Source organism: Camarhynchus parvulus, chromosome 4 (genome assembly GCF_901933205.1).
Source record: "Camarhynchus parvulus chromosome 4, STF_HiC, whole genome shotgun sequence".
Classification (NCBI taxonomy): domain Eukaryota; kingdom Metazoa; phylum Chordata; class Aves; order Passeriformes; family Thraupidae; genus Camarhynchus; species Camarhynchus parvulus.
In genome coordinates this window covers 6,942,023-7,464,732 of record NC_044574.1, presented here as the reverse complement: position 1 = coordinate 7,464,732, position 522,710 = coordinate 6,942,023, and the positions used below count along the sequence as shown (strand labels likewise).

At 40.0% G+C, this 522,710-nt stretch overlaps 5 protein-coding genes across 15 annotated transcripts; 3 read left to right on the top strand and 2 right to left on the bottom strand.

Annotated features, from left to right (window-relative positions):
• Positions 1-18,215: 18,215 nt before the first annotated feature.
• NKX1-1 (NK1 homeobox 1) lies at positions 18,216-23,377 on the top strand. The gene is made up of 3 exons (XM_030947411.1): positions 18,216-18,684; positions 22,587-22,795; positions 22,853-23,377. Exons 1-3 carry the CDS (start codon positions 18,216-18,218, stop codon positions 23,375-23,377), a joined length of 1,203 nt encoding a protein of 400 aa, XP_030803271.1.
• Positions 23,378-33,277: 9,900 nt separating this feature from the next.
• Positions 33,278-78,868, bottom strand: UVSSA (UV stimulated scaffold protein A). Its single transcript, XM_030947794.1, has 13 exons — positions 78,641-78,868; positions 78,076-78,406; positions 74,568-74,688; positions 73,174-73,599; positions 72,001-72,110; positions 71,284-71,412; positions 58,942-59,053; positions 50,297-50,474; positions 49,243-49,392; positions 44,384-44,567; positions 43,433-43,544; positions 38,840-39,023; positions 33,278-35,767 (listed from the first exon to the last, which is right to left on the bottom strand). The coding sequence occupies exons 1-13, from the start codon at positions 78,736-78,738 to the stop codon at positions 35,674-35,676; spliced, it is 2,229 nt and encodes a 742-aa protein (XP_030803654.1). The 5' UTR covers positions 78,739-78,868; the 3' UTR covers positions 33,278-35,673.
• A 16,372-nt stretch (positions 78,869-95,240) lies between these two features.
• MAEA (macrophage erythroblast attacher) lies at positions 95,241-144,481 on the bottom strand. Of its 5 annotated transcripts, none has more exons than XM_030947174.1 (10): positions 144,267-144,381; positions 126,575-126,757; positions 122,906-123,109; positions 109,890-110,012; positions 108,929-109,042; positions 106,877-106,953; positions 100,725-100,833; positions 97,736-97,869; positions 96,853-97,048; positions 95,241-96,450 (listed from the first exon to the last, which is right to left on the bottom strand). In XM_030947174.1, exons 1-10 carry the CDS (start codon positions 144,333-144,335, stop codon positions 96,355-96,357), a joined length of 1,305 nt encoding a protein of 434 aa, XP_030803034.1. In that variant the 5' UTR covers positions 144,336-144,381; the 3' UTR covers positions 95,241-96,354. The 5 variants fall into 5 exon arrangements, with proteins under 5 accessions (XP_030803034.1, XP_030803030.1, XP_030803031.1 ...); XM_030947171.1 differs by lacking the exon at positions 108,929-109,042 and adding an exon at positions 136,604-136,701 and having other exon boundaries at positions 96,172-96,450; positions 144,267-144,397; XM_030947170.1 differs by lacking the exon at positions 108,929-109,042.
• A 616-nt stretch (positions 144,482-145,097) lies between these two features.
• CTBP1 (C-terminal binding protein 1) lies at positions 145,098-381,043 on the top strand. 7 transcript variants are annotated; one of them, XM_030947038.1, is made up of 10 exons: positions 145,098-145,206; positions 198,930-199,077; positions 343,607-343,761; positions 353,516-353,660; positions 357,526-357,732; positions 363,809-364,023; positions 367,901-368,031; positions 370,138-370,265; positions 373,511-373,628; positions 379,800-381,043. In XM_030947038.1, exons 2-10 carry the CDS (start codon positions 199,029-199,031, stop codon positions 379,981-379,983), a joined length of 1,332 nt encoding a protein of 443 aa, XP_030802898.1. In that variant the 5' UTR covers positions 145,098-145,206; positions 198,930-199,028; the 3' UTR covers positions 379,984-381,043. The 7 variants fall into 7 exon arrangements, with proteins under 7 accessions (XP_030802898.1, XP_030802897.1, XP_030802902.1 ...); XM_030947037.1 differs by having other exon boundaries at positions 379,797-381,043; XM_030947042.1 differs by lacking the exons at positions 145,098-145,206; positions 198,930-199,077 and adding exons at positions 314,799-315,005; positions 340,077-340,293 and having other exon boundaries at positions 379,797-381,043.
• Positions 381,044-513,210: 132,167 nt separating this feature from the next.
• Positions 513,211-520,327, top strand: SPON2 (spondin 2). The gene is made up of 6 exons (XM_030947529.1): positions 513,211-513,661; positions 514,462-514,687; positions 515,045-515,268; positions 515,537-515,728; positions 516,704-516,878; positions 518,900-520,327. Exons 2-6 carry the CDS (start codon positions 514,465-514,467, stop codon positions 519,076-519,078), a joined length of 993 nt encoding a protein of 330 aa, XP_030803389.1. The 5' UTR covers positions 513,211-513,661; positions 514,462-514,464; the 3' UTR covers positions 519,079-520,327.
• Positions 520,328-522,710: the final 2,383 nt, after the last annotated feature.

The following is a 522,710-nucleotide window of genomic DNA, read 5'->3' as shown; positions in this document are numbered from 1 at the left end:
CAAACGTGTAAAAGCAGAAAGCAGTCCCAGCTCCACCCTTCAGGGCTGCCCTTTCTCCATACTCTGCCCTACTTGATCACCTATTGATCAATACCCATTATCAGGACTGTGGGGAGCACACAGGGAACCTGCACAGAGAGATCCAAGCTTTTGAAGTAAAAGGATGCAGATCCCCAAATGTTCAGGCTGCTTCTGGAGGACATGCAAGGACCTGAGGTTGTAACTCACGTTTTAGGAATCACCTTGAATTCTGTACTGAATGAAGCCCAAATTAAAAGGAAAAAAATCTTCCATGCATGAGTTAGAGAGGAAACAACACAAATGTCATTTAATTTACATGACAAAGTGCTGCCATTATTTCAGTATGACAGAATGCCACTAAGGACAATTTCTGAAAATTATTTAAACAACGTAATGAGTTAAATGTCAACATCAGCTAATTATGTTTATGCTAATTGTTAATTAGCCCCATAATGGAGACAGTCTTAATTAACAATAGTTATGGGTGTGTATATGTGTGTGCGAAAAGCGGTGTGTGTTGAGAGTGAGAGGCTGTGAAAAAAATATTGTAAGTCATTTTATTTCCTGTAATCATAAGTATTTCATTTCAGACATTAGCAGGAATTTTTCAATGTACTTTGGAAAAGATATTATTAACTTACAATTTATCTGTAAGCAATCCTTTCTATACAGTATTTGTTCTGTCACAATAACAGAATTTTTTTAACTTCTTTTTTTACCATGAATTGTGGAAAGCTGTTGTGTTTCTGAGCTACAGATTTCTCCTGTGACAGGGGAAAGCATACACTTTGGAAATATAGTCAGGGTTATGACAGGGAGGTCAGCATAACTGAACCTCAGGACAAAGAAGATCACTAATTTCCAAGATAGCAAGAAATTCCTCTCATATTTGTCAGAGAAAAAGTCATAAACAGATTGATGTTCTTATCTCTATAAAGAGTTGACACTTTTATAACAAAATGAAACTACCTACAAGGGCGTCTGTTCTAATAACAATGATCTAAATTTAAAAACCAGTCTTTTTTTTTCTTACATAACATTGGAAAAAAACCACATCATGACACAGCCTGTGCACTCACAGTCCATGGGTTTAGAGCACAGGCTGGTGAAGTATTTAAATGCAGGTTTTGGCTTAAAGAGGATACTTCAACCTATCCCTACCCTGCCAAGCAATTTGGAGGATTTTAAAGGCTTTGCTGAGCTGAGACTTTCATCCCCAAGTTCTCACTCCAGTTTCAGCTGGGAAAGATCACATCCATATCTTCTAGAATTCTGTGTGTTTAGGATGCTTAGACAACCCCCAGTATGCCTTGGGGACACCTTATAGGAAAAGCATATACAGGAAAACTGGAAATATCCCTTCTGGAGTTTCCCAGTCCCACTTGGAAGCAGCTCTCCACCTCCACAGCAGTTCTGCCTGACCTTGGACAGGACTTTTGGAAGGAATCACTTTGAACTGGAGAAGGTTGGACTAAACCAGGGGAGAGGGGCACCTGCTAGCTTGAGAGAACTTGCAAAAGAAAATTAACACATTAAACAGACATTGAACAGCCCAGGCTGGAAGGGACCTTGAAAGATCATGTGGTTCAAATCCAAACTTTTGTGGGAGAAGAAGCCTGGATGTAACCCCAGGTGTCCTTTGGGATTGGTGTGAATGACAGGCTTTTTAGTGCTGAGAGGAGGTCATTGAAATGATGGAGCCAGATGCTTTGTAAAATTTTATAGTGGGAGGACGAGGGCTAAGAGGCACAAGAGGAGACAAGATAGACTGGAAATGATCAGGAACTTTTTAAGAGTCAAGCAGGGGAACAGATACCCAGGGAGAATGTGCCTTCATCCATGGAAGTTTTCAAGGCAAGACTGGATGAAGCTGTGAGCAAATTGGCCAGATGTGACTCTGATCAGGAGGTAGGACCAGAGACTTCAACAGGTCCCTTCTTACCTGAATTATCCTACAAGCCTTTGTTTTGAATGCACAGCTCTACACCACAGGCCACAGTTCCCACTACTTTCCCCCAGATTAAACCTGACAGTGCATTTTTAAAATTTGAGTTTACGTGGAGCTGAATGACAAAACCATCTGTGAAAAAAAGAGAACAAACCCATCTGTCCTAGCAGAGCTGCCCATGTGTAACTGAAAAGAAAAGCTGGCCCTGAGTGTGTTTCTTAAATCCAATTAAATGTCCACGATGCTGTTAATAACATCGGGACTTTAAGTTACACCACCACTAAAGATAGACAGAGCCAGCAGCTCAGCACCTCGCCAAAAAATAACAGTGGCCTATTAGTGACATTCCAGTTCTTCAGAGCTGGGAGAGCCTCTGGGAACAGGACACCAGCACCTACAGCTACCCTCACTGTGCGCTGCAAATCTGTGTTTTCAATGGACCTTGCAAAGGCAGCAGCTCTTGGCTGTGTAAGGCTCCCCAAAAGGAAACAAAACATTTCTTCAACTCTTTAGTGGCTTTTGCAGAGGAAAGTATTCTCACCCAGCCATGAGGGTAGGGTAAGAGTGCCTGGAACAAGCACAGGACTCAAAGGGTCTGTGGAGCTGAGGGAAGCTTGTAAAGCCAAAATCACCTACACAGCTGATCCATTGCTACAGCCACGGATCTCTGTGCACCTCCTCAAATTCATCATGTCCAGTCCCAGGAGAATCTCATTGAATTTGGCCCTGAGTAGTTCAAGAAGACATATTTGCAAATGCATGACATAAAACTGTGAAAAAAATTAGTTATTTCCCATCCAACGTGCCAAATTGCTGCTTTGATGCCTTTATTCTGTGAATGAGAGTGTGAGAAGATCAGTACTTTTAATGGGCTTAATTAGTGTCTGAAAAAATTACTGTTGCCTTAGAAATACAGTTCTGTACTTCAGCTCTGCCATATGTATGCAGTAATGAGTATAAATGCAAATGATTAAACGTAGGAGCCTGCAAAATTACCTTTGTAGCTACTTGTATATAACATAAAAGCAGCTTTCAGTCTCTGAGATATCAGTTTATAATTACATTCATAAAAATAAATTTAAAACATCAATTAATTCTACAATAGTTACATAAAAGAAACCAGACTTCTTTTTCACAATCACATTCTCCACTTTTTAGCCTGTACTCAAACAGTGGAAGTTATAAGTTTGTACTTGAACCTTTCTAACAGAAAACTCTCAGCCTGACCCCTGGCAAGGAAGTCAATGAGAAAATTCTCCAGTTCTGGAAATGTGGGAAGTGAAGGTGGGAACTATGTGCTATTAACTGATTAACACACATATTGTGAGTCACACCTCACAAATGCTTTGGTTCAAATTGAACATTTCATTGTATTTCCCCCTGTTTCTATTGTATATACCATGATACCCACTTCTCAAAATGAACAATCATTTCAAAAGTAAAACTTACAAATTAAAAAGTTCTGTGCAGGGATTCTACATTTCACCATTGCCAGGACATGGCTATCAGGAGAGAACTCATACTGATGCTCTTTTGAAAAGCAGTTCAGTGGCAGCCAGCAACCTCCATCAACAGAAAAATGGATGTTTCCCCTGCCTGTGCACTATTTACCCTTCAACACACTCATTAGCCTATGGATCAGTCTACTCCCAGATGAGTAATATGGCCCTCAGCTGGGTTTTTTAAGCTTCACTTCTAAGATGCCCTACAGTTCTTGAGCATCTTTCCAGTGCAGACCCAGGCACTACTGACAGCCCAGGGAGTTTGCTTCAAGGGCAGCAGAGATGCAGCTGAAGTACCTACACTGAGCCAGGGCAAGGAAAAGCCCAGGATACAAGTGCCTGGGATGGGACTCTGTCATAATCACCCAGCATGACCCACTGGCCACAGTCTATTCAGATTACAGACAGGCAGATCCTCATCCCAGACCATGGCACTAAAAAAGCTCCAAAATCTCCCTTTCTAATCCAAGGCCATGCCTGAGCATCAAATATGTGCAGCTGTGTGATTCTGGACAACTGAGTCACATCTGTATTTACATGTCACCTGTGTGCTGTGGGTGCTGCCACCACACCATTCCCAAAGGAAAAGAGAGACTCTTCCACATGTGCACACACAATCCAAGTGGCCTTTTCTATTCCAACACAGAGATTTAGTCACAACTTAAGGTACCTGGGGCAGATAGGAGAAATTGGTCCTAATTAGCTAAACACGCTCTGTGTGCTATTGCTCCACATTGATGTGGTTAAGGGAACATATGTCCAAGGAAACAATTTTGTTGTCTCTTCCTCTGTGTGTTGGTTTCTAAACAAGTGAGTTATTGTTTTATTAAGGCAGCGAATTCCCTGATTGATGGCTGCATTCACAGGATGACCTTGTCATTGTTTTCTCAAGTACTTGTAATTGTTACAGTGGAGAACATTGGGCTTTAATTATCTGTGCAAAAAAATTCATACACTCTGGTTACACTCTGCTGATTGTATTGGATTCACCACGATATTTATTTGCCTGAGAGGGAAAAATGGCAATGGCAAGTCAGTCTAAGGACTTTCACAAGAGAAAGTAATGGTGGATATTACAGGTTCCTAAAATACTGTAATAGCAAATAGTAATTCAGGCAAGCCTGGTAATCAGTTGACTCTCAGGTTCAGTACAGATTACCTGCTATTATATCAGGCAGTCTCTCAATCTTGAGAAAATATCTGGTAAGGTATAAACATTTAAGCCAAAGAGGTACCGAATGTAAATACTGTGGGTCGGCAAACGGTGCCTGCTGCACAAACATCACCACTTCTTCCCCTTTTTTTAATATAATGTATTCATTTCACACCCCCAGCCAGTGGTTAGCATTACCTAATTGCCAGGCATGCTCATTATAAATAATTTCATTCAGATAGCCCTTCAACAAAGTTCAGTCCCCTTGAGGGCTGAGACCAAACTTCTGAACCAAATTGTGTCAGCAGCTACAGTGGGGACAAGACAAAGAGCAGGGCTATGATCTGGGCTCAAAGACACTAAAAACTTAGAAATAGACATGGAAAAAAAGTCATAGTGTCATAAAGACTTTGAAAAAAAAAAGTGTATATGTGTATATGGGTGTAAATTGGAGAGGTCTGTGCCATTAGATCCCCATTATTATAACAATACTACAGCATCAGGGTTTCTGTCACCAACTTACTGTAGAAAACAGGCAGATAGTATTCAGAAACAATAATTCTGTATAAAATATGCCATGAAAGTAAAGCTGAAGGAAAACTGTCAGATACCAGAGATCTGTTTAGTCTAATGGAGAAAAACAAAACCTGGGCCAGTAGCTGGAACTGAGGCACAAATACCTCAGGTCAGAAATAAGGTTGACATTCCCTGCTCTTCTTCCAACAGAGGGTTGGTAACCCTTGAAAGGAGCTAATACTTTGAGGAAGAACTCAGATGCCATTCTCAGAGACAGGCTTTAATCAAGCCCTAAAGTCTGTTTGTTCAGGGACCATTTTTCGCAGAAACTGCCATTAAAAAAGACTAAAAAAATTTAAAAGTCTTCTAATGACTGCCTTGCTTTCATGGCTTTGAAACAATAAAGAGGATGAATTTTTAAAGAATGTGGTTGAGAGCTGGTGACTCTCTTTTAGAAAACCACTTTCATGTGTATTTGTAACACCAGAACATAGCTTTTTTTTTCTGTAAATCCAAAGCAATATAACCCATAAATCCAAAGAAATGTAACAGCCAGAACCAGCCAAGAAACACAGACTTGTTATTACTGAATTGGAATGAAGTACAGAAATATTTCCACACAGAGACAGAGAATATGGAAAGAAGATTTGGAGTGTGTTAAAAGATACACCGGCTCACAGTCAAGCTCTGAAGAAGCTACAGTAAAACATCTCATGAAGGTGAGTCTCTACACAATAAGACAAATTCTATGGCTGCATGTTCCCTCCCTGATGGTTCATTACAGGGACATTCACTACCATAATATTATTGATGCCCTTTGCTATTTCAACATAACTTTGAAGCCCATTCTTGTAATTCTCTGCTGCTTTTCATTACATGTGGCAGATTTTTGAGCAATTTGGGTTTGGGTTGGAAGGGACGTTTAAAGGCCCCCAAGTCCCAACTCCTTGCCAGGTGCAGGGCCACCTTCCACTATCCCAGGTTGCTCCAAGCCCCATCCAGGCTGTCCTTGAACACTGCCAGGGATGGGGTACCCACAACTTCTCTGAGCAACCAGTTCCTGTGCCTCACCACCCTCAAGGTAAGAATTCTTCCTAATACCTGATTTAAACCTAGCTCTGCAGGTGGGATCTCACAAAAGGGATGTAGGAGGGCAGAATCCTCCCCTTGCCCTGCTGCCCATGGGTGCAGCCCAGGGGATTTCAGGGCTGCCAGTACACCTGGCTAATTTAACAGCAAATACTACAGGGATGTCATATGTGAGCAGGAAGCACATACCATGCTTTGGAGGAACCTAACTCCTGTTAATTTCTATCCTAATTCTTACATGTCTCCTAGGACTGGGCCTTTGTTTTTCAAGTCCATCTCCCAAATACACGTATTAAATAAAAGCTTAGTATTGTTTATGGTGTAAACATCATATTTTTTATTAAAAATTATTTCACAAGCCCATTTTAAAGTAGCTTCAATCCTCAGCTAATCCAGCTAGACTTGCATATATCTGCTGGGGATGACTTAAAAGCCATCATGTCAGCATTGAGGTAGAGTGAGAAATGTTTGACATACAAAAACACTGATGCAAAGTGATTTCATAGTTAATTCATTTCAGTCCTCAAAACACACATTTAATAGTGAGAAGTGATTTGGGAATAATTGGGTTTGTTATTCAGTTTAACATATTGTGGCAGTATTAAATAAAGCACATATATTCAAGCTAATTCTTTTCTTTTAATTCCCTCAATTAAACTGAGAATGTATTACAGAGGGAACTGAGCAAAGCCACTTGTGCCAAATTCTCACCCAAAGCCCACAAAAAATGCTGCTTTTATTTTGCACCCCTTCCTATACCAGCCTGCCACCTCCAACTGTGGAAAGGAAAAAATAGCTGAAAGTTATTTAAAATGAAAAATGGGCATAGTCACTGCCAGTGTACACACTTCAGAGTGATCTGTATTTTTCTACTAATGTGACAGACACTTAAATGAAAGAAGTGAATTCACAGCTACAATAAAACAGTAGCCAAGTCTCCCTTACCCTTATTTTATTTCTAGCAACAGTAATAAAATGGCTGTTTATTGAGCTTTTCTTCACTCTTTCTTTTCTCTGTGTTTCACAACCGTTTCACAAAATGTTATTTTTGAGAAAATAAAGCAACTTATTTTATTAAATTATTTTTCTTGTGGCTCCACGGTAAGTGATGGCAAGATTTCATGTATTAACTGGTGCTGATAACAACATTTTCTGCTTTGAGAAATGCTTGGATTCACCTAAAGGGCTGAGGTTTTGCTCAAGCATTTAGGATGAAAAGCAACACTGTAGAAGCACCATAATCACTGAGCACATGTTAATGATGACAAGGCTATGCTAGTTAGTTTAAAATACCCATGAAATCTGAAACACTAACCAAATAAATAAAGCATGTGCCTATGCATGGAGTATGGGTTTAGCAGTGTTTCTCCATCCTTGTGAAGCCATGCAAACAGTTTCAAATGCAAGACAAATATAGGTGCATACAGAATATACCTGTACACATCTAACTCCCTAGGGGCTGCCAAAACTTGGGTATCACTGAGTACCTACAACCCCTCCCCAAAGTCAGTGATGGAAACTGATGATCAGCACTGAAAGCCAGCCCAGGGCAGGCAGTGCCCCTCAGCCACTGCAAACACACAGGGACAGCCCCTCAGTGTAGCTGGTGGAGTCATTGAAGGAGCAGGGAAGAAAAAGTGTCCTCAGCAGTGTCATTCCAGGAGCACCCTGGTCCCTCAGACCTCTGTGTGTGTGTGGCCTTTGGCTGGACTGCACAGCTTTGTGGTCCTGCTGCTGGACCAAATGTTGCTTCTCTGCTTCCCCCCCTCAGGTGTGAATTCCCATCAGCCTGACTGAATTCCTACAGCATCAGCCAAGCACAACCTGACGATTTCCACCACAGCCCTTTCGTTTAATCCTTCTGCAGAAAGTGTCGGCTCAGATACTTGTTTCAATAAAGTTATTGATTTCATATCTTCACCACTTTTGCTACAGTATTTTGGGTCAGTAGGCCATGTGGCCCTGCCTCATCCAATAGCTGTCTGGTCAATAACTTAAAAAACCTTGGTATTGACTGCTGGTAGAATGATCATGCACAGAAATGGACCTGACATCAGTCAAACAGATTGTGTTTGGCAACCCAAGGGGGTACAAAGTGAACCTGTACTGATAACTAGGGCAGTCTAATAAGGATACATGTGTCATCAGATTTACAGCAATTGATTCACTTAAAAATTAAATGGAGATGTGAGGGAAAGAGTCTTTGAACTGAGCCTGTGTCCACTAACACCAAGATTCCCCTTGGTTTCAGTGAGGCTTAAAATCAGGGGCTAGGACACAACTGATGGCTCACTAAGAGGGACATAATCTTTACAGTGTGGAAATAAAAGTGGGACTAAGGCAAAAAGAACATGTCAGAAACATCAATTTCAAAAATACTTCTGTCCTTCACTCAGTCTCTCAAAACACTTGGGAAATAGTTGTGTGTACCTGTGTGTTTAAACAGCAAGCTGTAACCAGGAACCCGGACTGGTTTCTCTCCTGGAAAGGCAGAGAATGGTGCTTGTTATCACCTGTGTGATTTTTTGTGTGCCTTGGATCCTAAGGAATCCAAGACAGGTGGAATGAAATGCCCCATGGAAACATTTTCTTCTAGGTAATAATTAAGGTGCCGGCCTAGACAACTAATGTGGAATAGACAATTAAGTTTTGGACAGCAGAATTGAAAGATAAAACTTGTAATTTTGGGAATCTTTCCCATCCCAATCTATTCTGATGTATTTTCCATGCTAAGTTTATTATGAGAATCTGAGAGCTGGGAATTTTGTTCCCATTCCTTGTTCAACTGCAGGTACAGATTATTCTTCTTGTCTGTGTCTGCCGTTGTTTCAATTGCCAGAAAAATGGGAGTTACATCATTTATGGAAAAGAACCATTGTTCCAGACAAACTTCTAGATCTCTTTATGATTTCTTCTCCTTCAATGTGTGATATGCTTATCAAACAGTGTTATATATACAGCTGTAGTTGTATTCCCATCACCCAGTGATAAAAACAGGAGTAAGTGCTGCTTTCCCTGAGCAGATGTTAGACTGGAGCAAGGACTCCAGGTCTGACACACTGCTCTGCTTAGTGGAGAGTGATATCATTTACAGAATGATACTATTTTCTAAGCTAAGCCCAGTGCAGTTCAGTTATAAATAGCTGTGGGTATAGTTCTGTTTGTTATTTCTGTAACTGCAATTACTGTACTGGCTGACACTTGTTTTTAGTGTTCTGGGGATTGTTGATTCACTATAAAGTGCAATAAATATTACTCTTTTAACTACTTTTTTTTTTACATGTAGGGACAGGACAGGATTATTTGCTGCTTTGAACTTCAAGCTGTTAGTTTTACATCTTTTCTGCAAATAATTTCTCTGATTCTCCCTAATCTTCACAAACTGATGTCCCACTGACATCAAAAAGGGTACATTCCAAAATGTCACATTATTATCAGCCACTGACTTACCATACTTTATGATGGTTTTTCTTCCCATTTCGAATTCCTGACCAATGGATTCCATAAATTTTTCATCCTGTAGGATTGACAATGCAGGTTCCATGTGTCAGGTGTCCAGTAATTTTCCCAGCACATACACATCAGCCCACGTTGTCTGGATCTTCTCCAGCAATCAATCCAACTGCTTGATGAACATTACAGCTTTTAATTTAAATAATTAATTTTAAATTAGTTTTTAATTTAAATAATTAATAAACAATAAATCAATCTGTTCAGACTCCAAGGTTCCTGGCTGAGAGTTCAGATCCAAATTTTCATGTTGAATAAACAGCTAAAATGTGAGTTCTAACTTGCATTTGGCATCCAAACGCCTAAATTAAGAAACATTTCTGTGTAGCACAGCAATTCTATTGCTTCTTACCTAATGCAGTTTTTTGCATCTGTTCTAAATGCAGAGAAAATGGTTGCAAAATGCTTCAATATACCCACTTGGTTTGGCTATAAATAAGAGAACATGCTTTCAATCTGCATTTAGGCAGCCTAAAAAATTTCCTTCCCTCCTCCCCGGTATGGAACTGAATAGTGAATTACCACCACTCAGCTGGGACCACGGTGTTGAGAGAGGAGTAACTGCATGCCAGGCATGCTTTAAACCACTCCAACCCAGTTACAAAAGCACTTCAGGTAGTGCCTTCCACACTCTTACTTGAATATGCAGGAAGTTTCTCAGTACTGACAGGAGCAGGATTTCAGATATCAACAAGGTCTCATAATAAAAGCATCAGGCAATTTTGCATTCACCCCCCTCCTGTGTAAATCAGCTGACACAGCCCGCCTAATTTGCACCAGTTTATAGAGCTGCCCCTTGACTTAACTCTCCAGATTAGATCTAAAAGGGTAATCTTTTTATTCTCAGTGTGTCTCATATCTTTATCACCTGCATTTCTAAATGCTTTAATAACAAAATCGCAAGAGATGAGTGCTACTCACCCATCTGAGGTTGTCTTTGAGAAAAGAGATTAAATTCATAACTGTATGAACAACCTGTGGGCCTGCTGTGTCCCTTCCAAAACAAATCTCACCACAAGCAGTGTTTTGGGGACACCAGTGAAGTTCTGCAGTAGATGGGAGAATCCTGGAATGTTGCAGAACTTGGTCAGAAAACTGGGACCTGGCTGTGTAAAGACCCTGGCACCATTTTCTGTAGCTCAGAGTATTGGCAACACAAGCAACCTGTCAATATGGGCAAATTAGGGATGTGGCAGCTGTCATTGAATTCACCAGGTTTATCCTACTGAGCAATTGAGTTGTTAGGCTGCTGTTTTGGCTTTTTGCTCTGCTCCTGACCTCAAACACTTGGAGACTCAGTGCCAGCTCCCTCTGACTGCCCCATGCATGTTCACACTTCCCAATCTCTGGCAGTGTTTGAAAATCAAACAACCACTGACAAGAGCTGGAGACATTTCCACAAACCCATCACAACTACCAGGTCCTGGCAGCATTGCTGACCTCGTCTATAAACATTAGGAGTAAACCATTTAGGTCTTCTTGTTAGTTTACTCCTATACATATGAAATAACGAAAGAATCAGAAAGATCTTTTTTTCTCCCTTCCTCATCTGCCAGGTAGGGACCTTCATCTGCCCTCAGGGCTGCTCCTGCCTGAGGGGCTGTAAGCAATGCCTGCAGAAGTTGTTTCCCATGTCCATCTAGCATCTTCTCAGTTTTGCCTTTGATTGGCACCTCATCATGCTATAACAGCCTTGGTTAGGCACTGGCTGAGGAAAAAGAGGGAAATATCCATGTTGGGTGCAAAGGAGACATGGGGCAGGGCATCTTATTCAGCCTTAGTTTTGAGTTTCAACCAACAACACAGATAACTGAGGAAGGAACAAATCCTGTGGAACTGCATCGAACAGCTGTCTCAGAAAGATGTCTGCCATTGCAAGAGGTTTTTTTAATACTTCAGTGGTTTCCAGTCCTCAACAAGGACTACCTTATAAATAGAGTGCTGAGGAAACTACAGCCAAGAGAGACCTATTGAAAATTATGGAATTAAGATGTTACTTGAGAAAAGAAAGGATTAGTACCCTGGCTAATCTAAGCATAACTAGAAAATGTGTTTTTCATCATTCTGTACAAAAGGATGTTGTTCAACACATCCTCCTGTAACTAATAAGGGTAGAACTAATATAAAAAATAATACAGCCCTAGAAAAAGGATTATGGTAGCAGCAGAAGGAGCGATTTTTATAATCGATGTAAAATAGGTAAAGCCCTGAGTGTCACACCTGGAATATCAGTTAGTAACGCTGAGCAAGGAGTGAGTTTATAATGGACAGAGTCTGCCTTGAAGTTCATTTGCAGTGAAGGGAATAAAGCCATTTTATGTTCCTGATGCATGCAACACACATTAACACTTTGAAATAGAAAAATAGATGCATTTATAAATGTGTATTACAATTCAGTCAGGTTTTACTCCTCTTCATGTTTATTTGGTGTACATTCCTATATAAACATTTGTATCTATAGAAAAAAAATCCATACATTGTATTATATATCCCTACATAATATATTCTCAGACATTGATGTTTACACACACATGCATGTGCTATTAGAGCCATTGGGATGTAGAGATATATCTGAAGCCACTCCTTGAAGGCTGTTTAGGTGCCAGGGATAATATCAGACCCTACCTATGAGCAGGGGCAGAACAGTATTTGAAAGGAGGGTTGAACTTCATGAGCTGCCTGAAGTGTCTCCACATCCCAATAATAAGAGGAATTTGCTGCTAGGGCCAGGGGCAGGATGGATAGAGATGGCTTGTTGGGTTGGTTTTTTTCGTTCCTTTTCTGGCATTAATTCCTTAATAAACACCCAATCTTTTCCCTTCTCCAGCTTCCCAGGGACTGTAGCATCCCAGTGAGAGCCAGGCCTCTTCCAGGAGCAGCGGGTACCTGCATAAAGGAGCAGGGGGAGATGCTATCAGGGGCAGCACCCCTGGCTGGGAGATGAGCAGAGCAGAGGTGTGTGCACTGAGTCTGCAATAGCCCTTCTCCTTCCCTCTCCCTCTGTCTGAAGTCTGTTGTATATTTGTTACTTCACGGCTCCTCGTCCTTAGATTAGATTTCTCCTTTCTCATTACCAACCTTAATAGACCCTTCAGACCTCATTCCAGCCCCAGATATTATCTGACCCGTATAATTAATTAATTATAGCCCAAATATTATAGATTATTAAAAATAGCATAACTAATAGTGTAATATCTCAAGCTGTCGACTTTAATAGTCAACATTGTCTTGGTCTCTCTTATCAGGCTGGGACACCCGGTGAGAATATTGATTTCTGGTAATTTTAACCATCATCTGCCATCCTGATGGGTAATTGTCAGATTTTCACCAGAGTCAGAGCTCATTTGAAATCGTTAAACCGTCGGCAAGGCTCACAGTTGATCTTAATGTTTCCTTTTTCTCCCCCTTCAATATGTTTCAGCAACAGAGAGGAAAATAAATAGAAAGAGAAAGAGAGAGCAAGAGAAAGCTGCGTGTGTGCCGGCCATCTGATTTCTCTTTTATTTTATTTTTCCCTTTACATGTACGGCCCCTACGATGCAGAGGGGCTTTGTGTGCCCCCTCCACCGCTGCTTCTCCCGCTTTTTCAATCTTCCCTTAGAAATAGTAGTAGTAATAATAATAATAATAATAATAAATTATAATAATGATAATCGAGCTGCTTGTCCTCGCAGCGCGTTTGGGTGCCCGGTGCTGCAGCACCCGGCTCGGGGGATGGGGGCAGGATCGGGGGCAGCTCCACCCTCGGCTGCTCCCCACGCGTGTCACGGCCGTGCCAGGGGCTGGAGCCGCGGCGCTGGGAGCTGGGCTTGGTACCGGGGGAGCTGGGCTTGGTGCCGGGGCAAGAACGGGGCGATCTCCCCGCCCGTGCCCCCTCCGTGCCCCGCATCCCGGGGATGCTCTCGGCGGCACCTCCAGCCTCCTGCCAGCAAAACGGATCGGCTTCCGCGAGGTGTGTGAAAAAGCCCCTGCAGAGCCGATCCCAGCCGCGATAAGTGACAACAAGGCACTTTATTAGTATTTTATATAAACTCCCGGGTGCTGGGAGATAAGCGCCCAAATTAGGAGGCGGGGGGCGGGGAGGAGCGGCTGGTTGAACGGGGATCCAGCGGGCCCGGAGGGGCCGTGAGTGCGCTGCCCCTCTCTCTGCCCCCGCGGTGACACTCGGGGCCATGTCCCCCCTGTCCCCCTCCAGCAGCGTCCATCCTCAGCCGCCCCCGGGGCTGCCCTCGGGCTGCCGCGGAGCAGGGAGGGAGCCGCAGAGAGGAAGAGAACTGTTTAATAGATCCTCCGAGGATTCCCCTAGAGCATTATTTAAACTTCTAATTATGATTCATGTGTGTGATAATATTAATTTAATAATCAAGGAGCTGTGCAGGAAGCATTAACCTCAATTAAGCTCATTACTACTCTAACCTGGAATCCCCAGGGCTTTTAAATCTTCTACTATGAGGACCTGACACCGCATTGATAGAGGGCGAGATCTGCTTCAGAATCTTTTTTTCTCCCTAAATCATTTGCCTTCGTGGGTAGAGTTAATTAATTCCCTGATTTTAGCGCCGGGGGGTGTGTGTGGATGGATCCCCACTTTCCCGAGGAGAATCGGGCATCCCGAGGTGACCGCTGGTCCTCGGTTCTGCACCGCAAGGGGGGCACAAAATCAGGATGAGACACCCGGGGGGCACAAAATCAGGATGAGACCAAGAGCCACGTGTGAGGCTCAGGGGCTGATCCCGCGCCTGCTTGCGGCCCCTGAACCAAAGGTAGTAGCGTATACTAGCAGTGGTGATAATAATAATAATAATAATAATAATAATAATAATAATAATAATAATAATAATAATAATAATACGAGAGTAACCCGTTCAAAGCAGGACGGATCTTGGAGCCCGGTTGCATTTGGAAACAATATGGTCAAGTCAAGGAGTCCAAGGGAGGTCCTGGCCCCCCCATCCAGGCCGTGGAAAGCCCCCCGCCCGCGGGACCCCTCTGCACTGCGCTGGGGCTGCGGGCAGCGCTGAGCGCGGAGGGACGCGGAGCCTCCGCGCCCGGTGCAGCCCCCAGAGTGACCTTCTCGGCGCACTGAGGGCTGCTAAATTGTTTTACCGTGGCGATAAATGCCCTTAATTACCCGAAGCTCCAAACCCCAAGGGACGGGGAGAGGGATGGCTAGAGAACAGTAAAAAAAAAAAAAAAGGTTGTTCGTTAATCTGGAGGTTGCTGAAATATAATTTGAAAATAGGTATTAATTAATAAAGTTAAAACCACGGGCACTCCGGAACCCGCAGAGTGCCCGGCCTGGCTCCTTCCTGGTGTGAAGGGTGACAGGGCACCAAGGGCAGCAGGGACAGAGCCCTCGGCGGGGTCTCACCTGCCCGGCCCTGCCCGAACCAAGGCATCAGTCCCGTCCTCAAACGCGACACCCCCGGGGCACACGGGGCTCGGGGTGGCCGAGGGGCTGGCGGCTCCCAGGAGATGCTCTGGCCATTTTCCGGTGCCTTCAGGCTCTGGAAATATCACCTCCCCGCAGGTATAATTCAGCCTAACTACACAGATAACCATCGCTGCGGCGGGGAGGCTCGTAAAAACGCGAGGGTGTTCCGTGTGATTCCCTATTTATTTCGGTGAAGGAAACGTTTCCGTGGGAGCTTTCCTCAGCAGGGCAAGGCATCCGGGCCCAAAATTCGCGGACCTGGCTCTGCACGGGGTCGATGCCGCCGGTCTGGGGGTGCCCTGCAGCCCCTCACCCCCGGCACCCTCTGAGCTCGTCCCGCAGGACAGCAGCGCTCGGACGAGTGACTCAGGAGAGGCTGTTGCTCGTCCATCCTGCAAGGAAAATGGAAAGAGAGGGAGATGGGACCGGTCACCCGGCCCGACCACTGGCGAGATATTACATGTCACAACTCATCTAGGGCCCCATAATCAGCGCTAACTTTCTGGTGAACAGATAACCAGAGATGGCAGATGGATGGAGATTGCACAAATGAGGCTCTAATTGACAATCAATTGTGATTAGGAGCAATAGAACATCTTTATAACACTCGCTTTAAACCGCCGACAAACAAAAGCGCCGTGCGGGCCGGGGGTCCCGGCGGGCCGGGGCCCGGCAGTGCCTGCCCAGCATCGCTGCGCACCCCCGGCTCCGGAGGGGGATTGGGTCTGCCGGCACCTGAGAGCCATCGGGGCGAACAGGAGGGTCCTCAGGTATCCCCAGGGATGTGAGTCCTTCTGCTCCCAGCACCCAGCGCAAACCCGTGAATTTGTGCTGATGTCGCCGCTCTGGGTTCCGCACGCCTGGGAGCGGTCCCTGCCCGGGCACAGGAGTCAATTACAATTTGCATAATTTTTTTTTCTAAGAGGAATATAAAAAATATTCCTACCACCGCTGCCCCCAAATAACCCCATTCTCTCCCCATACTCCCCCCCCCCAAAAAAAAAAAAAAAAAAGGTACAAGTAGTACAAATACAGTCGAGTATGACAGCGAATCTGATACAGCCGAGTCACTGGCATCTACCTAAAGCACCGTCTATTTTTCATAAATAATATCCCAGCTCTGCGGGCAGGAGAGATGTGAGTGAGGAACATTTATCCGAAGGAAAAGATGGGACCAGGGGCACGGCCGGAGGAGGAGGAGGAAGGAAAGAGGAGCTGTTAACAAACAAACAAACAACAAACCCCGGGGTGTGGGCTCGTGCGAGTGTGTGCACACGCGGATTAAAACTTCGCTCTCGCTGTGTGTTTGTGGCAGCCCCGTCGGTGAGGTCAGGACAAGGGGGAGAGGTAATTACCTACACATGATCGGAGATTATACATACCATTTCAACCCAGGAGGTGATTTATAATTTAAAGATAAAGCATAATAAAGTCATAAAAGAGAAAGGACACTGTTGTGGTGTCTGATTAAAATCTAAGGGCTGGTGTATAATATATGAGCGGGGGCTGTTGTGGGCTCCGGCTCAGCGGGACTCCCCTGGGCCCAGCCCGCTGATGGACTAATCATGTCCAAGACCTACCAAAATTACAAGCTGATTGTTTTACCCATTATTTCTCCCAACTTTTAATTTCTGCTTTCTAAAGGATCATTGCCCGCGGTAATTGCAAAGGACCTGTCCTTGTATGTGTCACCAGCCTCAAAGACAAAAAAAAATCTAATTTTCCTTTTATGCTTTCTCTATTTTCCTACTGCCCCCCCCTTTTTTTTTCCCCCTGGCAGCTAATTCAAACTGAGTAGCGACTGGAGCGTCCAAAACAAGAATGAAATTGATATGATCAAAGAACACACAACTATACACGAAAGGGAAGGAAATTAGGTAGGGGGTGGGAAAACATGTTGTATAATTCACTGGCAATTTTATTCCTATGTCTTAATTTTCTACAATTAAAACCGTTTATAATAGGAGTATTTTTCGGAAGTGGAACTTAGGTCTGGTTATACCTTTACTCCTTGCATGGGAAGGAATAGACCTCTTCTCCCGGCTACTCAGGATTTATTTACCGTCGTGTTTTTTCTTGTGCCGTTTAAACGTATTAATTTTCTTCTGGCACTTTCCTGGCACTTACATTTGAGATTTAATTTTAATTAATTAGCTAAGGAGGAGAAAGAAGCGTGTGAGGGTGTGTGTGTCCGCGGACACAAGCTTCGCTCCAACTGCTAAACCTCTGTCCATAATTTTCTCCTTTTGTTCTAATTTAATAAACCCAGCAGGGAAGGGAAACAGGTGCTGGGGGCTGACACCTCCGAGCCCACACACACACACACACACACACACACACAATCCCCTTTTGATCATCTAACTCCACTATTAGGGAAGGAAGACCTTAAGTTCCCATTTTCCGTGTATAATATCTTCTTTATATTGATCCCGCAATTATTTAAAAGAAAGCGTCATCTCCTCCCACTTCTCCAAATAAGGCTATTTAGATGCTTTCCAGATGAGTGGAGGTGTGCTGAAACAGAGCTGACAGCCAAGTATATCACAGCCAACACCATCCTTCATTCGCTCTCTCCCTCTCTGCCCCCCTCCCCCCGGCACACACTTTCAACGTGTCTCTCTTCCAGTGATGAAGATTACAGACTATTATGGGCAAGGGATTAATTTGTAGCCAATTACAATCCAGTGCTAAATATGAATGCATAAATAAGATACAGCCTTGCCTCCGTGTGTGTGCGGGCGAGCGAGCAGGGAGGGGGGGCAGGAGCGCCTGGGCAGCCTGGCGAGGATGATGAGAAGGAAGAAGGAGCAGCTGAGTGGAGGCTCTGAGCCGAGCATCACCTTGTGACTCCCTGCCTCCCCCGGAGGCTCCCGGCGGCCGGACCCAGCGCAGCCCCGGGGAGCTGAAGGCAGCGACTCGTCCTGAGCCGGAGCGGAGCCGGGGAGGAGTTTCCAGATCAACTTCGCCGGAGGAAGGAGGGGGAGAGCGAGAGGGGAGGGCAGGGGGGAGAAGTTGGAACCGAGAGGGGCTCTGCAAAGAGTCATGAATGTGAGCAGAGACAAGGTCGGTGACATCTCCATCCCGGCAGCGGCGGCGGCGGCGGTGACAGCCCCCGCGGGCGGCATCGGCGGGGAGCCCCGGGGCGGCTGCCACGGGGAAGGCATGGACGGCCGCGGGGAGCAGCGGCTCTCGGCCGGCGGCGAGCTGCCGCTCTACTGCCCTGCCAATCGGGACAGGCAAGGGGACAGCCAGAGCAACACCCCCGGACAAGAGGGGGCAGTGGCCGCGCTGCCCATGGTGCACAGAACCACCTCCTTCTCCGTGCTCGACATCCTGGACCCTAACAAGTTCAACAGCAAGCGGCGGCAGTGCGCGGGCTTGTACAAATCGGCGGGCACCGAGATCACGCTGGGGGCGGAGGATAAGCCCGAGGACTCAGGGACGGAGCTGGCCGAGCAAAAGGCTCTTGCCGAAGATTTCGACGCGTGTAAGAAGTCCGCAGAGCTGATCAGTAAGTAGGTCTGGGGGCTAGGAGCCCCCTCCGAGCCGGGGGCTGCCCCGGGTTCCCCCAGCAGGTTCTCGCATGCTTTGACATCTCATCCTTCCCCGCTGGCACCTCGGGAGCCGGGGCGCTGCCGGCAGCCGGCTCCGGGGAGGGACAAACGCGCCCTGCGCTGCTGCGGCTGGATGTAGGGAGTGGGATTCTGAGCCAGGATGCAAGGGGGGAGTGGGATTCTGAGTCGGGATGCAAGGGGGGAGTGGGATTCTGAGTCGGGATGCAAGGGGGGAGCCGGGCGCATCCTGCCGGGATAGGCCGGAGGTGGCGGCGGGCCCCGGAGCTCGGCACTGGCCGGGCTGCTCTCCTCGCATCCCCGGGACACCCGGAGCTGTTCGTGCCGTGCACTCCCGGGAGCGGCAGGATCGACCCCAGGGATGCCAGCCTGGCTGGGCTGGGGAGGAACCCCGCCATCCTCCTCCTCCTCCTCGCAGGGACGGCCAGCGCTGCCTGTGAGCTCCGGCTCAGGCAAACTTGGAAGCGGCTCCTAGGGTTTCGGAGGGCCGGAGTCCCGGCCCCGAGGGTGGGAAACCCCTCCCTTGGTACCCCCACCTCGCCTGGGCCCCCCCAGGCGTTTATGACTTTGTGTCTCCTCTCGCCAGCCTCGGACCCTCTCCCGTCCTCCCCCCGCCGCTGCCGCCCGTTGCTCTGGGCGACAGATTCAATTTTCTCTCTCCCCTTGGCTTTTTTAGGACAAATCAGACTAATTGTGACAAAATGCTGGTTATCTCTGGAAAAACAATTAAATTCCTTCGATTACATTTAAGGTAAAATGTGCTTAGCAGCGTAAAGAGGCTGGATAATGGGGAAAATCGCCCCAGAGTGGCATGTAGGACTGCTTGGATCGATATCCTATTATCGAATTGTGCATATCTCTTTCAAGCACCTTGCAAACTCTTCCCTAACATCTAAATTATAGGGTCAAAATTCGGATAATTACTCGATTAAAACCTATTACACTTATTAGGGCTCGCTATTGATCGGGAATTGCATTCGACCCAAGCTCTAGATTGCTTTTTCTTTCTGGGTCCGAATATCCCAACTTTCTCACCTCTAAACACCGCGACTCTGGGGATCGCAGAGGGTTTCCGGGGAAAGGCTGTCGTAGTGGAAAATATCTATAGTTATTCCATGTCCAGAGAGGGGAAAGAAGAGGCAGCGAGCTACAGGGGATAAACTTCTCGGCTTAGGAAAAATAGTTTGTGTGTCTGGGGCGAGAGATGAGGACTCGGAGGTTTCCAACCCCGCCATAGCGGGACTCTGTCAAGTAAAATTAGGCAGCGAAAGAGGTCTGGAATCTGCTCCAGTCCGAGCCATGACGCATTTTTCATCTGTAAAGCAAGAGCAGGAATTGGGCACTAATAGAATTCAAAAGAGATTTTTAAAAGCAGTGCGGAGCTGGAGTAATTATTCCTCTAAACTCATCTGACTTTCGTCATATTAAATAGATCTGGGCGATCAGAAAGACTGACGAGGTTAACCTATCGCTAATCTCACACTTTTATCTCCAGACAAGGAGAGAAATTTAACTCCATCTCTTCTCTCAAAATAAATATGTTTGGAGGCATCACGGCGCGGTGCGCTTCGCCCGCTGACAAGTTCTCCAGGCACTCCACACATGGACTCCTTCGGTCACATCGCCTAAATGTGATGGCAGTGGCCAGAAATAGACCTGGGACTGCTCGAAAATCACGAAATTTAATTCTTCTCTTTCCCTATCGTAATTAATATTAGTTCAAGTGGTGGCTTAATCTAGGAGAAGTGTTCTGAAAAGTAGCTCTGTCCAGAAAAGTACCAACCCCTGCGAAAAATGCAAAGGATTTCTGGCCAAAGGAGAGTGAAAATAGCGCTCGCCAACAGCCGCTCGTAAAATTATTTTAATGTTAAAAAAAAAGTTTAAACTCCACATTAAATTACCATTTAACCTAGTCCCGGAAAAAAAAAAGCCACACAAAACTAACAAGCCCGGCGTCCATCCCCGTCGCCAATTCTATTCGCGGTGCATTTTTTTGTCTTAAAAAAATTTTAGTTGACCAACGGCTGGGGTTCCCTAGACGGAAAATTGAACTCCGAAACTGGCAGCTGCAGGTTCCCGGTCCGGTCCGTGCGTGGGTGCTGCGGCTGCGCTCAGCCCCCGAGTCTGCCCCGCAGGCGCAGCCACACGCACTTTTTATCAATCGTTGCTGTAAAAAATTACGCCCCGCAATTTCTAGCAGGTCCTACAAGTTGCAGGACGCTTGTGTGCACTCACTGGGTCAGGCTGGGAGAAAAGTGACCCGGTTCTCTTCTGTCCGGTGGCGATCACCCGCGTTTTCCACGCTCCGAGCTGAATAGAAAGCTGGAAAGGGTTCTTAATGAACCCTGAGTTATTAAGAGATATTTTCGGAGTGACAAGGACAACAATACTCTGCCCTTATTTCCCCTGCTGAACCAGCCATATCTGAAATCAGCGCGTTGAACAAAACGCACTTCTAAAACCACCCCTAATTTTACATGCGGGAGTTAGGGGGTCCGACGTGAGGACACGGAGCAAATTTGAGGTGTGTTCAGGTTTGGGGGCAATTAAAAACATCTAAACTGCGGACGGGATGAGGGTGACAGATCAGCGATTCATTTCCTATTTGCGTATCTCGGTTAACCAAGTTAAAGGAGTCCTTGATTAGGGGTTCCCGGAGCCAGAGCCCCGTTGCAGAAGTGAGAGGAGGGAAGTTAGGAGTGTCTGAAAGCACCGGCGAAAAAGGATGGTACTCACGGGCCTCTGCCCCCACCTGTCCGCGGGGCCTCCCCCAGCCCCGTCCCGTGGAGAAGGATTCGCCTCTCGCTCCCCCGAAGGAGCCCGGGCCTGGCCAGGATGAGGAGGAGCCGGTTCTCCGGAAAACGCGATTTGCTCTCAGGCTTCATAATGACAGAATCGTCAGCAGAAGTCCAATAGCCTTAAATATCGGATAATTACCCTGTTCTCCGATGGAGACCCGTTAATTGGAGGGTAATATAAACCCAAATAAATTAAATGACCGTTAACTAGTTTGTACATTGCACAAAATGAGTTTAATTAAGTTTGTATCTGCTCTGCTAATCAATACAAGTATTTACTCCACTTTAATACTTCCATCTCGGGAAGTGACAAGAGGTCAAACCAGACGCAGGAAGGGTTAAAAATGCCAGAGCAAAACCCAGCAAATCGCCCATCGATTCGGAGATCTCCGTCACTAAAATTGTTAGAGGCTCTTTGACATCCCTGCTGCCCGCTCCCCAGGCACGGCCGGCTGAGCCCGGGCAGGGGCTTCTCCCCGGCCGCTGCCAGCGCCCCGCTGACTCTCCGGGCACCCCAGAGATGCTCGAGTATTCGGGAATCCTCACCCTGCTGCCCCCTCAAAGGCCTTTCCAGCCGCCGGGTGTTTGGTGGGCGCGCTGGCGGCCGTGGGAAAGGCGGTACATCCCCTATCCCGGCCGCGTCTCCGCTCTTGCCGAGGTGCGTGTCTCGGAAGGGGCAGCGCTGGCACAGCCTTCCCGGGCTGGACAGCCCCTTCCCGGCCCCAGAGCTGCAGTTCCGAGCCCCATCCCTACCACTGCTGCCCAGCTCCTGTCCCCCAGCCCACCCACCCGCGGCTCAGGGCGGCCGGAGCAGCCCCGCACCCGAGGGGCCCGGACCGGCCGCATCCCCACTGCGGGCGGAGGGGCCGAGCGGGCCGGAGGGGCGGCCGCGCTGCCCGGGCAGCCCTGTCCCGGGAGCAGCGGGGACACCGGGTGGGAGAACCCTCAGGACACCCCGGGGGCCGCACCGGGGGGCTGGGGGCGGGCGGGGCGGGGGCCAGGCCGGGCGGCGAGCCCTAACAGCGGCTGTGGCTTGTCCGCAGAGGACGGGGAGCTCTACAAGGCCGAGGAGTGCGACCTGGACTACAGCAGCCGGCCGAGCCGCAGCCCCGACAGCGAGCTGCAGGACGACGAGGAGCTGTGCAGCGAGGAGAGCGGCAGCACCAGCGGCAGCAGCGGCAGCTCCGGCCCCGCGGCGCCCGGAGAGGCCGAGCCGGGCCCGCTCCGAGCCGAGGCGGCCGAGGCGGGGCTCGTCCCGGCCCCGGCGCCCCCTCCGCCGCCCCCGCCGCCGGCGCCCGTCGGGGCCCAGCCCGGCCCGCAGGCCAAGCCCAAGAGGAAGCGGACGGGCTCGGACTCCAAGTCGGGCAAGCCCCGGCGGGCGCGGACAGCCTTCACCTACGAGCAGCTGGTGGCGCTGGAAAACAAGTTCAAATCCACGCGGTACCTGTCGGTGTGCGAGCGCCTCAACCTGGCGCTGTCGCTCAGCCTCACCGAGACGCAGGTGAAGATCTGGTTCCAGAACCGCCGCACCAAGTGGAAGAAGCAGAACCCGGGCGCCGACACCAGCGCGCCCACGGGCGGCGGCGGCGGCGGCGGGGCGGGGGCCGGGCTGGGCGGCGGGGCCCTGCCGGGCGGGCTCAGCCCCCTCAGCCACTCGCCGCCCATGGGCGCCCCGCTCTCCATGCACGGCCCCGGCAGCTACGCCGGGCACCCGGCCGGAGGGCTGGTCTGCGCTGCCCAGCTGCCCTTCCTGCCCAGCCCCGCCGTCCTCTCGCCCTTCGTGCTGGGCTCCCAGACTTACGGCGCTCCGGCGTTCTACACCCCGCACCTATAAACCCGACGCTCCTTCCTCCTTCTCCTCCTCCTCCCTGCCGGCTCCTTCCCGCTGTGCCCGCCGTCCCTCCGAGGATCACCGGGCCGGGCTCACCGCACGAACCCCCCGCACCCGAGAGGTGAAACCGAGAACCGAGCGGCAGCGACACCGGGGGAAAGGGGCAGCCCCGTGTTCCTGGACCCCCCCCGGGGATGAAAGGAGCGGCCGGAGGCTCCCGGGACCCCGCGGGAGGCTCCCCCGCCCTCGGGCCTTTCTACGACCCTTTTTGTACGCGATATGTCCGGACTGCGCTGCTGAGGGAAGGAGGAGGAGAAACCTCCCTCCCCCGTGTACATACAAGTAGATGTAAATCATCGTTACCTGTATTTTTATTTTCACCGTCCCTCGTTGCTATGTGGGTTTAATTAATTTAATAATTATTATTAATATTATTTACTTTTGGTTTTATTCTGGTCTGGCCACTAGCGAAAGACTTTAAAAGAAAAAAAAAAAAAGATTATGTACCCATCTGACTCTCAGGGTAAAACGGAGAACTATCGGTCCTGTCCCTCGACATTGCAGAAGCAAAGAGGCGCTGCTGCCTCCCGTGACCTCACGGTGACGAGGGACATTTTTTACAAACGTCACTGTCCATCGACCCCCGAGCGGGGCCCGAGGTCCCGCCAGGGAAGGGGAGGTGAGGGCGGCTCCTGGGGTGCAGGGTTGGTTTTTTACGTTAAACATTTCTGTATATTTCTGGTTGTTACAAAATAAAAGAAAAAAAGTTTTAACTTTATAATTAATGTATAAGACGAGGGAGTAAGAGCAAGAGGTGATAAAGAGAGCACTTTGTTTGCTAAACACTTTAAATCAATCAATAAACTCTAAAGAAACGGCGCTTTCCGTGGTGGCGAGTCCCTGGTTTTCGGGTGAATCTTTGAAAGAGAAGTTTCCTCTGAAAAACGCCTGCCACGTGAGACGCTCGGATGGATGTCCTGCATCATCCTTTTTCTTTTCGTTTACTCTGAGAGCGTATTTCTTATACGCAAATAAACTTTATTCTTCTTGTACGAGGGAGGGTATTTCCCTTCTTAGTTTCCTTGTTTGCATTTTCTTAATTGGCTTTGCCGATTTGCGCAATATTACGGACAAAATAAATATCATATACAGAGGGAATCCGACATCTCTGCCATGTTTCCCCCGATGGGAAGTCCGATATTTTGGATTTATGTAAATTTAATAAATAAGCTCCTTCATTCAGATTGCACAACTTTAAAAATAAAATAATCTTTTCATCGCCGTTCCTCTGATTACTTTTAAATTCGTGTCCAAGTTGGTCTTTTATAATACTTTCTTTTTTACTTTCAAAGAAAAAGTCTATAACCGCCGTGAGCACCCCGAGGTGGCTCCGCCGGCCCAGCAGCTCCCAGCCCGCTGGTACCGCGTTTCCCCGCTCCCTGCGTGCCTCCAAAGCTCACGCCGGGGAAGAGCTTTCATTTCCCACTCATTTTAGGTATGGGGGGTTTTTTGTTGGTTTTTTTTTTTGGTTTTTTTTGGGGGGTGTTTGTTTTTGTTTTTGTTTTCTCTCCATGGCAATTCTAAGAACCCAGTATTTTCCGGAGGGATTTTTGGGTAGCAGAGCATCCTCCTCCTCTCGGCACCCGCCTCCGCATCGCTGCCCGGGAGGCTGCCGGGGGTGCCCGGGGTGTCCGGGTTCGCTCCCCGCTCAGCTCCTTTCCCTGCTCCCTCCCGGTCCCCTCAGCCTGGCTCCGATCTGGGATCGTGCCCGGCCGGGAGCTCCACAGCCTCATCCCACTCCCTCGCATCCGTTCTAGAAAGGAATCAAATGGAATTAAATGTTTGAGCCCTCTCGTGGAAACAAAATCTGCCGCGACCGCCGGTGTTGGAGATGGAGGGAGCGGGAGAGGAGCCGGCTGAGCACTGCAGACCCCGCAGGGGCTGAGGCTTCCTCTGCGGGGTCCGGCAGCCTGCGGGAGCCGCGGGCAGGATGCGGGATGCTCCAGGTAACGCGGGATGCTCCGGGCTCTCACTTCCCCGCCTGCAGAAGCCTACAAGCACCAGGAGTCTCTGACCAGACTCATTTGCATTTGTGAAAATAAGATCTTTTACGATGAAAGGAGTTCCGAAGTAAATTTTCAGGGAAAAACATGACAAGTAGTAATGCTTGGAGTGTGTAAGACTGTACTGCTGTGCACAGTTTTTACTGGTAGAAGAAAAGCAGCTAAACTGGGAAACAGGCACTGGGGAGATGCTCTCACACTATGCTGTTGTGCACCAGGTTTAAGTGCCACTAGCAGCCAAACTGCTATCTCAGGTGAGGCATGACACAGCTGAATAAAGAGATAATTCAACCCCTGTCTGCACTCCATGAGCTCCAAGCAGTTCCCTGCCAGTGGGGAATAATTTGGCTCCAACAGGAGCTGCCCAGAGCTTCAGAGTGCAGGATTGCCCTCCTCCAGGCTGGTTAGTGTCCTGCCAGTGAAACCTGCTCATGTGAGTATTATTACTCACAGCTGCTGGATGAAGGAGTCAGTTAGCCTGAGATTCCCAGTCATTAAATGCAATTTAACAAGGCTTCTCACATTTTATGGCAGTGCTGAAAACAGAGCCGCAGGTATCTTTCTCACCATAGTTTAGGAAGTTATTGATAACCCTTGCTCCAGTGCCTCATCCAGAGGTCTGAGATCATAAATTTCTAGAGCAGAGCTGCACAGCCTGAACTCTAGTGTGTGCCTTCCCCAGCATGCAGCACTTGCAGTGGTGTAGGGCATGTTTTACACTCTGCTCACAGGTACTGTCTGTGCCCGGTGGGCATTTGGAGCACCAACACCAAAGAGCCAACTCCAGAAATGCTCCCTGGACCAAAACTCTGCAGCTGGCTCATGGTGCTGGATCAGAGTGCATGGGTGTTAAACTTGACAGTGAGAAGCGTGATGGTGTCAACACAGGGCAGCTGTTGAGGAACATCTCAGGTGTGAGTGCTCAGCCCCTGGTGTGCTAAAGCAAAATGCTCTCACCTGCCTGAACCTCCCAGCTCCATCCCCCTGTTCCTGCCTGCTGACACTCTGGCTCTGCAGGAGAGTCAAACAGGGCTTGATGCAGCATTTGAGGTTGTCCCATTAGGCAGTCACAGAAAGCCCCCAAAGCTGCCACAGTGACCCCCAGCAAGGCCCAAAAGCCAATTCCCATGTGGTGCCTGTGTGGTGTCCCTGCTGCCCTGCACACCATGCCTGGTGCTCCTGCACAGGGCTTTGGAGCTCATTTTCCATGAATCATCAATGGAGCAGAGCAAGTGGAACATTCTGACTGAGGGGATGAGGGCTATGACACAAGCAGGAGGTGTTTGCTCTGGTCCATCCTGTCAGTCAAATTGTCTTTTTAATTACTTTATGATTCATTCATAAAATGTTAAGTGTTAGGGGATTCAGGACAGGGAACACATCCAAGGGGACATTGAGCAGAGCATTTTCCAGAGGGCAGAGACTCAGCTCTAACAGACTGAGCAGCATATTCAAACCCCAATTCAGTGTGGTCAAGTGATGTCTTTGGCAGGTATCAGAGATGATTTGGGGCATCAGCATATTTTTGGACTAATTCCCATGAAATCAATGTTAAATCCACGGGTGCATACCTGTATTAGTAAGAAAAGCTGCAGATATTAATTGCATCTTAGTATTGTTCACTCTGTGAATGAATGAGGTCAAAAAAAAAGAAAGTGCCCTATTTTACTTCATATACTCCAGCTTATACTGAACACGTTTCAGTTGTTCAGTAAAATGTCTTATAATAAAAACAACAGAAAGAAGCACATAAATACAGACAGATACATTCCAAACAACTGAGAGAGAACTGGAAAATATTTCAAAATATTTTGTGTCATTGATTTCACTCAACAGTCAATGATGTTTTACAAAGTCATTGCAAACCAGTTCTGTGTAACAGAACTGCACCTGCAGAAATTTCTTGTGTTGTTTCCACCTGAGCAGGGTGCAGTGAGTTACTTTTTCAATTCTTACAGATTTTTGACATGCATTTCAGAGCATCTGTTTCAGACTGAACTCAGTCATGTTACGCATTTCTAGTCTTATGCTATACAAGTGAAATGTTAAAAATAAAGCTTTGTCTGTATAAACTTAAATCCATTTTCCAAAAATACAGCATGATGTCTGCTTGTAGTCTGCTATATTAACAAATATTAATTCCTGTATTACCTGACAAAATAATTCTGCTCAAATAGTTGAATTTAAATACTCAAAGGAAAATTTTTTTACAGTGTCTGGGCATTTCTGGTCTTCAGGTTCTCTCTCAAAGATAACCAAATAAATATGGTTGTTGTAGAGCCTTTCTTAAGATCAAATAAAATAAAGGTTTTTTTCTGATACAGGAAGATTTTCCAGACTCTGGGAGGTAAACCAAGGCAGGGAACAGAGGGACAGTGGGGATGAAGGGGACAGGCGAGTAAAAAAAGAGGATCTTAATCAGTTTGTTGCTCAAAGTGGGCTTACATAAATGGTTTACATAAACCAAATTCTTCTCTGTCTGGTGGGTTCTTTACTTCTTTCCCCCATGAGTGCTCACACACTCATGTTCTGTGCCACATGCTCACATTAAACAAACATCTCAGGCGGACAGAATGGGGGCTGTCACAGTGAAAATAACCCTGACAGGAAGAGCTCTTTCTCCTTTCCTGATGCTGTCTGGCAGAGATGTGAGTTCATGATACAGAATAGGCTTTAAAACAGGTTATCAAAGCCTTGGAAAGCTACAGCTATGTGCCCATTCAGGAGAAATCCTGTTGATGCTGGAAATCCTATGGATGAGCCTAGTATCAGAGAAGCAGCCAGAAACCAGAGCATGGCCAGAACATAAAAGTCTGGACATGCAGGGTCAGGCAATATCTGCATATGATTTACTAATTTATTCTTATGATGTGACACAGATTCAGGTAGCTAAAACTAGCCAGGCTCACCCAATGTGATAGACTTTATTTTAGAATACATCTTCTAGATTTTCTTCTCTTCAATGACACAGAAACATTTTACAGTGACAATGAAGGAGAGATGACACCAGAGAAAAGAACTGAAATGTTGTCACAGTAACATTTATGTGGGGTGATGGTTTACACTGTAAATATTCACCCCTTCACTAAACTGCTGCTTTTTCACGAGAAGAAAAATAATCCTACTAGACTTAGTACAAATAAATTTATTATTGCTGTTTTTCTTTCTAATTTTTTTTCTCTGTTACCACACACATACATTACAAGAACTCATCGTGCTCATACAGGGACTCTTTCCTGCCTTTTCATTGTAACACAGGTAGAGTGACAAGTTTATTTCCTGTTCCTTGGTTCCCAAAGTCTGCAGGAGGGGAGGAAAAGTGCAGGAAGAGAGCATCTGAATGAGCTGCTGGTTGGGCTCCTCCAACTCCTTGTGTTGACCAGGAGTTCACAGCCCCAAGCTGCACTCTCTGTGACCTGTTAAATGTTTTGAGAGTTGTGATTAAGGATGCTCTTTGGGACTTCAAGCACCAGCATTATGCCTTGTAGGGGTGATTTGGAGTGAAATACTGTGTTTGCCTTGAGCACGCTCTGCAGCACACCTGATCACGCTCACCTCTGCTGCTTCTGCTCCAGCACTGGGGAAAATAAACTCCCCTGCACATGTGGAAGCAGCATTTAATTTCTGCCCTAGTGAAACCGTGTGGCAGACTCTCCTGGTGGTGCTGTTAGCCTTCAGCTGCCAAAAATACTATTACAAAAATTCAAAGATATCCAAAAAGCAATTTCCAAACAAGCAGGATCATATATTATATTTCCATATACCTTTTACAGTGCATGAGGATAAGAGTGGCTCCATAATGGCATTATAAATACAGCAAATTAATGGTGGATGCAATGCCAACACCTTGTCATTATGCAAATTGGAATGTCGGCAGAAATGGTTATTCAACAACCCCTTTCAAAGCCACCACAAGTCTAATGCTGCTCATTACATCTAAACTAATTAGCACCACATTTAAAAAAATTTAATAAGATTTTCCTTAACCCCTCAACAGAGAGGATTCCTCATCATAATGGAAAAACATACGAGCACTTGGCACAGGAGAGCTGGGTTTTGCTCAGGGCACTGGCAGGCAGAAAAGCAAGGGGAAGTCTGCCCAGAAAGCCAAAAGATGATATTTCATCACAGACATTTAGAGACGGAGAAACAGATTGTGCTGACATAAGCCTAGCTCAGTTTGTCCAGGCTCTGGTACAGCCTGTCTCTGGCACAAACACCCCATGCCCTCCTCCCTGGCAGGGCCTGCTCTCCCACCACTCCCCTGAGCTGGCATTTGGGCTCTGGATTCCCCAGACCCAGCTGATAAGAAAGGCTCAGCAAGGACACGAATCCTTTTCTTTCTCCACTCAATCAGCTTTGACGAAGAGGAGGGAAAGCATCAACTCAGAAACAATTAAGGTATCTTTCTCCTTCCATTCCTTCAGGGGCAGCATCCCACTCCCACACCTGGAAGAACAACTTTATGCCATGGGTTATAATTTATCCAGCTGTCAGGCAGCCCTGGCTCTCATCCACATGTACTTTTTAGGGGATGTGCTAAGTTTTGGGATCTTTAGCATCTCTCGCAACTGAAAGGGTGGGGAGGTGCTGCTGGATGGGGAAGGGTCAGATTGGTCTGAACTAGGCTGCTGCTTTGAGGCTTTTCCCTGTTTCTTAATTCCTTAATTAAGAGGATTTTGTAATAGGACCATCACCACATCCAGTAAGAGAGATGCTCTGAGGGTTCTGAATGCACCAGCAGGATCTAATTTCTCTCATTGCCCTCTCACCACCTTTGTAATCCTCCTGGTGTCCCCATCCCACAACCCAGCAGGTGCTGAAGCTCTGCGCTGATGTGGCACAGCTGCAGCTCCTTGGCTCAGGCTGCCTTGAAAAGAGCTAAGCTGGGAGAGACCCATCAGGAGCCTCCCCCTGAACCCTGTAGTGGTGGTAGGGGAGCTGCATTGCAGTGGGGTCTCCTGTCTGAGCTGTGGTGTTGGGCTGTGCTTGGCTTTGTAGCTGACTCTCACCCTGATGTCTCCTTGCTGACTTGGCTCCAGACCTGCCTTTTATCTTGGTGGACCTTCAGGTAACTGGTGGCTGACTCTGTTCCTATTGCCAAGGTTGTTTTCTTGTTTGGGGGTGTGTGATGGTGCCCCTGTCAGGTGCCCCTGATTTTCACCTTCAGCTCCTGGCTCACCTCTCCCTGACTCCTCCAGTCTTTCCTGTTTTTTCTTTCTCACCTGGCAATGGACTAGCTTCCCTCTGCACTCCCAGCACCATTGAGTCTTCCTTGGGCACTGCTTGGTACAGAACTTGATTGTTTGCAGATGCAAATTCAAGTGTTAATTTCACCCAGGAGCAGAATGCTGTTACCTGTTTTGGGTTTATTTGAATGCAGCTGTCCCAGAGCATCCCAGAACAGATGTATGGAGAAATTGCTCTGCAGAAGTTACCAGAGTAAAAAACCCTTCTTCCTGGCTTTGGTGTCCATGGGGTCCTGAGGGTAGATCTAGCTGCTGATGGTATCTGTGAGGAAGTTCTCTCTCAAATCCATGAAGTTTTTCCTGGCAGGTGTCAAGGGAATAAGCAGATGTGGCCCTCCCTTGCCCCAGTTTGGGACTGTAATCTGCAGAGATCTTTTCCTCTTTGTTTCCTAAAGTTACATGAAGCAGTTTTAGCTTCACAGTGGTTCAATTCCAGTTCCCAAGGATAACAGGTGATGTGAGCTGTCTCCTACCACCTCTCCTGCTTTTTAGTTGCAGGTAGCTCAGGCTGTCTCCTGAGCCAGGACATGGGACTGTCACCTCTGAGGCTGAGAAGGGACCTGGGCTCCACCTCCTGACCATTGCTCCAGCAGGAGAGCTGCTCAGTGCACCAGGACTGCCACTGCCTATTCAAAGCCAGTGACTTTGCTGAAGGTGTGAGGCACTACAAAAGGTGTGGCTTTAAATGGCCGATCCTCATCACTAAAGTATTGCTGTAACATCCCTACCTCTCCTGGTGCATAACCTACAGAGACATTCACATCAGCTCTGAGTAAAAGCATTAAAGTGGTGAACAGCACTGGACAAACCCTACAGGCAGCTGCACCACAGCCAGGTATTTGCAGAATGTGGGAGACCACCAGGTGGCCATCTGCCTCTGCTGTGACACCTGAACTGGTTTTGTGCTGCCTGGGCTCCTGAGATTCAACACCTCTTGCTTCTGGCTAGAGGCTCCTCGCAACCCTTATCACCCATTTCCACAGCCACTTTAAATGGAACACGTTTACTTTTTGTTTTCCACAAAACAAAGTTGGTTTCTTTGTTCTTTTTTTTTTCAATAATGTCTACTTTGATTAACTGAAGCCTTTCCCCAAACTGTTCTGTGTGGCATGATCCACTGTCCATGCAGAACTGCTTACAAATCCCATTTGTATGTTTTGCTTACCAAAAAGAAAAGAACTGTAAGTATTTTAACCATGATTTCTAGGAACTTTTTAGTATTACAGTTTCTAATAGAAACCTTCAGCCATATCCAGGTTGATAAAGCCAAGCCTCAAGTGAGTTTAGAGAAAATGGAGTCACAAGGCACTGTGCAAAATGAGTATGGGCACATCACCCTGCCCCAGAAACCTCAGAGGGGATGTGCTGAAGGGCGACTTTCATTCAGAAGCCCAGCTCACCAGGTCCATACCAAGCTCATTTATACCACTAAATGCTCTCTCTATTTGAGTGCCAGACCATACATACTGTGGTCTTATTTCCTTCCAGACTTTTACTCCCCAGGTGTAACTGTGTGCTCAGGTAAGAATAACCACAGAGAAGTCTGCCTGCAGTTCTTGTTTTTCCCACTGACACAACTCTGGTTAAGACAGGATTTAGATGCACCAGGATGATTTAGATGCACCAGCACAGCTCACTTCAGCTCAGAGTCCCTTCAGGCACATAATATTCAACCTGTATTGCAACTGTTCACCTTAACAACACTCCAAAGGCCAAACAACCTCAAGGTGTGCAGGTACCTGGAAATCACACACAGCATCCCCAGTAAGCACAAGTACAATTGCAAAGGTGCTAGAGTGAGTTACAAAGACAAAACCATACACAGAGATTATGAGAATTATACTTGTATTTATTCTTTCTCCCCAGAAGCCCTGAGGACAGGAATAGAAAAGTTTCACTACAAATGTCACAGGGACAGTTGAGCAACATTTGAACCAGCAAGCCCAGGACCTCAAATTTGTAAACTGCTGTAAGTAAAATGACACACAAAAAGTGTGATGCATCAAAAAAGCAGACTGATCTATTTTGAATTTTTGAACATATAAAGATTTCTATTTAGTGAAGGTATACTGGATATATCTTTGGAGAGAAATTTCTTCTTAAATTTCTTCTTCCAGCACAGCTACAGATAAACTCGGGAAAAGGAGAAAGCTCCCCCAAAATCTCTGAATTATATCTGACCAGGTCTAACAAGAATGCTTAAGTGACAACATCCAAGACCTGCTGCATGTACATGCTGAGTGGCTCTTGTAGAGAAATAACCGGATAAAAAGTGTCAGTAATTAACGTGGGTTAAGGGAAGGGTTTGTCCCACACTGGACCATGGGAACACAAAGAAGTGCTACAGGGGATGTGCAATCCACATGTTTTCCTATGAAGGGTCAATGGTTCATCTTGCCTCAAGGTGAAAAAATGAAGAAGAAGATGCAGAGGAAAAACACCAGAAGAGCTTTAAAAGAAGTCATCACTGGCCATCAACTTGTCCCAAAGTCCAGGAACCTCTGTCTGAGTTGGCCATTTCTGAGCTACCTGCCAGGGAACTTTAACTATGAAAATTCTCCTTCTGCACGAAAGAGGCACTCCAGAAAAAATTCTTTTTTTTTTTTTTTTCCCCCCATGCATGCTTTTAATAAAGGAAGGGGGAAAGCACACAGATCCTGTGATAGGATCAGGCTGAACTGCCAGATTGGACAACTGGGTCCAGACAGGAAGTTTTAGCTGGTAATTCTAGAACTGATGTGACTGAGTAGCATCATTAGAATCACAGCATGGTTTGGGTTAGGAGGGACCTTAAAGATCACCTATTTCCAGCCCTTCTGCCAGAGGCAGGGACACCTTCCACTAGATCAGGCTGCTCACAGTGGAACATAACTGACTAACCACACTTTTCTTCTTTTTTTCTCCCCCTCAGATTTCTGCCATTTCCATTCCCAATCTTGGTCTTTGGAATCTTTACTAAAAGCCCACAATGGGAACTCCATGGGGTCAAGTGCATCTACTGTTTGCTGGGGACTTTGTAGTGCTGACATTTCATGGCCCCAGCAAAGGAGGGCTAAGAGTCACTGCACAATATAAATTTCCTATTCTTCTCACAGGGAGAAAACATGTTTTATAAATAACATCTTCAGCCTGTGTAGGCTCCAGAATCTCTGGAATATTGGCACAATGACCTTTGTGGCTCTTTGAAGGTTAATCACCAAGTGTCAGTTAAGTTTGGACTGTCTGGGAATCCCAGCAGTCAGTGATTACTGTCACATTTTAATGTGTGAGGTTGTGGAGCTGTTGGGTTTGTGAGTTTTCTATTTTATGTGTATGCGTGACTTTGTCCTTAGTAAGAAATAAATCAGTTTAGCAGTTGATTCCACTGACTTGGTGATGAACTTGGTTTGTCCTTATCCACATTTTCACCTGAAATCTTCACTGCCACATTAGCAAGACTGACAATAGAAGTGGCTTAACTTTCCAGTGCAGTCAGTAAATATCACTTGAAATTCTGCCTCTTTATTGTTTTATTTTCAGTATTTCAGAAGTATATCAACCTATGTTGAAAAACAAAATACGTCTTCCAAACTACAGAGCTCTTGCAAGATAAATTGTCAAAAGTCAGCACTAATCACTTTCTATGCAGTACTTGTGCAAGTCAGAAAGTATTTGGCAGAACTGTAAATTAGCTTTTCTCTGAGGTGGTCAGAAGCTACACTGAGTTGTTAAAATTTTCCCAATTTTTAATTCTTAAGAATCTCCTTACACGTGAGGAAACACCTCCAACAGGTGAGTAACTAAGCCTGCGCTATAGAGAATCCATTCTACTCTGCAATGAGCACTTTATTAGAGACTTTTGCAGGTCACTTTGAAATTGATTTTCAAACACAACTCTCCTGCCTGTCTGGATTTTCTTTACCCAGAAAGCTGTATGAAATGCTGCAAGAGCACAAGTAGTCACTGCTTCATTCTCTCTCCTTAAGCTGGACTATAGCCAGCAAACAAGTCTGGGAGATTTGTTTAAGTACCCAGCCAAGAACTACAACCCACAGTGGATCCAGCTGCACGTTAACTCTCTGGAGTTAGAAGATTCCAGATGCTTGTGTTTATATCTGGGTCCTCAGACTCTGGGGCTTTAGCCTGATGTAATTTTATCTGTTCCAAGCCAGCCAGTTCACTTGTGCCACTTGAGCGATTTTCTTAAACTTCTTATTTTCACCTCATACTGGAGCTTTTTTGACTGCAGTTCAACTGGAGCACATTCTGTGTACCTGTACAGACTTTCACAATGTGCTGTCCAGGAGCAGCTCTGAGAGATACCAGGATACCATCTTGGGAAGAAGCGCACCAGGATGATCTTTGCCATTCCAGCTTTCCCATCTGTGCCACAGCTACCAAGACTGACTTAGCCCCTGGAATTCAGTTTGCAGAAATCAAACTCTACTCTGTTTATCATCTGAAGGCATCAGGTGATTTGGATTTTTTTACTGTGCACCAAGGTGTTTGCAGAGGTGCTGCAGGAGCTGCTGTGCTGCTTGGTGTGGCTCAGTTTGTACAGAAGGCTGAGAAAATGCTCTGTGCATTGCCATCACTGGCAGCAATCAAATTGTTTTTAAAGTATCTTTTTCCCTGAAGGCCTAAAAGTAGAAAATTAAACACACATACTGTCAAAGGAAGTATAAATTACATGAGTCCCTTAGGAAGGAAAAGAACCAAGACCCAAAACATGAACAATTTACCCAAATTATGTACAAGTCATAAACCATCTCTATTTCATACATATTTCAAATAATTATCAACTTTTTAAATGCATTCAATTCCACACCACCACATCTTTTCCAAAATTAATATTCATTATCAAATAAGTTAAACTTGGAAACAATTTAAAAAATGACACCTGTAAAAATCTGCCTAGCACAGTATTGTAGTGTAAATACAAATATCTTTGATTAAGGGTTTTGCAGTTGCACTCTTGTAATAAAGAATGGCAGAGGTGATTAAGAATTTAATTCAGTGCATAGTTAAACTGGTTGGCAAACTTCTCGTGCTTCCTTTGGTCCACCCGGTTCATTGCTTTCATGACCCGTTTCATGGCCCCTCTGAAAGAGAAACAAAACAATAATAAGAGTTCTGTTGAGTCTACTCAATCTCAGAGAACATTTATGAATATTGGGGAATTTGATTAATCACTATCAGGTTTCTGAGTGTGGCATTGATGAGGCTGAACCAATTCGTCTTGTTAACTAAATTAGTTGCAGCAATATAAATAGTTTAATTCAGCAATGATTTTATTAACAGGAGTAAACAAATTCAAGTCTTTCAGTTTAATGGCTGTGTATTCTACCTTCCCAGCATTATTTCTTAGAGCTACATGGACCAAGTTTGGTTTTCAAAAGCACCTAAGTGCTCCCAGGGAAAAAAAACCTGAAAGTATCTAACAAGATCTTAAAAAAATAATACTCAGAAACCCTTATGAAATCAAACCCACAAACCAGAATGTTTTTGTGAGAGAAGGGTTGGCTGTTCAGTTCATGTGAACTTCCACAGGTTACTAAAACTCTGTTTCATCAGATGTGGGCTGAGTTAGTCTCTTTTGCTCACACCAGCAGCATCTCCATTCCTGAGCAGCAGCTTTTAATCCACAAGAAGAACTCTAATTTAGGAAGACACCAGAGATTATTGTGTATCTCTCCAGTACAGGCTTCTGCTGCAGGAGAATTTAGCACAGGCAGGACAGTATGGCCAAACACCTCACTCACACATCACTTGCAAATGGGATCTCTGCTGCCTTGGGATGGGCAAGACCTGAGCCCTCTGCATCTCCAGCTGTGCCTGAAGAAGACCCTGGAATATTCTTCAGGTTCAAAAAGGAAGTGAGGGAATGAACTTCAGAGCTGTTAAGCTTTCTGGTGCTCCCAAATCCAGCGAGGGCCTGTCTGTCTCCCTGTTGCTGCTCCATTGGCTTCCTCCCAGTAAAGATGTGCCCACAGATTTCTCTAGGGAGGGGCTGCAATGCTTCTGAGCTGGGTAATTCAGACACCTCCTCTTTTTTCCCCTCCACAAAGTTTTGAGTGAAGATTACACAGCTTGGATTTTGAGGGTGAGGAAAATGATGAACAGCATGAAGAGGAGTAGGAGATTGTCATAAAAGGTAGAGAGAGAACAGGCCCCTACATCATCCAGCTGGTCAGGCAGAGGAATGGGTTCACAAACACAGAACAGTAAGAAGCAGCAGAAGCAGTCAGGAAAATGTTCTGCTGTGAACATCTGCCCCCTAAGAGACTTATAGCAGCTGCTGTGCAGAGCTGAGGGTGCCTTGCCTCAGGAATTTTGCTCCTCACTGGATTCTGAAGTTCCAATTTTTACTGGTTACTTCAGATGCCTCTGGAACAGAAGTTCAGCTATCTGAGGCTAATGTTTGCAGGTGTCCTCAGCTGTCCCCCTGCCTATGAAGGCTGTTATCTCCTCACACATCTCCAGGTACACACCTGGCTGATGTGTGAGGTAGAGCAGCTACAGGCTTGGTTTGAGGGACTGTCCCATTCAAAAGCAGGGCACTGACTGATGTTTCCTTTGATTTCTACAAATTTGGCAAGTTCCATCACACAAGCAGATGGTTTCAAGGCCTGTGCTGTTGTCACAGTCTGCATTCAGCACTTCTGAGGATGTTCCCAGCTGCACAGGAAAATGAAGCTAAGACATGCACCTGGGCAGTGTTCCTCAGGATCAGCCCTTACACCACTATTCCAGCTCTGCTTCCAGGGTTATCTCCAATAGACAAGCTGACTTCTGGTTTGGTAACTGTTCTCTGTAATGGCTTCATTTCCAAAGCCATTTTGAAACATCTGAAAGAGGTTTCTCCTTAATAACGCTCTAAATGGTGGGATTAAAGATTTTCTCAGCAGCAACTGCAATGAAAACCAACATTCTGAAAAAACACCCTGGAAGAGGTATACTTTTAACAAAAGTCTGCCAATAAAGTTACCAGAGTAAGGAAAATGTGGTCATGGTTTTGCACTTCAAATATTACCTAATTGGTAGGAGAAAAGTGAGCCTTTAGCAGTGCAGAGTGGCCTTGCCACTTTCACGTCATGTAGGTTTTACATTAGCACCAGTGGATTGTGTGATACTGTAAATGAAATGAGATCCCACTTTGATGATCTGTGTGCAATTTCACTTAGCTTTATTGGCAGACTAGAGCCTGGGTTTATCACCTATACATTTCAAGTAATTTGGGGTTGTTATAAGGAGCCAAGGTTATCATCTTGTTTAGTGCTGCAAAGCATGAAACCTATTAAAAACTTGACAGGTTTGATTCCCTATGCCTGGCACTAACACACACTCAAAATCATTAACACAAACCACAGTAAACCATGATATGAAATTCTAATCACTAGAACTGTATGTGTCTGACTTCTAACTAAGACCAGGTGACATGAGAAATTCACAGAAAATGTGCTATTTCCATAAGCAAAAATAATGTGGATTTGGCTTTGTTATTACAACCAGTACATCAGAGAAGGGAAAATTGTGTTTAAACAAACATTGTGTCCTGGATGCTCAACTCATCCAGTATGCTTAGAGAATAACCCACCATTAAAGATTTTACAATAATGATTTTTCTTTTTTGATTTGACAACTTTCCTTTGACTACTTCATTTTTGATATGTGAAACTCCTTAAATAGCTGCAGCTGCTTCCCATTTGATGAAGACCAGAGCATGCTAAGGCAAATTTATGTTGTAGCCACACCCAAGCAAGAACAGGCAACAAAAATGCTGTTAATAGTGGACAGATGGAGCTACTGTATGTTTCAAAGCACATTTGGGAGTGGCTGGCAGGTTCCCACAGCCACCTGAGGTGCTGTGCCTGACTAATAAATGATCATCCAGAGAAACCGATCCAGCAATTAAAGTTTTAAAAAAATTGAGACGGGATGAAAAAAGCCTTTCATAGGGAAATTTTGCAAATTAGTTAAAAATCACTCTTGAAGAAATAATCTTGTATGTCAGTACCTGCTATTTTTTACCCTCCAGACATATGCAAGATATTCTTGCTTGCAGTTAGCCAGAGAAGCTGTTTAGTAGGTGCATGTTAATGTAGAAACAGAAAGTACTGTTAAATCAAACAGAAGTGGGAATTAACAGGCTTTAGAGAATGGAAGTTTCTTACTTATTGAAGACTTTCTTCTCGAGCCGGGAACGAGACGTGTTAGCCTGTTGCTTCAGGTCTGTCAGATGTGGATATTTTTGCTTCTTCCCTTTCTTTTTCTGTCCTTTTCCATTACTTTTAGAGGAACCAAGATCCAGTCCTGTAGCAGCTTCAATTTCTCTCATGAATTCTGGATCTCTCCACTCTGTTCAAAAGACAAAACACGAACTTTGAAACCCCAACCCAGGGAGGATTTGCAGTTCCCTAAGGAAGAGGCTCTTGTCACCAATGGGAGAGGGCAGAGCCACTGTGATCTAAGTTGCAGACACAAAGGAAGGGGAGGATAAAGCAGTTTCCCAAAATGACAGATCTGGATGAAGAAGCCCTGCCACTCTGGGTTAGTATGTATGAGTAGCTGCTATGGATAAAACTGTTCTGTAGGAAGACCTAAGTCGAGGTTTTTCAGTGGCACAGTAGCAAAGTCCCAAGGAAACTATTCCATGCAGGAGAGGTGAATAAACACAGTGATTATTATTTAGAAATGAAAATGTCAACAATGTAGCTGAGGAACTTAATCTGCACAAATAAATTCTGCATAAGCTTAAAAATAAACCTAAAAAAATTGAATGTATCAACTTTTTAGAAGAGTAGGGCTGGCAACATTGTGATTTCTTTTCATCAGTAATATTTACTTTAAAACATGAACTGCTATCAGACATCTACATAAAATTCTTGAGGAGGATAATATGACCCTGTTGCCATGACACCCATTTTGCATCTGAAAAATGTACTACTTTCTAAGTATCCCACATTGCCTCAGATTAATTATCTAAATCAAGTTTCTTCTCTTGACAATGGCACAAGTTAATTTATCTAAACAAAACCTTGTTTTACATTTTTCAAAACCTTAATGCTTCAGAATCCAGCCACACACTGTAAGTGGATTCTGATCCTACATGCCACCAGAGGAAAAAGCATGAACAATTTAGACTGTGGACTGAGGAAGCCACAGTTTTTCACCTTCAGTGTAGTCTTGTGTATCAAAACAAGGTAGCACAAAGTGCAAAGTAAAAATGTGGCTGGAGGATGGATATCTGCCAAGGGGAAATTTATAAAAATTTCATTTCATTGTAAAGAATTTGAGCATTTAGGTTGGAAAAAAGTGTAGGAAGTACTACTTCAAAAAGAACACAGTCCACACTCAGCAGAAATGCCAGAAGTCTGCATTTTAACAACAGTAATTGCCAGTCATTTGTCATAGTTTCCCTTATGTCAGTCAGCCTTTCTTGCCTGCAGAAATTGTAACACCAAATGTCTACTCCTCTTACATAACAACTTTGTAAATATAGAGAAATAAACAGTCCTAAAGGACTCTACAACTTCATTTATACACCAAGATGGTCACTGAGTGTGACAAATGCTGCTAACAACTTTTCAGGAAGGTCAGAGGCAATGTCCTCACTTAAGAACACAGTGCTAAGGAACAGCAGAGCAATTTTCTAAGGAAAGATTAGATCTATACTACCATCATACATGAAAGCAAGACCTGATTAAAATCCACCACACCAAAAAGCACGAGGAAAACCAAGCTGTTCAAGAGTTGCACAGGAGAGTTACAAAGGGAGAAAATAGAACACATATACTTGATAGATCATAAGGCCTCACAGACTTTTTTTTTTTTTTTTTGAAGTGAGGGAATACAGAAGAGCACAATTCAGATACAGGAACGATTAATCCAAGATTAAGGAAAACTGTCTAAACAGTTTATCTCCCAGTAATAAGAAGGCGTCACAGTTTAGGAACCCCGTGAATGGAGCAATTGTTTAAACACAACGAAAAAATGCCGGCATCCAGTAGAGATGAAATGAGCATTTGAGTAAAATGAAGGAGCAATTTAAAAGCTTTTGAGAAAAATCAATAGAATGCCAGGGAAGAGCAGGCTTTTTGAGCATTGATGGGCCCCTAAAGCTCTTCATACATTGTTACTGAGTTTAGCAGCAGGGAAAAGAAAATTACACAGTTTGCAAGGGTAGGCGGGAATCGATACTGTAGTTAGTAAAGAGATGCTATTTCACATCTGAGTGGCCAGCGGCCTGCCTTCACCAGCCTGTCCTGATACCTGTTTGTTAACAAGTCACTAAGGGCTGAAAAACCAGATACTCTTCAGGGTTGACACAAAAAATTGGCACTTAATTTGCTCCTGTGTGTGAACTATGGGAAAAGGATGAACGCTGCAGATTAGCGGGTCAGGGTAATCCCAAGTGATTCACTGTTCCAGGACTGAAGAGCCCAAAGCACCTCTCTGTGGACATTAGCTAGAGTTTAAAATTTTGTACTAAGATAATAAATGATCCATAATAACAATGACAGTGTTGTCAAAACACAGTCATTAGCACACAAACCATATGACTTGTATCTGTTTCCCCCTTTAATCACACAAAGATAGATAGAAACAAATCTACCATCCAGTAGGAAGGAGATGCAAGAAGAATTTTGGTGCAATTTAACCATACATCTGATCCCCAAATTTAAGTGGTTTTTTCCAGATTTTTCAAACTGCCATCATTAATGATGTTGTCAATCAAACAGTTCCTGACTGTCCAGTAGGTTCCCAGTTGTGTATTTCCCATAGCAGCACTGCTCAGAATTGCTTCAAGACCTTTGTAATCAAAAAAACCCAAAACCAAATACTACTGGAAACCAACCAAACACAACTCTCCAACCACAAGCCTCAAAACAAGCAAAAAAAAACCCTAAAAAGTTGATGAAAATACTCTAAAGCAAATATAAAATCAGTAAGACAGAGCAAAAAATAAAGTGGATAGAAGTATTTAGTGACATCTGGTATATGTATGGCTATAGAAACATGGAGGATTTTGTCCAAATTGAGTGCCACAGCTTGTGCAGCATGTCCCCAGCCAGATGGGATGGACCTTTGTGTGACATTTCAGCTTAACAACCACACTCAGTAACACAAGGAGCAATGCCAACATTGGTTTGGGACTAACAGACACATCCTTGTGGACCAGAGGTGAGAAGCCTCTAACAACACCGAGCTGACACTGTAATAAAAATAAATACTATGTCTAGCCTCTAGCAATGGCAATTTCACAGGAAAAAAAAATCAATATTTTTCAGTCCAAGTGATTTTTATACCAGAATATTAGTTTCCAGTTTGAGATTTCAACAACACCTATCAGGTTTAATTTGCTAGTTTGAGTTTGTCATAACTAAGCTGGGAACTTTCCTTTTTAACACAACATCCACACTCCTATCCTGGTTTCCCTGTGACAGTCCAACAGGGTCTGTGCTGCTGGCTGGATTCCAGTTGAGAGCACTTCCTCTGCCTGGACAGGGATGGAAACTACCTGCAAATGTAGCACTTTGACACCTGCAAATACCAGAAGGTGCTCAGTAATTACTGCACTGGTGTGCTGCTGTAATCACCAAGCACTGTCACTCAAAGATGGTGAAACAAGTATTAAAAGACACTGGGTGGGTCAATTCTATGTTTAAATGCACACTCATTCCACAGAGACCTTTCTGAATACAGATTCCTGTTTTGAATACAGGTAACTGCTCCTCAGGCTCTCATGAGATTTCATTAAAGGTTTAGTAGCTTTATTAATAATATGCATAACAGTCAAACACCAAGTCAGTCAAACCTGAAGAGAGAACTCCTGCAAGGGAGTATAGTACAGGCTATCAAAATGCTAATGCCTATGGGTAAGTTTAATTAGAATCCAGAATACTCACCTACAATAAATAGCTCAAACCAGAGAAAACTAAGACCTGCTGAAGGAAGCTAGGTTAAAGAAAAGCTGTCCCCTTCAATTATACACTGTGTCTTTGCTGGATAGATCCCTCTCTCTCATCGTCCTCTGCAGTCCATCAACTGCCAGTAGCTTCCTGGTTCTAGTCCACCTGTCCATCACTAACAGGGTTTAGCTGTACTATTGCAAGAAAGCCTTTTATTCCCCTTGCAAGTCTTCCTGCCTGTGTACTTATTGTCTGATTTCTCACCTACCAGTCCAGAGCTGCACCTTGGCTAAAAATGTCCAAATTATCTTGGGGAAGAAGGAGCCCTCCCCTACACACCTGAAGGATGCAAGAAGAAGGACAATAGTTTTGTTGCCCTTTCCCAATTATTTAAAAACAAAAATCCAGCACTCCCAAAACTGGTGGTAACACAGTGATCCTAATAATATTATCATTATATTGCATAAATCACAACTGTCAGGGACTAGCAAGATTAGATATCTTTGCAGAAGCATAGAACAGGTACTGCCAAGCACTTCCCAGGGAACAGGTCCAACCATCCTTGATAAACATGTTCCTTAAGACAAAGGCTATAACTGGTCTGTCTGAGCAGTGCTGGGACCATTACAAAATCCACTGGAAAAAAAGCACAAATGCAATGCTAATGTCATTCTGCCTACACATGCATCCATATTTATCACATAAGCAAGAACCACTGCAAATGAGCTGTAATTTAAAATCAATAGGAATGCAAATAGGAGAATGTGCTTAGGAGCAAAACAGGTAACAGGTATTTCCCACCTCTGCCTAGTATTTTTTTTTTTTTATTTTTTAAGATGCTATGCAGACACAGACCTGGCTGGGCTGCCTGCTTCTCAAACTTCATCTTTTCTTCTCTGGCTCTGTCCTCTGCATTTATAGGAATCCCAGAGTCATCCCGAGGAATTATCTTTCCATGGAAAGGGCACTTGAGAAAGAAAGGGAGGGAAAGAAAAGAATTTCACAGTTTTTGAATGAAAAGAAAATGTTTACCTTTTATTCAACACAGCTTAAAGGTAGAAACTGGAATTGAGCAACAAAACTACACTTAACTCCCAGTCCTCTTTAGAAAGCATCATAATCCCATAAACATCATGTGTTTAATATATTCAGAATGTCAAAGGAATATCCTCTTTTTGAAACAGGGAGCACATCCTGTCAAGGCTGGAACTAGGGCACCAATGCTGCATCATATATTGTTGTTTATGCTATATCCCTATCCTGTAACAATCCCATCAAAAGTACTGAAATGCATTCAGACCCTTCAATCTCAGATAATACAGGAAGAACAGAGATATTAGAACCAAGTATTTAAGCAAAATAGTTTTGCTCAACAGTGCTAATAATTTGAGGCTGTGCAGAGTTTAGCTTTCATAAAACTTAATTTGTAAATAAAATTTCTTTGCCCCTCAAACATGTAACTTTCTAGAAACAGTTAATATCAAATATGCCTCTGAGGAAAAATTTTCAGCAAAGAACTATCTCTGCCTTACTGCCAGGTACTCACACAACATCACAGTAATAAATAAAATCCAGATAACCTACAATGAATGCCAAAAAAAAAGAGAGTTCTTTAAATGTTTACAGCTTCTTTACCAAAAGGATGTTTCTCTTACAAAGTACATATTAACAATGAACTTCTCCAACACAATGTTATTCCACTCCCCTGAGCTACATTTCCAACGTGAAATAAATTTTTATGGCTGTTTTAAGGAGACCTTCTCCCATAGAGCACAGATCTTGAAAGTGCTGTAACTTGGTGCCTACCTTGATCCGATCTTGTCTTTCACACAGAGTTCCATCAGGCATGGGAGCTCGACATTTATGTTTCACTGGCTCAAACTTGCCAGCAAATGTTATATACCTGGTTTTTAACATTTCTGTTATTTCTTTATTTTCCACCTCTTCCTCTACTTCACTGGGTGCCCAAAATCGATGCTCAGAGGTAAATCTGCGAAAGCAACAAATGAAAATAATTCACACACAAAATTGTAAGAAAAACAGATAAAGATGCCTTTATCAACCTGTGCTAAACTCACATGTGAAAGGAAGGGAATTACTAGTGAATTAAAAACCCCTAGGAATCCACCAGTCTTTCTTATGGCTCCTGTATGATGAAGATATTTTTAAAATACACCAAAGCCTGTCTAGTATTGATTTCCTGTTTAACCTGCTAAGCTATTACAAGTCTTAGCTTTAGTTCATGATCTGACATCTAGAGTCAGTTATCCAATTTCCAGATTCAGTGAATAACTTTGTAATTCTGTACTTAACATTCTTCATAACAAAATACTTCTATGATTAAGCACAGATCAAGGAGGAAACAGTTTGATCTTAATGCGGCTGATCTCATTCCTGATAGCTGGAGTCCTGCAGCAGCAGAGAAGCACAAGCTGGGATCAGAGGATGCTGCAATAAACTGAGACCACAGGAAAGATCAAACAATCAGCTGAGCCTTACACAGATTCTTTCTTCCAGATTCCCCTACACAGTGTCTATAAATCTGAGAAATTAACAGGTGTTCCTCCAGGAAATTTAGCTAATCCATTGAAAAGCTATTTTAAAATTAGAAACCTTTAAAATTAGAAACCTTACCTACATTTACATTTACAGACAGACAGGAAAACAAAGATTTTCTCAACAGCATTCATATAATTTCATATTAATATTCACATTATATCCACCCTCAGCTGCCAACACTCTGTAGTGAAAAACAGGCAACCCCAGAGAGCAATTACCTGAGATTCATTTTAAATAGTAATCTTAGGACACAATGACTGTCCCTCTGATGGTAAATGTTTCCTTCTCTTTACGATGAAAAGGAATTAGGGTAACCAGCTTAAGCTTAGGTATCCAATTTTAAGATATCTGAAGTTAGCAACAACAATCCCATCCCAAATTTAAAGAAATATGAAGTTAAAGAGGAAAAAAATACAGCTAAACTAAGGGGAAAAAAATTGCAGCCTGCACGTCCGCTGCTCATGACAATCAAGATGAAGATACCTAGATAACAGATGTCTTGATAAGGACATAAAATTCCTAAAGGAACCTTACAATCCCTTTCTCCCACATAGTTCTTCGACCCAATCAGTTCCAGAGTTATTTGAGAGGATTTTCTCTATCCATATCCAATTCCTCTCACTCACTAATATCCTTGGGTGTCATTCCTGCCTTGCTTTCTGTGGACTGAGCCAAATATACACGAACACTGGCTTCACTCATCACACCAGTCACAGTTTGGCAAAACACATAAGCCAATACTTGAAAGAATTACTTTAGAGGGCCTGAAAAGTTTTGATTAATTTTACCTGACCAAGTTTTCAGTAGATGACAAAGGAAAAAAAAGTAGAGGAAAATATCTGATCACAGCAACCTATGACATATACAGCAGCTGGTTTTAATGCAGTAGTTGGGCACTTAAACTATGCTAAGAGGTTAGAAGTAGGTAAAAAAGGGATCAAGGAAACTCTGAAACATCTCTTTGATTTGCCATCATTAGAAAAATGTTCAACAAAATTCTTGTTAAACAGATTGATTCTATCTGCAATTTCTCCATCAAATACACCTCACTAGTGCCAGAGAAATGCTAACTTGCCATAAAGTACAAAGAACTTTCTTCTGGTTAATTAGGGGATAAAGGCCAAAGAGTTCCAGTGGACACTAGTTCAACAATAAGCACAGCAATATATTTCCACATATATTTTGGTTAAACAAAATATTTTAAATTACACACTTCTGCAAAAAGTAGCAAAAAACCCCAAAAGCCCTGAGAGTCTTTCTAAAAAATGAACACTATTTCAGCCCAATATTTGAACAGTACAGTATTTTAGCTTCAGAAATTATGTGGCAAGATTGTACAATAGAGAGTGAATAAAATAATGACATCAATTTCTTATTTGCTTATTTTAATGCAATGCTGAAAGCAAAACTGACTGGAAGCTCTGTGTCCCTAACCTGCAGCCACATGGAGGGGAAAGCATTCCTAAAAAAGGCACCATACAGGATTTCCACATGCATGACAATCTTACAGAATCTCTTAGTAAAATTCTAGTGTCCCTTGGTGGTCTGAACTCCCCTCCCCCTCTAAATTATGAAATTACAGTTACACGAGAATGAAGAAGCCTTTAACAGTTGTGCATGTCAACCCCTCCAGTTAGGAAATAGCTCTATTTAATAATTTCTCTGTCTCCTTTCCCCTAAATATGCACCTAACAAATGTCAAAAATATTAAAATTATGTTTTGCCCTATGTATCATTGACCAGTATTTGGGAATTGAATTTAAAATAGCCTGATTCCTACATATACATTAATAGATATTACTGTTTATTATAAGCATATAACTTACTTTCTCCCAACACAACTTAGAAGCAGGTGAGAGAAGAACAAAACAGTGGCAGTTCCCTAAGTTTTCTGATTTCTTGTTGTAGGATAAGCAACATTATAAACAGGCAGATACTTGTTTGAAAAAATGATGCATGTGACAAGCAAAACCTGTTTGTAAGATGGATCAGAAGAGGAACAGATAATCAACTAAAAGATGAAAAAGATCAACACCTCACTCACATTTAGAGTGCTCCTAATCCAGATAAATAACAGAGGCTTTAATGGCAATGGCACAGCAATACATGAGGAGGAGGAGGAATAAAAGACAAGTAATGGTTAACTGAAATCTAAGAGAAAGCTCTTGGAGAACTGCTGCACTCTTTCAATGAATTTATATAATCTTAATTTCTAATCTGAGAGGAAGCTTATAAAAACATTGTATAAATATAAATTCTAACCCTAGATGCTTACAGAGGTCCTGAAGCAAAATGGGCTAATTCAAACATCCTAGTCACAGTCAGTGCTGCACCAGCTATTTCACTCTGCTCCTAAGAATAAGCAGATTTAATTCCAGGAGGAGAGTAGATGAGTCTGGAAGGTCCATGCTATACAAAACAAGTCTGTTAAGCTGACATAGCAGATCCTACACAATTCAACACTGTGCAGCACACACTACCTTCTGCCTCCCCTCAAAAAACCCAACAAAACTTCTTTAGAAAATCTTCCTGGTGGCTGGAGAACAGATTCTGCAATTCCATTCTCACTGTTAAAATCTTAATTGATTGTAAATGCTATGACTAAGTAAGTGCACTGCTAAATGAAATGGAAAGACTTTTCCCCTTCAGATTTTAAAAATTCAAATTCCATACACATCCCATGTGTTGTCTATTTCTCAGTTTGCTTTTTCCCCCCTAAGAATCTTACAGAGCCAGTATGAGTGCATACAGAAATGCTGAAGGAGTTGACTGATAACTACCTTAATTTTTCAGTAAGTCTATTTTATGCCTGGGGTCAATGGTATTGTGTGTGCAGTTACTTAAATTATCTTTAGTTAGATTGGCACATCTGTAGTTATAGACTGTATGGTTCAGAAGTGTGCCCTCTATTTTATTGGGAAGCATAAAAATAAAACAGTACAGCACAAGGCAGACAGGCAGTGAAATATGCTTCCGATTTCACTTATGACTTGAATAACTCATTTGCAATGTAAAATAAGGCCTTACTACCTTTTTGGCATTATCACAGACAAATGCTTCTTAAAGCCCTGCTGAAAAACTTTCATAGGCTTTGAAGAACCTATACCACAGGAGATGGAATCCAAAGCCTGGAGTGACTGTGGTAAGCACTTTTATGCATCAAATTGCACCAGTTTTCAGTAATTTAACAGATATTCAGCATTTTACAAAATCAGGTGCAGGGGAGAAGATTCCCTCTTGCTCCTTTCTGCCAACACTGTTTTAGCACTGTGATTACAGGCTGGGATTTTTTGTTTGTTTTGGTAAGAAAACAAACTAAGTTAAAGTAATACTGCTAAGAATATAATAGCTTAATTTGCAACCCAGCCAGTCAGTGATTTTTGCCCTTTTCAAGCCAGGTATGGCACACACTGATACCAAAGTTCTAGCAGACTCACATGAAATTTATACATAGAGGGAGGACTTTGCAACCCAACTTTCATTTAAAAATAGTAAAAAGTTTTAAAAATTGAGTGCTAGAAATAAATTCTGATGTGTACCTACCACCTCTTCTCCCCAGCAGTGCTAAAGCTTTCCCTAAGTCAGCAATGCTCCGTGAAACACAAAACCTCCCAGACAGCAATGGAGAGTGAAAGAGCCAAATCCAAGTCCTGTAACTGCCACCTTTCTCTTGTGTGACTGAATAAGCCTAGCAGTTTCCTCAGCTACCAAGAAAAACACTTCCCCAGCCTTTCTCCTACCTTGCCTGCTACTTATTTAGATCTTAAAGTCTCCAGCTCAGGGAATGTCTGTCACACACTTGGCAGAGCCCTTTGCATAATGAAGTACCAGCTTAAATTGGAGTAACTGATGCCATGCTGCAAACATAAAAAGAGGAGAAAAAAAAGTGCTTTGAAGCATCAAAGGATATTTAATTAGTATCACATCTTCTCAAAACAAATAACATTTAAAGGTAGAATTTCTGACTTTGTTTATGGGTCCTACAACACAAGGTAAAGAAGAAAAGTAATTATCAAAAGAAATAGCAGTCACCCCACTGCATGACCTCTGAGTACAAGTAAATCTATTTATTTGTTTAATTTGTCTTAAAAGAAAAAGAGCATTACTTGAGAATCTTCCCAGCACTTGGCTGATCCTCTCCCCAGTAGTGAAGATCTAATCCAAAAGGCATGAGGGGAGCTTTAGCTCTTTCTTCTAGTTTTCTTCTTTTACTGTCAGGATCTTCCAAGTTTGCTGTCTCAGAAGTTGCAGATTCACTGGAGAAAATTGATGAGAAGTCAATAGAGAGCACCAATGACCACAACACCCTTTTCTTTCTTTCTTTCTGTTTCCATTAGATTTTTTTAGACCAACACTAATATTACCTTACATGTACAATTACAACTACTTTTCAAGGTTGTCCCTTTTTTTTTTTTTTAAGGAAGACATGACACAACACCACACACTCTGCAGCTCACTGCATGTTCAGCTAGTGCTGGCTAACACATATATCACACTGTGGGGGAAGAAACTCAGAATCTGATGGGGGAGCAGTGGATCATGCATACTGCACTCCCACAGGAGCCACAGATGTGGTATTGGAAATCTCAGATCAATTCCAGTTTGCTAGGTTTTGGGGGCTTTCCTGGCCCATGCAGAAGAGCCTTTCCAGGAACATGCCACCAAACAGATGACTCCAGCCTTATCCTCAAATCACAGCCAAATGCTAGGCAAGGCTGGAGTTTCACCAAACTTTGAGCAGGATTGATAACAAATATGTCTTTGGAAGCAATATAACATCTCCAGGCAGCACTGACAGCATAAGTCATTGGGAACAAAGAGATGTTGAAACTACTTGGCTAACTGAACATTAGGATACACTCTGTTCAGCTGCAAACAAAATTTACCCAAATAAGTGGGGTGTTGCTGGCAAAGAAGGGATCAGTGAATTTTCATAATGCCAAATAAGATCTGTATTAACTGAGCAGGAAAAGTTTCCTGAAGATCCTGGTGCAATCACCAACAAAATCCCAAACGTTAAGCAATGAATGTAACTTCAAAATGAGATCACGTCAGCCTTGTCAGCCTGCCTGGTTCTCGAATGCTTGTCTGTGTGCTGTCATGACTAATAAACACAAGAGATTTAATTTCTGTTTGTACAGAAATTAAAACAAAGATGACCTGGCATGAGGAGATGGTAGCTTTGGGAGTTTGTCTCTGAGGAGTTTCAGGGTGGCAGCTGCACAGGTTGGATCAAGCTCATCCTCGTTCCCTCTGAGCCGAGTGCCGGAGCTCAGTGGAGCTGCTCCTGTTGATGCCTTTGCCACTGGGGCTTTTGGAGGTGCCTGGGGTTCAAGCCCTGCAAAAAAAACTTGATGTTTAGGAGGGATTCACTTCTCCCACCCTCACAGTCCACCCAACCAGCTCAGGGTGCTGACTACGTCTTCCTGCTTTCAGCTTGTGTTAGACATCAATCCCACTCAGAGTGAAACAGAATTATTTAGAGCACATTTGTCCTTTGCGGATACTAAACCACACAATTTGCCAGAAGAAAATATCTAAGTGCTGGCAGAAGAAGGAAGTACACCCAGAGTCTGTCCCAGGGGCAGGAAATGCCGGAGCTACACCAGGCAGTGATGTTCAGCACCAGCAGCTCAATGGTGGGGTAACTTTAATTACTTTATACAGCCAGATTGCAGACTCAGCATGGACTGTAAGGATGGAATTAGATGGGCTGAGCTGTTAGACAGCACTTGCCTCTACTTGCTGAGCTGGAGGAGCAACTCTATTAGCCAGTAGTAGCTACAAGAACTTTTCAGCGAATGACAGCTACAATCGGAAAGATCCCTCACACCAATGTGATCTATCCCCTCAGAAAGCCCTTTTTTGAAATAATTTATTGAAATGCAAGGTCTCATCCCTCAAAAAAATCCCTAAATTTTATACAAGAAGTCATAGTTTCACAAACCTAAATTTTTCAGCAAATTATCTGAGCCTTCTTATGAAAAGTAACTAAAATTTATCTAACATGTTACTTGATTGTAACTTTTAACCTTTTGCCCAGTTCTAACCAGCCCTGAAGCTGCACTCAGAAGTATTCTTGCTTTGCTAGTCATTAAATGTCATTTAACATATCATACACTAAATGCATCAGTAAATAGATTAAGTAGAAAAGGAAAAGCTAATGTTGTATCTGTGATCAGCCATCTGAGTAGGAAATTGCAAGACCCACAGCAGCAGGGAGGCTTGGTACACTAAATATTTTTATTTGAGAGAATAATGTATTTTCCATGAACAACATTAGAACAATTTGCTGTGACCCATCTCACCACCTTATAAGGTCTCCCAGTAATTCATCCTGACCTTGACTGGTTTGCATCACTCATTCCCTTTCAGCCATGGGGTGTGACTGCACAGATGGCACTGCCTCACCAGAACCACAGGCCAAGATGCTGAGGCGGCAACCTCTGAGATCCATCCCTGGGAATGCATTTTCCAAGTATCTACATCAGGAGCTGAGTCCTTGTGCAGGAAATGACATCCAAACCTGTTTTCCAAGCTCAGGGCACTGAGAAGAACACCTGTTTAACCTGATTCCTGCACAGCCTCTCCCCAGAGACAGCGGCAATCCTCATTCAAAATCCAGAGTCCATCCTGCTGCTCAGCACATCTGGCACTGCTGCTCCCTTACTCACTCCTGCCCACACCACACACTAACAAAAGCTATGAACACTCTACATTCTCCAAAGTCAACAAGCCTTTAAACAACATTACAAAAACAAACAAACAAACAAACCCCCAAAAAACCCCATCCAGAAACATTTAAAGGTCCAATCTCTGCACTAGAAAACAGTCTACAGAAGGACCAGGAATAAAGGAAATTATAATTAAATATAATAGGATGGACTTAAGCAGATATCTAGGTTAAATAGCAGAAGAAATTATTTCATTACACTTATTAAGCTGTGGACTTGCCATTCAAGAGAGAGAATGGTGCCTCCACAAAAATGTGCTTTTAAACAGCACTTCAGTGGCATAATAATACAGGAATTCTGAATTTATGTCTCTGGAAAGGGGGCAGGGCAGGGCTCCATCTCAGTTCACATCACAGGCTACAAAGGGAAAATGCCTTTTTTAGGTGTTTTTACCAAAGTGAAACAGAATTAACCAAAACATTGTTGCAACCACACTTTAGAATCATCAGTATTTGGAGAAGCAAACTTCCTTTAATGACAGAAACAGTTACAAACAGGGCCTTTGGCATGAACAAGGTTAACTGAGAAGAATATGTCATAAACCATCAGTAACGCAGAATTGCTCAGACTATATTTAGCACTTAAACTGCCTTCTTTTCCCTTTTTTTTAAGGACCCTTTCTGAAAAGCATTGTTTAAAGCAAATGTTTTGAGAGCACCTGTATGTGTACTATTTACAAATAGTTTAAGAAAAGTCAGAAGATAGCAGGTTTGACACCTCTCATCTTCAGAGAAAATACTTGCTATGTACTAGAAGTTCTCAGAAAACCCTATTTTTTCCATTCTTTTCCTATGGAGTTTACAGGAAGCATGATTGCTTGTTCACAACACTGGTTTGGTTGAGGAGGAGGGGAACAGCAGAGACAAGCAGTCAGCAACAGACAGGAAAGGCAAGAGAGATAAATGGACAATGTGACATTTAGACAGGTAAAAATCACATCTGGAAGATCAATATAGGAATTCTTAAGAGTTACAAGAACAAAATATTTTCTCATTGATTTCTTATTTTAAACTATTGACAGAAAAATAGCTAAAAATAGATAACACTAAGACATCAGTAACATCACCTCCACTGTGGAGTTTTTAAAAAGTATTTATATATGAAAGTAAGTTTTGCTAACAAGATAAAGACAAGAGTGACCAGGGAGACAGCCCCAGCTAAATGGTGTCCAATGTCAGGGCGGGGTTGCTTTGTTTTGGTTTTAAAACATAGATGGGATTAAGTACAGTTTCAAAAGTAAAATTCCTCTTCAGAATTCTGCTGTTCTGTGTGGTTTATTTAACAAGTACAGTACCTGGGCTCAAATTGTGCCAATAGCAGCTCTGAGAAAGAATCATAAAAGTGTTTAAATCCCCTTTTTTGTTTAAATTGACCAAATGGCACCTATTGCCTGAAGCAATAAAGTAGCCCATGTTCACAAGATAAATCTATAGCAGGAAAGAGAGAGGCTGGGGTTTCAGCTGAAGTTAGGCTGCTGAATGCTGACATTATTGATTTTAGCTAGTTCAGCTGGCCTTGTAATTAAAATGTAAATTTGAGAAAGAGATTATGTCCTGACAGAAATGGTGGGATTAGGGGGAGATAAAAGCCCCTCAGTGAAAATTCAGAGAAAAAGCAAGCCCAGGTTTCCTCAGCTGTGTGGATTTAGACGAAATCAAGCTACTTCAGATTCACTGAAGTTTAATTGAAAAAACAGAGACAGAATATAAACAAGTATTATGGACTTCACCTTTCCTGAAAAAAAATTAATAATTTCTGCTCCCCATTTGTTGAATCTTAGTCAAGCCAAGTGTATGTGATTTACAGTAGTACAGACACTGTCCTAGACTGTCAGGAAAATCCAGCAGTTCAGGTCCAGTATTTCCCCTCTCACTCTGTGCTCACAATGAAAATGCCTGCTGGTATTTTACTCAGGAAGGACAATAAGCCTTGGACTTTTCAAAGCTTCCCAGTACCTTTGAATGTAGCTATGCTCATTTATGTGAAATCTTGGAGTCCTCCTTTGGAAATTCAAATTAAAGAAAAAAAGATAACTAGGGTAGTTAAGGAGAAGAGTTCACTAATATTACATAAACACTTACTTTGGCTTACTGGAATTACAGAATATGTTGATATAATGTTACCTCTCATTAATTAACCCTACTTATTACTGCTTTACAATCATAGTTAAGAACCAGAAAAACACAAATATACAGCATTTATATCAAGCCCTTTCTATACCTTACACCCTCACCTTTTAAGCTTCTTCCTTATGATTTTGCATCCCCTGGCCATTACATAGATCCTCTGAGGGATACTGCTGTGGCAAACTACTTGAAAGTGTACCAGCATCTTGTGCAGCGAGTATTAATTTCCAAGAACTTTAGCAGAAATCAAGTATACCTCATAACCTGTTAAATTTTTTGGGAATTTTTTATTTACATAGAAGGGCCTCTCCTGAAAATGAGGAAAGTTTCCATGATCCAGCTGATCCAAGTTTCCAGCTGATCAGGATGCATCAGAAGCATCTACAGACAATACTTCTACATGAAGTATTTTGTTCGAAAGGATAATCAGGTTTTTTCATAAATGTGAAAAGTTAATCTTTATTCCAAATACTGCATTACAAACATTTATTGTCCTAAGTGTAGCTAGGTCTCTGTAGGTTCAAGCTGTGCTAAAGGAGGTTGAGGCTGGATATTAGGAAAAATTTCTTCACTGAAAAGAGCAGTTAAACACTGGAAGAGGCTTCCTGGGGAAGTACTGGAGTCACCATCCCTGAAGCATTCAAAACATGAGTAGATGTGGCAACTTTGTGGTTTAGTGGGCATGGCAGTACTCAGTCCAAGGTTGGACTTGATGATTTTAGAGGTGTTTTCAAATTTTAAAGATGATTCTGTGATTCCATATAGGACTTGTGTTTGTGCATATACAGGTATATCAAAACACACTAATATAACAAGGCAATCTCACTTGTAAAATTATAATTAAATACTTCTGGAGTTTTATATCCTAAGAGAAATGGAGACCACACATGCATTTCACTACAGAAATTCTGCTCTGGAGTTTTAACTCCAATGCTGAATATCTGTTTGCAATACATTTATGATAAATCAACACATGTTATTTACATCATGTAACAACTACATCTTTTCTACTGAATTCTTTTTTAAAGGATTCACAGTATTATTAACAGAAAACTTATTCTAGATACTAGACTTGTCAAGCTGAGAAATACAACAGTGTGTTGCCTGCATTTTCCAAATTTAGGAAAAGGAACCTGAATTTCAAAGAGGTAAATAAGTAATTCAGCCTAACATTCCCCCTGTAAAACCTGATATGCTTTTTCTCCTTAGAGAAGTCAGGTAAAGCCTTATTTAGCTTAGACAGTGTAATTCTAAGTCTCAAACTCAGCCCCTGACAATGGTACTTTACACACTCTGGAGTTTGCATGTTTGTTTCAAGGAGAATTCCCTCAGAAGTTCCTGAGGTATGAAGACTGGATAAATCAAACCTGACTGAAAAGCTGGACCCAGACAAACTGAGAAATCACTACAGTAAGGAAGGAAAATGCTTAGGTATAATTTTTAATTTCCATCTAGCCAGCACATGTGTGTCTATTCAAGGATTCAACAGCAGCCACTTAATACACAGAAAAGCTTGACTGAGATGCCATCATATTAGGAAAGCCAGTCTGGGGACATCTAACCCAGAAGAAGCACATTGCATTGTGAGGAAAAGAGGGAAGAATTTCAGAAATGGATAGAAGTAACTCTTGGGAACTGTAGCTTTGATTCCCATATGAAAGAAATCTCAAGCAGACTCTAAGATGCAATGTGAGCCTCTAAAGTAGCTATCAGAGACCTAAAAACATTCAGCTTAAGGCTCAAATACAAGAGAAGCAATCTTATTAACCAGAGTAGAAATAAAGGTTTGTGACTGCACAGTCATTCCTAATATAATTATGGATAAAGATGAAACTTGATAACCAATAGACTGCTTCCATGCTGATAGTCCCAAATCAGATGGTTTCCTCTATCACCTGTAAAACAGCACTAGAACTCCCCTGTCCCCAAAGCATTATTGCACAGGTAAGTAATGCCTGCAATGAGACACAGACAAGAACTGCCAACTAAAGGGGGTGCTTTGGACTAGAGCTGAAAACTGTTCCATTTTCATGTGGGAAAGCACATCCCTCAAAAGAGCAAAAGAGCTCAGCTGCAAGCCAGGCCAAGACCACCAAGGGCAGGAAGGAAATTAATTCTTTGGCATCAGCCAAAAATTCTGTTCTATGGGACGAGAGCAATGTCAGGGCCGCAGAGTTCCCCCCGTTACCTCATCCACCCTAAGGCTTCATACCAATGGAACCAACAACTGACCAGCAAAGCCTGGAATGTGGAAAATCTCCTGTGGAAAGAAGATTTTATTTCCCCCTGAAGTTTTCCTTTAAATGAATAATGGCTCCATTTTCCAGGGCTGAGCAATGCCAGCCATACAAGGGCAGGTCACTCATCAGTGCTATCAGCAACATCAGTGCTCAGGGGTGAGATTTGAGCAACCGTATGAAAATTATTTCCAGTGTTGTTTCTTTTTCAGCCAAATATTCCTCTTTAGCACCACAGTGCATTTTAAATGACCCTGTGGTCCCACAGGAGAGCTGGCCTCTTGTCAGCTGCAGACATCAGATGCAAGTGTAAATAAGGATTATACAAATGGGAGGTCATTAAAATTCTGGTAATGCTAATTTGGCATGACACCTCTAATGGGTTATATCTTCACACTTCAATTATCTAATCACCTAAATTCTTTTAACAAATTTACATTTCATTTTATACATCAAGATTCAAATTGACTTGTTCAATTCTACCTCCACCCAAACTGCACCCATGCTCAATTCAATTTCTATATTTAATATCATCCCAATTTTGAGACTATAGTTATTAACCACATAAACACAGATAATACAACTGCACGTGTCTATATACTTATGTACAGAACTTGTCTTTCTAAATAAATTTTCACTTTTAAAAAGTTTTTCAGCTCTCAGGAAAAGCACAAAATTTACCTTGTTGGTACGATACATCTTTGTGAGAGCAGTGAAAGGAAATAAAGTGACATTTAAATCAATAATTTACATGTCACATTTCAATCCATTTCCACAGTCATGTTTTACAGCTTTGTTTTCTGGTTTACTGTATCAAGTTAATCTGGCTTGTTCAGGAAAAGTAACAACAAAAGGAAAAACAGCTTTTAGCCATTCACACTTTCCACATAACACTGAGCTTCTATTTTATACGGGAGGTTTAATGTTCCAGTTAGAACATTCCACTCATGCAGACTTCCATTTTCTAAGCTGTGATTTTCAAGAATTCTGAGTTATTTTCAGACCATTTCCTAAACTGGGAACATATATAATAGCTTTAAATGGCAGTAAGTAAAGCTGAATGTCTTCAGAAGCATCAGGAATGATTAATTTCTTCCAAAATGTTATTTTTTAATGAACACATCAGATAAAGAACAGCCAAGTGTGACCATTAGCTCCTACATAACCACAGGTATACAAAATGAGAGGTTTTGTTTTCTGATTGATTGACTATAATCAATACTTCTTCACTATAGTGACTTCTTCACTACAATGTGTTTTCCTATCAGCAATAGTTTAAATACAAATTGGGAATTTCTTAATCCATTTTGATTTTTAAAATATTCTGAGTAGATAGCAGGCTTCTTCTTTTATCCTTCCCTATAAGAAGGAATTCAAATAGCAGCTAAGTATTGTGTTAGTGTGATACAAAGGGTGGTAAGATGCTTTATTTTTAAAAAATGTGTACCCATGAGGAAGATGGGATAAAAGGGAAGAGGTAAGTACATTTCACTTCCAGTGAAAGCTGGCAAGTACAAACTGAACTTTTTCATGTTAGAATTACTTAGGCTGCTGCCAAAGATACGAAAAACAAGTTCCAGGTGGTAGCTGCAGCCTGACAGGTAAACTGCAAAAATGGGAAAAATAAGCATCAACAGGATTGAAAAAGCCACAGCAACAGCACCACTCTGACACAAATACTCATGGACAAATGCAGAAGCAAGACACTGCTTACAGGTTTTTAACTTAAAGCTTTCTGATGGCAGCTACCCTTCTCTACAATGCACTGAAATCTTGGGAGTCCTCAAATATACTGAGTTACACAGAAGTAAAGCTGCAGACTTACTAAGCAAGAAGGCACAAAGGACAAGGAGCAATGCACTGAAGCTGAATTAAGACGAACTTTCTTCAGTAACACCACTCTCAATTTCGCAAGAACACAAGTAATATAACTTCATTTTAAAATTACCTAATTTTACTAAGAATGCAAAATTATAGTTTGTCATCTGGTATGTGCTCCATGGCTGTAATTCTACACTTGAAGGCTGAGTTGCATTTAAAATCTTCTAACAGCAACACCTAAACAGAAAGAGCCACCCTGCAGGGCTCTAAGTTGGCCATTCTATGGGAGGAAGTGGCTGTGCATAGCCAGCTGCTACTAATGATGGAACAGCACCTTATCCCAGCTCACCAGACTGGCACCAGTATTTGTAATATTCAGGCTCATTGCCAACCTCACTTTGCAATTCCTTCACTCCCAGTGTGTGCTCTGCACACCTACAAGCACACAGGGTGCTACTCCTGGCTCTGAACTCCTGAGGAAGAGGAATGGCATGGCATGGCATGGCATGGCATGGCATGGCATGGCATGGCATGGCATGGCATGGCATGGCATGGCATGGCATGGCATGGCATGGCATGGCATGAGCTGAGGAAGATCCTGTGTGCTCTGCACACCTAGAAGCACACAGAGGGTGCTGCTCCTGGCTCTGAACTCCTGTGGAAGATGATGGAATGGAATAAGCTGCTCGTCTTAGTTGCTCCTGCTCCTAAAAGTATTTGTTTATCCAGAGCCAATCACTGCTCTGGTGTCCATGTAATGACTTCCTCAGAGCAGGCAGAGATTACCCACACTGCTGATCACTTTATTGCTTCAGCATGGCTGTTTATTTACCTTGGTGCAGCAGTAACATGCAGGGATAAAGCTTGTCACAGCTGGGCAAACTCACCATATTCCTTCCGCAGGTGGTCTGGAATGTGGGGCTCATAACCTTCCTTCTCAGGGACCTCCACAAACTCATCTTCATCCTCATCCTCATCATCATCATCCGAGGCTTTCATCTACAGAGATATTTTTGTTGGGGTTATTTTCTCTTTATTTTCATGTGAAGACTGTTTTTCATTTCCCTTCATGCTGAAAATATTTTGCAAACATCCTGATAGCCCTACTGAGACTTCTCTATGTCAAAAGTATTTCCCTAATTATGTATTTAATCTTTATCTAAGATTAGGCCTTTGCTTAACATTCTATCTCTAAAGCCATACTCTATCCTAAGGGCTTCCTTAAAGCCCCTTTCATCCATTAGAACACATGCAGCTGTTGAAGTCTGAGAAAGTGTGAAGCTATAAAATAAGACCAAAAAATCTTAAAATAACATCAAGATTTTGACTTAATGAGCAAATTACAGTCTTAACTCTTCTCATTTTGATGATTTTACTCATTTACCAGCACTCAAATAATCTGTGGCATGTTAAATGGTATCACAAATTGTTTAAGAGTTCAAAACCAGAGCAGGCAAACAGGAGGCGAAGCTGATGAATGGGCAAGCTAAAAGTGACCCAAATAAGAATATTCAGATCTGTGTACTACAGTGGTTCAGTGTGTTTCTTCACAACAGCACTAAGAATAATTTCATACACTCATTTCTTAACTGATTTGGTACATCCCAACCATATATACCACCAGACAGCACACACTACTTTGATAAAGACCAGCAAAACAGGATTTTCTTAAATGTGCACTTGGTCTGGCTTGCAGTCTGAAATTGAGGATCTATGAGTAGGTGAGAAAAAAAAATGGAGTTCCAACTAACCAGTGTAATTCATCCACATAAGTGGCTCCCTATGTGTAATTTTAGCTAGCAACTGCTGTATATGTGCCATCAAATCTATACTTTTTCTAAGCTTGTTCCATAGCTGAAAATGATTTTTATTTCTACATTGCTCATAACCTAAAAGAATCTGCATCACCAGAAATGGCCTGTGCTATCAGAGCTTTAAAAAAGCAAATGTCAACTAGCCTAAAAATGCAACAATGATGGAAACTTTAAGCTTTATTTCCTTTACCCACGTTTAGAGTCACCTCATTCCCAACAACATAATCAGTACTTTATTATTATATGTTTGCCATGTGCTTTTACAAGAAAATAGTAAAAGGTATCCACTAAACCCAGCCTTAGCACAGGCTACCACTTCTTCCACTTCATTGCAGCAACCCAACTGACAAGGAATAGCATAATTCTCACTATTTTCAGATGTGTTCTTTACTTCTGTTAGTGCACCTGGATTCAGTTAATATTCATACCAACTACTCATTGTTACAAGCACCAGAGGATACTGCAGGTTTTGCCTGCAGCAGAATTTTCCCAATCTAATTCACTACTCTAATCTTGTGTCACAGCTGAGTTCCTTTAAATCATACATATACTCTGAAGCCAAAAATCCAGCAGCTAACCTCGGGTTTATCAAATGTGGTTAAAAAATTAAAATAAATAATAACTTTAAAAAACCCCAGTATTTCATTTTGGCCATAATTATTTGTAAGCTGGACTGTATTAATTTCTAACAAAGAATGTTAATTGCTATTAATACAGAGATATACATTAACACATAATGAATGGATGGTACAAGTTAGAAGCAAAATTCTACAAGCAGGACATCATCATAATTTTCATGTTCAGGTTCCATTTCTTACCAAGCTATTAAAAAAAGATTTCACCAAGATAAAATTTGTCATAGATTATCTCAGTCTGCAACTTTGTGCCATAATGTACAAACTGACTAACTTCCACATCATAAAAAGGGAAAGTAAATTCAGTCTATTCCATTTGTTTTCACTCAGTCTGTAAACAAATAAACAGCAACAGGTTTTAGGAACAGAGAAATAGTGTCAAACAGGCAAGAGGAAAAAACTCAGTCCAGCCTGATCATTTAACTTAAATTGCCAGATTATACCTAAAATAGCAGGGATATAATACCAGCACTTCCTTGCATGTCATATCTGAGAGGACTAGAGGGAAAGCAGAATACTATCTTTAATTGAAATTTCACCTAATTTGTTCATATCACTCAAGGCACATATCTCTGTATGGTAATATTCTAAAATTCAGTGGATCTCACTAATCCTCCACTTGAAAACTGCACTGGAAGCAACTTTGCTGTATTACCTGCATGATCTAAAACTTTAAAGCACATGAAAAGCCTGACAGAGAAAAGGCATAATCAGATGCAAATTCACTTTGTTTAGGTACAATCCATGAACTGTGCATTCAAGTACTATAGAAAACATTAATCATAGGAAACTGTAATTTTTGTTATCAGTCTAACACTAACCAAAAGGGAAACCTGTCACTACCACTGACCTGTGAAACGTCCCAATTATACTCTTCAGAAATGACAGGAGCACTTAACTTCCTCACTGGGTAAATGACGACAATCAATCAACTTTGAATAACAATGAGCCACGGAGCTGAAAATTATTTTTTGTATAGAATCTACCCAGGAATTTATGAAAGGTGAAAAGCAACCCAAGGTTTTAGGGGCATTATGGCTTTCAGCTAGTGCAGCACATATCAAACACTAAACAGAATTTATGTGTTTTAATTTTCTAAAAGGTAGATGTGGACTTGGTGCTACAATGCATAACATATAATGCCAGATTTTAAATATGGGGGTCATTTTCATAAAATATTATGCGTATTGTTCACACCCTTGAATTTCCCTGGAGTCTTCTATTAAATTTAGATTTCCTGAAAAAAATATTAACCGCTTAGCTAACTAACAGGAATTAAGCCCTCTTTTCCCTTCAAACAGACATGAAGTCTTCATCTTGATAAAATCCTTAACAAGTTAAATAAGTTATCTTTTTACTTTAAAATATTGAAGTTGTCACTGTTGGAAATTCAAGAAGTTGCACAGTAATAGCAGGTAGTTATATCTCAATTTACTTCATTCCAGCGGTACTTTATCAGAACCATCCCATTTATGTATGTTTGTTCCATTTCCTTGCAAGAGAAAGTGGGAGAGCTCATGGGCAATATTATTAGTCAGAAAAGTACGTTTTTTAAAAGTTCCATAAAGCAACTTCTACAGAGGTAGTGGGAAAGCTCAACTCCCTCCTATCTATGCTTCCACTACAGGAAAACTTTTTCAGTCAATTAAAAAAATAAAAATAAACCATCCACTATTAAATCAGAAGAAATAAATATTTAAAACAATAGTTTTAAGTGGCCAATTAAGTAAATTATAATCTTTTTAGGAATGAGGGGTTAGGGTACTTGCAACCATGAAAAAGGAGAGTAAGATAAAAACAAATGAAATTTCTAGTGTGCCATGGCTGAAGGGAAGTAAAATATAAGAGCAAGTGATAAATACCACAATGTAAAGCTTTTCTTGTAGTGTACAAGATTAAATACCTCGAAGATAGGTAGTCACAAAACTGCTTGTTTCTCAATCACCTGTCAAAGAATGTGAGAAAGAAGCTCCTGGGTTCAAATCCATCCTAATTATCAGGTGATATGAGGAAACTCTCTAACACAGTTATCACAGATGGACGGTGAACAGCCCCTCTCTGTCACTAGAGAATGGTCCACCAGATCCCCAGACATCAGAGGCTGCTTGCACCGCCACTGCTCCTCAAGTTCCAAGGGAAAGGGAATTTTTAGCCTGTTAATCTGCTCTAAAATGCTGATATTTATTTTTGTATTTATTGATCTAAGTCACAGAATGATGCCATTCCACAACTATATTGGTTTCTTTAACATGGTAGGATCACTGACTAGGTAGCTATGATTCCTGTGAGAAGAAATGAGATTTAGCTAGCCAGTTTTCAGACTCTTGAGCTGGACTTATTTACAAGTAAGAATATGGTTTTAAAAAAGACAGAAAACATACATGCATTATTTTCACTGTAATCACTTAGAACATCTTCACCATTCTCCTGATTTTTCACAAAAAACTTAAAATAGTGCTGACTCTTCCAACTAGACAAGCGTAATCAAACCAATTCCTCCCTAGCTCATTAAAAAAACTTGAAAAAACAGATGTTTCCTTATTACTCTGCATTTTTCAAAAACTTGGGAAAAGCACTGGATGCCAGTAGAAATGCAATTGTTTCTTTTACTTCGCAGTCAATGCTTCAACAGCCTCCATCTGTTAGTGCAGCTCAGTGCAACCAGAGCCCCAGTTAAAGGCCTTGTTCACCCATCCCAACTAGTAATAAATGTGAAAAAAGCCTCCACCCACCACACAACATTTGGAAAGATGTGAAGAAAAGCCCTTGATCCTTTGCTCACTTTTATACAAATTGACTGCTACATTCTGTTAAGAGGATTTAAAAACCCGAGTCCCTGCAATCATAATTAAAGCAAGCAATAAAATTACTGAAATATACAATGCAATCAGTTTATAGGACTAGATGTACAGCCACTACTAATTATTTTAGAAAAAGAAGGAAGAGAAATGATAGCACATGAAGAAGTCATATCTACTCACTAAAACACCACTTGGAAACTACAGCTGGGACCATTAAATAAATTTTGCATGGTCTAATTAACTTGGTTTGCAATCTCAATTACTTTTCACCCAAGAAATCACTTTTGTTCAGTTTTATGCGTGCCTGTTTCCCTTTTCTAAAAAAAATGATGTAAGGCATCCTCAGACAAGTGAACTCTAAACTTCATTTGTCTTTCAGCAGGCTTGATGGCTATGCATTTAAAAACCCATTCTATCTTATAAACTAAAAATTAAATGTACTCAGCTGTGATGGTCGTCATTGCATCTGCTATTTATATGCTAATACCCTCACTGAAAGATCTTGCAAATTATTCCACCATGCCAATATCTCATGTGCATCTACTCAAAGCCAACTAAATATTTTTCTAGAAGATTTTGGTTAGGGAACCAGAATATTTATTGCTGTAGAACCTAGTTAGAGGGGCAACCTTAAGCACATGCATTTTTTTATTCAACCATAACACAAAACATACTTCAGGCATGTTAAAATGAAATTTGGGGATATTCTATGTAAGAAAACAGTGACTGGGGTAAAAATCTTCAGTGCCAGTAATAGAAACTGAATAGTCAAACAGTGTATCTTTAATGTTAGGACACATTCCTCCTTTTCCATTCTTTAGTATCATCCAACACAGGATGACGTGGAAATAAATGCTGGCATTTGGCCAGATTTTAGAACCATGCTTGAGTTTTCTCATGTGCAACCCAAAGAAAACACAAACTACTAACAGAGCTGTATTTATAAGAAGCTCCCACACAGCCTCCCTCCCCTTCACTTTGTGATATGAACATAAATTCAAACCCCATGACTGCAAATTAGATATGTGGTCCAGGCAAAGCACATTTTATGTTCACCCGTAAAAGTATCACCATTCATTCTAGGTGTAGTTGCTCAACAGCACATAAGCATCTTGGCCAAGCTGACTTTTATTTAGGAATGCACTTTTCACATTATTTCCTAATTTCCAGGGGTTAGTAAAAATGCTTGAAGGGTTCCAGCCTAACACTTTGCCAAAGTACACTGGAGAATGAACATACCTTGCTCCAAATTGCTTTAGCAAGATAACAACTACCTGATGAACCAGTTTTTCCCTAAAGCAAAGAGTCTATGAGGATTCTCACAGTCCTGGAGGGGCAAGCTCAAAAACCAGCTCAAAAGACTCTGCATCTTCATGAATCGTTTCAAAAAAACTGGTATGTCCAAGAGACACAGTGGACCAGTGTGTGCCTTCATAGCTTCAGAGGGCAGAAAATAAAGGCAGTCTAGAAAACTGGTACATTGGACAAAATTATTACCTCAAGAAGATTTTGTAAGGCAAGTTCAGTATTTCTTTAGCAATAACCACTCAGATGTATTTTCATACTTCACTACTTGAGCTCCTACCATCCACCAAAACTGTGGTTGCATAAATCATCTTAATCCTTAAGTAGGCACATCAAAAAGGCCAAGTTGTCTTGCACAATCCACATTTTTCAAAAAGTATCACGTTCAGGGGAGATACAGCAGTTTTAGTTAAACTAGTGAAGGTTTCCAAGTCTAACAATAACAGGTAAACACACATGTCAATTAAATAAACCTAATTTATTACAGACAGGTAAAAAATTATTCTGTGCAAATACACATAACCTTACATGTATTTCTGATTGTGGATTTCAGGTACAAAGACATTTTAGATGTGGATATATTTACTTTCATATTGCTCATCAGCTAAATTTAAATGCATTAATATATGTTTCAAGCCTAAAACTTTTCTTCCTTTTCCATTTTTATAAATACACATTTAGTAATATACCTCTAAGAACCTCACAAAAAAAATTCACTGCAATACTATTTCCCCTTGTAAGGTAGGATGGATAAAAAGCAGGAAGCAAATTTATATCTCCTACTTAGAGTACACACTGCTCAGTATTCATAGATGAATCAAGTGAGATGACCCTTGGGCCTGAAAAACTTAAATACTTAACATAAGGGTTAACCTGATGATGGAGACATCCTCCTTTCTTTTCCAGTCTATTAGAGGAGCTCCAAATTGCATTGTGCGACCTGCGAATCACACAGGGCTCAGAGGTCGCCACAGTGACAGCCCCAAGAATTCATGGCTAGATCTGCATAACAAGATATTTTTAATAACTTCATAGCAGTGGCAGGCTGCATGGCCAGGGCAAAGCCTAAAACACACCACAGCAACACTCAGCTCTTGGGAAGAAACAAAACCAACCAAACCCATCATCCAGCTGATCAGACACTTTAACAAGCGACTGCTGTTCTGAGGGCTAATTTACAGTGTTTTGTTTTATATCAGTCCTACATCCTAATAAAACTTAAAAAAATAGAAAGCTCTTTTAGCTGAAAAGTGATCATTTAACAGAAATAATAAGAACATGACAAACAAGACAATAAAAATAACATCAATTAAAATAGGAAGGAGGGAAGAGGGAGCATTAAGTATCTGTATGACACATTTAATAGTCTGTGTTTACTTTTACAGTTATGGTCGACCTGTTTTTTTTGATAAATATTACCTAGACAAAAAAACCCAAACCATTTAAATGTTGCCTGGGCTACCAATTTGACCACATAAATATTAATAAATTTTACTATTTATTCTGACCACATTACATGGTATCAATGTATAAATCTGGTAAAGAACATCTTTAGCAATAATACTGCTGTAGTTATCAAATATTCCTATATTTCTCTATAGAAAACATACTAACAATCAACATCAAGTTATCATTTAAACCTTAAAATTAAATGCTTCCAGTTTTCATAGCGCAACTTCTTGCTAAGAGTTGGGGTTTTTGTTAAAAAGCAGCACCTGGGGAAAAGACTTCTCTACAAAGGTGTCTCTCTTGCTCTATGGTCTGAACATGTTTCAGTAAATGTGGTTTCAGGCACTGTGAGGGATCACTGAGGACAATTACCTAACCCGCAGAAACAACTTCTCTAAAATGAACAAGAGGAAAAAACTGTAAGGATGTGACTACAGGAAGCTGTTATAGAGAGCTGTCAGCAGGACTGGCTTTTCTATGGCTACAGAAGCAGAAAAAGAAATCTAAAATTCAACTGCAGCTCTTTTTTTTTCCTAAAGCAGGCACTAACTTGACAAAAAGACAGACTTGAAAAGGGCTGGTTATAAAGCTACAAAATTATTAGGTAGAAATAACTCATTTGAATTGCTAAAATGCCAAACTGTAGTTGAAGACATGGGGAAAAAAATCAGCAAGTGTTGTAACAAGTAATTGGCAGAACTCTTGGCTTAATTTATAACATATTAAAATTTAAACCTTTTAATGTATTTTAGGACTAAATAATTACTAGCAAATATTTAAATTGTAAATTTGTAATAATTTTCTGATAATAATCTTTCTGAAAAAATCTTACTTGTATTATAGTGAAGTTTGAGTATCAGGTTCTGGACAACACGAGGACAGGCTCCTCCAAATCTAATTATAATGGCATTATTGAGTTCAACCAGATGTTTCACATGGATAAAATTAAGTACACAAATAAATCAGGATCCAAGCACATGCTCAGATTTGACAGAAGATAAGGAAAGGTGAAACAAAATGTAATGAATACAGTTAATGAAAAACTATATATCCCTGGTTGTTAATGTAACTTGAAATTTAAAATTCAAAGTGCAACAGGTCCATTAAATGATCCCTCTGCTGACAGAAACATGAATGGGATGTTTCTCACATCATCTTTCCCCCTGGATTCTGTCTGCCCAAGTTTTAGCCAGCCTCAATACTAAACCTTCCACAGCTTCCCAAGGTAATCGCATAAGACATAAGCATACTTTGAGTGTACAAAATCCAGCTAACAAGCTACATTTCTATTAACAATGTCAGGATTTCAAGTATTATCCTAATGGGTAAGTCTTCATGGAAAGGATGTAAGTGAAAGGTGGTGTGCATGATTTAAAATACAGAATATACTCATCTTCTCTAAAATTGCATGATCATTTGCATCTAATCAGCAGCAAATCAGACATTAAACAGGAAAATATTAAAATACTATTATATAAAATGCTATTATAGTATTATAAGAAAAAGAAGACATTGAGAAACAAATCTATATCTAACCAGAAAAAAAATTTTAAAGAACAATATGATGGTAAGTTATTCCTGCAAAAGAATCAGAAGTCTACAGTAGTGTTATTTAAACACCAATCTAAGCCAATAATTACAACTGGACTTTTACAATAATTCATACAGTCACGAATTAACTTGAAATCTCTCCGGTGTTGCTGCTGGAGTAAGTTTACCTGGAAACACAGACTGAGCAGATGGCTGGCTCTGGATCAAGGTGGCACAGAGAAAAATGTGCAGCATGCAGTTTGCACTCCCTCTACTGGGCACTGGAATTATCCTGAGCAGGCACTCAGAGAAGAGAGGTTCCTGTCTGAGCACTCAGCTACCATGAAATAAAAGCCTTTTTACAGCTCCCACCCTCTTCACCCAGATTCAGCCAAAATTCAGATTCACAGAAAAATGAGTATCAAAACCCTCAAAATGTTCATACTCTCAAAATGCACTTCCTGTCAGAAACCTGACACCCCAAACAAGGATTTAACTACAGTGAACACAACCCATGTAAGCACACAAAAACTCATTTGCCTTTGACCAGTGCAGGTAGTCTGTGATTTTTTTTGGTCCACCCTCCACCCACTTGAAAAAGTAACAGCTTGTAAAAAATGCCTTGACTTCTGATCTACTGGGAGCACAGCCATGGGAATGGGGAATGTGTGGACTGGGCAATTGGGATGTATTAATAATTATAAATTTTGCTGCAAGGGATTTGTTTCTAGGCAGTTAAAGCATAACCTGTGTTTTTCTTTTCCCTCTCCTCTCACAGCTCCTGAGAGGCAAGCACAAAACACAGGTTGCTCGTGCTGGCAGGGTGTAAGTGTCACACAGAAATGATGGCCCTCCTTGTAATTAAGCCACTCTGATGGTTTGTGTTCTTCACTCTCATGGAGGAGAAAAGTAAAAGTAGTTATAGCTTATGTCACTATAAACCATTTAAAGTCAAAGTGTCTCACTGTATAAAGTTCTGTGCTTTCTTTCAAGAGACTTTGTATAAAAGGGAAGTTCCCTAAACCTCCAGGAAGTTCTCCTGCGGTTTGAAGAGCAGTTTGACATTTTCATTTTTCAGTAAATATAAAGGTAAAAAAGAACTTCAGAGAAAGTAACTTGTGCTAATTGTGTATCAGGCTCTGACTGCCAAAAGCACCTGCCTTGGAGGCTTGTGCTCTGTGATATGGAAAATGAAATGAGAAACAATGGAAAGCATGGATGTAATAATAAGGATTGCCAAAAGCACACACCTTGTGAACCAAGCAAATATTTCTTCCGTGGAATCAGGCCAGGTAACCACCAATTTCTTGCTCTCAGTGTAATTTACATCAAGCTACACTGCTGGTATATTCATATTAAACTGCAGCATCAAGAATTACTCCAGATATATACAATTATTTGCATTTCAGCCATATCCATGTGTAACTGACCAGCTAAAAGAAGTAGCAATGACACATGGCAAATGTAAGGCACCCCAGGACCTTTCCTCTTTGAAGTGGCAATTTCAACCTCTGTGGGATTGAGAGTTATAGTAGAGTTCACAGCAATAAATCTCCAGTTTCATTGTCTCTCAATAAACACTTCCCTTTATCAACTTTCTTGACCTCAGTTTCAGGATGGGTAAAGCCTTTACTCCCACTGCTCCCAGACAGAACAGAAACAAAACACAGAATAGAACAGATGAAAAGGGGGGAAATCAGTGACCACAGAAGAAAATGCAAAAAATCCCAGGAGAATGGGCAAGCCCAAGTCCCCAGCCAAGCTGCCAAGTCCCTGTCACTCTGTTTTATATTTGCTAATTAAACAAAACCCCTCTCTCCCTGAAAGAATGGCTTGCTGTGGTGCAGGATCATAATGACAGTTGAAATGAGCAAGTACACAAACAATTCACCTTTACATTCTCCAGTTAAGGATACAGCTACCTCAGAGTGCAGAACTGCCATCCCTCTCCAAACACAGAGCTTCAGAGATATAGAGACAGCAAAACTGGCATGGCAAGGGCTCCATGGACGCGAGGACACCTGGACAAAGCCACAACACCTAACACAGACAGCAGGGCTCAAGTGAAGAGAAGATGTGTGCAGTGTTTCACATGCTGACATGTAAATATTTGACAGATGGGGATTCAATAACCATGGCCTAAGATATTCTGTTTATTTTGTTCTACTAGACTCCCAATTTGCCATGTTTTTATGTTTCAATAAAGTCATCTGACACATGAATAAAATATAATTTATGCAGTTTCCTTCTGCTGTACAAAGCTCTCTGTGTTCAGGTTATAAATTTAAAATAGCTCAGCACTAACACTAAATTTAGTTATTTTCCACTGGAGAGAAACCCTAGGAATATTTATATATTGTTTTCAATGCTTAAGTGAACTCAGTCTGCATTGCTTCACTTTGAAAGTATTGTGAGCATTATGTGCTTTCTATCTTTTTGTCCTTTTAACAATGGAATTTATTAGCTTTCAAATTAATATAGATATTAGTTCTAAACATGCTATATAAGCATACACACAGCACTGGTCACTCTAAGTGGTAACAATACCACTGTAAACACACACACATCACATTCACACACACACGAAAATCAAGGCTTGAATGTCTTTTACATCTTACAAGAAATATAGCAACCAATATTCCATGCAGAGGCGCAGCAAATGAAGTCCTGTCAAGCAAATGGCAGGAATGACAGCAGATGTCTGGATTCCTTCATAACTGGTTGCATAGAGGTAGCACACATATTTCACTGGAGACAAAAGCCTCTGACAAGACAGTCTTTCAGTACTTTTCATTCAGAGTTGGCATTTTTGACTGGTGTGGCACATCAGGAGGTGATGAACCAGATTAATCTTGATTTAGCTTCATTTGTACACGGAAGGCAAAGTCTACAACATCCAGTCACGGCTAAATGAGGCTACACAATTTACCTCAAGGTGTTATGTCCAGATCAAATCCTTACAATCCAGTAAACCCAAACCAGACTCTAGTCTGGACTCTGACCCAAAGCACTTATTTTTATGTCAAGCTATGCAGTTATTTCATTTCATCACAGCCAACAGAAATTAGTATCACACAGCTCTGCTTTTTATCTATGTAAACAGGCCATAAACCTCTTCTTTGATCTGAATAATGAATTTGATCTTTCAGCTTCTGCTTACTCACAAAGTCTACCTATTTCACAAGGACTGTCATAGGTAGTTAATCTCTGTGAAATAAGTTTGATGCTCTAAACTTTCCTATGATAACCTTAATCACATTACATGTTTAGTATAGAGTAAATGCTACATAGCAGAGAAACGACTTTCCTGAACTGAGAGACTCTCAGAGTTTAGCAAATTGTGAAAGAACATGAGCAATACAGTGTCTATTGAGAAATATGCACAAAAAAAGCTGAGGACTTAACAGTGTTACACAAAAAGCAATTAAGAGTAAATAAAACCTGCACTTACCCACTTCTCTATCCAAAACAACAACAAGGATGCCTTAAACAGTTTTGGTCTAATAACCACGCCCCTGGAATATTATACAGGTGTTTACTGCTCCTTGAGGGAAGCTACAATCAGCTGAATTAATGTACTTTACAATAAAACCTGTGTTGAAAAGTTTCCCTGCTTAAGAGAAAGAGCATTGTTCTGCATACAAGCTAAACTTTACTAACTTTCTGTTAGTAAAACAGAATTTTAAGAAACTCACCACTTTTCTTTTTCTTGCTTTAAAGGAAATGTCCATTTCCTTGTATTTCTTCATAGCAGTCTCCATTTTATTCTTGAGTTCAATGGCACATCTTAGCTGATCATCATTGACTCCTGCTCTGGTAAGTAGCTGAAAACCAAGAAAATAACGTTCTTATTCTCTTCTAGAAGTCTGAGCAAAAAAAAAAAAATTCCAGTTTTCCCTCATAATTAATGAAACAGCAATGTCACAAATTCCTTCGTTGTACAAGTGACAATTACTGAAGCCAATTCATTTTCTACCTAAAAAACTAACAGCAACTAGTGAAGCCAAAGAATGAATGTCTATAACAAACATCTTCTGAGAGTGCCCTCCAGTAGGCCAAATTCCACTCAGGAGGCTCCATGATGTACTGCTAACCTGACAGAGAGCTGTCTAACAAAAATAAGTTGTGTTTTACTTTAAGACTTTGCAAGGAAGCCAAGTTTTACCTATCTTAAAAAAAAAAGAAAGAATTGCCTATAGGTACCACATCCAAGGCTGAGAGCTACCCAACAACCTCCTGCAGTGTCCTTTAGTCCACTCTTACTGAAATGGAAATCTTCTCTAATTGTTCCTGTTTCTTCAACCTTCATTTCCTTTTCGTTCACTCTCCCTCAAGCTTTAGTGTATCCCAGTCCTTGTTTCACCATGTTTTTATTAAAAAATGAAGAATAAAGAATTCTCTCTTTATCCCACCTGAATCCAGGACTGCACAGAAGGCCAGAACTTATTTCTGAGAAGTTTGTGAGCATCCATGACACTGTTTATGATGGCAGTATTATCTTCATTCTCTTGCACTTTTATATCTGCTCAAAACAGGGGAAAAGAGTTAGTGCATGACATTTATGGTATCTTCACTACAGGAGGCAAATTACTCTAAGACATTTGATCACTTCAGGGAGAGTTACAAACATCAGAATGCTTCTCCGCTCAGTATTAATTATTCTATTACTATCCACACACTCAAAAATCTGAGGAAAATATGAAAAGTGTTCAGTCCAACATGCCAGAAAAAGTTGTTAAGCCATCATTATGAAGGAATGACCAAATAAATCACAGACAGGTTCAGTCTTGCTATTTTCATTACATCTTGTCCCAAGTTCAAATGAACTGGGCCTTATTGTACCAATTTCTTCATATTCAATATAAAATAATCCCTACCCTGGTAGTAACAGGGACTTGATTGCCAAAGAAGCTAAGGATGCCATTATCCAAGTGAAAGTTATACTTTTCACCCATTGTTGTTAGTAAACAGAGAAGCAGGTATCACCCTTACTGTCTGCACATAGAATTCCCTTAGGACAGGAATTGTAAGAGACTTCCAAAACACAAACCATCCTGATTTTTACTACAGGTAACTCACACTAGCAAAGTTATACAAAAATGGTGTAATCACTTGCTAACAAAACCACTTTCTTGCAAGGAAAAAGGTTCAGAAACACTCAATAGTAAGATTTTAAACTAGCAGCTTATAGAGAGAAAGAGGTGAATAACAAAGAGGAAGAAAACTGTGTTTGATAAGCAGATTGTTTTGAAACACAAAATAGTCATTATAGATATTACGAAGTGCCATAATGGGCTTGCAACAACTATTACAAAAGTTCAGTCTTAGAAGGTAATTAATGAAATCGACTAACCACACACAAGAACACCCAAAACAAAGCACAGTTACTAGAGGAACCAGAAACAGAAAAATAAAAAATAAATTTAAAAAATTAAAAATTAAAAAATCAAAGTGATGTCCAGGAATCCCAAAGCAAAATGGTGTCCAGTAACCCCAGCATTTAAGTAACAGAAACAATACCACAAGCACAAAACACTTCAGAGAAAGGCTGCCTCCAGCTACATGTCAGAAGTTTTTCCAGGTACCTGTGGAGATTTCAAGGTCTAGAGTATATTTATGTGAAATAAGCCCGTGGTTCCTAACAAAAGTCTGGTAATCATCATCATCGAGAGCAGGGCCACTGAATCGAACATCCGAGCGTTTGCCTCCGTCCAGCTCTTCTTGCTCAGGCTTCTCATCTGCCTCCTCGTTTCCATCAGCTGTAACACACTGAGAAACAGGAAGAATGTCCTTGCTGCAGCAGGGCTGCTCATCATCCATGCACCCCAAAGAGGATGGGGTAAATTCCCCCTGGGAGGAAAAGGGGGATGCAGGTCTGGCCTCATTAGCAGATGTTTGTTTGCTGAGCTCTGGGTCAATCTCGTTCATCCCAAAATTGAGAGGATCTGGCATCAGCAGCTGGAAACAGTTTTCCATCTCTGTCAGTGTGTCAGCAATCTCTTGGGACATTTCTATCAAGACACAATTGTTTTATAAAATTGTTAGATACTGTAAAATGTTAATGTCTCCAGAGCAGACACAGAGGTACAAAGCAAATATGACTGCCAAAAGGGGAATCCATTTCTCCAGAGAAAACTGAGCCATACAGGTCTTCCTCTTCTGCAGAAACTGTCCTTATAAAAGTGGCAATCCCTAAGCAGGAAATCTAGAATTTCAGAATCTACATGCCAGACATCCAGAATCAGGGCTCCTCCTTTCCTTAGCCACCCTAAAATTTCACTAAGTAAAGATGACTCAAGTGCTTCACAGAATTAGAAAGAAAACAAGATTCAGTGAGATATTCTTAGTGATGTTGATTTTACAGCCATGAATTTTATTGCTGTGTGTAGGAACAGCCATAAATGTATGTTACTGCTCAAAGAGATGCTACTGATACAAGTTACTTTAAAAAAGTTAAATCTCTTTAAAATTTCACTCTAGTGCATGAAAACATTTCCAGCATGCAGAATAAATGCAGACACAATTGCATGCATTACATACACCAAAGTAATTTAATTAAATAACCCTTTAAACTGCAGCATAATGTACTTACGATCTCTGTTGTTCTCTGGGGTGACAGAAATCTGTCTATTATGCACATATTGCTCAGAGACTCAGGCCCCAGTTATATTTTCTAGCTGCACTCTGACACTTTTCACAGTTATCCCACACAGCATCCAGGATTCCTGTGCAGATCACTGCCTTTATTTCTGGAATACAGTGACTGTATATATAATATAAGTAATGCCATAGGCCAACAAGGCATTGGGAAGTCTGTGCCTAACAGAAATTAAGTCACTAGCTCCAAGAAGTCTCATGATTTGTTTATTTGGGGTGATGCACTCATACTGTACTGAATTAGAGACCAGATCTTTACTTGGTAACATTTTCTTTCTTGATAACAAACAAAAAATGCACTAAAAGAAGCAAAGCAACCAACCTTCCATTTCTTTTTCAGTTCTTTTCACTTTTTCTTTGTAAATGTTCTCCAGTCGTTTTTGCTTCTCCTCTTCCCTCCTCCTTTCAGCCACAGTTCTGGCATGCACATCCTGAAAATCCACCTAAGGAGGAAATTAAGAAAAAAGTGTAACATTCCCCGTAAGAAATATATAGAAAATCCATTTCCTAAGATCCTTATCTGTGGTGAAAAATCCTGTAACATCAGCCATCAGCCAGAAGCTCAGCAGCATTTCCTTTTATCTCTTCTCCCCCTTGAATCAATAACTGCAGCAATTGTGAACAGAGTTTTTACTCCTACTAATAAAGGACTGTTGAGAATCAATGGCTTTCAAAAGGAAATCATAAGGTAGAAAAACAAACCACTTAAACCCTTAGATTTTCACATCCAGAGTGCAGGAACAAACAGGGCTTTGGGAGACTTCTGCCACAGCACTGGAGACAAGGAGTCAGGGAGAATGAGCAGGAAGAGACTATGCAGGGGAGATATTAAGGTTACATTAAAATATCACACCATGTCCACCAGGAAATTTAGGAAAATTTGTAAGCACTATAACAACTAGTGGATAGATAGATAGATAGATAGATAGATAGATAGATAGATAGATAGATAGATAGATAGATAGATAGATAGATAGATATAAAACTTATAAAAAGAACTTTGTAAGAAAGGAAAGTAAAAGACAAGACCTTCAATTTTGTTAAGAAACACCTAATTTGAGATTTTACAATTACATTGTTGGATTTTGACATTGAGGGAAAAAACATTCAGTCTCATTTCCTTATGGCCAAATTATAAACATTAATCTGTTAAAAATGCTGTTTCTTAAAATATTAGCAATATTTGGGGTTTTTTTAGTTTGGTCTTAGAAAGGATTGAAAACACAAAAAAAATTTCACTCCTGTTTTAAAGAAGGGAGGCTTGATTGCATTAATGTGGAAGGAAACCCTTTTGAAAGACACAGAATTTCCTTTGATTGCTACCACATAACTTTTATGAACTGCCAGACAATGCTGAGTAAGCTTGCACTTTGCTGATTCTGCAGCCCACAGACTCTCTTGCAATGTCTCCATCACAAGCACTCAGTAAAATTTGTTATTCTTGCCACTGCTAGATGATCAAGCATGTCAACATCCACTAGTGGCTCTCAACAACCTACAACAAAGTTCTGGAGTCACACAAATGTTTTCATCTAACAGCTGTCAGAGAAACTGGCATGGAGGGTCTCCATCAGTTTAGAAACAGGTACACTCACCAAGCTGGTTTTTCAGCAGGGAATGGGTGGGCAGAAGGGTGGTAGGGAAGGGATCTGGTTTCACAACCTACTGCATCATGCAGAGCACCAGAGTGAGCTTTCTTGGTTTTCAGGACCTGATTTTTCTACAGGTTTGCATAGCTCCCCACACAGAAACAGATCCACCCAAAGAGCAACACTGCCCACAAAAGCAGAACAAAGATCCAGAGCCCAGGAACTGCAGCCACCATTTGCTGCCAGTCAGACAGAAAACCAGACACAGCTACAGCCTCCTAAAGCACAAATTCTGCCTCCTGCCAGAGTACCTGCAGTGGAGTCACCTGCCCATCCTTTCCCACTCTCTGTACCAAAAGGACCATGAAGCCTTTTATTGCTGGCCTGCAATTATGGAACTAAATGTTTGAGGAGCAAAAAACTGCGCAACTGAAAGGATGCCAAGCAGCAGGCTGAGACAATTACTGCCACTTTTGTGAAAATATTGGAATGCAGCAGTACCATACCCTGCATGGATCTGTTTGAAATCCTGTTCTGTAATTCCATCCATGCATTCCTCAGATACAAAGATACTACAATATGAGTCACGTGCCCAAATATACAAACATTTGGAAAGATGTGAAATATTTTTCCTCTTTCTTCTTCTTTTAAACTTTGAGAAGGGAGTTTGAAAACAATTACTTTCATGTATACTGAAGCATTATTTGCTCTTAAAGTCAAACATTTATAGAGGCATCTAGTTGGTCCCTATTACTACTGACCTACTAACATTAACAGAGTGGGGAGTTCTCTAGCCTTACACCCTAAAAGAGCAGCAGCTGTCATCTTCTGACTGTTTATAAAGTGATTTTGGTGATCATTAAGAAAAGCCCAAGCAAGACCCAACTACAGACCACACACAGAGCTAAAACTCCACCCAAGTTGCCCCATACTACTGTGCCAAACCAGTAAAACTCAACAGTGATGTATTTTGCTACAAAAAAAATCAGCAAATGCCTCCTTAAAACTTTTGGTTGCTTCTCACACTTCAAGCATTAAGCTGGCAAAAGGCCAGTTGGCTCATATCAAGTCTTTGAGTACAAGAGTTACCAAACTACCTGAGATTGCTTCTATTGATATTAATGTTTATAGAGGAGCTCAAATCCAGCTGCTCTAGAAAATAGCACAGCTTGTTCAAAACCTGGAGAGGGATTCCCCAGTTGTTACTGGGGAGCAGTCACTGACCCCAGGAGCACAGACAGACCTGCCACACTTCAGCAGAGCTGTTGGACCCTTATGTTCAACTGGGTGAAACTATATTACATGTTAAAGCCCCCTTGTCTCAGTCTTGCACTGTCATTTAATTTTCTTCCTTTCTTAAACAAGATAAGAAAAGATAATTCAAAGGCAATCATCTTTTGTGAGCAGATGCCAAAATCTGTGTAAAAAACCAGCACAGCACAGTTCAGTAGGGAACACCATTAGCTTACTATGGAACCAGAACAACAGAAATACTCCATGTATCACAAAAGCTTTTCATCTGCTGTTAGGAATCTGAATATGCCTTTCTGAAGAGAAAGAAAATCAGTATGTTTACTGAAAGCCTGTTATTATCATTGTAGGCAGTGTGAATGCTAGAATAGTGTTGCAAATTTCACTGTTGCACCTCAGAAGACAGACTAAAGCAGCAGAATGTTCCAAACACAGTAACTTGAAGTGACATCTAAAAGCTAAGGTTTACATGAAATTTCTCTTTCATAAAAGCTCTTTTCTGGCACAGTAACACTGCAGCTGAGGGTGGCAAGCATGAACACTGGCAAAGTTGTACAGCAATAGGGACCTAGCATGGGGCAGCTCAGCACAGAAATCAAGCTAACTTAAACTAGCTATGGAAAGATTTAATAGCTGGTTATCCTCAGTTTAATGCATGACCATTACTGCCCTTCCCAAAAGAGCTAAACCTTGGGGCTCCAGTGAGGAATCAGTGGGTGAAAGCCAACTGGTGAGCAGTACTTGCACCCTGAAAAAGGCACAGCCCAGCCATGAGTACAAGACCAGAGTTTTAAAAACCTACAGTACTGCAAGATGAACAGAAAGCCTGGCGTTTGTTTTCCAAAGACCATCCTCAACACAAGGCGTCCTACAGGCAACGTCATTTCCTGCAGCTTTCTTTTTTTTTTAACATTTATTGGTTTCCTTACTTTAAACATGTCCTGGTGATCACCACTTAATACCACAGAGTGGAGTAAAAAAGCCGAGTACCTTCTTGTTCTGCTTTAGGAAGTGGTATCCCAGAGAAAGCTGCTTGTAGGCCTCCCCGTATTTCTCGTGCCAGTCCTGCACTGCCTTGATGGCTGCTTTCCTCAGCTTCTGCGCCACCTCCTTGGGCGGGGGAAGCGGCTGCTCGTGGTCTGTGCCCACCGTGAGCTCCAGGAACTCCTGGAAGTTGGAGATGAGCAGCGTCCTGAACTGGTGGGACCTGGCGAACAGCTCCTGCACCACCTGGAAGGCGGAGAAGCGCATCTCGGCGTGCTCCTCTCGGAGCCGCGTCAGCAGCAGGTGGTACGCGTGGCTGATGTGCTCCTCCGACGACCTGAGCACGGGGAAAACGAAGGAAAAGGAGGGGGAGATATTTAAAAAGACGCTCAGCACGCAAAAACCTAAGCTCGGGGACGCAATTTATTTTAAATTTTAAGTGAACAGCTTCTGTACTGGCAGCACCCAGTCCCCACAGCAGGCCCCTGAACAGCGCTCGAGGCGGCTCCGCCCGGGACCGCCGACCTGGGGACAACAGCGAGCCCGGCTCTGTCCCTCCCACCGGCCGTACTTGCAGATCCTCTTCAGCTCCTTCATCCTGCCGGGCTCCAGCTGCGGCTCCCCCGACGTGGTGAGCTCCTCCACCAGCTCAGCCAGACGCTGGTCCATCTCCGCGGGCACCGGAGCGGCCGGGACACCCGGCCCGAAGGTCCCTCAAGGCGGGAGAGCCCCGGCTGGGAACCACCAGCGCCGACGGGCCCGGCCGCGACTGGGCGGCGCCATCTTCCGGCCCTCAGCGGAGCCCCGCCCTGAGGAAACCCCGCCCCCACACGGACACGCCCCTTTAGTTGGCCACTCCCACAAGCGTATACGCCTTTCTGCGAGCCGCGCCCACATGGAACAACGCCCATGTAGTGCTGAGCCCGCGCCCCGCCCCTTTGGGGTGCTGCTCCCCCCGCTCCGGCGGGTGGTACCTTCCTCCCCCCCCTCCCGGCACCTACCATCTCCCCCGCCCACGTGACGTGCCGGCACCCGGAAGCGCGGCCGGGGAAGGGCGGGGGAAGCCCTTAAAGGCGCCGCGCCCCGGTTTTGTGTGAGGGGCTGTTGTGTTTAACCCGAGCCCGCCGGTTTTGTGTGAGGGGCTGTTGTGTTTAACCCGAGCCTGCCTGGAGGGGCGAGCAGCCGCCTCACAGCGTCCCTGTTTATCATAGACTCAGTTACACCTCCGAATCATCGACACCAACCAAACACCCCCGCTCCAGTCTTTCCTTAAACACCACCCTGAGCAGCCCGTGCTGAGGCGCAATCAGCCTTTCTGTGAAGAAGTTCCTCCTAATGTCAACCTAAACCTCCCATGGAGCGCTGTCCTCTCGTCTTGTCGCTGTTTGCCTGGCGGCAGAGCCCGATCCCCTGCTGGCCTCCAGCTCCTGACAGGGAATTGCAGAGATCCAGAGGGTCCCCCTGAGCCTCCTTTGAGCCCCCTCAGCCGCTCCTCGCAGCCCTTGTGCTCCTGACCCTTCCCCAGCCCCGTCCCGATCCCTGGGCAGGCTCCAGCACCTCAGGGTCCTTCTTGTCGTGAGGGGCCCGACCCTGGGCGCTGCCACAAAAGTGTCCCAAAAGTGTCCTTGTGTGCCACCCCCACAGGTCCGGTTCTGCTGTGGGACACCGCGAGGCTGCCCTGGGTTCGCTGCTGGCAGAACCTGCAGGTGTGGGTTCCCTGCAGACCCCCAGCTCTGAAAGTGCTGCTGAACCGCTGGGAATGAACAAGACCTTGCGGGTGCTTGCTTTGAGCATCCTAAAGAAAAAAGACATCTAAACGATCTGTTCCCGTTTGAGAGTGTCAGCTAAATTACAGATATTTCCATTAATCCACAGTTCAGGCGCGTGTTGGAAGCCGTTTATGTGGATTGGTGTTGCAGCGGTGCCTGCTGGCTCCTGTGATGGGGAAAGATGGCACCGAACCATTTTCACTAGGAACGGACTGTGAAAAATGCGTGTTTTATGATTGGCTTTTCGCAAATATTAAAATGAACATTATATGTGTTATGTTAGAAAGTAATGCTGTATTAATTTTCTTAAGTAGTGTGTTAAATATAGTTTTAGTTTATAATGTAATGTTAAAATAGAAACTGTTATGTAAGATACTTTTTTAAAGAAAGAACTCACACCAGATAGCAGGCACGGGACACCTAAATCTTTCAGAGAAAAAAATTTATTGCTCCATTATCAGAAGTAACAAACTTCTTCCCGCCTCGCTCAGCCCTAGAGATGCCGTTAGGATTCAGAGGAAGAAGCTGACACTGACCAGAGAGAATCCTTTGTTTGAATGGAATTTATGCATCATGTATGAGGTGTATGAATATGCAACAGGCTACTGCTTTTAAGGGTTAATCTTCTGTTAACATGGGTCCTTTTCTGGGCTTGTTTTGCCCCAAAAAATGTACCCAGACGTCCGTAACTCTTTGTTTCTATTGTCTTATATTGTTCTAATCCAAATTGTCCATATTATTACTCTAATTATATTGCTATTTTTATAACTATTTTTTTATTATTAACCTTTTAAAATTTTAAAAACGAGTGATTGGCATTTTTCACATGGACTCATGTCTTCAGCCAGGTTTGCTGCAGTAAATGAATACATACACATTGCAGTGGCTCTGCTATTTCTGACTCAATGCATGAAACCAATGACATCCTGCTTTTTAATAATGTTTATCCTTTCCCCATTGCCTTCCATGAAGCACAGTGCATTTCCATGTGAAATTCATGCTGAGTGGCACAGCTCATCTGTAAAGTTTAGATCAGTTTACTCTTTCACTATTTATATCTATTTCTTTTCTTCCTTTGATTGAAAGTGCCAGAACAACTGCTTTCTGTTAGGGTATGACTTGCAAAAGGAGCATTGCTGTGCTATCTGGAAATGGAATTTCAAAATGAGCCTCAAGCAATAGACTTAGCATCTACAAAGGCACTGATTTCATACTTTTGCATAATGTTTAAAGAAATCCCTGCAAGGAGCCATATGGTTTTGCAAAGAATCAGTTGATGAATGGGTGAATGAGTGCTGAGTTGTATAACTCATTCATGATAGTCCCTTAGGCAAATCCCAATGAGAGCCAGGCTATTTATTTATTTATTTGTTAAAATCAAAGACAATTACATAAAATTGTGTTGGCTGAAGTTGCTGAGTCTCCTTTTCCCTTCTACTTTTTATGAACATGGCAAATATCCACCATTCAACCATTTCCATACTCTCTTCTTCTGGACCAGCCTGATAAAAGGCTGAAGAGAGCCTGAACACTAAAAAATCCACTCAGCTGCAACCTTGCACCTGCATTGATTTTCCCCAGCTGGTCTGGGCTGTTCCAAGTAGGGGAACACAGAACACTGTGGAGTGCAGAGGCAGGCCTGAGCACCAGCTGATATCCCTTCAGAACCTCAGAGTTGAAATGTGGGGGTTTTTTTTGTTGTTTACACCTGGTTTCAGCAAAGTCTGGGTCTGCAGCTTCATGTTATGGGGATTGTTGAATCCAGGAGTTGCATTTCTTATGTCTGTACTGGATGAGCAACATGGTGACACTTTGTGAGTGCTCCAGAGTGACACCTTGCAGGAGCACAGACTCTTCCAGAAGCACTGTCCTTCCACCACCTCTCCAGAACACCCAGTGCTATCACTGTTGGCAGGAGCCATTTGCAATGGGGATGTTCTCCTACAGGAAGGGATCTCCAGACAGGACCAGTTGGTCCATCCAGAGGTCATCTTCAGTTGGTCCAGTACCTTTAGCCAAACACACAGGCAAAGAAAAATTTGAGAATTTTGTCCACTGACAATGATTTGGGTCTAGGTGTTCTTACATTAAAGAAGAACCATTTGTTCCATCACAAATTTAAAAGGTAAAACTGGTGGCTCTAGGAAGGATTATTTCAGACTGTGTGCGATACTAAATGATCTGGTTTAGTTTTTTCATAAAATAAACATCTCAGTAGGATACAGTTCCACAATTTTACTGGATGATTCTTTGCCAAGGGTTGTTTTCCAGCTTTGCAATAAAGGAGAATGTCAGTCAAAAAGAAACCCCCCATAACTTTTAAGAAAGCTGTATTCAGCTTAATGACATGAAATTAAAAAGGAGGATTTCTTCCCCTGCCATAATGGAACTTAGGCAAAGAAAGGCTTCCCTACAAATAATTTGGAGCTAAAATAACTTTCAGGTCTGAAGATACAGAAAAATGATAAACACCTACATTAAATTGTCACAGTTTGTGCCAATTGGGTTGTAAAGCAAATGACTTATGTGAGCTGAAGAGATGCTGAACCAGCAATTTGAGTTGAACAAAAGGGTGACAGATATTTCAGAGCTCTGAACTACCTCGTAAGGGGTAAAGAGTTCATTTAAACAGATGTTCTCAAAGGGGAAATAGCCTATTCATGAAAGCATCAATAATGCAAGGCCAAAGGTGCTTGGTGACCTCCTCTAATTATGTGAAATAGTGACTGTGACAACACTTCAGCCTACTGTAACATTTTATAATTCTGTCATAGGAGGAGATGAATGAACCTGCTCTGTGTGGTCTAGATCACTAATTAAATATCCACTTGTGGTTGGATGGAGCAGCATTAGCTGTAGGAGAACCATCACAAATCAAACAGCACCTTCCTACACATAGCTTGTATTAATGTCTAGATTAATTTTAAAAATAATCCTATAGCAATTCCTGAAACTGCACAGCAATGTGGACACACTTGATTAGTATCAAGGAGGCTAAATTGGTTTTTTCTTCACTGGAATATCTGTGCAGACTCAAAGTGGAGTTTAATGAGCTTTTTTCTTTGTTAGACAACATATATCCATGCCAGAAGTTTTTACAGGAATTTTTACAGGAATGCACCCAGAAAAGACCAAGGCACACCTCACTGCACGGCACAGGGGTGTCTGTAGGGGTCAGGGGGATACCAGCCTATAAGGCAGGGCTCAGATCAGATGGTGCAGAAAAGGAGCAGCTTGAAGGTTGTTAACAGGTAGAAAAAGAGACTGCAGAGGAAAAGAAGACCCCTAAGGCTACCAAAAGATGAAATCCAGCCCAAATTCTGCGTGAAGACCCTCTGATGCTAAATCACACAGGTACAGAAATGTAAATGTGTAAATACTGCTTTCAAATATTTGATGTTAGCAGAAATTCCTCAAACAACCTAAGCAGACTGGTTTGGGTGTCACAGTGAATCACTGATGGTGCTTTTAGAAGCTCCTCCTGCCTGGTGGATGCCTGAGCTGTCTCATCCTTGAGGAGCCTTAGGCTGTAGCAGAGCTGCAGTCACTCAAGCTGGTTTCTCCAAATGAGAGACTGCATGGAGCTGTGGCTCAGATGCCCAAATGAATTCCTGTTTTCTTTTTCCCCAAGGATGTGGAAAGGAGAGAACTGCTCTGAAGCTGCTGAAAGCTGCAGTGCTGCCTCCAGTTCAAGGGGAGTAAATCCCATTCCCAAGGAGGAACTGCTGCTGCTGCTTCAGCCAGGGATGGGTGCTGGCTCTGTGTGTGTCTCACCCCACTGCACAGGCACTGTCTGCTCTGGGCTTTGCAGGTTCCTCTGTCCTGCTCATGCCCCAGGCAGCTCGGGGACACAGTGCCACTGCAATCACAGCAGTGAGTCCTCAGCCATCCATCCCAATCCACGGTGCCCTCAGCACCAGGACAGCGCCCAAAGGAGCCTGCTCTCAGCCCTCAGGCCTGTTCAGCATTTCCATCCTCTTTTATTTGCAGCGGGCAAGAAAGCCTCATGGATCAAAAGGAGCTTTTCCAGGGAATTTCTTTTGCTGTTATGATAAAAAAGTGCCTTGTGTCTATGAAGAGATTATTTTTACAGGTCAGCTTTGGCAGGCAGGAAGAAAAGTCCCTGTCTTGAGGAGATTATGAGGCAGTTGGGACAAAGATAGAGTGCAAAGACCACAGTTTGAGAGGGAAATAAATGTTGAAGTATAACTAAAAGGAAGAAGAAAGTGTCTTGAAAAGCAGGAGGTAGCAAATCTTGTGAAGCGTCTGTAGCTATTTATTTATGCTTTTAAGGAGGTGTGTTGCACTTCTTTCACTCAATACCTAAGCTGGAGCAGAATGGGAAAATATTCTTATTTAATGTATTTGGACCCCTTTGCATGCTCTCAGTTTCTGCAGCAAGTGCATCACGACCGTTCCACTGACCAACATTATTTCAGATTTTGCACTGCCAGGATTCTTAAATGTTTCACAATTTTTTGGGGTAGTTGAACCTCAGAACAGCTTGGAATGAGTCCTGCAGGTACAGCCAGCAGATGTGATCCCATCCCTTGAGCAGCAGCACCTCCTGCAGGGTGATCTCAGCAGTGTTGCTCCTGCAGCCCCCCCCTATCCTGTGTTTCAGCTTGTCTCACACGAGTGCTAAAAAGCCTCTTAAATTGATAATTCCTGTTTTTCCTCTTTGCACAAGTCATAGTGGTAAAATTATTTGAAATACTGAAAAAGCAGTATTTGTGGCGAACATTCCCCGGTAAACTGTACAAAAAGTTCTGTTGGTATCCTTGACATCCAGTTCTGCTCCAGGTGATGGAACCTGAATTCTAGTCGAGAATGGGGTTTGTTTCTTTGAGATGTAAACAAAACTGGCAGGCAGTAGTTTCAGGGTATATTTATAGGGCTAGTAGAGGAAACTGCACTGCCAGCACTGGTCTGAGCTGGGTGACTGAGAGCCTCTGCTCTGCTGAAATCACAGAAAATCCCCTGGCACTGCCTTTGTCACTGCATGGCCACGAGAGGCACAGCCCCTTGGAGACACGGCCTCCCGGCTGCTGAGGGGAAAAGTTCTACATCCAATTAGAAAATGTTTTATTTATTTAATTTTAAAAACCTAAAAATACCCAAATAAACAAAAACAACCAAATCCTAAGAAAACACCTAAAGCTATGTCTGTTTTAGGGGAAAAAATATTACTTAAGCTCAGCGAGCTGTGAGAAATACACTTTTCAGATAAGTACATTTTCAAATGGGAATAGAAATGAAATTTATACAGTAGCATAATGTCCTTTTAAGAAGAGTTTATTTGCAGATAAGAGTAAAAATTGACATTATCAGGCTGTGAACTTTGTCACTCTTCACCATCAGTGTCCCTAGTGAATTGCACACACCAAAAACTCGATTTATTTCCCCCTCCAGGGGCAACCCGGGGCATTTCTGCCACTGTAAAGCCACAGGCGGGGGGAGCACTGGAGACTCCTGCAGGAGTGTCCCCATGTCCCCATGTCCCCGTGTCCCCATGTCCCTGTGTCCCCGTGTCCCTGTGTCCCTGTGTCCCCGTGTCCCTGTATCCCCTTGTCCCCTTGTCCCCTTGTCCTTGTGTCCTTTTGTCCCCCTGTCCCTGTGCCCCCATGTCCCTGTGTCCCTGTGTCCCCGTGGCCCTGTGTCCCTGTGTCCCCGTGTCCCTGTATCCCCTTGTCCTCTTGTCCCCCTGTCCCCGTGTCCCCGTGTCCCCCTGTCCCCGTGTCCCCTTGTCCCCTTGTCCCCGTGTCCCCGTGTCCCTGTGTCCCCGTGTCCCCGTGTCCCCCTGTCCCCGTGTCCCCGTGTCCCTGTGTCCCTGTATCCCCTTGTCCCCTTGTCCCCCTGTCCCCGTGTCCCCGTGTCCCCCTGTCCCCGTGTCCCCGTGTCCCCGTGTCCCTGTGTCCCCGTGTCCCCTTGTCCCCCTGTCCCCGTGTCCCCGTGTCCCTGTGTCCCCCTGTCCCCGTGTCCCCCTGTCCCCGTGTCCCCGTGTCCCCCTGTCCCCCTGTCCCCGTGTCCCCGTGTCCCCGTGTCCCTGTATCCCCTTGTCCCCTTGTCCCCCTGTCCCCGTGTCCCCCTGTCCCCGTGTCCCCGTGTCCCCGCCGCTCCGCCCTGGCGCAGCCCCCAGCAGGTGGCAATGCAGGAGCACCTGTAGCCCGTCCAGCCAGGAAAGGCTGGGGCTGTTCCTGGGGAAAAGCCTCTCCTTGGAGATCCCGCTCGATGTTTTCAGCATCAGCTCCAAATCGTTTTCACTGTCAGCGAGAGATTTTATTTTGTTTTTAAACTGGAGGATTTGAGCTTACAGCAGCCTGTGGCAATGGGGTGGATGTGCTAAAACCTTGGGGGTCACCTGGGAAAGTCATGGAGTTATTTATGTTGGAAAAGATCCCCAAGATCCTTAAGTCCAGCCATTAACCCAGCATTATCAAGGCCACAAGTGACAGATATTTAAATGTGGCATGCTATATTTATCTATAGATACATACCCACAGACACACACACATACATACATACACATATATAAAATGTCTCTTAAGAACCCCACTCTCAACCCTTTTCCCCACATTCTCTTGCATCTTCCATCTCTGTGCAAAGCCACACTGTTTCCAAGCCAGGAATAAATCTTGAAACAGATCCGAACCTTTAAACATAACCACAGTCTCACAATAAAATAGGCAAAGAAGAGATTTTGTTTGAACAAAGCATTCCTGAGTGTCATATCATAGAAACAATTTTAATGACAGTTTAAAAGAGAACACATGTGTCTGAGAAAGCACTGAAGGTGGGGACATTTTCCAAGAAGGATGACTGTTCTTGTAGAGGTAAATGAGTAAACCAAAATACAGAGACAGATAAATACAGAAACCTTAAAAATGTCTAGTGGTACTCTGCCTTTTTTCTAAACACACATGCACACACACAAATATCCACCTAAAACAAATAAAACCAACCCCAACCCCCCCAAAAAAGCCCAACAAAACCACCCCCTCCTCCCCAAATTCTAAAGTCAATTAAAAAAATCAAGATGGAATATATTTGAGCTTATTAAGAAATCAGTGAAAAAAGCTTGATTGCACCAAAAAGCTGCTGAAAAAATTATTTCTCCTTCTTTTTATAGCTGTAAAACCTGTTCCTGTCAGAGGAGTGACTCTGCCTTGAAAGGCCAGTGCTGGTGAACTGAAATCACAGCAGAGCTGCCAAAACACTGCCCTGGGCACCATAAGCACAGCTGGGTTAAAGTGGCTCCAGAGGAAATGATGGAAGTGCTGTGAGGCTCCATTGCATGTGTCAAACACAGTGGAACTTTGCTTACTACAAACATGGATCCAAATTACTGCAATCACTATGGTTTCTCTCATCTCCAAATGCTTCTATCACTGCTTGGACTCTGTTTTAAATGGTGCAGTAAAAACCCTAGGGAACAAAATCTATCTGACACAGAAATACACTGCATTGTCTCTTCAAAAGTATCATGGATCTTGAACTGCACAGGAATATTTTAATGCCAATCCATATTCTGTATTTGCTGCATAGAAAAGCAGCAGTTCTTGCTATTTCAGAACCATCAGCAAATTTCAAATATGTCTCTATTATACAGAATCACACTGTGGGAACAGCATGGTTAAACAGTTTCAGAGCAATAACAAAAAGCACTAAGTAGTTTAAGCTCTGTAAAATGTGTAAACAGCACAGAAAATACTAAAATAATATGCATTTTATAAAGTTCTTTAAAAATTCTGTGACATATAGGAAGGGTTCAAGATCAAACAGCAGAAAATAAATAGTTGCAATAGTGCCTAGTAGTAAAGATTTAAATCAGTTTTGACTATTGCTGGGTAACTTGTTCATGAAATAAAATTATCTTCAGGGAAAAAGATCACATTAAATGATTCTGGATATAGCAGTGAAAAACACAAGGAACAAAAGATGAATTCAAACTGGAAACCAGGCACATATTTTACCAGTGAGGAAAGATTCTCTGTGTCATGATGATGTTTTTCTGACAGATGTGCTTGAACCAAACAGCCCTGGATTGTAAATAGTTTTGAGACTTGACATCCAAAATCAGAACACTGGAAGTCTGTTGCCACTGGCTCTTTTGGAAGGCATTACATTACAGAGAAGACATTTTAGATAAAACAGAGATGGCATGACATGAAACTCCTGGTGACTCAGACAGCAGCTGTTAAAGCAGGACCTGGCTACTCCTGGAGTTATCAGTGGATCCTGGAGAAGGGACAGCACAGAGGGAGAGTATTTTGCAAATAGAGTGCAAGAAAAAGGATATTGTGTCTCTTTGAAGCATCCTTGATTTAAAAGTGACTGCTGGAAGTTTTCAAGAATGTTCCAAATTTCAGGACTCAATTACCCAAGGACAGAGAAGGGTGATAGGAAGGTTCCCTCCAATGGTGGGAGCAGCCCCTCTAAGTGCTTGGAGCAGATGAAGCTGGGAGTTGGCATTTTTAATCTTTGGTATTTTAACAGTAATGATCCATACTGGTGTATTTAATGGGATTTGCACAAAATTTTAGAACATTCCAGAAACTTGTTCTATGACACTTCATGTTTTAGCCTAGATCTTTTAGTATCTCTTCACCTGAGCATGATCTTCACCTATACCTTGAGGTGTTATTTTGAAATAATATTTTTTAAATAGCCACCCAAAGTTTCAGTGTTAGTTAGGTTCACTGGCCCAAAGATTCTTGGCTTCTTTGGCCAAGACAAAACTGACACCAGCACTCTGATTTCATGGTGTTCCTGGAAATACAAAATGTGGAGGGAAAGAACTAAGCCAAACACTTTATTCAGATAAAAATTTACTCCAGCATCTCACACACTCAAATGCAGAGATCACAGGTGATGTTATTTATGGTTTCCCAGCGCAAAGAAAGCAGTCATTATCCTTTGCTAATTGGTTTAGAATAAGGGAGGTATTTCTGGATGTGGCAGCTGCTAATCTTACTTCAGTGAGGAACTCTTAATTTTACCTCCTCAGAAGAAAGTCCCAGAGACACAGGGACTATGTTTTGGCCAAAGGTAGGATAATTTCTCTCTTAACAGGGGAGGTGACATTCTTTCCAATTATTATAAAAAATGAGGTGTGTCAAAGAAGGTCTGTTACTCACTGAAAGAGCAAACCAGCAATTCAGCTGTAGCCTCTGGGCTTTTCTCTCCACCTGGTAGTTAAAGTGAATCATTAGCTGTCCTGTAACACCAGCACCCTGTTTATTCACTGTTTTTTGAAGTAGGATAATGCAGCAGTGAAGCCAAATAGCTGGCAATGGATGTGACAGTGACATTCAAAGAAAACAGATGCCACAAAGCCTGGATCATCAGAGGGTACGTACATCTGAGATCAACATTTGCAAAGTGCTGCTGGAAGAGAGAAGCCAGCAGATTTGCATCAGCAGCATCAATTCTCATCTATTCTTTGTCTGACAAGATAGGATCATTCACTCCATGGTATTTGTCCCATTGCAGGGTTGTTCCTCCTGGAGCTGGCTGTGGCTCAGCTCCCACACACCAAGGTTGGCAGCTCAGCTGCTCCAGGCACCTTCTGTACCCAGAGGAGGGGCAAGTTCAAATGCCCTGAGGGCAAGATCCATTTGCAGCCTCCGAGCCTGTTTGGCTCAAGCCTCATGCTGACTGCAGGAAAGAGGCAGGAAGCAGGCTGGAACACTCCTGAGACAGGAATGTGACACTGCACTCAGCTGATCAGAGCTGGGCGTTCCCCTCCCCTCCATCACAGACCTCCCCATTCTGCTCCGGTGTCTGCAGCTGGCACAGACTGCCCAAGGTGCTGCTGCTGCTTCCCTTGCTCCAGCAGCCACTCACAGAGATTCTCCCCTGGTGCATCCCCCAGCACCCAGCCTGAATTCTTCTGTTTCCTGGTGGAAGTCAGCCCTGTAAAGGGATGTTCCTTATGGCCACAAATAGGAACAACTAATTTCATGTGCTCCTGTGCATGGAGAAGCAGGACAATGAGACACCCTGTGACTTGAGGGTGCAGGGTTTAAAATGGAAAATCATGTCACAATCCTCGTGGAGAAAGAGCCTCTTCCTCCATATCCCTGAGCAAAACAGCTGCCACCAAGGAGCCACCTCAAAAGGAGGGGGGTCAGCAACAAGCAGCCAGGGGTTCAAACCCTGCCTGTTGGGTTTCTGCTGTCCCTGAGCAGTTCTGCCAGCAGGGCACGGAGCTGGTTCCAGTGCAGGCGTCAGCCGGGCATTGCAGCATGATGCCAGGATGATGCCCTGCCTGGAGGGAATTAATACAAGCTTTTCCTTAATGACTGCATCCAGGGCAACTTGAGCTTCTCTAAGATAAATTTCCCCCTGACCTCTCCAGTATCTAATGAAATATTTCTCTGCTTTGCATCCCTAAAGCTGCTACTTGAAAGAGGAGGTATCTCCATAAGGGGCACGCATGGGCACCCTGAGGAACTTCCCACAGCTCTGCTCCTGGCTCTTCTGAGCAATTTGTCTTGCCGTGGTTTGCAAAGAAAGAAAAGGAAATTGTCTACTGGTTTATTATTTGTTTATTTAGTTTTGTGGAATTTTTCTATATGATCCTGCTCAATCTCCATGGGTGGGGAACAAAATATTTAAGTTAGTTAAAGATCTTTTTGTCCTGAAGTGAATAGACCTTATAATCTTCCTCTCCTCAGTCTTCTTTCTGGTTCTGTCAGGAAAAAGTCCTGGCTGGGAATGCAGATGATCTCCCTGGGAAAATTTGCTCCTCTGCTCTGTGGGCTAGGTATAACTGTTTCCTTAAATGCACAACATAACATTTAATTTTATGGGATAGGAAATAGTGTCAAAGGAGTAGGTACAGATGTTATCCCCCACTTAACCAGCTTTAGTTTTCCATTTTAGTTTGGGGGACTGAGCAGCTCAGTGATTTCTCTGCTCCAGCTGCAGTGTGAGAGATATGACCTGAACACCCAGGAGTGTTCCAGCTTCCAGCACAGCAGCACCAGAGCCCTCTGCAGCCCCACCACCATAAGGATCTGAACCTGCTGGAGTGAGGCCAGAGGAGGCCACAGAGGCGCTCAGAGAGCTGGAGCCCCTCTGCTGTGGGGACAGGCTGAGACAGCTGGGAGTGTTCAGCCTGGAAAAAGCTTTGGGGAGACCTTCCTGCACCTTCTGGAACCTAAAGGTGTTACAGGGAAGCTGGAGAGGGACTTTTGACAAGGGCATGGAGTGACAGGACAAGGGGCAGTGGCTTCAAACTGGCAGAGGCAGGGTTAGATTGGATAGAGGGAGGAAATTCTTTACTGTGAGGGTGGGGAGGCCCTGGCACAGGGTGCCCAGAGAAGCTGTGGCTGTCCCTGGATCCCTGGCAGTGTCCAAGGCCAGGCTGGGCAGGGCTTGGAGTAACCTGGGATAGTGGAAGATGTCCCTGCTCATGGCAGGGGGTCAGAATGAGGTGATCTGCAAGGTCGCTTCCAACCCAAACCATTCTGATTCTACATGATCCGATTCCCAGACTGGACACTGGAGCAGGTTCTTTCCATTAGAGCTGACCAATTAACAATCCCAGGATCTCTTGGTTTCTCTAACAGGCACAGTTTTTTTCACTTCCATGTTGCTGAGTTATTTCTGGTTTCCTCAGCGCATCTCCCTCCCCACGCCGCCCACCCATGTCGCACATTCCCATCTTTATTAGGAGCAGGCAGCAAGGTGCTGGGTGAGTTTTGTAACAAAGTCTGGATCTCTGTCACACAGTACTTCTATGTTAATTTTTTCTCCTTTCACTTTTAAAAGCTTCAGTTATTTTAATCTCCTTGAAAGGTAACTGGCTGATAACATTTCTTAGCTCTACCCTGATGCTTGATCTCATTTCTGATGAGTCAAAGCAAACAGCTTTTCTTGTTCAGCAGTCCTTTCTGTTCCTTGTTGTTCTGCTATTTCCTATTGTTCTTCTTGTGGTGCTGCTTCTCCTACAGCTGATTTCCTCTGGCTTAGCATACAGATCTCTGATAATTGTAACATGATCAAATAGCAGGATTTTATTGTGTAGTTGAAAATACCTGATTCACAACTGTGAGCTCCTCAGTGAAATCAACTTGTTGCCAACTAGCAATGAGGACTAATTTTATTTTTGATGTTAAGAACTCCCATGTACAGTTTTAGAACTTCAGTTCAAACTGAGATCAGGACTACATCTCAGTGGTTTTTTTTTCAATGTCTAGTTCTCACACAACTTCTCACAAAAGCCAGCTGTAAGGTAGAACAGCTTTGTGCTGGCTCTACACCTGCTGTGCCAAAAAACATCTTCAGCCCTCACATCCTACAGTAACTGAACTGGAACTTCTTGCTCCCTCTCGCTGGCCTTGATTGCAATTTTTTTCCCCTGACTGTGCAGAGATACTTCTACATACAGAACCTACCTGGCTCTAAGATGTGTTAGTAAAGAGTTAAGAAATTCTGCTGTCCTGCTCTGCCCATCCTACATGTCCTTCTAAAAGAAAGTCGAGCTCCTGAAAATTTCTCAGAGCTTAGCTAACAGGGACAAATCTTTCAAATAAATGACTGAATTAAGAAAAATGCTGCCTTTTAGTGTGGCTGATGCAGGATGCAGAACCAACCAAACACTGAATCTCTGGAAAAGCATAATGGCAAGGAGATCCTGGTGAATCTCTGACCCCCCTCATCATCAAACAAGGAATAGATTCAGGGACTAGAGGGAACTACTGGAAATTATCTGCTCAAGGAGGAGATGAAGATCAGACTCGACCACCTATAATGTGGATCTGGCCAGGGCTTTATTTGGTGTTCAGAATACCTCGTTATGAAACATGAAAATGCAGGATGGAGAAGTTTTAAATACTCATTTTGTTGTATCAAGTGACCTCTATTGTACACCCAGTGCACGTTGTCACAGTGTGGGTCTCAAAGCACCCTCAATAAAAGTGTTTACTGTGCTTCCCAACGCTTCTGCTCAGGCTACCTGAGGCTGACAAAAAGCAAGTCAGAGTATTCCTGTTTTTTCCCCTCTGAATAGTGGCCCATTATGCATGTTCAAAGGCTTTCTTTTGGCAGATTTCCAGCTGTAATTTTCTCATTCTTCCTGTCCTAAATAATACATTCTTTTTTCTTCCCAAGGAGTAATTTTATTACTGAGTAGAAAAGGCCATGCTTATATTAAAAAAAAAAAAAACCAACAACCGAACACTGACTACTTCATCAGTCTTTAAAGCTTGCAGGAAAATGTTTTACCAGAGTTTGTTATCAGCTTTGCTATTTCCTACCTACAAAATGTTGTGACCTCAGCATCCTGAACCTTCTCAGCCTGGAAGATAATGGAAGCTGAAACAGGTAGCAAAGCCCGCAGGGCACTGTGAAGAGTTACCAGTGTCTCTTTTGCAACACTGGAAAACCTTCAGCATTTAGAGCAGGGCTGTGGACCACAAGAAGAAGGTTAAGGCAATTCTCATCCTTGGTGTAACTGTGGGAATCAGAGTAACCTGTCCTGATCACAACTGGGACAAACTGCTGCCTTCAAACAGGAACACCACAACCAAAATCCAGAGCCTTGTTGCCTGGCAAGACTGAAAAAACATCCCAGCGAAAGACAGTGTTGATTTCCAGCTCAGCCAGATCTTGAGAGGAAAGAATCTTTGCTTTACTAGAGAGTTTCTACCATCTCAAATAACTTTATACTTACCCTGAACCACCCTGAGCTGCTCTTGGTTTGATGTCTGGGGCCACCTGTGAGATGAGCTGTGAACCAACACCTCTGTTGGAGCCCACTGAGCAGCCAGGGAATGCAAACTAGAGCTCCAAGCTGCACCAAAGCAGAACAGACTGCTGCCATTTCTGACCCTCACACAGCTGGAGGCTCCCAGAGCCATGGCAGAGCAGGCCTGAGAGCAGCCCAGCAGTTCAGCCAGGAGGCCACAGCTGCCTCTGGCACACAGGCCCTGCTGCAGTCAGAATGGGATGGGTGACTGCAGATTTCCAAAGCGAGCAATCAGAGCTAACACACAGCTGAAGCTCCCCTACACTCCCTCTGGAACCTTCCCTTGTAACAGTGACACACCAGCAGGGACTGAGTCCTCCTGTTGGCACCTGGCCCTCTGGAATCACACCTCCCAGAAACAGAGGCCCTCCTTGTAGGACAGCTGTTCTCTTCTCCTCCCATCCCAAACTAGGTTTTTTTGGAGAGTGTGGGTTTCTCCATCACTCTGCTCAGGTCACAGAAATCAAAAAAGGCTGGTCTCAGGAAACCACAGCTCTAACTGGTATTTAAGAGAAGCAAAAGCAACAATTTCCATGCCCTACAATTGTTGTGCATTTACCACACATTCCTCAGGTCCAATAGAAACCTACTGCTTCTTTCTTGCTTTGGCCTTTTATGAATTCTTGTAAAGATGGGAAAAGTGAGGTTGCCATGCTCAAAGCTATGCTTGCCCTTCTGCAGTGATGCTCTAAACAGTGGCCCAAAGAAAAGGAGGTGCTGTTCCACGTGGGTTTGAGTAACACTGCTCCTCAGGGTAACATCCTCCCCCAACTCTGAGTTGAGGGTGCTCCAACTCTTGCCCCAGGAGAAGAGAGCAGTTACTGCATAACTGAAAGGAAATTACTCCAGTTACTAACCTAAGTTCTCTCAGTATCTGTTCCCACATACTCTTGGTACATTGCATTTGTTCTAAGGAATCATTAAATCTGCCACTTCAGAAAGTGCCCAGAGAACAGACCCTTCCTTTGCAGGAGTGAGTGCAGAGCACAGGCCCATGACAAGCTGTCTGGAGCACTGCAGTGGTCCAGATACATCTGTTCTGAAGCATCAATAATTGATGCCCACTGAAAATGGAACTTTTTCAGACACACCTCCCTGGAAATCTCATGTATTTACAGTTCCACAGTGGCTAGTACCAGAAGTTTAGTAATATCTGTGACCTTTAAGTGTTGAACATGAAAAGAAGTTGTGTCCTTTGCCTGTGCTTTATTAGTATTCTTTAAAGCATGAAAAACCCATGCCTAACATCACCCACAACACCTTTTTAACAGGAAGGCTCTAGGACAGTGAGAGGCAGTGTTCTAGGAAGAGACAGAAAAAACCCTGGAGTATACTGGAGTTCATATACGAAAAGTTTCAACCAAAAATACTTATTTGACTGAAATGCTCTGAAAAACATTTATGGTTGCTGTGTGGCATTTTTTTGGTTTGCTGGGGAATTTTTGGGGTTTTTTGGTTTGGTTTTTTTGTATGCATGCGTGTTGTTAGTTTTCTTCTTTTTCTTTTAAATCTTGCAGAACACTGAAAACCAACATGTGGAAGTTCGAGTCCTTTGAAGAGAGGCCACTGAGACTTAATTCTTTTTACATTTAAACACAAAACAGCTTTCTAGTTTTATATAATCAAGAAATGGAAAACAATTTTTATTAACATGTCTTACATTTACAATCTTTTATTAGCTAATCAACATCAACATGCAAAAATAAGCGCTAAATACAAACCTCTACAATATGGTTTTGTTTAAACTACAATGGTTTAATTCTTTTGAAAAGTCATAAGGATGTGTTCTGCAGTTGTTAAAATTGAACTATTAGTTTCAGTAATGAATACTATTTAGACCCTAAAATTATGTAATCATCCTGCAAGGCATCTTCAGAAACTTCGCCCAACACTTAAGAATACCAGCTCATTGTCATGTGAGTACATTCTCAAAGCAAGAAATAAGGCAGTAGCACTAATGATTTCATATTGAACCCTATGCACATAACTAATAACTTTAGAAGGACTTTAACACTATGGTAGACTGGAAAAAGAACATTTAAACAAGCATTGGATTTTGCCTGAAATGTTCTCAGTTCTTTTTGATACTTATGCAACCTCCTTAAAATATTTGGGTTTGGAAAAAGACTTCATACTCCTTGAAACCAGTCCCTGTCTGATCCTCCAGAGAAGCCACCTCATGTCAAAGACATCAAAAATATCTTCCCATGGAAATAAGTTACATCATTCATGTTCAGGATTACTTCACCAGAGGATCATAAAGAAGGCAAAGAGGAGCTTAAAGGAGAACACGTTGGTAGTACTGAGATTTTTGATAACAAAAGGGTCTTGGACAATTGTGAAAAAGAGGGAAGAAAAATGGATTTCATTTCAAATCTGTTGTAAGTTTTCCCCCAGTGCAAATGTCCATCTTTAAAGAAAGCTATCCTTTAGAAGATGAAAGTACTTTTCTTTGAGAAGAGTCCAATTTTTGACCTTATGTTACAAAACCTTAACAATCAAAATTTGTTTTTGTGTATTTTATTCAAGTACAAACTTAAGCCATAATTCCTCTCTTCTTTTTTTTTTTTTTCTTTCAAGAGTGTTTATTGTTGCTCATTGATCTTTGGTCGCAAGAAACAATAATGCCACCGACAGGTCTGCTCCCCAAGGTGGCAGCTTTTGCTTCTTTGCCACACATTAAGGCCCCCCCCTTTACAGGGTATGCCAAGATACACTGTGTCAAAATTCCAGCGGCACTTCATCCTGTGGTTTACAGACCTACATGATGTAGACTTTCTCAGCTTGTGAGAAGTTGAAGACTTCTTTGGTTCTTGGGCAAATTACTTTGTCATCTTGACGAATAGAAAGCAGAGACTGAAAAAGAGGGAAACCAAAAGATAATATTCACAACAGTCATTCAAAGCATTATTGAACTGTTTAGGAAATGAACTTTTAATTTAAAAAAATGTTGTGGTCTGAGGTCAAAACATCTTTGCCCCCAGAAGTTACTTATTCTACATTATTGCTCTCTGGAGGGAAAGATTTCCAATGCCATTTGATCTGGTGTTATAAATTCACATAGTATGGTATGTGACCATTAATATATCTTCATTAAGACCAATTTAAGCAGCTAAATATACAGTCCTTAAAAAAACATTACTGCAAGAATTATTCTTTTAACTTCTGACTGAGTTTATAAGCTCTTATTTTGATCCAGCAAGTTATTCTAACAGCTGCTATTTTAGCCTTCAGCAAGTCATTGACTGCAACACTTACATTGTATCCATAGACATATCCATTTGGTAACATCATAGGAGGATTATTTTCGTTCATTACATCCCCCGAAATCTTGCAGACTAGTCGGGAGTTGGCACAATGTGCCATGGGCAGGGGCTGAGCCAGCTTGTTCAGGGATTTGCTACACACAGGGCAGTCGGGGTTTTTTGAGCTCCCATCCTCTTTATAACACTGTCTGTTAGCAGCAAGTTAGGGAATAATCACCACCATGAAACCATAATTAGCTTCCCATTGTATGGGAAACCTTAAATTTAAAAGATCATCAGCTGTGCCAGCAGAGCCCAGGTGACAGAATGCACAGGAGCATTTAATTCAAGTTTTAATGTCCACACAAAAGATTCAAGGGTTTGCTCTGTTTCAAGGAATAAGACTTGTCTGGCACAGGTACAGCTTCTGAGGTGCAGCACTCCAGCAGCACCAGCCCTTCTCCAGCCCAACAAACCCAATGAAGTTTCAAAAGATGCAGATATTTTTGAATATTCACGTAAAACCTGGCAGGTAAATTTGTGTTTAAGTGCTTAAAAACCAGTAATTTTGACCCAGCTCAATAACCCTTTCGGGCATATTCACTAATTTCAGACATGAAAAGACAACCAAACCAAACACAATGTTACATATTACCTTAACATTTTTGTTTGGGCATGCCTTTTATTTAAATCATAATGCTATTTATAATGCTATTTTTTATAATTGCCCCTTAATTTAACAGTGCCCAATTTATACCCCATTTGAACAACTGATGAGCAAAAATATTGAAGTGTCACATTTCTTATTTGAGCTCTCTGAAAAGCCTCCATAAACCAAAAATAAACCCCCACATGGCCTTTTTTTCACTCCCAGTAATATCTGCTTTAAAGGATACGGTGTTTTTATAGCTGAAAGGCCTGCCTGGAGTGTTATAGTAAAAACAGAATTGTTTCCCAGCTGATGTAGTCTGTAGTTATCATATCTAAACTGTTGGATCAGCATTCTCCATCGAGCAGGGTCCAAGAGATCCTGTTAAAAAACAACACAACTATAAGTTGCTTTCAATCTAATTGTCCCAGGGAGCAAAAGCCTGGGAGTGACAAATTGTGCAAAACTCACTTGTACAAACCCATCACAAACTAGAAGTGGACACACCAATGCATAGTGTTTAGAAAGTACCTTTTAACACTACTTTATTAAAGTAAGTGTTATTTAAAATAGCTGGAGCAATATTCAATCTCCATAATTTACCAAATGTTCTAATCAAGGTATGTAAATACTGGTGAGGTTACTTCTTCTAACTTCTACTTAGTTTCCTAGAATGCTGGACTACATAGGAAACAACATTAGTACTGTGGAATGTTTCTTCTACAGCCTCTGAACCATTAACATCAAAAAGTCAGAAGTGTTTTTTAACTTAAGGCAGGCTAATTCTGCTGATAATCAATTACAGTTCATAATATTCACAGAATTTTGTAAAAAGATTTCAATTTGAAGAAGCTGCCACAACCTCAGGTTAGAGAAAGCTTGCATAAGCTACTCATCTAGAGACAAAATTCTTTAATGCTGTGTGTTACCAGAAAGTCAGGATTTTTCTTTTCATGGAAGTAAGAACTAAACCCACAGGTCAAGGATACATTGAGCTTTAAAAGCAATGCTGTTGAAGAGTCATGTAAGAAGGGAAAATCCTTTGAAAACATACTTAGTGTCATCTGTACAGGCAGACACCTAATCCTTCCTTTCTTATCCTTTGTATCCATAACCTGCACTTTGGTCAGCAGGAGTGACAATATTTATTTACCTTTATATAGTATTTATCATATAGATATTATACTGATTATATTGCCAACTCTGCATGCTACACTTTGAGGGAACTAGGAGAAACAATCTGGGGACACCTTACAGCACCTAAAGATCTGGAGAGCAACTTGTGACAAGGCCATGGAGTGACAGGACGAAGGGAATGAATGGATTCAAAGAGAAAGAAAGCAGGGTTAGACTGGACATTAGCAAGAAGTTTTTTGCTGTCAGGGTGGTGAGACACTGGACCAGGCTGCCAGAGAAGCTGTGGATGTCCCATCTGGAGAACTTTGCACTGCTGAGGCCACACCTCAAGTCCTGTGTTCAGTTTCAGGCCCATCACAAGGACATTGAGGGGCTGGAGCAGCTCCAGAGAAGGGCACAGAGCTGGGGAAGGGTCTGGAGCATGAGTCTGATGAGGAGCAGCTGAGGGAACTGGGGAGGGGGGCTTAGCCTGGAGAAAACCATGTGGGGACAGGGCAGATGAGGAGATGGCTCTGGGTTAATGGTTGGACTGGATCATCTCAGAGATCTTTTCCATCATTTACAGTTCAATGATTCTACTGCTGGAGACCAGGCTGGATTGGGCTCCAAGAAATCTGGTCTAGTGGAAGCTGAAGGGACATAAGATTGTTCAACAGATATCAAAGAAAACAGCTTGTTCTGCCAAAACAGTGAATGTTTTCCTTAAAGTCCTGACAGAGGAAAAGCCAGAGAAAGTTCTATTCATTGCTTATAGATGATGCTTCTTTCCTTGGATTAATAAAAATCAGTTGGTTAGAGATATGATCTCACAAACTTTGTCACAGATTTAAAAAGAATTTACTTAAAAGGCATTCTAGGAAGCCATTTATGCACAGAACTCATAGTCAAGATACTAAAGGTAACTCCAAACAACCATGTGCTGTAATTGTGGTGAACTAGGTAATTATTAGAGAATTCAAAACTTAACTTCCATAAACTAGAATGTTTTAAGTCATATCAGTAAGTATTAGGGAATCTGCTCTCTTTGTATGGTTGTAAGTGGAACAATCCCAGCTATTTCTCCTTGTTCTCCGTCATTGAAACACTCCATTCAAACCAGCCCTTAGAATAAAATACAGGATTCTTATTTCCTACCTACTTCTTTCTAACTACTAAAATATTGATAAATTCTATCTTACACCCAGTCTTCTAACACATCTATCATTTATATTCATAACTTAGATCAAATCTAGCATGTAAAATACCAGGATCCTTCCAGGACTCTGGGATGAGCAAAGAAATTCATATTGCCTCTGTGGGTTGTTCGTTTTTTTGTGTAGTTGTTTTGTTAAACCATGATTTCATCATCATGTTTAGAAAATGTGTTTATACTGGCGCTGCCACATATTGGCTTGGCATTTCATGGAAATCTTGTCTTGCTTTGACAAGTCAGCTTTTCTCTACCTTCTGTCTCCAAAGCCAAGTTAAAAAGAAGTGAATTAGCACATGACCACAGAACTAAGTCTGTAGAAACAGCTATCTGTGAATTTTGCTTGATTTAAATTTAGATGTGGATATTACCACTAATATCTACATTAATTTGCATAATCCAAATAAATGAAAACTTATTTTAAGGAACAAAAATACTGCTTTCACATAATTCAAATGATCCTTCATTTCTTCATCCCAACCACTTCAACAACAATAATGTGAGAAACAGAATTAAAAACTGCTGCTGGTGTGTTAAAGCCACAGTTTTTTATGTTGAACAAGACTCCTTCTTTTTTTTCCTTTGTACTTCCCCATCTTCTGCCTCTTGCTGTATATTTAATTATTGTGCTTCCAGCCCCACAGATCTCTAATGCTGGGTTCATGGTAAGCCTAGCTCAGTGTGAATCCACGTTATTATTACAATCTAACTGAAACAACACAAATACTTTCTGGATTAATGTAAAAGAACTGGTTACTAAAATTAAGAGCTCTTACAAAGGTGGAATTTAGGAAGTAAAATTAAAAAAAACCACCTTTATCTTGATATAATCAGTGTATTTTCCTGTGCTGAAAATAGAACTGAAACATCTGTTTTAATATTGTGTTGCAGCACTGAATTTCAATGTTACCTTATAGGGAGAGATATGAGTGTCTGAAGGAAAGGCCAACATTCCCATCACCTGTCGAACCTCATCCAGCTGGCTTCCCTCAGCCTGACTGAAGTGCTTTCTTGCATGTCTGAAAGAGAGAATTGATACTTTATTAGACAGCCTTGTCTCCAAATCAAGTAAATTCACTTAATTACAGAAGATTTCAGAGAAAACCTACAGATTCTGCTCTCAATATATGAACTCCAAGAGTGCTCTATGTACATTTAAAGGACTTGGAAAAAACACATCCTGCAAATGGGAATGCAAGAATGACTAAGAATTAGTATTTTTACACTGGAATTTGTTAGAAACCAGAATCTTTTTATGGTAATGTGAAGTCTTGCCTCACCTAGAACTAAAACAACCATGACTATTAGAAGAAATGTCTCTGCTCATGCAGGCTCAGTGTATGACACTCCTCTGGCATACACTCAAAAGTGAGACAAAGGCAGGCTGAAAATCAGCTGTTCCAAACCCATGACACATCAAGAGTGTTCAAATAACTGCAATGTTTATTTTGAATAAATGATTTTTTGGGGGCAGGGGTATAGGCCTGAAGACAGTATCACTTTCTGTGCAGACTACAAGAAATTGCAGGGCAATGTAATAGAAAACACCTTGTTAAGAGCACCTTTTTGTAGTCAGGAAAATAAAAAAATAATTAGAACTTCAGTATAAATTTTTGTACTTTAACACATACTGATTGTAAGGGATATGCACATGGCTGAAAGCTTGGATATTTTAAATAAGTGACAGAATTGCCATAAACATATTTAAATAAAAAATACAAACTTTAATATTTTTCAGGAAGTAGTAAGAAACCACAAAATTATTACCAGATTATGAAGATATTCAACTACTTTAAAAGCCTATATGAAAGTTTCCCCAGTCTAGTCTTCACAAGATCAGTAATTTTCAAGTTGGAGTGTAAATGTGCAGGAAAACTCTTCAGCCTTTAAACTGGTGATTAGTTCAGCATTTCTGCTAAAAGCTCCTGTTTTCAGTGGTGCACAGATGTAGCACAGCAGGCTGGGTATGGAACCAGCATTACACTGAATTCCTGGCATTGCATAAGTGTAGGAAAATCTTCCCTACACTGTGACTTCTGCACAGTTTGTATTGCAGGGAAGATACCAAGTCATCTCTCAAGTCCTCCACTAAGAGTTCACTCTTTTTTAACTTTTGAAGAGTCTTTTATTAATTCCTAAATTACTATTAGGAATATACAGTATTTTCAAAATGCCCATTTCATGGCTTGAATAAGAAAACCTAGGCAAGTTTTTTTTGGGTTTTTTTTTTTTTTTTCAATTCTGAATTTGACAAGTACACTGAGGTCATCAATACCACGAGAACAGTCTCTTTAGCGGTGTTTCAGTCCTCCCACTTCCTCTCCCACCCAAGCCAGGAAGCAATGGAAGTTATGTAGGACAGAATGTTTCCACCCAATTTCCTATGCTGGGTGAGCAATTCAGGAATGTAAACATTGTTCCCCAGGTGATTACTGTTATGAGGGCAGAAGCACAAACCCCCTGGCCTGAGAGAAAAGACAGCCTGGACACATTGGAAGAAAGCTAAAATAACTGGAGAGCTGCAGATGAAATTGAGAGCTTTTGCAAACACAGATGAGGCAAACCAAAAAATGCAGATCTACCAGCTGAGATTATCTGTGCATGAATGAGAAAAAAGAGAAAAAGAAAATCTTCTGACAGGAACTGGCCAGAGTGCAGTTGTGTTCTGTGATGGTGAAACAGAAGTGACATTTCAACTTGCACAGCCTGGTTAGGGCTGAGGTTCTCCTCCCTGCCAGGCCATCAGCCTCCCCTCATGTGCAAAGTACTGAGCACACTGGGATGTGGTGCCTGTTTGGCTTCAGCCACAATGAGTTAGGTTTTCCAAAGTGACCTTGTGTTAGTCTTTATCTCCTGATTTGCCCTTCCTCCTGTGTTCTTTACAAAAAAAAAACAAAAAAACACCACAAACAAACAAAAAAACCAAAACAAAACAAAACAAAAAAAACCCACAAAAAAAAAAACCCCAAAAAAACAAAAAAAAAAAAAAAAACCCAAAACCAAGGAAAGTTTCCCACAAAGTCTCCATGCTACGGCTGAACTTCATCCACTGAGAAATTAAAATGGAGCAAGATATCTTTCAAAGGTGAAGCAAGTTCATTAATTCATAGCACTCAAGTCTTTTTTAGATTGGGAAGCAAGACACAACACTGTAAGTTACTTGGGAATACACAACAGTGGAATTACACCTTCTTTGCACTCAGGCCATTATTCACCTCTTTCCTTGTCATTCAGCTAATTCCATCTCTGTGCAAGTGCTGTCTTGCTCCTGAGGTCTATGTGAACATTACAATGCTAAATTGCAATGTTTTTACCACCATTAGCTCATATGAGTCTCTATAGCTAAGGCAGGGGGCTAAATTTTTCAGGAAAATATTTTTAAAATCCTGACGACACACCATCCTTGAAGTCACTAAATTCCTGTGACAGATCTAAGTAATAGGTAGAAAAATTTTTCAAATCCCAGAATGATCCTGTAAACTCTGCAAGGACAAAGTTCATCATCTTTTGTGTGTCCCTCCAGCCCACACAGTACAGCTGACATATTGTACTTGACAAATATTTACAAAGACTTGAAGACCTACAGTTCACTAAATTGTTACAAAAGGATCCACATTTGCAATGTCCAGCTTATATGTCCACATATGCCTGAATATAGAAATGAACATATTTATTGGGCAGCAGCAATAACTGAACACAAATATAAGGTGTTACCAAGAGAGGGCTTATTTCTACTCAGTTTTTTGGGCAATGCCTGAATGCCTTTATCTGGGACCCTTATGACAATCAGCAGAATTTATACTCAAATGGCTCAAAAGTACATTTATACCCCTGTTTGACTGCACCTCACTAAAATAATAAAGTGTTCATTCATCCTTGTAGGAAGGAAGTTGACTAAAATGATAGACTGTAGCCATTTTTTTCCTAACTTTGCCCTCCATCAGCTATTATTTACTCCTTTTTGTCCTTTGTATTTCCAGAACAAGAAGTGCACATGATGTTTTGTTAAGATTTTAGCTGAGAACTTTGTGTATCTCTGGCATTGCATAAGAGCAAAATATCAAAATGCTGTCAGATTTCCCAGAATGAAATTAGTGAGAGCTCCGAAAGTGTGAAATTGGTGTCATCAGTCATTCATTGTTACTTTAGTAGGTACAAATTTGACAAAAAAGCCCTAGAGACTGAGAGTTAAAGGCTAATGATACTAGGCAAAAAACTGTGTTATATTTAAGGTTAAGAGATTTACTGTTTGTATTCAAGAACAGTTTTTTACATTCTTGAAACTTGCACTTTCAAGGCTACTCTGATAAGGTACCTTAGAAGAAAGTCTGTTTGTACTAATTCTAAAAAGCTACACTTATTAAATAAGATGTATAATTTTAAAGTTCACATCAATTTTAATGTAAAAGCAATGTCACTTCAGAGGTTCTCAGCAGGCAGCAAAAGCTTTCAAACTTATTTAAACACCAGCTGCGTTTCAACAAAATGTCAGTTCCCCCAGTTCCACTCATACAGGAAACTCCTTGGTAAACAGCCTCTTTCTCTGCTTTCTAATGGATGCCTGACCTATTTATTGCACCACAGACAAAATACTGAAAGAATCCTGCTGCAGGCACTTAACAGAAGCAAGCTAATAAAACCACAAGTTGCAAGGGTTTGCTAGAAGCAATGAGATTTATGCCACACCTCCTCAAAGGTACTCCCTTATTCATTACTTATTTACTTTGAAACAAAGTAGAATGCAATGGTAAAAACTTAGAGTTTTTAAGCCATGTTATTGAAAGGAAGCATTGAGATGCTGAAGTCGTAATGCACAAAATAATCAAAACTCATCCTCCTAGAAAGGAGTAAATTAAGATACAGAAAGACTTCCATAGCTCCTTTTCCTTTTACAATTGATTATGTAGTTAAAGCAGCATTGCCATGAGTGGCATCTATAATTGCCAAGTATAAAATGTACGTCAACCCTGAATTTCAGCAGGTACATGGAATATACACACTTCACCCCAACAGCACCCAGTATGGAGGCCTTGTTTGGCATATAGACAGGAGCTTTAGGTTGTAAACCTCAGACAGGTTATTCCACACAAAACATACTGTGTCCTCTTGAGGGCTGACAGCTTGCAAATTTTACCACTTCTGATGTGGAAAAGGGATGAGAGGGAAACAAATATCCAGTAACAATAAAATACAGAAGGACCTTATCTGCTTTGTGCCAATTCTCAGCCTATTTCCTTATTCCAGCTCTGTGCCTGCCTGCGGGTTTCCTAGCCACATAAGAAAGCTGTAGCTCAAAGAAAATAGTTTTTAGAGCATGGACTACCCATTGTTAAGATGCATGACTGCACACTTGGCAAAGAAACAAACTGAGAATAAAGCTAAAGGCACAGTATTCATTTGGTATAAAGAGCACCATGGGCTTCAGAAGACAGATAATGGAGTTGAGTCTCTTTCATCCTTTTCTTAAGTACTTGACAATTCCTTAGGATTTGATAGTTCTATCAAAGGGTAAGTGCACATATCTAGATGCTAGCTTGTAGGTTTTGTATTTAATTATGTTTGGTTTTAATTATTAACATTAAAATTAGCTGGAATTTATCAGATTGCACATTTGCATTGGCTGGGACCAGAGCAAAGATGATTTACGTGCAAGTAGGGCAAAGTAGGAATGATATTAGCTCAAAGCAAGCCACGCATCTAAATGAAATTAAAAATAAACCCTGAAAATAACCCTAAAACTCTGCCCTGCAGGAAAGCTTCTCCATCTAGATTTGGGAATATGCTAGAATGTTTTCAGTCTGTGAATACATTATGGTAGTTTTCTGTACCTCTGTGCTGCTCTGACCAAAAAATCAGCTCTGCAAGTTTCAGTTTCTGAAGTACCTAGTTTGGGTTTAAAGACAGCAGAACTTACAATTTCCTTAACACAGAAATATTATGGGGCAACAGTGTTCTTATCAGGATTTATCAGCAAAGCTTCAGGTTGGGCCATGAACTTCTCACCTCTCTTTAGGTTTAAATATTCTTACAAAACAGAACCTGCTGAGAGTTCTCCCTCCTTTGTGCACATATAAGCTCCAGTAGCTCTGCCACCTGCACCATTCTTTGCTGCTGGCAAGGTCATTGCTTATCAAATTATCAATGCATTTCTTTGTCCCAGTATCAAAATTCTACTTATTTCAGCAGGACTAGTTTCCTGTGTTATCCTGGAACATTATTCCACCTTCAATCAGGACCATTAACTTGGATGTATAAATTGCTTCATGTTCTGGTACTGAAAGCATTGTCAGAAAAACTCTCTTGTGGTTAAGTCAGGCAGTGCTGAGGTGTGACTGCACTTCTGTCACTGATTCACAACCCCACTGGGTATTGTTGCTTTCTCTCTGTACTCCCCACTGAACTACTTCAGAACAGGTGAAAATAGATATTGAGTTGGTTTCCTCATTTGGAGCCAGAAGAATGGAGTGAGGAAAACCTAACACAGCTCATCCCTCTCCCACCCACAATCATATAGAAGTCTAAATTAGGCATCAATACAGGGGGTGAACATGGCCTTGCAGGTAACTTGCAGAACAAAAAATTTAATTAAGACAGCAAAGCAGAATCAGTCAAAATTGAAATGTTAAAGCTTTTAGATGAAGTTCTCATTAACCTTTTAGTATTTCTGGTAATTAAAACTGTAGTGAATTGCCATGAGAATCCAGCTGTACCTCTTGAAAATTAGTTAAGGCTGAATTTATATTTATATGTTACACTATATGCCACCAGAAAATCCATTTCATTTTTAAAACAGGTTCATTTTCTAAACCTTGATTTTGAAGAATAAGAAGACAGAATTTCAGGGACAACATCAATTCTTTAAGAAGGTGCATCTGTGGAATGACACTTTGTCTTTAAAAAAAGCCCAAGCCCAGCTTAAATCCAAAGACTGATGACAATACCAGGGGAGACCCTTAAGGCTTTACAGGGCTTCTGGGTGTTGCAACAATAATCACATGTTTCTAATGAAGCATAATACCATCTTGTTAAGAAAATTGTTTGGAAAGCATCCTAATTTCATACCTCACAGCATCCAGTCTCTTGTTCTGTCGAATGAGTTCAATGAACTCCTGAATCCTTAGGCTGAACTCCAGACAGCTCTGAGATTAAAGACAAGACAGGGTCTTAGATGGTGCCAAAGCTGCACCGCACGGTTTGTTAACGACTGTGTGTGCACAACAAAAAAGAAAGTGTTAATAACATGCAACCTGATTTGCTTGCTTTTAGGCATTCATGCAAAAAAGTTGAAATGCTGACTCTACAGACAAGATCAGCACAGAATTCCATAAAAGCAAACAAAATCCTCCTCCTCTTGCCTCCTAAAAAACTTAAGCAGGGATGAACTTTTTCCTAATGACTGAAAGCCTTGTTACCTAAGACACAAATGAGAGTAATAGGTAGTTTCCTTGTAATTTCTCACAATTTAAAGTAGTAGAGTCAGCAGGAGTTTGGGGCTATGTGCTAATTTAGACAGGTCTACCCAGAAGACTGCAAGGAAGAAACAAGCCTTTGAATGTCTTTTGAAAAACCCCAGAATTAACAAAAACCAGCACAAAGTTTAAGTTGCTGCAATACCCTCCCTCCCTTTCTTCAAGCTTCCATCCCACTCCTCTCGTCAAACATCTAAAAGCCATGCTGGAAACAAGTCTCAAACAAGAAAACCAAGTGGCATTTACCTGTTTATGGAAAAAGGTAAAATTTGAAGCCTAACGAAGTTGAGAGTGTCCCTTTAAATCAAATTCCATCACCAGTTCACAAAATCTATAAAAAAACTTTGAATATGTGGAATTACAAAGAAAAAGATCTCCCCCCATAAAAGAACAAATCACTATGCTTCTTTATAGGGACACAGTCAACTGTTTTATTACCTTATGAAAATAATGAAACCCCAAAGTGCTCTGAATCATGTAAAGAACTCTATTCCCTGTGTTCCTCTACTCCACTTGCTGAGTGTTTTTTCTTCAACCATGTTTCTAATGAATAGTTGCCTTTTGTTTATTGTCCATCAGTACAGACACATCAAAATTCCTCAGTGTCTTCAGTAGGAATTTGAGCAACTCCAAATTTCTATCAGTTAGCTGCCTGGGGTGACTAATGCACACATTGCAACAACTGTTTATTTAAGATTTAAAACACAAGCAATTTGAACATAAAAATGATGCATTCTTTCATATGTTAAAACTAACTCGTTTGAGAAACAGAAAAAAATTATTTTCCAAATATGCATTTTTCTGTATTCGAGCCCAGATTTAGCAGAAAATAAAAATTTCTACTCTTGAGATTTTCAATAGGACTATCTTAAAATACCTTGTTAAACAAATCTACACAAACTCCTTATCTAGAATTTTAAATAAGCCTGTTTCTACTAAAAATCTGATCAAGCTTTTTAATTGTTAATGATACTAAATCCCAGGGCTTCCTCTTTTGCTAGGACGTTTCCATAGCAAAACTCACAAGTCAAACAAATGAATTTTCAAGTAAGGTGCAAGCCAATGGCCCCAGGGGTTCTGCAGACAAGTGTAACTAGAAGCAGGGAGTCCTAGACAATCAGATGATGCATATTCCAACTCTGTGTACCTTCAAACAATCCCACAGCAGCTCTTCACAAGATTTCAGATAGCTCACATCTATAAAGATTACATGATTGCTTTCCCAGGCCACCAAACAGTTTAGGTTTTAGATAAGGCTTGTGTTCAGGTAGGTGGTGGTTGGGACTTTAGAACATGAACAGTGATGAGTAGCTAAGCAACTAGAAGCAGCAGAAACGTTTGTGTTTCAGAAAGAAGCATAGTAATTTCTCTTCTTCCAACTCTGATCTCTCACAACCTTAGCTTTGGTTTTTGTTTGGTTAAAAAAAAAAAAAAGAAAAAAAGTATAGGGCTTGCAGAAATAATTTTTGCTGTACTTTGTTTTTTAAAAAGAGGATGGGGAAGAGTCTTCCTTATTTACTGCTTGTTGAAAATTGGTGTTGAAAAAGTAAGACGTTCAGATTATATTTCCTGTATTACTTAACATTTTAAGATTACACAAGGGGGATTTTTTTAGCAGTATAATTATGCAATATGGTTTACATACCAATTCTGGTTTTCCTTTAATGGTTTCCATAACAAGACCATAATTTTCTCTAGAGTAATCACTGGCCAATTGACTTTTGCATCCCGTCTTCAGCTCGTTCTCAGTTTGGCCCCCCTGACTGACAGAGAATGTCACTCCTTGCTTATTGTTAAGTGCACTCAAACATTTTTGGTTAAAGAAAGCACTTAGTTTAAAAAAATAAGATAAAAACTTCTTTAAGGGAGGCAAGGATTTTGGTTAATATCAGTTAAAAACAGATTTCTGCAAGCCCTATAAAAGATTACAGCATGTTTTGAAATGCATAATTTAAGAGACAAGGAAATTTAAGTGGACTGCATAGCAACAAGTACACAGTATGTTCAGCTCATGGTACTCGATGGCTTGAGGAAGACTTTTTGTGTTTATTGCTTGATTAGATTCCAGCTTTTGTTTTTGTATTTTCTCACAGCAAGTGAATTCTTTACTCTAAAGTTCTGTCTTCTTATATTCAAGAGTTACAAAATTACTAAGACTAAAATCTGCATGAAATTTCTCTCAGAAATTTTAAACCTGAGAGCAGAGATTACCAATTAATTTAATTCTTAAGACACCTTCACGTATAAATTGAGTTAAAGTCTCACCAGGATGCACAGAGTTATTAATTTAAGTCTACATGCATCAAGGCACTACATATTCCTGCCTTTGTTTTCAGATTACACTAAACCCAACTGAGTATTGTATTTTATTTGAGCATAATTTGTTGAGACAACACTGAATCCAGAAGATGACCTATCACTCACTTCCAGCTCTGACATCTGTGAGCCTGTTTAGCTCCAACTACCTATGCCTTTTAAGAACATTTAATACTTACTGTCCTTACTTTTATACAAGACCTGTAATTTAAAACATACTGACCACATCCAGCATCCAAGTAGTTTAGACAACAGATGAAGCAAAATGTGAACATGTTGCATTTTCATACCTTCATTTTTCTGAGTCTGGATTTGTTGTCATGACACCAAGCCAAACAAGTCATAGTCTCTTGTCTTTCCAATGACTCTTCCACTTCTTTAGCAGTCAAAAACATCTCAATATTTACCAAATCCTTCAAAAAACAAAAAAAGAAGGAAGGTGTTGTTAAATTGTACTTATACTTTACACAGCAATTCTTCAACTCAGCTGGAATACAGAGATACAAAAGACTTTGTTCTCAAGACTTCTGGATTTTAGAATTTACTTTGCAAAAAGACATTACAGGATATTTCCATGGACTGGAATGTTCTGATAGTGACAACAGTTCTCTGAGTCTAGTTACATAACAGAACTAAAACAAAACAAAAAAAAAAAGAAAAAAAAAAGATTAAACCTGGAGTCTTGCAGACTTTTATATAATTGACATGCTTTATATCACAAATATTACCACAGCTCTAGTGAGCAAAACCACTCTCAGAAATAGATGCCATTTTAATCTATCAGGACAGCTGAATATACTTAATCTTAGAAGTTCTACCTTGCAAGAGAAAAAGCTGAAAACCAGAACTAGCATCAGCTATATATCACATTCACATCTGGCATTTCATTAGCCAGCTTCTCCTTATAAATACAGGAAGTCTAATTCTACTGGGAAGTGAACTAAATCATATTAGGGTTATCAGAATGGTTATTTACAGAAATTTAAACAAACCACATGTATTTCTAAAGTGCAGCAGAACTTGCAACTTTTACTAAATCTTTCTCTCATTACTTGAATTCTAAAACCAAAACATTAACATTTATTTTATAGGTTGTATAACCAACAAAACCATTTACCATCAAAAGAATAAATGGCCTCCTGCAGCTCTACTGGTATCAAATCCAGGTAAGTCAGACTGAGCTCAGAATTCAGACAGCTACAAGTTTACAGAACAACACTGAGACTGGACTTTAATGGATTCTTCCTATACCCTTAGGGTTAGAAAAACAAAAATCTATTTTATCAATGTGTTGGCAAATAAACTGAAAGAATGCCAACCCATTCCACAACAGTATTTTTAAAGTACTCCTACAAGAACACGAGAATCATCTTTTTGGTGGTCTGAAGTTCTCATGACTTCCTTCTCAAGTGGAAGGAAAGTGCATTAGTCCCCTGTGCATGATAAGGTGACCATATAAAAACCTCTTGCCCATCAACTCATGTGTGTAAGTAGCTTAACACATAATGCAGTCATATTAATCATCCTGCTTGCCTTCCATACAGTTGCTGAGTGGGAAGACAATTCCATTTAAGTTACAAACAATAACATCTCCATGCATCTCCTCAAGCTTGTTTGAGCTATGTGCTCTCTCAGTGAACAGCATTTGCTTTTACACCAAATTAAAACAAAAGCATTTGCTTTTACATCAAAGAAGGGCTGGGTGTGCTAAGCAGAAACAAAACACTGGTTTAATCTTTTTATAGTTTAAGCTTTATTAAAAAAAAAAAAAAGAAGCATAAGGGCAGAATTTGTTATAAGCCCATGAGCTGGTGAGAGAATCCCAGCTCTCTGTATTTATCCATCAGGTGTTGGTACAGCAGCCCTCTACTATGAGCAAAAAGACTGCAATTGCTGCTGAGACAGACAAAACTCTTAAATAAAGAGAATTTCTACATTGCATTTGAAAATTTAAAATTAATCAGGTTCTGTGTAACAGAAATGCTAATTAGATTCATGGCTGCCAAAAGAAGTCAAAGCTTGGCAGACTTCTCTATTAAATAGGCAGTATGTATCCAGAAAACAGAAGAGAACATTTTAAATTAGAAGAGTTTCTTTCAGAACCAACAATTACATTTAAATTGCACCAATAAATAGGATTTTCTTCTCTGTTGACTTGATAGAAAGTTAAGGAACAATATAAAAGGGCATTAAGAAACCCTTTTGTAGAGACAGGAATAGCTTTTGCATTTCATTAGAAGTAGTTAGAAGTCTTAATCATGCAGACTGATTACTACAAAAATACTAAGATACAATTAGGCAATAAACCTTTAAAAACCCCACATGCCACACAGGTTATTTTTTTTAATCCAATCATACTTTCCTATCTTTCCTGGTAGTACCTGCTCTTGGTGCTTCTTCCTGAGCTAGGACTAAGGAAACAGAAGAAAGGAATACCAGAGGATTTATCAAAACTAGCACAGCTCTGCTACACAGACCAATCAGAAGTACAACTTGTCTGCCTCATCTTGGATGGCCAGGAACCAGTTTAGCATTTGTAACAAGTGTCTCATGTTCCAGTCAAAATAATCCCTGTTAAAACCCCAATCCTGGATAGCCTTCTGCAATTCCAAGATGTACAGGCTGCAGACCATACAGAAACATTGTCTACATTGTCTTTCTCAGCTCTCAAAACAGGATTAAGATTTCACAGGCTGCTACAAAGTGCCTCTCTTATATAATTTACATATAAAATTAAGTAAATGTAAATACACAATTTTAGAGAAATACTGCCACTTGATTTTGCAGGTGCAGGAAAAGCAGAAGCAAGAAATCTGTTGCCACACACTCTCCTTTGAAATGACACAGTATTCAGCACCACTGCAAATGTTTTCTGACTTGTATATAAACTAAAAAGGAATTCTAAACTCTTTAATTACCCTCTTTACAACAGTTACATCTCCTTTCATTTCACACTTTCAGCTTTCACACTGAAAGGGGGGCTGCAATACTTTCCTGCCAGTGCTGCAGAACTAAGGAGAACCTTACCCCACACCAATGATTATTTCAAACCATAACTCTTAGCACAGACTTTCCAGCCTCCTGTGCTTGTCAGAACTTTGCCTAAATCACTTGATTACAAATACACAATACCTGAGGTTGGGCAGGAAGACTTATATACATGAAACTTTCACTTAATTTTACAACTGTACCAAAAAACAGCCTCAAATGTCTCAAGGAGCAGAATACACTCCATTAAGTATTAGCAACAATTATCCAGACACTCAAGGGGAGAGCACAGTACAAACCAGGAAATGCCACATGGATTTTATAATTTTTGCTCTAAAAAAATGGTATTGGACTAAAGTGAACTAACTTTCCCTTTTATACAACAGTCACTAACCAGGTTTTAGAAGGGTAACTATCTCAACACTGGGTAAAGTTTATCATAAAAGAACTATTTAATTCCATTACAACAGTGAAAACTCCAGAGAAAGACATTTATTATTAGAGAAAACTGCACATGAAGGCTGAAGTCACTTTAGTGAAAGCAGAGATACTTATTTAAACAAGAATACAGCTATCCATCACCCTGTGCTCTGCCTGATTTACATATATATAGCTTTTAAAATATCACTGCTTCTTTTTAAGCTGCAAGTGCCTCCAGGGAGGGAGGTTACCAACCCTATGATTCTGCACAGAACTCCAATTATTAGGTATAAAATACTATGAAGAATGAGGATGCCTTTATGATGATGATTACTAGATACATACTCCTGGCCAACATAAAAGCTGGATCCCATTTGCTCAGACGGGTTCTCAGTAGGAACATCCCAAGCATGTTTAAGCACATCCCCTCCTCTGAACAGCTTCTGGACTCTCTGCTGAGCGTGAGCAGGAGCTGATGGGCTGAGCACTCATGGGCTGAGCTCTCAGGGCAGCTCACTCCTTGCCACGGTGCCCTCCTCAGCAGGGCCTGTCCTCACTGGAGAAAAAGACTGCAGCAAAAATGAACACTACTCTGAAACACCAAAACTCAGAGAACAAAGAAAATGGGGCCCAGAACTTAATGAATTTATGTGGTTGTGTCACAGAAAAGAAAAAGTGATTCACAAAAATATTGTGAGGAATAATAGCTGTGAAATAATGAGAAGGTATGTATAAAGGCAGTTAGGTAATTTGGTTTAACTGACAGATATATAAGCTTCACATGAATTTAAAATTAAACACAGCTACATCTATTATAAAGTTGTGAACCAAACTGGCAAATATATATAAAAATGTGAATTTAAACTGAATTTAAAGCCAAACAAAGGCTGTAACTTTAGACTCTGCACAATTAAGAGAATTCAGCGAGCTGGAAAAAAAAATAGAGCTCTACATGTGTGGCTCTAAATTCACCAGGAAAGCTGCTCAGAATTTTCAGCACCAGATGCAACAAAAATAGCAACATCGCATGAGATCATATGTGAAATTACTTAAGAAGAACAATAACATCTTTTCTGCAGTAGTAAAATAACTACAGAAATTCATGTAGTGTTCACATGAGGAGTTTTATGTAACATTTTAAAATTTGGAGCAATCAGGTCAAGTCATTCCTCTCCAGTGGTCTTCACTATGCACATGAGCTGAAGTACTTTTATTTTATGAGATCTCCAGTCACAAGTCTGGAAAGCTATCAGAAGGAATGTGTGATAAAATCTCTTCTAATTCATATGAACATTAATGTATTAATATAAGTCCCAAAATATTTCCCATTAGAAATGTGAATCTTTAACAGGGCTCAAAACCAACCAGAAATGGGTACCAGAACACCCAATACTTGATATTTTCAAATCTCCTATAAGCTATTTTCAAAACAAGATTAATTAATCAAAAAAGAAATGTTAGGCTTAAACAAGACAAAATAAAAGATCTGATTCAGTGAGAAAAGGTAGCATTTTGTAGAAAAGTAAGTTTCCTCGGTGGAAAAGAGCATCATAAAATAGGCTATTTGTTGTACAAAATACGCAATTCATAATATCATAAGATGCTGTTTATGTATTTTTTCAAAAATGCAAATTGTTTATTTTTAATTGCTTACTAGCATCAATATGAAATTGAAAATAGGCCAGTATGCCTCAAGCTATCAGTGGCTCATTGCCAAGAGTATGTACCAATAACAGCTTTAGTAAGATTGACTATCTATCTATACACATTACATGCATAAGAGCACTATCCTCATAAAAAAGCCTTTGCTGATGCACTTCAGTGTTCAGCAGCATGGTAAACTACTTGTATATGAAATACAATAAACACTTAGATCACTCAAACAACAACTTCAGAAAAAGCTGTGTTAAGCTTTTAATGACTACTCTCATACTCTCCACAGCAACACAACCTTCAGTACAATTTAGTTCTATGGAAGTGAAATAGAAATGCACTAATGAACTGGTACAAACGAAGATGTCAATTTAGTCTTCTGTATTAATATATTCATTTGTTAAAATTTCCCCTGTGATGAACACACAGCAAATGCAGGCATCATGTCAGGCAGTGATTGCTGTTACACAACTCAGGGAGAAGGCAAACACAAGGAGTTGCAAGGTAAGACCACAGGAGCAGCTGGGAAAGAAGAGATCAGTGTATTTCCACAGTGGGAAACAGCAAAAGAGGCATCACTGGGCAGGAGCAGGAAGCCTGGAGAACAACACAGTCACACTGTCTACTTGAAAACAAGTGCAGGAAGCAAAAATCAGGTGCAGGTGAAGAAGGGGACAGTGCAGGTGGTTGTGATGGCAGTAACAGGAATTAGGACCACAATCCAATTCCTCTGCCCCTATACAAGGGCGGGAATAAAAGGCTGCTGGAGTAACAGTTTCTTCAAAGCCAACCCAGGGTATGTATGAACTTGCACTAACATTGAAGGGAAGACACAAATTAAGAAAATAATGGCATAGGTGGTGACAGTACAACAACACCACAATTACTGAAGACCAGTTAAAGATGGGCACAAATTAACAGTAAGGGGCCTCCTTACTCTCTGCTCATAAAATAACATTGTCTGAAGATCATTAACCTACTATTAAGTGTTATAATATTACTCAGATTAACAGGATTAGAGAGAAACTAAAGAGAGTAACTGACACAATGTCCTATCAAAGGCAGCTGCAGAGCTAGTTTTTGGGGACAAATGCAAAAACAGACAGCCAAACCACAGATTCATCAACAGAAGAGCCAGAAATGTTTTTGTCTATAAAATAAACACAGTGCCCATGGTGTACAGCCAAGCTTTAACATGAGAGCATCTTCCATACCCTCAGCATAGCACCAACCTTTTAGTTCTGCCTGGCTGTTTTTGAAGGATCCCAGGATCTTACACTTAGCATCTATCAGAAGAGCACAGTCTTTGTAAAACATTATCGAGGATACTGGTACTTTTGTTAATTAGTTCTAGTGATTCATTCATGTTCTAAACCTGTGTCCAACTTCAATTTTTCTGACTAGATTACAAAACTCCTTGGTATTTGACCTCTGCTCTCACACATACCCAAAGCACCCACCCATAATATTTTCCAGTCATCCTGTCCCTCCATCCAGTTTTTCCGACAGCTCTCTAAAATGTGGTCACCAAAACTATCCATATCCTGGCACTGGCTGCTCCAGAGCCAAGCACAAAGGAGTGTTCATCCACCTCCTTTCACTAAAGGACACAAGCTGCTTGGAAGAGCCTCAGAGTTGGAGCAAGCACTGAGGTTGGTTATTAGCAATCTGTTTTCCCAATGCATCCTCTGCTCCTGCCTCAGCAATTTTTGTAGCTCAGCAAATGGCTGCACCTTTACCCATCAGCATATTATACCATGCTAAGTACAGTAATAAATGACTACACTACAGTAGTGTGACAAAGCCTCTAGAGCTTAAGATGCATCATTGGGCAGAAAAAAAAGTGCTTCATTTTCTGCCATAGCTTCTTCTAGCAGAGGAAAGGCACCTAGTGGAGCACAAGCCCTGCAGCTTTTGTCCATGCAGGATCAGTCTGTCTTAGCAGCTACACACATTCTCTAACAAAACACTATCCTGTAATCTAATGTAGCAGTAGGAGCAAGTGTTAAATGTGAGGTAAGATTTATACTTTGAAGGAATGTCTGGCAGGAAGAAAGGACAGTAAGAGGCATAACTGAACCCAAACCTCTTCTACTCCTGGGTAATCTCCAGGTGAGAACATCATTCCCCCATTTAGATAAAATTTCAATTCAAGAATTTTTCTTGCATCACCAGCCTTCCAGAGCAACTATTTTGTAACAAATTAGCTCACTTATGATACACTACAGGTAACCCACTTTGTCTAAATGAACTGAAAAAAACAAGATGTTCAACATCACAGCACAATTCACGTTGTTGGCTTTTGAAGTGTCAAATGATTTGTAATGAGGAAGTTTGTTATTCTGCTTCGATCTTGACTATTCCACATTTACATAATTCTAATTCCTCAAGATGCTTGAGACAAACTGCAGATGTAAGGCTGTGCAGGAATTGCAGCACTTTGAAATTCAGATGAACACACCCAGACATTCATTATACCACTCTACTCAAAGTTGCCATGCCTACACTAGGTACAGCCAAAACACATTTAAAGGAGTTTCCAAGCTGCTCTCTATAGCCTGGTACTGCAGGTAACTCCAAGCAGTACAAGGTAAATCCTGGCACCTTTAAATCAGTTATGCCAGTTTAGGAGTTCCTTCATACAGAATTTTCCTGTAACATCTCTAGTGTGGGAACAGCAAGTCACAGGAGAGGAACACAAATAGCTCCTGGCAAAAGACACCTTTTACCATTCAGCCTGCATGTGGAAAGTCAGCTTGGCTATGTTCTGCATGAGAGCAAAGTAAATAACACATTCAAGCATTATGATGAATATTATTTACCTATTTGAAATTGAATTGTTATGAATATAAATGTGTTCTGATTAATTACTTTAATACATACATGTGTGTTTGCCTACAAGCCATTCTCAGACTATGCATCTTAACAAGGAGGATTTCTAAAGGTACATTTGTATGATTGTTAAAAAATGTGTTTATTCAGCTTTTAACTTTTTGAGTTAAGACTTAATACTGCTCCTTTTTGTGATTCTCAAATGTGCAGGTTGTTTTCCATCTCCCATTTTCTGAGAGAGTTATCAAGTAGAAACAGTTATTCAGGGAATGGATTACTTCAAAAAGAGCAGCTTCAGGAAGATTTTGCCCTGTAGCAGACAGAAATCCTTCAGCAGCATTCTACTGAGGTGTCAGCTGAAGGATCCATATCACAGTACTGAGGAACACTTTTCTAAAGCAAGGAAAGAACATTCAGCTTTGGGCTTAAAAAAAGGAACACTGATATAGAATAGGAAAAAGAAGAGATCAGATACTTGATCAAAAGCCATGACGCTTGACTTTAAGAATTCAAGTTTCTCTTATACCATAGGACATCAAATAAGATTTCACAGCTTTCTGTAAGAAAATTAAGAGAGTGGAACACGCTTGAATTTGTAGCGGATATCTTTTCTAGTGAGGCTAATCCGTCCAAAAAGTTTTACAGAAACTGAAGCTGCAATGATGCAGTAAAAAAGACTAACTGAACCAAACAGGAGGGAGAGAAGAATGGAAGATAATCAGTTTTTCCAATGATTACTATTCTTTATTTAAACAAAATTAATTTTTTAAAATAAATGTAATTACTACTTTGAAAGACAAATACTTTTAGAATGGCGTTTTAGTATGTGCCCTGTTTTGATATTCTCCAGTGAATAACCATCACCACAGATGCAGAAGTTCTGGTCAGGAAGGAAACCACTGACAATAACTGGAGACCTGAACTCCCACTCCAAGAAAATTATTATCTTTTTGGGACTGTGTCAATTGTCAATACTTGAAGTGTCAAGAAGCCCTTCTAATACCAGTCAGTGTTGACAATGGTCATATGTCTGGACAAAACTCCTCAAGTCAATGGAATACTCATTTTCCCCCACCCCTCAGCTCTCAAAGCAACAAGCACACTGTGGTATGAATGCAAAGGGCTAATTAAGTTTCTTGAGGGATGATGCATGTACTTAATTACGGATCTAAGAAGATTAATTGGCAGAATTTTAATTGATATACACAATCCCTGATTTAAGGTGAAATTAACAACTTTTAAGCTATTTAAGAGTTTTTTCAACTCAAGCATTTAACTGCCCACATTACAGTGTCACTGCCCACCCTGCCCAGGGTGCAGAAACTCTTCTGTTCCTCAGTGGATTACAGATTTTTGAATAATTTGCTCCCTGCCCCAACACACCAAGAATTTATTCTATCCTTCACAGAAAAAACATTGCCGCTTGTACAGCTTTTGTACAGCTTGAGCAGTAAGGCAAGGAGATACATTCTTTTACTAAAATAAGCTAAGCAAAGATGGAAAGAGGATTTACAGCATATGATAAGGCAGACTGGAAGCTTCAGAATCTGGGTTTCTTTTCAATCCTACAGGCAAAAATCACTACAGCTATACATAATTAAGCAAAGAATGTAAAGACACTTTACATGTTTATTTTTGCTTCCTAGCCTATTAAGGAAAGGGCTGGAAAAACAAATACCATTTTAAACCCCACCACCCTCCAGAAACAGTAGGCTAAGTACCACATACATAGCTTAATTATAAAATTTATCTACAAACAGAAACCAACTTCCTACTGGAACACCACTCTTCCTAAACTAGATTTGCATATCAATTAATGGCACAGAAATGAGATAGCAGTATAGCAGAATATGAAATAACAAAGTTGAAGTTAACAGACAACCTTGCCAGCTAGCTGAAAATATGAATCTGCAGATGAAAATAGGCATTTTATATTGATGTGGCATTATACTGCAATAATGACCTTATTTTGATTGTATTTATTCTAATAAGCCTATACTGATGAGTTTTATTCATATGCAACAAAAAACCCCATAACATCTGGTTTGTATCTTCAACCCAAACTGTTTTTCAGATCATTATGGAGCCAGAAGATATCAAGAAAAAAGTCCACAATAGAATCCCCTCTACCTCATATTTACTTTGGCACAAACACTTCTTTTTTTGACTGTCAGCTTTTATTTTAATCTTAGTCACATTCTGGTTTACTTTCCCGAGCAGCATTACTTTTCTTTAAAGGCATATTACAAATATTTAATGTTTGGAATGTATTTCTTTTATTGCCATAACTTTATGCTGTATAAATGCATTATGCCCAAAGTTATTCCTTACTTGAGGAAGTTCTTAACTCTGATATTTAAAATTTCCCTATAATTTTTTACATCCAGCATTGCTTTCCATTCTGTTTGCTCCCTAGTTTATAATCATGGGTTTTAAGCACTTAGCTTCTATTACAAGATTTTATAGCCTATCATTCCTATGGAGGTAATTAATTTAGAAAATAGCCTAAAATTTGTCACAGACCATCAAGAACTACTAGAATTGTACACTATGGCACACAGTTAATCTTTGCCAATAGCACACAGCAGACAGTTTGCTCAAACATTGGGATGATGTAATGGTTTCCCTTTGGTCACTGAAGCAGAATCCTTTCTGACCTGCTTCACCCATGAAGCACCTTGGCAGTTCTGCAGGTCTCTCACATTCAGGAGCCACACAAGAAACTTCAATCAGGCAGGCTGAGACTTGCTCCCAAGACTGGTCTAACAGCTACTGGAAAGTGTTTAATTGGGATCCCCAAGCTACAACTGAACTGAAAAAGCTGCTTCCTTCAGCCTTCCCAAAGAGCAGCAAAGGCACCTCAGCCATTTACCCCACAATCAGAGGAACAGAATCACAGAATGGTTGAGGTTCAGATCTCTGGAACTTGAGCAGTCTCCCTGCTCAAAGCAGGGTCACCTCTAACAGGTTACTTGGGAATCTTTCCCATTCCAGTCTTATTTTGAGCATCTCCAAGTACAGGGAGACTCCACAGGTCCTTGTGTCTGCTGGGGAGCCCAGAACTGGGTACAGCACTCCACTGGGTCTAACCAGTGGTGAGTAGAGGAGCTGGATGACCTCCCTTCTGCTGCTGCTGCTTATCCCAGTGCAACCCAGAGTGCTGTTCAACTGTCTTTGCCACAAGAGAACATCACTGGGCCATGCTTAACTTGTCCACAAGCCTCACCTCTGGCTGCTGGACAAGCTGAACAATAACAGTCCTTTTTTCAGGTTCTTACTTAGGGTATAATGTCTACCCAGTGGTAACAAAATCAAGACAAGAGTGGTGGTGAGGACATTAATCAAAATGCCAGGTGAGACCACAGTAAACAAAGATTACTTGAGATGAGAGAATAACGTAGTATTTTGTAATCTCTAGAGCAAAGTTAGATTAGTAAGCCCTAAAGAACATTTCAATGTTCACATCCTTTAGCAAGAAAGGAACAAAAAGAAACAAAGCTGCTGTCTTATTAAACCAACAAAACCACAAATTCTGTGTAACAAACCAGTCCCAGTACCATACTCTGTAAAAGCTGTTCACAAAGATTGCCATACAGTTAGACCAAGTGCAAAGCAGGCAAACTGAGGGAAGCCTTATCTTCATTAAGCCAAAACAAACCACAACACTGACTAAAATGCATAATTTGAGCGAACCAGAACAAAAAAGGCCTCAGTGCATTCAACATGCAACTATGTTCTGTGTTATTACTCTGATGTTATGCAAATTAAAGAGTTAGGCTTGCAGGCAGAAGGTAAATCATCTTGTTTAAAACTTGCTTTTCAACACAAAATTTTCTATTCAACAAACAAAATGAAAAGATTCAAGTATGATGCTTTCACCACAGGGTCTTGCAGTATGTCACAAAGACTTCCACACTCATGTCCAAACCAAAGCTGAGCATTACTTAATCAGGCATAACAGAGCTTGCTAGGAAAGTGAAAATATTTCCATAGTGCTTTTTCAGCAGACCTAGTAGGTGCAGTAACATGATGATTCAGCAGAGATGAGCTCCTGCTCAAAACAGAGGGAAACATCTACCAGAAGTGGGAGAGCTGCTGACCAGTCAAGCTGCAGTTATCCCAGCTAATTGCCTTGGGTATTTCTGACTCACATGCACGGGCTACTAATAATGAGGCACAACAGTCTCTTCAGTTGATTTTTTTCAGGACTATTTCCTATTAATACTTTGTAACCCACTTCCCCTCTCACTTCTATTCAGCCTCTACATGCTATTTCCTATTTGGCATTTACTGAAATGCTGCTGGCTGAACAGGATTAGACAGTAAAGCAGCCAAGGAATACGAGACACATGACAAATAGGTCCCTGTTACATGACAAAGAACAAGTACATATGCTCTAATTTGACATCAGTAAAAAAAATATCTTTTTTCCCCCAACAAAGTGAGAGAGATGTGTTCAACTACTCCACCTAAGAAAGGCAAAGTACATAAGTTATGTAATAGAATTCAACTTTCGGCATCTTTATAAGATTTTAACTAGAATAATTGCATACCTTCTGGAATCAGGAATATCAAAACAAGATTCAAGGATCACTCAGGATCAAATAGCAAAGGCTACCTAAAATCTGCAAAACATGATTTCTCTAGACAAAAAGCAAATTATTAAAAAATCAGTTTTCATGTCCTCGTGGTTGTCAGAGACACAATCAGGATTCACTGGTCTGCACAAAATAGCTACACCAAAGTATACAAACTGCAAACACTTCATAATCCACTGTCAGCCCAAGCAAAACCAAGTAGCTAACCAGTGAAAAGGAAAGCAACAATCACAAAATGGTGAATCAAGCAAACCAGCAAAATGTTCTTAGGATCATGCAAGATATAATGGCTACTAAAAAACCCAAATTGCATCAATTTTTTTTTTCCCAAGTAAAAGCCAGCCTTCCTCTCAGTGCATTAAACAGCAGGATGATACAATAGAACAGTTGTTCCTGCAATCAGCAAATGCTGTTCTGCTCAGTCTGGTCACCTACACGTATCAGCTGAGTGGGCCTAGACAGATGGGAAGCTCCACCACCTGCTTAATCAGCAGCCTAAAGGCCTCTAACAAGAAATTTTGTATGACATTTGAGAATTAATCTGAGTTGTAACAGGGAAAGGTGTTTATCTAAAAGCATTTAATTTGTGACTAAAAATGATGCCTTCAATTTTGACTTACTTAATACATTAAAACACAATTTATACCAAGTAAGGAGAACAAGCTCAAGCCCAAAAAGATTAAAGGATAAACATTAGCCAGGAAGGCACACCAATACATAAAAATAACTGCCATGAGGTTAAGCAGCTTGTTCTCATTTTCCAACTTCCTTTTTACTACCATTTTGTGAGTAAGCTAGTCCACAGTGGCACCCACCTCGATGCCACTTTGTCTGGCCAGTTTCACAGCTGTGTTGTAGTAGCCACAGCGCAGGAGATGTTCCACCATCATGCGATCCATGCGCTTCTTCTTCCACATGTTGGCAGCAGCCGGCTGGTCACTGCTGTGCTCCTTCAGGTGCTCAATCCTGCGCTTGCACAGCTTGGCACTCTCATCTTCAGCCTGGATGGACTCCACGGCCTGAAAAGGAAAAGCCAACAGTAAGAGCTGCATGTTTTCAACTTCCTTTTAAAGCCAAACACAGTAATTGTTTGTAAGCATTCTTTATATGTTATATAGCTACTCCCAGTGGTGTTTCTTTTGTTTAGAAATATTTCCTATGGCAGTGCATAAGCTTCTGCATGGCTGGTCCAGTTCTGAGATATTCTTGCACAGAAGTAAGTTTTGATCTATTTGACACTATGAATATATACATTTTTCTGCTTAATTTGCAGTTCATCCAAAACCAGAAATGTATCAACTATGGCAGCAATTGCTGTAATAGCCTGCAAAGAGCTTTGTGAAGGTTCGCAGTCATCTGATCCAAACAGTTGAAAAGCAAAATTTCCACCTCTAACCTATGCATGGCTTCTTCCTCCAGCAGCTGTCCTGCTGGATTAGTTCTACTCAGGAGTGATGCAGAGTATACCCACATTACTTCTAATACACTGGAGCCATTTTAATCAGTCATGCAATAATGGAAATTATACAAATGGTTGGCCTCTTGGCACCTGTAATTCAAGGATCTAAAAGCAGTTTTTCAAAATCATCAGTTTTGTTAAACTGGTATTATTTTATATATAACTCTGCTACTGTGGGAACGTGCATCCCTTGTTAAGGAGCTTTACTTAGGAAAACACATTTGTCCAGAGGAACTAGATGGATGATTTTAAACCAACATATTGGCATACCCAGCAAAAAAAATACCCACCAATCCCTCAAGGTATTGCCACAATATTTTTAATTAAAACCAAAACACTCAGCTCAGTTGCTTTCCTTCAACCTTAGAGCCATCATTCCAAGCCAGCTGACTCAGTACACAGCATGTGACAACTCTGGGCCAGGTCAGGCTACAGAACTCCAGAAAGCTGGCAGAACTTTAATGTGCCTGCTAAGGTAAAGGCAAACCAGCAGAGGATGGTTAGTACCTTTCCCATCTGCAATATATCACTGCTGATGCAACTGCAAGTTAGATTGCCCTGTGGTGACTTTAAACTTGCTGGCTTGTGTTTGAATGACTGCACAGCTCTGGCAGCTGGAAGAACCTGGTAGGCTTTTGGCAGCCCACTCTGCACTCCATGCTGACACAGAGACCTTTCCAGAACTCAAACTGTAGTATCATACACGGTACAGCTCCAGCTCTGGAAGCACAGGTTGGCTCTAATTGCATTTACCATGCCTGCCCATAGACAGACTTCCTCTGGAAGGATCAGTATTTGAACAGCAAAGTGAAATGAGAGAAAACTTGCAAGGAAAGCTCACCGAGCTTATTCCCCTCTTCCCCCCAATTAAGCCTGACTCTGATCTGGCCCTTGATACCAAATTCAAGTATCTGAAACACTAGTCACTATACAAGAGTCTCTTAACATCCATGTAAACATCTGTAGCACAAGTTATTTTTATTACTGAAGTTGGGAGTTACTTGTGCTGCTGACTTTAGCTTTATTTTGTAACAGAATTTGGTGACAAGTATTTTGTTTGAGTTATAAACTGGGTCTCTTCCTATTCAGCAGGCAAATACTAACTCAAGACAAAACACCCTTTCACTTTTTAGATATCTGCAGTATTATCAGATGTGAAGGCAACCTTGAGAAATATTCTCAATACAACTAAGAACTCGAGGCAGCCAGGCTCAAAGGTTAGACCCCTTCTGCTTCCACAAGGCTCTTCTTATATGGCTTTGTATCTGGATCTATACAGCTCTTGCTTGTTTCTTGATCCTTCTAGTATGTTTAGAAAGGCTGCAGATTCTTTTCAAAACCCTCTGAAGCAAGTCTATCTGGACTTACCCTGCTGGATATTAACAGAACTTGAGGGAACAAGCATATTAAACAGGATACAAAAGGGAGAACACAAAGGCCTAGGTTTCCCTATGATCATTTTCAGAACCTAAGAAACCTGCTGTGTTTTAAAGCTCTCTTTTAAGAGTGACTAAGGTGTTAAAGAAAGGAACCATCCAATTCTATTATGGCCATCTCAGCAGTTCATGAGATCCTTGTCTAAACACAGGAGGCAACAGAGATCCCACATGGGGCTGAAGGCCCTAAAGAAAACAATAATTTTGCTCGGGGCAGAGATTATGGAGAAGACAGTTGGGAGTTGAGGGTTTGGAGCAGAAACAAGACCTTTGTATTTCAGAGGACTTTTACTGTTAAATAATTTTTTGGCCTTTTGTTCTTTCTGAGTAGCTATAAGATTCCCCAGAGTCTTTCAGGCAGTCAAAAACAAATGAGCAATTAAACTAAAATGGAGCTTTGCACCCAAAACACTCAGCAATGCCTTCAGACACACCCCCACAGTCAGCAAAGCTTTAACAAGTAAATAACTTTTACTCCTCCACATCATTACTACCCACCTACCAGCAACATACAACACCTCTGTCAGAAATAGCTCCTATTTTTCTGTAAGTAACAGAGAAGTGAAGAACACATATCCTTTAAGACCTCTTTAAGTCTCACAAGCCAAGGATGAAAAGAGCAATTAATTTATCAAGCCTTCTGCAGAACAGCTTTTCAACACCTAGCTAAGTTGTTCAAGCAGAAAACCCCAAATCAACACATATGACAGCGTTATTTTCATGTTGCAAACCTCCAAGGTATTTTGATGCTTCACATAATACTGTCACAAGATCTATATCTGTTGGTTATTTCATTTAAGTTTCAATGAAATGACTCTGCTTTTATGTTTCATCTATTTATTTTTGGAGACGCACTGCTCTCAAGTCAGGCGACAGAGCTATTTCCATTTTTCTGCAAGACTTGTTTCAAGTAAGTGCTCTGATGACTCTAGGGATGAGTAATATTCCCATCCAAAATAAGGATGGCTTATACTTTTTCTGAGAACATATACATCTTTTTCTAAGAAAGATGTGGTAAAGGCATGAAAGGCTGGATGTATTTTGTTCAAGTTTAACAGCTAGAAGCAGGTTATCCTGCCAAATTTTGTTTAAAAGGCTCTTAATGTTCCCTGGGAATCTTTCAAATTGCAAGTTGAGTGTTTATAAAAAATTCTCAAGTAACAATCCAGGCCAACTTGCACTTTCTTCTGCAGAGAAGTCTCAACATTGCATACAACTATTCCTGCACTGGGAATTTCCCATTTTTCAGCTTCATCTTCTACCTGTTTTGCTATTCCAGTATTAAATTTATTCAATTACACAAACCTTTCCATCAGACAAGCAGGAATTGATTTAAATCAACTCATTTTGCTACTATTTCTTTTCTGTTAGTAAAGAAAGTCCTTTTCAGGATGACAAATATCTATTAATTTTACCTCTCAACAGAAGTTTGTTATACTTCGACAAGGACCACCAAATCGTGTTTCCGAAGCACAGTGAAGCAAAGTTTCACAGTGCATTCCAAGGCTTTTAAAGATTCAGTAATGCCTGGTGTCTTGAAAAGAAAATCCAAGCAAACAGCACAGCACTGAAGGTGGAACAGCACCCACCTTGCGTTTCAGAACGCTGAGTTTTTCAACAACTCCATCCAGGAGACTGACAACAGAGTCCACAGCGGGACAACTGCTGAGCGTCTTCTCCAGCTCCGCCACCACCATGGTCACGTGGCTGGTCTCCCGATCTATGTTCTTCTGGGCAGCTCGAAATCGTTTGTTCAGTGTTTCATATGGCACCTGGAGCAGAAATAGCAAGTCATTAGGATTTCTGTATTTAAAAAGTCAGCTCCTCTAGAGCTTAGAAAGACTGATGATTTCATCTGATGCAGCCCAAAGAGAACATTGGTTCCAGGGGACTGGAGGTCATTGACTGAACTTGAGTTCCCATATTAAAACCCTCATTTAAGTTCTCTCAGCAAGGAGCTCACACTTCAAAAATTATGAAAAAACAACAGGAAAAATGCTGCATTTTCTTGTCTGATACCAGGTTCCCCTATCCTGCTTTGGCTGTAGGAAGCACTGATGGAAACAATCCAGGGACAACAGAATATAAAGACAAATTTGTACAAAAGGAAAGCTACAAATTAAACCACAACTAAGAGATCACCCTTCAGACCCTGACTTTCTAATTTTACATTTCTTCTCTTCACTAATTCATAAAAAAGAGAAAGTTACCTTTGAGAGAAAGCATGTATAATGCATATTGGCTACTGAAAAATTTATACATAGTACACCAACAGTTATTCAGGAAATCCAACAAGTCTCCTACATACCTCTACCCATGAAAGACTACTTTTTAGGAAGTAATACTAAAAAGTAGTATATACTTTGTACATACAAGGACTATGAGGAATGCCAAGAGAAACCCTGTGTAAATCTTCTTTAAGTGATAAAAACGTACAATGTACTAAACTGTACAAATGTACTAAACCGGTTAATTTCCTCTAATGCTCCATTCCTGAGTTAAGAGATTTGCCAGTCTTGGAGGTCTCCTGTCCTACTTGTCCCACACCTTTGTGGAACAGTCAAATCAAAACTGCTACTGATGGCCATTAGGGACACGTGGATGGGAGCTCTCTACAGCCTGGAGAATGATTTGGGGAAAGCTTACAGGAAGTGTTAAGCTTCCACTAAACTTCCACTACAGTGGCAGCAAAAGCAATTTAGACAGGAAGTTCTATTACTTCACAAAACCAGGAATTTTAAAAAACGTTTTAGTGCTATACACTTAATTCAGCCATATCTTTAACCTTTAAAAAGTCCATGAGTTCTTTCAGATAGTTATGATAATCTTGATTGCTTTTCCATTAATCAAAGGCATAATTTAGATAGCAATCAGATTATCCATGTTAAAGGTAAAACAGGAAGCACAAATCAGTGCTCTGTTTGGTACATATCATGTATATGTTTGATTACAAATCTTTCAAGCATATAACTTTTAATCAATTATATCAAGGGCTCAGTTTTCCTCCTTCTAATTATCTGCATGCAAGGAAGTATCCCCAGAGGCCACACCCCTTCTGGGCTCTATCAGCAGAGAGGTTCCTACAGCACCACTGCAATTCCCCATCAGAGAACAGTTTGGTTCAGAGGAAGGCAGATGAGCCAAAGCATTTGCTTTCCAAGACTTTGCATTACCTACAAGAGGTTGTGCTTCTTTCTAGCAGTAATAAAAGACAAGGATAATCCTGATAAGATATGAAAGGGCTCCTCTTGTCAAGACTGAAATGATCTATTTAATGGTTCCTGGGATCTCAACTAAGACCTAAACAAATGACAGGACAAGACTCTACCACAGAAGGCACCAAGCCAAAACAATTATTTTCCTTATACATTTTGCCCTAAAATCCCAGCAGTACACCCACCCAAAACTCAAGCCACATAAACCATGACAAATAATAGGCTTCAACAGCTTCTCAGCTGCCTATGTAACAACATTCCATCTCCAACCCTCTTTTCTTTTTTCCATTTACACAAAAAATATGAAACATTGTAGAGACCCACAGATAAAATGGATGTTCTAGGAGGCCATTATTTTGACATCTCATGTTTCTGAACATGGAAACTTACTTCCAACTCTAAGACCTGATGCCAGACAGCATTAAGACAACTTCTTCCCTTCTTTTTGCCCCACTGCATCTTTCTTACTGTTCACCAAAAAATATTTCTGCAAGTATTTTGCTAATCAGCTTTCCATGTCACACTGAAAATCTGCATCAATAAAGACTTTCATAAGCTAGTATTAATTTGAGGTACCTTTTTTAGTACAGAAAGTGCTTTTGTTAAATTTTGAGCAGTCAGCTGGACACAGATCTAGTCAGTTGGGAAAAAAGTCTGTGTTTAATCTCCCTTTTGCCTAGTTCCTTATCTGCACTCAAGAGCAGTAACAGCACCCATTTCCTGCGCTGTCTCTTCAGCATGCAGAGTTCTGGCACAGTTTGTGTTCATATGACATTTAGAACAATTGAACTTTCAATTTCAGCTGGTAACACTATATATCATTTAGAATGTCTAGGTGCAATAGGTCTTCTCTTATCTTTTTTTTCCCCTAGCATAAAAACAATCTGAGTGTCTTCTGTGGAAGAGACTGAGTTGAAATGTTTCCACTATATACTCTGAAAGTAAATAAAAGTAAACATATTGAGAAACATAATTTAGTGTGTCATAACAAGGGAAATTAAAGGTACAATGAAATTATTTGCATAACTGGAGCTGACAGTAAATACACTTTACCAGAGATTTTCGTAATTTGCACAGGCAGTTCTTATTATAGAGCCAGCAGTTTTCATGAGAATATTTGTGAATCATATCTAGGTACAGATTTTACACTTACTTTACAGAGAAAGAGTCTGTGAATGCCAAAATTTAGAACTACATTCCTTACAAAGCAGGATTTTATCTTGAATTTGCATCTTGATCTGCTGGTTCTTTTACTACTCCTACAGCTCCAAAGTGCCAGAAGACCCAGCTCCCCAGCACTGGCTTGCTTTACTGCAGAACTCTTCACAAGTTACAGGCACTGTACCAACAGGAGCATTTCTTTCCACCCATAATGAAAGTTTATGAAAGGAGAACATATAAAAAAGTGTTCTGGACAATGCAATTTTAAACATTTTTAATTATAGTTCACTTGATTTTCAGGTACCATTGTTAGAACACAGTGAACACCAACGTTTTCAAACTAAGACACAGAGGCAAGATTTATATCTCATTAATTGCCAAAAACCTATTAGAGACTTGGAATCTTTCCTGCCAGTACCATTCTGTGACCAAACCTGGATTAAACTGTCATTATTTAGAGAAAAGAGTAACCTACAGAACTCAGCCTAGGGAAGCATTACCTTAAGGAAAAAAAGAATAAATCAGCTACTAGAAAAATTGAAATAAAGCAGCAAGTACTGACCAGAATGTGTTCTGTATAAGCACAATACCAACTTGTCCTACTCGTTAGAGCTTGAAAAGCCACACCCAGTTGGCTCATACGGTGAGCATACAAGAGGATACAAAGGAGAGTTGTAAAATATTATTGGGCAGCACATTTAAATCCAGTGGCACTAAATAGATTCTGCTTCTTTTGTTCATCAGCTTCCACAGCTGCAGACACATTATTCAACCTAAGCATGTACTAAACCAGGTCAAACTTAAACTAGTGAAAAGGAATTTGACTGAAGTTAGATCAACGTACACAAGGGGTAAAATTCCAGTAACACAAGTTTTCCAAGATCAGAATTTTGTTGTGATGTGAAGGAAAGTCTGCTTGGCTGGAGGCTTCTGCAACTGTAGCGTGACTGTTTCCAGGCGCTAAACACCAACAAAAAAAGCAGAGACAACTGATTAACCTGATCCAAATATTTTCTTCATTTCAGGAATTACTTCACACTATTTTCAGAAGGCCAAAAAAGTGGTGTGCTGTCCCAGAACATGCTCCAACAACCTCTAGCTGTAGAGACAAGACTTAGATGAGGATTGTTCTGGGTATACAAGCTTGAACTGGTGGTAGAGGAGGAAGCACTGCCAGGAGAGCTGCACGTTGATCACTCAGCTGAGAGCAAGGAGGAGAAAACTGCAGAGCTAAGGATGTCAGGGGGAGTTTTTAAATGTACACTTGGGAACTCAACTGTGAAGTTTACTACCTGGCCTTCAGCCCAAACACAATCCTCTTCCTGCCCATGAATGCAAATCAGGTACCAAAGCAAGGCAGAGGTCTCAAATAATGAAGTGGCTAAAACTATTCAAATTGGGCAACTGTAGGCAATCTTTCTTTTCATAAGCCATATAAAATGTAACTTGAAATACCCTTAAGCTGAGTGAATTTAAATATATTTTCATAAAAATAAAATTTTCAGCAAGCCATTCACTTACTAAGTGATTCTATTTTCTTGAGTTTTTTGAAAACACATTAAAAATAGAAAAAAAGCCAGCCAGTATTAAATGCTTGCATATGTTGTAACCTGATGTTTTGCAAACTGTACACACTTCTCAAGTGTTAATTATCAGTCTGCAAATAAATATTTAAAGAAATATAAATAATTTTAAGCCAACTGCATACAGGAGTACATCAAAACAAGTGTGAGCAGCTGGTGAAGGGAGGCAATCTTCCCCCTCTACTCTGCTCTTCTGAAGCCCCACCTGCAATGCTGCACCCAGCTCAACACAAGAAGGATCTGATCCTGCTGGAGCAAGTCCAGAGAAGGCCACAAAGGTGATCAGAGGGCTGGAGCCCCTTTGCTGTGGGGACAGGCTCAGAGAGCTGGGGGTGTCCTGCTTGGAGAACAGAAGGCTCTGGGAAGACCTTATGGCACCTTCCAGTACCTAATGGGGCTACAAGAGAGCTGGAGAGGGACTTTTCACAAGGGCATGGAGTGACAGCACAAAGGGGCAATGGCTTCAAAATGGCAGAGGCAGGTTTAGATGAGATATGAGGAAGAAATTCTCTACTGTGAGGGTGGAAAGGCCCTGACACAGGTTATCCAGAGAAGCTGTGGATGACCCATCCCTGGAAGTGTTCAAGGGGGCTTCCAGCAACCTGGTTTAATGAACATGGCAAGAAGGCTGGAATTAAATTATCTCCAAGTTCCCTTCAAAGTAAACCCTTCTGTGATTCTAAACCAGCTAATCCTTTACACAGAGTCCTACAATGCATATTGCTTTTACACTCATTATCAAGATTTTACAGAGATTAATTTTTCTTCTCTTCTTAAGGTTTTCTGAATGTATCTACATGTGCACACTTTGTAGTCTCTCCATAAACTGAATATATAGAAACAGCTGCTGAACACACTCCCACCTCAGCTCTTGCTTATCTCTACAGACTCACAGAAAAACGCCTTTAGAAAACCTGTGATAAGAGCATACCATCTATCCAGCCTTTAACAATATGAAAAGGGAGAGGAGAATGCAGACCATTTTCCCCTCATAGAAGTTTATTAATTATAGTGATCAAAGCTTAAAAAGTTCAGTGGCATTTATGTTGTTGGAAGTCAGACATCCAGACTGGACTTATGCTCATTGTAGCACCTTGAATTCTATTAAGCAGCTGAATGGCATTTTGGGAATGTGGCAAAGTTTCAGCCTGTTGCACACTTGCAGCTTCTACAACAGACACAGTCACTCACTGAGCACCTGGGGTTTGCAAACAAATTGAACACAGACACTGCTGAAGGGCTCTCTGCTTGGGATAGAGTACAACAGGACAAAACAAACATGGACTGTGGAGAGATCTTCTTTGCAGAGGTGTTGTAGTTGTCCAGCGACAAAAGCCTTCTGAGCTACAGCTAGAAATGCAGCTCTCATTACCATCACAGCCAGCATATACATCCACTTAATTCAGCTAGACTTCAAATAAGAAATTGCAATTACCAGGGCCTTACAAACATCAGCAGCTTAAGGAAGATGAAAAGCATCTACAGAATTAAGTTTGTGACCCAACTACCAAGGACAACAGGGTTTTACTTCTAAATGCCTTCTTTGTCTTTACTGGTAAGGTCTTGTCTTAAGCCTTCCTGATGATGTATGAGCAAGTCTGGGGAGAGAGGTTTCACTCATGTCAGAAGTCCAAAGCAAGCTGAAGATACACAGGTACATAGGAGCAGCAGGGAGGAAAGGAGAGAGCTCCTGCTACCATTGCTGGAATGCCACAGTGAACAAGAAAAGTTGTCCGTGTCTGAAAAGGGCAAGTTTTGTGCCTCTACTCCAAAAAGAGAACCTGGAAGATCACAAAACCTACAGGCGACTAGCAGACCATGCCTCATCTCAGTTCTTGTGAAAGTTACGGGGAAAAAAAAAAAAACAACAAACCAAAACCAAAAACCCCCAACCATTTCCAATCTTACAAAGGTGACTAGGAACAACCAGCCCAGATCTGTCACATGCAAATCAAGCCTGACAACATTGCTTGCTTTCAGTGATGAACTGTCTCTGAATGGCAGGAGCACACTGGCAGCCCCTCATGCCAATAGCAGTGAGGTTTCTGACATTGTCTCACTTGTGGCCAAACAGGAGACATGGACTGAATACAAGATGGGTTAGGGACTGACTAGTCAGGCTCTAAGAATAATGGTCAGTGGATCCAAAGCTTCCTGGTGGCCAATTACAACTACTGCTTGTCTCCAGGAATGTTATCAACTCCAACAAACATGTCATCTTCAACCATCTCCACTACAGAACACACAGAGGGCAAACTGGTGGAGTGCTTGATAAATGGGTGTCAGAGCTGCCATTCAGAAAAAATGACAAACTGGAGAAATACACCAAGAACTTTATGAAACATAATCAAGGCAAACACCAGGGCCCAATATCTGGCACAAAACCACTCTAGCCTTTAGCACTGGTTGTGGAATAACTGGCTAGGACCACCACTGCAAGAAAAGATGCAGAGGTCCTGATGGACAGCAGGTGGGACATAAATCAGCAACAGCTCTCACAGCAATGAAAGTTAACCCCATCCCAGGCTGCATTAGCAAGACTAAAGGCAATGGGTTGAGAGGAGTGATTGTAATGCTCAGCACTCATGCAGACTCATCTGGAATACTGAGTCTGGTTTTCAGGTCACTCCCTGCCTCCCACTAAAAAAGAGATGCTGACAACCTGGACAGAGTCCAGAAGGCTGCCACCATGACAGTGAGCTGGCTGGAGGATTAAAAAAAAAGTCCAAGAGAAGCTGAGAGGGGCAGGTTTGTTTCTGCTGCTGCAGAAGGCAAGGCTCTGGGAGCTGGAAACAGCACAATCTGATAAAAGCTTTCTACCACCGAAAGGTGAAGGTCACAGATAAGAGCCAGCCAGACCTTCCGGAGTTACAGAGCAAAAAGGAAGGACGCTGAGTTGACAAGTGTCACTAGAGAAAATTCCAGCTGGACATAAAAAAAATATTTCAATCAGAAGACTTGGTAAGCGCTGGAACAGCAGCCCAGAAAGGTGACAGAATCTCCACCCTCAAAAACTTTCAGAACTTGGCAGGACTCTGAGAAACTCAGATTAGCTTTGAAGCTAGCCAAGGTTCGAGCAGAAACCTGAATTTAACACTGTCTGCAGAAGTACTCTCCTACCTTAATTTAATGAATTCATCTTTGCTAACTCAGACATCAAATACATTTCCATATGAAGATCTGAATGACTATACCAGATAAGACCAAAAATCCCCTCTCTGCCACTGTCTTTTCTCTGATGATATCAGAAAGAGGATGGCACTCGAAAAAAGGCAAGAACAAAGTTACTGATCCAAAAGTCTCACTAGACTTCTTGAGCCAGAGATGGGAATTTAATAATGGGAATTTAACACCACAGGGTGTTTCTCACTCACAAACTCGGGCTGCTGTTGACCTGAGTTTTAGCACTGCAACATCCTGTTGTGAGATATTTCATAGGCTCAGAACTATGTGAAGAAATACTCTTTGATTTTGACTTTTCAACTGACTTGAAACCCTTTTGTTCTTGTTTTGGAAGCAAAAAAGGGAACCCTCTCCTTCTCCTACATACTTCTCACATATCTTCATATTGGAGAGACTCTTTGAACCATTCCTTGAAGACAGACATTCCATCTCTCTAATCATTCTCACCCTTCTGTAGCCATCTTCCAGTTCTACTAAACCCTTTCTCAAGATGAGAGAAGGGAGGAATTAAGAGTAACTCATACTACTTGAGAGAAGAAACCATGGATTTTAACTGCTGTGTACTGAGTTCTCCATTCTCCCCCTTCCCAACACTTCTGTCCTGTGTTTGTTAACATTAACCTGACCACCCACACAAAATATTCACTATTAGTCCTGAGATCCCACTGACCAATGATGATCACTTCTAACTCAGTTATTATATATATATAAGACTAAGATTAATTTTCTTTCCACCATACCTAAAAACTGTATCACACTGCACTTATCTATACTGAATGTAATATATTTTAACACCCATTAAGTCTCTCACTATTTTTTTCTCTAATGGTTCACACTTTGGCTACATCTGTAATACCTCAATGATCTTAGTATCATCAACGAAACTGCTTCATCTCAGCACTTACATTTTCTCCCAGGCTGTTCAAACAGCTGAATATCACCAGGATGCCAGCAGAATCCTAACACCAATCTTCCTCCATTAGAAAAGCTGGCTACTAAATCTTGATGTTTGTTTTTTATCTTGCCCAGTTCCTTATCTGCATAAGGACTTCAGTCTTTCTTGCAAGAGTTCCTGGTAAGGCTTATCTCCAAAAAACATTCAGTAATATGAATAAACTATCAACCAAGTCCACCTCACTGCCCACTTCAGTTTTTTAAAAACAACTCCAAGATCTTTATATGGAATGCACTTTTTAAAAGTCACATTAACTGATGTACATTATTCCATAGTGGATTAGTCAGGATACTATTTCTGCATCAACAAGCCATTGGCTGGAAGGGAAAAATCAATTACGTATGTTAAAAATCTGACTAAAATTTTACTTAAAGTAGAAGCATGGAAACAGTCTTCTACATTGTCTTTCCTCCACAGCTATCCAGCAAAATCCCCAGACTACTTCAGCATTTTAATCAGAAAATTAAGAGGAGGACTCAACACAGGAGAAAGGGGTTTCTCCCAAAACAAAAAAGCTTTTTATAACAAGTGTTACGTGCTGCATTTCTGCTCCTTTGGAGGTGTAGGATGTTAGGCCAAAGTCTAATGGCCAGTGTGCAAAATTCCAAATACCACCTTGATGCTGCCCACAAGTTTTTCTAACTGGTACAAGACCAATGCTGAAAAACTGAATTACACATTTCTTTCATGACTGAAGTTTTGAAAAAAATGTAAGCCTTTATTCTTCTCCAAATCTTTAGCCTTACATTACACTTTCAGCATACCAGTTCTCACACTACAACACTGGCCAAATTCCTTCTTTACTTATATAGATTCAACCCTAAGGAGCTCCAAATAAAAATGGAAACTAAAACACAATCACTTTCAGATCACAAGATTATTCAAAATGTTTCTAGCCCACAGTAACTGCATGGATGAAACTAGTTCAGATGTACCAGAAAATAGTAAGAAACAGTTTGTATAGCTATCATTTGGTTATTGGAAATTAGAGTAAAAGTGAGACTTCAAAAAAGTCAATTGAAGGAAGAAGTATTTGGTTATATAAGTAAGATCATTAGCTATTCTCCAGACTCCTGTTAACTTGAATTTTCCAAGTTTCTAAAAACTAATTTTTATAGAAAACAGTACAGACAACAGAAACAAGCATCATTTACACAGGTTTGCAATTCTGTAAAGAACATCCATTTTCTTTCTGTACTTGATATAAAGTACTTAACTGGGTCTAACTGGTACAAATTCCTACAGAGGAAACTTTTAACTATATATCCTGACTTGACAGATCTCTGTGTGCATCCTCAGTGTTAAAGTATCTTGGCTGAAAGTAACTCCTTCCCACATAAAATGTGATTTTTAAAAAAACATAAAAACCTACATTGTGTATCTTTTCAAATTAACTCAGTCACGAGCAGGAGGGAATTAAAAATGGATTTGTAAAAATCTTATCAAGTACATGAAGTCACAAAATTAGGGGGAAGAAAAAAAAAAAGAGTTTCAAGAAATATAAAATAAAAAGAGTCCTACCCGATTAGGTGGGGAGAACCATTACAGAACTATGCTCTCCTTTCAAGGGGCAGAAAAATGGTGAGCTTCCTCTCCTCAACTGTGTTAGCTTATAACACCTGAAAAGCACCAGAGATTTGTATGAATCTACAGGTCTCCAAGACAATTCTGTTGAAGACTTTGAGCTATAAAAAAGCTTTCTTCAAATGCCCTTACATGAAATTTAGCCTGGCCAGACAGCTAGGGAAAACAAGAGAGGTGCAGTGATGAAATTACCTTTCAAAAAACTAAAAGCAAAGACAACTTAGCACTACTTTAGGCAAGAAAAAGGAAATATAGGAACATGTCAGAAAAATTAAGCATCTCCTGAAGAGTTTTAATAAACAGTGTCAAGAGAAAAACGAAACCTCACAAGAAACACCTTCAAGCTTCAGGTCTTTTCTTGAGACTAAATTATAACACCATGCTCACCACTTCAACAAACAGAAAAATAGAGGACATATACCATATATGATGCCATAGAAAAATGAGGCAGGGTACAATAAACTACTGAAAATTTTCCCTCAAAGAAATAACAATTAAGAACTTCAATGGAGAATTACTGAAATTCTGTATTTTTATATAGTTCATTTTTTCCTCAGCGATTCTTGGATCACTTCAGACCAGAGTCAGCATCATTATTTGTGACTGGACTTTTCTAAAATGTAAATGATATCAGCACCTCTTCAGTGAGCTCTTCTGATTAGTAGCTCTTATCAATTCCTTAAAATAGTTTTTCCTTGTTCTAGGCAAAATAAGAAAAGGAAAATAAAGTTAAAAGAGTAGTAGTATATTTGAGGAATAGATGGCTTAGAATAATGTCTAGATTTAGGTTAATTAGATAAAGTATTAAAATAAAATCTTGAAGAGATATAGAGCCAAATTAAGTAATTTCATAAGCCTAAAAGCAGTTGGAGCCAATTTGGATTATTAAAAACCAGTTCTTTTTAAAAACAGTTTCCATGTTTTGGAAGGGTAAAGCCTAGTAGCTTGCCTTAGTTACAAAGAAGTCAGTTTCACAACTCAGGAAGACAGTTCTGTGTATTCCAGAGCAGCTGTGTCTCAACAGAAACCATCATTATATTATTCAAAGCTGCTACTTCAATACAGGAGAGAATGAACAGCAGAAATTCTTGGGCTATCCATCTGCTATACACATACTTAGTCAACAGAAGCAATCACACTCCTTCAGAATATTATCCTGTTACACAAACTGCAAGTAACTTATTTCTGAATACATTATCAACTTTTGAACAAAGCTTCCTACAAGAAAATTAAGTGCTTTACAAAGCGATTTTACAGTTACAGAAAATTGTCTTACATCCTTAGAGAAGGAAGTTGACAGCCATTTTAGAGGCCTGTCTAGAACTACCCTGAGGACATCAGAGGCCTTTCCAAGGCACTTGTTTATAGCTGCCATCCTGCACTTAAAGCTCACAAGAAATGTCTTTGCTTTTCTTCTTTTAGTAGGAGTACTAAAAAGAACCTAAGCATTGCTTCCTGGCCAAAGCTAAGTTGCAAAGCTAAGGTCACTCAGCAGGTTTGTGTCCTGAGCAAGTCCTTCCATTTGTTTTGATCCTTCTCTCTTCTCCAAATATTTGTTCATTTTAATCACAGCATCACCTCTTTACCTCTTTAAATGAAAGAGGTCACTGTCCTTCTGTGTGTTTGCACAGTCCAGACACCATGATACTGGCTAGAGATCCCATTTCCAATCAAATTGCTCCCAAAATAACCTATTCCAGCCAAAGGGACAGCATTTCTTGTAAGACAATTAAGCATTATTGATTCAAATTAGCAGACCCATATCAGAATATATGAATGACCAAAGTTCTACTCAATGTATCATCTGTTTTACTTTCATTTTCACTGGTATACAAGTCCAATTAATCCACAGAGCTCTTAAAAAGCTGAAGTAAATCAAAAGAAGTTGAGAAGTAGTTAAATTACTATCAAAATAAAAGTATCTTAAAAACTGTTTTATTTAAATCAAATATCACATATTGTAAGTAATCAATTACTTTGGCATATTTCACATTCTGGGTTAGCAAATACTTCCCACATAGTGTGTCTTCAGGCTGTAGGTTGTGGGAGGCCAAGTGTACAATTCAGGCAGCTTTTTGACTTAACAAGGACTGATGGATGCTGTCAGTGTGCCCTTCCAGCAAATCTGCCAGAACAGTACTTCCCTAAACCTGTGAGCCTGAAAGGCACACTCCTGTGCTGGTTATACAGGAACTACTGATTTGAAAGACAGTGGGAAGATGCTTAGGGAGCACACCAAGTAAAGCATTTTCCTCCTATTGCAGTAGCTAGGAAATGTTTGGAGGTCATCTTTACTCATTTCCCAGCTCTTGAAAAACACTCACTATGCTAAGACTCAAATCTTGTCTTATGTCAACATTTAAGATCCAAATGTACTAGCTACCACACAAACATATTACACCAAACATACACAAACCAAACTCACAAGACCACAGGCCACTGTCCTGTGAAAACACTACAAATCAAGTATGGTGCAAGCAGCAATTGCAACATCAGGTAAGTGTTCACTTGGAAGATACTAACAGGAGATCTTCTGTGAGATGTTTGAGAATAGCTTTCTTCAAGTATTTTCCTACAGGCACAATGGGGTACTAATAACCAAGCAACAGCTCTAGGTCATGACCACACTGTTACTGTCTTTTACTGTGTTTTCTTCCTTCATAAATCACTTTAAAATATATTTTATAGTGAGTGGGCAGGGGTGGAAAAGAAACCAATGAGCCAATTTCTTCAGCTACTGCACAATGTCAAACTTCTTACAAAGTGCCAGTGTTAGCTTTTTCTTAAAAGAGTGTTTTTAGAACAGAGTGTAGTGCAGGAAAACAACAGCAGTAGGAAAGATTTCACACTTGTTTGCTGACACACACACACCATGTGTCAAAACAGGAAGTGCATTATTCAGCAGCACAGGAACGCTCGGCACGGACACTGAACACACTTGGTGAGTCAGAGCATCCAGGTTGAAGATGGATTTAGTGTGAGAAGTGTTCATGATGAGTTAGTGCAGAGCTGTCACCAACATCCAGGCTTAGCTTATTTTGCCAACCTTCTGTCTGAAAAGCACTCAGATAATCCAAAAAGGTGCCTATGAGAGAGCTGGAATGGGACCGTTCACAATAGCACATAGTGACAGAACAAGGGGGAATGGTTTCCAACTAAGAGGGCAGGTTTAGATTAGATATGAGGAAGAAATTTTTTTATTGTGAGGATGGTAAAATACTGGCACAGGCTGCCCAGATAGCTGCAGATGCCTCCTCCCTGGAAGTGTTCAAGGCCAGGCTGGATAAGCCTTTGAGCAACTTGGTGTAGGGGAAGGTGTCCCTGACTCTTACAGGAGGGCTGGAACAAGATGATCTTTAATGTCCCTTCCAACTCAAGCCATTCTATGATGCTATCATGATATGTATTTGTATTTTCTTACATTGATGTACAGACAGTGAACTAAATGTTACAAGTTGTTACTTCTGTCTGAAGTCCTGCTTGAACCACTTTCACTGAACAACTTTTGCTGCTACCTGTTCAAAGTTTTGACAAAAGTACTCCTGACTCTTAAAATTAGGTTCAAAACCAACTGCAAGCTTATAAACATGGGAAAAGAATAAAGTACTGCAACCAGTTATGCAAAAAATTAATCGTGCACTTCTGCCTCACTGGATAAAAAGTTGATTGTTCAGATGTTTGACATCTCCATTAGTGACCTGGATGGTGGATCAGAGTGCACCTCCCCAGGCTGCAGAGGACACAAAACCAGGAGGAGCTGTCACTATGCCAGGTGCTTGTGGTGCCATTCCATGGATCTCACTGGGCTGGAGAAATGGGCAAACAAGAACCTCATAAATTCAATAAAGAGAAATTAAAGTCTTACACTTTGAGAAAAAACAACTCTTTGGACCAGGTTAAGCTGGAGTCAACAGGCTGGGAAGCAGTTTTGCAGAACAGAGTCTGGGGTCCTGCTGGACAAATTGCCCATGACAGCAATGTGCTCCTGCAGCAAAGGCTACCAACAGTACCCCAGGCTGTGGGAGGAAAAACACAGCCAGGAGCTCAAGGAAGGTGAGCGATCCTTCCTCTCTACTCTAAGTGGAACTTAGACCTACCCAAAGTGCTGTGTCCAGTTTTGGCTCCCCCATCCAACAGAAACATGGACACACACTGGAATGAGTAAAGAGAGATCACTACCAGACTGGAAAATGTGACATGGGAAAAAGGGCTGAGAGGGCTGGGATTGTTCAATCCAGAAAAGGCTCAGAGGAAGCCTTGTCAGGGTGTGTGAATGAATACCAGGTGGGGATAACAAAGAAGATGGAGCCAGACTCCTCTCAGCACAGTGCCCCATCAAAGTACAACAGGCAATGGGCACAAACTGAAATACAGAAAATTTCCTGTCAACAAAAGATTACATTATTTTAGTACCACAACAGCAGTCAAATACTGGACTAGCTTTGCCAAGAGAGGCTGGAATGTCCATCTTGGGAGACAACTGAGAACAGTCTGGCCATGGTGCTGAGCAACCTGCTCCAGCTGACCCTGCTTGGAGGGCAGCCTACTGGACTAGACTGTCTGCAGAGGTGCTTTCTGTGGACTCAGGGCAGACACAACATGCACTTCATATCAACCCAGTCTCCTACATGTTTCCCTGTAACAAGAATGGCATTTCCATGAGAAATTAGTATTTTATTAAATCTGCCTGACAGAGCTGCCAACAAAAGAAACTAAACAGTAGCTCTGAGAAGGCACTGACATATCCTGTGCTTCTACAACTCTCCTGTTGCAACTTTTTTTTAGAGCAGTAGCAGAGCTGTTAACCCAAACCTGCTTACCAGCAAACAGACCAGAACATTTTCAAAAGTGATCATTCCTGCTTTTGGGTCTTTCATCTTCCACTTTTGGGGTCTTAGCCTATACAGCTTGCTATCACTTTAATAATTATTCATACTCTAAAGATATGGATGAATTATCCAGCTTCCTGTCATCACTTGTTTATTATTTTCAGCAAAGAACTCTGATAACAATGTTTGCATTCATTCATTTTCAAATTGTCAGCTTTCATCTTACATGCTCTCATCTGAGACTAGCAGAATTCCCCATCAGTAGGATTAAAAAAAACCAAAAAAATTCCACAGCAGTTTGGTAGAAGAATAGCTGACAACCTTCTTGTCCTTGAAAAGGGACTGGAGGGAGCAGGGGGGAATATTCAAGAATTGTTTTGTATACTTAAAGAGCTTCTCTAAATTCAGCTGAAGAACTGTATTTACTTCCTCTGAGCTGAACTGCTGAAGTATTCCCACTCCAGCAGCAGCCACAATTCAGCTCTGGAGCAGGGATTTCCCTCTGCAGTTTGAAGCACTCTCTCACATGAAAAGCGCTGTGTGGAACACACTGTAAATGTAGATCTATTACACAACTATTATCTAGTGATGCTGGCATGAGGAAGCTAGAGGGAGGAAACAGGAAGGATATAAATACAAGTCTGCAATCTTTTATATTTTACTCACATAAGGGAAAATCACCAGTGTCCAGAGCTCCAAGAGATACATCTGAGCTACTGTGTTGGTGAATTAAAAAAAAACATTGGTACACATTCATTTTACACACCAATTAAATAAACTGGAAATAAAAATTCAGAGTCTCAGTCCCACAGAAACCTGTAGGCATCATCTGACTTCTAAAGATCAAAATGAGATTTCATATCAACTTACTTTAGTAGACTTTAGCCTTAGTGTTCATTTCTCTGTGCTGCTTTTTCACCTCCACCAGTAGAATGTTTTGATATATGACTCACAGCTAAGAACATTTCAGAGGACACATTCAAAACATTTGAGCAGACACTGTTCTGGCAGGTTTTTTTAAACAATGAAAAATGTTACTAAAGATTACAGGAACAACCCAGGAGTTGAATGGCTGCTGGGAAGAGTCAATAAACATCACCTTTGCTTGGAAATTAGGAATTTCAGTGCAAGGGTGTCTCACCCTCTTACTATTTAGCTTGCTAACTTTACAAACAACATTCCATTCTGTTATGTATATTTTTGTTAAGGTATTTTAGGGGAAAAGAATGCTTGTGAAAATAAAATAATTAGTCCAAAATATTCTCTACCTTTGAAATGGCTGGCACCTTGACAATTCATCTTAAGTCATAAGCACCAAAACAAAAAACTCACTGATCCTCACTGCCAGTAATTTTTCAGGAATGTAGCAACCAAAGCTGTGGTAACAAATGGAATATACCTAAAATGCAGTCTTAAAATGATCTTCTTAATATTAAATGCCTTCACATTGTTCTGGCTATGGAAAGTGCCAGAGAGCTCTTTACAGCGATTTTAAAATTTAAGCCTGATGCTGTCAGGTTCAAAGTACTTCTGGGTGACAGAAAGGAGCCTTCACATGTAAAAGGGGAATCAACACTTTGTCCTTCTGCTTCTCAGACCCAAGCAGAATGGAGCTGGTGGAGGAGGACATGCACAAGAAGAACATGGCCAGAGAACATGCAGAACCAACACTGTAAAGGGCACACAATGCTCGGCGTGTGAAGGACAGCATGATCTCAGCACAACAAAGTTGACTTTGCATAAACATCTCCTATAGACGGCAAAATGTGGACACCCTGACACTAGAGATGCTTAAATGGGCATTTTGCAATAGAGATCCTTCTCCCAGGTCCCTTCCACAGTTGCTGCTATTTATGTAGTAAACCTCCTGTATATACAACACAACACTTCAAACAAAGGTTCCCGTTGATTCCTATGAGCATCATCCTTGCAGTTCAACAGTTCTCGGAGGCACTGAGCGCTAAGGTCATCGCTGAGTCCTTCACCTGCCTCACAACACCTGCTTAAAGCCCAAGACCACCTATGCAGCCCTGGGAGACCTCCATCCTGCAGGCAGATCCAGTATCTTAAGGAACAGCTTTTACCAAACTGCATTTTGCTTATTCACCTCCACAGCCCTCCAGTACGTCCAACCCTTTTTGTATTTTAAGCTCATCTCCATCTTCGGGGGACCAAGCAGGCAGGGAACCATATTACACCGCCACCTCCACTCCCTCCCCTTTAACACGTTTCCTAACAACGCCACGTAGATGCAGATAATCATTTGGGATCAGCACTTCAGGCACTCCTCGGTGCTCCTGAGGGAGCACATTCCACTCACACGCCCCAGCCCCTCTCCCCCAGCCCGGCTCCGTCCGAGCCCACTCCCCCCTCACAGCACCCCGCGAGTACAAGGACCTCACTTCTCTCCCAGCTCCTTTCCAGCTCTTTTTGTGTCCCCAGCGTGGCCCGGGGGCCTCCCCCGTCCCCTCAGGGCACGGAGACACCACGGAAGAGCCGCGTATTCCAGGCACGTCCCTCTCCCTCCGCGGAGGGGGATGGGAACAGCAGCAGCGGAGCGGCACCAGCCGAGACGTCAAGCGGAGGAAAAACGAGAACAGGCGGGAACTACGCGATAGGAATCGCCCCAACCTCCATCCCACAGCCCCGGGCTCCCGAGGCGGGGAGAAAGGGGCGGGGGGAGGAGAAGGGGCTCCCCCTCAGCGCTGCTCGGGCGGGACGCTGAGGGCGTTAACGCGCTCCCCCCGCGCCGGGGACGGCCCGGCACCCACCTTGAGAGTGGGGTACTCCTGCACCTTCAGAGTCATTGAGAGCTGAGCGGCTGATTCCTGCACCGCCATCTTGGATCGGGCACCGGCCGCCTCCCCCCTCCCTCCTTTCCCTCCCGCCCTCCTTCCCAGCGCGTCCCGGCGGGAGCTACCTACGGCGCGCGCGGCATGCCGGGAAACGGCGCGCGCCCCGCCCCGGCCCTCATGGACACGGGCCGAACCAACGCCGCGCGCTCCCCCCCTCCTGCCACCCCGCGCCGCCGCGCCTTGGTACGCTCCGCGGGGGTGGTGACGGAGGGAGAGCGACGGCGCGCCGGCCAATGAGGGGCTGCCTTCCCTCACGTTCCTCCACCGTGAGTGTTGGCACCGCCCAAGAGCTCGGGGAGCCTCTCCTGAATGGGCAGGGGTGTGGGAATGGGCGGAGCCGCGGGGATGCGCGGACAAATCAAATGGGATTACGGCATCGGGATAGGCGGGATTTGGGGGGGTTATGGACACCCAGCCACTCAGTGGCGGCAGAGAGCCATTTCCTATGACCCAATCAGAACAGATCTGGGGCTCAGTGGGTGGGGCCTAAAAGTAAATTTTGCTGGTGACTTCAAACGGCCGTTTTAACACCCCCGAGGTGTCCGGGAAGGGGAGGGGCGGGGCGTGGGGCGGGACGCAATGTGATCGACAGCGCCGCCAGCCAATGCTGTAGCCTCTCCCGTTGACGGGCAGGCTGCTGAACCAATGGGCGGTGCGCCTGGGGAGGGCGGGCGGAGCGGCGGGCGGCGTGTGGCTGTGTGTACATCGGGAGGGGCGGGGCCGCCCCCGTGAGTTCCGCGGGGCGGAGGGAGCGAGTGGGAGCCAGTGAGGCGGAGACGGCGGGAAGAGGTTTAAATAGCGGAGACGGCGGCAGCCCCCTGCCCGCGGCTCCCCGGGCCGGCGCCGAGTTTCCCCGGTGAGCGGAGGCGTGGGGTGGGCGCAGCTCCCGCCGCAGCCGGGCCGGTCCCGCCCGCCCCGCGGGGGACGGGGTGGGCAGGGGGGGGCGGCTCTGTTCGGCCGCCGGGGGCTCTGGGGGTCCCTTCATGGGCGGCGCTGCCCTCGCAGCCGCGCCGGGGAGCGGAGCCGGCGCCGCCGGGCGCTACAGGTGCGGAGCTGGGGCTGCCCCGTCCGGCGCTCGGTGCACCGGCTCCCGGCGGGATCCCGGCGGGCTGGGGATCTCCATGGCTGCGCTCAGAGGCTTTGCGTGACCCGCTGACCTCTGGCCGGTGCCTGTAAGGTGACAAGCACCGGTTTAAGCGAACAGTAATTCCTCTGCCGGACGTACGTGAGTGTTTCTATTAAAAAAAAAAAAAAAGGAAAAGGGATGCGATCCTGCAGAGTTTCTACTTGTGTATGTGTGTGCAAGGGAATAAAACCGCTCTTGGAGTGTCAATCCTAATATTAAAGCTGCTTTCTGGGTAGTGTCTCGGTGTTCGGCTCCTCGCTGTGACCTGGGCACCTCAGAGTGACACAGGGCACTGGGACAGACCTTCAGCACAGCGAGCTTGCAGAGGAAGGGAAAGGTGCCCAGAGCAGCTGCCCGTGCAGTAAATACAAACTTCACTCTCTTGCTGAAGTCGATGTCAAAAGTTTAGTTTCTTGATGCCCTAGCAGTAAATGTGCTTCAGGCAGTGTGCTGCTTGAGTTTGAAGCTTTAAAGAGAGCCCAAACCCTGTACTTATCAATAATTGTGATGATTTTTTTGCTTTCTGAATATTGCGGTTATGTTTTTACTGGTCTGCAGAAGACTGAGAGAAAATAAGCACCAATGCTTCCAGGAGGAGCAAACACATTTAACTTTCATGGTTTGAAAGAGCAAGTATGTTTCTGAGAATACTTGGTGGCATTATTTCTGATGTGCATAGACCTCATTGCGCTGAAAGTATCTGTCCATCACAAAGGGATGAGGATAAATAAAAGGGAGTGTGGGAAGTCCTGTAGCTGAGTATTGGATTCTCTTTGGCTCTTGACTCTTTTTGCTGATATTTACTCAGAGCTGCCCTAGCATTCAGCCTTGTGCTGACCATAACCAGCAAATGTGTGCCTAAACATAATTTACCAAGCCCACACCAGCTGCAAAGCCTTTGTTTGAGAAGTGTGTTAGTAAAACTTTTGCGTTAGTTACACCTGGGATTAGCATTCATGTTCAGACACGATCTTGGGACCAGATCCTGCAAGAGGATTTTTATAAGGGGGATTTTGACTCCATTAAGGCTCTGTTCAGGGAATGGTTCACCCTGAGCTGCTTGGGTGGAGGATCGAAAACTTTGCTCAATTGTTGCTGTATTTACAAACATAATTATGTGGCATTGTAAAATATTCCTGTTCTTCCTGTCTGTCTTAAGTATCCTGTAAGCTAATATTTAGAAGGAAATTTGCTCTCAGTATTCCCCATGATTAATGGTACTGAGCAGCTTGAACCTGGCATACCTTAACTCTGTGATGCCTATAGGGATTGAAGAAGTGTGACTTGCCATGTAATTGATCAAGTCATGTATGTATTTGTCCAAGACACTTATTTGCAACAGGTTTTGTTTACATGTAATCTCTTCATAGTCCTTTCTGATAATACAGTAGCTAGTTTAATGTAACACAGATACTCTGTGGATACAGGTTATGTGCTCAGACTGTATCTGTCTTTAAAGTGGAGGGTTTTTGGTGAAGCTTTGTCAGACGTTAGTAGCCAGAGCTAAAGAGGTTGCTTGATGGAACAGATGGCCAAGCAACCATCATGTCAGAGAAAACAGCATGCATTCGTGTATTCTTAGTTTAACACAAGAGGGAGCATGTCTAATCTTTAACCTTTAAATATTGCAAGTTCAGGGAGAGAGCTTGAAGTGTTGAGTGTCAACTAATTTATGTTTAAGGCTCCATGTGCAAATATTGATACAACCTATGCATATTGCTGGCATGTTTTCAGCTTTGGGCTGCAGCTGTGGATTTATAGTGTAAATGTTGGCATGATAAATGTGGGGATGAGAACTAAGCTAATGATCTTTTGATGCTGTTAAAATGTGTGGTTTCCTGCTAAATTAAACAAAATATTTATGGCTATTGTTATTCCTGGGTATGGTCATTAATGTACTAAAGTTGTACTTTTTTCTTAAATATTAGGTTAATATATGTCTTCTGCTTAACCTACCATACAAACTTATAAAGCCGAGTCTTAATTTAATTAAATTTAATTTAATTGCCTATATACCTTTGCATTTGGAGTTCTTATAAATCCTAATATTTTATTCTTCAGTAGGAAGTATGAAGTTGGATCTACTAAGAAGTTTTGTACTGTGTCTTCTTTATTTTTTCCTTATCCCCTGGTGTCATAAAAGGAAAATGAAAAATCAGCTTCCATTCTGTATTTCTTGGTACTGTCCAGTTGAATCACAATGTGTTAATGTTTGTCCTTGTTCAGTGTCTGGTTAATGTGAATTAGCAATTAGTTTAACTTAAGCAGTGTGCAGAGAATACTCCAAACCTTTAGGAGAACTTCACTCATTTGTTTCCAGTAGCCTTCCACTTTGCTCCAGATTAATGATCAGAGGAAAACATCTGCCTACCATTAAACACTGCATGCAAATGATGTATCTTTCAGGAACATAAACACTCTGTGTGTTATTTGGTGGAACAGAGCAGAAACCTCAGTGCTCTGCTTTCATACACTGAAGAAAACTGCCGTGGATGGAGATTTTACCACACTTGCTTCTCTTTCCTCTCCGTGGCCATTATAACCCCAGTGCCAGGTGGCAGAGTTGGGGGTGTGTGTGTCACCATCATTCCTTGTATTTGCAGACCAGACTGGCCTGAGGCAGGAATGTGAAGGCCTGTGCTGGTTCTGGTGGCAAGGAGCACAGGTTGTCCCACTGTTCAGTAGAGTTCTCTTCCTCTGAGCAGGTGGGTGTGCTGGTATTGTTCATTATCATGGATTCTCCATGTTTCTTGGCTATTCCTTATCAATCAAGACTTGTGCTTTGGTTTTCTTGCCCAGCAGGCTTAGGCTGCTGCACAGGCTTTACAATAAAGGTGTCTTTTTACTTTAAAATAAAGTAGCAATATGCCTATATAGTTCATGGTTTGGAGGTTTTTTCCTTCGTTTTGTTATTGTAACTTTAAACATAACTGAAAAGCATCAGTGTAAATGGCTTGTGTAAAAAGTTTTATTTCTGTATCGGAGTTAAAAACCCAATTGCCAATAGGAAAAACCCAACAAACAAACAAAAGAAAAAGCCCCCACCACCAAAACCCTGCAATTATCAACAGCAGCAGTGATTGCCCTGATGTGTCACTGCTTAGAGTGTAGTTGTAAAGTAGTAAATACAGATCAAACGCTTTGTTTCCTTGTTTTAACATGATTATAAGGACCCTTTCCTTATCCAGGGAAAGTGCAGATGCCCTCAGCAGTTTGGGTTACCAAGTTACCATAATGAATTGGGGTTGAGACCTCAGTAGAGGCTGTGCTGGATCGTCCGTGGGAGCATTTTCTTATCTCTGGTACCAATCTGGCACCTTTCAGGCAATGTGCATGTAGAACTTAGAAATTATGCCATGTTTATGCAAATCGGGTTTCTATGTTAAGGTATGTTTTATATTGCTTTTATTAAAAAAAAAGAAGAAAAAAAGGAGGGGACATTCACAATGTAGGTCAAATTCTTGTGAAACCTCTTAAAAAAAAAAAGACTTGTATTTGCATAAAAAAAGGCATGTGGGACTGCCTGAGAAGTGCACAGACTCCTGTAACTTTCTGAATGGTCTAAATGGGTGATATAAAATGCAAAGGGAAGGGGGTTTACCTGCAATGCTTTTGGCCATAAGCATTTTTTCTTTCTTTTTCCTTTCTGAATTACAGCCCCCTGAAAATGGGGGGTTTTAGAAAGAAAGTGCTGACACAGCCTTGACTACAGAGCAGTGCCCTGCTTGCTGCTGCAATAATTGTCCAGGCAGTGTTTTCTGCTTCCCTGCCATTTTGCTTTACATTCCTCCAACCCATTCCATTTTTAACTTTCCGAAAGTTTGGTATTATTGCGAGCCCCCGGCGTGTGTGCAGCCGCCGGAGGAGCGAGGTTGGCAGAGTAGCATGGACTTGTTAATCTCAGCCTGATCTTGTCAGCAACATCAGAGCAGAGGGAGAGGGAGACACACACAACTCCGGCTGGGGCAGCGCTCCAAAGGTTCGTCTCTTGTTTTTTATGCCTAAATCGCGTTTCCGTGGGGAAGTGCTGGCTGTGCGGAGCGCGGGGGCTGCGCGCCGGGGCCGGGGTTCGGCCGCGGTGTTTGTGTGCCGGGGAGGCTCCGGCTCCGAGCCGGCCACCGTGTGTCTGTGTGTCTGTCTGTGTGTCTGTCTGTGTGTGTGTGTGCTACGGCCGCGGAGCCGCCGAAGGAGAGGAAACCCTGTTGGTTCTCCATGCAAATGACCGCTTTGCTTGTAACAAAAGCCTTGATGTTGGGCTTGGAAAAATGATCTGACAGTGTAACAACCCCAGGCCACTTTCGCCATGTTTTTGTTTATTCATGTTTCATTCCGTTTTCCGTAGCTATCTCGCAGATGTTTCCAATTTCACTGTTTGTTGTTGGCTTGTTTTTTGTTTTTTTTTTTCCTCTCTCTCTTTTTTTACACCGTCGAGCCTTTTTGGAGTTAGCAAGAAAACGTGTGAAAGAATGTTAACAAAACAGAGAGGTGTTGCAGATGTTTATACTTTAGTTCTTGCGTTGCGCCTGGCGATTCTGGCAGAGGGATTCGGTGCATATGACGGAACGTAAGAAGCATCTGTTTTATCTACCGAGCTGCTGGTTTCGAAATGTGCCCATTGTAACTTGAATATTTACATAAACAGATGAAGCGAGCACGTTCCCGGTGCAGTGTGGCAGGTCGAGATTCTCATTTGTTTGCTACTGTTTTTGAAGGGGGGAGGAAGGGGGGAATCCAAAAGAGCAAGGAAAGGAATATCTGTGACACATCATGTATGCTCCTAGATAAACTCCTACCATCTCGGAGTGCCTTTAAATATTTGAACAGCTTCCGTTAAGTCAAATAAAATTGGTTACCATGAGAAACAAAAAAGTCTAATAGAATAGTTGAGCACACTAATGAAATGTAGTATTGTTTCATGTAACATTGTTTCTGAATCATTCAAAGAACTGGATTAGACAGAAAACCATGTCAATAACGTAACATTTAAACATTTTTGCTTCTGAGATCCTGGAAAACAGCAGTACACAGTACAGAAATAGCAAGGGTGGATGGTATGTTATCTTACAGTTGCATGAATTGAAATGTAATCGTCTACTAACGATATTAAAATCAGTCTGGTTGTAGAATTTTATGCTTGATGAATGTATTGAGGCATACACAAGTAAAATCAGAAATCTTAAAGGATAATGATTCAATGTCCAGAGCCAGTGGTTAAATCAGATGTGGTAACTATGGTGAGAGGTAAAGTAACTTAGCTTCCCACAGACCATGCATATGTGGGTTTCTTTTCATATAATGGAGATTAAGGAGAAAAGGATTAGAAAATCTGAAGAGAAATTTTGAGTAGGAGACCTGTAGCCTTGCTCTGGGAATTAACACTGTGGAGGCTTTTAGAAGAGAGGCAGGGTGGAAGTAAACACTCTCTTGTAATATATATTGATGATAATTCTAGAAAGGATTCTTTCTGGTTGGGAATATCAACAGCGGCTCATGCATACAGGAACAAAACCAATCCTCTGCATATTAAAATAATCCTCCTACTCCAACAAAACAAAAGCAGAACCCTGCATAGATTTTCACATTATGAAGTGGCAGCACAAAATCAGGTAAATTCTGTTATTCTGAGTGAATGAATTTTAGGCTTTTGCAGAATGAAGCAATATTGATTTATTTGGATTGCTTCACATTCCTATTTTTAAGCATGTCTATGATATATGTTTAGGATTTTTTTTAAACTTCAAAAATGGTGGTCATAGGAAATAAAATCAGAGCTTAGTGTTCTAGCTGGTAAATATTGGGGGAGTTTGGACTGCAGCCAGAGAGACTTGGACCACATTTCTGATTTTCCTTGAGTTGAGAGGCTTCAGTGTTATCCTGAGCTTCTTTGGGAAGAACTTGAGATTATGCTCATCAGCTCCAAGGGGCATGGGAAGGATTGTCATGCTTGCACATAAAACTCTGCTGTTCTGAGAGAGCCACCAGAGATGCTAATTAGTGATTAGCAATTTGAAAGCTTAGGAAACAGAAAGGGGAGAGGTCAGGTTCAATTTCCAGCATAGAGGGAACAGTTCCCTGTACCAGTGAAAAGTACATTTAACTATGGGAGTGCAGAGACATCTGGGGGACATGAGGTGTGTTCAGCTTTCTAGGAATAGGTGCTAAAGTGTACTGGGGTTTTGGCAATGTATTAGACACATCTTTAATAAAACACTAAAGTTTTGGGTTTCCCCTCCTGCCTGCCCCCACTGAGGTTGTAAAACACTTGCTTTATGAGAAGTTGGCAGGGGAACTAGTAGTTGAGCACAGTCTAGAAGCACGGTCTTATGAGTTTTAAGGTGTTTGTGGATCTGCTAGGAAATACTTTGAGCTTTTTTTGGGTCATAATCAAACCCTCAGTTTCCCTTATCAGCTGCTCTAAGAGGGTGTTATCAGGTACCTTTTCAGGAGACTGGATTCACTATCAGTGTGCAACACTGCTGGTTAAACCCATGAATGGAATGTATGCTTCTGGACTTCAGGCCAAATCATAAAAAACAGACCCAACAACAGTGAAATTCACATTTGTTACAAATTGTTTTCACAATGGGAAAGGTCAACAAATTTTATTGATTTTTCTGTTTAAATTGTCACTTTTTCAAAGGTATTAAAAGTTCACTAATTGTATTCTCTGCTAATAAGGAGGAAGAGGAGGAAAAAGTATTGAATTGCTGCTATCAGTGGACAATATTTTGCTTTTTTCTTCCAATGTTGGAGTTGACATTTCTGGAATGGTACATCGTTATTGCATTAATAATGGATTATTATTTCACTGGGAAATTTTTATTTATGTAGAGATTGCTATTTTAGATTGAAGCAGAAAGCTTCCATATCTAGAGCAAAACTCAGATATAGCTATTGATGTGTAACAATTAATTTCCTTTTCAGTGTGTTTTGAAATTGTTTTATCATCCTCCTTTATTAGGATGTATTATATTTAAGAACAACCAACCTGATACTTCAGGCATAGGACACTGTATAACCTAATGGATAGGAATAGTGGAATTGGAAGAAATAGTGTTTTTCTTTCTTTGCTATTGGATTAGGGCAGATCAATTCACCTTTCTATTTCTGTTTTCCATCTACAAAACAGGTGTAATGGTAATTCCTTCAATATCTACTGATGAAATTTTGAGATAAGCAATATTTTTTCTTACAGCAGCACACATGTTGGATACTGACATATTTGCATCAGAAGTCCTAAAACATTAAAAATAATTAAAATACTAGTGATTTGATAATAAAATGTTGCCAGAAAAAAAGTCATAGTGCTCATGAGGCTTTTTCAGACACTTGTGACTAATGTGGGGTTTTGTAGGGTAGCTGAATATCAGCTGGCTGGTTAGTACCTTGAGAGTGAGAATTGACAGATTATACATGTCTAGTTTAAATCTTGAACAAAAGGCAGCAACTGACAGAAGCAGAGGACACAGTCTCAGGCTGCATCAGGGGAAATATAGGTTGGATATTAGGAAGAAGTTTTTTACAAGAAGGGCGATAAAGTTCTAGAATGCTCTGCCTGGGGAGGTGGTGGAGTCACCATCCCTATCCCTGGATGTGTTTGAAAAAAAACTGGATGTAGCACTCTGTGCCATGATTTAGTTGAGGTGTTGGGGCTGGGTTGGACTTGATGATCTTTAAGGTCTCCTAACCCAGTGATTCTCTGAATTCTGTGAAAAGATGGGCTGTTATTTCTCTAATCTGATCAGTTTAATCAATTGACAGAGAAGAGCATTTACATATAAAACTTGATGACAAAATTTAGGAGAGTATAGTTTAAAGTACAAATTGCACCTTAGGTTTCCACAGTTTTCTTCATGTGTGACCCTGCTTCAGTTATCTGCTCATATCTTTATCTTTGTAGACAGCAGAGTCAGTATTTTGTTACTAAAAATGATCACTTGCTGTGGTTTGGTTTGGGGTACTGTTTTGGTTTTTTTTAAATATAATTGAAATAGCCCCTAACACTTTTAAAATATATTTTTCTTTTTCTGTTTAAAGGACAGGATTTCATTCTAAAAAGAACTCTAATATTAAAAACCAATTTTTCTAACAGTATTCCCTTTGAAAGGAGTATTTTCTTCATGTGCACAACAAGACAATATGGCTTAGTTTGTAAAATTTGTTTATACAATGGTGTTTTCTGAGTACACAGTGCCTGCAATATGTCTTAGCACATAAAAAATAGAATAAATAAAAGCTTTTGTATCCAAATAGCTTCTGTTTATATTTCTCAGTAAGACGTGTGTGTGTGGAGAACGATCCTTGTAGCTTTAAGAAACTGAGTGTATGCTTTGTCTTGTAAATTATGTCATTTATTATCTTGGTAAATCTTAGAGCAGCAACTACATGACAATTTCCCTTTAGAACAGTAAAGATCAGGTGGTGATTCTGTGGAAATCATTCCAGCTTATGCTGTGTTCTTGAGGTATTTCTCTACCTTTCTCAGGTATCTGTAGAGGAAAGTTAACCAGGGATAATGTTGTGATCTGGTAATGCCTGTGCAAACTGAATCTCATTGTTTTGCAAGGAGATAATGATGGTTTGAAAGCTTTTGCATGCCTTTGTTTTTGGTAGATCTTTCATAAATTCCCTGCTTTGCTTATTGATATGCTTCCAGAAAGAGTATGGTGTGACATTTTCTCATATCCTCTTTTAAACTGTAAAATGTATGTGTATCTTTTCTGGTGCTTTGTTTATATTGTGCTGTGACAGACAAGTAGAGATAAAAACATGCTATACTTAAGAATACTTAGGATAATATATTCTTTAAATAACTTCTAAGATCCTCTCTTCTTTCATCCTTCATCTCTGCAGTGAGGGAGTGGTATCAGGGAGTGATTGTCATTCTGACTTTTCCATATTAGTGATGTCAATTTGATCTAATGCAGTTACTATGTCATTCTTCAGGCCCTCTAGTACAAATAGATACAAAAAAATCCATGATATTGTGAGTTGAGGTGACCAGTGGAGTTCAGACTGTGAGAAGCAGGCAAAGATATGTGTTACATTTAAATTGTTGTGCACAGGTTGATGTGTTTCCTCAAATGTTGGCACAGAAATGAAAGAAAGATCCTGTTTACTTTTAAGGTCAAAGTGTCTGGGAAGGATTCACTCAAGAAACAATTGCCATTTCCTATCTTGCTCTATGACTGTGGGACAGGAAATGGATTTTGCAGATTTTTACCTTCTGGGAAGTCAGCTTGAAGAAAGTAAAGATTGTGGTAGAGTCATTGGACCATAAAAGTTAAGCAGATAAAATTATTTAATCTATTGGGGATAGAATGTATTACTTTCAGCCCTATGTTGTTAGACTGCTGAAGATGTCAAAAACAGGATGTGTTCATCCCTGTTGGAGCAATTAAAAATGTAACTTTTCTGATCCCTATAGGACTATATCAAAATCAACACACTTGCATCCTGGCTGTGTGTCAAGGTTGCTGCACCTTATTGATACTTTATTTGAATCAGACTGAATTAAATCTATGTCACATTGCTTTTAATTAGAGCATCTCTGCCTGCCTAATTAAGGGAAAACTTAACCTGTGGAAATGCTAAAAGCTTTATAGAAAGGATTGCCTACTCCTGCTTGGCTGGGGGCAGCAGTATAAACCTAGAGAGGACAAGAAGTTAGCAGCAGAGTGCACAAGTTGAAGGAATAGACAGTTTCAAGTTTCTAATTAGCATTGCACACCAAAGTTAGTAGATGCATAGATAAGTATGGCAGATATTTCCAGCAGTCTTTAATGTCATTCTAAGTTTTGTATATTTGCACTTGCTTTTGTTCTGTATTTGACTACATCTTTGCCTCTGTTCTGCATTGTTTGATTCAGTGCTTGTAGTTGATTGATAGTGTTTTGTCTTGCAGTAATGTGTCCTAAATGCATATACATAATTTTCTTTTTCTGATTTAGAGCCCATTGGCAGTTTCTCTGCCAAGTGCTAGTCACAGATTTCTTAGAACTGCCAGTAAGATTTTCTGTTCCTTTAGATGTGTTTCTAGATGGAGCAATGACAGAATTGGGTAAGGAAAGGCACAGCAGTCTGGTCTTGAGTTTGTTTGTAGGTTGTGGTTGCTCAGAACCCTCTTGGGAGAGAGGGACAGTCTATTAGCAAGCCTGAAGATGCAAGTGGGTGTTTTCTGTAGAGGTCCACAGAATAAAATGCCAAACTGACCCTTCTCCTAACATATGGGCAGTATGTTCTAATGAGAATTATGAGTACAGTCTGGAAGTTCCTCAGTGTGTTTATGATTGCTTCTGCCTCAATAAACAACTCCTTGCCAGCTCTTTTCTGTCCCGGTGCTTTGATTTTGTGGGCAATTTCTGTCTGCATCATATCGATGAGTCAGAGTATTGTCAGATGGAGTACCTCAAATTATATGAAAGGACATAGAGTACAAAATATTTTCTAGTGTTTTGACAAGAGATGATGACATTCTGACGATTGGAAGGTAAAGCTGAAATGTGCAGGGCACCATGCTATGCATTTCTGATGTATGTTTTGGGAGCAATATCCTCAGCTGGAGTCATTTTTGGGAAGCCACTTCTCTGGTTGACAGCCATTTCCACAATGCTTTATACAGGGAATTCTGAAAATGTCATAATTGGAAATTAATGTTTGATAAGAAGTGATCTGCACCTGGAACAGTAACTTTTTTAATACCTGGTGTCAGTTTTTCAATGCTTCCTTAGAGTACCTCTCCTTGATGATGTATTTAATAGCTTTGTGTTATAAAAAGTGAGGGCTTTTGTGTAGAGTCTCAACTGTTACTTTCAGATTATGATGACTTTGTATCCTGAAAGGTGTTGTCCTAATGTCATCATTTGGCTTTAAATTGTAATTACTAAAACACATTACCATTTACCATCCAAAGTGCAGTAGTTGCACTTTGATGATCTTTGTGGTCTCTTCCAGTTCAGGATATTGAATAATTCTGTGATCTTTCTTATCACAAAGGTTCACAATGGGCTTTCTTTAGGGGTGCAAGCAGTAATTTCTGAGAGTGTGCTCACTGTAGTTTCAGTCTTCTTTCCTAAATTCATAATTGGTGTAAAATTGGTCACAATTTGCAGTGACCAGGTTTGTATAGCTCTGGAAGAAATTTGTGTGTGTTACAGTGCAGGAAACCAGTGTATACCTGAAGATGCTCTGAGGGCTTTCTGTGCACCCGTGGTTATTTATTGTAACTATAGAAAGTCTTTTATGTGAGTAGGCTGTTACCCGAGCTAATTAAAAATGACAGTCACTGTTGTTGCAAATCGTAACCATTGACTATGCAGTAAAAACATCTGAAAAAGCCTATTAACTGCAAAATGGCTAAAAAATATGCAGTGTGGGTATTAATTTGCCCCATCATCCTGAGAAGTTTGCCTACAGTAAGGAACCTATCCATTGTTTTTCTCTTAAATTAGTTTTTTTTTGTTATTATCAGTTTTGCATGTGTTTTAGAGCCTTGAAATGAAAGATGTGATATAAACACTAGGTATTAAAAGGATCAGATAATTTTAATGTGATTTTTAAGAGGTATTTGTAGAGTTCTAACTTTGACTTGCTGCACTTTGATAGCAAAAATGTTACATATTTCATCAGCTTGAGACTGCAGTTAAAATTTAATTTAGAAATAGTGTTATGCCCAGCTACTTGTTAAAATAATCCTGTGGTTTCAGTGCCATGAAAGTTTTACACAGTTTGCAGTGTGGTTCAGTATTTTTTCTGATTGGTGTTCACATTGATGTAAAGACTGACAGTAAAAATAGGTCTCATATAAAGTAGGATAAGGCAGCAGATTGTAATTCAGCATTATATTTTTTTAGTTGTTCAGCATTGATACATACCTCTAGACAGGACAGTTAACTCAAGATTAAATTAAAACTGAATTCAGTTCAAATTTTAAATGAAATAAAATACTGGCACGTTGGCTATCACTATGCAGTAAGAAAGAAATTGTCTTTTATTATGTGTGTGCTGAGTCTCTAAGGAAGAATATTGTTCTTTCATAAAACCATTATGAGTAATGGAACTGGTGTCTGTACAAAATGAGTCTATATGGGGTTTTAACAAAACAGTGATGTATCAAAGAAGGTGGTTTCCAGCAGTATTTTCTTGTCAAATGCAGTGCATCTCTTAAGCTATGGGTCCAGCTTGTCAGCAGAATAAACAAACATCCTGTAGCTGTTTAGTTATGCTACCAAAATAAATAACATGACATTCAACCAGTCTTTTGCATTGTCCAAGCCAAACATCCACAGCAATTGGCAGTCTCGTGTCCCAGAGCACTCTCTCTGATGGAGGTTTCCCTCTTCAACACTGACTCTTAAGTGATGGGGGAGGTTATGCTGAACAAACATCAGGGGGAATTCCTGCTGCAGTTCTTTTGTAGGAAAAGAATTTGTCATGTTGCCAATTGCAAAACCCAGATCCAACAAGAATCTGAAATTTGAATTGACAAGCCAAAAGCTTCCATTGTTTGAATTTTCAGAGATCCTGGTACAATCCAAAAAAAGGGTCTTGAAAGTTTTCTGTTTTCAGAAATGTGTGGTGGAACTCTGTGGGAGATTACCCAGCCTGGTTACTGTGCCTTATTAAACCAAGTTATAGACCAGTTTCCTATTGGACACTGTGTCAGTATAGGGGGAAAAATGTATCCTGAGGAATCTGCCAGAGCATGAAACAAGAAACACAAGATGGATTCACACCAGCAGTAGTTAAAGAACTGTGAGAGTGAACAGAAAGTTCTCTGCAAGCCTGACCTGTGGTGCGGATGGATGGTGGTGATGCTTGAACAAACAGTAAAATTGCAGTGATGTGCTGAGCTGGTTGTAGTGAAAGGCTTTTGTGGGCTCTGAGGGACTAAGAGGCTGCAGGTAAGGTGATAATACACAGTGGACTCAGAAATATCTATCATTCTCTTTGTCATACTGATGAGAAAGAAGGCTCAGATTCATCAGTGTCTCTGTATCCGGCTTAAAGTGTAAGCTGCAATGGATTTTTCTTCTCCAGCAAGTTCTGTAGTCACCTGATGATCTAGATATGAGTTTTCCTCTTTTCTGGAGCAAATATCTGGGATCTTTTCACCAACAGCACTTAGTGCTTAAACCATAAAATTTACAGTCTTCATGTTCTTCTTTCTGTGTGGTGTGGGGATGGATTATTTGCCAAGACTTAATACCTATTCCAGCAGAGCAGAAAATTCACTGAACCTGGAAATAAAATCATGCATTCAAATGGCAAGAGTTGACACAACCCACATCCTCTCCAGTGAGAAGCCTTCCCTATTCATTCTTTGCATTGCTTTTCCCTTATTAGTGATGGTTCTTTGATATCTTGTAAATCCCTTACCTGGGGAGGATTTGACAGAGTCACTTAGATTACAGTGCAAGAGGGAGTGTGAAATTGCCACCTTATTTTTGTGGCTGCTGTTTGTCAAAGCAGGCATGATTCCATTTTACTGTTCTTTTTGACTGGGGATTTACTATTGCAGGTTCTGAAATAAGCTACTAATCATTGGTATTTGCTCATTTTTGCTTTCCAAACTCAAGGTATTGTATGTCACAGGGTACTGTTTTTCTAAACACAGAAATGCTTCCTGATGTAGGCTGTTTGGAGATGCAATAATGTCATAAAGCATTTTAGACACATTTAGGTTATATAATAAGAGATGTTATAACAGGCGTGTCACAATTAGGTGTTTAAAAAAACTGGTGTAGACCCAAACTTTTTAAAAAATATTCCTCATTTGGGATATGTGGGGTGCTGTGATAGCAAGAAGACTGAACATAAGTATCTTCGTTACCATGTGTGAAAGCACAGAAAGCAAAAGAGGGGTGCTGTCAATTTTCACTTCTCTGTGTTTCAAAGTGTGACACCTCCATTGTGGGCTTGTGCATCCTTGAGAGTCAGGTTAAGAATTATGCTGTGATATTCAAATTATTAAGCAACTTTCTGCTTCAAGTGTTTGAATGAGCTCAGGAGAAAGAATTTGTTCCCTCCACTACCTGGTTTTGGGGGATAAGGCTCACATGTGATTTTATAACATTTAAACAGCTGTTACATTTAGTTCTAAGTCCAGATAATTTTTAGGAAGATTGGGTTTGGGCATGCACTTTAGGCAGAGGTACACTTCTGTAGGAGGTATGCTTTTTGTAGTGAGGAGTTGATGCTGGAAATGCTTAGATTCTTCTCTGGTCATTGAAAAAAAAATCAGTTGAACCCTCAGGTGTTCCAGAAATTTTTGTTAAAACAAGACTCTGATATCTCAGGGCTTGTGTCTCCTGGGTGAAGTGGTTGCTGCTTTTTATGAGTTATAGATCTCCATACTTCAAGGCAGCAGAAAGAAAATGTGTGATTTAAAGATGACATAGAAACTTTTATTGCTCTGGATTCAATTTGTCGTATAAAACTATTGTTGTATCTGATGCTGATCAAGTCATAGGTTAAGGTGATGGTCACATTTATCCAGTGTTTGTAGCTCTCTGAGAGTTTGATGTGGTTTTAATGGATTTGGATTATGGTCGATAAGCTGCAAAGATGACGTAGACCTGAAAGGTAAAGCAGTAACCAGCACCTCTGTCTTGTGTCTTAGTCAGGTTTACAGCACAGCAAAACCCTGCCAAGCAATATAAAACCTTGTTAACATCTGTTGGGTATTAAAACAAATCACTGGTACTGTAATGCCTTGTTCCTCTTAAAGCTGAATATTGTTTCCTCTTTCCACTTCCATTGGAATCACTAGGGGATAATCTTGGTGATACAGAAATGTGCTGCAAGTCATGGTATGGCCAAGCAATTACCAGGACAAAATTAAGATAATGCCTGTAGGATTCCTTTGTATTCTTTTTTGGTTTGTGTACTAGATTTTTTGTTCATTACTTCTTGTTCTTTGTATACGTTGCGTTCTGAAATTGTCTGTTAGTGTCCAAAAATAAAAGGCTGAATATTGGTGAGAAATCAATAAATAATAAAAGTCTGTCTGTCATAAAGTACTTTTCTGAGCTAGAACAGGCAATTATGTTATTTAGAGACTGGATTTTCAATGTTGAAGACCTAAAGTTTGGAAATAATCTAAAACCAAAAAAATTCACTTTTGCTCTAAAGAAGCTTTGTGACTTTTCTATTTCTCTGTGATGGATTGCTGGAAGAATCATCTTGGAAAAACAACAGCTGCTTTCGGCTTTTATTTGGGTCAGATGTTTTTGTAATGTAGCATGTTTAATATTGAGGCAGAAATGAATTTGTAATTATAGAAATGCCTTTCTGTGAAGTGATACGAACTGATACAGCCAGTGAGAGCAATGTGTGAGCTGCACATCAGTCGTGTATTGTGATCCTGGAGCAGCAGAGATGATGACAAAACTGTTCTTAGGTATTTGTTTTCCATCAATATGAGAACTGTAGGAAAAGGCAAACAATCCAATAAGAAGCTATGTGCCAGTGTGATACTCATATCAGAAAAAGCATCTGGTTTGTCAGTTTGGTCATGATTTTATCTGTGAAAAGTTACTGATAAAATTGTGATGTATTACTTCACCTGCAGTGATACTGAGGTTGGCTACAATATTGAGACCAAAGGAACCCTTTAATTTCTCACATTCAGCTTTTTAAAACATTTGTTTGATGTGAGGCTGTTCTAGAATTATTTCCAGATTTTTTTTGTTTGTTTCACAGTACTTCATTTTATGACCTATTTCATTGCAAGATACAAAATTCTAATAAATTATATTAATTTTAAATTGTATTAAATTGTCATGTAGACTTAAGTCTTGGAAAACCCGACTTGGAATGAAGAATGAAAGAACTAATTAAAGTTTAATCTGAAGAGAAGGTTGCTAAAGGTCAGTGCAACAGCTTTTAGGTGTGCAAGAAGTATTTGTAGGGACATGGTGGAAGAGTGCAAGAAATACTGAACTTGGATCAAAGCAAGAGAGAGTCAGGTTGAACTTTATTACCATCCTACCAGAAGATATTTCTTTTTTTAAGCATAATGGTACGGAAACTCTGGGGTCCTCTGCCTGGAAATCCTACACAGTCTCTGTTACCTGAGACCTTAATCTCCTGTTTAGACCACTCTGTGTGGATTGAGGGAAGATGATCTGGGCTAGGGAAAGGAGCAGGCCAGGTGACCTCTTGAGCTCTCCCTTCCAGTTACTTTTTCTATGAACCTAAGAATAGAATAGCAGCACAACTATGAGAAGTTTCAGTACCTCTCACTTTTTTTTTTTTTTATTGTGCTTTTAAATGAAGGGATTTAACTGTCTGCATGTTTTATTTGTTTTTTGGCATATGTGTTCTGGGGCACTCAGCTGTTAGCAATGACTACCATATTTAACCAATTTCCAGTGTGAAGCTATGAGCACTATGAGCTATCAGTTAAAGACTCAGTATGTCCATTTAATTAAAGGATTCTTCAACACTTCCTAGTGTGTGCAAGGACATGGGTAGGCAGTTGTTTGGGAGCACCAGTCAATGAGTTCATGTGATCTGTTTTGGTTTTCATTCCTTTTCAAAAAAATCTCTCTTCAGAGTGTGCCAGCTTTCCCTATTTTATATTTTGGCTTTAAAGATATGAGATGCAGATCTGGAACATTTTCATCCTGTGGTTTTATTTTTTTTAATCTGATGTGGCCTGCTATTTTATGAACTCTCTGAGTGTGTTTGTGTAAATGCTTATTCAGCCCTCATGGGTTTATTCATGACTATATTGCTGAAGCATTTGGGAGTTCATTATGGTCCATAGTTCCACATGAATTAAGTTGTTTTCTCAGAAAGTGGAGTTTTTAAAGAATTTTCTTCTTGATTTCCAGAGCTGTTTGGCCAACTGTTGTGTTATTGTGCAATTGCTGCTTGGGCAGTGAAAGCTCAACATTTGCAGACCTTCTCCCTCTGCCCAGGCACCGATTCAGATGCTGAATTTCCTGAATTTCCAGCACAGGTCATGGGAATTGGGCTGTATGGGTCAGGCTCCACTCTCACTGTTTGCACCTTCATGGAGTCCTCTTCTGGAGACGCCCCTTCTCCCCTGCCATCCCTCCAAATAAGAGAGATTTAATGAGAAAACCTTAATGTCCTCCCAGCACAGGCTTAGTCACACCAAATGAGTGAATCTAATGAGCCTCTTGAGGAGAATGGTGTATTTACTGTTCCACCTGAAACCTGTGCCCAGAAATGTGATGATTAGATTTATGTGTTTGTCCTTAAGGGCAATTCTGTCTACAATTTTAGGGCTGATGGAATTTTTTTTTGCTGTCTCACATGTCTGGCCAGACAATTCGAAGTTATGCTGGAGAAACAGTAACTTTTCTTTTATTCTCATGGCCAGAGTGTTTAGTGAGATTTAATTAAACTGGATCTTGAGAGTTCCACCTGGAGAAACAGTGGGATAAAATTGGTCAAATGAATTTTTAATTAGAGCACATACCCACTAATGACTGTATTTTTTAATTTAAGGTTTTATCTACTGCAAATTTGTACTCAAAGGACTTTAATTTTTTTTTCTTTTACAGCTGATTTGTTTTAGTAGTGTCTGCATGGAAATGCATTCCCTTGCTATTTTAAGGGGAAAAAAAAAATCAAACTTTTGATGTGGAAATACTTAAATGTTGTTAGACTGTGCAATTTGAACTATTCATTAATCCAAAGGTTTAAGAAGACTATTTCCCAGACTGTTTTCAATGGCTGATTGACAGATAAATTCTTGAGCTTTACCATAGGACTGAATTTTTTTTATACTTTCAAACCTGATTCTTTTTGTCTGCCTCTTTCTCAGCGTCAAATTATTGAAACTTCCTTTTGGATGATTTAAGAAGTGTCTGCTTTGTGCTGCTGAAGCAGTCCATGGAAACATGGCAGTGCTTCATGTGGTTCTGAAATCAAGAGCAAGGCTGATGGAATGTGCCATGTTGGTCTAGCAACCAATTTGTTTGGTTGGTCCTAAATTAAACCTGATTTATGCCCACAGAGGCTACCAAAGCTTCTCTCTTTTCCCCCCTTCTTATTTTCAAATGTCTGTAGAAGAAAGTATGCGTCTGGATATTGAAACAGGTGGAACCACTTAGCCAAGGAACTATAAAAATAAATTAGTAGAATATCTGGTATCTTCCCCAAGAATCATGTGGGTTTTCATTGCTGGAAAAGTCTGGTCAAGTTCAGAAATTAATCTGGGCTTTTAATCTTGTATTCTGTTGAGGGTGAGTGTGTCCTATTGTTCTCTAGATTGCCTTGAGTGGTGCTGTTGCTTGAAAACGGAGTTCTCATTGAGCTCCTACAATGTTTTACATTTCTTTTGGGCCTGTTCCAGAAAATGGCTCTATGCTGTAGTAGTGAATTTGTGAAATTTATTAAAATAATTAGAAAATTAAGCATGTAAATAACACTGTATCTATCTATGCAGAAATCCTCATGCTACTTTTGAAGTAGTTTGACTCACAAAAAGAGTCTTGTTCAGCTATCAGAATGAATTCTGAAAATATCCCCTGTAGAAAGAATTGGTATTAACTTTAACCACCATAGGTAGGTGGTATTACACTGTTGTTCACTTTGCTTTTTCTGTTACTTTTTATCCTGCAGCTGAACCTCCCTAGTATGCCAAAAAATAACAAAGAATATCTATGTAGTACCTGGATCTTAAGTTACAGCTTATATGGTTTTACTTTTATTTTAGAGAAGTTGGAAAGGAATTTGCAGACTGTTTTGTAAATGTGCTTGCATATTGTAATTTAAAATAATGAGTATCTCATTGTGTTACTAACATTACTCATAAATTTACATTCCTTGTTTTTCATTCTCAGTGTGTACATTGATACAGGAAATTTGCAGAGCCAAGTATGCTGATTCTCAGAAAATTTTATTAAGTTTTCCTTTCTGCAATTAAAATTTGTCTAATTCCCAAGTGCTTTAAATTCAAGTTTGAAAATACATTTTAGTAAATATATTTTCATGGAGTTTTTGAGTAAATTAGGAGTATTTTAAAGAGTATACTAGAACTTTTTTGTAGTTTTAAGTATTTGTAGTGTGCAAGTATTTGACACTAGGAACCCTAAGAGTTAGTTGTTTTTAAAATGAGGGGAAAGCAGGAAGGTAACAAAATGCTTTATTTTGTGTTGAACTTTTCTCTCACTTTGAAATATTTAGAATGGTCATACTTCTATATGAGAATTACACATTTTTTGCTAAAAAGGAATTAAGAAAATAAACTTCAGGTATTTGAAAATGAGAAATAGAATTGCAGAATCTCTGATCTTTTCATCTTTCAGTTGGGAGCTGGTTAGAGTCAGGTCAGCACAACCAGGATGGAGAAGTTAAATAAATCAGCTTGTCCAACTTTGCAGTACACTCGCTGCTTTCTTTTTTCATATACATAGAGTATATGAAAAGCACTTGGATGTTTAGTTCTGTAAAAGCTGGCTAACAAGTTGTGTGTTTCACAATTTATTTTATTTGCAATACTTAAGTTACTGTTTGATTGCTCGTTATTTTAATTACAGCCAGTAAAGCGACAACAAACTGCCAAAAATTATACAGACTTGAATGCTGTTTATTGATTGCCAGGCATGAGCACAGGAGCTGATCTGATTTGCAATACCAAAGGTGGAACAAAGAGATGGAAAGAGCAGAATAGAATTCTTTCCAGTATTTCAAACAAACATCTTTTGTTTGTAATATAGCTCAGTCAGGGATTTAGCTGTTTAAAAAAAAGTAAATGAAAAAGGCTCAATTTGATTTAAAAAGAAGCTTTGCAATTTTCTCATTAATGTCATTTTAATATTGTTGGAACATGCAGTTTGTGACTAACAAATCCATCAAATGTATTAGCCAAGTGTTAATTTTATACTAGTGTGGGATGTTGCAAATAGAAAAATAAAGGAAAGATGGAAAATAAAGGCAACTTAAAAATTGACATTAAAATGAAATTGCATGTAGCATTAAAAATCTCTACAATATTTTCAAGAATTCCATAGAGAGTTTTTCTTCATCTCAGAAAAGGGTAAGAAGAATGAAGTGTATCTCCAACTGGGGAACATTTGAAAAAGGACAGTTATTCATGCTTTCCAATCCTTCTTGGAAATTTGGGAAGATCACACTTGGAATTTTATCTGGTTATTAGTTTATTGGAATTTGTCCCAAGTGTTTTCATCAAAACCTGAAAATAATCTCTGGATTCAAATAGAAACCTCAAAAAGTCAATTAAAGAGGTCCTGGCTATGAACCCGTAGTCCATTATGGTGACATTGCTGTCAAAATAAGAACAGAGGAGTTGAAAATTAAAATAATTGGACTATTGAATTATTCAGTTCTTTAACCCTTCCCATTCCCAATGAGAAGATCACATGCTGAATTGAGACCAGGGGAAATGAATCACATAGTGGCAGGACAAATGAAGCACTGTTCTGATGTGTCATATGTGAAAACACAGTTTGATGTTCCCTCCTCCTTTACCCTCTATTGAAGTCTAATTCCTTTTGGCTCTATAAACTTTACTGTAAACTGTGCTTAAAAGGTGATTGGGAATTTTTGTGGTCTTTTGTTTGATTGTTTGTTTTCTCTTTTGACTGAAAAAATACAAACACTTCAGCATTGTGTTGCACAGTGCATTCCTGGGAACAGTTGCATCAGCATAGCTGGGAGTATTTATGGAGTGAAGCCCTAAGGCCTGGTCTTGTTGCCCAGAGACAATTTATATCTGTTTGTTTTGTAGTCTCTGTCCATCATTGTCACTGCCCATGTGGCAGAGCTACTGTGGCAAATATGAAACTTTTCACTATCAGTAATGTTCCATGTGACAGAATTTTTATTCCTTCCATTTAAAAAAGGGTGCTGGAGGGCTCAGTGAATGCATAGTGCATACTAAAATAAGTTATGAGGTTTCCAGAGTAAAGCCCTCAGAATGTGGTAAATGGATATGCTGTTCCCTATGATGGCATCTTTTATTATTTATCTATATATTCTGTTGTCAGCAGGGTTTCTGCTTGATTCAGTGTGCCAGAGGTGTCATTTCTTGTTTGTGTCAATTTCTGTGCAGCCTGTTTGTGGCAGCCCAGCACTCTGCTGTGGGGATGGGTCAGTGCAGAACTATGGTAAGAGAAGTCACTGCTTACGAGCTCTTTTACCTTGTGTTGCAAACCAGGAATGTGTTTTCAGGAAGTGGGTATTTTCCTGGCTAGATCTGTTCCTTAGGATGCAGCAGTGGTGGGTATCAGTTAAAATCAGAAAAGCTGTTTTCTGGGGAGATGAGACAGATGTTTCTTCGGTTCTTGCACTGCTAGAAAGGTTTGTGATGGCTGGTTTTTTTTTTTTTTTCTGGGGTAGTTTCCAGCTTTGACAATCTGTTCTTGAGCCAGTCATTCAGCTGGGCATGATGTGTAACCTGATCCAGCAAACAATTGCCTCCAAGAGGGGAAATCCCACTCCCTCTCCTGGAGCTGTCCCTTTTCTTCCTTTACATCAAATCTCCTGCTTGCCAAACTGGTTTAGCTCCCTAAGTCAGCAGAAGTCAGTAATTTTGTGGTTACCTTAGTATTATTTTTGTTCTTTGGGATATACTGACTTGCTGGATAATCAAATACCAAGCTGTATAAGTGAAGAATGAACTCTCTTTTTGGGAAGAATTGAAGGGAGATGCTTGAAGATGACCTTCCTTTAGCAGCTGTGACTGCCCATACCTTGGGGATGGTGTGATGTACCTTAAGCCAGGGCTTGCATATTTGGCTGTGTGAACCATACCCTTTGACAAGTCAGGTCTAACATCTTACATTGCCTATTTGAGTCCTTTAATACCTCTGAACTTAACCCTCTTGTGTCTTAGTTTCATTATTTTGCAGATTGCAAAAGGTGCTTTCTTCACAATACATATTCTAGGAAAATAAAGGAATGTATGAGAATTCAGGTATTAGAGTTGAAAGTGCCACAGAAAAGCACATTAGGATTTTCTTTTTTTGGAAACAGGACTTGAATAGTGTACAATAAATTCTTGAGGAATCAGGTGGGACAATAGGTTATCATAAGGTACCTATAATAACCTTATATCATAAGGTTTCTTCATATTTGAAAAAATGCAGAGCATGTTACTTCATATTTGGTTTCTTCATATTTGGAAAAATGCAGAGCATGTTACTTTCTAATTTTAGTGTTTCCTAACTTTGACATGCCTGATTTTGCACCCTTAATCATGTTAATTTAATCTGATTTAATTGTGTCAATTAAATTTTCTGTACACTGAAATGTAACTGATAAGGCACTAAGAACAAGCCTTAAGAAGAAAATTTGGGATGCATGTACTAACCATGTTTTTTTACTAGTCAGTAAGTTTAGCATTGATTTTAATATAAGTTACAGAAAATACTGCTGGTTCTTTAGTTGAATATTAAGTGTTTATTGAGTCTTTAAACACCTTATTCACCTAATATATAGCTGCTAAATATGAAAGTTTTCAAAAAACTAACTAATATGAAGCTAGAATTAATATAACTAAATATTTTTGCTATAACCAGTGGTAAAGTGATTTTAACTAGAAGTTTCATTATCAGGGAGCTATCTCTTGCTTACCAAAAATCAGTTTAAGAAGTTTTTACAGGTTTTTGTAATTGATGACAAAACTGTGACACTAAGTAGGAGAGAGAGTGAAACCACAACCAAATTTTATGCTTGCTCTCATTCTTTTAGCCCCCATTTCCTGTTCTCTCACTGTAATTTTGATTCTCATGCTCTTAAACCTGGCACTTTTGCCTCTTTTCTGTTTGGGGTGAGCAAAGCTCAAGGCTGTGAGCACAGCCTGGGATGTTCATCCCCTGACCTGGCTGATGTGCAAGTGTCAGATCTTGCATTTCCAGTAATCTGAAAGTCAGAGATCATCAGAGCTGTTGCTGCTAACCAGATGTTTGCCAGCCTCTGAATGTTCTCTGGACAAGAAGTTGTCAAGAACCAAGCCAGCTGCTGCTTTGAAAAGTGACCCTAAACTGCTTTTTGGGGGGCTGAACTGCCTAGAATATTTTTGACCAACTTCAAGTCTATCAATAAAAGTTGTAACTTCCTACTTAGAATTGACTAAAGACATTTCCTGTTGCAAGCAATAAGTTTAAAGAAAAATTAATTTCAGCTCTTGACTTTGTATGGTGTGTAACTGCTGTAACTGGAGACTACCAAGGGACATTGTAATAAAGAGAGGATTACAGCCAGGGAAAGCAAATGCTCCTTCTTAATGCTGCTTTTTCTAAAGTGTTTTGAAGAGAAATCTGTGTTTTCAAAGCCCACATATCTGGACAGTGGGAGGATGTTTGATCATGCTGAGAGTTGAAATTTCATTTTTACTTTATTCACTGGAGAAATTGTAATTCATATTTGAGACTTGACAAAGTAAGAAATTTATATTGCTGGAAAGCATAACAGATAGACTGATACAGCAATTCAGGCATAACAGATGGGTGAGTTTCAGGAATGGAATGAAAGCTGAAGCGAGATTATAAGCTAGGTATAAAGTACATCCAAAGACCTGATGCAAGAGAAAATACTAAAAACTGCTTCAAGGATCACTATTGAGCACAATTAAGAGTTTGTTTTTTTCAAGCTCTTTTTAGTCATATGATGATTATTCTGTACTTGTATTCTGTGAGTTTAAACTGTATTGCTTTGTGCTGTGATCCTGGCTGGGATAAAACAAATAATTTGTGAGAGGCTGGAGCACTGGTGGGCTCCCCTGCAAAGAGAAAAAGGTTTTCTGCCTTCAACTCTAATAACATTGATGAGTTACAATATCATACTGTACATAGAAATACAATAATGAATTGTAGAGTAGAACAACAAAAACATGTTTACATGAGGAATACTTTGAAATAAAGTCCTTGACTAGCAATCCCAATTATTTTTTGCACAGCTGCTCACATTCCAGCAAACGAATGTCTTGTTTTGAATTAGCTTCGTGTAGTTCAACAGGGAGTCTTATTTATAGACCAAAAGTATTCACATGGATGTAATCAGGAATGATATAAATTAATGTCTCATCATAAACAAGTGCAGAGACTTGTAAAGTTTCTCTGATATTGTCTTTGCCAAGTTAGACAAGTAGTTTACAGCTTCTGCACATGGCACAAGCAGATTTGCACTGCTCTCTGCACAGTGCTGGGAACAGTTGTCTCCTGTTTCTAGCAGGTGGCAACATGTATTTGTTTACTGGCTTAGTGGGATACTTTTATGAGAAACATTTCTGTAGCCTGAGAATAAGGCAGTAGGAATGCTGGCTTTGCAGTAATTGTTTGTGTGAAGCTGGGAAATGAACACTGCCTCCTTACCTTTAGCAGTGTAATCATCTTGAATAACCTGCTTTGGAAGTTGAGCTGACAATTTTTTTTTAATATCTTTAGTGCTTTTTACTAAATGTTGAAATTAATTTCAAATGCAGATAACCAGACCTGAGGTCTGCCTCAGCTGGGCATCCTTTTTTCTTAGAGAATAGCCTCTTGTACTTTCTGTCCCCCATTTTCATCTTTGAATTCTCCCCTGTGCTGTGCCTCAGACGTAACCAGATGGGTAGAAGACAACCTATTCTAGATTTGCTTTGCCCTAAACACTTCTGGTAGGAGACAGGTGTGAGTTTTAATCCTTTAGATAAAGTAAAGCGTTTTGGGATGCTGTATAAAACATGTGGATGGTGCCTAAATCATTCTCTACCTTTTTTCTTGTGGAGCATCTGCTTTAATAGTTGATCTCTGAGGGTGCCTACTTGGACATTTGAGGTGCTTTAGAGTTTGTTTGGACTGGTACAAAGTTATGAACCTCTGTTGCTAAATGAATTTGCTGATGTTTGTATGGAAACTTGTCTCAAGTGTGAGGGAGACATCTCACAGCAGAAGGCTCAAGGGTGCTTGCTTGAAAATGCCACAGGTGTTTTGATCTGGTTTCATAGGTTTGGGAAAACATAATTTAATTCCTTTCTGTTGAGTGAGAGGCAGGAGTTGTCATTGGGAAGTTTTACAGAAGTCTTCAGAGTGCAGACTAATAATTTGTGTTCAATGTAGTGGAGAAGTGGGGGCAAAAAGGGGTGAAATATTCAAAAGTAAAGCCAACTTTATGCATGGTGGAAGCTATGAGAAGGGAATGGGTTTTCAGATCGGAAAAACCCACACAATGAAATAATGGAAGTGACTGTTCTAGCTGGGACTAGATTTTTAGTTACATAGAATTCCAAACCTTGGAGTCAGCATTGTTTAAACCTTGCTTGAATGTGAGCACCTGAAGAAGCCTGAGCCTAAAATTGTCTCCAGTGTCACAAATGTGATGTTGATGGTGTCTACTGTGACCAAGACTGAATTTTGTCTTTCATATCAGACAGTGTTATGTTCAATGTTAATAATGTTCGGCTAAAAAAAAACCCAAAACACAACCAATCCTGCAGCCAAGGTTTGTCCTCAGGAGACCGAGCTACTTTGCTGTGCCACAAGCCAATAAATCAATTAGTCTAAGGTCAGCCCTTCAGTTAATGCTAAAAATTTCTCACAGACAGAAGCTTTAGGGGAGGATAGGGAAATATTGCAGCTCCTCTTTTATTGCTTGGGCAGAGCAACTGTCTTAGACATTTCTTTCACCCAACAGCAATATTGGTTTGGATTAGTTAGACCAATTTCTTAACAGTTGAGACCTGGAGGCATTTTTCACAATAACACTTCGAAATAGTTAACAAGTTTAGTTTTAGCAGAGGTTGATTATGCTCGCATGAGAAAATCTCTTACTCTAGATAAAATACATGTGAAAATAGACTTCTCTTGGCTAATACAGAGAACCTTGCTGAGGGAAAATGTCTTAAGATATGGAAGAATTTTTGTAAAGGCTTCTTGTGGATTAGAATCACAAACCTGTGGGGTTTCAGGGACTCCTGCAGGATGTCTTGTCCGGCCGCTCCATCAGAGCAGAGCTCTTGACAGCATGAGGTTGTGCCAGCTCTGGCTTTGTCTGCCTCATTTTGGAGATCTCTTTGGACAGCCCATTCCACTGCTGCACTGCCTGTGCCCTGAGGGAAAGGTCTCAGACCAATGTGAGCTCAAAGCTGCAGCTTTGCTTTTGAGCTTGTTGTTCTCTATGCTGCTGAGGTAAGTTTGGCTCTGTGAGAGTTTTTTTCCTGAGCTGACTCTTTCAGGACCTTTCCAGCAGGGCTGCAGTCTGTCCCAGTCTGTACTGAGGTGTGGGGTCTCTCTGCTCCAGGTGTGCAATTTTCTACTTCTAATTGATACCCTTTTGCTGGCCTAGCCCCCTGGTTTATCAAGATTCCTTTGAGCTGAATATATTGTATCAATCCTCCCCTTTGCAAGCTTGATACTGTACTGGATTAGCTGTACATGCATGGTTTCTTCCTCTGGTTTGCTGAAAAGGATTTCAAACATTAATAACTGTTTGGATTATTATGTGCCACCAGCCAAGGCACTGATTTAATGTCTTTGGGCTGAGTGGTGCACAGGTTTGCAGCTCCTGCTCCCTCCCCTCCCAGCTGAGACTGCTACAAGGTGTGGGGCTTTGTCCTTCCTGTGGGCTTTTGCATTTGGGCTGGTCAAGCATGATGTGTCTGTGCTCAATCCATGCTCATGGTGCATAAATGCTTTCTCCTTCTTCTGTTTTTGAGCTTCTGTGTGAGATGATTTCATATCATAGAATCACTAAGTTGGAAGAGACCTTTAAGATCATCAAGTCCAACCCATGCCCTAACACCTGAACTAAACCATGGCACTGAGTGCCACATCCAGTCTTAGGAAATACTGGAAAATCAGTGTGTGTATATGTGTAAGATCTCTGCCATATTAAATTCCTTCTTGCACCAGTTCCCCTTCAGTATAAGTGTTTTGCTTGATTTTCTAGGGGAATTTAGAAAAACAACTAAAACTTTTCTTCTTTGTTTTGATAATAAAATATTTATATGAACTAAACTGTAACTGAAGCAGAATTCATAAAGTAATTCAAAATTCTCATGCAGAAAACTGCATGTTAGTATTGAGTAGCTTCAGAACTGTAGTGGTGCAGTTTGTGATGGTTTGTAAAAACTTTCCCTGAAAAAACCCCCATAACAAACCCAAGAATTGACTCAAACTTTGCATTCTCAGGAGCTGGAAAAAGATTTGTGTGTATAAAATATGTATTACTGTGTGGGGAAACATTTTGGTGAAACTTAAACTACAGTGTTATCTGGCTTGGCTGCTTATTGTTTTATTCCCACTAAAGCAACCTTGAAAATTAGAGGAAGGCAGGAATTACATGAAAAGAGAAAGAACAGAGTTTGCCTCTAGCAAAACATGTTTACAGTAACAGCTGCTCTCAGAGGAACTGCAGAATGCTCACAAAATAGTTTATTTTTGTATTTATCTATATTGCTGGGAAAGAATCAAATCAATTGACTTAGATATATAGGAATGTAGTATTAATGTTTTGAAAAACAGCTACATTTTCCCACATGAGGTTTTTTGAATAGTTTATGAATGCATTTGAAGCAGAAAATGTAGCAATAACTAACAGAAGTCATCAAGATGGTATTTTCCACATAGTTACAGGGAAGAAGATTTATTTTGATGCATCATAGGCAGGCACTTCCTTTTGGAGGCATTTGCATGATCCATCTTATTTTGGTGACTTTTATTCTGTCTTATAGGACAAAAGGTGAGGTGTCAATGATTCAAAGTCTTGAAAGTTTACTGATTTTGATTTTTTTTAAGCCCCTGCTTTTTTTGCTGCACAACTTGTCTGTGGTACCTGTCCTGTATAAATGCCATCAGCAAAAAGCTTAATCACAGGCAAAGATCTAAAGCTTTATAAGTAATGGATCTAGAAATGGCTAGTATTGTGCTTCAGAATGAGCAGAGAAAAATTAAATAAACAAAATTGAGTAAGTCCAGTTCTTTGGACTATACTAAATGTTGCAGTTCAGTTAAAGACATGTATAGTATTAAAAAATCCCAAACCAAATAAAAAATGTTCATGTGAAAACCTCCTGGATGCAGCAGTTGATTCATGGGCATCCTTGTGGTTATGTTTGTCTCTTGAATTTCCAGTTCCAGCCCTTACACTGCTGCTAAGTTCATAAAGGCTGCTGTATTGCATTAATCTTTGCTATTTTAAACTCAATAAAGCTGCACCACTTGGTCATGACATAATCTAATATCTCTGAGAAGTAAAAAAAAGCTCCCAAAGATACAAAAGTCCAGCAGCAGCTTGAGTTGTAGTTCTTTTTCCTTTTTTTCTAGTTTATATGATCTGATTTTGCTTGGTTTTGTTGTGTTTCTTTGTTGTTAGAGGTTAAATTTGTGAATCCCAAGCCTTTTGTGAGCTATTGAATATGGGAAAAGTCAGTGTTTGAATTAAAAGTTCTTGTTCGTGTTACTCATTTACTTAATTTATTTTCAAGAGGCTTCAGCCTAACAGATATTTGGAGGATTTGCACTTTCACTTCTTGGTAGCCTTTCATCTTTGTTTCCAGAGCTGCATTTAAAGGTGGCTTCTTTTGTCCATCACTGTGTGCGAGTGCCTTTAGTGGACAGAATTTATCTCTATTTAGAAGTTTGAGGTGCATTCTTCACAAAGATGTAGTACTAAGTTTGTTTTTTGACAGAATTTTTCTAATGCATGTGAGGTTTTTTTGGGCAAAGTCCCATTCACTCTGTCAGTGCTGAACAACTAATTTGGCATTAATTTTTTTTTTTTAGTCTCTTGCCATGGACTGAATGTTCCAGGCGTGTGTTTATCTTATCAACTTACAAAAAAGAAACATTTCTCAACATCACTCTTTCCTCTTCATTCTGAACACTGAATCTTGTGCTTTCCACAAATGTTATTACATTTTGCTATAATATGTTCCAATGATATGTACTGGCTGCTGTCTTAAAAGCTTTGTTTTTAGGTATGTATGCAGAAAAACAACTTAGATGTTCTGAGTCCTGTACTTCTTGAATGTGATGTAAAAGCATATAATGGGTTTAGGACCAGATTAACAGTTATTTAACAGCTATTTAAATTAAATTGTGACAAACTGCATATGAAACATAAATAAGAACATTCTGAGGAGGAGAAATACGATGGAACTCTCATGTATCACCTGCAGAGCCCCATGCTGGGTGTAAAATAGCTTAATGTACTGTGGCTTAAAATATTCCTAAAATATATAATAAAAGTAAGGTATAGAGGTATTTATTGTGTTTTATGCTGTATTTAATGGTGTATTAGGTTTTGGTGCTGCAATGCTTTCAATTTTCTCTAATAAATCCAGAATGTACATTCAGTGCTACATTGCATATTTGTTGCTTCTGCTTATGACTCTTTTACTATCAGAGTCAATGAAATGTATCATTTGCAGAAGACACCCCAGGGACAAGTTCTCCATTAAGATGACTTAACAGGTCTTTCATGTCTCCTGGTGGTACAATAAGAGCAAGTCTAAAGTCATGTTGGCTGGGAGTTCTGGATGTAAAGGGTGTCTGAAAACATCTTTGGTAATTTTTTTTCTTTTGAATTTCATGATTTGGTGTGTTTTAACTATGAGAGAAAATACTTGGAATGATTCTAATAAACACTTAAGGAATTGATGCCTAGAACAGAGATATGTGGATTAAATTACTTTTTACTTCAGATTGGTAGTAGTTTACTAGGTGCATATACACAACTACATGTCTTCAGAACTGATTTTTTTTTTGTTCACCATCAAAAACTGTGTTTATATGAAATAGATGCTATTAATCCATTAATGGTTTTATCAGTGATGTACAGCTATAATCAGTTTTTACTAACTGCACTGCTCTATAAATTTTCTAAATACAGGAATATGTCACTTTCCCTGAAAAGTGTAATGACTTAATATGTTCAACATTCCCTCCTGGGAGTAATCCATTCTCACCAAGTGATTTAATTGGAGTTGATTGAACAAGTCATAGAAGTTAAACATTACTTTTAAAGGCCTTTGCTATTCTAGAATAGCCCTGCAATGTCTACACACCAAATAGAAATTATATGTGGAAAAGGAGGACACAATAACTGTGCTAAAAGTGCCTGAATCAATAACTGTTATAGCTGGGGTTTTGTTTTGCTTTAATTAAGTAAAACATCTGTTAATGTAGAGGTGCAGTTTCCTCTGACAAAAAGGAAGCACTACAGGGATTTTTGGAGTGCAGTGCAGTTGTGAGCAATATTCAGTGTTACTATACTGTACTTTATAATGGGAAGTAATGAAGAAAATCCCATTTTAGTGTTTCACAGTTACACATGATGCTTTCATTTGTTTGCAGCTGAGAATGGGACCGAGGGGAAGGAAGCTATAACAAAAGGTAAAAATGAAATGTGGCTAAGCTCTTTTTCTGAAAGGGAGGAAAAAAATCACTGAAAATATTACAAATATGGTTCTGAGGTCTTTTCTGAGGGGAAAAAACCCTGTTCTAGCAGGCACAAGTCTGACATGTTTTTCAATAGAAGACAGCTGAGTTAGTGTGGCTGTCACTAGGGAGAAGACAATCTCTATTTTGTCTTCAAGAAGAAACACTGTCCTTTGCAACAACTCTGAGAGAATCAATATCAAACTGTAAGGGCCTTTTTTTACTGCTTTACTCACTTTTTTTTCTTTTTGTACACTGAGACAATCTATGCTGTGAGGAAGTAAAGTTCTAATCACTGCAGGATAATCACTGAACTGGTGACCTCCAAAGTTTTTCATGCCTTGCAGATTCCCTTACCCTTGTTGACAGTATGAGTATTATCACACTAATATTTGAACATAAATGCTTCTTTAAGGGCTTTTAATGCATCTTATATAGGTGTCTGAAGCTCAGAGTTTTACCATCTTTAAAAAGAAATAACTTGAACTCTCTCTCCAGGGATAACTATATAAATAAAATGTCTTTGCTCTTATGTAGAAGCATTTATAGCAAAGAAGTAAAAGTTTAATATTTGGCTTTGCTCAATTAAAATAAACTTAAATCAATGCTAGTAGATACTGATACAATGGTTTTCTTATATATTTGAGGTCTTAGGTCTTTAGAAAGGGACTGATTTTATTTTCATTTGTATTAGTCTACTGAAGGACTTTAGTGTCAGACTCAAGGGCTGGGAAAAAGGTATCATCTTCATCTTGTTACTTGAAACTGAAGTGAGTGCTTTGGGAGGAGACCTCAAGGAATCACAGATCAGAGGACTGGCTGTCACATTCTTCAGAGCTCTTTTGCTGGATGGTGTGAAACCAGGGAGTCCTGTGGTGCCTGTACTCATGTCTTTTTGAGTCCTTTTTCCCTTCTGATTTCTTCTTCAGACAAAAATCTTTAAAACAGTTGGAAAGTAAGTTGACTGTAAATTATTCTGAATCAGAAGCATACAGGCAGAATCACTTGAATCTCATTTTGTTAGGTATGGTGCTCTGCTTTAAGCCTGTGTAATAAATGTGAGATCACCTGCAAATCCACTCTACTGAACATTTCTAGAGTGCAGTTCTGCCTCATTGCTGGTAGGAAAAAAGAGGGGAGGTTGTCTGAGTCGTGACTTTTCATAAATGAGTAAAGCTGTTTTTCCTCTGAGATTTTGTGAGGTTTTATGTAGATTTTAGTCCTGAAAACTAGATACAGTTCTGCAAGTAATTTGAGCTTCATGGTGTTTAGGGTGGGGTTTTTTGGTTGGTTTTTTTTTTGGTTTGTTTTTTTGTCCCAAAGGTGGGAATACCTGATCTCTTGAATTAGAATTCTGACCTCCAGGAAAATAAGCCTTTGTGGTGTTTCTGAAAGACTTTGCAGTTTTCCCAGTGACCTCTCTACATTTGGACCTTCATTTTGAGAATGCAGATGTTCGGCTGCGTTACATTTTTGGCAGCAGATTGGCAGAAGGCATTACACAAATTTTCCATGAAATCCTACTACTGGAGTGTTGTTAAAGCTGCTGCTTGCCATAAACATAGAACCAGGCCTTATAGGTCTGTGCTGGGGTCTGCAAACTGCAGATGTCACCTTTTTCTTAACCTCTTGCCAGGAATGAGGTGGAGGTACACAGGCAGGTGTATTGAGATGCAGATGCTGAGAGGAAATGGCCTGAAGTTGTGTCAGGAAAGGTTTAGGTTGGCCATTAGAAAGGTTCTTCCCCCAGAGGGGGATGAAGCACAGGTTGCCCAGAGAATCTGGGCCTGCTCCATCCCTGCAAGTGTCCAAGGCCAGGTTGGATGGAGCTCTGAACAACCTGGTGTAGGTGAAGGTGCCCCTGCCCACAGCAGGAGGGTTGGAATTAGATGATTTTTAAATCCAAATCTTCTGTGATTCTATGACAGTGGACTTCTGAATTTCATTGGAACATTCCCAGAGGAGTAGCCTAAAGAGCTTCAGTTAGATTATATTTGGAGCTGTACAAATGTATTTGAGATTTGAAGATCAAATAAATGTCAAAAATGAAGAGTTCCAGAAGTGTTCCATGCCTCTTGGGAAGACAGACCTGACCTGAAGTAATAGTTCACTTTGGGTATACAAAACTCCATAGGTTATTTTATGACATAAAAGCAAATTGCTTGGATAGCTTTCCTGAGTTTTCCCTGCAGCTGCCAGAATGTTGAGGGTGTAGTTCTAGACATTGCCTAAGCCAACTGTGGTTGTATAAAATGACTTTATTCTGGGCTGTGCGCTGGAGTCCTGTAGCCTCTGGTTGGCCAGCAGGCCTTTGGGCATACCTGTAGCAGTAGGTGGGCAATGGTTTAATAGATAAAAACCTGAGAATGATAGCAGTGTGCCACAGAGCAAGGTTTTGAGCCATGTTCCCTTATTAATCTGCTTATCCATTCTTAACATTTCCTCCCATGTTATCTCAGGTGCAACCTCAGAGCAATAAAGCTGCTCTGCTTTTGATTCTGTTTTTAATTATTATTGTAAGGACTACAGTAAGATCATTCCAGATAGAAATTGATTGCCAAGCTTATTTTAGGTCTTCAAACCATGAGAGATGGTCTCTTGTACATTTGTCATTATATATTGGAGAATTAAAACATAAAATGTGTGGAGGAGGGATGGTTTCTATTTTGTAGCTATAGAAATTCCTTTCTGATTTCTGATACATGTGCTTATTTAGAATCTATACAGTGTATTTTTTTAATTTCTGTTTTTAGAGCATAGACATTGGTATAACTTTGTTCTACTGCTTCAGTAAAAGGGTTGGAACAGATGAATTAAATGAATGCCAACATTTTCTTACTGTAATTTTATAGCTGGTTATTCCAAGTTATTTTGGAATTGTGACTGGTTCATTTTAATTTAACTTTCAGAGTAAGCAGCAGGTATGATAAATTCGAATCCAGTATACAGATTCTTCTTTTTATTTTCAGAGGAGAAAAGCCTTCTGTGCCTTATATTTCAATATTCACTAATACCCAGTATATAATCTTTAAATCATTTTCCCATATTTCATAGTTTCTTCCTGAAGTTTTCTTAAGCTAGTTGTGTTTATCCTGATTATTTGTTCTTGCTATTTTCATCTTCAGAATGTTGAAAGTTTACTTTAGTTATAAGCTTTTTTTGGTAAATACCAGTTTTGCTGAGTCTTTTCATATATGTTCCATTTTAAAGGTTTTGAGCAGTAATTTCCAAAACCAGTAACAAGAACAGCTGTAGTCTTTAAAACTTTAAACAAAAAGGATGTTTATAAGGGTCAGAGTTTGATCAAAAGCCAAGAATAATGCATAAAGTAATACTTGATGTAATACAGATGGTCTAAATTTCTCATCCTTGTAGGGCCTGGATTTCTTGTCTTTGTAGTTAATCTTTAGTGTCCACTTTCAGCTGTAAAAACTTCTGAGAAATTAATCTTCTTTATTTCCTGATCCCATTTTTTAACCTCAGTAATCATTAAGTGGCATTAGAGTGAGAACTGTCCAGATGAATTACTGTACAATTCTTTTGATAACATAGGATTTTTAGTTATATTTTATATGGAGGCTTTATTATTTTGTCTATTTAAAAAAACTGAAAGCAATTATTAATCTTGCTGTAGGAAAGTCTTTTTCCAAAATTCATTATAAGTTTGCCTTTGGTTTAAATTTCAATTTTGCAATGGAACTGGAGAGCTTTCCTATTAATTCTGTATTCATTATTTGTGTCTTTCTATTAAGGGATGTGCTACCTTAAATGCTCACTTATTTCCATAACAATTATTTTCAGGTTAATATCTAATTTATAACTACACTTTCCACTACTAAAGAGATTAATAGTTGTTCCTCAAGTAATTTCTGGAAGCTATATTTATTTTTCTGAAAACAAACTTGGTTAAAAAATTAAGCTTTTAAGGGAATTGCTCACTGAAGGAAAACAATAGTGTAAGTAGTACAAATTGAATATGGACTTGAAAAGCAGGTATTTGTTATTTGCTTTTGGTTTTAGATTTTTTTTCTGTCCTGTCTCTTATGAGTAGCAGGTGTAACTCTAGAAACATGAATATGTTTGAATGAACTTGGAGTCAACTGGTCTTACATCAACATTGGAATGTCTCTGCAGCTAAATAGCCAGTAAGTTTTTTTAAAGTACCTATTGCATTAGCACAGTGGGAAGTTTTTATGAAGATATTTGAAAATTTAGACTGATATGTACACATATATATAAAATAAATATAAAACTAGATTATTTCTGACTAATGCAGTAACAGCCTGTTTTTAGACCATGACAAACATAAGGAAGTCAAGTTAGTCAAGAATCTTATTTCCATTAGTTCTTGATTTTTAATTGAGTATTCCATCATTCAGGTCCTATTTTGTCAGTTTAACTGCCTTTTTATGTGATGTTTGATTGATATGTGACAATTATCCTTGTTGCTGCCTGCTATCATTCACAAGCAGAATTTGTGCACAAGCAAGATGTGATCTGAGCAAAGACAGGGTGCAAAATTGGAATACAAATGTTTTATTGCCCAGTAGGATTTATAGAGGATATATAGATTTCATATGTATAAAAAGTATTACCTCTAAAAATCACAGAATCTTAAGGTTGTGAAAAGATCATTGAGTCCCACCACTAACCCAGCACAGCCATTCATGTCCCCAGGTGCCACAGACACATATATTTTAAATGCTTCCAGGGATGATGATTCCATCTCCCTGGGCAGCCTATACCAGTGCTTGACCACCCTCTAAGTGAAGAAAATTTTCCTTTGTTTCATAATGGTACTGACTCAATATACACCTTTAGTTTAAAAATGTTCACTACGTCACAAAACCTTTATTTTGCATGGGGTACTTGTTGCATTTGATGAAAGTCAAGTTTGAAAGGGATTATATTTTTAAAATATACTTTTAATAATGTAAAATCTGAAGTCCACTTTTTTTTTTTCCCCTGTGCAGTGATAAATCAGTTTTGCTATTGATGTTCATTGATCAGGAACTGCAGGGATAGAACAAGGAGTAATGGGTTCAAACTGCAAGCAGGGAAATTTAGATTAGATATTAGGAAAAAATTCTGTACTGTGAGGGTGGTGAGGCACTGGCACAGGTTGCCCAGAAAAGTTGTGGATACTCCATCCCTGGAAATGTCCAAGGCCAGGATGGACAGGGCTTGGAGCAGCCTGCTCTGCTGGAACCTCTCTTTTCCCATGGTAGAGAGTTGGCATGAGATGATCTGTAAAGCTCTTTTCAACCCCATTCCATGATTCACTTAGAAATTATAACATTATGTTGCATTTAGAAATACATATTGGTGCAAAATGCTTTGATTTTTTTATAACCCAGGAAGTTGAGTACTGAAGATTTATAGGGTTTTTTAAAATAAAATGTTTAAATATAAATAGCTCCTATTGCTCTTTAGATGTCAGAAAGATGCATTGAGTTCCATATATATTATGTATTTAATTTTGATGGAATAACAATTGAGAAGGAAATTTCTTTGTAATTGAGAGTACCAACAATAGTTCTTATAATTGGTTTTAGGCATGGCTTTTAGTGTATAATAGGGGTCAGATATTGATCTCAGTAAAATAAAACTTTCTATGGGGATCATTAAATCATTTATTCTGTGCTGGCATTGGCCTAAGTTACTACTTAACTTGTCATTGTTATAGCCAAAATTTCCTTTGAAATCATTTACTGCTCGATGGGATTTTTAGCTGTGCTAATTAATATGATTATTGGTTACTTCCTAGTAATTAAATATCTAGGATGACTTTTGGGATCTCGTGCCTTTGTCCATTAATCTGTCATTTGCTGTAATAATATCCAAGATGTCAGTATCAATTCAACCTTTATAGACTCGCTATTATTAATTTATGGCATTATTCTTTCAGTCCTTGGGATCTGCAGTAGAAAGTATCCCACCCCTTGTGATCAAAATTTGCTCATTTGAGCCATAGGCAGCCATTTGTTCTCAGGATTATAGGATGTTTTAATGATTCTTGATTTTCTGTTTTTTTTTTTTTTTCCAGTCAAATTTTCTATTTTAATAAGCAATAGAGATTTAAGAATTAGAATGGGTTGAGTGATTCACTTGGGGAGCAGTGGCAGATGCTTTGCTGCTTTCTGAGCCTGTTGAGTTTGTCCTGTGCACTTCTCCAGCTGTGCCCTCTGGGGCAAGCAGAGCCAGTTAGAAATGGCCATCTAACATCAAACAAAAGGCAAAGAAACAGCAATTTCATCCACTGCCAAGTCTGACCAATGTAACATCCAGAACTGCATCCTTAGCTGATGTTAAACATCAGATAACTGCTTCTACATGGATGGAAACCAAAGTGAAATGTGTCAAGAAGGATTTCTTTCAAAAGGGTGCATACTTTAAAGGTGATTTTTGTACTTACTGGCCATTTAAATAAAACACTTTTGTAAGTGTAACTTATAAATGAAGTGAAATACCTGTCAAGGCTTAGTTTAAAAGGTCTGAAGTTGCTATGTTTGCCTTATACAGAAGTCAAAGATATTGCTGCTATTTAAAAGCAAATCTATGTTCCATGGTATTTCAGAGCAGTGTTTGGGTAGTTGTAAAGTAAAGAAATTATAAAAGTTAGATTTCTAAGCTTAATATTTCCATTTTCTTCAAATCTTCTGGCTGTTAAATGTGTCATTGCATAGAAATACTTGAAAATTGCATACTCTTAGAAAATTTAATTTCTTTCTGTTAAAAAAAAGTAATTTTATCTTACATTTAAATATGTATTGTCAAGGCTGATTACTGCCTAATTGTATTTTTTCAGGGAATGTGCATCTAATGGAAAGGGAAAGTTTATTTAGTGGTATATCATTTTTGCTTTCTAACATATGGTAATATTTTCAGAGTTTATAAATACCCAACTGTGTAATTGCCAACCCTTATGTGCTCTTGCATATAGATTCCAAAGCATCAGATAACAAACTGATGCTTCAGGAGGGAAAAATTTAGTTTCAAGTTCTTTGGGGAATTTCTCCTGATGGTAACTGCTGGTGAGAGTCTCATCACCAATATGATTGTAGACTGGCTTGGAAGTGATTTGGGGGAATGGATTTCCACACAGAGGACATGCCTGTGGAAAGAAAATATCAAGGAGAGATGTTGTTGTCATTGCTGTTGTGTGGCTATTATTTGCTATTTGGTTTTCCTCAGTTATAGGATAATTTTGATATAATTTAGCATGACCTTGAACTTAATGAGCCCTATTGAATTTTATCTCTTTCGGGCATTTCACTTTCACCTGTTCCAGAATCTGTTTGTGCCCATTGAAGAAGTGGCATGGCACTCCTTCCCCCCCTTGCTGGGACCATTCCCAAGGCAGGAGGGTGACAGGGACATTTCTCTGGGTGCTAAAGCTGCCCTGAGCATCCTGGGGCAATTTGTGGTGGGCTAGAAAGTTAGACAAGATAAATGTTCTGTTTTCAGCTGCAAGAGGGAAGAGGAGCCAGGGAGATCAGCAGTGACACACAGGCAGAGGCAGGTCCTGTGTGAAGGACAAGGACAAACTGAGATTTGTGATAGAAATTATGAGTGAACTCCTGGCAAGCTCCAGTTTGTGGAGGAGGAGGATTGACTCTGGATATTCCTTTGCAGAGCAGAAGTAAGAGCCTCCTGTCACCCTTCCTGTCACTTGCTGTCCAAAGCCAGGCTGTGGAAAGAAGAGGCTGAGCATTTGCTATCTGAGCATCTTAAACTATAAAATATATCCTCACGTGAGCTGAAAGGGATAAGGTTGAGCGTTTCTGCACCTGCACACTGCCAGTGTTTATGAAAAGCAAGATCTGGGTCTTATTTAAACAACTGGAGAGGAGTTTTTTTCCCAACCTGGAATTTTATTAATCAGCCAGAATGGAAATTTTTGCACAAACAGAGAACAAGCTTTCTAAAACCTTTAGCCATGCATTTTCTAATTTTCTTTTTTTTTTTTTGCCCGATGGGCATTTTATAGCAAAATAATAGTTCAAAATTCAGGTCCTTAATTAACAAGTAAAGAACTGACCCAATGCCAGCAACAACTGAATCACTAGTATTTAAGGCCATCTGTTGTAGAATTGTCAGATATTCAGAATTTGACATTTTACACCCTTTATGCAGATAATTTTCATCTGATCTTGACACAGAGAAGCTAACAATCTCAGTCCAGATATGCAACACTCAGATAAAACAAAGGCACATGTTGTACTTTGGTCTATTTTAAGACTTGATTTTTCAGGGAACTATTTTTTATTTGCTTTTGATATAATTGCAAATATACTCATCCTGGAGTCTTGAACTTCTGATGTTATTTATTCAAGAAAAATACTTTTATGTTTTCAAATCTAATTATTTGTAGGGAGAGCTGTTATTCAAACATTCAAAAAAAGATTGCAGGGTCTTTATATTCTGGAGGCAGCCTTTGAACTACTTCTGAAGAAATAATACCAGCAACCAAAGCAAGATGAGTATTATTTGGGCCCTGGTTCTCATGTTTTTTTTCCCCATATGCATATTCCATAATTATTATATTTTACTAGGTTTAAAATTCGTTTATGTACAGTAAATTGAAACATAAAAAATATGATGTTTATAATAAGACCACTGAAGTTGTAGTTTGCATTCTTGATTCTCTACATAAGAAAATACTATAGTCATGTTGTAGACCACTGTTTGCTTTTTCTTTAAGTCTACTTGATGTAAGCATTTTTTTTGAAAACAAAGACTTTTTTTGTTGCCTACTTGCTTGCTTTTAGAGCCAGAGCATCTCTAACAGGATTTTTTTGGCATTGCTGCAGTTCTAACCATACTCCAGATATGGTTTAGTGAAGTTGCAGCAACCTCTCTCCAGATCATGGAGGAAAATATTTTGTTTCTTAATAAAACAAGCATCCCCTAGTATTTGTGTTATAAAGAACACCAGGACTGTCTCTTCTGAAGTTTGTTTTGAATTTGCTGTTTAAAAAAGTAGATTTTTTGGTTTTGTCTCCTTTGTTTTCTGAAGTCAGGACAATATCAGCTGGCTATTCAGGGACTAATACTAAGCTGTGAAACAATTCCAAGTATTTTGGTGGAGATGCTAATGCTGTGGAAGGAAAGGATAAGAGATAGTTGGTCCTGAGTCCCTTCCATACAGGCTCCCATATTCAAATGGAGCCCAAGTTTCCCTCAGTTCTTATGTAATCGAGGGGATAATCCAGGCAGTCTGCTGGGTTTAGGAGCTTTCCTGTCCTCACAGTGCAGCTAACACCTATGAAGGATCAAGGAGGAATAAGAAAATACCATGCACAGTTCAGGAGTCATCTTGAGGAGGAGGTCAGGAAGCTGTAGTGCAAAGATGATAGGACAGCAGGCACTGTGATACTCCAGAAGTAGGGAAAACATGAAGTACTAAGGTTTTCCAGCTATGGAACAGATTCCAAGAGCAGCAATTTTGTACAGTGATTCCTGCAGATCTGCTCATGAGCACCCTTTGAGTGGAACTTTTAAAGCAATTGGCCAGTGAGAGTTATGAACAATTTGGACTACTGATAATTAAAAGTAGCACAGTGAGATTTACTTGGAAGACTTCTGTTTTTCCCCCTGGGTGCAAGACTGCAAAACTCTGCTCTTCTCCAGGTACTCTGATTCTGGCCAAATAGAATTCATTTGACATTACTGGAAGAGCTCATAGTATACCAGAAATCAATGGGAAGTTGATCTACTTTATGTAAATTTTTATCTAGACCTTTTAAAAAGTCAACACTATAGCAGAGTGTGCCTTGGAGAGGCACAGGCCACTGCTGAGGGACTCATTGATGGGTGGTGAGTGGATGTCTCTTGTCCTTCTTGGTGACAGTGTGACATTCTCACAGGCAAGAAATGCCATTCTTCTCTCTGATAGGAGATCAATACAGTCAAATGGTTCAGGGGTTTCTTAAAGAAGCATATTCAGTATATACTGACACAGTCTGACACCAGCACATCTCCTTTAGGAAGGAATAATTCTTCATTTACCGTCATCTCCCTGATAAGGGGTTAAGAGGTTTGAGGATGTGAAGTGGTGGCTTGGGTGCTGCACATAATGTGCAGTGCTACTTCTCTTGGCTCACACCTCCGGCTTTCTTCCTAAATTAAGGAACACAATTCTTGAGGCTTGCAAACTACTTTGTCCATATCTAATTTCCAGTGTTTTTACAATTTTTCTGAAATCTCTAGTTAGATCTTGAAGGAATATTATATTCACAGCTTTGGCCTTATTTTTCAAGACGTTATGAACTTACAGTAGTTTAAAACTTCTTGATTAAAACTGCACTCTTCAGTAACAGAAGCATTCTAAATAATCAAGAAGAACTAACCTCAAGTTAATATGGGTTGGAAATTTTATTTCCAAGTGTAGTGTAGGACTGAAATTAATTTCCATTAAAGACTATTATGGTCTTATCACTTTCCAGACCAGCTGCCAAGTGCATTTGCTTGATCTTTCTTCTCTAACAGATACAAACCCAGCATATATGTTCAAATAAGGAAACTAAAAATAATCTAGCTGCACACAGAGTTCTCTTCCCAGACATGAGAGAAAAGTATAAACTGTGGTAATTTATAATTACATCAGTTACATCTCAGAAAGATATTGAGATGCTGTGATGAATGTAGTTGCACTAAAACCCTTCTGGAATAAAACAAAAAGTTCATGCATTTGAACTGACTTACACTGCTAGGTGTGTGTCATGTAGGGCTCTTGCATTCTGACATGAGCATGGAGAAGCTTCCCAGGATTTCTCACACCTGCCTAAGGATTTCTGAGCCTGTTTGTCCTCCTCTGTAAACTTCAGAATTGCTTCACCAAGTAGTTTTGCATTGAAGTGGGTCTCAAAAACTGAGCGAGCTGCTGCTCTGTGATGTTTGAGAGCTCTTAAAGGTAACTTTTGAATGCAGAGATGAAGAACATGGGTCCTAGGTTTTTAAGGTCCTTCCTCTAGACAGCAACATCTCAGCACTATGTGAACAGAAGAGAGGAAAATCTAGTTCAAAAACTGTGTATATGAAAGCAAATTTTGCAGACCTTCAGCTAAGCAGCCTGCAGGGACTTTAATTCTCTCTTCTGCCTTCCTACTGAATAAAAGAATGAGTGGATGAGCTTAAATGATGAGTATAGACAAAACAAAATCAGTTTGGAAAATGAGTAGTGTTGGTTACAATATATTATATCATAGCAAACAGTTGTCAGCCAGTTTCAAATGTATGAGACTATCTAACTGTACTTTTAATTCTTTGTTTCCCCACATTCAATTGTGTTAAAGGATTCAATATCCCAGCCACTACCATTAATCTTCTACATAAGCAATGCCTGTAATTGCAACAAAGATTGTGTACAGAATTTAGCAAGGTGTGAAAGTGCACTGTATTGCTGTGACTGAGATGGGAGTATAGTTGGCTGGAAATTTCTTAATGAAATGTCATGTCAGGAGATGGAGTTTGACACCAAAGTCTAGGGGAAAGAATTGCTAATTAAACAATTCCTCTAGTTGAATATGAAAGTTGATTGTGGGAAGATGGTCAGTGATGCCTTTGAGGCTGGATACCTTTGAGCTGGGTGAGGGAGTCACAGTGGGAAATAAACTGGTAATTTAACTTGTAGGTATTTTTGTAGAATTCAGTAATATCTTCTGTTTTGGAAACAGATAGTCTAATAGTTGGGGTTTTCATAGCAACAATTCATAGCACTTACAGACTGTTTTGGATCTATAAAATGCAACATGATGTGGTTGTGCATCCGAGGATGCTCCATCATTGGAAGTGTTGGATGAAGCTTGGAATGACCCTGTGTAGTCCAAGGTGTCCCTGACCATCCTGGAGGGGCAGGTGGTTGGACTAAATGGTCTTTAAAGGTTCCTTCCAAAGCAAACTATTGTGTGACTGATGGGACTGAGGGTAAAGGTGCAAAGTTTGGCAAAGATGGCTGAAATTAAACTGTAAAAGCTGTAAGTGGAACTTGTCACTTGCTTGGTCTCTTGTCTTCTATTGCCTTTTTTGCTTAGCAAGGAAGGAAGATATTTTTTCAATGTCTACTGGAAAAATCCTTTTTAATGTAGTTATACCATAAAGAAACTTCGGTCTTTTGACTCCACAAACTTCCAGAGACTTTATGTACCAGATATAAGTAGAATTACATTTCAGAAATGTCAGAGAAATGTAGAAATGCTATTGCTAAATGTTATCAATGATCATGTATAAATTGTATAATTTATAATGTTTTAAATATTGATTTATGGAAAATGCAGACTAAATCCACTTGATCTTTACCATTTTGGTATTTTTAGGTGATAGAAATTGTCTTCTCATTAAAGTAGCAGAAAGAAATGGTCCACCATTTTTAATGTATTTAAAAAAAAACCAACAAAACAAACTCAAACACATGTAATTTATAGATGGTAATGTACAATTTTTTTAAAAAATACATTTTTAATTCAGGTACTACTAAAAAATTAAGTTTTACCCAGACACACGAGCAAGCAATAGATAAATACTCAGACCTGGTATCTTTTGTTCTAACTGGAATTAATTGCTATAGTCCGAAGAGTAGGAGCTATAGTAGCAAAGCGTTATCCTTGATATTTTCTTTTTTCAACCAAGACATAACTGGAAACAGTCTTTGGAAGTCTAATCATGCAAAATGATCAGTTTTTTCCTTCTTGCTTTTTTTTTCTCCTTCTAGTAACTGAGCAAAAATTATATATGTAGTAGTTCATGGGTGAAACAGTTAAACTTCCTTTCTTAAAATATTTAATGAGTATTCCAATTAAGACAAAATATTACAAAATTAATTGATACCAACTTAAGGCTTAGAGATTCCTTAAGTGGATGATGTCAGGTGTATAAAATCTAGTGCTGCAGTACTGTACATCTTGACGTCTTGAAAAGATGTGATGTTAGCTTTCCATAGGGGGAAAAAAAAATTCTAATGTTTGTGGTGTTGAGATACTGATCCTGCCGTGGTGCTATGTTGCTGCCACAGGGCAGTAATATGGGCAAACAAAAAATGTGACCAGCAATTGTATTTGCCTTATCTGTAGAAAGTTATTTCACTGAAATATTTTCTAGGTATAAAAGTAATATTGAAGAAATAATGCACAGTCATACAATTTAAATATTACTCAGTTTACTTTTTGAGTGGAAAGTAAAGTATCCAATCTCAAAAATGTTTTCCCAGTGCTTGATGTTCTTTCTTAGAGCTGCAAGGATGGACATATCCATAGAATCATAAAATGCTGTGGGTTGGGATGGACCTTAAAGATCCCTCACTTCCACCCCTGGCCATGGGCAGGGACACCTTTCACTATCCCAGGTTGCTCCAAGCCCCATCCAACCTGGCCTTGGACACTCCAGGGATGGGACATCCACAGCTTCTCTGGGCACAGAATCACAGAATCACTGGGTTGGAAGAGACTTTCAAGATCATTGAGTCCAACCCAGCCCCAACACCTCAAACTAAACCCTGGCACCCAGTGCTTTTTTTGAACACATCCAGGGATGGTGACCCCACCACCTCCCCATTCCAGAACTTTATCACCCTTTCTGTAAAAAACTTCTTCCTAATATCCAACCCATATTTCCCTTGATGCAGCCTGAGACTGTGTCCTCTGCTTCTGTTAGTGCTGCCTGGTGAAAGAGACCAACCCCACCTGACTACAGCCACATTTCAGGGAGCTGTAGAGAGTGATAAGGTCACCCCTGAGTCTCCTTTTCTCCAGGCTTTTCTCCAGGCAATTTATTGCAATGTCTCACCACCCTCACAGTAAAGAATTTCTTCCCTATATCCAATCTAACCCTGCCCTCTGCCATTTTGAAGCCATTGCCCCTTGTCCTGTCACTCCATGGCCTTGTCAGAAGCCCCTCTCCAGCTCTCATTAGCCCCTTTAGGTACTGAATGGTGCTCCAAGGTCTCCCTGGAGCCTTCTCTTCTGCAGGCAGGACACCCCCAGCTGTCTCAGCCTGAACCCACAGCAGAGGTGCCCCAAGCCCCCAACAGCTTCGAGGCTTCCTTTGGACTCGTGGTATCCAAGATGAGGCTTTTGGTGTGGAGAAAAAACCACCAGGCCCACAGGTCTTTGTCTAAAATTAATTAGCTGTAACTAAATTTCTAACCTAAATGTCTTTAGATGTGATTTCTTATTTACTTTCAGAATAGAGCTTTCTTTTTCCCCACTCTTTCTTTTCCATTGCACAAGCATGTCTTTTTTTAACCAGGAGTTTTAAGCTGCAAAGCACAGGTTTCTGAACATCCATGGGATACTTTTAATAGTAGATCTGTGACAGATCAACCAGTTTCACATATGGAGTAGGAACACAGTCCATGTGCCTGGCATTTTGATGTGGGTTTGTGTCTTTCTTGGAGACAAAAAAAAGCATCAATAAATCAATAAAAGGTTAAAAGTAATCTTTTCTCCTTGCTGGTTCAAATCCTTTCTAGCAATAGAGATTCATAAAGTTCACCAGTAATTGTTTCCTTTCTTAGAGAATTCATTAACCAAGGCTTTAGCCTTTTTATTGTCATGAGCTCTGACTAATACTTTGCATCCTGTTGTGCTTTCTCAGGTGCATTAAAATATTAAATACATATTGTTAATTTGAGTTTCTGATTCAAATAATGATAATTTTCTGTTTTGAATTAGAGGCAGTTCAGTTTCAATGCTGTTGTCTCTCAAAGTCCCTGAGGTTGTGTTTCATTCATTTACACAGTTGCTGTCTCTTCTATCCAAATCTCCAAAAAGGAAGAAGGCTTCCAGCTCCTCTGCCTGTTCAGAAAAAAGAAACCTGAATGGAGATTGATCTTCTTTCAGTGTAATTTTCTTTCCTTTCAGACTCTGAAAAATGCAGAAGTGATTAACGCTGATCTAACAACTGACTTATTTGACATTTCTGGATGGTTTTTATTTGGATGTTCCAAGTACTTTCTAAAGCAGTAGTTGTGACAGGGCACTGGGCTGTGGATCTGTGTTGCTTTACAAACCAAAACAGCTCTGGGTGAAGTGAAAGATGCACACATCAGGTTCAATTCCTCAGGTCAGGAGAGTAAGAGGCAAAGCCAGGATTTCAACATGTGACTGAATCAGGTTCATGATGTTAGACCACACCAAATTCTTTATTTTCCTTCCTTTACATCTGTTTATGACTAAGACTGAGGATTGTTACAATGCTGGTCTCCCTGAAGAAACTTGTGCTGAATACCTGAAATGGAAGTTTTATATTGTTTGATGAGAATCATAGCTGCAATGTTGCTCAATGATTGTTTTCTGACACTAAAGAAATCAGTTCAGTTTTACTTAGAAATTTACATGTCTTAGGTTGCTAGCCTTTAATAATTTTCTAATAGCTTGGGTTCCTCAATGAAGTTTAATTCATGACCTAGAAATCTGAGACAGCAGAGATGCTTCCCATCTGTCTGTAGTCATACACATCTGCAGAAATTAATTTTCAGCAGTGAGTAATTTTTGGCTTGTGGACAGATGTATAATTGAGAGAAAATGCTGCTAAGGGGGTTAAAAAAAAAGCTCTGGGAAAAAAAACCCTTATGGTGAAGACAAATACCTCATGAAAATCTTGTAATGACAGAATTAGTACCACAACCTCTTCTACTGTTTTCACCATGTTCCCTGTCAAAAAGGCCATTTTACAGTCCTATGCCATAAAAATAAGGGCTTATGATTATAAAATTATTTCACTAAATTTTGGAAGGCATTTTATATGGTGCTAAAGTACTTAAAAAGAAAGAATAGTCCAAAAGGGAATTCAAAGTATTAAAAATAGTGGACAATATGTCAAAAGCCCATAAGCCTTGGTTTTAGTTGTGTGTTGACAAAGAGACTTCTTAGCCTTATTTTGAATATTTTTATCAACAGGAATAAACACCTTCATTTATAAATAGAGTAAAAAATGCTGATGATACTGAAGTTCTCTTCCAACTTGGATGATTCTGTAATTCTGTGAAATTGTATTCAAATTTAGAGTCATAAATACAGAAGGGGGAGACTGCTGGCTTTATTCCTGGGACAGAGAACCCCATCCTAAAAAGAACTGACCTTGCACCAGTGATGAAAAACCTGCTGGAGCGAGTGCAAAGTCTTTTAATCTCAGATGTGGTCCCTGTATGTATTCAAGGACTGTGAAAGAGAGTGGTAAAAATTCTTCTGCTTTGGATATTGATGTAAATGCTCCTGCAGTTACAAGGCTTTGCCTTGTTCCAGCACTCAGTAACCAGGATTTTAATGACTTGCTCTTGAATTTAAGATACACAAATTTAACACAATTTAGGATCAGAAATATGACCTCCTAGGAGGGTATCAAGAAGCTTGGTCTGTTCTGCAAGTAGACCAAGGGATGGCTTGGTGATACCTAAGAGGTGTCTGTGCCAAGAATATGAGGGAGTTCTTTCATCTGCCAGACAAAGCTGCAAGAAAGATCTAATCCCTGGAAGTTTAAGCCAAACTGACAACAAAACCAGCCAGCAATAAAGGATACCTACTGCTGGAAGAGCTTTGTGTGTGCTAGGGTGGAGTCTATGGCACTGGCAGTTTTTAAATTATGATGATTTTCAGATGTCTCTTAGGCTTTACATTGGACACATGGGCAGTTTGATGATTCCAGCAGCATCTTTTTGTCTGTGTCAGTACTAACTTCTTAGTAGTACTACTAAGTAATAACTTGCTTCAGTTTTATTTTGCACTTAGGATGTTTTTTGTGCATCCCTGTGAGCCTCACTCTTCTGCATTTTGTAGTTTATCTCAGCATTCCCTAAGAATGTAAGGGGTGCCCATGTGTCAGAAGGGGCTGCAGCCCCATCCCTCCATGTTCTGGCTCCAGAAGTGGCCACTGGTTTGTGCTTGAAGGAAGGATCCTGTTTGTTCTGCTCTTGCTCTTTTAATTCAGCACCTCATTTCTTGGCAAATGCTGGATGCTGAACTAAACAGACATTTGGTCAGTGGAACACAGTGCAGTCATTGCTGACTGTGAGAACAAAGCATGTGCTGACATTTTCCCTGCCTTTGGCATTTACCAGCTTATGGATTTCTGACCTGGGTTGGTGGTGTGGCTGTTATTGTCAGTGGCCACTGATGTGTTTTCCATAAACTTATTTTAGCCCTTTTAATAACCACTTAAGGTTTTGGCATCCACAATACCTGTGACACCAGATGTTACAATTTAATTACATACTCCATGACAAAGCTTCCTGTTGTTTTTAATATTCTGGCTTGCTATTTCACTGTCTGCTCCCCAGACACTGAGTTAAGACATGGAGTGTATTTTTTATGCCTTTGTTGTATTCTACTCAGTCATACTGTCTTCAGGCTGGGGGAGTTTTTCAGCAAGCTATTTCATGCTTTGGACCATGCTTACTGCCTCTTCAGGCACTTTTTCTACTCCTCCATCTTTTTGTGACAGATTCACCTTAGATTTAGGTAATATCATTAGCATGTTTGGGGGTTTAGCCCTTTTCTGAGTAGCTAATTTGGGTTTTGGTGTCTAATTTGGTAATGGCTTCATTTTTGTGATTAATTTATTGATCTTGAAGCTCCCTGTACAGTTTCTCTTAGACTGTACTGACATCTAATGGTAAGGCAAAGTGGCTTAGCCATACTTAATGGCAAGATAAATTGTCTGACAGGCAAATATAATTATATATTTCCTTCTTAATTCAGTATTAGGTTTCATAAGACAAGATGGAATAACTTCAATTTGTGCACAAAAAGGCTGACATATACTTTTTCTTCTGGCAATTAATCTCTTTTTGTTCTGCTCAATGTGCCATACTTATTTTTAAGTGTAACTTAAATCTTTGCAGGAATATTTTTGAGCACAGTGATAGTAATGTGATGGTTTCATACCGCAGAAGTTTTCAGTGTAAGTCACAGGATCTTCAGGAAAGGATGTAAGAACAAAAGCTGTCCTGCAGAACTTCCAAAGAGGATGTTCCAGTGTTGTAGCAGTCCCTGCTGCATTTTGAAGAAATACCCAAACAAAAATCTTTGTCCTCTTTTACTCCTCCTCCTATTTGAGGTTCCACCATATCTTTAATTGGAAATTTTTCAAACACCAATGGATAAGTACTGCTAAGTAATACTTTTATAAATGGAATATAGGAAGAAAAAAATTCAGATACTTCTTTTTGTTGTATTCTATGTTTAGGTGTAGTACACTGTATAATTTTGAGACAAAAGCATTACCTAACTTTCATTATGAAACACCAGTCCTCTGATCCCAAATTTCTGTTTTATACAGAACTGATACTGCTGCTACTGACATTAGAAGGGTTCAGCTACAAACTGTAGAGCTTTTTAGAGTGTTTATTTCTTACATCATAAACTTTACTTTTCCTTTTCACAGAATTAGAGCCCATTTCTTGCTGTAGCCTTAGAAAGTTGACTGCTTTACTGAGTAAATACATCTTTAAGTTAATGTTCAAATAAAAGAAAATTCTTTTTGCATTTTTATGTCATTTTACTTTTGTCTCTTGATCAACACAGTTAGATCCTCTTTTTTTTTTTTTGCCAAACACAAAATACTTTGTTTTGTACCACAGAAATATTTTGAAATTTAGATACATTTCCATTTCTTAGTAATAATGTTGAGATATGGTTGATTTGAATATAAAGATTTTTTTATAGCGAAGCTGATGAGACACTGGAACAATTGCCTAGAAAAGTGTGGAGACTTCCTCATTGGAAGTGTTCAAGGCCACGTTGGATGGGGTTGGAGTAACCTGCTCTAGTGGAAGTTGTCTCTGCCCACAGCAGGAGGGTTGAACTAAATGATCTGTTTACTCATTGAAATAAACAGTTACTGCAAAACAAAATGTATTATTAATTAGGAAAATTAAAGCATTTCTAACATGAGGAAAAACGTATGATTATATTTATTTTTTGCTTCCAGGGCTGTGCAGAATGTCACTTCAAGGCTTGTGAGGTGTGATGGAAAACAGAGATGATGTCAGTTTGGGTGGGAAGGAAAGAGAAGTAAAACATTAGTCTGGATTGCCTTGGAAATTTATCTAATTTTTGATCATCAGAACTGATGGCACTGGAATTTGGAAAGTAAATTTACAGTCTTTCTTTTGATAGCCTAAAATTAAATGTTTTGATAGTTTTTAGTAGAAAGTAAAAATATTTGAATAATTCACTGTAGCTTCAGACAAAGGAGTGTAAGCTAGAATGGCTGAGTTAAGTGAAGGCTGAGATTCCCAGGGGTAACACAGATCTTCATGGCCTTATCCTCTAATGACCTGTCACTCTGTTCTGTGAATTGAATTTCTGGTTTGGATTTTTTATGCTTTATCTTGTGATTTGGGGTGGCCTACAAATCTATGCCTGCAACTGACAGTGGGGCAAAGGTAGAAATCAGCCTTCTGCAGTTTGTAGCCTGTGGGTGGAAGTCTGTGCTCAGGAGAGTTTATTCTTTGGATTGTGGTATTTGCTGGGTCCCCAGGATGAAGGAGGAATTGAGAATCTGACTCCATGTTCTTAGAAGGCTAATTTATTATTTTATCTACTTATATTGTATTAAAGAATGCTATACTAAAACTATACTAAAGAATAGAGAAAGGATACAGACAGAAGGTTACAAAGAATGAAAATGAAAACTCATGACCCTCTCCAGAGCTCTGACACAGCTGGCTGTGATTGGGCATTAAGTAAAAACAATTCACGAAACCAATGAAACAACCACCTGTTGGATAAACAATCTCCAACCACATTCCAAAGCAGCAAAACCCAGGAGAAGCAAATCAGATAATAATTGTTTTTCATTTTCCTCTGAGGCTTCTCAGGAGAAGAATCCTGGGCAAGGGGATTTTTCAGAAAATATGACAGTGACAATGGATCCCTTTCAGAGTGAGGTAACTCATCAGAGGTGATGCAGTTTTTCTGTTCAGGACTAGATGAAACTGGGCCATGCCAACCTCCCCCATTAGACTGATGCAAAGGGAATGGTCCAACACTGCATGCTGCAACTGGTGCAACATTTTGGGTTTGAGAGGAATCCTCCTTGTGGAATTTGTCACAAACCACACATACAAAGGGTTTGTATAATTAGCCTACTGTTTGCTCTCTTAAAAAATTATTTTCTTAGTTTGCTTCCTTTTTATCCTTTTTCTCTGGAGAAATCATGGTTTTTGAATGGGCCTTCCTTCAAATCTTCTCACTCACAGCTAATGTTTATCCCTCATTCATTACCAGTATTATCTGTTTTGAGAAGTGAATTCAAAGTTGACTTACTTGTTTGTCATTTCTGTTTTAGCCTGTAGGATTTGTCCTCTCTGCTGGAAATATGTTGGAGAATCACTTTCCCTTTTATCTTGAAGTCTCAAAGTGAAGGTCTTCCTTTCTTAAGAAAGAGCTAAATGCTCCAGCAATACCCCAAGACTTATTTAAAAATCCACTGAAATAATCTGATTAACTGAAGGAAAAACTCTAATATTGTTTGCAACAGTGTGTGTTTTGATCTAAAATGTGTACTGTTCAAAAGGGTTCTGTTGTAGTTACTAATTGACGTATATGATAAGCACTATATGTTCTTAAATCACTTGGATTCTCACTTAATCTTAAAATATTGAACTACAGAAGTTTGGTCTTAAATATTATTTGGTGTTCAGGTTTTTAGATCATCAGGAACTATGTGTGTATTTTTAGTGAATTTCTCAAATACAATTATTCATGTTGCGGTTTAGCAATTGCAGTAACTAACACTTCCACAATTACAAGGCTTTTGTTTTGCTGGGAAACACTTCCCATATCATCATCTGCTCTTTCTGTTGGAACATGATGTGTAATAAAACTGTGTGAGGGTTCAACTTAGAATGGTGTTAACATGTTAATTTATTTTTTGCTCAAATATTTTTTAAACTTATGACAACTTACTATCAATAAAATAATGTTAAAACAATGCTTGAAAGCAAAAAAATACTTGATTTATATGGCACACTTTGAAGCTGCTGTAGACAGATAGAAAACATCTGGTGACACTTTCAGTGGTAGGTCAGTAGTTACAGATGGTCTGTTCTTCACAGCTGTCATCCAGCTTTGTATGCAGAGTGACTACAGTGGGAAAATCTTTTGCTGAATGAATAAACAACACAGCACAAGGAGGCCAGCAGGCCTGTATGTTTCTACAAGATGGGAAATTAAATAAGCTATACAAATTTAAACTAAGATTATTGTTTAAAATGTTCATTATATTCTGGTTTGGGTTTTATGCTTTATATCTTTCTATGCCTTTCTATGTTATGATCTTTTTATGCTATGATCTTTCTAATTGAAGGAAGTAGATTATAAAACAGAAATGATAAGCAAATAAATTAAAGACTAGTTTAAGGCTGATCCTGTGCACAGGTTTGGGGTGTTGGCTTAAGCCAAGGCTGGTGGTTATATATTTCTATGCTTACATAGTTGGCTTATAAGATTATAAAATCCATGTTAGATTTGATGTAATGCTTGTGCAGTCTTATAACACAACCACATTCAATATTAAAGAACATTGTATTTTGGAAGAATGCCAATGTTGAGAAATGTAAAAGTGAATTTTTAAAATGGCAACGGTCTTTGTTTTTTAAAAAGTCAAAAAAATGGCATTCTGCATTCCTCATCAATTTTTCTTCTCCCTTTCACGATGGGATGTTATATTCAACTGGAATCTATGCAAAACAGCAGAAGAATCTTGAATTTGAGGATAAATAGATGTGGAGGGGAAGGGAAGAGGACAATGAGGTAAATGAAGAGTTAAAAGCATGATGAATGTTACACACTAACTCCATTTTAAATTTATGATGAATGTTGCACACTAACTCCATTTTAAATTAAAAAAAAACCCCAAACTCAAAGAAGGAACTTTATTAAAAGTCCAAATACACCGAGCAGGGCAGTACTGGTAAGGATACTTAGTACAAATGCAAATCTTGATACTCAAAATATTTTTATTTATAATTTCACTTGCAGTTCATGAATCTTGATGATATGTTAATGAAATGTATGTTTGGTTTTAGTGCAGTTCAGCCTCTAGAAAGTAACAAGCAGATTTCTAGGTTCAGTCACTTGTAAGGCCATTTAATCCTATCCACTGATGTTGAAAGCTGCTGGGCAGGAATAAAAAGAATCAGGGAGGTGGAGTATTTGGCTCATTTTAGTGTGCACAGTGTTTGTAGTACAGTGTGCTCTGTGTTTGTTTCTCAAAGTCTACTCAGATATTGAAAAGTGAATAAAAGTGGTGCTCTGATGATGCCTTTTAGAGCATCTGTATCCTTTATTTTACCACATCCACTTGCTCACCTGCATTTTATATTCTACTGCTATAATTAGGTTCTCATTGAGGGATTTTTCCTCCTCTCTCTCCATCCCCCCTTCCCACTTCTCAGTGGTTTGGCTTAAAATGGAGCCTGCTTGTTGCACTGCCCTTCTTCTGCCTTGCCCAGCTCCACAGAATCTGAAAAGTGCCTGCCTGGATCTGCTGCCAAAGAGCTTTGCCTACTCATGCATAAACCTGCTCCAAATGCCATTTGGTTGATAGAGATGTTGGCTTTCCCACTTGCGACCAGAATGTGTTTCCCTCTGTCTCTGCCCCTTGACTTGGTTTCCTTCAACTTCCAAGCTGAAACTCTGGATTTCATTATCATCAAGAGCCTGGAAGTTAAGCGTGAAAGAAGTATTTTCTCTTACTGTGAGCTTTGTGATGCAAAATTGTGGCTTTCCATTTTCATCTCAGGTGATCATGCTTCTGTCAATTTATAGGAATATGGACCTGTGCCAGCCCAAGGTGCCTGCATTTGCTGGTGGTTTGTTCATTGGAAGGGCAGAAAAGTATTTCAAGTGAAAAGGCAGAGAACAGCAGCTGTCCTGGAACATTTCCACACTGGTTGGTCTGAGTTGTGCCCTGTGCTTTGTATTTCTGTGCTTAGAAGACAGTTTGCTGTGAAATAAATACCAGTTTACCTAATATGATTTAAGAACTTTGTGAAGATTTTTAATTCTTTAGATTACATACAGATCATCTCCAGATCATCTGGACAAAGGTGCTAGAAATGATGTATTTTAAAGTTTATCTTTCTGTTCACAGCTTATAAAAGACTGAGCATTTCTGCCTGGTGGCTGGTGTGAGAAGAGCATCACCAAGCTGTGTGGGGACGTTCTTTGAGCTTCCACTTTTGTGTCTCTCATGGACAAACACAAAGTGAAGCGGCAACGTCTGGATCGCATATTTGAAGGTTGGACATTTCAATTTCTAATGTTAACTGTGTTTTGTGGAATACTGATATTTTCTCTTGGTCATTCCTTGTATTTTTAATTGAGCTGTAGTTCCTATTGAGGTAATATTGAATGTGCACAAATACTGGTTTTTGGGTGGAAACTGATCTAGACAAATAAAAGAAACTAGTCTGTGACCTATTCTAGAGTTGAGTTGGCTTTCATCTTAGCATTTTACAACATTCTACCCAAACACCATAAAAGATTGTGGATTTGTATAAAGCAACAATTGCAAAAGGGCAAGATGACCACATGGTGCTCTCAGGAGTCTTTCTCTACAGGCTTGCCTCATGTAGATTAACAGCTTGTATCTGAAAGAAAGTAAAAAGTCAGATGAAAAGAAAATGAAAATTGCAGGAGACCCCCAAATGTTAAATGAGTATTAATAAAAATAGTGTGAATTCTAGTGAAAGGACTTGTAATCTTTTGGGTCTGTCATTTTACCTCAGGTCACAAATGACAAATTGCATATTCTTGCTCTTTTCTCCAAAAAGGGTTTTTAGAGCTGGTACGAAAGCAGGTTGAGGGATAAGTTGTGCTGTTTTTAAGAATATACATTAATGGTCTGGACTAAATGAATTTTTATATTAATATGTTAATTTCTCACTAAAAGGCAAGGGAATAGGTAATTTCTTTTTGACACAATGGGAGACAGTGTACAGACTGGTGGGCACATGCATCATGCCTAATGATGTGAGCTGGGGGTGAAACCTTTGCCTCCTCCACGTGTTGGTCTTGAGACCCTTTCCCAGCAGCTGTGTTGTGTGAGGAGTCCCTGGTAGTGGATTTGTACCACTTTCTTTGTGCCAATGTGAGTGTGACTCTACCAAGAGCTACACTGAGAAGCTGACTCGTAGTAAAACCTTTTGTTGGCATATTTTCCATTTAGGTAAATTCCTCAGTCCAGGTCACTGTTCAGCTGACAGAGCAGTTGCATGGAAGGGGCAGCTGGAAAAGCTCAGTGAGGTTGCTGGGACTGTTTAGCCTAACACAGCCAGAGAAAGGGACATTTCATCCAAATATCAAAGGATACAGCTCCACATATGGGTGGATGAATCGCCTTGTCAGTCTTCCAAAACTGGCCAAGCCCACCCATGGTTGCCAGGTCCAGGCTGTTACTGTGTCCCACCTAGACTGCTTGGCCAAGTGGCCAGAGCCTGCTCACTGGAGACTGATCCCTGCTCAGAGAATGGGGAACTGACTGCAGAGGATGATGAAATTGGGAAGGCTGCCCCACTTTCTGTGCATCTCTGCTGTTAGATCATCTAGAACTGACCTAGGAGTGTGCATGCTCCTCTTCTCTGCTCGAGTCTCAGTTACCCATCCTAGAGTTTCTGTATCCAATTCTTCAATAAAAATGGAGAATATGAACTTTTTTTTTGGCCTGTGTTAGTCAGCTGAATCAGCAAGATGTGAAGAAGAATGACAAACCTGTCCCTTTTGCTGGCAGCCAGCAGTTACAGCAGCTCAGCCCACTCAGTGCAATCTCAGCCTCCTAATGGGCTGATTATGTTGAGCAACAGAACAATCTAAGAGGCAAAAAGTCTGTGATGATATGGGAAGGAACATTGCCAGGGACAGAGGTGACAGACCAGCAGCCACTGGGACTGAAATAGCAGTGGCTTCCCCCAGGCTCTGTGCTCACATCCAGTGATGCTCTTTTGTCTGGCTTGTTTTTCCCTGCCCTGCATAATTCACTGCATCCATCCTATGGTAAAATCTGCTTGGCCATGCAGTGGAGGGAATTGATCCACTTGAAAAGTGATGTAGGAAAAAAAGGGTTTTTTTAGCGACCTCTCTGCTTCCTTAATCCCATTTACCAAATAGCCAGGTTGGGAAAATAGAGTGGGAAGGCCAGGCAGAAAATGATCAGGAGAGGGGATAAAACAACAGATATGGAAACATGCCTGACATTTTTTAGCTGTGGGAACCCAGTTTGGCTCCCAGGTGTTGGAACTGTGTTCTGCTCTTGTGTGCCTGTATGTTCAAATGTTCTTTGAGGCTTGTAAACACATTTTCCTAATGATGATTTCAAAGAGTGTAAAAAGGGATAAAAACTATGGGGGTTGGTTTGTTTTATAATGGCTTTTTTTTTTTTTACATATGGGCCTGTTCAGGTTTAAATTAATTAAATTTAAATTAATTAAAAATTAACTATGCAGAATTGTTCTCTGGTATATGTGCCTTTCATGACACAACCTAAATATTTTATATTTTAGAAATTTGTGTGATATTTTAAAAGGTTAGGGAATGTAGTGAGCTGTAGAACTATTAAAGGTTATTTATTACCTAAACCACTATTAAAGGTGGTTTATCTTCTTGGTCAGCTTTTCTGTCCATCAGTTTGTGCATTGCTTTCTTCTCTGGAACTTTCCCTTAGAAGAGAATATTTTAAAGATGCACTTTATTTCTATTGCAAGTTCACTTAAAAATAGGCTGCAATAACTTGCTAACTACTACTAACTATGTATTTTTTCATGAATTCCTGAATATAATGAAGCTTAATGGAGCTCAGTAAATGATTTTGTCTCTGAGGTACCCATGGTTCCCTTTGATGATTTCTTAAATATAAAATTAAATATTTGCTTTTAATCCCAAAGCTGTTTGCAATTATATTTTTTTGTGCACATTTCAGTGCTCTGCCATTGAAGGCTGTTCCTTAAAAAAGCCAGGTATTAAATTCTGGTTTTTAACTTCCACCACTAGCTGTGAATTATGCTTAGGCATAAGGACATGATTCAAGGCACTCTGAGATGCTAATATGAAACTCACTTCACAATTTGTAAAATAACATTTAGGATTCTTCCCTTGGAGATAAATGGTACCACGACATGTGAAAGATTAATTAGTTACTGATTATATTGTTCTTTGTCCCCCTCTCCGGTGATGCTGGTGATTGCAAAGCATAATTACAGAAGTATACATTTGGCAGAACAGTTGGAAGTGTCACAGTGCAAAAATAAAATGTGTTCATTTTGTGGGTAATTTGAAAAATTCAAAATGTTTTTGGCATTTTGAAAAGTTGTTATCTCTAATTAAGGTATTATTGTACTTTATATTGTAACAAACTGTAAACAATGCTGTTTATTTGCTTATATTCTAGAAATCCTTAATTAAATTTGTGTATGTTTTACTGACCATTGCTTGGCAGTTACCTTGGGCTGTCTGACCCCTCCTGCATTTGCTGGGTGCTAATAGATAAAGCAGGAAGGAACAGAAGGTGGCTGCAGGCAGGGGGAATGTCTGAATTGTCTGTGAAGGGGCTTGGTGAACACTGTGAATTATTTTTAAGTACATTATTTTGGCTGCCTCAGCACTATATATTTATTGTACACTGCTTTTGGTGGGTTTCCAAGCTTTAGGGAACACTGGTGGAGGAGGAAAGGGGCTTCTCTCATTTCTTCCTGCTTGTTTGCACAGGTATTAGGGATTAAAGTACAGCACAATGCTGGAAATGTTACTGGAAAATTCAGAGGACTTTCCCAATTAGTAATTTCTTCCCAGAGCACCTCATGTGATATTTACACAGCAAAGACTGCAACATGTGCCAAGTACAAGTCTGTGAAGACCCTGTCTGTCCCCAGACAGGTGTGGATTTTTGTTGGGTTTTTTTTGTTTCTTTTTTCCTGTGGTATTGATAATGGAAAAAGCATCTTAGCACTCAGAATGCTCAATCATTTCCTATTTTTTTCTTTTTTTGTGCAGCACTAGTGTTAATGTTATTCTTTATATGCATGTTGCTTCATCTTTTTAAAAGTGCCCAGAAGAAAAGTTGCAATGTATTTTAGCTATTTTAACAGTGATGCTTTATTACCTTAGAAATGAACAGTTGGCCAGGATCATAAATTGGAAAAGAAAGTGCATATTAATGGGATGAATTTCTGAAATTTCAGATAAAATCTCTCATCTTTGCTTTTATGAAGGGCAGCCTTTCTTTGGGAAGATTTGATTACTGGCAAATACCCAAGTGTGATGCACTTTGAAGGACAGTAAAAGTGCATGATAAATGAATAGTTTATTTTCAAGGATATGGCCTGGGCTTTCTTTATAAGGAAACATCTGTGTTTTTAGAGCTTCTTTTTTCTGCTTGAGGTTTAATAAGATGAATCTTCAGTTTGTAGTTGATGTGGAATATGTTGATGGTTCCAGGAGGAATGCAGAGGGGAAAAAACCAGATATGAATTGAATTTGGTTGTCTTTTCAAATTGATAAAGAAATCTTGTAATAAAGAGTGAATTAAAAGAAAAATTTATTAACTTTCCTGATTTCTTTTGCTTGTGTGTGTAATACCTTGGCTTTTTAACTAGAGGGAAGTACCAGGTTGACAAATACCAAGTGTTGCTTCATGACCATTGATGGATCCTATCTAATTGGTGTAAACTGGGATTTGACCCCTTGCAGTTGTGAATGAGGCAGTTGAGTTTTCTTATATTAATAAGAAGATGGCTTACTTTGGCAAGGTCTGGGCTTTCCTTGAATTTCAAAAAGGATTTTTTACTGAAATTGGTCTGTACCATGTAAGTTGATCTGTAAATAAGAGAAAGGAGGAATAAATGTCTCCAGGCAGTGAGTGCCCTTTGCTCTTTCTTATATAAGTGGGAATTGCAGATGTCAAGTTCTTTGGAGAACAAGAGCTACAGTTTCCTTAACATTCAAATTTGAACATGTTCTTCATTGTTTCACTTGTAGAGATACAGGAAAGGAAATAATAAAATGCACAGGCAATGGTAAATCAAATAGTACTTGATTGAGTTTTCTTCCTGTGTACTGATATTTGTACTGGGCATACTTAATATACCAAATGTTTCTTAAAAAGGGATTAATGGGCTGCCTCATTTCTTCGTGTCTTTGACAGACTTCAGAAGGTGGCTTAGTGAAGGATTAGAGCAGCAGAGGGAGCTAAAAGATTCCTAATATTTTATCATTTGTTTCCCAAGTCAAAGTAGCTCCTTTATAAAGTACCAATTAACCTTTGCAAAAATGTGATTTTCTAACCTTAAGTGCCTTAAGCAAATACATAAGCATTTGAACTGGAATAAATTCCTTTTCTCTGTAGCAATCCAGTATAAATTAAATTAGGAATTAGATAGTTAAAGCTACCAAAATCTTTCTGCAGGAACAGCCATCAAACCTTTCAAGTGTAGCAAATGAAAGTGTTTAAGCAAGCAGAGTTTTCTATGAAAAACCTATAGAAGAATATTCTATAAGTAAACTAATTTACATTCAGATACAAGTGTTTTAACATAAAAATGCATACTTTGGTGCATTGCATACAAGCATGTTTTAACTATTCAACACTATTTTTCTGTGTATTGCTTGTAAAAACTTTGAAAGCATTTTTGAACATGTGGTAATACAGAGAATTAGATAAGAGTTGCCTTCAAAGAACAGGGAGCATATTCTAAGGACTAAGATAAGCTGACTTTAAAATAATAAAATAACAAATGGTGCTACCAGGAATCTCAACATAACATGATTTTTTGCTTCTTTCCAAAGGAAAATGATCTGTATATATGGGTTTTGTTTACCCTACTGCAAAAGCATCCTTTATCTCATTAGAATTAGAGTTGAAATGCTTATGCACAGACTTGTGGTTGGTTTTTGGCTTTGTCCTTTATATCAGTATTTGCAGTGCAAAGTGGTTTTTAGCTTTCCTTTGGCATCCTGCAGTAACCTGCATCTCAGTGTTCACCTAGACAGGTTTTGGATTTGCATCCACTTAAGTATTACAATATTGCAGAGGTATTGCAAGTTGTATGAAAAGGGAATTGGCTTAGAAGCCCCTTTTGCTCTAAGTGATACTAAACAGTAGCTGCTAATGAAAATCATTGCTTCAGTAAGAAAACCTGAGGGGGGAAAATCTATGGAGAAAAGAATCTGAGATTTTTAAGTTTTGCTGAAATGTTCATGTCACTGTTTTAAGTTATGAATGTTGTAAAGAAAAACTGCAATTTTGTGGTGTCCAGCATAATGCATTTTATCTGTGTTGTCACATTTTGACTAGTATATTGAAATAAAATACACTTAAAATAAAATACAGTTGGTGACGACAGCAGCTGTGTTCAGCTGTGATTTATCCAGAAAGTTGCATCTTGACACTGCAGTAAAGTCAAAATAGTTTCCCTTAATGTTAGTGTCAAAGACAGTGTTAAATACAGAAAATAATATAGCATGACACTGGTTTTACAGGGTTGTATTAATTGTATTTGAAGTATCAGTTATTTGAGTCAGAATCCAGTACATAACAACACATCATCCTCTAATTCCCGAATAATCTCCAGAGAATTTATTCCTCCTATTCTTCTATTAATAAAAATATTTTCAGGCTAGATATTTAGCTTTTATACAGTGCAGATGCATGGCTGGTAAAAATTTTAGAAGCTTTAGAAGTCTTAAGTACTTGATGGTACTATGTTCTTATTTCTGCCTGGGGTCAGGGAAGATGCTCTGATGTTGCTTTGCACTCTGCTCTGGAAAACTGAACTGTACAAAGATTAAGCGTCTAGGTAAACATACTGAAAAATTTACATAGTCATCTAATTAAAGCAGTCATGTTCAGCTTTCACAGAGGCAGTTCCCATCCTCAGGGAAGTGCAGTCTGAGATGCAAAAAAGGATTTTATTTTGTTTCCTTCCTTAGTGCAGTCAGGATGGGAGTGTGATTATGCAAGTGGAAACAAGAAAATAAAAGTGGAGACAGTCTTTTAGTGCTGGAGGCTTCTGCACAAGACACACATTCTTGTGTCCTCATTCCAGGAGGTCAATACTGAATTGAAGGGTGCCTCTCCTTGAACAGGAGGAATTGCATGGAGGGAGTACCCAGCAGAGATGTCCCTCCTCATTAGAGAAGTCATTGTGGTCTGATGGATAGGTCATTTGGAGTTAGGAAATCTGTGTTTTATCTTGTAGCTCTTCTGAAGTCAGGTACCAGGTTAGAAGAAAAAAAAAAGCTGCCTCTGCCTCTTCTTTTTCTGTGACAGAAAACAGTCAGAGATGTTCTGGGATATAAATAGCAGCAGGCTGTTGTAATACTCTTGGAATCCCTTTAAAACATGAGGCTTTGCTAATTGTGAAAATACCTGGCACTTGCTGCAGGTGAAATCACACCCTTTGGTACCACTGGAGATGCAGAGCTCTGCAGTGGTTTGTGGCCCTGCTCAGATACCTAAATAAAAAGTTTCCTTCTTCCACCCTTTCCTATGAGAACTAAATTTAAATTGCTTGTGACTTTGAGCAGATGTATTTGAGATTTTTTTTTAAAGCCAGAAATTAGCTGTTAAAAATTATTCATGTTTCTCTTTCCCCTGATGCTTATTTTTCAAAGTATCCTCCCATGCACTGAATTTTCAAACCTTTCATTCTGCCAATTAACTGGAGACACAGCAAAAAAACACACCAAAAATTACAGGCAATGGCAGTAGGAGAGCAAATGATGAAGAGTAAAGACTCTTTATTCTTTTGATCCTACCTGTATTTTTCAGAAAGTTTCCTTGTGTGCTAGATAATGACACTCAAATACAATTAGACTATGACTCCTGCTAATAGGTAATCAAGAATAATTATAAGTTTTAATTAAATACACGATAAATGCCTCTTTTTGTCATGGAGTGCACATTAGAAGAAATAGTTTTATTAAGTGCTAAGAAAACTTTTTCCCAGGCAATTTTATCACTATTTCTTGTTCCCTGCTGTTCCTTTCTGTCTTGAAGATTGCATCAGTCACACGCATGTGGTTTTTTCCTGGGTATCAAATACCACTTAGGCAGGTGTTGCTTAATTTCCACAACATCTGCCAGTCATTTTTGGTTGCTGTTGTTAGTTTAGCTAACCTGCAGATGGTCATGTTTGCCAGTCTGTGCAGTGCTCCACAGACTCCCATGCTTGTTCCCTGAGTGCTGCCCTTCACTTCCATGCAGGCACCAGCAATTTATCAAACTCAAATAATTTAGGAACAGATACTTCTTCTTGCAATAAACAAAAGCAGCTGCACTCTAGCTATCCTTATCTGCATGAATGCATAGATTGTAAAGGGCTTTTCTGACAAACAAAACAGAAGTTTAGAATTTCAAACTGGAATTTAGGGCATGTAAGTCAGAATGAGTCGACACTGATGTTTAGAAACAATATAATAATGCAGAGAATGAATTAGTTACCATAGTAACTGCTTTGTTTTAATAATTTGGTGGGGCAATGAATAAAAGGAGCTCAGAAAGAAGTAGTATCACTCTTGATTACATGTGCAACAAGAGAGGTTTTGTTCATTAATAGTGGAAATTAATTTGATTTTATAACAGATTGAAGAATGAATGTATAAGTTTTACTTTGGAAAGGCAATAAAAATGATGTACAGATTTTTTTATTCTTATTTTTTCTACCCCCTGGGAAAAACATAATCACATTTTACATTTTATTATGGCAATGCAGATTATTGATTTCTTAACAATAAAACATGCTCAATATATTGCATTGTAAGCGTGGCTTCAATCTGTGTGCTGTGATTTGTTGCCTGGCAGTCGTTGGCAGCCTAGCAACATGCTTCAGTCCAGATCTGCAAAAGGATGTAGACACCCAAAGTTAGGAGTTACAGGAAAGGCAGGTTTCTCAGTACTTCAAAACCCATCCAAAATCATCGGCACCGTGAAATCCCTTTGTGCTTCATGGATGAAATTCAAGTACACTGCACACTTTAAAGATCACAGAATCCCAGGATGGCTTGGAAGGGACCTTAGTGATCCTCTCATCCCAACCCCTCTGCCATGGGCAGGGACACCTTCCATGAGACCAGGTTGCTTGAAGTCCTGACCCTCTGAATTTTCTTTCCTCTTGCAGATTTGAGCAGTTTCATGTGCATTTTGTGACAAATGCATGATCCTCAAACAAAGACAAAGCAGGAATCCCAAACTGAAGGAGCTCTTTTGGAGGCAGATGTGGAGCCAGCAGAAGCCTCCTGTGCTCACAGGCAGCACAGGCAGCTGGAGCCTGTTCTGCAGAAAGAGGGAGGCACAGAAAGAGGTGCTTTGCTGCGGAAATTTGTGTGCAGAGCATGTCCCAGCACCTCTCCCAGCTGCCTGCGTGCTGATGAGGCCGTGTCTGGAGACTGGCAGGTGTCATGGAAGAAGGGATTACTGCCGATGTTCTACCAGAGCCTTTCACAGGGCACAGCCTCTAATTTGTGTCTGCCTTCTCATCTGCTGCCCTTTTTTAAATTCTCCTTGACTACTGGCAGCTTTTGGCTGAAATTTGCTGGTGAGTTAAAGATTTAATTATGGAGGTCCAGTGCGTAGATGGACAGACACAATTAGGTGAGCCTGGCTTCCTTTGAAAATCTGTCTGAAAGGTTCTTAGATATTGCAGACAGAAATAAGAAATGCCACCTGATCACTCCTTGGCCAAGGAAGAGATGTCCATCACCAGACCCAAATCATGTTCCCTCCCTAGACCAGGGAGCCCTAAAGTTGATTCTCCAGGCACTGCCCCAAACAGTGGCTCCTCAATAGGTGAAGGTGTGTTCCCAGGAGCAGGGAAACTTTCTGTTCCAGGTTATCATCAATCCAAAGCTGATTGGTTTCTTGAAGGGAGATTGTTACCCTTTCTGTGTTGTTTGCTGCTGTCTATATAATACAAGCTCAACTCATTCTGTCAGGGGGAATAAAAGGGGTAACTAAGCTCAGTAGTGATTCAGAAAGGGAAATTCAAGCTTCTCTGTTTCCAGTGCTTCTGTGTGTGTTAAGTTTTGGAAGGAGATTTAAAACTGACTGTTCCTTCTCTTTGAGGTGAGTGCCCCCATCACTGGGCTATTCATGTCCTTGACACCTCCTTCCTGGTCTCATAAGAAACTTGCCCTAAAATAAATATTTCTAAAAGCAGTGTATCATACCTCCAGACCATGTTTTCTTCCTTCTTCCCTTATCTCTTAGCTGTATCTGAATAAAATTAAATTGTGATGTTTTTGAAAGGGACGCTAACTCGGTTTGAACTTTCCTTGATACCTAATCCTTCACTAGAATTCTGAAATGTTTGTTAATATAATCTTAAAGTTTACAAAATCCTTTCCTGTTTAATTTTTGTGTCAATCTTTGAAGCTTCTCAAAATGTCAGTTGATTAGATGAGTTTTGCCCCCTATCCAAGATGTCGATGGAGGGAAGTGAAAGGAAGTTCATTCCAGATCTGCAAACATCCAGTGAGGAATTTTTTAGTTTTAGGTTTTTAGTGTTTCCTTTTATCTGTGTTAACCATAAATCAGTGGTTATTTTATAGATTCCTTGTGATTACATTAATCAATAACATGACTGTATCCTGAAATAGTTGGTGAAAGAAACTTCACAGCAGCTCTGTGGCACTGGTGCATCTGATAGTGTGTGGTCTTGCAGTCAAATGTGGTCTTTAGCTGCCTTTCCCCCTGCAATTCTGTGTCATTTTCTTTGTTTTTCTGCTTCTCTTTTCTAATGAGGGAATAAAATAATTTTTGTTTCATTCCTGGTTTTCTGATGTTTCTTAAATTATTCTTTGTGATACTTTTTTTTTCCTTGATGATACACAAGTGGATTTCCCCTGATATTCATTAGCATTAAATGTTAATTTTTAAATTTAATGTTGAACTCTGCTCCACTCAGTTTGATTTTATTTGCATTAGTCTTTTATGAATGGAAGCACCTGCAAATATGTTCCTAAAAATCGTAGCTTTCCACATAGTTCAAAATTATTTAGCAGTTTACTAAGGGATCACTCATGAAAAACACTCCTGCCCTGCCTTGAAATTGTGGATTCTTCCTTTTTAAAAGAAATGCCAATGGGGTTTTCATGTCAGCTCCCCTGGTGGTGCCAAATGCTCGTTGGATACAAGCTGTGGTCTTTCCTGAGCCATGAAGTGCTCCAGAGGAATGACTGACTTGTACCTCCTGGAAATTTCCATCTAATTGGAAAACATATTTGCTGAACAAAGTTTGTTGGATTGTTCTAGATAAAAACTTTGCATTTTATGCAGTTTTAAAAGCTCTCTTTTAAAATTATTTACAAGGCAGACTGGTAACTTAGCTTAAACTTGCTTTAACTTACAGGCAGGTTAATCCTGTTGCATTGACATTGGACATATTTTTCTGATAGGAAGATAGAGTTCAAAGTTAAAGAAAGTAGCTTAGCCTCACTCTATACAAGTCAGTTATGAATGTTCAATTTAACAGGAAAGATTTGAACTAAGAATTGTTTTAATTGAGCCCAGTTGGCACATACAAGAGAACACTATTACATTTTGGAGTACTTCTTTCCAATAACTTCATGCATCTCTTAAAACTAATTTTGAGTATATGTGAGTACACATATACAACACAGATCACTTGAAAATGTAATCAAATATTTTGTATCCAAAAATGAGATATTTAATTTAAAAAGCATGTTTAAACAGGTAGTTAGGTTATTCCTGCCCCTGACTCCTCAGTCTGGAGTAGCTGTGACCTCTAATTTGTCTCATGTTTGTGTCCATTCTGTCTTTTGTCTCCCTTGTGCAGTTCCTTGCTCTGGATGCAGTTAATATCTCTTCTCCTCTTTTTTTTTCTTCTTGATGTCTGAGTGTGGCAGAGTTTATTGTGTTATCAAAGCTGGACTCTGGTTCCTGGAATTCTTTGCCTGTTTGCAGCAATTCCATAGGCCAGAACTGCCACAAGGTACACCAGTTAAAGGCTTATCAGCATTTCTCCATGAGCACAGAGGTATATTTTCTGTTGAAAATCTTTCCTTAATTTGGTGTTACAATTGAACTACATTACATCCAGCATAAAAGAAGGTTGATTTATTAGATGCAGTTAATTTAAAAGGCTCCTGAATACTCCCCCCTTCCTTCTGCAGTATAAGTGGCTTTTTTTTTTTTTTTGGTAAGTTTTCAAGTGTAGCTGAAGCATGAGACAGACCCTAACTTAGGCTGCCAGGTTTACAGATGCCAGTGGGTTTATAAACCTTAAATTGTCTTTTAAATAAAGACTTCATAAAACAGTAGAAGGAGAGTTTTCATGATTTGTAGAAAGTCCATAAATTTATACCTAATGCAGCTGGGCTACTTTGCTATTGATGTAAAGGGGTTTACAAATTGATACAAAGTTTTTTTGGCAAAACTGCTGGAACCTCATATTTTAAGTAATAGTGCTGATAACTGTAAAGTTCTAGAGAAGTGATCCTATGCAGCATTCCTTGGCTGTGAAGGACAGAGCAGGGGGAGGCAGGGAAAGCTAAAATTATACATGGAAGCACATTCAAGATATCATCATATCCTTGACATTAGAAGTATAATCTGAGCTGTAGATTGGCAGTAATGCCTAATGATTTTGCATCCAAAACCAGATGACCTTGTTCTCCCCATTGATATATGCATAATGCTTTTTTGTGGTTTCTATTAATGATGTATTTCCTTTTTAATCAATTTCATTTCAATTAGATTATGTCCTTTCAGTAGCATTAAAGGATTATGGGTTGAGAAAATAAAAACTAATTTAGTAAGAAAGTGTAAACTGGAAAATAGGAGTTGATTTCAAAAAACCTCACTCCGATATTCATCTACTGATGACCATTTAAGAAACAAGAGATGCTGACACTGTTGCCAATGTTTTCTCTTTTATGACACCTAAAATACCAGGCTCTTGAACCAGTTACCTTCAAGCATTAGTTCAGTGTTCAGCTGCACCTGCTCCATCATCTGTTGTGACCTGTGGTGCTAATTTTATTGTAAAAGACGTTGTTCACAACAACAGTCAAGTTCCTAGTCAAGTACAAGAAAATATCTTTTAATATTTAGGTCAACTGAGCAACACTGATTTGGTTGTTTTACTTGCTGAAAGGTTTTTTGTAGCCTCCACAGAAGGTAAGGGTAAGCTAAAGCTTTTTCTTTCTATGTTCTATTTAAAAATAATATTGGTCATATGATGTTATCAGCAAGAAGAGAATCAGCATAGCTGCTGCTAAGACAAAAATGTATCTAGACTTGAGGTTTCAGCAGTTGATAAGGTTATTTTAAGATGCACTCACCATTTGAAGATGTTCCATTAATGCTTGAGATTAGCCTAATTTTTAAATGGCAGCAAATTTGATGGAAACATTTAGAGTATGCTGGATGGGATGTTTTCAGAACTCAGTTTCTCTGAAGCTTGGCTATAATCCTCCCCAGTTTTATGTTTTTCAAATATGACAGTGTCTTCTCTAAAACATTTGTCTGGTTGAAAATAAAGTGGGAGAAAAGATTGCGTAGTAAACCAGGGTGTCATTCACTGAATTTGGTGTCAGTCAATTCAGAAGTGATGTGGAAAAAATGCATTTACAGAAGTTTTATTATGCTGGATAATAAACTGCAAAATACCATAAAAGCTTTGTGTAGCAACTGAGCATAAGCATGGTGAGCTATCAGCTGAATCAGGTCATTAGGAAACTCCTCAGCTCTCATTTTCTCTGGCTCCTTTATTTTCTTCTAGTTCTAATTTTCATATTTTTTAGTATATTTCATAATAAGGGAAAAACCATTCTAACCTTATGTTTCAGGGACACAGTGATGTCCATGATATCTTAATTAAATAATAAATTATTGACAGCAGATTGATTATTGGTCTTGTAGCTGCAGCCAGCATTGACACTCTTGGGCTGTCTGTGCTGGCCTCCACCAGGCAAGTGAGGAAAACAGGAATTCAAACAGCTGGTGTGGTGTAAAGATGAGAACTCCACAGAAGTAAACTATGCACTCAGGATTTTTAGGTTTGCTGATGTGATTTGAAGGTGCCTTCCTCAGGTACCCAAGCTATGAGTGGCATCCAGTGAAGACCTGGGAGGTTGGTGAGGGCTCTTGGAGTTGAAAGCAGGTGCCTTTAGGAGGCAGTTCAGGACTTGTCTGAAGTTTGTGATCTTCTCCATGGCTATGTGTGGATCCAGCTGGCAAGCAGGAGTGGGGAGCACTAACATTTCTCCTTGCAAAAGTCTGAATGAGCTGTGCTTGAAAGGTACCTGACTCAGAACTGCACTGTATGCTATTGATAGTCAGAACATCAAGTCCCTTTCAGGGAATAAGGAAGAAGATTTTGACCTACTTTAATGGAAGTGTAGCACTTAAAATATTCTCTTCAACCCTAGGATTGAAAACAGTGTCCTGCTTCCTGCACAGGAGTCCAAAACCCCTCTCCTGTTACCTTTGCAAACCTGTTTCTGTTCTCAAAGCCATAACCAGCAGGCACCAAGTGAAACTGCTGCATGCAGGTGTAGGAAACATTTCTCCACACATCAGGGGAGTTATGAAGCTCTACTGCAGGATATTTTAGGTTACTGAAGTTTCAGGAAGGTTGAAAGAGTGCATAGGTTCGTGGAAGAAAAATCCACTGGGTTTGCTGAAACAATTCTGATTGACAGAGCTCTTGAATGGCAAATTGCTGGTGGCAGGGAGAGATTCTGAAATACAGTCCTGCCCTTTTTTCATCTTCTTTTTCTCACAGTTCTTTTCCTGAATCTTAGCAGCAGGGGAAAAAAACCAAACCAAGCACTATTTAGCAAGATAGATCTTTGGTTTGAACCCCTGACAAGCTTTTCTCACTCCCTTGGTTGTGGAAGGTTTCTATCTTCCTTGCCCAAACTTACTAGAACTTTGGAGGGTCCTTCAGTTCTTTGAGGCTTTCAGCCTCATTATTAGAGTCAGAAATTAGAGCTGCACTGCCCGCCTGTAGTGCACAGTCCATAACCCAGCACTTCAGTGTCCACAGCCTCAGGTACCTGCTGCTGTGCTTTCTCATACTTCCCCATTAGCCCTGGCAGCACAAGAAATAATCACAAATTCAAATATCCATTCTACAAGTGTTGTAAAAAAGATTAATTTTACAGATCACTGTTCAGGTGGGGTTTTTTTGTTTTTTTTTTTTTGTCTAGCTCAGAATGGCTGAAGTATTCAAAGGAAGAGATATAAAGGATATAAAAATTAAAAAGTAGCTCCCTGTACTTGCAGCAATGCACAACATGGGATTGATTCAGGTAACACATCTGTGAGCAGATCCCTACAAGTGGTGTGGTGTGTGATTAAAGGTACAGCAGATCAGAACAAGGAGTAGCCGGCTGTGCTCAGAGTCCTTGTGGCAGCAATTTCTCCCTGTAGTTGTTTCCTTATGTGTGAAAGGATGATAAGACTCATCTGTCTGAGGCTTAAGTCATTGCTGGTTTTATAGCAAGGTGAAAAGTCTATATATAGTTTAATAAAACCCCCTACAAGTTATTACAGAACAGTGTTACTTAGTGTTTAATAATTTGCCTATTCAAGCAACTGTCTGTATTAAGGAATAATTGAAACGTATTTACAGAGCAAATTTGAAAGAAAAATAATAGCATTATCAAGCTAAAAAGCTATAGCACATAATTATTATACACTTCATGATTCAGCAGCTGAGCTGGTTTTGTGCATGTAAATGATTTCTACCTAATGGATTATTGCAGCAGTGGTGAGTGAGCACACAGGACTCTCTGAAGGGTGTACCTTGAGGACACTGCTGCAGCAATATTTTGCTGTGTCACAAGATTTTATCATGCATAAAGGACAGATTCCTTCATCCTCAGGAGTTTCCAGATGGAAACCACAGATACATTTCTGCTGCCAGTGTACAGGAATGCAAAATGTTCTTAAAAACAAACTGGTTCTGTTAGTACAGGGCTTTTTTTTTTTAATTTAAATATTACCTCATGAAGTGTCTAACTTGTAACAGTAGTTATATGAACTACATCCAAAAAATGAAAAAACTTATGTCTAATTACAAGAATTTTATGAGTGGTGTCTTTTATTTCTTATTTTTGAAGCAGGAGCAATAAAAATATAAGTGGATTTTAGTTTGCTGTTACAGTGCTCTGTATTTGTCAAGTCCTGTTACTAAACAAATAGTAAAAATGTTGTGTTGATTTTATTGCTTTAGTAACACAGTTACCAGAACCACTTTACTACACTTCTCCAAGATTTCCAACATGTTTGAGAGTGAGTACATAGAAGTAATTTCTCAGGTTTGGACTGTATCCAGTACATTATGGAAGTGATCTTTCTACACAGCCAGAGATCTGGGTACCAGATAAGGCAGGTATAGCTTCACTAGGATGAGATTTATCACTAGAAAAAAAAAATTGAAAATGTAATTACCAGAAAATTGCATTGAACTGGGGATCTGCCCTAAAATAAAGGCAGCGATGCAAACATTAACTAGCAGATATTAACTAACAAGCATCTACAAATAAAAGGGGGTAACGTGTCATATCTAGATCACTTTAATAGTTCTGGGGATGGTCTCAATTACAACTCTGTGTCTGTGCCAAGCATTCTTTATACCCCTAAATGTGTAAATTCTACATGATATGTCTATAGGCTGTGCAAATACAGTATTGTGTTGACTTGTGGTTTTTTTTTTTGAAGAACAACATCTTTCTACTGCACTGATAAAGTTGAGAGAAGAATGGGGAAATGTCTGGCAAACTTTGACATTTCTGATGGAGCCTTTAATGTCAGTCCAAGAAGTAATAGAGCTACAGAGAGATGTGAAGATGCATAGAATGAAGCTGTTAAAACTGTTTGCTTTGGCCTTCCCTCAAACATCTATGTGATAACAGGAAACTTTTTGTTGAACTTGAGAGTCAAATAAATTAAAACAAACATTCCTACTTAAAGGAACCTCCTCCCCAGCCAGTGAGTAACTTTCTGGTTTATTGAAATGTAATCTCTCATTGAGAGATTACATATCTCTCAATAAGAAATAATTATTGAAAAATTACACTAATACAAAATTTGTTGAAATATTGTTGTTGATAGTATTACATGAATACACATTGAAATATTACACTAATACAAAATTTTTAAATATTGAAATATTACACTAATGCAAAATTTTTAAATATTGAAATATTACACTAACACAAAATTTTGGGGCTTTCCAAGGTGCTGTTTGATGTCTGTATTGCCAGAACCATGTTACTGTTTGCACTACCCTTGGCAGTGGCTGTTTCAGTGAGGTGGCACTAGCTGAGCACCCTTGGGCACAGAACCTTTTAACTCCCATCCACAGAAGAAGGTTTAACAAATTCTGTGGAGATTTGCTGTATAAACTTTTAATTTCTGGCCTGAATTCAGAGTTCTGTGCCTGAGTTTTGCAGTTAAGCCAGCGAGATCATGAGTGGAAGAAGAAAGGTCATCTATAAATTTAATTGTCTAAGGTTTTACTTGAGATGACATGATCTGGAAGTTTCTATCTTTTCTAGTTCATTGTAAAGGAACTTTTACTTTGGATAACACACCTGCTTTAGGTTCTTTGGGTGGCAGGAAGGATCTGAGCCTGAAGAGGACTCAGATCAGCTTCCTTGGATCTGAGGTTTAGATGGGAGAGCTGTTATTCTTGAAAGCTACTCTGTTGGCTATGTTTCTGTATCTTTACAGTAAAAGTCACTCGTTCCTGATGAGAGAGCATTTAGAAGCTGAAATGTATCTTAGGCTGTCCACTGTGCAGTATTTTTAATATTAAGGACATTGGTTTCTGGAGCTCTGAATGAAACACGCCTTAAAAGCCATGTGGGTGTTTACTTTTCAGAGGGGGGCACAGAAAAATATGTTGTGTTTTTATGCCTATGTACTGAAGTTATACAGTCCTGTTGATCTCTGTGTCCACACTGCAAATAACTTTTCAAAATCTGGTGTTGAAGCTGAATTGCTTTGTATTTCAATTTCTATCCTTGCATGTTACACATTAATTTTCTCTCGGAGCTCAGTCTCTTGTCTGGGGGTACAATTGCACGTTTCAGTTATGGTTTATATGCCCATACATTCCTAAATACAAGAATGTCTCCAATTCTGAAATACTTTCCCTGTGTAGTCAACATAAAGCCATTCTTGTGTGTCTGCCTGCCCCTGGTCCCTTCAAATTAAGTTGTGTGTCAGATATTTATGTCCCATTTATGTCTGATATTTTGGTGCCCTTTCTTCCTCTGTGTATCAGAATCCACTTGCATCCTCTCAGCTGATTTTACCAACATCCTCATTACTTATTCTACTTCACACACTAAATTAGCATTGAATTATGTGTTGCATGAATTTACTTGACAGATAAAAGGAAGAACATTTCTTGTGTCTTGAATGAGGAAATGAGTACAGTTAAAACATTGTGAAGGCTGGCCATCTGCAAAGAGGGACAGTGTCTGTTTTCTGTGAGAAAGTGAAAAACAATGCAGTGTGCATTGCCCTATCAGAGCACTTGCATCCTTTATTCAAGGCACAAAAGGAGGGCTCCCAAGTATTCCTCAGTTTTTCAGATAGAGACTTCATTTATTAAATTGGCACAAATGAAAAAAACAATGGTACAAAAAATTGCATGTTTGAAGGTACATATGAGCAAATGTACAGAAACAATTCTCTGATGATTGAGCTTCTACTTCAGTCCTTATCTCAGACTCCAGAGCTGTGTTCCCCTGGTCATTATTTCTTCAATTATGTCATATTTTATATACATTTTTATCTGTGTGCATCAATGAGGCAGAATGCCTGCTCTGAGTAAGCACTTTGGATTCCATCTCCAAACTCTGCTTTAATCAATATTGTTTGCAGTGACAAAGTGCTGTGTGGAGTCTCCTTTTCTTGTCTAACCTCAGAAGGGAAATACAACAGATGGGTTTCACCGTGTGTTTTTGGCAAGGAATAGCATGAAAATAGAAATAAACCTTATTGCATATGTGCTTCTCAGCACGATGCTTGTAATCTGCAATAAATATCACAAAAAAAGTGCAAACTTATTGCCAGTTCACCATTAATCAGGGGAAAAAAGTTTAATAGAATGAGCTTGAGAGCAAATGTGTCTTAACCTTTACATTAAAAAGTGGTGGTAGGGTGTTTTTTTCTTGTGGTCTCAGGTGAGATGACAATATAACTCAGTGTGCTGTCATGAGCTGAAAGGAGATGCAGTTACATGTTTTTCCAGAAACAGCAAGTCCATTGTTGTGTGAGCAATATAAAAAAATATGTAGAATATAACAGACTAAAGGAAGGAATATAATTATATAATTAGAAGACAAAACTGCATATCTTTAATTTTGTTTTCAACAGGACATATTTCCACAAATTACCAGTTGATATTTAGGTCACCTGAATTCTACCATTATGTGTAAATCACCTAGTTTTGGTAGATACTCAACGTTTTCAAGAAAATTGTAGCATGTTTTCTGAGCTCTAGATGATCCAGCTGTTACCAGGACACTTGAGATGATAAAGTGGTTAAATCTGTAAAATACTTGGAGCTGGAATGGAGATGACAGAGGTTGTCTGTGGTTGCTGTTGTGAGATGAGAGTCTGGGGTACCTTGGTGTCTGAGCTGTGCATCCTGGCCCAGTTCCAGCTGCCCTGGAGGCTTTTTGGAGGTCATAGATGAGGATATGTGTTTATCCAGGACTATCAACAAGATTTAATTTTAATAATGATTCATCCAGCCTCTTGTGCAGCTTAGCTCTTAGACTAGTTTCTGTGTGTCAGTACACTAAGTTATTTATTTTTTTAAAAAATCCTATCAACCAGGATAAATAAAAGCTTAAAAATGTTATTAAATTTAGAGATTAATGGTTGCTTGGCTTCTTTGGATAAGGCTAGATCTCTGGACTCTCTGTGAGATGCACTCTGGTTCTTTCTACTGAGGACTGGACAGTATTTTCCTAACAGTGATTTCTTCTTCAAATCTCTTCTTCAAGGAGATGTTAATCCCAGGGCCACCTACAGGATGTCATGAAATTCTAACCTTTCAGGTTTTTCCATTATATATAGTAATTATATCAATATTTAGTGATGATTCTGGTCATTCTGTATTCCCCAATGGCCAATGCAACCTTCTGTGACCCACCACAGACTCATCAGCCATGTCAACTGTTTCCTGAAAAAACAAAATGTTCTCTTTAACTGGAGACTCTGAAGGAAAAATTAATATTACCTGTTTATCCTTCCCATTCAATGTTTCCGTTGTTTCACTGATGTCAGTTCTGTGCTTCTACTAAAAACAGGGAAGAAACAGTCAAGATTCAACTGCAGCAATTCATGTAAGCCCAGAGCAAGTGAACCTTTTACTTCTTTCTGTCAGTCTGCTCAAATGTGGATTTGATACACATATACAACACCATCAATTATATATTTTGATGCTGGTTGGTTGAGTAATATCAAAAGAAATGTATCTGTTCAAATCCACAGAAAATCAATAAAAGTGTAGCAGTGAAAATGAAATAAAAATGTTTTCTGCCCATGTGGGATTTCAGAGCCCTCAGTAGCTCAGGCTTCTGGGTTTCCTGAATGTCAGAAACCTTAAAGCATTTGAGACTGAGTTGGATTCCAGAGGACACCTTTCATTTTCACTCTCTCCCTCATCTCCCATCATGCCTGAGGTGTGAGCTTCCTTACAGACACACCTTGCTGCTCTTGTACAGGCTTCCAGGGCAGAGGGGAACTCAAAATAACTTTAATTAATTTAATGCAATCTCTGTTTGCTTTGACTTTTCCAATTCAGCAGTAGTGTTTTGTGTAAGTAATAGGTAATGTGAGGCAGTTTCTAATCTTCAGCTTCATTAAAACCAGAAATGTTTTGTAAATGGGTATTTTCTTTTTTATTCAAAAAGTTTCTTCACATTACTCTGTTGACAGTCCCTTGAAGAAAAGTTTTGGCATGGCTAGATCACAATGAGCCATAGCAAGTTGGTTTACATATTTTATTGAGACCACAGATGTTATCTTAAGCACAGGCTCTGAATTCTTATTTTCCTTTTCTGACATACAATTCTCTCCCCTCTCCTTCTTCTTTTTTAAGAGCTTCAACTGCACTAAACAAAATTATAAGCAGATATTTCCATTGTAACAATGTCTAGCTAATGAATAAAAAATTGCAAATCAGCATATTAAACCTCAGATATTTTCATGTAACAATCCTATTGCCTCATGCCATGAGTATCTGTTCTTGTTCCCCCGTCCCTTTTGGTTGACTCTTCAAATATGGAAAATCTACTCCTCTGTATCCTTGTAAAATCCCATTTCTCTGCAGTGTTACATGCTCTAGTGAGCCATTTAATGTAGATTTCAGTTGTTTTTGTTTACTGATGCTATAAATTTTAGGTATTTCACTCTTCCTCACCCCAAAAGCCCAGTGGACCAAAAGGACAGTTTGATCTTTTCAGATCCAGTCACTTCTAGAGAATGAACTTACCCTTCTGGTGATGGGATTTCCTCCTGTGGGGGCTGGGGAAATGTCAGATTCAAAATCTACTGCACTTAGCAAAGGGAGTAACTGGACAATTTTAAAATGAGAACCTGACTAAAACTAGTTTGAGGAAAATGAGGGGGATAGCTTAATTCTGACATTCTCTTGATTTATCTGTTGCTGTATAAGCAAATGACAGATCTTAAATATTGGGATATAGAAATTTCCTTCTTTTTTCATTGCATCCGTTTTTATTTTTAAAAAAGACTGAAGTCCAGTCTTTCTAGACACAATTATTTAGACACAACACTCATAATATTTCATAATGGAAATCCATTTCTTTGTATATTTATGCTATCCTGTTATTATTGACAGCAACACTGTTACTGTTTATGGGTATCTGAAGGATTTATCGTAGGAAGAGTTAGTGCTGGATTTAAGAGAATGGAAAAGGTACTTAGCAAGGCACTGTGGATGTCAGTTTGGGAAGACTTTGGTACTGTATGGTGCTCTGCAAAGATTTTTCCCAAAAATTATTTTCTTTTCAGTGATTAATTTTTATTCTTACATCATCATCCCTGTCATTAATCAATTCTTTACCTTTTTAATTTTGTGCATGTCTTAGTGTAAAATCTGATTTTTTAAATGACTCCTGCTTTCTTTTTCTGGCATATCCAGCACTTTATATAATTAAATGTCTGTTTAAATGGCTGTGTAGGGCAGGTAGTTCTGTATACTTGGTGAAGTTTGTATGTTTGGAGACAAATTATGTGGACTTCTCATGGGTCTAAAATTTTCTTTCTAGATACTTCATTGCTACAAAATAGGAAATAATGCTTCCTAGTGCTACCCAGAAAATTCTGGGTGCCCCAGACATGCCAATGCAAGAAATGAAGAAATATTGTTGAAAATGTTTGTTTGCTTTGTTACTTTGGCTTCAAGTGTTTGGGTTATTAAAGGGATGAGGATGTTTGCTTAGTTGGTGTAGGGAATTTCTACTTCAAACAAAATGAAACTAGTTTCTCCTTGAATGGCTGTAGCTTTTCACCCATTTTTAAGTGCTGTCCATGCCAAGGACTGCTGCAGGGAACTTTGCTACCTTCGTAAATTACTCCCAGTTTTTCCTTTTCTAAACTCTATTGAGCTTTTCTTCTGTGATTAACTAAAAAGTAATTTTGTTCCAATAATCTAAGCAGTGTAAGTGACACAGAAGTGTTACAAGTCTGCCATGGAAGCTGTTCTTCCTCATCTGTCACTTGTGTGTTCATTGGGGTGGTGGAGGAGAGATGTGTGTCTGGAGCAGGGATTTTACAGCCCAAATTAAATTACAACACTTGTATTTTTCCATTATGTATTATTGAATGCATTTTAGCAAAGAACTGAAATAGGATGTGCCAGGGTATCACAGAGTTCAGCCTTCACTACAGGATCAGTTGCTGCTTTTTTGGAGACTTACAGAGCTTTTGTCTTCACAGAGAGAAGCCTCAAGTACAGGCAAATACTCTGGTTTGAAGTCTTAGTATATCCAGTACTTCTAAAAATGCTTACGCCTTTTTTTTTTTTTGGCAGAACAATTTTTTCAGCTTCTGAAGGGTATTAAACTGCTCAAAAAAGGCATATAGGAACAGACAAATATAAAAATAAATGTTAAGCTGTTGTTTCTGATTTAACCCTCAAAACTGCTCTATTCTTACTCCTGTTGCAAGAAGGACTGCAAGGAGAAGTCTCACTCTAGCAAGAATGTGGGCACAAAATGCAATGAATGATGTTAGTGTGTATTTTACCTGGTTTTATACCTTCAGTTGCTGTTTGTATTTCAGACAGCTTTGAAAACAAACATATTCCTTTCAATGAAAAATAGGTTTATATCATTCAAACTGAACAGTATTGTCGTTCCAGGTAGGCTAAATATGTTCTGTTACCTGTGATCCAAATAGCTGATGAAGGGATAGAGAAGTAGGGGAAAAGTCCATCTTTTTTTCTTAAAGAAGAGGTAATTAATAAATATGTGTAAAATCTCCAAAAGCCTTCCTCGTGCATGCAGAGCTGTTATGAGAAGGTGGGCAAGGGAACTGAGGTGTGTTGGCCTCCTCGTGAGCAGGGAGGGAAGCTCAGGAGCATTTTCAATTGAGGAGTTCATGCTTAAGATAATTTAGATTTTTTAATCAACTGGTAGGTTCTTTCTGAGTCAAAACAAAAGCTGAAACCTAACCAGTGTCAGCTCTGCAGTCAGTTTATTGTGGGATTAAACAGATCTGAACTGTTATCTTAAGACTATTATTAACTGTTAATTGACATTTAATTCCATTTAGTTTTAATATAAATGCTTTTCTGTTAGGAGTTTGTTTTGCAGGACAAAGGGAAAAGCATATTTGTGTACCCACAGAGAGAGAGGCAGGTTCAGTGATGTCTGATCTAACACAGCATCAAGGGGAAACAGCTGTGATTTAATGAGCACAAAGCTGAATGAAGTTCATAACCAGGGCTGCTTTATTGATGTTCTTGGAAGGATTTGAGAAAACTTCTCTCCCTGCACGTGGCTTCAGAGTTTAACCACGGAGGGAGGTGGTGCCAGGAGCAGGGTTTGTGTCTTTGTGTCTGCAAAACTCCAGAGCTGGGTCGTGCAGTTCTGTGTAATTGCATAATTAGAATGCAGCATTTTGTGGAACACACCTCAGTCAGCAGAGAGGGAGAGAGAGGTCCTCCAGCTCCTTTGCAGCTTTGCAGAAATCCCACCTTTTGGCCAGGGGTCTGAATCCCTGCTGGCCTGCTCAAGTCAAGGAGGATCCCTTGGGAAGAGGGATTTGGGTTCTGTGCCTCCAGGGCAGTCCCGGCTGATCTAAGATACTGAGAGATTTAACAATAGTGTTTGATTGTTCTGGGATAGGGAGACAGGTACAGGCAAAGACTCTGGTTTGATGCGTTGGTATTGGCAGTGCTTCTAAAAATGGTTAAACCTGCTTAAGCAGGAGCAGTTTTTGGCAGGACCATTTCTTTCAGAGGTTCTGAAGGCTCCGGTGTGCCAAAGGCAGCCATGTGGTGTGCAGGGCAGCTTCTTTCACCTCTCTGGAGGAGCCTTCAGCCTTCATTTCTAAACCACCAGTGTTTTGAAATCCAGACATTATCTCTTGTTCAAAAAAACCCAAAAGCTTCAGCACAGCCCTCAGCACTTGTGTGTTTTATGGAATACTGTGGAGCTTATTGTGAATTAATTCAAGACTCTTAAAAATTAGTATTTACTGCTACTAAGAATTATAGGCTTGTACCTTATGAGCTACCAGGAGTGAAGAAACAAGCTGAGGTTTGGGTTTTGGAGGCCTCCTGAAGGTCAGTGAGACCTTGGTTGCTGGAATGCAGCATCCACCAAACCTGAGCGTGGCTCGGAGCAGCGCGGCCGATCCCTCAGAACGTGCCCAGCGCTGTCCAGGGCTGGACAGGACACGTCACCCAGGACCATCTGCTGAGTAATGATGGGGCAGAGTCAGACACAGCCCTTGTGTGAGCAACTGGAGGCACAGCTTCCTTCTGTGTGTCCTAACTCTCAGCATAACCATGGATGGAATAGGAGCTGAGTGGTTGCTGCTGGAAAATTGGGCTAAAGAGCCATTTATTGCCACAGAAATTCATCACCTGGTGTTACTCAAAAAGAATTTTTTCCTAAAAGGTGTGGAGTTGCAGGAGAGGTTACCAGTGGAGTGTTGAGCTTGGCTTGCCTCACATGGTGGCCTGGCATGAGTATAGAGGGGCTGTGCTAATGGCTAAACTGAAAGGCATCCGAAATATAACAAGGAATTAGGATAGATGTTGCTGTAGAGATTATTTAGTTGTAACACAAGCTCACCAAATTAGTGTGGGTGCTGTACTTAAAAGAATGGGAATAGCAGCTCTGAAACAGAGATATTCTACTGTACAGCAAGGGGCTAGAGAGCCTTTCTTATAGGTTGTAGAAAAAATAGCTACTAAGCCCTTCCACAGATATTATATAGAAATAACTGAGATTATGTTGAACACTGGGCTAATAGAAGTAGAATCAAATTCAAAACACAAAATCAGAGGTCATATCTTCTAAGTGAGTAATAGCAGAGTTTTGTAAAATAGAAACTTGCAACAAGATTCTCATTATAGATAAATAGTCCTTGGATGATCATGGGATGTGCTTTAGCAGCCCCTGTGATATGCATAAAAACAAGTGAACAGAATATTCTGCTCTATCAGTATGAGTTCATCATTTCTGAACAGTTTAATGAGTAAGGTGAAGAGGCTGTCATCTCAGAGGGAGACATGAGGAATATATTCATCTTTAGATGCTGTGTGGAGCAAGAGAAAAGGAACTGAAAGCCAATGGCTGCAGAAGAAAAAAATGGTGCAAACAACTGCTGAATTAATTGAGGTTGAATTCTGGAAGAGGATTCCTGATGGGCAGAGCCCCCAGAGTCCCCCACAGCTTTCCAAGGAGAGTGGTGGCAACAAAACAAAACAGGGATTTTCTTAATAAGGAAATTTAAGTTCATGAAATAAATTATTTTACGTCTCTCCTATAACATCCCAAGGGAAATCTTCTCAGCCCTGTGCATCTAAGAAATGTGTTATGCCACTAGTGCTCATAATGCTTCATTCAAACGATTTTCCTTATCTGGGCAAAGTGTGGATGTTATCAACTATACTTGAGACAACCCACTCTGGAAGTAAAATCCTGTTGGGATAAATGTTGTGATACAATTATCTTGATATGTAGGCTGAATGTGTAATAGTAAGAGAAAAACATATTTAAGTAATGTATAAAATATGTCACCACAAAAGAATGTACAAATATCCTTCAAAAGAAGCTCAAAGTTCCAAACGACACTCCAGGGAAGAAAATCTAGGAGAAAGTAGATTAGCTACAGATACTAATTTCTGGATGTTTTTCTTAATAGTTGCTGATTTGAGCATGCTGATGGATTCTTAAAAGCCAATTTTAGATTTTAATGCAGTATCAACTGTTTTCTTAAATTCCTTATGGTCTCAAAATTGCACCCATGAAACATCATCTATGTTTACCAAAATATTTTCAAATTTAGATGAGGGTTGCAACACAGGGAGATAGTTCAAAGAAAGAAGTGTGTATCTAGTGTTGACAGTTTTGCAAAATGATGTGAATATGCATTCAGAATTTTCACTGTAACTGAAAAAAATAGATTTTTACTCTTCCAAAAAAAAAACCCCAAAAAACTCAACCCACCCCAAACCCCAACCCTATCATTATAACACATTTTGACTTTAAAAATAGCATTTGTTCTTGTGCTTTAAAACAGAAAGTATCAAGGCTTTTTAGTGGAGCAATTTATTCTATTTCCATTGAAAACAAATGTGGAGAAAGAAAACTCTATTGGGTTCCTATCTTTTTGTTAAGTTTCTCTGCAAAAAAATAGATCCTATGAATCTGTGACTTTTAATGCCCTACAAGAGTGCAAAGAATAACAAGAAAAGCTTAACCAAAAAAAATAATAACCTGAGTTCATTGTTGTATCATGGTAACTGCATAATAAATGCCGTAGATGTGACAATTTAATAGGTGAGTAAAAGAAATGCTCAGATGACTGGGAACACAGAGATTGCCTGGCCCCCAGCCCAGACCTGTGTGACCTCCCTGCCCTCCTGTGTTCCAGAGAAGGCTGTGAAGATGCTCAGAGGGCTGGAGCATCTCTGCTGTGGAGGCAGCTGAGAGGGCTCCTTCCAGACCCTAAAGGGAGTGACGTGAGAGCTGCAGAGAGACGAGGGCATGGAGAGACAGGACAAGGGGGAATGGCTTCAAACTGGCAGAGGACAGGGTTAGATTGGATATAAGGAAGAAATTCTTCCCTGTGAGGGTGGTGAGGCCCTGGCACGGGTTTCCCAGGGAAGCTGTGGCTGCCCCATCCCTGGAAATGTTCAAAGCCAGGTTGGATGGGGCTTGGAGCAGCCTGGTCTAGTGGAAGGTGTCCCTGCCCATGGCAGAAGGTTGGAGCTGGATGATCTTTAAGATCCCTCCCAACCCAAACCACTCTGTGATTCTGTGGTAACTGGATATACAGACAGGATAAATGCAGCTGTCTGAGAGGCAGCACTTCACAGCATGATAGAGATTTAGCAGAAATGTTGGTACTTTTGGAGACACAGTGGTCTATCAAGACCTCTGACAATGTGGGAGGTGCTTGCTTTGAGTCAGACTAGTAGTGCAGGAGTAGACAAATTCTAATTTGCTTTTGAGTAACCTAAAATATTCAATAATTCCAGTTTCCAAGCAAAGAATGATGCAATTTAGTCTTGAAGTACTTAATGAAATGATTATTGAACTGGGTCAGACCATAAAGTGCCCTCTAGCCCAAGGTCCTGTATGAAACAGAAAGCAAAACCAGGCCAACTCTGTATGGTATTTCTAGTATTTCCAGCCGTTAAATATTTCCAGAGTATGGACTTCTGGCCTGACTTCTGTGTTGCCCTCAGTGATATATAGAGGGATACATACAGATACATTTATTTTTCCCCCCTGGAAGCTGGTGGTCTTACTTTGACTCCTGTGGACTTACATCCCTGCACTCATCTGGGAAGAAAAAGGTGTGCTAGAAGAAAATGTACCAGGATTGAGTGACTGGCAGCAGATAAAAAAGTAATAATGGGCATTGCTGGCCACTGGAGTGGCTCACAGATGTTTAGCATGGAGATGTCATTTGGGTGATGAGATAAAGATGCCCTGGTATATGTGATTATAATACTTAACATTACACATTTTAGAGCAGATTAGGTATACATATCTGCATGTGTGCACTCTTAATATCAGGGATAAATCTGGGTAATTATAGCTCATAATTTGTCTCGTTGCAGCTATTTTTGAAAGTTAAATAATTGCTGATAGAAGGGAGTGGTAATTTATGGCAAGAGAAGATGCTCTCGCTTCATCTTATGTGGAGGGTGGTGGGTGTAATCCTGAAGCTGGTCCTGTTTGCTGCTTCTCTAAAATATGCACTGCTGCTATCTGTAGGCACGTTTTGGGGACTGAAAAGATTCCCAGCAATGTGGGTATTTTCTTAGTAAATGAAATGATCACCATGCAGAACGCTCATGAAATATTTAGATAAATGGTTGTCTGTAAGTGGGGATATGTAGGTATGTTTTCTAAATAAAGATACTTAATTTTGAAAGAAAATAACATAATAAATTTCTGGTTGCTAATAATATGCCAGAGAATAGATTTTTTTTTTAAACTGATCTCGATTACCACAGCTAAGGAAGGCAGCAGCTTATTTAAGTAGTAAGCTGTTTTTTAGGAACCATGTCTGTTTATTAACTAATGATGTTCAACAAATGATTAGATTGAAATGTGGATATTGCCTTTGAGAGGATGAATGTCATGAGAAGGAGCTGATGGGATTATAACTTCGAATATGTTCCTGTTTATGTGTTTAATGCATTATTAAATGTCATTTGTTTAAGAAAGAATTAAGTTAATAATGGATCTAGTATAAACAAATATTGTTTTTGTATCGCTTAGGCTCTATTTGAGCTTTGTTTCATGACAGCAGTTCAGAATTAAGATTCCATTATTTATTAGCTAGAAAGAAGGATGGGAAACAGGACATCTCATGTGTTTAGCTTGGAAATCGGTGGGAGTTGAGGAAGTGGCTGAACATTATGGATGTAAAATACTCATGAAAGTCTGCTTCCAGGAAATGCTGGACATTTTGCAATAAAATAAATATTTGCAAGATCTGACAAGACATCAGTCATGTGAAGACGCCCTGAAAGCACCATTTTATCCGGCATTGTAGAGGATTAAAACTAACTTAGGACAGCCTTCCAATGTAGTTGGTATGGTGTAGCTAGCCTGAAGAAACCAAGTATTAAGGGGTTTCAGGAACTAATAATTGTCAACTTTAATAAACATGATCTCAGTATTTTAAATTCTTCATTTAGGACATGATCAGAGCTGTGTAGGAATAACCCAACACAAGACAGTGGACACTGAGGATGTGCCTAAGTATGTTCTTCCCCGTAGTGAAGCCTTTGCCTTAAGAGATGCTCCATCTTCCTCCCTGAGAAAGGAAGAACTTCTCCAACAGCTTTACAGAAGGCTGGGAAACCTCTTCTCACTGCATTCCTCAGTGGGGGAAAATATCCATGCAGGAAAACTTTATAATGTGTAAAGCATAAGACCTTCAAATTCAGCCGGATTCATTGTGTTCCTACATTCAAGCAAGTTCTTTAAACTTAGAGTTATTCAGCAGGCACGAAATTATGACCAGCAGGGTCAGTCTATCAGGTCAGACACTTGCTTTGTGTATTTAAGTACATTTGCTGTCATCCTAAATGTGCTGAAAATTTTTATATACTCCAGTAGTGACTGCTGAAGTCTGACTAGTTAAGGAATTAATCTGGTGTAAAGACTCCCCTATGTAGATAATCTGGGTTTATTACTTTTAACACCAAAATCAGCATTGTATTTGAAAGAACAAATTGCAAAACAAGGAGAAGTCTAGAAAGTAATTCCTGTGAATATGGTAGTGAATCCTTGAGCTGCCACTTCACTGTGGGTGTTGGTTGGTTTTGTTTTGTTGTGTTTTTTTTTTTTTTTCTTTTGGTTGTGCTTTATAAAACATGTTTATAGACTATGTCAGCAATGTTCTTCCTCAGCTGCTGTAGCAAAGACTATTTTCCTAGTTTATCACAAAATGCCAGATTTGCTCAGCATGTAATTTAATCTTATGCTTGGAAGCATCCACATTACTTGGTTATCATGAAGTTATTCTTTAATAAAAATGTATGCTTTGTGATCTATATTTTATTAATTTGGTGAGTCAGTTTATCGATTGTTGCAGATGCCATGAATGTATAATTTGTCACAGTTATTGGTTGCCTGTCAGCAATTCACAGCCACACAGTGTTCTTGGCTCTTGGGGCACCTTAGGAAAAAACCGCTCTTGATCTGCAAAAGAAAAGCTTTCTCCTGTAAATTATCATCAAACTTGGGTTGGTATTGGGTTTATCACTTCCCAGCGTGTGTTATCCTGTATTAGCCAAACTCTGTGAATAAATTCACAACATGGCCTGCTCAGGCAAGGGCTTTGAGCAAATACAATTCAGTGATTTTAAATGCTGGGGGTGAGGAAGAAGGAGCACAACATCAGAAATGGGAGGTGCAGGATTTGTCACTGTTTTAGTTCGCTCTGAACTGAGAGAATTATTGGGGTCACCAGACTGGAAAAAGAGAAGAAAATTCTGAGTAATTTTTATCCCCCTGTTCTACAGTAAATAGTTTTCTGCTGTAATATAAAGCAGTCATGAGTTTTGTTGATTGAAAAGTTTATTTTCAAGAATGAATGTTAATGAATTTGATTTTTTTAAAAAAGGGCTGTTTATTCCCTATATTTAGGCAAAGCAGGTATTTATACCCACAATTGTTCGACTTGAATAAGAAACTTTGCTAAGAATTTCGCAGTGGTGATACAGATGAAGCAGCTTTGCATGCTGGAGTGGAGCTGTGTGGTTGAAACATCTGCTGGTTTCGTTTTGTTATTTTTAAAGGCTGGTTCTGCATCCTGGGAGCTTGTGGAAGGAGTGCACAGAGCTTGTGTGCCATGCCAAAACCAGCTCTGATTTTGGCTGGACTAGTTCTAGTGGCTTTTATCCCCTCATCTTTTTGGATTCTCTAAAATATCGCTTTCTGGTGCTTCCCAGCCATCGATCGTGATTTAGGCAAGAGCATCCTTCCACACAGAGCAGAACAAGTTCCCTGGGGGCTTCCCAAGTTTTTGGTGTCTATAATTAATGTACAGTGGGGTGACTACATAAAAAAATCCAGGAAAAGGCCCTGCCTAAAATAAGAAGGGCAGAGGGAAGTTAAAAGAGGGGAGCGAGAGAGAGGAGAGAAATAAGGGAAAAAAAAACAAGAAAGAAAAAGGGTGGGGAAAAACAAGGCGGGGTGGGGAAGGAAAAACCCTGGAAAAAGGAAGGAAAAGAATTAATCGCGGGGGGCGGGCAAGGAGCGCCCAGAGCCGCTCCCCGCCCCCGCCGCTCCCGGCCGCCGCCGCCTAATGAGCTGCGCTCTGATTGGTCGGGCGCCGGCGGCGGGCGGCCGCCATTGGCTGCGGGCGCGGCGCTCTCCGCCCCCATTGGTCCGCCCGCCTGCCCCGTATTTTCAGCAGCGGCGGCGGCGGTGGCGGCGGATTCCGGTGTGGAGCCGGCGGCGGGCGGGATGCAAGGTGGGCGTGAGGGCGATGCGCGGAGCGAGGGCGGCGCGGGTGGGTGGGTGGATGCATGGATGGATGCTTGTTCGCTCGGTCTCCAGCGCGCTGCCCCATCCCTGCGCGCCGTCCTGAACCACGATGGTTGATTCTTTCTTTCTTTATTTTTTTAAATTTTTTAAAAATTTTTTCCAATAATTTTTTCTGCACCGCACCCCGCGGCGGCCGCTGGGCGGGGGCTGCGCCAGCGCAGCGCCGGGGGCAGCGCCGGCCGCATCCCGCCCGCTGCTCGGGGGATGCGGCTCTTTGTGCGTGCCGGGGGCAGCGGGAGAGTTTTCCCGGGAGGGGATGGGATGGATCCCGGCCCGGCTGCGTTCTCCCCGTTCTCTGCCGGGTGCCCCGGGTCCGGTGCGGGGTGCGGGGGCCCCGCCGCCCGTCCCGGCGCTGCGCTGCCGCGAACTTGGCGAGCGCGGAGTTGGCGCTGCGGTGCCCCCGGTTGGGAAATCGAGGTTTGCGTGTGCGGAATTGCGGAAAGTAAATGGGAATCGGCTGGGGGTGTTGTCACATCCCAGAGGAAAAGCCGGGATTCTTCCCATAAGTTGTTTCTGTGGATTTGCCAAATATTCAGTACCTCCCCTTCGGTTAATTGGAAATCGATGTGGTTAGGTGCGGTTATCTGAACATACTTTGGTTTGAGTTTAAAATAACAAATACGAAGTTAAATACTCTCAATTTTTATATTGCCTTGTAAATCTCTTATACGTTTCATGGACGAATTTAGCTCTGTTATTTTGTAGCATATCCCCTTTCTTTTTCATGATCTGTTTTACAATCAACTGTATTTATTATATTTCTTCTGTATATTTAACATCCTATAAAAACCACATCCACGTTTTTAAGTTCTGAGTTTCCTGGTGGTTTTCGTGGCAAAAGTTATTTCTGAAGGAGATATGTTTTCAGACAGAGAAATCTGCTGACAGATTTTGCAACTTTTTTCTCTGTGGCATTTTTCTCTGCATAAGGCTGCAGTTAGGACTGGATTCTGTGATTTCTGTGCCATCTAGTAGTTAGCTGGGAATTTAAATACTCTCTGAGCATCCCCAGCTGGAGATGGTACTAGAAGCTGTAGTATATTTGTACAACCATTTCTGTGATGTGTGAAAAGTGGAGATTTTGGATAGAAATAATTGATGATGGGCATTCAGCAATCAGTGCTTGAATGGTTCTTTCGGATAAAATTGGTACTGAATCTTTAAGGTGCCTTATATAGAATTTGGGTTAGAATCAATGGTTCTGTCCGTGTAGTCAGTGAGATTTACACCTGCATGTGTGATTAACCCCTTGCTGTGCATTGCAGAGGCAGAAGGATGCTTGTGGGGGCAGCTCTGTTGCTAGGCCTAAAAACTTAATTTTTTTGTTGCTAGCCTGAAGCTGTGAGAATCAGTACAGGTTTTTACATGGAGTGATGGAAGAATTTCAGTCTGGCCCTATCAAAGAGCAGCCCCTGCTCCTCTGGGGTGAGGGAAGTGGCCAGAGGAGCTGCACTGCCCCAGACTCATGTGTCCTCAGCTCCTGCCTGAGCACCCATGGGTGCACAAACATCCTGACTGCCAGCAGGCACCGTGACAGGGGCATCCTTTTGGGAAAAATGATAATGAATGGGAATGGCACCTGTTGCACCACTGGTGATTTGTCATCTCCCAGGGAAAATCTGTGCACCTGTAGTTCTTTGATCACCTACCCAAATCGTCTGAAATGAGCGACTCCCAGGGAGTTTAACTTGAATTTATCAGTGTGTTATAATGAGGTGATTGTGATTACTTGAGTAGGTGACAAGTTCAGAGAGTTATATATAAATTGTTATTATGATTAAATAAATGCTGTTTATACAAGTGATCTGTACCTTTAAAATGAAGCCAGCAACAGTTCAGCTATTGCTGTTTGAAAGTGGAACTACCCATGTGTACATTTTATGGCACTTTGATTTTGTTACATAATGGCATGCATAATTTTCATGCATTATATAAACTTCTTTCAGAACATCCTGAGAACACAGACAAAATAAGGTCTGTGTCTGTTTGATACCTAGTGAGGCTTTTTTAGCCTAAGTAGCAAATTCTGGTTTCTAATACTGTGTAAACAAACTGCAGCCAGGCTGGCAGGCGTTGCCTGCTTGTGGTGGTAACAGAAATATGAAAGATGATGTGAGCACTGCAGAACTGAATTACCCCCCATGCCTCCTGCCTGTTTTCTCACCCAGGCAGGTGAGGGGGAGCAGATGAAGGCTTTCCTTTCCCGTTGGCACAGTACTGGGTTGCTTTTTTGGTACCAGGTAGAGATCCTGTGACCCCACGGAGCTGCAGAAAACCTTGTTGTTTCTTACTCTAGATGTTGCTAAGTGTAGACTTAATATCTAAAGGAGATACATGTTACTAAAAATATATATTTTCCAAGTATGAATAAGTAATAAACTCTTAATAAATATAAAAAACATCAGGTTAGAGAAAGTGAAACCCTGTTAGTTGTTTTTTTTTGGGGTTATATTTTTTCCTAATTGTATGAATTTACTAAACATAGATTACTGGAGGTTTGGCACCAATAATATGGATAAACCATTCATTCATTACAAAGCAGTCTCTGAATTTCTTGTTTTACCTACTTGTGGGTCTGAAACAATCAAAGTTTTAGCAGGTGCTGCCTAGTTGTTTTGTAGCTGTTTTTTGTTTGCTTTTTTCCTTTTATCATTATGACCCCATTGGATGGAGAGAGAACATTCCCTTGGTGAGATGTGAGGGATTATTGAGTCTTCATGGTGGCAGCTTCTGTCTTACAGTGATGTGACTTATGGTAGCACTTTTCCCTGATAGCAGCAATGTTTATTTCAGAAGTATAATTTTCATATTTAAACACATGCAGCGCTAGATTGGAAAACTTTTAATGACAATTGCATGGCATGTTTGTTTGTAAATGGTTATGTTGAATGACGGGAGAAAAATTAATTTGTACTTTTTAAAGATCTGTGATTTTTATATCTGTTATTTAACAGAGCTGTAATGTTATCACTGAGTGCTGCCAGTTGGGTATAAAGTGCAATGTGTAACATTTCCTGGTAGTAGGGTTGCTCTAAGTGGAGAAATAATTTAAGCAGTACAAGGAATTTTATAGCCCTCTTGTCACAATTAACTGTTTTGATGAAATATGAATTTACACAACATCTGCCTTCCGGGACCGGCGCTCCCATCGGAGCTCGCTCACTTCCCACAGCAGCAGCATCCTGCCTGGAGCCTGGTGCAGGGCAGGATGGGCTGGAGCCAGCCTGGTGGGCAGGAAACCAGGCCAGTGTGGGCCTTCTTCACTGGGTGCATCTCCCTGGGAAGCTGGGGCAGGAAATGCTGCTGCTGCTGCGAGTGCAGCCTTTCGCTTTCGCTTCAGCAGGGGCCTGGCGTGGGCAGGTCCCTGACCTGCAGTCCCTGCTCATTCCCCCAGTTCCTGGGCTTGTGTGTAGGCAAAAATCTCAGTGCGTGTGGGACTGTTGGTGGGGTGTGGTTTGGGGTCTGGCACACAGTATTGGAGTTGATTCTGGAGGGAACAGCATTCTCTAACCTGAAACTGCAGATGAGGACTTGCAGTGAGATGGGAAATCCAGGTGGACTAAGCAATGGGTTGTCTCCTCAAGACCCTTCTGCTCTATATCCCTGTAGAGGTCACTCCCTTACCAAAGGGGAAGAGCTGGCATTTTATGTGGTCACTCCTATCAAATCTGTTTCTTCATAGACTTCTGTGTCTTTTACTGTTTTATTTTCGTGCACCATGGGGTGGAGGGTGCCTCTTGCCACTGCTGGCTAAGCTCAGAGATGGTCATTAATATCCAACTGCTGAAATTTTTGTGTGCATCCTAGGAAAGGCAAGTTCACAGGAGGGTAGGATAGCCTAAGGAGCACTGATACTCCTGCATGGTAAGGGCTGGCTTGGTAGGAGACATCAGGATGTGCTTTTGGAAAGATGCAGTTCCCCATCATGGGCCAACTTAGGGTACAATGAAAAATGGGCACAATGATGAGAGACTGTGGAAAAATGTTAAAAATAATTCTGTAGCACTTCTCCCACTTTTCATACATGGCCTATATTGACTAGTAACCATTCCAGGCTGCTGCTGTCCCTCAGGAAAGAAAGTGTGCCAAGGTAAGGTCTCAGCCTGGCACAGCAGGATGGGCAATGTTCAGTACGCTGAAATTGTTCTGAAACATTGACACTAAGTGCTGTTGGCATAACATCCTGCAAATTTCAAGGCACCATATTAAGAAATGAGTACTCAAACTAGAGGTTGTACAACTTTGAGAGTCTGGTGTGTTCGTTCTCTTGGGCTGTGTAAGAGATCTCAGTGCTCAATGCTATTTTTGCTGTCATTCAGGGCAAATAATTGAGGTCGCTCATCAAGCAAGCTGTGGTGTTGTGAAGACAGCAGCAGACTGTGCTGTGTGCTACCTTTGCATCCACGTTTTAGGAGATGAAGTAAAAATAGTTCCAAGTGTCATATCTTGGTGAAACCATCCAGCAAAACCTCCTGATTCTTGTACAGGTTTTAGTTCAGCCTTCTTCTGCTGCTGCTACCTGAGTATTTCCTTCTAATTGATCTCTTAATCAATAATTACAAATTATTACAATTGCTTGGTCAGAGTGAAAAATTATGTGTAACAGGTTGCTGTTACAGTGGAGATCAATCATGTTACCTTAAAGCTAGTTTAATGTGGTGAAGGAAAGAGCCAGGACTAGTTAATTGTCTCTTCTTTGGGTTAATCCTTCTATAAAATGGGATAATCATCATTGTAAAAGGTGCTTTAGGACTCACTAAATATTTTTGAAGCACTTAGGAATCATAGTTAAAAAAATAATTGCCTAGTGAATTGTCTACTTAATAAAATGTAAAAACAAAAGATGTAGAATATATTAGTCTTCATAATAATTTAAATAGAAGTATGTAGTTTATTTACCTTCTCAGTGAGAACTAACAACCATTGAAAGCAAATAGGTCTTTAGGAAAACTATCGTGGCAAAATGAGATTATTTAAATTAAGGTTTCCAGTTCACTAGCTTAAATTACTTTTACATTTATGATTTAGGCTCTGATTTAAATCATACTTTGTACTGTTAGTGTTTAAAATTTATCATCAACATTGAAGCTGTGAACACAAAAGACATTTTTGGCTAGATTTGCAGAATGCAATGTCAATATATTTCTCTGGAATACTAAAATTTAGAAAATAAAAACTTTCCCTTGACACTTATGATTTTTGATATACGGGGGGAAAAAAAACCTTAAAAAGACAAGCTGCAAATGGTTGTTTTTAGTCAACAGCCAATGGGTGGCTGTTCCAATGGCCTGGAAGGGGCCAAGGGCTGAGTGGAGGTACTGCAGGCACGTGGCTTTGTGGTCATTGGTCTTTTTAGAAGGGAAGGAATATTTATAAAGACTTTCTTGAATAAATAACATCAATCCCTTCATCAAATATGAAAGGACTGGTAATGCTTGCTGTTTTGTTGATTAAGAGAAGTACCAAGAAAAATTGTTTCGCATTACCAGCAGAAATACTGCCGAGTGGAAAGGACTTCCTAGAGCTCTTTATTCATTTATTGTTCTGCTGAGCAATTAGAGGAACAAAATCTCTTTACATCTCTCTTACACTTGACGGATTGGCATTTGTTTTTCTCTCTGTTCAAAAAACCCCAAAAAACCAACAAGCTGAGATCTTCTTCAATAAGGAAGGAAGTTTAGACCAGAAGTTTCCAGAATTTGTGACTCTTATTCCCACAGCTGGGAATACGAAGGGGAAGGTGTGGGCTTCAGGTGAAAGTTGCAGGTAGCCTTGTAAGCTGTGCAAGGCTGTAAATCCTCAAAATCCCCTCTGGCTTCCAGCAGTTTTCCAGGGATCCTGGGGCAGCCAGGGTGAGTGTGGTCCCAGGGGTGGGGGAGCCATAGGTGATGCTCAGGTGAGTGCACTGAGAACATGGTGCACTTGCTTCATCTCTTTTGGATGGTCAGAGGGGATGGACTGCTGACTCTTTTCACCCATGTATGCTCAAGGTTTTTTCAGAATTAAATGCCTGTGAAATCAGGAGCAGAAGTAAGTCCATGCTCTGGGCATGGACTCACTAGCCCTTCACTTGCCGTTAGGAAATGTTGTTAACAGGGAGCTGATTTGAATTCATTACGAAATGGTAATTTCAGCTTTAAATAATGATGCTTTAAATTGTGATTTGCATTTGTATCTTTGAGGAGTAAATACCAGATTGCATTTGTAGTTTCGTACCTTCCTTTTTTCATTTTTCCTCAGAATATCTTGGAATAGAATAACCTCTGAGTTGTTACTGTGGTTTATTGGCACCTCAATAATTTTGAAATCCAAGTTCAATAATCATATTTCCTACCCTCTCAAAAAAAAAAAAAAAAAAGAAAAAGGAAATCCATTATTTGCTGAATTGTTCAAAAATGTTGCTTGGCTCGTTTTGTGTGTACCCACTTAAGTGACCAGAATGTCAATGGAGGCTTTGTTTAAATGTTTTTCTTTATTTTTTTCCTTCCAAACCCACCCACACATACACCTGTTCATCTAAGTCTTTTGGGCCAGATATCAGTTTATTTCGTTGGGCTTTATGGATTTTTTTTCCTCCTGCTCCATTCAGTTAACTGCTTGCTGTCAGTTCTGGCACATCCCCTTGTTTTCTGTAAGTTGCCCGTGGAAAAAAGGCTGGTTTCCAAAGGCAAAGAGGTAATCTGGCTGGGAGTTGGATTAACTGTTGCAGTAGCTCATGATAAACATCTGTTGCAATACTCCCAGATGAGAACATTGCTTTCAAAACTATTTACTGCACATTTTGAACTGTTCACTTTACTTGGAGTTTTATTTTTTTCTCCTCCAATTACTAAATTCTTTTGAAAGGACATAAATCCATAGAGTCCATCTCGGAGGTTGTGTTTATTTTATGATACAGACAAGGAAATGGGGTTGTTGAGTTACTGTTCATATGCTGGAGCCCCTGAATATTTCTGACTGAAGCACAGAAGTGTGTGCATTCTTTAATAAAATGCAACTGCAGAGCAGGCCCCTGGGAGTGCTGCTGTGTGTGTCTGTGCTCTGCCTGTGCTGGAGTCCTCTGGATGTTTTCCTTCTGCTCTGAATTTGGCAAGATAAGGCTGGTGGGGAGTGGACTTAGACTTGGATCTGAAACCCAAGGGAGGGTATGTGGTTGGAAGGGTTTGGCCAACTGGGCTTGGGACTTTGCCATTGAGGAAACCTCCTGCTATTTGTTAGGAATATTTTTAAAGTTTGTTTCTTTGGTTTATACGTTTTTTAAAAGAAGTTTTTAATTCTAGATTGAATGGATGAAATAATGACAGTTTCTCCTGCAGCTGGTTTTTGAAGTTAGGTCTGCCAGCAGCTGCTTACTGCTGTAGCTGAGGATCAGCAAGCAAACAAAGCAAGCTTTGGTAGGTTTTCCCAAAACATCAACAACCTTCTCCCCCACCCCACCCAAACCACAAAACCAAACCATTCTTGGTGTCTCTGGGAAAATAACATTGGAAAACAGTATGGAATACCTCAAATGGTGAGTGTTTTCCAACAAATCGTTTTTCTTTCTTATGTTAATAAGGATGATGCTCTTAACTTAATCATGTTCAAAGTAGTTTCACTCATATTTCTCAGAAGCTGAGAAGTATTTTGTGCTGAATTTCATATCTAAGTGTTTCCTATCACAATCAAAGAAATCATCTGGGTACTTTACATATGTGTTAATCTACCAGAATTAACTTTCTTTGCATAACAGTCTAACAAACATGGACAAGGAAAGGGAATTTCCAAATACCAAAGCTACTTGTAGCAAAATACAAGAGTCTGTAACTTTATTTCTTGCTGATTTTCTTAGGTCTGGCAGAACCCATGTTGTTTTAGCAATAAATCTGTAAGAACAGCTGTTCTGATTCAGAGCAAGCACTTACAATTCAATATCCTGTCTCTGATGGTGATCAGCAGGTATCTGGGGAAGCATACAAGAACAGTGATAAAGTGATGGAATCTAAGGTGAGGCTTCTTAGTTTACCAGTTTTATGGTGGCATCAGGATTTTCAGAATCTGCTTTCTAATCATAATGCTGAAATGACAGGTGTGAGACGCTTAACACCCTCAGCTTTCTCTTAAAGACTCTGGTAGTGATAGGATGATAAAAAAGATAAAAACCCTGAAAAATAATGGATAGTATGTAAGAGAGAGAGAAATAATGGGATAGGCTGGGAAAAGGGAAAAAAGGGCCTATAATTACTGCAGTGTAAAGAAATGGCAGAAAAGGGTGGCCTGTTACCCTCCTGCACTGGAGCTTACAAAATCCTTGTCCTGGTGGGCTCAGCCATTACCTGCATCATTTGGGCATGGGGGAGAGAGGCAAAACCAGGACACAGAGAAATAGTTGGCCTGAGCCTGGTTCAAGGCAAGAAAGACTGTAGAGGGCAGACAAATTAAGTGTGGGAGAAGAAACACATGGGAAAGGGGAGCATGATGATGGGAGTGTCCAAGAAACCTGTAGAAACTGAATTATTCTCTGTCTGTAAATATCTGTCCATTCAAATTGATGAATAAGAAATGTTGTCTGTGTAGAAAATTTGTTTTGCAGGTTTGTACTGACACCCTTGGAGCATTGCTGTATTTTTCCCAGGCTTCAAGACACCCAGGTTTTATTTTTAGTGCTGTGAACCTGTTCCAGCTTGCTGCAGTCATTACTACTAAGACCATCTAAATAGCAACTCAAAAAAGCTATTAAAGCAATGTAAATAGTAATAAATTATTTTGGCTTTATGTGGATTAAAAGGTACACTTAGGATGGACTTGGTTTTGGGTCAGGTTTTTTAATGCTTTAGAGCAAAAGCGTGACAAGCCTTACTTACATCACTGCTGTGCAGAGGTGATGGTGCTGCACTTTAAATAAAAGACATGAGGGCGTTGTGACTGGGATATTCATTGGAACAGTCACTTAAAAGGAGATTTTTAAGGGAAGCTTTTACAAAGGTGTGTGGAAAACTGTTATTGACTATCTAAAGCAAATTCCAGAATAATATCCAGGAGGTGTTGCAGTGGGCGAGGAGGTGTTAAAGCAAAATGCTCACCAAAATAAGTCATGCTGCAAGCTAGGATCAAACCTGACAAATCCAGGGTTTATTGTACGTAGCAGGATGAAGAGAAGAGGATGCATTTGAGTACAAAAGGGCAAAACCCATCCTGAATTTAAACACAGTTTACATAATCCTGTGAGCAAGAAGGGGAGTTGATAAAACCACAAAAAGGGGCTGCTGGTGGTACCTTACAGAAGGAACAGCTTCATCTGGGGGTAGAGACCAGGCAAAGGAGATTCATCAGCTCACAAACAAGGTGGGTACAAGATTTTAAAAAACCCATCCTGGTCTTTAATAAGTTGATATTTTCATAATTAAATAAATAATTAAAATAATTAACAATTAAATAAATTTATAATACTGGTAATATTGTGTGTATATGATATTAGAAAAAAGTTTCCCATAATTAAAGGAAAATAATGCAGGAACAGCTTCACCAGTATGGGAACGGGAGGGACTAAGAGTCTGTGTTTCAGAATTCAGCTTCATTTACCTTTTTGAGAGGATTGTAGGAAATGGATCTTTTCTCAGTTCCCAAGAGCTGAAAAAGCTTTTCCCAGCCTGGCATTCTCAAATCCCAGGAGTCTGGAGTCTGGGGCTGGTTTTCTCCAATATCTGCTGTGGAAGATGCTTTGATTTGCACCCTGTTACTGTTGCAGCTTTGGCAGGAGAGCCACAGGAGTGAATTGTGCTTTCTCTTTTTACCAGAGAATTTTACCTTTTCCACTGATTATCCATGCTCCCGAAGAACCTGAGTATTCATTTGCTTTCTGTTAGCAAATAATTTTAAATGCAACTTCCACAGTTACTACTCTCAGTAGGAAAATAGGAGCTCTAACAAGGCATATATAAAATAAAATTTTCCAAAATCTAATAATCTGGGTTATACTTGTTGCCCTTACTATGCAGCTTTTTATTAAAAGGTTTATAAAGGTAACATGTCAACACTGACTTTTCCTCCCATTGCAGCAATGTTTCTTGTGTGTTTTAGATGCTGTATAACCACCTTAGAATAAACAAACATTCTCCAGCATCAGCCTGGATGCATTTTTACAGCACACTCAGGAATTTTTTATGGATAGTTTTGTATTTTCTCTTCTCCAGGTGTGCCTACCAAATCCTTTCTAAGCATCCCAATGATTTCATTGGCATGCACAAAGAGATGTCTCTGTTATATACTGAACATAAAAAAGAATTTACTCTTGAATTTCAGTCTTCACTTAAAAATATTTGGTTTTCCTATATCCTTACAGGATTGACTTAACTTTCAAAAGGAGATTCCTCAGCATCAGGGAGGAATCTGATGGCACATTTGCACATCAGTTTACAGTGACTTTTTTACACTCAGATTTTATTTAACTTGTGTAATTCTGTTGTGGTTTCTTTAGTAAACAGAAGTAGCCTTACAGCTCTGTTTCACAAATGCCTCATTATGCTGAGCTGTTAATAGTTCTGTTAGTATTGTTAAAGTATTAACAGAAGAATAATAATTGCTCTGCTGTAATTGTATCGAGGCTAAAAAAGCATTCTCATAGAATATTAATGAGAGCCTTTTTCGAGGTATGAATTACTGTTCAGGACAGAAAATAAACAAAAAAAAAGTACTATCCTGGAAGAACATAATAATAAAAATCAACAAGGCTTCAATTTAGTCTTGAACTCCCTTGCTTCTCCTCTCCTGACCCCATTTGTGCTTCCTGTAGGTCCCAGGGATCTGCTCTGCACCATATGTGCTCCGGTGCCTCTGCACCACAGGGGGCTGGGAGACTTTTAACAATGAATTTTCTTTTTTTTTTTTCCTGTTTATCTCAGCCTTAAATTACTTTAACCTTATTTAGTCTTAAAAACTGTGACTGTGGAGCTAATATTTTATGCAGCATTGAGAGGAACTGGAAGTGCTTTTCATTGCTATGCAAAATGCAGCTGGGGAATAGTGCAGAATTAACGACAGGGAGTTGTGCTCTTGAGAGTGTGAGCAGTAGTTTATTTTCATTTCTGCCATTAAATATCTTATTACCATCTATTTGTTTTTTCTTTCCTCTCCCCTGCAGTGGAAATTAAAAAAAAAGGGTTATTACTAGAAGGTAGGAATTGTACAAATGCTGGAAAATACCTTAAATCGGTGACCTTCAGCTGACCTCTGCCACTGCTGGTGTGAGCCCAGCCTGGTATTTTTTTTCATAGCTAAGTTAGGACCTCTGTCATCTTTTTCCTTTTATCAAATCTTATTCAATTTTATATCAAGTTTCTGATTTAAAAGCAAAATCCAAATATAGGAATAATTAAAAGAATGATCTCTTGTAAATCTGAAGAGGGTGTATCAAGACTTAATGAAACACAAGTGTTTCCTGGGACTTGCTTAACCATTAAAAATTTGCAGTTTATGTTGCATAATACAATTTTCTGACTGGTTTTGGTAGCAGTTATTTGTAAGTAGGCAAATGAGCTGCCGTTGCAAAGCCTGGCTTTTTCCAGACCCATTGACCTGAATGAAAAAGACAGTGCAAACTTTAGCTTATTGTTTGTTTTCTGAGATTTGAAAGGGGTTTCAATTTATATTCTAAAGCATGTAATTTCTTTTTTCAGTCTCATGTACCAGCTCCTTGTCATCCTTCATTCTCCCTCGTCTGACATCAGTTTCTCTCTTGTCCATTTAAAACTGAAACTTGAAAAACTGCAGTTTTATACTTTATATTATTCTTCTACCCCGGAGCTGTTTTTAGTGTCTTTATTGCAAGTAGACAGATGGTGATATTTGGTTTCCTGTCAGTTTTAATGAATATAGATAGGAGTGATAAGAACATTTGCTTCGTTTAGCAAACTTCCTTTTCTGGCTTTTAATTAATGAAGTGCTCGCTGGTGTGCCGCTGCTTTTGTATGTGCTACAGTAAAATCTTTTATACAACTCAACTCATAGTGTCGGATAATGAAAAAAAGGAGGATGAAAATAACTTTTTTCTCTCAAGATCCTTTAAAGTTTATTTACCCAGACTTGGAACACTGCAGACATCAGCCATGGAACTGCTCGGACAAGCTGCCGTAGCAGCATCCTTTGTTGCTGCATATTTTGGTAATATTTTGTTTTTATACCAAGAACCCAAAGGAAGTGGTCTGTGTTTGGTGTTCAGTTAACCTTGGGTGAGGTTCAGCTCAGCTTTGGAGCAATTTGCTTCTCATGCGATTTCTTAAATAGAATATGGTCCAGAGAAGAAATTTGGTAAAATGAAAAAACAAAACCAAAAACCTTTGGGTTTTCAACCTTTTTCCCCCCTGCAATTTGTCCTGCAACATTAATCTTTAACATAGATTTTTCTTTTTTTTTTTTTTCAAATAGTTTGATTTCTGTGTTAGCTTAGCACAGGCATTATTTTAGATTCTTGTAAACTATTTTAGAGTCCCATTATTTTTAAGTTCTTTCTCCAGTGTTTAAAACTAAGGGGTTTTCCTTTCTTTTTGTGTATATTGGGGTTTTAATACTGAGGGAGAAGCAATCCTTGCAGGCAAAGCTGTTTAAATAATTTCTGCTTTGCCATAACAGTTTGAGTTCTTTAATGGTAAAAGTAACCCTTTCTGTGTGTGTGAAACATTGCAGTGGGTAAAGTCTGAATCCTGGCTGTGCAATTAAAATCTCTGCTTTAGCTTTGTAGCAATAACAGTTCAAGATCTCACTAGATGGAGAGGAGTGAAGGACGAGAAGGTGGTCTTTGGGAACATTATTTTCTGAAGCATCTGACTTGCAAATTCTGAAGGAACTGATTTTAAACCTGTTGTGTCTTAATATTCCTGTTTCCTGAGTTAAAAAATGGACTAGATTTTGTACTTTTTTTGGGACTTTTGTTTTGCTGTAGCCTTATAAGGGTAGGATTTGGTTCCCTGGTGGCAAATCTGTTCGGGGGAAAAAAAACTTGGTTTATTTTAGCAAAGCTGTTTTAAAATACTCCAACAAGCCTGGCAGGAGGCAGAAATAGTTGTTATTTTATATTATTTCTTAGGTCTTTCTGAAAACGTCACAAAGAGCAAACCCTGTTCCTATGGAAAACTCTTCTCCCAGTGAAAGATACCTCCATTTTAAATGACTTAAAACCAAACAAATTGTTTTCTCTGATGCATTTGGTGAAGGCAAATAATCAGGTACTTGTACTACATTTATTGCATGGATGGTATCACCTCTGCAAACAAACAGCAACTGAGGTTTTGAATGTGTCCTTCCTGCCTTCCCAAAGGTCACAAGTAAGGGAACAAACTCATGAAAGGACATCTCAAGAGCAGCTTATGTTTAAATAAATCCTCACTTTCTGTGCCTGCATTCCCTGTTGGTGGGTTTGCAGTTTTGGTGGCTGTGTTGGTTTGTGGTGGGTGATGAGGAGGGATGTGTGAGCCAATTCAGGGGGGAACAGGGATCTCTGTGGGCAGCTCCAGCTTGGTGCCTCCTGCTTCAGGACCTGGAGCGCAGCTCACCTTCTGTGGGAACAACCAGGCATGCTCACGTGCTCTGGTTTTACCATGAGGATCCTTTCTTCTGAACCAGAAATTAGCCCTGCTTCAGACAGCAGTGCACAGCACCAGGGCCAGTTTTAATCTATTTTCTGGGCAGAAATAAGTGTAAGCAAAAAATGCATGGTGGTGCCTCCTAATGTGCAGGCAAGAACATTTGAACATTGTTAGTTGCAATATTAAGGTTGTGCTTTCATCTCTTTCTGGTTCCTTGCCATCCTTCAGGAAACAGAACTGTGTGTCTTCTCTCTTACAATAAAAGAATGCTTTCTGATGCCTGTGAGCTGGTGTTCCTCACTGTATTTGACATAGGTATTTGTGAATTTTATTTGAAATCCACGCTTGAATTAATGGGAAAAACACACACATTTAATTCAGACTGAATAAAACCCTCTCCCTCTGGGAAGAGCCCATAGCCTGTATGTGTGGTGTTTATTTTTTCTTTAGCATTTGCTCCTTATTCTCAAAATAATTGTAGTTGCATGTTCTCCTTTTCAATATTTGCCAAAATCTCCAGCAGTTCTTATTCTCTCATATCTCGTTCAGTCATGAGCCAGAAGGAAAGAAAGTCATCTGGAAAAGAAAACCCACAGGGCTTCATTCCCTTCCCACGCCCCATCATTTTCTCTCCACATATTTGAAGATGTGAAGCAATTTAGATCAGCGTTCTCCATCGTTCCTTTTTCCTAACCCAATTCCTCTTCTTGCAGAGAGAAACAAAAGGAAGATACAGAAGAGAAGTTTGAAGAAGAAAGGAAAGACAGAGGAAAAAATAGTGGAGAAAATCAGAACAGAGTTGGCTTTTCTAAAAGGAGTTGTCCAGGAAGCAAAATGAGCAGCTTCCCTCCTTTTTTTTTCTGTTTTTAGCCCATCCCAGATACAGCAATTCTGAGATAAGTGGGTCAGGCAAAAGGACATAATTAATAGTGATTTCACAGTTGCTGTGGGTACAGGAGAGCATAGTGGGAAGAATGGATTCAAGGAAATGTTGGCAGGCTCTCAGTGGAAAGCTCCCAGCTGAGCCCCAGGTTGCCATGCCCATCTTGTGCCATAAGATTTTGGGCTGTGCCAGCCAGGTGGGAGCTGGATCGGAGTGGGAATGGAGCAGATGGATGCTCTACTGGATGCTCTAGTGTATGAAGGGCAGTCTTCTTAAGTATACTGAATTTAGTATGGGACAGGATGCATTTGTGAGAGCAGCTGGGGAGAGGATGGCTCAGCCCTTTGAGAAGCATGGTGGGGAAACAAAGAGCTACGTACCCTGACCAGGGGGCATAATGGGACATAATTTTTTTTCTGTCAGATATTCTGAGTTTATTACTAAGGAACATTTCTTGTTTCCCACGTGCACCTCCAGTTTCTGTTACCTTGCAGTGCTTTGTTTCCTCTGGTTGGTGATCATGCAGCATCAGCAAGGCTTGTGGGGGATGTGCTGCACATGGTCCAAGGACGGCATTCTGTGCATTTCTGCTGAGAGATTAACTTGGTTTTAACATCTGGAGATAAGGAGAGAGCACATGCAGCAAGTTACAGTTTGAAGGTGCTGCTGCAGAGAAACTTCTTCGAACAGATGTTGTGGCATTGCTGTCATGGAAGGTGGAAGGACAAACCACTTGCGTTGTTCAATTCTGCTTTCTGCAAAGTTTAATTTTATTTGCTTTTCTTCTCCTGATGGAGCCAAGTTGCTGTGTCCTGGTCAGGGGATGGTGCCATGGTTTTGGATGCTCCTAAAGCCCTGATGGGTCTTTCTGAATTCTGGTGCCCCATCTGCTCTTGGACAGGTGGAACCCCTTGGATTAATATTCCCAACAGTTTCTGTGCTTGGATTACACATACCCAACATCACCTGCTTGTGCTGTCACCAGATCCTGCAAGAAAAGCTTTTCTCTTGAGGAAGAAATGCCTGAACAGGAGCTTTTTACATCCCTATGACACATTCAACTCAGCCACTTTGGAAATGTAGTTGTGAGCAGCATGTCCTGGTTGTTCATAAAGATTCTCTTCATCCAGCTGTGGCCTGTCTGGGCCAGCTGTTGGGAGATCACTGTCCTGCATCCCTTGCTGGAGATGAGTTGTTTGTGAGGTTGGACACTGTGCTTGCAGAAGAAAGGCAATGCATAGGATGGGCTGTCCTTGATGGAGAGGCGGAGTGCAACACCTTGGGAAGATGATCTTATTTCTTTGCCTCCAGAAAAATAGTAAATTCATGCTTTCACATCTGTAAAAGTGCTTGTGGGTACCAACATATTGCAGAATACATCTTGTGGTTTCAGCTCTTGAATGCAGAGGATGAAGCAAAAGCATCTTAGGGGTTGGGATTTTATTTTAGATCAAGTCTGTGTTTCAGATTTTAGGACATATATGGGGGTCTGAACTTTATGGTATTGAACCTTTGTCCTTTTCATGAAAATAAAAAGACTCTATGTGGTTATGTTGCTCTTATTTTGGTTAAATAACTTGAGATCTTTATTCACATGATTTGAAATGTTTTGGGATTATTGCTAAAAAAATCAACTTTCTGAAGGATTTTGAAGGAAAAAAATTACTTTCTCTGAAAGCAGTAGCTCAGTCATCAGCAGGTCTGTTCTGAGAATGAGTTTGTACAGCCCACACAGGGGCACGTTTGATTGTTGGATAGATACCAGTAACTGGTATTTTTCTTCACAAAAGGCCCTTTTGCTTAATACTAAAAATGTATATAGTCCATTTTTTCAAAAAGAGCATCTGAAAAACTGCTTTAGAAATGTTAGTTATTATCAAACACAAACTTTGGAACATTTTAATTTTTCTAAATTATGGTATCAGTGCAAAGACAATAAATTGGAACTGAAGGATGCTTTCCAATTTCTCTGTGCTTTAGACAAAACATTTGTGCATCTGTATCTTTTTTATGTATGTTGAAAGTGCCATATGGAGAGGTCACTCTGTATTTCAACTGGCAGATGAAATAGGCTAGAAGTAGGAAGCAACTCTAAACCAAAGGGTTTTTCAGTGAAGGAAAAGCCCCAGATTTGCTTTTGTCCTGTGGTGGACATTTATACTGTTGACTAATAATTATGATTTGTTGTATTCTAACAAAGAGACGTCAGTGGGCGATTTTTTGTCAAGGGGAAAAAAGATGGCATATGTAGGAATAATGCTGTCTATAAAAGGCAGAAAGCTTGAAGGCAAATACAGTGAGCTGGAAAATGGTGATATGTATTCTTAGTAAACAAAATGTAGGTGAGCAACTGCAATTACATCTTTTATATACAAATGGGGAAAAAAATCCCTTCAGTTGTGCCTGAGTTGCCAAAGCCAGTTAAATGCAGGGGCTTAAAGAGAGAGTGATGAAAAGAATAAGGGAAGAAAATACCAAGTATTTGGCAAAAGCCTGGTGGAGGAATGTAGTTATCATAAGGGGGAAAAGTGTAGTAGATGACTTCATGGTCATAGGAAGATGCTGTTTCTCCTCAGTTTTGTAACTTGCAGGGTAGAAGCAGCACAACTTAGATCTGTCCAAAAAGGCTCAGGAATAGTGAAGACAAATTTCTGTTGATGTTCTGCTGTGAAGGAGTGGCCTGATGGCATTATCTGTTGAGGGGAAAAATTATAGATGGCTGAGGTCTCCAGGGAGGATGGAGAGCAAAGTGATGGTTCTGCTTTGGTCTTAACCAATGCATGCTCTGCACCTTTGCAAAATTTAATATTAGTTTCATCTAATTCATTTCATGTCAGAGTGTGAGCTGTCACCATAAGAGTGATGGAGTTTGCTGAGATCAAGGAACAGGATGGGCAGGGGAAAGAGCAGGACCTGAACCGAGGTGGATGCTGGAGGAGGAGGGCTCATTTCTGGGAAAGAATGGCATGTCAGAAAATAGTTAGGAAGTGATAGCCTTGGGAAGGTCAGAGCTGGAAAAAAACAGAAGTGGTTAACACTGGGAAGGACACGAGTTTGAGGGGGATGAGACTGTTCTGGATGCATTGGGTGAGTAGGAGTTGAGCAGTGACCACAGTTTGCCAAGCAGAGGTGGTGAAAACTGGAATATAGGGCTGGAAATGGAAGTATTTTCTTCCTTAAAAAGGATTTCTCCTTCATGTTTTTAGACCTCTAATGGATTCTTGGTTTGAGAATAATTGTGGTTATTTTCTTGTTCTTTTTCTCCCTCTCGTTCTGGCCAAAAATAGAATTTTATGTAACAATCAAAGACACAAAGTTTATTTCTTGAAGGCAATGTTTAATGCTAACACGTCAGGACAGTGTTTTGGTTTTGTTTCTGTTCCATTCTTCCAACCAGGAGAAATCACATGAAATTTATCATTAAATCAGAGGCACAAAACGTTTTCTCAGCAGAGCATGGTGTCAGTACTTTGACTTAGAAAGCAGTTGTGCAATTCCACGCTGTATTTTTCCTCTTGCAATCCACTTGTCACAGTATGTTGTTCCCATTATGAGCTCACGCTTCAGGAAATTGTGCCACTTTTTTTTAATTTTAATTTTTTTTATCACAGGATTTTCAAAGTGAGTATATCTGCTCCCTATAATTTCAAAGCAGAGAAAGAGACTTCCTAGGGCATGTTCTAGCCTTTCTATTTCTGTAACAAAGATCTGCAACTTGGTGGTAGAAGACAAATGATTCATTTTGTTAAGAAAATACCACTTTTCTAAGTGGTTGTCAGGGCATGTCTGAAGCAAACACAGAAAGATTAAAAGCAAACATCTTATGTAAACGTTCAGCAGGACTCCGGGAAGCAGATAAGGAGTCAACAGTCAAGAAACTTTGGATGGGTTGCAATAAATATATTGTCCTATATATTTCCATAGTGGTGGGGGCTTGTAAATTGTGGGGCCAATTGCAAGGAAATACTGAATGTTGTTTTATATGGGATTCAGATACCAATAAACAGATTTCTGCCAGGGTTTCATTGCTTAAAGAAGTGTTAAGTAAATGTAATGTAATTTTTTTAAGCAAACCAGGTTGCAGTGAGAGGAAATATTACTTAAAACTCCAAGTGATTTCAGGAGTCGTGGAACTGCCATGGAAAGTCACTCAAGATTTATCAGCAATATATTTTGATGAATAAAATATGTGTGTTGCTTTATACTTTCATCATGAATCAGGAAAACCCCTGCAAGAGGCACAGGAAGAGCAACTGTATTTTACATCTTGTCCATTGTTCCCTTTTAGTTTGGCTCTGTGCCCTTCTAGTAAAAAACTGTGTTTCTATAAATTCACATTATATACATTTGCATCACATTTATATATATGTAAATTATATCAAGATATCAAATGCTCTTGGAATTATTCATTCCTCATGCCAAGATGTGTCCATGATAAGCTGTAGACAGTTTTTCAGAGATCTATTAGAAATACTTCCATGAGTCTTTTCCCCTCAGTTTTGGTGCTTTTCCAGAAAGAAGCCATTGCCTCTTTTATCCATAATTCAGTGTGATTATCTGTCATTGTCCCAAAAGGATTCTGACAGAAGGTTGTCCTAATAGGAAAGGCTTTTTAGCTGGCAGTGGCAGGAGGCTCCTGCTGGTCCCTCAGGCTGCAGGAGGGGAGCAGGGCACTGAATTCCCCCGTGCTCACAGTCTCATGGGAGCCTTTGAACCAGGGTTGCCTTGGATGTAGGTCCACTCTTTGGAAATTACTGCTTGAATTTGGAAACTCTGCCTTTTCCACCTGGCCCAGTGCTAACCCTTTGTGCTCATCCAGCAGCTTCAGCATTGCTGGTCCCCTGGTCCCTTAGACAATGTGAATTTTGGGTTTCATTTCAACCCATGTCACACTAGGTAAGAGAAGAGGAAAACTGATACAGGCTCTTCATGGTCTACTTCTGCCTTTTTTAACACCAGGATGCACAGCTCAGGATGAGTACTGTTAAGTCAACACACTTTTTTTTCTGTTAGCTTTTTCACAGCACTGGTTTATTTTTGAGATGAAGATGTCAAGCCCTATAGAGGAATTCAGCATTTTTTGCCCAACTCCTCATTTTGTTTTAGGTCTGTTTGCAAATCTGTTTTTGTCTTGATCCAACCAGATCTCATGGTGGCCTATCAGGAGTTTGTCACCTTCTTCATCCTGTTTAATGCCAGCACTCTTTGAGTGCTTCAAGGAATCCACACTGGTTTATTTAGTCATTGTAAATGGCTTTGCATCTCTTGACTGTTTTCATCACTAGCTGTTAATAAATCTTGACCTCAGCTTCGGTTTGGTCTTCTAGTTACTTGTGTTGCAGAATCATTCCATCACTGCTGGTACTGTAGCTTCACAGCATTCCCTGAACTTCTTGACCAGTGCATTTATTTCCCAAATCATTAGGAACTAGTATTGTACAAATTGCATTTTGGAGCCCTGTTTTGAGAAGGAGGTTGGGTTGGACCAGATGATCTTGTTCTCCTTTCCAGCCAAAGCTGTTGCAAGATTTTATGCTGAGGTTTTCTCTTAATCCTTTGTTGGCTGTTTCTCCTTCCCAGGTTATTGCTGTTCCACTGGTTATGCTTGGTGGTGTGTGGATCCAAAGCCACTCTTGGTATTCAGCATTGACAATTAGTTTAGTAGACTGGCATTTGTTTATTAATCACTCTTAATGTTTACTGTGCCCTGTTACCAACCAGAGATCTTCTCTGGTTATTTATCACACACTTGACAGAAAGCAGGGTTCACCAGGGAGGTTTCTCTGCCCAGGCTCTGCAGGATCTCTCTGATCCTGCACTTCCTCAGCTCTGTGCCCTTTTTCAATGAGATCTTTATGGCACCTACACCAGAGGCTGAAGGTGCTTTCTTGGGTGATCACAGGTGAACCTTGTCAGGTTTTACTTCTCCTTGGTGCTGTCAGTCCCAAGCATCCCAGCTCTTCACTTCCACAGCTCTCAGAGTTGGAGTTGGTGTTTTTCATGCATTGCAGCAGCCCCACTGCTTTGATTTCTTTGATCTGGCTGCAGCTTTTTATCAGAGAGATGGAATTTAAATTTCAAATTTACACTTGTTTATAGAGTTTGTCTTGATAAATGTGCTTTTAGTTAGGTAAATTACTGTTCATTGAAAAGCTGTAATGCAGGAAATCTGCAAAGATGATGAGTGTTGCACTACAAGGAAAAAATGTAACTTTTAATAAGGGTGGAGGTCCCTGGAGTGATTGGAAAGCACTGTGTTGTCTACCCAGTGTTAGAATGGGGGTGGAGGGAGAGTGGCTGCTGAGGGTTTGTTAAAAACTGAGCTGGCTGTTCCTCATTTCCAAAACTGGTTCCTCAATTTTGCTGTCAGAAGATGCTGTCCCATCATTCTGAGCAGTCTGGGGGCAGAGGATTTACCTCTCAGGTGGGGAAATGGGGAGGAAAATGGGTAAAGCATATCAGGGGCTTAACAGACTGCTGAGGGGAAGGTAATGCCTCCTTCCCTTAAGTTTCTAAATCTGTTTTATTCTTAAAAGGATAATGTAAGTTGACTTTGGCATCTGTTAGAATTTAGAAAGTAATAAATGCAAATGAAGAGACAGCTGCTGACAATGCCAGGTTGTTGTGTATGTCCATTCTAGTAATATGTGCAGCAAACCAGAATCTTGTGTATCTTATTCATATTTATTCCTAAAAATTGGATAATTGGTTGCTCTTACTTTCTTAGAAATTCTCTGTTTTGCTCAATGAGTCACTCTTTAGATTACATACAGTTTGAGTGGCTTTACTTGATAGTAAATGTAATGTCAGAGCAGTAATGCCTCCCAAGGACAGGAATAAAGCTGTGTTTAAGTAGTTACCTTATTTTTGTGGATGCTTGTTTTCAGGGAGATAGAGAAATCCATATTTGTCCTTTTCACAAAGGAAATGGAAAATCTTCTAATGGTAAATTATAAAGGAAGATACTTTTAAAAAATAATTAAAGAAATTGCAGATCCTTTTACTTTTGTTGGGTGTTGTAAGCTTGACCTAGTTTTGAATATCATTGTGGCTTCAAATGAGAAAAAAAACGAAACCAGGAAAAAACAAAAAACAAAAAAGAAAAAACAAAAAAGCCAAAAAAACCACCAAAAAACCAAAAACAAAACAACCAAAAAACTCCCCCCAAAAAGTCCAAAAAAACAAACCCAAAAAACCCCCAAAAGCAAAAAAAGGGAAAAAACCTTCCTATTGAGAATTTAATTCTGGAGATATTCCAGCATGGGCTACTACTTCACATACATATTTAATAGTCTTAATTCATATTGAGGGCCAAAAGAGCATTGTTGTAATGGTACATATGACTTAGATTAAATATGCTATTTAAATGGAGCACTCTAAAGGGTATGAAAGTGTTTATAAGTTTATTTTTATTCTGACTTGTTACTAAAGCTGGTTAAGAGAGCTGAAAAACGTCTCATTTGCAACTGCTTTTCTTGCTATTGCCAAATATTGTCATTCCCCCTCTTCCTCCCCTTGCCTGCAGGTTTTGAAGGGAACCAAAATTAACATGCCTGTCCTTATTAATTATGCTTTCTATTTACACAGTGCAGTATAGTGACAAAATGAGTTTCCTATTGTACCAATATCCTTCTGTCACCACAGCTCTGGGAATATTATTGTTTCTTTCTCTACCTCCATGGAGTCAAACCCATTAAAAAAAAAATTAGTAAGGTGGAATCTGAAGAATAAAGATGTGAAAATGTCTTTTTTGAAAATATAATTTTTGAAGATGAGGAATCTTGCTCCTGTTTGCAGTGATAGGAATGTGAGTGGTGCATCAGGGGATTTACTGATTGAGGTGGATGTTCTTAAAATGATGTTATTACTGCAACTCAAGACACCTGGTTTCAGTGGCGCCCAGTTTAACTCTCAGGTTTAGCTTCAAAAGGTTGTGAGTAATTTTTCTGTGTGGTGTAAATTACTTTCTTCTGATTACAACTTCTTTTTGCCTCTACTAATAGTTTGCCATGTTTTAAAAAAACAACAGCGAGAGTTGAAACTATAGAAAATTGTCTGCACAGATTTATAGTATATAAATTGTCAAACTTCAGGATCTTTTTGTGGGATTGTTTTTAATGAGGGTAATAGTGTTGATTTAACAATCTAGCTTTCTCTCTAACATTTGATTTATACCATATGACATATCAAGTGGAAAACCAGAATGATGCAAAATGAACACTCTAAAGATGAAGTGGATTAAAAATGGGCAGTTTGTCCCAGAGTCCTGTAGAGAATTTTTTGTCTTAATCCTTGCTGACATTTTTATCCATGATGTGGAAAAAAGCCTGTAAAGACATCATTGATGTTTGTTGATGAGTCAAAGATGGAGATTAGTGAAGACAGGAAGTCACAGGCACAGATAGCTCTGGATCACCTGGTTTTATGGGGTTATTTAAATATATGATTTAATAAATTGGAGGATGAAGTCAGATGCACAAAAGCAAAAGCTGCATGTCATACTTGCAGTGGTTGAGTCAACTGGATGAACATGGACTTCCAGAGCTGCTGTTGCAGAGCCATGGCCAAAATGAGGGATCACTGTCCCATTTCAGGCACAGGGAATTGAGAGCTGGGTCCCTCCACCAGGTGGGGAAAATTTTCCAAAAGATGCACAAGGATGATTTAAAGGCCATGTCATTTGAGACAGAAGAGAGATACTTGACTAATCCAAGATGAAAACAAGAAATTGTCCAAGATATGATAATTTAGACAAATTTAAGCTAGCTTAGAGGTGATACTGTTTAACCCCAAGAGTAATCCCTCAGTTTATCAGTGCTGAAGGGTGTGGAGAGGATGACTATCATAGCCTGGAGAAAATGGGATGAGTGTGCAGGAGTTTGGGGATGGAACCATATGATTTTTAGCAGTAGAAAGTAAAGGTCCTGTCACCTGCAGCTCCCTGCACAGGAGCTCCCAGTAGAGGAGCATCATCCAGTGGGTTCTGTGTGGGAAGGAGTGAAAATGCTTTGAGCTGAAGTGTATGTTGTAAATAAGAAACAAGAAAGATGAAAAAGAGTGAGTGAGCTGTGCAGTTGCAAGCAGGAGAAAAGGGCTGCAGGGAGATTTGCTGTCATTTTCAGACTTTTTTTTTAAGGACAACCTTAGTGCCTTAAGAAAGAAGAAGCAAGCAAAAGCCTACAAAAATCACATGCATTTTAAATACTGCCAATTCCTAGATGTGAGGATAAAACCCTACTGAGTTTCAGAATTTAACAGTTTTAAAAAGTGAGCAGCCAAGGCATTTATCTTGTTGCTGTTGCCTGCTGTACCTAACTTTGGGAAGCTTCGTGATTATTCCCCAAAAATCTTTAATATTCAGAAATCCCATGTAGTTTGGCTGATGTTTTACACTGAATTGCAGCAGCTGCACACAACCTACTGTGCCAGTGCTGGGAGTACTTAATTGTGGAAAGCTACTGAATTCAGCTGCCCAGACGCTGGGGTAAGGAAATCTTCATTAGAGCATCTTCAAATGTGCAGAGTTAAGAAAACACAGTGGGAACAGATGAGCAGGATTCCCACAGCTGGTCCCTCCCCAGGGTCCACAGCAGCATGGGTGGTTTGGCATGTGAGTGAGATTATTGTTTTTATTATTGCTTTAAAGCTGATATTAAATCAAAGATTGTACAGGGGCTCCTGCCAACCAAAACAAAAACATTTATAATCCAAGTGGGGCCCTTCAGGGGTGCGTCAGAAATGAAAGTTTCCAAAATTATTCAAGTATACATGAAACAGCTGGAACTGCTTTGGGTTATGTTCTTGGTGTTTTGAGGTAATGCTATGAAAATCAAATATGTTTATTAGTTTCATAAGCTTTGTGCAAGAGTTTCACTTGGGCCACTCAATAAGCAGTTTACATTTGGAGATCTGTCCTTTTGTAAATGATATCTCACAGTTTTAATTTCTCTGATGTCTATCACTGTAACCAAGTCTGAAATTAGAGATGGAATCTTCTCCTGAAGATTAAACCCCAATTAATTTCAATTGGAAGGAAACAAGTACTTCAGAGAACTGTATTTGGAGAATGAAGTGTTTATTATTGTTTGAAAGCTTGGGGATATCCTGCTTGAAAGAAGTCAGGAGTTCACTGGCATCCACCCACTTTCCATTCCCTCCCTCACACTGGGGAGTTTGGTATTTTTTTTTTTTAATGCAGTCTTATAAAGGGATTTTTGCAAAGCAGAAGTGGTCCTCAGCATTTGTGTTTATTAAAGGAGGAGTGATACCACAAACGATGTGAGCATTGCAGGTAGGTGTAACCTCTGGTCTTCTGCAGAGAAGAAACAGGCTGGATTTCATTAGACCCTGCTTCAGACAGCTCTCATCTAATTAGGAAAATAAAACCCCAAAGTAGATACACCAGAAAATCAGCATAAAGATTTTCAGTGGAAGGGCTATAAAGTTTGGAGTTAACATTTTAGAAGGCTGATCAGGACCCAACATTCTGTGCAAGTCTACAGCACAGGCAAAAATGATTTTTCACTTTGTGGAAGCAAACACCATCCATCCATTTCCTGAAAGCACCTTTTGTAGGTACATTTTAAATAATTGGAAAGCAAGAAACACGGTTTTTCTCTTTTTATGGGTTTCCTAAAATACCTCTGGTGAGCTATTTCTTGTTGTCTTGAGGGAGGAGGCAGCGCAGGGGTTGCCATGGCGATGTGATTTCGGTTCCATCACCAGTCAATACAGCAGCGCTGTGCTACATGCTTGGCCCATCTGTTCCCCTCGGTGGAGACCCCATTCAGCTGGAGGTTTCTTTTGTATTCACAAAGTGGGCTAATAAGTGACCTTTTATTATGGGTGGAATCCCTACGTGGGTGGAAAATAACTTCTTTCAGATGTGGATGCTCTCTTTGTAAACGGGGAGGAAAACAGGCTTATTTCAAAAATTCAAAATTAAATTACCAAAAGCTTTTCTGATAGAATATTTTTTCAGGACTAATCTGCAGGTCCAGTTCAGAATTGCAAAACGCCCAGTTGAGCCCAGTGCTTGAATGAGCAAATATGTTCTGTATCACAGCACTGGTTTCACTGCCTTGCTTTTAACTAACGTTGTTTTGAAGAATGTCAAGTCATGAGGTTGGGTTTCTTTTTTTTTTCTTCTTTTTGTTTTTTTTTATTTCTTGCTGGTGCTGCCTGTAACTGAAAACCAAAAAAAAAAAAAAGGGGAATAAGGTTTTTCCCACCAATTAAAATCCCAACAGTAGCACCATTCATCGTTCCTGCTGTTCCCTGAGGCTTTAGCTGGGGAAGGTGAGCTGGAGAAGGGGATGGAGGCATTCTCGATGCTCAGCCCTCCCTGGCTGGAGGGAAAATCAATCAGGGCTTGCTGGGGTTGTGTAACCCTGACCCTGTGTACATCCCAGTTATTGCCTTTTGGGGAAAGCCTTGTTTTCCTCTCTGCTAAAATGTCCCGTGCTCCTTGCCTAATTTCCCAGAAAGGGAATCAATGCATAGTGGGGTTTTTTTTTCCCTCTCTGCATTTGATACCATCATATGGTAAATATTAAGTTTCTTTGTTTTTCTGCTTCAGAAAAAAAGTGCTTTATTTTCTTAAACTTAGATTAGTGACAGTCTACTTAGTAGTGGCGCCATGTCAAATATCCTCCAAACAACTGGCAAAGTTTGGATCAAAGAAAATCTGAATTCAGGCAGACCTTAAAAACATTACATGTAAAATACAGAAGAGTGTGTATTTTTAAAAAGCATTCAGCTTGATGCAGGTGAAGGAAAAAAACAAGGTTTCCCTGACACTTATCCATTTTTCAGTCTCTTGCCTCTTTTTTTTAATGGCTGAAGAGGAGATTCAACCTGAGTTTCTTGGATTGCAGCACTGAGGAGAGCAAGCAAGCCCTGTCTTCTGTAGCCTTGGGTTTGGACCACAGTGGCACTTTCCCAGCAGAGGATGAACTGCTCGCTCCTGTCAGTGTTTATTCTTTTTTGGAATAACAATAATAACAAAAATAACATCCTGTCAGTGTGATCTGTAGGGTTCACATGTCACAGAACTTGCTCTTCCACCTGGGTGCAGATCCCTGTGGGGTCAGTGGGGTGGCCACTGGTGTTCTGCTGGATTAGGATTGACCCACACAGGACTGGGGGCTCACAGAGGAGAGTCCTGGTCCTGATCTGTGTGGGGATGAGACTGAACAGGAACAGTCATTTATTACAAAGCCTTAATCAGGAATCATAAGCACTATCTCCATTTTTAATGTTCTGATTTATAATAACAGAATCTGCATAAACGGAGTGTTATTGTACAACATCCTTACTCATCTAATTGAGCCTCCTGCTTGTAAAAGATAATTAAATCCAGGCTGTGTAGCTGTAATTAATGAGTGAGGGTGGGATGCCACTGGCTGTGGGTCCATAACCAGTTGTGTCTGCTGTTTCCCAGTGCTCCACTGGTGTCCATGTGGAGCTGCCCAGAGGTGCTGGACCCTGCTGTGTCCTGCCCTGTGTCCAGCTGTGTGCAGCTGTTTCAGCTCCATCATTAGATGAGGGTTTTAGCACAGGGCAGGTGTGCTCATGACTTTGGTTTTACCTGTCTGAGCTTTACATCCTCACAGGATGGGGAATCATGGAGGCACAATATAATTTTGTTGCTTTTTGAGATTTTTTTAAAGGTGTATTTAAGTTACCAAAACCTTAACTTCCCTGCAAAGGAAAAATGCACTAAGCCATTTTATGCTTTCCTTTGTTAATTCATTTGGAAGTCAATAAAACCCCTGGTTTCTTAGTTGGATGTGTAGTACTTTTTGTTAGTGCCTCCTTGGTTTTATCCCAGGTGAAGCAATACTTGGCAACAGAAGTTTGAAGTTGATTCATCTTCTAATTTAATATTTGGTACTTTCTTTTTGAAAGCATACATTGCCTGCACAAATCTGAGTTGTTTAAATTCTTCTAAGAAACTGCTTATGTAGTGACTTAGCATTAACTGTCTTTCACATTTTATATCTTTTATGTTTTAAAAACACATGTGAGTGGAAAAAGGCATCTGCTTACGTTAAGAGAGAAATGAAACTTGGTTTGTGTTCACTGCAGTGCTCACTCTGAGCTGTATTGTGGCAGGACTGTAATTTTTTGTTAATGGTTTAGAATCTCCCCATTGAAATGGGTTTAATATTACAGTTTCTGAGACAGTAATTGACCATTTGATCATTGAAGAGAAGACTTTTTAAAAACTCCCCCAGCTCTGGGTGGATGGTGTTAACTTCCAGTGATGTCTGTTGGTCTTAGATCTAAAATCCATTCAGTAGCTGAATCCATACTAGTAAACTAAATATTCAAAAGATATGATCTTTTTCTGTAGCACTATCAAATCTGGTTATGTTATTATTGGTTTTTAATTATGTTGCAGTAAAAATTCTCAGTTATTATAAAGAAATTCTGAACAGTCAAGAGGCTGTTTTTTTCTCACAGTTCTATTAAATGAAGTTCTGATTCCCTTAGCTTTTTTAGAAATTGATACTGTTCTTCAGTTTTTCTGTGCTTGTATCCAGGGCCCACCCAGAATAAAACTCTACTGTGCAGCACAGTAGTGTTTGGTTTTTTTGACAGCTTGCCAGGAAAAGATTTTCTGTTTGTTCCCTTACGGTTTTAAAGTTACACTTGTCACTCTCTGTGGGCATCGGGAAGCAGCAGCAGCTAAATGCCAACCAAAAATACTCCTGCAGGCACTCAGGCACTTGCTTTTCTCTCTCTTTCTTTAAATGCCATTATTTCCTTGTAGTTGCAAGGAAAATGAGGCAGTGCAGGGAGTGGGGGCATTTTCAGGAGGGAGCCAGCTGTGGAATTACACTACAAAGCTTCAGCCTGTCCAGCACCCAGAGCTGCTCTGAACTGGACCCCTCCTGCCAGAGACTTCAGCTGGGCTGATGAAAAGCACAGCAGCCACATAGGGAAATTGTGTATGTTTTAAGACAGGTGATTCAGTGTGATTAAATGTGGACTTAGATTGCTGAATAAGGATGAACTGTAGGAATGAACTGTTTGGGCATCCTTTTGAGTGTGTTTTGCATCACCCCTTGTAGCTGGTGTGCTGATACAACCGATTCCAAGTGTTGCTTCCAGGCATTGCTGCCACATCAAGAGTGGAAGCAACACCTGTTTGGACTTTGTCATTCCCTAGAGTGCCAACAAATACTATTTGATACTATTATTTAATGGGTGAGCAGATAATAATTTATTATTGAAACTTACTTAAACCCCAATAATTTTCTAATTTTGTGTGTTGCTCTAAGATGGGGGTTGGTCTCTTTCCCCAAGTAACAAGTGATGGTACAAGAGGAAACAGCCTCAAGTTGTGCCAGGGGAAACTGATTGGATGTTGGAAGTTGATTGGATATTAGGAAAAGTTACCTTATTTGAAAGGGTCCCACAGCAGTGGCATTTAGAGCACCTTAGCTTGGCAAACATTTTGGACTGGTTGCCACTGTTTGATTTAATACTATTGATTTCCAGCTTATTTCTCTTTAGGAAATGATAATTTGTTCAAAACATAAACCTGTTTTTCCTTCTTATGTCTGCGGATTCCCAACCATCCCTGACTGCTGTTCAGGCACTGTTTGCCAATGACTTCTTTGTTTTCTTCCTAGAAAAAGTCGTAGATGTAAAAATTGCTTCAGCAAAAATCAATTTCAATTAGTCTCTGCTTTGTTACCCATTAGCACTTTCAGGGAGGAGGTTCAGCAAGAGAACCTGGAGGTTTTTAGCTTTGTCACAGGATATTGGTAGAGATGTTTTTAATGGCCTCATCCAGAGGATGGGAATAGGAAAACAAACAAGACTTTTCATAAACCTGAATTCTCTCCAGAGAATCTTGTATGTTTTATATATACCTGTTTACACAGAGAGAGAAATCATCCCCCTTGGGTTCTGTATGGGCAAAGCACATGGAAGATATTTTTCAGGTAAGTTTGTGACATTGTATTTCAGCTCAGATGAACTCAGTGATCTGTTGACAGCAGGACAGTGGAGATCACAAAACTGTTTCTGGATGGTAGTACAGAGTTTGATTCAATTTGAAAATCAGGTTGTTGAATGGCATTACTATAGCACTTACAGAGTTTATAAAAAATGAATTACAGATCAGATGGGGGATTATATTTGGAAAACTGCACTTATGGTCTTGTGTGCTGTGGCAGTAAATACTTCATGAATGCAAGGATTTCAAATTAAATGTCTGGTAATAGAAATGTATTTCTATAACACCAATTCCTGCCATTGAATTCTAAGTGAGAGACTTCCAAATGCTTCTTGTTTTACACACTGTTGAGTAAAAGTAGCCTTTGTTAAGCAAGGAGACTCTTAAAAAATCTAAGACATTGCAAGTCCTTTGTCAACCATGTTCCTTTCCATATTACAGATGGATTTTTTTACAGGTAGTTACCATAGAATTTTACAAATGGCAGGGGGATGTTTATGAATCCCAGATTTCATAGAACTTCTGTAAAGTTTGTTTTAACAAGGCTCTGGATTTTGTATACTTCTCCCCAGTTAGAAAATCAAAAGTTTTTACTTGCAATTTCACCTGAATTGTTCTGTTAGCCATTTCAGCTGAAAACCTGAACCGTGAGTTCCAGGGTAATAAATTTGTCTGGCTGATGGGGACCCCCCCCACCTTTTGTGGCAAAGCAAGCCCAGATGCAGCTGAAGTTTGCAGAAAATCTGTGAAGTTTGCAGAAAATCTGAATGCAGACCAGAGTTTTACTTATCTAGCAGGAGATCTCCAGAGCACAAGAAGACACCTTGCCAGGTAACTGGTGCTGGCAGCAGTGAGGAGAGTTCCTGGGCATCCCCACGTGGTTTTTATAGGGTATTTCACAGCTCCCACAAACACACCCAGCTGGTTTTAAATTAGCAGCTCAAATGGCTGGCCCTTGCAGGGGCAGTGCTGAGCTGAGTCTGAAGGAGCTGTGGCTGCACTCACTCAGCTTCTTGGGTGGCTCCTACTGCCCTGGCACTGCTCTTCCACCTCCCAGGTGTGGCCCACAGACCAAGGGGAGGATGGATTCTTTCTTGATTTATGATGCTGAAATCCTGTTAACATCAGCAGGGCAGCTGGTCCTGTGAAATGAGCACCATAGGCAAAAGGAAAAGGTACTGAGCTTTTATATACATATATATTTTATATATGCACATAAGTGCAGACACGTATAAAAATAAATAATTATGAGTATATATAGCCATTTAATACATTCATACATACATACATACATATATAAAAATACAGCCAGTTTAGTATAGGAAACAAGTTATTATGCCCCAGAGCATGGCTTGTTAGAAGTCCTCTGCAGCTGAATTGCTGCTCTGATTGTAGCTTTATGTGGAAGATAAACTTTGATTAATCAATGTTTTTATTTAGTCACCTGTAGAGTATGATGAAGTTGTGTCATACCAAATTTTAAAGGTGGGAACTGCAGTTACCTGAGTTACTTCTCTATCAAGAGATTTTTTAAAAATTATGGTTAAAAGTGCTCTTTTTCCAAGTCACCTAATTTAAAGGAATAGTCATGCAATTAGTCATCTAATTGAAAAGAGTAACAGCTCAGATAATGAGAAAAACCTGCTTTTCATTTTGTGGAGTTTATAGTTAATATTGGCAAGTTTACCCAACTTCATTGTTTTTTCTGCTGAAATACTAGACCTGAGTGGGGAGTCGATAGCAGCAGAATATCTGAGCAGCCCCAAGGGGCTGAGTAGAGCAATTCCAGATGCTGAAAAAATTTTTATATTTTCTTGTATTTTATAAAAGCCCAGTTGCAGTCCTGTTTTTCTTTTGTGAATTTTAGGAAAACTTGTTTTATAACTAATATATGCTCATGTGGGATCTCTGCTTCTGCACCTTGAATAAAGGTGGGCTAGGGGAAGGGTTTCTTTGCTCAAAAAAAGCTATTTAAAAATATTAGTAAAAGGAGGAGAACTCTCATGTTTAAGACCTTTTTGAATCTTCATAATCTTCAAATATGAATTTCACAGATCTTATCTTGTTATATCTGATATTGCTCTGTGTCAAATTTAATTCCTGACCAGATTGCTCACCCCCATACCTACTGCTTTCTTTCTAAATCCCTGGACAGTAATCTGTTTTATGCACACCATCCTCTTCACTCATCACAGCTCTTGCAAGCAGAATTAAGCTGCTGACTCAGAAGGATGCAGGAAGAATGAAGAACAGCAGATTTTCCACAGCTGTCCTTGCACCTCTCACTGCCATGAGACCCCTGTGCTCCTCTGAGGCTCCACAGCTGACTTAGGCTGGGCAAAGCTTTTCCTCCTGGGATTCTCCTTTCTTGTGGAGTGCTGGCACCTTTTCCACTGGTTCTCTCAGGCAAATACTTGGGCATTCCTGTTCTCCCACAAGTGCTTGCCAGTTCTGTGTGTTGTAGCTAATTTAGGCATTATCCTATATTATATATTATTATAGGTAACTCCTCAGGAATTTGGGTCAACTCAAATACAGTTTTTCTTTACTGGCTGGGAACAAATTTTTTAAATTAATTTTTGTAAAAAAAATTATTAAATTGATATTTCCAAATGCAAACTGAAAGTGTAACTCGGGACGATGACACATTTCTCAGCAGCTGGATGGTGCCTGCTTGGAGGCAAGGCAGAGGGTGATGCTGGTAGAAGCTGTTGCACATTGCCCAGCAGAAGCAGGGAGGAACAGCCTGTGCTGTGGGAAGGCAGGAAAATGCAGGAGCCAGTGGGATGCTCTGTGCTGGGCTGGCCGATGCTGTGGATTGCTCTCTGCTCACTGGACTGTCCCTGTTCAGGACTGCAGCTCAGACACACCTCCTTACCTTGTCCCCTTGTGAAACCAGGACCTTGACTGGCTCGCTGGCTTCCTCACAGAGGTGGAAATCGGGTACAAGCATTTTATAAACCTACAATTAACATTTTTGACACCTATAACCTCTGAAATCTGGCTAATCAGGATCTCATCTGGTTTATTAGCTGCTTCTTGCCTTTTATTTAGGTTTCCAGCTCTGTCATGCGAGCTGGAGCCTCTCTGATTAACCATCCTGGGTGCTAATTTTGGGGGTTTAATTATCTTCCTAAAAGCCAGCATGTTGTTACCTTTTTAGAAACACATGCTCAGTTCTTACGCAGATGTTGTTCTTAAAATCTGTTTCTGTAAACATCTTTTTTTCTGGGCCAAGAGGTTTCTGACGGCTATATATAGCTGTGTGTGATTTCCTGGGGGGGCAGCAGCAGTAAATCAAGCCCCATCAGTCAGGTATGCATCCCTCCTGCAGCTCCCAATTCTCACGAGAAAGTTGAAAGAATCATGAATTAAATTACACTTAATTGGTAATGAATTTAAATTCATTCAGTTTACTTCAATTTCTTCTGCTGCTTGGAAAGTAATTTTAAATGAAGGATGCAGATACTTGTAGAGATCACAATGTCTCAGAAAACACTCAAATAGGAATGTTGAATGATGCATTTAACTGATGATTGATAAATTTGATGTAATCCTGTTGCATGGGTGGAAGTATTGACACTTTCTCCATCCATGACGTACAAAGCCACGATTGTGTTGTTTTTACATCTCAGTGTTTCACACAACACAGGTCAGCAGATTGTAATTATTCCTACCTGCTTGTGCCTTAATATCTGTGGGAGCCAAGATATCAAATTTTTTTTCTTTTGGAGATGTATTGCTTCTTACTGCTGCTCAAGAAAACTTACACAAAACCTCTTAATTTATCTTTCTTGCTTCCTAAATGTTTTTGTTAATTGTCTGTGCTGAGTTGTTGGTTTTCTCTAATGAATGTGTGAATGCTATCAAGTGATATGGGATTTTGTAGTTGATAGCCATAATTTATGTATATACCATTCAAGGAACTTAGACATACATCTACAAATTCCAGCTGTGTAAGAAGAGCCTGGGGGTAAATCTTACAGGTATAAAAATTTCAGATCTGTAGAAATTTTATTTACTGCATGGACAGTTGAAGGGAAGCTCCAGAAGCAAAAGACTCCACATATAAATCTGAGAAATGAGTTGGGTATTTTGGGCACCCTGTGTATGTGTTGTGAGGTAATTCCTGACTGTTCTTTAGGGATCCATGCAAGCTGTGTGTCCTTCCAAAATAAGGGAAACTTTCTGAAAGTGAAACTTTAAAACAGTGTGTCAGCCAGACATCAGGTGTTGCAGTGAGGATGTTCTGGGGTATTTGGAGCTGCTCTTCCCATGGTCCTGACTGGAGATCCTGGAAGGAAAGTGAATGCATACCAGTGCTGTCTCCTGTGTGAAATTTTGGGGTTTTTTCTTTCATTGGTTGCTTTCTACTTACTTGAGGTGGAGCTGTGAGCTTTCACAGAGAGAGGAAGCTGACCTGAGCACTTTTAACTCACACTTTGCAATACTTGGAAGTCATACTTTTATGGTTTGGTGCTTCTCTTTCTTCTAGAGTTTTAATTTTTAAATCCATCTTTGTTTTTATTTTCAGTCACATAAAATTTACTGGTTTATATAGTGCACGTTTAAAGGTTTGAAGCTTTGAATCCTGAGTTAAGGGAATGTTTAAGAATTTTTTATTAACCAAGCAAAACACAAAGCAGAGGCCAGCCCCTTCCCATCAGCTGTGCTCTCTGTTAGCTTCTTTAGGCTCCAACTAAAATGGAACAGGCAAATCAATAATTACTGTTTAATAATGTGTTAGTAATAATGCAGCTGCTGGACTGTGAAAGCTCACATCAGCCTTTTTGCCTTGCTGGAACTGTGCAGCTCTTGTGGAACAGGTAACCACTGAGTAAGTTATCTGGGATCTGCTGCTCATTTTATATTTGATGGCCAGAATCAAAGAGAAAGCTTTGGATAAAGGATGAGGTGACAGAGTCAGAGATGTGGCAAGAGTTCATCACCTCCTCCATTATGTTATTTTATCAAACAGTTAACAAATAGTGGTACAAAGTATTCACATATTTAGGAAAAACAAATCATCCAAGTGGCCTTGCAGCTAGATAAATAGTGCAAAGCTCCTGCAGCTACTGAATCAAGTTAATTTGGGCTTTTAAAAATATACCTGGAGACTTTGTGTAGTTCAGCATCAGTGCCTGCTGAAGTGAGTGGTGCTTAATGGGGATTTATGTGCTTTTGGAGCAAGGTTTGGAAGAGGGTTTTGATTTTCTGTGGTATTATTCCTGAAAGTTTTTGATAGAAAAGCCTTTCTGATAAGGTGCTGTGCCAGGCAGAGATCAGCTTCCCTGGGAAGGGGAGGTTTTGGAGCCCTCTTGGCTGTGCTGTGTCCCTGGCTGTACAAATTGAGATTCCTGTTCCCATTCTTGGTCGGAGTCTCTAAAATATAGTTTAGACTTCCCCTTGCATGGCTGTTCTCCCAAATGTGCTCTTCCAGGGCAGACCCTCAGGCTTGCAGGCATCATGAGCACCTTGAGAACTTTCCAGACATTCCTGGTACCTGGATAACATGACTGGAGAATGGAAGGAATCAGTGAAGTATTAGAAGTGGGGAAAGGAACATTTTCTGAAAAAGTTTCCAAATAACTTTCTAAAGGAGAGTCATGTTTTTCATAGATTTTAACACTGATTTCAAGGGATTCCAGGGGAAATGCTTTCACCTTGTGGAAAGAACAAACCTGGGTAGTGAAGTAAACCAGTATATTTATTAAAATATAAATGAATGTTGGTGCTCACTTGTAAACCCTACTGTTTACAAGTGAAAGAGGTAAACACTTGTGACATCTAATGCTACATTACATGACTAGTTAGTGTTTATATACAAGTAGATATAGTGGGTTACATTTTAGTGAATGAAAAAATATTGCTAAAAATGCTGAAAATACAGCATGTATGAAGGGAGATGGAGTTAGTCAATACAGAGGGATAAAACTGAATGAATGCAAAAAGTACTGCTGAAAATATAGGCTATATTAAATGAGATGGAGTTAATTGTGGTGTAAAAGTCCATTGCCAGGTGGGGTTTACATTTCATGTATTGCTTTTTGGAAGCATGTTAATGATGAACTTATAATTTTTTTCCCCATTTATCCTGTTGCTTCTGTAAAAGTGATTCAGAGTGTACAAATGCACATTGGATGTAATCAGAAGAAAATGAGTAATTTTTACAATACTGCCACAGAGCCACCAGCCCATGCAGCAGTAGGCTGCACTGAAGTACCTGTGACTAGAAATTTTTCATTTCCTCTGCTGTTGCAAAGTTTCCCTGTGTTTATTTCCAACTTTCAACACCTCTGCCCTGAATACACTTTAATGTTCAGTATTGTCTACATTAAAAGAAGGGGAAATGAAAGTTAGAGGGGGGGAAAAAAAGCTTGTATGAAGTGTGAAACAAATCCAGTATAATTTAACCAAGGAAGGACAGGGTAGAAGCTCCCCTGTGCTGCAGGGGGCTTTTTGTTCAAAGCACTGTGAAATACCGGGCAGAAGCTGTTTTGAACTTTTAGGTGTGATCTGGCCAATTGTCTGAAATTCTCAGCAATCATCCTTTTTTAGCAGGTTCTGAGGAAAAAGTGCAGTGTTGGTGGTTTGGTTTTTTTTTGTTACATTGAGCCAATCTCTAATTCTGCAAGCACTTCCAGTTGCAACCTTGCATTTTCATCTCTGTTACACCATTCTCTGGTTTTATCTGGGGTGAGTGAAAATTACTTTTAAAAGTAGTTGGACTGATTTTACTCAAACTTTCCAGAGTGTTTGCTTCAGGTGAAGCTGCCTGCCCTCATCATCCACAGCTCAGCTCTGCCTGATGCCAGGAGGGGTTGGATCAGTGATGGTGAAACCACAGTCATGGGAGCATCCTCTGGAGTATAGGAGCACAGGGCAGTGTATTAAGAGCATCCTCTTCTCCTGCTCCCAGCAGGATGAAGGACACTGAAACCAAACAAATATTAGGTACCACAGTCGATTCTAAAAGGCCAAGTTTGAAATACTGGGGGGAAAAAAATAGTTTTCATCGAAGCAGTTGCAAAGTTGCAGCCTGTTTAATGCCAGCTTCTGCAAAAACACAGAATACAGCTTACCTACAAAGGGTATTAGATGGGATATTAGGAAGGAATCCTTCCCTGTGAGGGTGGTGATTCCCTAGCAGAAGGTGCCCAGAGAGGCTGGGGCTGTCCCTGGATCCCTGGAAGTGTCCAAGGCCAGGCTGGATGGGGCTTTGAGCAACCTGCTGTAGTGGAAGGTGTCCCTGCCCATGGCAGGGGTTGGAATGAGATAAGGCACCTTCCAACTCAAACCATTCTGTGATTTATGATAAAATCTGGTGTTTTCCTAAACCAAGGAGCTTGTTTCTGCTTTCAGGTATGTGAGGAGCAGAAGAGGCTGGTGGCAAAACTCTGTTGTCACCCACTGTGACCCCCAGCAGTGCAGTTGGGGTGCAGTGAGACTGGGCTGTGGGAGGAGAATTATCACAGGAAAATCACAACAGAGGCAGCAGCTCTGCAGTCTGCAGAAGCACAGAAGTCCCTTCCTTACCTTTATGGTGGAGCTATTTCCCTAAGAAGTGTTATTTGTTTGCAGCTGTGTGAGGCATTGAGCAGGATTGTAGCAAATGAAAGCAGCAGCTTGTCTGTGGAAGGTACATGGCTTAGAGCAGCGTGTTGCTGTCACTATCTGTGCTATCAGGTGTCTGCACTTACAGCTGTCATGTAAGTGGGGTAAAAAAAAAGGAGAAGCTGCAGTACTTGGGCTCTGGCTGTCACTTGTAGCTGAGGGTTTGGCAAATGATTTTTTTTTCTTCACTTATAAAGAATTTTCAACTTACTTGAAACAGTATCATTGTAAACAAGGAGTGGATGTGTCAGAGAGTTGTGGCTCCTGAGACTTCGTCCTGTCTCCATCCTGCTGCCCTGCTCCATGGGGGTAAGTGGCAGGATTTGGTGCTGCAGGTACAGACAGCTCTGCTGTGAGGCTTCGTGTCTGAAAATATTTGTCCCCATTATTTTTGCTGATGTTATTGCCTGTTCAAACATGGCAGAGCTTTGGCCTCACATCACCTCCTGTGTCACAACTGATTTTTATTTCCAGTGAATGTTAAAATTTCCCAAGCAGAAAGAATTGTTCTTTTTTTTGTTTTGATTGGTGTTTGTTGGGGTTTTTTTAAGTGTTCACTCTGGAGAAATTGTAATATCCTCAAACATCACTGACATATTCACATCATCAGGCTGACTGACAGCTGAAGGGGCTGGCAGACTGAAGGCAGAACCAAGAGCAGTCTCTGAACCTTGCATGTCATGTCCCTGCACTTGGTGGAAGTGATGGCTTTAAGGGGCATTGCTGGGCACCTCTGTATCTCTGGATTTGTACAAACACCCTCCTTTTTTGGATGTAGATAAGATGCTTTCATAAGCAGCTCATGTGAATAGCCAGCAGTGTAAAAATCAAAGGTAAATGGTCTGGAATGACAAAAAAATGAGAGTTTTCTGTGTACCAGGTGCAACTGTGTGGCAGAGGTGTCAGCCTGGGGCTTACAAGCAAACAAGAGAAAATTAATTCTCAGAATTTTATTTTTCATTTTTGTTACTGTGCATTGTTATACGTGTATGTCTTCCTTACTGTCCCCCATGCCAGACTGGCATTTCTGCAAGTATTTTAGAATTTAATTTCTTTCTGAGCTTAAAAACCAGTTAGAAGTATATAATTTAACCCTGTGAGATAGTTGCATACGATTTATTTTCTTCTGCAAACTTCTGTCAGGTCCAGTGCCCCTAAGAGGAGCAATACAGTTTCCCAAATAAGTGCTCTTCACTATGGCCTGGGGTCATCCCAAAGCTGGATCAGGTGAAGTTGACATAGATGCTGCCTGCCATGGGAGTGATGGCATAAGCAATGCATTGTGGATCACTTTTGCAGTTAGGAAATCATGGAACAGTTCTATTGTGGTATTGAAGTATGGTATTAATCACTTTGCATTACTGGTACAGAACTTATCAGTCAAGTTTTTTAGTTGATTAATAGACAGGGCTTTGGCTTGACAGTTTTTCAACAGTCTACCCTTGTTTGCCTCGATGACAATTGGTTTTTATCACATTGGTGCACATCTGACAAAAAAAGGCACTCTGGATCATTGGTGGCGTTAGTCTGGCATTGTCTTGCACTGCCTTTATTAAAACCCCCTTTGTCCCATTGTTGCTAAGTGATCTATCCATCTTAATATTTTCCTGATGTCTAAGCTACTGTCTGTTAATGGCATCCTAATGCATTCTGAATTGACATATTTCACATCATTTAAACTCTGCTTACCTATTTATCATGCAGAGGTCGTAACTTAGTAAGTGAAAGTCACTCAGAGGATTTTTCTTTGCTATTTCTCTAATTTTCTGTCACTATAAGGAAATTGCAGCTCTTCCACTCACTTATTGTACTGTTGTGATAAAGGCTCTTCCTCACTCTGGCATCCGATACACAGAGGAGCTTTGTACATTTGATTTCCTTTTCTTCCATTTGTGTCAGCCTGATGAGATATTAGAAACTGGAGCAGGGATGTTTTGTGCAGCCATTCCTGGCCCTGGGAGGAACAAAGATGACCTGGCTGGTGTGGCATCCATCCTTGCACAGGGAGACTATCAGCTCTGTGCTTGCTGGGGCTGGGATTACGTGTCACTCAATCTTGTCAAAAATTCCATGAATATTCAATGAGGATTTTAATGTATTGTCATCAAGGAAGCAATTTCTGTGTAGTCATATTAAGCATGTTGTCATCTCTGCAGTTTAAATACATTGTTTTGCCCATGAAGTGACCTTAGGCGATTTTAAAATGGTCTCGTTTTTTCTCCATTTGCCTTATACCAAATAAATTAGTTTTACCTAATAGGAAAGAACCTAATATGGATCTAACACATTTGTATAGGGAAAAGCACATTTTAATAAATAATCAGGGTATTATTCTACATGTACCAGGATTTATCTTTCCCACTTAGGCTCACACAGAAGGTTTGAGATATGGTCAGGTTGGCTGCAGTCAAGTTGCTCTCTAACCGAGGTTTCATAATGAGTTCAATTTTCAAAGGGGGGCCCATTAATTTATCTCCTTCCTTGCACTGCTGATGATGTTTAAATCATTGCCTGCCTCATCGTTGTGTGTTTAGGTGTAGTTTAAGCTTCATTGCCCAGGCAAGGCTCTCATTTGCACAGATGGTGTATGAGTGTATTTTGTTGGATATGGATTATTGCAGGAAAACCAAATTGGTTCTTCTAAAGTTAAGATTTTGAAGTTTCTTGTGGACTTCCTAGATTGCAGATTTTTTATAAGTGCATATCTCTCTACAGGGTGAGAATATGAACTTTTTTTTTGAGAGCAATGCTGTGATGATTCCTTATTGCATATGTCCTAAATAATGTATTTTTCTTCTGAAATCAGAACAAACTATTTCAGGATATACAGAATGTGGCATTTTAAACTGAAATGTGAACAGCAGGGCTTTGTTAGTCACGCCAACGGTTGTGCTGGGAACAACAGGTGTATTGTTGGGTGGACTGGAACAGTGGGATGTCTGATGTGTAGTGAAATCAAGGGAGAAAGCATTAGGGTGTGAAAGTACTTTGGTAAAATGCTGTTCATTAGGAAACCTGAAAATCCTGCAAAGTACAGAAAAGTACATTTTGCTTTACACCAGTTTGAGAAGTAGGCTACTTATTAACTCAGTTAAACAGTGTTTTAAGCTGGGAAGAGAATGGTTTATTCAGAGCTCCAAAGTGTACCTCTGGGCCAACACTTTCAAAATTAACTGGAAAATTTTGGTACCTTTTATGTTCATGTAAGAACATGAAAGTATCTGATTTTTCAGAGGAGGGATTATCATCACTTCCAGGCCCAAGTAGTAGTCACTTTGAGAAATACAGACTTTGTTTCTAAGGCTACTGAGACACTTTCTTAAAAGTGATGGAATTCCTGCACCAAATGGCCCAGCACTGGAGGAGAGGTTTTTGCCAATTTTGCAAGATGAGATTCACAGCCTCCAGCTTTGCAGCTAGACTTGAGAAAACTTCCCTTAGTACCTTCCCAGGATTGTTTCCTCTCTTCTATAAAAGCTATCGAAGTAACTTGCTGATAAGAACCTTCCAGAAGTTTATTTTCCTTGACTTACTTCATGTGTTAGTTATGTGTGTGAATAGTAATGCTCTTTGGTCATATCCTTTGCACATGGATAAATATGCTGGATATATGGATAAAGCTGAACTGAGTTTATGGATGGATGCATCTGAGGACTTTTAATTGACAGGATGTGAGGTCTGTTTCCTTCAAAGACACAGAGATGACCATTTATAAATAAACAGATAATCCTTGATGGAAAAGGACTGATAAAACCAACACTAACTGATTCAAATCATCATGATAATCCCTAATTTTATTTCTTGTTCATTGCCTCATTGAGATCATTGTGATAATCTAAAATTTCTCATTCAGACTTGAGGAGGAGGAATACAGCACCTCGTGCACCTTGTGATACAAGTCAATCCATGGTGTCAGTGGTATTTTCTAGGAATTATCTAAACCTTGAAAAGCAGGAGCCTGCTCTCAGGAGTGAGGTGAGTTTGGTCAGGCCAGGAAGGGCTGTCCTTAGCTGGGAGCAGTAGGTGGTGGCTCCTTCAAGGCTGCCAGTTAGTCCTGTGCTGTGAACATTTGAGAAGGTAAGTATTTTGTGTGTGTTAGGCCAACTCCCAGATAAGGATTAGTTGTGTTGTATCTGGCACAAAAGAATTTTAGACCATGTTTGCACCAAAAACTTGCATCCATGCTGCTGCAGTCGTGCCTGGGAATGGGAAAGGTCAAGAGCCAAGACAGGGAGGGAATAATTCCAACATAAATGATGCATCCAACCTTGACTCATGCATTACCTTGGCTCTGCAGGTGATGACTTTCCTCCCAGAGTCCAGACATTAGAGACACAGAAAAAGGGCTGGGCTTTTGCAGTGGAAAATGCAAGATTCACTGGGAGCACTGGCACTGCTAATTTTCATCAATAAGTAAAGGGTGGGATTTTCTAAAGGCAGCACATCTGTAATTGATGCTGTTCCTAAGAACAGCTTTGGGCTCATGTGCAATAATGTGCTGGGTCCCAGGCTGTGTACAGTGATTTTCCATTGTTTTGGGGAGTCTTCTCCACTGAGCTGTTCTGCACACAGAAGTGGATTAAAGAAAAAGGAGAAAAATTGTTCAGATTGATCATGGCCAAACAAAATTGAAAGGACATCAAGCTTCTCCAGTTCCTGATGGGGATATTTACATTATAAAGCAATATGAGTTTTCTTTAAGCTTCATGTTTTCAATCTCTTCCTCTTTTTTAACATTTCAAAAGCCCCATGGTAAAGTCAAAGCAGACTAGTGCAGAATTAACAAATCTGACTCTAGTATGCCTGCAGGGCTCTGGATATACATACAAAGTAGTAATCCTGTCTGAAGTGATTTCTTCTGAGTTGCTTAGAAAGTCTTTTGACGACTTTGCGTGTTTAAAATCATTTATTGTTGTGGTCAGAAGAAACGATATTTTTCTCATGATTTCCACTGAGAAAAGACTTTGTGATTTTCTGCTGTTTCTAACATCTTGCAAAGTCCACAAGCAATTAGCACTGAGGCCCAGGAGAAGGAGTCGTGCTTCATGGCATTATTGCACTTCCCCTGAAATGTGTGTTAGAGTTCAGTACTGCAGACATTAATTTCACATTGTTTTGCATTCTAACCATGCATTCAACTGTATTGTTTAAGCTGGCTGTATTACACAGTTGCACTCGGGTTTTAAATGAGTGCATAAATATTTGCAGGGAAGAGGAAAAAAATCTTTACTTGTAGAAATGAGTTGTCTCTAATTAATATAGAATCTATACGTGTTGCTCTTCATTGAAGCCTGTAGCTAATTGCTGTCTCACTGACTTCTCAAAGCCAGACATCTATAATACCATCATCTGAAATTCCAGAGAAGGATTTTGGGGATGTGCATAAATAAAAGTATTGAATAATTAGTAAGCAGTGTATATGTAGCATTTTATAAAAAGTTCTGTGAGCTTTTCTTTTTGCCACATGAGAAACTGAGGAACAGAGGACAGACATGAAAGATCTTAATGAAGACTGGAATTTAACTTTTATGTCTCTGTGTTCAGTTTTGGGCCCTGCATGGAAAGAAGGACATTGAGGTGCTGCAGCAGGCCCAGAGAACAGCTGGGGAAGAGTCTGGACCATAAATCTGATGAGGAGCAGCTGGGGGGGCTCAGCCTGAGAAAAGGACACTCAGGTGGGACCTTACTGCTCCCCACAACTCCCTGACAGGAGGGTGCAGTCAGGTCGGGCTCTTCTCCCAGGTGACAAGTGACAGGACAAGAGGAAATGGCCTCAAGTTGTGCTGGGGAGGTTTAGATTGGATATTAAGGAAAATTTCTACACAGAAAGGGTTGGCAGGCATTGGAACAGGCTGCCCAGGGCATTGGTGGAGTCACATCCCTGGAGGTATTTAAAAGACATGTAGATGTGGCACTTGGGGACAGGGCTTAGTGGTGGCCTTGGCAGTACTAACAGGTGGACTTGATGATCTTGGAGGCCTTTTCCAAGCTTTTCTGGGATTTTTCTCTATTTTTTAAAGTTTGTCTCAGTCACCCTTTGCTCACACCCTGCCCTCTCCCTGTGCAGAATTGATGAGTTCTGGTGGGAGCACAGACCCTCTGGTGCCCTGACTGTAAAGGACACAACAAAGCAAACCCACACTCCCCACCACTCATAATTTAATTTAAAGTTGGATCTGAGAACACCTGCACGAGGAGGTGCTGTGGGAATGCTCCTCTGGATGGAGCCCATTTTGTTCTCACACAAGAGGTACCAGGAAGAGGCAAATTCTGCTGTTGCGCTGCCACATCCACACTGTTATCTTGCTAAACAACTCCATTTGGACTGTTATTCAATACAGTTATTCAGTGTTCCTCTGGAACATTGTTCTGTTTGCAGTGTTCTTGTGTGACCTTAGATGAATAATGTGGGAGCTGTGACAGTGTAAAATTAGGCACATTATAAAAACATCAGTGGAAAAAAAATGTTGGGGTCGGATAGTCTTTTCCTCAGTAATAGCTTTAAAAAGTAAAATTCAAGAGACTTTTGTCTCTTTAGAAATTGCACTAAACTGACAACAGATACACAATTCTGGTTTCTTTAGATTTACATTCCCTGTTATTACTTGGCTGCCATAAAGATAGATATGTGATACCTTATACAGCCTGCATGTGCTTTGAGGTTTGAGTTGAGCAGTCATCTAATAGTGTAATTTGAAATACTGAATGTTTGTTTTCACTTTCCAAAAAACGTCATTACTGTTCTTTATATGTGGTTTGGCAGCTTCTGCATCTTAAACTGCTCTCTCACAGGATCTGAGAGACATTCCCACAACCACTGAAAAAAGCATTGACTAATATGATCTGAATAAAAAAGCAAAAACTTAAAATTTAGCTGTATTTGAATGTTAGAATGTTATGAATGGCAGCACCATGTCAAACCAAAGTACTGACTAGTTTGGCTCCTTGCCTCTGAGAGGGATCAGGTAGTAAGGCAAGAATTTCTAAGCAGAGCAAGCATTTATTCCACAAGCCCTGAATTGTAAGGAGAACCAACTTTGGAATAATACTGAGCTTGATATCATAAAAATTACTACTATCTCAGTTAAGGTCCTGTTGCAAAATGGATTTTATACTCTGGCTCTATTCCATCTCCTATTTTTTCTCTTTATCCATATTATAAAAGGAAGAAAATTTCAGCCTTACTGGAATATTTTCCCTCTGTCTCTCATTCACAAGAATACCAAAATTTCCAACCCCTACCACGCTTTTTTCTAGTCACATTTAAATGTGCTTTTGACAAGTGAAAAATCAAATTGCCAGACTTAAGTAAAAAGTAGCAATCCCCTACTTACAATAGCTATGCATGTGCTTAACTTTGAGCAGCCAAAAAATGATCAGCGTGGCAATTCATTTGTGTCTTCCTTCCTGCCAGAGTGAATGGCATTTAAGGGATGTGCACATTTCCACTGTGCACCTTCCCCTGCTGACACCTGGGCCACAAGCTGCAGGTGGCAGGAGGGCAGGACAGAGGTGACCTCTGCTCACCAGGGCTGCAGGTTGGTCCATTAATGTGCTAATGGGATACTTCTGGTTTGCTGCAAGCCCAGGAGTTCCGTGCTCTCCGCCACCTAAAAACACCCCACGTGTTTATGTGGTGTTCACCTCTGAGTGTGGAAGGCTGTTCAGCTGTAGCTTTCACATTATTACTCTGTTCAGCAAATTTGTTTCAATGCCTGGAGGTCAAGTATCTGGAATAAGTTGCTTTAGGAGCTCTAGTGGCTTTTCAAAGGGGTGACTTGGGTGTTAGTCTATGTAGTAGATGCACTAAGGATCTCTTTACTTCCCACTCAGTCCCAGTTTTTGATTCTGTGGTGAAATATGATTCCCTCTAGGGGTGTGATAACAATACCCTGGGAAGACCCTTTTCCTTAATAGAATTTGATTTATTAAATAAGCACCTGTGTCCATGTAAATCTGTAAATGGACAATCTATTTGTGCACAGATTTACTGTCATTTTAAGTGTAAGAAAATCCTTCCATTTCTTGTTTTTCATTGTACCATGGATAAATAAATTAATTTGAACTCTGAAAACTCTTCATGCTCAGAATAACATTTTCTGTTGCTTAACAGTGTAAATGACAAAACACATCTTAGGCTTATAGCATCTAGCAGGGAAAATGCCCCACAAAGCAGGAGTAACTAATTAAAGTAAAAGACAAGACAACTAGGTATCTGTCTATAAATTCAAAGGACATTATGTGGATAGAAGTTCATGAGATTGACCCTGGTAAATATTTTTTCACTCCTTTTTTATTTGGTATTGTTATTATAATAGGTGTGGAATGCATTGCCTGCTGCTGCAGAGCCGGCAGATGGAGCAAAAGAGCACAATAAGTAGTTGGATAAAAATATCCTGAATGCACTCATTCTCAGCTGGGGGAGGGGAAGTGGCTTCAACCCTTTTTATGCTCAGTATTTGTCCAGTGCCATGGTTTCCCATCTGTCTCATCTTGCTCCCATTCTGCCTATAGCCATCTGCATCACTTGCTCTAACTTTTCACATAATGACCATTTCACCCCAAAAGGACTCAGGTTGACTTCACTTTTTTTGTGTAAACATTTTGCTGGTCTGCTTCTGTATGACAGTGCCCATGGTAAAGGATTGATTCAGTTTTCTCTTCCAGAAGAGTTTGGCTTTCAGAAAATTTGAAGTAGAAATATTGTCCTGTAAATGTCTCAGTGGATTAAATCAGTATGGTATCTTATTTTTTATGTGATTAACAACAAACTTAAGACTATTTTTAGGAGGAAAAATGCACTTTGTTCTAAGGAGAAGGTTTAATTGTAAATCTGTTCTGCTAGGTCAATGGTAAGTGTTCAGGGTTTTTCTGACAGTTTTTCAGCCCTATGGCCACCCATTGTGTAAAAAAATGCTAATAGAAATATTACCAGAAACATTAACACCATTTTCAGTGGAATAAAAGGGTTTGCTCAGAATAAGATTATATATATCCACAAAGGGAATGGAAGCTGTCTGCCATGTACATGAAATGGAGAACAGGAAGCTTGTTGAGATTTTTTAATGTAATTCGAGCCTATTGTTGGGATTTATTTTAATGCACTGTGTGCTTAGACAGAGATGTCACTGGGTGATATTTTATTGCTGCTAACCTGGGAGCAGTTAGTTCTGTGTGGGTACACGTATGTTGTACTATAATTGCTGAAGGCAGGTGGCTGAACACAGATATGCAGAGGGCTTTCCATGCATAAACCATGACAAACACTGCACTTTCCTCCCTGTCTGTGAATTCGGGTTTTATTCTCTTGCTACACAACTAAGAAATTACTGAAGCAGCCCTTCAGGTGACAGGACTGTCTTTTAGTCACAGAATTAACATTTGTTTTGTGACATTTATCACTTATAGATGAATATATAACCTTAGTACAAATTTCACAGTCTTGATGAGCTCATATGAGACCTCTTACTCAAGCCCAGCTTGAATCACAGAATCACAGAGTAATTTGGGTTGGAAGTGACCTTCCAGCTCATCCAGTCCCACCCCCTGCCATGGGCAGGGACACCTTCCACTAGACCTGGTTGCTTGAAGTCCCATCCAGCCTTGCCTTGAACACTTTCAGGGATGGGGCATCCCCAGTTTCATTGGGCAAACCTGTCCTAGTGCCTCACCACCCTCACACTAAAGAACTTCTTCCTAATATCTAATTTAAGCCTACTTACTCTCTTCCAGTTTAAAGCCATTCTCCCTTGTCCTAGGTCTCATGTTGCAGCTGGTACTTTATAGTACCACAGCAAATTCCAGCAGGCTGAGTTAGTGCTTAGTAAAGACCCTCTGAAGAGAAACTTGTCAAAGCCTTGCTTTTCTGGCTCTCTCCACTACATTTTCCATTTCTGTTAATTTATCTTTGCATTTTGTCTCCTTTTTTATACAAAACACTGCCCCTTGTTCTGTGCCATTTGACATCCAGGCAGCAGTCTCCATCCCTCCCTACCTGAACAGAGAAAACAACTAATCAGGTTACATTTGAGATGTGTGGAGAATAGTTTTTGCTGTGTTGGCAGAGTGCAGTGGCAGTCCCCTACAGAAGCAGCTGTGCTACAGCAGTGCAGGATCCTGCTGTGTAAGTAGACACATCCCACCCCGGATTAATACTCTTGCTTTATCCTCGTTAGTGAGATAAGATTGCTGCTCCCTTGTAATTTATAATAGCAATCATCTTGACCCTTGACTTGAGGGTCTTTCACAATCCTTTAATTTCTTCTGGCCTTTTTGACTGCACTAGAGAATATTTGTGTTGAATTTAGTAGTATGAGATCTTAAGCTCAGATAAAAGCATAACTTGGTCGTGTCATCTGGGCCCAGGTGCTTGAGGACTTGAATTTGGAGGTCAGGGTTATAAATGGCATTTGTATCTTGTGTTCTCAACCAAAGTGGAGATGGGCAGGCAGCGTTGAAAAGGAATTTGCAGAAGGGGACTGGAAATGAGCAGCCCCCATGGAATGTATAAATTGGCTAAGCAGGGAAATCAAGGGCAGATGAGGAAAAAGTGGCATGTTAGAGGTGAACTGATTGAGAGAGAGTAACCAAAAAGCTGTGTTGACTTGATCTTGTAAATTTAAATGACAGCTAGATGATAATAGAGAAAAATCTAAGTAGAACTGCCTTAATCTAAAAGTGGGACTGCCTTAATCCTGGATGAAGTTGAGGTTAAATGTAACTGGTTATGCCCAAGATGCCTATTTCCTTTCCCAGCAGGCTGATTTTGGAGAAGATGGCTAATGACATTGAGGACAGAGAAACAGCAATTTCTAACTGCAAAATAACAACCACAATTTTAACAGGAGAAGCAAAGCCTATTAAAAGGGTTGCTGACCTGTTAGTCACACCTCACTCACATCCTTTGGAAGAGGTTAGAGGAAATAAATAGATTCTGATCTAGTAGATAGAAATGTCATAAAGTCTAGTCTGAGTTTGCTGAAATTGGTAACTGATACTTCTGCTCAGTCTGGCCTTCAGTGAAGTGCTTGTTAAGCATCACTTCAGGAAATTGTTAGTGAAACTGGAGACGATTAAAATTATTTAAGATGGAGAGTGTGACAGAGGACTTGATGTAAAGAACTAAGGCAGAAAGAGGAGTTTTAGTGATGTGTGAGTTGTTCCTGGTGTGTGTTTTATTTAGTATTTTCAGTAGGGATCTTGCAGGAAGAGTGGTTGAATGCAATATACTGAGACTGTGAAGTAGGACAGAATTACCAATGTGTAGTAAAGGATCAGAATATCAGTGAGGAATGTAATGAGGATGGGTAAAATACAAATAGTTTTCAATTTCTTACCATGAACTGCAAGGATATGTGCTGAAATACTGTTGTTTTGGGTTTTTTAGCTATAAGCTTCTCAGGTCACATTATTTCACTATTGGAAATGACATAGGAAGAGAAGATACTGGTTGTGGTAGATAGTGCAGGTTACCTGGCAGCCACTAATGAAATGGAGCCATGAGAGAGGCCAAGGGCAATGCTCTGTGGAAGAAACTTCCACTGAAGAGAGGAAAATGCTAATGCCACTGAGTAAGGCTTTTGTGCCATTTCAGACCCAAAGTGTGTTACTCTTGTCATCACATTTACAAATGAAGAATTCATACCAGGACAGGGCTGGGAAGATCTGCTAAGGTGATAGAGGAGGATGTGTGTCCTGGGATGGTTGGATTGAGTGGCTGGCAGCAGGCAAAATGTGGGCTGAGAGTGTGTGTATGTTTGCTGTCTGCAAGGATATCAGAGAATTAAAGAAGGAGGGAGTGCAAGGAGTTCCTTCAGCTGAATGCCAGCATTAGCATAAGAAATAAATTGATGTAAACTGACAATTACTGCTTTCAGGCTTGAGGCTGGGAGGCTTCTGACCATGAGTGATCGCTTTGACAGATGCAGTGGGTCTGGACACCAAGCTGGCTTTAATGTGATTTATTTTTTAGGAACTAATTGTGAATGGTACTTGAAAACTGGAGTCAGTGATTCAAAAGGCCCTGTTCAGGTTTAGGTGCCTCTAGTCCCAGTAGTGTCTGGATTACATTATAACTTAGATGGAGTTAATATAAACCTTTATGCATTTATTTATCCCATTTCTGGAATCTGCTGAACTGACAGGAACAAACAGAATAAAACCCAAGCAGCGTTTCAGAGTTCAGCTGCCCATTACTAACTCCACGTATGGTAATGTGACATTCTGAGGTGCATTTGGCAAAGGAATTGTGCTTTCATGCTTCTTTGAGCAAAGTTTCAGATTGTCTTTGCCTTCAGGATATGGGATCATTTTTTATTTTATTTTATTTTACTTTTAAGCCCTAAACAAAATGGTAGCAAGGCCCAGTCTGTGTTAGGGTATGTCGGCGCAGCTGTGCAAAACCAGATAATGGCGTATTCAGCTTTTGGCGAAGATTCAGTACTTTTCATCTGTCATCAGAGGTTGAAGCAGTAATGCAAAGTGATACTGGAAAAGCATTATTCTGCTACAGTGACAGCACCATTAAAATCAATAGAATAGGGCTCTTTTCTAATCCCTGCTACAGTAAAAGAATTAACATGCCCGTTAGTTGTGCGAAAGCCTGAAATTATCTGGCTCTGTGCTTGGTTGCAGTGAGTTTGGGTTTAGGAGGATTTGCCTTTCTTTTAAGGAACAATATATCCTGCCTAGGGCTCTGAGTTCTTAAAAACAATAATTTAAAGATCCATCCACTTTTTGGGAAGGATGGATGATATGATTTTGTAAGTCTCTTAAACACACTGGTTATAAAGATCATTTTGACTACAGTTCACCTACTGTATCTATAGTAATGAGTAATCTGTAGTTAAATCCATGGAGATGCATATCCTGCTGGATAGAGCTGTCACAAGGCTGCTGAGTAAGTCTTCACCAATTGTAAGGTATCCCAGTGTGGGCTTGGTTGTATTTTAGCAAGCTCTATTTTTCACAGCTTTATTACTGAGATGTGAAAACTGGTTTAAGCTGAACATCTGACTTATAATAATGTTTTTTTCTCTCTATTTCTGAAAGAATCAGAATTTTAAACTCTTACCTGGATTGGATGTACATTTTCTTTATTGGCCTGTAACCTATATTACCTGCTGTGAACCTGTTTAAGGAAGTAATTTATACTTATATCATAGCTTAGTTTATCAAAGAAAGTAGTTTTATTCAAACCAGACTTAGTAAAATCAGTGTTAGACAGGTAATTATTTTCAAAGACTGGGTTTAATTAGCTTGCTTGAGATTACAGACAAAATCTGTGGCATAAAAGAGAATTGCCAACTTCTTATCTTTTCCACAAGGTTATAAAAATATTTTGTTACAGTTCTTCAAACACAAGTCTTTATTGAACCAAAACAATACCATGTTTATTACCATAGTAATTCAGACTGTGGAACTGTGGTTTCCAAAGGTGAAAGGCTGATACATTAACCCACTGATCTGCAAGTGTATGACAGTTTGTGAAAAATGTTCCATATCCTTCTCCTCCAAGCAGTGTGGCAAAGAGCAGGATAAAATGGGTGGGAACAAATGCTAGAGTTAGCTGAGCCCTTTTAGCAGAAAATGTGTTTTTTTATGTCAGGAGGCACACAAAGAATCGGTTGTGCATTTTTGGTGGTAGTGTGAGATTTTCTGAAGAAATACTGGAGGTCTGAGTCCTCCAAACCTGTCTCAGTTAGTCTGGCTTTTACTTCATAAAAATGTGTCAGCTTAAAGCAACTGAGGTCTGAAGAATGGATCATTGATTGCAAAGTTTTTCAGTGGGCACTCTGATTGCTTTCATAATTTCCCCAAATCTATTTATTTAATTTTTTAAATTTAATTTTTGATTCTCTATAGAATCAAATTCCTCGTCCCAGGGCAGGGTGGTGATGTGCCTTGGCACTGAGAGCTGCTGTCTGTAATTGAGTGCTCACACTGGCTGTCCCTGTCTGCTGGATGTTGGCATTATTTTCACTAGCCATAGCCATGGTAGCCTCATCTGTACTTCACCTTTCCTTTTATCTCCCATCCAATGCCTCAGGGCAAAAACACCCATCCTTCAATTAGTTCTAATGGGAGGTGGATAGAACATCAGAGTGTATAATATATGAACTTCTGGAACTTTGTGCAATCCTCTTTTCATATGTAAATATTGTAACTTCAGAAAGCTGGGTAGTTGATCATCAAAGCATATTCTTTCATAATTTCTGGTTTCGTATGATTTGCCTCACTTTCTCTGTGATGTTTTCCTGTTTATTAGATTAGATTATAATTCTGCCTTAGATGATAACTTCTTTGGCAATGGATAAATACTTAGTAAGTCATTATGTAAGAAGAACTGTTTAGAAGTTACCTCTGTGATAACCCTGCAGAAATGAGGGAAGTGAGCAGAAAAGTAGTTTTGGTCAACAGCAAGCTGTCTTTTTTCTTCTGATTCACTCAAGGTTATAGACTGTTTCCTCAGCATTTCTTCCTCCTTCCAAGTAAAGCAATTTCTTCCACCTTTTTTTGAGGGATTGTGCTTCAAAACTTTTTTTTTTGGGGGGGGAGGTTTGGTTTGTTTTTGGGTTTTTCTGGGGGTTTTTGAATTTCTTTTGGTTGATTTGGTTTTGGTTTGCTTTGGGGTTTTTTGTTGTTTGTTTTGTTCATTTGTGTTTTGATTTGGTTTAGTTTTTTAGCTGATGGCACTGAGATGGACACTGAGCACAGTATTCCTTTTCCTGCCCCTGGCCTGCTGTGCTCCTCTGTTAACACCTGGTAACCACTGCTCTTTTGAGAGCTGCTGCACCTCTTGGTGGACAAATTCAAAGTTCACCGTTCTTTTATGTGTTGCTCAGTCTTTTCTCTACTTGGATCTTCACAGAGAGGTTTTGAAACCGGCACACAAAGTACAGTTGTTAATGACTTCATTAGTAAAATCAGATTATTTTTTCCTGGAACAGTGCTGCTAAATGTCTGGATGAATTTGTTGTATAAAGACACAAGATTTGGCACCTCTGATTTATGAAGGAAAGGAAGTGATTTGTGTATCTCTTCAAGCTCTGAAACAGAGGAGCAAACAGCAAAGGAAGGTCTTTGTTTACACTGGTACTGACAAAAGGATCTTCTAGGTTATAATATTTCATAATACATAAAAAAGAGCTGATGCTTGCTTTGTTCTTTGAGGGATGTGCTTATCATGAAAGATGTGAGTGCTTTTGGGCTGGCACCTTAAAAAGCTTATTGGTATATCACATCTCTGGAATCTCAAAAGAGAAAAGCAATTTAGATATTCATCTTGGCTTGGTTCTTTACTCAGAGAATACCCAGAAAGGCAGGTTTGTGCAGGAGAACGTTTTCCTTGCTTTGACTCTTCTCTGACATTACCTCAAGGCCACATACAGGATTCCTAGAGTTAAAAGAAATGAGATACTCTCCTTTTTCCTCAATTTCTTATCATTCTGCATTTCTGTATCTCCTCTCAGTGTCCTCTCACAAGAAAAAGCTAAATAAATTTGTAGCTTCAGAAATGGACAAGAAATGCTTTCAAAGGATGTTAGATGCTTTACTGTCTTCCCATGGAAAATTATGTACCCATTTTTTTCCAGATAAACTTAAGATCAGACAATATTATAAGACAGCTTTTTTTTTTTTATGAAGTTCAGGACTGGAAAAATTACTGATTTTCTGAATACCTGCTTCCATATCGGTGCCTGCTCTACTTGTAGGGAACAGTTTATAGCACCTGAAGGACAATTTCTCTAAGTACAGCTATCTGATACTTTTATGTCAACAACACAATACAAAATTTGTTGGCAGAGAGTTTTTGCAGTGATTGGGAAAGAAGTATCTAAATTTGATTGATGTAAGTGCAGGTTTACTAAGGGATGGAAGGTTTGGAGCAGGTTAGTTATTAGCATCACTGAAAGCATTGATGCCAAGTCTTGAAAAGGACTGGGCTCAAAATGTAGCTGCTTCATGAGTGCCCATTTAGAAAAGAACAGGTTGGAATTTACAACTGAATAATTAAACAGAGTATGCAAATGAAAATTTTAGGAGTGCTAAAAACCTCCAGTTTGATGGTATGAGGAGGACTGACAATGCAAGTCAAAAGTAAATATATTTTTTCCTTACTTGCAGAAAATTTGCTCTTCAAACATCAGGTGCTTGGACAACTTCCAGAGTCAGGATGTGGACTAGATTGACCAATTTTCAGCAGATAAATCTTCTGATTCCATTTTTACTGAGTCTTCAAAATGTTAATGATTTGCTATCTGCAGACTTCAGAGTCTTTCTCAGGGACTGGAACACTGCCGAACTTATGCCGAGTCTGAAAAAATGATTCTTAAAGCATTTCAATTTAAAACCCCATAATTCATCTGAGTATGAGCTGGGAGAGTAGCCCATAGCACACTGCAGATGAGAGCTCCTAGCTGTGCTGCTGGGGATTCAGTCCTCTTCAGCAGAGAAGAAATGGGAAATCCTTCCTTAAGGGTTTGACATCAGTAATGGAGATAAGAATTTAGAAAATTGGAGAGTGGGGAATTTGGTTTGCTATACTTAATGAATAGTTTTCACCCATAAGGATGTGATTAATCCAGTTGTTTAAATGATGCATTTTTTGAGTATTTAGGTGTCTGAGGATGCATCAATCTCTTGGTGGGAGATTACAGGTGAGTTGGGAATGAGTTGGTATTGCTAAGGCAAAATATTTATTTCCAGGCTATGTTATAAAAATGGCTAATTTGCCAGTAAAGCAGCCAGGGCACTTCCAGGGATGGGGCATCCACATCTTCTGTAGGCAGGATCTCAGAGTGCTTCACTGCCCTTTGAGTAAATAATTTCTTTCTGAAAGCTAATCTAAACCTGCTCTCTTTCAGTTTGGAACCATTGCCCCTTGTCCTGTCCCTATCTGCTGCCCCTCCTTTTTATCAGCCCCCTTAAGGTAGACTTTGATGTTGTTGTACAGCTGAAATCTCATAAATCCATTCAGTTTATGACAGAACTGTTTTGTCTGCCCAGTTTGATAAAGAGAACCTTTAGGGGCTGTACCAGGATGTGTTTTGGTGGTGTCCATTCTTGTAGTTCAGTTCTGCTTATTTAGGTCATCTAGATCTATTTCCAAGGCCGAATTTTTGTGAGGGTTTTTTGTACAAGAGGTAATCAAGCCCATTGGGAGTATTTAGGTGCAGTATAAACACGGAAATGATGAAGTCTGTGGAGTTTTGTGGTCTGGAGATTTGTGCAGTCACCTAAATGAAAAGCCTGGCAGTGAGCTGTGTGAGGCTGAGTCTGTGCCCACTCAGCTCCCACGTGGGCAAGACCAGGGGCCAGGACTGCAGGGGAGTTACCTGGCCACCCACAGGTGTCTGCAATATTTACACATAGAATTTATATACATATATATGTACAAAAACCAGAATCATAGAATATGCTGAGTTGGAAGGGACCCCCAAGGATCATCCAGTCCAGCTCCTGGCCTGCTCAGCCCCATCCCCAGGAGTCACCCCCTGTGCCCGAGAGCATTGTCCAAACACCCCTTGAGCTCTGCCAGGCTGGTGCTGTGACCACTGCCCTGGGGAGCCTGGTCAGTGCCCAGCCACCCTCTGGGGAAGAACCTTTTCCTGATACCCAACACAAACCTCCCCTGACACAGCTTCAGGCCATTCCCTGGGTCCTGTCACTGTCACCACAGAGCAGAGATCAGTGTCTGTCCCTCCTGTTCCCCTCACGAGGAATTTGTAACTGCACTGAGGTCTCCTCTCTGTCCCCTCCAGGCTGAACAGACCAAGTGCCCTCAGCCTCTCCTCACACGGCTTCCCCTCCAGGCCCTTCACCATCCCCGTGCCCTCCTTTGGGCACTCTCTGACAGTTTAATGATTTTGTTATCTTGTGGCACCCAAAGCTGCCCCCAGCACTCGAGGTGAGGCCGCCCCAGCCCCGAGCAGAGTGGGACAATCCCTCCCTTGCCCGGCTGGCCATGCTGGGCCTGGTGTCCCCAGGACAGGGATGTCCCTCCTGGCTGCCAGGGCACTGCTGGCTCAGGTTCAACTTTCCACTGCCCAGAGCCCCAGGTCCCTTTCCCTGGCACTGCTCTCCAGCCCCTCATTCCCCAGGCTGTCCGTACACCCAGGGTTGCTCCATCCCAGGTGCAGAATCCGCACTGTCCCTGTTGAACTTCACGTGGTTGATGATTGCCCGGCCCTCACATTTGCTGAGGTCTCTCTGCAGGGCCTCCCTGCCTTTGAGGGAGTCAGAGTCCATCTGCAGAGAGCACCAGCCCAGGGCTACACCTGGTGCCTCTGCAGATATTGAATATATGTGTAGAAAGAAAAGGAACATTCATGTGCGCACAGAGAGATCCATTTATTTTGCTATTCTGATACTTTATTGACTTTAAATTAAAACAGATCTCCTACAATTTGAACTTTTAACGGACTAGTTATTGTCATTCTGCTGTAATTGCTCTTTAATGTCGTTTGAATAACAATGGGAAAGGGGAAAACAAAATTTATGTGCAGTTAAACAGCTGCAGCTGCACCAAACACAAATGTGTGAAAGTTTCCAAATAGGAACTTTAATTTGGCAGTGATTTTGGCAAATAATTGTCCTTTTAGTGCAGCTCAACATCTGTGTGTAGTTTAAAGTTTTGTTACCTCTTAGATAATTAGCTGCCTAGCTTTCATTGTGTTTTAATGTGGTAAAAGACCCCAGTATAAAATATTCCAGGTTTAAAAATAGCAAACAGTGTTTTACTCTTGTTAAATTTACATGCCTTTCCACAACCATCACTAACGGGTATGAAAATATCTAAGCTGTGCTCCTTATAAAAGAGCATTTCAAGTAGTAGTGTAGCAGAAAATACTTGGGGGAAAAGCAATAGGCACCCACCCCCTTCCCACACTTGGCTGGAAAAAATGTGTTATTCTTTGAATTGTCATTGAATCCCAGTGTACCTGCAAGTGTACAATTTTACTTGGACAAAATAGTGTGTGATTCTCCAGAGACGGATATTTTTGCTTGAAGAAAGCAAGCTGCAGTGATTTTGGGGTGTATGGCTCTGGGAGTCCCATGTGTGCAACAGCTCCTCTTAAAAGCATTAATTTCTAAAATATGAACTTTGACTCATAATCTGCAATTTTTATGGAGACACTTTACAATTCTCAGTAAATACATGTCAGACCCGAGCTGCTGTTCCATCAAATCCTCCCATACTGAAGCAGGGGAGCAATTTAATGAATCCAATGGGACACCAGTGTAAACCCTGATGATGAAATAATGAACTAATGAGTTATGCAGCAAGTGGTGAACATGTAGACATTGGTGCCTTGGGAAATTGTGGAGTTAGATTATATCTGCTCTACAGACTGAAAAATGGGCAGAACAAGCTCTTGGACATCAGATCCATGGGCACCAACAGCAGTAGGTGGGGACATATCTTCCAATAGCCCCAAACTCAGCAGCTGTGGATGGTGGAACATCCAGAGGACTGCTGCAAGCTGTGTTTTGAGCGCTGAATTTCCAGCTGCCTTGGTAGCCCAGTCCTTCTGTACATTAAGAAACTAAATGTATTTCAGTGTCGTGTATTTGTGAGTTTTAAAGCATCCAACACCACTGATGTGACCTTTCAAATCTGTAGGAAGTGCAAAACCTGAGGTGCCAGCCCTGGAGTTTTCCACTTAACCTTAATCAAACATCTCAATATTTCAATCTCTAAACCATTTTCTTTTAAATATCTTTGACATTAATAGCTTGCTCTGAGAACACCTGTGACATTAACTCTGGGATTTTAGGCTTTTGAATTCATTCATCTTTCTGGGAGGTGGACAACCTTTCCTTTGGTTCTGTGAGTGCAGAGTGAGTAGGCAAAGCCTTACATGAAAAACAGGCTCAGATCTGGAGCTAAAAGTGAGTAAAAACCTCTGTCAGGTTTGAAAAAAACACTTTTCAACCATACTTACATCTGCCTTGTAAAGTGTTAAATCTCTTTGAGTCCTTCATAAATCAAATAAGCAACCATGCAATCTACACAGAAATCTCTAGCCAGACCTTCTTTCTCTTTGGATATTTACTGTGGTCTAGCCAGAAAATTTTGGAAGAGAATTGCCTCATTCTTTTTTTTTATGTGTGTATTTCTGCCAGGTGAAGAGATTGTTGTCTTGTGCTGCGGTTCCTTTAAGCCCCAGAGTAGAAAATTATTAAAGTTGGCCTTTCAGGCTATATGATTTTTATCTGTGTAGAGTCCTGCTCCAAAAATTGTTTTAAGCTCAGTTAATTTCACCATTATTTAACCTCTGGTTTAAATGTGTGATCATGAAAAGAAAGAAAACAAAACAGACTCTAGTGAGAGACTTGTAAGAGGTGAATAATTCAATTTTAAAAAATCTGTTATAACTTGATTTCTTGGCCTTGGTTGTGCCTCATCTGTGCAATTAAAGCACCTCCCAGTCTGTCCTCCTGATCACCAGATAGTGTTTAAACTCCTTATTTCTGGCCTAACTGTACATATTTCCAGAACTAATCACTTCTTACTAGCAAAGGCAATTTATCTTTCTTAGATATTATTATTAAATATCAGACTTGGTCTGCTTGAGGAATCTGGGTCATTTCTTAGGTTTTAAATTAAGGTAATTGGTGCTGTGTTTTTTCCTTGTGCTTTTTGATGTATCGTTGGGGTACCAGGAATGCTCAGCTTTCTGCCCCTTCTTTCACCTCCAAGAGTAAAGTGTAAATTGTGACTGAGGATCTTTGGTGGGGCTTGAGGGTGGAGGAAGGTGCATCTTGGTGGTGACATAGAGCTCCAGACTAATCTGGCACAACTGGGACAAGTAGAAGTGAAATATGTCCACATTTGGAAAAAATATTATGGTGTGGATACTTTGATGTTCGTGCTGTTGTGAGGAATCCACCTTTGGCCATGGGCACCATGCAGGGCTCTGAGTCCTTGCTCTGGCCCAGGACAAGATTTTGTTTAATCAGAGCAGATCCCAGCTGTAAGAAAGGAGGATTCCCAGGAATGGAGGAAGACAAGCAACAAAGAGTTCAGATTCAGGTCAAGAAGCACAACTGGGAAATGTTTTGAAGTATACCTTTATGCTGCTGGGTTTTTTTAACAAATAATTTATCTTCCCCTTAGACACTTTCATAGCTTCACTTTAATTTCTCTACTTGATGGCTTGATGGTTAATTTTAATATATTTAATTACAAGTATTTTGCTGCATTTAATGTTTAGATTTATAGAGCCATAGTTTCTTAAAATTATGTAGTAAGTTCATTTTAAACAATTTTACTATTCCTCAAAAGGTTGAAATTCACAATTATATGTTCACTTGACAAAGTCATTTCATGATTTCACCACACAAAGATAGTTTTGTGATAGATTTATTGTGTGGTTTGAGTAATTTTGGACAAGAGTGCCACAGATTTTTATTTGATGTGTTTTTAATTTAAAAATATATTGGATTAAATAGAAAGTGTTATTATATATTAATGCATTTTTAAAGTATTACACTACTATTAAATCATAGCCTGTCTCACACACATATTACATAGACTTTGTAATATCAAAAATGAAAAACAGCTTATAGGCTTGAGGAGTAAAGATTGCCAGCATTTATCTGGATGTGACAGAGATAAAAATTAATTGAAGGCAGCAAAAAAAGTGACAGTACATGGTAATATTTTTATCACACTCAAAGTCAGTAGATTTTCTTCATTTAGAGCTGGAAGTGGAACATATTCTGGTTTTCTCATCAGTAGGAAAGACTGATTTACTCAGGCCTTCCTGATGCTGCTTTTCAGAGCCATTATCATTTCCCATCAGCTGGAATGGGCTTTCATCAATTATGGGAGGTGAAATGGGAGGTTTGGGCTTCTGACACCCGGCTCCACTTCTCTGCCATGTTCCACTCCTAAGCAGGCAGCATCCCTGACATGCTTCCAGTCTGATTTTCATGGAGTTGGTGCATTAAAGACACTTTCTAAATCTTTAATGTGCATCTCTATGTGCTGTCATCATATTTTATTTGCACTGGTCAGGCCACAGATAAATTTTTGTTTAATAAGAAAGAGACTGTTTTTTCCTTATTTTTCTCTCATTGATGTAAATTATATTTTAGCAACTTAATTTTACACTTTTTCCCTCTCCAAATGTGCCTAGGTCCATAATGGCAACTGAGAGAGATCCATAACGTTGCAGGGCTTTTGTTTTACCAAGTTGGAAGGAGGTGGCTGCATTTTTGGGATGGTTTTCAGCTCTGCAGTTGTGTTCCTGATTCACCCTTGTACCAAGATCACTTGGAAGCCAACTCAGGTGGCTTCTCGTGCCGCTGCTCCTCCAGTCCTCCCCTCCCTGAGCTGGTATTAGGACCAGCAGTGCCATAACCAGTGCTGTTTTCTTTCTGGGACCATTTCCAGCAAAATGCAGAGGTCCAAGTGTGCTCCCTTGGGTCCCAGCATCTTTGGGGCTCTGGGCTGTGCATGTGACTGGGCTCAGAGGGATTGCTGTGTTTCCTGAGAGAGCTGCCCAGCACAGACCCACACTGCTGTGTGAGGAGTGCCATGATGATTAAAGGGTTAAGGATAAGAAAAGCACAGGAAATGTTATTGCTCTATGTTTTTAAGAAAATGGTTTTTTATTTTCAGTTGAGTGGGGAAAGGAATGAAGAAAAACATAAAAAAAATAGTCTTATCATTGATTTCCAAAAACACAAATCAAGTGTTTGGCTCCTTGGTTTCTGCACAAGTGTCCTCAGGGTCTGGGGTGAGGAAAGAGGGGGAATTCTGTGGACAAATAAGTGTGATGCCTACATGTGAATTATTGTAAATACCAATTTGAGGGGTGAAATTCCAAACTGTTCTGGTGTGGAAAGCTGACTGGCTTCACGTTACTGGCTTGGCCAGTGATGGATTTGTTTTCATCAACCAAGTGACTTCAACTGTCTGTGCCTTTTCTTCCCTTTGCCTTATCTCCTTCATCTCTAATGGGAGACATTTGCTCATTCTGAGCTCAGGCCATGGGGCTGTGATTTCATCTGGCACATTTAGATGTTACCAGAATAGGGATAATAATAGGTTGTTTGGAAAATTCTTAAGATACCCTATCTCTCAGCGGGTTGATTTTTCAGCAACAAACGCAGGTTTCCAAGTTAATTTTGGTTCCATTGCAGTGTAAGTGCCTTCTGCTGCATGCAGAAGCTTCATGTCTCTCTCAGATACAGAGTTCATAGATAGATACACCTCCCAAAAACCTCTGTGTGCACATTTTTATTGGATGAGCTCTGGCTTAGAAATGGAACCACGCCATCATTGTGTGCATGTGAGGTGTATGTAATAAATGGGAGAAAAACTCCATCTCATTTAGAGTTTATTTGCTGTCTCTTCAGCTATAAAGTCTGTAGTGTACAGTCAGCAGTGGTTGAGTCTTGCATGCATTCACTGCAAGAAATTCTACAAGCTGTTGAGTTTCACCATTACTAAATATAGCACTCACTCTAGCACTCTTCAAAATATTTAACAAAAAGGAAAGTTTGTTTTAGTAGTGTTTGGCATTTTACAGTCTCATGATAAGCAAAAGCTTTAGTTGTACCTTAATACTGATTTGAAAGTAAAGTCTGTAATTTGATTTGTAAAATAGATTTCATTATTGTGTATACAAAATTTCTCCTATTTCTTGTAAAGACAGAAGTATTTACAGAGAGTAAAACTTGATTTACAGTTGTACTTGAAACTGTTGCTATAAGAACATAATGTAAAAGTGAGGTAAAACTAGTATAAAAACATGTTTAACTGATATAAAACTAGTTTGGGATTAACCATCTGCAAATATTCCTTCACTCTAAACATAATGGACCAACACCAGGGGCCACAGATAATGTTAATAATTAAATGTGTTTGAAAATACAGCAAATGTATTTTTGCATACCTGTAGCAGTTCCAACATACACATTTTTCATTTTACCTATTAAATAAAAGAGAATACCATCTGCTTTTAAGAGAGGTGTTGTTACCAGAAAAGAAAACAAAATAAAAAGAAGTGAAATGTGCAATAGCAGCAATATTTTACTTCTTACTGTTACTTTCCCTATAATCAAATAAGCTCCAGCTGCCAGGACATTTATCTCATTTGTCAGGATGTCCAAGTTGTTCTCATCACCCACCTCAAATAAGTCAGCCTGTCCACTGCATTATGTTTACTACTCAGCTGGCCAGAAGAAAACCTTCTTGGAAGAGACAGATGGTAAAGAGATAGTAGGAACTAAATAAGTAAAACAAAATCACATGTAAACTTGTTATTTGTAAGTACATATTGGGGTTTCTTCCAGAGGTCGTCTGGCTTCTTGTAGTTGCTGACTCCATTAAAAAAAATGAAATGGATTTTGTTTATTCCACTGAATTTGCACTAGATTCATAGTGCCAATTTTCAGTGTGTTTTCTTTCAGGTTTTTTTCTCTTTCTTTCAATTTTTTTTTTCTTTTCCAAAGAAAAGCAGAATTTCAGCTGCTCTGTCATTATTAAAAAACCAAACACATTTTAAAAAAAGTCTGTAGAGAAACAGCCCCCACTCCTCCCTGAACTTGCTGGTGTTACAGTGCAAAATTATAACAACCCCGAAAGAATACACTTCCATATAAATGACCAGTTAAAAATACTGTTCCCAAGTTTTTATTTTAAAATTTTAAAGGTTTTCCAGGGTCATGTTGGCTATTGGCAGTGAGGAAATCCAGCACAGAGGGCAGGTTAAGGGGTTTTTGGAGGGAGGCTGGTGTTTCCAGCAGTGCTGGGGACACACTGAGCTGTTTGCAGGGAGCCACCAGAGTGGGTCTCTGAAGGTCATGGTCCTGGTTGATTTTACTGGCCATTCTTCAGTAGGGTGTCTCAGCCTGGGCACAGTCATCTTCAACTGACAGTGGCTCAAAAGCCATTTTTGTGGCTATTCTTACAATCACAGAGTGGTTTGGGTTGGAAGGAACCTTCAAAGATGCTCAGGTCCATCCCCTGCCCCAGCCAGGGCCGCCTTCCCCTAGAGCAGGCTGCTCAAAGCCCCACCCAGCCTGGCCTTGAGCGCTCCTTCAGTGCTAATTAAAAAGATGTATTTGTCAATGATCCTTTCCCCTTAAATCTTCATGGCAGCATTCCCACTGTTTTCCTTCTCTTCCCTTCCTCTTTCCTCCCTCAGCACCTTCAGATGAATATTTCTGGGGTTCGTGATTTTTGCTTTATTGATAATGGTGTTTTGGGTTGGCAGCATTCTTTGCTTTGTACCTACCAAAATCTGGATGGAAGAGTTTAATGGATCTTGCACTGCACTGTAACAGTCAGCAGATTCAAGAAAAGAAAATTAATGACAAACCACTTTGCACTTCTAGAACTTTTGCCTCTGGCAAGGAAACCATTGATTATCTTTTTGTGATTGAATTGGTTTCTTTTCACGTAGATACTTTACGTCAAAGTAGTTAAAAACTTGGGATATGTACAAAATCCAGTGACTGACTTTTATTTTCTATACAACATGCAAAATCCAATTTTAAAATAATTTAATAAAATGTAGATTCAATATTTAATTTTTAATTTCTCATTACTCTTTTAAAATACAGAAGTTACATTGTGTTGATGCTATTTACCCCATCTGTTTCTAGTTTTTAAAAACTGTTTTCCCTTTCATCCATTTTTATTTTTATTTAATGGACTAAATTTCTTCTCTGGTGCTCTCAGTGCTACTTTTCTTGAAATACTTATTATAAGCTCTTGAATTTTTGTATTGGTGGACTGATGGACCATGTAAGCTATTAGAAGAACTGAAAAGTTAAATTGTAGGAGTAGCACTGAAAATGTAATTAGGTGAAGCTTTTGTAGCTTTGGGTATGACCTGTAATGAGGAATTCTGTATAATTCCTATTTCCTTCAAAGGAAAACTGCTTGGTTTTAGGTGTGCAGGTCAATACTTAACCCCCCACCTGCTCCACCATTTGAATATTGCTCAGAATTACTCAGCCTGTTGCCACGTTTGGATGTTGCAGATAAAAACAATATTCTAGAACCTTCTGTGCCTCTCATGTTGCCCACTCAGGGAAAAACTGACATCCTGTTCAGTAGAAATTCAGGGTTTGAATGGTTCAGATATGTATTTCAACATTTGATTGTGCTGTTTGACAGATTAATTGCATTTTTGTTTGCCACCTGCACTTTGTGTTGCATCAGGCCGTGTATCTCCAAAAGACACGTGTTGAAAGGTCTGATGAATTACAGTTTTCCAAATAACACAGCACTGACACCCCATAATATTCCAGAGGGGAGAAGTGTGATACTTGTTTTGCAAACACTATTTTCTTCCTTTTCTGTGTGTTGTTAGTTTAGCTTCTTGATTTTCCCTGGATTAAGTTAAGGAAACAAAGATTGCAGCGGCAATCACATAGGCACATTGCCTCTCACAAGTATCGTTTGTAAATAATTCAGGAAAAGAATTACTTCCCTGCATTCAACTGGAGAACAACTTAGTGAGATTGACTATATTTTAATCATCACATTTGTGCCTTCAGTTGCTAGAAGTATTTTGTTATGGTTATAAAAGCTGGAAATTAGAACATAATGCTTCTGCCTCATACAAAACTCACAAACACCTCTTTAAACATCCTGGAGATGGCCTGGCTGCATCCATTGAATTTGTGTTTTGCTACCCAAACACTGAGGGGTTTTCTTGACATGTCACAGACACAAATTTATGCAGATGTATTGTTTGTAGTGTGTTCCACTTCATCTGCTCTGTAGAGTTAGTGGATGTGACCTGCAGTGTCTCATCTAGTCCAATATTTCATCTTCAGAAGGAAAAGCTGTTCAAATCCCCATGGATTTGAGAGGTGCCATTTGGTCATTATTGTTCCACTTTTATTTAATGTCTGAAGCAGGAGGAACACTTCTAATTTTGCTTTATATTTCAGTTTCAAAGCTTTACCTGAAATACAAAATTAATTTAAGAATCACAGAATGAATCATAAAATGGTTTGGGTTGGAAAGGATGTTATAGATCTCATTCCAATCCCCCTGCCATGGGCAGGGATATCGTCCCACCATCCACTAGACCAAATGGAAGAACAAGATGCATCCAACCTGGCCTTGAATATTTACATGATTGCTCTCCTTTCCTCCTTGCTTTCCTCAACATTCAACACAATGTTTTATGTTCTTGTTTTGGGGAGTCCTATTGTCCTGTGCCTGTAGAAAGCCACTATATAAATTATTGTTAAATGCCTGGTTATACCTTCTAAGCACGTCACTCATTTTTAAAATCATTTTAAGCTCCAAACATGCCAGTTATTCAACAGAGAGTAAATATTTACTTCCTGGAGGTGTTGGTTTGTTTTCTGGGTTTTTTTAATCAATGACACAGCTATATTGGCCTTCCCTTTAGTTTGAACATGAAATGGCCATTCCCAGGAAGAAATCTCCTTGTTCAACACCCGACAGAAAACTCAAGTAAATCCGATGACCTGAGGGTCTGTTGTTTTCATACTGGTCCATGTTGACATGAAGTCTGTTCATCTTCTTTGCAACCTTTGGTGCCAAAATATTTGTGCTCTTAAACTGAAGGCAGAAATGATGGAAATCCTGTTGACAGGTACATATAGTAAAAGCAAGAGTGGAAATGTACATTGCTGTTTTCCAGGAGATCAATAAACCTGAGTTGCATGGGCTTAAATATGGTGGTGCAGACCCAAAATGCAGCAGGTCTCCAGGATCTTCAGCTTTTCCTTGTCTGGGGTGTGATGGTGCAAGAGGGGGAACAGTGGATGTGGGCTTGTCTGTGTGCTTTCTGTGGGAAGCAGACAAATCTCCCTCTGTAAATTGGTTTTATTCTCAGCTGGGCAGTGGAGATGTTCTGCTGCTCCAGTGGTGCCCTGTATGAGCCTGCACCCATCTGGGACCTAAATGTTGGGATGAGGTGCACCAGTAAGGGGTTTGGGTGTCATAAATGCTGTTAGCTGTGCAGTTCTTCCTGCAGGGTCTAGGGAATGGCTTGCTATGCTTAAAGACTTTTCTGGTCCAGTTTTCTTGAGCGTGTTACAAAGTTAAGAATCCATTTAAACAGCAGGGGGAAGAGGGGCAGAAAAGTTTGAAGTTGGGTTCCCTGGAGGAGGTTCAGTTTGAAATGTAGAAGCAGTGGTTTGTAACAGATTGGTGTGAGCAATTCCCACTGACACCAGCAGCCACCAAAGGATGGAGGAGAGAAGAGCCAGCAGGAGGTTCTGAACTCTGGAATTTGCTCCTTTTCTGATCAAAGTCCAGATATTTTTATTTTTAGTATATGTTTCAAAACTTGAAGGGTGCTTTTGTGAGACAACTGTGGTATTTTCTTATTATGTTGAGGGAAATCTGTGTGGATTTTCCAAAGTGACTGTGATGTCTGTGATTCCAACTCATGAATTTGTTATAGAAGTCCACATCGTTTGTTGGTTTTTTGGGTTTTTTAAAGTGATCAAATCACAAAGTATGTAGGAAGCATAAATCTGTGTATGGAGTTGTGAGAAATGTCATGGGAATTTTCAGTCTGATACAAATGAAGTACAAATGAACCCAACTCAGTAACATCAGGACTTAACAGGTCCTTTGCATCAGAAATACGACACAAAAATGTTACTTTCCACAGGATGATTTTTTTTCCTCTTGCATCATCTCATGGAAATGTCAAAATTTGCAAAATTAGGTAATTTTAACTATGGAAGTTAAGAGGAGCAAACCATTAGAATTTCCATGTGGAAAACAGCAGGAGGGAGTTTGAGGGTCAGGAGAGACCAGGTGAGGTTACTCAGGGCAGGATGGCCAAGCTCACTGACTTCTTTTTCAGAGCAGCCCCAATGCCTTGCCCTGCCCTGGATGGAATGGAGGGAAAGTCCTCCTTCAAATATTTTCCTCTGAAGAGCAATCTCAGTAAATTAAAGTTATAAGTGTAGTGGTTTCAGGTACAAATCCCACCTTGGCACAGTGCCCTACTACATTCCCGTACTCAATTCAAGGATTTAAATCTGAAACCTTACCTCTTTTGGGCTGCACTCCTGTGATTTGGTCCATGTGGTTTGAGATAGGAACATCAAAATCACTAATGTTAAATGCACTTACAAAAAATTATCTAAAATAAGTGATTAGGAATGAAATGGCCATATTTTTATGCATTATTTATAGACAAATATTTGATAACCTGACCACATTTTTCATCTCTAGGGCAGTTTAATTAAATAAAACAAAATGTAGAAAAAATAAATTAGAACTTTATTTAACCCAAGCAAACTTTTTACTAGAACAGAAATCAGTTTGCCATCTGTTATAATTGATGGAGGTCTAAATTGTCTTTTTTTTCATAGGAACATTTAGCAGACTGAGCTATATTTAAATCACAAGGTTTGTACTTAGAACATCCAGAAATTAGGTTATTATTTATTAAAAGACCCACTGCATTCTCATTTCAGTAGTGATGAATGCAGGAAAACTTGTTTCCATCATCGAATTTTCAAGTACAATTACTTAGCTGTGCTCATACAATTACTGTTAAAATGTCATATATAAAAATGACTGTATAATCACATTTACAAAAATGTACCACAGGATGGTATTTCTGTGGATGCTGGAAGAGAAGACTCTAGGAAATACTGCTTAATCTGGGTTGTTGTGTTTTTTAATTGCCCAAACTGCACCTAAAATACTAAAAATGGCTATTTTTCTGAATAGTCACCTCATTGTTTGTAGTGATAAGTCCAGATAAGTATTCAAGAAGAGGCCTAGGCAACAGTTAAATTAAATTTTAGAAGCCACATTCTTCTTAAGAGCTGTAATTTTGCTCCCAGTAGGCCTTTAAATGCTACTCACATGCTGCCTTCTAAGTCCCATTATAGATGTCAGTGCTCCTTAAGTTTGGCTTTGTTTAAAAAGAAAAAAAAACCCCTTCTTTTTGAATGAAACGTGCAAGCAAATCATTAGATTAAATTGCTCAGGAAATGATATGTGTAAATTGGATCTGCAGAGTCGTTACACAGCCTCCAGTAAACTTGGAAATCTAAGGGAATGGTATGGGTGGAAGAGGGGAGAGGCTGCAAAGGAGGAATTTAGAAATACTGCCCTGGCATGCAGGGACAGTGTTAGGAAAATCAAAGCTCACGTTGAGACTTGAATGTCAAAGGCAAGGAAAAGCTTCTACAACTACAGGGGTAGTATGAGGATTGGGATGTGTTTCTGGGGACCTGATCCAGAAGAGGGTGACAGGGAACAGTCAGCATGAATTTATCAAGGTAGATCCTGCTGTGTAGGCAGGTTCACTTTGGTGGAAATCTGGCTGCATTTGGGGATCAGGGGACAGTGGTGGATAATGTTTTCCTCAGTTTGAAGGAGGCTTTTTGTCACAGTGTTATCCAAGCTGGGGGTGTGTGGTGGGATGGTTGTGTCAGGTGGGCAAGCAGAGGGGTAAAGCTCTGGTTGGATGATGGGGCTCAGAGGTTGTGTTTAGTGCCATCTACTCTTTATTTTCTGGAGTGCAAGTGGAAGAGGATCTGTTGTGTTAGAAGATCTTGCTTGTTTAACAATTGCAGATGAAGGCAGGCAGTGATACAGAGTGGAACTGCAGCTTTTGACTACAACCATATCTCCAGATTTCAAAACTTTTGTGTTTCACTTGTTTAGTTTACAGAGTAACAGAACGGTTGGGGTTGAAAAGCCTGCAAAGATCATCTTGTTCCAACGCCCTTGCAATGGGCAGGAACACTTTCCACTAGACCAGGCTGCTCAAAGCTCCCTCCAACCTGGCCTTGAGCACTGCCAGGAATGGGGCAGCCACAGCTTCTCAGAGCAACTTGTTCCAGTGTCTCACCACCCTCAGAGTAAAGAATTTCATCCTTAAATCTACCTAAACCTACTCCCTGTCAGTTTGAAGCCATTCCCCCTTGTCCTGTCACTCCATGGCCTTGTCAAAAGTCCCTCTCCAGCTCTCTTTAAGCCCCTTTACTCACTGGAAGGTGCTTCAAGGTCCCCCTGGAGCCTTCTCTTCTCCATGCTGAACACTCCCACCTCTCTCACCCTTGTCCCCAGAGCAGAGGGGCTCCAGCCCTCTGATCACCTTTGTGGCCTCCTCTGGCCTTGCTCCAGCAGATCCATGTTGTACTTGTGTTGGGGGCCCAGAGCTGGAGGCAGCTCTGCAGGTGGGGTCTCTCCAGAGCAGAGCAAGTCCCCTCCTTTGATCTGCCCACCCTGCTTTGGATGCAGTTCAGGCCACAGGTGGCTTCTGGGCTGAGTGGACATGGCCAGGCCATGTGGAGCTTCTCACCCCCCAGCACCCCAAAGTCCTTCTCCTGGTGCTGCTCTCAGCCCATTCTCCACTGCAGTCATGGTGAGAGGCCTTCACTGAGAACAGGTCTGCACTGAGCCTGCTGAAGGAGAGTCAGAAGTGTAGGACAAAGCCAGTGGAGATTTTATTCTCTCTATTAAATTTATTAACACCCTTGTCTTGGAAGCTCTGTCAACATGCAGGGAAACAGAGAGATTATATTAATCAATCATTAGTTAAGGTCTGAAATACAAGCAAGGGGTCAGGTTCTGCTAAGCCCTTGTGGAAAGATGGGACAAGTCTGCACAACTGTGCTGCCCTCACCTGACCATGGGCAAATGGGTAAACCCTGGTGGGAGGGTGGCTGCAGTAGCAGCAAGCTCTGGAGTTTGGAAGAGTTTTCCTGGAAAAGATTATTCCATGGCAGAAATCATCCCCTTCTGCTTTCTGAGACTGATGTCAGCAGAGACCGTTTTTTCATCCTATAAATACTTGTTTAAAGTTCACTTTTTCCCTTATCATCTTGCCTATAGCTAATTTGTAATGGAAGAGAGAATTTAGCCAAGAGAATGTGTGGTAAAAGGTTGTTCTTATTTTGTATTTTGTATTGTTCTTATATCTGTATTTTGCTAAAAATGAGTTACCAAGACAGTTGATTTTAAGGCAGGCATTATCCAGGGCAGGGTACAGTACTGATTTAAACATTTGTTTTATGATGGCATATGTTATTCCAATAGTTGTAGCAAGCATTTTAATAAAATATGGATTTATTTTACTGAAAATCTTTCAAAGTTTTAGTACAGCTGTGAGCTGAGGTTTATTTTGGCACACTCAACTGTTCTGTCATCTCCATTAAATGTTTAATTGAATCCCTCTAGTTTTTCAGTTTAATGTCCTGAAAACTATTGTCTGAATAACAGTGATATTGTTGTTTCATGTTCATAACTATTTTAAGAGCTATGAAAAACAAAAATTAGCTTGTGTTTATATCATTTTATGTAGTAAATAGTTAAAGATTTAATTGGAAAATTCAGTCTTAGCATATTCAGGTCTTGCATACCTGGATGGCAAATCTTCATTGAGTTCAGGAGCATCAAGGAAAGGAAAAAAGACTTCTCAATTTTCTCAATAGATTGGAAAACATGAAAATTGATAATGGAAACTGTAGACCTGTACACAGTTCACACTTACTTCCTGTACCATAACTATTGCAGAAGTGGTAAGTGTGTGTTGTGCTTCTCAGGTCCCAGGAAAATATTTGATTATTTTTTTAATCCAAGAAATGTTTTGTGCAATTAATAGTAGCCCTGTGGGGGAGGATGAGAAGTCAGCTTTGTGGCAGATTTTGGTTTAATTTTGGATTCAGAGGATCTGTGTGCCTGGACCTGAGGGGTGGGATGTCCATGGCACAGGCATGGTGAGTTAAACACGTGCAGGTCTTTACTGGGTAAAAATTAAGGATGAGAGAAGAGCACAGCCAGATGGAGGCACTGACATTTATTATTGATGGCTGTGGTTGTGATTGGAGTACAGTTACACAGATTGCTAAAAGCTCAGAGATAGCCATCTCATAGGGAGAAGGATTGTCTTACATCCACTGTGTTTAATTCTTCTGTACAACATAGGTATATCTGGCTTTAAAAAATAAATGCATAAACCACACTGGGGTTGACAGTCTTTTCTTGATTCTAACAGTAGGTTTTTTGGTGGGGGAAATGCTTTAGCAACACATGAATACCATTTTTTTTATTTTAATTTCTCCTTTCTGTATGCCATGATTAATTTATTACTGTTTTGGTGATCTTTCCAGGTTTTACCCAACAGAATTCTTATTACAGCTTTTACAGGTTAGCTTCCTAATTGGATTTTTGTTTCAAAATTGAAAGTTTTTTTCTTAATCTTGACCTGCCAGGTTTATCTACCTTTGAAAGGACCACTCCTCTCTCATCAACTCTGTTCATCGTGTAAGAGTAAAACGTTCAGCTCTAGCAGAAGTCAACAAATTAAAGTATCACATCAGCCTTCCTTCAGTGGAAGGCTGATGTGATACTTTTAAAACACAGTACTTGTATTAAAACAAATGTAATTTTACAGACCTCCAAGTTTATATTCTATTTTTTTTTAGCAGTAGGAACTTTCTGGCCATAAGGGGGACCTGTGTTCATGGACATGAGACAGATCAGGGAGAGTGCAAACTGCAGGTTAGATAATCAGCCTCCTACAGATGCTATAGGGTGTTCCTTTACAGGAAAGCACTGTCTAATCTTTACCATATCCTCTGTGAAACCAGAATGATGCCACACTGCTGACACAGCTGAGATCAACACCATGGATGAATGTGTGCCTGTCTTGGTCTCCTTAGTCATATGGAGAATGACTCCTCAGTTGTAGTGGGATATCTAAATATTTTATGGATTTGCTCTGACAGCGAGCATGAGTGTTTAATAGGCAAATATTATACACACTTTAAAGATGAGGAACCTGGATACATAGAAGGGAAGTGGTTTAGCGTCACAAGGTTGATAGGAGACTGGTGACAGAATCAGGAACTTTGGTTGGTGCATTAATCCTTCTAATTTCTCCCAGTTTTGAGGTGCCCCTGTTACCTTACAAAAGCGACTGCCAGCAGAATTTCTCCAGGCTCTGTCTTGTGCAACTTTTTGCAGACTTGAGTGGAAAAGTCTGAGCTGTGTCATCAGTTAGGATGTCAGCAAGTTAAATACCAAAAATTGATGGGCAGCAAACAGTTCTGCTTGACAGAATACAAGAATAGTCTTGCAGTGCTGAGAGACAACGTGTTTAGAAAAGCACTGACTGAGCTAAATCTGAGCAAGGCAGCAGTGTTGGTCCCTCAGGACTCATTGCCATTATGTGCTGGAGGACATTTCTGCCAGCAGCATTCCCTGTGTGAGGTGATGAAGGTGCCACAAACTCCATCTCATTCCAGACTGCTCTTGGAGCACCCAGCACTGTGATCTGTTCATTCATCACTGGTTTCCTTCCAGACATCCCATTTTGGTGCACTTGGATACAAAAGTGCATGAGCCCCAGACTATTTCAGTTATTGAATGGCAGTAAAAAGAACTTGTTATTAATTTAGAACTAAAGTCCCTAAGGTCAGTGTTTCCCATGCTGTGTGGGGCTTCCCACTGAAGCCCTGTAGAAATGTCTCTCCTGTTGTCTGTGGTGCTCTCAGTGGGATCACCATGAGCTCTCTCCTGGAAATCAGCTGGTTTATGGTAAGACATCTCTCTTCATCCCAACTTCTCAGTAGTAATTGCTTTTTGTTAATGGATGTCAGGAGCAGGGGAAGACTGATATCAGGAGATGATGTTCTGTGAGAGACAGCTCATCTGTTCTCTTCATTCCTGGAGGGAGTGAGGCAGTGACCAACCATTAGTCAGCTTCAAGTTTTTGGAGCTGTAACTCCCCAAAGTGCAGGATCAGGAAGGAATTACCAGGTTACCTCAAACCCTCCATATCTGATATAGTTCAGCCCCAGATGTTTTATTAGACTGTTCTTTCAGAATGGCATTTGAAGTATTCAGGAGATAAAGACATGACCATAACCTTTGTGGTATAGTCAGTAACACCCACTTGAACAACAACAACAAAATAAGCTAGAAAATACAGACTTTTGAATGAGCTTCTAAGCTGCTCAGTGTTATGATGTCTTTCTTTAAGATTGGGCAGGCTTTTAGTGTCTGGTATTTCCCCTTGCAAAGTCTAATCATGTTATCTCTCAGGGATTTTTTGGCAATCTGAGTACATTGTGTTCTTCAAGGCATTTTTTTCTCCAGCACTGAGTTTTTCTTTCTGCTGCCTTTTGCCCATACAGAATATGGATGCCAGAGCTGGCAGCAGCAGTTCACTATTTATAATGTTGGTAATCCTGCCCACAATGGCAAAAATTTCCTCCATACTTGAATTTAAGGATTTTTTCAAGGAAACATGACTTCCTCGTGTCGATGCGTGGTTCTTGGAGCTCACACAGTTGCACATCCCTTTTAAGGCTCTAATTCCCTATCCTGTCAGCATGACAGTAGTCTTTTCTAATGGCAAAGCTTTCCATCTTGGATTTATTAAAGCATGCTTTGTTCCTTTATTTATCTGTGATCCAAAATGACTGCATGATTGCACTTTTGCTATTATTTTTAGTCAGTTATTATTGTTTTTATGATGTTCCTAGTAATTTTTTTCAAAGATTTTCTATTTATGTCCACATTGTTGGTGAAGATGATGACAAATACACATTAGAAATATCTTTACTGAGAGAGTTTTTCATTGACAAATGAGTCCTAAGATAATTGATCATAATCCTTTAAATATGTGTTTGTTTTTATCAGCCTTGTAGAGCACTAACTTCTTAAACCAGAATGTCAGTAGTGTGCTAACTTGGACATCTTGCAAAGCTCTAATTTGTTGCATTTCATGGTTGCCTTAAATGAATTTGTTAAATATTTATGAATCCTGGTGATGAATGTAGTATAAGAATTAAGTTTATTAATTTCTAATGAAAATAATTTGCTATTTAGTAGAAATAATCAACAGTGTGTAAGTACACAGTGTCTGGATTTCATTAGTTGTTCATTCTTGTTGGCCAGATTGAGTTTAGAAATAAATTCTCATACCAGATGTGCCCAATGGTCCAAGAATTTCAACAATTGTTGAAATTTAATGTTTATAATGTTTATTAATTAATTGAGACCATAATCTAGTGTTAGGAAAAAGATATTAAAAAATAATTTAGTAAAACCCCCATAAAGTAGCCTTCCGGTAGAGAAAATGGACTTGGAATGTATTTATTAGTAAATATATTAAATACTTGGAATGTATTTATTTATTATTTGGCTCACTCCTTTGAATCTGAATGTGCATGCACAACTGCTCACAATTAGAATTATTTTTTCTAATGCATCTATGTGGGTGAGCTTGGTTTCTGGAGAGAGAGATGTTGCATTTAACCATGTAGTGAGTCATAAATATATATATATATAGTACAACTTGTTTGGGTCAGAAAGAAGTAGTATACTGTGATATTCTTACATTTCTGGTAGTGTAAGCTGCTCAAAAATCTGTTTTGCAATTATCTTGATTATTTAAGTTCTTTGGATGTCCTTGTGAGAGCAATAGACTGTTCTTTCCAGCTGAAATTATTTAGCTGTTTCTTTCCTCAGTTAATGTAGGGAGAGAAAATCAATATAGAAGATAATATTTTAGCATTAGTTGATCCTAGGGTCTTATTTGATTCCAGCATAGCAGGCTAAGTAGCAAATGCTCTTAGCAATTGTTTCTGTTAGTGGAATTTTGAAAGCACTAAGAGAAATCTTGATCCATGGAGACAGTACAGTAATTCACATTGACATATTTTCCCCATTTGCCACAGGGCAAGTGGAACTATTAATGCTCCTGTGCAAAACCTCTTTTCTCCTTTCCTCTTTTTTTATTAAGAGCAGAACAGAAACAGTGTTGATCCTAACAGTGGATTATATGTAAAAATTTAGACTGCCCTGCAGCCATCAGAGGGAAAAAGATTCAGAAAATTTGCCATCAGTGAATCTTTGCTTTTTTTCTAAATAGACCCCTGTTCCATGAGTATATGTGTATATATATATATACATAAATATATATTTATTTATTTACATTATGGATTTCTGTAGTGTTTTGGAGGTTTGATGGTTGTTTTAAGCAAGAAGGCATCTCTGGGGTCATGGAGCACGTAGCAGCAATTGTAAAATAAACTGTTTGAATACTGCATGTCCACATGAACTGACTCTAACAATAAAATATTCTCTGAATCCATTCTGTGCTCCACAATGTACAGTCAGTGCCCAATGGAGACAGCCGTTCCAATCATGTATACACAAGGAATATTTGTTATCCATTGTAGTATTTTGCCTGCAGCTTTGAGAGACCCAATTTTATCTTCCCTTAAGCAGCCAAAATGATGTCAGCATCAGCATGGTACTTTTTTTTCTTTGAGTGTTTCAAGAACCAAGAAATTGAGCTGTTTGTTGATAAATGAATGTTTATGTAAAATACATATAAATTTAAGCAATTTAACTCAGTGCAGTAAAATGGCCTTTGAAATGAGATTTAAATGTAAGTTCTTGAAAATCTGGTTGGTTAGATGTGCAGAAAATAACAGACAGTTGACTGCTAATAATGCCATAAACAATAATTAGGCTGTGAGGAGCAGTGTATGATAGATGACCAAGTATATATTATATATCTTCTCAATGTGCATCATCTTGGCTTTATGTTACCAAACTCTGTGTGTGCTATGAGATTAAAAGTTAACTAGGAAAAATTCCTGGATAAATTGGCAAACAATTTCTTTGGTGTCATTTCCCTTCCATCATTTCCTTTCCCCCTGCCGCACCCCCTTTTTTTTTTTTTTAAGAGAGCCAAGAGACTAAGCTTAGGTCACAAATGAGATGAGTTTGATGACCTCAGCCTGTGGCCTCTCAGACATCTGTCTACATCTGAAAACATCCATAGATTTTAGCAGAGTTGGAAATCTCCTGTCAGGAAAGATTCAGGAATAGAGTGGGAACACTTAATTCTGCTTGTGATTGTAAAACCTCAAAAAACAAATAAATCATCTTCTTCAGTACTTGGTATTTAGTAAAAGTTACAGTTATGATGCATAAAAGGAAAAACTTTCAAAATACTCATTGAACCAAAGTAGGGTTGTTTTTCTTTTTCTCCTTAGACTATTTATTATCTCCATGAATTATTGTTCATTCCTCTCTTGTGATAGTTCTTTCTGATGTGGGCTTCTCTGTGATGTTAATCATAGAGGTGCAGCCTCTGGGAAAGACACAAACTTTAACCTTTCTGGGTCACGGGTCTCGGAAGCCACTTCAGTTAGAGATCAGCACAGTACAGCCATACACAGCGTGTTCCCATTTGTTTCCAGGTCTTTCAGGAAAAGAGAATTAATTATTTATACCTTATCTATATACATTTGCTTATTATTACAGCTCAGTTGTCTTTAGCTTCCAGTAGTTAATTTAAAGTACATTTTTCCTAAGGTAACTTCATCATCTGTGCTATAACTTGCACTGTTCATAAGGCGTATCAAATCATTTTAATTAAGAACCCAATCTGTTTGCATGGAAGTATTTTCCTTTTTGTCTATGTCTGCTGAACTTTCTTCTTCCTGTGGTGATGTACAAGCCTGTACTGTGATCATTCTTCCAGATACATAAAATAATACAAATTAATAAGAGAGTATTCTGGTATAAGTGACTCTTCAGCTGTTCACAGAATTATTCAGGACCAAAGAAACCATAAGAATTTGAAGGAAAAAAATAGGCTTTATATACCTTAAGATCTTCCTTGGAATTATGTGATAAAAATGAAAACTTAAAAATTTTCGATTGCAGATATTTTATGTTTATTGTGTTACTTGTGATCTTGTAATTCAGATGGCACATCAAGTGTAGTGAAAAATAATAGTTTGTTACATAAAAGCAGTATAAGATACCCTGCTTCATGAAAAAGACAGCATATGTTAGGAAACCAAGTAATTGTCTTGATGAAATAAATGAGAAAAAAAAAGCAAGATATTCAACATGGTCTGCATTCATTGAAACTGCTTTCAAAAGGAACATAATGTTCCAAGTCCTTTTCTATTCAATAGTCTGTTCCAGGAAATTTACCTTTCAAAACTGTCACAGAATTGATTTTAATGCCGTTTGTTTTGCTCTGCAAGCCACTTTCTATCATTTTCCAGCAGTCCTGGCTCACTGGGGAGGTCCCTGGGCACTGGAGGTTTGCAAACACAACACCCATCCAGCAGAAGGGCCTGGAGGAGGATCTGGGAGCTACAGGCCTGTCAGTCTGGGCTTTATGAAAGGCAGGTCCTGCTGGACTAACCTGATCTCCTTCTGTGACACAGTGACTCAGTCAGGAGAAGGACCTGAACAAGTGACATGACAAGAGGAAGTAGCCTCAGGTTGTTCCAGGGAGGTTTAGATTGGATATTTGGAAAAAATTCTTCATGGAATGGGTGCCCAAGCATTGGAACAGCCTGCCCAGGGCAGTGGTTGAGTCACTGTCCTTGGAGATGTTTAAAAGACATGTAGAGGTGGCACCTGGGGACATGGTGTAATGGTGGCCTTGGCAGTGCTGGGTTAATGGTTGCAGTCAGTGATCTCAAACGATTCTGTTTATAGCTCAGGGTGAAATCTTTGTGGGCTTTCCACAGTGCCATTGTGAATCACAAATGCTGCAGATGTGTCAGCCCAGCCACCTTGCCAATGCCTGCCTGGCACAACAAGAGCTGTGTTTAAAATTGCACCAGTGATCCTGCTGTGTCGAGAGTAATGGTTGTTGTGAGATGATGGAGTTCCCAGAAGACACTTGTAGGACCAGAGTTGTGCTGTGCTGTGATACAAATTCAACAAAACATCCCTGTCAGATGGTGTTTTCCTGTGTAGAGGAATTGAACCGTTAAAAAGACAATGATTTAGCAAACATTTCCATGAGATGTGTTCTCTCTGCAGTATCTTCTTCATGTAATATGATAAGGCCTTTGGAAAGTTTATCCATTAATCTTTAAATAATACCATCCTATCATAATGCTCAGTGCTGCCTTAGTCTGTAAGTCAGGGTATTTGGCAGTACAGATCAGCTCAAATAGCAGTAAATCTGTTGATACTGATTATCACCTCTTTGAATCGCCTTTGCTTCTGTAGTGAAATTCTCTGTTACATGAATATAAGTAGTGTGATCTTTCTGCTAGGAGAACACGCTGCTCTCTCATTATTCAGCTATACAAAGGGAGTGTTTTCAATATATTTAATTTTTTTTCCCACATCACTCTGTAAATCACATAAATTGATGTCCCTTATGGATCTGAATTGTATCTTGGAGAATCTTGCATAGGGATAAGTTGCAGTTTACTTTTCAGCTATTCAGTTTTAAGTCTTGAGAACACGAAGTAAAGGAGCTGCACAAGAGTATTTTAGTTTAATAAAAGCAAAAAGGTGGGCTTCTCGATAACCTCCTATAGATGTTTGTTAGGAAAAGATAAAGGTATTAGGAGAAAGTTAAAAATATTAATGTGTTGCCAGGTACATGGAGGCAGAGAACATGGAATATGTTTCTTTGGCTGATGGGGAATGTGCTTTACACATGAAACCTTGCTACTTTCTTTTTACTGGTTTAAAACCATCGACCATTCACTGTAATGGATTGCCTAGCCTGTATATTGTTCCATATGTTGTAAATATGAAATTGATTTTCACTGCCCATCTCTTTGCTTACTGTGATTCTCTACTCTAGTTTTCCTCTTTTCTTAGAGTTCAAAGATCACTGACTGAAAATAATATTGGTATTATTTTTGCATATTTAATAGGATGTTTTTCTCATTTTGTTTACAAATTTCTGGATATACTTATTTTTAAATGAAATTAAATAATTTTAATCTCCAGGTAGAGCTTGCATATTTTATTGTTGTCATTAAATTATCTAGCAGTTATCAGTGGGCAGGTTTTACTGTGTTGAGGCAAATGTGTTCAGGTTTTTTCAGTGTGCCAGTGTCTTCTGTTGCTTGTTAGAGCTGCTGTGCTCAGTGTGGGTTACTGCAGGTACCCGAAGTGCTTGACTGATGGGGTGAGCTGCTGACTGGTGTTGGGGTGCAGCACGATCAGATTTTAATTGCAGGGGGATGTGATCAGTCAGGGACAGCCAGGGAGGTGCTGTGTGTCTCAGGAGCTGGTGTGGGGATTCACTAGAAGTCACTTTTTGCTCACCAATGAACCGCTTTCTTATCTTAGCAGTAGATGATAGTGGAATGCTGGTAGTGCAGTATTTCATGATGGTACAAAGCAGTGCTCAGTTTGGAAGAGGATGAAATTCAAGCCTGGTAACTTGTCATCATCCTGAGAAAATTTGACAAAGCAGGAGAGTTCATTTCAATGTCATAAATGTACATAATCCCAGTGTGTAGTTGTGCCTAAGGTACTTTGCAGCAAATGGGCAGTTTCATGTAACACTGTTCTGCTTTTTTCATCCTTTAGTATCCTTGCTGGTTTTTCAGATGGGTAAGACTTGTGCTAAGTTTCAGAGGAAACTCTCTAGCTAAATTCTTAGTGAGATATGGCTTTGATTTCATATGTGTTTAGTTTTTTTTGAGGGCATCCTCAGTCTTGTGGTGTGTGTTTGAAACAAGGAAGTATGATGCTTTCTATGCCACCTAGTGAATGCATGATAGTCACAAATGCAAATGTAATTGTTTGGGAACTTGAAAACTATCTCTGATACAACTTTTGCTTTTTTCCCTGGCTACTTGTTGTACAACTTTGATAAAAATAAGATGCCAAGTGTGTTAGAACTCAAGAGGAGGTGGAGGATAGTAGAGTGCAAATGACACTGCAGCTCAGTAAGACACCCCCAGTAGCAAGTTCACTCAGGACATCCACTGGTTCTGTTTAGGCCATTGGATGGTTCATTATTCTCCATATTACCTGTGAAATTGCCCCCCCCAAGCATGTTACTGAATCTGCTACAGACTTGTGAGTTTTGATCCCTTCAGTTGGCCTTAATATGTAGAGCTCATTTTTTTGCATGCAGAATGCAGCAACATAAAGAGTATCTGGTTCTCATTATAATTCTAAAGAGACAGTCAGATTTCATAACTATTCTGCATAGGTCAGAGCCTACTTCCCTTAATCATCTAAAAAATAGCACTTTGCTTCATGACCAGGCCCAGACTGATTTAAAACTTGAGAAGTAAATTACTACTCAATAATCCAGTTCTATAAAAGTAAATGCAGAATGTTGTTACACTGGTTCATTATGTTGAAAGCATAGTGCATTATAATTTTTAATGGAATGTGAGTGTAATATATTCTAAATGCCTTCTTTAACACTTTGGGAGACAACTGGATCTGTGGTCTCACCAACTGAGGGATTCCCACTGTCCACAGAATTTTGTTCGTAGCTAAATACAAATTTTTAAGATTTCATTAATAGCAGGACCCTCAGCTATGCCAGTTACACAGTTTGAATGAGCAAGATTTCAGACAGGTGAGGAGGAGAAAACCTTCCCTGGGTCACTAACCCATTTTTTGTCCTTTCATGTTAATTGGCTGCTCATTCCTGGGAACACAGATTGTGCTGCTTCTCCTTTACCTCATCCAATGTCAAATCTCCAAAGAAGCCCTGCCAGCGCAGAAGGGAGAGAGCCATATGGGGCAGGTTGCAATTGTTCCTTCAGGTCTGGATTTATTCCACTGTGAACAGATGGACAATGGCTGACGTCCACTAATGGTTCTTGATAGGTTTCTTCTGCTGTTCATCTCTGTCTTCTTTTTCTCTTCAGCCAGAACACAGACCATCCTGGAGATGATCTGGTAACTCCCCCTGACTAGAGGGAAAATAATCTGTCTTGTTTCACGACACCCAGAAAACGCAGAGGATTTAATTTGACCCTGGGTTCTTATGTTTTTAGCACTTGTATGAAGAGGGTGAGAACAAGAAGAATATCCCTTAGTAACTTAATACAGATAACATCAGAAGAGAGGGTTTTTTTGTGTTCAGTGGCTTGAAGGGAATTTATTCTTTCATTCATTCAGCTCACTACAAGCTTTTTCACTTTGTATTTCCAGCATAGACCTAGTAGAGCTGTTCCAATCTGAGAAAGGAGCAATGCACATTTGGCATTTCAAAAATGACTTTGAATGTTTGACACAGCTGAACTTCTTGTTCATTAAGTGGAACTTTAATCTACTACTTTCATCCTTCACCTTCTTTCTAACAGTAGGTGAAGGTCCTCTTTTTTATTTCATGCTTGCAATGACTGCAATTTCTTAAAGATGAGGTGGTTCTCTTTAGTCAATTATTCTTTTTTTTTTCCCATTTTTCCCTCAAAACCTGAAGATTTTTCTCCAAAATGACTTTCACGTGAACCAGAAAGCATTAACTTCTTGCAGAGGGAAGTTGCACACAGGGGAAGTTATAACTAAAAAAAAAGAAGCTGTAATTGAAATACGCAATTGCAAATCAAAGTAGGCTGATCTCTCTGTGTGTTATATAAACAAATGCTTCTCTGGATCTGAGTGAAAGAATTAAGGAAATATTTAAATCCAAACAAAGTTTTCTTTCCAGGTTTTAGATAAATTGGATTGACTTAGTTTGATTATACATTTAAACAATCTATTTTAGGATAAAGGTTAAGTGTTGGGCCCGCTTTATCCAACCATTCTTTTCTTCAGACATAAATCTCTCCTAGGATCTCATAATAGCATCTGCAAGATTTACTTGACAAAAGTTAAGATATTCTATTGAAACATAATCTTGCATTTTGATTAAAAATGCATAAAGGTTTTAAATTTATGGCTTTAAAAACTGTTACAATGAATGACGTCTGTTTGATAACAAAGCAAAATCATGCATGAAAGAGCCAGCACGCACGGCTGTGACAAACCAAAGAAAATCTGTAAGCACGCAATAGCAGTATCTTTGTGTAAGAAAATTGTCAAACTTCACTATACACTTCAGAAAACATTCAACATGTATCTTAGGGGGTAAAACAGCAAAACTTCCTCTTTCACTATCTTCAAAGTCACATCTGCTAAAGATAGTGAGCCCTAATGCACTGAATTTGTGAAAGCCCAAGGTCATGCCCTTATGGTTGCCCATTCTGAGGGGAATAAAACTTGTACTTAAATTATACATGTGGCTGTTAACAGATACACTTAAAACAATGTATTTGCTCTGCAGCGCATGTGCTCCTCCAGCTGACTCGTAAGAAGCCAAGAAACAGTTTGGGGGCTTTGAAAAATGCCATAATTCTTAGTGCAGGGCACAGAAGACACTCAGCTGTGTTACACTGCTGTTGAAAGAAGAGATTGCAGTAACAGCAGTGCCCAAATGCAGTAAGAGGATGGGGATTGTTAGGCTTTGTGAAAGATGTATTGTAGCCCTGTGAGCCATGGTGTAAAAGTTGTGAAGATGACTGAATGTGAGGTGATCCACAGGCAAGCTGCTGGAGAAAGCGGGAAGCAAAATGGCTGGGGACAACTGAAGGCTTGGCTAGAGTCAGCTCTTCTGCTCCTGGATTTTCTCATGTCCAGTCCAAAACTAGGCCACTGACAGCCATGCAAGGGAGGGGAATGAATTTGGGGAAAAATGAGCTGCATTTTCTGAAGCAGAAAGAGCACTGCATTGTGTTTTGAAGGAAAACTTCAATTTTGCTTGAGTTATTTTGTGTTCTTTTCCATCCTGAGAGTCTGCATAGTTTATTCTGTGGAGCAGGTGCCTTGTGGCAGGGTGCAGAGACCTTTTGGCTGGGGACGTGGGGTCAGATAACCTCTTTCCTTCAGCAGGTGCAACTGGGCTTGCTGCTGCTGCTGGAGGGAACGCTGTTGGTCCAGTCAGCATCAGCTGAGGATGCAGCCCAGGATGTTTTCCCAGGAAGCATGAACTAGTGATGGGTGTGCCAGGAGGGACCTGAGTCCCGTGTTACCTACAGTGTGTGTATTTGTTAGGTCTGTGTACAATCAGAAAAGGAAAAAGAGCAAGCATATGAATCCCTTCACGAAGTAGCGTAGAGAATACCAAACTGCAGTATTAATAACCTCCTGTTATTGAATCCTCCATCTGTTCATCATGCCAACTTATCCTCACTTAGAGCACTCCCCTTGTCATAATATTTTGCGCCACACTCCCCTCCCTCCCCGAAGCAGCAGTTCCAGTTTAGATCTAAACATTTGCCCAGTCATGTAACCCCACCGAGGACATGGTCTCAGTGCCTGGATCTGTTTATGTCTCTCTGTTAAAAAATGCAACTGAATTCTTAATTTAATTTTTGATTTTTTCCTTTTCCTCTAGTAATTTCTTTTTTCTGGAGATTTTCATATCCATATTGGTATTCACAGATATTTCTCTTGTGGTTTAAGTGTGTTTGACCTCCTAATGCTCATTCCTGATACTTTGCCACATGGCAACTGAAGCAGCGAGGGAGAAAAAAATAATTATTTTCTCCTTAGAGCTTTGATATGTATGTGTTTTTATATTTTGCTAACATCTATAAATGGCAATAAAGTGGTTAGCCACTTTAAAGTGATTAAACCCAAATTTATTTATACAAACCCCACATGAGGCGCTTGGCTAGATGCTGCCCTAGTGATGCACAGTGAGAATTTAGGGAAGCTGTTCTTTGAGGGATGTCTGAGACGTCTGTGCTGAGCCACAAAAGCCTTTCCCAGGAATACAGGAGGAAAATGAAGATAAATCAGAGGCTGCATAAACTTGTCCTGAGAGTTACCTCCCAATCCCGGTGGATAATCCCATGAAAGGGACACACTACCTGGGAAATGATGGGGGAAAACAAGTTTTTAGGGAGCTGGAGCCAAGCTGCTGAAGGCTGCCAGTATGCTAAAATCCTTGAGTTGTGCCCTGAGCAGATTCCTGAAATCCACACAACTCAGAGGCTGAAACCACCCTTCATAACCTCTGGGCTCAAATATTCCCCTCATAGGCAAACCAACTCCCAAAAAACCCCGGGGAAAAATCTACAGCCCTGTCCGTTCTCCCAGTGAATTGCTCTTGTTTGCTACCCAGGAGTGTCTGTCTTTATCCAAGCGGGTCCGGGTCCCTGAGGGACGCCGGGGCCGATTGCTGACAGGAAACGATCGTTTTATTTCTGGAAAAACCCAGAGAAGGGGACGTTCGCTGCCGGGCTGGGCTGGGCTGTGGGTGGGGACGGACAAGCGAACGGCCGCGGCTCCGCTTCCCGCCCGCGGCTGGCAAGGAGGAAGGGGCAGCTGTGCCAGTAGAGAGAAAGTTTCTGGGAGGGCTGGAGCGGAGCTCCGGGCGCTCGGGAGAGAAAAGCCGCGGGGCTGGAGGCGGCGAGGCCATGGCGGCCGCCGCTCCCTCACCGCGCCCGGGCGGGGCCGCCGTCACCCGACCCAGCGGCCGCGGGGGTGCCGCCACCACTTTGGTTCGCGTCGGCCGCCGCCGCCGCTGTTCGGGCGGGGAGGGCATGGCGGGCGCGGGGTGACCCGGAGGGACCGCGGCCACGTGGGCGCGATGGGAGCGTTCCCGTGGGGAAGAAATCGGCCTTGGATTCATTGACTTTGGGCGAATCGATGCTTTTAGAATTTCACCGCTCGCGGCGGTGCCGACCCTGCAAAGATCGCGGGGATAGTTCTGGATCAGGGGAGCTACAGGAGGCACTTACTCTCACCGGGGGCAAAAGTAGAGCGTTATGGCTTTGTTTTCATTCCTGTTAGTTCGTGAGGGAAAAGCCTTAGCCGGATCACACGTACAGCGAAACACCAGAAGTGCTGATGTTTTGGGATGGCAGGAACGGGCAGAAAGTGATGGGCAGAAGTTCCACCTGAACATGCGGGGGAACTTCTTTGCTGTGCAGTGACTGCACACAGAATACATTGTCCAGAGAGGGTGTGGAGTCTCCCTCCCTGGAGATGTTCCAGACCCGTCTGGACGCAATCCTGAGCTGCGCGCTCTGGGAAAACCTCGTTTGACCAGGGAGGTTGGACTCGATGACCCGGTGTGGTCTGTCACAAAATGACCCATTCCGTGACTCTGTGAACGCAGCCGGCGTTAACTTTGCCGAAGTTTGAACAGAACGGAACAAAACAAAACAAAGCAGTGGCGACATCGCGTCCCAGGGCAGGTCTCGGTTTCGCTGCGCGCGGCCGAGCCAGGCTCGCCCGCCCCGCTGTCTCGTTCTTCTTGGCGCCCGCCTAGAACCAGGAGATCGAGCCTGGGGGGCGCGGCGGCGGCGGCGGCGGCAGCGGCCGCTCCCCCCCACGCCCCCCCTCCGCCCCACCCCGCCCCTCCCTCCCTCCCGCGGGGGCGGGCGGGCGCGGTGCGCGCGGCGGCGGCGGGGACGCGCCCGGCGGCGGGGGCGCGCACCGAGGCGCCGCTCAGTTCGGGGGCGCCCACGGAGCGGCCGCCATATGCCGCGGCTGCCGCGGCGGCTCCGAGCGGCGCTGCCCCCCGGCATCCTCCTCGTCCTCACCGTCCTCCTCCTCCCCGCGGCGGGCGCGGACGGAGCGCGGCGCCTCCATGGGAAGTTCGCACCTCCTGAACAAGGGCTTGCCTCTAGGTAACCATCCGGCCTGCTCGCCGCGGTGCGGGGCGGGCGGGGAGCGGGGCGGAGGGGGGGACACACACGAGCGGCCGCCGCCGCCGCGCTTTGTGTGCCCGTCATCGCCGCTCCGGGCCCCGCCGCGGGCTGCGGGGCTGCCCTGGCGGCCGCAGCGCCGGCGCAACTTTGCCCGGTGGCTGCTTTTTGAGGTTGGGTGAAAACATAAAGGGAAATAAAAACGAGGGGCGGGGGGTGCGAGTCGTCCCGAAGTACCAAACTCAAGGGGCGCTGAAGCTGCGCCCCGGAGGGCTTTGGGGTGCTGGGTCCGCCGGGGCAGCTTTGGGGTGTTGGGTTCCCCACGGGAGCTTTGGGGTGTCGGGTTCCCCACGGGAGCTTTGGGGTGTCGGGTTCCCCATGGGAGCTTTGGGGTACTGGGCTCCCCAGGGGAGCTTTGGGGTGTTGGTTCCCCCTGTCGCTCGTGGGGTGAGCGGTGCCGGCTCCGAGCTGCGGGAAAGCTGGGCCGGTGTTTGGATAAACAGGAAGTTTAAAAGCGGCGTTTTATTGCTGTAAAAAAGTGCTTAAGGCCTGGCTGGTGGGATGGTTTTGGCAGAGCTGCGGACGGGTTGTGTGTCAGAGGTAAGGCTCTTCACCCTAAATCTCAATTTCTCTGTTTCTTTCTTTCGCTTTTATTTTTTTTTTAAGCATGCATTTATGGTGTTGTTTTTAAGGTAACATGAATAACATGCGCAGGGTGATGCCTTCAGAATTGCCGGGCATAAATTGTCATGTTATTCTGAAGGTGATTTTTTTTTTCTTGCCCCCAGACATAAGGAGACAGAATGTCGATTCTGTTTATAAACATTATCATTTTGTAAGCAAATGTTACCAAAAGAAGGCTGCAAAGCATAGAATAAGCCTGTTTACAGTGTAGATATGAGTCAGACTGCTGTGCTGCTTTGTTTTCCTCTAAAAATTAAATTCAAAAGTCAGGATTTAAGTCATAGAACCGAGCTGGACAGAATAATGGTAGAAAATATTGTTAGCAGTGCTGGTTTTTAAAATTTCACCTGTTGTAACTTAAATTGAACAATTTCACAGTGTTTTAGTACAAATTCACATATTTTAGTAAGTGTCCTTATGAGGAAGGCTGTTTGCTTTTAGGCCACGTTACAGCAGCTAATCATCCCTTTAGCCTCATTGAAAATAATGAGGCCTAATAAACTGAAGTGAGTGTGTACTTTCATTTCCAGTAAATTAAAATTAACTGTCATATTTGTGATGTGTGTACGTGTTTCAAGACCATTGCACTGATTCCTCCTCCAGGGTCTTAAAAGATGTAAATATTCTTACTTAGTATTCGAGCCCCTTGGCAAGTAGCCTGATGCCCTTATTAAAATATTTTAAATCTCATTATTCTGTCCCACTAGGACGGGAGCAAGAAAATACTAAGAAAAATAAAACATTATTTAATAATTATATATTGAGATTGCATTAAGTAATACTTTGAAAATCTGTTTCTTTTGTAAAAAAGAAGGGTTAAAAAGCTGAGTATAAATTAGACTGCCAGCAGAAAGATAATTGTCCAGTGCATCTCTTTGTTCTGTGCTCTTATCAGTTTTATCTATTTTTAGCTGTGCATTGGTGAAGCAGGCATGTAAAATTAGCAGCCCAAGCTGCTAACTTCAGTGTCTTTTGTAATGTTGCTCTTTATTGACCCCCAAAGGCAGTAAGATTTCAATATTGGAATTCCTTAATGTTTGACAGATAGCATCCTCTTCAGTTTATTATTATGTCAGCCATCCCCAGAGTGAGATAGTGACAAAATATTTTGCCCATTGGCAATTCACTGGAGTATTTCAAACCAAAAGGAAACAAACAACCCTCTGCCCCCTACCTGCCTCTTTTCCAGCCTGGACAAGAAATGGGTGTTTATGAGGTGGCTGCAGTTGATAAACAGATCAGAGAAAGTGGGAGAGTTAAATTGTTCCCTCATTTTTGTCATTGTTAATATAGAATAATACTTGGGATGGGAATTTAGCTTCTCTGTGTTTGTTTGATGGCATTGAGGGTGTAAATTGATGCAGAGTCAGTGGTATGTTCTCTGTCCTTCTGTAAACATACCCTCATTCCCCCCCAAATAGCAGAGATTCAGTGTTTCTCCATCAGGGAGTGTGTTACTTCATTACTGAACTGGCAAATAAAATAGTAATAATCCCAAGATATGCTGTAGTCATGCTCAGTAGAAGAGTTTAGTCAATGAAACTGCTATTTTGAAGTGAAACTCCTCCAGTCACCTTTGTGGATTTTGCAGTTGAGTGTTGTCATATGTAGTTAAGGAGTAGCTGGAGCATGCAGCTTCTGAGCACACAGTACACTACATGTAGAAACATAAATATTGTATATGCTGTGATACTCTGTCAGCCTGTGGAGTTCTGATAGCATGATAAAACAAATTACAGGTGCCCTTATGCTTGTCAGTTTGGTTACCTCTTGACTTGTCCTTCTGCATCATAAAGATAAAATAGTGTCTGCCCTTTGTTAGAAATGTGTGATCCTTCAATTTATGAATCTCTCCGTTTCTGAGAGCTATTGTTTTATTTGCAGTGTAAACAGAGTGGGTTGCAGCTCTTAGCCAAAAGTGTGATCCGAGAGATTAGGATTGGGCTGCACGCTGTGAAGTGCTATCATGCAGATACAGTAGTGCACTTGCCAACGTTTTGAAACATGAAGTCAATCCCTCATTATTAAATAAGAACATCTACTGCTGATCACTGACTAGACTGGGCCATCCCTTTGGGGAGAAAACTGATATTCTCCCCAAGTACCTTATTTTATGTGGATACTGTAAATATGAAAAAAAAAGTAAAAAAGCATATTTTACTAACAGGCAGTTTGAACAGCAGTGAGTATGTACAAAGGCACAGATTTTAATGTCTTTTAAGCAAAGATGCTGAGAAGCAACATGATCCTTAATTCTCTTACCTGAAATACAGCAGTATTTCACATAAGAGAATTAAAACTTGAAACTGCTGATGTTTTGGACTAAAAGTTCTTGTTGCCATTTTGTTTTGACTTATGTACCATGCATTTGTAATAACTGTATTTCTTGAAGCTTATCTGGAGCACTTGGCTGCTTGTGTGTGAGACCTGCCTTTAAGAGTAGTAGTCAGGTTTTTGCCTCCCAAGCCAGCTGGGAGCATTGATGAGGTGATACTCCAGCATGTGTCAAGCTTTCAAATCCCAGAGCAGTTGGCAGTGCAGCAGTGTAGCAACCTCCTCTGAGGCTCCCTCACCTCCTGCCCCCATAATTATTTATTTAGTGTGAGAGTAGAGATGAAGTTACACTTTTAAAACATGTCCTAAAATTTAAGGTGAGGATAAAAGTTGTAGTACAGAGCCCTTTAGCCTTAGTTCCTCAGCTGCACGTGCTTTCTGACTCCCAGACAGAGAAGCAATGGATTTACAGCTCAGGAAAACAAATTCCCAGCTGTAGTTTTGGGTCTCTTTCTCCCCTGTTGCCTCAAGAGCAAAGATGATGATTCATTTTAGTCTGTGAATTGATCAGGAAAACATGCGTTGCAGATAAATCTAAAATTACCATTTCCTGCTGAAATGTAACCCTTTGCTCCCTCACCAGTATTCCTCTGGAAGAGCTGGAGAAACGCGGTGGCACTTCCAGTTGTGGTTCAGGATCTCTGAGCTGTGATTAGGACAGGATCTTTTCCAGTTTAGGTTAGGAGCTGTGATTAGGACAGGATCTTTTCCAGTGCACAGTAATCCTCAGCCCATCTCCCCAAATGATTAACATGGTCAGGAGTGTTTTGGGAGTCTGGCAGCATCCGAGTGTTGGCTGACTGAAACTGGTGTATGGCCTTGTGTGGTGTGGGGAGGGGAAATTGACTGAGAATCCCAAATGGTTCATGACACAAAAAAGGTGCTGAGTCCCCAGATTAGACTCGTTTTTGGTGCTTTTGGGCCCCTTTGGTGTTCAGCTTTGATTTGGTGCTTGAAATGGGTAAAAACTTCAGATTGTTTTTGAACATGACCCAAGACCTCTCTGGTTCCTCGAGGAACAGGAGACAGTCCCTGCGCTCCTCTAATTTGTGCCACCCAGTAGCTGCAATCTGTGGTGTGTCAGGATGGGAGGATCTGGATCTGGATTCCCCAGCCCTACCCTCAGGCTCTGGCTGCCAAAAACGGCCCAGGGGTGCAAGCCTGCCTTAACCTGGGTCTTTACCCCTATGGGTGTTCCAGCAGTAATTAAATAATAATTTTAAAAAAATCACAACGTAAAATTAAACACCAAATTTAAAAAATTGCTCAAAAAAACCTTTCCTGAAAAACATCTGTGCCTTAGATGAATAGGTTAATTGTTTTTTGATGTGCAAAACAAAGCGTTTATGTTTGCTATAGCAGAATGAGAAATTAATTTTTGAGGAAGATTATGAATTAGCTTGTTCTCTCTTCTGGAATATTTTTGTCACTTCATTTCAAACATATCATGTTTCCTATATTATTATTCTATTTACTAATTATCCAGTTTGCTTCTAATCAACATAATTGAAAATTGACATTGTTTGATTTTTTTATTTTTTTCTTTGAATTAAATGTAGCTAATACAATAGCATGTTTCTTGCTGGTATTTATTTTGGATGACTGTTGCTTATCCTTGCATTTTCATCTTTTTTTATACCTGCCTTTTTCAAGGGGCTTTTAGAGAAACTTCTTTGCAGTATACCTTCCAGGGTAGTCAGCCAGAAGGGATCCTATGCAGAAAGCAGAAAAAGCTGGCCCTGGGGACTGGGGACAATTGTTCAGCTAATTCTCTAATTCTGAAGTTGAGGTATTAATAGAAAGCTTTCATTTCTGTTGCATATGAATCCTTTGTTGTTTCAGTATTAAAGCACAAGGCAATGTGATTATATAATTCTGCTTTACGTGAGGTATTTCAAGGCATATTTTAATAGTTCTATTTACAGGTCAGTGGATGTCCCTTATCCGTGCCTAAACCACCCTTCAGCGAGTTGTGTCACCACCAGCAAAGTTACATAAGTCTGCAGTGAAAGTTGTTCACGCTTTCTGCCTGTGTGCCAGAGCTCACCACGTTACCCCTCCTCTCCTTTTGGTCTATTTAGGGGAGCTCTGATGCCAACTCACAAAAAAAAAAAAAAAAAGAAGGAAGCAGGGAAACATTTTTTACTTGACTTGAGTCACAGTTCCAGATTGCTGTGTGCAGTCCAAACTCTGTATTGTTGGATGTGCTCTAATGGTCTTCCTGAACAGCACCAGTGTTTTTTGATAGATTCCATCTTCTGCTGTGGGATATAGGCACACCCTGTGATGAGGGGAGTGGGAGTTCTGTCCTGGCAGGATGTGCTGAAAGCTTTAATACCAATGAATTCTCACACTGCCGTGCAGAACATGACAAGAGCACAACTTCTGCTGCCTTTCAGAGCAGGCGTTGCTTTGGCACCTTCTGTGCTTGGTTCACGTGTGACCTTCTGAGGTGAGGAGTGTCTGCAGTGGGGGAAGCCTCAGTGGGCAGCCCAGTGTTGTGCACATTTACCTGAATGTGTCTGGGATGTGCAGAAGGGACTAGACTCTCACCCACAGGTTGTTGGGCAGTCAGGGCAGGGTCTAACCACAGCAGATAGTGATCTAGGAACACTGAGCTCTTGAGGCAGCAGAAGAGAGAGTGGTCCTGCTTTCAGTTTTGCTCATGGCAGGGCCTCTGGAAGCTGGGCTCGCTGCTGTTGCTGCTGCCATGTGGCAGATTGTTCTTCTCTCCCACCCTCCAAACATGATCAATAGGAAAATTAGCCCGTGGCTGCCATGTGATGACAGCAGGAATGGCAAGTGGGAGTCTCTGAGGCTGTCCCTGCTGCATTCCCATCAAGCTGTGTTCCTGTCCTCTGGCAGGAGCATGCACCGTGTGCCTGGCCAGGCAGGGGAATGGCCAGTGGGCTGTCCTGCAGCGTGCTCAGACAGTGCACTGGCCAGGCAGAGCTCAGAAAAGAGCCAGGAGAGAAGCAGCACTGCAGGGGATTTTCATCATCTGCTGCTACACATAGATTTCTTTCACTCTGCAAAATGTCATCATAGCGCTTGGGTGAGTCAGAAGTTGGGAGAATGAGCCAGAAAGGAGCTGTACCAGGATGTGTGCTCTCCAGTTGGATTGGGCTGATGTGCAGGAGGGTTTGGAGGAAGAGAGAACTGCCCCAGGCAGCTCTTAGTCAGACTTACAGTCAGCAAGAGGTGCTGCTGGGGGCTGACAGACGGTAATGACTGTGCCATTGATGCAGATCCCTGTGCCTTTAATTTATAATTGCAAAGTTTCCATCAGCTTCTGTGGTATTTTTACCTGAATATGGATTTTCAGAATTAACCTTCTATTTTTAAGCCAAACAGTCCAAAATTGATGTTGCTTTTTGCATATTTGCAGCACTCTCAATCCTGCAAAGAAAATGTATGGCTTAGCAGAAACAGTGGTGTGGGGCAGTTCATCAAAATTCCCAGATGAGTCAAATTTCATTAGATGGTTGCAGCCAGTTTGTCTCTTGCTGAGTGCGTAGCTTCAGTCTTTGCAGAGTCATGCAGGACAAAAGTGTTTAGCAGAGATAACCACAAGCCAGTCTCCAAACTCTTAAACTGATGCTTAAATATTTTTTCGCTTTAATGTGTTGTACCAGATATGTTAAACTGTTTATTTTCAACTGGGTAATGAGCGTTTTCACATTTGTGGTCTACCAACCATCTTAATGTGTGTCTGGTGCTTCAGTGAACAGCATTAATGTGTATCACAGCCTTTCTCATGTCGTTGATTTTCCCATTCATATAATCAGGGTTACTGAGAAGTGATCTTGAGTAATTCAGTATTCTGTGTGTGCGTTCCCATGCTGACTGGAACTGGGCAGCTAATTCCATTTTAACACATTATTTTTTGACTAAGAAAGGTCATTAAGGTGCTGATCAAAGCCACTGCAGCATTTTAGGTTTTATTTTGTGTCCCCATCAAATTCTCTCCTGCATACTCTGTCTGCATACTCTGTCTGCATACTGTCTATGCTGGTTGTGCTTTTTTCTCAGCCTGTCCTGTGCCAGGATTATTGTCTTTCATTTCTGCTACCAGCAGAAAGTCTTGTTCATTTTGCTTGGCTTATGTTAGCTTTCAGGATCCTTTAAGATAAAAAGTATGCAATATCAATTTTTAATACCTCCATAAACTTGTTACTTGCACCTAAAGGACTTACTACTATCACTCTCAATCAAGATTTGCAGTGAATACTGCAGTTTCTTTATCCCATGAATTCTGTAAATTTTCATTATTTTTTTCAGCTCCTGTGAGACTCTCAAAGCTGATTTGAATTGTGTTGAATTTGCAGAGTTCTCAATGTGGAATCTTCTCTTGTTACCCTAAAACTAAAGTGGCTTCCTTCATCTGCCCTGTCTGAGATCTGTGGTCAGCAGTTCAGCCACCACAGCACTGCTCCTTTGTGAACTTTAAACTCAGCACCACCAGGCACCACATTTTTATTTTTTAGTTTTATGAACAGAAGCAGCGTCTAAAATGACCTTTTATCTGTGTAAAGCTCGATGTATTTTAGCCACGCCAGTCTAGATAAAAAGAATGTCTTGCATTTTTTAAAAGCTTGTGGGAGGAGGCCCACAATAGAGGCTCCATTGTGCTGTTAGTACCGAGCGTACAGGAAATCACAAATTAGCTATGACGAGAGTATTGCAGGGGAGTTTGAAGTTTACTTAATTCCTATAGCATTGTATGGTTTTGAAAGGTTTCACAATACGTTGCCTTTTGGGTCTGGTTATGTATGTTGTTTGTATTTGGCAGACTTGTGTTCGAGGCTCTGTCTTACCATGTCTTTGTTCAAAAGATCTTGTGTTTTGAATCCAGATGATTTTCCTTCTTACTGTAAATAGAGAGGTGTGCAAATATTCTTGGCATTTGTCTTGTGACCACCCTGCAGCCATCTAAAATTTAAAACCAGCATTGTGTATTCAGCAGTGAGAACCATCTCCTTAGAGAAAGAAATAGAAAAGGTTTTTAGTAGGAATTAGGAGAACAGCAAGCTGCAGGCACAACTTTTCCTGTCTTAACAGATTTGGATCCTGCAGGACATTGAATTATTCAGCTGCTGGTTGGTATTGATGGGAGTTGGAGTGGGCTCACAAATCGAAAGGATTCTGGCTGCATCCTGCACACTAAACCTGAGTTATTGCAGGATAACACTTCTACCAAAATGTTGTTCAAAGATTGGTTTGTTTCCTTACTTGCAGTTGAGGAACGAGTTCTGCCACTCATTTGAAAGACTCAGGATTATGGGAACTCTCCAAAATCATGAGTCTTATTTTCTTAGTCCTCTGAATTAAGAAAGTACAAAAGAGTGTCTTGCATGGAGCCAGTAATTGAGAACTTGAAGTACTGTAAATATTGCAGTTTTTGCATTGATTTTCATAACTTTGCTACCATCTTCCATCTGAACTGTTTTTTGAGTCTGTCAAATTCTATTAGTGATTTTTCTGAGCTTTGTGGCTTTGTTTAAAAAAAATACATTAAAAGAAAATCTGTTAACAAATACAGAAATAGAAACTATTTTCTTAGACCCACAGTCAGGGAAAAAAAAAAAACTCCCAAGAAATTGAAAATTAAATTTGCGGTTTTTTGCTGTCCTGGGGATATTCTTTCATAGAAATGATGAATATTCTGAAGTATTTACACAATTTCAGCAGCTATTGAAGTGCCCTAAAGATTTATTGGCAGAAGGGGATTTTTCTTTTTTTGTGCAGGAAAAAACGATGTCAAAATCATCTACTTCTCTCTCAGATTTTCAAAGAGAATTAATAAAAATTAGTTTTCATTTTAGAAGACTAATTCTAAAAAGAATATTAAACAGTGGTTGTTTTTATAAATAGTAAATAACCTCACCTGTTACATCTAAGATGTCTTTGATCACAGGAGTGCATAGTGAAAGGAGTGAATAAGCCATATAATACCTGGGAAACAGCTTGCATTTACTTAAGTGTGATTTTAAATCGAGTTAGTTTAGGTAGTGCAAGCCTGTTTGAACTCTTTTTTAAGTAAGTAAAGTGAGACTAAGTGTACTAAGCTTATTTCACATTTGCATTACGATATTTAGGAATCAGGAAAACCAAATTACTTTGTACTTTGCAATGACATTGTTAGACATGTGTGTTCTAGTTTTGAAGCACACTTGAGCATAAATACAGCTGCTTTGTGTGGGATTTGTGCCTCTCTATAAAAGGAACATCACTGAAGGACCTATGTTAGGAATTTAATGTCCTACATGAGAACCGAGTCACCTTCCTGAAGTTTTTTTTGTTGTTGTTTGGGGGGTTTTTTTGGGGGTTTTTTGGTGTTTTTTGTTTTTGTTTGTTTGTTTGTTTGTTTGTTTTCTTGTGGAAGAAGTTTCTGGTTACTAAAAATCTTAGTTGACTACTGAAGTCAAATGTAGGTACTGACTTTCAGGGCAAATGTGGTCTAGTTATTGCCAGAGGAATTGGAAGAGAAAGGGGGAGCAGAGATGGCAGTGGTAGCAGATGTCCCACATTGCTGTGGAATGGCCCAGATGTTCATGGTGGTTCTGTCACATTTGTGAGAAGCCTCAGAAGTGACCTGGGATAATTCACTTAATTTTTCTGTGCCCCATCCCACCCTGCATTCTGTGCATGCCAGTGATGGTGAACTTACATGGGAAAGCACTTTGGGATCTATTGGACATGGCATCAAATTAGAGTAGGATTCTTTAGTTAATGGTGCTCTTGAGTAGGTGCTTGGTCAATCTTTTTGTGTCTTGTTTTACTACACAGAAACAGTTTGGGAGCAGTGAGCTTTCATTTGTGAAGTGGCTTAAGGTAAATGCACTTACTAAAAACACAACCTGTGGCTTGACTGAACACAATGCTGTGCAAAACATTCCACTGTGACTGAAGGGCTTGCTTTCTCCAAATTAAAAATGTAATTTCCACCATTAAAGCTCTTCCTCTTCAAACAGCAAAAACCCCTCCTGTAAATTTGAATGGGGAAGTTGTATTTTGCCAATTAGCTTGACAGGACACACATGCAAATGAACCAGCAGAGTTCTGGTGAGTGAGGAGGCTGCAGCTCCATGTGCTGTGCACTGGAATATGGAATGGTCTGTCAGCACTGAGTACCCTTGCTCCTGCTGGGATGCAAAGCAGAGACATGATTGGGAGCTATTTTTACTTAACAGTTGAACTTTGGAAGAGAAGAAGTAAGGGATAATTTCTTTCAGTTTGAGTTTGCACATTGTACGACTTATTAAAAACTTCAAGATGACTGTTGAGTAAAGACAGCTACTTGAAGTGCCAGATGGAAAAGAGCAAGAAAAATGCCTTCTGTTTAAAACAGAAAGGGGATTTTTGCTCATTTTTTGTTGGGGTCTTCTCAAGTCCACAGTTACTGTGCTTTGGTTCTCTCCAGTTCCATTTAATATTCTTATTGATGGGTGAGGGGATTGAGGGCACTCTGCAGATGACACTGCGTTGGGTGTGAGTGTTGACCTGCTGGAGGACACAAGGGATCTGGGCAGGATGGATCAGTGAGCCTGAGGTTCAAGAAGGCCAAGAGCCAGGTCCTCCCCTTGGGTCACAATAACCCCCTGCAGCTCCAGGCTGGGAGCAGAGTGGGTGGAAAGGACCTGGGGGTTCTGGTTAAGGGCGGCTGAGCATGAGCCACAGTGTTGCCGGGTGGCCAAGAAGGCCGGTGGCATCCTGGGCTGTGTCAGCAGTAGTGTGGCCAGCAGGACCAGGGCACTGATTGTCCCTCTGTGCTCAGCCCTGGTGAAGCCACACCTTGAATCCCGGGTTTCTGTGGGTCCATCACTACAAAAAATACATTGTGGTGCTGAAGTGTGTCCAATTGTTTATCCCGGAGAAAAGGAGGTGAGATCTTACTTATCTTTACACCTACATTATAAGATTTAGACTGGATATTGGGAAAAAAATCCTTCACAGAAAGGATTGTCAAGCAATTAAAAAGGCTGCCCAGGGCAGTGGTAGAGGCACTGTCCTTGGAGATACTTAAAAGACCTGTAGATGTGGCACTTGAGACCTTGTTTAGTGATGGCCTTGGCAGTGTCAGGTTGCACTTCATGATCTTGGAGGTATTTTCCAGTCTAAATGATTCTATGATTTTTCTGTGTTGCAGTTTCTGTTGTGGGTCCCATGCAGATATTAGATGCATAGCAAGATGCATTTATCTCTTGTTACCTGTATGACGGAATGCAGGGTTCAAACAACATCTTGGTCACACATTGCCAGCTGGGCTTCACAGCAGCAGGCTGTGTTCCTGAAATTGGGATGGCACGTTTTTTTAGTTCTGCTCTCATTGTCCAGCAAGTACTCTTATGGACATTGCAAACATTTCTGCTATTCTAGAAATGTACCTGCTTTCAGCAAAGCTGCTGTGGTTTGAGTAATGCAGTACTGGCTGTTTGATTTGGCTCTGAGACCCCTCAATTCCTTCTTTTGCACAGGAGTCCATCATCTTACTATGAGCATTTTACATGGATTTAGTTCAAGGCCTATGTTAATTTATACATAACTTGGAATAATTGTAAAATGTGAAAAATGTCAAGTATTTTTCAGTCGACTGAAATTTTAAAAGGGTGGTTTTTTCTGCCAGCATCTGGAAGTTAGCCAGGTAAAAGCTAACATTCCCACAATACCTTTTCTGTGGGATAATGGGCAAGTTCAGGGCAGCATTCTTTCTTTCAGTTATATAAACAGACAGTGCTGGCCAAGGCTAAGAAGTGCTGCCGAACATGAAATTGTTGCTGTTTGCCCTTCCAGTTGTTGCTGTTGAAAATGATTTATTTTTTTCTTTATTTCATTATTGTTCTTCTCTTCATATTTAAATAACATGGACTCTTCTGCTCTGTTGCCTTTTAAGATCTTGCCCAAGGCAGTGCTGTGTGAAAAATCTGTGCGCTCTGTGGATGATTTCATCCATGGTAGTGAAACGATGTCATCAGTATAAAACTGACTTTCAGAAGGCTCCAAAAAATAGAAAGGTGTTTGTAGAACAGAAGAGATTCTTTGACAATAGATAAAAAGAGGTGAAGGTGTGAGAAGCTGAACTGACCTTTCATCTTACTCAGCTTTGTCACTCCTAGTCCTTCCAAAACATAGCAGGAATTAATTGTCAGGGAAGCGTGGAGCTGGGAGTGCAAGTATTGTCAGCCAGCCCCAGCACAGGCAGCTTTTAGTTGCTGCTGCTGTTTTGTAACTTCTGTAATATAACACATTGATAGGGATTTATTAAAATACATTTTTCCCTGTTGGAATTCATATCTTTGTACTTCAGGGATTTCTGAAGAGTTGGAATGCCAGAAAAGTAATTGCGATGTACATGACTTTACATATGGAGTTTAATCAGTTGGGAAAGTCAGTGTCTTGGGCCTGTGTGTAGATTTTTCTTTTTTTTTTTTTTCTATAGGGATCCCACACAGGAATTTAGTATATAAGCCTAAAAGCAGTAGTTTATACATGAAGCAAGGTGCAGAAATCCTGGCCCCTCTACACAGCTGAATCTTCAATTTTCAGCTTGTACAAGAATGGCAGAAATGCAGTCAGTTGGCCATGGCCAACCTTAGGGAAAGTTTGGAGAAAGGTAGTGAGACCTAAAAAATTTCCAGGATGCTGAATGCTTACTGTATAGTTTTCTGAGCTGTGATGGAAGCATGGGTTTTATGAAAAAAAATAAATCTTTGTGACTTAAAAACTTTTTAGCTTAGATCTTTTCTACTAGAATACACATACTTATTACCCTTAAAGGGCAAAGCTTTTCCTAGAAAAATCAATGCCTGTTTAAAAGGGCAGCAAGCAACTGTCACATCTAAAAATTCAGTTCTTAGTAAATTCTGAATAGACGGAAGAAGAAAGTCTGTGAAACCCTTAATCTTTCATGCTATCTGGATAAGCTGGAACATGGCTGTATAATTATTTTCTTTCATCCACTGATGTCATTGAAGTCCCTACGCAGACTGAGGCTCGTAAATGAAACTAAAGATCATTTTCTGTGAACTTTGCATTTTTCCATGCAGTGTTAGGCCCATTGTCATGTAACAACCTCTGTGTTCACACAGATATGAAGTCAGTTGGGTGGATACAAGCACTTGTAATTTTCTATTCTCTACTTATGCAGAAAGCGACAAAACGGTAAAATTCAAATGGACTGAAATCCATTAGTGGTGTTTTTTCCAACTTTCAGTTCTGTAACCATAATTTTTATCTGTTTTAAACCTCTAATGACTTTTAATATGTTTTTAAGTGCTAAATACGAAGAAAAGCACTGTTGCCTGATAAAATAAAGATGTACTAAGAAACATCAATTTATTGTCCTGCCTTCAGTTTGTATTCATTTAGAACACAGGGTTTATGGACCTTTTAGTTGGGGTTATTCATTTCTTGATGTTTAAAGAACATATACTCAAACTGCTGGTTTTATTCAGTGTAAATGTCAGTATGTTGGAACTGGTTATATTTAGATCAGTAGCATTTTTGTCAGTTCAGTATTTCTAAGTTTCCTTGCTTAAATTTTAAAGTCTGGTTTGTCCCTGTAAAAATTGACATGTGTGGACTGAATATCCCGTGATTTTATTTATGAACTTTATGAACTTCCTTGTTTGCTGTAATACTATTAGTGGTAGCACAGTTTTATCAGCTGTGAAGCTGAATTTTGCTCATACACATAGAAAAATTTAATTACATCAGATAAATACATGCACATGGCCATGTGAGCTGCTTGTGTGCAGATACATATCTGGTCATTTCTCATGTCCCTGATTCTGCAATGAACACTCAGGTAGCAGCAGCCTCTCTTTGCAACCAGCTCTGCTGACTGATTGCAGGACCCCAGAACAAGTCTGTGAGTGAGGTGCAAAGCGAGGCCTTAAGGACAAAAAATGAAAATGCTAATGAAAGATGTGCACTGAAAGGTACTTGCTGCTTTCATATGAAACCTCCATAAGAATTGTACAAATGTTCCCTCCTTCTTAATAGAAGTGTTCTGGATCCTGTTTTTCTTCGCTGGAGACTGACAGCTTTTAGAAGTATTGTAATGATGAAGTGCCATTAGCTGCACACCATTCATATCTTAAATTGCAATTTAATTGTTGTGTTCTTTGCTGTTCTTGTAAAATAGTTAGGTATGGTCAGAATCTTGATTTCCAGCCCTTCTACTTGCTCTTTATTTTCTTGTTTAGTAGGTTATTCATTTTTTTTGTTGAATTATATGTCTTTCTGTTATCAGTTGGCATGGAAACAGGGCTCCTTTATAGACCAGCTGCTTTTAGCATTAATTTGCAGGTACTTGTTTTTGAATGTGAAAATGGAAACTATTTATGTTCCTCATCATTCCCCACCATTAATACGTGCATGCTTTCCAATGCAATAAAAATTATCTCGCCTTCTGTCTTACAGGGAAAAATGTACTGTTAAAGGAAGAAAAAAACAAACTGCATCATGTGCACTGTATTAGAAAGACAGTACTTCATATAAGGTTTTTTTATACATAAGAATTGGCAGAATCAGTGAAACAAAGACTACCACCAAAATTTAGTTTAAGCTCAGAAAGTACCCAACACTTAATAAGACAAAATGACACCACCTAATTTTCATTTCATTAATGTATTTATTGACATTGCTCTTTATTTTTTTATTATTATTGGCAGAGTGTCCTGTTTAAGAGTTCACTGCATTTCACTAGGAAAAAAGTTAATCAGTTTGCTTTGATCAGTACTGACAAAAGTAAGGGAATAATTTCATTAATGTTTTGTGATTTTTAGTTAGTGGAGTTTGAAGTTCCTGAAATACCTCGATACTGGCAAAAGTCACATTCTGGGCTTCTTTTATAGTTAATGGAGCAGTATTCATGGTGCTGTGATGGTGTCCTGCAGTAACTGCTGCTTGGAGAAAAAACAGGTCTGTCACACATCTTCACAGAGAGTAGTTAGGCTATTATTTATAGAGATTTGGAGCTCTATCTGCATAAATACTGTTTTAACTATTGGTAACTATCTAATTTAAGATCTGCTACAAGCAGTTGCAGAATTTTTGTTTCCAGTGTAGTTGCTTTCAAGTTCTTTAGGATGAGATTTAATCTCATTCCTAACAGCTCCAGACCTTTGTGTGAAAAGCTTTGTACAGATTGGATATGCAGAATAAAAATAAGATTTGAATTCATGTACTTTGGCTCATTCTTCTCCATCCTGTTCCAGGCTTCAGACACTTTGTTTCGCTAACCATTTATTAGGGAGTGTGCAAAACAAATAAATTCAATTGGTGCTGCTCATAACTCCATTTTACACGTTTAATAAACAATCAGTTCATCTGGCCTGTTTGGGTGTAGTGCTAAACTGCTTTTTCTTTATTCTCTGAGTTAAAATACACACTCTTCCATTTCAAAGCCAAAAGTCTGTGCAGCATTTAACAAATTTCAGTGAAAGCACTGCACACCTGCAGGTTAGAAATACTTTGTTCATGCCACTTGTCCTATGTTACAAGTGTCATGGCATTACTCAGCAACCATATTGTTCATTCCCTCTGGACAGTTAAAAAAATATAACTGTAAAACAAAGAAAACCAATCCCTGTAGGTGCAATCCCCATATTTTTGCATTTCATATTTTCTTTGCATAACTTTGGTGGAAAAGAAAGATTTAGCTTCATGCCAAACTCTTCTACCAAAACTGTTCTTGTAGTTACTTGCCAGTGGTTTTCTTGGAGGTTGAGAGACTTGGGTACAGCAGATGAGGGCTTTTTACTGCAGTTTACAGACCAGATTTTTCACTAATCATAATGCAGCTGTGAAAAGAAGTTTCACACTGGGCCTTGGTGCTTCCTGTGTGACAGTGTCTCATCATACAGAGTAAAACCATTCCTTCCTCCCTTCAAGCCCCCACCCTCATTCTCTCAACACATCTGTTGAAAGAGAAAATGGGTCCCACAGCAGTCTTGGTGTACTGTAGAGTAACTGGTGACAGGATGTACTAAACTGATTTTTCCCTCCCCATCCCTCCTTGCAATGCCTGATGGCACTCTTGGCCCAGGAAGGGCTGCAGAGAATCACACTGAGGATAAAACTCCCACTATTAATTCACTTAATCCCTATACTGAATTGTAATGTTTCTGGTGAAGATTGAACTCTTCTTTCATATTCTTTCTGGAACTAAACTTTCAGTAACCAGCACAGCCTCTTCTTACATATTTTTCATTCTTTAACCAGATGTTGAGTGCGGCTGGTGTCCCTTCTCAAATTCACAGAATCACAGAATTTCACAGAATTCATTTATCCAGAGGTGGATAGACTACTCACTGGCTTCCCATATGCTGGAAAGCTCTCCCATATTCTGCTGTGGGTCCTTGTCAGACCTCCCAGAGAATTAAGCTACTAGTTATGTTGTCCTTTAAATATTTTTGACTTAAAAGTTTAATTATCTTTATGTGAACCATTTAACATAAGCTTTAAAGGATGTATAGCTCTGATTAAATTGAGAATTTTGAGAATTTTATTTCAGCCTGAGGGTCACATTTCACAATGTATTGTCATGGTATAGACTTCATAATGAAGTCAGGCTTATTCATTATTCAAAAAAAAAAGAGCACAGGTGGAGTTTCTTCTTAAAGCATTAACTTCATTGGCCAGCACCTGTTTAGTTACTGGTTGAATGTACCTTATTTTAATCTGGTTTGTAGTGCAGATGAAATAAATGGCTCTCATCTGGGCTACTCATGGATGTACAATTTTCATCACAAAGAGTTATTTTTCAGATTTCATTTTTTATTCTCAGCACTTGTTTTTCATCTTCTTTTTGTAACTGGGTTGACAGTCCCAACCCAGATGAACAGAATGAATTAAAAGATCGATGAAAATGTTTTAAAAGCTACAGTTTCTTCTGAAATAATTGTTGTGCTGTCAAAATACCTGCTAAGCGAAAGGAGCATGGCTGTAACCAAAGTTAGGGCGCAGAAGTAATAACTGCTGTTTTTTTACTCTTGCAGTGATATACCTGCATGAATTTGGTTTCCTTTATATCCAGAAAATAGGGGAAATAATGTGTTATGAACACCTGTCACTCTGCCTCAATCCCAAGTTCAAGGATTCAAGCTTCATAATCTTCTGTGATGTTCTGGAAAACAGTCATAATGGTTTCTTGGTTTCTGGGAGTTATCTGATAGCTGTTGTACTGCACTGAGTAAGCTCTCAGCTGTCATTTTGTCCCAATTTTTCAGAAATCACAGTCAGTAGGAAGCAGTTAAACTCGTTTTCCAGCATCTTTCCCTATGCCTTGTCCACTTTCTGAGCAACCAAATGAGTTTCAAGTTTACTTTGCGTGAACTCAGTGATCATTATCTTTGATAAAATTCAAAGTAATGTGTTTCCTGTTGGCTTGCAAAAATAGTGTTCCTGCTGCCTTTTCAGCATGCTGCTGTTTATCCTGCTACTGCCATCCCTCCTGTTTCTGGTTTCAAAAACGTAGAGAAATCAGAGTAAGCTTTCTTATTTTGGGATTTTTTTTCTACATCCGATCGAACGGAAGCCAGACCAATTTAATTGCTTCTCCAACTGTTGTCAGTCTATATTTTGTTTCAGAAGAGGTCCATTTTTTATAATTGTCTGTTTTTCACGAAGTGTGTCACTGCAGAAGTCTGAGGCTGTCAACTGGGAGAGGAGGAGATGACATTTGTGTGACGCACAGATGTGCCGTGGGCAGATTTTGTAAATGTCTCTGCCTGCACATTGGCGGCCCCACGAGCTGGAGCAAGTTTGTTTTTATGCTAAACCACGCAGGCTAGAATAAAACTATGAACTGTCATGTTAATTGTATTTACAGAGAAATGTAATAGTGAATGCATTTTCCAAAATACAAGCGCTCAATCAGACCAAAAATACAGAGTCAGAGAGAGAACGTGGCAAGAAATCCATGTCGAGAGTGATGAGTACCCTTTTGCCTTAAGATTCTCTAACTCTTAATAATGGATTCAATAATTCCTTTTATAATCCTTCCCCTGTTACTGATGTTTTTTAGCACTGATAAATGTTTTATGCAATTTACAGAGACAGAACATGATTTGTGCCCTGAAAAATTTATAATTATCTGCAAAGCATTTTAGTGCATGTGAACGGACTCTTTTCAAGTTGAAAATGGTCAAACTGCAGAGACTAAAAGAAACTATAAAGCCTAGTAAAAAGATGCAAATATAGGTCATTTTAAACACTTCTGACTTTTCACCATCAGTAAGATCTTTAAATGTTCAAAAACCTTCCCTAAACCCCTTTAGTATGTGGTATGTGTGGGAAGAAATATTTTGCTTCTCTCATCAAGTCATGGAAATAACTCCCAATTTGAACTGTTTTTCTGTGCAGCTTTAACTGTGATGTTGAGACCAGAGCCTTTGTAATTGAAACTCAAATTTCTACTTAAAGAACAGCTCGGTAGAACAGCTCTCTTACATCATGTGCTTTGGTTATATTATGATTAAATGTAACATGATAACATAAACCCGGCTTTTGCCTTAAACTGCCTCTTTTATTTGGCACTTGGACTGTTGTTACTGGCTGGTTCTCAGTGAGCTTGTCATTTTTTATACATCCTGTTTGCTTACCTTCAAAATGAGTATCTTTTCAGAAAAAGCTATTTATTTAAGTTTGATTATTTAAGCTGCAGAGGACCCTGGATGGGAGGTGCAGGATTTTGATTTCACTATACTCCAAATTTTCTCAGTTTTACTATTACACTGTTCTCCAGTTTGTAATCATCATCAGCTATTTTCTTAATTGACAGAGAACAGCAGAGGTCAGGGGCTGTGGGAGGAACCAGAAAGGGAGAGAGAAAAAAGCTTTAAGGAGCCCTTTGCAAAGGTTCAGTGTTTGTCAGAGTTGCTTTGGTTTTCAGAAGAACATAATGAGGTGTAACTTGAGGGATTTTATTATCCCTATTTACCAGATTCCTTACTACTGTGTTGAATTGTCCTGTTTTAAATATGCTCACCTTAGCAGTCTCGACTGTATATTTGTATATTTGTTTTTTTAAAGTTTTTAACTGTCTGCCCTAAAGTTTCCAGCTTTCCTCCCTTCTCCCCATCCCTAAACAAGTCACAGTATTTTGTTGTTGTTTGTTGTTGTTGTTTCACTGTAAAGATTGCTGACACACAGCATCATGATGTTCAGCTGAGAGGATAATGTATCACATTTGATGCTTTCCCAAAATAAAAAAAAAAAGTTAGGGAGTTACAAAGAACTTGGCCAGTGTTCAATATGTAAAACATTTCCATACTGTTATTTTTAGTGTCATCTGAGTGTGTTCTCCTGACCTTAAGAAAGAAGTAAACCTTGTAGAAATAATTTGGTTATCCCAGGCCCCACACTTGCTTATCTTCAGACTTTTTGATAAGGAAAATAAGGAGTGTCTCAGGTAATAGTTTAACGTTCTTGGGGCAAAGTACAGGTGTACTGTTGGAGAAATTGCTTTTGGTGTTTGGGATCAGAATGAAGGAAGCCTTTGATGTTGGCTCCACTTGTATTATTTGGTTTCTTTCTCAGACTCCTGTACAGCATCTAAAATATGAGAAGAGCACAGAGAGCATAGCCATTAATACAGGCAACATTCAGAAATTTTATGTTGTAATAAATTCTTGGCAGTGTCTTTAAATCATAATGTGAAATTAATACTCTGAAAGCAGTTGTAATGACAAAGCTAAAAAGTGGTGTTTTCTCTCAAAGAATATTTCCAGCTCAGGCAGTGGTGTAAAGCAAAACAAACAAAAACTCAAACCTGCTGGAATAAAATAGCTTGCTGTAAGAGTAACATTATTGGGTGAGAGGAAAAAAAATTCGTTCTCTTCATTTTTTCCTTCATAGTTTAAATGCATATGTCATGGGCACATCAAGACTCATTCCTTGAGGGAATTACATTTTAAATTAACACTGTGTGGCTGCTGAACTTTAATCAAAACTACAGCCAAGATGCTAGTTCTGATAACTTGATTTAAAATGGAAAGGCAGTGGTTGCATGCTTTCTACTGAGTACATGGGTAAAGGAGTGAGGATAAGGGCCACTGATGCACTTCATGTGCAGCACAACCCTCCTTTGCCAACCTGGTCTAGTCTGGTGTTATTTATCCTTAGGATTGCTCTAAAGATCTCCAGTACCACTTCTTCTGTGGAAAGTGTTTTAGTAAGTCTTGGCATGATCTGTATTGTTACTGGAATGGCTCAGGGAGTTAATCATTCTGCTCCTAGTGCAATTGTTGAAACAGATTGTTTTTCCAGTTTCTGCCAGCAGGAATTTTCTGCCTTTTTTTTTTTTTTAAAGTTACACCCACCCACCAATAAAATTTATGGTCTGAAATATAAGCTCAGTTGTATTTTAAACCGGGGTTTGGAAGCTTGTTAGGGTGGGTTAACCTCCTGATGCCATAATCAACCAGCTCCATGGTCGCTGTCCTGGGGGAAGGGGAAAGTGGAGGTATATTCTGATATATACCCAGCATATGGTGCATTGTGGGAATGTCTGTAATGCAGGCTTGGTTCATGCCTTCAGCTCTGTATTTTGGAGAAGCTGCCCCATCAGTAACTGGGAGATTGATGTCCATAGTTGTGGGCAGATGTGGCTGCTGAGAGTTACAATTCTCAAGTTCGTTGGGTCTTAATTTGCAGGTCCCATCCCCAAGTTCACTGCAGTGATTCCTGTAAGTGACCAAGCAGTTTTTTGTGGCTTTTGCCACAGTGTGTGTGGACAGGGGCATTCCACTGTCACTGTAAAACCTGTGGAATAACTAACAGAAGCTGGCAGCCTTAGCCAGAATTTCTCAGAAGCTGAGATTGATGTGAAGGAACTAAACTAGCCCAGCTGCGCTGTTGCCAATTTGTTTATCCTCCCCTTCTTTCACTTATTACTTAATAAAGCTAAAAATATTTGAAACCGATCAATACTCACTGTGCACAGGCACTGAGATGTTGCACATCCAAGGAGAGCTCAGTCCTTTATAATGTTTTGCCTTTCTCTGGAGTTTGCTTTCATGTATCTGTTACTTGAAAACAGCACTGCTGCAACACTGCTTTTTATATGTGTTTTATTGCAGATACTTAGACTTTCTGTGTTTGGTACTTGATATAGTTGTTACTGAATATTGTCATTTGTTTTGCTTTTTAAATGATGGTGGAAAATTAAAACATTTTACCATAGTGCATAGTGCTGTTATTGCTTGTTTATTTTACATTAAATAGGTGTGATTCATACTGTTTTCAGTCTTATTTTGAAAAGTATTAGTTAAGATTAGGCATATCTTTACAGCATACTCCAAATATGTAATTTGAGTAATTTTTTGACAGATGTGAAATACTTCCAGTCTTCACACTGATGTTTGAAGTACATATGTAATATAAAATGTTGCCAGATTATTTTGTTTCTCCTTAACGGAACATTATTTCTGATCAAAGACTTTCAAGATGTGCTTTGTGGGATGTTTGTGTTTTTGTACCTTGACAGGCACTTAGGATTTTGTGTGCACACTGACAGATATTAGACAAATAAGAGCAAAATTACTAGATTAAAAAAAAAAAAAACACTGGTTAGGGGTCACTATTAAAAAACACAGCTAAACCCCATGTCCTCATGATTGTCAGAATAATATCCTGAGAATGGCAAGTTTACTTGCTGTGTGAGGATGGTACAGTAATGAGGAATCATGACTCAGGTTCTAGTAGCATCAGGGGAATTTGGAATTTTCTAAACAGAGGTCATTGGCTTATTTTGTTTTGATTGTACCAAAATGGAAAATAAAGCAAGAGAGTTGTCTTGAATACTTTGTGCTGAGGCTGTTGTGTTGTGTGCTGGAGTGATTGCTTGGGTGCCCAGGCTCATTTCTCACAGGCAGTGAAATAATGAAGTGAAATGTGCAGAAATCTTGCACTCATGGAGGGCTGTGGATCAGGGTGTAATTACACAGTGGTGGTGTTGGGCGTACATGCAGTGTCAGGGAGGGAGCTGGGAGTGTCCTGCAGAGCTCTGGGTGCATTTCAACCTTCACAGTTAACAGGAGGATACAGCTGGGTGTGACTGCTCTGCACATCAGTGGGTCAACACAGCACAGGAAACCACTTGTATTTTTCTTGGTCTCCTGCAAATTAAAAAGAAAAGAAGGAAGATGACTTGTTCTTACTGAGTTCAGGTAAATAAAAAGCATAGATAGCAGCAGTATTCATCCACTGTATGCTTCCAGTAAAGTCCCAGTGTGCTCAGCACTAACCTCTGAGCCCTGGGGATTTCCCCAGGGGCTGCACACAAGCTTTAAGTGCAGCTTCTGCTCAGTTTGCTTTTGCATGTGTACTGTGAAGTCCATCTTGTTACTTTCAAAATCAGTTTGGGATTGTTCCTCTAAATTTTAATAAGCCTTGCAGCAGGTTCCTAAAATCTTAAGAAATATACTTAGAACCATTAAATGAGATGAGAAAAGAAGGAAATGAAATTTAATCTGCTGCATAATTCTGTCTTCTGAGGATGGCTGTCACTTTTTTGTCCCTCGTTGGTGTTCCTTATTTTAAAGTATTCTCCCCTGTGCGTCCCTCCAATCCTGCATCCCAAATCATAGGAAATTGCATCCTGCTCATCTTGAAGGCAGCAGCAAAAAGAGTTGGCTCAGATTCTGGTGGAATCATGAAATTTTTGTGTTGCATATTCAGCATCTAAATATGCTGAATACCACAATACTGAAGGATGATAAATGTTCTTTTCTTTTCTTGCATCCTTTTCTCTGATCCTTGTACCTGTATTTTAAATTTCTAATTGACTGCTCTTAGAGTTTTGCTATACCTTGAATCTCAATATCTTGAACTTGAGTTCCTGGTGCACAAAACAATGAGCCTGCCAAAACAGTCCAAGATGTAAAAATGCATGATAGGTCAAAAACCTTAAAATATGTTTTTTAAGTATGGGGTTTCTAGGAATTTTAATAGTGCATATTGCCAAATGTAATTCATAACAGCTTCTGTGTTCATGTTATGAGGAGGATATTTTTTGTTTTGACAATTCATTCTTTCCTTGAATTAATATTAGCATTTATTTTTTGAAAATAATGCAAATTTTTGTGAGGGTTTATGGCAAATAAGTGACAGCTCTCACTGAATTTACACCTAGGTAAGAATATAAAATAAAGGTAAATGCCAAAGGGGGTTAGTCTCATTATACATGTGCAAGACTATAAATTAGTTGAATGTCCAACCTGTCATTTTCAGGTCTTGTTTTTGTAAATATTGATGAGATTTTTCAGTAGTTTGCATTTTGTTAAAAAGGTAAATCACTTTGATGTTTTACAATGTATAAAGGAAGTTTTTTACCACAAATTCTTTGAAAAGGATATTGTCAAGGGATTTTTCTTCCTTATTTAATCTTTACACTTGTAAGAATCCCCAGTGACAGGAAAACTCTCTTGCCAGGCTGCTCTCCTCCATTTCATGTTCCTGTTTGTGATTATAGGGTTATTGATAAGTGTTGTGCTTTTTGGCATTGATGTATTTTTCAGAAAAAAGAATTGAAGCATTTCTTTTGAAAAAAGAAAAACACATTTAAAGAATTACATGGACTTTGCAAACAGATTTAAAGAAATTAAAGGTAGGTCAAGTTTTGGGCCTACAAATCTGACAGTGTCCTTTATTTTAACGTGTGCCTTATGTGAGACACTCTTCAGCCTAATGATGTTAAGTTAATCAGCAGTAGAAAAATGTGAAAATTACGTTGTTATTAATCTTGATAGCTTTGCACTGTAGTACGTTTTCTGATGTCAGTAAACCGTGGCAGCTGACTTTGAGATCTCTGGTATTTGGGCAAAGTGATTGCTTCAATTACTGTCAGTTTGTACCATAAAAAGTTGTTTCTGTGAAAAATGAAACACATTTTAACAGCCTGGATTATGTCAGGGAGAGCTTTCTTACCCTGCAGTCCTGAGTATGCCAGTGGCATTGGCTTCTTCCCCCTTGGAGGGTAGCACAAACAATGCCCCTTTGCTTGAGGAGCAGGAGATGCAGCTTGGATTTGGGAGAGAAGGGAACACTACCCTGCTTAGGTAACTTCTTCCCACTTTAGAAAAATACATCTTGTGCTCAGGTTGGTCTGATCACCTTTAAGTCCCATGCTCTCAAAGGTGTAGAGGTAAAATAATTCACAGCCCTTCCACTCCTGTTTTGGTTGCAAAGCTGCATGGTGAGCTCATTAATCCCCTTGTTTCTGTGACCCACAGTCAGTTGTGCACAAGGCTGGCCTTCTCTCAGGTTCTGCAGCTGAAAACTGGTTTTTCAATTCCCAAGTTTATTTCCATAAGAGCTGGACTAGAATAAGGTTTTGATAGGTTTTTTCCAGACTGCAGCTGTGCAAAGGCACTGTGCTGTGAGCCACATGGTGAATAGCTGCTGCCTGAGGACAGCTGCTCTGTCTCTGCACCTTATACCTGGTATTAATTTAGAAAAAACCCAGCAGCCACTGGCACAGTAGCTGTTACTGGGATAAGAGCTTCCCCACCAGATGGGGCAGGGCAGAAACCCCAGACTAACAGCTGGATTAGAGCTGTTAGGAAAGTGTTAGGTTTTTTCTTTAATACATTTAGATAACCTTAAGGGGCTGACTTACACCCAGCAAAACCATCAAGTTCAGAGTTAAGGCTTCTCACTCCATCTCTGGTACCCACTGGAGTGCTTGGCCCTCCAGCAGGGGGATTTTGGAGATCATGCACTATCCCTGGATCCCTGCTCACCCAGGCACAGCCTTGGCCATGTGAGTGGTGCCCACCATTGCAGGTAGGTGTATTTGCAATACACCTGCTGTCCTGAGCAAGGTGCACTGTGTGTCTTAACACTCCACTGGTTTGCCTGGAATGTTAATGGCCAGTGGCAGCACAGCAGGTGTTGTGGAAAGCCAGCAGCCATAGGGGGAAGGGTACAGATGCAGTGAGAAGCTTTAATTTTGAGTTTCCTGCCTTCTGTGAGCACGAGTCAGACCCTTAACGTTGTTTTAATGTATTGTTTGTGTTTAATTTTTAGTAAAAATTTGAACACCATCCAGGCTACAGAGGTTGCAGTGGATAAGAAGTATAAAAGCTTTGGTTCAAGATTACAGGAGGCTGCAAGAAAAATTAAAGACATGGAAATGAGGATGGAATGACAGGCTGCTATTTTGCCTCAGAATACTGAAGATTGTAAAGCATTGAGAAATCGAATTCATGATCCTGGAAATCAAGCTCAGATTAAGAAATGTCAGGTTGGTAGGGGTTCCTGAAAGTCTTGAGTTAGGATAAACTAAGATTGTTTTCCCATAACAAAGGTTACAGGATGTGGGGGTGGATGGTATAATTTTTATCTGTGTAATGTGAAGTGCTATACCATAATACTTTTAAATAAACCAGCTAAGTGAAATTATTTTTTAAATCAGTTTCACATTTGTTGTGTTGAATGTCACTTTTGACCACTTTGCGGTTACTTCTCTCTGGCACAGAGTTGCATTATTCACAGTAAATGCAGGCATGGAAAACACTGCTCTTAAATCCACATTGCTTTCTGCTGCCTCTCTGAGGGTCCCCTGCAAAGCCAAGGGCACAGTGCAGTGTGACATTCCCAGATAAAAACCAGGCAGAATGTATCTAAACGCTGGAAGAGGAAGCTTTTTGTTCCAAAGGTTCTGATTCATAATGAAGCCATGTCTTCCCAAATGGGAACTTTAAATAGGGAGTGCCACTGGGATGAAGTTCCTGTAAGTTAACTGCAATGGGAATTACTGCCTGCCATTCAGGGGCAGGAGATTTAGGCAGAAAGATTCTGCAACAGGAAGTCTGTGCTGAAGTTCAGAAAGGATTTTAGCAAGCAAAGGTTTGTAGGGTTTTTGTGGTCAAGGTCACTGGATGTATTTGAGTTCTGAGGATTCTTAGCAAAGCCTTAAAATCTCTCAGAGAGGGTTTCTCCTTCTGGGGTTTTTTTGATTCTGTTCCTGTGCTTTGGGGCTTGCCCTGGCATTCCCCTTAGCATCAATGTTGCGCAAGTAACTTGGTTGAAATCTTAGATATACTGGTGTGAGGGGAAAACCAGACCACACCTTTATGTGTTTTAGAGAAATCATTATCTAAAAGGGCTCTGTTTAGTGCTGTAACATTTCACGATTTTTTGAGCTAGCTCTAGTCAGAAAAGTGTTTCTTTGAAGTGAGAGTTTTTAATCTCATCTACTTTTTTCAGTTTGGACTATTTGCTCTGACAGAGGTGCTTTAGTTGTAGCTCTGAGGGAATCATATTTTTCCTAATTAATCTGCAACAAATTTAGTATCCAGGTTCTTTGTTTTTTAAATTTTATTTTAGCTAGCATTCAGACTTGTTATTGAAGTTCTGGCTTTGCTGTACTGACGAGACCATGACATTTCAGTTGTTGAGTGAGCACAGTCACTCTAAGCAAAATGAAGAGGTCTTGCAATGTCATTTTTGCATTTGTTTCTAGATATAATTGCATTTTATTAATGCTGTTATATATACTGTTTTTAAAAAGTGTGAGCCGTCTATAACATGCTTTATCCTAGGATGTTTTTAAGTAAATTTAATGTGGAGTTTTATAATTAAATCCCCATCAAATGATAGAATTGTTCCACTAATAACTTAAGTATTTTTATGTTATATATTCTAGTGTTTGTGTCCTGTACCACAGTACTGGTATGTAGTTTATTTACTAAAAATGTCTTTATGAGGGTTATGTGGCCATTTTTCGTTCAAACAAGTATCAGTAATAAGTTATCAAGCTGCACAGTTTTAAAAAATCACATATTAATGTCTTCCATTTAGTTTTGGTGGCTGAATATTACTGAAATAACGTGTACCAGAAGCATTTCTAAGCTTGTCTATCATAGTACAGGTTAGGAGTGGGTGTTTTTGCAACAGTGTGATTTCCATGACAAACTTGGCTGATGGGTGTTTTTCCCCATCTGAAAAATGGTGAGAGTGCTGCAGAGTCAGTCAGTCCATGGTATCATCAGGTGTGGGGAGGTGCTGGCAGTAGAACAGAAAAGAACCAAATGTTTTTCTCATGTCTTCAGGTATAAAAACAGTTTGAATAGGTAAAGAATTGAAATGCCAGATTGTAGTGGTGCTGGGCTGTCCTGAGTTGGTTGGGAGTGGACGTGGAATTGTTGGGTTCAGGCCAGGCCCCTGAGAGGGACTGTGAGGGCAGCAGTCCCTGGAGCTGTCTCAGACTTCTAGGCTGGTCCCAGGGGGAAGTCATATCCTCTTTTTGTTGACTTGTGAAAATCTCTCTTCCCAGCAGCTGGTTTTCTTCACCAGATACCTTATACAGCTGGGATTCTACTGATTTTCCATCCACTTGAAATGCAGATACCAGTCTTTCAGGACTTGCTTTCTGACACAGGCTGGGACTTAAAATGCAGGGATTGCTTGTAGAAGTTAACTGGGGCACCTTAGTCATTTGCATTGCTGTTGGACCAACTTGGATTAACAAGAAAATAAGCAGTGTTTTAAAATGGACACTGCAACAAAAATATCTGTTGAAATTTGTGTACAGGAAATATCTAGCCTGATTCACTTTGCAGTGCTTAAAACTTCTTATTTTAAAAGAGGGAAAAATGTACTTTATTCTTCGTTTTGTTTTTCATTATCTCTTCAGGAAGTCTTTTTTCCCACCCATACTTAACTGCTTTTTGTAAATGCAATGGTTTAATATTATTCCCTTGAGTACTTCTGTGTATTTATAGCATCTGTATTGTTAAAGAGATGCCCTCTAAATATCTTATGGATTATTTTTCATTTCCAGACTCTATAAGGAGGATGTAAATTAAGTCTTCAGTTTGAACCGATTTTCCTTTTCCCAGATACTTGACATGAATCACTCCACAGTGTTCAGAGTGTGACATTGATTTAGGGAGGGACTTTTTTTTCCTGTTTTGTAAGAATTTTCAGTGGTGGATTAAGTATGACGTGTTTGACTAAGCTATATAGAACTGTTTGGTAAAACTTTTTAAGTCTAAGCAGACCTACATAGATCAGCAGTTTGCCTGTAAAATTGGACACTGGATCCTCAGTAAATGGAAAATTTTGCTGTGGTAGGCTTTTTAAAGTTAAATTTTAGTCTCAGCAAAATCATCATTATATATGTAAATTGAATACTCAAATCCTCACTGAGTTGCTTATTATATTGCATAAGCTCCACTCTTCTTGCAAGCCTGGGCAAGATATTTCTTACTCTTTCTAGAGCTCACAAAGGTGTGGAATCCAGTCAAAACCTAAAGGTTGAACAAGGTTGCACAGACACTTACTAGTACAGTGAAATCTATCTTTAAAAAACAAGTATACTATTCCCTCCATGATTTTATCCATCTTTCAAAGTTCAGCCTTCAGAAACCCCATGGAATTTCTTCTTAAGGTCTTCTGTGCTTGGTTGACAGCTGAGTGTAAACTTGTTCCTGTTTTATTAGCTTCAGTCCTTGAAATCTTTTTCTGCCGTCAGAATAAACCAGACTAGCTCTAACCTATTTTTAATGCCATTTGCATGGCCTGAATAACAAGATTTCTCTGTTTCTCTGCAGGCATTCGACCTCCGATCATGAACGGGCCCATGCACCCGCGCCCTTTGGTAGCGTTGCTGGATGGCAGGGACTGTACAGTAGAAATGCCTATTCTGAAGGATGTAGCCACAGTGGCATTTTGTGATGCTCAGTCTACACAAGAAATTCATGAAAAGGTAATGTTTAAGAGGGACAGCTGAGGTGTTTTAGGGAATGCAAGTATTTTAATGATTTAGAACAGTGTTTTGTCAGGTGTGACTTGTTAACTGCAGTGTCTGTGGTGAGCTGTGCTTTAGTGGATTGGATGTTGTCCCTCTGCTTCCCTACTGAATTAGATTCATGGAGAGAGTTACGTCTGGGCAAAATACTACTTACTACATGATATCTTGAAATGCTCCTTGGAAACATTTCTGTTGCTCAGCCTTTTCCTGGAAAGACAGACCGCAAGTATTGGATTGTCTGTGTGGGTAACTTTCTGATTTCTTTGTTCAGCCAAGGAATTTTGCAGGTTGGGTTAGGCAGCCGTGTGCACTGAGAAATGTCACTGGAAGAGAGTTTCAAAACAAATACTAACCCAAAATTTGCATGGAAAATGTGGTGAATGTCAGCCTAACTTTGGAAGACATGCAAGGAATTGAAAACTTCTCAGTCTTCATTCATAATAGATCTGCAGAGATAATGTTTGTTGAGATTTTTAATAAAATAAAACTTAATTTATAAGGTTCAAAGAAAATATATGGGTTTTTTAAATTTAGAGGAAACTCAAGCTTTTTTTTCTCAATTCCTTTTTATTTTATTATATATCAAGAATTAAAATGTGATAGAATGCCTTTTTTTCTGTGTATTTCTTTCTAATCATGTTGAGAAGTTGCTTTTGTTTTACTGTTTTCCTATCTCACACCACTGTTAGGAGTGAATACATGGATTCCACTTACAAGAACTAAATGACACATGAAGAATAAGTAATAGAAATGCTGTTCTACTTCTATTAGTAGATAAGAGCAGTCTGCTCTTGGAGTGAACACTGTACCATTGGCTGCTCCACCACCTGTATAGTTTTATGATTTGTTTGCTAAAATCAACATCATTTACTCTGGTGCATCAAAACTGGGGAATTCCTGTGTGCCATGAGTGCCTTGCAAAAAACCAGTGGATATTTTCTGATAGCAGTGGTGTGTAATAAATGAACTTTTCAGATCCTGAAATTGTGTGTCTCTCAAATTGCAGGTTTGGAAAAGTATTTGAATAACTGATGAGTGACATAGGTAATCTGTTGCTGATCTTCACAAAACTGCTGTATTGAGGGGATTATACTAAAGCTTGTATCTTTTGCTTTTTATTGTACAAAAATAATTAATTCTCAATGATCTCAGTAATATATGAGGAAAATATATCTTCACTACCTATCAGTGCCATAATACAGATTTTCACTTGCCTAAAGGATGAGACAGTCCTAAAACATTTCGACCTGCAAGGTAATAAATTTCTACAACAAGTCACAAACCAGAATTCATGATCATACTGTTGTATTCCTTTAACATAGGCAGAAAGAGCAGTTTTATGGAGTGTTAAGCAGTGTTCACTTACGTGGGAAAAGTGTTCACTGTTCATCTGCAGTGGAAAATGACTACTTTTCACCTATCTTTAGAGGAATATTTGTATTTTAGTACTGTTTGCATAATACATTATTTGGGAATGGTGCTTTGCTGAATACAAAATTGTTTTTACAAAAGGTTTTAAGATTAAGAGTTGCATATTTAAAGCAGGATCCAAACTGTTGATTTATTTCTAATTTCACATTTGTGGCCATACTAAATTATGTTGCCCTGTTAGTTGAAATACAGATTTTGATAATAGATAGTAAGAAGAGCTACTGAATCCATAGGCTAGCAGATACAGATACATTTAATGTGAAGTTGCAGAGAGCAAGCCAGAGGCTGGGAAGTTTAGGATGGGGTTAGAAGGGTGATGGACATTGTTTGATACTCTTAGGTGAGTGACTGTAATGGGGCAGGGGGAGAGACATGAACCAAGAATCAGATGGGGAGGGAAGGAATGAAAGGCAGCAGAAGGATCTCTAGGAAAGTTGGAACCCATATTAACTCAACTTGCACAGTTGTGGAGCCTTGATCACAGGGATGTAAGGAGTCAAAGTTTGAGAAATTAACATTTTGGAACATGCAGAAGGGATTTCTGCTGGTCATGAGAGTTTCAGGGACAAGACCGGCTTTAAAATACTGTGTTTTCAGTTTTTCAAGGAAATAGAGTAGAAAGGAGAATTTATAGCTTGTGAGACAGCAGAGTATAAGCTAGGTAGTTTTTCATAGAGGAGAAAACAGGCTGAGCAATTTTAACACAAAAAGAAAGGTGGAAAAGAAGCGAGGATTTGAATGCCATTTGTGTGCAGCGTCAGGAGCGGATTTTAGCAAATACCTTTCTGTGTGTGCTCATTCAGCAGAGTTTTCTCCAGCTGGGTAACTGAGTTGCAGTTCTGTAGCAACTCCCTTCTGCCAAGAGTTCATTTGCCAATCACTTCTTATGGCTGAGGAGATTAAAGTGTGGAAAATAAGTAGCAAGTTGTAAAGTTGCAAACTAGTAATAGCATGTAGTAGAACTGTGCTTCATCTCAGGTCAAAGCATTTGTTCCCCATTTCACTGCTTTGGAAAACAGCTTGGATGATGAAGATACATTTCCCTCCCTCTGGAAAATCAGGCTGCTCGTGCTTAAATGAATACTGACATTTACTGAGAGTGACCCAATATTTTGAAATAACTTTGTAGTTAGGGTCATTTATTATGCTTCTTCAGAAATTTACTCATGTGTAAGGTTTGACTGGTTTTTGGTTTGTCTCCTTGTTTCCCATTCTCCCTAGAAAAAGCAGTTTACTTTTGAGCCAGTCTGCAGGGCTGCAATAGATGTTTTTATCCCTTAACCCCTAAGTTCTGTTTTATTATAGATGTTGCATGTGGCTGTGTGAAGTTGAGCATTACGTTTGTCAAACTCTTATCATGGCATAACTGGGAGTTCGGGTCATTGCATCCTATCAGAAAACTTCTGTCATTTAGGGTAAAAATATTTTACGATTTCAGTGTTCAAATTTCTTATTGGAGATTGCATTACTGTCTATAAAAGTTCCTCACTGCTGTTAAATTGGCTTTTATTTTACAATTAATGATGTGTAAATAAGTTTTCTCAGTAACTATCTAAGACTACTTCCAAGTGTACACAGTGTTTTGGTTTGTTCTGCCAAAAATACAGTTGTTCATCCAAAAAAATTATTTAAAAGCACTTAGCTTGCTTCCATCTTCATTCCAGGTCAACTTCCTTTTTTCACTATCTCATGCTCTGTTGTCTGTTTGTCTCTTTTTCCCAATCCCTCTTCATTTCAGTGCCATTCACAGTTTGCTGCTTTTCCTGGCTCCTTGGCAGCCTACCCAGCACTCTGACTCCTGCAATATTGCTGCTCTTTTCCACTTCTGTACCTTTAAAGGCATAACAGACTCAAGCACACCCTTGAGATCTTTGTGTTGCCCAAGATTTTTTTGAGTTCATGTTCTTTGTTTTTTGGGCTTTGTGACCTTTGCTGTGTGATCTGTAACATGGAAGTGGTGTGTAGATCAAGAGGGATAAATATAAACAATCTGCAAGGGCTGCTAATAGGCTTTTCAACCAAGGAGAGAGAAAATAGTGATTCTTGCAAACCCAGATGAAAAGACAGGAAGCACAACTGATTAGGAATGGTCTTTAAAACAAAATGTACAGGCTGGAAAGAAGTCAAGAGTTTATTTGAGGCTGAGTACATTTTTCCATTTTCTTTTTTCTGCAGTTATGTACTTTCCTTCATCTTGTTGCAAATCAGGTAGAAGAAAAAAGTGTGTGGTTGACTGAGTTTACACCTTCAATCATTTACCCAGTTGGCCAGAACATTGATGTTATGAGTATTCACTACAGTGAGTAGTCCTTGGAACAGAGCCTGTTGGGTAAACTTGTGCCCCAGCCTTAGCAGAGGTTGGCGTAGAATGTGTCAGATCTTTTGACTCCTGTTTTCTGAGCCCAACGTGGAATAATTTTCAAAAGGATACTGCATTTCCATATATCTAGTTCTAAGTCTAAAAAACTTTAAATCTGAACTTCCTGTTTAACAGAACTTGAAATTTTTCAGTCACACTTTGACATAGGAATTAAATATAGAAACAATTCTAGTGATGGCAGTTTTATGAAAGACCATTTCAAAGAGGAGCTGAAAAGTGACAAATGTTTTGAAACTGATACAGACAAATTCAGGATGGTTCTGCTGTTCAGCTCTTTGATTTGTCCCTGTTACAGCAATAGTTAAATGAGATAATTTTTCAAGCTTCCAATTCTTTGTTTAGCAGTAAAGCTTGTGTTTACACCATCAGTGCTGTTTATATGCATGATGCACATGAAGCATTTTAGTTTTCCATCAGATTTAAATTCTCAAAGAACACAGATTGAAAGGAAGCAGCCTTATTCTAAACAATAAAGTCTGGTTGGGAGTAAGTTGTCACCTTGGAGCTGATCCAAAGCCTTGTAAATGTCCCAAAACTGAATGAGCTTTGGATCAGACTCCTTATGAAAGACTTGGGAAAAAACTGGGTTGAGTTGTCACCAGTGACTTCCATAACTCCCTAATATCCTTTGGTATGGATGTTCAATCCATTGTAGTGTCTGATAGACTTGACCTGAATTCAGCCCTATTAATAGGCAAACTAACACAGAACTCTTGTTAAAGATTTTTCATTGAAGCCTTTTATTCAGTAAAAATGTTTTCAGAGTCTATATTCTCAAATTGACTGCTGTCATTAAAGCTGCATGCAATGGTCAGTAAATCCTGGCTTGGAAAGACTGGCTTCAATATAGTATTTAAGAGGAAGCTGTGTGTAGACTATACAGGTTATTTATGCAGTTGTGTGTATGTATTTGTATATATATATATATTTTTAGTGTTAATTTTTAGAAGACTAGAAATACACTAGCATGTATATATGTCACATGTGTATATATATGTATAGTTTATATAGTGTATGGATATATAGGCTAAATTTTAGAGAGTTTTTTTTCAGGAGCCTGCAAGTAAGTTTTGTTTATGTTTGTGTAAAATATTTATACTTTGTATTTATGGACAGTATAAACTCAAGTATTAATGTTTAGGGTCCTCACTAGAGAGTATCCTGCCTGAGTAAAGTTTATATGAAATAAGTGGGTTACTGACAGCACCATGGATCATAGGAACCTAACAGGGAGCTGAGAGCTTGTAAAGAGAAGCAAGAACTTGTAAAAAGCAACACAATATAACAGAGCTTTGGAGAGCCACTAAATACCACTTGAGCACACTGGCTTTTCCTTTTAGCTTTAATGGTGCTGGTTTCACATGGATCCTTTGCAGTGTTGTAGGGAGGATTTGAGAGCAGCTCTGAGTCTCTGCAGCCTTCCCCATGTGACAGACTATTGGTTACAAATTCAACATGCAGCTGCTTTTTGCAAGTTAAATAAGGCAAGGCCTACTCCGTTTTGGTAAAGTACATTTGTTCCACCCAAATGTGCAAAATATTTCAAGTCTGTTGGTGACACTGGAACATAATTTTTTTAGAGATGACACATGAAATTTCAAGTCCAAGAAATGCAACACTTTGTAGCTTCTGGAACTGGATTAAATACATCACTTTCTAGTGATGATTTTTGTTTTTAAGATGAAGAGTTTGTCATATTCATCTTGTAATTTATAATTTTTTTTTGTCTCTGCACTGAAGTATTTTGGCATTTCATGTACTGTGTTATGTTTCTATGCTCTGGATTTGATCCATGAGTGTCTGGGATCAGCCTCTCATAGTCAAATCTAGAAGTGTCTTGAGATAATCCAAGAAGAGAAGGCCTTGCTGTTTAGTTCTTAGCATGTTGTGATTTATGTTTTTGTAAAAATAAGCAAGATGTTCAGAGTTCTTCCCCAAATAATGAGGTGTGTGTGTCACAGTGGTGACTGTGTGATGTTCAGCGTGATGGCTAAAATAGTGTGGTACTGAAAGAAGGAGGAAAACATGTAGATGGGAAAACATTTAGAAGGATTTAAACCTTGGATAATCAGTACTCAGGATTTGTTAAATTCTTGGGAAAAGAAATGTCTCCTACTACTGTGTCATTTGTTTCCTAAGAGCCTTGGTGACCTGGCATGTTGTGAAAGCAGAGTAGTCATTTTGAGCATGAAGAACAGCAAAAGACCTGTCCAGGCTGCTGAAATGGGAAAAGCTGTCAGCTCATGGAATAGGGAATGAAAAAGACTTTTAACACTGAGCTCTAGCTTCAGCTGGAAGGAAGTCTGAAGGTGTAGAAATCAGGCAGGTGAGCTCCATAATAATTTGGTAACAGAAGGAACCCAACTCATGTCCCCTGCTTCAGCTTTTGCCTCGGATCCTCTCTTCCCAGAGGGCACAGTTGCAGTGTGATGGAAGCAGGATTGGCTGTTGGAGGAGCACAGCTGACTCTGCTCATTTTCTCTCAGGTTTTTCCATTGCCTTTCCTTGCAAGAAATCATCAAAGAGCATGCTCTGACTGCCACATACTCAGGCTGGTCTGGAATTTCTGCCTTGCCTACTATCTTGCTCACAAGTTTGATCTCCTTGTAATAAAATAGTTCTTGAATTTGTTAAAAATTATGTTCATTATGGAAAATGATGGAGAGAAATCACATATTCTCCTGGATTTTCTCAGTGCGCCCATCTCTTCTGTTAAATCATCAGTGAATTATTCCTATGCACAGGTTTTTTTTTTTTTCTAAAGATCATTTCATTTTCTGGAATTGTTGATATTTATGCTGGATATCAGTTTCATGTGTTGTATTTTACTCATTTAAAGACTTGTCAGACTTCCTTGTGTGCATTTAATGTATGTAATGACTGAGAATACAATTTATGCAAATAATTCCAAAATACAGAAACTTTCACTGTTTTTTAAAATCTAAGTGGCATTATTAACATTCACCAATGCTGGATGTTTCTAACTTCAGATTTTCTGCTATTATTTTGTGCCTTTTTGGCATATTTCTATCACATGTCCAGTAGCAAAAAGCAGTAACATAATTAAATTTTCAAATTAATGTGATAAAACACACTTGCAGGGTATTACATTTTTAGCAGTGGATTTCCTTGCTAACTAGCCCATAATCCTAGGACAGACTCAGTCACTAAAAAGAAATTCTAAGAGATTTGTCACTTGAATTTGCTTGTTCCATATCCCATGTGATGGGTAAATAACTGCCTGTGGAAATGGCTAGTGTCAGCATTAAGCTATAGCTAGGAAATATTTTCCCTTTTATTGAACACATTCCCAAGCTTTCCAGTACTTTTCTCTCCTCCTAGTGCCAAGCCATAACCTAGATGGACCCAAAAAATGTGTCATAATGGGTCCACACCAGTGCTCTTGTAGTCCAAATGCCAGTCTAGACTGGCTGAGTTAATAAAATATGCATGGTTATGCAATGAAAATCTGCTTCCCAAAGTGAATCACTCTGATACTGAAACACAAATGTGTGAGCCAGTTCAGCTGTGCTTTAACCGCTGCTGGATGAAGTCCTTCAAGCAGTGGCAGATCTGTACCCCCAAAATACACCCACCATGGGCCTTTTCCAGTCAGGGAGAGAGGCTCTGGCTGTCACAGCCTTAGGGGTGTGTCCTTGCAACTTCTAAGCTTCAGTTTCTGCTTATCTGACAGCTGCACAGATGATGGTTTCTCCTGCAGCACAGGCATCCAGAACAACCCTTGGGAGGGGTGAGGGAAAATAAATGATACAGCACAGAGTAGTGGACATGGCTTGTTGGAGATAGCCAGGATATCATAACTTGACCTTGAGGCTTGAAGCAACAAGTGCTGCAACTGAATTTGAAGAAATTTCCACATCACTGAGGCTGGGAGATCCTTGAACAATTTTATTTCAGCCTCTAGTGGGAGCAGAAATAACCTAAGGGCATTTTAGGTGGGCTTTCCTTTCCTAAGAGGGATTGTTTCTTGTGTGGATACCTCAGGCTGAGTCCATGCCAGCTGTAATGTTACTGGAAAAGCAAACCCAAAAACTGTTTTGTGTTTTTATTAGCCCTGTGTAACAGCTCAAGGTAACGCATTCTGGTGAGTGCAGTCTTTCTGATTGGGAGCTGCTGGATGTAATCTCCAAAGGACTTGTTTGCACCATTAAAATCAAGGAGTTTTGTGTGTGTGTAATCATTTTATAAGATCTGAGCCTACAGCTGGTCTTTGAATTATGTTGTAGCTGCATTCTTGAAGGATGTGTAATTTGTAAATTTTTTTGCAGTTCTTACTAGTAAATGCAAATTCTGCTCAAAGGAATCTTGTCTTTATCTGAGTTAGAACTGAAGTTCTCAGTCCAGAAACAATGTTGAAATAGCATAAATAATTTTGTGAAGTATTCAGTAATAAGTGCTTTTCTTTCATTTTTAATGGGGTTTGATTTTATTTTATTTTAATTTTTTTCTTTATGTATTTTTTAACACTGTTGCAGATCCTGGGTTCCAGCAATTGTAATCCTCTGTGTGCAAGACTCTGATTTGCTGCAATGGTTTTTTAAAAATTATGTATGTTGATTATTTTTACTGACCTTGCATTACACCAGCAAATGCTCATATGAGCAGAAATAATTCAGATGACAGAATCTGTGCATGTACCAGACTCAAAAGTCTGAACAAGAAATTTAGAGCCTCTGCAGAACTTTTATGTGAAGTGTGTCATAGGAATCTCTTGAAGTCATTATAGCTGGCTTAGCTGCTGAAATGAGTTGTGTTGTGCATGTTTTGTGTCTTGCATTCAATGCTCTGGCTAATATCCATTAGGATATTACCTAGAGCATTGAAGGTGCAAGCACAGGGACGTGTTTTGAAGAAGTAAAATCATCCAATTTGCAGATAAAGAGGAAGATACTCTCTGCTGTCTGAAAAATAAATTGATACCAGCTGTGGGGTGCTCCCATAAATTGATATGTGTGGGGTGCAGTGTCACTATTTGGTAGCAGAATTCAAAACTGCTGGGCATGTCTGGCTCCATTCTCCACACCTCGTCTCCCTCTCCTTACTCCACATCTCTTCATTTTAAGTGCTGTTGTGTAGAGTGCTGTTGTGCACTCTAACATAATTTAATTTGTCAGAGGTTTCTGACTGTCTTTTATTTTTGCTTTTTTGGTGCTCTCACAAGTTTTGGGGTTCTTTTCTGCAGCATTTTTGCTTTCATGCAATTTCTTATTTCTCAGAGGCTTTGGCTTTTCCTGGATATTGTCAAGTTTGGCATCTCAGTTAATACCAATTTATGTGACACCCAGTTTTCTGTCAGTGAGAGCTTATTTGCAGTGTCAGTGAACTGAGGGGCAAGCACTTTTGGTTTTGTGTATGAAGTGACCAATTTCAGTCTCTGTTGTTGAAGGAGTTTGTGATCACTGAATGTTTTCTGTTCAGGTGTCCAGTGGTTTAATAGGGCAGTGAATGCCTGTGCCACTGTGTGTGGTGAAGAGATACTGCTCTGTTACTCCATTCATAGCTGAATATCAGATGCCTAAGCAAAAATACTGTTTGTGGGGAGTGTTTGCTCTGTGTGTGCAGATGCAGTCCAGTGGCACTTGTACTGGGGTCAGTGTTGCAGAGCATTTCCTGGGAAATGAGGAGAGCTTTCCTTCTTATTAAGAGCACAAGTACAGATCATGTTGTTCTTTTGAAGCTGATCCCATCATGCTAAAATGGAGACTTCAGATGAAAAAGACTTACCAAGAGATATTTAGAAAAGTAACCTTTAAAAAAACCCCTGAATCTGTATTTAATGCTTTTAGTGTCTTTTATACTTGGAATATGTGTATCAGATTAAACTGAGTTTCTGTGAAAGAAAAAAAAACAACTTTTTTTTCTTCATTTTATTTCTAGGTACTAAATGAAGCAGTGGGTGCCCTGATGTATCACACTATAACTTTAACTCGAGAAGACCTGGAGAAATTTAAAGCACTTCGAATAATTGTCCGAATTGGCAGTGGTTTTGATAATATTGACATCAAATCTGCTGGAGATTTAGGTATGGCTATTACAGACTTTATTTTGCATCTTACACTTGCCTCTAGAAATCTGATAGCATCTAAATCTTTGTATTAGTTTTCTGTGTATTTTATACTAGCATCATATGTAAGCTGTATAATTTTCCCATCAGAGTATAAAACTCATTATGGAGATACTAGCATTAGTTAATTAAGTGATAATATTAACAGCTTTGTGACTGGATGACAATCTGCCTGCTCAATATAAACCCAAGGAGAAAGGCCATAATTTTTCATCTCTTTCTTTTTTACCCCAATTGTATATTTTAACTACTACTGCTCTAATCTAATTACAAAATATAATTCCATCACTGTGGCATACTACTTCTGTTTGAATAAAAAATGAGATCATTATCAACTGTCTGAGACTTATTTATGATGCATGAGATTTAGTGGACTAAACTAGTCCATAAAATAGAAATACCAGTTTTATAGGAGAATCAGTTGTTGCTTCTTCAGAATAAATTCAGCTACTGGAACTATGAAGAGATGGTGCTTGATGTTTGACTGCAAGAAAAGCAGCTGTCTGATCTGTACATTTCTTACTTGAGGTTAAACTATCTCCTACCTGTAATCTAAAGGTCAGCCTACCACTTGGAGTAAAGATTTTCTTTTCCAAGATTGTGGAGACCAAGTATGTTTCCCATCCTGCTCTGGAAAGATCTTGGAAACATTTATTTCAGTGTGGCAGTGCTTAGTCCTAGCAGTAGCCCCAGTGATGTAGTGAGGAGCTGTAGTGGGGTCTGTTTATCAGCCAATGGTAAAAAAATATTCACCTATTGTAATGGTAGCAGGGCCTTAACCACTTCGTGCTGAGTTTTATAAAGGTCAGGTCAGGGCTGAAAGGGGGGCAAGGCTGTGTTTTGCCTGCTTTAACTGGTGCCACAGTCAGACACGTGTTGTGAGCCTCAGAAAACCTGTGTGTGTGGAGAGTTTGGCCTGGGGTTGTAATCTTAGATCAAAAGCCAAAATGTAGGTGTAGATCAAAGGCTCAGACCAGTCAGGAGCCCAGTTTGTGGGGAAAATCCCTGATAAGAGGAAGATCTTGGAAGGTTTGCTGGCTGTCTCTTCTGCAGGTCTCTATGCTGGATTGTAACCCAAGTTACAACCTAAATGCAGCCACATAATTCTTCAAGCTAGAGTACACAACAGATTTGGGAAATTCTTGTTCATATGAAATGCTAAATGGCCACCTTCCTTATTATTCAGTTCCTGTCTTGTGATTAGACTGAGTTATAAAGTTGAGGGTCCAACCTGGTTGTGTATCCTTTAATTTACAAAATATTATTGTCCACTCTTGTCAAAAGCCAGTAAATGGTGGAAAGAATACAGTAAAATCTCTGATTGTAATATCAAGTTTGGGTGAAATGGCTGGAATGAAATATTACTGAGACAAAGAGCCTTCCATTTGCTGAACTGGTGTAAGTAATGCAAATCTTAAGGTGGTAATGTGATCTTGATTTGCTCTTTATAAAAGACTTTGATTTGCATTTGAAATGTAGATTTAGACCAGAGTCCAACATATTCCTGAAATTCTGTAGTAACTTCTTGAGTTATTTTTTGTAGAGCTGGCACATGGGGTTGTTACCAGCTTTTCCTATTAAGTATTATTTTATATTAGCACTTTTAATCTTCTTACAAAGCATGAAAATACGTGTTTCTTGGATAAAACATGTTTTTTCTCCACTTTATTAATAGTTGACTAGAAAATACATACAAGTTGTGGGTGTAGCTGGATGCCAGTGAAGTGGGAGCCCAGGTAATACCTGTTAACTCCTGCATTTTTCAGCATTGAACTTGTGCACAAAATCACTGAAAGCAGTGGGAAAGGGAAGGGAGCATTGATCAGTGGATATGAGATGAGAGTGTGCTGTCTTTTCCCATGTGAAATATCTCTTCATTTCCTTGCCTCTCTCTTTCTGCTTTTTGTGGTTTTCTATGTGTCTGCCTTTCAAAAATGAGCTGCTTTTAGAGTTGAAGAAAAATTGGGAAAAATAAATTCCTGCTGTTCAGGAGAGAATTTATCTGACTTTTGTTCCCTCAGTTTCCTAAGGAAACCTATTAGGGAAGAAGGTATATTGCTCCTCTTCCCAAATACATAATATAATTCTTTAAGCTCCTTTTAAAGCATAATTTTGTTGATGGCAGCTATTAGGAGACACATTTATTTAATTTACGTTGCCATCTAAAACCTGCATTGTTGCTCCATGAAAAAGACTTTTTTTGTATAAACAAATGCAAGTTTTTAATGTGAGGTACTTAGAGGGATGTGATTTTTCGGTCTTTCACCTCTCCCTCCCAGTCAAGCTTTTTTCCCCATTTTAAAAATGGTGAATTTCCTTCTACCACTGATGTTAGCAGGATGCCAAGATTAATATTCCAGCAAATGATGCTGGTACATCTTCTTGTAAGTCTTAAGGGCAGTGACTCAGCAGACAGGCTTATCTCTGCAGCAGAGGAAAGAAAAATAGTTCTGTAAGTTCCTTGTCCAGGTTTTTAGTGATGTAGAGAAAGCTGTAAAAAAGTACTGGGCAGCAGAATAAAGGCATTTGAATGTAAAACATAGATAAATATAGCATGAGCTTATTATTTGTCATATTACTATTGATGCTGTTTTTGAAGAGATTGTTTATTCTTCTTTGCTTCCTAAGATACTCTGGTATTAGCTGAGGACTTAATGAATATCTAGTTATGTAAAATCCCAAACAGTAAAAACAGTTCTTGGGTGTTTTTAGGATGCAAAACACTTTTTTTTCTTCTCCACCATGAAATTATACTGCATGCTGTTTGTTGTCTCAGTCAGCAGAACTGAGACACAAACATTTGTGGGAGCTGGTGATTAGAGAAAGAACATGCAGTACATGGAAAGACTGAAGAGAGACAAGTCCAAAAGGACACAAAGTTTTTCAAGCATTTTGCTTAACTGCTGTCTGTTGAGTACTGGAAGGTAAAAAGCAGAATGGGATAACTTGCGTGTAATTCCAATCACTTGTTGCTCCGTATGTTTTTTGAAGTAAAATAGGCTTATTGTGAGTCTTGAATCAATAATCCACCTTCCACAGTTTTCTGTGGCTGTAACAATTTAGGCTGCTTGATGTTATGCTAGCTGGTGACTTTTTAGCTGTTAGGAACATGGGCTTATTTGGCATTACCTTTGCATGCCATGCAGAAGCAGATTTTGCATTTTCCTATTGACAATTAGATGGGTTCCCTTTAATGTGAGGGACCAAGAAAGGACTGGGATGTTGTTTGTTGTAATTCTGAAAACCCCTGTGCAACATGTAACAGATTGTCCTTTCCTGTATCATGATTACCTACGCATGATGTGGAATTACTAACAGTCATCCTTTATAAGAGTTGCTGTCATTATAACTCATTTTATCCTTTTTTTAATTTGCACAGATAGCTTTTGGTAGAGTATTTGTCCAGTGGTGGAAAGCTAACTCACACAATTAAACCTAAACTGTGATCACTGACCACACTGTGGCGAGCAAGGCAGGTTTCTCTTGGCTATTCAAAACACCAAGCTCAGTGTAAATGTAAAATGCTTATTACCATCTTCTAAACTATCAGATCTCTTCAGTGCTTTCCTTCTGTGGTTCAGTGCCTTAGTTTGCAATAAATAAAAGCATGATAATTAGTAATAAAAAAAGCAGAGAAATAAGTTGGCACATAGTTGTCAACTATTATGTCAGGTATTCTGCCTGTCATTACAGTCAGAAACTCAGAATTTGTGCAAGACATGTTGAAATAGGTGTGATTTCAAACATCATGCTCCTGTATTGCTGTTAAATGGAAGAAATTAACATTGTTTGGTAACTGGCATCCTCTCCTTGCTGCCTGCAGGGATCGCCGTGTGTAACGTGCCAGCCGCCTCCGTAGAGGAAACAGCAGATTCCACCATGTGCCACATCCTGAACCTGTACAGGAGAACCACCTGGCTGCACCAGGCCCTGCGCGAGGGCACCAGGGTCCAGAGCGTGGAGCAGATCCGGGAGGTGGCCTCGGGAGCTGCCCGCATCCGAGGGGAGACCTTGGGCATTATTGGATTAGGTATGTTGTCCTCATATGTGGTTTCATGCTCTTTGCTGCCCATTGCTTATAAAAAAAAGTGAAGATTTGAGCTGTAAACATGGAGCATTTGTTCACTCCTGAAGGTTATATAACTCAAATGCTCTCCTTTAGACAATAATTTTCCTCAGAAAACTTATTTTAGTGCTAATGTTCTCTCAATTCTTTGAGTTTCTGTATGTCTTTCTGTAGGGGGATAGAATATAAGAAAATAAAGATAGTGTAGAAAGTAATCTTAACCCTAAGAAGCTGCAGCTGGGCCAATTATCAAAGATTAGGAACAGGCCACAGCTGTAAGCAATGAGAAGAAGAGTGCTATAAAAGAGTGGAGTGGCTGGTTGAGAAGGGAACTGGAGTCAGTTGGGTGCTTTGTGAAGAAGAAAGACTCAGTGCTCTGAGGAGCTGCCCATGAGAAACACCAAGAAGGTATGAAACTTTTGTGATAAGCAGGCTACACTATGGAACCCTGCAATAAGATGACAACATCTTTCTGTTGTCGTATTGTCTGCTTGTAAGAGGAAACATCATCATTTCCTTTTTCCAGGACAAGAATCCTGCTGCTTCAGCCCAGTTACATGTGTATGTTTTATCCCTTATCCATTTTCATATCTGGTTTTGTTTGGACTTTCTTCTTTTTACAGTTTTTTACGTAACTAAAAAGTCTTTGCTGCAGTAGCACCCTGCAGAGCAGTTACTGTGTACATTTCATTGAGCTGGATCTGAAATTGTTTTTCAACTCTAATGAGAGGAAGAATATACGCAAGAAATTTTGAAATGTTTCCAGACCTAATAAAATCACCTACTTACCTCTCTGAGTGACCCTAAATGTTTTTCAGCATCCAACAGATGGACAGGCTTGCTAGAGATGAATTAATTACTGTCTGTTGCAGAAGTAGAGAAGAAAAACAAGCAAGTCAGTTTCTATATAAAAATTATTCAGTCGTGCTTGTCTTACACAGATCTGATAGACTGTGGATGTAATTGCTGTGCTATTCATCCACAGGAATTAGTAATATGATTTTGACAACAAAGCATCATATTTAAATGACTGCTCCAGTTACACATTGCTGTCAAGTAACTTCAGTCTCGAACTCTTACTTTTGGAAGCTGAAAATAGTCTGGTGTTACGTAGTGCTCATTTGAATGAGCATGCAGTACATCAGAACCATCTTCACAACCAAAGAATTGCCTTTAAAATATAATTTTCAAGAAGTCATGAAGCTGTTTTCTCAGATCTATACTAATGTAATTATGCATTTCATTAAAACCCACAATGATTATTGTGCTCACAGTCACAGCATCTGTACCTAAATCATAGATGCTTGCCTGCAGTGTTTCCAAAATGGAAATGCATACCTGGTTTTTGCAACTTAAGCTTTGGCTTAAGTTTCAAAACTTGCTGGAGATACTGTTGTCATTCAGTTTGGTGTTTTTACTGAACAAATTCAGACTTGAGATTAGAAAGAAAGTCTTTCATCATTGACTTCCTTAAGTGAGTTTTGCTGGTTTTGTTCTTGATGACTGAGAAGTATAGAGGAATAAATGGGTAATCAGATTGCCAGTATGTGTATAAAGCTTTACAAAATGCTAGGTTTTGATTTTAGTTTTAAAAAGCAAGCCTTTTTAAGCAAGCCAGGTGTGCATGTTACACTAAAAAGGCTAGTAAAATCTGATTTTTAAGGGCACAATTTTGTTGTAGTTTTTGACCAGTCATTATCTCTTGCCTTTTGTTGTTCCTATGTATTTCCTACCATAGAATATTCAAAATTTCAAAGAATACTAAATTGTAAAGTCACTTTTGAAAGCTTCCACTCTTCCTTCTTGTGCATGTGTGTGAATAGGCACAATACTTTGAGTCAGACCTGTTCTAACAAACTCCTATGAATCTATGTATTAATGAAGAGTAAAAATGTAGACTTAGAAGATCTACCAGAATTTGTGTGAGTGCTTCAGGCACTTAGACTGTGATGTGCACCCTTTTCTAGTACAGATCACTGCAAGGGTTAGCTGTCTTGAGTTTCAGATTAAAACATGCCTTTACAACCAAAGACTTGTTGTCCTTAGGTTGTGTTTCTTCACTAGTGGCCTCTCCCCACATCTGGAGTTTTGCCTCAGTTTATTATTTAGACATGTCAGTGTCAGAAGTGATGATCCACCCAGATGCTATGAAGTGGATGTATTACACACAAAATAAACAGTTCTCATCATCTGTTGCTCAGCCCTTTCCTCTGTTTCTGTGTCATGTCTCAGTTTCTGTCCTTTGTCCTCAGCGTGTGTCTGAGATCATCTCTGCTCAACCACAACTGTGTTTCTCTATTCTTGTCTTAAAACTTGTGGTCTCTTCAGCAGTGGGTTACCTAAATTTATCATTGCTGCTGCAACAGCTAACTGCAGACCTTCTTAACATCTGCTCCTGGGCTTTACTGTTTGCCAAAGAGAAACACCCTAGCTCTTGCCTATCTCTGTGCTGGGGAATGACTGTGTCTCCAGAGTTTCAGCTACTCACTTCCTTATCCACTGATCTAGCCAAGTTTCGTGACTCACTTGCCTTCTTTCCATCACCCACTCTCTTTCCCTCTCATGCATATTCCTGCTTTGACACTTGGTCTGTCCTGCTTAATCCTATTACTCTGTGTTCCTCCTTTAAAGTTAACTCCATCTCTCATCCTCTGCTTGTATTGAGCTTGAAGATAAGCAGAGACTCAACAGCATAATGCCTCCTTCATGTGCTTGTTGGATCCCATCTGTCATTGTTGTGTTGTTTGGTTAGCCCCTGAGCTCCTTAGGGCACAGCCCATGCTTCTTTCTGTCTTTGTGAAGTGTCTGACTCTGAGCTTTACATAAATAATAATATCACATCATTTAACAGCTGTCTTTGTCACTTTTAATCTTTATTACTGTCCAGTGTCCTACATTTTAAGTGATGCATCACAAGTGTGGATAATAAGTCCAGCATTTTAAAAAAAAAGCTACCTTTTCTCCTTGTATCTAGAAATATAGGGGTTTGTGAGTTTTTTTAAGGAGGAATATTTATGAGCAGCAGCACATAAGTACTTGGATGAATAGACATCTGGCCCTGGTTCTGCTCTAATGATAATTTTACAGCAGTGAAGTTGCACTCCCTTTCCCTTCCTTCTGAGTGAGAAATGCTCATGACTAATGAGTAATGCATTTCCTCACCCAAGAAAGGTGAAATTCTTTTAAATAAATTTGTCTCCACATCACAGTGAATGTCATCACTCAGTTTGTCTTTCGTCACCTCCTCTATTCTCTCAGCAGTCCCACTGCCCTACCTAGATGCTTGGCCAAATTACTAACCTGTGTTATAAGCAAATAAAGCTTAAGAGTTGGGTGGTATTACTCTGCAATAAATGATCTACTCTTAGCAGTCCTACTGGCTCTCTTAATGTGCTCAGCAGGAAATGTAACAGAACAGCACTCTACACATTTCAGAGTTCTCCAAGAAGGAGGAAAAATTGCCTATATTCTCCACTGCTGTTGCACAGGCAGGAAAGATCTGCTAAGTGAAAGCACTTTTTCTTTCCATGGAAGTCTTCAGGCAGGTCATCATCATCATTTCCATGGTATCGGGGTCATTTTATAAAACTTTGCAATAGCAGCATAGGATGAGTGTGCATTGCCCAAGGGCTGAGCAGGGTCCTTGACCTGCAGCTGCTGTAGTGTCGCACTCAGGTCAGGTCATTGGCAGGGTCAATGTCAGACACACCTATAAATTGGGACATTTGGGTTGAGGGGAGTTGGGAGACTTCTGGGGGAGTTGAATGGATGAGGCTATAACAGGAGATCTTCTGAAATGATGAATGCACCTTGCTAGAACTTTGATTTCCTTGAAAATACACTTTTGTTGCTTTCTGCTTTTTTTGCAATTGTATGCAACATTCATTTTCTGCGCTCTTCTCACACTGCCAACTAATAAATTAAGGTTTTGAGCTTAAGATTTTGCCCTCCCTGAAAGCAGCCATGAATATTCATAACAATTTGATATGCTCTTAACATAGAGTTGTCTCAAAGGTGGGATGCTTTGTGTGCTGTATTGTCCTCAGTGTGTTGAGGTAGGTTTTGAACCCCCCTCATGCCCAGGAGAGTCTTATATAATAGAAGGTTTTCAGAAAAGGAAAAAAGGTCATAGTTTTGTAGTTGTTCTTTTACATCAGATGGTAATTTAAAATACAATTGGCAAATTCCTTGTGTCCAGTTGTGTACTTGTTTAATGATTAAGACTAAATACAAATTGTCAATTGCAGAAGAGTTTTATCCCATATAATATTTGTAATAGGATAATTCTGGTTAGAAATAGGGATGAGATTCCCTAGTGTTTTTGAAGGAAACTTCTGTGCCCATTAAAGAAGGCTTTGGTTTATTAGCCTGGGTGGGGTGAATGAAGTGTAGCTTTAACTGAAGAGGTTGTTGTAAGAGATTTTGCTGCTGTGAATCCCCTCAGGTATTAGTGTTGTAAAAAGTGTAAAAAAAAAAAGAACAGGTGACAGAATGTTGCATGTGAAAATGGATGGAGCTGGAGTAACAGTTACATGCTTTGTTAAAAAAAATGAAAAATATTTACAGTTGTGTGACTGATTCCTTGAGCTGTGAACATGCCAAAATTTGGAAACAATACAGTGTTTGTGTTGAAAATTTTCTAATTCAAATTTATAAAAACAGCCTGGAAAGCAAACAAATAACATGCATGCAAGTGTTGAAGTGAAATATTTTGAGGAGGATTCTAACCTGGTGTCCCCACAGAAAAGCAGACAGCCCCTGTCAGATTAATATACTGTTTAATATTCCAAGCACATCTGTCACTAAGCACTGCAGAATTGCTGTGTTCACATTAAGTGATCAGCAAAAACCTTTTTTCCTGTGGCTTATGAAGTTTATTCAAAGAGAAACTGAAAAGCAGAGGGAAATCCCTTCAAGCACAATTGGAAAGAGATGGGATTTCCCTGGGTGGATTTGATGCTTTTTTGAACAAACTTAGATGTTAAAAAGGGAAATTTGTTGACTTTTTTGGTTTGTTTTTTGTTTTGTTTTTTTTTCCCAAATTAGGCATTGTTATTATGGTGTGTGAAGTGATGCTTTTGAAACATCTTTATCCAGCATTTGTAGTACTCCAATGTAGTACTCCAGTTGGTTTACAGACCAATATCTGGTCTGTAAACTTCTGACTTGAAAAGTGTGTTAGTTCTCACTCTGCAAAATGCCTGTAACTCATTAGATGTACTCAGAGGTTTTTTTCCCTCTCTGTTTTACTGGTAGTGTGTCAAAGGGGAGTACACACCTCCTGGTATGTGTGGTGTGGAGTCATGCCCATACAGCACTTTAGGGCACAGCTCTGAAATATGACAGTAAGGGAAGTGGACCAAAAAAGCAAAGTTCAGTGTCAATTCCAAGTGGGACTGCAGTTCTCTTAATTAGATACCATATGATGGACTGTGTTTATTTATCATTCAGGTAGCTGAATAAAATTTATTTTAAAGCCTTAGATGACAGGATTCTTGTAGATATTTTAATGCTGGAAGGATGTTACTCAAAATGAAAGAAAATACCAGAAAGGAGATTCCGTGTATTGAGAATGGTTGAGCTTCAAATTAAACCAATTATCTGTTATTGTACCTATTTTTGAGGATTAATTTTATAGCTTTTTATTAAAGCCAACTGGTTTGACATGGGTAAGGGTAAGCCCTTGGCAGGATGTGTTCACAGGCAGTGGTGTTTTGCCATAAACAGGCCCAGCAGGCAAGCCTTACATTACACAGATTATTGCAGATTACGTGACATCTTCTGGCATTTCACAGATCTGGTGACAAAAGGTGCAAACCTCCTACTTTGTTTCAAGGCAGTGTGACACAGCCCAGATGTACCATTTCTGATCCCAGTGATGATTCTGAGTGGGATGGGAGACACCTCCCTTTTCTGCCCTTGCAGTTGCTGCACAGAGCGTTAGGGTTTGATACAAGGGTTCCCATTGGGCAGGAGGAGGCCACCTTACACCCACCAGCTGCTTCACATCTGCTCTCATGGTGTGTTTATCTTGTTCCAGGGCGTGTTGGGCAAGCAGTAGCTCTCCGTGCCAAAGCCTTTGGCTTCAGTGTGATTTTCTATGACCCATACCTCTCAGATGGCATGGAGCGTGCTCTGGGACTGCAGCGGGTGAGCACTTTGCAGGACCTGCTGTTCCACAGTGACTGTGTTACCCTGCACTGCAACTTGAATGAACACAATCATCATCTTATTAATGACTTCACCATAAAGCAGGTAATAATCTCTGTGGGTGCTCTCCACACCAGCGCTGGTTGCCAACTCTGTACAGCATTTATTTCTGTAAATAAGTAGATTCTTGTTTGATAGAAATATTTCTCTTCTGCTGCTCTAAGATCAAACAGGTCTATAATTGATTAGGAACTAGCTGATTGATTATGTATTGTTGCTTTTACTGTCTTTTTGGCTCAATAACATTGCATATGTGGAAATAATTCGCTCTTCTTAATATCACTCAGATTTAATGAAGTGGCATTGATGTAAAAGCACTTTTTCTGTGTCTTGTAGTAGCTCCTTCCTCTACGTGTGTATTTTCAGGTAGCAGTTCTGCCTTTCACTGTTGTCCCTCAGTTTGAGTTCCATTGATGCAATTTAAGGATTATGACTAAATGGCTCCCCCCTGTGCTCAGTCCCGATGCTCACAGAGCACTTCAAGGATGGAGCTCATTTACAGCATTGCATTATTGGGAAAAATAATGTTTCTTGGAGTTAGTACTAAATTCTCCATGAAGTTATAGGTAATACACAAAATAATAAAATAATTTCAAAATCTGGGCATAGTAACTGCTCCATTGTTGAAAAATTTGATAATAGAAGCCAGACACTTAATGAAAAAGTTTGACTCCAGCTTTAGTGTAGGGTAACAGCCAGAAGTAAAACTCTGAGATGTAAGAATGGAAGCAGTGTAGAGGAAAGAAACCCTAAGATAGAATGGTTGATTTGGCTGTTCTTTATATATATATATATATATATATATATATATGTATATATAGTGGGTTTATATGTTGGTAACAATGACAGTAGCATTCTTTTGCAGCAAAATCATTGCTTGTCTTCTGAGAAATTGTTCAGTTCTTGAACTTTAGATCTGAAGAACTTACTGAGCATGTTCCACAATCATGTAGGATCATGGCAGAAAACTGACAGTGCAACACACTTCTTGATTTGAGAGTTCAGGGATTTTGCAAATCCATCACAACATAAAATCAGGATTTGGGATTTAAAACTCCAAAAAATTAAGGAGCTTAAAATGAAATCAAAGAGACCAGAGCTCTGTCACCCTGCCTTGAATGTTGTGTTCTGTTGTATGGCTGGGTACATTCAGTAGTTATTACATGGTGAGATGTCTTTTCAAGCAGACATCAAACCAAAAAGCATCACATTGAATTCCATGGGACCACTGAGCATTGGTCACTTTATTTTACAGCAGTTGTGAAACTTGGGCCAGTTCACCACAGGAAGTTTTTGAGTGGAGGCAGAGAAATGTGTTGAGCTTTGGAGAAGCACAGCACATTAATTGGAGAAACAAAGGAAAACATGTTAAAACTGAGTAATGCCATCTGAAATTAAATGCCTGTAATAAACTCTGCACTGGAAAGTATCTTAAGTAAGCATTTATCTTCCTATTTGTTATCCTTCATGATCAAAGCAAGGATTAATTAAAGTGTTAGATGATAGTTCTTGCTTTGGATAGGAGTTTGGGTGAGGCAGTCTGGATAGTAAAGTGGATGTGAAGCCCATGAAATTGTAACCCCTGTGACTGCACAGTTTATGTAGAGCACATTCTGTTTTAGGCTGACAGATATTGGAGTTGGCCTAGAATTTCTAGAGAGCATTGCATACCATTTTTGACCAACTCTGCATGCTCATGTCATAACCAGTTTTTAAACAAAGTACAGAAAAGTATGGTGCATCTCATTTCACTGAAGTCTCACCCTGAATTTTGTGGAGTCTGAAATTACATACACTTGAGGTGTCTTTGAAAATTTGGTGTCTGTCTTCTCTTAAGTAACTTTTCTAGTGAATTAATCATTATTCTGTAAAGCCATCCTGCTTGTCCTTGGAGTCCCAGAGAAGAGTAGCTCAGAGAAGTGTTTCAATGAACTTGTGCTCTTAAGAGACTGAGGTCATCTTTAGTTACACAGATTTGAGAAAAAAACTGTAGTTTAAGCACAATACTTTTATAAAGCAGCTCTGCAGGTTCAGTGTAGGTGAATTTAACAGACGTCAGCAGTTCCAGCTGTGAAGCTCTTTCAAGCTTCCACCCATTGTTAAGGATCATCTCCAGCTGCATCCACCCTGACAGTTTATCATGAGTCACATAATTCATTCCCTCTAGAATGCATTTATGCAGACATGTTCTGTTTGATTTGAATGTGTCTTAGTGCTAGTTCTGGAACTTTGTAAATAGTCCTAAAATGGAAACTCAAGCAAGGTTGTTGGATGGATTGGACAGAAGATTTTAGCAGGGTTTGCTTTTAAGTAAAATGTTCATGTCTTTCAGAGGGCCTGTAAATACACCCTGCTGTACTTAGAACTCAAATGACCAGTTTGCCCAGAAATGGGAAGGGTATATGAGCTCCCACGAGCCTTTATGGTGTGTCCGCACAGCTGTGAGTGGCTCCTGTGTGAGCCCACCTCTGCTGGTTTTGGTACAGTTCCTACAACTGACCCAAGAACTGGAGGTGCAGTGATTGTTCCCATAAGGAATCTCTTCCTGTTACCAGCTTAAGATCCTTCCCCAGTTTCTTGGCTGTTCTGATTCCCAAATTAATTACATAAAGCTGAGAGAAGCATCCTTTAGTTCTGCCCCTGTAAGTGGAGTTTGGTTTTGCTGTGTGGATGGATCTCCTGTAGGCCCAGGAGTCTGCAAATGGAAAGAGGCAGGGCCACATTAAACCCAGAGAGTTGGCCAGTAAAATATGGTGGGTTTTTTCTTTATAAAACACTGCAAGCATGTGCATATTAATATTCTGTATGACCTCATTAAAAAAAAAAAACCAACCAAAACTGACTTATTCAAACCTCCTTGTTGTTGATGAATTTGGCATTTTGAATCAGTATTTGAGTGTAAGGATCCATTTACCTAAGGTTTAGTTTGATGTGTAGGTTTCATGAAGCTGAGTTGGTGTCAGAATGTTGGGGTTTGCTTATTTTTATGTTGAGAGATGGAGTCAGTTCAAAATGAGATTTTCATTATTCATCTTCTCCATGGTTCCTGCCCTTCATGTGCTTTCCTTCATGCACAGAGGTGTTTGAGATATCTGTCAAAGATGAAATACCAGGGTGGCTGGAAGCAGGATGTTGTAATTTATGTTTATTTCAGTACCATTTCTCTTATTTAAACTGCCACTTTGTTTTCAAGTTGTGGATGTATTATGGTGTAAATTGTTGTAGTTCTCCCCATACTGATGGTAGTGTCATCTGCAATGCTAATCTGCACAATGCACAGCACAGCTTCTCTCCTGGGCACACAGCGTTCTCAACCAAATTCATTTTCATGCCTTTTAATTGAATAATAGAAGGATTCTTTAGACCTTTATTTGAAAAGTCTCACAGGGGAGGAGGAAGCTGAAGTAACAAAAATAAATAATGCATACATCTACTGTGTTTTGGCAACTAAAGGGAAAAGTGTTTGAAAATCCAAAAGCATTGATTTTTCTGAAAAATTCATGTAGGCTTTTATTTGTGTGAAAGTTGAAAGCCACAAAATATGAATTTGTTTAAGAATGTGCTGTAGTTCCTGTCTCATGCAATTTCACAGTGAAATAAAAAGGCATAAAATGATCTGTCACTTTCATATGCACAGTTGTATCTTTTGATCATGTTACTGCACAATATCTGAAACAACGCTTCTATTAAAAGACACTACTTACAAGAAACAAAAGGTTATTAAGTGCTGTGAAATAGCATTTATGTTAGAAGCATCACATTTGATGGTACTTTCCAATGGAAAGGGAAGACAACTGTTACAGTTTAAACCAGCTGAATAGCCTTTGTTGTAATGGATGCTTCTTTTGAGTAAAAAATAATGCCACAACGATTTTATTTCATTTATTTTTATTTCATCATTCTTGTTTTTAACTTTCCCTAGATGAGACAAGGGGCTTTCCTGGTCAACACAGCTCGAGGTGGGTTAGTAGACGAAAAAGCACTTGCACAGGCCCTGAAGGAAGGAAGGATACGAGGGGCAGCCTTAGATGTACATGAGTCAGAACCATTCAGGTGCTTTTCCTTTTCTTTTCTTTTTATTTTGTTCACTTTCTTATTTTTAAGTCTTAGTGCATGATACAATCAACAGCAACAAGTAAATTGAGTTTTCTGTTTTATTTGGTAGCTAAATATTCCTTAGCAAAGCAACATGAATCTGTGCAGCACTGGATTAATGCAAATGTAGATAGAGTTTCTGTATGTGGTTAGAAGTGAAAAAAATTACATCCAAGATTTAAAAAGATCCTTAAAAAGAAAAATAAAACAAAACCAGTGGGTTTATTTAGTAGAAATAGCAGGAACCTGAGTTCAAATCCTGGCCATGGATTTGAGGAGAGTGCACCTTTGCCACTGATGCAGCTCTGGAGGCAACTGATGCTTGAACAGGGTTTTTCAAAGGCAAAGAATTGAGATGTGGTGTGAGAAGTGCTTTATGACACCTTTCTGAAGGAAAATATATTTGTCCAGATTGCCTCTGCAGGAAAGCCAAAAGTGTGTGAGAGGTTGCAAAAAAAGGTTCAGGAAGGCTGTCAGAGTGCAGGTTTTGTTTTGGTTTACCCTTTATGAGGGGAGTAGTCACTCTACTGTCAGTAGCAGGGCTGGTAGCACAAGCCTGAGTTTTTGAATTACTAAGTCCAGTGTTTCAGGCAGAAATGCACCACTCCCCTAAGTAGCATTGGCATTGAGATATCAGCACTCCTCATCAAAATGAGCCTATTTCATATGTCCTTGAGGCTTGAGAGCAGACTGCTGTGGCTTAGTCCTTGCATGTGACAAGACTTTTTCAGGCTGGGCAGGGAAAATTGTTATTTTTAACTGGAACAATCCACATAAGTTCTGAAGAAGAACAGATTCAGGGCAGATTGCAAAGACTGGAGAGAGGACAGTAGCTCTCATTCCAGCCTGAGGAAGAAATAAAATCTTTGAAAAAATAGAATAATATCCTTTTAGTCAGAATTTTTTTATCTGCTGAGGCATGATGCCACATCACAAATACTTAATTTTATTTATGCATACCCTGGATTCATTTACTCCTAAAGGTAGTCATTGCAATGCAGTAGTGCTGTGCAAAGCCAGAGTGTAGCAGCTCAGGGGACTTGCAGCTCCATACATTTTTCCCAATTGTTATCTGGGATCTGCACAAGCAGCCCACTGCTCCTCTAGGAAGCCCCATTTCCTGCATGGAGATGCCATGTGCAGAGATTCAGCTGCAGGATTACAGCCACAGTTTCCTTTGGCTGCAGTGCTGCATGTCTATCTGATTGCAGCATGCACTCTTTATTCAAGAGTTTTGCCAGATATTTTGATGTTTATTGGACTACAGATGAAATCTATCATTTAATGAATTATGACCAACTCTGACAGCACGTTTTTGTCTTAAAATATTTGCTCTCCTGTTACAGTTGACTGCAAGATTATTAAAACTGGAAATGAGTAGGAGGAGCAAGTTTCCATTATTTTCAGTTTCTCTAATTTGTATCTGTGATAGCACTTTTACACAGATTCATTGCTTTTCCTAAAAAACAATCTGTAAATTTCCTTCATTCTGTGGAGTTTCTATAAAGGAATGGGAAAGAAAAAATAGTTAAAAATAAAAGAAAAAATATCTGAATTATCCAAAAGGCATTGAGGCTGCTGATGGACACACTTCTGATTTGGAAATAATTGTAAGGTTTTTTTCTTTAAATGATTAGACGTCATACTGACAGAAAGAGAAGAGCTTTGTTAGTTAATGCAATAAAAGTAAAATTGTGATGACCTAGACAAATGGAATGACATCCTAAATTAATTTGGGTTTTCCTTTATGCATTTCTGCCCCAGAACTGGAGTGGCAGTGACTGTAGTTACAGTAAGTGCATTGGACAGAAGCTAATGTTGCTGCTATACTTAAGTTCCACCCTTTGAGTCTATAAAAAGTGATTGTTTCTTATTTATACCCTAAATAGTACATTAAATTAACAGAATTATAAACAAACTCAATAAGGAATAGAAATGCAATTCTTTTGTGTTGTAGAAATTAATCTCTGTATGTACAAATCCACCAGGATTCCCCACCTTGCTTTTCCCCTTGCCCCCCCAGTATTTTTTTGTCATTTGATCTTGTTTTAAATTTTCATTTAGCTTTAGTCAGGGCCCCTTGAAGGATGCACCAAACCTGATCTGTACCCCACATGCAGCCTGGTATAGTGAACAAGCCTCCATTGAGATGCGGGAGGAAGCAGCACGAGAGATCCGAAGGGCGATCACAGGTACTGACTCACATTGCTGTTATTACCAGCTCCTTCACTGTGTAGTTCTTGTTAAGAAACCTATTTCTTCAGTCTTCAAAGCTGCCTAAAAGCAGCAGCCTTGGGTTTTGTTTCTAATATTTGGAACACAGAAATCAGCAAATGCTCACTAAGTCTATTCTCAGAATTGGAACAAGTAATTTTGGAGGTTCTTTGCAATTCCAAAGGGAAGGCAAGCATTGCAGAATAAGTACTTTTTTCGTGTATAGGAAATGTATTTATATGTGAAAAATCATCTGCTTTTTTCTTTGTTGCATATAACTATTACCCATTGATGGATTTGAGTGCAAGTCCTCCTGGTATTGCTGATATCTTCCTTAGCTTTTCCTAGAGGCTCCTTTATATTTGTCATGAGCAGTTAGTTCTCTATGTAAAGTTTTCAGTATTTTGTTGGGAGGTTATTCTATTTTAGATGTTCCTCTCTTCAAAGCCTTGCTAAAGAAGTCTGGCATTTTAAAGGGCAGAGTGTCTTTGTTATATAACTGCCGTGTAATTGTAAACTGCTCACATAAGAGAAAACAGCTACGTCTCAAACATGCACTGCTAATAAATAAAATGAGAGGACTGAGCCATTTGGCACGAGTTTGAATCCCTTGTAGCCTAAAATAAAAGGAAGGATTTTCATACTGGAAAATGATTCATTAAGCACTAATGTTTTCCCTTTAGTTGGACTTTGCTGTGTCCCCCTTGGCGATAGCGTCTGAATGCTCTGCAGACATGCAGGGCCATCTGTGTCACCTTGAGAGTAGTTCAGTGCCAACACATTGCTCTGTTACACAAAAAGCACTGGCAGTAGCCTTCCCTCTGCCTTGTGCCTAGAGAGGCCAGGCAATTTAGTTTCATTTATAGTCTGTGCAGAAAGAAGATTCTCTTCTGGATGCTAATTAAAGACACCTCTTAAACTCCTGAGCTGAATTGTCCTTTACTGGACGATTTCACTCTGTTTTAGAGGTGACCCAAAGAGCCTGACCATCCTTTTCCTGGAATTGGTCCTTGTGGCTGTACTCCAGAACTCCAGTGGTACATTTGCTTGTTTGTCAGGGTGTTCAGTAACTGTTGCCTGCTCCCAGATAGCTCTGGGAGAGATTGCACAAACCAGCATCCAATACCTGTGTAGGGGAGGATTGATGTGCAAACCAGCATTAATAGGCTATTGTCTAAAAATAGAGAAGAGCCAGCTATCCAGAGCTAGTTTTATGTTAAATTTGTGCAGTAGCCCAAGCATATGTGCCTAGAAAGGCAGACCTACAGTTCCTTCAAGTGTGTGATAGTGCTCTCAGCGATCTGGATCATTGATTTGTATCGAAGCTGTCAGCACTTCAGTGTTTGCATATGGTTTTTAGTAAGATCAAACTGAGACCAGCATTAAGGAGGTGAGAATGACATTGAATTGCAGTGAAACAAATGTAGGAAAGATACAGGAAATGTGGGATAAAGCTGGATATATGAAAACCATAGGGGAGCACAAAGAAGAGAGGGCATAGAGGGGGAGAGTAATTGGAAAAAGGTGTGAAGTGTAGGAATGAAGGGTATGACTACCATCTGACAATAAAAATGTTAAGTGTTTTTGCTGTTGCTTAAAAGTCAATGATGTTGTGATGTGTAAAACAGAAATAATCAACAGATATTAAATACCTTGAAATATATTTCTAAACTCAGAAGCATTCCAAGTATGGAAAAGGAGGACCACTGGAATGGATGTAAGAGATAGGCAAGCATGGCAAGTAAAAAGATCATAAAAAATTTAAAATTAAAAAAAAAAACTACTGGGTTTTGAGGGGAGACTAGTAGAACATGCCTACAGAAGTTAACAAAGTGAAGAGCAAGGTGGGCAAAGAGGAAGACAGGATTGAGAAGAATGAACTTCAGAAAAAGAAAGATACTGTTTAAATTTGTGGACAGTTCTGGCAGAAGTTTAGATGGATATCTATTTCAGCTACATTTTGAAGATGATTTCTAGGTGGTTCACCTATAATGGAGCATGTACCTCACCTTGTTCAGTCCTGAGCTAAAAACCCTTTCAGGTTGTGCACAGGAGATGTGACAGGTTCAGGGACATCAGCTGAAGTCATGGAGTAACCCTATTTGATGGTATCCATTGCACAAAATGCAGTTCTGTGAAAAGGTTTTTTTACAGCCCCATTGTGGCCTGTGGGCTGATGGGTAGAAAGAGCAGGCAGAGATGTTGAAGTCCTTAATCAAATTTCCAGTAAGAAGCTGGAGACAAAAGGCTGAGTTCTTTAATGATGGAGCATGGTCAGTTTTTGAAAGGGTTTCTGGAGTACCATTGCCAGCAGTGGCAGGGGTGGACTCATAATTACCTCTTTCTGCCCCTCTGTGCAAATGCACTGTAAGATTGAACTTCAGTGAAGACACATTAAAACAGGTGTCAGAAAAAACACATGCTCCAGTTGATCTCTCTCCTGTTAAAATAGGTGGAAACTTTACTATTGCTATGAAGAAAATCTGTGTTGGATCTGCTCATGTCATTCATAGCAGGGCTGAAGATAGTTCTGCAGAAGACAGTCACAGGCTTGTCCAGTGCTGAATTTGAGGATTCAGGTTGACAGATTTTCCAGTCTTAAAACTTCAGTTGTACTTCAGAGGTTAAGGAAGAGTTTTGATGAAGTGAAGAAAGGAAATTCCTGGTGTATTTTCATTTTATGTAGGAATGAAAGGCATGGCTGAGGATTAATGCATTGCAGTAAATAAAAGTGAAGAGCAATTTAGATAAAGAAGGGAAAGTTCAGGAGGACAGGGAATAAGTGCTGGTCATATTCAGGTTTATGGCACAATTCCATTCAGAATTCTGTATTTTTCATTAAGTTTAGTTGCTGTTACAGGTGTAAGGAAAAGGAGGAAAGTGATGTTAAGGACAGAAAGCAGGGGGCTAGATTACTGAATTTGATTGGTAGCTCTGCTTTATATCCAAATTACAGCTTCTTGGAAAGGTAACTCTTACTGAGACCCTGTATACAATAGATAAAGAGAGACAGGAAAATCAAAATTAAGCAGAGCCATTCAGCCATTATTACCTAAGTCCCAGGCAAAAGGCTACAGCAATGATCACAAACAAGCTCTTAATGTCATTTTATGTATTGATTTAAATACACAAATATTTGTAAGTATTTTTAACATAGACATACTAAGAGTATAAGGCACACAATTTTAATACTTTTTTTTTCCTCTTCCTTGCTTCATCTTAGGTCGTATTCCAGACAGTCTGAAAAACTGTGTCAACAAAGATCACTTGACTGCAGCTACACATTGGGCCAGTATGGACCCTGGAGTTGTTCATCCAGAGCTTAATGGTGCTGCATACAGGTGAGTGTGCTGAAGAGGTAGAAGAAATACCTCCATAATTCAGTGTAGGTATTCAAGAATAGATAAAAGAGTTTCCTATTAATGATTGAAGTGCTTTTGCATTACACACCAGCTGTATTGGTTTTGTAATCGTTGTGTTCAGGAGAATAAGCTTGTTTTGCTAGTTGATACCAGTCATGCTGTGTCTGACTATAAATCCTCTTACAGTCTTTTTTCTGTTGAGTTAGTATGTGAGCAATATTTGAATATTCAAGTAAAACAATTCTGGTCTTCTCCATGTTGCAGTGGAAGTGTTTTGGCTTTTTTGCTGAAGGTAATGATGCAGCTGTATGTTACAGAAAGACTTCCAGTAATAAACTTGCATTGTTTTGTGGCCTCCAGACACAAGAGAGAACAAGTAGCTCAGTATTGAAAATAGTGCAACAGCCTGTGGTGATTATGAAAATATGTTTAAAATAGCTTTTTCTAAATTATATGTTTAATTTTTAAGCAGAAGCATTTGAGAGACTTGATCTATGTATTCTCAGTCAACTGTGAAAGCAGGTCTTAATAATTAATAGAAAGGGGCAATTTTTTACATCTAATATGCACATTCCTTAGTTACTTTGTTTGCTCCAGAGTCATTCTCTGTCCCTTTACCCCTAGCAGCTATTCTAGCAGCAGATTCTTCCTAGTAGCTGGCTTCAGACAACTTTTATTTATGAAAAACACCTGCAGTTTTGGTATTTTCCAGTATGATGTTCACACATAAGTAGGATGAAAGTGACAGAAAGCTCCAAATGCCAGCTTCCCTCAATGCCTTGAGGAAAGGGGCAGTGCAGTCCCGTCACTGTTTTGTCATACCTCTTTATCCTGATCCTCATCCTTCCACTGGCCTTCTTCAGGCATCTGCTTTACCTTTGTTGTTCTTTAGGAGGACTCCCCATAGTAGAAGGGGGATTCCTGATTTTGTGTTACTCCACATGGGAACCCAGCTGTGCCCTGCTGAGAAGTGAAGCAAAATTATCCTGTCCCAGTGTCTTGGAATAATCTAATCAGAAAGGGATGGAGGGGTGTCAGGGATGAGTGTCACCCCCCTCTGCCACATCAGGAGCCATTAGTGTACCAAGGGAAAAGAATAACTTGGATTTGGTGATCACAGCACTTGATGTTTGTTTCTGGAAGTATGCCCATAGCCCTAAATATCTAAGAAGGGTGTTTTTATTTGCTTAAATGAGAAGCTCAAGCACACGTGTTCTCTACTCAGCATCTGGTTTCCTGGACTGCAGTTTGGAGTAGTGAGGGTATGGCTGAATGTAATTGGGGCTTAAAGGCAGGTGTTGCTGGACAGGAGGTAATAACTCCAACCCTGTCATGGCAGTTAAGAACAGGGGTCCATGCCCAAATAAAATGCAGCTTTTTGTTCTCATTTTGGGGGTCACAAGTCCAGCAGAAGCAGGCTTTGCAGCCAGAAATTAATTTTAACTTAGGAATGTTTGGGGGAGTTAATGATTTACAAGGTAAAGACCATATGTATTCAATTTAAGCAGGATAAACACAGAACTGAGTGGCTTTTTAAGACATTGTTTCAATCCATTTTTTTGATAAAGAAAATTTATTGTAAAATTCTGATTTCATTATTTTCAAATGCAAAATTAAACTAATTTTAGGATTTTTGAGGCAGGAGTTAATAGTTACACAATAAATGTTAAGAGCTTTTTGGAGGGGCAATAGAATAGTGTTTGAATGTGGATAAAGGCAGTTACTACTGTGTGAAGTGCAAAATATGCATCACTTGAAGCCCAGATTTTATGAAGAAATTGGTTTCAATAGCAGTGTTTGCTGATGCTTAATTCCTACCTGGATTAAGTACAGCATTTGAAATGATTGTTCAAACCAAGTTTTTTCATCTTTTCTTTGCAATCCAAGGTGATGTTGAGCTAAGTGAGTTCTGGAGTCTTTCACAGACAGTACAATGTTTCAGATGTGCTAATAACTGTATCATACTCATGTAATTGCATTAGAAGATAAGACCTGGGATAATAATTGATATGTTAAAAAATGCAGATCTCTTTTGGTGAATTAAGACTAACGAGGCTGTTTTAGTTTGGATATATAATTCACTTGTATTTTGATATAGGACAGAAATCTCAAATTATCAGATATTATCACAAGCTAAGAACATTGAGCATTAGTCAGCAGATTGTAATCTAGATCATCTGAATATCATCATATTCTGGAGAAAACAAAACCATTTACTGGGTGAAATGTAAGATACCCTATCAACACTAAAGGTCATGCAAACAGGACCTATCCCATGAGTAAAGATCAGCAATACACCTGAGAAGGAATTATTTGCAGTGATCTTGGTGAAGCAGCATAACATATCCTGATCTTGTGTTATCACTGTGAGTTTGTTACTGAGCTGTGAAATAACTCCCTGCCACTTCCTGTGTCACAGAGCAGGCAGGTCATAGGCACAGAGAAATTCAACAGCCAGGGACAGTGGTTGTACCATTTATAGACATTTCCACACATCTTCCTGCCTCCTAACAGGTAGAGGATAAGGCTGGATATGGCTCTGAGCTACCTGGTGTAGTAAAAGGTGTCCCTGCCCATGGCAGGGATTTGGAACCAGATGATCCTTAAGGTCTCTTTCATCCCACACCTTTCCATGATTCTGTGAACACCTAAGTACTGAAGAGGTACTTGGATGAGCATGGCTGGATGTTGGTAGTTCAAGAGTTGTTTCATGTTGAGGTGCTTCACTGGTGATTTTCAGATTCAGTGCATGATAACAGGATGTGCTTAAAAATTGAACCTCTTCTAGGACAGACTCAGTTTCTTTAACAGAGCTTGATACAGTGAATTCAGGGTGCTTCTGCCATTTAAAAGATAGATGAGAGTAAAGTAGAAATTAGAGTTGCCCACCTCTTGTAATTAAGAGGGCTACTGTATTTTTCCTCCTAAATTAAGACTACATAGGGGTAGGGGATGGAAGAATACAAGTTAACAGAAGAGGTATAACTGATTGCTCACTTCTGCTTTCACAAAAGTTTAGTTCAGTGGACATTCTACCTGGAAAACATTTCAACTTACTGCTGCCAGAGGAGGTACATAGAGGGGAACTTCATGAAGTGCTGGAGAGGATGTATTTGCGGGTTAAGAATAGAAAAAATTGAAAGACTGGAAAAGCAATAAATAGCAGAAAAGGGGAAAGTTATATAGAGTACATATGCTCATGGGTAGAGGCCAGAGTTTATGTGCCCTTTCAGAGACTGGACTTGAGCAACACTGATGATTAAAAAGGGACAAAAATTACAGAAAGAGGATCGCAAAGCAGGGTAAGGAGTTGTCAAGTACAGTGTAGTTTCTGTGGAACAGTATGGTATCTGTATGTTGGCTGCTGCCACTGTGTGGCTTTAGGACAAGAAAAAACAATTATAGGGCCTCTGGATGTTACTAAAAGTTGGTAGGAAACCTGTACCTGAGGTGAGGTGCTGGCAGGCAGAATCCTGGTGATGATGACTTGGTGTCCATGGGAATGTCCTTATATTCAGAAAGAATATTTGGAGTCAGAGTAAAATTACAGATGTGCAGTTTGAAATGTTTAATGTGCTCATAAGGAAACTCTTAGTGCTCCTGATCCAGCACTGTCCATTTTCACGAGGGCAGGCTCTGGCTTTTCTTCCTGAGGAAAACACAGTTGCAGAAGTTGCTCTCTCCTCGACTTTTTTCCAGCTGTGGTGTGTTGATACTGAGGGAATAAGTTGTCAGAAAGTAGAGATTGTGTGTTGAGAACAGCTGCAGTGTTGGACTTTTAAATGGAAATTTGTGTCGTGTTGTGTGTCTTGCACAGCACCTAGAATAACAGAAAAGCTGTTTCAAAATTAAATTTAGATAAAACAATACTGTCTGACAGTTTTCATAGGCATTGAAGCAAATTTGATTAATAAGATTCAAATGGAGTTACCGAAACAAGCAACTAATTCCATTAGCAAGTGCAAATTAATTCCAAGGAACCTCTGTGGAGAGGGAATTAGCATAGGAAGCGCTGTAAATATGTGTACAATTGGGAACAAAGTTATCTGGCCTACAGGTGGTGTGATCAGTCACAGCCTTGTTACCCATCCCAGAGTGCAGTCAGTGTTGTGGTGTGTAGGAGTCTTTGCCAGGATGACCAGAGCGGTGTGTGGTGTCCCTCTTGTCCCTGTGCCATGTCAGTCCTGCTGAGCCCCTCTGGCTCAGTGTTTCCAAAAGTGGTTCCCATGATGTTTCTGTGGTGGAAGCAAAAAAACAATTCAGCATGCTTGCATCCAGCTTTTGTCTCCTGAGTCTTGCCTAAGTTCTGCACTAATTTTCTGCCAGTTTGAGAGGACTTGGGATGAGCAGCACAAACACATATTACCATGGAAAAGATGCAGAAATGGGGTGAAATTCCTAGATGCATTGAGCTGTGATGAGGAGAAGATCAACAGGAGCATAATGTACTTGAAAAAAGCTTGACAAGTGCCTTTTGTCCCACATAGTTCTGGGTAAATACTTGGGTAGCAAAAGCTGCAGTGAGCAGTGGTTTTTTGTATTCAGGCTTTCAAATGGATAATGCTCTCCCCAGGATGTTTGGGTGGGCAGAGTACAATAGGGGAGAATGAGGGAAATGAGGGATGAGTGGGCAACTTCATGATGAGCAGGGGAGGCAAAGGGTCAGTGCTAAGTGGCCAGTGTGACATAAATTGCAAATAGTTATTGAGGTATTTGACTAAAAACACCCACATATTTCTATTAAATCCATGTGTAGCTGTTTTTATACAGGACTGTGAAGTACCGGTGTTCATCAATTACATCTAAAGTCTGTGATTGGAACAGTAGATTTGCAAGATTTTTTTAGCCTGAAAACATCAGAACCATCATAAAATCCAGCTGAATCAGAGGGTGATTCTTTTGTTGAATGTACAAAGTATTTAGGTCTCAGTGTTTGTCCAGATAGAGGAAGAAATCTTTAAAACCATCCATAAATTTTGTGACTTGTGTAACTGGTAGTGGTTCGCCTTCAGACAAGTGCAGTGGCAAGTTTGCTGCTGAAAAAGTTACTCAGGTGCAATAGTTTGTCATCTTATTAGTGTGCGGGTGTCATGGCTTTTTGGGGGAGCTGTCAGGAAGCTAAGACTGCAAACATAGTGTAAACAATTATTTTTCACACACAAACCACAACAATGAAAATTTAAAAATCCTACATGAGAATGAGAGAGGAAAAAAAGGTAAAGTTGTAGAGAACCTACTGCACAGACCTAGCTGGATTTACTTCTTGTTGAGGTTCTGCTTTGAGAGGAGCAAAACTTGAAGCTGGTTTCCTTTGCTGTGCTGTTACTCCTGCTCTTAAATCTGAAGAAACAATCTGGCAAACTTTCATGTCTCATTTGATTAAAATACAGCATCCTTTGCTTTATGTAGCAGCATCTGCATGTGGCATTTCACCTGGAGCTGAACCCCCTGTCTCTGTAACTGGTCTGAAAACAAAAGAAGCATCTCTAGCTCTAGAAGGAGGCAGGGTGGGTGTGGAAACCCAGGGCACTGGGAATATTTCTCTGTCTGCTCTGGGGTGTCCCAATCCCCAGGAGAGCACTGACTTTGACCCTCATTCATGGAGAAAGTTTCCTAGATTTCAAGATAGACTAGAATCCACTAAAGTGTGAAATAGATTATAGAGAGCAGTGTAGGTGTATCACAGGGGAGAAATTTAGCTTTTGGGATTTTTAGTATGTTGTGGATGGCAGCAAGATGGAGGGCACAGGATCTCATTTCTTCATGCTACTTCTTCCTTCTCCATGGGTTTGGGTGGCATTTTGTAACTGGGCAGAAAAGTCTGCATTGTGGGCTCTTTGGGATCAGTTATTGGGTTAAAAGGGAAAATAATCTATGTGTCCTTTCTTAAGTGGATAATTTAGTCTTAAAAGCCCTTGTAACAGGAGATTGTTGGCCATTTTGTGCCTTCTAATGAAAGGCTGCAGAACTCACAGTAGTGAGACTGTTTTACTGATAAGAAATGATAAACACCTGAGTCTGAACATGAACTAATGTCTCAAGTGCCTCCAGTCCAGACCCAGAAAAACCCACAACTGGTAAAGCCACAGGTGGCTCTCTGCTCAGCCAGCTCCTGGTTTTAATGTCTGCTCTGCTTTTCTCCTCCAGCAGGTATCCCCCGGGCGTGGTCAGCGTGGCTTCCACTGGCATACCTGCAGCAGTAGAAGGAATAGTCCCCAACCCCATGTCTCTATCACACGGGCTCCCTGCTGTAGCCCACCCGCCCCACGCTCCTTCCCCCGGCCAAACTGTCAAACCAGAAGCCGATAGAGACCACCCGAGCGACCAATTGTAGCCAACAACAGCATTCCCAACATCGGAGACTTCAGCCACAGCGTGGAAAACAACTCAAAACAAAACCCTGGATTTTGATTCAAGGCAAAACCATGAACTTACAGGAGGAGACGATTATTGGTTTAGAAACTGGTCCAATATACAGTATAAAAGGAAAAGGTGGGAGACAAAAAGAAGATTTGGAAACATTTTTTTCCTCCGTATAAATTGTAGTTTGTCCCTGTCCAGTGGACTGATTCACTGTTTCTGTGTCCTATGGGTTCTTTGTTAAGCAAGAGAAGTTAGTAGTTAATTATATCATGAATGTACTTGTCTGTGTACAGTTTCTAGAACATTAAAAAGGGTTTGTTTGCTTAGCTGTCAACAAGGAAAAACATAAGGGAGGCATTCAGCAAACCAGTTTTGAGATTAAAAATCCTTTCTTTTATATTTTCAAACATGCCCAAAAATGAGGCAGTTGGCAAACTTCTCAGGACAATGAATTTTTCCCATTTTTCTTTCTACGCCACACAGTGCATTGTTTTTTCTACCTGCTTGTCTTATTTTTTAGAATAATTTAGTAAACAAAAGAAAAACAGTTTCTCCTAATTTTGGCATGAATTCCCTTATTTCAAAATGAAGACAACCTTGCAAAGAGATTTTGAGGAAAACAAAAAGGTTTTGTATAAACGAGCATTGTGCTTTTTGTCACCAGTTAAAGTATATATTATTGGTGGTATCTGGAAAAGGCACTAGACTACTGAAAAGTAGCAGCATTTCATTGCCTACATTGATTCCTTCCTGGTAATGTGGTAGGCTAGCAATATTTTTGGTTAAAATCATGTTTGTGACTGTAACCATTTGTATGAATTATTTTAAAGAAATAAAAATCCCAGACAAATATCATATGTGTAAAAATTTTTATTTCTAGTAACTGTTTATTCAACTTTTATTAGGTTTCTTAGCTGTAATTTTTAAACAGATGCTGTCAAGTATTTCATTTCTAGCTTTACTTTGCTCTCTGTTGTTTGTAATACTGTCTTGGAAGCTTGAAAAATAAAAAAAAAATTCTTTCCATACCATTTTTCCCTTTACATTTCGTAAATGTTGATCTTTTTCCTGTGTTTCTAATGGAGTTTGAAATTAAGATGGATTTTGATTTGTACACCGACATCATCAGCTACAATGTGGTAACAGCATTTATGCCACCACTGTGGGCAGAGCAGAGGAGGTACAACAGCAACACAACAACAGCAGTAATAATAATAATAATAATAATAAATGTCTTTTGCCGAAGTCCAACACGAGAAGTGTCCATTGTTTTATTTGTTTCTGTGATGATGGAAGGCTGCAGCAGGATCTAATTGTATTTGCTTTATTGAAGGAGTTTGTTTCTTTGAGCGCAGGCACAAGTGTGTTCCAGGCAGGTTAGATTCCAGCTGGATGCTGTTCAAACCTTTCCTGTGCTCCTGGGTAAGGCATCCTTCATCTCTAAAAATTTTTTAAAAAATCAAAAGTTTAGCTGCTTCAGGAGGGAACCCCATTTTTAAAAAATCAAAAGTTTAGCTGTTTCAGGCAGGCAAAACTGAACCTGGGCATGAACCTCCTTGGTGGTCTGTTGTCTCTTTTTTCACTATCAGTCTGTACAGAGCATCCACCTAAACTTGCTGAGCTGGTTTTATAGGATCCGTAAGAAGTTTTGGCCCCCATTCCTGCAGGTCTGCAGAGCAGCCTCCAGCTCAGTTCACGAAAGGGTAAGAGGCTGTAAATCACAAAACTCTGAAATCTGTGGGTCTCTATGCAGGGAGCACAATGTACAGTGAAATTTTATCTATGGAAGAGAGGAAGTTTTTTGCCTTGAACATTTAGAGCTAAAAATGTCATCTATTACAATTTGTTTGATGGTAAAACTGTTTCTGTTCCCTCTGTGAAACAAAACAGAAAACAGCCCTAAACCTGCAAGTTATCTCAGCAAAGACACTTCTAAGAGCTTTGAGGCCAAAAACTTGCAAAAAACCAAATGCAGTCTCCTTCTGTTGAAGTAGGATTTCATATTTCTTGGGTAATTCATATTTTAAGATGCTGCTTTGTCAGACTGAACTTGCTTCTTTAACATATGTAAAACAAACATTTAACATCTGGCTGCCAAGAATTGCTGACAGCCACATTTGTAGCCCCATTTCCCAAGGAAAAACCAGGAGTGTTCCTTGCATCCTTTGGACATGGCTTGTGTAAGTACATTTTGTTCCTAGTGGATTGATAATTGAGCTAGAAACAGTATTTATTGCGTGCACTAATTGGGCTCAATTCAGAAGCACAAAATCTTCCCAGGATTTGAGCCTGAAATGCTTGTTCAATGTTTTTATGTTGGTGTTTGAGGTTATTTGTGTCTGACTGGAGCAGAGTAATCAGTTTCCTGCTTCAGAAAGGAAAAGCCATCTGGGCAGGGACAAGACTGATGGACAGTGACTTTGTGCTATGGTTTGAAAATCTGAAAAGTAGTGAAAAACCAAACTTGGGTTAAATGACTGATTGGAAAAGTGGCCCATAATAAACAAAAGACTGTTAAGCCAGAGCAACCTTCTCTCTTTTATGACTGCTTTTATTGGGTAGTGATGAGATTTTCCTCTGTTTGGTGAAGGATGTGCTAAATAAGTGTAGACAGCAGAAGATGCAGTTAGTGGGAAAATACAGCGTGGAGAAGGTGATGGCAGCAGAGGCTACAGGTGACCTGAGGCAGTGCTGAAAGAGGAGTTTGATAAATGTGCCTGCCTTGAACATGATCTTTTGGTGGCATTATTTGAATTGTGGGTCTTGGTGAAGAATGAGGCTAAACATGACAAAAATGCTGCTGGCTCAAAAGCTGCAGGCAACAGCAGGGTGACAGGAGGCTCTGGGGCTGCACAAGAATTTGGTGCTGTCCAAGAATGGGCAGAAAGGTGCCAGTTGTGCAGATGCAAAGCCAGTTGGTTGCAAATCAAACAAAATCTTAGCAGGAAAAGGACCCAGGACAGGACTGGTGGATTTGTGCTGTGGGAAGGAGCAGTGTGGTGGCAGATTGATCTGGCAGAGTGGTTTTGGTAGGTCTGAGAATGGATCAAAGGTGTTACACAGGTCCTGTTATATTTGCTGAGTGATTTTGGTCAGGCAAAAGACTGAGCTGGAGCTGAAGTCATAGGAGAGATGGGCTCTCAAATTCACTGATGGTGTGTAGGACTCATAGGAGAGGAAATCTGAGTAACTTGATATTTTCAGCTTGAACTGAAGGCTGAGCTGGGGAGATGGCTATAAGTAATAAATGCTGTGTGGAGGAAGGAGAAATGTTAAAGAAATGCTGGTACATGACAGGGGTTAGGAAAAGTTCTCTGTCAATATGGGGGTCCTGGGACCCAGTCCTGAAGTCTCTGTAGCTTGGATTGGGGTTTTTGTTTTGTGCTTGGGTCCTTTTGGTTTTTTATGTAACTTTTTTTTTTATAATCCAGAATGTGAGAATGTTGTTTAAAGGTTGTACAAGATTGCAGCCAAACCAGCAACTAGAGGCTTTTTTTCCATTCAGGATAAAACACTTCCTTTTTAACAAGCTTCAAGCCTTTTCCCCTTATTACAGGATTTTGGGGTGTTTTTTTTGCAAAAATGCCTTATTTTCTTGTCCAGTTTCCACCTCAGGTTATTAAGGCTGGCTTTCCAAATGATCGTGACTGCTGCAGTTTATCTGTTCCCAGCTTGCTCCTCAGACTGAAGGGTTTTCTCCTCTCATTTCTGTGGATACATAGTGTTGGTTGTTCTGCTTGAAGGCGATGGCAGCACTACCTATATTTCCTTTATTCAGTTCGCTTCAACCTTACTATTTTGTAACCTGAAAAAAAACCAAAAAGTCACAGTCATTAGTTTTAGGGGCAGAGTGTAGTACTAGATCATTTGTCTGACCACCTAGTAAAGCTGTTCAGTGTGATATGTGACATGAGTCTTCCTTAAACATGATACCATGTTTTGAATTCAGTAAATCTTTCAGAAATGTTTCTAGTATTTATGTGAAAATGTCAAGTGATGGGTGGTTTTTTGCTGTTTCCTTTAGTAGCTTGTTTAAACAAGGGATGACCCTCACTGTAATTTTTAAATGGCTTTATTTAATTTGGCTTTCCCTGCCTCTGAATTCCAGTTATTGTTTCATGTTAAACATGAGGTCATGTAGGCTGGCTTGAATTTAGTGAGCATGTCACATTTTAGCCTTTTTGCCTTTGTGTTGAGGTCAGTGACACATCTTCCAGGAGGAACAAACTGTGTTATTCATCTGTTTTCTTTTCCAGTTGCTTCCATTGCACTGTCCATCCTTTCTTTGTGCTTCTGTATTTTTGCCCTTTAGAATGACATAGTCCAATATGGTTATCTTCTGCAGGAATTTCAGAGTTTCTGATCTCAGTCTTTCAGCTGTTCTCTTCCCTCCATCAGCTTTCCAATTTCCTTGGTAAAGTGTCCTTCAAAAATTTTCCTTCAAAGTCACAAGTGCTCAAGGAAATTATTAATCCTCTTCTTTGTCCTTCTTTGCCCAGGTAGCACCTCATTAGCAGCCAGAGCTCCACATTGAGTGGTCCTGCTCCTTTCATCCACCATCTGCACACTTTATGTGTCTGCCTCTTGCAGAATGGACCTTTCCTGTGTCTCACACTTCAGCACCTCAACATCTGCCTCATGTCCTTCCTTGTCTCTTTCTAGCCTTTGGGAGACCTGGAATGTTACCCCTAGAATTCTTCCCTTTTCTGGAAGGCAGTTCCACTTTTCCATCTGTGAGTTTCAGCTTGATACAGACTCAGCTCTCCTTGGCTGACCTCCTTGCACACTACCTCACTAAACCCATGTTGTATATTACATTTTTTGTATCCGGTTTGGGGTTTGGGATCACCCAGCTGCTCTTTTTTTTTAATGCAGATCCTCATCTGGTGTTTCCTTCCTTCATTTTCTGTACCACAAAAACAAACAAACCTCTTCATATCTCAGCACTTTCCTTTGCCTTTACACTTCTGCTCAAAACCATAATGGAGTGGTTTTTTTTGAAGCAGCACTGTTTGTTTGGGGGGGTCATGGTGGTGTCATGGCCACCATAAACAGACTAAAGTATGTCCTTGGGATGATCAGAGGCATCTGGGACATGCCCAAGATGACGCAGATAATTCTCTGAGCGTGCCAGTCCCTTGAAGATATTTGTTACTTACGCAGTCTTTAACTACACATCCACCCCCCTTCTTTCATATGTTGCCTAAAAAGGATAAGGAGTTGCTGGCTCAAGAAATTAAGTAAGAAGGTTTAGGAAGAACCCCAAAATCAAATGTTTCAAAGGTCAAAGATTTAAAGCAATGAAGTGGAGCAAGATCATCGCTTAAATTGCCACAATAACCTTTTGTTATGTGTCACATTTGATGTATAAGAAGAAGACAGTTATGTGTCTGTGTGACAGTGCTATTAATTTATCTGTGCTGTGTAAATAGAGACCTTTTAGAGTTTGGGAAAAACTTACGGAGGTGGCTCATTGGATAAACTCTAGAAGTTAGGGCAGCAAATCAACATCTAAAAATAAATCTCCTGAGGAGCTGACATCCCAGACTTGTGTTTCCAAACCCCTCCAGCCATTTTCAAAGTGTCCCACCCAATGCAATGTGTTGAATTCTCAAGCCAGTTGCCTCCAACACAGCTGTCAGCTCCACAGCCCATCCCCATCCCTGGGACCTCAGGAAGCAGCAAACTTCCTTCTCAACACACCTAAAACCACCAGAGTAAATCCCATTTAAGTCCCTGCTGCTGTTCAGTAGGATTTTGGTTAAGCCCTCATGTAAAGCTAAGTCCGTGCTGTATTTTACTGCTCTTAAACCACAACAGAGAGAAAATCTGCTGTTGGTGTTTTCCAGTAACACATTTGCAGTTATCAGCACCAGTGGTTTCCATGAGAAAATGGGGTCAGGGGATTTCCAGCCTCTTTTTGATACAAGTTTTAATTCATTTTGCTGTTTGCTTGCTCATGTTTTTTCAAGGCCTAGTGTATGTGAAATGTGTTTATTGTGTATGCAGTTCTGGTGATAGATTTTTGTCTTTTAGGTTGCAGCACTTTGTAATTAGCTCCAAGGCCATCACTTCCCATTCCCAGCATGGAGTGCCTGTCCTTTGAAACTGATGGCTGAAACGAGGTTTTCAAGTATACATGTTCTGAAGAGCTGTAGTTTTCTTTTTCTTTTTTCTCTTCCTCCTGCAGACCAGCCATTTTCAGTGCAGGACACAGCCCTCATATTGCAAGAAGCACAGGTAAGAGTGAAAAACCTCCACTGTGACTCAGAACTTACTTCAGAGATTTTCAGCCTCTGTAAATTTATAGAAAAAAGCCATGGTTCTGCATCATGTAACTGGTGGGTAAGTTCCTATCCTATTTTACAGAAAAATAGAAGTCTTGATTCTGTTCAAAGAGCAGTATTAAATTGTTCCCCCTTGGATTGTGGCACATAAACCACTTGGATTTTTAGATGTGTCCTGGAGCAAAATGTGTCATTCCAGTGAATGCCTTTCCAAGTGACACGGGGTCTGGATTGAGCCTCGTCATTTGGAGAACTCTCTTTATGTGTTGCATCCAGATTTGCTGGGAGTAGGACAAGGTTTATGATGTCACACTGATTCCCAAAGCTCTTTAGTTTTCATCTGCAATTAATTGTCAGTGGAGCTGCAGTGGCTCCCAGCAGTTTGTGATGTTTGTGTGACACAGCAGAGTTCAGAACTAAGGGGACACCAGAGTTTCCCTTTGAAAAAGGCTGTTGGGCCATTAGATGGTGGCTGCTCTTGAATCTAGATTAATCTGTCTGGGCTCTTTCTTCTGCTTGTCCTCAGTGACCTAAGTGAAATCCTAAGAGGAATCGCTCCTCATGTACGGAGTTTTTCCAGTAAAGTGCTTGAGATTACAGTGGAGCAAACCAGGGAGAGTCTCTGCAGATCTGAGTGTGTCCAGAGTAAACCTCTTATTGTAATTCTTTAATTTTCTAGTTTCAAAGTGGATTTGCTACTTAGGAGATACACAGAGCAGAAATAAAATGTCATCCAGAAGAGGGACCTCTGTGTGCTGCTCTCTCTCCAGATACATGTAGCCCCATCAAATCTCTCCCCAGAGGACACAGAAGGATGAAACTTCTCCAACCTGCAAAGCTATTTCTGAAAAACTGCTTTGATAATCCACATCTAATAATTCACCCCCAAAAGCTATTGTTGTGAGGTTTAAAACTCCAGATGTTGGAAGCACTCCTAAACAGCTGCTTAGGCTCAGCTCCATCGGCCTCTGGAATCCCTTTGGGGATGTAGATTCCTGGGTAGAAAGTTTTGTTTGTGATGTGTTGGGGGTTTTTAAATGCTTTTTCAGTGTGATCATTCCAGGGACTTTCAGAATTGCAGTATCTGCTGTAGCCTTCACTTGGCAAAACATATCAGGGGACAGAAACTGCTGCCTGACCTTCTCAGCAAGTTAAAACCGTGAAAACCCAGGAGAAGAACACGATGGGATCGATGTCCGTCCTTCCTTCCCTCCGCACCGGCAGCCCTGGGCTGGTGGAGGGGCGGCTGCTGCGGTGCCAACCCAAACCCTCGGCGCACTCAGGGATGATCTCAGCTCTGATGTCCCGTGCCAAGCCCTGCATTTTACAGTAGGAGCGAGGGCAGAGCTGAGCTGTTGTTGTCCCAAATTCCCTTCTCAGAATTCCTTCGCGCTCGCCGGGATCGCGCCCTGGCTCCGCAGCCCCCGGGCTGCAGCACACGAGTTTCCTTCTGATTCCTCGGCTAAACTTCAGACCTCTGGGGGATCTGGCTTGTGCCTGTCATATATGCTTTATTTTTTTTTTATCTTCTGCTGTCCCCTCCCGCCGTTCCCCTCCCGCTGATGGCGGCAAAGGCGCAGGAGCCGGAGGTCCCTCCGCGGTATCCACTAGGTGGCAAAATGCACTTTGTGCATGGAAAGGACGTGGGAACCCCCGGGAAAAGCGGGCTGGGCTTTCCTCCGCCGCTGCTCTCAGCCGCCTCCATCAATGTTATTTTTTATAAGGTATTTTGCTGAGTTTAGATACTGCGCATGGAGCATCTTCCCTTCGAAAGTCTGTAAACGATCCTGTTCTTATTTGCGGGTTGGTCATTCGAGGTTGGCAACAGATTCTGCCATCGTGTCCCAGAGTTTGAAGAGGATAAGGTATTGACCAACCTGGTGGGACTGTTAAATTCACAGAATTCGCTCTTAAAATGCTGTACCTGTACTGGCTCCCCTGTTAATCACAAATCAGGTGCCATTTCTCTTCTTAAATTACAGATGGGATCTGTTCAGGACAGGAGTCCTGTAAATTATTTCTTTTATTTATAAACAAACAAATGAATATTGGATAATTCCTTCTCCAAATATTTTAGAGGCACAAATATGGGGGGAAAGTGAAACAAAGAAAATCAGAGGAGAAGCATAGACACCCTTGGCATTTTCCAAAGCTGGGGGATGGATTATGCTGTTTGTTATCCTGACTCTATGAGATTTTGTCCTCTGTGGAATACACCCTTGTGCTTTTGCCTACCGGAGATGTCTCAAGTTACAGACTTCCATCAGAGTCTGGAGGGTTTTTTTGTTTTCTCAACAGCTTCCAGGGGCCCTCGCAGGGAAGTTTCCAGTTCCCTCTCAGTGATGACAGCAGCGCTTTTGGCTGGCTCCTTTCAGACATCTCACACACATCCAAGCCTCTCCTACCCCCGTTGTCCAATTCCCTGGCAATATCCTGGCAGCCATGCACCTCTCTGCCCTGCTGAGCCTACCAGGATTTGGGTAGTGGTGCCTGTTCCTCAGAGGTGCTGGGACAGGAAATTCATCCCCTGCACACCTGGGTCCTGCAATGCCTTCAGGGGCATCTTCACTGCCTCTTCTTTGGTTTTGCTTGGAAAGGCAAGCCCCAAAATGATGATCTGATATATTGTGTTTTGGAATGTGGTGGGGATCTCCTGCTCTGGAACTTCGAGAAACACGGGCAGTGTTTGATTGATTTTCTTTCTCTGTGTCACTGGCAGACTGGGCATTAAAAATCTTAAAATTAGGCACAATAATAATGCCAATAGATTGGGTCTAGAAAAAAAACAGTAGATGTGAAAGAGCTTTTTGACCAGTCATTTATTAATGGAGCATTGGTCTTCTGATGGAAGGCTACTGGATTTCTGATGGAAGGCTCTGTACATTGCTATGGAAAATGCAGCATGGTGCTGTCACTTCAGCATCATAATGTTCATGTGGCCACGCTGATGTTCTCAAAATATCACAGGTTTGGATTTGCTAATTTTTGAGTACTCACCTTCAGAATCTTAGTGCTGATGTTTTAAGATTTGTATTCATGAATTCACCTTTAGTTCTTGTGGCTTCAAAGAGTTCTGGCTGTTTTAATAGTGTGATTGATCAGGTAAGATGACAGCTAACTTCCTGGGATGCCCTTCAGTTTGCAATAATTTCCTTGAGGCAAAAGCGAAAAAAAAACCCCCAAGATTTTCCAAGAATGCCAAATATAAAAATATATCTATTTTGCTGGAATTAAAATAGATTGACAACATGTTTTTATTTTTGATGGACATGAGAAACATGAAGAGCCATGTAAAAGAACCTGGTGGTCCCAGTTTACAGCAAGGGTAATGTGTTTGTTATTTATAAAGGGTTAATCAATGATTAACAGGCATTGCAATCAATAGTTAATTGATTGTTGTAAGTTTGGTTCCCACATGGCTTGTAGCTATCTGCAGCATTGCATTCACACTGTAATGTATTTATTAGTTATTAATCACACACTAGTAGTTTTTAAATGTTTTAAATGTTTTTAATTCACTTTATTAGGGGTAGCTAAATTTTCAGTAGCACATCAGTGAACTTGAGTTCTGCCTTCACATTAGCAAAAGGGAATATATGAGAAAGCAGCTAATTTGGCTGCTTTCTTTAATTTGAGGAACTCATCAGCTGAATACATGGAGGAACTATCACATTATAAAAGCAATTTTAAGTAAAACATGCCATTTATGGAAGAAGCACTCTTAAAGATTTTTGTAATTACAAATATTTGTACTGTTAAGTGAATTGCATTGAAGTATTTGTTGTTGTTGTTGCTTTATTTCCCTGGAGGACTCTTCTGTAGTGGGAGCTTTGTTATGTTGATAAATGTGCCTGAAAGCTTTATAATGTACTGATGCATTGTAATGATAAATAGAGCTGGTTAAGTAGTAAAGATCAAACACACAATTAAACAAACTGTAATGTACATCTTGCTGAGCAAGGGAAAACAATAGTGGAATCAGTAGAGATGAATACAAATGGCTTTATTGAACTAAGCAAAAAATATATCCTTATGCCTACAGAATGAGGAAATTTGGCCTGATACTTGCAAGAACAGACTTATAAAGCACTTAATCAGATATAAAATGTCTTTAAGCTGTTCAGCATTTGCAATCAGCAGGCAGGGCTTTCTCTGAATAATGGAGATGTGCAAGAACCCAGAGGTTGAGTGAATCAGTGCAAGGTGGGATGGCCAGGAGAGGAGCCTGGCACGGCAGGCAGGGCTCACAGGTCTGCCCCAGCAGGAAAATTAACAAAAACACATCACACTCAACAGAAGGATTAGAACAGAATATTGGCACTGCCTGCTCCTATTGTCCAGAGTGGCCTTTCCTAGAACCTCTCCCAGCAGGGAAGGGGGGCTGGTTCACACTTGGCAGGGCCACAGAGGTTTCACACTTGTTATTGCTGTTTGCTCTTCCAAATGCCAGGAGGAAATGTGATTCAGAAGGAGCACGCTGGAAGAGGGAAACATGGCCATGCATTATTGCAAGGCACAAAAAGGAAGATTTAACATGGAGGCATTGAGAGGGGCTTTCACTCCCCGCTCAGAGCACTACCCACACAACCTGCTTGCAGATTGTTCTTGTCCATTCCAACCTTGAATTTCTCTGAAGGGTGTTCTAAGTGAATTTCCCTTGCAGGGGTACCCATGGGCAAGTCAGCACAATAGGAATTTCATAGCTCATTTTACAGATGCTATGGTGAAAGAACTCTTTGAGGAGTTAGGCAGGATACAGAAGCCAGAAGAAATACTGATTCTCCTGGATTGATTTTTTGTGAGCTCCTACCCTACACAGTGCTTTCCCCACCTGGAATATCATAAGCCATTTAGATTCCTTTGCATATCTGGGTATTAACAAGACTCAGGGGGAGCAGCCAAATCCTGCTTCACTGGTGCCAGCAGCCAAACTCCTAAGCCCTGTGCACACTGGCCAATTATTGTGTAAAATCCCCACTGGTGCTCACCAAGCTCTGCTCTACCACCAGGAAGTACCCAGCAGACAAAAAGCATCTGCTGATGATGTGGTGTGGGCTGCTGGAAATGCCCTTTCCCAAGGATGCAGAGTGTGAAATGTTCCAGCAGACCTGGTAGCTCTAATTTGCCGAGTGCTGCTGACTGCTGAAAGCTTTGCACGGCCTCCAGGAAGTCAGGCTTATTTAATGAGAAGCAGGAGAGTAATAAATGCTTCCAACTTCTGGAGCTTAAGAGAAAAAGGAGTGGCCAGGGAAGGCAGTGTGGCCCCCCTGCCCCTGGCTTCCCACAACCTGAGCTACAGGTGTTGCTCAACCCGGGGTTGTGCGGGAGTTCCCAGGAATATGCACGGGAATAGAGGTGGCTTCTCTGTAAAAAAACCTACTTCTGCCCCAAGAGCTGCATGTCACTCCACAGAGATATTTAGATGTGCAACTGGCACCTAAATACCTTTTCTGATGTGGGTTTGGTCCTGATTGTGTTGCTGCACTCTGTAGTGTCACTGGTTGTGCACGGCAGGCCCCAGATCAGAGTGGACTGCAGAGAGAAGCACAGCCCAGCAGCCACAGGGTTTGATTTAATTGGGTTGGGCTGGTTTATGGTCCCTTGATAAACCTATTTTTTTCCTTGTTGAAAAACAACGTGTCTGCCAAGGCCAGCAGGAAAGTGGGAACTGTCTGGAGGAGAAATTGCAGACTGACAGGGATAACCCTGCTCGATGGGAAAGAGACTCCAAAGGGTTTTGTGATGTCTGTCGGTTTATGCCATCTCTTCCTCACTGAGTTTGCAGCCCAAAGATTATTTTGGATGCTTGCCTGTTCCCAGAAGCTCCATGTGCTCAGAACAATTTCAGCTCTGCGTTAAGACAATAATTATAATCAAATCTCACGCTCTGCTGCCTCGGCCAGTCACCTCCATGGAGCAGATGGGCAGGGGTCTCACATCAGTGAGGGCTTTCCCTCCCGGTGTACAACTGGCCTGGTGTCTTCAGAAAGGGATTTTTTGTTTTTTCCTTTGGCTCCCCTCTACTTCTCCCATGGCATCAGGGACAGGCTGCAGCTGGAAAATTGTGGGCAGGGTTGGAAGTGCAAGGAAGGAGAAAGCTATTTTGTCTGCTGCCTGCCTGCTGCTCCTTGTTCACACCCCAGGCTGGGAGCAGGCATGCAAAGGAAACTGTGGTTTTGGTACTCCCTCTGCACCTGCTGATCTCCTGTGTCAGGTCTGGGACCTGGCCCTGGGCTCAGCCTGGCTGGTCAGTCCAAGTCCTGGTTCCCCAGAAAGCAGAATCCCAGAATCCCAGAATGGATCAGGCTGAAAGGGACCACAGTGGGTCACCAGGTCCAGCCCTCCTGCTCAGGCAGGTGCAGTGGCTGAAGAGCAGCCATGGCCCTGCCAGGGGTGTTGTGCTCTCCTGTCGTGGCAAACGTGGCCATGGGCACACACAGAGGCTGCTGTTGGTGTTGGCAGCGCCACGCTGAGCTTATTGATGACCTTGAACAGTAAAAACACAGACACAGTCTGAGTTTGCTTTGGGAGGTTGTCCCTCAACACATCCATCCCTCCAGCTTCCTCTGCAAGTCAGGCTAAGGCTAGCTGTGACCAAGTATCTTTTTTAGGATGGCCCCTCTGTGCTCTGTCACCTCAGCCAAAAAAGCAGAAAGGTCCCTGCTCAGCTCTGGTGTCATTTTGACCCACAGATGATGTGTTAAGTCTTTAGAAAATTATAAATTGAGGAGAAAGGTGTCTTTGGGAAAATTTTCCCAAAGCTGCTGAGCTGACTTGGTGTTTGTTTTAGAACCAACACTTCGACTGTTTTTTGGGGGGCTTTCCTTAACAGCCCAGCCCGTGCTGCACCACTGGTGGCTGAGATGCTGGAGATGGAAGAGCATCTCCTCACATTCCCCTGTGCTTTGTTTCCACACAGAGCTCCTATAACAGGCTGGGAGTGAGGACCCTCTGGTTACCAGGGCTGGTCAGACTCAAATAGGGTAACTAGAACTCATTTGCCTGCAGCTGGTGGTGTGACACTGGGAGGTGCTTTCAGGGAAGTTGCAACACAGCCTTAGGACTGGCATATTCCCTTTACTCAGCCCCTTGATGAGAAGTCCTAGGGATTTGATGTTTTATTTTATTTTCAGCAATGGTTTATGATATCTCCCTGGTACCATAGCTCTTCTATTATTTTTTTTTCATTTTGGCTTATTAGAATAGGAAATTGCCTATAAATGTTAAGTGGAATAGCTGCTGAATGTTTAAATTTTTACTGCTCTCTCATGCTGCATCTTTAGTGCTCACTGATATTTCCCCCATATTTTTTTCTTTTTGTCAATGAAGCTGTTTGTGGCTTTCTGCATTACAGTACTTACTGAGGTTGTTACTGCATCCCATGACAGCTATTAATGAGATGTTTGTTCTCCCAAAGGTGATTGCAGTGATTGATGATAAAATACAAAAACAAGCTCTGTGCAGACTCTTTTCCCAGATTTGGGATCTTCACCAAATTTATGATGGTGTTTTAGATGTGGATCCTTGCTTTGTTCACGTGGCTGTCTGATTCACAAAAAGCACCTCTGGGGAGTGCTTAAGAAAGGCTTTATCTTTAGAGGAAAGGGTCAGGCATCATCCACATGACAGCAGGAAACCGTGGTTATCCAGTCACTCAAAAGCGCTGACTTGGCAAAATCTTTGCAGATTTTGCAAGACCTTCAGTGGGGAGCTTCCCTTTCAGAGACCCAGAGAACCTCCTGCCCACCTCAATGCCCAGGTGGCCACCGAGGTGATGTCCTCACTCCTGGCTGCTTTCACATCAGCCAGGTTACACCCTGCAATCCCAGAGAGGTGACCAGCAAGCCTCAGGGATCACAAAATGGATCAGGTTGGAAAGGACCTTTAAAGATCATCTGGTCAAATCCCCCTGTAGTGAGCAGGGACATCTTCACCAAGGTCAGGTTGCTCAGAGCATCAGGACTGACTTGATGCCAACACCTCCAAAAGCTGTTTGCACAGGGGTCTATAAACCTCCAGCACTGTCACTTCTCTTGGCTCCATGGGCCAGGAGGAGCTTGTGGGATCTCGTGGTTGTTCCAGCAAGGAGGGGAAATGATGACACCGGGGAGGAATGCAGCTCTCAGGCGGTGGGCACGCTCCCGGCTGCTCTGCCCCGGTCACTCTGGGCTCCCAGAGCCTCCTCCTCTCCCAGACTCCCTGTTCCCTCTCTATTCCTCATTTTTCCTGGCTCCACAGGTGTGCTCCCTGTTTGTTTGGGGTGCTGCTGCAGGAATATGGGGAGAGGGCTGGGGCTGGTGTAGCTGCTGCCTTCAGGGAGGAGGAGAGCAGCTCCTTCTTGCTCTTTCCTTTCCTGGTGTGCAGCAGGCTCACACCCACTCACAGAAGCAGCTGCCTTGATGAATATTTGCCCAAATCATTATGCTTTCTAGCAGTTAGCCTGCAAAAGGCCCAGCACCATTTGTATGGTAATGGAAGGCTTTCTCAGAAATGTTTTGGAAGCAATCAGCTAAACTAATAGGATTTTATGTAAACCAATCTCTTTCTTTAGATCAGGGTGGTTGTTCTTTTTTTTTTTTTTGAGGAGGGTAAGAGCTTTTTAATAAATGCAAATTGATATTTCAATGAAAATGGAAATGAGAGGAAAAGTTCATCAGCAGGGTAAAATGCTGCGACTTTGCTCCAGCAGCAGCTTCGTGTCTGATTCTCTGCACATTCCCCAGCCACAATGAGTTTCTGAGAGGCTGAGGCTTCCACCTTCACACTAGAGTGAGACATCAGCCAGGCTGGACTGTTCATCACCCCATCAAAGCTGTGGTTTCTCCAGCCCTGGACCTCTGCAGAGAGTCAGAAGTGGTCTCGGAGAGGAGGCTGTGGCTGGAGGGGCTCAGGCAGTTGTTATTGCTCACTCCTGCTGTGGATCAGCAGCTCTGGTACTCTGTAACTTGAGCTTTCTGTACCCCTCCAGCAGGATTTGAGAAAAGTAAGGGCTGAGAAGCACTCAGAATTCTGATTTATGTTGTGCACTCAAAGCTGTGCTTTTAAGATAAGTGCTTTGCACTGGGAATTGTTCACTGCATTCACCCACGACCAAGAGCTCTTGCTGCAAGCCCTGGATGCTTTCTCACTTGGGACACAGCTGAGGTGGCTTCCTTGGCCCTGCTCCTGCTTGTCTCTCTGTTAAAAGGGCCTGGTACATGACAGCAGATTGTTTGTGTGGAGCATGAGCTGGCTAGGATTGCTGCAGTCAATCATTTAGCTGTTTCCTTGTTTATATGTATATAAATATACACGAAATGAAATTAAACTCTGCTCTGTAGATGTGGTGGCTGGAAGTGTTGTTCATGGAGACCCAGGCAGTGAGGGCCAGGCATCCAGCAGGGTTTCAGGTGAGAAGTTCTCACCCTGTGAGGCTGAATTTGGAGGAGTGGGGATTTTGGCTTGTCCATCCTGGGTAGCAGGACAGGAAATGTACATGGTAGAGAGGCAGGATGTGCCCCCAAGTCCTTGGAAAGCAAACTTCAGCAGCACATGGGCAGAATGGACATGCTGAGCATGGAAACCTGGTTTTTAGAAATACCTTCCTCCCTCCAGCCACATTTTCCTGACCCTTCATTCATGCCAAGATAGATGGTGTAGTCATGTAACAGGATTGCTGAAATGATTTGGGGTAAAAATAATTAAAAGAAATAAATTTGAAGATTTATTTGTAGGATGTATCACTTCAGTGTCATAGGCTGCCACAGAATTCCACCACAGTGATTCCTCCTTTGAGATAAGTGCTCTCAGGACAGAAAGACCTTGCTCAAGCTTTGGTCATGTGCAAGAAGAGAAGGTCCAATCAGAGCCTCATGATGGGAAGACAAAATCTGACCTACAAATATGCCTGGTGGGTTGTTATTTGACTTGCCTGAAAATATTCAAGTTTAATTCTACAATAGAATCCAACTTTACAACTGGAAGAGTAAAACCTGAGATATTAAGTAAGCACTTATTTGAATATATTTTCATATTTGGAACCATGTAGAGCAGTATCAGCAACATCAGAAGAAAGAATGTGTATTTTTACAGGGTGGGATCCCTTTCAAACCTCCCTCTCTGAAAACTGTCCCAAAAGAGCAAGGGAAGAGTGCAGTGCTTTGGTGTGCCACATTCCTGCTTAGATGCTTTCCAAACACAATACTGCATTTCCAGGCATTGCAGTTAACACCATCTAGAGTGTTGAACTGAATATTCCAACTCTTACATGGTTTAAATGCTTTGTGAGTTTGTCTGGGCTACATTCAGTTTATATGAGTAAAAATCCCTTCTTGAGTTACAAAATTGACTAGTTTTTGCTCCTCTGAGATCTCAATCCACTCCTGGAGATACATTCATTGGGGCCTTGGAAAGTTTGTTTAAACAATTCAGACTCTGGAATCTATAGGGTTTTTTTTATTTACACCATATATTGAGTGTTATAATCACAGTGTTTAATCAAAGTGCCACTGAATTTTCAAACTGCGTCAGATTTTATATCCTTAAGAGAGAAAGGAAAGTAAACTGAGTCTATCCAGAAACCTCTCCTGACAGTCACAAAAGTACTAAAAAACAATTTAAAAACCAGTCAGAAATGTTCAATTGAAAATTTCTTTGATGGCAAAAGCAGTACCTGCAAAAAATAATATTCCAGCTTTGATTTGTAAAATTGAAATAAAGTCTTTCTCTGTGGTTTGGATCTACAAAAATTTCTTTTTACAAATGAATCCAAGCTCTTCCAGGAGTGGCTGCCTGTTTAAGCTGTTGAGCTTCAGTTCTCTCCTGTTAGCTGCGGATCAATGCCACTTATAGATGGGGTGTGCCAACAAGATGTGAAACAACAAGATCTGAAAATGCTCCTTCCCACTGCTTTCTCCTTAAGTCTCTAATTTCCTCCTCTTGGGGTGTCTCTGCTGTGTGAGTGGCAGATCTGGGGAGGGGATTTTCAGTGAGTTACTGATGGAAACACCTGAGCAGTCAGTGCTTGTGCTTTTCACCATGGCAGGGATTTTGGAGGAAAAGCAGCAATCCCAAGTCCTCCCATTGGAATAGAGAAGTAAGGAGGGGGTGATGTTCTTCAGGTACAACAAATTGCTAATGTACTAGTGAGCTTTTGTATTTCATAGCAAGTTTTGAAGCCTGAACCCAGATATGGCTGTGCTAAAGATCCCCAATAACAGGAATGTGTGCACTCTGTGATGCTCAGAACATCTCTCTTTGAGATGTTGAGATCTTTTCCTTGATTCAACATCCATTTGTGTCCCTTTGAGTTGTTTAATTGTCCCATGTCTAGTTTGCTGAGTGCCCCAGACAAAAGATGTCTCTCCTGGAGCGGGATGGTGACAACAGTCCCAGAATGTCCTGAAGTTCTTCCTCCAGCTGGGAGGAACCTGTCAGTGCTGCAGAGCCCACAAGGACCCTGCCCAGCAGACCCAGCTGGGGATGTGGAGCAGCCCTTCCTTGCTCCTCCCTGCCAGTGGGAAGGCTTCTGTCATAGGTCAGATGGAAAAGAGACAAGATACTCCTGCAGGATGGAGAACCTGATTTTTAATGAAGGAATAACTCAAATCAGCAAATCCTACAGACCATGAAACAAGCCCCTCTGTCGCTGGTTGGCTACAAGGTTTTCGGGGTGAAGGAAGAGACGAGATGGGCTCCATGATCAGAAGGCTTGATTTATTATGTTATGATATAAACATCTATTTTAACTATACTAAAAAAAAAAAAAAAGCAGAGTTTTCAGAAGCTGCTAGCTACCTAAGAATAGAAAGTAAAGAAAAATAACACACAAGCTAGCCTTGACAGACCCCGCAAGCCAGCTCTGCTGTGATTGGTCACTGAACCAAAACTTGTCCAGGAGACCAATCACAGACCCACCTGTTGCATTCCACAGCAGCAGACAATCTATTGTTTACATCTTGTTTCTGGGGCTTCAGCTTCCCAGAAAGAAAAAATCCTAAAGAAAGGATTTTAGTGAAAAAATGTCTACGACACCCCTCTTCCTTGCTTTCTTCATGACCTGTTGAAGCATTTTGGTATGTGAAAAGGTAATTCCAAAGGCTGCCATTGTAAATCTTTCAATCTACCTAACTCCTACCTACCTACCTTTCTTCTGCCCTAGTCTGAAGTTGCTTACACTTGTGATGGCTGCAGCTCTCAGAAATTTACAGTCTCTTTATGATCAAAGGAGATGAAAGTCATGTCAGAGCTCATCATCCCTTGTTAGTGGGTGTCTGGGGGTGTCCTCTTTGGCCAGACACCTGCACTGCAGATAGTGATGTCTGCTGAATGAAGACATCCTGAAACTAATTACAAGAGGAATGAATGGGTCTTTTAAATTGTCTACCCAAAACCTACCAAGTAAAGGTGCACATTTCATCACACTTTTGGGCCTTTCCTCTTGTAAAGCAATTTCCCCCTCTTAGTTAAGCTGTCACAGACTCCAAGGTGTATCAATAACTGTTTTTCAGGCTGACATTCATGCTCTAATCATCAATGACTTTCTCAGATGTCTGCACTGAAGAGTTTACCTCTTTGAAATATTTTGGAATCCATCCACTTCGGCTTTCCTCTAGATTTTTCATGGCATTGGAAAGTGCATTTGCACCTTATCCTGCTCAGTTTTTTCTGCCTGGAATCACACACCAGTGCTTGTGGGATAGTTCACTTGCCCTAAGAAAGTATTATGGAATTGATCCTCTGAATTTGGTGAAAATCTACATAAGAGTTTGATCACAGTTTCAAAATCTCTCTTTTAGTCATTGTTTGGGTTTTTTTTTTTATTTTTGTTGTTGTTTTTTTGGTTTTTTTGTTTTTTTTTTTTTTTTTTTTTTTTTTTCAGGAACACAGTCAATCACAGTGTTGAAATCTCTTTTAGAGATGGTGGGGTTTGTTTTTTGTTGTTTGTTTTTTTTGGGGGGGGGTTGTGTTTTTTTCTTTTTTTGTCTTTTTTTTTTCAGAAACACAAAGTTTCATTTGAACTGTGTTCAATTAAGTTATGTACAATGGACTTCTGCTGGTTGTTCACTGAGCACCTCCAGCAGGAGGGACCTGGACTTGGCCCCATTTCCTGCAGAAGGTCAGGAAACAACTCTTCCACTTTCTCTCCTCCAAGCCATCACACCAGAAATATTCATGCAGGCAGGAGAGCTTTGACAGGAATTGTTCCTGGGACTGGTTCATCCACCCAAGGCCAGCCCTGACCCTCTGGCTGAGTGTGTGCAGGGCTGAACAATGCCATGTGTCATCTTAGGTGAGTATGAAGTTCTGACACATATGTTGCACTCACAATGGTCCCTTAGTCTTAATCTGTATTTTAAATGTCTTCTGTCATACTGCTTTTGATACTGGTGTTTCAAGATGTTGGGATTTAGGGGTGTTTTAGTGCCTTTAACAGAAATAAGACTAATGTGCAGATCACTGATAAAGTGAGCTGCATTTAAGTAGGAAAAACTGTGATGTCTGTCTAATCTCAAGTGCTTATATGACTATTAACACTCAAGGCCATCTCTAATTGCTATTTTAAGTACACCAGGAGCTGTAGACAGCAGGGACAGAGCAAGGCCTGACTTAAGTGTGGCATTCACATTCTCTGGAAAAATCCCTTTGCCCAGGATTTTTCTCCTGGGAAGCTGAGAAGCCTCAGAGAAAAAGGAAAACAATTCTTATCTCATTTGCTTCTCTGGTGTTTTGCTACTTTGGAATGTGTTTGGCAATTGTTTACCCACAGGTGATTGTTTCATTGGATTCTGCTGGGAGTTGTTTTGACTCATTGGCAAATCAGGGCCAAGCTGTGCAGGACTCTGGAAAGAGTCACAAGTTTTCATTATTATCCTTTTAGTATTCTGTAAGTATCCTTTCTGTATGATTTAGTATAGTTTAGTTTAGTATTTCTTTAATATAGTATCATAAAATAATAAATTAGCCTTCTGAGAACGTGGAATCAGATTCATCATTCCTGCCTTTGTCTGGGGGCAAGGCAAACACAATACTTAAGCTGGCTGCTCTGTATCCCATGGTATCATGTCAATGAAACAGCCTTGGCTGCTTCCTAAAGGCTTTGACACAGTGAGCAGAGATGTGGGATGTCTCTAGGGCTACTGGTGACACAAGGACACGGTGTGGGCTGTGCTTTGTGCAGCCTGTTGTGGTCTTCTCAGGTCAGCAGGATCACCAGAACCCCAGGAGTGCCTGACCCCATTCAGTGCACATCACTCTTCAGGCCATGACCTGCATTAGGCCTCTGGAGATGGTCTGAGAGAGTTTTATTGGCAGGTGTGGTGCCATAATCTATCAGGGCTCAGTTGTCTTTGCAAGGCTTTATACAAAATGTCTCTTCTGCAGCTTTTTTGGCTTTTACTGCATTCACACACCCCATTTGTTATTTTTCCTGAAGAGGAAACTTGCATGAATCATCTGCTGAGGATTTTAGAAAGGCTTGGCTGTGGGACACTGCAGTTTGCAGAGCAGGGCCGTGCTGCAGGGACAGATCACATCAGAGTGGGGTCAGTATTTCACACAGCTGCAGCCCTCTCTGCTGACTGCCACAGAGGAGCAATGCAGTGCTCTGGCATTTCCATGGACTTCCAGCCAGAACCCCAAGTGCTGGACACTGAAATCCACCCTTTGTGCTATTGACATCTGCAGTGCAAGCTCCCATCCCACTGAACTCCAAGCCTAAATTTCAGAGGGGCTGCTTAAATTGAGCAGGCATTGAGATGAGCACATGGGGAGCGGGAGGTAGAAGTTCTCTGGGGTGTTGCAAATTGTCCACAGTGGCTCCTTGAGCATGGGATGCCTGTTCTGCACCCCAGAGCTGTGCTGGATCCAGCGTGGGCAGCTCCAGCTGGGTAGCAGGTGTGCAGCAGCACTGACCTGGTTTGGGAGCAACCTCTGCTAACCTCCCCAGCATGCCAAGACAAAGATTGGCCATCTGCTCCCATGTACACTTCTGTGCCAAGAGCTTGTCTTCCAAGTGGTTTTAGAGAGAGGCTACAGCCCTGTAGGAAAAATATCTTGAGATACCCCAGGAAAAGAGGAAAACACTGCTCAGGCACTCTTCACCATGGACAGATAATGTAATACAAATACAAATGTTTAAATATCAGGGGTCGTTGAGTTCTGCTTGATTCCTTGCTGTGCCAGTGAAAAGCATTTGGATGCAGAGAGAGGGTGATGAAACCACAGCTGAAGGTCTCTGTCCTGCTGAATAAACCAAGAGACAAGACATCCTGTTGCCCTGCAGGCCTGCTTGAAGAACCATTCTGGAGTTCCAGGGCACTGAGATGTGAGTCCAGAGAGGTTGTTAAAAAGTCCTGGCTGCTGTGGTACAGGTGGGAATGTGAGTTTGCAGAGCCCATAGTGATGCTCTGGGGCTCTGTTTTTAGAAACCAGTTCTGGATCTTTAGGACCAAATTTGAAGAGCATTGATCCTTAGGTTCCTAAACCCTGGTCCAGAAACGTTCTTGGTGTCTTCCTTTTCCTCTCTAACAATCCCACTTCAATTTTCATGAGTATTGGTGAAAATTGAATGCCTTACCACAAGTTAACTCCCAAAACATGCTGTGGATTGAGAGTCAAATCATATCTGAAAAGGAAAGCATTCCTACCTGACTTACATTCCTTTGGAAGTGTTGCTACCATCTGAGCAGTAAAATGTCTTACAGGCACTTGAAAATTGCACATGGAAGAGGACCTATTATTATATTACTCCCAGTTTCTGCATAGCTGAAAGAGACACCAGCTGATCCTTAACTGCAGCTGGAAATAAAAACTACATGATTAAAAAGGCAGCTAGACACTTTTCTGCCCACTCTTTGGAAGCAGGGCCATCTCTTCAGTGCTGCCATTCATTCTTTCTTATCACATTTCCATCAATAAAACTCCCAGTCAACTCCTTATCTTCCTCTTACAGAGAGAGCACTATTCTCTGCCTCACCTTTCCTGGGTGAGAAATCTGCAAGCAGCCTGACAAGATTTTTGTAGGCTTCCTGCCTATTCCTGGGGCTACTTACACCACTCTAAACAATTTTATTCTTCTCTCTGTGATTTTGTGCTTATGGAGCTGGGGCTGAGCAGACACAGCTTTTGCTGTGCCCACATCAGCCCTTGGCAGTGAGCTTGCTGTAGTCCTTTCCCCACAGGAACCTCAGCAGTGCCTGTCCCAGCTCCAGGGGTACAGGGACCTGAAGCTGTGGCTGAGCTGCTGGCATCAGTGTGTACATGCTTCTTGCATACCCAGCCTACTTGAAAATGGCTCTGGATGACTCAAAATTCTCAAATGGTCATTTGTATTTAGCAATCCTAGTCATCCTGAAAGAGAAAACCCCCTGCAAGGCTCTGGAGTTGCAGAAATCTCCCCCCTTTCCTCCCTGTGCTCTGGTGGAGGGAGGATGAATTGGAGGGGGCAGCCGAGCTGCTTGATGTGCCTTGCTGGCCCTCTCAGGCCTCTTCTGGTGGAGCTGCAGCAGCAGAGGGGAGCTGGGAGGCTGAGGCAGAGAGATGAGGAGCACTCCTGCCTGATGGCTGACCAGTGGGGGAGTCACAAAAAGGGGGAGACTTCAGCAAAAGACATTTCTGAATTGTGCTCCTCTGTTGGTGGAACAACTGGGTGTGTCATTCTGGTGGTAACAAACTGCAGGTTCTGGCTTTACCTTGTGCCAAAGCCAGGCAGAGCATAAGGAAGGAGCTCTGAGTTAACCACTTGGTGAGTTATACTGTGAAACCTCAAAACCAAGCCAGAAGGTGACCTTGGTTTGAGCTCCAGAAAGGAAGCAGGAGCCAGCACCATCTCTTGGCCCATCTTTGCTGGACCTGAGGTTTCATTCATGGACTCTGGACACATCAGTGCACCACAGCCCCTCCACAAACAGACAATTCAAGCTTCTTTTAGCCAAAGCGTGGTGCTGGACGTGTCAAACTGAGCAAAAAGCCAGCAGTGGGAATCACAGGGGCCTTGACATGCAGAGTGTGCTTTTAAAATTCTAGGTTTGTGTCCCTCTTGGCCCCTGACACTATACTTTGAGGTGCAATGGAGGCCTGGAATCAAAATTGCTGAAAGTCTACATATATCTGTAGGTTTTTTTTCTGTGGACTCAAGTACCTGATCTGAAGGTGTCTATAAATGCATCTGAACAGCTTCAGGCAAGGTAAAATGAGCCTCATTATGCTCTTGTATGGAATCATTTTATGCTCCCAGCTTAAATGCTTCCTGCTGAGCTGGCCACACTCTCTGAAGAGAACCAAGTAGAACTGGAAAAGGTCCAGGGGCTGGAAATGGCTGTGGAAGAACAAGGGCCTTCTCCCAGGGCCCTCTCAGGGGTTATGGTTTGGTCAGCCAAGAGATAATTTTGACTCATTGCTGTTTTACATGAGGCAAGAACCAGTAGCATCAAAATGACTGGGCTGCAGTGGTTTTAGCCCAGAATATGGGTCAGCTGAGGCCACATGACCATCTTGGCTCAGCCTGTTAAAAAACAAAGGTGGATTCAGAAAGGTCTTTGGCAAACGGTGAGGAGATCAGCACATGGTGACAATCAGAAAAAGAGGGGTCCAGATGTCACATCCTGCTCCAGCTGCTGCTCTTCTCCTGGTTTGGCCAGGAATTACATCCTGTCCTCCTCGTGCAAGTCACAAGGTGCTGGGCTCTGAATGGACCTTTGCTCTGAATAATGTTCAGTCTCTAAGCCTTGGAGTTTACCTGGCAGCAAGTCCCAATGATGTGAGTTAAAATTGAAGTGCCAGCACTTGTCAGGGATGTGACATTTGTTTGGATTGTCCTGGTTAGTGTAATTTTTCTTCTGTATATTGAGTTATACACCCTGGTATTGTTTCTGCAGTAAAACAGTCACACCCTGCTAGCATTTTTGTGGGCTATGGATCTTCTATTTCCTTTCTTCTTGCTCATTTAAGGTCATGAGACTAAGCAGTGACAGCTGGGGATTAAAAAAGCAAATTATGATTTTTTTTGTGCGCGTGTGTGCCGGAGGAGAACTTCAGCAAAGTTTCAGTTTCAGAAAGTGCTGACCTTTAAAGCCTTTTTAAGATTAGGTTGGTCCAGATAGCTCAGAACAGAAGGGTCCAAAATCAATCACTTGAAAATTGGTGCTAAAGCCACCAGAAATAAATCAACCCTTGCATAAAAACTGCAGGTAATTATTACCTCTGTAAGTATGTGATTCACAAGTTTGTTTTAATCATTATGCAAATGAAAGGTAAGACCTCACTCACAGTGTGATAAATTTCATGGCATTTATCTTCGATGACAAAACAGATTCATTAAAGTTTCCTGGTATTTGGCAATCAGCAAAGGCCTGATTTTGCCTCTGTGATGAAAAAACTCAGGGCGTAAACAAAGTGTTTCTTGGTGTGGATGATGATGCTGGTGCACCGATTGTGTTTACAAGTATTCTTCTAATTGGAGAGAAGCAAAATACAGAAACTTGTCATAAGCTTCACAACTTTCTTGTTGAAGATCACAAAATGATAGGATGGTTTGAACTGGAAGGGACCTTAGAGATCATCTCATTCCAAGCCCCTGCCATGGGCAGGGACACTTTCCACTAGACCAGGCTGCTCAGAGCCCCATCCAGCCTGGCCCTGGACACCTCCAGGGATGGGAAGGTCAGAAGGAACCTCTGCCAAACACATGGATGGGCTGCTGGTGCCCCGTCCTGCAGGGCTGTGAGTGCTGCCTGGAGGTATTGACAGCACTGAGCTTTGCAAGCCTAAGTTGGACACCTAAGACAAGAGCTTTCAAGTCCTTCAAGGTGCTTGGTGCGCACATCCCTCCATTGCAGGAGAGGTTTCCCTGCCCTGTACATCCATGGGATGTCTGGCAGAGTAGCCTGGAGCCTCCTGGAGTGCAGCAGTGTGTGCTGGATGCTCAGTCACAGCTGAAACCTCAGACTGGGTGGGAGCATGGGCAGCACCTCCCAGGGGAGTTGCAGGTGCTGTGGCAGAATTCCCTGCCCATATTGGACACTCCTGCAGCCACATTTCTCTTCACAGAGAAAAGCAAGGCACAATTCTTCCCAAGAATATTGCTGAGACTCACTGAGCCTCAGAGAAAGGAAAAACAATTCTTATCTCATTTGCTGTGCCTGTGTTTGTGCCAAAGCAGAACGCAAAATGGAGATTGCTTACCCAGAGTGATGGTGTTTTGTTTCCTTGGCCTATCAGGGCCAAGTGTGTGTGTGTGTGTGTGTGTCAGAACTGTCGAGTGACAGTCACCAGATTCTGTGCAGTGGGTGCAGAGTTGAGTGCTTGGCAGATTCAGTTTAGATGTAATGTAATATAGTGTAATATAGTATAGAATAATATAGTATGATAAAGTAATTAATTAGCCTTCTGATAAGATAGAGTCCTCCTCATCATTCCTCCTGGATGTCGGGGGCAAAAATATCCACAATACTGTCCCATTTCCAGCCCTGGACTGGTGCAGCTCCATCCTGCTGCAATCCCAGCAGCTCCATCCTGCTGCAATCCCAGCAGCACTCACAGCTCTCTGGCTGATTCTCTCTGTGCTGTTTGTTTGAGCAGGGAGCTCTTTGGTTGCTCCACCAAAGCCTTGCTGACATAGCCTGCAGCTATGAACAAATGTTGTGTGGCTGCAAGCAGAGCGTTGGAGAGACAGGAAGCGTGTGCAATTTTGATAAAGAGCAGAACAGGGGCTTGTTTAAACTGTGCACAGACAACTTTTCCATAATTAAGGGAGCAGCAGACACAATCCCTTGCCTACAAATGAAACGATGAACGAGAGCAGGAGACACACAGGACATGCAGCCTGGCACACACATGTGAGCAGAAGTGATGGTGAAAGGCACCTGAGATGATTTCCAAGGATGGGCTGCACATGCCTGTCATTCCTTTTTTTCCAGCTGGCAGCATGGGTAGGTGGAAAGCTCATGCTGTATTGTCAGCAATTTGAGTGTGCCATGAGTTCTGTCTGGGAGTGGAGCCCCCTCAAATGAGGCCCAGTTCCCTTTTGAGAGCCCCTCTTCATGCTGGAGTGATTCAGCCTGCAAGCGGAGCAGGTGCAGAAGGGGTCAAACAGACCTACTTGCTCAGTCCTATTCACAGGGGCTAATGGGATTGTTTCCTTCCTATCTGCAGCTTTGTCCTGTTTTTTCTTGGGAATTTGTGCCACCCTTGTGCCTTAATACTTTAAAAAATGGAAGCTTCTGCTAGGCAGCAAAAAATGGAATTGGGGACAACTGCTGGGAGAGGAAGTTTGGATGTTGTTGGAGTTGTGTGTGACCTTTACTTCCAATACCTGTGGGTGCCTGATACACATAGGTTACAATTGCAGCATGCAGGCACTGGCACAGGTTGTCCTGAGAAATTGTGGATGCCCCATCCCTGGAGATGTTCAAGGCCAGGCTGGATGGAGCTTTGTGCAGCCTGGTCCAGTGGAAATTGTTCCTGCCTGTGGTAGGGGGGTTCGAACAGGATGATATTTAAGGTCCCTTCCAACCCAAACCATTCTGAATCCACGATCCTATCATTAGAAATGTGCCCACCAATGAGCCATCCTCTTCCAGATGCCACTCACTCTGCATTCCCTTCCTCCTAAGGTTTGGGTGCCTTTCCCAGGCAGAAACTTTAAGAAGAATCTCCAGACCCTCCTAACCACACCAGGCTGTTGTGAGTCATGATCCCCTGGTCCTGGCCATGCTGATGAACAGTTGTCACATCCTCATGTCCCAGTGAAGTCCTTGGGGGCTTTGCTTCCATGTTCTCCTTGGGTTTTTTCTCTTAGCCAAAACCCAAGCTGTTCTCAAGCCACCACACTCACTGAGGGTTCAAGGCTGCTGATGTGCTCACAGGACAAGGGCCAGCCTGGGCAGCCTGAGCTCTGCACAGCCCTCACCCAGCACTGTCTGAAACAGGCACAGGCATCCAGGGCTGTGCCAATGCTCAATTTAGCAGCTGGCACATTTAAATGCTTGCAAGTGGGATCAATCTTTTGTTAATCATTTATGTTTAGTTATTGTTTCCAGATAGATCTCTTGGTGTTTTATTGCTAGCAAGTTTCTAAAGAACACTTTTTAAGCTTGAGCTGAAAAGCCTAATATCACCCAGCAAGAAGGAGCTTCACTTAAGAGACTTCTCCCATGCTTGGAGCTCTTGGGAAGGTCAGGGGTTGAATTCCCTGAAATATTTTGGTTGAAAGATGTCTAATCTGACTTCTGCTTACAGCTGGGCCATCCTCAAAAGAGGCTGGGGTTGCTCAATCCTGCCCAGTGAAATTTTGGTTATTTCCAAAGATTTCAAAGCCCTAGATACATCTGTACTGCTGTACAGGGTTATCCCATCCCAGGCACAGGACTTGTTATTTGCTGTGCTGAACTCCACAATGTTCCCATCAGCCTTTTCCTCCAGCCTGTCCAGGCCCTTCTGAAGAAATGTGTTTTTATCACAATGGTGTTTTTGCTCATGGTGCAAATATGTCCCAGAGCATCTGCAGGCCTCCCCACACGTCACTATAAGACACGAAATAACACAATGCAGAGACGCTGCTGTTTTCAAGGTAAAAAGGAGAAGTTTCTTTTCTGACTCCAACATTTATAGATTTCCAAAAGTGACAGTGGACTGGAGGATGAAAGTGCCACCTCTCCAATGGCACTGGACAAACCAACAGTCCATCAATTTTCTCCTTTTCTATACAAGAATGCAAAACAACAAGTTATTTACAGAAAGTGTGTGAGAAAGTTTGTTATAAGAATGTAAACATCAGAAGGCTTAGAAAAATCTTTAAAAATCAGGCCTCCCCAAACACACCCACACTTTGCAGGGATGCAAAGATGGAGCAGGATCCCTGCTCTCACCCCATGGGTGGTGCAAGGTGGCATTTTGTTTAATGATGACTTTGGGTATCAGTGTTCCGCTGCAACACATGCTGCCATATCAGCATCCATCTACTGAGAAATGAAAAATTATGGATGACAACCCTCCCTTCACTATTCAGAGCATGAAGGAAGATGATGCTGGTAATTGGGTGTTTGCTGTCTAAAAGAGGAAGTTTTTAATCCCTTGCTGTTGCTGACATGATGCCTCTGCAAACCCCCAAACCACGATTTATCTCAGCCATTTAATATCTGTGTGGAGAGACAGAATGGCATATTCAGGATGAGCCATTATGACCTGTCTGTTTGGGAATACAGAGTGTTTTATAATCTTCTTGGACATTTTTTACTTTAAATGAAGGAAATTAATGGCTAATATCTGCAGAGGAATAATGCCTGATGGGATGCACTGTTTGTAGGACAGTGCTACATGAAAGCTGGAATTGTATTTCTCTTTCAGCATGATATCTGTTTTCTTTTAATCACAGGTATGAAGGACTAGAGTTTCAGCCTTAACTGTTAATTTCCTGTCTATTGTCTATTCAAACAAGATCCTGCTGTGTCGTTTCTAACAAATACATTAAGAGACAGGGCTGGAACCTGGGCCTGCCCTGCTCCAAGGGCTGCTGATTCCTGCAGTCTGGGCCACCCTTTCCATGCAGTGCAAGCACCAAAGCAGCCTGCTGAGTACTGAAAAAATGGGGCTGAAGCGCTGAGGAAAGGGCAAGAGAGAATAAAAATGGGCAGCAGGGAATAAAAATGGCTGATAGAGCCATGCAAAAAGTCAGATGTGAGAAAGATCATAGAATCACAGAATGGTTTGGGTTGGAAGGAGCATTAAAGCTCATCTCACTCCAACCCCCTGCCATGGGCAGGGACACCTTCCACTAGCCCAGGCTGCTCAAAGTCCCATCCAGCCTGGAGCTGAACACTTCCAGGGATGGGGAATCCAGGATTTCTCTCTGCCCAGACACATTTTCCAAGTGGCTGGAGGAGAGGACAAAAGTGAGGGGCAGCTTGGATGGTGCCAGCAGTGCAGGGCTAGGGCAGAGCCCTGGGCACAATCACTGCAATAAGAATTTTGGCACAGCTCCTACACAGGCTGAATTCAAAGAGGAATTGCATGAGATTGTTCGAAAAAGGGTATTTATGGTAGCCAGAGAGTGCCCAAGAATAGCCCAGCATTCTGCTCTTCTGCCAGACAAAAACATTTAGGGCAAATGTTCGAAAATTGAAAAATAAAACAAAAATTAAGGGTGATGCATATTTTTTATTTCTCATTGAATGATCTGCTGCTGATCTTGTGGTTCATAGATATTTTAGAAAACTTTAGCTTAAAGCAGTACTGGTTTGGTCTGACACACTTACATGTACTCTTACAAATCACAAGGAACTACAAGGAACATAAAGTTTTTTTAAGATGAACTAAATATACATACAAGGACTGATGCAATTTTTTTTCTTTTTAAGCTTAAAATTCTGGAAAAAAACCCAGTGATCTTGTAGGAATCCAAATCTGTGATGCTGAAGCTCTTGAATTATTCATATGATCTTATTCATTGCTCTGTGATTATTTCAGATGCTTCAAACTCCTGGATAGCTTTTGATGCCTGTATTAGTTTCTATGTAAATCCCAGCCATTAGTTGGTTTTATCAATAAGTTTCAGATTAAATCATGCCTCCTCTGCAAATTAATGCAAGACTTAGACAAATGCAAGAGAAGATTCAAACTATGAAATCACAGACTGTTAGATGTGGGTTTAGAACAAAAACATGGATATGTTATTTCTAGCTTTAGAAGGTGGTAACTGAAAATATTAGCACATATAGGGACATTTGGCAGATTGGTACACATGGAAGAGTTGGAAGGCTTCTGGGATGTATAGATAGGCTGAGCTCTGCCACAGACTCAGTCCTTCACTGTTTCCAGCCTGGAGACCAGGAGATGTTATTGACTTATTGTCACCCTGGATAATTAAACCACAACATTTGTTTTCAAACAGACTTAAAGATCAGATTTAAACTCATAAAAGCAGGAAGACCAGGCTAGGGCTGAAACAGCCTCTCTAATTCCCAGTGACATGCCTTTGGGCTGTGTTTAGCAGAAATGCCATGTGTCAGCGATTAGAGCTGCCCAGTGCAGGGGCACCCTGGGAATGGTGTGGCCCTCTGAGTGCTCAGTTCTCATGCCCTTCTGCACAAGACTCTGCCTTTAATATAATTTCATTTCATTATTGCAGTGTTAGTTTCTCTCAGATTACTATTTTTTTTGATTACCCTTTCTTTTTTCAGCAAAGGAGGGGAAAAGATATGATCAGCTTTAATGGATGGGAATTTTTCTTGGTGGAGCACAGTCAGTGCAGAGACTGATTCAAGCCTGCAGGCACCCAAAGTTGTACCTGCAAGCCTGGTCAATCAATTTGTTCCCCTAGAGCAGTGATGAAACTGTTTTAATAATAAAAAACTGGCTTACTAATAAAAGCTTACATCTCCCTAGCCCAGTAAACTGTGAGAAATGCAGTTATGGAAAAGCAAAGGAAATCTAATTTCCCCTGGTATTGACCCTTATAGTGTCTCAAAAATAAGTAGATGAAAATTTAAAAGGAAAGCTGGTGCAGCAGAGGCCACTCTGGATTGACAGGAGGGGCAGTTTAACCTCTGAAAATAGAGGACAATATTAAGATCCAGGCAGAAATCTGGTCTCTAACACAGAGGATAGGTTTAGACCCATTCTGCAGAGACAGGTTACACCTAGCAGAACCAGAGGTATCCTTAAACTTCTCCTCCTCCTTCTCCCTCATCTCCCTCCTTCTACTTATCTTTTAATCAGATACTTAATTTTCCAGCATGCTCACTCCCCAGCTGGACCAAGAGCTGCTGTGGGGAGTGAGCAGTAAAGAGATGAACAAGTTTATGAAATTTGGGGGGAGTGGGAATCCCTCACAGCTCTTCCACAGGCTCCCTGCAGGATCCCCCTGCGCTGCACAGGACTGCACTGTTGACAAGAACAATAAAAAAAGGGGGTGGCATAGGGAAAGTTGCTTCCAAGCAATTGCTTATGCTATTTTTCACAGATTTTACAGCGTCCCACATGCAAATACCCCACAGTTTGTGGAAGATGGGGCTTAAGTTATTCCAGCTTAGTTTAGGATTTATACCTGAGTCCCAGCTGAGTAATTTGTCCAGAGATGACAGTAAAGGGAGTCACCATCTCTTCTAGCTGGACTTTGTTCAAGAGAGACCATTTGCTGTCTGGGTTCTGGGGAGAGTTGCTGGATTCAGTGGTGGGAAGGAGGGACAGGGGCCCAACCCAATTCTTCCCTGTGCATTCTCCCATGGTCAGTGCAGGCAGGTCAGGTCTCAGGTTTGTTGTCCTCTTAACACCTGGTCCTTCTTGCCATCCCCTTCCCAGGAAACATCCCAGTCTGATGCTGCTGGACCACACAGCAGACAGGGGCAGGGAATGCAGAATATCACCTTCCATTCTCCTGCTGGACTCATCTCATCCCATGCACTTTTTTTTTCCTGCTTACTGCTGCTTGGAAATGGATTCCTGCATTTCTTGGTCCAGCAGGGAAAATTCTTGGCTGCAGAGATGAATTTCGCATTGGGTCTGCAGGCCAGCAACCCCTGGCCAGCTTCCAGGCACAGGATCTTTCTGATGTGGGGATTTTCCACCCAGGGTATTCTGCTGCCTCCTCAAATGTTGAGAGAATTGCATTGTGAGAGTGGCTCTCTGCTGAATATCACCCCAAAAGCCAGAGGAAAAAATGCATGCAGGGCTGAACACAGGGCAGCTCCCAAGCCGTGCAGAAGGCTGGGGACAGAGGTCAGCCCCTGGATGCCTTCCCAGAAATGACTGGACATTGGTGTTTTGGGGCTTGTCTGTCCAGCCAAAAAGGCAGCTGTTGCCTATACTTCCACAGGCCAGAGACTAAAATGTCTAACTGCAAAAAAAGCCAATTAAAAAAAATAGAGAGAGAAGGGAGAGGTATTTTCTCTTCATATGTTTTATGTGTTTTTATGTTTTTTGGCATATTGAAAGGCTGATGCTCCACTGTCTCCCTCTGTTTCTCAAATTTCATGAGCCTTGTGTTATAAGGTCTGAAACAGGCATCCATCTCCTGCAGTGCTCAGGGCACTCCAAGAACTGTCCCCAGGTGTGTGCAGAATGTTGCTGGAGCACTCTCCATGCCCCTGTCAGCTCTTCTGGCAGGCACCATCTCCATGAGCATCAGCTGTAGTCTGTGCCCAGCCTCTGACAGCCTCCAGAGTCCCATCCCCAGCAGCCCCAAGGGTCTCTGAGCAGCACCAGGAGGGGACATGACCACATTTAAACAATCAGGGTCAATCCCATGTGCAGAGGGGAACATACAGAATAGCCACAGGGCTGTTGGGATGTGTCTTTCTAGAAATGAAAACTCAATGAGAAGCTGCAAAGTTCCTTTTGAAGGTGACAAACCTCTTTCACTTTCCATCCATGGCAGCTGGAAGTGAAGGCTGGTATGGAGTAAGTAGTGTACAAAGGGTTGGTGTCAGTGCTGATTTCCAGGATTCTAGGTCTTGCTGGGTTATTTGAGTCATTGGGGGGATGCTGTTCCAAACCCACAGTTGTTCAAATATCTACTTCCAGGCAGTGATTAAATTCTTTTGAGTCAATGGCTGATTTGGATTAATTGCCAATTGCTGAATTTATTCCATTTGGGGTTAATTGCCCCATCAGGGGAAGCTGTGTCTTGAAGCAAGTGCTTAAAATCCAACCTGCTGCTGGTAAGTGGCTCCTCAAAAAAGAGCCAGATGAGCTCCTTTTCTGTGCTGGGGTACAGAGGAGAAGTTCAAGGTTGAAACTTAAGCTTTGTCCACAGAAGAAATTGAAAGCTGTTGCAAATATGCACAGAGATTGTGCTGAAATATGGTGCCCCTGCTCAAGGAGGGGTGTCATGCTTTCACTTCCTGTTTTGGTTGAATTATTGAGATTATTAGGGTTTTTTGGGGGGGGTTATCGAGAGAACAGAACTTCAGGACTGAGAGAGCATGCCTTGCTGAGTCAAGGATCAGAACATTTTTCATTATTTTGGATGGAGATAGTCACAAGCCTTCTGAAGCTCTCACACTAGGTGAGCACATGCTGGTAGATTCTCCTTTCCATAAAGTTTTCCCTCCTAACTCTTGTTTTGTCCTACTTGGCAGCTGAAGTGCTACACTTTGTTTCTCTGTATATCCAACTTTTCTGTCATTAAATGATGGGTGACTGCAATACTTGCTGGATGATTTCTAGGTTTTTTTTCTTCAGTTGCCTAGGGAATTCTGTGTCAGAAGAGGAAGGTGGGAGAGATCATGATAAAAGCAGTGGGTTTCAAGAAGACAGATATCAGTGAACCCAAATGTGATACATAAGAACCTCTTAGAGGTGACACTAACAGAGGATAAAGTTGTGAGGTTTTCAGAGTAAGCTGAGGGCTGAATTCAGACTGCCCAAATGCAAGAATGCAGGAAATTCAGTAGGTGCTGAGCTGGGTAGACGATGAAAGGTTTTTCTGTAACTTCAACACCAGACAGAAACATACAGAAAAAAAAGATGAGGTCAAATTTCTAAGAATAAATCTGAAAAAAAACAGTACAAGCATTCAGGGATGAAACCAGAAAGGCCAAGGCACAAAATGAGACCTCAAAGATAACCAGAAATAATTCTGTAAGATCTATTAATAGAAAGATCAAAGGGAGGATTGGTCTGCTACTCAATGGAGAATGAAAGCTGTCTGCAGATAATTACAATAAGCTTGAAGAATACTGGAGAAGGGGAGAAATTATTTTTTCCCAAAGTAGCTTGGGAATTACAGTCCAGTCAGATTAACAGTTCTAGAAGAAAACAAAATCGACCATAACAAATTGTCTGCAACTTTTGAAAAAATAGTTGGAAGACAAGTAGCAGTCAATATGGGTTGGTCAAAAATAAGTTGTATTAAACTATTTAATTTTTCTTACTGTGAAAAAACCCTTGTGGGTTGGTTTGGGGAGGCACAAAGTTTGCATAGCTTGATTTGGAAAAAAAATTAAGGTTTGCTTGGTAAGTTCATGGCAGGCATAAAGCTAAGAAGGACTGCAAGCGCATTAGAGGAATGGTTTATATTTGTGTGATACATTATACAAATTTCTGAAGAAACAGGCCTAAATTCAGTGCAGGACAAGTGAAAATTATTCTTAACCAGAAATATTTTGCTAAGAAAATAGGCTGGGAAAGAACTGGCTAAAAACCGTTCTCCAGAAAATGATCTTTTGGTAAATAGATCAAAAATTACTTGTGAGTAGGCAAAGGCTTGGTGTTGTGAGCATGATAAACATCCCACCATCAGGGTCAGATGAGAGGGCTCTCTGCTCTGCTCAGCATAGGAAACCAATGGCCAGTTCTCATTAATGAATTTTTAAGGGAATTGTGGATGTACAGGGCAGAGTTTTATGTCCTCTTCTGACAAAGAGTGTGAGGGGTTTGCCTATTTTATTTCTTTAATCTCTGATCTATGAGTAAAAGTTGAAAGACCTTGGGGCTATTTAGTGCCACAAAAAGAACCATTTCAAAGAGGACAGGAACATTTTCTGTGTTCATGATGGTCAGGACAAATACTAGTGTTTGTAAAGTAACACAAGGGACACTCAAATTGAGTGTTAGGAAAAGCTCCTGAAGGACAAGGGCAGTGAGGCTGTGGAATAGGTTTCTTGGAGAGATTGTGAAGTTCCTGTGATTGTAGGGTCATCAAGAACAGATTGGGCAAACCTTTGTCAGGAATGACTTATGCTGATATGCCTTCAAGTAAAGGGATCTTTCATTCCTCCCAGGGCTATTGTTTGATAACTCTGTCCAAATCTAGGGATGAAAGTGATTTACTGAGAGAAATTCTCCTGGCTGTGTCATTATTTCCATCCTGAGAGGGTACTGCTTTGCATAATTCAGTTCATGTATTGCTGTTCTCTTATGTGTAATTAAACACCTGAGGTGGGCAGGGAGAGGGCAGTTGTCAGACACTGCTAGGGGAGGGCTTGGCTCCAAGTGATCAAAGATGCCATCATTTAGATGGTAGACATTCTGTTAAGGCAACATGATGCTGCTCGTCACTCTTGCTTGCTGTTCCCTTCTCTAAATATGTTGTCTTTATCTGAGAGAGCCTGGGGAGCTGTAAGTCTTTGAAGAAATTCTCCATATGCTGGTGATTTTCAGGGAACTCTGCCATACATAATTTCTGATAGCAATGTTTGAACAGAGAATTAATTTACTTTGGGTCCTTGGTTAATCTGTCTTGCAGTAAGAAGAGTATTGGCACCAGGCTGGAAGTTAGGCAAGGTGCTAGTTTCCCTTTTTTTCTCTCTCTCCCTCTGAGCTTCACATTCTCAGTAGTGTTGGAGTCAGGAAGCAATGTAGGATAGGATCTTCAATTATCACAAAAATCAGTTTTGTGTAGCTGAAGTAATCTTTTTATTGCAGGAGCTTTTAATGAGAGCATGTTTTATATAACTCCTGTTAACATGGCAACATGTGAGCATGCATCCATCTACAAGAAGAGGCTTTAATAACACACTGGTAAATAACCCCCCACATTTCTCTGTGAAACAGCAGACTTAGGGCAGATGAAAGGATCAGACAAGGGTCCTGCAAATTGATAAACAGCTTCATAAAGAGGGGAGGGATGACATAATCAAAATCATGACACTTGAAATGATTTAGTTTCATAGATGTTCATTTCAAAACATATAATGAAATTCTAACAGATCACAACCCTGGCCATTGACTATCACTCAGTGAATCTTTTCTCCATAACTTCTGTTTCAGTTCTGACCAATATCTGTCTTCAGTGGAAGAAGCAGAGTTTACCATCACTGGGAAGCTTCTCCCAGATGTTTGAAGACACGTGCTTAGAGTCAAGATAATTACTTTGATTTACCTTGTCTCCAGTTTCTAAGCAGTGAATCTTTCTTTCTCCCTTTTGTTTCTCTCTTTTTAAAAGCAAACAGCTTGGTTAAATTCTATGCTCACCTTTTCCTTAGGTGATTTGGAATACTGCAGGAATAAATATTTTCTGGGCTTTTCTTATGAGAAGCTCTGCAGTCTCTGAAGTGGGAATATAGTGTTACCTCTCAATCTGTCACACTTGATTTGGCTTCAAGCACTCAGGGTAGCAGATGAAATACAACCACATGTAGATGAACCATAGGTATTATCCACATCTGGAGTTTAAACACATGAAGCAAAAAGTATTCAAAGGCAGGGGATATCAGCTTTTGCCATAATTTGGCAAGCAATGTGGCCAATTATATTCAGCAAGAATTACAGCACCTTTAAACACTATCCAGCCCATAGATTGCTTTCAAAGGCAATACAGATTTTGTAAGTACTCCAAAATAGATCAGAGTGACCTCTTAGCTATGTTAGAAAATATTTAGATATCATTTTAAAGGAGCTGCTGAATTTGGCTATTCAATGAATATATAAATCCGTGTGATCTGTCTTTGCCCATCTGGAGACTGCAATGTTAATGAGTTAACTGCTGAACACAGTCTCTGTAGAGTCACTTGGATAATTTGAAGCAGCGTCGTTTCACACCAAGGATAAATACAGCTTTGTATAAAATGGGTTCTTGTCCCAGCAATAATTGCATGTGTGCTTCATAAGATGGTCTTGAATCACCCCATCAGACCCATTCCCAGAGCAGTAAGTGATGCAGGCATCCATAAAGGGGCAGTGCATCCACTAGTAGATTCACTAATTTTGGGGGGGAGTTGGCACATGGAATCAATTTGCTTTAGCAGTCAGAGACTCTTTTTATGGCAGAGAAAGCAGTTAGCAGAAAAGGAAAATGTACACGATTTATATTGCACTTCCACGTTTAGGGACCAGCAAAGCACATTTCCCAGCACAGCTAAGGTAATCTGTGGTTATTTTCATACCATTGTCAATGACAACTCTTCACAAGAAATAATTTTTTCCTATTGAATTGAACTGTTTCATACTGTGGCTCCCATTTCTTCATGCTTGTAGCAGTTCTGTTTTTATAATCCTCAAGATTTATCCAGACCCACCAAGGATTAATCTGACCAAACCCAGACATCTCCACTCCTGGTGCTGTTTGTGTGTATCTCACTGTCAAATGAAATAAGGGTACTTTAGAGGTTGAGGTATCTGATTTGTGTGTGGATAGACAAGGAAAATATTAATTTTTGAGTTTTAAAGCAATTTATTGAGAAATTAATAGTTTTAAGATAATAGTACTATTAAGAAAATCTCTGAATTAAGAAATTATCTGACTAATCATTAGCTGACATTTAAATCTGATCAGGTGAATTGAGTTACCCCACTCAGTCTGTAGAGAATAACACCTGTGCTTCAAAGTGCCTGGATAGGGGAATCCTGTACTTAGGGAATTTGATACAGTGGGATCTGGCAGCTCAGACAAAAGTAAACTCTTCCCAGAAAATAGGGAGAAACTAGATCTTACTTGGTAGGAGGGCTTTTTGTTTCATAATAAAGTTAAATATATTCTGGGGATGAGGTCTGGCATTAGAACTTCCAAGGTAAGATCAGATAAATTCCCACTTCCCAGTCTAATGAGTGTTGTTCCAGCTGGGTGAACTTCTGTCCTGATACAACCCTGGGCAACTGGGGAGTGAGAAGGTTTTTCCTCCATACAGTTTCTTCATCCCTTCTTTAAATTATTAACAGTTACAAAAATCAAAGAAGGAAATGTCTCACCTGCAAGAAATTGGGCTAGAAGTATCTGTTTTTCAAGGTAAACATTGCAAAATCCATGAGAAGTCAATGAAGACAAAACACAAATGGAGACTAATGCTCCTCCAGGTTGGAGTCTCTCCAGAAAACTTGAAATCAAAACTCGTTGTTAGTCAGGGCATGTTATGGCAAAATGCAACTAATAAGTGAAGGAGACAACCAATGCATTTCATGTGACAGCGCCAGTGGGGGCCTTCGTGTCTGTCTTAAGAAAGTTTAGTTGAGTTTGGATTGAGCATTTAAATGCCAGGCAAACCTGTGCGAAACATTTCCATGAACTGACAGAATAACCCTTTTGTCTCCAGCTAAAACCACCCCCCTTTACTGAGCCAAAAGTGAATTAAGCAAAACCATTTTCCGTCAAAAGTAACCATGACGCAAATGGTTTTATCTGCTTGTAACCAAGGCAAGAAAACATTAACCAGCTGGTCCCCATTCAGAGGCATCTGTAACCATCTGGAGGGAGCCCCCAACTGCAGTGCAGAGGCTCAGTGTGGGATTGAGCTTGGCTCAGTTTGTGCCTGCCAGAATCAACACTCAGTGACTGGAACGTGTTCAGAGCCTCCTTGTAACAATTCTCCAAATGGCCTTTACCAGGCATTAGCGTGGCCTTGTTTCCCTGAGCCATGTGGGAGTTGTGTGGTTCTGGCTGGCAGAGGCTGGCCTTGGGTGGTCCTGTGATGTTTGTGGTCGTGGCACGTGGATTTCAGTCCTGGGAAGAACTGGTCTGGAGATCCATTTGGCTGGGGTTGGGTGCTACTGACATTATGGGGTCAGAAATGAGAGAATTGCCTGTGTGCATTTGTACTTGTCCACTTCCACGCTCTCATATTTTCATTTCTGATATTTCAGGATGGGTCTGTGGTTAATCCAAGTGGATCCTGCTGTCTCTGAGTTCATTAGGGTGCAGAAGGTATGTTGCTTTGGCTTTAGTGCTGGGTAAGGGTTTTCTTGTTTCTTTTTGGATATGGTTTGTTCACCAAATTAGTTAAAATGAGATTCAGACATTGGCAGACATGGTGAAGTTGATCCAAACATGTCAAATGATTCAGTTCCAGTACTGTGTGAGATCTGCCTGCTGTCTCATGTGAGACCATGAAAGCTTGGAGATACTGTGGTAACCATCAATTACCCAAAGGGCTTTTAATGCATCTTCTCATCACAGAGAAGCCAAGACAATATTGACTTCTGCAGTATTCCAAATCACCTCAGAAAAAGGTCAGCATAGAACTTAACCAAGATGTTTGCTTTAAAAATTAAAAAAAAAAAAGAACAAAAGGGAGAAAGATTTATTCAATACAGATCAGAAAATATAGATCAGAATAGGAGTATTGAAACACAAATGCAGGAGTCCTCATTGCTTGGAAATCCAGCATCTTACCATATATCCTATTGGTCTTGTACCTTTAATTAAACTGTGAATAGAAAAAGGGTGATAAAAGGCACAACTTATGATTCTTAGTCTATAGAACCATATAATGGCTTGGGTTGGAAGGGACCCTAAAGATCATCTCATTCCAACCCTCTGTCATGGGCTGGGACAACTTTCACTAGACCAGGTCACACAGAGCCCCTTCCAACCTGGCCTTGAGCACTTCAGGGGTGAGGTATCCACAGCTTCTCTGTTTATCTTCTGCTAACTCCATTCTGATTTAAATGAAGAATGTTGAAAAGATTATGCACTAAACAGACATGGAAAATGGTAAAATGGAGGTTTTTTTCAATAACAAAACCCAGTGGTCAGGTCAGTCCTCTCTAAAAGAGCTGAATGAATCATAAATTGTGGGCTTTTAATCATTAAATATCCTGTGTACCTCCTTTCACATTCAATTATTCAAGACCTCTGTGTGAAGGACTGCATAGAGGCTTGTTATATTAATGTTCTTTTCATCATGCCATGGAGTTTAAACAGCAAAATGATTGACTCTAAACTGTTTGTTTCCTTTTAGATTTTTGAGTCATAAACTTGTATTTTCTCTGCTTTTTCATGAGTCTGGAATAATATAGTCCAATTTATCTGTTGCTTATAAGGGCTTTTAAGGGCTTATAAGGGCTTATAAACCTGGACACACTTGGTAAACACTGGACCTCATACAAAAAATTGCAAAAATTGTGCTGCAACCTGTAATCATAGAAGAATTCATATTAGAGTAGGATTAATAATGCATGTAATTATAATATACAATTTTCTTTAGGCTTTTCTAATTATAAAAAAATTACAGATAACATCAACAGTGTGATTCTGAAATGCCTCTCATTTATTATGTAGCTCTCTTAATCAGAGCTCTGCCACTGGAAATCAAGTCAGAATGTTATTATGGTCTCTCCTTCTGGATTTAATTACAGCAGTAACTCATGGCTCAAAGTCTGAGCAAACACACCGTGCAGTTTATAGCTTTGAAGAACAGCCATTAATCCTGCCATCTACCACCCTGTGCAGGCCAATGAAAGCTTTTAAAAAACTTTATGCCTGAAGATAAACACACACTTGCACACAGGCTTAAGGTGGAGGGAGTAGAGAGCCCAGCCCCTGTGTCAGCTCTGCACACACAGCTGAGCATCCTCTCCTGGGAGATGACCTCAAGGTGTGCAGATCTGTGAACTTTTTGCTACCCAGACTCAAGTTGCACCCTTAGCATTTTTAATGATTTCAGGATGTCAGCTCCTGTCTGATGGCAGCCTGGAACCAGGACAGGGCTTTTAGTGGGGTGCATCGAGCACAGCATCACAAGATGGTGGAGGGAGGGGATTTTCCTGCTCTGCTCTGCTCTGGGATGGACTCGAGTGCTGGGGCAGTTCTGAGCCCTGCAACATAAGAAAGACATTAAACTATTAGAAAACATCCAAAGGAGGGCACGAGGATGGTGAAGGGCCTGGAGGGGAAGCCGTGTCAGGAGAGGCTGAGGGCACTTGGTCTGTTCAGCCTGGAGGGGACATAGAGGAGACCTCAGTGCAGTTACAAATTCCTCATGAGAGCAGCAGGAGGGACAGACACTGATCTCTGCTCTCTGGTGACAGAGACAGGACCTGAGGAAATGGCCTGAAGCTGTGTCAGGGGAGGTTTAGGCTGGGTATTATAAAAAAGGTTCTTCCCCAGAGGGTGGCTGGGCCCTGACCAGGCTGCCCAGGGCAGTGGTCACAGCACCAGCCTGGCAGAGCTCAAGGGGTGTTTGGACAATGCTCTGGGGCACAGGGGGTGACTCCTGGGGATGGTGCTGTGCAGGGTCAGGAGTCAGACTTTGAATGAACCTTGTGGGATCCTTCCAAGTCAGGATAGTCTGTGATTCCATTCTATGCTTTTGCTGTATAAATGACCTTGCTGAAGATGAGCATCTGAGATCTTTGTATTGTTCTGGAATCAGTTCCCATGATGAATCTCTAATCTGACAATCAGCTGCAAATGGGAATAATGCACTCTCCCAAGAACTTGAATTAGTGTCAGCAACTGCTTTTGGTTTTGGGACCAGCCAGGAAGGATGTCTCTCTCTCCAAAGCAGAAACGTGCCCAGCCACATGCCAACACCTGGGAGGACAGAGCTGCCAGACAGGTCTGGGGAAGAGTGAGAGGGCACATGCCGGAGAAAGAACATTAACCTGGATGCTTGCTTTTTGAAGCTAACTAATTTTTTTAAAGAAAATAATATTATCCAAAGACAAGACAGTTAAAATACCACAGACTAATATCTGCCAATGTATTTCTTCAAAAAAGCAATATAATCCCTGTTTAAAGATTCATTATTATCTCAAGCCACCATCTTCAGCACCATCTTTCTATATGCTCAGTGTGTAGAGAAAAGTAAGTTGAACAATGACCCTCCTGGTTATTTTATTGTGTGGTTTATTTGGACTCAGCAGGGGTGCAAGGATCCCAGGTCATCTGCTCACTTCCTGGGCTGGGTGAAGGGACAAGCAGCCATTGGGTGTGTGTCATTTGGGAAGCTGTGGGAAAGAACCAAGGCAATATTTGCACTTGATTGATGCAGCTCACATTTATGCTGCAGTGTGCTCTGCAAGGTTTTCAGAACTTGTAAGAAACACTTTTTTTTTTTTTTACCTAAATATTTTTTCCTCAGGACCTGCCAATTGTTTGAAATGCGAAGTACTGGCAGAAAAGGCTAAGCCTCACTATTTGAAAGACAGTGACATTTCAAAACTGATATTCTGAAATTGCCACATCCCTTCTGGAAACAAAAAGCAATAAAAGGTTGGTATTTCACTGAACTTCTCAGAAACATAGAGATGAAGGGCTGTGACTGACCAGCCTGAGTTTTGCATGTTTTCAGTTTGTACATTGCAACATTTTCTTCTTCATGGAACAAGTCTGTTCATTGTTTTTTTTTTTTTTTTAATTTCTGAGAGTTGTCCTGGGCAGCAGTTTTTTCCCCAACCCTGATTTCCAGCTTATGTTCCAGCAGAACCTGTGGTCCTTCTCACCCCAGTAAATCAGACAGGAAGGGCTGGAGGCACAGCAGGATTAGGTACAAGATGTTTTGTGTCAAACAGGAGGGAAGAATAGGAAGAGTACTTTTGGTAGGAGCTCAGACTAAGTTCTTTGTAAAATCATTCCTTTACTTTCATCCTGCCTTCCAAAAGCAGGATCTCTTGTCAAACACCTGGAGAGGTGATGGAAGCTTCACTGCACTGCCCAGGGATCATTGGCTGCCTCTTCCCAGAGGTGGACACTGTGCTGCCCTTTCAGGATGTCTCCTTTGGCAACAGACTGGGTTCTAGGGAGACTAAATCTCAAGGATGATCAAATGCCATGAAATGTGGTGGTATGAGCACCTTTGTGTTCTTTTTTTTTTTTTCGGCAGTCTATTAATCTAAGGGAAAAGTTTGAGAAAATAAAGCTAATTAATCCTGACTACTGTGGACAGTGTAATTTAAATTGTTTTGAAGACTGGTAATGCTTAGGCTGAAATGCCTCAGAACCCTCTCAGCTTCCATCCCCAACACAAGAGTATTTAATATTTTTTACAGCCAATTTTCTAAATTTGCTTTCAAATGCATCACAGAAAATAGGCCTTACAGGAAAGAGAGGGAATCAATACCTCTGCCACATTCCAGAAAAGGATGTGGAAAGAGCCTCTTGCACTATGGATTGAATTAATTCTGCTCTCTAGCACTAGGACTATGGAAAATCCCCTCAACATCCCCTTCCAGTGTTCAGTCTACTGCTGCAGCAAGCTGTGTCCTTGATGTCAGCTTGGAGCAGAAGAAACTGGGCTGGAGGGAGGAGGAGAAGGATCCTGGCTGGAGTTGGGTGACATTGACACATGAGGCTTTAATTTCAAGGGAGGAAGTGGAGCAAAAAGGTTTGCAAAATCTGGTTCCATGATGGTGTGGGATTCTGCTTGCTGTGCTTGCTCTCATATTTGTGGTCTCAGAGGAAACATCAGCTGGTCCTCCTTGGTTCGAAGTGAGATTGAAGGGGAGGTGGGTGGATGCAGCCTTAATGTGAGAATGGGGAAAAGAGGGAGTCCTGGATGTATCAGCAGGGATGTAAAGAGTCTTTTCCTCGTATTCTGAAAAAGTGTAAAGCATTTCTTTGCATTTATTTTTATTTTTAAGGCTCCTTTGCATTTGCCTGTGAAGACAGAAAACTTTTGACATTTATTTTGCAATATGCGCACAATGACTTACACACACCCTGGGTTGGACATCTCCATGGTCCCAGCAGACCTCAGTCTTGAGCCATTTTGTTTCAGGATATCCCAAAAACATCACATGGAATAGCTGGGAGGGGCAATTTGCTCAGGGAACTGAGAGGAGATCAATCCATACAGCAATCCAAAGAGCAAAGCAACCCGAAGAGAAACTATTGCAGAGCAATTACTCTTTCATAATCCTCCAGGCTTGCCTTGACACAGCACTGTGCATGAGATCTGAGCAAATTTGGAGGCTTCTGTAATTCCCATTGCCATTCTTCAGTGTAGAGGGGAAGGTTGTTTTCATGCAAAGGCAATCACTTACCCTTTATTTACTGTGAAGGATGAGGATGGGGGACTCTGACTCCCAAAGCTTTCCACAGTTGGGTTTGTTGCCTAATTATTCCATGGAAGAGCTTTTCCCGGCAGCGCGGGGCTGCATCCTCTGCAGCAGAGCCTGGGGGACTCCTGCCCTTGCAGAAGGTCTCTCCAGAAACCCAGTGTTTTGTGGTGGAATAATACTGCAGCCCACGTGCCTTTGTCACTTGGTTAGTTTATTTATTTTTAATGGCATCATATGAATAAAGAAATGTGCCTTCCTCATTGTCTTTTGAAGGCAGATAATTGTGTCGCTGTTGCGCTCACTATCGCCTTGTCGTGCCCAAATGAATTCACACTTATCCATCTTTCTCTTCAAAAAGCAGCCCTGCTGAGTTTTCCCAGTTGTTCAGTCAGTCACAAGCCACTGTTGTACAGCAAGCACTGCTTTATGCTGCCTAAATAGATGTGGCTCTTCTCTTGTTCCTGTTGTCAGTCTTATTGTTAAATTGCTTTGAATTTGCAGTGAATAGAAACTGTCCATTCCAAGGAGAAAGACATTATTATTTGTAATTAGGATTAGGATTATTGTATGGTAGCACTTTTCAGTCCAGAGTTAATGAGTTATGATCAGAACATATCCTTTCATTAGTTTAAAATATTCCCATCATTATTCTGATATTGTAATCTAGGGAAAAACAAAGCTTAAATAGCAGTTCACTTAAAACAGCAAAACACACACATCACTTCACAGGCTGCATAGAGTTATGGATGGCTAAACATGAGTTAGTGTTAGCACTCTGGCTGAGAAGGAGTCCCACTGTGATGGGATGGATCAAGGTAAAAAATACACCATAAGATCAATTATCATTGATTATCGATTTCCCAGAGAGGTTGTGGACTCCCCGTCCCTGGAAGGTCAAGGCCAGTCTGGATGGGGCTTGGAGCAGCCTGGTCTAGTGGCAGTGCCCCTCCTCGTGGCAGGGGGTGAAATGAGATGGTATTTAAGGTCCTTTCCAGCTCCAACCATTCCATGATTCTGTGATCCTGCAGGATGTCTGCAACCAAGCTTCACTGGAGAATTCCATCTGGAGTTGACACTCAGTGGGCAATCAATGAGGCAAACTGAATTTCCTACATTCCACCTACAACCTGGGGTTATTCTTCTCTCCCTCTCTTGTTTTTGCATTGTGGAGTGCCAGCTGTGAATGAGCAGAGGGAGAGGCACCACATTTAAAATGCATTTAATCAATGGTGACATTAGGGTTGGCATTGGGTTCATGTGGTCAGGAAGAGAAGCTTATAAAGGTATCATAGGAAGCCAGGATGTTGAAGAAAAACTCTTCCAACTCCTTCTAATTTGGGAAGTAGATTCTTAAAGTGGTGAACTTCAAAGACTATAAATTATTCTTTGATCTTACAAAGCCTGCAAATGACAGCAGTGTCTGCAGGACACAGCATATGTCCAAACAGTCACAAGAAATCTAAATGGGGATTTAAGGCAGCAAAACTCTTAAAATAAGAAAGGAAAAGGGACATAATTCAGACAGTCAGCCCAAATAACAGCATGGTTGCTCAATGTAGGCAGTGTACAATCACTTATTAGCTAAAAAACCAAAAAGTAATTTGAATTGCCAGATGAATTCCTGAAAAATTAGGGAGGTGATTTAAAAAATAGAAAAGGAGATGTGACCTAGAATGAGAAAGATTTTAGTGTCAGAATGTTTCTGAAAAGGAGGATTGCAGCCTCAAAAACAGAGGAACATTTTTAGGTGGAAGGAAGTAATGAAAACACTCTGAAATGTTATTTGTTGTGGTTTTCTGACCTTTAACCAAACACTCCAGGCCTGCATAAAATGTCAAAATATGTGTGTTTGTTTGTGTGAGTGTATTTGTTTGCACTTAGGCAAAGCCTGCTCAGAGAACATCTCCATGACCACAGCTGTGGGCTGACAGTGCTTGGAGTCCTTAGGCCCATGGCCAGCCAGCCTTGGGAAGACTCTTAGGATGACATTGGGCTTGATGTACAAATCCAGGCTCAGCTCTGCAGTGATGCTCAGCTACCTGGCTCCCAATGGAATAGAGATAAAAAGTTAAACACCTCAGTAGCTTTGGACCTGAATTAATGAGAATGCTGGGCAGGGAGTACAGAAGAGCAGAATACACATGTTCTTTCCAGAGATGTTTTTTGCGCATCAAAACCAAATTGCTGAATTAATTTTAGTATCTGCTTATCTCAGAGTGCAGTACATGACTGGAGGATATTTCCTAGTCTGTGGTACCTAATGTCTTACTATCAATTACAGCATTAGTTAACTATATTTTCTATTTCTAAAAACATCTGGAACTTTGTTATTAATTATTCATTGAGACGGAGACTTATATTTTAACAGTGCTTCTGAATGGGCTCTTAAAAATCTTGGAGCCAACCTGTGACAGCCAGATGAGAAACAGGACAGAACAAGAAGTCTGTGGTGTCAAGGCAGCAGTGAAGAGAAATAAGATTTAGTGTTTGCTTCTAATGTGCTGTCTTGGGGTGTCCTACTGGAATTTCGCAAGAGAATTGCTTTTTATAAACAGGTTGTGACAAGCAATTGCACATCTCTCCGCACAGCTTAAGAAAGAAGAACAGAATAATTGAAAATAGGGCTGGGCAAGCTCTTGGGAGGTCACTCAGTCTATTGCCTCACCCAGGTGGGGTTGGCTTCACACTAACTACTTCTGACATATGTTTGCTTCACATGTTTTCAAAAACCTGCAGTGACAGAGGTCCCACAACCTTCCTAGGAAATGTTTTTAAGGCTTATCACTGGTTAATGTTACAAACTTCTTTCCTGCTGCCCAGGGCCCAGTGTGACACCATTGCTTCTTTCCAGGCTCCCAGGGATCGCAGGAGATGGTAATTTCCTTTCTTATACAGCTACAAGTCCCTCTGTTTGGAGACTGCTATCATGATTCCTCTTAATTGTCTCCTTTCTAGACTAAACAAATCCCATCCTTTTAATCATTCTTCATAATTTATGGTATTTAAACCTTCCCTCATTTTTGCCTGGACTCAGACTAATTGGCCTGGGTCCTTCCTGAGAGTACTGGCCCAAACCTACATTTCGCTGGCTTTATTTTCTCATCCTGATATTTATTTTCCAAGTCTCATTGCAGTGAGGATTTTCATGAGTTTTAGTTAAGGCACCCCTGGGTAAATGCCCAGTCTTGGATCTGACCCGGAGTTTGGGTAGGCAGTACCCTCTATGGGAGCTTCCATGTCTTTGTTGAACCCTGATACCCTAAGGAGTGCTAGATTTTAAGAAATATCTTGAAAATACGTAGTGGTACCATTTTCAAAGACATCTAATTCTTAAAAATACTTTTTACTGACCTATATTTGTTTCCAGCTGTTTATATCAGCTGAAATTTCTCAAGCAGTGCAAATTCTGGGTGCTCAGCTTGCTGAAGAAGGAATTGTAGATGCAGGCGCTTGAATTTGTATTTAAAGTGAAATTTGGGCTTCCTGTTGTTGCTGTGTTATTGGGGTTTTCCTGTGTTTTGTTTTGTTTTGTTTTTTAATAAGTTGACCCATGTATAATTTCCCTGGATTCATAACATCTTTTCTAACATAACACCTCTACAAAACACAATTCTGTTCTGTGAATGTATCAGAAGGGCCAATGTTCAATTATTACTTTTTATTTAATTTTCTATAGTTAAGTGTTAAACTTTCATAAGACACATAATCCCTAAACTGATGGTATTGCACAGAAGTTTTATTTTATGTGGTTTTTTTTTTATTACCTTTTGCTGTTAATACATTGGCTTGCATTTTGGTGGGCTTGGCAGTGCTGGGTTAATACCTGGAGTTGATGATCTTAAAGACCTTTTCCAACATAAATGATTTTATGGTTCTATTTACAGAAGTGACTTCCCAGTGTGAGCCTCTAGGCATGAGAGGGGTCAGGAGAAGGAGCTATGATGCAAACTTCTTCTTTATAGTCCTACAAAATTTGTGGTCTATGTATTACGGGGTTGGTCAAGAGGATTGGCCCTCCTGGGAGAAATACTGACATTTTTGGCTTGTATTAGGCTACTTTAATCCTGAAACCCTCATTGCTGGTGACAAAACACTGACTAGGGGTCACGGCCAGGGTGTCATACAGAAGGTTTCTATCCCAGCTGAGTAGGGTTAGTAGGGCAAAGGATTTCTCTTTCCAAAGCAGTTGAAGGACTGGATGACTTTTCCAGTCATCCAAAAAAGCATCCAAAGCCATTGGGGTTAGGTAGCACAAAGGTCATTTTCTGAGTGGGTTTTTTGGGAAAAGATGCCAGCAAGAATGCACTGATTTGGTACAAACTTTATCAATTTGAGAAGAAAAATAAAACATTGTTCTTGGCTATCCTTTCCACTGATAATATGAACTGGGAGATAGAGAGCACATAAAAATGAAGCCATTATAATTGTATGAATATAATTTTTTAGGTCCTCAGAGCTTATGCTGGGAACCAAGCTGACACTGCAGCTCATGGTGGATATCTGGAAAACAAAATGTAAGAAATAGAATTGCTTTGAGTATGTGAGGTTAAACTTGTTGCTACTTCCTTCAGTGAGGGAATTCTGTACCCAGTAGATTGACATGTTTTTAGGTAATCAGAGTTCCAGTGTTTTCTGCTATATAATGTAATACCACATAAAGCAAGAGAAAGAAAAAGAAGTTGGCCTATGTTGAAATTGTTCTGGTGTTTTCTTCTACAACAGAATGGTAAATTGTTTGCTTTGGCTTTCTGGAAAATATCTGACCTTGATACTTCATATTCAATTTATGTAAACAATTACAAAAGCATCTGAGCCAAATAGAAAAGGCTATTTCTTGAAAACCTGCAGGGAATTCACATGGGAATTTCCCACATGCTGTGGCAATCTTAAAAATACCTCCTGGTAACCCCACAATATTAATTATTACCTCCGGAACTGTGAGTTTTTCCAGACTTCCAGTGAACTCAGTGATTTGTATGTTCAGCTGCATGTATCAGGAGAGGTAGTAAAAAAGAGTCATTTACCACTTTTAGTAGCTTGCATTCAGCAAACAATCTGTCACATTTTCCCCTTGAAATTCAGGGATTTTTGTAGATTGCTCGGCTGACAAATATCACAGGACGGGAAATATTTTGTGGCTAAGTTCTGTTCTGAGATGTTCTTGCAAGAATGAGCTGGAACCAGCTTTGTTCTTCACAAATTACCCAGAGCTGCTTTGCTCAGGACACTCCTCCCACACATTGCAGCATGAACCTTCAGAGGATATACTTGGCATTGCTGAGACCTTGTTTATTTACCTCTGACATTCAGTGCTAGTGTGAGCTTGGTGGATTGTTCCCCTCACATTTACTGAAGAAGGGAGAAGAAGCAGAGGGACCCTGGGGAGGTGATTTCCCAGAGCAAGCAGGAATTCTGTGTGAGGGGATTCACACCACACAAAGTCTGTTCAGCCTGTGGTGTGGTGGGCAGCAGTGCAAGTAAGTGAAAGCTGGGGCAGGACTCTTTCCAAAGACTCCAGTACCTTAAGGGGGCTTATAAAAAGGAGGAGAGAGTATTAATACAGGCAACAGGACAAGGGACAATGGTTTTAAGCTGCAATAGGGCAGATTTAGGTCAGACTTCAGGAAGAAATTCTGTACTCAGAGTTTAGTCATTATTCATTTTGAGAAACAGGAGCGTGACCATCATGAGTGCCAAGCCAATTCTCATCTCTACTGGGCCACAATAAAACTAGTTCTGGAATTCCCCATGCACAAGCACATGTTTGTTTTCAGAGTGCTCTTGATTATCTCTATCCATATAGATATATCAATATATATAAAAAATTGAATTTTATGTATATAATTTAATCTTTTATCACTTACCTATCTATATATATATCAGTCATCATAGAGTGGCTCCTCTGGATGCTTCTTGGGTCAATATTTGCCCTTTTTTTTTTCTCCTGGAGGGGCAATCCCAGAACCCTAATGACACAGTCAGACACAATTCATAATCAGAACTTTGCTTCAGTGGATGTTGGGGATTTACCTGCCTGTAGTCAGAAACAATAAATACCTCTACAATCTGGACTGGGAAACCAGGCAGCTGGAAGCAGATGGTAATAAAAGAATCAGAAAAGAAGAATCATGAGAAATGACCTGGAAATCAGGCTTGGGTACACCAGAAAGATTCAAAACTCAGAAGCTCATGTAGGAAGAATAGACAACAAATCTTCAAAATCAGGATGTTTCAAAACCCTTTCACTTTTAACAAAGGATAGGATTCATTTTATTACTAAGAGTGTCCTGGATTCAGTTGTTGTTCTCAAGATAGATGTTGGTTATCATTATTTTGGGATTGGATTAAGGTTCAGCCTGTGCTAGGGCACATGTGGCCAGGACATCTTGCCTCTGAGGGCAGGAAGCAGATAACCAGCTGGTCAGTGCAGTACATCTCTCTGTATCTGCTTGATTAATGCAGGATATGGATCTGCCACAGCTTTTGCCTTCAGATCTTGGCAAACTTCAGTTTACTCATGCTTTCATCCTCAGAGAGCCTAATTTTCCTCCCAGATATGATTTATTTCACCCTTTTTTTCCCCCTTAAAAAAGCCTAAAAATCTCCCAACAAAACCCAAACAGGCTTAGAAGTAACTGATTACTCGCATGAAACTCATGAACTTTTGCCCCATTCAGGGTTTTCCATTTCCCATTATGTTCACTTTGACTGGAGCCACATGGTGCCCCCATTCCTAAGCTGGCCATTTCCTGCTGGAAAAGGCAGGGAAAGACTCTGCAATGATTGGGAAAGAAATAATAGCAGCATTTCTCTCTGTAACCTCTATGAATATTATATTAATATATGTGTGCTACTAACATTTTTAAACCTCAGGAATTTTAAAAAGTAAGGCTTGGAAACTGTTGTTTGCATCTGGCACTCACTGTACCATGGAACTCTGGCTTGTTGTTATGAAATTATCAAAGCTTCACCTTTCTGTCAGCTGATATGAAAAGTCCTTATCATATGGAGCCTGGACTTTAGCAACTGGATTTTGTCCTGCACCCTGCTACAGATCCATCTCCATATGTTTTATGTCAGTTGGGATAATTACAGATATAAATTTAAGTGTCTGCCCTCTTTTAAAGTTGTTGACTCCTTGTTCCCTCCAACATTTTCATAGCTGTTAGGCACTGTAGAAACTATTTCTTTGGCACTGTTAATATTGAACTGAAAATATTTGTTAAGCACTGTAGAAAATATTTCTTTGACTCATTTAAGAATTTTTATGGTATAACTGCCAATTCTATAGGGAAGCCTCTAGAAAAAAACTAAACAACTAAATTTACCCTATTTGTCCCAAGTGGTTCTTTCTGTTACCCCTCTCTGTTCTGTCCCTTTTTACTTGCTTCCCTCTAATTTGCAGGCTGTTGTGCTGCCTTAAATCTCTGCCTATGGGAGTCTTTTTAGGCTGCTGAACATTGTAATTAACCACTTTGGACTTTCCAGGTTTCAGGGCATGTATGCTCTGCTGAAATTCAAGCCCAGGTATGGCAAAGAGAGTTCCAGATGAAGGCATGCTGTTAACAAATATAATGGCATTATTCATCCAACAATGTTCCTTGTTAATGACTCCTGTTTTTACTGTTGCACTGCAGCAGTCACACACACCTTTTTCCTATGCATTTTGGCAAATAACAGGTGTTAACTTTGAAGATCAAGGCCCTTGAGCTTTTTAGGTTGAGTATCCAGTTTTTGAAAACCATAGTAGTTATGTGAGTGTGAGTCTCCTAAGGGCTGAGGAATCCCCAATTCACCTTTTAAATTTGTGGGCTGTTCCTGTTATTCTTGGGAGGGACTCTTGGCTAGTGCAGCTGGGGTGGCCTTGGTTTCCTCCTGGTGGCAGTGGGTGGAGGTGAGTCCAGCTTCATCCTGTGTCACTGACCTGGACCTGAGCTTTGCACAGTGCTGAGGAGATCCCCAGCTCCAGAGCAACCAGTCTGATAGCTCTGTGCACCCCAGAACTGAGCTTTATTTGGGGATAGGGCCTGTGGATTGCACGCTGCACGCTGCACGCTTGGGTGGGGAGGTGGCTTCAGGGGGACATGGGAGATGCTCTGCTGCCATGGCTAAACTGGGCTTTGTTGACACAGCCAGAAATCATGAGCTGGGACTGGCTGTGTCACAGCACCATCTGCAAAAATGTGCTACACAGGGACTGTAGCAGAATTAGGCAAAGGTGTTGCAAACTGTGATAAAGTACACCCTGTACTCTGGGAAGGAATCTAGCAATTCTTGCTGAAGGACTCCGGAAATGATCCACCCAGCCAATGGCTGAGATAGAAACAGGCAGATAAGGCATTGGTATGTCCTATGAGATGGCTCAAATATGTATTTGAAAAAAAAGAGTGGTGCTGTGCCTGTGCATGAAACACAGGCTTGCTAGGACTTATTAAAATGTTCAGTGTGTGCTTTGGTCAAGGCCATGAATCAGTGAATGACTTGGGTTGGACAGCTCAGCCAAAGGCAGCCACAGAGATTTCAATTCTGACAACATCAGCTAAGGAGAAAACCTGAAATGATGCTGGCATTAGTCACAGAGCAATCTCTGGTGACGCACAGCAAGTACATAAGAAATTACAGGGCATGTGGAGTAATCAGCACAGATAGGAGAAAGGGATCATCTAGGATGGGGAAACCACCAGATGTAAACCCAAAACTTTGATGAGGCGTGCACATCCAGACGTGTATTAAAATTCTCCTCCATCCATTCGTGCGCTGCAAGATGTCTTTTCCCTTGAACGAGCCTGGAGGGGCCATGCAATGCCTAAAAGTTCATGATCTGTAGCTGTCAGAAGAGGTTCTGACTTTTAAATAAGCCAGCTGGTGATCAGATGCTGTGACTTGCTATTTATTTTGCAAATCATACTTGCGGACATGTTGCCTTAGCAAAGTCACTGATTGTGACAAATGTGTGTAACAAGTGCAGTCTTCTATTGATTCTCACATTCTATTTTCTGCTTTTGGTGGAAACAGATGGAATTCAATTTTCTCACAATTACTATTAGCCAAGAATAACATCACTTAAATCGGTGCGGGGGAGGTGGAAAGTTGCAACTACAAAAACACACAGCCTGAAAAGCTGGATATTGAAATGAAACTTGCAAATAACCATAACTGATGTTATATCCAGGGCCCAATTCAGAAACACAATTAAGCTTTTTCTGGACTCAAAGCTTTATGTCCTACTGATATTATACATGTCTGCTAAAAAATGGATCATCCAGATTGTTCTTGTGGGTTAGTCCCCTGGCATGACTGATGCTTAAAGTGTAAAATCTCAAGACATTCTCTGCTAAAAATAAATATAGGATAAGGTTTCCTGTAGCTAATCCTAACCTAGGGATATGCAATCCTACAAAAGTATTGCTTACCATGCAAAACATTAAAGGCAAATCTTAAGAAATTAAAGTAATAATCTGTCATTAGAGAAGAAATCAATCATTAGGCACAAAATAAATCATCTCCAAATATACAGGCCATTTCAGATCAAAACACTGTGAATTTGGAAAGGGTGCATTGCATAGCTAATGCTTGAGTACAAGAAAAAATCCTCCATTCTGTGAATTGGTTAAGGGTGAATTGAGTGTTTAAGGTTAAGAAATAAAATAATTAAAGATTATTTTTTAAACCACAGATTTACACTAATTCTTTTGCATCATGCTGAACTCTTAGCTGATGTGATCACAGGTATTTTAGTCCCATTATTAAGTATTGCCTCTGGCTTTGTTTAGCAACTAATATGGGATTATTAGTTTCCTCCTGGACTTCCTTCAGTCCTTCTCATTGTTACAGGATCTTTTCAATTCTCCCAAACTACTGCATTTCTGTTCATAAAGGCCTTGTAAAGAGGCATTAATAGACAAATCATACAGCTGCTGAGCGGAGCCAGACACCTCTGTGACAAAAAGGCACCAAGATAAGATGATTATGATGTTCTATTTCAGAGTCTTTAGTATTTCACAGTTCTTCATGTGTTCAGAGCAAAGATAAATGGAAATCAGAGAGCTGGTGTCTGTAGTAAGGTGTCTGAAAAAAAGGAGAGTCTTCTCTCTCATCCAGGGAAGACTTGTCCTGTGATGCTGTGAAAGCTGTGCCCATAACCCATTTCTGAGGGCAGTTTGCAATATCTAGCCCTGGAAGCCTGACTAACTCCAGTTCTGTGCCTACAGACTGGAAGTGGAGCTCCACAGCTTTTTGGAAGTTGTACTTTTACACCTTAACAAGTTCGCTGTAAGTATCACTCTGTAAGTTGACATGGCTGTTTTGGCCAAATTTAGGCAAATATTCATAAAAGCAGCAAATTGCCACTTCTACCCCTGAAATGATGCCCTGGAAATATTGGGGTGGGATGCAATATTTCATTTTGCCTTTTCACGTGGCCAAACCAATATTTTTTCTTTAGGAAACACCAGAGGAGCTTTTGATGAAGGTTTTTCACCAGAGATGTCAAGGCAAAAATCCCCCAAAACCCTACCATTATTTTTAATTGAAAAAAACCCCAAAACTGTGAGTTTTTAAATGCTAATCAAGGTACCTCTGGTCTGATTGTTACCCCTTTGCATAGTTGCTGGCACCAGCATGAAGGGGTTGAACTGGGGATGGGCTGCTGTGGCCACCAAAGTTGGGGTGGCACTTCAGCCTTCCTGCACCCTCTTTGTGCCAGCAGTGCTTGTGGTGACAAGTTTCCTCTCCTGCAGCAACAGAGACTTTGAAAGGCTGCAGCTTAAACTGTGATTGTATCTTTGCTCTGCCCACTGTTTTCTGTCACTGGAATGTTTCCTAAGAAATTACTTTGCAGGCTTCAATTTCTGCATCTGATGCATATTTAAATAACTTTCCAGTGCCCTTGTTTAATTTTGTTTAATTCACAGTTCTGAATATTCACTGAAGCCAAATTATGAGACACATTGGTGTCTGGATATTTCCATACTTTTTTTTTCCATGCTTGTAGCTTCCAGTTCTAACCTCCCTGCTGGAAGAAGCAAAAAAAGGACAAAAGAATTTGAATGGTTCTTCCTGGGATGGTATTTCTAAGCAAAGAGGTTACAGGCTTAGGCTCTATGTACACAAGGTCTGCAAGAATGGAGATGTTAAAACAATCACAAACCTTACAAACGAGACAAAAGCATAACTCTTTTACTGCTCTTGCCATTGGTTAAATCTACAGAGGAAATTGAAGATTTTTATGATTCTATTAAAATTACTGTTCAACACATTCAAAGAGATGATAGAAAAACATAAAGGGCAGTGTCTCATACGTTAATGTTAACCTGACAATATCATTTATATTGAAATTTGACTTGACTTTCAAGCACCATTTGAAAGGTTATTGCATGTGAAACTGAATTAAACCACATGGATGAAGTTTGCCCTTTTGTAATTTAAAAGAAGAACTATATTTTTTCCTTCTGTAAGTCCATTCTTGAAAATGAAAAAAATACAGGGTTTTGCCTCACCCTCCCTTGCACCAGCACAATCACTAGTTTGTTAGGGGTGGAGAAGAGCAAAAGCAGGTGATAAAGGCATCCCCCAAGGGCAGGCTCTGATGGCAGAACTGGCTTATGCCAAAGTGCACATTAGCAAGGCAGTTTCACCTTTATACCAGAGTGCCTGAAATTAGATATTTCTCCACTCTCTAGTTCCTAAGTCTTGTGTTTCCATCCCTGTTTTTATTAGTTTTGGGCTGATGAAATCCTTTCCCATGTCGTCCCAACATTTACCTCTTAGACTGCTCTAGTTATTTGAGCAGTCTAAGAGGTAAATATACCTTGTTTATATTATATATATGTTTACCTAAGCTGGCCTGCTACCTACATATGAGCTGGATCAAATAACCCAGCTTCAGTCACCTCTTTAACTTTTCCTGGAATTCTGTCAAAAACTAACATCCATCTCCCCAAGGTGTGTGTAGTGCACAGTCTCTGCAAGCCTATGGAATTTTGGTAAGTAGCTTGGAAATGCTAAGATTTGCATGGAAAGACGCTAAACCAAGTGGGACCCCAGGGAAAAAAAAAAAATCCCAGTCACCCTCATCCTCAGATGACCCCAGCAAATGCAGCTTTTAAACAAGGCAAGTGAGTTCAACAGAAACCATCAGGCTTTTCTGAGAATTTCACCACTGCACTCTTGCCAACCCTACCACTCTGGGCATGAGTGTAGCAGATTTTCAGGCAGCTGGAAAGCACAGACAAATGGTCACTGTGCTCCAGCCCAGCCTCTGCTGGGCAGCCAGGCATGCCAGCCACCTGAAACTGTGAATATTGGCGTTTGTGCCTGCTGCCACTCACAGGGACACTCCAACTTCAACACAATGCAGAGATGGGACAGAGATAAATACAGGGATTTATGGTCTCTACAACCTGAATGTTTAATGGAACAGGGAGGAGCTGTCAGGAGCTGTCATTATGAAGAATGATTTTTATTAGACTGGGAATGGATTTTCCTAGCTGAGGTGTTCGGCGCAAGTGGAGGGAAGATTTGGAAGTGGGAAAGAGTTTCTCAGAGGTTTATTTTTTTGGCTTTACCTATGTAAACTATTTTGCAAGGAAGAGGCCCTGTTTTGGGAAGGAAAAGAGAGCATAGCCAGGAAAAAGTTATAAGAATTAGGTAAATATTCTTTTGCTTCTAAATATGCCCCCCATAATTCAAATGTTTGGATTTGTGACATATGTTTGCATATTGAGAGATACATTCATGGAGATATATCTGTGTATTGCTACTGGGACATAGATTCGTGTCCCTGCCTGTAGCACCAAGGGTGGAATTAGATGATCTTTGAGGTCCCTTCCAACCCAAACTGTTCTATGATTCCAGTTGTTAAAAGAATGTAGAGACAGATCAAATGTATTAAAGTGTCTACTTGTGAGCTCAAATAACCATGTTGCCACTGCATATTTTTTTAATTTCAAGTGAGTATGAATTCATCGGTCTCTGTTCATCTAAAATTTTTTGCACAGTGAACAGTCCTGTCTCCACTCCCACCAAAGTCATGTTTCCTGTGATTCCAAAACTAAACAAGTTCAGAGGACATGAATGGCAGCAAACAATGTAAACAGGAATTCTCATGCTAAATGTACCCATGTTCTGCTATACTTAGAAGTGGAAGTCAAGCCAGTGTTTGGTGAAGCAAATCTCCTGCAACCAAGAAGGAAGCAGAAAAATAATCAACACATGGGTCGGTTGGTCCGCAGAGGAAATCCGAGGTGCAGTTTCACAATGCATTAAGCCCAAAACAATCTTGGTTCAAAAGTTCTCTTTCTGCCTGACCTTGACCTTTTGGGAAGGGTTGGAAAGAGGAAAGGGTGTGAGAAAAGGGTGTTTTAAAACCAGATAGTCCAGGAAACTGATTTTGCCGTATAAAAATGTGTGCTCATACAATTGGGGAGGTGATACAGAGAGGAAACAAGTCTGGGCATGGAAAGATCTCCATGATAGAGCCATGTGGGCAGAGTTTGCTGCCAGAGCCAGACGGGTGTGGAAGCAAATACCAAGAGTAAAACAGGGAGACAGAAATCGGCATGTTCTTTAATTTGAGATACCATGTTTAGTGAGAGTGGGCAGAGCCAGGATTTGTGGACAGCCTCATTTCTGGAGGGATGGACTGACTGTTTCAAGATGAAACAGTTCTGGTGTCATCTCTGCTTGCTCCTTTCCTGATGATGTTGCTGTGCAAGGACCATCTACCAAGCTCACGGGTTCATGAGTTGGGGTTTGTAAAGAGACAAAAGGATTAGGAGTAGGTGGCAGCAGCTACCATGCAGTTCAAGTTTTACTTATCATTGTTATGGTCAAATCACACTTTGCTATCCAAATTTTTATTGCCTTTGCTTGTGTGTTATTTGTCGTGGATTTTTTATTAGACTTGCTGCATAGAGCCCGGTGTTGACAGCCACCTCCGGTATCTCTCGATGCCTCGGTGCAGGTGAGAATAACATATTCAGCAACACTGACATCTTGTGGCTGATGAGAAATGGCTCAGACACGCCAGAACAGCCAAAACCACCTCTTCGTCCGGCGTTCATCATCCCCTGAAATACGGTGATGCTCAAAGGGATGAATATCAGAAGTCTGGAAATCGGGAGGTTAAAAGGCAAAACATGTATAAAGGTGCTGATTTATTAGCTGGCTGAGCCGTGTGTGTGGATAATCCGGCTGCATGCTAATCCTTTGGGCTAATCTTCTCCATGTGAATGATTCCCTCCAGAGGACAGGGATAGAGCCCGGCATGTCTGACGTGACAAACGAAGCTCTCGCTCCCTGCAGATGATCCTCTTTGTGTTTACCCCCTCCACTGGGAAGCTGGGAGAGAGAATACCTCTGGAAAAGGCCCCAAGAGGAATCTTTCTCATTACCTATTGTTGCTGCCAGAAATAAGATCAGCAAAGCCAGGCTCTGAATCCCTGCCTCTCAGCCAGCAGACATTTTTTGGGAAAAGGGGTGGTAGGAAAGCCTGTTTGTATGAAAAGATGTGTAGGAGCAAATCCTGGTTGGCTGGAAGGCTGCAAACGTTTCTGCATGCTTAGAATAATATTATCCCCAAGTGCCACATCCTTTTGGACACTTCCAGACATGTCTTAGGCCGCTGAGATTTAAAGATATGCAGTACAAAATAGCCTAACTCTTGACATATGGGCAGAAGGAGAACATCCAGTTTGGATTCCTATGGGTGGTGGATTGGTCAGATTTCTTTTTTTTTGTCTAAAGAGAGATGTTTGTGACTCTGCAGCACGTGATGGTCAGCCTTGGACTTCTCTGTTGTAGCAGCTTCTTGGAATGCTTCATTGTTTGCCTGTGTTCCCATTGCTAATGAACATCTGTATCCACTTTATCATTGGAACCCACTGACGAAATTATTACTGAACACTAAATTAAGTGTTATGCAATGGTCTTTTGCAAGTATCTTGAGAACTTTAACGCTTCCTTGAGGATGGTGGGTCTGGGATTGCAAGGAGTAATGACCATGTGTTCTGCTTACAGCCTGTGCTCCTTGAAATTAAAGCAGTTGTCTGATTTGGGACCCATATTGCATAAAATCATTTATGAAGTCTGGGGAAAGAACTGTAAAATGCCACACATAGCTAGTGTTTGGGACTAATTTGATTAGGAAAATATTAGAAGTCCAAGACTGAAACTGATTCAAGCTTGGGGATCATATTTGTTAATTATCTTGGGAAGTGGAAAATAATATCTGTTTCCTAAGGATTCTGAAATTAATTTGCTTTCCCCCCACCCTGTCCTTGCTCTTGTTTAGTGCTACTTTGATTAACTGTACCTGTGAAAACAAGCAATAGAAGTGAATTATTTTGTGGCTTGCAGTGAAGTGCTTGGCTGCACTACATTTTGTGCCTTGGCAGCTTTCAAGTCAATGTATTAAGTAACCTTAGACCATTGACATACACAAATGCTGTAGCTTCGTGTAAAAATTCCAATTGAAAACTGTTGATACCATATATTGGTAAAAAATTACCCCTTTACCTGCTCTGTTGACTTCACTTAATAACATAAAAGATTATTCTTTTGGTAGGAATAATCTGCAGAGAAATCTATTATTCAATAAAATTAGAAGTGTGGGAGCTTGCAAGAAGCATTCATTCATACTGATGTTTTCCTCTAAAAAACATCTTGTTGTATTGTCTAACTATACTGAAATCTATCACACTGAATCACAGATGTTTGTTTCAAAGAATAAAAAGTGCTCAATTCAGTAGAAACTTCAGCAGTATGCTGAGTTAGCACATTTCAAAATTCCAGCCAACTTGGTGTGAATTTTGTTTCTTTTGCCCTTGAAAGTATTATTGTGACTTTGAGAGAGCAAAGATCTCTACTTCCCTCCTTTCTTGAGCACAATTTTCATACAGTATTTTCAATATATCTTCCTTTTCATTGGTTGCTGGCAAAAAGGAAAAATACACCAGCCTGTAGCACTTGGTCTTATGTAAAACAACATCTTCACTTCTTATTTTATGTATAAAAATAAATTATTTTCCTAATCCAGTGGAAGTTTTGCTTATTTTTCAGCCCATATTGTAAGAAGGGCTTATAAAATTGCTATGCCTTTTTGTGAACAGCAAAGGAAAGGATTTTATGTTTATGACCTCAACTTTGACATTAGCATTTGAAAAAAGGGCACCAAACGGTAAATTATGAGTGAATGGAGGGCTTGCCATGAATTTGAATGGATGCATTGTTTCCAGAGCTGTAAGCAGGGAAAACTGGGATTGCTGTTGAAAATTGCAATATGCCCTTATTTGTTCTTAAATAATTACATCGTACTCACTTGAAGCTTGGTGGAACAGCTGAAGGTACAAACATGGGACACTTTTAGTAAGATGTAGGCATTTGTAAACTGTTTTTCTTCTCATCATCATGTGAAGTAGAGGGGTCCCTGAGGCTTTCACCAATATTCAGCCATCAGCTCAACTATGTGTTGGTTTACAAGACAACAACACTTCTGCATTGCCCAACAGCCCTACATCACTCATGCCTTGTTGGAGCAACATTGGTGACAGGATTGGACTTGTGTTAGCTTTGACCTCTCCTCGTTTATATCAGTCTACAACTGTCTTTTCCCCTCTCACACTGTATTTTTTATAACATATGGTCTTTCAGCTGTAGGGCTAGGAAGCCAGATGTCCTCGGCTCTTTTGGTCAATACAATCAGTTATGCTGCCAATCATGAGCCCTTTAAACCCTGCTACATGACATTACAGTGAGTTTGTGTTCATATCCTTAGTCTAAACCTATTTACCAGACTCATAATGATGCTCTAAAACAATATCTGTGCCTCTCCCAGTCATACACAAACTGCTGTATTTCAGTTGTTAAGTAATGGACAAGCAATGAAGCAGCTGTTGGAACATCGTGCTGGATTTGTCTCTCTCAAGCTGAATGACAGAATTTGCCAGGTCATTTAATCAATTTCATACTGATTTAAGCTAGATAAAATCAATCATCTTAGCTCATGGATTTGGTAGCTGGAAAGATTGTCTCATCAGCATTGCAATGCCATACTTGAAATAATTTTTGGGTTATAAAGGAAAAAATCCTTTCCAGAGTTCACAGCATAGCAACCCAAACCCTGCTAAGCTGCTGCATGCAAGACAACTAAAACTATAATTCTGAAATGACCAATTTGTAAACTAAGAGGCTTTGTGGAGTGATCAATCAAAATATGAATCTGAATGGCCAGTTTTCCTCAAAAGTGAGTTAAAATAATCTAATCAATAGGGATTAGATTATAATCTTGTTAAATAGGGCAAAAAATCCATGCAAGTTTAGAGCTGATAATTTTTTTGTGTCTGTTTTTAATAAACCATCTGGTTTCTGTATTTCACTGGCAACCCATGCATTGAGAAATTAAAACAAAGAAAAAAAGGGAACTTTCGTTAGGGAAGTTTCATTCTCTATCTACAATATAAACCAAACTCAATCTAGATTATATTTACAAGAAGACATTAAAGTATTTGTAGTGTTTTGAAAGGAGAGTTGCAAACTTTGATTTGCACGGGAAATCATGAAGGTGTGGGGAGAAGGAAGAAAAAGTAACCTGCCCAATTAGTGTGATTTTGGAGCCAAAATCTGTTGCCTTTCACTGAGCAGGGTTTTCTTTCTGGTATAGTAAATTTTGTCCAATTTAAAACTTAAAGAACAGGCATTCAGAACCAATGTGCCCTCACTGAAGAAAAAACATGATGCACATCAAAAGGGGTCAAGACATCAAGGAGGAATGTACTTGTCTAATACTCAAGCACAAGACTGCACTCAGGTGCACAGCCTCTTTGCCTGTGGTTGGCAGAAGTCACATTTGGATACTTTGGTTGCCTTTATAGTGGGAATTTGTGGGGATTTGTGTGCCCCAGGGTGACCTCAGTGACAACTCAGGCAGGCAGGCAGGCATGAGTTTCCAAGCCACATATCAGAGCTTGGTGTGCTTTTCCTACTTAATTTGATACTTATCCTCAATGTGGACTTCATAAAGTCTGTACTGCCTCCTGCATGCTTCATAAAGTCCAAATCAGGGCCACACTCCAGAACAATGGAGTGCACTTTATAAAGTGCAAATTGGCTATACAAACTTTATTAAGTATACAAACCTACTATTAATGTCTAATTACTACCAAAAAATTCATCATGCTACTCGAAAGCATTGTTTTTCATCATGTCCAGCAGCTTAAAATCATTTTTGCTTTCCAATTTCAGCATTTTAATGCTTCATGAGCCAAATAAAACTAGGAAAATGTCAATGAGGTGAGAATACCTCTGTTGTTTGACTCCCTTGGTGAAAGTATTCAAACACATGGCTTGGTTTGCCTCAAACTGTGCAGAGAATTCACATCATCGTGTTGGGACTAAATCACATAGAATTTGAGGCACATAGATTTTGATAACTTGAATCAGGGGCTGAGATTTTTTTTCAAAACATGCAATTCTGTAGTGAGGAGGTTAATGCCTGCTTAAAGATTAACACCTGGCACTGGATTCCCAAGAGAATGTAAAAAAACTTAAATCTTCCACTCTTAGCACCTTGAAGACCCATTTTTGTTGTCCATTGATACTTCTAAATCTTTCCTACAGATATTTCACAGACTTACAGACATTTGCTTGTAACCATGTACAGAAGAATTGCCTTTATTCTAGAAAGAGAGCCATGCAGTGAAAAGGTTTTAACTTAAATGTGAGCTTTCTCCATCTCAGACAAGTCCTCTAACCCATCTGGCTGTGGAGTAAAAGTGAGAAAAGACACAATTCTTCCAGACTAATCTTGTGCTAAGCCCAGTATGGCAGATACATCTGGAGAGTGCAATCACATGTGGCCTTGAAGCCAAGTTAAAAGGTTGGATTCTTCTCATTTTTCATTGTTGCAAGCTCTGTGCTGTTTCTTGGCATTTTCTAGCCTTAGAAAACACTTAAGTGTCATCTTCAGTAACAAATATTCAGATAAATTTGTAAGTCCTAGAAAGAACTGTGAGTATTTCAAATCTCAGCATAGATCCATTAGGAACTCCATACAGTGTGCTAATGCCTTTTTGTAATATCTTTTTGTTTATAATTTTAGTATTTGTAAGACTGGATGGCATAAGGTGGCACTTGTGATCAGTGAATTGTTGATGTTTGAGTATCTTCAACTCTCCATAATTTTGGGTTTTCTTTCCACAGGACCATTTAATCTGCTCTGGCTATCTGGAGGTGTTTCTTTCAAGTTGGCAATCAGCATCTAAGGCCATTCCTTACTGTCTGCTGCTTGCCCCTTCCTCCAGGAACCCTTAATTTTTCTGTTTCCTCTCTCTTACTGCTCAGTGTATTCTGTGGGTGTGGCAGCCACGCAGACACAGCAACATTTTTGGTGTGCAGCTCTGGCAGCTGTACTCAACTCTGAGGGCCTGGTTACAAATATATTTGAAGGAGAGGAAAACCTTCAGGTAAAACATCAGGAGAACCTTGAAAACATCATCTTACCTGGATGGTCAAGGGGCTGGAGAACATGCCAGAGATGGCAAGAGGAGATCTTGCTGCAACCGAATTGAGAGTATGGAGAGGACAAACTTGGAGTCCTGTGACCATGGACTTTAGCTGAAAGAGAAGAAACTGTGATAAAAGGAGAAGAGTTTTCATCATGAGGTGGATTTTAGAGAGATTTGCAAACACCAGCTTTGGATATATGCAAAACTCAAAAAGTATTTTGTATAGGCTTACCTAGCTGGACCTGCTCTGAACTCTTTTTTTGGGCTAGATGATGTCCTTTCAACCCATATAGTTTTCTGCAGTTGTACAAGGAAAAAAAAAATCTGTATTTACCAAGTGCAGAATTACACTGAGTACCACACAGAGAAAAGCGCTTTGTAGATCGAAGAGTTTATGCTCCAAATAAAAACAAAGTCTTTTGTGTGTGTGTTTGTGTAGGGACTGGTGGTGCACTGAAATGAAGGGATTTGCTGATGTTCTACTGAAATTCAGTAGAATTCTTGTGGAAGAAGAAAGTTTTATCTCAGTCTCATTCTTTCCACTGTTAGGGTTCAGACCATGGTGAGCAGGAAGCATTGTAAGGTTACACTGGATGGAAGGATTGCAAGAGTCAGATGAATGTTTGGGTTCTTTCACTTACAAAAGATATTTTTGGCTATGACATTTTGCAACAGTTAAGGAAAAAGTCCCACTTGCAGCAGTGTGATATCCAGATAGACACCCTATTACTGTTACTGGAACAGTTTCTTATCAAGATGCAAAAAAAATTCTTTTTATTTCAGTAATTTCCTCTGATCACTCCAGGCCAGTTCTGGGCAGTAGGCTAAAAGTCATTTTTCTGTGAAATCCCTAAATATCCCTATGTTTAAGCAGTTCCAGTGTTACAGCATGTGAGAATAAGTTTGTTTGCAGAAGTAATTTGAAAAAAGTAGATCTCTCTATATTCTCTCTCAGTGGACTACAAATTAAAATATAGTGAGAATACTGAATAACTAATTTCAAAGGAGATTCACAGTGGCTTGCAAAGGAAGACAAATAAAAAATGACCCCTTTACATACATGATTCATTCTGATTCCTCCACACTCTCTTTAATAATTAGAAGCACGGTTTCACTGATACACTTTACAAAACCATTCTGGGGATTCATGAATTTAAAAGAAAAAAAAATAAACTAGATGTGAATAATTCATAGTTAAATAGCTCTGGGCCAAGATATGGCTTCAGTATTTTCAAGTATGCAGGTTTTATTATTCTCTTAAAGTATGAATAAAAACAAGGTTGTTTTATCACACTTGGACTAATCAATGATATGCCTGAAGCACAGTTGGCAGTAAATGATCCGTTTTAGTTTAAAACATTATTTAAATCGATGTGTATTGTAAGGGAGTCATAAAAATCTTCAAATTAAAGGGTTTTGAGCCATAAAAATAAGTAATATTTTTAAGGGTTTTTTAAGGCAGTAATGTTTCCAAGTAAATAGGAGATGGGCCAAGCAGTTCCCTCTGAATTACCCTTCATCAGGTTTTCACACCCTATTAAGGCACCCTTCATGAAATATCTTTACATTAAACTTCATGATGTAATTTGAATGTATTAGAATTAATTTGCCAATAAACTGCAGGGAAAATATGGAATATGCTACCCCCTAAAGCTTATGAACTCTCTCTGTTTAGCTTGGGCCACATACATGAGGGTTTCCAATGCAAAGTTTGCAGGTAAAAAGCAATCCTTGCAACTACAGTGTTTTATTCAGGAGTGAGCTCTTAGCCCGGGGAGGCAGAGCTGTAGGTCTGTACTCTGGAGTCAGGGGTTTTAATTTGCTCCCTGAATGCAATACACTGGGATGCCAGCGAGTCAGTGATGGCTTTGTAGACAACTTCTTAAAAATGTTCCTTCATCACCAAAGGCAGGTTCCTCCACGTCTTTTTAAGCCAGCCAACTTCCAACACAGTGTGCTGTGGTGCCAGCCCACCACTGAGTCCTCTTCCCTTTCTAAAGCACAGGTTACCTGTTGTAGAATATCCAACATGGCCCTTGGCAGGACAATATGGATCAATTTTCGGTAATGTGAGCTCACTTAATGGCATCAGATGTCTTGGAGATGTGAGGAAAGAGTTTCAGGGCAGTGCCTTTTAGGGCAGGGATTTTTGCCTTGTCCATTTTTTATACAAATATTTCAGGTTGCTTTAATACCTGCCACTCTGATGCTGAGGATCTAACAGAGCAGCCAGGGAATCACCCGAGAGAGCAGAGGAGAGAGGTTTTGAAGTTTCCTCATTCTTTACTTCCAGCTCTCATTCCCATTTGCTGGCAGCTTCTCTGTCTGCAGCTCTAGAGAACCTCTCCTTGCAGGTTTTGGTTCAAAGGCAATGAATATTCCATATGTGTCATGTCAGACATGCCATGCTGAGGCTTGGAGTCCATCCACCGAAGGCGAGACTTCCAGAGTTTATTCCCACTGCCTGTGATTATAGGCAATGAGAGTGAATGGAAATACTGACAGCAGGATGCATTTCATAGTGGAAAAACTGGCATGTGTTATCTCACAGTCTTCATAACTACTATTTTCTTTTAAAAAGTTATGTAAATGATATGATTAAAGTATACTGAGAGCTGAGTTCTTCTAATCCTCAGCATTTTATGCAAATTAAGTGGCAAACCACCCCCCACCACCCCAGCTCAGCAAGAAATCTTTCTGACTAAGTAGGACAAAACTGGATGTGTCCGAACACCAGGAGGCAAAATTCCATTTTGTAGGATTTCCATTCGTTAGTGGAAAGAAAACTGAGAGATCCTCAGAACCAGGAATATTCTCACAAGGTTTCTGACTTATTTACAGTCCCAAGAGTTCTGCATCACCAGAATGGAGCTTGAAGTCTGTCTTCTTCCTACAGTACATTTTCTACAGTTCTCCTACAGCACAACCAATTCCCATAGGACTGAGGTCTTGCAATATCCTGTTTGTAAATGGAGATAGTGAAGACATGGCAAAGCTTCTTGGCATTTCTTCCTTCTCTGTGCTAGAGAGCCATCTCTGATAGCCTCAAAGCCTAAATATAGCCAGGGCCAAAGTGTTCAGGGCTGAGCTCACCAAACCACAGCAAGCTGACCTGTCTTCCTGCTCTCTGAGGGTGCTGGAATTTCCCAGCTTTGCTGGAAACCTGGCTTTTACCACTTGCCCAAGGTCCCCCAGGAGCTGATGGTAAACCGGCAGCTGAAACTCAAAGGAAATTCAATTACGCTGCCTTGGGCAGAACGAAGGGCTGGAAATTCAGAACAGGTTAAAATTTGAGTGATGAGGTGAGGGACACTTGGAGTCACCCACTCTATTCTTTTCTAGGATGGACTTTTGCCATTGTCTGTTATTTCACCAATAGGTTTGAGAAGCTGGAAGGCCAAATTTTACTACATTTGTGCAGGTTTTTTTCCTCCTGCTGAAGGCAGAAGGAGAAGAGAAGGCAGGACACGTATGCAGTGTTTGGAGACATTGCAAGGGGCCATAAAGTCAGAATCTTGGCTTTTAATCAGGCCAGTGGGAAATGTTAATGAATCTGCTGCTGTGAGTATCTCCTGGCCAGTCTCACCTTGGTTCTTCTTCAGGTTCCTATCCCCAATTCTAGCCAAGCACTTCCTTATTTTACAGCTACAGCCCCCTTATCTAGAGGATGCTCTGGAGCATGAGAAGGTCTGGTTTGTTTTGGATGATATTTTCCTTAAAAAGAAATAAATCTGCCCAGAGTAGAGAGCTGATTCTCTTATCCATTTTCTTGTTCCTCTGGCAGAAAACTCTTGGCACTATCTTGAAGGAACATATTATGTTTCCAGTGAAAGGAAATAATTCCAGTCATTCTCAAGTAATCCCTCTTATCCACTACTGCATTAATACTACAGGTCCTTAAAAAGAAACCCATCTAACTTTTTTTTGGCTAAAATGGAGTCACTGAATAAAGAAACAGGAAATTAGAGATTTTTTTTTTTTGGATTGCAGGAGAAGCTATCTCCTCACACTTGCTGCCAGAAATCCTGAGAAAAATTTCAAACTAATAAATAGCATTATTCTTATTGAAAATTTTGCAGAAATATTTGGCAGTAAAGAAAGACCAGTTGTAGATTCTTTAGAGTATAAGGTTTAAAATGGAAAGTCTGACACATTCTTCAGCTATAATAACACAAATGGGATCACTGTAATTTTCAGTTCTGATTATATGTTACAAAATCACTGCCAAATACCCATATATTCACGAGCCTGCAGAAAACAATCTGCAAAAATAAATATGGAGAATGGAGAACTACTGAAGAAAAGTACAGGCAGCTGTAAATGTAGGAAATATAATGATAAATCCAAACCTAAAATCAAGATACTGTTGATAACTAGTCAGAGGAATTTCACTCATACCCTATCAAATTGAATTTAATCACTGACAATTTCCATTATCTAAGAATACAGTGATTTATTTGCAGACATTCTAAGACAAAAAGCTTTTCTAAGATGGGATTAATTTTGAGAAGATAAGTACTAAGCAGGAAAGAAATTATAGGGGTATTATACCCAAACTGCATAATATACACCATGAAAATTCAGACTCAAGGTTACATCAAGGAGAAGAAACCAAGTTCTAAAAATTCATTAGTTTCAGTCACATGAAAATTAATAATTTTCTCATTGGAAAAGAGGTATTTTGTTGACAGTGCAGTTCAGAATACTGGGATTAAACAAAGATAAAGAGAAGATAAGGAGAGCTGGTTTAGCATGAATGCAGAACAACTGCTAATGATAATATCTATCAATCACTTCATGATGAAGTGATTGATTGTGAGACTGCAAAACAGGGGTAACAAATGGGCCTTTTCCCATGAGGTTTCATATTCCTTTGTGACTGCTTGTAGTTGGAGTTTGCAAGAGTTTTGCTGAGAGAGAAAAACAAAAACCTGTTAAAAGATGGAGCGCTCACTTCTTTGTGGTCAGAAATGCACAGTAAACTGCTAACACAGATTTCTGTATATTGGGATAAATATCCTCCCAAATATAACAAGACATATAACAAAATATAAGGACAGAAATTTTTTTCATTGTGAATGGGCAGAAATTAATTGTTTAAAATGCAATAATTACATTATTTTGAGCAAAATTCTCTCTGGATTGCAACTGTCCTTGAGTGCTTGATCCTCAGGACAAATTTGCATTTAATATTTTTCTTCAGTCAGCCCGTAATTTCATTTCAGTCTGCATTGGTTTAGCAATGAGCATCCTTAAAAAGAGATAGCTGCAGGAATGTGGGCATAGGAATGTGACTCAGTGTTTAGGACATTGTAATTTTGCTGCTTAACCATTGCCTATGCATTGGTGGCCCTCCTGATCAGAGTAATTAGTAGAAAATAGAGACTTGAAAATTATGGTGAGGACCATATGAGTTATGGTCATCCACCTCTCCCTTTGTGATAGCTGTGGTGAGGTTTGAATTAAAATTATTAATGTCTCTGGGGGGTGATTTTCTATGTGTAGGTCATGCACAGGGTCTGTTTTTCACTAATAGGAATTCCTCTTCCTGAACCTTCCCCCAGCCTAAAAGCCCATTTCCAAAATTTCCATTTCTCATTCTTGCCCGCCTGACTGCGTCTGCTTATGTGAATGCTGTTTGCAGAAACACCAAACACTGAAATCCTTAAGCAAAATATGTGTTTTAATAGCTGCAATTATTGCAGAACTGTAAACTTTGGTGGGGCTCTGCAGCTGGAAGTTTTTGAATTTTCCAAGGAGTCAAGTTGAACGAAGTTGTGTGGGTAAAAAAATCTCACTGTTTTACAGGGTAAAAGAGAAGTACCAAGGAAAAAACCCTCATGATTCTGAATAAGGTTATGTTGGCATCTAACGAGTCCTCCTTTCTTGTTACTTTCTGGAAGGAGAATTGGGCTTGTGGCTCCAGCACACTTCATTAAAAAGGCCCTCAGATTTTCATTGGAAAGTGAGGAGCCTGCCAGATGCTAGCATAAAGGCATCTCATTTATTTTAGTAAAAGTGGGTGTTGCTGTTTAATATCAGATCCTCACATGGTCTTGCAGTGAATTGCCCAAGGTCATTCAATGCCTGTGAGAAAGTTCTGAGGTGTTTTTGACTCAGTTCCTCCCTCTGCAACACAATGAGCCCAGCAAGTCCCTGCTGTTTGGGAGCCAGGAGGTTATGCATAGAGAAACTTCCTCCTGAACAAACCCACCAAAAATGAAATGTGCACACAGACCTGGAGAATGACCTCTTTTGGTTTTCCCTGGCTGCTTTTAAGGCTGCAAGTATTTTCATACAAGTAATGAAATTCCAGAAAGACCTCTGAGTTTGATTGGCATAGATCCTTTAGTGCCAACTTTTTCAGTACATATAAAAGTACTGGAGAAGCCAGACCTCTCCATAGTCCTTTTTAAATAGTAGTTTTGGGGAATCCTCTGTTTTAACTTTTTATCTTGCACATTTTTCAGAAAGAATTGAAGGTGCAAGTGCTTGTTCTGTATCCTTGACCAGTCTGAAACACAAGTACCCTTCCCTCTCTCTACTGTGTTGTGTAACTGATGGAATAGTCTTGTTTCCTGAACATTGGCATAAAATATGTCCTTCCAGCCCTCTTGTAGTGATGATAATACACAAGCTGTCTCCTCTTCCTTTTGGGAAGCAGAGAAGGAAAAGAAAGATTTCAAAGTGAAGAACAGGGGATTTTGTGAGGGGCAGGTGATGCTCCAGAGCCAGGTGCAAGGAAGAAAGGTGTGCCTGGAAGAAGGTGGAGTGGGCTTCTCTGCATGGCAGGATACTCATCTGAGCTGATGTGGCTGGAGGGGGCATCTGGCCAGCCTGCTGTGGGGTTGTTTATGGCTAGTCCATGAATCTGGACTTGAAAGTGACCCTAAGATACTCCTAAACACAGAGGAGATCTTATCATCCCTGCATCCACGATTTCATGAGGTTGTAATCAGCAGAACAAGGACAGCACCTTCCATGGAATGGAGTTAAAAGCTTCTGGTTATTAGATTTGGGACATTAAAGCAGAGAGCCTAAATTCTGGCTACACTGCTTTTATCTCTTGGCCTGAAAGGAAAGTTCTGCTGCTCTCAGAGGCTCCCAAGCTGGCATGTCAGCTGGGGCACCAAATTCCTTTGTCTGGCAGCAAAAATAGCCATGGGAGGGAAGGAATGCCAACATTTAGATCTGGGCAATGTGTGAGCAACCGGTGCTAAACCATTCTGGAGGGAGTGGTGTGTAAAGGTGTGAAAACTTCCAGACAAATCTTCCCAAAATACCACATCTCTGTGATTAATCTCTCATGTGTTGTCTCTACTGCAAACCCAGAAGAAAACGAAAGATGGTGAGGAACACTCATATGATTTTTAAATTACTATGACATTAAAAAAAAAGTAATTATCTTAAGTTTCTATGAGTTCTAGGATGATTAAGTCTACCATCAGATTATCACCTCAAAAGTAATGTATAGTAGAGGTTGTCTTTGGTGTGATTGGGTTTTGTGTTCAGACTCATCCCACAGAGTGCAGGAGGGGAGACCAAGGGATCATCTCCAGCATGTTTATTAACAGATTAAAAAAAAAAAAAAAAAAAAAAGAAAAAAAGGTATGAATTCTGAATACAAAGATAAAAAAGAGGGGGAAATGTGTTCTTTTCATCCTTGAAAAGGAGGAGGGAGATGGTTTAGAGTGGAGTTTCTGAGACAGAAGAGGCAGGCTCAGCTTACCAAGTTAGTTTTGGAGGACAATCCTGAACAGTAACACTCAGGAAATGAACTTTTGCTGCTTTTGGTCTCAGCTTGCAGAGTTGGATGCTGGGGGAAGTCCTAAATGACAGCTAGGGGAGGAGACTGGTTTCTGTGCTCTCTCTCAGTCCTGTTTCCAACTTAATCATCATGCATTTCACTGTTACTTCACAGAGATGAAATTTACTCATTTTTAAGCTGCTTGATGGTAAGACTTGTTAGAAATTAATCTCACAAGTACAAAGCATTTTTTTTTCTTGTAGGAGTAAAGAATGCCAGTAAAATGATTTATAAGAGTAAAACCTTCAGGTGTTTTAGCTCCTGCTGACATCTCCCATCTCACTGCAAGGATCTGTTTGGGGCTGACTTCAGGCACCACAATATGCTGGTGTATCTTTCTAACTTTGCAAATATAAGAACATAATTTTGTGTGCTGTGTTACAGCCAGTACCTCCTTAGCAAAGTGCATGTGGTGGGGAGAGACCCTCAAAAAGCTGGGTAACTTCCAGTAATCATAGTTCATACCAGCAACAGCTGCTGCTGCCATTTTTCTTCCTTTACCCACCAAATTCCTGCAAAAATAAAACTTGTGCTTGGCTAACCTGAGCTCTCTGGATTCTAGCTGCCCTCCAAAGTTGTTCTGAGAGTTGCCCAGTTCACTGTATGACATAGCCTTTATTTAGCTCCTGCCAAAATTAACTATGTTTAATTTTCTGTAAATCACAGTACTGCCTCTGAGCTTTTGGGGACTGTATTTCTTGACACCTTTTCCAAATTTTAGGTCTGCACTGTGGTTCTCTACCAAGAAAAAGGACACAGATGTTAGATGAAAATACTCTGGAGGAAAAAAAATATTGAAAATATGATGGCTATCAAAAGATGAGGGAGCATTTAGGAGAGCAACTGGGCATCTGGAGTCAAAAATGATACAATCCTAAAAAAAAATCCATCTTCTGTTTTTAGTTATAAAGGAACAAAACTGGTAAATTTCTTTTGAACTTTTTTTGTTTTTCTACTTAGAGGTGCTATGTTTAGGAGAGGAAGGAAGAAGTGATTTTATGTAGCCTCCAGCAAAATGCCATGTTTTTCGTACAATACTTTCCTATTCATTCTTATTTACATATTTTTTAATATATTTTAGTTTTTGGGCTGCTCATACAAATTATTTAAAAGGAAATACTCTTCAACAAATCTCAGCTGTTTCTGTATTTCTTAGCATTTTAAAAAGAAAGGTCTTCTGTCTTGTATATTTACATATAGCCTGAATTCCAGATTTGGAAGATGTAATAAAAATATGCTTTTCTGGGATTAGTGCTTAGGGAAAGAGAATTCCCCATGACCAAAAATACCCCAGTAATAAGCATTTGTTCTGTACTGGCATCACTGTGACCTTAAATTATGAGCTTGCCCCCATTTGTAGCCAGTTTCCCCTCTTTAAATGCACTGTTAAGTCATTTGTAAATATTATAACTAAATCTGGAAGTGTAATTTAGTGACTCTGTTTGAGGATTAAGAGGAAGAATAACATTACTTAGAACCATATGCAATCTTTTCTGCTTTGTTTAATTTAGTTTACTCTGTGCAAGCCTTATCTTACAGACATTCTTCACTCCAGCTTACTTGATATATTTGCAATGCTGTTGATAATGCTATCAAAAAATAGCTAAATTTTTTTCTTTAAAAAAAAAAAAGAAGTATATACTGTGAAGTGCACTGACAAAGCATTAGTGATGTGGAATCACTGTCCCTAGGAAGGGCAGAAAGGAAGAAGGTTTGATTTATACTGTTTTTAGAGGAGATTTAAAATTGCAGGAAGAATGCATTGGACTTTACACTCAGCCATACTGGCTGGCTTTATAAAACACTTGGAGCAACACTCTGGTTTCCTTTACAAGGTTGCCAAAGAATTGAAATTCTCTACTGAATACAGTCTGCATTGTGGTCTTCAGTTCATTGAGGTTTTATTCACCTTTTTTTTTTCAGTGGGACTACTTCACAGATTCTGTGAGTATCTGATGTTTGATTATTGTGCCACACCAGCAGTTGCTGATTAATTTGTATATCTTATTGTTAATTACAAGTCTCACAAGTTTTATTCTTCCTGAACCCACCTTGTGATCCCTTATGGTAGTTGAAAGAACATTTTACTTCCTTCAGACAGTATGGATGGTGAAATAATTTTAAAGTTCTGAGCAGCTGCTTTTCAAGTAATCCTGACTCCTTTTTGAATCAAAATGTCTCAATTTTTAGCCTTTTTTTTTCCCATGAAAGCTTACCATTTCCATATGGACCTACTGTGCTGTCAACAAGCATAATTCTTATACATTTGGAAGGAACATGGGGCAGATTCTTGCCTGGTGCAAACATTCATAATTCTGTTGATTGTGAAGCCCATTTCAACCTGGAGGGAAATTTTGCAGAGACCACCTTCACTCATTGCTTGATGTGGAGACAGACACACAAAAGGAAGTGTCTGAAAGATTACTCTGAACTGGGCAGAGCAAGGACATCTCCTGAAATAGTGGAGTCTCGTGTCATTGACAGCTAGATTTGGAAAATCTGAGTGAGATAAAAGGGAGACTGAAATTTAGGCACTGGAGCTCAGCAGAGCTGACACAAAGCTGTTCCCAGCATTCCTCACCTCCCAAACTGCTCCTTCAGTGGTGTAATCCAGTGCCCAAAACCCACAGACCCATAAATCCTCTGGCTCAGCAGGGCTGAGGAACAGAAATAGCTGTGTCTCAGTTACCACAGGGACAGATCGTCAGCCAGCAGTGGCCCCCAACACAGAAGACAAATTGAATGCAGAGAGACAGAAATGAAAAAGAGAGGACAATGATTCATTGGGGGGAGGAAAGAGCAACCATCAAACAACAGCTGTGAGAAAAATGACTGGGAAACATATATGCCACGTGCACACACACACATATTGATACACGGGACCAATCAGAGTAGAACATGAAATGTATACAAAAAATAATTTACTTGAAATTTTCAACCCAATTTAAAGTCCAGGTGATCATTTCCCACAGTGACATCAAGCAGAGATTCATTGTCCTAAAATCTTTGATTTTTCATATTACTTCCTGTGTTTATTCCTTTTAGATCTTCATCTATCCCACACTAAAACCAGCAGGAAGACCCACACTTGAACCTGTAGTTCAGTCTAGGAGATTTAAGAATCTTTACTTTACTTTATTGACAAGGGAAAAAACATGATGTATAAAAAGGCCTTGCAACTTGTTCTTGAGTGAGGAGAACTGTAATCAGGATTATTATAATCTTGCCATGTCTGGAAAACAATTTGAGAGTCGCTGGTCATTGTGCAATTAGCACTGGTAGTTACACTCTTAAAAAGTGGAAAATTGCAGTGGTTGAACTGGAAACAGGACTGCTCTCTAACTAAATTACCACGGTGAAGTATCTGGTGTTTGATATAAAAATTTGTTTTGATTAAATTTAATGTTGACAATAGAAATTAATTGTTTTGCTGGCCACAGGACTGAGGAGCACATTGTCAGGACATGCCATCAACAGCAGCTCTAGCACTGGAACTGGCATATGGGGAGCATTTGTCCACAGGTAATTACAACTCCATCCAACCCTTGTTGAAATAAACTTCCCATTGATTTTAATAAGAAATACATTAAACTCTGGACACCACAGTTCATCATAATATGGTATCTCTTCTTTTAAAATTTGGCACCAGATCAAATTCTCTAATTTGGCTTACGAGTTTGCTACAGGGAATGACCTTACTCATATTATGTGGTATGACAGCTACAAAACAGCTGCTACCAGCTCTGAAGAATGTGAATTTCATGAGCTGGGAAAACAGTTTTTCATGATGGATTGTTACATTGAAGTACTTACAAGTTCAGGAAACATGGCAAAAATAAATAATAATAAATAGATAAATAATAAATTGCCCCCCAAAAGAGCACTGTAATTCTTTGTTTCCCTACCTGTGCAAGAAAGCAGCAGTTTTAGTGACTGACTAGACACTCTGAGGAAACTTTTCAAAGTACTCATAATGACATAAAAATTCAAAGAGAAGTCTTTGAAGATTATTATGTTCCTCATCCACATAGTGATATCTCTGAAATCACCAGATAAAGCAGTTATTCTAATCACCAGGGAGATATCTCTTTCACAATCTTTTTTCAGCCCAAATTTAAAAAATGGCTTATTTTCAGTAAAACTACCCATTATGCAATCCACATCTCTGTGAACGCAACAACTGAATTTGGGAGTTCTTTGCAGATTTTTTGTAGGATTGGCCACTCTTCCAAACTCACTGCCTAAGCCACTTCTTGTCATACTTGATGCATGGAAATGAGTATATGCATAAAAAAATGGCTTTATTTTTTTTTCCCCAGGCCACCTACAACTACATCCTTCACAAAGAAATGGTGTTTCTGCAACACTTAAACATCTGCTGTGTGACTGACACTGGCTGCCTACATAATTTTATTAATGCCACTGAATATTTTGGCGCATTTCCTCTCAGACCATTAAAATGGCAATCGTTGGAGGCAGCAGCCACAAGGCTGATCAACAGGGAAGGGTTGCTCTGCAGATGTGTGCAGATGTTGCAAAGGCTTTTTTAAAGAAATAGGCACTTGCAGGTTGTGATTCAGCTCACCCTACAGAAGACATCTAAAATAAGGCAGATGAAAAACTGTGCAGTGATGCAAAAGGAGCTGAAGCTGCCTGCCTTTGATAGAAGGGTTCACACTGCAGATAGATACAGTCAAGTGAGATGAATCTTGTCCTGCTGAAACAATTTTGACCTGGCAGCACTTGGGATCTCACTGTGATGAAAAACCAAGCGTAGCATTGTGTTATTATATAAAATATTGTGCTTGATATTTCTCATACAGGGAGAAGATTTAAATCAATTTCTTGCCTCATGATCTGCTCTAGGTTTGAGTCACCGATAAAATCTCCCTTACTATAAAAAAGTGCATTTCTGAGTTAATAAACAAAGTGCATTATTAAGTAATAATTTGTAAAAATTATCCCTGCAAATAAGGATAACACTATAAATAAGGATATAAATGGAAATAAGGATAACACTAGCAATTGCTGCTGTTTCTTGAAATAACTTATTTACCAAACCACCAAATAATTTAAACCATTTACCTGTTTTAGGGGCTGAGTAATTAATGCAGAATTAGCAGTTTAATCTTATCTTGGTGTGGGCTGGCTGGTGATGAATGTGTTCTTACTTTATAGCCACACTGCAGAATAAAATGCATGGGAGAAGAAATCATTGCTGCTGGCCTGAAGTACCCACAGGGTCTGAAGAAGTGAGTTTAGAGCTGGTTTGGTTGTTTCTGTATTATCCTTTAGTTATAATGAAGTTAGAGGCACCCTGGAAAGAATGGGGTACCTGGGTGTGCTCAGACAGGAAAGGTGTCTCAAATATGGACTTTTCATGGAGTGGTTTCAAATGCTGAATGATGGCATTTGAAAATAATGAAAAAGAAAAAAAAAACCAAAACCCCAGAAGATAAATATTCTCGAGACATGAAACTTGATCGGAAGAAAAACCTTTTTGCTAACAGCCAGGCTCTTGTGAAAACCCAGAGAGAAGAGATTTGTGATGACTGGTGATGGTCAGCAAGAATTATGCAAAAATTCTGTCTTTCAATGAAAAGTGGGTGATCACATTTGAGCATGCTGGAATGAAGTGTTTCTTACTCATATATACCTGTTGGTGGGCTGGCCTCTGCCTGATTTGAGTTGACTCTAAGAATAAATCAGCATCTGTGCTCAGACTGCTTTTCCTATTTGAAGTTCAAATCATACATAGTTCTCAGATTTAAAGGTGGAAGATGAATTTGAGCTTGAGAATGGGCTACAGTCACATTTGGCTGTCATTGCCACTGCAAATGTGCTCCACAATGTGGCTGATGCCCCAGTAGTCACAAGGGTTTTCCAGGGCTTGCCTTTTTCTTGCAGGATGTGGGCTTTCCCTCTGACATTGCACTGCCACCTGATGAGAAATGGTAGCAGCTAAATGAGCTTTGCAGGGGTTAATGGTATTTTTAATCGACCTGCCTCCTGTCTAGGTGCCTGAGAAGAAAAATCTGCAGAACTCAAGTGGAATTGAAAGGGTAATCCCAGAGAAGAGAAGAGAAAGATTTAATTAATAGATTGTAAAACTAAAAACACTACAGTGGCCATCTGATCCTGTGTAACAGAGGTCGTAGGTCTTCCCTGATTTAATTTATATTTGAACTTTATTTTTCTTTTTAAAAGCTATCCAATGCTGATATAGGAGTTACTAGTGATGGAAAATCTTGCAGACACCTTTAAACTGTGGCAGTGATTAATTTTCAATATTAAAAAAAAAAGAGGCGGAGCTTTATTTTTGGTCTAAATTAGTCTGATTTCACCTTTCATGAATTTCAATTGTGAGTTGTTACAGAACATATTGAGTCAATTTCCATTCTTTTGCTCCTCTTCCAACAAAAGATATGGTTCTGTTTTCCTTGGAACGTTATTTTAAGGTCATTGAGAAAGAAAATGAGAGAGAGAAAAAAGAAAAGGAAGAAAGAAACTAATGGTCAGTGCCAGTATGAGACTTGGGATTTCTTGCTCTGACACTCTCCACTTCACCCAGCTGACAGGAATGATTCAGAGCCATGTTTTGGAACAGCGTTAAGCATGCACAATGCAGCCAGCATGCAGGGAACACTTAAAAGCAACTCTGCACACAGGTCCTTGTATTTCTCATGGATCCAGGCACTTCTGAAGACCCAATAACAATGCTTCAGTACTGAGCCGTTCTTTCCCTCTTCCCTCCCCCCTGCAACTTTTAATCTCTCTGCCTCAGTTGCCCAAAGAATATAGAAATGGGAAACACTACAGGGCTGGGAGATGTCTGTGTGCAGGAGGAAAAGGGACCATATGAGCCCCTAAGATAGAAGCAAGTGTTGGTTGGATCACTTCCATATCACACTTAGAATCACAGGATCTAAGATCTTAGATCACAGAACAAGCCGAGTTAGAAGGGACCCCCAAGGATCATCCAGTCCAGCTCCTGGCCTGCTCAGCCCCATCCCCAGGAGTCACCCCCTGTGCCCCAGAGCATTGTCCAAACACCCCTTGAGCTCTGCCAGGCTGGTGCTGTGACCACTGCCCTGGGCAGCCTGGTCAGGGCCCAGCCACCCTCTGGGGGCAGAACCTTTTTCTAATACCCAGCCTAAACCACCCCTGACACAGCTTGAGGCCATTTCCTCAGGTCCTGTCACTGTCACCACAGAGCAGAGATCAGTGTCTGTCCCTCCTGTTCCCCTCACGAGGAATTTGTAACTGCACTGAGGTCTCCTCTATGTCCCCTCCAGGCTGAACAGACCAAGTGCCCTCAGCCTCTCCTCACACGGCTTCCCCTCCAGGCCCTTCACCATCCCCGTGCCCTCCTTTGGGCACTCTCTGACAGTTTAATGATTTTGTTCTCTTGTGGCACCCAAAGCTGCCCCCAGCACTCGAGGTGAGGCCGCCCCAGCCCCGAGCAGAGCGGGACAATCCCTCCCTTGCCCGGCTGGCCATGCTGGGCCTGGTGTCCCCAGGACAGGGATGTCCCTCCTGGCTGGGAATCTGAACTCCACAGCTCTTTCTGAGCTGCTGTAATCCTCTGCTCAACCATCCACTTGCTGTCTGCAAACCCCAAGGAAGAACATGACTGCAGCCTGCAGATCCTCACTGTGGGTTTGGAATCAGCTCTGTGCCAGCAGAAAGGCACTCCTGTGTCCCAGCAGGCTCTTTCCCCTGGCAGGTTCCCCTGATGTTCTTCCTGCTGAAGAAGGCTTCTAGCAGCTTATCATCAGGGCAGGCTACATTTCTTGGCTGGCTGGGGCATATTTGAACTTCAGCTCTCGCTCCTGGGACCTGCAACCACAGATCTCTTCCAGTAGAAATCCCAAGTCGAAAAGCAGCACAACAGTGCTGATGTGACCATTTTTCAGTGAATGAGATCAGGTGTGACTAGATTGTTCCATTCAAGTTTGCTGATTTTCTCTCTCATTCTCTTCACTTCTTTTTTCCCCTCTTTCTCTTCCCCCCCCCCCCTTTCATTCTTCTGAGTAAAATAACCTTGCTCTTGGATTTGAAGTACTCTTTTGAAAATTCTTTTCAATGAAGCTCCAGTTCTTCTAGTGAGAAATAAGGGCTATAATATTCAATAGAGATTTTGTGATTCTGAGAAATACTTCTTTGACTAATCTGACAAATACTTCTTTGACTAATCTGACACTATGATTTCCAATTTAAATACCAGAAACTAATCTGAAATGAAGACATTTGTATGAATGCTAGATGGTAGATATTTTCAGAAAGAAAGAAGTTTATTATGAAATATAGAAATTGTTTAGAACAAAATCACCTTAGTATGAATCTGGTAAAAATCCAACATGAATGAGGATTAGAAAGTAAAATAATTAATTTTTCTTTCTCTTCAATTTTCAGTCTGAAAGGAATGCTGCTTTTATAGGTTTTAACATAGCTGTTTCATTTATCTGAGTTGTGCTACTGTGACAAAAATAAGGAAAAGGATGTTTCAGGTTTTTTTTTTTTTGGCCAACTCTTGTTGTGAGCAACCTTTGACCATGTAGCAGAACAAACTATTGATTTTTGACTGCTCTGTTTTGTCAAAAACAGTACATCTATTCTGTTTCTCATCATATATTTTAAACCCAAATTAAGTTTGGGGTTAGTTTTGTGGGCCTAACTAACAGTTCCCCGTGTACTCCGAAACACCTCAAATCCTTCTTAATTTTCTTGGTCCCTCTTGATTACTCAGGAAAAGCTCTTGTTTTTCTTTAATGGGAGCCTTGCCTGGGAATCGGTTTTAGGAGGAAGGTCTGTCTTTTTATTCAGCTCTCAGCTGGAGACCAGTTGACTAATACTGCAAGACAGTATTAATACTTTGCTGTCAGAGCCTGTCAATCCAGAGAAAGCAAGTCTGACTCACTGGAAAATATCCCCATGAGAAAGAGCCTTTCACAACCTCCTATCCCAATGCATGGAAAGATAAATGCTACGGTTCAGATTTTCCCTCCAGAGACTGTTCTTCAGGAAAAGTCAAAACAGACACATGCTCAAAGTAGGCTCAATAGATTTTACAAGATATGACATAAACGACAAAGAATTTCTAGCAGTGGCTCTCTGCAGACAGATTTATGGAAGATTGAGGGTTTGAGGATTAAACTCTCTGTTGGCTGGTGTGAGACAACCTGATTATTCTGTCCAGCTGGAGAAGAGACGAGTAGCAGGGTCCATCTCAAGAAAATGAATCTATTTAAATGATGCAAAGCTGTCTTCAGCTGGAAGTGTCAGGGTGACACTGAACATAAACACTCATGGATTGTGGCTTGCATTGATATTCTTAAGTGAACAAGAGGCGTCAGGAAAATGGTACCAGGTGTTAAATTCATCACCTCAGAAATGGAACAAAGTGAGCAAAAAATAAATTGAAGGGATGACTGTATAGCAAGGAGCAGGCCTTCAGCAAGATTTATCCAATATGCAAAATGAAAATGAATGCTACCTTTATTTCAATTAAATATTTTTTATATAAAGGTATAAATAAAAAGTCACTGATGGCTTTTATTTTTCATTTTCACTGGAAGTCATGCAGCCAAACAGATCTCTGCTGGCACCTAGAATACTCATGTGGAGAGGAAGGAGGATGGAAGGAAAGGATGGGAAAAATTATGTGAGTAAAAATAAAAGGGAAAAAATCCAGTATAATGGCATTTTAAAAAGATGCAGATGAAATTTAAACTTAGCTTCAGATGACTTGCCTTTTTCATGTTTTAAATTATTTAAGGAAAACCATATTGGAAAACAGGAATTAATTCTTTGTACAAATTTCCCAAGTGTCACCTGATAGAATGTCTAAAGTATAATTAATCCATGCACAGAGAACCAGAAGATGCTAAGGAGAAACACATTTTCTAAAAAGTAATGCTGAGGGTCATGTCCTGAACATATTTATACATCTTTTTCTTTGTAGCACAACTGAAGGCAGAACTGACCTAAATCAATATCAGGATGTTAATATTGATAAGTCTTGCCTAATTTTTGCTTCTGTGAGTAGTCCTGATGGCTTCAGTGTGGCTGTCAACACTGGTGGAGGGCAGTGAATCTGTTTTCCTTCTCCAAACCATGCAACTCCCTAAATACAGGTGTGGGTTCTTCTCCCTGATGTTCCCTCTCCTGCAGATTCCCCAGCAGGGACTGCTGCTCCAAGGATCATCCTGGAGGCCACCCAAGGGCAGCATCATCATGTGATGCAATCTGGACACCCCTTTTCTCTGGCTTGTTCCCAGGGTGGCAGCACTAAAGGTGATGTGCATGGCCCTGCTATCCCTGTGCCAGCCTGTCCCTCTCTGTCCCATGTGGGTTTCCATTTGGCAGCTGCCTTTACCCCCTAAGAGATGGAAGAGTTGCAGATTGATGGGAGAGTTGAATTGCTTTTGGACAAGCTTAAAAACTCTTACAGCATTAATGTCTGTTATTGTTTTGGGGGGCTTAGGTGTCTCTAAATACCACTGTATTTAGAGACACCTAAGGCATGACCATACTTCTAAGGCTGAGAGGCAGCCTAAATCCCAGAGTTTTCACTCTCTGCTGGAGTGTCCTAATGATGTGTAAAAGGCAGCTGTCCCCAGGTCAACTTTCTCTGCAGCAACAGGGGAAATGTAATGTGCAGGATTTCCTCCATGTACTTATCTGTGGGGAATGATGTGGAATGAAAATAATGAGTAATTTTTCTTTGGAAAATGATTTACTGACCATAATTAAAATGCTTTGCTGTTACCTACTGCTTTTCATCAATTAACCCCAATATCCATGATGAAAAAACATTGGTATTCTTGTCAGCGTTTTATAATTCAGATATCAAGGTCTGGGTGTCATATGGGCAGAAATCTTTGATTTTTTTTAACTGGAGTTTAGGACTGCAGTGCTTCAGAGAACTCTGCCCAGCAATATGTGACTAAGGCCAAAGGCAAGACACAAGCTGTTTTAGGTTCATCATAAAAATCTCCAGATTTTCAACTCTTTGCTCATTCCACTCAACCATGCTAGCCCTCTGAAGTGCTAGTGGTGCGGAAGGAAGAGGATGCTTTATGATCCTTGATGACTATAATGTAGCACATAAAGCTCTAGGGTGCTTTCAAACTCACAGTGATATTGTGGGGTGGAAAATTAATCACGCTGCAGCTACTAGGAGAATATATTTTTTTTGTACATTAGCTGCTTGGGTCTTTTTCCAAACCAGAAGATGATAAAGTGCTTCCCACTGCTGGATGGAGACAAAAGACAGTGTAATCAACACAAACAGTAAAATAAGCTGAATAAGCTTCTCTGGATTCCTGATTACTAATGTAATTCTTCTACAATCATTTTTGGCTCCAGAAATAAGAACCATTTGCAAAATAAGCAATTTTTTTTAAATGCCACTGTCAGATTGTTGCAAATGTTGGATCTCAAATCCTGATATACTCTCTCAAACTTAGCTGCCAATCTTTCCTTACTACAGGATATTGATATATTATATGTAAATGTATAGACAGCTAAATTTTTGGAAAGTGCATGGAAATTGTTCCCTGTGATCAACATGTATCAGCAAATGCAGTTAAAATAAAATACAGACAGTGGTTTGAGGTTTCTTGAGACTTCTGATATTCCTAATGAAAAAAAAACCTTAGTCAGCTTTCTTTCTTCCACTTTTTTCTTGCAGACTAATTTTGTCTTCTTACAGCAGAGATCTTTCCAAAGATCTTGTTCATATAGCAAATTTTCGGGGATTTTATGGTCCTGGATTCACCATGCATAGCATAATTCACAAATGCTTCAGGTTCATACCTGCAGGGTTTATTTTCCAGAGGAAAACTTGCCCTTACCTAAATGAGGCCCTCTGAGGTTTCTGACATGGTTGTTGTCTCCTTGTAAGCCCTTTTCACTCCCTCTTCCAGGCTGCAGCCCTAGGATTTCAAATGCTCTGAGCAAGGTCAAGCTTTGCATTTTCCACCTTGGTGTCACTGCATCACTGAAGGGATGAGAAAAGGGAAATTGTGTAGTTGTGACAGCAAAAAGAACTCTCCGGTTCTGAAATGCAGCCACCTTTTCCTCACATTGCACATCTGCCACCTTCTTGTGACCTGTGGGTCAAAAGTCAGGTCAAAACCTGATACTAAACTTGAAGGGGAAAAATTTTTCTTTGAGTAGCATCAACCTTCTCCTAATCAAGTGCTGTTTCTTAAGACAAGAAAGGAACCAGCTGCAAAACAATTTATATTTACCTGTTCTTTACATTTCAGCAATGGGAGAATCTTTCTACCCTAATTTAAATCAGGGTTCTATAGTATCTAGTATCTTCTAATTGCAGCTTTTCAGTCTGAAGAAGCTGCTGCACATCATCATCCCTCTCCATGCTCTGGCACCAGACTACTTCCACTGCAGTCTCCTACTAAGTGGGAAAATTGGAAGTTCAACAAGAATAACTTAAAAATAGAAGGAAATAAATGATCATGAAATGAAAGGGGTGCTGAAAACACACGCAGAAAACCCTGATGTTCATCATTAGGCTTCTCAGCTCTTCCTGTGCAAAGCTGCAGCATTCGCTAGAGTGTGCTGAGAAGCTGTGTGCAAGAGAAAGGTCAAGTATAATTGTGAGGGTTGGCACCTTCTCAAAGATTCCCATGAAATATTTTGTCTTGCAAGTCAGCTGTTTCCTGACAAAATCTGGGCACAAACCTTGGTAGCCCACTGCTCTACCACAAATTTAATTTGGAAGCTCATAAGACAGCTTAGTAAGGTGAAAAAACCCTCAATCATTGTAGTAATAATATTTTATGGTAATTTTTCATTATTTACAGAATGGTTTAAGTTGGAAGGGACCCTAAAGATCACTTGTTCCAAGACTCTGCCATGGGCAGGGACCCCTTTACATAGACCGGACTGCTCCAAGCCCCACCTAACCTGACCTTGAGCACTTCCAGGGATGAGGCAGCTTCTCTGAGCAATCTGTGCCAGTGCCTCACCATCCTCACTCCCAAGAATTTCTTCCTTATAGCCAATCTAAACCTAAATTCTTTCGGTATAACTTCATTACCCCTTGTCCTGTCATTATGGTGCTATGGAAGTCTTGAAATTGCTACTACAGGGCTTATTTTTATCATATGTAAAAATATATTCCTGTATGCTTTTCAGAAGTGAAAAATGGTATTAGGAGTTGAGTAAAGATGCTGTAGCTCATTGCCATCATTGAATTTTTAGAAGTAAGCACAGTGTAAGTGCAGAGCCTTGTCCACAACCTTATGGTTACCTGTGTTTATTCCCATTATTAAGTATAAGTGAGTCAAAATGAAATTTATGCTTTTTTAATTATAAATGAGTCAAATGCCAAAGTCAAATGGTACTCTGCCCCAGTGCCAACTTATTTAGGAAACTTCTTTCATTGTGGTATCTGACCCCCTAAATATTCAGAGCCAGATGGAGCAGTAATACCCTCACTCAACCCTTCATTTGCTCACTGAAAGGTGGTGGCTTTGCTAGGTTGGTGTGACCTGAGTTCTCACTGGGGTAAATTCCCAGCTGTGTGTGCTTCCTCAGCAGTTTCCAGTTCTCCCTAGGAAGTGGTGCCGCCATTTTCTGGTGTTTCCACAGGAAATTACATCTCCTTGGACAGTCCTTAGGGAGGGGGGGAGGGAACTGCCAATTAGAGTGAAATCCTGGGAGGATTTGGGGTGTGAAGATGAGATTGAATGACATTAGTACAAGGCATAAGCAAGTGCAGAGGATGGAAGCCTCCTGCGGCTCCAGTGGTGGCTTCTGTCACTCTCCCAACAAGTGTTGAAAAATCCCCAAACATAGCAGGTTCCATGGATAGAGCAGTGAGAGTAAAACTCATGGGGGAATAAAAAAGCTTTCCTTACCAAACATGTGTCGGTGTCTGGATTCATGCACGATTAAATCCCCTTCCAGATGCAAATCAGTGTTGCCATTAAGTGGTATTCCCAGAAGCACAAGGAGCATAGAAGAGATACTGAGCAGCCTGAGGATGGATGCCCAAAGACGAGGATGGATGCTGTGCTGTGGAAAGTATTTATTTTGCTTGAAATGTACCTCATCAGCATCACCCTCATCTTCTCTCTAGTTAACATTTTTACCTGTTTTCCCACCAGGTATGCACTGAGAAGCACCAACAGTGATGTTGGAATGTGAGGCAGAGAGAAACTCGAGCAGCAGCACGTGCTGCTGTTCTCCTGGTCCCATCTCTTTGGCATCTTCTGTCTCTTCCCTTTACTCCATACAGACGCACAGATGTTGAATAGTCCTGGAGATAGGATTGTGGGTTAATGGAGTTTGTCTCTAAGGGCTCTGTAGAACAGAAAGGAAGACTTTGAGACATTGCAGACCATATTTTTTAATTTCTGCTGTCTCCTGGCGGTGAAGCAAAGTAGAATGCCAGTAAATAACTAGATTCTGCAGCTATTTGCATTTCAGTGACACAGAACTTTTGCTTCAAAGTTGCTTAATATGCCATTTTCTTTCCCCTGCTTTTCCTATGACAGTATATTGAATTTCTGTTCCTCGCCACTTTCAATTAATGCAAGATGAGCCTTTTTCAAAGGCCTTGTGGGAGTCAGGCACCCATCTTTCATCAATTTTCCATCTGAGCTGGCACCAAATTTACTTAGACAACTCTTGAAATCTCACCCGTAGAGTTTGATGGTTAACTAAAGAGTCCTTATTGGAAACTATGATTATTGCAAAGGTTACTGGCAATAAACATTACTTTGTTATGCCTGTGACGTGTGTGCAGTTGATTCATTACAATAATGGCACTCTTCACCTAGGTAGCACTTTTCATCTGAACTGAAGGCTCAGAGTCAATATTTCCATTTTCCTGGTGTTTCATATAAATCTCTGCATTTGTCATTGACAAATGAAAGAGCTTCAGAAATGTTTTCCTCATCATTTGTCTCCTGGAACATAAAACAAACAAGGAAACCTCATGTTGTATCACAAAGAGTCGGAAAAAAAAAAAGTGTTTTTTTGGCTCAGAGAACTTAGTGATGGCAGATATGATGAAATAGCTGGGGGACATGCTGGGCCCCAAATGACTGTGGGGGAAGGCATCAGTGCATGGACCAGGATGCCCTTTGTGGTCCTGGGGCATTGTGTGTGGGCCTGAATAGCATGGCCTGCCCCTCGCCTTTGCAGCGTTCTGGGACGCAGATAATGGGGTTTTGCTCGAGTGCTCTCCAGCATTCACTCAAAATCAGCATGTAACAGTGAATCATTGTGACATGATGTTCCTTTTTCAAGCACTGCAAGAGAGAGATTTTCCAGATAGAGTTCAGTTTGTTTTCTTTTATGTGTGATGGGAACCACACTTGGTATTTGCACTGTTTTAACAGTTCCCTGCAACAGCAGCTGTTCAGGCTTTCATTACTTGTGAATCAAACGTCTCTGACACACTCCTTTGTCAGCCAGAATGCAGGTAAAAGAAGGAGTAAGTGGAGGAGAAGATCTTTGGGTAAAGATTGTCAGAAGTACTTCTCATGCCACCTATGCTGAGTTTTCCTTTTACACAGCAAAAACCACAGGATTTTCATTATGGGTTACTCTGTACATAAAATTAGTAAAATTAACATATGAGCCTAAAACCTCTTTTTTTATCTTTTTTTTTTTTGTAGGCATCAAACAATCAGTTTCTAAGGACAACACATAATTTAATCTGCTTGTTGATGTGTCTAAAGCTGTAAGAACTGCATGTGCTGGAAAGTGCACAGACACACAGTCCACAGACAAAACCCAAAAGTCTGGGAGGGAGGCAGAGCACTTTGTTTTATCATTTGAAACTGTATAGAAAAATAGGTTGCAAACTCTGGAATTAATATGAAAAATGTTTCCCAGCATTTCTGGCCAGTTGAGTCTGTTTCCCCTTCTGTCTCTCACTTTCAATGTAAAAAAGAAAAAGTGATGTCACAGAAGTAAAAGCTACAAGAAAACCACAAAATAAAGTAAAAATATAGATAATTAAAAGCATGCCAGTGAATGGCTGTTCTGTGGTTTCTGTAATGTGGACCCCATAGGAGGATGCAGCGTGTGACACTCTGAATGCAGCTACAGCTTTGGAGCTCTTTTTCCCTAACTCCAGTGATGTGTCCTCAGGGCAAAAGATATTCTTTCCAAGGATGGTTTAAAAATATTTAATGGAGATTTTCCATGAGAAGAGCTACAAAAAATACCCTTCAATAAAATGAGCATAGAGTTCATGATGGGATGCTCTTACTGAAAAGAGCCTCCAGCAACAACAACAAACACTGGCTGTAGAGTCAGCGATGAATAGAAGCTCTTCAAAAGCCTAGAAAAATAAAATCATTCAAAGACTAATGGGTCATATGAACCTTAGCTGCTTGCCATGAACTTGCATTACATGTCTGATGTTTTTAAAAAACTACTGCTGCTGTCGCACTATTCCATGGTTGTAGATCTCTTCTTCCATCTATGGTCTGCAGAAATTAGATTTGTTCCTATCTAATCCACACATTGCCATTGCTACTCTTACTTCAAGGAAGAAAAGTTGCAAATTCTATAAATTTTCCTCATTTTAGTCACAGTTTTTACAACAAAAGAAAAGTGCTATAAGAAGACTTGGGTGCTTTCTTGCAAGGTGTCAGAAGTGGAAAAGGGACATGGTTTCATGATGGCTTTGGCATTATTGGGTTAGCAGTTGGATTTGGTGATCTTAGAGGTGTTTTCCATTGATTTCCAATTGATTCTATGATTCTATGCATAAAATGTGTGAATGCACATATAAACACATAAATAATATGGATGTGGAAGGAAATTGGCCTTGATCCTTGCTTTGAGGCCACCCTTACTCCTACCAGCTTGCAGCTATAAGGGCAAGTGTGACCAAATATAGAAAAATGCTTTTTCTGCTTCAGAATAAACTGGAGAGGAAACAACCCAGAGAGTTTATTTTCCCTCCCTGATTTTGGTTATTTGCCTTTGAAGTGGAAAATCCTTTGATAATCAAGCCATGTTTGGAAAATAAAAAGGGAAAAGGAATATCTCATCTTTTGTAACTGGTGAGAAATAGTGGACTTTAAATGAAAGTTTTGCTGTGAAGGAGAATCATTGTGGGATGGCTGTCCTCTGTGAGATGAGTTGTTGGGCTACAGCAGCTTGTTCTGGCAATGATCTACTTAATGAGGCTGGACCAGCAAATGGTCAATTTTTGTGGTGGTTCTCTGGGAGAGAGTCACAATGTGTTTAATGCTCTCCTAACATTGTTTTACCCTATTGGATGGAAGTGTTTCTGAAAAAAATCCAAAGAGCTTACTTTAAAAGCAAATATAATTTAGTTTGAATGGAAAGCAAAAATATTTAATGTCCTGGCTTATTCCTTTGGATCTGTCTGGGCATCAAAGGGCACAAAATGTCATTTCTGTCCATATGTTACACACGTAGATTTCTGAGGTAAGTGGTGCCTATGACAGAGAAAGGAGTTCATCTGGCTCCATGAAGGCTAGTAGAAGTATTGTTGTGCAGATCTATTTTACCTGGAAAGCACATTAGTACATGGGTGGAGATAGCTAGAACTTTTGGAATCAAATATGCAAACAACTGACTTTTATTCAGAACTCATTCTTCTGCACATTGGAATATTTTAAATTTTCTTAGCACATTGCCTAATTTTTCCAGCATATACTCAAACACCTGCATGAAATGGAAGCTGTCTTTGCCTCTGTCACAAGCCCTGGCTTCATGGACATTGGGTGAAAGCTTTGGCCATGGTTGCTTAGATGCATATTGCTCCATTTTTGTTTGTCCTGGTTAGTTTTGTATCTTCTGGTATCTTTCTCTGCTCATCTGAAAAAGATCTTTCCAGCTCAAAACAAGCACTGTTGTGCAACTTCTTGAGAGTTGATCTGTGGTAGTTTGGAGGGGACAGGGAGCAGTTTCACAACATTGACTAGAAAAAACATGCACATCTTTTAGCTTTCTGACCCCTTTATTGGAAAAGTTAATCTCATCAGAAAAAATGCACAGTATCTTTTCAAAATAAAACAAATGTTCCTGAGCCTGTTGTTTGGTTTGTTTTTTGTTTTTGGAAATGGGTGTTACACACAGAGTTACAGAACTGAAATGTCTTGTGTGATGTCTGATGCTTTCAGAACATTTGGGAGCTGAGGAGAACATGTGTGTCTGCTTTGCATAGCAGACAGTTCACAAAATGTTGCATTTATAGTTAGAGAAGCAAATAAAACTTCACCAACAGCTCATCTGGATCTTGGTTATGGATTTGCAATAGCCTCCAAGACAGTGAATGATTCTGACTTCCTGCAATGCCATTGAACTCTTGTCAGTCCACTCCATTCTGCAACAAATTTTAGGAGTGCAGGAAGTCAGCAGTGGCTCTTCTTGAGCTTTTTATCATTAAGTACATGTTTCCTAGAGGGATTCAGGAGTGCAGCAGGATTGAACTCTTGTGACATTTTCCTTACTTGTGCCATCTTCTGCTCAGTATTTGATAATCCTCAGTTTTTATCAGCTACAAGAACTTCCTGTGGCACTTTCACAAATAAACCACAGTTCAATTGTAACTGGCAGATGTGGAAACTCTGTACAGTCCTTAACTACTCTTTCTTTTACATTTCTTTGAGATTTTGACTGGTAGACTTTTGTATACAGAGAAAGCTCCTGGTACTATAATCAAAATTCTGTGAATGTGGGTTTCTGAAACAGCTGTTTATGTGGATAAAGTGTTTGATAAGTTACCAGGGACAGTTTATGGGTGGTGTTTGTGCTCTCTACACATTATGCTGTTCAAACAGCCCTTGACTTCCAGCCAACAGATGGGGAAGTCATTAGCCATCAGATTTGAAGAACAGTTGCTTTCTGTGTTTACAAAGTCCTGTACATGATCTGTTTGTTGACGAATTGTAAACTGAATGGGAAATGTCTGATGTCTTCTCAAGGCAACTTATGTAAAACATTGCAGGAGTCAGCCTGGGGTTAATTTAAAATGCTGCAGGTTTTGTCCAGCACAGGGCTGAGGGCTGCAGCAGCTGGCTGAGAGGGGCACAGATATGTGGTGAGAGAACAGGAGCCATCTGGAACAACAGCCCAGGCCTCTTTGTGACTAGGACAAAAAGTACATCTTCTAAAAGCACATTTCTGAAGTCAATAATCTTAATAGGTGTAAGAATAGCACCCCAGGTACATAAATCTCACTAATCTCTAGTCTAATTTATGCAGTGCTCAGCTCAGACTTGGCAGAGTTGTTGGGAAAATAATTTCTCAGAAGGAAACCATTGTGGACAATCTCTAGAAAGTGTTCTGATGTGTTATTGACACCAAGTTTGGCATTGCCCTCTTTTTTTTTTTTTTCTCATTGCCTAGATTCCTCAGCACATAAACACATCATCAAATTAATCCCAGCATTAAGGGCTTTCATTAGGAATGGTATTGGCTCATTGTTTGTAATTTATGAGTAAAGAGTCACCAATAGTTTGCAACATTTCCCTGTGCTGTAATAATGCATTCCACTTTCTGAACTACAGTCCAGGGGCAGAAGCTGGTTATTGCAGAGCCAATGTTGTGTCAAGGTATGCAATGGGTTGACTTGGTAGAGGCAAATCAGTTCAGTTATGAATGACTTCATCAGATGCTTTTAGTTATTTACCTACTTTTGAGATATAGAATTATTTTTCTATTAAAAAAACCCATGAGAGGGGAGAATTTTTTAAAGATTTAAATAGATCAGGTAATTTCCAAGGTGACTCAAACATCTTATTGTTCCACTATAATTTCCTTTTCAATACCCACACATGTGACTGTCTCAGTCTTTTTCCCTGACAGGATCTCCAGGTAATTATTTGTGAAATACATAACAGAATGGTTGGCTGAGGCCAATACAATTGGGACACTCAAGTTTTAGGTATCTTACAAAGTGGCATTTCAACACTAAAGAAGTCACACATGGTGCAGCCTGGCTTTGAATCACCACCAAATAACAGAAGTGGAATTTCATCCTGCTCAGCACAGTGTCCACACAAAATACCAGGCAGAAAACAGCCTGGAATTTATCACTGGTTTTAGAATTTATTTTTTGCAGATATTTCTGTACCTTCCAAGTAAAATGTACTATGAATGCATTGCTGTAAACATGGATTTACCTTCCTCAAATAAACTAGAAAAGACCATTCTTCTGCTTTTCATGGGGGTTACATGTTTGTTCAAAGGAAAGTAAGTCACAACAAAAAGCTCTTCCTTTTTCCCTTGACAGTTTTTTTAGAAGCAGGACCCTGCAACATCTTGGAAAATATCACTGAGCATTACATTCTGAGTACAGTCATATCAAAAGAATTTGGTGGGCATGATAGTCAATTAAAATCCAGAAAGAACTAAAATATTGCAGAAGCAGAGATGTATGCATAAAATAATTTTCCATTTATTAAAAAACCACATTTTCTAAATGTGATTGTCAGAAAGTTTGATCCTGATATTTCCCTGCTGAGGTCAATGAGTACTTTTTTACTTGACACATGAGCAAAGCCTCAGTCAGAAATAATCTGTCTTTTCTCTCTCTCTCCATAAATATACATACACACACTTACCTACCCACATGAAAGGGATTAAGAGCACAGATATTTAATCATTGCCTTGGACTCTTAGTGGCATGACAAAATTTTTGAATATCTTTTTTTCCAGTCAGAAGCGCAACCCCAGATATGCACACCCCATTTTCCATTCAGTCATGAGCCATCATTTATTTCTGAAAAGTGAGTGCAAAATGTTACCAGCATGAGAAACAAATTTCTAATTTCTTCACATAGGCATGACATTATAAAGCATAAGGAAATGCAAGAGCAGGCCCTCTGTGTAGACAGAATCAGGTTTCTAGATGCTGTTCCCTCACGTGCCAAGTTTTCCCTGTTGTATTTCTCAGGTAATTAAGTTTTCTTACAGGAAGCCTTGTTCCTTTTTCCTCCTGTCCCCTTTTTATAGTGACTGTGCCCTGAAATCCCACACTACACAGAGACAGGTATCAGGACTGCTACACCTCCCTTATAAGTGAGTGAAAAATGGAGATGTTTGATATCCACATGAGTTGAATTTCTGGTTTCATGCTCATGACAGCCCCTTAACACAGAGCAAAGGACTTTCTCTGACTGGTCAAAAGTGGTCTCAGAGTTTTGGATCTGTATCTCCAGCACCTCTTCCTAAATGTACCCTGCGGCCACAGGCTGACGCATCACATCCAATTCTGCAAAAATGAACAGTTGGAGGACCAACTAAGGCAACATTTTAAAGCCAAAAATGTTTCTTTATTTAATAAAAGAGTGTTACATGGCCATATTTCCAAACTAAACTTCTCACTTCATGAGTATTTCTATCCAAACCTTTGGAGTTAACATTTCTTATACAGCTTAAACAAACATGCCCTAAAATGATGAGAAGTTTCTGATTTGGACCTATTACTAACTAGACACAATGTGCCACCATACCTTTTTTTAAAATAATTTTTAAATTACTAACTTTGGAAAAATGCTGTTCATGTTTCCTTCCTCCTCCATTTCCTCCTAAACCTCCTGGTTCAAACAGAAGACCCTTCTGCTAATCCTTGTGTTGTTATATAAAAAAGGAATTAGGCCATTTTCTGCGGGCATAAGAGGTATAGGAAATTGCCCAGATCTTAGCCCCACGGAGTGCTGAGTGTTTCAGCCATTATCCAGCAAAGCACTTAAGCACATATTTAACTTTCAGCACCTCAGGAGGCTCATTCATATCAATGGGTTTACTCAAGAATTTGTGGGGTTTAGGGCAAGAACTCTCAGCATCCTGCTGAAGGAGGAGATCAGGATGTGAGAAACTAAGGGCAGACTAAGAGCAAAGACCTGCTTATCTCCTGATCCTAGAGGTATTCTGATATTTTATGAGGAAAAGTGTGGGTGCCATGAAGTATAAGCCTAAATAATTTGCTTCTTTTGATTAGGAGTTGTGCAAGGGCTAACGAGGATTATTACTGCTCCTGGGAGACGCTGCTACACATAAAAAATGGCAACAAAGAGAAGCCTGTGTTTGAATGGCATTGACTTGGAAATACAAAAGGAAAAACTGCAGCTCCACTGAGCAGGGTGGGGTAAAGAATTGAAAAGAATAAAAAAAGTCAACTTCTCTTGACGTGATATTCAACTATATTTTCCCAAGGAAAAATAAAATGTAATTTATACAGACTTTTGAACAAATTGAAACCATATACTGAAAATTGACTTATGTTTTTATGGAAAGAACAGAACACATTTAACAAGCACTACCTAGAGCCAGCAGCCTTTCACTATATAACTTGCAGGGTGTTTTAGTTATACTGAGGTCAGAATGTCTGTTTCCAGCTTTAATCAGCTAATTCAAGATTATATTCAGTCTGAAAAAATCTAATAAGTCTTTTCTTCTTAGATGGCTTGTTATTTTCCAAATATGAAATAGATATAAACCACAATATATTCCTTGATTTTTAAGAAGCTAGGTTATATTTATGAAAATATCCTTGAGTACATTAAAACAAAAAAGATAAAACTACTTATTTGGGTAAAATATATGTTTGAATTTTAGCGTTTTGCAAATTCCTTGTTCTTAACCACTGTATTTAAGCCAGATTTTATGTTGTATTTGGTTGCTTTGTATTACAACAAGATGGTTAGAAAAGAAGGCAGCAGTCCCTTAAAACCATGTGTGGCCAGAGGAGGCTCCTCATTGTAGGACCTGAGCTATAGTCTGTCAGTTGTTAGTGGATATTTTAATTGTGCATTTTCAAATATTGGCTCATTGGTAGCAAAAGTGGGAGAGTTAGATGTAGGTGACTTCTGTGGTTTTTTCCATGCTTCTTCTACAAGTTGCTGTACTTGTGCCTGTTCCCTTATATGGAAAATGAATTAACAAAAGAGAAAACTGAATGGATTCTTTGTTTATATGGCAAATGCAATGTGAATTCATAATGGTAAATACATTTTACTTGAGGCAGGCGCTGAATGAAATGCAGAAGCAGGGTTTGACATTGGGACTGAAACTGGACCATGTTCCCTTCCTGTGTTGTTCTAGGATGAAGAATCGCTTAATTTTTGCTTTTGCTCTTCCAATGCATGATGATTTGTTTGCTCATTCTTGAGCAATAGAGCATTTTCAGCCAGAAGAATGGAGAATGCAACTGGCTCATGAGTGCTGATGGCCTCCAGAGAAGCTGAAGGATTGGTTTGAAACATCCTCAGAGAGGGGGGAGAATTTGAGCCAGACTCTTCCATACCCAGGTCAAGGAGAAAGATCAGGCTTGTACTGGGGGTTGCAGTGTGAGGTGAGGGAGGAGTCATGGTGGGGTAATTTGGACAAAAAACAAGAAAATAATAATTCTGTTTGTCCTCTTGAAGGACATGGGGTTATACCTGTGTTCAGGTGTATCCCTTAACTGAGTGTTTTTCTGCAGGTTTGGAAAAGAGGAAAGATTTAGGATGTGCTCTTAGGCATTCCTTTTTTTGCTCAGTTCTAGATGGTTCCCACATCAGAAACTTCACTCTTTTGAATCTCATTTTGAGATGTTTAATACTTCTCTGGCATCACACTGCGATTCCAGTCACCTAATGCAGGGTTGTGAATGTGGCTTGCCAAAAATTTTAGATATATGATGCTTCATTACTCTAACTCATAAATCATTTTGTGGCTCCAGCTCAAATACACTACTTTTTTATGCATGGTGGTTCTCTGAGCTGAATGTTATTTAAGAGAAGCAGCATGGGCAGGATACCTCCTAAGAAATAGATTCAATCAAAGTAGCATTTGAGAATAATGAAGATGTCCAAAAATATTTTATGTATTGTAATTAAGACGTGTGTCCTCAGGTTAGTTCCAAGGTATCCAGAAGAATTGGCATATCTTCCAGTTGATTTCTGCAGATTTGAATTTTCATCAAATGTTTGAGCCTTTGTGCTGAAGATCCTGCATTTTTTATTACCCACTTAGGTATGGAGAAAGTATAACAGCCCTTGCATGTTTAAAACAGCAGCTGAAGCACACCTACAAATGTACTCCCGCTTTCTAAAAATAAGGATTTTCCTGTAACTCAAGGGAGACTGGCCTCACAGAAGCCCCACAGCCATCACTCGATGTGTTTACATCCTCAAACTATTCATAATAATTTCCATCCTGTGACTGGGTGGCAGCCACTTGGCTGGATGTCATTCAAGTTCAGGGAGACAATGCAGCTCGGGGAAGCTGGACTTGAGACAGCAAAACTGCCCAAAACACCCAAATATGTAACTTGAGCATCCAATTATATTAGCAAATTATTAGCTGGAGCTTGAGATGGTGGAAAAAAAATACAGACCAAATTTTCTACCTTCTAAAAGGACACTCTCCTAATTCATGTTAGGTTTTCCCACTTTTTCCTTTTTCCTTCCCCTTTAAATTCTCCAAGTAGTAAAGCCTTAAAAGGGTCATTGAAGTTAAGCCTTATCAGTCTTATCTTTTGTTCTATTGAATGACTGTACTGCTGAGCCTCATCTCCACAGATAAAACCCTCTACTGCCACAGAGATGATTTATTTTCATTTTTCTTCTGTCTGAAACAATTTTCTTCTGTGGGTTTATTCCCCGCCTTTGGAACATGACCTAAGGTCCATCACACTTGAAATTAATAAAGCCTGGTTCAACATAAACTGTAAATTCTGGCTAGGAAAAAAGGAAAAAAACCCAACAAAACACAACAGTAAAAGAAAAAAGAGACAAAAAGCCCACACAGACAAAAAACCAAAAAATAACAAAAAAACCCACACAGACAAAAAACTATCAAATTGTTCTCCCCAAAAACAAGAAAATGGCATTATTGCCAGCTTCTATTATGTTGCTGTGACTAGTATGATTTTCATTGTCCATGCTCCTAAAAGGAAGGAGATAAACTTGTGTTAAAAGAGATTTATTTATAGTCTTCCTGTTTGCTCAAAAAGTCTCAAAATTTGACCTCAATATGCCCTAAAGACTTTAGCCCAGGAAATGAAGTGTCCTCATGTATATATATTTTTAGATTTCATGGCTTTCAGCTTCACTGCAGGAATTTTGGGGTTTTGCTCAGAGTGTTTGAGTGCTTGAGGTTAGCAGCACTACAATGACTAATAAAATCATGGGTTTTTCTAATCAGCAGAATATAAGATTACATTCAAACTAGAAATCCAAGTGTAAAGGATAAAGACCAGATGTATTTCACATACTGGTTTTTTTCCTTCTCACAAACCATATTTTAAAATGCTTCACAGAATTAAAAACACAGAAGAAATTCTCATCCCAGCCCCATTTAACTGAGAGCCCAGGGAAATAAAAATTACAAATACAAGACATGTGATGACCTTTGAGGTTAAAAATGTGATAAGGAGATTATGGATGTAAGGGAGTTATATGAAATAACATATTAGAAGATGTTCACATTCAACAGTGCCTAGACTATATAAACAGGGAGAGACCACAGAACTGAGGTCAGAGAAGGTGACAGCTACATCTGTGAGGAAAGCTTGCAGGAAGTCAAGGCTGCTGGTTTGAAGAAAAGGCAAATAAAAAAAATGGGATTGGCAATTGTTACTAGATCATGGGATGCCTCCTTGTGACTGGGGTGATGCAGTCACAGTGTTGTTTGTTAGGCAAAATGAATTCAAAAACCATTTTGCTCTTGTGAGTGAAGACATGACCTGATGCTGCTACAGCCCAGGGATCCTGTCACTGTCACAGAGCTGTATTCTGCAGGACATACCTGGACATGTGGACATGTGACACACTCTCTTTACACCAAGCAAAATGTAAGAGACAGTCCACAAGCTCCAGTCTTGCTGAGGCAGGGGGAGATGAGTAAAAAAAATTGATGGGAGGGGGTCAGCAGACTGCAGAGCACTAGGGACAGCCAGGAAGCGGTTGATCAGACCTTCTCAGAGGTTCTGCAGGGAGAATAACCTGAACCCCCAACAGGAATCTGTGTTCATCAGGCTGGGAACTGGAGATTCCCAGGATGCTGCAGGCTCTGAGCTGATGGCTTCTGGCATCAGGTGGATAACTCATGTCCGCTTGCAGATCTGAATATATTCAGTGCCATAACTTCAGATGAGGGACCAGGAGACCCTCAGGACCTTGATCTTTCCAACAAAGCATCCAAGGGTGGAGCAAGGAGGAAGCAGCAAGTGAGAGCAGTAGGCAAGTCCTGCTTTAGGGAGGGGGATGGAGGTCCCATCTGATGACCAGACCTGCAGCCCAGAGATGTTTGCTTTATTGCTGGGCCTTCAGGTCTGGGACATTGTAGAGAGGCTGCCTAGGCTTGAATGGCCCTTGGATTATTATTTCCTGCTGGTCCTCCAAAGGGGCACCAATGATACTGCCAGGGGAGCACCTGACTGCTTCAAGCATGACTGACTAATCATCTGGAAAGCAGATTTGCAGAAGGAAACCCTGGTAAGAGCTGCAATAGGAAGATCATTGCCAGCAGGTTGAGAAAGGTGATCTTTTTTCTCTGCTCAGCACTGGTGAGGCACATCTGGAGTCCAGAGTCCAAGCACTGTGCTCCCCAGTAAGGGAGGCATGGGCATACTGGAGTGAGTTCAGCAAAGGTGAAGAAAAGTTCATTGGGATTGGGACATCAGACACTCAAGAGAGGCTGAATGAGCTGGATTTGTTCAGCTGGAAGAAGAGAAGGCTCACTGGGTGATCATTTCAATGTGTATAAATACCTGATGATGATGAAAAGAAGGTGGAACCAGAGTCTTTTCAGTTTTCAGTGCTGTACACAGAAAGGAAGAAAGGCCATGGGGACAAAGAGAAGTATGAGAAATACCATATAATTCAACTAATGTTCAGGGTTTTGTGGATTGTGAGAGCAGCTGAACACTGGAAAATGTTGTCCAGAGAGGTTGTGGAGTTTCCATCTTGGAGAAATTCACGACCAAATTGGACAGAGCCCAAGCAATCTGCTTAAGCTGACCCTGTTTGAGCAGGTTGGACTAGAGGATCTCCAAAGGCCCCTTCCTATCTCAGCTTTTCTGTGCATTTCAGTCCTTGAAAATGACATTGATGACTGCAGCCAAAGATTTGTTCCTTTCTTAGTGTGCAAGGCCAGAAAATTGAGCATAATCTATAATCAGCTAATGGAAGTTCTTCAGGATCTGCAGGTACAAATAAGAGTTTTCTGGGGCAGTTTCCTAATTTTTTAATTGGAGAAGGTGATAAAAAGACTTCTTCAGTACACCACCTGATCCCTGTGCTGAAAGAAACTGATGGGAAAATTGATATTGATAGAGAGGAAAGGGAGGGGGAAAGGCTTCAGAGCCTCATGGGGTGATGGAGAGTAAGGATTCTGCTTTGTTTTTAATGTTTTCTCTAAATCAGAATTCAGGGCAGATGTGTGCAATGTGGACAGGATCACAGCCTTAGAATGATCCATGGTTTTGTGTCACCAGTGTGGAGGGGCCCTGGCTACCACTGCAAAGCATCTGCTTCCTACCCATTCTGTGAAATCTGTGCTATTTCAAGAAAGCTTAAAAATCCTTCATTTAGTTGTGCTATTTTCCCACAGCCATTGTAACAGGACAAAGTGATTAGAAGAATATTTAATAGTCCTGGTTCCCACTTATGATACTAGCTATGTCTCACCACAAATTTATTTTTGTTCTGTACACAATGGGCTACAGTTTGGCTGAAAATATTTTACACCAGAATTTCTCTTGGATTTCTCATGAATGAGCTGAAGTATATGAACAACAGAGTGTCTTTTGAGGCAAACATATTTTGTCAATTTTCAGCTGACATATTGTCTCATTCCTTTGCAGAGTACTGTCTCATGAAATCTGAAATGCTGTTGTTAATACTGACAGATGCCATAAGAAAGAATCAGTGGATAGACAAGTCATATGGATATGGCGGCTGTAGGGAAAAGAATTGTAAAGGTCTTAGCAGTCTATTTAATTCAGTTAATTAGGTTGAGCTGAGAAAAGAAAAAGCTCCAATTGAGTAACTTCATAGCATTTACAGAGCATGTTTCAAAATACTGATACTAGAAACAGACCTGTGCTTGATGAACTCCAGATGATACCACTGATGTTAATACAGAGAAAAAACCCATCATCCTCCCTCCTCCACCTCCTTCTCCTGCCAGAGGTAATCCAGAGATTCTTGCACTGTTAAAGCCATTATGACATATTTTGGAACTAGTCAATACAAAAATTATTCCTCTTCTCTTTCCTATGATGTTTACAAATGTATTTTGCAGTAGCTCTAAGTACAAGGCAGCTAGAAAACTTTCAGCAATTTATATAAATAAATATTGTAGGAAAAATCTTTGAAGTAGGAGATCACAAGTGAACACATCTGCTTAACAGCACAAAGGTTTGAGACCTTTCCCTCTGTTCTACTAAACAATTTTTAAAAAAAATAAATGCTTTGTTTTAATGTTTTACTCATCAACTTTTTGCATTTTTTTGTATTTTAACACTCACATAGCAAAAAGAATGTGTAGATAAACAAATGTCTAATTTTTCTTGGTAGCAGAAGTATCTTGGCTCTTATTTATTGATGTAGCATAAATGTTATCTTTGATACCAAGGGTTTCATTTACTTTTGACCAAATAAAGCCTTTGGGAGAAAATGCTTAAAAAAAGATCTTTGGTTCTTTAGTTTCAATAATGAAAAAAGCTTTTGAAGGTATTGTGGACTAGAAAGTTCAATATAATACCCAAGAATTTTACCTTGCTTTACAAAGAGTCTCTCTTGATCAAAAGGATGGAGCACATGAATTAAGAAGTCTTTTCCATCTTAAAATACAAGGATTCTGCCATTCATTCTATTCCTAGCACAGCCTGAAACCCTTTTCATTATTATCCAGTCAGTAATGCTGAAAAAAACCATCCTTAAGCCTAATGATCTTGCTCAAATATTTTTTTAGCTGAGGAAAGGATGAAATAGACAAAATCAAAGAAAATTCAGACTTCAGTGAAGATTTTCCCCATAGGGGAAATAAAAGAACTATTTTATAATAACTTTTCCTCCTTTTTTTTTGTGCAAATGTCTTTTCTTCAGACAACATGCAAGTGCCAGACTGTTATAGGGTTTTCTACATCACAGCCTGTGAGGGAGCTAGGGACTGTTACTCATGGGAAGATTTCTCCTCCAAACTGACAATGGCCATGACCAACATTGGTGTTTCTCTGCAGAGAAGTGGGAAAACTTCCTTTATCTCCTGAATGTTGTATTGAATATGCAGCTGTGGTGTGGGTAACCTGGCTTTAGAGAGTGCCACACTTGGAGGAATGAAAATTTACTCCGGGCCAGATCAAAAAGACAAGCTTTAGCAACAGATAGAGTTTTAAAACACTTTAAATTTGCTTACTAGAAAAATTGAACAAAGCTAAAAATGTAACTGCAAGCAGATTAGAAGCAGTTTTAATCCACTAATGGTAATGGTATGTCTTAGATATTTCAGCATGTCATCTAGGTTGTGAAATTGGCTGCCTTTTCCAATTGGTGTTAAATTTGACACGTGTTGGAGACTCCTGGTGCTACATTTTCCTTACCAGAATCACTGATGGTAACTTCTCAAGACACTTCTGTAGCCCAAAATGGAAATGTCTGCAAACTGCAATGATGCAGGCAACCAGTCTTTTTGCAATTCTTGTGTTTGGTTGTTGGAGATCACATAATATTTCATTGCCTTGCCTTTTCCTCCCCTTCCTCAAGTTTTTCACAGGAAATGTTTCTACTATATCTCCTGATTAGATTATATTTTCAGCTTTATGCTGCCTTTGTTTTGACAACAGCCTCTTTAAAACACTGATGTCTAATGTTGCAAAATATGTATCAGGAGAAATATGAAAGCTGCACATTTTTAAAGATATGTAAAGTGAATTTTGGACTATATTATTTAAACACAAATAACCCAAGAATAAAGTTACCATGATTACATCAAGTTCCTTTTTCTGAGATTGTAAGATTAAGGAACCCTAGAAACTGTTAAATTCCTATTATTTTTTAATATCCATCTAAACTTTAGGGCTCTTACCAAACATATTAATAAGAGGGTTTTTTATTTTCTAGCCTTAAATATTATGCATTAATAACAACTATCTATAAAAAAAATCTCATTTATATGTTTTTCATGATAGTACTGTACATTTTTTGAGTATATGTTACTTCCTATTGTGTCATTATATTGACCCTCAAGGTCTCTGTATTTCCTAGTTTTATAACCTCTTATTTTAGATGGAGAATTGCAGTCAAGAAAATGGCATTAAGAAGTTTTCCTTATGCTATCTATGTCTATATAAATCTTTTCCTTATGCCTACTAATATCACTATTCTATAAAAAGAGAGATCAAGATTAAATAATAAAAGATGTTGCCTCTTTGGAATACAAAAAAGGCACATATTTTTATTCCAGTTTGGAAGACGAGAAAAGATATAATTATATAGTTCGTGCTTTGTTGCCCTGTGACAAATACCATGCAAGACTTGTGTATGAATTTTAGCAATGTCTACAATGAATATTTAGATTAACCCAGTTAGAGCAAGACTAAGACTAAAACCACACCACATCTCTGTTCATTATTTTTTCTATCCTCTGGATAATCTCTAGCTCAACTTCAGCCTTCTTGATCTGTTGCAACCAAAACTGAAAACAGTGTATGTTACTTTATTTCTTTAAGATTAGGGTACAGAGGAATAAACTACTGATGAACATAAAGAACCAATGTGGCATGAGACATTTATGACAGACATAATTTTGATGCAGAAATCAGTGGGATTTAGTGTGCTTCTATTATGTTTAACACTTGTTTCTTTTACAGCTGACTCAACGGCTCCTTTTTGCAGTCTCCAACTTTCTTTTATTTTGAATTTGAAATGACACTGCAATACCCTGAAAAAAAAGGGTAGTGGTAAATTGGAAACTGAAGTTGTTTTGGAAACCCAGAAATTTAATTCAGAAAGCTCTAAGTCCAAGAAGGATATATTCTCCTTGCTTCATTTAAAAGAGCTATGGTTAAGAAACTTGCACTAAGTATGTCAGGCATTTGTCCAATTTTCTGCTCCAATAAACACTTATTTATGTAATGTGGAAGAGCTGCAGTCAGGAGAAATAAGAATCCCACTCTACATAATCATGGTCTTGGTGGAAGAATGTCCACTTCAAATAGTGACTGAAATCATGCAAGGTTTGATTGGATGCACCACAGGTGATGGGACTCATTTGACAGCAACTCTTCTATTACCAATCTCACTCTCTACCCCAGAGATGGACTCCAATACAAAGTTAATTGATTAAACTTACACATTACCAATGAAGTTCAATTTTCAAAAAAATCTACAATTCATTGTAAAAAAACCCACAAAGTAATGACAAAAATATTCCTGATGAACTGTTTGGATTGAATGGAGGAGTGAAAGGAATTGAGCAAGCATTCAGAAGATTGGGCAAGCTGTAAACCTCTTCAAAGAATGACAGAGAATCGCAGAATCATAGAATGGTTAAAGTTAGAAAGAACCTTCAAAAATCCAGCCCAACCCCTCTGCCATGGGCAGGGACACCTTAAACTAGACCAGGATGCTCAAAGACCCTTCCAGTCTTACCTTCTACCTTATATCCAGTGTAAATCTGCTCTCTGTCAGTATAAAACCTCTGACCCTTGTCCTGCCACTATAGATCCTGGTAAAAAGTTTTTCTCTTTTTTTTCTTATAAACCCCTTTTTATTTTAAAAGGTGAGTCTGGAGTCTTCTCCAGACTGAACAGCTCCAGCTCTCAGCCCTGTCTTCACAGGAAACCTGTTCCTACCCTCTCACTATTTTCATGGCCCTCCTCTTCACCCCCTTTAACAGATCCTTGTATTTCTTAAACAGGGCACTCCAGAAGTGGAGAGAATATTTCCTGTGGGGTCTCATGGGAGCAGAACAGAGGAGACTCACCTCCGTCCTGTGACCTGCTGGGCTCACTCCTTTTTTGTGCAGCCCTGGATATGAAACGTTTTAATGTAAGAGGTGATGCTACACATGGATATGAGATTTTAGTGCTTCACTTACAATAGGAACAGGAAAAACAAAATCTCTAAGACCAGTATATTGTAAGAACAAGAATAATACCCAAGGCCCTGTGCAAAAATGGTCCTGGAAGCATTTGTTGTAGCTTACCAATGAGTTGATAGTTTGGATGCAAATAATCTCAGTCATCTTCAGCTACCTACATGCCAGGCTAATTTTTAGTTTTACAGGGGTTTTCCTATGCTCATGCTACTCACTAGCAAGTAACTAGCTAGTAAGTAAATGAAGTGACAGTGTGACAGTGCCCAATCTAGCAAAGGCATCAGCAAACAGAAAAATCTTGTAAATGGAAAAAAATCAGCACTGGAAACAAAGGTACGAAGTATCATGGAAAATCTCAGATGCCAGGGAATTATTAAGTTCTAGCTAAAATCCTACTTCTACAAGCATGAAAGCAATAGGAAAGCAGGACTGGTGTCTGGAACAAAGTCAATGAGGGATAAAGGCAGGAAAATGATGGAAAATACAAAAATTGCAAGTCAGCAATGTGCCATTAATTGGAAACACACCTAAAAGTCTAGAAAAGTCATTTATATAGGACTTTAATTGCAGTTATCGATGTCTATATACATCTGTACTGCAGCTAAAGGGATTTTCCAAAGCTGTTCTCAGTCTAGGCTCCATGTCCACATCAGTGAATTTTGAAATTTGCCCCCCAGTGTGGATGCAGCACAGGTAACCTGCAGGCCCAGTCATCCATACCCTGTTGGTACACAATCAGGTAGTTCATAATTTGTTCCTCTGCCAGGAATTAGCTGAAAAGTGCCTCATCTTTATTGGATGTGGAACTAAGACAGTAGCATTTAACAATACATACCTAATAAGATTAGAAAGGAATACTGGCCTCACACCCACAAATGAGGAGCTGAAAAAAAGGACATCTCATTGCTGAGAAATCCAAAATACATGTGTAACCTCAAATACATTAAAAATACTTAGCTAGGGCTAGGACTGTACACAAGAGGTGGCATTCCAGACAACACGACATTAAAACCAAGCCAAATAAAGGATCAAGACAATGAATTAATATAAAATGAACATTAATACCAACATAATTACATAGATAATAAATTTAAACTACAAGGGTTCAAACCATGACAATCAAGGAGGAAAGCAGGTGACCTGAAATACAGGCACGTTTATCATGGTGCACATTATGTGGAAAATAATGTGCAAAAAGAAAAACTGCCTACTTTTAGAAAATAAAGCACAGTGTGTAGAAAAGAGAATAATTTTATCCTCTAAAGTTATGCTATCTCAAGAGGGAAGAAGTAACAATCAACAAGGCTGCAAAGATGTCTAGTAAAGGGAAGGAGAACTCCAGTGTAACTTTAGAAGACGAGGAGATGCCGAGGATGAAGTTTTGCAGAAGGATTCCATTTCTACGATTGCAGCTCTGCTGTTAGACCAGTAAGTAAATTCAATTGCTACTGGTTTAGGGAGCCAGGTATAATTTAATACCAAGTAAACAGCAACATTAGACTGAAGAAGTGAGGCCAAGTGTTGCTGATTGACAATTAACTCAGGAGCCAGTGGACAAAAGTAGACTCCTGGTGAGAAGCCCATGAACCAACAGAGAAGGAAACCAAGGAAAGGGCACACTTATAGGCAAGATGAAGCTGGAAATATTTCCTCACAGTTTACAAACCTACAAGAACACAGAATGTCTTCAGTGTTGTACCTAAGAGAGATGGATGTAGCTGTCTACAATAGAGGCATCATTTCAACCCTTGAAATTTTCAGCACAGCTGCCTAGAACTGGTGAGAACAAAAAGTTTTCACTATTTGGTGAGAACAAAATAGTCAAGTGCTCAACCCCCAAATTTTTAAAGAAAAAACAGAAACCAGTATCATGACTAAAATGCTACTATCCTGCAAAATTTTTAGATCAAAGGTGTGACTTTCAAGGGCACATTAGAAAAATATTCACCTAAAACTAGGAGGCCAAAGTTATTGCTAGTAGATACCTAATATACTTAGAAAATGCACCTGGAATTATTGAATAATTTGAGTTACAATCCTATCTCAGAGTCATTAGAAAATGGCTATAAAAAACCACTACTAAAGTATGCCTGAATGGCTACCAGATATGCTTTGGAATCTTCTGTGCTGTGAGGTAAGATTGAAAGTTACTCAGAAAAATTCACTTCTGGTGGAAATATAGCATATGGCAAAATTTCCAGGACATGGAGAGCAGTGGATCATGAGATAATGTTATCAACGCTCTGTAATGTCTCTGCAAGGCTGAAAACCACAGCAGAGTAGTGGCGACCATCCAGAGGGCCTTAAAAGAGAAGAGTCTTGGATACCATTTGGATTTTGCAGGAGAAATGTAAAAGTTAATGTCTATTAAGAACAACTGTGTTCTCACCAGAGACTGAGGACGTGAATAATTGGGGTGAGTCCCACTAATTTCACCACTGACACGAAACCCTTTGAGGATCATCAGGTTGGAAGGATTGTGATGGCAAAGTCCATGCAGTGTCAATGTGGTTCGCACCATCCGCATTCCAGTAACTTGTAGTCCCAACAGCCTATCAAAACCAGCAACAAAAAAAATCAATATTTAAAAGGCAGTAAAAGAAACCATAAGAAGCCTTGATACACATCAAGAGGTCTTAGTCTGCAGGAGGCAGCTGGAAGTCAACCTTAATTTTACTGGATTAATAGCTAGAGTTGTAACCCTGTTGTAATAAAAATTTCTGTTTAGGTTTTCAATCATTAGTCTTTATGTGATATTTATCAGCCCATGGCCCATAAATTAAGTCAGATGGTTTTTTTCCACCTCCTTTTGCAGAAATAATTATCTATCTTTATTCTAGCAGGAGAAACAGCTGAGGGGGCCAGGGAGATTTGTTTGTTTTTTGTTTTGGTTTTTTTTTGGTAAGCCATATTTTCAAAGACTTGAGAAATTTTCCAGAACCTGCTCCAGGATATTCTATTGATATTTCCAATTCCTCAGAGGTTGTAAGAAGAGATTAACTGTTGGACAATATCCACGTGAGAGACCATGAACACTAGAAGTTGACAGCTTTGCAGCATAATAATCCATGGAAATGTCATCTGAAAAGCTGAGATAATGTCTGAAATTTGCCAATGGGCAAGAACAGTGTATCTGGGGATGTAAAAAAGATAGGCTTGAGCTTGATTATAAGAATTCAAGAAAGATGGAATTGAATCTGAATAGAGAGACTTGTGGCTCTTTGGATTAAGTCTCACAGGGGATAAGCACTTGCTGACCTTCAGTTCCTCAATGTTCTTCTGCCCAGACTTCTAGTGTGCTTGAGTGTTTGTTTCTTGACCTTCAGCCCTAGCAAAGCAAAGAGGTTTAGAAATACTTGAATTGGATCAGTTGTTATGATGATCTTTTCATGAATAATTTTTTGGCAAGGTTAGTGTAAATTTGGATGCTATTCATGAGCTGTTAGTATTGCAAGGTACAGAGGAAAAATTACTGATTTTATGAGAGGAGCAAATGGCAATGAGCTGTTCTCCTCTGCAGGATGAAAATTTTAATGAGCTGAACATCAGCTATCTTACAAGTCAAGAACTGCAGGAGGATATAAAGGAAAACATTATGTAGAATTTCTGTTCCTTGTAATCAATTAGAGATAATCATGGTTAGAAGACAATTCACACATGTAGTATATTAGCTGTGCTTTCTTTGGTGTTGGGCACTGATTTTCTAAAAACATGTCAGTGTTGCTCTGTGTCCAGTCAAACAAAGGCTAGACAGCTCTGTCAGCAATCAGAAGTAATGTGGCATCAAGATACGCAGTCTAATCTGTAGCTTTCTTGAACGAAGTAAATCTGGGATGGGATGGAGTACACCAAGTGAGGACTTCTCAGAGCGCTGAGGCATGGGAGATAATCTTTTATGACTCTACATATGTTCTAACAAATGATTGCTATTTTTTGTGATTGTGTATCATTGATTCCAGTATGCTTTGTGGTTTGTAATAACTCAGCTTATTTCTGAGAAGCTGCTACCTAACCAGTTCTTCTTCCTCTTGCATTTTCACCAATGACATTTTCTTCTGTGGAATACTTTGCTCATATCCTTATTACTTTTTGCAAGCCTCTATTTCCAGTGCCAACATTTCTCTCTTCCAACTCTGTCTATGTACCGAGACAATTTTTGGCTCATCTGAAAAGCAGTACCTTCAGGAGTGTTGGGCACTCAGTCACTCTTAAATGGTTATGTGCAGAATAATATACCTTGCAGCTCAAGATATTTAGAGGTTTTGGGTACTTTGTTCTTTTGATACAAATGTAGGCAGTCTGTACTATTTTTCTCTCTTTTGTATTGATGTTTCTGAAAAAGAATCTAAAGCACAACAGGAAATTTTTCACTCTTTTTCCTTTGGTAATGATGCATTCAATTATGTTCCCGATGATTCATGAGGTTTCTAGTAGTGACGATTATTTATCCTGCACAGCCTCCTCAGGGAACACAGGGTGCCCAAAAGTGTGACTAAGATGGGTTAAATGCCATATGCTCCAGTCAAAGTTAGTTATGTTTCTAGGAAAATCTTTCACTACTTCTGAGCAGTCTGGGGTCTGCTCACAATTGCAGGAAGATCCTCCTGTTCCTCTTAGTCTTCCAGGCTACAACCTCCCAGTTCCCTGTGTCTCCTTCTACCTTCATTCCAGAGTATTCTTCAGGCTCAGTGTGATCATTTTTCTACAAGTACTTAGAAATCTGCTTCTCCTTTCGGTGACCTCTTTCTGATCCAGTGTGTTTAGGTGGGATAAGACAAACAGGTCATTTCCCATCCTGCTCACCACATCTTCTCTAATACTGTGTAATATTTACTGTTCACACAGCAAACTGTGGTCAAAGAAACAATTCAGCAGCATTTCTCACTCAGAGCCTGATAAAGTGCATGTCTTCAACATTGCATTTGGGGGAACTAAGAAACTGGTGGGGTTTTTTTCATCCAAGCAATAAATTTGTCTTAGAGAGGACCAGTAGCAAGGTGTCAGATGCTCCATCAGATGCATCTGGAGCACTGGTGCTTCCAGGTGTCAGGAAGAACACTTCAAAGAAATAATACTCTGCCCTCCAGAGGCTTGCCAAATTTTGTCTATGTTTTGTATGTTGTCAGGGCTGCCTGACAGCAAAAATAATTCAGAAAATGCTTAGGTTGTCAATGCCACCACACCAAAGATATAAGGTAGGTACAGAGACATCTCAGCTCTCTTAAATTCTGAGCACTTCAGCACAAACTTGGCAGCTGGAATTCCATTAAAGCACAGAGATGTCTAAGGGAATGCCAGGGAAAAAACCAAACCAAACCAAACCAAACCAAACCAAACCAAACCAAACCAAACCAAACCAAACCAAACAACCTAACAAAAAAAGGTACCTGAATTTTACGGTGATGGCATTTTCAAGTTTCTTAATTTAAATTATTTCCCCTTACTAAGTTCTTCCTTCTAGTTATAACTTAGCCAGCCAGCACAGATCTGAAAGTACCAAATTGCATGCTCAAAAGCTGCTAAGAAGTGTTGCTAAGAATTTTATGACACTTGAACAACCCCCAAATTTTATAGTGTTGTGATGCCAGGATCTTAGTGATATTCTTATAGTCTATGCAGAAGAGGAAGACCCACTGTCATTTCTTTTCTTCTCTAGAGCATTTAAAAGTTAGTTATCTACCCACAAACTTTCTATTGAGGGGAGCAAAGTGTGACTGCAGCACTTCTCCAGGGAAATGGGTTAAGACTTTCAAACTGTGTTGCCATTCCCATGAATTTCCTCAAAATATAATTATAAAATTTAATTTTTTAAAATTATATGTCCAATATTGAATACATAAATCAAATTTTATTGTTGCTTTTAACAGAGATCATTAACATAACCTCTCATAGTAATTTGTATGTGTTGTGCACCAGGTGCTGACAATTGAAGATATGAAGTATTTTGAGGGTGTATGTACTTTTCATGCTGGCTTTCTCAATTATCTGTGCTCTTCAGGGCTGATACGGGGCATTGTAAAATGTTTAGAGTGATGCACATTACAGACAAATATCAATTGTCATAAAAATTTTGTGGATTGATGTTTGAAGACTTTAGCAAAAGCTGGGGGGAAAATGCATTTTCAGGTCACTGGATGTAGTCAATAGTGCTGAGTCTCATTTCAAGTGACTGAGACATTACTTAAAAATCCCAGAGCATAAGATCTTATTCTATGCAATCTAAATAAGTTAATTAATGGGCTATACCAATTTTTGAGTACACAGAGAACAAAAGGCTCTATTTGGAGAGATTTGTGCTAAAAATACTTTTGGTGCCCTGCTCAAAGTTTTGAGTGGCAGTCTTGTGTTTCAGACATAAAGTTGGAACCCTGGTTAGGAAAAAGAATAGCAAATATTTTCAAGGACAAAGAAAAGTTTCTATTCCAGTGACTTTCAATGCTTGAAGTCTTCCTTTTTCTAAATGAATTTTGCTTTTTCAGTTTTTCTACCACTTAATTAATTTTTAAAATTATTCCACATTACCAGGACCCTGAGGACAACAGTAGGAGTTAATGGTCCTCAGCAGTCTCTTGGAACTTAGGACCTGGGACCTCACCCATGCCCCATCCAAGGGCTCAGGACTCCTCTCCCCATGGGGACTCTTCCCTGCTCCCAGTGCTCACCCCAAAGGAGTGACTGGCCCTGCTGCACCCTGGCACCCATCATCACATAACTAAAATCAGAGGACTAGATGCTAATTTTGGCTGTAGACCAAACAAATATTCCCCCACTTGTTACAGTTCTGGGCTTCTGTGAATCTTAATACCTGTGTCTGTAAAGGATTTCGAAGCTGAATGTTTTAAGATATAAACTGTGGAGTAGATTGATAAGAAAAATGTAGCTTTGAAATATCTTGGCAGTTGGAAAGTAATAGCTGAGCAAATAAATGCTTTACTGGTCTTATATTTAATTTTTTTCCATGAAACATTACCCTGATCATTTTTCTAAGAGATTTCTGAAATAAATCTTACTCTATAGTTGTTCTTCAAACCAATAAGCAAAAATGCCTCTGATTTGGCTAGGTGAAAGGTTTCATTTTATAAAACCTTTCTAAATATTTATGCAGACTTCATTTAATCATCTGGAGCCATCATTTTTACCAGTAAGATACAGAATAATGAATTTCTATTAAACTTATAAAAAATGTTACTGCTTTCAGAAAAAATCTGTGGTGCAATTCTATATTAGTCACTGTTTAGAGTGTTGTTACTCTTTAGAGAAAAGAACAGAGCATTTATTTATGGTTTCCTTCAAGCCTGGAATCAAATGAAGCCCTGACTTTTCAATGCCCGTTGAAGGGGTGCTGACCACTCCACAATTAATAGTCCTGCAAAACTGAATCTTCCAGGGAGGAGGGAATTTCCATTTGCATTGTTCAGAATCTGTCTGTACTTGGATTTGTTTCTAGATACCTTTGGAAAGCAGGAATACATAGGACACTAGGAGTTTAGGGGAGGAATGTTCAATAGGTAAACAAATAGCTTTGGTTTTTATGCCCATTCACATCATCGCTATTTTTTTCATTAAGGACTGGTTTTAACCCTTTCATTGTTCATCCTGAAGCTACTGTTTGATTTTAAGTTCACCCTATCCAGAGCAGACCCTGGAAAAGTGGGGATCCTGGGCATGCAGCCTGATCCATACAGCCCCAGGGGGACTGGATTTCAGGGGTTGGATTCAGTACTGGAACGACCAAAACCCTCCTTTCAACCCTCCCTGAAGCCACACTGCCAAGGCTTTCATTGCAGGCAATGTAATAAATCAACAACATCTTGCCAGCTGCCAGAGGATTACAGTTTTCTTTTGGGAATTCTGCAAATTTTGAGATGCCATCAAAGTATTTTTGCTCTTACAGAATCCAGCATTTCTCATCAGAGGCTCTCAGTGTGACTTGAAGGCATTAATTGAACACAGGTGTATAATGAGTTTGAACGAAGCACAGTTCAATTTTTGACTTGAATTAGTCCTGTTATAGAATTATATCAGGCTTGTTTCACATAATGTATTTTTCATGAAATGTATTGAACAGTATTGACAATATTTTTGGTTTTCTGAAAATAATCTAGTACACTTCATGTTGCTTATTTTTCTGTTTATACAGAACCACCATCTAGGAAATTATCTCAAATTTGGAAAAGCACAGGCTCCAAAAATATAGTTGAATATGCTTTATTGAAACTGAGTAAGTGATATTTGACAAAAATGCAACATGTTCTTTGATGTAGAGCGATCTCATGCAGCTGGAAATCTTCAGTTTATTGCATGATTACTGCTTGAAAACGTTACTTATGTGTTACCAGAATGTTTCTACATATATATATATAATATAAAAAGGTCTACATAAAGGTCTACATAAGGTCTATCCAGTAGCTTGTAGCCAAGCTCAGTGAAGTTCAAATCTTTGAATTTATGGTGGAAGTTGCTGTTTTCCAGGTAAGCATGGAACTCCCAAATATGTCACCGTGCAGAAGCTCCAAGCCCTGTGTGTGCCAGCTGCAGGACCAGATGAGTACCACAGTTTCCTGGTAGAGCAGAATAGCTTGCATTGGAGCTCATGCCATTATAAAATGGGACATTGAAAGCTTGCATTTATTTATGCTGCAAGGAAGACATATAACACAATCACAGTTTTAAAACTGTCAGGGTAGAACTGTTTTTGGAGAACTTCAGAAACCCAGAAGTCAGATATTTAAGTCTCAGCTGGTTACCCCTTAGTTTCCTTTGTAGTCGGTAGATAGAATCAGAACTGAGCTGTGAGAGACTTTGTTTTATATATCGAATTTAAAAGAAATTGAAACAAAGTCTGCTTTTCTAGAAAATCAAAGTGGAAGGAATGCTTTTGGTGATTTTGATCCTAAGTCTAAAATTATTATGCTAGGATATATGACTAGATTTCTGACTCTCTTGATTTTTACGCACTTTCAAAAATACACTATCATATTAAAATAGTTTATGCATACCATGAAGAGACTGTTTCCTAGCTCATCATGTTCTGCTGTTTGGGGTTTGTTTGTTTTTCTTTGCTCATTTCTACTTAAAAATTAAAGATCTTACTACATATAAAATTTTGCAAATTGTTTCTCTTACTGTAGTACCAAATGTCATTACCCATGCCTTGCACTTCAGTAATTGCTTGGATATTTGACAAAAAGATAAAAACTTATCCACTAATTTATAAAATGTACTGTATAAATTAGATAGAAGCTATGGGAGATATTAGACACATTCATGTTTTTGGAGCAGGCTTGAGAAGATACAGATTTGGCAAGCATCAGAGTAATTTGAAAAGAGGAAACCATACAATGTTATCTTGTTCCTTCCCTTTTCTAGTTTCAAGCAATCCAGGAGATGAGGCTCTCGTCACCAACTGAAACTTCCATTATATGAAATTTAGCTAGCGTTTTGTTTTAAAATAAACTTGCAACCTTGTAGAATGGATTTGCCTTTCACTTTTTTCCATTTTATGCTAATAATATTTATGTGTGATCTTCTAAATTCAGCAAAGCTTTAATTTATTATACAGTCAACTTGGAGAGCAGAATACTTTTATATCAAATAGAACACATTCATATTAAGCTAGAAAATTAGATATTGCAGAGCAGCTCTTTTTTAGTAGCCTTGTTCTAAAATATCGCAATCAGAAATTGCCTTTGGATATGAGGGTATTTCTCATATCCAATTGCCTTTGGATATGGGTGTATTATTGGTTTGTGGAAAGAGTTCACTTAACTGAACTCTTCTATCCTAAAATTCTCTTTCCTCCTTGCCACAGTCATATATGGCAGACAATTCTTGATAAAATAAATTCGCATGGAGCAACCCGGTCTAGTGGAAGGTGTCCCTGCCCATGGCAGGGGTTGGAACCAGCTGATCTTTAAGGTTCCTTCCAACCCAAACCATTCTGTGATTCCACAATGTGAACTTTTCAACCTAGCACCACCCCTAATAAATTATTCTAACATTTTGTCACAATTAAATAATTGTACGAGTTACAATGTACTGCAGTTTTTAATGTATTATTCATTGTCAGTTTTCTCTCATTGCAACCAGATATGAGCACTACATATCCATATAAGAAGCTATAAATATATGTAAGTTTACACACATATCTATTTTTATGAATGTGTATATGCAATACAAGCTTTGTAAGAGATTTAGTATTGTTTTCTACATAATTTCATTTGTGAAATAGCTATGTTTAATCACCACCTTTTGAGCAACTTCTAAGTATGAAGGAAAAGATTTTGCTACTCAAAATTACAGAAACATTTCCTTTCTGAAATGAAAAAAATAATTTAGACATGGGGAAGGTATATGAAAACCCAAAAGATTTATTTCACCTAATTCCAGTTTGACTATAACAGCAGTGAATTTTCTGTGGGAGAAACTTATGCTTTTTATATTTTATGTCCCTTTAAAGTTCTTCACATTACCTTTAGCTTTGATTAACCTAAATTGTTATATCCCATGTGTGCTTTTTGCCTCCCTGTTGCTCATTCATTTCCCCTACAGATAGATAATGAACATAAAATTAATTCTAATACAGACTGAACACATTAACAGCCTTATTGGGCTTTTGTATTAAGATGAAAAAGCTTTAAAATATGTTTTTAATGCAGAGAACAATACAGTAATGAATTTCAATATGCATAACTTGCTTATTCAAAATATTTCTAAAAAGTTATTTATAAAAGTCTTTACTGCTCTAATGTGAAGCTGTAAGCTTCTACATTTTTCAACAGTTAAAAGTCAGTGCAAATTAAGAAATCCATTATTAAAATTAAATAAAGAAGGTCCTTTTATTTGTGCATGTGAATAACCTTTCTGTGTAGGAACACTGGGAGTTCTGAAAGGACTGCAAATTTTAATTCTATTTTTTTTGCTTTTCCCATTTTTTTCTTAATAATTTTGTATTGAAATGCTTATCTGTGTTCACTTCTCCCAGTGAATACTCTAAGATTGTAAACTTTTCCTAAAGGTCCAATACCTTTCCCTCTACCCCATAAATTACAACTCCATAGTAATGAGTTAGTGCTATAACAAAGACTCACTGGCAATGCAGTGTATTTTAATAGACAAATTACTCTAAATTAAGCTCTAACCATCTGCTCCATTCTCATTTATGGCTCTAAAATGAATGTATTTTAAAATTATATCATTTAAAAATAATGCAAGTGATTGAAGTCTGCAGTAAGGCTTCTGCATATTTGTTCATCCAGGGTAGCATAGTTATGGTAATAGTGATGTTTCTTCCTTGCTCCAGGCATGTATGAAGGAGAAAGTGGTTAATGCTTGATACAATAAATTTGCAGTTATTATGACGCATTAAGTATGTCAAAAAAGATATTTTACTCCTAGAGAGTTACACTGAATGTAAATCTCTGTATTGGAGCATCCTGATGGGATACCTGGAGGCAAAGCTTTAGCTAATTCTACAACTTGTAGGGGGTTAAGGATATCAGAGACATTAAATGGTGACAACTATAGTTTTAATATGCTGGGGAAATGAAGCTGTTCTATATGACTTTCTGTATTTGTTAACTGTTATGCCACCACCAGGGATCTCACTAGGATTTATAGAGAAAGAACATGCTGATAGCTATTTAGAGGGAAAACAGTAATTTTTTTCTCCAGTAGTAAATTGTGGTACAGACTGATGGAGCAGCAAGGAGGAGAAAAGACATTATATTCTCAAAGGATGGTGCTGGAAGTCCAAGTGAATCCCATTTCCTCTCATTGCCTCTCTGCTTTGCTTGTGTCTTCCATATTTTAAAAATATTGCATTAAATGCTTACATTGATCTCATAAGTGAGATAACTCTACTATTATTTTTGACTTCAAAATAAGCATCAGCAGTCTAAGAACATTTATCTCTGGCTTCATGTGACTGTGGCACTTGCCTGGGAGAGCACTTGTGGAAGGTGCTAAAAATTACTCACCATGCAGAGACACCTCTCCTCCTGCCAGACTGGGCAGGCTTCTCATCTTATAGAAACATAAAACAAGATCAGCTGAAACGAAGAAGAGAATCTGACCTGCAGATTGTAACCATATTCAGCTAAAAGATGGCATCAGTTTTACCAGTTTGCAGTTTCAAAGGTAGCAATTTTGACTGGGCTAAATGATTGGGCTGCCTGCAGAGACAGAGGGAGGAGTGTCATGGGGCTGTTTCCTCCACGTGTTTTTAGCGAGGGTGAATTTCCTTTTGGAAGCGTTACTGTCTGTGGAGAGAGCCTATTTGAGCCAGGCAGGCCAGATGCTTCCCTGTTCCACAGCTAAAGTTAGACAAGAACACCAAAGTTACCATTCACTCCTATCACTCCAGCAATGTCTCCTTTTCAATCATTTAGGGAATGACATCAATGATTATAAAAGAACATCTGCTGATGGCTTTAGGAGGTATTAAGTTTGGAATGACTAATTTAGTCATATAATTAACAGAAATACGGTTTGTTTGGCAGAATAGGAAAAACACACTATAGAGATACTGATGATAATTGTGAGGGCCAGTAATAGAAATCAGAATGTATCACTTTAGTACATTACATCTCTGAGTCTGTCATTCCAAAGTAAGTGCCTCTTAAAACCAGATGCTCCCCTTGCAATATTTGATACGTGTTTATAATGGATGAACAAAGGAGGTATTATATCTTTTGTTATCACTAAGCACCAAGGTCAAATTTGGTAAGTAAGCAATGATTTCAGAGTTTTAATTATATACAAAATAGTTCTGTTTAATTCCTGAAGAAATGTGTCTGCCTCTGGGAGGTGTTCTGGAAGGGAGGATTTTAAAATTGGCCATCTCTTTTAATCCTTCAGAAAATATAAATTTTAGTGTATGCATTCTTTTCTTAGCCTTGTAAACATTAGGAACATAATTCAGATCTTCCCTGTTTGATTGAGGGTGTACTGGAAGGACAATACATTGGACTTTTCTTCACACTATAACATAATAAAACTAACAGAAATGTATCTTCTCTAGAATATTAATGCCTGGAATTATAAGATGTATTAATGCAGGATAAAATGTGATTTTACTCTATGTAAATAAAATTTATTGACCTTTCGTTATTTAGGCTATTAAAATTTTTTGTTTCCAGAGTCCTCAGAATTTATTTTTCAGTACTTCATTTATTATTTAACATATGATTTCATTCTATTCCATTCAAATTTATAAACTAAACTTGTAACACTGAGCATTTTCCAATACACAGCTAACAGCTGTGATTAAGGCTGTTTATCTCTGTTCATACTTTTCCATTCTCCACCCTATTGTTTGTAGTATTTTTTTTGCCAGGATTTTAAAATTGATTTTACTACATGTGTTCTAATTAGATAAAAATGTTAAGAAATGAATCTTGCATTTAGAAAAAGAAAGGCAGCAGTCTTCCCTTCCCTTACTTTTCAAAACTTCCCTATAGATTTTTTTTGGCCAGTTACTTTCATTTTGGAAATCATCTTTTTGTTCAGTCTCACAGAACTCCTGCTTTTGGCAGATTTCTGAGAGTCTGGTACTGTTCTACTCATCCCAAGAGGAATGGATTCATCAGCAGGGCAAAGGTGAGGAGTTGAGAGTTCACAATAAATGAACATTCTTATATTATTCCATAAACTATACTGTGGATGTTCTACTATCTTGATGGAACCTTTTGGTACACGTGTGTACGTGTTCAAAAGAATCCTTTTTTTTCCTCTGTAGGAGCTGAATTTCTGCTCATGCAGCTCTTTATCAGATTTTTCCTGGTGAAAAGGAGAAAAGTGTGTTACAAGGGGAAAAAGGAAATTCAACATTCTCAAAATTACTAAAAAAGTAGTTTTCTTTTTTTCTAGAATTTGGTTCACTGACATTGGTCTAACTATATGAGTTAATGTGTTAGGGGTTCTTTTTGGTGTTGTTTTGGGATTTCTTGGGGGTTTTTTTAGTGAAAATTTTTTACTAGAAGAGAAACCACATTTAATTTTCCTCCTGTCTAAATTTTCCATTTGTATTTAGGAGGTGATAAGTTTGGGGCCATAGTGGCTATTACTGTTCTTTCTATGCCCTTTGAGAGTTCTAACTATGAAATGAAGGCAAAGCTGCAGCTGCAGCAGCAAAAATGCACTTCTTAAATGAGAAACATCTTGCTGTTTTCCCCTTCCCCACAGTAAAATTTTGCTTAAGATGAAAAATTAAACATCATGTTACAATTAGGCCACAATCTATTAACACTTAATTTGGTAGAGATAAAATTAAATACAGGAACAGCAGATATTTTAATAGATTTTGGGTTTTGCACATATTATCACACATGCACCATTGTATGTAATACTGTGCATTCAGAAGAGAAAAAAAATCTTGTGTTTTCAGTAATTTAACTCCTAATTCTTCAGTTTTACATTAATATTCTCAGTTGAGAGCAATTTTATATGCAAACTTCATCCTGATATGGAATTTTGGTTCTATTTCATGCAATACTTTCTGTAAACACAAATTAGATTCAGTGCTCAGAATCTAAGCTTTTTTCAGTGCGAGACATCAGCTTCATGTACTTTTAAAATTTTATTAATTCTAACATTTGTCCTTTGAAGGGGTAATGATTTATTGTGTGTGGAAATTTCACAATACCCTATTTTGCTTTGACAGCTGTATTTATTCCAGTGAGCTAATTAATAGGAATCACAGTTGTTAAGATGGTTTTCTGATGTGTTGACAAAACCCAAATAAACAGCTGAAAATTACACACTTTAGTTTCAAGAAGGAAAAATGGCTTCTTTCCTTTCCTTGCCTGTTATTCAGGTAGACAATACAAGGATTGTCCATTGGAAAGGAAAATTAATCCAGGAAAATCTTTCACTTTTACTTTAAAATGCCTTTTGTAATAGTTGCTTTTTAGGATTTGTCTGTAATATTTCTAAATTAAAGAGAAAGAAACAAAACAATTGAAGTGAAAATAATTCTATTATTTTCTTAGTTATTGGAATTACTTCCCACAGTGACTTAAGCAATGTGATTAAAGTGACTACTTTTCTTTCATAGTCTGATTTATACAGCAATCTATGATCTGAGATGTAGGAATGTTTAATCCAGCAGTTAAAGGCATAACAAGATATTACTGAGGCTGAAAGCAGAAGTCAGAAACATATAAACTGCCAATTAAATGCAACTTTGGAAAACATAATGAATCTGACCTTATTTTTGAGCAACTTGCTAGATGGAGGGCAATTAATGACTGACATTTCTTCTCATGGGAAGTGACAAACTCATAATCATTTGAAGTCTTGAAGTCAAAATTATGTGTCTTGGAAAAGAACATTCAACAGCCCAGTAAAAAAATTAAGAATGATAATGTTACTTTATTGTAAGAAAAAATAATAATTTCCCCACTATGAAATAGCAAGTTTTAGGTTCTTATTATTTAGAAGCTAGAAAATATGATTATAGTGGATTCTTCTGGTCTTAACAGTCTGAGGATCTGTTCAAAAGCTGTTGAAATAATACATGATATGAGTACAAGGAGGAGATAGAACATTTTGCAATGAAGGATGACATTGGGGAGGCAGGCTGGTTTAGCAATTAGTGCATGGTTTCACAAGTCAGAAATTCTACATTCTATTCCCATACCTGACATTGATTAGCAAGTCACATTAGGACTTATTATCAAAAGTCAGATATGCAGCTGATCATCTAATTAAGATCATCATGCCATTAGCATAAATGCATTTGCAAATCATGTATGCAGAGCTTTTAGCCTTTGTTTAACCTTGATCTCTGATATGAAAGCAATCTATGATTCAACCCTCTCACTCCATAATTTGAGCAGCTCACAATTTTTTTATGTATTTATCCTCATCAGATCCCGTCAAACTGGATGTTATTATTTATCCTTATTTTTAGAAAGTGGAAGTGCATCACAGAAATAGAATAGAAGGTTCTGAATTTTGAAGATACTTTAGTATTTAAAGATGCAGATAATCAATTAATGAAATTTTCATAAGTCCCAAAGATGATCATATCTCTAAGTGCTATATACATTTTAATGACATTTTAAGTGCCTAAATTGTATTTGAATTTGATTCTACATCTTGTGAGGGTCTATGAAATCAAAGTCCATTTAAAAACAGTGTCCACATGTGCAAGTAGCACAGACCAATATAAGCAAATTAATAAAATGAAACAGTTTGTAAGAAGGATCTGTCTGTCACACATATCAGGAGGCTTTACTGCTGGTCTAGTTCTACTCATGCTTGCCAAAGATCACCTCCTACTCACTTTCATTCCAAAATTCAGTTTGTGTGGGAATCCAAGACCAGTCAGTAAATACAAAAAAGAAAAAGCATTATTAAATGGGAATAATCAGGGAATTTGCTTCAAAAGATGACAGCCGAGCTAAAATGTTGATGTAGTCTCACCCTGTGATTCTTAGAAACAAAACAATCTAAGAAGTGTAAAAGTAATGGAATTTCACTCTGAAAAAGTAGAGCATATTGATGTCCTTACTTGAAAATTTAGTATTAGTAAGCAGATTTGGTCATCTCAAAAGTATGGTAGGATTGTTTGGGAATAGCTCACTGAAAACCTGGACAGAAACTGTTAAAACTAACCTTGGAAGAGATATACTTGATTTATGGAAGGTTAGCCAGCTTAACAAAACAAAATACTTAGCACCTGTCCAGTCTGAAAATATTGCTGTATTCTGGGATTATTTGAGTAAGCATTCTCCATTTCTTGGCCAAGTTATGAGAGAAAGCAATAATTTTCCATCCATTGCACTGCTCTCACACTTTAATGAATTTTCCATATTATGAGAAAATGGAAGAAGAAATGCATCATTTCAATGTTATTAAGTATATCAGTAAAACAAAATTAAACTTTCATGCCATAAGATGAAAAGAGATTAAAATTTCAAAGAAAAAATATGATTGAGAGCTTCATTCATTCTTCCAAATAAATTAATTTTGTCACTCTTACACATTCCAGAGGAATATCATGGACATATGAGAGATGCTCTGTAACCTGATATTTCTAACTTAAATATTTTAATTTCTCCAGAATATGAGATGTTATGCCTGTGTATGAAAAAAAACCCTTAGAAAACTGTCCTTTTGACAACTGCATATGAGCAGCATTTCCTAAGCTATACAGATCTCCTCCCTTCTTGTGCTTTGGTCATGCTGACATACTTAAATAATAAACACACATGAGCATTACTCAAGAGAGGTCAGCAAAAGGATGGAAAAGAAGGAAGGTTCATTGTTACCACAATAACCTTTTCATGCTCTGAAATATTACATCAGAGTTAAAAATGCAGGATGTAAACAACAGCTATTGAAAACACCCAAATGAACTGAATAGGGTCAGATGTTAGTAACTCAATATAAAAATCTATAAGACAACATAAAATATTTTTTAAATCTGAATTTTATGTATTTATGTATACTCTTTTTTTTTTTTTACTAGGATTTCAGTTACGAGGTAACTACAATAAGTTTCCAGGCTTTTTTTGTCATGTTCCCAAATGAAAAGATGTCTTAATCCACATCCTTTCCCCATCTTTATGTTTGAGTGAAAACTAGAGCCTTCAGGACTTGTACCAAACACTGTGGATGGCTCAGAGAGTATTTTTTCACTCTAGAAAATGAAGCTCCTTCCTGAGATTTTCCATATGTCACTGCCAAAAGGATTTGTGATAGCCTAATATGCCCCATCACACTCTTCTAGTCTGATGGATAAATTGAAAGAGGTAGGTTTATAGAAGTATAATATTCTCCTTTTCTTTCAATATTGTGTATGCAGATACCTTGGCTGCCTTTTTAGTATGTCTGTACTAATAATGCATATTCATTTACATTGTTAGTATAGCTTGGTAGATAATTTACAGGGTCCAAACCTAAAATTTCCCATTACTCTGTCTTAAAAAGTACTTTGAAAAAATATATCTGTAGTTTTGATTTAAAACTAGTGAGACTACTCACAGTTTAATTAGCTAATTTTATAAGTTTTCCTAGAAATTTTTCTTATGGGGTCTCTTTCCCTGCAGTTTTAAATCGGTGAGGGCTTTCAGACTTGGGGGCAAGATTAATGTCTTTTTAATCACAGTTGTTTGATTTCTTAGCTGCATTGCCTCTGCTGCCATGCAGAAAAGAGGATCTCTAGACATCTTCGAAATAGAAGGCCACTAAAAACAAAAAAAGCTTCCTAGTATGCTGATCTATATATTTGTTATCTTGGAAGTTACTTAAAAATTTAAAATTTAAAGAGAAAATATATTTTTTTTTTATTCTTTTACCACAGGCTTTTATTGTAATTTCTCTAAAGAAATTCTGTCTCCCTTTATTGAATACTAACAGGTGGGACATATTCTATGTTCTCCAGTTTGATCTCTGAAGCCTCTGTCTTGGATTTCTCTTGAGAAATGGGAAGACTGGGAAGTGAAATGAACATGTCCACAGATCCTGGAAACATCTACCTATGGAGTTTTAATTTTATTTTTGATAAAAGATCCTTATCCTCTCAGAAATGTATGAAGTTTATGAACTGCTGTTAAAAAGCAAAGGTTGGAGTTAGCAATCTGCTTCATTAAAGGCTGAAGAAGCTGATAAATATCCTAAATGCTCTCAGTGGCTTCAGAATGGCAGTACCACAGTGGGTTTTAGTGAAAAATCATACATGTGGCATATGGAAATTCTCTGTAGAAAAATACATTAATCTTTGACATTTTGGGTATGAATGACTGGGTGTCTGCCAAGATATTTGTTACAATGGATTAAAAATACTAGGTCTGAATGGATTTTAAAGGTCACTTCAGAAAGAATTTACAATGTACCTGAAGGAAACATGAGCAAGGAAAAAACCTTTCCACCAGAAAGGCTGTAAAGACATGATGTGTCTACTTTGTATATTGAGTGCCTAAGATAAGAAACAGACAGAAACCTGAAGTAGTGAGGAGTAGGGTATGGACCAGCATCACTCAGGCCACGGTGAATTCCAGCAGAGGAAAGGTCTCTCATGTTAATCAAAGTTGAAGCTGATAAACTACAGAAAATGGGATTTGGAATTCCTCAGTTTTGCGCATATCCTAATTGATACAGTTCTGGAAATCTTACAGAGACCATGGAGGCTTCTGAACTTACAAAAAAAACAGGGGATGGTTATATAAGGGAGCCAGTCTTATTACCGAAAGGATTCAACTCCTGGTTCTTTTTTATTTTCTCTCCCAACATCCATCAGACTGTTCTGGCACATCCCAGAGACTGTTCCTGCTTCAAGTGAAAACTTTAACTCAAAATTCCTTTATTCCTTCAAAATGCTACACATTTGGTAATAGCCACCTCTTTCACTGAGTTTTTCTGAAATAGAAACTTTCTGAAGTTATGCTTTGTTTTCCCTGTGCACAGATTAGAATCAATCTTGTATTTCATTATTTTAGGAGTCAGTCAGATGCCATGACAACAGGTAGCAGTGCTTTGAGCTGGACAGACAATTAATCAATAGCTGTGAGAGGCAACTAAAAGATCAGACAAGAGGTAGGCATATTTTAATTATTTTGTAGGATCTATCCATCTGCTCTTTTCTGTACTGCCTAATACCAATTGTCATATCATCCTTATTCTGGACTATGACAGTGCAATCCACACTCTGAAAAATGAGGATGAGCAGAAGCCTGAACCACTCTGGCTCATGTATTTGCATCCTGTCTCCCCAGAAACCAGGGCCTAGGAAGAGTTCATAAATCCAGGTCTCACCTCAGGTCTTACTCGAGGTAGGAAAATGAAAAGGATGGACATCTGAGCAAGAAAACCAGGAAAGACTTTGCAGTTTGGGTGGAAGCACTATAGACTGCCTCCAATTTTGACTGCTTTTTGCCTGACAGATGACAAAACTGTGGTTTTTTTCTTCTTGTCTTAGTCTCTATTTTGTGGTTGTTGGGGTTTCTTTTTCTTCTTGCTTTTTTTGAAAGGGTGTGACAGAACAGCAGAAGGGCTGCCTCTGCTTTTCCTGGCTGCAGCAGTTTGGGTCAGGTGGACTGTGGGGAGGAAAAGGAGGAGATTACAATGTCTGCACACACATGGAAAGACTCCTGACAAAGCACATGTCGTGCTTGTTGCAGAGGAGCAGATGCTGGCCAAGTCTCAGAGGTCAAGGAGAGGATACATTCCTAGAGACCCAGAGGGAGACTCTGAAGGTTGCTGCAACCCAGGAAGCAGTGCAAGCTGCTGGGCTCCAGAGCATCTGGAAGGAGAGCTCATTCTGAAAGGAAATAGAATGCAGGGGGAAGATCTGTTTTCCAAACTTTTGTTTATTGCATCATAAGACCTGCATTTGGTGTATTTTTTAATGGGATGTCTCTGCTGTAACAAAACATCAAAGTTAGAATTACTTTAGTGGTTTGGGGGTGTTCATTCTGCAGATAAAATTGGTCCTGCCTCAAGGTTCAGACCTCCTCAGAGACCCATCAAAACCCCATCAAGGCAAAAGTTTTTATATAAGCTTTCTGGAACTGAGGGCCTCTCTTCCTAATTCAGAAAAGACTAAAGAAGCATTAGTAAATTATGGCTGGTGTAATTTATTTGGTCAGGCCTGCTGGTAGAAGGAGACAAATAGCTGTTATAATGGACTAGACACCATGGAAAAATAAGCTTGGTGTTTAATCTCTTGAAGCTGATCTAATTAGTGATGACAATTTGTCTAGCTAGTACAAGAGATTTAAGAGCTGTGTGTAATGCTGGTTTTGTTTCCCTCAATTTTTGACTGCTTTTCTATCTCTAGATGCTGAATTCAAACATTTCAGTTTTCCAAGAAAACATTTATCATATAATACACACTGTAAACAATGTGTATTTTCTATTCTGTTTAAAATGTAATTTATCTATAAAATATGTGGTTCAAAATTCCAAACTCAAGGATCTGTGGGCTCCCATACAGTTAACCAAGTTCTCTGCTGTCCTATATATCCTCAAGCTATCCTAATGCAATCCAGGAAGATAAATGAATAAACTATAGGACCAAACCATCAACAAAAAATATTGATCTCCCTGTAAACTGATCATAAAGAATTATACTTTTTTTTAAACCCTCTTGATTTCCTGTTTTGGTATAATTTTTAGTGTCACTAAACATGACTTTAAACCCAAATATCAAATATTTAGCAAACCTAAATCCTGCCTGCATCATCTTTATAGAGCAAATCTTTACCCTACTTTGCTTTGTTTATATCTGTTGAATTACACCATCTAGCTGAGGTGCTAATGGATTAGAGTAACAGATTAATGGTTGGCAACAAGTATAATTCCAAGGGCCTGATTTGCTGTACGTAATGGGACTTGATATATTCAACAAAGAAAGTGTGCAAAGACTTTGATACTGTGAAATGATGGGATTCCTGTGATAACAGTTTGAGATTTGTGATGTAATGTAACATATAACATAACATATGCATATAACATAACATTACCTTCAGAAATCACTATGAATTTTGGAGTAGATTTTACAAACTATTGTTATGAGAAATTTATTTTATTTTATTTTATTTTATTTTAAATTTTTGTGGGGAAAAAACAGGCACTGCTGCTACCATTACTAGCATTTGTAAAAGCAGCACCTCATACTAAGAATCAGGAAAGATCTACTTGCCTGCAGATGCAATGAACTTACTACTTGTATTTATATCAGTTCTTGTAACACTGGGATAATTATTAAAGGAAAAATATCTGTATTTTTTCTGGGGATGATCAAAGTCTTCCAAATAGTAAACATGAAAATAAGGAGATGTGACAGAAAAGAAATATGCTAAACAGAGTATCGATAACTATCCAAGTCTGGTTGAAAGAAATCACAGAGAAAGAATTCAGGACTTTGGGAAAAGGCAGAGGATCCACACTTGAAAAAAGGTAAAAGCCTTTTCTTTATATCATAACTACAGTGTGCTATAAACATATTGCACTTGATGAAACAGGGTGTTGTTGGCAAATTTCTGACAATATTTACTCAGTGGAGTGGCCAACAAGGCAAACAAGGACTCAGTACTGGCAGATGATGTAAGGGGTGAGAACAGCTATAGCTGCACCTTGGGACGTTCAGTTCAGAGGAGGAACACTCCAGCATGGGATGTGGTTACTGTGGCACTGGAGCTGGTTACCCAGGGAGGTGATGGGAATCACCACCCTTGGTGCTTTCCATGAGCTACAAAGCTCTGACCCAGCCAGACACAGGCTCAGCTGGCCTGCCCCAGTTACGTGACAGGTCTGCTTTGAATAAGAGCCTGCACAAGAGATCTCCACAGGTCCCTACCAACAGGTGTTTCTACAATTCTAGAAAATAAATTTACCTATATTATTGAATATGTGTTGAATGGAATTCAACACATATTCAATAATATAAAATATTCGCAAAATATTTAGGAATCAGTCATTACTGAGTATTGGGCCTGATATTTACCCGAGTAAATCAATGCTTTTAGATTTCTCGTTTTGATTCTTCTGGCTTGTTTTATTTCAGCAATTCTAGAGACAGTTAGGAATATCAAAAGTGTTGTATAGGGCTATTACTGAACACATAGAACATTAAATGTGGGGGCTAGAAAAGAAAAGTGTGAAGGAGATTGCTGAAGTCCTTCCCCAGTTCTGTGCTTATGTACTCTTAGTTTTAAGGGAAACTGTAACATTTTAATGTATTTCCCCCCCTTTTTTCTAGTCATCCATTTTATTCATAATTATGAAATGTTGTCCAAACAACTCCTAGAACAGTTCCTCAGAATCCATAACTGATAATATATCAGCAAACTGCACTGTCACTTTGAAGGACAGGTTAGGACAAGAAGTGAAGAATAATATCTTTCCTTAATTGAATCTGCAAAGGGAATTCATGGTGGTTAATTAAAATGTGGTCTGGGCAATGACTTTTCTGTTGACAAAAGGAATTACAACATGAGCTTTACATCTTTTAAAAGAATAGGTCAGATTCAGATTATGTTCACATTGACATAATTGTAGAGTGTTTCTATTGATGCTAATTCATATTTATACCAGTGCTTCAGAATTAAAAATGTATTCAAGCATTTCTAGCAATACAGTGGGTCCTAGAATAGTGCTTGACACTGATCTAGTTTTAGAAGCAAAAGAAGTAAATGAGCAGCAAAGCTTCCTGAGATATAAATTGATATCAATTTATCCCTAATTTGTAGTTAAGGCAGAATACAATGGAAAAAACTTAAACTTATCATCTTGTTGTAAAGTACATTTTTCATGGTAATAATTGATAAATAAAATTCACAATCAGGCAATTAAAATTATTAATAATGCAGAGACTTGAAACAGCAGTAAAAATTGCAAGAAATCATATAACCCATGATTTAACCAGATGCTTTCTTCAGTTTCAAAACAGCAAACTCTTTTTTTTTTTAATATAATTTCACTTTCTTCAGTGCTAGCAAAAATACTGATTTAGAAAATACTTGTTCTTATGGTTTGCATTCCCCTGAGTTTTGTTGAGAACTGAAGGGCAAATAGAACATTTTATTTCATTCAATATTTCTGGGGAAGAGCAAGTTTTTGGTTGTAGACAAGTGATATTGGCCTGTGGTCAGACACAATAATGTCTTACATTTCATAGTCTTGCTTCTTCTGCTCTGCAAGACTTTTAATACTTTTTGTGCTCTTGGGTATGTATGCCCTGGAAGCTACTTATTTTCTGCTGTCAGAGTTGGCAATTCTTTTGAAAGTTTCTTCCTGTGCATTGGGGCATATGCATAGACTAGTAAAAGTCCCAAGTATTTCTATATGCAACACAATGTATCTACGATAGCCTTCCAGCTCAAGGGGTTTAAATGAGGATGGCAAGCAGCACAGTGATAGGAGGATTGTTAATTAAGAACATCCATTTGATATGAATTGGTTTCACACCATTTGTAAGAGATTGAAAAAAACTAGCCTGGTTACTTTTTGTGAGGAGGTCACAAAAGATTTGAGGTTTCCCATAATAAACTGTGCTTTGGCATGCATTTAGTTCTTTACAGTCATATTTGTGTTTCAGCCAGGGACCCTCCACAAGCACATCATCACCTCTGTGGAAGATGCTGTCATAGAACACTGTGCATACAAAAGGGTTTTCCCAGAACCCAAAGAAACACAACTGTGTTTTATTACCCTGTTTCTGAATGCAAAGATACCACCTCTCAGTCAGCTAATTCTCTCCATATTCTCCGTGCTCATTTAACTTTAGTATATTGAGTATTGGTTTCTTCTAATTCAGGGAATTCTGTCACAGTCACAGTCATAAATTTCTTGAAAAATCCCTTTGCCCACGATTCTTCTCCTGGAAAGCTAAGAAGCCTCAAAGAAAAAAGAAAACAATTATTATCTGATTTGCTTCTCCTGGGTTTTGCTCCTTTGGAATGTGTTTGGAGATTGTTTACCAACAGGTGGTTGTTTCATTGGTTTCATGTGAATTGTTTTGTCTTATTGGCCAATCAGGGTCAAGTTGTGTTGAGGCTCTGGAAAGATTCACAAGTTCTCACTATTATCTTTTTAGCCTTCTGTACGTATCCTTTCTCTGTTCTTTAGTATAGTTTAGTATAGTATTACTTAATGCAATACAGTATCATAAAATAAATTAGCCTTCTAAGAACATGGAGTCAGATTCATCATTCCTTCCTGCCATGGGCCACCCTGCAAATACAGGCAAATACACTGAATTCCATTCTATGGTGTAGAGAATTCCTATCGTCAGCCCTACATCCCCCTCCTCTGCAAACCTTAGTTTTACAATTACATTCCCTTTATTAGGAAAGATAAATCTCATATGTGGAGAGAACCTTTGAAATTATTAGACAGGTGAGAATTTCTTGCCACTAACTGAAGCACTGAGGTAATATTAGAAACAAATTTTCTTCATAATATAAGATCATGGGATAGTTCAGGTTATAAGGGACTTGAGGAGGTGCCTCATCCAATCTCCTACTCAAAGCAGGGTCAGCTTTGAGATTTGATCAGGCTGCTCAAGGCTTTGTCCTGTCTCATCTTAAAGCCCCCAAGGAGGGACACTGCCCTGCATCCTTGGACCAACTGCTCCACCACTTGACCGCTTGACATTACGATGGTGAAAACATTTTTCCTTACATCCAGTTTGAACCTCTCTTGCCTCAATATACGTCCATTGTCCCTTATTCTCCCAATGTCCACCACTGTGAAGCATCCAGGCAGCAACTGACAGGACAAGAGGACACAGTCTTAAGCTGTGCCAAGAGAAATTTAGATCAGATGTTAGGAAAAAGTTATTACCGAAAGAGTGATAATGTACTGGAATTATCTATCGAGTGAGATGGTAGAGTCACCATCCCTGGATTTTTTTTGAAAAAAGATTGGATGTGGCACTGACTAAATGGTTTAGTTGAGTTGTTAGGGCATGGGCTGGACCCAATGATCTTAAAGGTCTCTTCCAGTGATTCTGTGCTCCTGATGACCTCCTTAGAGGCACTGGGAGGCTACTATCAGGCTGCCTTGATCACCTTCTCTTCTCCAGGTTGAATAAAATTTCCCGTGAGCTGACTCAAGTTTATCAATATCTGTCTTGTTTGGAGGTTAGGTGAGGTCAGAAATGTGGATAAAACACTCTCGACGAGGTCTAATGAGTGCTGAATGCAACACTGCAAATACTTGCAGTCTCTACCATAAGATATTCTAATGCCCCTGAACGACATAACCTATTATATATCAACTGTCATTAAACTGGAAATTCCTAGTTTTTCTTAGTGTGATTAGATCCTATTCATAACCAAGCTAAGGAATGATGACAGAATTATACATGTTAGCATAAGGTTTTACTGATTTTCCTATACAATTTCCATGGCAGAAGGTAAATAATTACACCTTGGTCCCAAAAACGTGGTGCTACTCTGACAGTGGATACAACTCGTTCCAATGCAACCCTTATCCTGCACTGACTCCTCACAAGTCTTGGGGTGGGAAAACGATACTGTGCTGTGGTGGCAATTAATGGCTGTTTTACTGAACTAGACCTATATGCAAACTGTGATGTATGGATGAGTTCCCAGAAAAGACCAATCAATTTTATTCCGTATCCCATTATTCATATGAATTAAAGATGTAACTCTAATAACTCCACAGCTATCATTCAGTAGATTTAAGATCTTTGAAAAAAAATACAAGATAAATCAACAAAACTGACTGTGAAGCAGGACATAATATAAGCAAAGAGTGGCGTTGACGGTGGCTACTTTAGAAATATAATTTGGTGGCCTTCTACAATATTGCCACAGAGATAGAGGACTGAAATTTCTACAAGTCAAAGAAAGCATCAAATTGGTCTTAAAGGGTCAACACCTTAAAAAGTAGCTTTGTAGGGTCTAAATCTTTTCCTAGTGGAAATTCAACAGCAAAAAAAGGAGTGCAAATATTAATGGCACAAGCTCATTTCACTTTAGAAATTAATTGAAAGATAAGAGGATTGGACTTGCTGGAAGATGCAATCCGTATTTTTCACAAAATGATAATTAATTTTTATCATTTTAATTATGCTGCTGTAGTTTTGGGCTGTTTTCCATAGCCAGTTTTCAGTTCTCTTAAACCTTTGCATTTACAGCTCCTATGTAAATGCTTTCTTTTGTAAAAGCTCCCAAACCAACACCACAATTTCTCCATCATAAAACATTCTGCTGCTTGCCACTCTGGTCCTGAGGTTTTACAACTTAGAGCTCAGAGGGTTTTGACTGAATGCAAACCTTTGGCATTGCTGAGTGTCCATAATTATATGTGTCTCCATGGTAACCACAGGAGAGAAAGTATAGCTGTATAATCCTTCTTAAGTAATACAATGTTATGTTTTTCTTGGTAGACAAAGAGATTCTAGCTAGTCATAAGCATGTTAAGCAGCCAGTGAATATCAAAGTTGCACATATATTCCTTATCAGCAGAATGGAAATTGTTTTACCAAAATTGAAATGTGTGTTGATACCCCAGGAATATAAACACAAAATTTTTGGAGCTTCTGTTTTGAGTAAATCTGGGCAAACTAACTTCAGATTAATCATTTTGGCAAATTTTCCTTTCTCTTAATCTCACGGTTTAATAGAAAAGTCATAACTAATCATGGCAATCTGGTTGCTTGCCAAAAAAAAGGCTAAATTCTTCCCTGACTAATCAAAATGGAATTTACATTCTTTTAATGTGCTATATGCCTGTGTGATAGCCTGAACTTGCTCATTTAAACGTTTCAGTACAGTGTAAATGATTCCAGAGCCAACATGAAACTGATGATACTGCTGTATTTTTAAGTAGGTTTTCTTTTTCTCATTTCTTTAATTATTTTTGGTTAGAAAAAATACAGACAATTTTGGACAACCTAATGACTGACATTTAAAAACCAAAAGTATCTGAACACCATTTTTTTTTATACTTTCCAGCTTTCATCCTCTGAATCTGGGTAAAGACTGCGGGAACTGTAAAACTGTTGTCATATTGACAAGAAACAGCAGAAGTTCCACACTTCTGCAAGCAAAATTTAACCCAAGGCACACTTTGGCACTGATGCTTAAATAAAACAAGTTTTGTATGACTAATCCCTCCAGCATTCAGGGTCTGTAGAGGTACATATATGGATAGAAAATAGGTGTACCAGAAGAGACACAAACTTGAAGAAAAATAGATATTTTGTTGAAAAACACATTTGTAATACAGGCAATTTTTTTCTAAAGGGAAACTCTTCTTCCAGTTTTCCATGAGTTCTCAGCATATTCCTAATGGGACATAAAAACTAAAGAAGGAATGCAAGCATAGGTTATGATCCCACAGCATTTTCTTCTCCTACTGCTGGCCCACAGAAATTTTTCATCTGTGGTTCCCAGCCATGAAAGTAATCCATTGAGTGGAAACTGTCTTTTTTTTCTGTTCTTTGTTTTCCTTCCCATCTATGAGACACATTTGGTGTTTTGATGTCCTTCACAATGTCAGAGACTGATTATGCTTAGCACAGTTTCTATTTAAAAAATAGGACAGTGAGTCTTCAAGTTAGGATTTTCTGACATTACTCTGCATTTTTTTTCCTTTTTTTTCTCTCTTCACTCAGTCTTAGGGGGTGGGGGTAGGGAGACAAGATCATTAAATAAATTAACAATATTTTTCCCAGTGATTTCATTATCAATTCAATAAGGATAAGAATGAGTCTCTTGGTCCTGAAGAACTTAATAATGAGAAATCTGTCATAGTAAAACCCTCACTGTAAACAGGGAAAGGTCCAGTGCCAAGTTCTGCAGCCTGCATGTATTGTCCCATTCCTGGGTACATTCACAACACGTAGTCATGGAACCAGAATAATCTAGTCTGGTGATGTGCCTTTTGCCAGCAATTTATCTTTGGAAGGAAGAGGCTATTCTGATAAATTAAATATTTCTGTGCCAGACCCAGAGCTAGTTGCTTTGTTCTCATTTTGTGTTGTCCTGGCAGTGCCACAGCAGGTTTCAGTATGTGAAGTTCACTGGCTCAGTAATTGTGATGACAGACAAAAAAACCTACTGAAGTTTAAGGCTATTTAATAATAAATATCAAGCCTTGAGTAGTTTTAACGATATACTTAGCAATATACTTTAAAATTTGTGGGAAATTTGTGTAGTTCTAGTAGGCTGCACTGGCTGGATGTCATTAAATTAAAATCTCTAAGAAACCTGCGGATCTGGAATTCTGTGTGTAGGAGGGAGTGAGCTGGATGTAATCCACGTATCATTCTTCAACAAATACTCAAAGAACTTGTATAAAAGTATACATGAAGGCTCTCTGCTCTTTTTCTTAGTGGAGTCTAGCTCCTGGAAGAGAAATCAAGTATGGAAAACATACCATTAACATAGGATGGAGGAAGAGACCTTGGAAATAAAGGGCATGTCCATGCCTAGATGCCTTAACCTGCTACAGGATTCCCACATCAACCCAGACACAGAAGAATTGTGGCTATAGGTGCTGTAGCCATCTATGTTGAAATTTGCAATAGATTCCATGTTGTCAGCAGAATAATTGATAGAAATTCCATCCAGACATCCCAGTTTATTCACCTCCTGGCTTGGATTTACCACGGGGTGGGAGGGAAGTTTCCACTTAAAGTGCCACAAAGCTCAGACATGTTTGGTGGACAAGAGTGTGTCACTAGAGCTGTGTGGTGTGTGCTTAACCTGTGATGCCCTGGCAGCTGCATCTGGAAAATAACTGGGTTTGTTTGGGTCTTTTCCCATATGCTGTACCATCATGTTAGAGATCTGGGGAAGTACTTAAGTGACATTCCTTACAATTTCTAAAGAAAACTATGAAATATTATTTTCATGGTTCACTGTAAAATTTTCAGTTACTGATTAGCCATAATAGCATTTGTTAACATTACAGGTTTGGCACAAAGCCCTCTGTTTTCCCTTATTTGAAAGGTGGCTGGGAAAATAACTTAAAATAAAGATTAAACATTCTTTTTTAATTGGGTCACTCTATGATGCTTATTTTTTCATAAACCATTTAGAAGTTTTTAATGATGTAGGTGTATGTACTGTACTATAGAGGATGTATGATCTAACTGTAATAATGAGATTTTTATTTGGGGTTTTTTACTCTGAAGACAGCTAAGAAAAATCTCTGAGCTTCCCAAAACCACTCTTTCCAAAGAAACCACAGTGTTACAGAGCCCTTTCATCATCCAGCATACAGTACTGTACACACAAAAATATACACTGTACTACTTTAAATTAATTCATATTTGCAGGAGACACAGTCTGTGTGAGTATGTGCAATTATGAAATGCAACTTTTTTCCTCTTGACATTTTTAGCTGGCTCACCCCTTTTATTTGAACACATACATATGGTGTGTGAGAGTGAGCAAGCTCTCTGTAAATGTTTGGAAGGAGCATCTGTCAGACAATAAAACTTACAAGAAAACATGTTTCTCATTTAAAGAGTATTCACTTGAACTATTTCAGTGTTGGAATCAGTTCATTTGTATAGCTTGGAGGCATTAATAAGAGCAAAGAACTGCAAAGGCACCAGAAAACTCAAACTGTTACTAAGAATCCAAGGTATTTTTAAAAAGCATTTTGTCTTTTCGGCATCTCAGTCTTCTGATAAGGAATCTGAACCAGCTGACAGACAGGAAACCTCTGCTAGTCCATCCAGAGGGATTGCAAACAAGAAGATGGCACGATTTTTGCAAACCTGGAAAGTCTAAAGATTGCAATAATTGTTGGACCAAAGGGACCCTCTTCGGGCATAAATAGCAAGACTCCTACTGTCTTCTCTTGCAGACCAACTCAGCTGCCAGCAAAAGCAGGTGCTCTCCCCCTACCAGTGCTCCAGAGGAATATTTAGTGAGTATTCATAGATATTTTTACAAACTAATGTATTATTAGTGATTTACTTAAGATTGTATAGTTTTCTCAAAGGACAAAGGCATTTAAAAATCACTTTTAAGGCTGTTATTTTAAACAATTGGTGGAGTTCAACAGTCTGATGCAATTATCATGTTAATTTAAAAACAAAATTTGCATAACCTATGACAGTAACTGTAAATAAAAATACTGATTTTTTTAAACTATGTAGTTTAAACAATCTAAAGGAATTACAATGTTTTGAATTCACATTATGACAGCAAAGCAATTTATATAAATATTAAATCTATTTGACTTTAAATGTTATGCTATAAAACAGCCTTTGTGGAACACAAATTTAAAATAAATCATTTCTTTTGGCAAAGTAACCTGCAATTTAATCTTTAGAAGAATAAATATACCACTAATGTTTTCCACAGAAACAGTTGCTACTCTAATTAAATCAAGATGTGACTCTAATCAGATTTCAAAAGAAAATCAGAAACAGATTTTTCTCTGAGGTAGTACTATGGACAAGGATAAGATATTTTTATTTTCATTTTTATTAGAAACACTTGTCCCAGGTAAAGTTACAGGTTTGTAGTATATACCGTGGAAATAACAAATCTGAATGCATTATAATGTTTTCAGAAGCATAGCAATTTTTAGTGTTTCAGATATCTGCTTTCTCTTTGGCTATAACTTATGCCACATTACATTTTATTAGGTAACTGCTATTAATTTTTGAGTTTAGAGTGACTAATATGACTAACACTTTTTTCTTTCTTTTTGTGTGCAAGGGAATGGAAAACCTGATGTTTGTCTACTGGTCCTGTAAAGTTATCTGGACAGTTCTTGTAACAATACTGGGTTATGCCAGCAGCCTGCCTGTGGGGGAGGATGCTCTTTGCACAGCAGAGGAACTTGCTAAGTACAGGATAATCTTCACAGGGAAATGGAGTCAGACTGCTTTCCCTAAGCAGTATCCACTCTACAGGCCCCCAGCTCAGTGGTCATCCTTGCTAGGTAAGTGATGTATGCACAGTACTAAGAGCAGATAAGCCTCTTGACCTCTGTGATCTCCTTTTCCTTAATAGTTATGTAAGATAAGTAATGAAAAAGGAAAAAAAAAAAAGCTAAGTTATTAAGAATGAAATGCAGATATTGAAGTATCCACAATGTTCTCAAAAATCTCCAACTGTTTTCAATTGACTTCTGTTTTCAATTGGCTGCAGCTGAAAGAAGCAGTGATAAGCCAAATGTTTTAGTGTTCACTCAATTTTATACACTTTTTTTTAACCACAGAAATAAAACAGAGAAAATGAAGAAATAGGGACATTCTAAATCAGACTTTTATGTCATGCCATGTATTCACTCAAATAGGTGTTACTCATAGTTCTGACTACAGCATGTGGAAAAAAAATGAATATGCCAGCAATGGTGTACGTGATTTTGCTGAAAAGGGTGAAGCATGGGCATTAATGAAAGAAATAGAAGAAGCTGGAGAGAAAATTCAGAGTGTACATGGAATCTTCTCTGCTCCTGCAATTTCCAGTGGTACAGGACAAACCTCAACTGAATTAGAAGCACATCTAAGACATCCCTTAGTAAGTAAATGTACATAGTCATTTCAAAAGTTTATTTTATGTTACCAGCAACCAAAATTAAATATTTGAGTTCTCACTTGCAGAAACAACATAATGAAAAAGAATTACTAAAAAGCATTTCACATTGCAGGGAGCACTGTACAGCTTCTATAAAGTAGAAGAGCAAAATGACATTATTTCAAAAACTTTGAGTGAAAATTACTAAAAGCAGGACTGAAGCATTCCAAAGCAAGTGATGCAATCCCGATGGATCATTTTGTTTCATTAGGTTTCGTTCGTTGTACGAATTGTTCCAAGCCCTGACTGGTTTGTGGGCATTGACAGCCTAAATCTCTGTGAAGGAGACCACTGGATGGATGAAGTATCAGTGGATCTATTTCCATATGATGCTGGAACTGACAGTGGATTCACATTTTCTTCCCCAAACTTTGCCACTATTCCGCAGGACACAGTTACAGAGGTAGGTGCATGGACATAGTTTAGCACTTCATACTGCTATGTTTTGAGTCTTCCCTTTAAAAGATAGTCTAAAATAGTGAAACTGATTAGAGTATTTGAGAGTGCTGATGCTCTTTATATATGGATTTATTACACAGCTGATAAACCTACTGCTTTTGTTTATCTTCTGTACCATTGAAATTTATTAGGTAAATGTAAATGGTTCATGAGAACTTGTCTCTACATTTTCTGGAAAAGCTGACAATTTTTGTAGGTGATATTTAACAATCCTTAAAGTGCCAGGAAAATGAAAATATAAAAGTCTTGACATCACCAAATGTGAATCTAACCAGGAAAACTCTTAGTAGTGAATACTGCTGTGAGGAGGAGTTTTCAGTCGAAAGCACTGCTGAAACCTGAAACCTGAAACTGCTACATTTGAGGGAAAGGACCTACAGGAAAGCAGAGAACTTCACTGTGGCGACATTGCTTTCAATCTCTTTTGCTCATTTCATCCTCTCTATGCCCCATACTTTGCTTTTGCCATTTAAGAGAGGTGGTAAATGAAGGATTTTGATTCAAATGGTTTGAATACTATAAGTATTCACTTAATCCTTTCTTAAAGGTGAGTTTTTCTAGCAACAAATCCTGTGTTAATAAGTAATGAGGAAAGGAAGAGAGAAGAATTTGGCCTTTCATATCCATATGGCAGCTCTTATAGCATACCTAATACTATTGTTTAATACTCATGTATTCTTCTTGTAATAACATCCAGTTCCTTCTGTCAAATCTTTTCATACATTACTGTGTTTGCAGGACCTCCTACCACAGTCCTGTATCCAGTCAAGTGTCCTAATTAAAAATTCTGGGCTGACCAGCATAGTTATGTGAACTATGTGTTCATAGAAACTGATTGTATGCAAATTATGATTTACAAACATGATTTTACAGTTACCTTCTTAGTTTTTTTTTTAATATTCCCCCTTTTATTTCACAGATCACTTGTTCCTCTCCAAGTCACCCAGCAAACTCATTTTATTATCCCAAACTCAAAATTTTGCCACCAATTGCTCAAGTAACAATGGTGAAAATAAAGAAAAGCCAGCTAGGTCTTTCTGCACCTTTTATTAATCTTCCAGCTAAAAGCAATGAAATAATAGATACTGTCTCAGGTAAGTGATTAGTAGATGTTCTCAATTCTGTTATTTCCATTCACTCAGAAGTATGTGGAAATCTGGCAGGTGATGTGGGTGAAACAGGTGATCAGGCAGAACATTCTCCTATCTGCACAGGAATAGTTCCAGACTCACAAATGGGAAATAAAACAAGCCAGTCAACATAAAAGAGAATTCCTGAAAGAATAAGTAACGGATTGCATATTTAAGCTGTGGTTCAAAGGACTGGGCTATATCCAGAGTAAAAGCTACCAAGCCTTTGTATCAGTGTAGCTCAGTGAATTTTATAAGAAACAAATGACACTCAATCAGAATCAGCATTCCCAAACTCTTCGCAACTTTGAAGTACATATTCATCCTTAAGTTTTTACATGACAAAGAAGCCAAGAACAATTATTGTTGTCTCTTTCTGGGTCAGGGCTTGGCAGTTATATGCAATAAAATTCATACAATCTGATTGATTTGGACATATTTTCAATAGAAACATAAATCCTGATAACAAAAATAACGTTCTCTCTCATTTTCATTTTTTCAAAAATATTAGTTAATAATCTTGAATAGATAGGAAGACATGCAAACTACTGACTCAAGTCAATCATAAGGGTGATTTTCAAATCTCTGAATTAAAATACATATATTGTTAACAAAATATTTGCTCCAAGGGATCAATGTATTCCCAACAGAGTTGCCATGCTCCAGGAGCTTTCTCCAGAATGTCTGGAGATGGCATGTCTCTAGCACTGTGCTGGTCACCTTAAAACCACTAAAATACAGCTCATTCTCTGCTCAGTTAATGTGTTATTTATAATTTAATAAATGTACTTATCAATATATAGGGGTTTAATGTATTTCTATTAGTAAACAATACACATGCAAAGTGGGTGTTATACATCTCATTTACAGTTATATATCCTTCCCATAAGATTTGAAATGAATATTTGGCACTATTCATGATATAAATTTTAAATTGCATTTAAAGCATAGTATTTCAAACAAAATTTTAAAGCACAAATTCTACTTTCTTGTATATGAACCAGTATATTAAACCAGTTTAAAAACTTATTCTGGAATCAAAAGGGCAGATTTAATTACCAGAGGTCAAGCAGCGTCCCTCATTCCCTCTAGAAACATAGGAATGAGTGATGACAGCAGAAGTGGTGATGCCAGAAATTTATACCAGGTGTTACATGTTTAGTGTGGCATTAAAGGATGGGCTTGTGCACACCTCTTTTACCCACAAATGCTGTAACCGGCAGTTTTGATGCCGCTTCCTGTGACAAGCAGTATTTTAATTTAACCTGCTAAGGAATATTCACCTACTTTTTATGATTTTTACTTTAGATAGAAGCATACATTATGGATAGCACTTCAGAGTTTCTAACTTCTTTTCTTGCACTTAATGAAAACTATATTGAAATCCTTTCAGCATTAGAAAACTTCTAGTGACAGAACATCCTTATTGGCAAAGGAAGGAGAAGTGTACACACCAAAAAATAGCAAGATGATAAAAAATGGGACTTTATTTCCAAAGCAAATTGGAGCAAAAGTAAAATGGAGTTCAATATGAACAATAGCTACCTGCAGAGAAATATAAATATACCTAAATAAACCAGAGAAAAGCACTAATCTCAGTGTTTTAGTTAGTCATGAAAAGGAAAATGAGTTATAAAAATTGACAGTAAATGTTTCTTAATTCAATCTTTTGAGTACAATCATTTTAAGCATAGTTTTTTTTTAAGGAATTCTGTATTTTCATTCAAGACAGAATACGCTTCAGAACTGATATAATACCTCAGACAGGCTCTAGACTGCAATAACAATAACACTAATGAGTTTAGGAGCTGAAACCAAATTTTTTTTTTAAATTTATGAGACAACACACTGATTTGATGGATATTACATGTATTTTGTATCAGAAAGGATGGTGTTTGATAATCATTCCTTAATGCTTTTCCAACTGTGTATTTTACTTAAGTACAACTTGATGTAAAGTTGCCTCTTTGCTGTGTGTATTGCAGAAACACCCCTGGACTGTGAGGTTTCACAATGGTCTTCCTGGGGGCTCTGCAGAGGGGTCTGCAGAGAAACAGGGACCAAGATCAGAACTCGTTTTGTACTACTTCAGCCTGCCAATAATGGAATGCCTTGTCCAAACCTGGATGAAGAAACAGGATGTGAACCAGAAAATTGTGTCTGAAATAAGGAAAAGCTAATAATTAAGATAATTTAAAAGTAGGATAAGTTTAAATCTAAACTACATGTCAATCATTGTTCTTTATAATTTGGATACGCTGCACTATTTTGCTGAAAAGCTGCATTAGAGTGGGTTGGAAAGCTTTTATTTAATATCAAGATCTTGGGGGGTTAAATTCCTAGGGTTTAGTAGGACAACAGTACTGGATAATTTAAAGAACAAAAACCCCCAAATAAATCCTTCCTCCAAATACACTGTAAGTTCTTGGAGTACCCTCTAGTGGCAGAAAAGAAGACATTTGGAAAGATCGTACATCACATTTTTACTTCGCAGTAAAAATCTTTCAATCACAAAGTCTAAACTAATAACCTCTTTAAATATTGTAATTTGTTTATCTACACCTATTTATACCTAGAAAATAGTTTTTTTCTTCTAAATTATGTTTTTATAATTTATTGGCATTTTTGTCATCTTTCTAACCTTGCTTAATGTGCATTTCTTCAGAAACTACTTACAAAAGTCAGAGTGACCAGATGATTGCAGTGTGGTTAAGACAATAATGGAACTGATTAAACTTGTCTTGAGACTTTTGAATATATGAAAATGTCCTTTTATTTTTCTTTCTCAAAAGTGAGAAGAACAACTGCCATGAGGACACTCAGCCAACAAAATTATTAGGAAAAAAATCTGAAGTGTGGATAGTAATAGAAAACATCTGAGCTGAATTTAAAGTGTTAGCTGAGATTCAAAAACTGATTGTTGGTGTGTGTCCCTCATTAGACAACTTTAATCTCAAAGTTAACACTGTTGACCATAACATAAATTATATTATTAATCTTATACATGAAGTAAATGTGTTTCTTTATATGTGTTTGCTGCTATTTGTGTATATATTACCTAAAATTAAGGTATGCACAACTCTAACAAAACACATGTCAGAAACTGTTCCTGACTGCAAGTTTTAATGCTCAAATAACTTATAAAATGAATGCAACATATGGCTTATGAAGAGCTGTGACTACCAACTAGGAAAAGAATTTTGGAATAATACTTTTTCAATAGAATAAGTTTAAAGTCAGCTCACAAAACTTTTACAGCACACTGCAGTTTTACAAATATACAGCACAGGTGTTGAACAGGAGAGTTGGTTTGTTGTTTTCCAGAATATGCCAAATAAAAGATAATTTCTCTTGTCCTTGAAGGAGCACACTCTATTCTCCATACAGCTTAAACATTTCTCTGTATTTCTTTTTCCAGGAGAGATATCTTGCAAAGATACAAATAAATCTGAAACTTTTACCAGACTAGACTTCACTGCTCCTGCAAATGCTGATAAATACACAATTGTTAGAACTAAGTGTAGGAATTTCTGCTCTTTCATTCTTCAGATTCCCACTGTTGTCTGTTCAAAATTGCTCACTTAGTCAAATTGTTCAATTACAAAATTGCACACTTACTATTTTTTTAAGTTTCCTCTATTTCCACTCTATAATGGGAGTAGCATTACGACACTATTCTGTGTTTAGTTAATGGTTAGTATTTTTCTTTCTTCTTTTTATACTAGTTTTAACAATTCTGTGCTTTCTGTTACACTTATTTACTTCCTGTCTACACATTTATCATCATATCAGAAAACATAAGCATATATTGTAGTATATATTTAAATATTCTGAGTGTAGGAACTTATTTCAAATTGATAGTCAAGAGACAAATTAAGCTCAATAAAGTTTTAGGGCAGATATCAAATGCAATTCTAAATTATGCCTTAGGAAAACCAAACTCAAAACCCACCCATATCTTTGAGATACTTTCTTGGAAATTCTCTAAACACTACAGTTTTTCTTCTTCACATGCCCAGAATAAATAAAGGCCCAGACCCAGTAAAAGAATACCTGCATTTGTATTAACAAACATGACCTGAAACTTGGATTTCAGTCCTACAAAATTTAATTTGAGTGGAGGAGTCCCAATGTTTGCTCAAACTCTTGGAGACAAAAGTTTTCCAAAGGACACTGAAGGAGAAAGGATGAGATAAGGACAAGGAGTAGAAAGAGAATATGTAACCAGCACACCCCAGAAAACTCCAGTCAGTGATATGTAACTTTACTATTTTAGGGTGTTTACATATATGAATATTCACTGCATCGTCCTTCAAGAACAGAAGTTTCCTATGCAGCCAATTACCTGGATATGGGCTTTTTTGCAAGCTGTAAATTCAGGAGACCTTGGTATTAAGGATGCCTCTGTGCATTGCTTGGCCATAAATAAAATTCCAGGTATTTCGTTTGCAAACCACAGGGATGGAGCCATTACTTGGCAAGACTGTGGATACAGTGAATGAAATACATCCTAGTGATGGAGCACATTTCTGATAGTATTTATCTATTAAACTGATTAGTGAGGTACATTATCCCTGCACAGATATTGTTAGGACTTTGTAGCTTCAGCACCCTTGGAATTCCCTTAAAGATTTTGGGACCAGGAAGAAACACAGAGAAGCTCTTCCTTCTTTTCCCCTTGTATCTCATGTTACAGATGGTTGGCAGCCAAGATGCTGAGGTCCGAAGTACACGAGATTTAGGGAAGGAAATAGGCAAATTAATTCCTGGGTTAAGCTTATCTCAGAAAGCACTTTGGAAAAACCTTGAAATGGATTTGTAAAGACAATTCTTTTCAAGAATAGCTCACAGAAAGAATCAGCTTTGATGCCTTGGCAGATGTTCTTGCAGAATGAAAGATGTGGTTAATGGTAAAGGGTAGCAACAAAAAAGTCACCACAGAATTAAATTGTGGTCCTACAAAATAATCAACACGAAAATAAATTCCTATAATGGAATAAGTGTGAAAACAAAAGATCTGAGAGTATCTGATGCTATTCAAGCCCAGTCCCAGGTAAATGAAGTATGTTGGGAATAACTGATCTGTCATGAATGATCCAACATAATAAAGTAACTCAGACTAATCCATGACAATATTTAACACTCCCAAGAAATAAATCTAACACTCAATACAGCAATTCTGGTATCAGCCAGATGTTTGTTGTTCAATGGGATTTTTTGCAGTATGCAGAAGTTCTGTCTGTGACAATTTACAGAACTCTGAATGCCTGAGACAAATTACAGCATTTTTCCAGAATGCCTGAGACAAATTTAGAGAACTCTGAACACCTGAGACAAAAGAAAGCTTTCAGTATGCTGCACAACAACCTGATTACTTGGAGACTAAATTATTTTTGTTTGCTTGAAGTCCAGCAGCCCTACTGGACATTTACTAGCCAAAAGTACAGAAGTACTAGCCAGCATTTACTAGCCAAAAGTACAGAAGAAATGTGTCTCTTCCAACGGGTCTGGGCAGAGGGAAGGATAAAATGGTGTCACCTTGTACATCTTGTGTTCTACCACTGGAACTCAGAACTTTAGAAGCCACAAGTACTCAACAAAAAGCTAAAAAGATGATAGGTCAAGTAGCTCACAACCTGCAGACAAACCAATATTTCCTGCAGGTATGAGTATGGCATGGGAATTTAAGCAGGTGCATGACAGTCAACATCTCCTGTGGTAGAGGGGCAAAAGTCCAATATTATGATGATATCCTGTATAATCTAAAATTATTTCTGATGGATAAGTGCTGAAGTA

Bases quoted from the DNA above. Each gene is read 5' to 3' on its own strand.
- NKX1-1 (XM_030947411.1), top strand. From the start codon at position 18,216: ATGAATGTGAGCAGAGACAAGGTCGGTGACATCTCCATCCCGGCAGCG. The intron at 18,685-22,586 runs GTAAGTAGGTCT...GCTTGTCCGCAG, and splicing joins GAAGTCCGCAGAGCTGATCA to AGGACGGGGAGCTCTACAAG. The intron at 22,796-22,852 runs GTCCCGGCCCCG...GTCGGGGCCCAG, and splicing joins AGGCGGCCGAGGCGGGGCTC to CCCGGCCCGCAGGCCAAGCC.
- UVSSA (XM_030947794.1), bottom strand. From the start codon at position 78,738: ATGGACCAGCGTCTGGCTGAGCTGGTGGAGGAGCTCACCACGTCGGGG. The intron at 78,407-78,640 runs GTACGGCCGGTG...CCCCGTGCTCAG, and splicing joins GAGCTGAAGAGGATCTGCAA to GTCGTCGGAGGAGCACATCA. The intron at 44,568-49,242 runs GTAATGCTCTTT...TTGCTTTCGCAG, and splicing joins AGTGCTGGGAAGATTCTCAA to ATTTACCTCTGAGCATCGAT.
- MAEA (XM_030947174.1), bottom strand. From the start codon at position 144,335: ATGGCGGTGCAGGAATCAGCCGCTCAGCTCTCAATGACTCTGAAGGTG. The intron at 109,043-109,889 runs GTATGAAAATGC...TCTGTCAGTCAG, and splicing joins CCAGACTCAGAAAAATGAAG to GGGGGCCAAACTGAGAACGA. The intron at 97,049-97,735 runs GTATCCTTTAAA...TGCTGCTAACAG, and splicing joins CTTTCAGCTATAAAAACACC to ACAGTGTTATAAAGAGGATG.
- CTBP1 (XM_030947037.1), top strand. From the start codon at position 199,029: ATGGACAAACACAAAGTGAAGCGGCAACGTCTGGATCGCATATTTGAA. The intron at 357,733-363,808 runs GTATGTTGTCCT...ATCTTGTTCCAG, and splicing joins CTTGGGCATTATTGGATTAG to GGCGTGTTGGGCAAGCAGTA. The intron at 368,032-370,137 runs GTGCTTTTCCTT...ATTTTCATTTAG, and splicing joins CATGAGTCAGAACCATTCAG to CTTTAGTCAGGGCCCCTTGA.
- SPON2 (XM_030947529.1), top strand. From the start codon at position 514,465: ATGGAAAACCTGATGTTTGTCTACTGGTCCTGTAAAGTTATCTGGACA. The intron at 514,688-515,044 runs GTAAGTGATGTA...TCACTCAAATAG, and splicing joins TCAGTGGTCATCCTTGCTAG to GTGTTACTCATAGTTCTGAC. The intron at 515,269-515,536 runs GTAAGTAAATGT...TTGTTTCATTAG, and splicing joins CACATCTAAGACATCCCTTA to GTTTCGTTCGTTGTACGAAT.